Here is a 526,083-nt window from a genome sequence, read left to right as displayed (position 1 = left end):
GATGAATGTTACTGCACACGGATAAAACTGTTCCTGGGTTAGTGTACAGGGTTACAGGCTTGTACCCCGGCTGCTAATCAAATGCACACAAATAAAGATTTGAGGGAGGGCGGCTCTGATAAAAATCAACATATTTTTTCTCCAGCATTGTCAAATACAAAACTTTTTTTTTTTTTAATGTATGTTTCAAGCAACATTTTGGGAAACAGGCCTCCTGTTATTCATCGTTGGGTGAGAAGATTGATACCACTCTCTTTTTTGTACAGCTACCTTAGCTTAGCATAAAGACTAGAAACAGGGGGGAACAGATACTTGACTCTGCCCAATGATAACATCCACCAGCACCGCTAATTCTCTCTAATGAAGAAGTTATATCTCGGTCTTTGAGCAAGACAGGCTGGATTTTCTGCCTGTTTCCAGTCTTTGTGCTAAGCTAAGCTAGCCGGCTGCTGGCTGTAGCTCCATATTTACCATAAAGACATCCATGTGTTCATCTTTTCATGCAAATATGTGTATTTTCCAAAACGCTGCACTGGCTGGAATCACAGCTCAACAGTAGTTTCACACTCTGTATCCACAGTGGGAAGAATAGCTGCCATGTGACTGAGAGACTACCACAGCAGAGCACTGTGGCTTCATTTGAACCCTCCTCTCCACTTCTGTCCCTGTCACAGAAGACTTTATGTCAGCAGGGATGTGGCAGGTGAAGCATTCGCACATACCCGTTCCTCTCATCTCAGCGCCTTCCATATCCCTTTCGGAGAAATACACACACGTATTAGGATTCACACAGTGACATAAGCGCAGAGGCTCACGCTGACACAAGCACGTGTAACACATTGCAGTTATGTTTCAGTTGGTGCTGGAAGGCTGACGGTAAGACACACAGCTTACCCCCAACTGAGCAGGCATGACTTAGCTTGAGTTTTACAACCAGCACTATTGATTTACTCATTATCTTCTTCACAGGCGACCCCCCTGTAGGAGATCAAAGGCCATCACTCTCCTCTCTCCTATTCTGTTCTGTTCTGTTCTATCCCGAATAGATAAAGCTCAAAGGGTCATTTCCCCAAATCACAATCGGACTCACTAGCAGCCATAAATAAAGAGTATAGCCATTCAATCAACTGACTAATTAAACAGTTGGGCCTCTTGGTCGTAGGCAATAAAAGGCAATTATATAGCAGCTCTAATTCATGTATAAATACAATTATTCCTGAATAATTCATGCATAATTACAATTATTGTACACAGAAAAAGGGCCATGACATTCTGGCCTCTAATTATTGTGGCTCCAGGTCAAGTTTTCAGCCACACTTTTTCAAAGCTTTGAGCACCCACTGAAGCACCAGCACACATTTTCAGTGCAGACATCAAATCTCAGCATTTTGAAAACCGTCTGAATGATACCATGGGGAATGAGAACATTTTGGCAGACTGACCCTTAATCAATAAACTTAAACTTTAAACTGTTCTATTCTAAGTCCGGGAGCTTTTAATTACATCACATGATCTCCATCATAATGTGACCAAGAGCCTTAAAACAGCTACTACATGGACCTCGCGCTGAGATTATTTTATATTGTGTTCGATTTCGATTTCTTCTGCTCTGTTTCATTCTATTCTGTTTTTTTTTTTGTAAGTTCATTGTTCACCTTGGAAAGAAACAATATTACTTCAAAGCTGCACCGAGTCTTCGACCACTTCACGTGATCTTCCTCATGACATGATCCAAAACTCCAAAGCAGCTACTACATGGACCTTGTGTTTGAGACTGCACTGTGTTCAATTCTATGCTCAACATTAATTCTTGGAAACTGCATTTGGTTGCTATTCTGGATGATGTCCCGTGATCTGAGTTTGCCCAGTGGTCATGAAATTGTACATGGTACACTCATTTATGTCTTTTCTAAGCACTTTCGGATCTTGAGAAAACAATCATATGGTCGTCATCATAATCAGAGCAGCTACATACACTGACAATGTGGCGAGATTGTTTTCTCAGCTATTTTTCTCTAGTCTATAGTTTATATTTCGTCAGAACAAAACCTCCATCTGTTTTGCCATATTCTACTTTTTGGAAATGATGTGGATGCTGATGCATACATTGACAGACTCAGCTTGAGAATCAACGTAATGCTCCTTTGTTTATGCTGATGGTATTAACAGTCAGCACAAATCACATCAGGAAGGAACTGTGTCATTGTGCAATAATTGGAATTATGCAAATAGTCACAAGGCAGCACTTTGTAATAACCACACTTACTCATAAATTTCCTTTTTTTATTATTAGTTCACTCTGAGGCATGGACTGACTTTTTATCATTTATGTGGTATTCATTATTTTCTGTCACCACCTTATGTTGCTTTTATTGTGTCGCCTTGTAAACAGAAGGACATGAAAAAACAAGTGCATCCTATTGAACAATGAGCAGGGAAACAAAGTTAACAGTCAAAGAAGCTTTTCATGCATAAGTGTTGATTTCTCTGGGGAGGATCAGCAGGCACTTTTTCTCTCCCTCCCAATTCGATCCACTCCTGCGCTGCTGTAAAGTTAGGCTCTGTAGAGACGGAAGAGAAATCCATACGTGTCTCTGTCTGGCCATTGATATTCTCCTTACTCCCTTCTTTTCCTCCACACCTCCATCACCCCATCTCTCCCTCTCTCTTGTTCTTGCTTTCTCAGTAGGTCCTTGGTGGCCAATCCATCCTCACGCCCTCCACTGGCCAGGTCAGGACATCTAATATCCCATGGATTCACACTTTCTCTCCCTCCCCAGACGCCTGCACCCAAGTAACAGCCCCACCAACACACCCACTCCTCTGCTCCGTCTTTCTTCTACTCCAACCTCACATCAATCTTGCAATCCTCTCCTTTTCTCTTTTCACCTTCTTTACCCTCTCTCTCTGCTGTGAGATGTTTGGCGTGTAATTCTTTTTGTCTACAGCGCTGCTCCCGTTTCCCCTCTAAACGCATGAAGAATACTCACTTGCAGGCAGAGGATCACATTATACTTTTCCCGCCCACCTCCACTTGTGACCTCCAATTTGTCTGAGTAGGCTAATTAGAGGAGCTTTATTTTCCATCATTTCTCTCTAACGTGGGAAGCTTTTGCTTTATGATAAAATGATATTGAAATAATAACCTTTCAATTGTGTTTTTTTTATAAAGACAGTGATAGATAGATAGATAGATAGATAGATAGATAGATAGATAGATAGATAGATAGATAGATAGATAGATAGATAGATAGATAGATAGATTGGCACATAGCAGTTGATGGTACAGTCCCTACAAACAGGAGGCTGGCTGAATGGCAAAGCTATTCTTATGTGTTAAATACAAGAGATACATTTAGAGCACAAATATGCAGTTGCACTGTAGATAAATAGAGAGACAAGGGACAAGTAGGTTGGTCGCATTGGGAGTCCGCAGTGCAAAAGCTAAATAGGAACAGGGATAGTACATCACCTCGGGGAGAATGTGTATAGGAGCTGCACATGTACAGTGCCATATTGGTCTAGCTGATAGATAGTCATAAACCTAATTTATCATGGGAAATGGAAACAGCATGTCTTTGAGTTTGGAGCGGAGAAGCCTGCACTGGATAGCGTTGAAAGCACTAGAAAAATAAAAAAAAACACCCTGACAGAAGTATCTGCATTTTCTAAGTGCGCATACACTTTTGAAGCATAAAAAGAATGGCATCCTCAACACTAATTTTGGCCTGGTAAGCAAATTGCAGCGGGTCCAGATATTCGCTTGCCAAAGCTCTCAGAATGCTCTGAAACAATCCTCTCCAAAGTTTTCATTACATGTGAAGTGATGGAAAGTTTGGAGAGGACTGTTTTTGTTTGAGAGGAGAGGGTGTCAGATGTAAACAAATAATATGACAGCATCTGGCGCTCGGCTCTTCTATCATTGCTTTTTACTGTAGCCATCCTTTCGGTCATGCTGCGCCTAACCTCATTCTGTCATAGCAACACCCCAGTGAGAGCAGTGGAAGGTGATAAAAATTAATGTGCAATTTAATGTATACATAAACTCACACCTGGACTTCCTGGTGGTGGCGCTACTGTAACTGGAAGGATACAACCATGGGGACAGTCTAGACGCATTGCTTTAATGCAGCTACTTTCTCTTGGTCCGACTTGTAAAGGAAATTAGGCTGCCACACAATTTTGGGCTATTTCCAGAGAAAAAAATTAAGAAATTAGGGAAAAGAAGAAAAATGTTAAGCACAATTATGCAGCTCAGACCTGACTTGAACAGTACATTTCGTGTGTCGGTCGCCCTTTTAAAGTACAAAGATTCAAATTGGACTTGCAAAATTTCCCTTTTGCTTTTTCTCACATGTAATTAGCTATTGTGAAAGGTGATAACATTCAAATAACCTTTTGAAAGTAAGGGTCAAATTATTCCCTGTGAGTTGAATATTAAAATTCTGCACAACGCTACTCGGGCTTTTTATTTTAAAAGCACCATGAAAACTTCACTCGCCCCCCCTCCAAAAAAGGGGTGCATCTCTTAATTACTGACATAGAGCCAATTTGTGTCGAGCGTGTCTCTCAGCAGATAATGATAATCATTATAATTGCTTGAAGCGTTTGTTTCATGCAGCAAAAGCAATAATGTTCACTCAGATCTTCCATAATAAAGGCTCAGCACTTGGCTTCCTCCAAGCTGTTATACAGTGACTGGACGTGAATAATCATTAGTGAAATTGAAATGCAGGGGTAAATACATGGCTGTGTCTGTCCTCTCCTCTGTACTGCCTGTCTCTTTTTGTTGGTCCCTGGGTACAGCGCCAGAGACTGATCAAAGACTGACTCTGATTCACTCCGAATGATCAAGAAGAAGAGACAGGGAGCTCTGTGATTACCGAACATTGACGTTGTATCAATTTCAGTCATTCTACAATACGCGGCTGTCACACACAAGCTGTATTATGCACTCTGTCTGATCACCTGGGATCCAGTCGCGCTGGTGTTATTGATCATGAGGGATATTCTTGCATTTTTCATGAGGGAGAATAAATTTGGTGATCAAAAGTTCCACTGGCTCAAATCCACTGGTTGCTTAAAAGATCAGGGTTGGAGAAGTGAAAGGAACGTGTTCTCTCCTTTGCATCAACTAAAGCTGCATTGGTTTTAAAGCAATAGTTTAACAGAGAGCTACACTTTTAAACTAACTTGCCAAGAGTTAGACAAGATAATAAGCACCATTCTCACTGTATGTTCTGTAAATATAAGGCTATATATAAGGCTGTATTCAGCAGCCAATTAACTCACTTTAGTGAGAGACAGGAAACAGAGGAAACAGTTGCTACATGTAATTTGTATTAAAACAAATAAGGAATAAAACAAGTTATGTTGTTTTGTTCAATATATTGATTTCTTGGCCCAGAGGAACAGCTGTTTCCAGTCTTTACGCTAAAGTAAGCTAACCAACACCTGGACAAAGTCATCTATTTACAGATAGAGTGGTATATAGCTTCTCATCTAACTCTCAGGCAGAAAGCAAAAAAAAAAAAAAAAGTATTTCCCAAAAGGCTGACCAACTCCTTAAAAAGCAACGAACCAAAACAAAAACTGTCTCCAATACAGCTGCTTGGTAGCTAACTGTGGAAAAGCATTGAGATTGACTGAGATGAAACTTTACCTGGAATTATGTAACTGTAGCAGCTGAGGGTGGTGCAGCCAGTGCAGGTTCATTTCCCCAGTCACATTATCTGCTCCACTCCCAGGTTACATCTACATGGAGTCATGTCTCCCTTTCTTAGAGAGACAGTTTGGTCTGAGGGTCTATTTTCAGCAGCACAGACTGAATAATCATAGAAATATTATCAGAATATTATAGGAAATCTCCAGGCAGCAGCGTCTCTGTGATCCTCTCGCTCTTCCACGACTACTTGTTGCTCCTCTTTGTCACTTTGTGTAAAGGCTACAATATACAGTAGTATAGAACTGAGTATTTGTAGTGTGTAGTTCAGAGAATATTATAGATCCAAGTTCCATTTTTATGTGTTATGTTCCAGTCTTTATGCAAAGCTAAACTAAGTGGAACCATAAAGAGAGCCAAAATGAGACTGGAACTTTGATGTTCTGTTCAAAAAGTAACAAAAACTCCTTTAAAATCCCTTTAACACGAACAACACTAATTAGTACAAATCCAGCATCGGAGCAGGGTCTGACTGCACAGTATGTTCTGTGGCTCACTTCATATGCCTAGATAAGAGTGGTAGATTTTTTGAAAAACAATTTAAAATCATTGTTTTTGCTATTTCTGTGTTTTAGCAGCCTTTAATGAACACCTTTTTCATAAACCGTAGACCTCTGCAGGCTAAAATCGCAGCTTGAGAAGAGAAGTGAGCGGGTGTAATAATAATAATAGCAGGACAGAGGGGAGCGAAAGCTGTGAAGATTTTTAGACAGCAGAGATTTGGCAATGGCTACAAAATAAATAAATAAATAAAAAAAAGAAGAAGACTTAAGAATAGAGCTTCGGTGAATTTTATGGATCTGGATGAAACCAAGTTACCATAATTTGAGTACCTTTGCTGCTGCTTTTTCAAATTGTCATGGCATTTGCCTTTTTCTGTGTTCACAAAGTGGAGGTTGTTCACTTGTTAAAATCACAAAGGCTTCCATTTCTAGCAGGTGCTGTAGCAGATGCCAATTTGTATTGGACCGTAAACCCCTGGAACATGCTTCATTTTGTCTGAAAGACAGACGACAGAAATGCTGAATGAGAGCGCGCATTGAGTTACAGAAGCTGCTGGAACACAGACTATCCCAGGCACAGCATCATGCTACAGCTCTCTGTGTTTCCCTGACAGATGCACAAGGTACAAGGCAGAATTCATGTCATTCTCTCCACATGCAGTATTCAGTCTACAGCAGAACAAAACAGTGTTTCTTCAGTGCAATGGTTCACACAATAAGAATAGAGGTACATGTACGAGAGCGTTACGAATTTCCTTATCGAATTCTTATCTCAATATCAAAGTATTTCTTCAGCGAGAAATTGCTGTAACTGATTTGCTTAGTGGCAAACTGCAGAGTAGCAGGACGAGTTTGGAAAGAAATGAGAAGAAAAAAGTGTATATTTTTAGTCATACAGACTGGTTAAAAAAAGCATTGGAATATTCTTATTTACGACCGTCCAGATAAGCTCACAGCACGACCGCAAAAGAGATGTGAGGTATCTCATTGCAACAGGGAAAGTGGTTCTCCTGAGGTGACTGAGCCGTTTTGTTTTGGTTGTGGTCTAGCAGTTTACCGTGTTCTACAGGTGCAATGAATAAAACATTCAGACCTGTTAGAGGAGGCACCTTGGCTCAGGGGGTCAGCTGTCCAACTGCAGCTGGAGAATAGAGGAGCACCCCATCATGAGAAGCGTGCCGAATTGCTGCTGCTTGATAGAAAAAGCTGCAGGGGCAAGATAGAGGGAGATTGGGTGCAGATTTAAAGCCCCATGATGCATATCCACAGGTAGGCTGCTACAGGGTAATACCCTTTGAGGATTACATCAATATTGGAGCTAAACATGTAATCATACACTGAGGCCACGCTCCGGATCCATCTGGATAACCTTCAGTCCCATCAGAACGAATTTCCTTCGCCGGAATGAAGCTTCTTGGAATTATTCATAGAGGAAGCTGATGAACATCACAAAGCATTTGAATTTAATCTGGGTATGCATGACAGAGGACGAATCTCCAAAACAAAACAGCGATTGTGCTTACAGTTTCCCACAAACACGAAAATGCAGTGCAAAAACACCACTCTATTGTCTTCTTATATGCCATGACCAGCTTAATCACTGAACGTGTGAATCAACAGAGTCTATTTAGAGCCCTCGTCTCAGGCATAAAGTAAGTCGAATGGATTCAAGATACAATCCTGTAACTTTCACTGTCACTTAATTGCAAGACTCCTCCTTTGATTAACTCTCTGTCTTTCTCCCCCTCTCTCTTTCTCTGTCCCTCTGGGAAATATTACGCAGATGTTCTCTTAAGGATTAAGTCTGCCTACATAACGTGATAGGAAAATAAATGCAGTATGAGATCCTCTCAATTACTGTTATTCTCCCTGAAAAATTTGCTAACTAATTGCAAGTTTTTGGGTGGCTGTTGTGAGCAATTGTCGCATGTTTGGTTAGTCGAGAGAGGAGTGGCATGCAGTGAAGGATTTCAGTGCTTTTCAATGTAAGACAGAACGTGATTTTGGTTTGGAAAAAGTCAGGCTGTGTCTCCGTCTGGTTGGGGCAAGGGGTCAGACAGCTGATGCAGAATGTCTGCAATAATATTTTAATGCTATGGCCACACTTTAAATTCTCCTTGTGCTCTAAATGTAGTGAAGGAGCTCCTGAACACAAGGTGATCCTGCCACCACGTGCCACCATTGTCCAAGATAATCATTTTTTAGTCCATTTTAAGACCACAACCAAGTGTTTCAAGAACAGGTAAATCCATCTGCAGGACCTATTTACCAATCCCCAACATCTAAATGAATAACTCATAGAATGTGTTTACATGCACACTAGTAATCCCAGTTGTGATCAGGTTTTTAGAGTATCCACGTAAACATCATGCTGGTTTCTCAGGCCTGGGTTAGACACCTGGGACAGTACCTGTCTGCAATGTATGCAGGCGCTTCGTCAGCTCGAATTATTTTGTAGTTAAAGTTGAAAGTTAAAGTTGGTAGAGGCCAGGGAGCTGGAAACCAAACTGGGTTCAATCTCAACTGATGTGCAGTTCTTGAAAAAGTATTAAGTAAAAGTACCTTAATGTAAGAACACTTCAGTAAAAGTCAAACTGCCTAATTTTACTTGAGTAGAAGTAATATTAGCACTGCCGAACAGCTTCTTACGGTGTCATACAGGATCATTATTACTGATGCGTGGTGGCACTGTATTGCACCTGCAAAAAGTTGGTTGAGACAGATTTAAAAAAAAAAAAAAACTGAACTAAAGCAGGGCAGGGGCTGTTAAAACCTGAATTTGTGGCTGTATGAATGGATCTGGATCCTGCATTTCCCATAATGCAATCAACATCTTTCCGTTGATTTGAATTTGAAGTCGCAAGCATGGCTTCATCTGGGTTATTTTGTCTTGACAAAGCTCCTCCAGAGCCACACAGGACCTTCTTCAACTGTTTTTGAGGCTAGTACTCTCCATCACCAGTAGACTGACCTTTACATTTCAGATGGGTGGTGACCTCTTTAATGTTGCCGCGGCTAGAGATAGAGCTAATTTTAAATGCTTAATATACTGTTGAGTGGTTTCATATGTAGCTATGCATCACATTTTCTAAGATGACCATTAGTTGTGTATGAAAATTCTGTATCTGCACAATGACAGAAATATAAAGATGCAGAAAATGATCATACCGGTACTTAAGTTTAAGTATCGCAAAACTGTACTTTAGTTGTCTGCACTGAGTAAATGTACTACCTTACTTTGCACCACTACTGCTCATGTAGCTGCTGCATGAGGCCACAGTCCGTCTGAAACATGGATGCTGTCAGAATCATGCAGGGATATTGATTCGCAAGTTTCTCATGTTCCATGTAAACATCATATTCTGAAAATGATCAAAACTATTAAAAAAGACCCAAAATCAGGATACTTGTGAGTATGTAAATGTAGAGGTGTGAGGACCGTTACATGTGTCACACAGGTGAAATAATGAAAGACCTTTTACTGAAGTGAAAGTAGTAGCTCCACAGTGCAGAAAAGTAAAAGTACTGATTATGCGGAAAAGCCCATTTCAGAATAATACATAGACCTATAATACTGCATTATTGGATTATGATTATTGTAGCTAATATTGCAGCTGGTGAATGTGGAGACAATTTTAAGTTTTTATATATATATATATATATATATATATAGCTCGGGTCATCTACCAGAGGCTTGAGGGTCTGCACAGGATTCTCTCTCTCTCTCACACACACACACACACACACACGCACGCACACACACACACACACACACACACACACACACACACACACACACACACACACACACACACACACACACACACACACACATAAGATAAGACTTTATATACTGCTAAGTAGCGTGTGGGTTTCCTCTTTGGCACGTACAAGTCAAAAGTCTCATTGATGTAATTTACTTGTTGATTCTATTTTGTGTTATTAATCTGGATCTGCAAAGCGGGAGTTTAAAATAGCAGAAAATGTAAACACTAAAGTAAAGTACAAGTACCTAAAATCATACTAAAAAAGTGCAGTACATGAGTAAATGTACTTAGTTAGCCTACTTTCCAGCCCTGCACAGGTTAATCAACGCAGTGCCTCCAAGGGGCACAAGATAAATGTGAGGGGTGGTGAGATGAGCAAAAAAGAAAAAATGTACCACACAAAGTTGTTCTGTATCCTTTTGCAATGTTCCTCTTCTTCTTCTTCTTTTTTTTAAATCCAAATACTGGATAATTCTACCTCATTTTTTTCTGTTTTACTGCTTGTTATCCATAGACATATACAAATGGTCAGGATGGCTCATAAAGAAATTGATTCATTTTGCGTGTCATAAAGTTTAGATATCGCTGCCTTAAGCTGACTGTAGTCCCAGCAAGAAAAACCAATGACAATGCAAGTCTGGAGGAAATTTAAATACATTATCTGTGCGATCCATCTCAATTTTAACCAGGCAAAACAAAATCAACTCTTTGTCACATAAAGGATAAAATTGTATAAAGAATTTCAGTTTAATTAAGATATATTTTGGCTTGATATTAAAATCATTCTCATGGTTAAAATGTAAGCTCTCTGAGAGAAACTGAGCAGCTTTAGCCTCAGGCAACAGACTGTACTGTATTTTGCAACAACAGCAGAAATCACACCTCTAACTTTTTAATTACACCCTTGAGAAGTGCAGTTGACCTGCACAGTGATGTCTGCCTGTCTCAGAGTGGGCTCCCCAGGCCAACCTGGGGTCATCATGTCCACCCCAGACCCTTGAGATCTTCTCCTCAATGAGGCTTGGAGTGCTGATAGAGTCTGGAGGTGTGACCCATGAAGTGGTCCACCCTTCCCCTGCTCACAACAGAGTACCACTCTTCCTCTAATTTAATCCTCTGAGCTTTGAGACTGAAGGAGACGCATTACACACACACACACACACACACACACACACACACACACACACACACACACACACACACACACACACACACACACATACACACACACACACACACACACACACACACACACACATTAAGTGAACCCTGTGGGGTCTATAGAGACGGATATATACATGTACTTCAGTTTGAGATTCTGTCCAAATTTGATTTAAGATTTATTTTTGCTCTGTTTTTGTGTTCATTTGAATTCCAAAAATCGTCTCCTCCGTGTCTTTCTGTAGCTTTCCACCGCTGTGTCTCGGATATGAATGTAATGCATTGGAGGTTAAGGTGTGAATGTGCGTGATGTGTCATAGAAGAAGAAAAACAGGCTGTTTTCCCCTCAATATCCTGTTTTTGTCAGTATTCATCTCTTGTAAATGATCTGGAGGGTGACTATATACATGGATTTACAATATGCAGCTTTGGGTGTTTGTGTGCGCGCGCATGCATTAGCATTACTTTTGTATCTGCGGATAAATCCAGGCTCTCACCTTTGTTTATGCGTGTCATTTCATGCATGCATCTATGTGTTTATGTACCACACTGAGCCTATTTGCATCCAAGTTTTACTGCCATTCAAATCATTTATTCACCTCCGGGCCTACAGCATGGCTTCTGGCCTGCAGCTTTGTACCAGCAGCTGGGTTGCACAGCCGTCCCCAGGCTTCCCCCGCAATCTCTTGCTCTTTATCATGCATGGCACAGTGCTGGACTACTGCAGGCGCAGAACACTTCATCACTGCAGCCTGCAGAGAGAAGCAGAGACAGACTGGAAGATGGGCTCAGGGTTCAAGAAGACTCCTATTAGGATGGGATATCCTATAGGCTGGTTGGCTCAGCTCAGTGCTATTTGCCCCAGTTTTAAATATAAATATGAGGTAAAATAGGATGTCCATGTTTTAAGCTTATTGGCAAATTGCTTGGTGATAAGGTTACGGATCAACTTCATTTTAATTCACTCAAACCAGCAGGCATTTCCCTCCTTAAATTCCAGCCTGAGGGGATATCTGCAGCTAACAGCCTTGTGGAGTGGTCTCAGCGCAGAATTCTGTCAAAGGACATCTCCGCTGAGAAAAAATGAGAGTTGAGACAGAGGGGAGCGGAGGAGGGAGACTGTTTCCTGGTGTCAGCTCTAACTGGGCTGGGAGTATTCTAGCTTCTCTCCGGTACACTGATATCATCCCTGACTGCCTGCTGTGGAGAGAAACAGTTGCACCAAGGTGTCAGCTTTAAGTGGGTAGGGGAGTTTTGTCACCGATCAGCTATCAGCATCTCACAGTGACTCTTCACTGAGGTGTTCTCTGAGCCCACTTGATGTGGATCTCCGTTCCTGCCTCCCCCCCCTTCTATTTTTATTTCTCTCCCTTTAATCTTTGTCTTCTTCTCTCCCTTTATTTCCTTCCTTTTCAATGTTTCCTCTCCTCTCCTCTCCTCTCTCAGGAGAGTGAATAATCTCTTTCAGTATCATGGATAATGGCAGCCCTCTATAACAGAGCTGTCTCTCCAATTCATCAGGTCTGACCTTCAGAGTGCATCTTGATGAGCGCCGAAGGTAATGACACTGCTCCACTCCACGGCGCCCGTATAAGAAAAATACCCATAGTGGTGAAAGACTGTAATAAAATCAAGTTTGAATCTGATGTGATTGTTTGATCTGATATGATTGTTACCATGCTGATACAAAGTGGTGACTATTCCTTTATTAGGAGTTATGCTACTATGCAATGTACTCTGAGGCCTCTCATTTCAGTTACTCAGTGTAATTTTCGCTGTATCTTAAGCTAGTCCTTAAGAGCGCTTTTGATATTCAACAAAGCAGAGCAAAATTAATTTGTCCATGTTTTCAATATGTATATTAAAGGGTTACAGTGTCCTTGCAGGCAGAGGGACTGGAGAGAAAAGTGGCGGCTGTGAGGCAGTGAAGGCTGATCTCTGTAGAGACTTCTCTATTGTCTGTACTGTATGTCTGTGCGTCTCCCTGCCAAGCCGGCAGAGAGACACAAGCATGAGCAGAGTCGCTGCCTCATAAAGGACATTCTCTATCCGCTCCTGGTTCTGGGCTGCCGTTCAACCGTAGGCAGACTGCTTCCTGCATGTGTGGGCAGTACAACTCTATATCATCTGTTGGTTTGAATAGACAGCTCTTTGTAGAGCGGCTTAGTGTATGTTTGTCACAGACCCAGCCAACACATGTTTGACAGTGATCAAATATTTGTGGTGTGTGTGGAACCGCCTACTCAGAGCAGTGAAGGGCAGCTCCGTCAAATCAATCCATATCAGTTTTAAGGGCTGAAAATGATGATAAATGGGTGAGGGGATTGATGAGCAATGGCCTGTTGTCTCGTGGATGCGTTCACTGTTTCCTCTGGGGGTGCACACACAGGTGCAGTAGCGCATTTGCCTTTTAGCATTTCAAATTTCTCAAATCCTGATTAGCAGGAGCTCTGATTACAGAGGCAGGATTATACTTGTGCATAAGTAGTTAAACTTAATAGTGAACAGCATGATAGTCGGTCCCTGTGTTAGTGCACATGTCCATCTCCTGCAGTGAGGAATCATTTCTTCCCCTAGAATGATCTCTGATGGCACAGACAGGCGTCTTCTATCTCTGAGCTAATGAAACCATCCTGACACATCACTCTGCCAGCACTAACTTTTATCTCCTGTCCTCCTGCAGACTGCAGTAAAATGACCATTATTCTTTCCATGAGGGTGTCTCTGTCTCTGTTTGCGTGTGTTTATGCCTATTGCCTATGTATGCGTGAACAGCCCTCTCTATTCATCAAGATGTCACCTGTAATGGCTGCTAAATTAACCATGTGTTTCAGGGAGCAAAGCTGGCTTGACAAATCTCTCTGTGGCAGGAGGTGTGTGTGGTCCACTCCCATCCACCTTTTGTGTGACCTTTCTCAGGTGGAGGATCTGCCGCTAACTGGGGCTCCCAAACAGCATCGTACCACAGAAAAGATGTTTTGACGTATGGTCACTTGATGGACTGCATGCCCTAGAGAGCTGAAGAGAAAGCAGAGCTTCCTGGTCCTGTTGCAGAAGTAAGACGACGAAATTCAAAATCACACTGACTTTGCAAATGGCTAAAAATAAAATCCTATAATGTGACTTCAGTCAACAGCGCTTTGTGTAGTTTTAGTTTAGCTGAAATTGTGAGAAGGAGAACATTAAATCACACACGGCTACAAAAAATGTCCAAGACTTATTTCCATTCTGGTCCTTGATGTAAAAACAGCACAGATGAAGGAGTCCGGGTGACCAGGCAACATCATTCTGCTGGATGGTGAAGAAAAATAAAAACAATGTAACATACTTAATTTAACGTCTGTTCTCAGGAACACTATTACCCTAAATCCAAAGACTGTTGCTGGTTAAACATCACCAGATGGACAGATTGAGGCCAGTTGAGTGGCCAGCTATGGACAGAGGGACGTACATGCAGACATTACAGTGACAAAAAACTCAAAATCACTATATTTATATTAACAATGGATCACACATCTATGTGCATAATAAGACAAGTGGCGCTTGCATGAGAATAATGCATGTGCATAGTTTGTTTTCACATTCATCTGCTGCAGGTGGAACGTTTCTCTGCCTCACCATAAAGATGTGAATTCATCAGCAGGATTTTGTGCATATTAAGTTTTGAAGCTTGTCGAATATGGTGTGGAAACATGAAGACTCCACTCCACTACATTGAGGACTGACTTTTCAGTCATTTGGAGACATCTGTTGTCCTGCAGTTAAACTTTCAAACTGAAAAATATTTGCATATTCGTTGATTCCAGGTTTTCCAATTAGGAGAAAGGAGTAGATGTGATGTGAAAAGACAAATCAGACATGAAATATTATTCCAAGCAGAATATTTTTACATGTCATAAAACATGTCTGTAGGGAATCTTTAATGTTCTGTTCAATTTCTCTACACTCCAATGTCATTTCCAGCAGCAGCAGGCAGCTGTTTTCAGGGAAAAAGCTCAGATAAACCAGCTGTGCAAGACCTGTCCGACATCAAACGGCAGACAGACAAAGCGACTAGTTCAGCCACATAAAGAATTTAGCATTTAGCTGCCAGATATTTCCCTCAGGAGTTAGTGGAGACCAAAGAGGAGCTAAAAGAGAGTTGTCAGTCGACACAAATGCACATACAGTACATGAACATGCAAGCACACACACACACACACACGCACACACACACACACACACACACACACACACACACACACACACACACACACACACACACACGTCATCATCAGCAAATTCAGTGAGTCCAGGAGGAAAAAGTAAGCCGGCGTTGTAACTGTCAAGACTAATTGCGAACATTGGACAAGAACACATCCAAATAGCCATGATATTCTAACTGGTCCAAAAGATTTGCATAGCACACAGAAACATAGCCAAATACATTTTTTGCAGCAAGAAAATCAGTGTGATTTTACTGTTTAATGATGATGTTAAACTGCTCCGTGCAGCTCATGATAAACCACACGCTTAACCTTGAGCTTGGTGCTCCAGTTATATTAGGCTCAAGGGTTGAGGAGGCAACACCCCTTGACCATGATACTTAGTGTTATTTTAATAATTAATAATCATTCTGTTTTGCCAATTATTTCTCAAAACTTCCTCTAATACATAAAAATCCAAACTATTTGTACAGCATCTTTCATAGAAGAAAGGCATCTCAAAGTGCTTCATATAAAAGACATAGAACGAACATGAAAACAGATGGGAAATTAAAAGGAAATAAAATCCGCTTGATTATAATAGTAAACTAAGATTAAAAAAAAAACACCAATAAACTGGCAGCAAACAATCACCAAGGCAAATAGTGAAAAACGGAGTTGGCAATCAAGCGATTAATTCTCAGATAAATAACAACCAGAGAATTATTTAAAACATTCGAATAAGTTTAATTTTTTCATAATTCTGTAGTTTGACCCCTTTCCAGCAGTGGGTCTACTTCCCACAGTCCTGGCTAGTGTACATACTGTTTGTTAACATGCTAACCAGAGCAAGTTGTTAAGATTACAATATGAATTTGTTGTGTTTACAGTTTTAAAAAAAATGTATAATGCTTGAAGACAATGTGGGTGGATATTTTTGGTATCATGGGATATGGGCAAGGAAAAACAGCTCTGATGATTATTACAGTATACTGTATGTGTGCTGCTGGTAAAACTCAGATTCTTATATAAACAAGTTCTGTGCTAGAGATCCTAAAACATGGCTTACCTGGCACCACTTACCTTCCACCTAATGTACCCACTCTTTTCTTGGTGCAGCGCTTCAGGTTTAATTTCATGGTTAAATAGTGGAAGTTGTGGCAGAAGTGAAGATCTAAAACCATCGCTCTCCTGACATCCTCCAAGTGTGTTGAATCAGTGCTTAATAACAAGCGTGAGCCATCTTAGCATACTCCAATACCCATTTGATGTCAGCGCTGACCCTTCAATCTCAATCGACAATTTCTTATTTTTTTATTTAACCTTTATTTAATCAGAAAGTCCCTTGAGATTGAAATCTCTTTTCAGAGGGAGACCTGACCAAGACAGCACACCGACTGCAGTTTAAATAGAAACAAAGCACAACAAACGGGGAATGCAACATCAAACACATGAGGAAGAGGCTAAATCTAGCTCAAATAAGGCAGGTGTATTTCTCAGTTACACAGATTTTAAATGTGGCTTTAAATTTTTCCACAGGCCATTCCAAGTCCAGAGAGCAAAGTAGGAGAGGGCTTTTTTCTCAGCTCAGTGGAAACCCTTGGAAGCTGGTAAAGCCAGAGATGTACTTGCTTTTCACTTCACATGCACACAGTGGCTGCTTCACGTAACACATCCATGTGGAGTGTTGGTTGTGCACATCCTCAGAAATTACTGCTACATCTATGCACATGAATGTTAGTGGCAGTGAAGGTGCAGTCTGGGACAGACACCTGTCGCTAGAGAGCGGAGGGTGACGACAAGCCGCTCTGCTGAACTAGCAGACATTTGAAAATACTGATGGAGTTACTTATCATTAATTGCTTGCAGTGGTAGAACGAGTGGAACATACCTGCCATTATCACCTCGTGTTTGCTTATACCTCCCACGACGGCGACGCAGTCCTTTCTACTATCACTGTGCAGCCGGTTGTTTACATGAACACACAGTTAAAAGGCAAGTATATCTCCAGCCTCAGGAAAGCAGAAAACAGCTGGGGGTCTGGTTCAGGAGATTACATATACTGTGTATTAGGGGAGTTTACTCAGTATGGCCTTATGCACAAAAATACAAATGAAGTTGTCTGTGCAGACTCAGTGACGCCCAGTTGGTCAAATCCTAAAGCATACTGTGATAAGTACAGGAACCAGACTTGTTATAAATCACGGAGCGCCGTGATTTATATAGAATGTTAATCTACCAAAATAAAAGACAATAGATATTCATTTAATATCTTCAAGAGTAGATAGTCATTTATCTTCTAGGATATGCATAATAAACCACAGGAACATGTTTCAGTTCAGAAAGGCAGACGTAAGAAACCCTTCATGAGAAGCTGATAAAACAGCATCTTTACTGGAGACGACGTCAAGACATCGGGTCTTCAAGCTGTTTTTGTCTATTTACACGTGAAATGTGAGTGATAGGTCTGACATTTTGTGAGCATCTTTGCAGAGCACCCATTGATATGCACTGAATAAAATATAACAGAAAGAAAATCACAATTCAAACGCAGTAATGGCACTGAGGAGGAGAAAAGGATCAAGGTATTGTACTGTAATGATATTTTGGCACTGCCTCAGAAAAAAAAATGGTGAGGATTTAAGTAAAAGGAACAATAAAACAACGGGGCCTGTAACAGAGAGGAAAAACACAACAAAAGGAGCAGTATCCTGGGGTGCAGATTGATTCCTATCAGCTGGTACATAGACAGTGACCTGCGGGGAGAGCTTATCTTGGCTCATGCTCTATCTCCCCTACATTTTGATCCCACTGCTGTAGGGTCTGGACTGGTTGGGAGGAACAGGGGAAGAGTAGTTGGTTGGATGGATAGATGAATGATGAAGGGGTAGTTTTGTGAGTAGATGGAGGGTCATGGATGAAAGAAGTGGGGTAAGGTTGAAGGAAAGGAAATATGGCAAGGGAGGCAGTGGGAGTGCAACTGAAGAAAAGTCTGAAAGATAGAGGCCGGAGTGGGGAACATCAGGAGAGAAGGACGGGGTGTGAGGCGGGAGAGCGTCCCTCTGCAGAGTTATCAGGGCATGATCAGCAGATGGGAGGGCAGGGAGAGAGGAAGGAGAGGGACAGCTGGAGAGATGGAGGAGATAAAGCAGAGATAGGAGAGACGGGGGAGAGAGATGCAGAAGAGATGCGTGGAGACTGGCCAGAATGTAAAAAAACAAAAAAAAGGGAGAGCAGAAATGTGGAGAAAGAAAGGGTCTAGAAGAGAGGACACTGACAGAGGAGAGGATGATAAAGTGTTCAAGTAAACAGGCTAACACGCTCACTGCAGGGTGGCGGGACAGACAGTCACGTACTGTACATTCACATGACCAGTCAAATGGATTGACATGAGAGGATGGAGCAGGAGAAAAAAATGGTGCTGTTTTTGTCTGGAAGGGGGACATTTTATGCAGTAGACACATTATAATGGTGGTTTTTCCTGCTTCTGTCTACAAGTTGACAGGATTTTTCCTGATTTCCCTTCATAGTAATTAGTACAAGTGAGTTTGGTGCCGATTCACTCAACCTGACCTTCCCTCCCAGCTCATTACTCCTTCACAAGTAGATCCAGTTCACCGTCAATTAACTAACTTTTAATGAAGAGAAGGGCTGTTGAGCAAGACCTACAACTGTTCTGGTGGTAATGTAACACACCACTACCTTTACTGCTTTTAATGGCAACCTGCAAGCATAGCACAGGAAGACAGTTTCGGGAAGCGGGTAATAGTTGCGAAGGGCGGTCTTGGCACAAGAAACATGTTCCTGGATCCTAGCTGTGACCTTTCTGTATGCATGGTCTTTTCCTGTCTTTGTGGGTTTCCTTCAGGTGCCACAGCACTGCTAAAGCAGGTGTGACTAAGTAAAGCTGGGCAGCACTATGCTCGCACTACACTTTTAAATTGTCAGGCTAGAACCTTTTAATTGTCTGGCGAGTTTTATGCCCACACTGTACGGAGCGACTGCTGCTCGCACCATAAGCACGGAATCCCCGGGCAATTTTGTCCACCAACAATTCCAATAAAGTTTATTCAGACAAGACTGCCGTGTCCTCAACAATGTTCCCAAAAAGAGAGAAAGGCAGCCTTCCTTTGTGCAATTCTGCTTTGAAGAGACAGCACCATGAAGACAAGTTTCTAGAAAAAAAAAAAGGAATGGATTCGCAGATGGCTGAAAGATGCAGACAGTATGGTTAGGGTCAGTTTTATATCACAGCACAGTCTCAGTCAAGACTTCAGTTTGAGATACAACATGTAAAATATTGCTCCAATAATATCAAAACAAGCTCACCACAGTTTCTAACAGATCTTTTGACAGCAGCCATGTGGGGAATCAGACTGTGGAACTGCTCAGGCTCCAAGACAGCCAACCCAAATTTTTTTGACATGCCAGAAATCCAACAGGCAGATTACTGATCGTCCAGGCAGTTAATCAGGTGTCGTGATCAAGTTGCACGCACACCAGAGAAGATGGATTACATCCAATGGTAATGATGGTGTCATTAGAAAATAAAATTAATCATTTTTAAAGTATGGTTTGAGTTATTTGACTAAAACAGTGAAAAACGGGGAAACTTTAATCGCAGGGCAGTGAAGAGATGCTGCATGCATGAAAGTCTGACCATCCACAACCACAGTCAGGATGTACAACATGAGACACAGAATCATCCAATAGGGTTGTAATTCTTAGGGATACTGGGCTGCGTATCAGCCCTGTGACAGCCTGGTAGCTTGACCAGGGTGCACAGTATTAGTGGCTGTCATAGCTTTAGAAGTACTGCTCTCGTGGCAGCAGCACAGGTGAGTGTTGAAAATCTGTTCTCGAAGGTGTTTCGATGTGTATCAGAACAACATTTTGTTCTTTTAATGCTTGGTTTCCATTTGCTGCGCCATCCAAATTGAATAGACTGAGTTTGTGCAAAGGCTTTTCATACAGATTTCCCACCGGACAGGAACGATTACTGTCGAGGAACACGAGTCCATAAAAAGCCGTTTCTTCAATCCTGGATTGCCTGCAATTGTTCATAAAAATGTCAATGTATTCAAGTTTGTTCCGTGACTGGATGTATAATCAAGATAGTGTTTTTGAGAAAGCATAGTCAGATTTTCTAGTAATTATGCTGTTTAGCTTGACATGTAACTGAGTAATTATAGCTGTTTTGACACGGAGGTTCAAAGTTCTTAGCTTACCTGGTTAATGGCAAGAACGGGTAAAAAGAAGTGTTATCCACCTCGATCTTTCATACTTGAGCTAAAATGCTTCTACTGTCGTCACTGGAGACAGTGGATGTACTGCTGGAGAACGTTTTGATTGGTTGGCAAGTTTTCTTGGCTGGTATTTTGCTCAAAATCCATTACCCATTTGGTGGAGGCAGACAAGTAGAACAAGGACAGGAGGAAGGCTTGAGTGAGTCAGACTCTCAAGGCTTTTGCCATAACTAGTTAAAAGAGGCTGTGTTATTTGTTGCAAGACACAGAATCTGAGAGAAAAGCTAACACATTTCATTTAATGGACACTTATCCCACGAGCCGACATGAATTCAATTCATACATTTTTAGCATGTCAGTCCCAGTGGGAGGCAAAGCCTTGCATCTCACTAAATTACGCAAAACCAAAAAGCTATGTGTGTGGAATTACAAGTTGACCATCAGCTTTGAGCAGAGCCTCTCATGGGGTTGTTGATTTGTTGTTGCTTTTCCAAAAACTGAAAATGCTGTTTAAAAAACAAATAAGCAGTTAGACCTCAACTTTTGGAGGCGCTACATTAAAGGCTTGTGAGTGATGTGGAGAAAATGGGTTTTTTTTTGCTCTTTTTTCTTTTTTAAACATAGGTTGAGATTGTTTTTTTTTTTTTTTTCAAGAGAACAAATAGAGAGAAAACATCAAGGCGCACACGTGATGCAACCTACAAAGAACATCTGGTGGTGGTAAAAGATTAAATCTTCTCCGGCTTTTCTCAACCTCATTGCATAGAATGAAACCCAATCTGAGAGCACCCAATTTACCTAAGAGATTAAAGAATAATGTTTGTGTTTGAGGCAGTTCATTCTATTGGCAAAATAGCAAACAATGCATAAATGATCCCCATGCAGAGCAGATGGCAGCCAAGAGGCTGTTTCTAGGTTATAGCAGGATACACGTCAGTTTAGGTGAATTTTGAATGGGCTGCTATCTGCGCTCCTTCTATTTCGAGGCTGAATTCTTTCTAACTGAGATCAGGGGAATGATCGTGTGGTCGGGCTCTGTTGTACACCTGCTACACAGGTGTACATTTGTTTTCTGTGCTCATATGGAGGAGATATAGAGCACATGTTCTGCTCTGCTTGAAGGGTTGGTGGAGGGCAAAAATCATCAGCATGCACAGACAGTAAAATATGTGTGCTGAGATTTTGTTTTCTGCCTTCATTACACCCCTAACCTTGACCTTAGCTCTTCATATTTCTTTCAACCATTTCCAAACTTTTGAAGCTTTGACCTTTGGAAATATTCATAAATAAAATAAAATATTTGAGCGGCACAAAGAGTTGTGGGCATAGAAGTTTGGGGGCAGTGTGTTGCAAGGGAAGGTTGTTATGCACTACTTGTTAAACTTTCTGCCTCGGCTAAAGTGTGCGCCTCTGCATGAACACTGCTTGCCTTGAGTTTCTGTGCTGCCGTATTATCTCTGCATGTTGCATGGGAGAGGTCACAGCTGAAGGCTAAGCTCTGCTATTCCATGTGAAGAGGCTGCTTGTTGTGGACCCCAGCTTGCCGCTCTAATGAACTCTTTCACCTGATACAGCCTTCGCTATATCGTCAGGAGCTGATGGCTAAACTAGACCAGAGCAGCATGATATGGTCTGAAACTGCATCAAGCGAGTAATCAGGTACAGAAGCAGCGGCAGAAGCAGCAGTGTTTTTCTGATATATCTGTCATTGCACTTTCATTGCATGTTATGACCAGCAGAAAACAGATATGCTAAGTTTTTTTTTCTGTTTTTTAAGGTAACCGTCCTCACCAGAGAAAAAGCAGAGCTGCTTGGTCAAACATCTGAAATGACCTATTTTTATGTTTTCCTGACAAGCGGTCTCTCGCTATTTTGTGAATAATGATTGTCCTCTCCCAGGAGCGGAGGCAGAAGGAGCATAGTGTTGGTTTAGAACTACAAAACCGCTTCAGGAGGAGGTCGGGGTGGCTTTCTGGGAGTTCAAACTGTGTAACTTCAACACCAGAGACTGTATTCACATCCTGATCTTTACTTAAAATCAACAATAGCCTCTTCTAATCGTGTAGAAAATGTTTCCTTAACCTCCACAAAGTACTTTTACTCGTCTTGTCTTGAGAGATAAGGCCAGCGATATTCTGTTTTATTTCTTGTTTATTTTTTTGTTAAAGACCAAAGCAAAGAGCGTGTTAGTCATCTGTCTGTACTGAAATCTTTAAAGGCAGGTCACAAACAGAAATACGTTTAGATTTTATACATATGTTTTAAAAAAAAGACTAAGTAAGAAGGCTGTGTAGTTTTTAGTGAATGTCACCCAGCCTGGAGTGAACTGTGCGTTTGATGCTTGGTGCTTTATGGAGGATTTATGGCAGCAGGACGGTGTTCGTGGGATTGATCCAAACTGAACTACATTTCTCATATTCTGTCACCATGTTCTTTGTGATGAAGGCTCATGTCACTCGGTGCAACAACGTGACTCATTTATGTGGCTCAGAATTAGCAACAGTACGTGAGACTTTGGATACAAAGACAATACGTCGTATGATCAGCCTGCTGTGTTTTGGTCTTTTGTGCTGACAGTGAGAACAACATTGAAGGGTGATTTTTGCATATTTCAGAAACTAAAAATCAAATACAGGTTAGAGCTAACCATTTGGCAAATTATGCCATTTTTTGTTTTGTTTTAAGAAGTTTGAATGTATTTTTTTCTGCTGTTCCAGCCACCAGTTGTCTTCCAATTATTTGACAAAAATCTTTTGGCAGACTCTTGAAGCATCACAGTGAGCATAAGTTTTGCTTGTTTGTTTATTTGTTTTGTCAAAGTTCATTGTCATTATCGGGTAATTCAGTGCAAACTTTTTCAATCTGTCAGCATTAAATAGATAGATAGAGAAGTTTATTGATCCCCTGAGAGGAACTGCAGTGTTGCAGCAGCAGGTCACATGTCAGAAAAAACACATAGCTTACACTGCTTTGAAATGTATGAACACGTGCATGAAAACGACTGTACGATATGAAAAAATAGAAATCGATTTAGGATTAAGATCATTTCTCACTGTGGTAGACGTGGTGTTTAGTAATAGATTACATACTTATCAAACTGTTGAATACTCATGATGATTCAGAGGATGATCAGTCTTCCATATAAAAACTGGTGAGTGATACAACCGATGATGCGGTAGCATGATAATAGTTGGATGTACTCCATGTTTCTGTATAATGTTTTCTGTGTGTGTGTGTTTTTTTTTTTGTTTTTTTTTGGGGGGGTGGGTGTTCAGTGTTTTTTCATTATATGTTTTGTGTATTCAAGTCTGCTTGATCTGCACTTCTGATTCTGCCTATCGATTTTTATGCTGGAGCAAAGTAAAGACAAGCCTGAGGGTCCCTGAAAGAAAGATGTTCAAGGGTTTGCATTTGAACATTGTCAACAAAAATATAAAATAGAAATTGTACGCAGGTTGTTTTGGAAGACACAGAAAACAAGTTGTCTGTGGGTTTGAGGACTTGTTGAGACACACTTACTGTAGATAATGAATACTGCTCTGTAGTCTGTCTTCTCAACAGCGTTCTTCTCAGTCCTTCAGAAGCATCACCAGTATTTCCCTTGAAAATGAATTCTGAACTAAATAAGATTTTTCCATCAGCCTGCTACATCTGACAAATCAATGAAAGTCAATAGGTGTCAATGAGGAGCCAAAACTCAACTGAACCTCTCAACTACCCCGGCTGTCTCGCACATATCAATAGGTGTTTGTAGCTTTACATCAACTTTAATGAAGTCTGTCCCTTTCTCTGTTCACACCTTTTAATCTTGTATTGACGTTTCTTTCCGGCCTTGTGATAACAGCTCATAAGTCACCTTTATGGAGGCAGCAAATAAAGTGGTAACTACAGCTATTGAAAGGCCATCAGAGGCAACAGAGCTAGTAAAAAGAAGAAACATGTAATAGGATTCTCTTTATTCTTGAAGGAGGACAAGTACTTTACAGACAACTATTGAGAGAAAATTGAGGCAAGATTGAAATAGTTTTTGATGTGTTTCTTTCCCATCTTTGATGGGGGATGTACTTCTTTTTTTATCCGGCTCACTGTGAGCACATACAGTTTGGCTGTTTTTCGATGGTTGGCGAGCAGAAGCTGGGCTGGAACTGCAGGTGCAGCATAATACAGAACATCTGCATCTGCGTGTCGGTGGAAAAAAGCAGGCACTGATGACTGAAAAGCCAAAGCAAAATGGAACGGCATCTGTCCTCTGTGTTTAATGCAGGCCGACCCCTCCATTGTGATGTAGATAAGCGTCACCCCAGCAGCACCTCAGGTGATTAACCGCACACTGTTTGTGAAAGATTGTATAAACAAACAGGTGTCCTCCACTCCCTCTGCAGCTCATTATAACTCTGTTCATTTTGTTTTGGTTTATTTTATTGCATCTTTATCGACTGTATGGTGACTATTTTGAAGGAACAGCACGTCTACTTTGTGAGTAACGCTGCAGCCTAAGCATGTGTGTGTGTGTGTGCTCTCCCATGCCATCACATGTGGGGACAAAAAGGAGTTAGCCCACCAATCTCATGGGGACCACTTCACTTGTGGGGACCAAAATTCGGGTCCCACAAGTTTTTTTCTTTAAATCAACTCAAGAACACCTCCAGAATGCTCCAGCAAAATTTCAGAGGGGGTTCCATATGTCACGATTTGGCAGATTTGTGTGTATCAAGTGTGTATGTCTGCTCCCTCTAGTGACAAGAGTTTGCCATTACACTTTGATACACACTTACGGAAGTGTGTATGACTAGCCCCGCCCCTCCGCCCATCCAGCCAATGCGAATCGTTCTACTGCAGCCGTCAGTCCGGACTTAAACTTTTCGCGGACTTAAATGGAAAAGTTCATGGTTACTACAGGTAAGCACATTTTATCAATTATTTTGTCATTAAATGCATTCATAAAGCACGAGTGCCTACTACCATTAGTCCTGTGCTAACATTGCTGATACTTTGAACTGTTTACTGCTAAATGTTAACAAACGGAATAGTGGCAGAAGTAACGATTACTGTGATGTGTTACCAGTGATGTTGCTAATTTTAGCCTCACTTAGCCACGTCCAATATGCAAGTTATTTTCAAAAGGACAAATTAAATTAACCACTGTGTGTCAAGAGGATGCAGCAATGTTTTTGCTAAATCAAACGCTACGTTTATGCCGACAATAAACGTGTTGACATTGAATTAAAAAATATGATCTTGTGCAAAAGGGGATGCTAAACTAGGAAACCGAAACACCGGGCTGTCGGGCTTATTAAGCTCCGGCTTCCTTTCATGAATAACATTGTAGGCATGTGGCATACCCACAGAAAGCTCAGAAACGCAACTAGAAGCTAATATAAACCATGACCATGACCATCGAAAGAACACTGAACGATCAAAATAGCAGGGGCCGAAAACACCGCAACGGCGTACATTAGATACACAGAAAAGCGACCAGCACTACAGCTGTTGCGCGCAGACAGCAAACCAGCATGGGTACAATCAGTGATAGCATGGGACAGTAACACACTCATGAAACCGCTCTGTCAGCGTTAATCATATGGTATCTGAGGTGAGTCGTGTTTGTGTTTCGTGTGTTTTCCAAATAGTAGAAGACGAAATGACGTGACTTACACAGCCTGGAGTTAGCCGTTAGTTGCCACCGATCCCTGCTGTTTGTTGCCAGTGACAAATTCATGATGCCGTAGTCACCGTTAAAATAATACGCCGACGATTTGGGAGTTATGCCCTCTCTCCATCATTTTCATAGCGAGACAACATGATCGATATCTTTTTAGTGCTTGCACGTTAAGTGGCTGGGTCTCAACCGTTAGCATTGTGGCTTAATACATTGAAGTCTATGGACGTCCGTAGCCTACTCGTAAAAGTAAATAAATAAACGTTCCAGAAACCCCGAAGTTGGTATTCCTACATGTGCATATAAGATAAACATGTTTAGATGTTAATTAGAAAAACGACGGTCCTTTTTAGTCGTTTTAGAAGACGTTTGATACACGGAACTATAGTGTGTTTACGTTCCGCGCGGAGGGATACACCGGTGAACAACAGCTGCAGCTGGCTCTGGGACAGGTACGCTAGGTCTCTCGGTAAAAGTAAATAGACGACACCGACGATCAAACCTCGAAAATATATTGTTGCAACTTGCAGAAATATTCAAGGCAAAACTACAGGGAGTCGTTGGATGTTTCAACAGTTTCCAGCCCGCAACCCGGAGCAATTTCGAAAACCGAGTAGGATACTGATCCCCATAGACTTCGATGTATTAAGCTAAGCTAAGCTGCAATGCTAACGACTGAGACCCAGCCACTGGTACAGATACAAAAAGATATTTATTATGTTGTCTCACTATCAAAATGATAGAGAAAGGGCATAAGTCTCAAATCGTTTATTTTAATGATATACCATCTGATATGAATGATAATTGAATGATAATTATAACCACATAAGGTTAAGTACAAGTTGAATTGTATCTTGTGTTTTTTTTTGTTTTTTTTTTAAAGCATTTTATTGGGGACTCATATAACTTATCTGGGGCTCCTCTGGTGAGATCACCTGTGAGTCCCAGGACCCACAATGTTGAAAACCTAGCAACATCACTGGAGAATAATCATTTAAAAAATTGTGGAGTAATCAGTGTAATTATAAAATGGTTGAATCGATCCTCAGTAAGCCGTGTTTTAATTTGGACAACATTTTTTTCATAAAGGTCCAGAGGATGAGAGGATGACAGGAAGAGAGAAGAGACGGAGGGTCAATCCAAAAGCGGATGCAATATCTCACATTAAGGACAAGTCTGACAAGTTGGACAGCCTTGAAGCACTGTACATTAATGATGAAAAAGGTGAGTAATCTGACATGTCACAAAAGCCAGTAACAGAGAAAACAGTGTTTGACCCAAAAACTGACCAAAAATCTGCCAAACCAAAATTTCCCAACTTAATTTTTATGTTGTTATGGCTGGAGGTATAATGATAATGATGATAATGATGATGATGATCCTTATGTATACAGCACTTTTCATACATAGAGTGCAGTTCAAATGGCTTTACACTAAAAGAAAGACCACAGAAACGAGAAGATAAAACAGAAAACGCTAACTGACGCAATTTGGCAATGTTTCTTTAGTGATAAAAAAAGACTTGTTATATTTTTGAGTCTCTAGGTTTAAATCTGAGTCCAATATTACTAGTATATCAATAGTATACCAATCAATGAGCCTCACCAATGATACTGAAGTCAGGGAGCCAGGTCATATTATTTTTTCCCCTGACCCCTGCATAAACTTTTCCACTTTTGTTACAGGGCGTGGAGTATTCGCCAAAAGACCCTTCAATCAAGGTGACTTTATCCTTGAGTATAGAGGCGACCTTATCTCTGACACAGAAGCACAGAGGAGGAGAGAGGTGTACACACCTACTCAACGTGTTTTCATGTTCGACCTCGCTGGAAAGTCTCTGTGGTAGGTTTACTTCTCACTCCACCAGGAAAAAAAGGAAAATTTTGGCTGCAAGTTCTCAACTTATATTTCATAATAGTGGGTTCATAATTTATTTCATAACGTGCCCATCTTAAATCCACTGTTTTGTTTTAGTGTTGATGGTGCCAAAGAAGATGGATCTCTTGGTAGGCTCGTAAACGACGACCACAAGAACCCAAATAGTAGGATGAGGCTAGTGGAGGTTGATAAGAAGATTCACATTTGCCTCTTTGCTATCAAGCCCATAAGTATAGGCGAAGAAATTTCCTATGATTATGGAGGGAAAGACTGGCCATGGCGAAAGGTATGTATCAGTTTGTGCAAGCTAATATACTATGTTTTTGCAATGATTTCTCAGATGTGCAAGGTTAAGTGGTTCGTGCAGTTCTTAGGCAGCAAGTGAACAATTAGTGTTTGGCTTTGTTTCCCTTCTTGTTCAGGCAGAAACTTGTTTACTCTCACAGGGCAGTGTCATAACTAGTGGGGACCACATGCTTTTGTATTGTGTTTGCAGAAGCCAGCAGAGCTTCTGCCACGACCCCAGTGTGACGTGGTCGCTGGCTCAACTACAGAGTCTGCTCTGAGCACTCCTCCAGCCACTGTTGGAGGCGTCTCATCTTGCCCAGAGCTCTGTGACAAGGTGGGACATGGATTCAAGGTCTCAGCCGCTATGCAGGATTCTTGTCATTTTTGATAGATTTAAGACTTTCTGGATCAGGGCCCACTCTCCTAACTATTGGGGAACACATGTTTTTGTATTTGCTTTACAGAAGTCAGCAGAGGGTCTGTCAAGAACCTCACCTGACAGTCCAGTGGTGGACAAGGTCCCTGTGCCTATTGAACAGCCTGTGGAGTCTCCTCTGAGCGCTCCTCCAGCCACTGTTGGAGGCGTCTTATCTTGCCCAGAGCCCCATGACAAGGTGGGACATGGATTCAATGACTCAATCGCTATGTATAACTCCGGTATTTTTTGTTAGATTGAAGATATATTCGGAACATGGCGTACTTTGAAATCTCAAAAGCTTTTGCAGACCTTGTGTTAAGTGGGTTATATAGGTAGGTCTCAGTTATTTTCCAAGGATGTTAATTTTGATGATTGGATATTTCATAAAGGCACAGCTTAAGAGCCCCAGTTTGTGATTTCGCCACCAAGTCTGTGATACCACAGCAAAACCAGAATATAGGTTTAGAATGATAATGCCTAAACAACATACAGTAGTTCTGCACTGTGGTAGTTATTTAGGAATCACCATGCGCTCCTCACATGCTCTGACAAATCACAGATTGTGACCTGGCTTAAGAAGAACTTTCAGTCATGAGTTTCTCTTTCTTTGTTTTACCCCTTGCAGAAGAGCATGGACAAAAAGGCGACAGAACAGACAAAACGGAAGAGATTAGGAGAGCACCAGAACATTAAAAAGAAACAGAAGGATGTACGTCCTTTGGAGGTTGAGTATGAAATTCACAAATTTATTCAGTAAAGCCTACTTTATACTCAGTATGCAAAGCAGTCTCACACAGACAACAAGCAACCTGCAAGCCCACAGCGACACGTGGTGGGGTTGTAGGTCAAAACTCGCACGGGAGTATGAATCGAGCTGAAGCCTCCCAACTTGAAATCAGAGTTTTAGGTTAACATTCAATCTAATGCAGAGGCCTATCAACTGATATGACTGCTATTCCTTTTCTTAGATCAGCACATGGCGATTCCAACATGCATGTGAATTGACTTGATTGATAGTCCAGTTAAAATCCACTTCAAAGAAGCCCACTTGGTTAGCGCATAAAAGTAGAGTCCAGACTCTACACAGTTCAGTTTCAAGTGTTCCACATACATCTACTGATTGTGCAAGGCATGTATCAGTTTGTGCAAGCTAATATACTATGTTTTTGCAATGATTTCTCAGATGTGCAAGGTTAAGTGGTTCGTGCAGTTCTTAGGCAGCAAGTGAACAATTAGTGTTTGGCTTTGTTTCCCTTCTTGTTCAGGCAGAAACTTGTTTACTCTCACAGGGCAGTGTCATAACTAGTGGGGACCACATGCTTTTGTATTGTGTTTGCAGAAGCCAGCAGAGCTTCTGCCACGACCCCAGTGTGACGTGGTCGCTGGTCCAACTACAGAGTCTGCTCTGAGCACTCCTCCAGCCACTGTTGGAGGCGTCTCATCTTGCCCAGAGCTCTGTGACAAGGTGGGACATGGATTCAAGGTCTCAGCCGCTATGCAGGATTCTTGTCATTTTTGATAGATTTAAGACTTTCTGGATCAGGGCCCACTCTTTTAACTATTGGGGAACACATGTTTTTGTATTTTGCTTTACAGAAGTCAGCAGAGGGTCTGTCAAGAACCTCGCCTGACAGTCCAGTGGTGGACAAGGTCCCTGTGCCTATTGAACAGCCTGTGGAGTCTCCTCTGAGCACTCCTCCAGCCACTGTTGGAGGCGTCTTATCTTGCCCAGAGCCCCATGACAAGGTGGGACATGGATTCAATGACTCAATCGCTATGTATAACTCCGGTATTTTTTGTTAGATTGAAGATATATTCGGAACATGGCGTACTTTGAAATCTCAAAAGCTTTTGCAGACCTTGTGTTAAGTGGGTTATATAGGTAGGTCTCAGTTATTTTCCAAGGATGTTAATTTTGATGATTGGATATTTCATAAAGGCACAGCTTAAGAGCCCCAGTTTGTGATTTTGCCACCAAGTCTGTGAGACTCTACACAGTTCAGTTTCAAGTGTTCCACATACATCTACTGATTGTGCAAGGCATGTATCAGTTTGTGCAAGCTAATATACTATGTTTTTGCAATGTTTTCTCAGATGTGCAAGGTTAAGTGGTTCGTGCAGTTCTTAGGCAGCAAGTGAACACTTAGTGTTTGGCTTTCTGTTTTCCTTCTTGTTCAGCAGCCTATTTCTGTTAGGTAGAAACTTGTTTACTCTCACAGGGCAGTGTCATAACTAGTGGGGACCATGTGCTTTTGTATTGTGTTTGCAGAAGCCAGCAGAGGTTCTGAGAACCCAGTGCGACAGTGCGGCTGGTCTCAGCACTCCACTCACAGCAGAACACACAAGACGGAAGACAGGACAGCACCGGCTGCAAACCAAAAAAAAGCAAGATGAGTTCGCAGTTGATCGTTCTTCAGACAAGTTGGAGTTGGATGGCACAGTGGATCAGAGTGATGAATCAGAATGGGATTCCTCCAGCGTAGACATGGGAGATGAATATATACCTCCTAAAGGTGAATGTGAGGACAGCACAGATGATTCTGATGACATGATTGATCTGATATCCAAACAGAAGGCTAAAGAAAATAGGACCACTAAGAAAGGCCATACAGTGTCATCACAGAGCAGAGCCCCAGGTTTATGGAAAACAAGAAGCAGCATCCCTACCACATCAGAAAGTCCTCCTGGTACAGAAGATGGTGATACAACACTGTCTCCTCCATCTGTGTCTGTTCCTGCAGTCTCCAAAAAGTCAGATGGGAAAAGGGTGTATGACAAAAAGCAGTACTGCCACTATTGTGAAACTTCAGTAACTAAATATGCAAGACATCTGGAGCGTCATCACAGAAATCTGGCCGAAGTTGCCAAGGCTTTCAGTTACAAGAAGGGGTCAAAGGAAAGAAAACGTCATTTGGATTTTCTAAGAAGTAGCGGCAACTTTCAGCACAATGCATCTGTACTCAAGAGTGGACAAGGGAGCCTCATCGCAAAGAAGCGACCCAGAACACACAGTTCGGAGAAAGAATATGTGCACTGTTCCCACTGTCTTGGACTTTTTGCAAGGAAACTGTTGTGGAAACATCTTAGAAAATGCGACAAACGACCATCTGAAGAAGGGGCACAGAAGACGTTTTCTAAAACTCGAGTGCTGGCCACCTGCTCTATTGAACAACCTTCACCTTCAGACACATCTGAAATGTTTAACGATCTGACCAAGACCATGCGTCAAGATGATGTCACTGATATTGTCAAAACCGATCCAGCGATCCGGGGTTTTGGCTGCCATTTAATGAACAAGGTCATGGGTAGTAGTACTGACATAGTTGGCAATAAGAAGACTGTCACACAGCAGCTAAGGAGTCTTGGTAGGATGATAAAGGCAGCAAGAGAGATAACGACTATGAAGACAATCCAAGACCTAGTGAGCCCTGAGAATTTCAAAGAGACAATTAAAGTTGCACGTCACGTGGTCGGTTTCAACGAAAAGACTTCAAGGTCTGAAATTCCAAGTCTTAATGGTAAATTGGGTACTGGATTGAACAACGTGGCAAAGTACTTAAGAGCTGAAGCACTGCAGAACTTGGATCATGCAGAAGCAGAGCAGTACCATGCATTTTCCACTATTTATGATAGTCACTGGGCCGTGTACATGTCAGGCCATGGCAGGAGGGACCTCAGGGAGGCCAAATTTAATGCTCCCAAGCTCTTACCATTTACAGAAGATGTTAGACTTCTTCATGCTCATCTAGATAAAGAGGTAACCGAAGGCATCAAGGAATTGAAAAAGGTGGTTTCAGCAGCTAACTGGAAACGGCTGTGTGAGGCTACTTTGACAAATGTCATACTGTTCAACCACCGAAGGGAAGGTGAAGTCTCTAAGATGGAGTTGAAGTTCTTTCATTCAAGAAAGAAATCAGCACCTATTGAAGAAGTCAGACAGCACCTCACAGCCAACGAGATGAGTATGTTCTCACATTTCACTCGGATTGAACTGCCAGGAAAACATAGCCAAGGTGTTCCTTTACTACTGACTCCACAGACTGAAGAAGCACTTGAACTGCTGTGCAATAAACGAGAGGAGTGTGCCATTAAAAAAAATAACATCTATTTGTTTGCACGTCCGGAAAAAGACACCTATCTCAGAGGTTCTGATTGTATTCGAAAATATTCAAATGAATGTGGTGCCAAAAACCCAGAAGCCCTTCGCTCCACAGAGCTGCGGAAACAAATTGCAACGTTGTCGAGTGTACTGAATCTCAAAGATGCAGACCGTGATCAATTGGCAAGGTACCTCGGCCACAATATTAGGATCCATGAAGACTTCTACAGGCTCAAGCTGGACACCCTTCAAATTGCCAAAGTCAGCAAGCTGTTACTTGCTATGCAGCAGGGGCGGATTGGAGACTATATAGGGATGAATCTTGACGAGATAGACATCTCCCCAGACGGTATATACACAGCATTTCTATGCATGACCCAATTGTTTATTAATTCTCTGAAATAGACTGTTATAGGAATGTGCAGCATTTACCAATTTGAATAACATTGGAATACCATTGGAATAGTGTACATTTAATAGTGCTATTTTTTTTTTTTTTGCTTAAAAAAACAAAACAAAACTTTTTTCTTAAAGGGTTAAAGTTCTATAATGTGATGGCAATCATTACTATAGAGTGTTTGATCAGAACAGAGGGCTCTCCAGCTCCAGAAAGTACATTGTATACCTGAAAGTACACCTGAATAAAATTAATTTTCGTTTAGTAAAGAGCTGCAGAGATATCAAGACCCCTGAACACAGTATAGAAATATAACACAGTATAGTGCTATTTATTTAACACTTACATTAACAAAACAGATTCACTTATATTACCCTCAATTTTGCTTAATCCCATAGAGTCTGTACCAACACTGATGCCTGACAAGGAAGAGGTGCAAGGAGAAGACGAGATGGGGGAAGAAGACATTGAGATCAGGGGAGGAGAAGACAGCGAGACAGAGGGCATGTCAGGTATGTGTTGTCAGTAGTGATGGGTAGATGAGGCATCATGAAGCATTTCGACACATTGCCAAACTGTACTGATACTATGTCGATATTGTGTCACTGAATACTGACAGCTGCTGGGCTGGAGTGCAGAGAAATTGTAAGGAAAGCCGGAAGAGGTTTGGATAGATTGTCTTTTGGTTGTCCCAGTATCTCATAGGATCCTGGGACCAGGCAATATTACCCTCTGCCAGGTATCTCTGCATCCCGTTGACAGATGCGCTTCCTTATAAACACAGTTTGGCGCGTCAGTGTCAGTTAGAAACAGTTACTGTATCGGTCACGTGACTTTCTCAAAGCAATACGCACACCGACACGAGGGTTTGCTCTATGAGCTCGACGCGTGCGCCGACGCATCAGTGTTGCCGGACCCATCACTAGTTGTCAGGTATATGTGACTCTTATAAGTAATGCAGATGTGGGTGAGATGTGGCTATTCCTACAGTGACTAACTTAGCCTAAATACGCTAGCTGCTCCTAACAGCTGTTCACATAATGTATTTGAGCAAATGTTGCAAGCCCTGATGGTATCACCTGCGAAGCGTCAAATGTGACACATTGTGATTTTTCTGATGTGCGACATATTCTTACCACAAGTATGACTTATGAATCAGAATCGGAAAACTTTATCATCACATCACAGGTTAACAGCAGTAAAACAATGTGCAAAATTGTTCAACTCCATTTACTCTGCCATTGTAATTGTCATGAAATATAGTAGTGTACAGGTGATATTATATTACATTATACTTTACAATATATTATAGCAGCAATACCAGCACTGAAAAGTGTACAATGGAATAAAGTGTCCAATAGAATAAAAGTTAAAAAGTAAATTTTAGTTATAGTCTACTTCAAAGTAATCCACTTGGTTAAAGTAAAGTCAGTCCAGTTATTGTCCACTTCAAAGTGGTTCATTTGGTTAATGAAAAGCATGAACGACACAGAATGCATGATATTCCCCATCTAAGTGGTGTTTCTCTGCATAGTGTGTGGAGACCCAGGGGTCTTTGTGGAGTGTAACTGACGTTTTACTTGGTTTATTTTGTATCCCCCCACAGTCAAAATTAACAGGGTCCCATAATGATTAATGCTTGGGCCCTTAACATTGATAAGGTTGAGAGCTGCTTTTTCTAAAGGGCTAGGCACTCACCGCACTACGTGGGCTTAACTTACTTTAAATTAATGCATCCACAATAACAATAGAGTATGATGCTTCTCAGACAGCCCCCTTTGTCTGGTGGCTTCGGAGGAAAGGAGAGAAAGGAAGTGCTGAGATTTGAGGCGGGCTTACATCACCTCAGGAGGTGGAGACGGGCGGTTCCAACAGTTTGGAATCAGGTCTCTTGTGATTTTCAACAGTAAGGAATTGTTAAGTAGATGACAGCGTAAATTTATTATTTTCTTAGTACTGACCTTTTAAATGTTTTTTATTTGTAGAGACCAGACCGAGCAACACCCTGCCCCTGGAAATCCCAACCCAAATGGAGGTCTCATCCAGTGGTATCATTTCTTCTAAAAAAGGTGAGGAAATATTCAAAACAAGGTTTTGATCAAATCAGGTAATGGGGTTGTAGGTCTCAAGGCGCATTTAACTGTTTTATTGTGGCTGTCTCATCTCAAACTCTACCACTATTTCTTCAACCCACAAAGGCTAGTCAAGTGTACTGACATTTCATTTTAATGTATTTGTGTATTTGGGAGGGACAGCATGTGTTTATAGACAATACACACATGATGTGCTGTAGCTGAATGGGATCATTTACTGCAGGAGTCTCAAACTCATTCCACAAAGGGCCGGTGTGGCTGCGGGTTTTTGTTCCAACCATGCAGCAGCACACCAGACCTGACTCAGTTAATCAACTGACCTCAGTCTTCAGACAGCTGACTGGAGCCACGAATCCCTTTGTGGAATGAGTTTGAACAGCTGGGCTTGGTACTGGAACTCAAATTATAGACATAGATAGACAGGTAGAAATAATTTAAATGGTTCTCATTTCCATATAGATCGCCGCCCAACAATGAAGAAGCCTTGGACCAAAGAAGAAACATCAGCTGTTGATGGAAGCATGGGCCAAAAATTCATTAAGAAGTTTGTAGTGCCAGGAAAAAATGACTGCGTTGCTTGCATCAATGCAAACCCGGAAGCATTAAAAGAGCGTGACTGGAGAGCAGTCAAATTCCATGTAAAGAACAAGATCACAGCTCTCAAGAGAAAAGCCTTTAGCCATTGACCCTGTCTCGGGGGCTTCGGTGGTATTTACTGGTCTGTGGCAGACTGTTCATGTTTACTTTCCAGTCATCTGGGACAGACTGTTTGTGTTTTTGAGTTTAATTTTTAGTCGTCTGTCTAATTTTTATTTGTTTTATTTATTTTGATTTTTGCACAATAACCGAAGGAGTGTTGGTAGGAGCCACAGATTAAACTAAAAAGTTCAATTTTGGTTGTTCAGCAACAAAAGAAACCAAACAAAATGTAATGTTCTTGTACAGCAAAAGAAATAAACCATGTTCTAGTTGATATCTCATGTTTGGATGTGAATTTATTTTTAATATACACATTCTAACCAGCGTATTACTATTGGTGTAAATGTTGAGCGTTTTTTCTGTAGGTTTCCACCTGATGAATTATAATCTGTTTATAACACTGAAATTGCAATTATAAGCACTAACTACTCATCATAAAGCATTTTATAATAACAATAAGGTCATGTATAAATGTTTTGCATCGGCTTATAACACTGTATAATTGCAGTTAGATGCAACAGGTAGGAAGAAAGCCCCTACTCCCAGGCGAACAAGAAGTGTGATCCTGTGATGTACCTAGTTAGAATTATAACTGGCTCATCAACTGCTTTCATTGAGACAAACCCATTACAAACTACTCAACCAAGCAATGCCTTTGAACAAAGAGAGAGAGTTACACTTGATGTGGGGGACGCAGCCCAACTTCCCTGGGTGGAGAGGAGGGAGAGAGTCCAGGTGAGTAACAAACATTACTAACTTTCCACATGGTTCCATAGTGGTGTGGGGTTCATCTAAGTTAATCAAGAGGTTCTCAACAAGCAGCAGGTTCTGCCTTGGGCCCCAGCCCCGTCCCAAAGCACACACTGGCAGTCAGGCTCACAGTTTCCTTGCGCAACAGTTCCAGCTGCAGACAGAGCAGAGAGGAGACCCTCACCAATCTCTGGTTAACCTGAGGACAAGACCTCTTCTGCCAGACACCTCTTGACCTTTGACACTTCTGAAGATCGATCGGGTCCGAAACTCAGCACACGTGTCACACTCCTAGTCACGATGCACATACTAAACTTTCAGCCCTCTGGCTCTAAGTGTTAATGAAATATTAAAGAAAAGCGGTTTTCCCTCCATTTTTGGAGATTTGTGACTTATGGGGACCTGTTCAGTCCCCTGTCATCCTAGAGACCCCACACAGTGTTGCCAACTGTAGCCAACGACTTTCTTGCTAAATCTGGCGACTTTCCAAATCTTCTTAGCGACTTTTTCTGGTGTTTTGGAGACTGACATAAAAACCTCTGTCACTCTGCAGTTACTGTTCTCAACATGCAGCAGGTTCTGCCTTGAGCCCCTCCCCCGCTCCACAGCACACGCAGGCAGTCCCAGCTGCAGACAGGGCAGAGAGGAGACCCACACCAGTCCATGGTTTTAACCTCAGGATAAGGCCTCTCCAGCCAGACACACCATGACCCCTGACTTTTGACACTTCTGAAGGTCGATCGGGTCCGAAACTCAGCACACGTGTCACACTCCTAGTCATGATGCACATACTAAACTTTCAGCCCTCTGGCTCTAAGGGTGAATCCCATTTCTCTTTTCTACCCCTACCCCTTAGCCCTACCCCTTGTCCCTTGCCCCTTGAAACGGAGTGCCAAGGGGTAGGGCCGAAAGTCAACCCCTCCGAATTGGGACACCCCTTCGACAATCACGCACGTCATCAGTAGTCGCCGCTGCCTCTTACGTAGGCAGATGCGACAAGCTAATGCTACCGTCACATTCGATTTGTGTATGACATTCCTGCATGTTGTATCCTACAACGCTGTCAATGTAACTGAATACCAGCAGCGAGGTTGCCAAAGTTATTATTGATAACGTTATCACTGCAGATTATCAGGCTGCCCACAGAGCACCGCTAGTGGCATTCAGCCTGGCAACGGTAACCACGTAACTGAAGCCTTGACTACTATCGATTTTTTTCGGGGGGTTTTTTTACGAGGAAAATGCCCACTACACATTGAAACAACGTTAAAATAGACAATAAAGTGGTTTTCGTACATTTTAAAACTTCGTTCATGGAGAAAATACCGGTCTTGCGAGGCATTTTGAGAAATCTGTCGTACCCCTCCGTTTGGAGTGTGCCTCGGAAAAATCTCCGTTTGGAGGGGTACATAGCCCTACCACTTCCCCCTACCCCTCTGTCATAATGGGAATTGGGACACCCCTACCCCTCCACGTGAACGCGCAAAACGGAGGGGTAGGGCCAAGGGGGAGGGCCAAGGGGTGAAATGGGATTCAGCCTAAGTGTTTATGAGATATTAAAGAAAAAGCGGTTTTCCCTCCATTTTTGCCAACTGTAGCCAACGACTTTCTTGCTAAATCTGGCGACTTTCCAAATCCTCTTAGCGACTTTTTCTGGTGTTTTGGAGACTGACATAAAAACCTCTGTCACTCTGCAGTTACTGTTCTCAACATGCAGCAGGTTCTGCCTTGAGCCCCTCCCCCGCTCCACAGCACACGCAGGCAGTCAGACTCAGTTGCCTCACGCGGCAGTCCCAGCTGCAGACAGGGCAGAGAGGAGACCCACACCAGTCCATGGTTTTAACCTCAGGATAAGGCCTCTCCTGCCAGACACACCATGACCCCCTGACTTTTGACACTTCTGAAGATCGATTGGGTCCGAAACTCAGCACACGTGTCACACTCCTAGTCACAATGCACATACTAAACTTTCAGCCCTCTGGCTCTAAGTGTTAATGAAATATTAAAGAAAAGCGGTTTTCCCTCCATTTTTGGAGATTTGTGACTTATGGGGACCTGTTCAGTCCCCTGTCATCCTAGAGACCCCAGATTCAGCACAGAGGATGCCATTGGGCTCCTATACAAGACTACAAGAAATAAACCCCTCAGGTCATTTAGTTTTCTTAACTGGATGTCTCACAAAGTCAAATTTAAGAGGGTGTCAGGTGTATACACTCTAACAGCCTCTTCCACTTCTGGCCAGTTTGAAGCAAATGCTTTTCTAATGGTCATGGAACTCTGATTTTTTTATATGTCGTTCAGTGTCCTGGAATGAGCAGAAAGGTGTCAGTTTTGTGCTGCTCTGACCTGTACTTTATGATGGGCGGGCCTTCAAGTTATCGCCTTTTGGAAATTTCAAGTACTTGCCATTTGCACAAAAATGGACCAAATGACTTGAAACGTGGTGTGTGAATTTCATTTTGGACATAGATTTATGACCTTGAGTCTCAAGCCGGTAGACCTTTTGGAAAGCTAAGTAGCTTTACAGTGGTCATATTGCAACGGGACCAAAGAATCCACGCATGAAACCCTTTGTTATGCATCATATTAAAGAGTGGTCAGGGTTAGGGTGAGGTCAAGGGTTAAACGGTTAACCTCAGGATAAGGCCTCTCCTGCCAGACACACCATGACCCCCTGACTTTTGACACTTCTGAAGGTCGATCGGGTCCGAAACTCAGCACACGCGTCACACTCCTAGTCACGATGCACATACTAAACTTTCAGCCCTCTGGCTCTAAGTGTTTATGAAATATTAAAGAAAAGCGGTTTTCCCTCCATTTTTGGAGATTTGTGACTTATGGGGACCTGTTCAGTCCCCTGTCATCCTAGAGACCCCACACAGTGTTGCCAACTGTAGCCAACGACTTTCTTGCTAAATCTGGCGACTTTCCAAATCTTCTTAGCGACTTTTTCTGGTGTTTTGGAGACTGACATAAAAACCTCTGTCACTCTGCAGTTACTGTTCTCAACATGCAGCAGGTTCTGCCTTGAGCCCCTCCCCCGCTCCACAGCACACGCAGGCAGTCCCAGCTGCAGACAGGGCAGAGAGGAGACCCACACCAGTCCATGGTTTTAACCTCAGGATAAGGCCTCTCCTGCCAGACACACCATGACCCCTGACTTTTGACACTTCTGAAGGTCAATCGGGTCCGAAACTCAGCACACGCGTCACACTCCTAGTCATGATGCACATACTAAACTTTCAGCCCTCTGGCTCTAAGTGTTTATGAGATATTAAAGAAAAAGCGGTTTTCCCTCCATTTTTGCCAACTGTAGCCAACGACTTTCTTGCTAAATCTGGCGACTTTCCAAATCCTCTTAGCGACTTTTTCTGGTGTTTTGGAGACTGACATAAAAACCTCTGTCACTCTGCAGTTACTGTTCTCAACATGCAGCAGGTTCTGCCTTGAGCCCCTCCCCCGCTCCACAGCACACGCAGGCAGTCAGACTCAGTTGCCTCACGCGGCAGTCCCAGCTGCAGACAGGGCAGAGAGGAGACCCACACCAGTCCATGGTTTTAACCTCAGGATAAGGCCTCTCCTGCCAGACACACCATGACCCCCTGACTTTTGACACTTCTGAAGATCGATTGGGTCCGAAACTCAGCACACGTGTCACACTCCTAGTCACAATGCACATACTAAACTTTCAGCCCTCTGGCTCTAAGTGTTAATGAAATATTAAAGAAAAGCGGTTTTCCCTCCATTTTTGGAGATTTGTGACTTATGGGGACCTGTTCAGTCCCCTGTCATCCTAGAGACCCCACACAGTGTTGCCAACTGTAGCCAACGACTTTCTTGCTAAATCTGGCGACTTTCCAAATCTTCTTAGCGACTTTTTCTGGTGTTTTGGAGACTGACATAAAAACCTCTGTCACTCTGCAGTTACTGTTCTCAACATGCAGCAGGTTCTGCCTTGAGCCCCTCCCCCGCTCCACAGCTTACACAGGTAGTCAGACTCACAGCTGCCTCAAGCAGCAGTCCCAGCTGCAGACAGAGCAGAGAGGAGACCCACACCACCCCACGGTTGATGTCAGGATTAGGCCTCTCCTGCCCCCTGAACCCCAGACCTTTAACACTTCTGAAGGTCACTCAGGTTTGAAACTCAGCACACGCGTCACACTCCTGGTCACAATGCACATACTACATTTTCAGCCTTCTGGCTCTAAGTGTTGAAATATTAAAGAAAAGTTTTTCTGCACCATTTTTTATCATGACAGCACAATATCATGATTGCATAGTGTTTAGGCTACACTCAACGCAACTGGGAAGCTGCGCCATGCTGTTGAACAGAGCTGAGCAAATGAGTGACAGACATGCAAATGATCCATGTCAGGACCTATGTGGCAGGCATTTATGCATGGTAAATGTATAATCCCATTAATACATGACATCAATTTGAGTGCAACATCATAATTTGTAAAACAAGGGAAAGGCAAGCCAAGGCAAGGCAATCTTTGCCTTGCCCCGTTTATCGCGGGGTTACATTCTAAAAATAACCCGCAATAAGCAAAATCCGCGAAGTAGTCCGCTTTAGTGCCTCACAGCAACAAGGTTGCCAGTTCAATTCCCGGGTCGGGCCTTTCTGTGTGAAGTTTGCATGTTCTTCCCGTGCAGGCGTGGGTTTTCTCCTGGCACTCCGGCTTCCTCCCACAGACCAAAAACATGCTCATTAGATTAATTGGTGACTCTAAAATTGCCCTCAGGTGTGAGTGTGAGTTGTTTGTGCCCTGCAATCTGCTGGCGACCGGTCCAGGGTGTACCCCGCCTCTCGCCCATTGATGGCTGGGATAGGCTCCAGCACCCCCGCAACCCCGAAAGGGATAGGCGGTATAGAAAATGGATGGATGGATGGATGTATATATACATATATATATATATATATATTAAGGCTGTAAAACCCCTCACCATACAGTTTATACACTTTTCTCAGACAGGCATTAACATTTTCTCACATTTCTCTCTTGTTTAAACACGCTCCAAGTTCAAACCTTCTTAAGAAAAATAATTACAATATTATAGAATGAAACCTAAGATCAGGAGACACGGCACGGAGGAGATTGATTGACATTGGTCTACAGTCCCTTAGCCAATCAGGACGCAGATCACAACTCATGGGTTCTCCCTTAGTCAATCAGGACGCAGATCACAATGCGCATTCATGCGCTGTTAAAAAAAAAAAAAAAAAAAGCATGTAAAATTGCACTAAAGAAATCCGCGAAACAGCGAGGCCATGAAAGATGAATCGCGTTATAGCGAGGGATCACTGTATAGCCCGTCTTTTTTTTTTTTTTAAACAAACAGTTTTTCTCGGCAGCAGGTGCGTTTTCTTCAGCCAATGACAGCGTTGCAGGGTCAGTGGGGACACGTCACATCTGAACTGCTGCTTGCGGGTATATAACTACACAGCTTGAAGAATAAAGGTGGAGGCTGTCTGAGGAGCAAATAACGTTATAGACCTACTAGGCTCTCCACTAAATCCGGAGATGTTTACGGACGGGAGGAGTTAATATGTTTGTTTCTTTTTTTTACTTTTTGGATCCAACAACATTTACGCTACATAGCAGCTACCCGCTAGCATGTTGCTACTGGAGGAAAAAACACAAACTGGGCCACCGCGCCAACTTATCTGGGCAGTAGGAGTTCTCTCGGAGCTGTTTACGGGCGAAAGGCGTTTATTTTTTGAATTTGTTGGATCGACAACCTAATGTCAGCCGGAGCTAACCTGGAGTCACAGACCCTCAGCTCAGGAGTCACACTCAGCTGCTGCTGAAATGCCGGTGGCGGTGAGTTAACCATAAAATTATGCAGTGTGTAGGTATTTATACATGTAAATAATAATGTCGCTGTCATATTTATACCTTTAGATGACGTTGTTTTGAGTGCGGATGGAGCAGCTAAATTGATAGTCCTGACCGATCTGAATTCCATTCAGTGAACAAGTATTATTAAAGGTGTTTTGCTTGTAGACATGCTGACTGCTCAGACAAAGTATTAATTCAGACTTTTTACGAATCGGCATCATGATGTATGTACAGTAACTTAGCCTTTGCGTGTACAGTATGTCTGCTCTCCTATGCCATCACTTGTGGGGACGAAAAGGCATAAGCCCACTCTTGTCGTGGGGCCCATTGACTTGTGGGTGTGTATGTGTTTGTAACATGGAGAAAAAGAGATACGGTTGTGGCAGTAACCATATGCGTTACTACTACCTTTATTCATTAAGGTCGGGCCTTTTAAACTACAGTATTTCACCATCAATGAGAAATCAATGCTTACGTGTGTGCTGTATGAACAAGGAAGAGGCAAAATCAAGTTTAGAAACTTTAATTTCTGTTTCACCAATAAAAGAAAGCTCTCTCCCAGCTCAGTCCGCTTCTCTGTAAGCCTGCAAGAGACAGAAAAGACGATATAAGCACATAACTTAAAGAAACAATCAAGTCACTTCATCGCCGTCTTTTTTTTTTTTTTTTTTTTAGAATTATAATTAGCTTTTAGCCGGATTGAAGGCTTTGGGTCTGTTACTACGCTTAATTTAAGGTTAAGACGGTTAAATAACGGCAGCTGTTTGTTTCGGATTACCCAGCTATTAACAAAACTGCGCGTATGAGGTCTACAGATTCGAAACTAACGTTAGCAACAGAGTCGGTCTATCTTGGTCTGTGTCACAGCTAATGAATGTAAACAACACCCATGACCCCACGCTACTCGTGACGTCATCGTGCTCTTACTGAAGCGACAAGAGACCCCGTACGTTTTTAATATATAATTTGTATTTATGATTATCTTTGATACATATGTTTTTCTATATTATTTGTCCAGTTTAATTTCTTTTTAAATGTGCTGTTGTCTATCCATGTGTACCTGGTTAGTTTGTACATTTGTATTCTTCAATTTAAAAAAATGACAGAGACCTCTAGTAACACAAATTGGTACTGTGCACTGCAGTGTATCAAGCAATTCTGTCCCCTTGCTTGAGATTATGATCTGATTAAAATGGGAAAAATATAATGAAAAGTGTCCCTGTTACTGAGAAAGCAAGTCCAAGTTGAAACCAACAGTATTTAAAGCATGTGTCAGATGCACTGACAGAATTCATTTTAGAGGAAAATGACAACAGGCTGAGTACACACGTGGAGAAAAACCACAAATTGATGCCACAGTAGGACAGCAAAGTAACCAATGGCCCTGGACTGTTGAGTTTTGTTAAATTTTACTGGAGTGTGCCATCGCTGAAAGTGACAAACTGACACCTGATGCTCTCTCCCTCTCACTCTCTGTGTGTGGCTTACACAGTCTCACTTCATGAGGTGAATGGTTGTACAGATGTTGCTAACAGCTGTATTTGAGGATATTTTGCAGATGGACCAAACTCTGCACCATGGCAATGATATAAATACATAGAAAAGTTGCTCCTTTCCTGCTGTGTGTCTCTTGCTACAGTTATTAATAATTGCTTTTTGCTGTTGTGAATATCAGAATATACTCCATGCACCTTCTTAACTACTGCTCCCTTCTCATTGACTTCCTTTATGTTTGGCTTCTATATGGGTGCTGTAAAGTAAAATGCTTCTTACTTGAGTCACAGATATAAAAATGTGTTAGCATGCCAGGGTGCTTTTTTCTGTTGTGTTGTGTATAGAAGAACATTTAAAGAACTAAATGGTTGGCTCTGTTCTAAGTACTAGTACTAATAACAATGATAATAATGATAGCAGCAGCACCAGCACCAGCATTATCTGTACATAAATCAACTTCTACTGGCATGAATTAAAAAAAAATGGATGTTTTGGTCCTCAGTTTGGCACAAATCACATACTTTGGCTGACAAAGTACTTTCACCGAAAACCAATTGAGGAACCCTGCCCTGGATTTTCATGTTCAAATAATCTTAATACTGTGATTTATATTAGCTAAACTAGCTAATGTTAATGCTATCGAGATGTGTAAGATAGCTGTTAGGGACCTGTGCTGGTAACTTGCACCGAGTTGTGCCACTCACCAGAAACATTTATATGTCACAGAATAAACGAAATACCTATTTTCTGGAAATTTATCTCGTAGCTTACCTGAAACCCACTGTGACGAAACGTCCTGCTTCGGCGGTGAAATGAACTGATGTCTCGCCTACTGTGGCTACTTCCGTATGTGGCCAGGTATGGGGCTGACCCAAAGCCGACGTAAAAAAAAATACATTTGACGAGCTGAGACAAATTTGAAGATATTTGCCCATGTGGCTGATGCTTGTCAGACATTATAAATTAAGGGCTGATGTGTTGTTCTTAGGCCAACATCAGCCATGCTATGTGGGCATGTTGACCCTAGAAGGTTGCCGTTCGTCAGTGTGAGTTTGTTAAGGCGTACTGGGTGCTGTCACATGTTAAATGGCTGTGAAGGGACTGTCATGGGGTGAGCACCTGGGTTCTTGAAACCACAGCCTGTAGCGGCCAAGCATGTCACTCGAATAGGTGGTGAAATTTCATGACCAGCTTAATTGTGGCACAGTTCGATTTTGTTTCCATCTGATTTCATTTTGCTATGGCTGGCTCTGTGCTGTGGTGGAATTGAGTCAGTATTATTTAAAGTGTGTGTTGTTCCTTCTTCATCTTGTTCAGACATTTACAACCAGGCTTTAAAATCACACATCAAACATGTGTTTATCTCCATAAATAGGACTTGGATCTCATGTCAATTTGGGATTTTTGCAGACATGAAACAGATCATCAGGCTGTCTTTTTTTGCTTTTCCTGCATATTAATTTTGGTGTGATTTTGCCTGTAACTTTTGCCAAGGTAACTTGCTTCCTTAACTTGCTTTTTTTTCTATCCTCAGTAAGAATTACACCACTATCTTAAAACTTAATTCTTAAGTATCATTCTGCACTAGCCCAAAAATCTAATGATTATTAATTGGAGGTATTAATAGCATAGTGTCCACAAGTGATAGTTAGAGAAGTGTATAACAATATGGGTCCAATAAGTGACATAGAGAAGTGTGTAAAATGGGTGCAACAAGTGACAGAATTAGAGAGGTGTGTAACAATATGGGTCCAATAAGTGACATAGAGAAGTGTGTAAAATGGGTGCAACAAGTGACAGAATTAGAGAGGTGTGTAACAATATGGGTCCAATAAGTGACATAGAGAAGTGTGTAAAATGGGTGCAACAAGTGACAGAATTAGAGAGGTGTGTAACAATATGGGTCCAATAAGTGACATAGAGAAGTGTGTAAAATGGGTGCAACAAGTGACAGAATTAGAGAGGTGTGTAACACGGGCTCAAAAGTGACATTGTAAGAGAAGTGTGTAAAATGGGTCTAACAAGTGACAAAGCATGAGAGTGGTCCCCAGTGGTGACCACCCTGACTCCTGTGATTTTTTAAATTTGTAATTCTGCTCATTTAAACAAACTTTTGTAATATCTGACTGTTGCTGATTATTGGTGATTTTTTCCAGAGCTGTACAAGCCCTGGAAAGGGTGGTCCCCGCAGATGATAGTCCTGAGCAATGGTCTCTCAAGTTATGGCGCGGGAGTATGTGTGTGTGTGTGTGTGTGTGTGTGTGTGTGTTTTGCACCTGTGTGTGAGAGAGTACGAGTGTGCATATGTTCTGCACAGAGTCCCAGGCTTACTGGGGCTCTTTTCTAGTCTCTAATGGGGTGTGGAGAGAACAGTTCTACATCTCCTCGCTGTAAAATGTGTCTCAGGCAGACAGACCATGTTGGCTAACGGCAGGTGAGAGATTGAAATGGTTCATGAAAAGGACAAAAGCAGGATGCTCCGGTGTGCTAATGTCAGCTTTTAACATGTCCCGAACAAAAGAGAAATGATATGGAAGACGAGAACACAATGAGGTCTAATGTGTTTCATGGTGAACTCAGGCAGAACAGAGTATTGTTAAGTAACTGTGTGGGGTGCCACTGGAGCTGTGGCAGATGCATTTGTGTGCGCGTGTTTGTGTGTTTTGTACGTGCACATGCTCGCCTTGGAGCTTTTGTGCGAGTTGTAGAGTGGGTGGCTTTGCAGCAGGCTGCGAAAACCACTGCATCAGCATCTTCTCTCTAGCGACCAATTAGCTTAGACGTTCAAAAATTTTTCAAAATAACTTTTCTCCATTTGCATCTTTTTCATTTGCTTATCTCTCATTCAACCGGCAGCACTTTCTCTGCCTCCTAGGCTTTCTTCAGCTTCAGTGATGTCACACCTGCAAGATAATTGGATAAACTCAATTCAAAGCAAAAGCCCATGGATACCAAGACAGTGAGGCTCCGTTTAAGTGCTGCAGAAATGGAGCATTGCTGAATACATCCTGGATAGGACTGTGAATGCAAACCAGATACTTACTCTGAATTGGGGAATTCAAAAAGCATCATCATTATTTAATGATCCAATTCATCGTGACATTAATGTGTGGCTGTTTAGCCTTTACAGCACATGATGGCAGACATACACATCTTGTTTTCTTCCACTTATATTATGTAACCCACATTTTTTTTCAGAGCTGGGGTGTTTTCTCAACACTGAAGTGCATCTGTATTGCTTATGTGCATTCGTATGTCTATATGTAAAAGTGTGCACAAGCACCTACACTGTGTACGTGCAGGAGCACTTCTCCCATCACGAAGCCAGCCGTCACTACTGCCATCTCTGTGGATCAATTCCCTCTGAATCTAGATGAATTATTAATGCCCACAGTCTGTTTTTTACTGATGGGGAAATCATTTGAGATGGATTTTTTTTTGAGCTCCCAATGAATTCATCAGCTGTTTAAGGTGTCAATATTATTTCCACATAGCAGAGAGAAGCGCTGATCAGGATACCTGACATAGTGACATTGTTGCTCTGACCTTGAGCTGGAGACTTGACCCAACAGGCATCAATATATATTCATTGATGCCATACCACCAGGCAGCCATGCTTACACAGTACACAGAATTGCATTTTGTTAACAGCAGAATGTATTAGTGGGTTCGGATGGCTATTGTGAACAAATTTAGAGCTTCGGGAGGGTTAAACTACTTCTGCCTGAGGTTTCATTATGACTTAATTAAACTTTAAATTTAATTCTGCATCTTTAGAGGCTAAATGAAAAGAGGATTCCCCTGTGAATGCCCCCTTAATTCTGTGGAAAAGGGACTTAAGAGACAAATGATATTGTTAGCTTAATGTCAAGGGTGGTGCCAACGCTACTCCGAGGCAGTGACTGACGGCTCTGTTTGTGCGAGACCTGAGCCAGAACAGGATGAATAGAGCACAGTTAGTGTTGCCAGCTGAGATCAATAGGCTACAGTCTCAGGTAAGCACTGTGGCTTCACCCTTTGGGCATTTCCTGAAACGATGATAAATGCAATGTGTTGGTTGGTTTGAAATGTGATATTTTTCATTTGTCACATTATATCATGTCATATCAGTGATTATACAGGCAAAGAAATGAGGAACGGAGGCTACTGTGAGACATTATTCCATTATCTCATAGAATAGTGTTTTGCACAGCCTCAGTGGACCTTGATAACAGTGAGGCAATATCAAGTCCAGGATATTAGAAATCCATGCTAAAAGTTTCTGCACTTCAGTTCTTCTGGTGAAATATCAAAGTAAACCAGCCATGCTCCGTCGGTGTCAGTGGTAAATTCAAGATTGTCCCACAGGGTTTTATGTGTTTTTTGCAGACTTAATAAGATGCTATAGTGAGACTCGCATTGCATGAGGAAAGGAGAAAAGAAACGGAGGGGAAATCTCATTGCAACATGACCGCCTGCCTGTTGGAGCAGTAAGCCAACCACACTGCCTCCCAGGGGACCTATCAGGATCTTCGGCGGCCAACAAATGGCTTTACTGCCCAGCCCCGTAAAGCGACCACAGAGGGAGAGGGGCTCTGGGAGTGACCTGTAAACCAAACACATCACCACATTCAATCTGTTGCCTTATTAATCTAATCAACGGCTCATTCAATGCTCCTCAGAGACAGCCATCACGGCGCTGTAGAGAAACCAAAACAGACAATGACAGCCTGGTCCACTGAAAACAGTTTTGAGGATGACTTCCTTTTCCAATTAAAGTGTAAAACAGTGATGTGAGAGATTTCAAAAGTCAGCTTCGGTGCCATGAAAACATGTTTAATGAGATTCAATAGTGGAGGTACTGGTGTTTTGCCAATATCCGTCACATCATGTTTACATCAACAAAAACAAAGAGGCTGCAGGATCTTGAATAACTTCTCTCAGCTCAGTTTTAATACAGCAGTAACTGAACACAAAGAAACAAATATGCCAATTATGCACCTACATGTTAATCAACAACAATAATTAATATTGATTAAAAACATTTCATCTTTGCTTGATTAAACCACTTAGTCATGTAAAAGAACAAACAAACTTTTTATAAAAGTTAGAGCTTTCTTGTTAACTCTTGTTAACAGCAGAATCTGCCTGACACACAACACGTGCATGCAAACAGCTACCCCCACATACTGACATATAAAACAGGTTGTAAGTGATAAGGGTTGAAAAAGTATTTTCAGGTATAAAATCATTTCGGCATTGTCATCATTAACTGTTCTGGGCCTGTGGGAGGATGTTCAAACTGTCTAGCTGGGAAGATTATAAGTCCTGGGGGTGTTTCAATATTTTGATATGCTGGAGGGAGACTGTGTTCCTTCATTTAGACCAGATCGCTAAGATGAGCCATGCACGACTCCATTTGCAACCTTGCTTTTGTGAATTGCTTGGCAAGAAACCTCCATGCCACCAGTGTTGTGTGGGGTCTGTTTCCTGGCAATAGAATTGCAAATAAATACATTCTTTAAGACGCCGTCCAAAGGGCACTTATTTATTCATGAAAATAGAGACTGCCTTGAAAGTTCAATTGCATTCAGTTGCATAATGTCTCTAATCCAATGGAAATGAGAGGGAGGAGCAGCATATCTCGATTAATTTGTCCAGCCGCTGAGGAGGTGAAAGCTAGCATGCCTTGTTTTGCTTTGGGCGAGAGCAGTTCTGCATTGGGAATGCCAGTGACGGCAGTCGAAGGGTTGGGGTCATCGTGACACAGGTAAAAATCAGACAAAGGTTTGGAAGACTCATTTCCAAAAGGACAAGATCAGAGCATCAGGACGAGTGAGACAGGAGCACAAGCATATTCAATGAATGAGTGAAGAGAATTAGAAATATTCGACAGGTATTTGGATCCAAGCAGGATATTAGTGATTTTTGTTTTGGAAATATGACTGCATTGTTTTAATGATGAATCCATTCATGTAATGTATAAAAACAGTGTGAAGAATTTACAGTGACATTAAACAGAAAAAAGCAAATCCTCACATTCTCAGAACAGGAAACCAACAAACAAACAAAAAACACAACCACGAAGATGTTTTAGTGTTCACCCAAACTTCACCGTTAGCTGTAAAGACACAGGAAGTAACTGTGGCAAGAAATAAACACAAAGACGTCACATGATGACATGATGATGGATGATGGTGAGGATGAACGCTGTAACATCTTGGTGATTGTTCTTGTAACTGTCCAGTGATTTTAATCAACCTGTTCAGCAGTTTATAACCTCGATGTCTCAGCAAATGATCTACGTAGAATGGTGACATATAGTACCAGCAGCGATCATCCTTTTAGAGAACAAAGACTGGACTACAAAGTGATGTGGCCTCAAATCCAAAGTTTTTTTCCCCCAAAACTAGGTCCAAAAGTGAAGGGACTGACTAATGACTGGATAACCTTTTGGTATGTCTGAGGCAGGTAATGAGACTGGGCTACATGCAGTCGCCTCCAAAGAGCCAGACACAAAGATTCAAGGTGATAATGCATGCAGCAGGATGAGCAATGGTTGTTTTCAGCCCAACAGTGAAATTGGAAGTGTTGGTTTTGGAAGGAGAGTTTTCTGCAAATGAGGACTCGCCAGTCCAAATACGTGATGACATTTTTATTTATTTGTTTCTTCGGTCAGAATCCAAAATGATGCAAAAATGACAAAACTATACAGTTGTACATTTGTTGTTTCCATTGGCGTTCTTATGATCAGATATTAAAATGAGGACACTAACTTTCTGTCAGCTCACTCTTGTGTTCTGTAAATCCCTAAATTCACCAGCTGCTCTCACTGTTTTATCCCACAACTAAATAATGGCTCTGGCTCTGGCTCAGGCTGTATTTACAGGATAATGAAAGGGTACAGCTCTCGCTTTCGCATGCTCACACACAAAAGCAGCGGAGAGTCACATTCAGGCCACGTACAAACAAATATGGCACAATCATAGACACACACCTGTGAAAGTAATGATCATGGTTTGTCTGTTTGTGCTCACAGGGTTCATGTTTGTCTCATTTAGCCACTATTGCAACGATAGAGACTGTACGTAAACACATTTGAGAGCGGAGCATACAGTCGGACGTTTGGATGAGGTGTTCACCATTTCAAATTAAAACACAAAATGACAACAAATTAAATGTTAGCTTGATGTTGTGCAACACGTAGTCCATTGAAATTTGTTTACTCCAGCTCTGCGACTGTGTTCAATTTTACCTAATTAAGTTGTTTGTTTAGTGAATAGTTTTCAAATTTTCCACAATGATGAGTTTTGTGACTTGTGTTTTGTATTTCATATCACTGAGTTTTGTTGTAAAATAAAGCTGATTTTCATCAGGTGATTAGAAATTTAGTACATCTAAAATTTACATTTTGATTAGAAGAATTACTGCCAGACAGGACACTCAGTAGTTTTTCATGCTAAGTTATCAAATAATGTGAAAGCATCCTTTTCATCACCTGAGAGACAATCTGAAATTCTTCAAACAAACCTTACAAGCAAATTACAGATTCATATGTTTGTAATGACTGTGCAGAAAAGGAAGGTGATTTGAGGGAGGAAGACAAGAAAGACAAAGAGAAAAGAAAAAAATTATAAAAGAAAGAAAATTATAAAAGAAAAGATAAGATTAAGAATTCAGAAACACCTGTTGGCAAGAAATGATACTGATTACTGTATATTACAGACAGTGATTGTTTGTATGAGCTTTATTTATATCCCTATTGTGGGGACATTTCTGTTACATTTCAATCAAGAAAAAAGGATGATCCACTGGTCTCAGATGGTGAGAGTAGATGAAGACATTCAGCCAACAGAAACTGCTCGTACCTTCCACGTCTTCATACAGCAACAGCCAACAGCAAGGTAGTTTTACAAGGTTTCAGTGGGCAGGTCTGTCACCTAGCTGGAGGACGGTCATCCAGCTGGAGGTGGTGCACACCAAAGCAACGGGGAAAAAAGCAAAAAGCATAATATATTCTCTTTAAAAACATATCAGTGAGCCACAGTGCTGAGGTGGAAGACATGTTGCTTCCTTACAGCCAACAAGGGCATCGTACTTTATTTTGAGTCAAAGCAAACACATTGTCCTGCAGCGGTAAATATCAACAGCAGGTTTGTATATTAATCCACATTTGAAAATAACCCCCAGGAAATGCATCATTTACTCCTGTAAGGAAATTACTGAGCTCTTTAAAAGATGAAACTGTTTTTGTTGACTTTTGTCAGTATAAGGGAGAGATGTTTGTTTGGGTCTTTTCATATAAGACATATAAAACGAACCCTTCCATATGATTTAATATTTAATATATAATAAGTCCTGGCTCTCTATCACAGTGTGTCTGTACTTTGTGTGGGTTGTGTACATTCTGAAGACAGAGACAAATACAGGGTCAGCGGTGTCACCCAAGGTCACATTCCTGTCCAACAGGCCAGCAATGCGTGTGACAAATGTCAGAGCATTTGGCATTACAGTGAACCTGTAAAGATTTATTGATTCCTCCTCTTTTTGTTTCTGTTTGGTTCACCTAAGCTCTCACTCAAGTTTAATGGCCACTGTGGGTCATAAATATTTCCTGGAGTCAGCAGCATCCCTGCATTTTTTACGCCATCTTTCACCTCTTCTTTTTGTGTAACTGGCCTCTTCCTTTGACTGGATTTGTTTTGTCCCTCTTGTTTCAGCCCCGGCTAATCTCCCTCATCGGCACAGCTTTGGCCTGCTCTTTCACCCTCCCACTCTTGGAAAGACTGTTTGTAGTAAAGATTGTAATCTAACTGCTAATCTTTATGGCTTTCTCCAGGGCAGGGCACTGAGCCTAGCTGAATGATTCTGCCATGAGATACAGAGACTCTCTGCAGACTTGGAAGTTCTTTGCGAGCTGAGTTTGAAGGGGGAAGTTTTCTCACACATTCAGATGCACCAGCTGTCACAACCAGAGTTCTCAACTCAGAAGCAAAAGGTGTGTCAGATTATATTTATTTGGTGAGGACGCTCATTACTTTTACCTTCTCACCCTATAGTAAGCCAATTATTCAAAAGGCTCAAGAAGAGGTGTGAGTGAAATCTTCAGCTCCCCCTACTCTTCCCCTCCTGGCTAGCAAAGCAACATATATCTGTCATAATGAGCAGCAAGCAGTGCTTTACCACCAAGCTGCCTTTCATCACTAACATAACACACAAAGAGATTTACTAATGCAGGCTGTTAACACAGCCAGTTTTATACACGGCCTGGTTTTATACAGCAGTACAGCAAGCAGTCCCTGGACAGCATGCATTATACACATCTAATTAAGTCTTCACATGTCTATAATAAACCACATTATGCCTTTGGGGCTAGAGGGCAGGTCAGGAGCTGGCATTGAGTTTATGTGAGACAGCCAGTTGTCAGTGTGATCGTGCGCGCATGTGTGCACGTGCACATGTCTGTTTGTGGAATCATGCCTGTGATAGCTATTTAACTTTCACTAATTAACCCAGAATAAATCAGGGCAGCACAGTAAATATTTGTCGCCAGGGAGGGAGTAAGGGACGGAGACTCTCTCTGTAGCACCATCATACCGCGGGATGACGCGAAAGGACCAAGTGTGTGGAGGAGGACTGTGCATTTGAGTGAAGGATGCACAGAGAGGGGGGACAGATTGAGGCGGAGAGACACAGAGAGGGAGATGGAGAGAGAGCAAGGCTGAGGAGGGCAGCCAGCCAGCTGTTGGTATAGTTTGATTGGCCTGTGGAGAGCTGCCTCTGTCTTTTCATGGCACCAGTAAAGTGCAGTGCTCCCAGTGGCAGGTGGTGGCTGCCCATCGTCTTCCTCCCCCGGGAGGGCAGAGGCAAAGATCACCAGTCGCTCTGCTCGTTTTTTATTAAACACCTTCATGGTCGGCAGCTCCACAGCTACCAGCAAGAAAACAGAAAGGCATTTCACACAGAATACCTAATCAGCACATAAAAATCGAGAAAACAATTTTTAATGGTGTAGCTCCAGTGTACTCGCTTTTGCTTTCTCTGACATCAAAAGCTCGGAAGACTTGATGCAACAAATCAGAGCCGCTTCAAACAGCCCACACAGATTTACACAGGTCGCTTCAGACGGTGCATAAAAGTACGCTATACTTGTCTGTCCTTCTTGTGGCAGGCGGGCGGATAAGGGTACAGTAAACCAAGGAAAAAGAATAGAGCCTGTAAGTGCTCTGAGTGCTTTTCCCCAAGCAGCTTGACAGCCAGGTCTCGGTGACCGTGTTTGTGACAATCAGGCTACCTCACATCATCAGTTGGTTGAGTTGTTGCCATGGCAACATACGGTACAGTAACTCCTGCTTAGGCACCAGCCTCGGCTCCGTCTGAGTTGATGGTCCTGATGTTTGCTCTGTACAGCGCCAGAAAACTGTACTTCCAAATTGCCAGCCTCGCAAGGCAAAGCAAACTTCATTTTTCCTCTCGGTCTCTGCTGTTCTCTGTCTCCTTTTTCACTCTCTCCTCTCTCCTCCGTCTCTCTCCAGAGGGGTGTAATTCAATTCTCTGAATACACTTCAGGGAGGAGGAGTGTGAAGACTCATTTAAGCCTCCATAACACTTGTGAGTTTTTGTACCAAATGTTACTTATTTTCACTGGCGTTGCATCCTGGAAGTCTCTTTTCTTCTGCCTTTGCCCAGTAATTCAAATATTCTGAAGATTATTTTTCTTGGAATCAGAGATGGAATTCAAGCAAAGTACAAACTCAGGCCCGCCTTGAAATTACAAAAAGAAATACAGTTTATTGCTGGAACAATTTGTCTTAGCTGTCCCATTTATCCCTGAGGGGCTTCTTTTGATTGATAGTGTTCAATAATAAACAATAGCCTCGTCAGTGTTTAGATAGCAGCCTAGTATCTGTTTATTTTAAATGTGTGCAGTTTGAGAAACCTACATTTAAGAATATTTATAGTAGAAAAAAGAAGAATGCATGAATGATAGTTGCCGTATCAGGCCGTGTGGCTATTATCCTGAGAAAATGAATGTGGGGTTCACTCCTTAAACGACTCTCTTTGTTATTCAAATTCAGCTCATTGTACAACCTCAGCACCATGAAGGCAGAGCAAAGAATCAGAAGTTGTCCAGTGAATTAGGCAAAGGTGAGATAGACTGACGGGACAAAAGCTTTGAAAGGCATATTGTAACACTGCTGCTCCTCAGAAAGGTTATCTCCCTCGCCTGTCCTTGAGCGTTTCAAGCAAGTCAGCGGACATTTTGCAGAGCAAAGTCCATTTCTGTAGATATTAGTTCATGTGGAGCGAGTAGACGAGCTTTTACCAAGTGGCTGTCCATATGTAATTAGGATTATAGTCACATTCAAATGGAGTGCTCACTTGGCTCTGTGTTGGGAGCTGTGGCAGTGAGAGCTTTCTGCTTGTGGATATGAGCTGGCAAAAAGGGCAGGATGTGGGTTGGCAAGAAGGGCACCGTGTCACTCCCGACCTCTCCGAGGGGCTTTGCTGTGAGGGCAACGATGACGTGCGTCACGCTCCGCCAAGTCCTGCTTCGGCACTGTAATAACACCTAATTATAACGCGGACTAATTGCAATGGCGCTTTGTTTTTCTTTCTGTTATTTCAGAAAGCTGACAGCAACAACTCAGGGAAGGATCGATGGCGGATTACGAGGCTCATGGAGCTGCATAGAGAGGAGGGCTCAGACTGAGGCTGCAGTTCTCATTAAAAACGCGGCCTGATCTCAGCCAAGCCCTGGGAAAGGAGGGGTGAGAAAGGCGAGAAAAACCAGAGGTGTGCAGAAAGACAGAGGAGGAGAAAAGGGAAAGCTAGAGGAACACACAAAAAAAAGAAAGGAAAAGAAACAGAGAAAAGTTTACTGTCCCCTTTGGACATGGCCTCTGCTGGACTCTTATAAATGGGTATTGTTCCCCATGAAGCACACAGCGACTGTTTACAGTTTCCCATAAAGGAGGGCTTTATTCCTGCTCAGGGATGCATTGTGACAAGATAATTTGAATAGCTGAGGTCTTACCACAAAGCTATAAACATTTACAGGCAGTTGACATGGAGAATAAAGAATGAGCCGTGTAACCTCTGCAGGATGCTGCCTGACTCCAGATGACACAAGCAACGCTCAGCCGCCAACCCTGAGCCCCGCTATCATCATCAACGTGCCGAGAGACGGGGCAAGGAAGAGGGCGGGAGGAGACAGACAGGGAGAGAATGCAAACCAGTTAATAAACAGAAGCAACGAAAGATAGATAGAGAGAGTGATAGCTAAAGGAAAGCGATGCAGGTCTTTGATGTCCCCTTTGATTTGTCCCACAATGAAATGGCCGTGTCTTGTTTTTATGTTTTATCACAGGAGTCGACCGCCAGAGCAGACCCGCGGGAGCAGCCAGACATGAGGCCGAATTCGATTAGACAGTAATCGGAGATGGACAGGCAGCGGTGCAGTCAGTGTCAGCAAGCCAAAAGGGACTCCATAAGCAAACTATCACCATGGCTTCCCATTTCATGCCATTCATCGAGCAGGCCGCTAAGTGTGTTTGTAATTCTCGCTCCGTGTTCCAAAGCCAGGCTGGTCTTACAGGGTTTGTTTTTAATTCTTGCAGCCCTCCTCCGGAGTGCAAGCAGCAGTAATATCAGGTGATAAGAAAGGCCACTAATGAATTACCTACCGATCTCACGGCTGCCTGTGCCGTCTCCTTGGGCAAGTTAGCAAAGCTGAGGTGGGAGAGAAGTTGTTTGCATTGTGTTGCATTTTCCCTGAGATGTCCACGGTCTCCTCTCTCTCTCTCTCTCTCTCTCTCTCTGCATCCTTCTCTCTCTGCTACCGAGCTGTTATTTTCCTCCTGTCTTGCTTGGCATTCTGTTCATTCTCCAAGATGTTTCCAGCGTAACCAATGATTAACAATTACGCCAGTGCATCTAATTAATGCTGGCTAATTATGAGGTTGAGACGCTGACAGGGAACGGGGGGTAGGACGGGGTGATTGCAGCATCAGAAATAATCAGGAGACAAGAAGAAGAGGTTGTGGAAAGAAAACGACGAAGAAAGGGAGAAGATTGGGAGTGAGTGCCTTAATTGGCATGCTCAGTTTTTGTCTCAAGACCGTGAGCTTATTACATAAAAATATGGCTAACTTGTGCATAAAATTATAGATTGTACACTCACTCATCTAATTTGCGGGCCATGTGGATCACATTGGCAAAAAAGAGAAAAGGAAAACAGGATGCCTTTTTTTCCCCTTTCTGTAGTGAAGGGGAATTATGTTCAAACCACACAAGGTCCCTGGAGTGGCAGGGAAACTCCATGAGCCACAATTATGTCGATAAAATGCCCACAGATTTTTAATCTTAAACCAATTTGCTGTTCATTTGTCACCAGCTGGTAAACCGAAATGGTTAACACAAATACCTGCCGGAGACACACACAAGACCTTTTATATTTATAAATCACATAAACTAACGACAGCTCTCTCTTCATTTTCTCAAGGTTTTTTCCTTTACAATACACTGAAGAGGCACACCACGGACCTCAACCCACTCTGCCACCTCCAGCAATACTTCATCAGGAAAATAGCCAAGAAAAACGACCTCTCTCCCCGGCTCATAATGAGGCTGCATGGAGCATTCATTAGCATAGTCAGTGTCTGCAGCCCTACGGTATGTTGGAGCTTTATGTTCAGTGACGTTTTTATTCCTACAACCATTCTGTAAAGGCTCCATAATAATGTCCAAGGAAGAAAACACATCATATATTAAAGGAACATGATTTTTTCCTTCCTATTCAAATGAGTACATCTAAAGAGAGTGAAGGCAGAGGAACACAAGGGTTTGGGGAATTACCCAGAGAATGGTAATTATATTCAGAGGAGCCTGTGATTTAGAGTGCATGTTTGTTGTTTTCGCCTTCCTGTGCAGAGCAGAGGTAGGAGGCTGCGCAGCTCAGAGCGGTGACACCGGCCCTCCCCAGTCTTCCGAAGTGCATTAAACTAAATGATTGACAATGATTGAAACCACACGGAGCCTGAGGCAAATTACCAGGGCTGAGGCTCAGTTCCGCAGATCCGCTGTCACTCTGTTTTTACAGTCCGTGTGAAGTTTTTTGAAGAGGACATTTGTTTGTCATACAAATGTAGCCCACGGTACAGGAGCGACAAGAGAGGACGAGAGATGAGAGGGTGCTACAGTATCCTGTAAGGCGGGATAGCATGCAGTGATTTCTCAGAGGCTGAGCTAACACGGTGGCCTCATCAAAGACACCCAGGACAGCAGCGGTGGAAGCCAGGACCAATAAGCCTGACTCCAGTGATGTTTGTCAATATGATGTTGAACACGAGAGGGTTATGTTTAGCAGTGTCAGAGCGGCTATTTGTGTTTGAGATGTAGGATTCAATAGTGCTTCCACTAGGCAGCCCTCAGCCTGAGTGGATTCCCATCTGTTTTCCAAGTCCTCACCCTTTTAGTGTCAAGGTAGGGAGCATTATGTTCGATGGGGATCTTAAATAGTAAATCAATGGCTCTGCGTTTTTATTCCAGAAGTTGCATCTTAGTCAATATTCTACACCATTTATCCTCAGCTCCATCTTTCACCAGTGGCATTAGCCCTGCATTCATTTCCAACCTTTTTAACATCAAATAAAAATATACAAAATAATACACAGCTTCCATCAGGGAAAAAACAGACATTTTTTGTGCACTGCAAGATCACGTCTGGAAATACAACTAAAAATTCAAGGACTTTATGCCGCTCTTTTCTAAAGCTGTCTTTACTTAAAAGTCCATTAAGTTGTAGCGAGCTGTGAACAGTCCAAATTTAAATGTGAGCAGAAATGCATATTAAACCCTTCCCTTTCATAAATGACATTTTTGTTAACCGCAGCTTAGGAATGATTTCTTTTTGAGTTGTGAGAAGCTCAACTTTGGGCATTCAGTTGCAGGCTTCCAACAGAACTAAATGTCCAGTTAATTAGTTTCTAGTGTGCAGGGGTGTCTGCAAATAGGAGGAAAAATAATGTCAGCCCAGTCTGCTTTTCAAATTCATGCAGAGAGTGCCTTTGGGGGGAGCCGGATGCAGCTGTCAGAGGACAATACATGAAAAATTCCTCTAATATCATTGCTCTTCTAAACATTACATTACAGCCAGGGTGTCAGGCAGTTGAGCTTCCTATCATATAGGTGCATTACATTTCATTTATTGTATATGATGTAACAGGCATATCCAGTGTAGTAAACATTAGAGGGGAATAGCTCACTGAATACTGTTATGAAAGTCAATAGGGCTGCAATAACATAAATCAATGGCAGACAACAGCCCAAAGCTTATGCAATGTTCGACTAAATTAGGCATGTAACAATTACACTGGTGCATTTTTTTCTCTCATGTGTGACCTTTGATTAAGGTCCCGTCAGCGGGGGGTAGAGCACTTCATGCATGGCCGCTATGATTACTGCAGGTAGGGCGAGGTTTGAAATTTATGAGCCAAACGTGTGTGTGTGTGTGTGTGTGTGTGTGTGTGTGTGTGTGTGTGTGTGTGTGTGTGTGTGTGATTTTGCATACACATGCATACATTTATGAGGTAGATTTTGAGAGAGTTTGTGCAGGGAGGGAGTGGAAGGGGATGGGGTAAGGGTGGATTAGTGTGGTGTTACCTGATGTCATTAAGACGGGGCCTGCACAAATAATTTCATGGGTATTTGCTGTTTACAATCTTTTGTTCTGTTCAGACTTAAACTGCGGGACGAATTGCAGACATACCTCATATTCTCCACCGAATGTAGCCCCGGGGAGACAGCTATTCTTTTCCCAAAGCCTTAAATAATGTGGTCTATAACATTTTTCATGTAGTGACCCTCTGTTCAAGGCTGCATGTTGAATATTTTAATACTGTAAGATCTTAAAGCCTTTTACAGCACTCCCCCGCCTCATTTTATTCCCCGGCTCCGGCTAAAATCGCAAAACAGTAGTGTATCAAAACAAAAGGAATTGTTTAATCCCTCCGCCTGGCGTTTACAAGGGTCATTATGATTACTTTTGAAGACTTTATGCAAAATGATGAGCTAGGTAAAGTACCTTCTGAGGGGAACCCTTGGTAATTGACCTTGCTGTCTTGAGCCTAGTCAGCAAGCAATAAAGAATGGTTAAATGTTAAGGCAGAAACTAAAGTGCTTGAAGGGCTACACGTACTCTGCATTAACGAAATAATGGCCCGGCTTATTTCATATTCTGTGTGAAACCAAGGTCACCATTCTGTGTTGTTTAATAGGCATGTGAGGGTGCAAAGCTCTGATTTGAACAGTGTGGGTCTGTGTATGTTTTTGTGTGTTTCAGGGAGAAGGAGACAGGAGAGTGTATGTTTGTGCGTGCGTGCATGTGTGCGCTCATGCGTGCATATCTGAGTATCTGGGAGGCTTTTCGTGCCAGGGAGAAAATGAATATTGGAATGATTACCAGTTGATTAACGATCCGGTTTAACAGGTATATGAGGTTTCTGATTTAACAATGCAGATATATCAGCTCACTGATTAAAATGAAAATTAGAAAGGCACCTGAATGATTTAAATGAAAGTTTGGACGTTTCAGTACCCAGCGTTAAATGGCAGGGTTGGTGTCACATAAGAAAATTAATTCCAAACTGTTATATTTAAAGCATATTTAAACTTCAACCATAAGGAAATCCCTTTATTTATAATCTCGTCGCTTAAAGTCTGCTTGTAAACACAAATAAATGTGACAGACTATAAAAGGATGAATGACATTGCAGCAAGCCACTTATTCTGCCAGTGTATTTAACCGCAGACGGCATGAATCAGCTTTGGATTCCTTTAAATTCCAACTCAAATTGTTTCTAATGGAGCAATTTGAGCTCTTAGCATCCAGCTGTCAAAACTCCTCAGCGCGTCCCTTTGGCCAGCCTTGACATAAACAGAGTGCGAGATTGGCCTAATTGAGATGACATTTCCCTGTTTCTATGGAGAAGGTCACCTCAGAGTCAGAGTGAGTAGGTGCTGATGTCGCCGCCGCTTTTTCTTGTCCTGCTGTACAAACAGACACATCCATCTGAAGCTATTAAAATCGTGTTGGCCTGCCCTCCTACGTCCTACTGTGATTATCACCTATTAAAGCCCAGCACCACTGAGGCAGCTTTCACTGTAAAGGCAGCTGGCTGACGAGCTTAACAGGGCTTGCTATAGGTTACACCTGCAAGTGTTAATGCAGTCAGTGACCGTGGAGCACGCACGAGAGACACCGGAGGGATTCCCCCCGGGAAACACGTGGAAACCTGTTCTGACACTGCAAAGTGTTTTGCTTTATGTTTGCAGCAACCTCCCAGGACATGAACAGGGAATACAGATGATGAGGCTGGAATCAATAAATACAGGTTTTTAACTACTCATGTCAGGGAGGTAGCAACACCAGTTGCTTGCAAATAATTTAAGACCATTTTTCATTCTTGTTAAAAGGTTAGATCAGCCAAGTTAGAGAAAAATCAGGGAGACGTCTGCCACTACTATACAAAGGAGACTGTTTTGTTTGCGGTGCCCACAGCAGCGGAATAAGAAAAATGAAAATTAAACAGCAACATGCATAACCTATTTCTCTGGAACATTGTCATAGCTGTGAGAGCTGTTCAGTGTGAGTTACTGGCTCACTGGAAAGGTGCTGCTTCCAAGATTTTTCTAGATTATTCACAGTAATGTTGACTGTCATTCTGGAGAGAGATGTTGGTGCTTTTTAATGAATGTTTCTCTGCTGTGAGGATCACAAACTCATCCATTGTTTGGGGGGAAGGCAGATAGCTCAGAAACAGACATCTCTTTTTATTTCCTCTTCTAGTTTTTGGGAATTTGCTTGAATCAACCACAACTGGAAAAAAAAAAAGAAAAACAGTTAGGTGTACATGATTTGACAAATAACAAGTTTAAAGAATCTCTTGTTGTTACATCACACTGTTCATTGTTTTTCTGTGCTTGACAGCCACACCCCCGATCAACAGTGCAGTGTTTCTTTGTAGTTTTGCGTTTCCTTCTATGTCTCATTGATATGCTGCAATCAATAGAAGACAATTCAATTTACAAGTCTGTCACATCTTGGCAAAACAAAACTGCGTGAAAAATAACCATCGGGTCGCAGTCATTGTTTGCTTTGTCCAATTATAACTGATTCTCTACCTGTCAGAGTGTCTAATTTCTCTCTTCTGTTTCACATACACACACCAAAGAACACCGGCCCCAACATGGTACTTTATTCATTATTTCATGAGCAAAGCAGGGTTCAGCCCGCAGGACCGTCAGCCGGTGTCATGTGAGAGGCATATCACAGCGGATCCCGCAAAGAGAAAATTACAGCGATGCATTCAGGTGTCCCCTCAGCCGTGTGCTCAGAGTGCTTCTGGGGGCTGAGGGGGAGGCAAAGTGGATGTGACAAGCTTAGATTAAATGCCAGAGACGGGGCGTTTCTCACACACACTACAGCCTCCTGGACAGCAGCCTAATTAGGCACTTCCATGCTCTGCCATCAGCTCTTCCAACAAAATGCTCCCTCCAAAAACACATTTGTTAATGGAACAAAATGTAACGGTGCAATACAGAGCTGCTCTGCAGAGGAGAGGCAAATCCCTAAATCTGGTAATGGTCCAATCAGCTCTTTGGAATTCATTGATTCGTGATTGATTTTTCAATTTTCCTAATTTTTACAGTTGTTGAGCAGCTGTTTTATTACTTCCTTTTTCCATCTTCACCTGCAAAGTAAGTGAAGGTGGTGTGCGACACCCTGCAGGATCCAATGTGACACAGTTTTGCTATCAGCCCCCATAATTCTGTGAGGACTTGTCAGTCTGTATCATCGAGAGAAGGTCAGGTGTAAACAAACATAAACGCAGCAAACGTAAATATCGTCTCCTTCTCAGATAAAGTGTTCTTTGTGGATGTTATCACGTCAAGTATCAGGCAGGATTCTCTCCTTTATATCTACTTTGATATCAGTTCTTGTGCCTTGGCGCAGACATGCTGGACAGGAAATAAATCTGATTATGGAGTGCATGGGGTAATGTTCAATAATAAAAAGTATTATTTGCCAAGATCAATGTGTGCCGCCGTAGCGATAAAGTACAATGAATGGAAAGTGCTGGAAGCCTGCAGTAAATTTTGATGCGTTGTGATATTGAACACATTGTGACAACATACTGCTTGCCAGGGCTGTAAAACATCTTCCAACAGGCTGTTGAACATCCGCCTGCTACATTCTTACACACCATGACCACCATACATCAAGCCTGGGCCACAGCATGCAAAGGCTAAGTGTGTGAGGGATTACATGGCAAGAAGCAAAATAGGACAGCACTACATATTCATCAGGGGAGAGTGGTTCTGAGCATGAGTGTATGTGTGTGTGTGTGCAAATTAATAGTATGCCGCCTGCACATATAGAAGTGTTTTTGTGTGACAGGAGGAGGGAAGGTTCAATCAATCACTCAATTAAAGCTGCGCGTGACAGTGACACACAACTATATGACTGATGGATGGAGCAAATCTTCTCAAGTCTGAGGCGTTAAGCTCACTCCGGCTTGGCGACATTCACACTAACGATCAACAAACCCTGATCACGTCGAGAGCGACGGACATGCGCTCAGAAACTTTTACAGCACACCTCCCGTGGCCCTGGACTGTGCGAGCCGAGCTGCCCTCAAAGCTCCCACTGTTGGGAGGCTCAGGGTATTTAAGAATGTTATCTCTAATGCACAGATGTCTTAAAGGTCCCGGTGGAATAGGCTTGCAATTTTCCCTCCTAATTAAAAATTAATTAAATCGGCTGTGGCTCTAGCCAGGCATAAAGCTGAAGGCCGTGGCAACCGCCACTGGAAACGTAATCATTTATTTAACTCAATTCCAGGAAGCCACAGCAGGCTCCTCTGCCACTGATGTCACTTAGAGAGTCGAGGGCGGCTTTGCCGAGCGAGCGGAGCGCCTGACCAGACTGTCCTCGCACACACTGCTCTGCGGTTAGATGTAACTTTCCTGTTCACTTGGGAATTCAGCGAGAAAACTAAAGCCAGACGCTGCTTGTGATGCTGCCCGCATCTACCCCCCAGTGTGACTAATACATACATAGTCATAGAGATATCCTTTGTCACCTGTTTTCCCTCCTTCATCCCTGGGGGCTGATTTGGGGTGATTGATCAGAGATTCAGACACGGGATCAATAAGGCTTTCACCTCTCCCTTGGCAAGAGCAAGGGGCTCAGTGATGGCCCACTATGCTGTCCAATTATTCAGTAATGGAATACTGGAACCTGCCCAAGACTATTAACACAGTGGACACAGGGGATAGCAAGTAGCACTGCTAATTGTTGGGTTATATTGTAAACTGTGACAACAGTGCATTGCCCTAATTCCCCCTTTTTGTTTCTTTAGCACTGACACAGAAGTGCAGTGGAAGCACTTCTCTATTAGACCTGAATATTCCTGGAGTGCAGACATAATTATTGCACTGTATTCATTGTCTGCACGCAGCAGTTGTGACCTTTGCACTCCTCTCACGCATAGTTGTCTGCAGTATTGACAGTCAGGGAATTTAAGCTTAGAATGAGCTTACACTAATTGTCATTTGCTCCGGATGCTGCCAACGTGCCTAAAATGAGAATGGACTCTGGTTTAAACTGTTCATTAATTAAAGTCAACATGTCTTGTCCATAGGTAAATTCAGTCTAAGCTCCATCTCTCCTCAAGACCTTAGTGCAAAATCAACATGGATGTGAAATGTCTCACACAGTTTGACCTCACTTGCTAAGTTTACAAATGTCATTACCAAAGGAAACAGAGGAAATCGAGTTAAAAGCGCTTTTGTTGGCCTTATTTGAACAGGGATGAAGCTTGTTCTCCTTTGCGAAATCTTTCTCTCAACATTTTTTTTTTCCTCCCGCATGTTTTATGTCCTTCTAGGACAGCAGGATTTCTGAGCTTGCCACAGCCTGGTGGGAATGAAATCAAACGCAACTCTCTACAAATGAAGACATGCACAACACGGCTCTTGGCCACACTGACGTTGCCGTATTATGATCGTAAGACGCCTAACTTAGTCCAACTCAATGCATCATCTGGATGTTTCACTGCTCATTGGTTTGTTTGATTACTAATTAGCCTGAAGTGAATTCATTGTTTTTTTAGACATACATTTGTATGTATAAATTAGTTCTGCTACATCAGGACTCAGTGAGATGTCAGTAATCACAGCTCTAAGTGTGATGTTCTACGCCCTTTCTCATTATGAGCAAATCACATTATTCTGTTGTGGTGATTAACACTGTTTACAGATTTTTCCCTCCTCCACTTTCAGGTTGCACCGCGGCAGAGATAACCACAGAGACAACCAAAGACCACCTTCTACAACGCTTGGTAGAGTTCAACTTATTCAACTTATCTTTGAGGCACAACACAAACCTCCAACAGATACAGCGCTGTTTCATATTCCCAGTATTGTAATGCAATATGTTCGGGCTTTGTTGAAGAGAAAGCGGTGCTCCGCTGGGAATCGCAGCGTTTGGATGTTTCAGTACCCGGTGTTACAGAGCTCACGATGATGTACACCAGCTCCAGACAGATACTAGCGTGTGATGTAGCTGCCTGCAGATATGCCTTTGGTTGCCTGCAAAGCAGTCTCTGTGGTTCAGGGACCTCTGGTGCTCTGTGCTCCATGAGTTTTCTGCTACATACCACCATATCATCAGGGCAGACCTTTCAGACGCAATTGGCTGCTTACTGTATCTCATAGATACAGTGCAACATTGGAGAGAGCATTTGTGTGTGTGTGTGTGTGTGTGTGTGTGTGTGTGTGTGTGTGTGTGTGTGTGTGTGTGCGTGTCTGTCATTCTTCCTGACAAACCTGCAAACCCACCATCCAAAACATATACATAGTTATAAAAAACATGAACTAATAAACAGGTAAAGCAGATAATATGTAAATAATCATGGATACTGCTATTATGGATCAACAAAATTCATTCTCTGTATCCTCTGTTCAGCATGTCTTAAGAAATAGCAAGAAAAAAAATAGCCATGTCAAACAGTCATGCTGTGCTATTTCTGTGGTTCTGCCAAGTGATTCAGTGTGTTTCATAACCTGCAATTTTCAATGTAGCTACACACACAGATAATGTGTAATATGCCATTGTTGATACTGAGTGGTTAGGCCATTGTCCAAAAAAAAAAAAAAAAAAAACACTTTCACCTCTTTACTTAAAGTTGGTCTCACCCGGTCAGGCTGGCCCTTGGGGCCCAGAATCAAAAGGCAGATATTGTAAGTTGGCCAGTTAATGTTGCTTTTGTGTGTTGCCCAGTTGTGATCTTTAGCTTTTCTTTTTCTTTCTATGATGTGGTTCATCCAATCAGGTACTGTTGATAAAGAAAAAAAGTTGGTGGCAAATTGAAGGTAAAAGCATCATTAAGTGTCTCTCTCAGGTGTTGGGCCATCAGTCTATGCTCCATGGCTTACACTCTCTCAGAGACTTTGAACTCTTCTGCAGGGATGATCACTTTCCTCCAAACAGGATTTTAGTGATGCTGTTTTGATGATGTTTTGTCTGACACTGCCACTCTAAAATGTGCCATTGGTGTAGTGCTGGAAAGCAACTAAATACATTTACGGCACTGTACGGTTTTGAGGCAGCTGAAACGAGCAGTCAACAGAACACGGACATATCACCTCTTTTTAAGTTGAAATGTGAACTTGTTAGCAAACAGCTGATTATTTGCACATCCAGCAAGTACGGAGCAACGTTACCGTTAATTTGTGTTTCTGGTCACCTGATGAATGTAATTCACTCTCCTTTTAGCTCTGTTTTGGTCTCCACCACATCATGAGGACAGAGGAATGAGCTCTTTCGCTGCTAAATGCTTTGCTATATGTTCACCAGTTAGTCACTGACTGTCTGTCTGGTGCTGAGAAGGTCACCTCCACCTCCTTTCTTTCTTTCTTTCTTTTTTTTTGCTAAAAACAGCTGCCTGCTGCTGCTGCTCAAAATGACAAAGATGAAATATTTGAAATATTCTGTAGAGCTGAGGGAAAGCAGGGCTGGGTGACAATTTACTTTGAGCAGCATATTTTACATACACACAGTCATGAGGTCCATCGTTCTAGGACACTGAGCGTAGCAGCTTTCAGAGTAAATTTGAAGGTAATGTTTTTACTTGTGTGGAACTGCTTTTACATAAGTGTTAGTTTTACTTAATTTTACCTAATTAAAAGATTGGATGCTTCTTCCACCACAGCACAGACATTGAATAGACCTTTTTCACAGCAGACATTTGGACTTGAAAGAGGAAACGCTCAGGTGTTACTACTAACATTAACAGCTCTGTTCTATTCAGTTGTCTCAGTGAGTCGGGGGCCCTCAACTACATTTTGGCTAAGGTCCAGAATTTTTCTCGGCGGAAACTGTGGGGGCCAGACTTTCAAATAAAAAAATACTAATTCATTTATTATTATTTATGTCAGTGTGCAGACTAAAAAACATGGGGAATCCATAATGATAAGTAGATATTTGACTAGAAAAGGCTCTCAGACCTCCACCATCAGTGCTTAATACAAAACCTGCAGTTCAAAAAACTCCTCAGCAGCATCTCAGGATGCAAACAAGAATACTTCGTGATAATAGTTGAGACTCAATACAACGGTTGGCCAATGAAAAGAAACCCAAGTGATTTCTCTTGCATTTAATAGACAAGGTTAGACGTTTACCTACAACTCCAGCGTTACCTCCTGTAGTCCAGCCAGTGTGCTGCTGTCCGCTCCAGGGGGGGCAGCCTGAGGGGACGGCGGTTTGATGGTGGGTCCATGGAGTAGAGAGGATGGAGTTGAAGAACACTCCAATTTGGTAGGATGGGTGAACTATGAATGTATGAATTATGAATGAAACTGATTTTTAGGCTCATTGCCAGGTTTTGGCAAGCTAATTGATGATCCCTCACAGTGCAGACTGGGCTTCTTCCACCAATGAGTTACAGTGAATGAGCGCATTCTTTGAATTCATTAACATCCAGTGGGCCGGATGGGACGCTTTGGCGTACACAAGCACAGTTTTAGGGCACTGAAAAATAACCTCCTTCCAGGGTGAAGATATTCAGAAAATCCATTTACAGTGCTGACGTGCAGACAGGGAAAACAGAGTTTTTGGCTTCGAACAAGAGAGTATGTGATGGTGGATGTGGCCAAAATACTAATAGTATACCAAAAGCTAGCTATTTTTTGCATGTTAACACCTAAATTTAAAGTTACTCTTCCACTTTTATTGAGGAACAGAGGCCTCAGAATGCTTCATAGTCCAATACTTCCACATGACAAGCATGCTGACAACATTGCTCTTTTTGTGTGAGTCCCAAGTCCCAAGACAAGTCAAAAATCTGTCTGTTAAAAAGGTCTGCTGTTTAAATGTATGTAATGTATGAGGCTCCAGTCAGGATGAAAGTGTGCAGGCTATGATATGGAACATCTCTGCTGTTGCTGGTTAAATGCAGGTTCAAGTAAAAAGCTACTAACCAGAATTTATACTTCATTAAGTCCGGTCACGTCAAAACTTATTTATATAGCTCATTTCATACAATGTAAGCTCAATGTCCTTCACACTCCACAAACATGAGTAAAATGAAATAGAATACATATTTAAATGCACATAACGGAAACGTTTCATAAAAGCTATTCATTCTTGCCCACCCACCAATATAAACATACCCACCCACATATACCCAAAGAGAGATAGTGAGACAGAGAGAGACGCAGATGGAGCTTACCATTGGCCTGAGAGAACAGGCAGGTCTTACATTTGCTTTTTAAAGACGTCACAGTTGAGATACATCTTATATCATCAGGCCCTTTGTTCCAAAGAGGGGGCACATAGTCCCTGAATGCACCTTCGCCAGATTTACTTGTGATCATGGGTACAGTTCGAGGACCAGTGTCTGATGATCTGTGAGGTCTGGACGGTCTGTAAGCAGTGAGCAGGTCAGAGATGAGACCACTAAGATTTGTAACAGTGAGCACATACATGTCAGCCCTGGGATTTGAAATGAGGACAATTGTCCTGTGCCGTGCCGTGCCGTGGCCTGGGCTGTCCCCCCACCCTTACCACCGTCCACATAGACAAGTGGACACACAGTGAAAGCTAAAATCATCACTAGGCAACCACTTGGTTTAAAATATCAGAGCGACAAGGATTGGGTTCCTACATTAAGGGAGTGACAAGGTCTGGATATCTTAAATATGAATCTTACAGGGACCCTCCTGCTCACTACCAAAAAATTTTAAGGTTTTAACTACAGTAAAAAATGAATAATTTGGGCGATTTTAACAAAACATTCGATAAAAATTATAGTGTTTCTTCTCATGAAATAAATGTTGGCTCCTCTGCACCTGATATAAACTAATTTCATGACTTTTGGCTAAAGGCAAAGTCATAAGATTGACTAGTGGGATCCCAACAGCATTGTTTGTCATCATTGCCCTTTGAGTCTCATTGGTTCACAAGTTTATTGCTGGAGGCCTTGTATTGTGTAATGGTGTGGGGTTTTTTTTTTTTTTTTCAATCAATGAATAATTTCATTGCCCTAATATTACAGCCTGTGAGCTCTTCAAGCTGAGCTATACATGTGGGAAATTGGTTTTGGAAATTACTTTTTTTGTATTTATGTAAATACAATATTTCTCCTATTTTAAGTCCAAACCATTTCTGAGAAATAGTGTTCAAACAAAATGCTGATTTTAAATCTTGTACAATTGCTTTATTACAGACCTCTCACACACAACACAAAAAAATGTTTGTGTGTGTGTGTGTGTGTGTGTGTGTGTGTGTGTGTGTGTGTGTGTGTGTGTCTGTGTGTCTGTGTGTGCGCGCAGTTTGAATTGCCTTCATTCTCTTTTTTAAAAGCACTTCCACTGCTCCACGGGGTTCACATTCAGAAGAACAAAACTGAAAAGTCAGTGCAGCTTTTGTGTAAGATTTTTAACAGCCGAATTCATGTTTTCTCTGGCGAATGCTTCCAGGGTGTGATACAGTAACTGCAAAGATATCAGGTGTTAGCTTGAATCCTGCAGAAAGGTCAGATGGTGAATTAATAAAAACATGCCGCAGTCACTCTTGGCTTTAATAATGTCAGTGTCTTAATTAACTCACCAATCACATGTCAGGCAGAAAATCCGTCTCCACTCAGAAAAATATCTGTGAAACAATTTAACAAGGTTAAATCAAAGTGACAGAAGAGTTTATAGCAGTTGTGTGTGTGTATGTGCGTGTCTATCACTGCCTTGGGTTGTAGTCCTTCATTACACTGACAGCCAGTGTGTGAAAGTGTTAACGGAGAAGTGTTTCACACCTTGCTAACTGATGCCTCATCGCAGCTCCACAGTGCTGCTCTCTCTCGCCCCTCTGCGATCACTGATGCCTTCTAGATTAAAATGATGGCTCCTACATTGACACATTCATTGAAATCCAGTCCACAACATTATCAATTGATGCGTTTTGAAGTTACACTCCACACACTATGTGGATGCAACTCAATACCCCGGACTTGCAGGCTGGACTTACCCCTTCACTTCTCGTTCCCATCAAACTTGGCGTGAGGCTGCAGGGTGTTTTGTACCACAGAACAGAGCACTCCATAAATAAAATAGCACTTCTGATATTTTTAATATGACACACTTTTTTAAGGCACCTGAAAACTTGCTTTCAAACCTATGAAGAAAGGGAAGTGTCTTTAGCTCCTGTAACGTGACATATTTCCACCTGAAACAGAATATATTTGTATATAATTATGAAAATCTTTATTGGATGGCTCAGAAACAGTTGCGGCTCAGCAAAAACACAACACCCGGCCTCCACCCACACCTCCCTCACACACGTTTTTAGATCAGGAGGTGGAAGTTTCAGCCAACTAACAGCTAGCTACTACAACTCCTGAACTAACAGTCAAGTGCTATTATACACTGTAGGTGGAGTTAGCTACTCACCGCAAATTATATTTTATTGGAGAAATTTACACTCATGCCCCTGAGCTCAGGATGAGTCATCAAAAATGCTTCAACATTTTACAAGAACTTTTTTGGAGCATTTCAACATAACAGTGGTAACAGTCTTCCAAAGTAATTAGTATTTACTTATTAATTTATATAAACTAGTTAGCCAAATAAGTTAAATCATAGTTGTTAATCAAATAATATTTTCCAAAGTTACAGTCTATAAGGTGAAAATCTCTTTGTCTGTCGCTCCACTGCAGCTCAACAAGGAAGCGCTCTCCAGGCAAACACAAATTGGAATTTTTGTACTGAAACAACTGTAACTGTAAAAGATATCAGGCTGATTAGCCAAACTCAGACTGCTGAGGCCATCACGTGCATTCACTGTAGGGAAGAACGTGTTAATGATTCAGGGTGATTAGAGCAATTATTATTCATATGGACACAGATGTGAACAATTTGATAGTCATGATTTAATGAGCAATAATCCAAAATCAAGGGCGAGAAACTCTGGACTGTGTGGGTGTGGGTTTATCAGATTTGATTGCCAGTGGCCTGGAAACACCAGCAAACAACCCACAACTGTCATCAGAACCACATCAGAGCACAGGTCGAGAAATCTCTCAAATCAGGCATCCTAATCTGCTCCTGAGAAGATATGTGAATAAATAAAATAAGATGAAAATATCTTTTTCAGGGCCTTCAAGTGAGGCAGTCTGTCTTCACCCATAGCCTCTTTTGTCAAATAGATGAAAATATTTGAGCAGATCTTTGTCGTTTTTCTGGTGGTTATCTTTAATACAATAACATGGAGAAATTTTAAACAGAGAGAGAAAAAAATCCTCCATCTCACAGCTTGGTAAGCAGCAGGAACATGATCATTCAGGGCTGGATTGATAAGTCACACTATTGTTGTTCTGTAACCCATCCACATTCTGCAGACTTCCTCTGAGTAATTTGGAGCCAAGGGCAGCCGCAGCTGAATTGTCATTCTGAGACACTGAAACACAAAATGGGTGCAAAAAGAAGTTATCAAGAGTCTGACCCAGAGACCAAAGCATAGCTATGAGTTTTTTAAAAAAAAAACATGAATTGTGACTTTTTAGACCAAGACATTATTAATCTGCTCAAATAATTTGATCCTTTGGAAAGAGGGTTCATGAACAAATTTTAGTTTGTGCCATCGAGCTTCTTTCAAGGACCAGCAGCTCATCTGATATCACTGAAAATCCCCTGTTCACCGAATTGGCAGTCCTAAAAAGCCATGACAAATTCTTGGAGGAGATAATGGGTTGAGAATAACCTTACCTGTCACTATATGTCATGTTTTTAAATGGTGATATTATTAGAGATTTTTCTTCCTCTTCTTCAATGTATATTTGGTCTGTATGTGCTCTTTTTACCTGTATCACAGGTCACATATAATATACTTTGTTAGTTAATTCCATACTAATAATTTACAGTATTTGCTATCACCGGTTTCCAGTACTGTTTTTGAGGGTGGCACACAAGAAAATAATGTAGTTTAGTGGTTTGAACTATCAGGAAAGACTTATGTGCCGCTTCCATACAGTACAGTACTTGTGAGACAGATTTTCAAAAAGAACTGCAAACACTGAAGCAGCAAAGACTCAGATGTTCTGACTTTCATCCCCCGAGTAAAAGTCAAGCTCCAGAAAGGCTGGAAACTACATATCCCACAATGCATCTTTCATTAGACCCCCCCTGCCCTCTAAACGCCCACACCTTTCAGTCTCCAAACTGTTCCGAATCTTACGTGTGAAGTCCAGATAACCCTGGTGACTCTGTGAAGGTTATTTTTGATTCACGCGTTTTCACACTTTCACTCGTCACGATGAGCAAACTGAACTTTAAAGAGTGAAAACCAGCGAAGTGCCTGTTTTAAAAAGAATCTTTTTTTTTTCTGGGATCCTCTTGCAGCCGTACAACAAATAGCTTTGATCTTTCCCAACTGCAAACAGCTCTTCCGTTTCATTTGTGTACTGCATTGTGGGATAATGGCGTCCATCAACAGCACACTCGAATACAAGTGAATTTAGTATTCATACTGTTATCTTTGAGTGTGCTTAATTTCTGCACTCTATCACTGTGAATGCTCTGCATACTGAAAACCATTTGCACTTAGTGTGTCATATGGAATTGGGATGGATCTTATTTCTGGATTGATACAGTTGGATTTCAGCACCATGGACAGAGTTATCAGAGTACTGCTGTTCCTGACGAAGCTCTGGGTCCTGAAGGAGAAATTCATGTTCTGCTGGCCTCCACAGAGAGCACAGGTTAGCACCACAACAGCGCCCCCAGAGCGGGTGGGGATTAAGTAAAATGCTCAAGGACACTTAAGCAAGGTAAATGCTTGCTGTCACTCGGGCTTGAGCTTAAGCCCTCTGGTTGAAATATGGTTACTTTACTCAGTGTGACTGCTTTATTAGATCATGTGAACCAGGAAGAAACTGGACTGCACAGTATTTGTTGTAAGATAGATTTAAATCAACAGTATTACCAGAACAGGTTTGATATGTGACAGCACCCCGCTGACCAGTAATAGCATTAATATCGCTTATCTTCTATCTGTTCTCATGTAATTACCCCTCTCCCTGAAGGCAAAACCTCCCTCCTTGGCAATATCTTCCCTTGCTTCTTTTCCCTTGATCCAAATGCATGGAGTCACAACACATACACAAATAAAGACCCGTTTTAACAGCTGGGATACTGCCAGCCTGTGTTTGTGTTGCTGCTGATAATGTGCCACTAGTATATTTGTCACCCCCCCCCCCCACCCCCCACCCGCTTTCCCGCTCTGAGGAGAAATAGCTGTGCCAGCATATGCACACCAGCATCACACACACGTGGGATATCACATGCAATTGCAACCTTACACACATGCAGGTACATCAACAAGTACACCCTGCGGATGCTTAAATATGAATGTGGACACACACAATCCCTTGCACATCTCATACACACGCACACACTCAAGAGCACCTGTTGAGAAGCAAAAAACAAAGAGAAGAGTAAATATTGACTACAGCTGGAATAAATTGCCAGATGGATGTGCTGCATCTCTCGCCTGTGCATGCCAGCCTAATTTCCCATTCAAATTTTACATTCATGTCTAATTAGGAATAGCTCTTTCTGTCTACTCATTATCAGTGTTTGACCTTTTGCTTTGGCTGTTTGAGAAGCCGAGCAGCAGTCGATGGGTGGCCGGTGATAATAGCTCGTCATTTAGCTCGACGCACGCTGATTAAATAAGATAGGCCCACGCTTATACCAGCTTGTTGTTCCCAAAGGGCTCAGTCAATACGGCGGACCTAAACCTAAAGACACTCGAACAACAATATAGTTTCCACACGAGGAGTGAGAACAAGAAGACATAACAAGATCAAACAGTCCCTGTGCTTACTGGGACTTTTTTCCCCCTTTCAAATTTTCCCAGTCTCCCTTATGCAAAGTCTCATTGGCATGAATTAATAATGCCACTTCAAACAGATGCAAATTCATTGTACTGTGTCCTCTCCTGCTCTGACAAATGCTTAGGTACGTAGGCAGAATCCATTCGATTCTGTTCCTGTGATGAATTCTCTCGAGATCGGGATGCCCATGCCAAAACTAGACTCTTACGGCCTTTTGCACTCCTAAGTTTTGGAGAGAAGGTATTTACATAATACATATTGATCCCTAAGACACTGCAAAACAAGCTATGTGCTACGTGTTCTCGCATTAAAATACAAGAACAGTATTTAAGTATATCTTAATTTAGCATATAAAAACAAGCTGCACACAAATATATGTGAACACAGAGAACGACATGCACGACACGCACGCCAATGTTCGCAGGGAAGTAGGTTCGGTATGTCTTTCATAAGCTGTATCTGTGTGTGGGCTGCTGTGGCATGCATAAAATATTATTTTCTCAACAACTCGAGGTTGTGGAGGAGTTAGTTCAGGAAGGGGTGGGAGAGAAGGCCAGGGGATATACAATATTTGGGCAGCTGACAGCTGCGTGCACGTACGTGTGCGTGGGAGTCTTAGAAACGGGAGTGGGAGTCGTGGCGTTTGAAATGCAATGAGGTGCGTTTGAAAGGCGCTCCTGTCACAGGTAAGCAGGGGAGCAAGAGCAAGAAGTGTACGGTGATAAAAGGAGAAGAGGAGAAGTGCCCATGCTTTAGGGTGGCATTCCGTATCTGAGGGCTTTTTGCACAGACTGAGAAAGCACTCAACACCACACACACTTAAATACAAAAGCCCCTGAAACATACACACACTCTTTGATCCTTATGGGAACAATCCTTAGATTTTAGGGGTCCAAAGTAAAAAGCCTTTTTTTTTTAGCCCTGGTTTGGGGACCAAAGAGCGTGTGTATGAGTGTGTGTTGGTGCTTTGTTTAAGCCCAGAACAAAGACTTGAGTCCATTGTTCAAGGTGATCGAGTGATGCTCTTGATGTTCTCTTCACTTTCATGCATACTGTAAGGATAAAGATATGCCTTATAAATCAATAATTCCTGTATCACGTGCTCGGTGCCTGTCTTTGGTGCAGCGATGTCCTCTCCCTGTATCATTCTGTGTCCTCTGTAGTGCAATCTCCACCCGCTCTTCACTAGCTATTGAATGTCACAGCACTGCTGGTTAAAGATATTGCTTTCTTTCAAATCCCACTCAGTTTATACATGTGGATTTAATGTAGAATTTATTAATGTCATGCCCTTTCAGGGATATGACTAATTATGAGAGAAAGGCTTGAAGGAGAATGTGTCATGGAGGTGAGGTTATATAGCTGTTTCATCTGTCAACACACTGAAACTGGTTCACATCGCTCTCACATCAGCGCTCTTACTGTTAGTGATTAATCAATAGATACCTCTCCATGCTTGCTTCTTTTCTTCCCTCTCCTTTTTCAGATGGGAAATTGATGACAGGCTTAGAAAAGGACAGCCTTTGAAACTGCTGTCAAAATGTGTGTGTTTTCCGGGACAGATTATACCACCCTTTTCAGAACTTCCAAAACACTTATCTGCCTGCAAAACTGCTGAAGTACCATCTGAAAGTAAAAAAAGTAATAATTGAAGATGGAAATACTGGATCATCGCCCGTAGGATGAAGGCTGTGGAGGTGTAATTTGGTTGTGAATGCTTGGAGGAAATGTAAAATGAAATTGGTGAGAATTTATGGTTGTGGAGCGCATGCATCGAAAAGGTCATAGCTTTGTCATTTAAAAAAAGATTTCAATAAATGGTCGGCACTGTCTCCTGCGAGATGCTCAAGCTGCACGGCTGACTGGGTGGAGCCGGAGCGCCGGTGGAGAACAGAGGGAGAGAGTGATGGAGCACATCCCTAACACCCTTCCGGTGGAAGAATACCCTAGTTAACTCTTAACACCCCTGGAGAACAGGCATCCACGGCAAGGGCAGAATAATACTGTAATGCTGGTGCAGCTGCTGAGCATTGTTGACAGCATTGATCCAAGATCCCTCATTACAGAATAAGAGAAACCCCTTCAGCAACGTCACCCTGGAGAGGGATGGAGCTATAGGCAGCGGGATTGAGAAGGAGAGGGGTGAAAGAAATGAAGTAGAAAAAAGAAGAGAAATGGGAAACGATAGAGGGAGTCTTTTAGGAGGAAATATGGGATTGGAGGAGGCCAGAAACAGAGGAGGAAATAAAGAGGAGGAAGGCAGGAAAATCAGCAAAGACGAGTGCAGCAAAATAAGTGAGGGGATAATTGTTAGCTTCTACTTACAGCATGCAACATTCACCATGTTTTCTATGGCGGACGGATTGATCACTGGGCAATCGATCACAGCCTACAAGGAACACAGAGTTCCGAGAAGAAAAACTGTGTTGGCTTTGCAGTTTGTGTGTACAAGGCTAAATAATGCTCATGGAAACTGCCTCCAGCTGTGAAGTGAAGTAGCGCAGGGATACTTAAAATCCGATATTACTGCTGAGGCTTGATGTGGCATTAAGGCGCGGATGCATTTCAGATCTGTCTCTTGTCTCGTGAGACTGTTTAAAGTGTAATGTATCCAGGCCGTTCAGGTTCTAACTGATGTGTCGCACCGAATTGGTGTGAGTTGCTTACGACCTGGGAAAGAGGAGGGATATCTGGACTACGGACGGCTTCCTGTCAAAGTTATTCTCAGCAGGCTTCATTTTAGCATTCAGAACAGCAACTGTAGCTTTCTTTTCACTCTCACATCGCTTTTATGGAGTACCATCTCTAAATCCACCTCTGTGCTCCCCATTCCTCCCTATGTGCTTCGCTGTGCTTCCATGTCGTCCAAATAGGGCAGGAATGATTGGATCAGCAAACCGGGTCTTATGCTCTCCTATTTGTTTCCACTGACATCTTCTTCTTCTTCTTCTTCTTTTTTTTTTGCCAGATGAGATACTTGTTTATTAGGTTATATATTTTAAATGCAATTTACATTATAATCTAATGACATCAGATACAATGCAACTGACATTATGACTGAGATGCACTCTAGAGCACTACAGAGCATCTGTGGCTCTAATGATGCTTATTATGCAATAAAATGTCAACTGGGTTTACACTTTCCTTAACATATAAGCTCTGTGGTAGATGTCTTACACTTGAACATCAAACCATACTATAAACAATACTCTCATGCTATAAAATGCCACTTTTTCATGTCTGTTTGCCACGATTTGTAGAATAATAAGCAAGGGCTGTGTCTATCTCATACCAAGGCCAACGCTCCGCCCCTCTCCACATCTATTATCTCTCCTCCATAGACCATGATGATAAAAGAGAATCACAGTAAAAACTGTGACATTTCAAATCTCTGCATTGAGCTGGTTGTCAAGGAGATGTCTCAGTGAGATGTGTCGAGCAGAAACAGAGCTGCTCTTTTAAAAGAGCGTTTACCCGGCTGCTGGAGGTGTAATGTGCCTGCCATTAGGACTCTGCAGGCAAACATGGAGTCGCAGAAACACACAGCTCTCCAACGCGGGGCTGCGCTCTCTGAAACTCTGGCGGTCTTCAGACTCCTGATCAAAATCCATTACAATCTTCCGCAGTCACTGTTCCAAGGAGCAGTTTGGCAACCACATATCGACAACCCACATCCACATGACAAACACACTGGTAATCTCTACGTCAGAGAAGCACAATTTTACCAAACAGACTAGGAGCTACAGGCCATTTCTTTCTCTGTGCTCCTTTGAATCATTTCATTCTCTGCCCCGAACTGCTGGACTTGTAGCCTCCATTTAGAGCAAACCAGTGATGAAACTGATGGAAAGTGCCAAAACCTATTGCTGATAAAAGATGCATACTGCTGTGTTGTGTTGGGGATATAGCGAGACAGGCAGAGAGGCAGATAGACTGAAGCAGCTGTCAAAATGGTTGTTTGTAGCCCCACGCGTACCATGCTTTGGGGAAATAATAAACTGCATCATTAGAACCCCTGTCATTCACAAGTTGTTTGTACAAGCTATACCGTCTGGCTGTAAATACCTAAACCATTGCAGAACACTCGTTGAGCACAGGTCAGAGTCATTAGGTGGCTAATTTAGCAAAGGAAAATAGATATTATGAGATGATCTGCAGGTGTTATCATGAACCAGGCCCAATGCAGCAATAAATTAGTGTCAGATTCCTTATTCTATTTATACACGCGCTGGAAATACCATTTTTGCTTTGCTTTTCATCATCTCATCCTCTATTTGTTTACTCCCAACCATCAGCAGCGTCTGTAATGCCTGCTTACTTTGATTATATAGTAGCTTTTTGTGATGAAATTGCTCTCCAGAAGCTCTCAGGCCTGTTGCTCATGCGTATGAATTGCTTTTTGACATTTGCAAAAATGCCGCTGGAAGATTTCCAAAGCCGAATATCCCAAACTTTCCCCGTTGAGACCGTATTAATGAGTCAGCATCCCGGCACAGGACAGCGTTGCAGCCATATGGTATCACCTGAATGAGTCTAACCAGCGATCCAGACGACCTCCTGACGAGGGAGAGCCTGCGCGTGTTTGTGTCTGTGGCCAGTCCGTGCCACACCCCCTTCTCCTCGGTGCGGTGGTATGATCCAGGGATGCTGTTATAGCGGCACCGAGCCTCACCAGCAACAGCATCACCCGTCAGCCTCCTCGGGTTCAACTGCGGCTAAACGCACCGCGCCGGGCTCCCTGTCACACAGCACAGCGGAGCTGGCTGGCGTACAGCCCCTGCAAGGAGATCCCTTCCTCTCCGCGCAAATCGTTTCGTCGTCCTCTATCGGCATTTGAGAGCGAGCATCATCAGCATCAGCACCGCCGCCTCGAAGCCCAGACCAGCAGGCACAGAGAGAGGTGTCTCGTCCACATTTTTCCTTCTCTCTCTCTCTTTTTTTATTTTTTAGCTGGGGCACCGCGTCTCAAGTCTCATTTCTACCGGGGGGATTGCACAGTCTTCAGCATTTTGCAGGGTTCTTATAGCATGGCATCGGACTAAAGGAATGGCTTTACGTCGGGAAGGTAAGCGACACGTTCAGTTCTGGCCTTTAGTGGGCTCACTGGGTAAAATCGGCTACTGTGTTGCTTGGCTAAACGAGGCTCGGGTACTGTGACAACGTGAGTTCACAGGAAATGGTTATTATCAGCTGTTCAGATGTGCGGTGCGGTGCTATGACCAGTGCGTGTGTGTTTGCGTGTGTGCGCATGTGTGTCTGTGCGATAGGGGGAGAGGCAGACAGGTACAAAGACACACACACAGAGAGAGTGTGTGTATGGTGCGGTTTTATGAAAATCAGTCCCCCTCCTTTGAAGTATGGGAATGCAGACTTTGTGCATGCAAAGCTGTGTGCTTGACAACCAGTCTAAATGATGACAGTCCAGGTAGCTGCGGACTGCTTGCTTCATGCGTGCAAGTGTTGTAGTCGTTTTGGTTCAGCAGTGCTTGCAGCCTTCAGTTGTTTTGCTCCAGTTCTGGCTCGTCCACTCCATCTCCATCAGCACTAAGGTAGCCTAATGATGCCAACAGGGCCACCGGAGATCCAGGGGGTATAGCTCTGTCTGACGCGTGCCTTCTGTCTTCCAGCATCAACGCAGCCTGCCGGGCCCGGGCCACACAGTGCCACCAGGTCCAACAAGCACGTCAGGACACATTTCAGCTCTGTGACCTGTTTTATTCCTCTGACAAATGCCTATTTTTACACCTCATACATGAACTTCCATACCCTTCTGCATGACGCTGCAGCCGGTGAAGCCATTCCTTGCTTAATTATTGAGCTGCATGAGAATTGTTTTTCACATCGATGTGAGGGTAAATAATTAACACCAGCCAATGCATTTTGATAAATCATAATTATTGTGAAGGCAGGGAAAATTGCACCAGGATGGATATGCTCCGATAGATTTAAATTAGACCTTCTCACTCCTCTCCTTCACAGTAGATTATAAATAATTGCTTGGAGTAAACCACTGAAGGCATATTCCCAATAAATAAATAATCGAATAAGCAAAACAAATAAATATGTAAGTAAATTAAAATATAGAATACTTCTTAGCAATTGCCTAAATGTATCCCTCCATTTAGGAGAAACTCTCACAAAGAATCCCATACTTTTCATGAATGCTTTGTTAATCTTGCTTTACCCCCCCCCCCCATTATGGGATGACTATACATACATATATATATATATATATATATATATATATATATATATATATATATATATATATATATATATATATATATATATATATATATATATATATATAGTCATGCAAATGCATTGTAATAAGAAACTACCATTTGTCAATATGTCTGATACGTGGATCTAATGCACTACTCCTCCAGTCCACATCTTTCAGAGAACTGTATTGATGTTTGGATTGTTTCACCCATCAGGCATACAGTACCTGTGTTCCACTATGTTATTATAAGATCCCCCCCCCAAAAAAGCTTTAACTACAAGTCTGCAGGCTGGTATGTTCTGTCAGGGTTGCATTGTGTGTCACTGCCCTACCTGATGCTGCTCACAGTGACGCTGGCACCGTGCTTAATTCTCCCATGGCTCCCACATTATTGATAGTGATGATAAAAATGAGGCAGTCTCTCTTTGCTCTTTGTGATTAATAGAGAGCATCTGTGTATGGAGGTTAGATAACACACCCAGACACACGCAGATACACACACACTCCTTCCGTGTCTTTTTCACACAAATGCACAGATGCACACACTTACAGTTCACGTGCACACGGAAGGGGAGGATGATGTATGGGAGCTGTGCTGGTTGATGATTGTAATCCTACGTTCATTTCTCCCACTGCACTGTACTGGAGTGTTGATGAGCTGTGTGTCATAGCTGGGGGCTGCCCATACTTTTGTCTGGTGAAGTGTGTGTGTGTTTGTGTGTGTATGTGTAAACATGTTGTTCACATGTGGATGCTTTTTAGGCCCTACAGGCTGCTGCAGCAGAGGTGGTGATGAACAGTGATTAAGTGCATATTTTAAATGGCACACCCATTATGGCAACGCCTTCACAATGAGAGGACAGGTCTTTGAATTGAAATGTCACTTCACCAATTACATTATGTGTTGCACACACGCCACTGATAAGGCATTGGCATTTCCTTCAGTCAGCCAACCACCACATGCCAAATCAGTCAGTCAAATATTCAGGGTTTTGCATTTCAGCTCGTGCTGACACACTCTGGTTTCCCCTCAGCATTAGTTAGTGATCAGCGGTTGTCGCTATACTAATTATCTCTTTCAGCTGTTGCACACTCACTGTTTAATTTTCGGACTTTTTGTTGTTAAGTGGTTGGTGCGTGTGGCATTTTGGAGAGCCAAAGAAGCTGTTCAGCTCCTTGGCTTTGAGTCCCGTCATTATTTCAGTGCAACTTCCTGACAATTTAGGCCTCGAGTGCCATGTGTTAGGATGCTGGCGTTTTGCTGTCAGCAGCTTCCATTGTCCTGAGTCAAGAAACTGCTAATAAAAAAAAAAATCTTGTGTCTAATAATTCGTGTTTTTCTGAGATTTGAGTGATATTGCATGGCCTTTGGATAGCGCAGTGCTGTGCGAGACAGCGGGGGAGTTCTTTTTGTTATCCAGCCCTGCATTATTTATGAATTTTCATTCCAGGAATGCAGTAGCCCCTGGCGCTGTAATGCTCCTTTCTCCCATGGAATCGCTCACACACTTCCCTTATGCCCTGCAAGTTTTCTGCAAAACTAGATTTCCTTAATAAAATTGGGGTCATGAATTAGTGAGAGGACAATGTGAAATGCATCAGAGGTTGTTTATAATATTGAGTACAACACTTAGTGCTGCAGTCAGAGTTTAAGCTCGCAGGCAATATGGGGCCCAGTGGGAGTTTTTATCCCGTCTCTCCCTCTCTCGCCCCCCCCCCCCCCCCTCTCTGCATGTCCATCATATGGTAAGAATGTAATTGCTGGAAAAGCAGAAAATGTTTCAGTGTGCGCCACCCTGCTGGTAATTTCAAAGTAAAAGAACCTGTGCTAGTCGGGCTAATCAGACTGCTGGACCGCTTGCACGCGCACACACACACACACACACACACACACACACTCACACACACTCACACACTCACACACACTTAGCGATGTAACCATTGTACAACTTCAAATATTTACCTTCTTGCTGCAATACTGCTCCATCCTCAAGAGGAATTGTTTAACAAATCCTGCAGTGCTAATTAGGGCTTCCTCTATTCATTTTTCTGTGATCGGCCTCTGCAGTAAGGAAATTGCCAGAGCTGCCATTAAAAAAGTGAAATACATAAGCAATATAATATCACCCAATTACCCTATAAAAATCTCAGGCTATGGCAGAATAGGCTCAGTGTTCACAGTTGTGTTTACAATTAATGCACTTAGCACAGCAACGTAACATCTTTTACGGATGACCAGCAGTGAATATGAAAAGCTTTGGTCCAACATATGGTCATTATTTTTGCAAACTGATTGACAGCAAATTCTAAAAAGAGCAGTGTCCTGTTTTGAACTCTTTTACAGAAAGCTTGTGTGTTTCATGGTAAAGGATTTCTTTCCAAAGTAACACAATATGTTTTACAATAGAAATCTTTGTAGAAGAGTCCATTTGTGATCTGAAGCTTATTGCTTATTTTTGGTACCTTTTTCCACGATGGAGCACTTAATGGATAAAACATTTTTTTTCCATCAGCAAGCTTTTTGTGAAAATTATGCAAGCCCCCTTTGTTTTGCCAACCAAACACAAAACTGTATATTTTAGCGTTGAAACCAAAAGTGGGATCAACAGCAACAGAGAAAGGGACAGAAATAGTATCAAAACCAAAATCACCTTCAGTCACCATCACACACCTACACACACACACACACACACACACACACACACACACACACACACACACACACACACACACACACACACACACAGTATAAGCCCGAGGCATTTTTCTTTTAAGTATTCAGCTATGTCTCAACTGGCATCTCCAGCTCTCTATTCTCTCATGTCTTCTTCCATTGGGCTATGGGCAAGAGTCATGAACTATATACAGTTAAATAAGAAGTGGGGTGTTATGTGAAAATTGTATTGTGAAAATGCAGTCAAAGCCGCCCTTCTCTCCTGTACCTGCTCCCCTCCCTCTGCTTTCATATTCGAGTCAGAAGACAGAATGATCAGAGCCACAAGAGGCTTACTGGTCAAGCCCACTCTACTTCTCTTTAAAATACGAGATTAATTTGTCAAGAGGAGTGTGTGTGTGTGTGTGTGTGTGTGTGTGTGTGTGTGTGTGTGTGTGTGTGTGTGTGTGTGTGTGTGTGTGTGTGTGTGTGTGTGTGTGTGTGTGAAGAGGAGTGCTGATGGAACACACCTAGCTAGAGGGCCGAGACAGAAGAGCGGTCAGAGTGCTGTTGATTTAAATGTATGGTCTCTTTTGATGGCTTCGTTTTTCTTGTTGTGCTCGGTTGTTTTCTACGTAAGGCTTCAACTAAGTGTATAAATCTACCAAATATTTTCTCAATTAGTCAATTTATCATTTGGTCAAAAATGTCAGCAGATTGTGAGAAACGTCCATCATCACAAGTCGTCATAGTCAAAGATGATGTCTTCAAATGTCTGACCGCTCTCCAGAACCCAAAGATGTTTATTTGTTTACTATTTTAGGAGACTAATAAAAGCAGATAATAATCATATTTGAGAAACTTTAACCTTAATTTTGCTTGAAAAATAATTACTACTAGTATTTATCAAAAAAAAATTATCAAAATTTTAGCAGATAAATTCTCTGTCAATCATCTAATTGTAGTGGACCAATCGCAGCTGCTCTAATTATGTGCAGTGTATTGCAAGGTGTTTCTTTTATTTTGTCCACCTCCTCTATAAAGTATGCTACTCCCATATATAGATTACTTTTCCTCTGTTGTTTTATTTATGTTGTAGTGGTGCTGATTCTGTTATGTCCACCCCTGTTCTGTGTAAAGTATATACACATGTGAACCACAAAATACTGTGTGTACTGATATCCAAGCACGCACACACACACACACACACACACACACACACACACACACACACACACACACACACACACACACACACACACACTCTGTCTCTCTCTCTCTGCACACTAACTCATTCAGACACACACAGAAAGCCGATGCACACCTACAGGGACACATTTCTCACCGTGAAATTTTTATTAATCAAGTCAGTGGACAACTTAAGAAGAAGAAAAATCAATTTTTGTTTCTCCCCCAATTTATTACCACATAAATTGTCCTTCATTTCAAAGTGCACGCCTCCTCTTTGGTGTCAAAATAATTAAGTTAAAATCCATTATATTTGTGTTGATTTTATCCCGCTTTTGTTGAGACAGAGGACAAAAGGGAGACGACGTCGGCCAGCTTTCACTGACGAGATGTGCAGCAGCTTTTCCCCTTCAGTAGAATCAATGCAGGAAAATGATGAAGGATTCTATCAAAATCAGATCTATCAGATATTCAGAAAAACTGCGCACCATCAACGTCAGGGAGACTGGTAATTAGACTCCCACAGTATCTACTGTGACAAGGTGATTGATCTGGAAGTGACCAAACATCTGCAACGTATTGACCAACAATGAAACACCAACAGCACATTATACCCCTACATTTGCACCTCAAGACCATGATTAATACCTCAACATGAATAAGTTACATCTGCAGCTTTGTTGCATGCTTATGAAGTGATTTATTTAGCAACATAAAACACAGTGATGCTATACTGTACATCTCTCCTCTAAACGAGTTCATCTGTTTCCTGCTGACTGGTAAATAGCCTCATGTGTATCATCAGTAATATTCATAGCTCTACTTTCTAGATGATCATGAATTATTAACTCATTGAAAAGATGAATAGCTCTAAAACGGTGCTTGATGCATCTCTGCTGGAAGCCATGTGTACAATACAATGCAGTACAGTACAATTGAGTTCAATATATTTTTCAGTGTGTTGCAGGGGAGTTGTTTTGTTGTTAAGGTTTAATTTCAGAATGAGTCTTGATGCACCGTGAACTCTGGGATGTATTTCAAGTATGTGTATCATCGCCCAAATTGACTTCTAACTGTAGAGACGCATATTCTCCACTGATTTCCAGCCAAAATGCCAAGCCAAACTGCACAAAGAAAAGTGATTCGAGCAAAGGAATAACCCAAATCTACTCCAAGAAAATCATGGCAGCAGCGCGCAGCCATTTTTCAAGTAAAGCAGACCTAATACATGTTGTCTCCAGATGTAACAATCCTGAAATCCCATATTTTACAGCATGTGCTGCGTGTCATCCCCACCCGATGTGCCTAGAAAAGGAATTGTTTGGAAAATTCTTATTTTGTTCTCTTTAATGCGCTCAGACGACACAATGATTCATCTGACAAGCAACAAAATGAGAAATGCAAATTGTTAGGGAATATGCCCGATGCAGTTTCGCCAAGGAAATTTTAAGAAAGAGAAGGCTGCAATGGAAAATAAGATAGAGCATAACTGAAAAAACAAAGCACAGTATATGAACAGAAAAGTGCTTAAACTGGCTCCCTGCAGTTCCTAACTGCAAATATATTTTACAGTGTGTGCTGTTGATTTCAAGCTTAAATAATTTGTTCAGCTATAAAAGTGTGACTTCTCTTTTCACTGATCTGCATCTCATACATACAAAACCTTCAGGGCTGAAGGCGTCACATGGATTTCTATCCACCATGCAATTCACATACGACAAGTCGATTCGGACCCGGCCCGTGACTCAGTGTTTGTAAGTCGGCAGTCCAATGGGCCACATCTGTCCATAAGGATATTAATGAATCCATGCGTGTAACGTTACTCACCAATTGAAGAGGTTGTCCTTAGAGTGATCCACTGGCAATGAGTCAAAGTCACTAATTCATAGTTCACCTGTTATACACATCCCCTCTACTCTGTGGACCCACCATCGAGCTGGTTGGCTCTCAGGCTGCCCTCCCTGGAGCCGACAGCAGCACACTGGCCGGATTAGCGGAGGTAACTCTTCAGTTGCAGGAGAGTCTAGATGCAAGAGGCTTCGCTTGGGTTTATTTTTGTTGGCCAACTGATGCATTGAGTCTCAAACTGAGTATTTCTGTTTGCCTCCTGGGATCTCGAAGAGGATTCAGTGGTAGTTGAACTGTTGGTTTTGTATTGAGCACTGACTGCGTCCTTGGTGGTTCGTCTGAGAGCATTGTTCTTGTTAAATATATAGTTGTCATTATCTTTTTAGGTGCTCACACTGGTATAGACGCTCAGAAATAACATTCATTTGTAAGACACTAAAAACATTAAACAATAGTGGGCTAATTAGGTTGAAATATTTATTTTTTAGTTTGAAAGTGTAGCCTCTCATCTGCTTAAATTGTGGCCCTTGGATTAAAGTATTTGAGGACCCCTGCAATAAGTCCTGTTATGAATACGCTACAGTATGTTATGTTAAGTCTAACATTTTCAAGTTTCTAGTCTAGCAATATGTTTCCTTTTCATCAATACAGTTCTTGTGACAGTGAATATACAGAGTAGCTGGAGATCCTTCACAGCGACCCTGTCCCCACATGAATATGGTTCTTGTCAGTGTCGGTGTCATCCAGGTGCAGTCACAACAGACGTGACGTTAATGAAGTGATTTCAGTGTTACTTTGTGATTGCCACTTGTTCTGGACCTCTTACCTTGAATAAAAATCAGATGCGGAGAAATACATTTATGCCATAACCTTGAGGTGCATTTATTGTACTTGTTTATATAGGCTGAACAGGCACAAGGAGAGAATTTATTCAGCCCCTGCACATCTCCGTCTCATCAGCTCACAAAAGAGCGCCAGCAGGACCACGGTTTGCTCCTGACTGAGTCCTGTGGCCTTTGTGAAGCAGCTCCTCTTTGTTGAAAAGCATTTTCCTGTGCAAGGCTGCTGAATGCCGTCTGTCTGTGTCCTAAGACTGCAAGAGGCCAGGAGAGTCGGAGAGGAGGTGGAGGCTGAGAACAGATCTGAGGAGCGGGAGGAGCTGCGGGGAGTGCTCAGGACTTTCGCAGTGGGAATATCCCAAAAACCCTCCCCGTCTCATGTGCTCCTGAGTACTTCCAAATGACATGCGTCATGTTGTAAAGGTGGAGATGGACGATTAGACCACTTAGCATTCAGAAATCAATCTGCAGTGCTGCTCAGCAGCTACTCGCAGATCTTTTCAGCCACTCCTCTGCAACGCTAATGTTCTCTTTTCACCCATTTCTCTGTAATCAACAACTTCATAAAGGAGATGCGCAGGAAATACTAAATCGCTAATCATCAAATCCAATTTCTGGAATCAGTCCCATTGATTTATCAATTAATTCTGCATCTGCAGTGCTGCCACTTTGCTTTGCTTTGGGTGTTTGAGGTTTTAGCGGTCAAATGCATTATTGAAAGAGGCTTTTTACCAAGCAGTGGCTGATGCAGAGAGCTTAGGGGGTTGTCAGTCTTGATGTAAAGCTTTATTTGCAAAGCGAGTTAGTGTGAACAGCCTTTTAGTCCTGCTAGGAGGACAGTGACATGAATTTATCTTGCGAGAGAGGAGGAATATCAAATGTGTTGAATAAGGCTTTGCCTTGTCAGGAATATTGATTAAGTGGTTTTGGGTGGTGTCTCTTGCTCCGTGTTTGTGTCTGTGTATTTGTGGTCAAATGCCTGCGTGCCTCTGCGAGTGAAGGCGACATGAATGCTCATACGGGGCATGTGCGCCTTTGCATGTTCTCATCCTTTTGTGTTTTTTGTTTGCTCTCCAGCCTTACGAGCACTCAGCAGAAGGCTTAAGATCAGAGGGAAAGAGCAGAAGTGGATATCATGAAAAGAAAGCTGTAGTCTGGGCCGAAGCAGATAAAAAAGCTATACCTTAGCCGAGATCTAAAAGAAAGAAAAAAGTTTTAACTGTAGTCAAGATATAAAAACAGCCTTTGAAAAGTTAAAGGTTAGCAACTCCCTCATGCAGGGACACATTCAGAGGGCATGAATAGTGTAGGACCTTATAGATTTCTTCACACTGCTCAGGCCTGCTGCGCCGATGTGGGATTTGACCCACGTCCACTATAGATAGTCAAATGGTACAGTATGGTTTCCCAGCTCTTGACAGCTCCTGACTACAACTGTTGGTAGACACACACACACACACACACACACACACACACACACACACACACACACACACACACACACACACACACACACACACACACACACACACACACTTTTTTTTCCTTGGTCACACTTTTATTCTGACATGCACACACAATCACACTCAGACTCACTTGGCTATTGTGTCACCTATGTGACTTGATTTGTGCATACAAGCATTAACCTTGGGTGCTATTATATGAGGAATAATGGAGGTAGGCAGTGCCCTGAAAGCTGAATGGTAAAGACACTGCACAGAGAAACAACGTACAAGGGTTCACTTTGCTGAAAAGGCCAGTAAAGACGGTACTGAATTTCTATAGCGTGTGGGTGTTCAAGTGTGTTGTTTGTCATTTAGCGTGAAATGCTGTAAGTGTGTGTGGGCACAGGGGCACTGAGTGTGTGTCCGTCTGTGGCTGATTGTCAGTATGTTTTTCATCTTTGAATCTTATCAGGAATGCTGTATGTATGGAGAGGTTCAGGCTGGTGTGTGTGTGTGTGTGTGTGGGGGGGGGGGGGGGGGGGTGGGTGGGTGTGTGTGTTTGTGTGAGTACACTCTACAGTATGTGTTCTGCCGGTAAACTCGGCATTAGCAGCAAGAGATTTCAGGCTTGGTCAGCTATGAAAGCACAACTACGTGACGAGAGTGCTGCCGCCGCCCACAGATAGCTAGCCCTTATCCACTAATTAAAACCCTCTATCACTCCATGTCTCACTTGGCAATCTCTCTATCCTTCAATTCCCCCCATTTTCACTGTGAAATCTCTCCATCTCTCATTATCTATCCATCACTCTCTTTATCCTCGGCCTCCATTCATCCCTCCCTCCATCCTCTCAGCAGGCGCTGAGGGCTCCCAGTGGGCGGTGTGCTGTTTTGTTGTGTTTCGGGTGGGTTAGGTATAACAGGGTCCTGTGGGTCCTTCAGGGCCTTTCATCTGAGGTGTCCCTGTCATATGCCTGAGGAGCCACGCTGGTGCTAACGAACAGAACAGATAGATTTTTAAGCCCTATCCCCCTCGTCTTCTCACACACACACATGCGCATACACACACACCCCCTCACTCCAGGAGAGGCATCCCTCTCTGACAGCTCACTGTTTACTCCCGTAGGACCTGTAGCCTGGATCTACATTTGCAGCAACAGACTGCGCCTGGATTCCTTCTGATGATTAAGCCGTCATCACGGTAGACAAAATGAAAACCTGCAAACAACAGCGGGATTGTCATGCTTTCACTTCGAAGTATCTGCGGCAATGAGTTAACATTTGATACTTCGGCATGTATATATTTCTCAAGGTTCCTCATCGTCATTCTTGTGGCTTGTGAGACCTGTTTAGTGAGCGGGATTAGCTCGCCTCTGTGCAAACAACCTTCTTGGAAATGTGTAAAGGCCAGAGCTAACAAAGATAGTAGCTGCCTACCCACTGGGGGTCTCCAGGCTGTTATGAAAATAAGACCTTCTCTGCATGATGGAAGTGTATTCGTAATCCTGGAAGTAATCCTGGAACTACTGTATCAATAATCTGAGGAGCTAATATTGTTGGATGGCACTCTGCTCTCCCCATCCTCCTTGTTTATTTACCAATGTGAAACGCAATTTCTCTGTCGCTGCCTGGCCCCAATCCTCTCTCTGCCTTTCTCTTTTTTCCCATTTTGCATGCTCTCTCTTCCCGTTCGTCATGATTTCAGCACATTCGTTTGAGATTGGAAAGTGCAAATCGGTTTTGACTCGTCCTCATGGTCCTTGCCTTTATACATGGCAATCTCCGACGTGCTGCTCGTGTTATTGTTGTTGTTGTCGGACATCTTAGGGACCCCACCCCTCTGGAGAGGACTCGGAGCGTAAATCCTGTTTAAAAGCAACTGTGTCTGTGAGCCTCTATCACTTCTCTAAGCAGATTTGTGAACAGCCCACTGGTCTATGGTTGCACTGTTTGGGCAAATGGATGGATAGGAGGAGATCAAGTGGCTGAGGAGTCCCATTAGATATTATTGTAACTGTGTAGCCATGGATTATCACTCCTGTGTGTTTGTGCAGAAGAGAAAGTGATAAGAGAAAGAAAGGGGTTAGCGGGGGGGAGTAACAGTGTAATGTGATGCGTGTGTTTCACTCAGTGTTGTCACTTTGTATTAATTTTAAACCAGGCGGTGAAGAGTTCATTACACACTGATGAATTATAGATTAGAATTAAATTAGAAATAAAATCACACAATAACATACCCATACATTGTCACTGCATACAGCTCCTCACTCTTCATCCAGCACGGACGAACTCACATGAGATGCAGCTCAAATTTTCCACTGTTTTTTTTTTCCACTTTTTTTGTGCTTTTGCTTTATTTTGTTGCAATAGTCTATCAATAAATAAGTGTTCCACTGAGAACACAAAGAGTACTGTACGGTGGTTAATACAGTAGGTCGGACATGCATAAATCATTGAAGTCGATGAATTTTACATACTTTGGTCTCGCGTGGAGATGATTAGGATCTGTTAGTTAGTTGTTAGTCATTCGCAATATAGTGATGCTGTCAGTTAAGCACTTAGTTGGGTTCTCTAAGGGTTCCTTCCATGCACCATGTGGTCCCCTGCTCTACACGTGCATAAAAGAAAGATGAGAGAGATGATCCAAATCTTGCAGCAAAGGTTTTGAAGATTCCTCTGGCGTGGTCCTAATTATTCCAACATCCTTGGATCTCTCTTGGGCCATCATTGTGTATTTTCTATGAAAGTAACCCGTAGCAAGCTTTTTGCGCCCCCTATGTCCCCAAGGTGCCTATTCTTCAACTGCAAACCTAGGCTGGTGTTGTGCTCAGGTGGCACATGCTGGCTTGTCCTACAGAAGGCCCGTGTGTCTTGTTTGAAGTGAGCTTGGCTCTAGGAAACAACCTCCAGGTTTTGACATCAAAACCAAGAATCAAACCCCCTAATGGGCACCCCACTGTGGGCTAGAATTAGCGAGAATAACCCCCGCTAGCAGGCTTACTTCTCTAAATGTAGGGGCCTCTGAGGATGAGGTGGAGGGTGGAAAGCATGTAAGGTAGGGGAAGAAGAGCGCGGATGAAAGGAAAGGAGGAGGCCGAGCAGAGCTGGACTTGTAGAGAGAGAGAGAGATGGGTGGTGAAAGAGGAGTGAAAGTGGGGAAGGGATTAAACAGGAGAGAGGTGTGTTTTAGAGGAAACCGCACCAGTCTTTCACATTGCTAACATCAATATACATGTACGAAGCAAAATGTTCACCAGACGGTCTGTGTATGCGCACACACGACGGGGGAACAAGATGGTGCACCCGTGTGCAGGACTGCATGCATTCATTCTTGCGTGTAAGCGTGTGACAGACATAAAACAGGACAGAGAGCCTCTGTAGAGACAGACAGCAGTCAGTGCCTGCAGCAAGCTCAGAGCTCACAGGGTAATGTATACTCGCTCCTTGCCGTACCAGAGAGAAGGTGACACCAGTCAATCCCATTCTGACAGGGCAGCTGAGATAATAGCGGGCTTTGATTCCCAGCAATAACTCCTGCCAATCAAAACGAAAGGCGTCGTGATTGCAGGGAACCACAAGAGTGTGTGTGCGTGTGAGTCGTCGGAGCTTGTGGTTTGCTAGAGCGTTGCTCAGATAATTGCATGCAAAAGGCGGTTACATGTTTTAAAGGCATTGTTGTGCTTTGTGTTATCATCGAAGGGAAAACACAAGCGTTGGATGGAAGCAGAGACAAGTGTGGAGCTTTTACAGATCATCTGCGCTATGATAATGTCTGCAGGGGGTGAGGGCGTGTGTGTGGGATGAATGTGTGAGCGACTTGGCCCATTTTTTGACTGTTTGATGTCAAGGGTCAGCGGGTGATTTGTGTGCATGCACACAAACTGGCCCGTGCGTGAGCATGCATGCGGGGAGGGAGGAGGGTGAGCAGGAGGCCAGGGGAAGGAGTCTTTCAGGTGGAATAAAAGCATTACTGCAGTGGTAGAAAGGTCAGCTGTAAACTTGTATCAGACTAGTGGTGATCACCCTGTGCTGCAGATCTCTGAGGTATTGAGCAGGCACGCTCTAATGGCTTTGATATATGGACTACAGGACTCCCTGAAGAGGTCAATACCATAGCACTTTGTCTCTATGAGCAATGACCCTCTCAAGCTCCATTTAGAAGCTTTATATCTGCAGGAAATAGGCTGGAAAGGCCTCAGGCAGGGCACGGTGAAAGAGAACTAATATGAATGAAGTATTTTCTAATCACTTCTTCTGTGCTCTAATCATTGTCCCAATCAATCATTAGTTATGGCGGTATAAGCATATTGTGCCGGACGTTATCAGAAGTAGATTTGGATGTGGTTGAGAGAAGAACAAGAGAGTCTGAGCGGAATAGAGCTGATTTATTATGACTGCGTTTGGAAGGGCAATGACACTGTAAAGACTGGTGTCTAATAGTGTTTCATCATTACTTTAGAATCTGGTGAGTCACAGTGTTTAATGAGAGTGACAGACGCGGGGCTCGGCTACAAATTTGTTGATTTATCCACAACTTGTCAATGGTTGTCTGTCAAAGGGAGATAAAGCCCTACAGTAGTTAGTTAGTTCCCTTTATCTATCCTTTTGGAAATTCTCTTCGTGTCTGTGGCAACTGTCAGAAAAATACAGCCAGAACAGAAAAGACATTACAATTAAAGACAGACATTTAACAACAAAGTGTCCCACAACAACATCACCAACAATCAAGGGAGTTACAGTAGCCAGAGAAAAGCAGAAAACACAAGTGACAAAACAGAGAACTGTGCTTGATTTTGTCCAATTTCTCTTCAAACGCATCCGGACATAATGGCCACCATCGTGGTCCCTTCTGAGTGTATTGATTTGGAACTAACCTTTGGTGTGAAATATGAAAGAAGCCAAATACGGTTTATGAATGTCTGCTGTAATTGGAATGAGCAGATGTTGCAATATTGTTCCACTGTGTTCAATAACAGACTTCTTGTGTGATTCTTCTTCTCTACCCTGTCTGTTCCAACCCCTGTTTCCTTTCATTTTCCTCCACTGGTTCATCGCTCTTCCTCCCTGCTGTCCTGTCCCCCCCTCCTTCGCCGTACCTTACCCGCTTCCCCTCCGTCTCTCTCACCTCCAGAATCTGTGCTCTGTGCTGTGGCTGTGCTGAGTGACTAAGCGGAGCCCTACAAGCCATGGAGGAGATGGACAGTAAACCCTACCAGCCGTTGTCCAAGGGGCGTCATGAAATGGAGATGTCCTACACCAGCTCATCTGATGAAAGCGAGGACGGCCGCGCCCACCACCGCTCCTACACCTCTCGCGAAACCCTGCCTGACTACACACACGAGCTACGCCTCACCCTTGGTTCTCACCGGGAAAGGCAGAGCAACTACAGCCAACCCCAGCCAGGTACCATGCTCTACCCTAAAATACACATCCACAGCTGCACAGACAGCGCGCACACAAAGGGATATTGGCACACATATGGTAGACACACACTCATGCACACACAAACACACACACTGAGATCTTTAAAAGGACCTATGTGAATTACCTATTACAGTCCACAATGAGCCAGAAGGACAGTCGGAGGCAGCCAATTACCTCTTCTCCACGGAGGTGATATTTCTCTCCCACAGCTAAACTAGGTCAACCCCAAACCTCTCTGGCCTCACCTGGGGTGGAAAACCACCCTTCATTACACGCACACTCACAGATACAGACGGGGCGGACACAGGCACACATAGAGACGCACGTTGACACATACACACCGAAAAATTCTTCCCTGCCGGTGACAGGAGGAGAAATGGGCCAGCGCGTGCTGTGATGGATGGCCTTTATGCAGGTCATGTGTGGTGTTAAGAGAGAAGCTGCACCTCATCAGGAGCACACCGCTGCGTAGAGTTCATAGTGATCAATAGATACTCTTGCAGCTACCCCAACCTCCTGCTACCTTGCAAGACCTACCCACCATGCTAACAAGCCAACATTGGCCATTCATAACAGTTACAACTCCTGACAAGGAGGTCTCTGGGGATTTCATGGCATGAATGCCACCTTCTGTGGATGTTGTCACGTTGCTCACCGTGCAGCAACCCATCGACGGCCACTAGCTATCATCATGGAGCTCCGATGGTTTCCACAAGATCGCAGTGTGAAAGTGCGTTTGCCTTTTCAACAGTTACTCAGCCTTTCTGTTTCCATAACACACAACATCGTTTGCCATCAGTGTCATATGGTGAGGTGCAAAAGACCCCCCAAAGCAGCCTTTGAAATGTCAATGGCAGCCGGCTCTGTATAGCACATCTGTTCATCTTTGGGCAACAGAGTTATATATAGTATACCCTACCTAAGTAACCAACTGTTAAGGGGGGACATTGCCTCCAGTGACATTTTTAATGGATTATGCTGTTCCTGACAAAGATCAGCCAATTTGTTTCTCCTCTAATTCCCCTCCCATGCTCTTCATATTTTCCTTCATCTTTTAAACGGCCACATCTTACCCCTCCCTCCCTCTCCCCCCCCCCCTTCTTCCCATCTGCTTGCTTACCCTGATGTTACAAATTCCTCTCCATCCATTTCATCCCACATCACCTCTTTGCTCTTCAGCCCATAAGAGAGCTGACCACAATAATTAGGTTTTGTTTGCCCATTAATTAACTCAAATTAATTCATTCACGCTTTTCAACATTTTGTTTACAAAACTGGAAGCCAGTCAGAGTATAATTGTTTGGATTATTAAGAAGTAACAGCCTTACAAAAAGCTGATCATTTGAATATGCATGGCTTTTTACCACCTAAAGTAAAATTCTATTTAATACAATTACATAAATCTTAACAGGGATACGGTGTGTTTTTAGGTGCATATTAGCTGTAATGTTCATTATATTATTACTTTACCAGAAAGGCATGCAGAGGTACTTTTTCCAACCCAGGCTGCGTATGGCTCCAACACCCCCCACCAAATACAGGGTAGGACGGCCTAAATGTAGCCTTAGTGTGTCAACGTTTTAACAAGTGAATCTGTAAAAGGGAACAGAATTTGAAAATGAGGGACCACCTGGGGGGCAAAAATGAGTCCTTTCATCCTGTTTTGTAAGAATTCTACCTGGCCGCTGATTTTCTGTGTGGTGATTTGATTAATTTAGGAATATTCAATAGTCATGAATATTTATGAGCACAAAACTGAGATAATAAAAGTCGATATTAAAAGGACCCTCTTACGTACAGGGCGTTAATATCAAGTACTAAAGCTGTCTCGAGGTCTTTATTATTCCAGTTGTTGTTGCGCAATTGCCCACTTTGCCCGCTTTATGATCAAATTTTACCCCCCAGTGGAAGTTACACCACTGGGTGACCAGAATATTATATGTACTCCACTACATCCAGGACTGCAGTACTTACAAGTACTTACAACATTAAGTCAAAATAGTGCTAATATGGTTTTCCTGAAATGACCAAGTCGCTTATTTGCTCCTGAATTGCCCTCTTGCAGGCAATTTGAGCTAAACAGGACTGTGGAGTGGTGACCAATCTTGCGCCGGTTTAATTCCAGCAGAACAGTGTGCGAGCCACAGTTGGTCTTGACCCCATCAAACAGGCACAGCAGGACACATTGCTGGTCAATGGAGTGGTCAACAGGACTGTGGCTTTTATTGAAACACTGTGGTTCGTGTTCAAAGGACCTGACCTAACACACAAATTAACTGCACTAAGTGAGGAGAGGAAGTCTTTTTCTTTTTCCTGTCTTCTCAGTGGAGTATATGGTTCCAGACTACAGTAGTATCTGTATAGATTTCAATTTATTCCATCAGTTCCATCACTTCCACTTGTTCATTCTAAACAGAAAACTCATGTGGCAAGGAAGAAAATTTACTCAACTGCCTCTGCAGGAAAAAAAAAAGTAGCGCACAATTGAATTGAATTGAATTGAAGTGTAACCAGAGGACTAACACAGTATATCTGATGTTCTCAGATAACAGGTTGATGCTCGGGATTGGAGGGCGTTCTAATACCTGAAAGCATATGAGGCTCAATTTTTCTTCCAGTCTGAGTCAATATTAATAAGGTTTGATCTTTATCTGATCTCTTCACCCCACCAAGGAGAATATAGATGAGATCAGTGCTCTGTTTGAGCAGCAGTTCAATACATCTCAAGCTCGATAACACACATCAGGCAGCCCGAACAGGATATAGCTTCACTGCAAATGGTTAAGAAAGATCGAGGGTGGCATTTTGATGTGGATTTCTGCTGTGAAACTTAATAAATGCTTGCTCAAATATCAGCCTGTCTCTTGACATAATTTGGGAGGTGTGCAGTGTTTGGCTTGTAAATGCCTGTCTCTAACAAACACCTGGTCAGCTTAGTTGCTGAGGCAAATAAAAACACATGCCGGTATTAGAGGCTTTACAGCTCTACTGTCTTTATGATCTCAATCTGCATGTGTCTCCTCCTCTGCTAGATTTAGACTTCTGTAAGGCTGGGCAGATGAGGAGCCCAGACTACCACATCCACCAACAGCAGCAACAGCAGCAGCAGCAGCACCAGGAGGAGGAGGAGGAAGCGCTGTGCTCCGGACCGGCTGCTCACGTCCACGGCCGTGGCTACTCCCTGGGCGTGGGCTCGGACGTGGACACGGAGCCAGAGGTGGACCCCTCTCCTAATCACGGCCTGCAGCACATGTGGATGCGCGGCCTGAAGTCCGAGCAGAGCTCTTGCCTCACGAGCCGCGCCAACTCCGCCCTTTCTCTCACTGACACTGAGCATGACAGGAAATCTGAGCCTGACAATGGTGAGTGAATTATTTTTCACCTCACTCCACAGGGGGATCATCCATCACCGTGCAAAATGCCCAGGGGAGGTCAAGTTTTCACTGAGCGGATAATAGTGCACCTTTGATGGTTCATTTGCGTGCATGTGAGTAGCATGCGGCGTGCTGAAGTCAGGCTACCTGTGTTTTACATTATATCCTTACGGTCTCATATTTTTTTCACCAACTAATGCAAGGAAAAACAACATTCCTACTTTTTTGAAGGTTTAAGTTAAAGCCTTGGGCAATTACATGATTGAAACTCTCAGTTTTTGAACTAATGCTAATGCTTAAGTTCCTCTCTCTTTGAAAGCTCTTTGATGTGACTAAATACAAAAAATGTAGAGTTATTTAGTCTCTGAAGTGAGCTGGTATTGGAGGTGAACCTGGGGTTGACTGGGGATGGAGCCAGAGGAAAGTCCAGTGGTTAACATCCACAGCATATGGCTTGGAAGGGATTGAATATCCATTGGAAACCTGGGGCAGATTTTGGTTCAAGGCTTGGAGGAAAAGGAATTGTGGGTTGGACGCCTGCAGTACCTGACCGGCTGCCTGAGGGCAGCTGACAACCGCCTTTGTGGGAGAACTACAGCCTGGAAGGAAGGAGAAGTTGAGAGGCGGGGGTGAAGATATGAGGCCAACTAGAGAAGAGTCTGGGATGGTGCCAGCTATCTGTCTTGCACTGCTGGGCTTGGCTTGGCTCCCCACAGATGGAGAGTTAGTTAGAGGTGCACACAAACAAAGACAGAGCTCTCCAACCCATCCCCAAGGGCACTGTCTGTTTATGTGCCGCAAAAAAGGTGGAACGTATTCAGTGGCAGAGAAAAAGAAGGGTGATAGAGAAAGAGAGAGAGGGGAGAAAAGGGAATGAGAGAGGGGGGAAGAATAAGAGACAGGGAGAGCAAAAAATGCTAATGAGAGAAAAGAAATGGTAATGTAATGGTATAATTAGAATGAGAATAAAAGGGAATGAGTGGTTGAGGGTAAAACAGGTGAAGGAGAAGCTGGTTTCGAGTGAGTGTCAGACAAAGATGGTGGGAGAAGGAGAGGGCTAAAACAGGGGGAGGAGAGAGATCACGCGAGGAAGGGTTTAGGATGTGCTTGTTTACGTTTGGGATGCACCCAGGGGTGCCGTTTAATGACGGCTGGATTGGACATGGAGTCAGCCTTGTGCAGAATCACGAGATGGAAGAGGCTGGAGAGAGAGTGAGAGAGAGAGTGAGAGAGTGAGAGTGAGTGCTTGCAGCATTACACAGTAATCAATTTGTGATGGCTGTGTGCATATGGACCAAAGTTATTACCATTTGAGATGAGGGACTCCATCTTTATCCAGGGTCAAAATGAAAGCTGTGAAAGGGGGAGGCAGATGGGCTTGCTGCAGAGGAAACAGAGGCAAATGTGGATGGATGAAGTCACAGAAGTGAGAGGAGAGGATTTAAATGTTCAAAGCATTTGGCCTCACTTGCACAATGTGCCAGTAAAGCTGGTTTATGTATAGATTTCATATGTCACATGAAGAGCTGTACAGTATGTCCTATGCCTCTCCAAACCTTGACACAATCTCTCTCAAGCCTTTCGCTCAAGCGTCACCCCGCTCTCTGCGTTTTCTCTTGCATTGGTATAATTTACTTGGCAACCAATCTTTTTCCCTCTCCACCACGAACACCCCATTTATTCTCATCCTCTTCCTGTCCATCTCTCTCTGACACGTGGCCAGGTGTGTCCATGCGTGGCATCCTCTAATAGGAAATGCATTATGGATGTCACATTTCTCTCCATCAGCACAACAAAGTCTCACACGCCCCTCTGTTCCCAGTGATAATGAAAGTTAGAGCCACTCGCAAAAAGAGGTTGGCGTAAAGGGGCTGAAATCAAAAAGCTAACGTCCCTGCCAAAATGAAAGTGCATTTTAAGTCGGCCCGACCTTGCTCTCCCTTTGTCTTCAGAGCTCGCCCCCTCCCAAACCCATTAATGATGTCAGCCTCAAACTGGCAGGAATCCTTTTGTTCCTGGTCTGATTGAAGCTGACAAGTCAATTTAGTCAGTGTGTGTGTTTATGTGTGTATGTGTGTGCGTGTGTGTGTGGATTTGAGTGTGAAAAAAATAGAGGCAGCGAGTGACAGATTAAGAAAGAGTAAAGGAGAAAGATTCAGTTTGTGTGTGAAGCCACGTTTGTACGGATGTCTGTCTTTATTCTCTTTCATGTGTGTGTGTGTGTGTGAGAGATGGGGTGGTGGGGGGTGCATGTCCAACTGTGACTCTCCCCTGAGGAAGGCTGTAGGCATTCTCGAGCACCAGTCAGACCTGCTGACAAACTCCAGAAAACATCAACACCCTCAGCTGACGACAGTGCACCGTTAGAACAGAGATTGGCAGTAGAAAGACAAAATGTAGTTCAGCTAGAGTTTAGTGCTGACACACACACACAATATATGTCCAAAGGTATGTAGACAATCAGGTCCATTTGTTAAATATGCCAAACCAAAACCACAAGTATTAATATGATTGTTTGTGGGGAAGCTTCACTTTGAACCCGGCTGCAGTCATTTGCTGCCGCTCACACAAGAAGCGTATTAGTGAGGTTGGTCACTGATGCTGGGCGGTGAGGACTGGCTCAGGTCCAGCCGTCCACTTCTTTACAGCGCGGTTAGATGGGGATCACGTCAGGACTGGAGATCTTCACGGGTCCAAAAATTAATGCTGGAACCTGAAAAGACATATTTGATAGCTAGGACCTGGACACATGCAGAACTGAGATGAATATGAATTAAACAAACTAAATGTTGTACAAATCAGTGAGCTTTCAAGGTGTTGGCAGCAGTATGTCTGAACCGCAGAGAGAGCCCGGCTAGCTGTGTCTTCTTCATGCCAGTCTTTGTTCTAAGTAACACAACAACCTCCTGGCTTAGACTACATGTTTAACGCACAAACATGACAGGAGTATTGATTAACTCTCAAAAACAAAGCGTATATTTCTCAAAATATTGAACTATTTCCATAATCAATGTGAAAATTCTTCTTTTGCTGTTACATTGATTGAATTGCAGAATTGATCGCTGAAATAAATGCTGGGAGAAAAAGAGGAGGAGGGCTGATGAGAGGGAGCAGATAGATTTGGTGTCAGTCCTCTGAATTACTGCCGTGTGGAATAATTGAAAAAACTACATTAGCTTTATTATCTGGGTTACAACACTGTCTTACAATGAGATGCTAATTAATTGACCACTTTTCATTAGTTTAATCAGTTGCAGATTTACTCTAGGCTTTTGTCTATCTTTTTAGCTTATCTTTTTCCTCCACTTTTGGGATTGACACATTGGCATGTAGCAGACAGCCTTCTGGTTTTACATCACTGCACTTTTCATACATCGTCATCCAAGCAGAAAAGGGTTCTAAGGCAAATGCAAACAGCAGTCCAATGAAAGGCTCTATCACTCATTATGGTAGATAACGCTCTGTGCTAAAATGCAAATATCTGTGTAATTACCATGGCCTGAATAACCACTTGATTCTGATTGGCCGCAGGACGTCCATTATTTTTTAAAAACTTGACAACTCCCTTATAACTGTCTGATCGCAGTGCTAAATTAATACACTAGAAAGGTTTAAGTGTTCCATTTCCGCCATACACTGCAGATAATGGTTTGAAGAAAATGGCTTTTCAAATTGCCTCAAACATTTAGAGTCCCCGAGTCAGCAATCAAGCCTTATGAAAGCAGTAACACGAAAAAACATGGCTCGGTATGGATGTAATCCCCCCGACAAGACATGTTAGGCCACATCTGTTGAGCTGACCGGGCAATGACATCGTGTTACTGCTATGTGCAAACAAACAGCAGTACGCAATGCCATAAAACATCACTACAATATAACTGAACACATATAAATAAATAAAAAAAAATGTGCATTAGTATTAAGTTTTTACTTGGTATTATCTTTATTCTCTGCTAAGTGGGCTGAATATTTCAAAACAGGATGTTACACAATGAATATTAAAACCCTGAGATCATGTGATCTAACACTCAATGGAGACAAAGTAATTTGAACAGAAATGAACAGAAAAGTCCCTTCCTTGCTAATTATCATCAGGCATGAATTTATTTACACTTGACAGCTTGTGTCTCTTGAATTCAATTTGAGCCCGCTCATTTCTCAAACCAATTTTCTTCCAACCATTAATTCCTTTGTTTATGTGTAAAAAATGCATTTTTCAACAGCAGAATTGTCCGAGATGGATGTCAACACTGCCAAAAATGTGTTTTTTGCCTCTCAAATTTTAAAAATTGCTGCTTTTCACTATTTTGTAACTTTGCAAATTAGCAACTTTTGGGATTTGGACTGTTGGTTGGACAACACAAGCAATTTGAAGACATTACAAAAGGCCCCTGGGTAATTACATACATGACGTACAAATGTATTTTTTGTATGTTTTGTCTGTCAGATTTTCCAATAATGGAAAATATACGAGAGGATAACAGTCTTGCTCACAAATCCTCATTTGTTAGTGTTTGGAAATGTTTTCAGCGCAATGTTTCCCAACTACATTGCACAAATGACTGCTAATGCAAAATGTACGATAATTGCTCGAGAAAGGGGCCAGAGGGATTTTTTCACATCTGTCTTCAATAATTTCTATTTTGTATTAAATGCCTGTGCAATAAATGAAGAATAAGCTAAATAAATGTTCTCTGCCGTGAATGACAGAGTGAACCTTACTGTTAAAGAGTAGATGTCTGCCAGGTCGACGCTCACCAACACTAAATGAGGCACATTGCACCAAAATAGAGTGTGCCATTAGACCTTCAAATAAAGTCATTTGAAATGTTTTTTTCACCATGTCGCTGTTGTCCTTGCCTTGAAATAAGACAAGCATGAATGTTACCTTAAACATCCTGTAAATGTTACGTGCCGGCTATAAACTAGGTTGTTTGAGGACCTGGGGGACCGCACAATGTCATAGAGGGCCCTCATATCCTTTATAAACATGGTCCATTATTTTTATAATGATGTGCCAAAGTTTTGCAGTCAAGTTTGGCCAAGTTATGTTCAAGTAAGTGTTGCAGAAGGTTAGCAAGGGCGTGGAAACAAAGGCTGGTAGAGCGGAGTGAAAAACTGACCATACGGTTTAATGAGCAAGCATTCGGCACAGAGAAAGACAAAGGAAGGGTGCAGAGACGACTGAAAGACGGAGAGGCTCGCTGGAAAGTAAAGACGTTGCACAGGATATTATAGAGCCATCATCAGAAAATCCCGGGGAAGTTTAGCTTTCATTCTAGTTTTAATTCCAGCTCACAATCATTTGATATGTGCTGTAGCTTGGAAGTTTGGAATACCGTTTAGACGAACTGATGGAACCTGGTGAAATCGCAACAGGTGTAACACAGCATAAGATTTCAGATGGGAGTCAGATTTTCAGGATTTCTCCTCTTTATGATGAAATTCTGACATCTATTAGGCAATCTGGACCTTTAATTAGATAGAGAGGGAATTACAAATGTTTCATGTAAGCCCCTTTATCCGAACGTGTCAGATAGGAGCATTTAAGCAATGTGAATGAAATGGGTTTTATGTGTTTTTTCTCCTTCTGATGCTGGAAGACATAAATCTCCTTTTGGCAGCTCTGCAGCTGTGAGAACCTCAGCGGAATCAGGAAACTACAATACCTCAGAGATAGAAACATCCACAGATGTGCCAATACAACCACATGTATGGACATGCACAGGCACACAAGCTGCATCCTGGTGTGTCCTCTAACCTCCCAGGCGTGTTTGCGTGTGCATGCTCAAGTAGAGGTCTAAGTGGCAACACCAGGCAACCAGCCGCACTCTCTAACTTCCCTCTTGCCTCCCCAATGCCCAAGGGGTTTTACAGGAATGGATTTGTCTATTAGCTCGTAAAGAACATTGCTCAGTGCCATATCGATCATCTGAGCTGTAACGTTTAGGGTCTTTAAGTTGTAGAGTTGATCTAGTGGTACACAGGCTCCCCTGGCTATTTTACCAGAGTGAGAGATGATCAACTTAACCCTGGTGCTGCGCTTGGCCAGAGAAAACGCTATAAACATGTCCGCTGGAGCCAGAAACCGTTTTTATTGAACCACCCGTTCAGCCATCCCGACGAGGCTGAAGAGCTTCCATGAATCCACCAGGTGCCTCATTGTAGCAGCAGTGCAGTTGTGTGCTTTTCCTCTCTTTAATAGCAGTCTCATCACGTAGTTAGCCATGCAGGCTTCTGTTCTTGACAAGCTGTCAAAATGCTGGACCCCACCCTGTTGTCCTAATGATGGACCTTTACAGCTCACTGATCCAAAGGAAGATCGACTGGACTGTACTGCGGGCTGATGGGGGGTTTAGGATGTGTGTTCATGTGCATGCGTATGTGTGTGAGAGACAGACAGACAGACAGACAGACAGACAGACAGACAGACAGACAGACAGAGCGAGAGAGAGATAATTTCTGTTCCGTCTCTCTCTGTGAATGCTTACGGCCCTCCTCCATTCTCATCTTGCTGCCATAGCAACAGTCATCAAATCAGAACATCAGCCGTAGCTTTCATCTCACGCTGTCCACTGGCTGCCTACAGGCTGTCTGTATACATAAACTGTGTGATGGAAACATCACAGAGTCCAGCCTCTACTTGCCATTTTAATAAGCGGTCACATCCAGCACGATTCCACGGTCACCTACACAGCAGAGAGGGTGAGAGGCGAGCTGGGCTTTTTTTTTTTTTAATAAACAGCCGAAGACGCGAGCTTAAAACTGTTTTCAGTTCCCAGCACAGTTGCAGTATTAAAATGAGAGGAGAGCATGGTGAGTGGCACATGAATAAGCTCACAGCAGAAGGGAACAATAGCCCTGAGAGTGTACCGAGAGATTAGTGCAAATCAGAGTGTTCCGCACTGGGGGAGAGAGGCTGAGAGGGGGCGGAGGACACAAAGGTGCCTGTACTGTACGGACACACACACACACTCAGATGCCCACACACGCTCTTGCTGTTTTGTGTTGTGTGTGTGAGGGGTCAGTGGGGTAGATTATTTGGGAGGGGTGGTAGAAAATGCAGTCACAAGACAGCTGGACTGACAAGAAAATGGTTGCGATGGCGGGGTGAGGAAATTAAAATGTTTCGAAGTAGAAATTTCCTTCTCATTTTTGGTTTACCTGAGATGTTTCCGTGCAGGCCAGACAGAAAAGACGCCGGGCTTCATAAACAGGTGGCTAAAAAGTCGAAGGAGAAGGGAAAAGAGAAGTAAGCAAATGAGGACCTTTATATGCGGCACAATACCATCCTCAGTGCGGATGAATGGGACCTGTCACTGAGCCTCTGCTGTGACAAAAGCTCGTCTGAATATCAAACCTAGGTTTATTATTCTGATAATCAGAATTGTCATCTGAGCCTGCATAGGGATTTGAATGCATTTGCCAAGAGAATGGGTGATAGTAATGACAGCGAAGTGGTTTCCCCACCATTAACAATTGCTGCCATTTTAGTTTAATTGCTTGTAGTAATAGCTGTTCCTCCGTCGCAGCCGACGTGATACTGCCAGGGATACTTCTGCCATAGCTGCGCCAGTGCCAGTGTTAAAGGCTGCCATCACAGCCATGATGCCAGTAGTAAAGGCTGTCGTTACATGGCACAGTGCCCTGAGCCTGTCAGACCTCCAGGGTGTGTACACCACCTGTCATTATCAGCTCTCAGCCCTGGCAGCTACCGACAGCTAATGGTCCACTGGGTCTCACCCAACAATCTGCTGACCAGTGTGAGTGCTGTTGGTTGGATGGCTGGACACCTACGCACACACATGCCCATGAGCACGCAGACATGCAAGGGCTCAGCTCTGCACGGACTTGTGCGCAGAGCAAACTGTAAGAGAAAAATAAGTTTTTAAGTTCAAGAGGTACGGCTTGAAAAAAATAGAAAAACAAAAAGGTGATATATGAGCCTATTTCAGTCGTTCACTTTGCCCTGGGATGGACTTCTTCTACTCACTGGAGAATTGTCTGTATGATTGATAGTATTGATTGCAAACTCGTCATAGGTAGCTTTTAATTGAAAAAAAAAAAAACACAATAGGACTTTGGACAGCCATTAATTGTTGCAGTTAATTAAGGTAAACATTAAATGAAGCGAGTTTTAATTGGTTTCTCTTGATGAGGGTAGGGATCTGGGGTGACCAGAATCTGCATATGTAAATAACTGAAAACTCCTCCAGGCCTCGGCTTAATTCTCTCTGCCTTTGAGTCCTCTCTCTCTCTTTCTCTGTTTCTTTTCCTCTGTTTCCGTCACTGTCTCGCTTTCACTCGTTTTTTTCTCTGAATGCATGCAAACCCCCACACACACAAACAGATTCACACACCTTGGCCCCAACCAAGCTGTCAGCAATATAAATGGGGCAGTTTTGTCAAGTGACATTGATGTGATGTATGTACATGCTAAATGCTAAACTGGTTCCCCCCGAAGTGATGCATTTGTTAAGACGAGACATGACAGATTGGCGTAAGACATCACCTTCATATTTACAAAACATGGAATTATCCCAAGGCCCACAACATTCATGCTGTGTTTATTTTTAGCATTTTATTTTTAAGAGGACGTCGTATGCTTGTGCTCACTGGTGCTCATCATAGCATGTTTGATTGACCATTTTCTCCTTGCACTAAAGATTCATTTATATGCTGTCAGACTGTGGCTTGGATAGCAATGTGTACATATGGAAAATACCACAGATATATCAAATAGTAGAGCCTTTTTTTTCCTCATGTCCTCTGAACAACTGCCACCTGTGCCAGAGGAGAGGGCGTTAATAGCGCTCCCAATCACTTTGCTAGATAGATCACCCTAACACCAGATAGATAATCATGCTGTTAAATAAATAGCTTCTTAAAATGCTTCAGAATGCTGCTAAAAGCATGAGCATTTTATGGGTGGCTTGGGAAAAGAGAGCAGTGGTGTCAGGCAGAGGGGGTGGTACTGAATTTGCATTACAGTGTCTGTGTTTGAAAGTGAGTGTGCCTCTGTATGTGTGTATGTGTATGTGGATGAGGCAAGACAGACAATTGGATGGCTGCTTGGTCACCCGGTCACCCTGCTGCAGTAGAAAAGCTTCTCATGGCCAATGCGCTGCTCTTGCCAGTGTTTCACAAAAACTGAATGTGCTAGCGCTGTCCAAACAGATGCTCAATGCCATTTCCAGATAGTGTTTATGTGTGTGCATATGTGGTGGGTGGGGTGAGAGTGTGTGTTTGTGTGTGTGAATGGATGTGTGCAGTGTATTTGTATGTGTCCATGTGCCTCCAAGTGAGTGTGCACTTTGTATTCATGTCTGTGTGCGTGTGTATTTAGTTCCAAACAGATGTTTTTTCCAATGTGTGTGTGCTAGCTGATCAGATGAACACCAGCCGGTGCAGCGAGCCTGGCCAAGGTGGATAATATTCAGTGCACGCTGCGGCCAATACTACACACACACACACACACACACACACACACACACACACACACTTAGACACACATTCTAACAGACAGACACACGCAAACAAACACACAGGGACACACAGACACAGACAGATGCACATACACCCACATCAACACACACACAAACACATACAGAGACACACACACAGACGCAAGCACACACACACATACACTCACACAAACCAAGAGATGGGCACACACACACACTCTCGCAAACAAACAGACACATACACGCACATCATTGTGTCACTTTTGGGGACATTACATTGACTTACATACATTTCCTGGAGACTCACACAAACCATAACCACAACCAGACACAAGCACACACACTCACGCATGTTATGCATGAGTTTTTAATGTTTCCAGTTGACTTGTTTTGAAACAAGAATCCTTAACTTTTAAATGTGCAGTCGATGACTACATGATATCCTATAAGAGACTGGGACCAGTGTGGATGAGACCCTCACCAGCTGCTAATCAGTGTAGAAGACATGGAAATAAGGAGCAGTGTTGTTCTTGTATTGCAGCGTAGAGCTAGTTAGTCCTCATATTATGATAAGGAACAGATATATGAATGTATTGAGTCATTGTAAGGAAAGACTTTTAGCATGAGGACTAAGCAATGTGTTTGGCAAACATAACCCTATCTCAGTTAACAAGTTTGGATGAGGAGTGTAATTTTCCTCCAAATCCCATAAATCAGGACCGTGCCTCCAACTGAGCCTAAATTCTCAGAATCTGAACCGTCTTTATTGACCAAGCATGCGCACACATACAAGGAATTTGACTCTAAGAACAAGGACAACAAGGCTGAGTAAATAAATGTACAGAACAGACATAATAGATGATTCAGACAAAGTATCAATCAAGACCGGCTCCAGCAGTGGATGTTGCAGTCATGGCAATTGTTGTTTGTGGGAGGGGTTGATTAGTTGCTTGATTTAATATGCTAATTTTGTATAAAAGCGGCCCACACAACGAAGCATAAAAGTGAGCGAACACTGGCTGACGCTTAAAGCTGATCCTCCCCTTTGTCCATCTGCAACCTTAGGGTGTATTATAATCTATTCAAGGAACTGCAGATCTGTAGTTTTTAGACCGACTGGATATGCGTCACCAGTTCTTAAGGTCTGCTGGCCTCCCTGGAGAAACTCGCGTTACATTCAAGGTACATTCATCTATTGTTTTGCTGTGTGTGGTGGAATAAAAGGAATGACCGCAGCCCTGCATGAGCAGGGAAGATCTCTGCACGATTTGGGAACGAACAGAAACGAGTCTAGTGTGTGAGATGTGTTGAGAGATGATCACCTCGGGGAAGCATGAGGCGAACCCCCTCGTAGCTGCAGAGAGAGAGAGAGAGAGATAATGGGGTATGCAGCTGACAATAGGTGGATGTGGCTCTCCTTTCTAGTCTTTTTGGGTCAGCACCAAAGATGGGTCAGCTCACAGACGGAGTGGAGGAAACAGAGGGAGGAAGAATGAATGAGAGTAATATCTCATATGTCTGTCCTTGCCCTCAGTTGCCCTCAGTCAAACTCTCACCATTATGCTTTCATGCCTGATTTATGTGATGTGGGTGATGTAGCAGTATCTTTTCTTTCTGCTTTACAAGACAGGAAACAGGGGGCTGGCAGCCACTTTAAACCAGCTTTGGTTTGGAGCTGTATTTCTACCTGGACCACACAAAGTGATCCAAATAGCATCTAACTATAAATCTTCTTGGTTAGGACTGACTACACCCTCTTGCCCTCATAGCCCAGGGCAATGCTACTTCCTTTCCTGTGGTGTGGTCTTGAGTGGGAAGGGCTTATGCAAGAGCTATTTACATCTGAACCATCTTGGCTGAATGGATTTCCCCTGATATCCCAGGCAGGGGGCAAGTAAAGAGGAGCGGGGCGGGCCAGCAGGTGAGACGTGCAATGTATCAGATGTCTATCTGCAGTTGTATGCTACATTAGTGGAATGAATGCAGGATGGTGTGTGATTTTTTTGGCCAGAGGCAGAGAGGGAGAGCAAGGAGAGAGAGAAATCTATAGATTGATATGCTCGTGACTGTTGTACAGGCATGAGAGGCAACTCTGTGTGGGAAGGTTTATCACAGATGAAGGTTATGATTGCGTGGATGCTATAATCACTGCTGAAATAAACACGGCTGGATGGTGCTGCCGCAATCATTGGTTAATACTTTAATGAAGACATGATGGCTCAGAGATCAAAACCTCTCCAGCTGAGATTACTGCTCCAGCTAATTTTATGTATGCACCGAGTGCACAGCTTTACAGTCCACACGTTCAGCGGAAATATTTCTTTTGGAAGGCCTATTCTTTCACGCTGCAGGTTGCACTTTGCAATTTTGCAGCCTTTTTTTAATGCAGTTATTTACTGAGTGCAGCCACAGGGGAATTGGTTTGTTTAGTGAGTGGTGGGGAGCCACAGTTATACCTTATACCTTAAACTTTGTTTTGCCCACAGTTGACATCAGGGATCATCACTGCACATAGCTTTTGTTCATTTGTCAAAGTCTCTCTCTCCTCTGTCCCTCCATTTCTCATACACCTACTGGTATCATCAGCCACAGACTCTAACCACCCGCGGCGAATGTGAATTAACAGACGGCATGCTGCTCGCAGCACCTTGCTTGCCACTGAAACAGATTCATCACAAAGACCTAGATACAGCCTTTTCTCACTAATACACACATACACACTCTTTCACCCTCGAATAGCACCTCACATATCATGCGTCCATGGTGTAACACTCCTCACACTTACACACTGTACTTTGTGATCAAGAGAACAATAAAGTTGGTAACAGACTCTTCTTCTTGCTTCCTTTAGGAGACTGCAATGTTTCTGAGCTTGTGAGTTGACTGTATCTGACAAAATATTCCTACTTTCGCTCAGATCTGTACTCAAAAAACATCCCTGTTCACATCTCCCCAATTGCCATGTTTATATATGAGTGGGAGATGCTAGAAAATCAATGTCCATCGGAAGTTGAAAGGAAGAGTGAGGCAGGTTTGCCCACAGGTCAGAGGTGCATTGTGGGATATTGACTAGTTCCCGGTGCTGCAGTAGGCGTGTTGAGACAACACATCTACACGAATATTATTGACAAAGGCAGTACAACCCTGCACCTCAGTAAAGTGGACACATACTTTATCATCCTCAGAGAGAAAATTCATTTTCACAGTCAGTACATGAAAACTCCGAACACGCTCACATGGGGGTATACAGGAGGGGGGGCATGTTAGCACCAAAATGCATGTTTCCCTCATGAGACTCAATATGTAGCTTTTGACCCACCATAAATATTTTTCAGATGCTTGATTTTCATTTATGGCAATTTAATGTGATGCAAAAGCTTTCACTGAGTTCTCATTATTGGACTATTGCTGGTGCCTATTGGCTGCAAACTGCTACCTTGAGGAGTGTGTGCAGATCATATTTCCTCCTGTGACAATGTGCTGCTGCTGACCAGCCAACTTACAACATGTATTATCAGCCTCAGGTGCAGAACTGAGGTCAAGGTGCTACAGTGAATGGGGTGGCATGGAGGGATGTGGCACAGTGCTTCTGGCTTGGCTGAACACACCATCAAACATAACTGACAGCATTTGTTGGTGGGAAACCAGTGTGTGTGTGTGCGTGTGCATGTGTGTGACTGTGTGTGTTGTCAGTAAATCCGACTGGCCATAGGGTCACCTGTACAGTGGGGCTGGGCTCTGAACTGGATAGTAGTCTCACTGCCATGATCAAAAGAAGTGGGAAATCAATGAGAAGCACATTTTCGTCTGCTCCCTTCCCAGGTCAACAGTGGGAGCAGCAGCGACAGGCATGTAGGCGTACATGTCCAGTGAAGAAACATCCAGATTTTTTTGCCTAATTTGACTTTTTTTTTTTTTTTTATAAAAAGTTTGAGAAGTCATTCACTTGGGTACACAGCTGAGCTTTTGAAGGTGCAAAAAATAACTTACAGGAAAGAGTAATGTATTGTAACTGTATAGGGTACTGTCCCAGGGAAAGGCTTTTGTACTCCAGCTCTTTTTTCTCAGAGTGGAAAACAGTCATAGGAAGATATGAGGAAAAACCAAGGTGTGAGTTAATGTTGGCCAAAGCATAGGCTGAACTCCTTGGAGATCTTACCTTGTCCATAGCAGAAAATACCACATAAATAGAGGGTCAAACAAAGTTTCCTTGGGAAACAGTAACTCATATGTAATATATTCGCATCATAGCTTTATTTAATTATTTAACCCAAAATGCTGCTTTAAATCTTATAAATAAATCAGAGGCCTCTCTAGTTGAACTGTCTAGCTGATGTCACACTGTGAAGTGTTGACCAGCAGAGCATGTCAGAAACATGGAAGAGCTGATACAGCTACAGCTCAGTTATCTCTATGCTTCTGATTTGGTTATATTGATGTTGCATAAAATAGCTCAGCTCAAATTTCAAAGGTGATACAAATGGGCCAATGCCTACAAAATTTCCTGAGTAATTTATAATATTAGACATTAAGCTATGAGTTGTTTGAACCATCTGATGTTATACAATCCACTGTGTAAACAAAATGTTTCAAAAAGTTCTTCTTTATTAAAGATAGTTTTACCAACAAAACTCACTTCATGACCTTCAGGAACTTTTGCTAAGTTTTTTTTTTTTTTTTATTTAAACTGAAAATGTTTTATTTCCATCTTTGCTGGAGTCATTTTCTTTCACAACATTGATCACAAATAATTTAACATTTCAGGGCTCCAGGATCACAGACATACAATGGAACTATTAATGTACAAGTGCATTAAGGCAACAAGTAATTGCTCAGCAAAGCACACATTTTTTATTTTTTATTTTTTATTTTTACAAGTTCGATATGTGCAAGTGGATGGGAGGTAGATGAAACACACTGAGGGGGTGTTCAGGGCTGTGTGCAATAATGAACTATATATACATGTGTAGCAAAGCTAACATTCTGTTAGCATTCTACACTCCCCCTCTCGAAATAGAGACTATTCAGGCTTGTTAGGCTTCTAAGAGCTGCATAGAAGCCTGTCATTTCACATTAAAGTAGCCTAGAATTGCTGCTTTCATGGATTTAGTTCTCACTGGACAGCAAATGATATATTCATGTATAGATTTGAGATGGGAGGCAGACAAGGCTGTCTACTCATCCCACATTAGCTTCTATGTGTGTGTGTGTGTATGCAGACGTGTGCCCTTGTGAGTGTATGTTTGTCCCGAGCTGGTACAATGCATTTCCATTATAAGGCATATGCCACCTTGTGTTATGGTGAGCCGAGCCGTTAGCTGTTACTGTGACTGTCACATCTATAGAGGGGAAGGGAAGGGGATATTTCCTGTTTAGATGCCACCAATTTCCTCTTCATGCATGGTGCACACACACACAACACACACATGCGTATACGCCCACACACAATTGATAGATTTATTATAGCGTGTCAGGAAAGTGCAGGCTTCACATTGCAGCAAAATGGACCCATTTGGCGGGCGAACAACTGCTCCCCCCCCCCCATCTAACTCTTCTAAACCCCACTTTCTCCCACCCCCACCCAACCAGCCAGCGTGCCAGCCCACTCAGCTGAATCCGGAACGGCACCAAATACATGTTTCTGTCACAAGCTTCGTGTCAGCTTTTTTACATGAGCAGGAGAAATGGGGAAAGAACGGGTCATTCTGACAGTTGGAATCACTCTGTGTGGATCTTAAATGTTTTACGGCCTTAATGGGCCTCCAGAAATAGATGCAGTGCTAATGTCCTCTGACTCTAGGAAAAGGGGGAAGAATGTGTCTGTGCTACATAAAGTGTGTGTATTCGTGTGCTTGGGAATTTGTGTGAGAGCGTGCGCCTGTCCATTTGTGTCTGTGGCTGCTCGCGTGTGCGATTCAAATGGGTTTAAGTGAGGGATTCACGCATGCAAATGAAGCCACTTAAATCTGGGTCCTTTTCCCCCCTCTATCTCAAAGGACACCCTATTCTCTATTTAGAGCACCACTTTGACATCAGCCCTATGGACTCAAGGCCTATTGGGGCTTTGGTCTTGAGTGGTGCACTATAGATGATAAGGAATCAGATTATATAAGGAATTCACTCTTATATAATCTCACATCCTTAGAGATATCCACAACAAATCTTCAACAAGCTTCTGCCCTGATGTAGAGACTCAACATAACGCATCGCCCAGCTTGAGCATTAAGCATTACCTTTTGAAGAAGTGTTCAATATTGTGGGATTCCTGGCATTCGGTGCTTCCAGACAGCCTTTGCTGCTTTAGAACAGTTAACCATCTCCCAGCATGGTTCCTCTTCTCCAGACAGACTCTGACTTAGAATATTGATCTCGCTGCTAGCTGTATCCTTACCCCTCAGACAATCCATACTAAATGTATTAGCTGTGGAGAGAGCTACAATGTCCTCTGAAGCTAATCATATTTAGCCACAGAGAGAGGTATCTTTAAAGAAGCAGCCTATTTTCCGGGCCAGAGTGAATTGTCCAGACCAGAGGATGGTGCTGCAGTGTGTAACATCAAAAGGTGGGCTTCAGAGGCTGGCCTTATTAGAAGACCATTTAGGTTCATCTTTAACCATCCAGCCCTAATGTGCATGTGTGGGTTCACACAAACAAATCACATATGTTCTTGCCTATGCAAGAGTAATGCGATACACCCAGTAAGGTTTTTCATCATTTCTCTTCTCTGTCCCACCTCTCACACACAACTGTGCTCTCTCTCTCTCTCACACACACACACAGACACACACACACTTTTATGCATCACAGCAGGCATCATACAGGAGAGCAGCACTGATTGTTGAGTGGGGCAATCAAAGGCTTTGATGCTAATCAGAGCTCTCTGTCCTGCCAGTTTGGGATGATGGTGGAAATATACAATAAAGAAAAGGTTTTATAGCAGATGCCCAGTGCCTCGCTGATGTGATTGCTCTCTGCCTCATTCACTGGGTAGCAGGGGATGAAAATCAGCCTTGAGCTGGGGGATAGGGCTGTATACTGGCTTGTGTGAGCTCCTAATGCAGTGCCACATGTAATGAGCTTTGGATTTGAGTTTTCTGCCTAATCTGCTAAATACTTTGTGAACCATTCATTACATTTGTTTGGGTTGATTTCCATGCTGCTACTTCTGTAGAGATGACAGTATTACTTTGTTTGGCGGGATCTCCTGCAAACCGCTCCGATAACACCTGTGCCGCTTGATGCATCGAGCGTATTCCTGGCACTCATCTCCTCTCTTGGTAGGGGGCCTGCCGGTGATGTGTGTTTTTCTAACCGTTGATTTCTCTGAATGTGCTCTGAGCGCTTCTGTGTTCATCTCCGCCTGTCTTAGCTCTTGCCAGAACCTTTTTCCGACATATGTGCTTTTGCTTTTTGATTTTGTGTGTGTGTTTGTGTGTGTGTCTATAAGAGAGAGAGAGAGAGAGAGAGAGAGAGAGAGAGAGAGAGAGAGAGAGCGAGAGAGAGAGAGAGAGAGAGGAGAGTTTTTGACAGTCCATCTCCATCGTGTTTTTTTTTTTTTTTTTACCATACACACCGTGCATGTGAGTGTGTATGTGTGTATGTTACCTCTCCTTGTTGGTTGACAGGCTGTTGTTCGGCCTTCTGACAGACACTTCCATTAAATCATGCTGCAGTGGTAACCCGCAGTGACAGGACGCCATTGCCTCCCTGGGATTCCTCCATCAGGGTCTCTCATGCGCTTAACGAGGAAGTAAACATGCTAAATTGTCTGTTGGAGATGAAGTGAAGAGGCTGTCTCAATGCTGCATGTCACGTGTGATGTCCATACATCTCAGTCTCCTTACTCAAAGCAATATGCATAACGCAGTGAGCATATACACCTAAGAGCCATCTTTGTTCCTTAAATAGAAAACACACCATGCCTTAGCATTATGAGAATACACAACATTAATGTTAATGTCATATGCTACCAACAGAAAGAGAGTAGACTCAGATATGTGGGCTATGCATGATGATACATTTGCAAACACTTATGATATATACTATCATAATATAATTCTGTAAATTATTGTGAAATTTGAGGCCCATGTCAGTCAGGGATGACCGTGGTTGGCGTATCCTACTGGTCTGCCTTCTGGGCCGGCATCTCTTGTGACTGAGAAGACTGAGTGGACGTCTCTATTGCAGACATTGCATCTGTGTGTGGTTTCAGGTGTGTCTGTGTTGTAGCATTCTTTTCTTCAGGGCCTCTTGTCGATCAGTTTCTGCTCTCTTATCTTGAGGTGTTGCTGCAGGGCCTTCATGTCTCTCTTGCAGACATCTTTGTTGCGCAGGTGGGGATGGCCTGTCTCCTTCAAGTTGCCAGGTCTCCGTGGAGGAGGTCTTTGGGGATGCAGCCATCCTCCATGTGACAGACGTTGCCAGCCTGCGTAGCCTGTACATGCTGGGGAGGCTGGCGCAGGTCAGAACCTCAGTGTTGGTCTTTCCAAGACATGCCCAAGATGCGGCAGAGACCTCTCATATGGAACGAGTTGAGTCTTCTCTCCTACCTGGCATAGGCTGAGTGTTGCTTTTGCACAGCAGTGTGCTGACAGCACAGGTGTTGTACACTGCATTCTCGATCTTAACTGTTAGCTTGGTGTTTGCCACACTTGTGTGGTGAGACAGGTATTGTTGTTGCTGCCTTCTCAGTCCTCTTATTGATTTCGACCCAAGGTAAGTGAACTGGTGGACAACATCCAGTTTGTAGTTGTTGGTGATGACTGGCTAAACCTGGACGTTTGTCTTCTTCAGGCTGATAGTTGGGCAAAAGTGTTTGCAAGCCTGGGAAAAGTGATCCATCAGTGTCTGGAGTTCTTGCTGAGTGTGGGTCGTAACATCATCATCGACAAACAGGGGGCTTTGCGGACTTTGGCCTTCGCTCTGAGGCAGGAAAGGTTGAAAAGCCTGCCATCTGATCTGGGATAGAGGCCTCTGTTGCAGCTGAAACATGCAACATATAAAAGGCTTAATTGTGGTTAGAATGGTGAGAAACTGCCAATTCCTCAACGTATGGTGAGATATAATATGACAGAAGACCATCAGCATACACTATGAAATAGTAGGACTCATATTTGTAGTCATACAATATTTTAGGCACTGAAGACTGGTCTTCTGAAATAAGTGGCAGTGTCTTAGACCACAACCACACTGATAGTTTTCCAGAAACCTTTTTGTGGTTTTCTGGTCGCTGCACATATTTCTGCAGACAATTATTTTCAACTACACGGCGGTGCAGCAGTGCTATTGGTGCAGCCAGGCCATGCAATAAGAAATGCAGCTCCTTTGATGACTCGCCTAATAAACCAGTGCTGCATTTGAAGATGCTCTTTGTTGTAACGAATCTTCCTGCAGATTGAGGCAGTCTGCCTTGGAGCTGCCTGGTGAGAAAACACTGAGTGGATTTTGAAGAGGTGTTGAGTGCAGGGGATGATGGCTTTGCTTGTTCCTTTTAAGGTTATTTTAAGCTGCAGACCTGCAGGGTGTGTATGGTGTGTGAGTGTGCGGTGTGTGTGTCAGGGTTGTGTTTTAATTAGAGAGACAGGAGTGTGTCCTTGGGCTGCCGCAGAGGGTCAGGAGAACCTGGTAGTCTGGGAGAGCAGTGGCTGGGACAAGTCTGGCAGGGCTGCTAAACACCCATTACCCAGACGTGTAGATGCACTCAAGAGTGCACGCTCACACCCACACCCGTACACACCCATGCACACACAAATGCACATACGCGTCCTGGTCTTGGCGCCATTCCTGTTGGCCGGTGATACCATGGTAACTGAGCAGCCTGCATCTCCATGTGTTCCATGGCCTTCTCTCGTGTCTGAAAGCAAAATTACCACTGGCACTACTCTGGGGAGATGGAGAGAGGCAAGGGAGAGGTGGGCAGATTGAGAAGGGCAACAGGAGGTGGAGTGGAAGGAGCAGGGGAAGGTTGAGAGGGAGGTGAGGGGAATTGAAAGAAGAAAAGGTTGAGAGGGGAGAGGGAGGAAGCATCTGACATTTATGTTCCTGGCCGACAGAAAATGCCACTTCAGGCTGGCATCTCTCTTTCATTCTCTTTTGCTCTCTCCAGCCTCGCTCTGACCCCAGGCTCGCCTCCCTCACCTTCCATACATCATGCTCCATTCCCGCCACCTTCCAGCGTTCACTCGTCCACTCATTTCCTTGCAGCAACATCTTCCCATTTTGCTATGTCTGCCTCATGACCTCTGGCTTTCATCCAGCCATTTCTTGGTCTCCCTGTCGTCATTTCCATATCACAGACCCTCACTATGCCACATCATGCCCATCTTTCGTCAGCTTTCCTCTTTGATTCCTCACCTCTGAGTCCTCTTTAACCTCCCCTCTTTTCCCCTCCCATACCTGGATTTGCATCTCCTCCTTTCTCTCTTTTTCTCCCTAGCTAATCCCCTACTCACCCCCTCCCCATACACCTTTGGTGTGCCTTGCCTGGGTCCCAGCCGATGATGGGACTCATAAAGCTTCCCAGATGAGGCGATAGCTAATGGCTGTTGAATAATGCATGGCAGGCAGGATTTAGAGAGCCCAGTCTATTAGCCTGACCAAATACTCTGGGCTTTTATTAAAGACCAACACTTACAATTACAAACTACATTAAGGCTGGGGTCCTGTCATAGCTCCCCCCCTCTCCCCATTCGTCGCTGTCTCCATGGTCATTGCTAAGGCAGAATATTATCTTTTGCTTTTTAAGATTTTATAGCCATGAGCAACTGACCCTTTTAGAAGGGGTCAATGACAGTCTTTTCTGGTTATTGTATCTTTCTTTGCGTAATTGTGTCAGAGGTTAGTGGCCCTTTTAGTCACAGCTGTTGATGGAAGAAGAGACGGGTGAGGCTGAGGGCAGTAGTGTCACATTTTCATTGTTGCTGTTCAGTATGAAAAAAAGGGTTGATGCTTACATGTCGCCTTTTTATGTCACTCTGTGCTGTGGATTGTTGGTTTCTGTGGCTGTTTCAGCAGTTGTGTGTCCTAGCGTTGGTGACGGTGTGTGCTAGTGTGTGTGTGTGTGTGTGTGTGTGTGTGTGTGTGTGTGTGTGTGTGTGTGTGTGTGTGTGTAAGACTGAGATACACATTGGCGTTTGAATATGCATGCTCGTGTACACACCTGTATTACTCCCTCTGCTCCACTGCTGCAGAATTGTCATCATCTTCTAGATGGATTTTAATTTGCTTTATGCTTACTGTTGCTGCTGCAGATGGGGCTCCCTCACACATAATTCCACATGATTATACACAAATGTTAATGGCTGCTAATGGCTACAAGTGTCTGGAAGTGTGTGTACTATAAGTGGCTTCTGAATAGTCTTAAAGTGTTGTTAGCTAATGGCTATCTAAACATCCTTCTACCTGGCTATGCTTAAGTGCACACTTAGCTGTCCTTCTGTAATAGAGTATTGACCTATGAATCTTCTAATTCTGAGATCACTATGCAAAGGTTCATTTTGCATTTGCATACTACATTGAGACACGTCTGCAAATTCTTGACAAGTTTGCAGAGTTAGGTGTTTGTGTTTGCCGCACAGTGTGTTGAAGTATTTTCAGAATGACACCGCGGTCACGAGATCAATGGCCAGCAGGCCACTGTGTTTCAGTCCCAGGGTTCAGTTTTTATATGCTGCCAAATCTTTAATCATGTAGTTCAGAAAACCTAGGGGATATCTCAGCCATGTCAGATACACAGTAGGCACCATAAGGGTTGATAGATTGATGTCAGTCAGTTCAACACAGGAAGTGTCAACCCTAAACCCTTGATCCATCTCCATATCCTCAGCCTCGGTCCCTCATCTGCCATGTGTCTGGAGAGCTAAGTGATTACATGTCTGATCCACCAACGATCGGATGAAAAGCTGCCGCTTCATTTGTGGCCAAAAACATCAACCTCATGACCTACCACTTCCTGTTTATTTGTGTGTGTGTGTGTGTGTGTGTGTGTGTGTGTGTGTGTGTGTGTGTGTGTGTGTGTGTGTGTGTGTGTGTGCGTGCGTGCGTGCGTTTGTGTGTGTCTTTCTCACTGATGTTTATTTAATCTGATCTCCTGGCTGACCCTGCGGCCAGCCAGTGTTCCTCAATAGACTACACTCTATATATAGTATTCCCTAAATGTCACAAATGACTTTTAAAACACACACCAGCCTCCTTTAACCAATTTATATTGGAGATGTGATACAAGATTCAAAGATACAGCAACATCCAAACAGAACCACATTCATCAAAAATTTACTTTTTCCATTTGCAGCCTGTAAAATCATAAAATGTGGCATATAAAGTTACAGTCAGCAGCAGTCAATGGAAAGACTGTGCCACAGCTAATGCTATTTCTAAAATATACTGACCCTTCAACACAATAGCCTACCTGAGGCCACAGACATAGTATTGCATAAAATATGCATTTAGATGCACGACACTGATCTGTAAACCGAAGTGAACCCAACTGTCACCATTTAAGTGAAAAATCCATCCTTGGGACCACCAAAGAAGCGTGTAACTTCCCATTGTTTCTTTGCCAGTGTGGCAGTAGACATCATTTCTGACTCTATACTTGAAAGAAAAATGAGGAAATATTGATCTTTTTTTATTCAGTTACTCAAAATTAATACCTTTGCAAATCCTGAATGTGAGACAAATCAATAATAAATCACAGCTGAATCGAATCGTAACGAATTAGCTTTGCATCGCAATGTTGCATCTTTCAAATTTATCTCTATCATTTCGGTATTGCACACATAACAAACTGTCTGCAAGGGAGAGAAATAGCCCCTACTTTGAAGACGGCTTTGAGGCTTTCGGCAAAAAAGCGCTTTTCTGCCTCAGTTGAATGTCTGAGTACAAGAGGGTCACTAAATGTCTTGTTTTCCTCTTCACCTATCAAAGAAGCTAATTGAGTTTAATAAGTGAGTCGAGGGCAGAGGCATCCTGGATGAAGGGAAAGAGAGAGAATAAAGACGTACTGGTCCGCAGTGTTTTTGTTGATAGAGGGAGAAGTGATTGGGAGGAGGGGTGAGCACAGAAGGTAGGTATCAAGCACGTCCCACAGATTTTCTGATTGCATCTCTACAGCTTTATACTGATATGGACATTAATAAACAACTCTGTGTGTGTGTGTGTGTGTGTGTGTGTGTGTGTGTGTGTGTGTGTGTGTGTGTGTGTGTGTGTGTGTGTGTGTGTGTGCGCGTGTGTGTGTGTTCACCGTTGTTGAGACAGCAGAGGACTGCAGTGTCTTATCTTCGTTAACGCTATTCCTCTGTCTCTCTGGAGGCGTGCAGGGAGCAGAGGGCAACTGCAGTCTGATGTGGGGCATCTGTTCCCACATTTGTTAAGCTTCTCCTGGTGTGTGTGCGCGCGATTTTAGGAGGGAGAGAGAGCGAGACAGACGGAGAGCGCCGGAAGAGTGCGAAAGCGTATGCATGCGTGCGCGTTGTGATCGGTGTGATAGGTGCGGTCGGTGGAGTGGAACGGCAAGGTGTTGTTGCAATAGAGGGCAAGTGCCGACTTGTCATTGGTCTGTGTTAATGCTGACCCGGGGCGGTGGCTGCACTCACCTCATTGACCGCAAGATGGCCGCCAGTCGAGTCTGCAGGTGGTGCTGAAGACACATCTCTTTCCTCTGATTCTCTCCCTCTCTCTTCTTTGTATCTCTATCTCCCTCCACCATCTATTATATGTTCCAGTTGGAATACCAAGCAGCCCCTCATCCCTTCTGCTGTTCACCCGACTTGCCATATTCACACAGACCTGTCCTCTCGCGCACGGTGCATATATATGTACGCCTCTCTCTCAGTGCTCCGCTCTCCATACTGTAATCTCAATGGGGACATTACATGCATAATCTACTCTATAATAAGACTCTAGTTGGCCCCCGATGCCTGGTTAAGATACGAAGGGAGATGTGTTAATTAGACTCATTTACAGCACCAGCTAGTAAAGAGCAGGACCCCTTCACAGATGACCTGCTTCTCCTTGAAAAGAGCCACAGAGTTACTGATCAAAGTTTCACATGGTGAACCACTGGGGATCTGGAGGTGAGCTGAGATAGTATCACTGGACTTCTTTAAGTCAAGAGCAGCCGTGGTAGATATAATGGGAATAGGAATTATTGACTGGAGCAGCGTGGTATGGAAATAGTGTCTCTGGTGTGCCATCATCGAGACGGAAAGCTTATAGTACCCTGATTTATGACTGCTGTGGAGAATTGAGTGCTTCATAAAGATTTGCCGCTGGCTGAGATGGAGTAATCAGTGAAGTGATCTGACTTTGGTGGATTACAGTTCCAACAAGTTGTAAAGTCAGTTACAATGCCTTGACTTTGTCTGTCGGACAATGCATGTAGAAGGAGTTAGAGTCTAACTCTGGCCCTCTGTCAAGGTCATATGGATTAGAAATGATTGGGTTTCCAATACTCTACTGGGGAGTTCTGCATGATGAATCATCACTTCATTCCAAATCGACACCAATTAAGAGGGGTTTGTTTATTCCGCTGTGGGACATGCTGTGGATGTTCGCTTGGAACAAGCATTTTCACCCCCTTTCTCTTTTCATAAGCAGCACTGTGGCATTTGCAGGGATTAGTAAAATGTGTGTGTGTGTTGTGCTGTGCGTGTTTCCTTGTGCACGGTGGGGTTCGTATTTGTTCCAGGCCCCCAGATTCACATTTTGTTTGCACACTCACGAAACGTGTGTGTGTGCATGTTGGCACGTGCATGTCCACAGTCATGTCACTCAGTGTTTACTGTGCAGCCCTGCTCTGTTTGTGCCAGTAGCTTCATGTCTGTAAGGCATGCTATATGAAAAGTGAGGTTGTGGAGCCCAGTGCCGGAGCCAGTGAATTCATTTGCATTCATTCCACTGCCTGTCTCTCCTCAGAGCCCATTCTAATTACCAGCAGCTCAGGTCTGCTACAACACTGCGCATACTCTCTCCCTCAGTGAAAAAATGGGCTGCTGGTGGTGCATTCTTGTAGCTTTGATACTACTCTCTCTTTAGCCTGCCAGGAATCTCCTCATGTTGGTTTGTTTGCTGTCAAGCCCAGGCACTTTCTCCTGTTTTAGTGTCGGAGTCAGAGGAAATATAGAGTGTGCATGTGTGTGCAAGCGAAGCTCCTCCACACTCTGTGTGTGTGCTCGTTGTGATTGTTCTGGGATGGAGGGAAATGCAGTGTGTGTTCATATATGGGAGAGAGAGCGAGGAGGAAGGAGGGAGGGAATCATGAGGCTTGTAAAAGATGAATGTGCGCACTAATCACCGTAATGGCCACTGTGGCGTTTCACCTCCTGAGTCTCAAACACCTTGTCACGCCCTCTTCCTGGTGATGCACATTTCTACCAAGGCTAATAACTCACATGACATCACGCTACTACTGAGCATGCTCCAAAGCTTTGTCAGATACTCATGTGCATACTTATGCATGCATGTATGCACACATGCACGTATGACATGCACCATTGCACACACACAGACACACACACATAAGCACTAAAACACCTGCACAGCCTCATGGCAGGTGGCAATGACCGGGCACCCTGCAGCAATGACAAGGTCAGGAAGGATCAGGACACTGCTGTGTTCTCAGGAGAGATGAGCTGAGCTCAGCTAGCTGCTATTACACTATAGGCTACATACAGGCAAGCCTGCACTGGCCTTCACAGCCAAGCAGCCAAAATTCATGAACATCAAAAAAGTTTGGTCGGGTAGTTCACGTCTGCAAAACATCGGCTGATTAATTACAAGTTTTAAACAGATCATTTAAATAGCACAAGACCGAAGGAGGGTGCTCTTCTGGAAATTTAATCTGAGCGCGGGCCCCTGCAGTGAAGTGTTTGAGTGATGGTAAGCCTCTTGCTGCAGAGCTGAGGAGCTAGACTCAGGAGGTTTCACACCCTCTCCAGGGAAATGCAACTTTCAGAATCACCTGCAGCCTAAACATGATTGCGGAGTTGCTCCGAAGTTGTTTTTGAAGACGTGGTACAAACAGGCAATTACACAAAATGTGTGCATAAACATACACCTTCACGTTGACGCATGCACGCGTGTACCAATATACACCAACGGCTGCACGCACATTGAGTGAGTCCTCCGGTGTGAAAAAGCCAGATGACGCATAGCTGCTAATTATCAGGCTCTGTATGAAAATCGACTGGGTTCCATATGAGAGGGAAAAGCACTCAGAGCATTCGGTTTCTTCATTTGTATTTTCTTGCTTTAATTGGACAACATGATTGTGTCACTTTGTTAAATGGAGATACCACCGTTTATCCCTGCGTCTGCAGAGATGAATCAATGGCTGTTTTTATTCTAATTGCTGTCTCTGAACCCACTGTCATCAACGTAATTATCAGTGTTTCTGCCGCCATCACTGCTGTTTTTATCATCATTGTTATTACCGATGTTATCACCATTATCTTTGTTATTCTCTTCGCCACCACCGCCGCTATTATCGGTAAGATTATCTCAACAACGTCATCGTCGTCGCCATGATCATTAACAAAATTAGTCCCCGTTATCATACATTGGCTGTTGTTACTATCAGTACTACCATCCTTCACACCAACTTCATCAGCAGACAAGCAATCAAAGGATTCATATTGGAAGTTATAATGTCTGATGAGATAATGTGTTATCTCTGGTCAGGAACTCTGTTAAGACAATGACAAATTATTAGCGAGAGTCAGATGGTCAGCGGGGGCAGGATCCCATCTCATTACTGCAAAAAAAGAACAAAAACCAGTGAGTTCTAATTTCAGTTGTCTGACCTTTTTATGGGGTTAATTATTTATTTCATCGAAGCACAGCAGTGGAATAAACTTTGCGGCAATTTAATGCAAGTCAATTAAGGAGTGAGATAGATGAAAAGCTATCCTGGGGGAAATTATTAAGCTTTTATTTTTAGAGTGGGGTGGATGATGTGGTTTTTTGCTGGGCTCGGTCCAACAGTAGTGTTAAATGTTCTCTAAAACGGTTACATTTCTCTGTTAGACAGGCAGGTTTGATATTGTCGAGGTCAGGCTCTATGGATTTTATACGGCTTTCCTGTAATAAGTGAAATTAACTCACTGCGCTAGAGCGCCGGGCACAATAATGCAGAGAGGGAGGCAAAGAGAAAGGGGGCGTGAGCAAACACAGAGAGTGAAGAAGTGGAGAAAACCTGGTTAAATATTAGGCTTTAATATGATTGTGGCTCATGTTTTTATGGTCTGCTGCGCACCAAACCTGGTGGTCTATTCTTATTAAATACGCTATACATTCTGTGTTTGCAGCATCCACACTTTAGGGACTGTACAAAATTATTGTGGTGGGATGGGGCTTAGAGCCCTCTGCAGCATTATTGATATTTATTAATATTTTTGTCAGACCCTCTCCTAAAAATCCTTTATAGGATAAACTTTTAAAAAAGGTTCAAATAAAATCTGAAAATATAAGATGAGACTCTCTACCTAACATACATACATAAATACATAACGTTCCCCACTTTTCTGACCCCCTTCCCCTCGAATCACTTTCACACGGTCCCTTGCTGTGTACCCTGTGTACAACATTCAAACTGCCCTGTTCTTTTTTTTTGTTTAGTTTTTTTGTGGTGCTGCAGCTCCTTAAATTTCCTCCGTTCAATTACAAGAACACCATGTACAGGTAGCACTGAACATCTGGCTGGCTCATCCAGACTGAAAGTAGAACATTTTAATGACAAGCATGACGAGCATTTTGCACACATGATTCATTTTTCCTTTCAACAGTTTTATACCTGCTTGTTAATATCCCTTCCGAAGAGAATTGAACCACCATGACAGCGAACTGATCCCACACATGACCACTATTGTTTGTGTGTGTGTGCGTGGATGTGTATTATTCATGTTAAAGGGACATAGGGACATGGATCTGTTAACACATATGCCTGTAATGTGAATAATTAAATTTTAGGTTAAAGACAGAGTTAAGGTTTGGGTAAGTCTCCACAAAATGAATGTAAGCTCATGTAATGTCCCCAAAAGTGCTAGAAACACAGCTGTGTGTGTGTGTGTGTGTGTGTGTGTGTGTGTGTGTGTGTGTGTGTGTGTGTGTGTGTGTGTGTGTGTGTGTGTGTGTGTGTGTGTGTGTGTGTGTGTGTGTGTGTTGATGCTTGAGTCATTTTTTTTACTATGCTCTCTTCTCATTTCATTAGTATTACTTGGCTTTAAATGCCTAAATTGTCATAAATGCTTAATGTCTGTGCTATTTTAAGTTCATCTCACCTACAGTAATGCATTTTTAATACCTGGCCCAAATACCTGTTACCTGTTACATTTCCCAGTAAATCCCACCAGATCTCCCTTCCGTTGGCTATAAAACGCTTTGCCTCATATCTCGCTTATGTAACCGAAAGCTGATGATTCCAGGAAAATATCTCATAAGCGACTTTCCAAAAGTGTCTTTTCTGGAGGGCTAAGTCTCAGAGGAACTCCAGGGCAGAGGATGTTCAACACTGTCACAACTATCATCTAGAGCTGTAATGGCCCCTCCCCTGGCCTCTATCTACTCCCTGCAGAGTTGATTTGATGTTTTTGAACTCCTGGCTAGCCCGCCAAATATTGCACGGCCCCTGCCCTACATTGCCAGGCCTATTTAGGTTACATCTACTATTTAACACAACATCACAGCTTGGTTGTTTGATGTGACTTTGTGTGAAAGAGTGTGAGAGGAAGAACGACTTAGCAAGTGTTTCTCTGTCATTTGAGCATCTTGTGTGAGAAGAGAGGAATTGAGTCAGTTTGTGGATCTTCGGGAGCGGAGACCCAAAGCTGCCTTAGCTAAGCCTTCTAAAGCACCATCTGGCAGCCCAGGCCTCTGTGTCACCCTACTCACCAAGATTACATTCTCCCCTGGCCCTCTACCCCTGTCCTTTCTCCTCCCCTCCTGTTCACTTTACACTCGTTTCCCTTGCCAGCAAACACTAACGTAGCAGGTGAAGTTGTGCAGACTGTAGACCCAGAGTGGTTATAACTTTCATTCTCTAAAAAAGTCTAAATTAATAATAACCCAGAAGTCATTCGAGACTTCACAGGCAGAAATAATTTTGATTTATTATTTTGCTTTCAAAACTGTTGCGAGCCATTTGTGGTGAAAAGCATTTCCCATTTTTCTCAGTTCTGTCCTATTTCACGAATGTTGGGAATGGACCAACATGTTTATGTGTCTTACTCAAGTCACATCCACCAAAAACCCAAGACAAGTTCTGACCCATAAACCACTGCATGGTGATATCCAGCGGTGGAAAGAAACTGAGATGTTTTACAGACAACAAATGATTATCTCATAACATATGATTTTATACTTTTTTCACCCAATAATATATAAAGCGGTTGAGATTAGCGCCACCTTTACCAGCTATAACATTAAAATGAGGCTTAAATGATCAAAATCAATATCAATCTGAAAGGGCAATGCTGCATAATAAGCACTTTTACTGTACTTTTTTTGGCACATAATACTGTTTAATGCAGTTTTCAGTGCAGTGCAGTATTTTTACACTGTGGTACTGCATAGATCCCTGTGGAGTATGTCTTCCCCCATTGGCAGTGACCTGTAGAGCACTCATTGGCATCTGAATGAAAAAGAGCTGGCGATACTGTTGATGTGTTTTGATTCAGTGACACACCTGTGGCTGACAGGTGCACGCTGTGATGTGTACTGGAACATGGCAGCGTAGTACAAATCCAAACTTTGCTTTGGCAGAACTGTTCACGGCGGCTTTACAATTTTTGAATGCTTCACATTAAGTCATTACAGTGGAACAGAGTCCACGTCAGGTCTGAAGCCAACAAAGTCATATTCAAGTCTAAAGTTGTTTTAGTGCCTCAAATACAATCTGAGTGCAGGTTGCCAACTCGAGTGTTGGCTCTGGGAATGCAGCGCGTTTATTTATTTATTTTCTATTTTTTCATTTTACAAAAAGATTTATTTTTCGTAACAAGTGCTAAAAATATATACCTCCAGAAAAAGCTGTAAGCAAGGGATTTCTGGCTGGACTCAAAGGACTCCCAGTTACTGATGAATCAGATCGACTGCTAAAACCTGATGCACCACTTTAAAGCTCCTGGTGTGTTACAATGACACAATGCGGCACTGCTCTAAAAATGTTCTATCAGTTTTCCCTAAGCATGTAATTTTTAATACTCAGAGGTGGTTTAGACAAAAATAACTTCCATCTTCCACATCCATTAGATTAGACTAAACAGCACCTCCAGGTGATGACACAAATACATTTCCTGTCATTTTACTATGGGAGTCAGTTTCAGCACAGTCTGATTAGCTCGAGATATGGCCTAGTGATTAAGCGCGGTGATAACAAGCAGGTTGTGTTTCTATATAGGACAATGCAATATTATATTGTGTCTCGGGAGAAAATCAGTCATTAAGGTTTGAACAGAGACCAGTGTGTGCCGCAGACATTCACAAATTACAAGTGCACACACGGTGTCAGCTGTTGTATTCAACAGAAACATGTTAAACATGCTAAAAATATCAAATGTAATGTGGACTGTGAAATGTGCATCATCGCAGATGCCCCAGAGCAATACACAACAATGGAGGGAGGACAGCGCTCAGTTACAACCCTCTGCATGCTTCCAAGAAACCGTGAAATAAATGTGTGAGTAATGGCTTGTCATGAGTAAGGAAGAGATAATTTGATTGTGTCAGTGTGCAGGGAATGGAGACAAATATTTTAATCACATGCTTTGGAAATGTGACAAAGACAATTCAGCCATGTTGGGAGATCAATAAGCGGCAGTGTGTTTTAGGAGATGAGAAACTTGTCGCATGTTCAAAGAGCATTTTGACAGAATTCACACAGTAGTTTTGGAAATACCGATGTCAAATATGCCGATATGTATACACACACAAGGAGCTGGCCAGATGACATCATGGAAATATCGCTGTGGAAATGTTTATAGACCATTTAGTGATCTGTGCCCATCCTGCCATAACACTGCTACAATATATATCTTGTAAATGTGATTTTCTAACAAGTGCGAGTCATAAAGCCTGACGTGCTGTATGGTATGTCAGTGAACATTGGTGGATATGACATTGTGTATTGGCTTACATGTCCTTGCACAAGGCAGCGATAATTTAGTGTGAAGGGATCAAAGGAAAATGGTTCTAAACATTGCTTAAAATGTCAGAACATGTGCACAGATTTAGTATTATGGAAATATCGCCGATGGCTCGTTCCATAACTGTTTCCCTGCAATATTTGGAAAAGATGTTGCCTCAATTTTAGACATAATGGTAGCTAAAGTGCAGATTGCAGCAACATGCAGGTTTTTATGCCGGCAATAGAAACTGAGGAAAACAAGATTATTTAATTCCTTACTTACAGAGAAACTCAGTTTTCATCTGGCAAGAATCATATAATCTTTCCCAGGTGGGCTACGTTTTCAGATGCTAAATTATTGCTGACATTTTGGCAGCAAATAGAGTTGCGGGCCAATACTGCTTGTCTACCAGATTCTGGACTCCTTTGTCCTTTACAGTGGGTTCCAGGCTAACATTACATTCATTGTCAATACAGCTGGACAGAGTTGGTCTTTTGGGACGAGGGATTTGCCGTGTTCATGGAACCGTGCTGCAACCATATGGCATGAGCTGTCCACCTAAACGCTCATAACTAATGTCCCAGGATGCCTGATCTACAGTCATGAATACATACTAACAGTCCTCACAGGTGTGTGCAAACATGGAAATACATGCCAAACGGCTTCATCTGCAGTCACATAGACACACATTTACACCTTAAACAAACAGTATGCACACACATTTCATTTGGCAAAGTGGTAATTACTCTTTGCTTGTTTGTAGGAGACAGACTGAAAATAGAGAGAAAGCAGCAGGGAGGAAGAGATGCAGAGAGGGAGAGTTTTAGCAAAAGAGAATGATAAATGATGGATTGAGAGAGCTCTAGCTAGACCCTGAGGTTACCAGTATGAGGGAGTTACAGCTGGCTAGCTCATTCCGTCGAGCTACAGATCTCATAATAAACATCACATGGGTAGTTTGGGCTGGCGGGTGCAGATTAAGCCAGAGCTGTTAGCTCTTTAAAGACTGCTCAATGTTGCAGCCAGCCAAGAACCTATTTATAGGGCGGCTGGAAGTGTATCAAAGCAGGTAGGAAGGGAAGACACTGGACAGGGCACAGTTTTCAAGCTGATTTATGTGCCTCAATCAGTGTAATAACAATAAACTGTCAACTAACACGCCACTTTTATTTGTAATTTATGGTACTGCGTTCCTAATAAACCTATGTTTATTTCTCCCCTGTCTCTCTCTCCCTCCTCCTCCGCCTTTTCTCTGTCTCCGCGCACAGAGCTGCCCAGCAGTCCAGGTGGTCAGTTCACATTTCGCCCGCTGCCCCCGCCTCCCCCTCCACCCCACGCCTGCACTTGTGCCCGCCCGGCGCCCTACACTCAAGTCAGCCTGCAGAGGAAGACCATGCCAACGCGGTGCCAGGCCAGTCAGGGCAGCCAGGGGGCAGACACAAGCTCGGGCACAGACCAGGCACAGCTTCACAACAGCTGGGTGCTCAACAGCAACATTCCCCTAGAGACCAGGTAAGAGAATGCAACACATGAAAAAGCCTCTGAATGTGCCCTTAAAGGTTATTTTTTACAGTGGTGTTTTCATGTGTTTTCAAGGCAACAAAAAAAAGGAGACCATTTAAATAATTTGGAACAAATGCGAGGCATTGTTCCAAAACGCTTTCAGTCCAGAACGGTAGCTACGTGTGTCATTTTGCAAGGAAAGCCTTAAAAAAAAAAAAAAAAAACATCTTCAAGGCAAATTGCCCTACTTCAACATAATGTCACTTGATTAAAGACATTGCTTTAATCTCACGAATGAGGATCATTAGATTAAAGAAAATTCTTTCATCAGGAATGTTAGTTGGCAGACTAACAATTTCTTCGAAAAATCAGAGTAGACTGATTAAGAATGAATGTTGGACTAAAGGATTTGGGCATGTTTCGCACGTGTAAGATGGAGTAAGTGGAACACCACGCAGGCCTCAGGGGTATTATTACAGGACTTCGCGCACCATCAAAGTCAGAATGAATCTCTTCGGGTTTTTTAAATTCTTTTCATTCGCTTACCCCCCACTGCAGATACATTCACCAGGGGACCGGTATCTGAGTTTATACTACCTGAAGTAAATGTGAAATTCGGTATCTGGTACAAATCCTCTTTTCAGGAACACATTGTGATTCCACCTCCAAGCCATAGTGCCCGAGAAGAATTTTCCAAATGCTCAGAGACGAGGCGGTGGAATTTGTCCCATCAAACAGAATTAAGCATTTGCTTGGTGCATACGTAATAATTGATCAGAGAATTATTTAGGAGATCCTCATTTGTGAGGCTGCTTTCGAGAAGAAGCAGCAAGGTGCAAAAGAATATGTTTGCATGTTTAATGAGAGCTCGGTGCAGCGGCTGAATTCTGGTGGTATGAGTGAGGATGAGATTGGCAGGCTGCCACAGCAGAAGAAGAGGTTTTAATAAGTTATGCATTAGACCATAATTAGATCTTACCTCATTTAAAGGAAAGGAAGAATAAAATTAGATTCAGTGACAATTTAAATTAATCATTGGCCAGACATGTGTATTAATGGAAAGGACTCAGAAGCATTGTAATTACATTACTTATCTGTATGTTTTTGCTTTAAATGAAAATCCACCATAAACCAAATTCACGTTTTTTTTTTTCCTTCTTCTTTTGTGTGTGTGTGTGCGTGCATGTTTCAAATCGCTCAAATCAATATTTGCTGAACATGAAGAACTCTCCCAAAGAGAGATGTGATTATAAAACACAATTTCCGCAGTGGCTCAGTATATTGGATAGTGCCTTTTTGTAGTAATACATTTTTGCATTTGGGAGTTTATAGTCAAATAAGTTTCATTTGATAGTGCGCTATTAGTTCTGAACCATAAAATGTAATCATATTCATAGTCAATAGAATAGTGTCCCTTCGTGACATAATTCAGATATTATTGGCTCTTTCCTATCTGGCTTTTGGTGGGGGGAAGACAAAAAAAATGACAACTCTTCACTGCTTAACTGTTTTGGGTTGGATTTAATATTCCAAGGCCCTCCTCTCACTCCTCTTTCACATTCCCAGATACACTACTAATCTAATGATTTCATATTTTAGCTCTTACCGTGATGCTGCTGCTATCAGATCAATCTCAGATATGAGATTAAAGATTTATCAAGCATTTACAAACTTGACATGGGGTCTCATGCCAATGGAATTATAAGCGATGCAAAGGCCTTAAGAAAAATGGCCCCAAAATTATACCTCTTGTTGTCAAGTACACTTCCATTTTCCTTGATGCGTCTGTGATGAATCTGTATTGAAAAGTATTGACGATGCGTCAGCAGAGATTAAGATTGTTTGAAGTGTGCATAGATTTCCTTTTCAGCTGCATATCCGTTATGTTTCTGGAGAGGGCAGCTTGTGTAAGTGGAAGGATGCAGATATGGATATTCAATATATCTGACTGGGTCTCATACTGGGTGTGTTAAGAGGCATAACAAATGTTGGGACTGTAATGAATTGACTGGTGTCATGCCTTCTCTTCTTCCTCTTATCGCAAGAAGTGAGACTGCTGAAATCAGAGACTGTGCATGTGCACACATATGTCTGCATGTACCTGCACCCCGTGCACGCAGGCCTCCACCCACCCACACACACACACAGTCATTCGCACATCCAGGTAGAGACAGCCCTTGGGCCGTAGACTCCCACCTCCCAGAGAGTGGGAACTCTCATTTTCTTCCTGTCTCGGGGGAAATCTGCCCTCTGATATGAATTCAGAGCTTCCTGGGCGTCGCCCCTGGATATTGTCTGAGAAGATCAAAGGCAGGGAGCCAGGAAGAACAGTGAAGCATTTTTAAAAGCACCACACAAGAAGACTAGAGTTCCACATGCATTGACAAATGCAATTTCTTTAGCTGGATTCGGATCCCTTTTGCTCTAACCGACCTTCAGCAGAGCAATAAAAGCACCACAGTGGACTCGACCTGTGTACTGGCCTCAAAAATGTGAAAATGCTCACCTGTATTTGACATCTTTTTGTGTATGCTTGTCTTGTGTGGGCGTCTCTGAGCCGAGCTATGTTTCTCTATGTGTGTGTGTGTTTGTCCCAAGTTTATCTCTGGCCTTTCAGAGTTGAACTACCATTGACCCTTAGGTGTATGGTTGCTCCATGTGCAGCCTCCTGTGTCCCCCATCTGAGTCACAGCCTTCAGCAGACACGGGATGGGTGGATGGAGATGGGAGGGGAGGCTGACAGTGAAGGATGGATGTCATCTGTCTCTCATGTTAAACACAGCCATAGGGTCACATTATAGAGCAAAAAGAGGGAAAGACAGAGAGGAAGAAAGTAGAGATGACTGGCAAAATCAAAAAAGAAAGATTTAGATTTTAACAATCTGTCATTGAGGTGAGATTTTTTTTAATGCACTCAATAATTATTTTACACTCATAGTAATTAATCATTTTATTTTTTAAAATATTAGATCCTTTTTTTTTTTGCATGTAAAGCACTTTAAGTTACCTCTATGTTTGAAAAGTCCTGCATAAAAAGAGGTAATTTCACCAGTTTTCTTATTATGTTTAAAGAATATTCTTATAATGTCATTTCCAAACTCAATGTAAGCGGCATGGCACTGGTGTTATGAGTTATTCTGTCATACATCATGATACTGAAAGTCAGTTACAGAAAAAAATCTTCAAACCTTCACCCCACCGGCGGAATTTTGCTCTTGTTTTTTATTAAGATCTTTTGTCAGGGCTGAATATGAGACTTCATGACTTGAGAAGATGGATGTGTTTTTGCCGTGTATGAGGGCAAATGCAGGAGGCGCGGTGCAGTCTGGTGTCCAACGACGCTGTCAGTCTGCTGTCTGGCCTCACTTTAATGGCCTGTCCTCTGAGGGCCCTTCAGAGACCGCGGTCCTACCAGCAGCCTGTGACCTCACACCTTGCGCTGCACAGACAGAATAACACTCTAGCGAGCAGCAAGTCTGCCCCGACATGGCACACTCACAGCCGGTATTAACCCTCAGAGAGCGTGCGGTAACCTGGGGCAATCATTGCTGTTGGAGAATTCCGGGAGCTCCAGGATATTTTTTTGTTATGGAAAATACACACACACACAGCAGAGAAGAAAATAATGAGTCATGGCTGGCTTTTTTTTTTTTTTTTTGCCTGTGATGTTTTCCTCAATATAGCCATTCTTTGTTTCCTCACACCAGCAGCCTTTCTTCATTTTTTGATGGAAGTCAATACGGCCAGAGCAAGCTGGAATTGCTTATAATTGCCCGCCCAGATCCACATTTTCAAATTGCATAATTTCCCCCAAATTTCTGCTTCCTCGTCTGACACCCTCCAACTCTCACCCTCCCATTATCCAAACACAATAAAGATGAAATTCTACCTCGATTAATTGCCCTTCAGCCTAGTTTTTTTATCATCATCTGCCATCTAAGGAGCTCTTTTTCATAATGAAAATGAACCTCATTTTCTTTAACTAATACAGCGGTATAACTTAAGTAGACACTGTGATGAGTCAAAAAAGGAATAGGTGAGTCATTGATCTTTGGCTGCCAGGGCTTTTTCATTCTCTTTCATATCAGTGCTGCTCTGCATCACAGTCGCTGCTCATAATGTTGCACCAGATAGGCACTTTGTAAAAATTGGTCTTCTTCTCTGATGAAGGATGTGGATAAGAGTTTGTAGTCTCATATTCTGTGGCATATTTCAGTATCGTACAGTATCAGCAGTTATGTGCTGTGAGCATATTACATCATAGTTTGTGGCAACACTGTTTTCTATTGTTTGGCTGCTTCCCTAAATGTGAATAATGTCCATGTTTTGCATTTGTCATATATATTTGCTCGCAGAATTTATGGGAGAACATAATGTAAATTGCAAGTGGAATCGTACTGCTTAGGGACTTGGACTACTTTCCTTCCTTGATTTCAGCCTTCTGGATTAATCTTTGATGATGCATTACTTTGCAAGTTTAAGACACCACTTAAATTAAAAGCACACAAATGCAGCCAAACATGTAGGATATTGAGGGTTTAAGTCAATTCCTCAGTTCTCGGCAGTGCAGTGCTGAGAGTGTTTTTGACAGGTGAGGTTTAGGAGGACTGCATCTTCATGCAGTGGTAAAGTAGAACAGTCTGTCCTGTGTGTGATATCTGAATCCTGAGCCAGCTCTGTATGAATCATTTAAAAAATAGCAGGAGAGGGGTCTCCTCTAAAATCTCCCACCTTGGGGGCCCTTTAAATTAGTTTCAGTCAGGCGCACTTCAGAGTGAAACTGAATTCCACTGAGTGCAGATTTGCATAAGTAGAATGAGAATAAGGAATAATAATAACAATAATAATCTGAAAAAATGCCCTAAGAACAGATTATGTTTGTGCTGTGCTAAGATAATTGGTGAAGGATTGAACCACTGTCCTACATAGGCCTGGACATTAACTTTGATTGTTTCCAAATTCATACTATAATCTACTTTAAGAAGACAAAAGCAGTGGCCCCAGAGGTGGTAGGTACACACAATGCAGCATGTTCTCTTCTCAGCAATTAGGCTAATTGTGTAAACCCCTCCCCCAAAATAATGATTGTCAAATCATAGCTTAGCAACAGTAAACTTTGTATTTCTTCACAGTGGGGTTGCTCATGATTGGAGATGAATGTTTTTGTCCATCGGCCTCTCAATTTTTTACCAGCCACTTTCTAGTTTTAGCAGCAAGGTGTAACTACATGTGTAAAGTACTACAGTGAGAGAAGCGCACCCAGTGGAGTGCAGCATCACCGCCATGCTTACAGTCAATCTTGTATCGTGCCGAACTCTAGTGAATAATGAATAACATATAATAACATATATGCATATAATATGCATGGAATTAATCTGCATATGATCTGGATGAAGATGGGATGGGACCTTCAATGGATGTCAGGATTTTAGCTGCATCAAAGGCCCAAATGTGGTGTGCAACCTCAATTCCCAAACATTTTTGATGCTGTGTGAAACATAAAGAAAAACAAAATGCAGTCATTTGGAAACAAACTGTGTTTATCAACATCAGTTTCACAAAGTGTTCCCATGCCCATGCAGTTATCTCCTTTATCCAATCATGTGTTCACAAAGTGGTGAACCTTGCTCCATCCCTGCTTGTGAATGACTGAGCCTTTCCAGGATGCCCGTTTCATACCCAACCATGATACTCTCACCTGTTACCAGTGAACCAGTTTACCTGTGGAATGATCCAAACAGGTGTTTCACAGCTGTCCCAATATTAACTATATTGTCTTTGTGCTGCTTTTAATTCAGTATACATAAAAAAAGATTATCAAATTATAGAATTCTGTTTGTAGCGGAAACAAAATTCCTAACTGAAGCAGTGGTTCATCACTTGCCCCTAGTGGCCGGTTAAAAGAAGCAGATGCGGTTAAAAGCAATTATAAAACATAACAGGTTTTTGAAAAACTGCAAATCATTGCCACCACGACAGGTCCTTGAGCATACAATCATAAATGTGCACAAAAGGTATTAGGCTGATGGATCCAGTAGTGTGTGAGATTAGCTGCGGACAGATACACACACGGGCACACGCAACCAAATGATGATCTCCTCCAGGCTTATGCCAGACAGAAATAATAAGACCTACAATATTCAAGAAATAGGCTGTTTTATTTCAGTAAATATGTAAACCAATTTCTAAAAAGAGACAGACAGAATGAAAAAAGTATTAAGTTATATGCTTTTAAGTATTTGCAGATGAAATAAATGTTATTGTCTGAACCTAAACGACATTCACGGCCTCCACATTGATCTGCATCAGGCCCACTGTGAACATTCACCAGCTCTGTTTGGAGAATCCTCATGCTCATGTTAGGGAATCGATTCAGCAGACTGTGGCAGAGCTGGTCAAACAGCTGGAACTTTTAGGGTCTTATCATCATTATTGTGCTTTTTAGTCTCAATAATGAACCTATGAGTTTTCTTATTGACATCTGAAGCATGTTGACATTGTCTGGGTTATTGACAGCGATGTAACAGTGATGTAACGCCATATTGTTTTTCTGTGTCTCCTGATTAAAGTGTCCGAGTGAAACTAGCAGGCTCGTAATTCAGTCTATGTCGTGGACTGTCACAAATTGCTCTGTTGTGCTACTTTTATTTACCTGCCACCGTGGCTGGTAGGCTGAGTAAATTCACCTGCCTCAACACAAAATCCTCAGCATTTGGTGGGTGGCGAGTGCTAGTTTCCAACCCTTGATTTAGATTGATTTGTCCTTCTGCAAGGAAAATTGTTTCCACCTTCCGTACAACCTCAGAGTACAGAAATACATCAAACTGGACAGAATACATCAATTTTAACAACTACATACATGAATTCCACACCATGCACCCACTACCCGCACATTCTCAAACTTTACATACACAAACACACAAACAGGCACATAACAGTCGGGATATTTTGCTCAGTTCTGTTATGGCAGAGAGGACAAAACTCCTGCTGAACTTCACAATCTTCCATGCCAGCGACCTGTAACGGCGACCAGATGGGAGGAGTACAAAGTGTGGGTTGAGGGGGTGACTGGGGTCAAGTGCTATAGTGTGTCCTCTGCGTGCAGTGGCTGTGTGGTTGAGGTCTGGGAGGTTGGGGGTTGGCAGCGTGTATGGATGTCAAAGGTGTGTTCAAAGCTCAGTTTATTGTCTAGTGTGATGCCGAGATATTTGTTGCTCGCCGCCATTTAAACAACTTCACCACTGATGCTGATGGGGGTGTGGGTGGGGTTGGAGGCTGACCTGTGTGAGCTGGAGGAGTCGAAGATTGCAAATGATACTCTTGGTGTGGATAATCCTGGCATTTAATGAGTTGGGCTTTGCATTTAGCACATCTACTGTGTACTATTTCAGGGTTTAGGGTAACATTAGTAGCTCTGTCCTGCTCTTTATTGGAATATGGGGAAGTTAACACTCCAGCAAGCCCAGCTAATGCCTGCAGATAGCATTGTGTTTGCCAGACACATCATCATTTGAGCCTCTTGTAAGGTTAAAATTGAAAGCCTTATCTCTGTAAACAGCCAGACAATCTTATGGTTTCCCATAAAATTGTGATAGTTATGACAAACTAGCTCTGCATTGAAGGAAAATGCTTCTTTGTTTCAAACAATATTAACTTCTGTAATTAAAAGGTCTGCCCAAAATTACTTGGGCCCATCCAAAATTGAAATCCTGGCATGTGTATAGCCATAAAATGCATATTTAAAGGACCACTGTGTAGGATCTACTGGCATCCAGTAGCAAGGTTGCAAATTGCAACCAACTCCATACCCCTCGCCTTACGCTTCCCCGTCTAAGCCTGTAGGAGAACTTACAGTGGCTATGGTACTTGTGAAAAACACAAAAGGCATTCTCCAGAACCAGTGTTTGGTGTGTCTGTTCTGGGCTTCCGTAGAAACATGGTGATGCAACATGACAGACTCTGGAAGAGGACCTGCTCCCTCTGTAGAAGTAAAGAGCTCATTCTAAGATAACAAAAACACAGTAATTGTCATTTTCAGGTGATTTTCCTCTCATGAAAACATACTATAAGATATTATATTCAATTTCTGCCATATTCAGCCAACAAATCCCCATAAATTTTACACACCTGGCCTTTAAGACTATTGTTACAAGAGTCCCCTTTTAAAATGACTCAGCTGTTAACAGTCAACTGGAGACTGTGCTTTCAATAAACTCCTGGAGCTAACGTTAGCTTAATTAACTTGCTAACAGCTGATAAAATTTGCCATCGACAGTTGTCAATTGAATCAACAAAGAAGTTTGAGGCTGGAAATGAAACGTTTGCTTCTGTCTGCCGCTGCTGTCTGAAATCAAGACCCATTGTTTCAAAAATGACTTGAATATCCAATGGAAAATCTGCCACCATTACCAATGTAAACTGTGGGGCTTAGTGAGCAGTCAGTTGCAGATTAGAGTGAAATTTCTTCTTTTTGTGTCTCCCACAGACATTTCCTGTTCAAGCAGGGCTCCGGTTCATCGGCTCTACTGTCAGGAGCCGGGCAGGGTTACCCCCTGACGTCTGGGACGGTGTACTCCCCTCCACCCCGGCCTCTCCCTCGCAGCAGCGTGACCAGACCACTGTTTACCTTCAACAAGCCTCACCGCTGCTGCAACTGGAAGTGTACGGCCCTCTCTGCGTCACTCCTCACTCTCACCCTGGCCCTGTTGCTCATATACGTCATCGGTGAGTTACAGCACGCATCCACCATGGTGCACACAAGTTTGTCATGTGCAGCTGCACAAGAAGATTTGCTTTTGGGTGTTCTGATTTTATTGAAAGAATCACCATTTTCAAAACAGATCGCTGGAGGGGCCAGGAAATTGGGAGGCTTGTCAAGAGGCTGCCTAATTAATTCAAAAAAGAATCAATAAAAAAATACAGAGACAAACCCCAACAGAGTTTTAATACACACAGCGTGTTGCAGGCATCAAAGGGTAAAAAAAATACTGGAGCAAAAAAAAACCCCCAAAAAACAGAAGAGACGATCGATAGGGATCAAAGAAAATTTCACACTTTTACTTTGAAGGCGTTTGCTTTAAAACCAGCAGGTAATGTATTCCAAATGTGACCCTCTGTAGGATATTCTAAATTTAAATGAGCTGTCCCAGACCAAAGCACACAAATCTGGTAATTATTCCGTGATGAATACACACATACAGTATGTCCGAACTATTTTACTGTTTTTCTGTCTCTCCCACACACCCACAGCTACACACACACACACACACACACACACACACACACACACACACACCTTATTATTTTTCCACCCTTTTCAGCCTGGTTTTTACTCTATTAATCAATACAGCTTTGTCTTAACTTACAACCTCATTGTCCGTGCTTTTTTATAGTTGGCAATATTTTCTTTCTTTATTTAATATTTGTTTTAAGGTGAGGTCTTATGACTTAACTCCTTCTTTTTATTTTTTGGGGTGCTTTTATTTTTATCACAGCAGTATTGTTGCTTGTATTTTGAGTAAAGGATGAGTGCTTCCTCCACCACTGGCTGTAGCTGCAGACTGATGCAACATGCTTATCATGAATGCAGATTCACCCCAGATTTTATGATTGATGCCAATTTTGAAATTATTTTGATCAATAAAATCAAGAAAGTTCCTGGAGCTGTTTGTCAATCTGGGAGATCATCAGCAGTGTTTGTCAAAGTCAAACGCCAAATTTATTCATTGATCCCGTCCGCCTGCACCAGCTCCCTGTTCATCGTCAACCTTGGCCCGGCCCTCCACCTCAGCAGATCGTCTCCCCTCCATCCAAGTGCAGATATCTCAACCCTCCACCCAGCCGCTTCATTTCCCTCCTGTGGTGGTGCTCAAGGTCACGGCAGAGCAGGCGGGGGTTCGCATTAATCACACACACACACACACACACACACACACACACACACACACACACACACACACACACACACACACACACACACACATGCGCACACATCACAGACAGACATCACACACATTCACACTGACGAATCCATGCAGATTAATCCCCAGGCTGAACCATGCTATTCCATTAATGTCCCGGCCCCGGTAATTAGTGCATTAGTGAGGAGTGTGAGTGATGACTTGGAGACGACATCACCTTTTAATTGGTGTCATGCTCCACTCCTGCTTGGCAATGATCGATCTCAATGTTGACATCACCATAGCAACTGCGTCAAGATGTATGGGATGTAAGCACAGATGATATGTTAGCCTGTAAATCAAAGATATTCAAATAGCAAGATTAAAGTGGTCATGGACTTAATGTCTTTGTCTGGGGGGAGAGGTTGAGACACAGGCCACCAGATGATTAGGTTCTCTCATTACATAATGATTCAGTAATTTTAATGAATTAATTAACAGCCACTGACAGGAACAGAAAAAAAAAAAATCTCCCTCATTAGTTTTGCTCTTTTTCATCATCAAATAATAGCCATGTTGACTTTTGCTGTATTTATTGATTTCTGAGTCTGTCTCTCTTTAAATGAGGTTCTCATTGAAGATTCATTCTTATTATCATAAATATGATAATAAGACACAAAGAAACGATGTGCAGTGTTTCGAATGTGATAATGAATGAGCCGTTATTCCAAATATAATCACTGTCTACAGGCTATTGTACCATACTCAGCTGGGCAGTTGTTATAGTGGCATCTTTGTTATTATTTTCACACTGAACATGTTTCTCAGTAATCATAATAGATTTTTGATTTTCTTTTCTTTTGTCATGTATAAGTAGCAAGTAGAGCTGCAACCATTCATCAGTATCTCAGCTAGACAGTCAACAGAAGCTTTCAAGCAAAAAAGTGTTTCCAGCTCCTCAGTTATTATTATTATTATTATTATTATTATTATTATTATTATTATTATTATTATTATTATTATTATTGTTATGTTATGACTTGCTTCTTTGTCTTATATAATAGAAGGGTAACTATTTAAAGGTTTTTTCATGTTTGACAGACAAATAAATAAAAAATGATTGCATCATCTTGGATTTAAGAAACTAAAAAGGGCACTTTTTAAAACTAGTTTCTGACATTTTATATCCCAAATGATTAATGAATTAAGGAAATTTTAGATAGATGGATGCGTGTAATGTGTGTATTATCTGTCAGCAGATACTGCTAACTCAATCAAGACATTTGCAACGTTTAAAAAAAATAAGACATATTCCTTTACAGCCGTGCCAAGCTGGAGCCCAACATTACAGAATGCTGGAGATGCTTCCCCCTCAAAATCATCTTAACGCAGCTGTTACATTTGGCTGAATCTTCATCTTTTCTCATGATGCGCAGCCAAACTTTACGCTGCTTGCCGCAGCCATCCATGGTTCAGCATGAAACTGAGCTCACATGCTAAGTGGAGGCACAGAGTGACCACCAGTGTAACAGCCAGTGCCTTGCAGCATATTTGATGTAGCTCTTAATGATTCAATAACTGCACCTGACATCGATGATTTGCAGCAAAGCCTTATTCTGACAGTTTGGAACCAGTTCTTAATACCCACCTCAAATTATTGCCAGGCCTTAAAGCTCTTTGTGCAAGTTATGTGACTTGTTTTTTAATTTGGGGAAAAGTAACCTAGCAAATAATGAGGCAATAATATTATGTTTCAAATTAAGGTTTCCAATTAGCACAACAATAGGACGATGCATGATTGTGGAGATAATGCTGTGCCTAAGTGATTGCAGCGCATGCCCCCTGTTGTGATTAGCTAAGGCAGTCCTCCTCTCTTTCTTTACTGCCCTCTTTCCTCTCCTCCCATACCCCCTGGTGTTGCAGGGGCTGTGAATAGCTTTGTTAATTTGTTTATCTCCCAACGTACCCCTCCCTCCTGCAGTCGTAGCTTGTTATTAAGCACAACACGGCCATCAGATATGAGGAGCAAGGCATTATGATAGCGAACAGGGCATTTAAGGAGAGATAGAGGACAGATTAAGATTGCATCTGTAATCTTGAAGAATATTGCTGCTGACAACACTACCAGTAACTCATTTTCTATTCTAAGCATCATTTAAGTTCTGCCTCTGTAAAACCTACCTACTATTGCTCTATCATGCTGTCAAAAAAAGCTAATTAGAGTGTTTTCTGCATTAATGAATGTCATGCTGTTTTAAACAGTTACAATCCTCAGTTGTTGAATCAAATATGAGGAGAGGGTGTTATGTGTCTGTTATGGAAGATAATCATCTCTGTGGTGTTACAACTGGCTCGCTGGCTGCAACAAAGAAGGGGAGATGCACGCTAAAATTAGCAATAACAAACTGAAAAATACAAAAGTAAGGCAGTGATGATTATAATTATGTGTGAAAGTCAGGATCACTGGTGTGTAACAACACAGAAATTCAATGGTGAAGGTGAGGCGCACACAAAGAAAAGGGAGGGGTGAAGGGACGAGCATGCTGGCGCCTGGACAGGTGGGCTGAAGTAACTTAGGAACCAGGTGTTCCCAGTATGTGTAATGGTACATAAACTCCAACCAGCCATGGATGTGCAAAACACACACACAAACACACACTTGACTAAGGCTGTGGGGCTTCACGATGGCAGCAGGGAGAAGCTTCTGACACAAGTGAAATGAGCAAGTCAGCAGCACCCGGAAATCAAATAATCACCTCCAAATCACATTTCAGTCACTTGCACACACAGTGACACAGACAGTGTACATTTAAAGCCGATATGTTCTTTATTGGGCAATACGTGCTGCTTCAGGGGACCTGGTGGTTCCATAACGAACCAAATGACTCGTTAGTGGCTTTAAGTTCATTACTTTCACGCTATTTCTTTCAGTAAATCTACTCTCACAGTTTGATGGCAATTCAAAGCATCTGCCTTAAAACTAGGGCATTATTCACAGGGGTCAAACTCAGTACAGTCTCCAGCTGAACTCACAAGAAAAAAGACTTGTGATTATCTCCATTATAATTAAATCTAGATATTTTCTTGATTTGGTTTGGTCCCAGAGCCTCAGGTGATGCCTTCAAATGTCTAGTTTGCTTCCAACAAACCAAGAGATATTCACTTTATAAGAATATGAAACAAAACAGCACATCCATTCACACATGCATTCTTGGAGCTGGAAGCAGCAAATCTTTTTATTGAGAAATTACACAAAACGATTCACAGATCAAATAGTTGAGCCACTAATCGATCAATCAATTAAACAAATGGTTTCAGTTTTAATGTTGGTGTAACCATGCGAGTATGTTTAGAAATATAAATGGCAAATATTTTCTGCTTTCACATTCTTAAATGTGATAAATTGTGTTCTGTATTATAAATTGAGCATCTTTTGGTTTTGGTCTGTTAGTTTGACAAAATGAACAAATTTTAAGGTATCAGCTTGGGTTCTAGGAGGCATTTTTCATATTTTAAATATTACAGCTGTACTTACCAAATTATAAACTATGTGCTTGATGGCTAGAACTGAAAAAGAGTTCTTAAGTTGCTCCCTCTTGATCTGGATTTCTCCTCCAAATGTCCTAGCAGGCCTTGTCTGTCTCAGCACCAAGCTGATTACAGCTTATGCTTGTTTAAGCTCTATAAACAGATATCTGCATATGAATGCAGAATCTGTAGGCAAGGGATGTGATTTATCGGAAGCATTCTGGTTTCAGTTTGTATTCCGCTTGTAGTCTGAGTAGCACTGACCAGTCATGTTGGAGCTGGTCAGTGCGATCTTTGTGGAGAGTGAATCTCAGAACCCACCAGGTATCTTCTGACAACCATTTAGCTTTTTGCTACCTATTTTTAAAATGTTTATAGAGACTAGCCAAAATGTTGAGTTATTGTCAACAATGTACACAGACTGTAAGCTATGACTGGTGCACGCAAGAGGAAGTTTTTGCTGGCAACAGTGGAAGCCTTGAAACATTGGCTGTTGCCCCCAGAGGCTGAATTTTCATGAGGCAATACCTGATGAGTTCTGAGACTGGTGCTTGTTCTCTTCAATGGTGACCACCCTGGCGAACATGACAAACAAAAAAAAGATTACAACTGCGAGATGAGAAGCACATTATGCAAACGAAAGGTTACTCTGACACACACTGGAGCATCATTACTACACAGGATTCCTTTGCTTTTTCCATTTTAGCCCTCCATTTCCTGCCAGAAATGCAAAAAGTTGGGACACAGAAAGACCATAGACCCACATGAGGCCTCATTTAATTCTGTACTCATAGTCAGTGAACCACATTATGCAGACATGAAGGTTTCAGCTGAAATGGTAAAGGTAGCAACAAAGCTAACATTAGCAAATAATATCAATTAGAAACGTACTGTTGAGGAATTATGTTGTGAGAGGCAAAATGTATGACCACAGACGGCACAACCGTAACAGGATGGGACACATGATAATTTTTTCACTCTTTCAGCTGCTACATCTGCTATCTCATTCTGACAGTCTCAGAGGAGGTTATGGTGTAAAAAGTGTGGCGCCGCCATGTTTGGTACATCCTGCTGTCACTATTGCAGTGCTAATGTTTATTTCATACAAAGGAAATAATAAAATAATATGAGCCAAACAGAGTGCACCTATTGGCTGGTGACAGTGATGGATTATAAATAATCTTATTAGACATTAAAGTCGAGATGAAATGGAAAATGCATCTTTGACTCTTAGATCACATTCCTGGTCATATTGTGTACCTTTTTAACACTATAGCCTATATATGCAAAACAAAATATTAGGTGTTTATATAAGCTTGAACTGACCAATTTCAACTGATAGTATCATCCATCCATCCATCAATCAGTGGCACAGACCAAATGGTTAAATCAAATTCTTCTCAGTGTTTTATACAGCCTGCTTTCCTGTTCAACTAGGAAATAAATCACAATAAGCCAGGCACTCGCATCTGGACTTTAAATGATGATATTATATTTCACATGTTTGATGTGAAAAAGACATTCAATATTTTTTCTTATGCAGAATAATTTACTAATACATTTTTATAAACCTCATTTATCTCATTTAGCACTGCACTGGCACTGAAAACTTTTTCTAGAACAATTTTAGTGAGCCTGCCCCAAAGTTGGAGGTGGCCCCCCAAAGACCTTTATTAAATAGTTTTGTCTGCTATCCAGTTTCAAGTTTAGAAAGAACTCATATAATGGAAAAACTAATATCAAAAAATCTAAAAAAAGAAAAAAAAGTCTGTCCTCTACCTATTCCCCCCTACGCTATGATGCACATGGTTTAGTCCACACCTGCGTCAATCTTAACCTGCTAACAATAACTTTATCAACGTTGCGTTATAATGAAGCTTGTCCAAAATTAAAGCCTGATAGTTGGCAGACAAATACAGAAGAGAAGAGATAAACAAAAGTGAAGGAGGGAAAGCCATGTTTCTGTCCGAGGAAGGGTGAGTTGTTAGCTAGATAAGATTAGTCTGCTTAAAGATAGCGCTGATATTCAAGGGTGTGTGCGTTGTGCTGACTGGAAATCAGTTACTCAGTTAGCATCAGTGTTGGTAGTAATTCACAATTGACAGCTAGCTTGAATTATTTGTAAATACAACTGAGGAGGCACTTATTTTTTTAGATGTGCCAGTACGGAGAGAAGCAGTTTTAACCAGCGATGAATCCCACAAATTCAGTTCAAATCCACGCATAACGTTACTGCTGGTCCGTTGACTGAACCCGACTCTCAACCTGCATAACTAACCTTAGCAGCTGTTACAGTGTGTGAACTGGAGCTGCAGCTGAAGAAAGTTCCCGAAGAAAGTAGCTGATGACTGCTCAAAAAGTTGCTAGATTTGTTGCTAAGCCTTGTTGAAATAAAAACGCTCAAGGGCTCTGAAAAGTTGCTAAATCTATTGACAAAGTTGCTAGGTTATGAACTCCTGAGGAGTGTGGAGCTGAGAGCGGATGTAGGCTGAAGTGTATTAAGTGTATAATGTGAAAACTTGGATTCATGACCACAGAGAGGGCAGCAGCAGCAGCAGCAGCAGCAGGTGCCCTACCATTTGATTAAGTCTGAATCTTTTGTATTGAGCTCATGAAAGATGCAGACTTGTGGCTTCCAAAGGTTAAATACAATGTGTGACTGTTGAGACAAGCTAGCTGACCTTTTATTAGTTAATCCAGTAAGCCTACATCCTGTCTGCTGTCATCCTGTCTGTAGTTGAGTTACTGTCAAAAGAACAGATTTACAGTCAGAATCACAACCACTCAATTATTCAGCAGGTCCAGCAGTTGTACTGGGATAACAAGGGCTTTTCCTCAGGAGACATTTTGACTCACAGTTGGAAAAAGCGCAGTTGTAAACAATTTAATCGACTCCCCTTTAGGTGTTGTTGCATTGTGATTATTGGCATTAATCTTATTAGTAACACCTGTTGTCTGCGTTAAAGAGAGCTGATTGTCTTGGTGACAAACAATGAAAGACGATGCATCACTTATCTTGGACTGAGGTGCATGAGAGAATTGTTGTCATTAAGTAGCAGTGGGTGAAGTCTATTATGCTTTTGTTATATCACAGTATTTAGTATTCATATTGTGACATAAACATTTTCTGAGAAATCAACAGGAGGGAAATTGTTTATAGATAAAAAATAGCCTGCTGTTTGTTTCTGGGTAATGTAACAAATTTGATATCTGACAAATCAAGTATTTCATTTCGTGCAAAAAATAAATAAATAAATAAATAAATAAATAAAAAATCACATAAAAATCCAGTATTGCCATAAAGAAGTGGCTGTCACTGATTTGCAATATTGCCCACAGTATTGAAACACGGTATTGCTTCCATCATATAAGTTATCTTGCAATCTCTGACTGTAGACAAATATATTTTCCCCTCACAGTATTGACTGTATTGTCATGTTCTTCACCCTTACTGTCATAAATAATGGTGGTCCCAGGGAGGAAGAGTTTTACTTCTTTTCCCTTTAGCTAAAGGCGGCAACAGAAAATCAGCACTAATGTGCAGTGATCAGTACTATTATCACAGTCGAGTGTTTTAGATTTTATCAAACTGATTTTTCACAAGTGAGTTTCAGATTCATCTCTTAATGTGTGAGGTGATTAAGGAAGTGTCCTAACAGAAAGGCAGGGTGTAAAACTCCTTGGCCTTATTTTTGATTGAACCGATGGAAGGAACAAAGAAGCAAAGACATGCCCAATAATAAAAGGATGGTCCAAGTCTAAATTGGACAAGCTCAAATGTGCTGATTCACTCCACTGATCTGCTACTTTTATTCAGTCTGAACTGTGTCCCATATGCAGTCAGACAGCACAGTCTGTAGGCCGTCACACACATTCTGTACTGTACTTTGTGACCGCTGTACTGAGATGGATAAAAAATGCTTCGCAAAGTTTTGAACATTTAGTAACATGTGGTCCCGAAGCTAGGTGGTATAGAGCACAGGTCCATACAATATGAGGAATGCAATTTTGTGGAAGCGGCGCCAATGATAAATATGACAGTCTGTAATTGTAACTGCAGCACATTCAGTAGCTTGTATCAACTTTGTATATTAATAATATTATTATTAATAATAATAATAATAATAATAATAATAATAATAATAAGCTTAGTATATGAACAGTCTGTGAAAGGGGGATTGCAGTCTGTTATGTTAGCTGGTGGTGGGCAGGAAGCCAGAGATTGTGTACAGAGGTAAAGTCAGAGGGTCAGTCGAGTCTGGTGATGGCTGTCAGGATGAAGCTGTTCATGTGTTGAGTCGGCCTGCCCCTAATGAAATGTTACTTTCTCCCCAAGGAAAGTTTTTGAACAGGTGGTCGCCTGTTTGTCTGGGATCAGCGGCGATCCTTTTCATTGTGCAGCTCTGTCAAGAAGGGCAAATGGCAACCAATTATCTACTCAGCAATGCTGAGTGGGTAAGATTGGCTGGTACAGCTTGTTTCCAGTCGGGCCTGGAAAGTAGAACCCTTTCTATTAGGAGTGTATTGGCTCAGAGCAGTTCAGCAGGACACAAAAAAGCTGTCACACACAGTGACTCAATCACAGTACTGCAGTTCTGTTCTGCACTGTATATTGGCTTTATTCACTTTGTTTCATCTGATTTTTTCTAATTTGCTGCAATTATAGCTCACACTGAGAGTACAGTCACCTTTAAGTCACTCCGTATGAGTGTCTGCATTTGAGTTGTCTTTTCAGGTATGTATGTATATAGTATAATGTACTATATTGGGGCTAGTTATTTTCCATTTCTAGTTTTCAAAAAAAAAATTAGTCACATCAGATTTTAAAATCAGCAATGCATACTAGTATTATTCAACAAAAATACCATTTGCACTTTGTATTTTCACTTTTGTAATTAATTTAGAATGACTGCCGTGTTTCCTCTTCATTTTTTGTTCTGAACCTGTTTTGGGTGCTTGGGAACAGAAGTTTAAGATGAAATTTGTTGTGCTCCTTTACAAAATCTTGGTATTGTATGGTGATAAACAAAACCAATGAGCCTTACAGACATGTGTATCTCAGCCCAAATGTGTGCAGGAGCATTTGAATGTATGTGAAGGTGTGAGCATCTTTGTGATTGGAATCGTGTGTGTGTGTATGCATGTGTGTGTTGCATGTACGCTCCTCACCCTCAGCTTCTTTCAGCCAGCTGCTTCATGCCTCATTGGGGTCTGTATTGATTGGTCCAGTTTCTCTTTGTTTCCAATCCTCTATTTTGGTCGTCTGATGCCGCTCTAAGAAACCCGCTGGCCTTTGCTAAAACTATCCTAACAGCTCCAGAAGCCTTTGGTGAAATTACTTTAAATGGCTAGACACACTCTGGTCAGAAAGCTCTGAATGGCGAGAGAGCCCTTTGGTAAAATGTCTCCAGAAGGTCAGAGAGGCTGTAGTGAAACAGCCTCAATAGCTCCAGTAGTTGACCAGGCAAGTACGTGCTCGCACACACGCATGTGCACAGCAACTCACACACACGCACTTGTTTTTTTGGGCTTTTTTTTCCCCATCCTCTCCATGACACTCATACACACTCAAACGCAGTCACACACCCACACGCAAACACACAGTGATTGAGCTGTATGCCACTGTGAGCGGCAGTTGTGAGTCACTGTTTGTCTGCAGTGTTTTAGCTCTCAGTGGTGGTTGATGGTGGCTGCCGGAGGGGAATCTAACATGGCGCCGATCCCCTGCTCATTTAACACTGTTCTGTCTGTTGTAACATGACTCAGCTTTCAGAAAAGGGCCAGATCAGTAAGACAGCGTGTGGGAGACAGACAGGGTGAGTGGGGGACTCTGACAGAATGGGAGAGGGGGCGTGATTAGGAATGAAAGAACAACAGAGAAATGCGTGAGGCAGAAAGCTGTGATCTGTTGGACTTGGTGTACTGTCGCTACCGTGACTAACTAGATGACAGAAACAGCGAGTTTTACTGGTAAATAAACACTAGGATATACAGCAAATCTCATCATTCAAGATGTGAGAAGTGTGTCACCTCCTCCGCTCTTCTTTTATCCCTCTTTCCGTTATTTCATCCCTTTATCCAAACAGGACTTCCCATTCCAGATTAGCAAGGTCACAGCGATGAGTCCTGAGGTTTATACCAGTGAAAACAGTATGGAGAGAGGCTCTGCTCGTGCACACACACACACACACACACACACACACACACACACACACACACACACACACACACACACACACACTTGCACACAAGCAAATGTCAGCAGACAAACACTCACACATGCAAAAATACACACTTAAACAGTCATGACAGTGGTATTAGTGGCTTTCAAGGGGTTGGTGGAGGGGAGTAAGAAAAACACTTTAGCACCTCTTGTCTGTCAGAGTGGAACGAGGGCCGACAGGCGAAAAGGCGGGAGGGCAGGCAGACCCCCAGGCTCTCAGTCTCTACTCTAACGTTGACTTAGACACAGATGGCTCTGAAGTCCCTCTCCTTCACTCTCCTTCACACTTGTTTTCCCCATTTGTCTCTCTCCCTCTTTCTTACTCCCCTCTCTCCTTCTCGCTGTGTCTTTTATCTCCCTCTGCCCTTCTTTCTCTCTCTGCCTTTCTTTCTCCCATCCCTCAGAAGTTGTGGCTTAGCTAGAGGCTGACACAGCCATGCAGAACTTGGATGAGAAATTGCTTTTACTGTACATGCTAAACTACACACTAAATCGAATGACTGATGCTCTTGAAAGTGTTTGCTGCAGGGCAAAGCCAGCTGTAGTCTTTGGTTGTCAGACGGAATATAGTTGGCGGTTAGCTATGTGTATGAGCGAAAAGAACTTGGCAATCAGGCCTGGATGTGTTTCTGCTTGTGCGAGAGTATTGATAAATCATTTTTAACTGACTGCAGTGCTACCTTGGCTGTAATGGTTATCGATAAGACAGTATATTCACAGTCAATCTCAACCCGCAGTCCAACCCAGCACTGTTACAAACACCAGATAGCTTCATGTAGTGTAGCACAGGCATTAAACAGCAATACACACACACACATGCACACACAATTTTCTTTCTCTATCTCCCACTCTTTCTCCCACCATGAGTGTGAAATCTAATCATCACTGGAGCCCACAATCATTTCAATCTCATCTGGAGACACACACATGCCTGACAACAACAATAGCAACAACTGCAGCACCAACTGCAAGCTAGCATTTTCTGTGCTTGTACCAGCTCAAATGGCCTCCTTTTAAAAGCTGCCTCTCTGGAGAGAATGGTTGACAGAATGAAGTGATTCAGGGTTGCCATTTACTGTATTAGACTCACAATAAAGATATGCCATTCATACGAATGTGCCTTCCAGCTGTTAATGTACAACTGCCATAATGGAGTGGTTGTTATCTCAGCAGTCTTGCTAACTTTACCCACAAATTTCCACCAGCTTGGATTCTTATGTTCTCTTATTTCTCTCCATGGTAGTTCAAGTACACCTGAAAAAAGCCCCATCAACCTCCGACTACAGAACTGCCTCCGTCTCTCGCTACACCCGTGCTGTTCTCTTCAGCCTGCCACATCTTCTCCGCACATCTCGGCAGGGAAGCCGACAGTGAGGGTACAGCACAGAACCCCTCGCAGCAGTGCCGTCCTATTACCTCTGGCAGTCATCTCACTGTCACACTGATCAATGATTCATGTGTGCGAGGGCTTCGGCCTGTTAGCTCGCTGCACTGCTGCTCGCTGTCGCCACTTGGCCGCTGCTGCTGCTGCTGCTGCCGCTCCAGTTATAATGACTGGACTCACTCGGAGTCTAACATGTGACGGTTATGTGCATTTTTGCAAGAGGGTGAGAAAGAAAGATGGACATTGAGAGAGAGAGATGGATAGACGGACAGGGGAAAAAGACAGTGAAAGTGAAGGTTCATGCTGAGCACATGCTGCTCGCATAACTGACTGCATGCTGTGTCTGAGTGTGTGTCTGTGTAACAGTGTGTGTGTATTTTGTGTCTGCACAGAGGATCAAAAATGTGTCAAATCCTATAAACAGTTAAGTTAAGAAGTGAGGGGAACCGCTGATTCAGGGGGTAGCTTTTACTACTGTACAGTCCCATTTTAAGATGTTCTTTTATTCTTGTTTTAAATGTTCCTTAACATAGAAACACAAGGCGGATGGGTGGCTGAGGGGCCTGAGACATAAACCGTGCAGCGTCCCCAGTTTCATTTCATCTGGGGACCAGTGTTGATTTTTCTCCTGTCTATGTTTTTATCAGCTGACCTGCTTAGTTAAGTTAACCAACTGCTGGCGGTAGCTTCATTTTTACCATACAGTCGAGCACTATTGTTCTTCTCTTTAAAAGAGACAAAGGACATATATAATGCATAAATAATATGTATTTATTTAAATGTGAAGCTATTTCTTTAAACTGCTGAAAGCACCATACGTACTGCACCAACAGATTCTTAAACCTGCTTCTTACTGAAATGCTGCTACTACCACAGACTGTCACAGGGCCCAGAGTACCCAGAGGGCTGCATGTTTTTTGTGGCAGTGTACTTGTGGAATTTCTGTAATCACTAATTCTCACAACTGAAGTAAAACGAAAAATCAAAATGGTAAAGGTCCTGAGCTGGCGCCGGCATTTTTCCCAGTCTTGTGGCCTTGTCTATTGTGCTTACAGCTGATGCTGGAGATTGTTTGAAATGAATTCTTCTCAGTCTCAGCTCAGCATTCGACACAGCTGACCATTGTATACTATTGGATTGCCTTGAATAGTATCGACTGCTCAAGACTGTTTTAAATCCTATTTAGCAAAAAAGACCTTGTTCAGTATTGGCCAGTGACGCATCCTCTTCTGTGGCCCATTTGACCAGTTTTGTCCCCCATGTGTCCATCCATGGCTCCCTGTTGTATACATGTTGTCATTGACACATATCATACATAAACACATAATTCAGTGTCAGTAATTAACTCACAATTTTTTGTCTCATTAATAAACAGTGAAGAAGGCAGTTTTCATCAGTTATTATCCTGGATGTCCCAAGGTGTTCTCCAGCTAATTGAAAAACAAATATCAAACTTCCAGCCAGAAACCTGGGTGTAATATTTGACAGTGACCTTTCATTTGAGAATCAAGGTACAAAAGTTGGTCAATCACGTTTTTATCTGCTGAGGAGCATCTCAGAAATCATTATTTTCTCTCTTGGCCTCATCTTGAGAAGGGCATACATGCTTTTTTCTATCATCTTGGTTAGATCATTGTAATTCGCTTTATTCAACTATTCAACTTTATTCAAAAATGATCTCAAGCCTTACAGCCTTACGCTGCTGCTTGTAATAGATACTAAAGACAAGATCATATCAGCCCAGTTTGAGCCGCTCTTCACTGGTTACCAGTACATTTCAGAATTGATTTAAAGAAATGAGTGATTACCTTTGGAAAAACGTCATGCTTTTCCTGTTATACTGCTGAATTGCTGCTCCCCTATGAGCCAGAGCACAGCCTCAGATCCTCAAGCAGGGCTCTGCTGGCTGTTCCCAGCTCAAAACTAAAGGTGACTGCGTTTTTTTCTCAGCTCTGACACTTCCTGCCTGAGGATCTGAGGCTTTCACAATCCGTTAAATCACTTCTCAAAACTATTTTTTAAACAGCTTTTAATTAATGATAGCACATTTGTAAAATGTCTAGTATTTCTTGCCTATTTTATTGTTGCAGTCCTGTATTGTAGTGCTGTATTGTAGAGGGGCACTGCGTCATAACTAGTTAAAAACCTTTAATATTTGAGTCGATTTGATGCTTTCATGCTGCATATTCTTAAACAAATTGAATCTGAATAAGCCATAGCCTGACGTAGAGCAAACCAGGGGCAGGACAGTATCCCAGTATAGTAATAATAGTTGGCCTCTGGCAAAATCTGGCGGTGTGTGTTTTGATGTACACAGGCTTGTTCCTTTTACCTTCTGTCAAACCAGATATTTTCTAACGCGGTTGCTCATTTGTTAGTAAGTGGACCTTGGGTCAAAATAGTTCTGTCAAACTACCTTTCTAAGGTCAAGAGTGAACCTTCATACTCAGTAGTTGCTCATCTTTTGTTCTGATTGAACTGGGAGAGTTTCAGAGCTCCAGCTGTAGCTGTTAACTGCAGCAGATAAATACCACTTTTGATCCTACATGTCTGAAAGCACTCACACTTTAACTGCATCCCCAAAATTTTAACCTAATTTGAAGCCCTAGTCCTGTTCTTGCCTGTGGCTCCTGAAGTTCTCAATTTTGAAATACCCAGAATTCACTTGGTCAAGTGAAGAACAAGTCTTAATACTGTTATGGCTAGTCTTAATATTGCTTTGAGGACACCAGGTCCTCAAAAGTACAAGAGCATACACACAAACTTGCACCCTCCACCATCCTCTCCTCATCAAGTTCCCAGGTCCTTATCCTGCCTGGCTTTTGTGTGTATGTGTGTGTGGTTGCACGCGCTCTTTCTGACTCTAGATGGTAAGTGTTCCAGCAAAAGGTCAACAGCCATAAAGCAAAAGAGTGAGAGAGAGATGGAGAGAGAGAGAGCCTGATGAGCGGGAGCAGGAGAAGTAGGGTCTGAGGGGCTTTTGAGGAGGGATGGAGTGGTGAAGAGGAGAAGATAGGAGAGCCAATGAGGACTGTCACTGCAGAGTCATTACTGAAGTGGTTAACACTTGGCTAACGTGTGTGTGTGGGGGGGGCACCGGAGAACAAGGAGAGAAAGAAAAGCAATTCAGATGAGAGGAAGTGAGGAGAGAATGAAGCGTGAGAGATTGAATGGTGGAAATGCTAAATGTATCAGTTTGGGAATAACTTGTCATCCCTCACTGAGCACTCTTACAGACTAATTTATGAAACTATGATAGGTTGTTCCACTCCACTGCGTAATATAATGCAGTACAAATAGTGATGATGCATACAAACTTACATTTGTAGGTGCAACACCATATTTCATGTTTAATTCTAATAGGAGAGAGTTGATAATGGGGTGGGGGTTAAAGGAGACCACGGTAGGATTGCCTCTAAACGTAGCATTGTTAACTAAAATGTGATCCTGACTCTCTCTCCACCTGTCTGCTAAAGATGGAGTTCTAACAGTACAAGACAACCAGAAGGGATTTTGCTCGAAAGTAAACCCATGAAATTGAATGTACAAGGCAGATCATTTCAGGTTACTGTTTATCATACCACTCCCCCCCCCCCCCCGCCCCCCAGCATCAGAATGAACCATCACAACTAATTTCACAGTGATGTGTTAATGAGAGAAACCCCCCACACTGCATGTTTTTTAAAATGAAAATAAGAAAACTATAGTTAGGGGGGGTGGGGGTAACAATGAGTGACTCGTACCCACACTGAAGTGAAGAATCTGTGCATGTCCATGTCTGGTCTCGTCACAGACTGACAGTTCAATTAGTCTGAACTAAATGATGCATGACGTCTCCCTCATGGCCCTAGTAATCGCTTTGAAGAGCTCATATTGTGCATGAGTAGATAGCTAAACCAACAGTGGCTAGGGCTAGTCAGAAGTTGAAATGTTGGAATGTGTGATTTGCTGATCCCCATAGATGCCAAAGTGGAGCACAGGACCAAATTGGCTTCAACTCTCAGAGCTCATCATAGATTTGCTGTATTTTTCAGAGAAAACAGTTCTTTTTTTTTCTCTCCTCTGTGCTTCTGCAACAGAAAGTGACTGCAGATGGCTTTGAACTATCTGGAGTTTTAATTAGGTATTCCTCATCACCTGGGGATCAAGTGTGGGTGAGCGCGAAGGTGTGTGTGTGTGTGTGTGTGTGTGTGTGTGTGTGTGTGTGTGTGTGTGTGTGTGTGTGTGTGTGTGTGTGTGTGCGTGTGTGTGTGCATTCACGTGTACATGAAAATAGCAGTTACATTTATGCACTTCTGTGAGTGTGCTGTACCTGTGTGTTGGTCACGCTGTGTAATTGTGGATTTGTTTTTCTAAGCAGCCATTTTGTGCAAGCGCGAGCAAGCGCGTGTCAAGTGCTTTTTCTGGGTGTCGGCAATCAGCAGACAGAAGACAGACAGTGAAGATGTTTGAAGTCGTTAGAAGTTCCTTACCTTGATCTGCATGCGGCAGCCGTCCTCTGACTGCCACCAGCGCAGAGTAACTTTGTGATTTGAGTCTTTGCTTTTGTTTGATGTTCCGAATGTGTCAGAGGAGAAAAAACCTGCAATGATTTATTTCATTTGCTTTGTTCTTCATATCAGCAAAGGGACATTACCTTTTTAGATTCTTTTAAAGTAGAAAACTAAAGCAGTTTTGGAGTACAATCTCACATGAGTTGAACCCGATGATTGGTCAGAGCAAGGTGAATGTTCTACTGAAGACTTTATTGACAGCCTTGCAAGACGCTAATTAATTTCCTTAATGGGCAGGTGTTAGTTGTTTTTATTTAATGGCATGCAGGATTGTTGTCCTAGTAAACAGTTTTATGAGTGGGAGGGGGAATCCAGTATCCTCCCATACCCTTTGTTGTTTAAAAGGCCCATATGGATTGTGAATCGGCAGCAGCTTTCAAAGCATCATTAGTCATGCATAAAAGACTGTGTTAGCGCTTTAATACCAGCCCTGAGCTCAGGCTCTGAAGATCTGCCTTAATTGCCCACCTCTGCCACGTTCTGTGTTCGTGTACTGTATGCATGTGTACGTGGATCTACTGGACGTGTGTGTGTGTTCCTTGTGTATTTGCTAATTGTCCCCTACCTTGCTGCGCACTAATAAGCACATAAACTGAGTGAGAGTTCTAAGATGGGCACTGAAGAAGATTCAGACACACCCCTCTGCATGCTTTGAATAATGATCTTTTTCCTATCTGCTTTTCCTCTGGTCTCCTTCTGGTTGTGTGTGTGCGTGTGTGTGTGTAGCGGTCCACCTGTTAGGTCTGACCTGGCATCTGCGGCATGGCGAGAGCCAGCTGTATGAGAACGGCCTGAGCTCAGCGGACCATCAACAGGAGGACCGCAGCAAAACCAGACCTACCAGCTCCATCCACCTGCTGGACACACTCAACCCTGAAAACACACACGCTGGTGACAGAGGTGAGCTGACATACACACAGTATACACCATAATAACAGATGCTCTGCTTTCAACTATTGACAGGATTTGTGTGACAGTAACAACAAAGCAAATGTATTACAGCATTTTGCTGTTTATTAAATATTAAATGTATTGAATGAACACTGTAACTGTAACGGCACATGGCTGCTTTTATTTTGTATTTGAGTGACATTTTAACAGCGAAAAGGCAAACCAGCAGGGTGTTTCATGAGGCAAGATTAACAATCAACCCTCCAGATTAGTCTCATCCTGGTCAGGCTGGTTTTTAGGCTTAGTTTCACGTAAGGCTTTAATCAGTGTTACAGTCAATCATGAAGACAGAAATGCCTCTCTTCTCCAGCATGAAGGTTCCTTTAGTGTGTTTTACAGGTTTTGGGGGAAGCACTACTGCATATATGTAGTCTTTTGTGGCTCCACAAGAAGTTTAATAAGGCCCGTAGTGGTGTTGCTTCAATACAAGTTGGAAAATGACAAAAATCTTGGGGTGTGGAGTTCGACAGAATAGTGCTTACCAGACCTCTGTAGCCCATTCCTCATCTCTGCTTGAGGGTAATGCCTCCAGGCTACTTTACGCCCTTCTAGCATGACACACTGGAATCTCCGACCGAACTGTTTCCAGTTCAGTTGCATCCTCTCGTTCTGCTGCATTGAATTCCAAATTTTTTTTTAAACTGTCCGTTTTACGTCTGACAGTAGGAGTGCAATGCTAAATCAGTGGGGTAAACAGTATTGCATTACATTTCCATCAACATATGGGTTTTTTAATGCACTCTAATATAAAGCCAGTGAATAAGTCTGACTGATTCAAATGCTAATAACTTGTTTTCTGTCTATGAAATGGATTATCTGGCTTTAGTCCTACTTGACGTGCCAATTTTTTTTGAAGATTTTGCATCTAATACATCTGCACATTATTTTCAGCGCTTGTTATACGAAGAAAGTTTACATTGCTAATGCGTGTCTTAGCAAGTTCTCTCGGTTTTGTTTGTTTTTGCTGTAATATCTGACTTTTCATATGATATGCTTAACGCGCTGCTCTCTGGCTGGGAACGGTGATCTGGTCAGTGTTTGATGTCAAAAGATGTCGACGTTCCAAAGTCATGAAATAAACCAAATAGCTGCAAGTAGACTTGAGGAAATCCTAACTTTCATAGAATATCCATCTCATTGTACTCCTGTTGTTCTGTTTCTGCACACTTACAGACATTAAAATCCTGCCGGCACACTCAGGCATTTCTGCTACAGGATTTAATGGAATAGCAATTATTAGAATAGTAGCAAGACCAGAAAATCCTCTTGAAATGTAAATATGAACATTTAAACATTATGATTGGAACATGTTGAGGCTGACTATATATCTGCTGGCATGAATTCCAATCACCTTCTATTGCATTAGGATTCTTGTTTGCATACATACACATACTCGGCACAGTGAGTGTTCCAATACGATAGAGAGACATCAGTCCAGAGATCAGCCTTGAACTGATTACTCATTTATTAGAAAGGCAAGGTAATTGGTTAATCATGTTCCCTCTTAGCTAGTTCGTGACTGGAATAGCCTTTCTCCACTCGGCCATCTCTCAACTAGCCAGAGGAATTACTAACACCAATTTAACCCCATGACATGGGACATTAATTGTGAGTGTTCCAGGTCATGAAGTCAGGCAGGACACAGCAACCTTCACGCTTAGACTGACTCTGATGGATATTACTTTGGATGCTGTTGGAGCCCATGTTCAGCACTTACACAGAGAATGTGCGAGCCAAACTGCAAACCGCTGCAATTTGGCAACCTGGGACATCCCTAAAGCAACTATTCTTGATGAATCCTCACATTCAGAGGATTAACTCTCTCATCAGTTGCTAAATCCTCCAATAGAGCGTGCAGGGTCATGGAATTCACTTCTGAATGTTGCGTCACAACAATCTATTGTTTCAGTTCTTTTTGCTTTATGTGCTTGATGAAAGCTGGGAAATCAAAATGGGCAAAGCTAAGCCGTTGATGCAGGGGGCTCAGATTAATAAAATTGGCACGGTGGAGGTGGTCCCCGGGCAGAGGGGGGGCCAGAGAGATTAGAGATTAGACTGTAATCCAGTGTGGCAGATTATCACGCTCATCCTGCTGTACCCATCACCTCTCACACCAAGAGACCACACAATCCTCTAGATTACACAGCAAAGGATGGCGAGAGGAGGCTGTGGGGAATGAAAATGATAAAAACATGACACGATAGGGAGAGAGGCGAGTGAGAGTGATGGGAGGAGAGAAGAATGATTGATGGATACCAATCTGTGTGAAGGATGTTTGAGATATCTGTCATGAAAGTGGCACAAGATACATAATCGCTCACATTAAAATACAATTTTCATGAAACAACTTAGTAGCCATTTCCATGGCTTTTGTCTACACAACAAAGAAGCCAAGCAGCAAAATGCTCCTTTTCATTTTGGAATAAATTATTTTATTCTTGATACACTGCTATAAACAGAAGTAACAGCATAACTGTGGGAGCATAAAGATAGCTGAGGAGAGTGATTGGAGGATAGTTATCAGTTTCTGCTTGTTTTGATATAAACTGATGACACAGTAGGGAGAGATGAAACAAGCTTGGCGCAGTGATTGGAAGGTGGTAATCTTCTTGCATTCGTGTTCATGTATTTTTAGTGTTGTTGTTGTTTTTATGTCATCTTCAACGCCATAAAGATAGGCTCTCTGTTTGATTTGTTGGCTCTACCCTGAAATCAGGATCCGGAGCAGCAGAATTCTAATCTACCTTACCAAGCAGCTTGCAGCACGGTGGAGATACTAATTGACATGTTGTGTCATCCACGTATGGCTAGTGTCTTGTCAAGCTGTGCGTGCTGTGTTTTATGTTCTTCGCGCTATCTTGCCTGCAGTTTCCAGAGATCACCAGGAGCCCTTCTTAGTCCTCCACACATAAAAGCCTCTCTAATTAGTGCTACATTAATTGCCACTCACCCCATGATAATCAACCTCAGGCTGACGTGCGTGTGTGAGAGTGCACGCACTAATGCTCCATCTTTCCTCTCTCTTTTTTGTATTTCTATATCTGACATGCATGCATATGAGCACACACACACACACACACACACACACACACACACACACACACACACACACACACACACACAGAAATTCCTCTGGTGCAGATGAAAGCAGAAGTGCCCAGAGAAGAAATTTTCTGTCAGTGGATTCCCTGCTCTTAATGAAGCACATTGAAGTTTGAGAGTAATATTTCAGTCAAAGTGGAACGGCGGATATATTAATGATATGGAATGATACAAACTGACATACAGTAGAATGGCATAATGCCTCATTATAATGTGAAGATGATGAAACGTGGAGCTTGTGGAATGCCATCTGAGTCTATGCAATGATTGTATAAACCTGTATGAAAGGAGAGTTAGTGCTGAATTGTTTTCACTGTATCTGATGGTGTGGTTGGAAATGGTGTGTAGATGGATGGAATGTGACACAGACAGAGAGGAGGGCTCTTAAAGAGCACATCAATATTCTAGACTGTGTGCAGAGAGAGTGGAGTGAGGCTGAGCAGTGTGTAAGAAAGTGTACGCATATGCATGTATGTGAGGGAGAGGCAACGTGTCTGTGGGAGGGATGAGTGTGCATGCGCGTGCTTGTGCATGTGTGCAAATGCTGATGGACTGGTCCCTGTTACACTGGTCTCATCGATTTTCTCACGCTGGGATACAGTCTCGGGACGTAACACACACACCCACATGCACACAGATGCACACACGGAGAAAGTATAGATCGTTTAGTGAACCCCCTGCTCGAGCGCCCCGAGTTGAGAAAGCCTAACAGCAGCAGCACTTCTGTCTGTTATTCACCCTGCGTTCAAAACATCTCATCCAAATATATCTGAGGAAATTAAACATAATTTCAGGCTGCAGTCCGTATTTACAGTGTAGATGACACATTTTATGAAGAGCTGAGGGATTTGTAGTACTCACTCCTGACATTTGAGAGTGGTAGATTGATGTCTTAGGCTCTGACATCAAAGGCCAAAAAAAAAAAATCAAAGTCAATTTTTATCTTGGTAAACAGACTAGAACTTCCTTTCTGATTGAAAAAAAAAAAGAAAAAAAACTTTTCGTTGCACTGTGGCCAAAAGGGGTTAAATAAGGTTTTCAGGTACTTTTAACTTGACTTGAGTATTTCTGTTTTATGCTACGTCATACTGGTATTTGACAACAATTTACAGTAAAATATTGTACTTATAACTCCTCCACTACCAACAGTTGTTGTTACTAGTTTCTGAACTTCTTTTAGATGTCACTAAATCCTGCACAGTGGACCTTTAAACATTCAGTAGTAAACCACAATCAAAGTGAACAAAACATCTTCAGGTATTGTAATTCAGCTAATTTGCTTCCTTAGGGCTGTGTGCCTGTGCTTGGATCAGATTTGATTGACAGCGACAAACAACCCCATAACTGTCATCACATTCTGATTTAAATGTTGCTAAATCCTGACTGGAAAGGTCACTTATCAGGCCCTTTTCAAACTGTGCCCCACCCATTTAAGACCAGTTAGAGAAGAATGATAAAAGCAAATATTTTATGTGAAATAACCAAAATTGTTCAAACTTTGGTTGAAAATTGTTCTTTCATTTGTGAGGCCATAGCTCATAATAAATACTGTTAAGAGACTTAAAAAAACATATGGATTTAGATATCTAGTGAGCTCTTTGCTGCTCCTTCCAGGCCTCTTCTCAGCCTAGATTAGCACGATCTTAGGAGAGGGCAATAAAAAACAGTGCTTTATGATGTGTCAGATTCTTTCGGCCGCTCCCTGTAAGGGGTTGCCACAGCGGATCATCCTATCTCGCTGGCAAACCGGGCACCGCCCAATCCGGCATGGGATTTTATGATCCGCAAATCTGATTTGCCATTGGCTTTTTATGCTGGATGCCCTTCCTGATGCAGTCCTCCCTGTTTATGTGGACTTTGGACTTAGGAAGGCACTGGCTTTCACATCCCCAGTGGCTGGGGAGCTCCCTGGGGTTCAGTGTCTTGCCCAATGACACTTTGGCATGTAGACAGTAGAAGGTGGGAATCAAACTGCTGACCCTGTGATCAGTAGTTGAGCTGCTCTACCTACTCAGCCACAGCCGCCAACATGATGTGTCAATTTATACAACACATACTACATATGTAACAATGTAAGTGCACCAGGAGTGTCATAGAGTGAACGAGTTTGTGAACAAGCAGACTTGCCTGTCATAGACGTAGCCTGAGGCCTGATGGTGGAAGGTGAGGACGAGAGAGTAATGGAAGGCCCTAAGGCCAAGAGCATTATCTTCTCCTGACTCTGACTGACACTCATTAGGCTGCACAGTGGAGAGAGGAGGCTGAAAGCTTATTAAGCCAACTGCTCAAAAGGCCCTTAATTGAATCCAAGTAATTATAGAGACCTTGGCCATTGTGATATTTTTATTCATCCTGCGGCAAACTCAATCTCTCTTGCATTTGGAACACTATTAATGTTGTCTGCACCAATGTGTGTGAGATCCACACACAGGCCTACGCTTCAATATCGACTAGCACTCGCGCACATACACTCGCACAGTTCCAGTCCCCCCAGACATGTCCTGTCACTACTGCACTTTTAGTCTGTTCTCTGCTTCATTAGAATCTGAGGGATAATAACATTAATTGCAAAGACAGTTTAGTTCCTTTGAAAATAGATTACAGGTGTAATTGTTTTACCTGAATAACCCGTAGGCAAGAGAAATTAATTAGACCTTGTGTCCCAAGTCCTAATGTAGCTCATCTCTTTTGTTGGCCTGCCCGCACACATTAGACACACAAAACACCCAGAGATGTGCAACAGACAGACAAATGGGCAGGCACTGACTTACAGAAACACACTTTTTATAGGAAGGGTAAAGGATGACAGTGTGGAGATGTTAGCTAGTCATTAGAAATGGGAGAAGCTAAGGTTTCAAGTCTAAAAGCATCCTAATTCAGATGTCCTGTGGCATAGGAACCTTTCAAGAGCTAATTTAGTGGAAAATATTTCAATGTGTCCATGTGTTGGGCTATTGTGGGTGCGTGTTGTCAATGGGGACATTAGCTGTGTTATGTGCACACCATGCCACACGGCCAGTATAATTGGCTGAGGCAGCATCATTATTATACTGTACAGTATGTTGGTTCGAAGCAGACCTGCCCGCTAACCCTTTATCATTTCCATCAAGGGCACGATGTGCTTGATGGCAGGCATGAATAAGCTATACAACACTTTCATCTGCCCTTTAAACAAGCCCAACATTTTGAAATAACCCTTAATAAATTTTTTGCTTACAACTTGCTTCTGCTGCCAACTAATGATGAAAAGCACAAGAGGAAATTTATGTGATGCCATTTATTTTTATTTTTATTCCAAGTAACTAATAGCAAGTGTGAGTTTCAAGCTGCTTTTCACTTATTAAAGCCACAAGATAGCAAGGTGTGAAGGTGTGAATTTTACCTCCCTGCATGCACATTGGCTTGTTTTAGCTTGTATTCCCTTTGCCTGCCAAGTAGGAATAAAAAGAGATTTGCTGTTTTGAAAGATATTTTCAAAGAATGGTCTCAGGTTTTGTGCTGAGGTACACGGGGCTACAGTGCTGGTGGAACACATTGATTGACAGCAGTAATCTGAGCAGCTGGGGAGGCCTGGAGGAGCCCCAGTCACCATGCGATCCATCAGGTTTCTGCGGGACTCCCAAAATGCCTCGATCCTTCCCTCTTTTTGCTGGAGCTGTACTATTATTCTCTACTGCTGAGACAGAAGGAGAGAGATGCAAGGAGGGTTTTTCTTCTTTCTTGCATCAGCAGCTCTAACTTGACACCGCCACCTCATCTTTGGATATGGTCCTCTTGCCCCTCCCCCCCCCCCCCCCAATCCTCGAGGCTGACCTGAGTCCCGCTTTCTGTCCCTGTGTTGCGTCAGAGTCAGAGAGGCGCTATGCAGCAATTAGCATCAGAAGGACCTGCCTGCTCATCTGCCCGCCAGCCTGCCAGTCAGCCTGCTCGCCGGCCCGCCTGCACGCCTGTCTGCCTGCCAGTCCTCTGCCAACTGCCATGCCCTATTCATGTCCTATTCATCTGTTGTTGAATAAAAGGCTGCTTTCCTCGGGACACTCATCCCTCTGCTGGCCTTTATTTTTTTGTGACGAGGCACAGGAGTGAGGATTAGCATTAAAAGGAATAGACTGCTGAGGTAGACTCAGCAGGAATGCATGAATGCATACCTTAGTTCTGCCAAGCTGCTTTTATTCTGGTTGGTAGAGATTTTAGAACAGGGACAATTTGTTGTTCATATGGGACACCTGTCTCTTTTTTCCCATTCATTACGAACCTTTTTGAACTCCCTTTTTATTCTCATCCCTGTCACATGTTTCTTTCCCTTTTTTTCTCTCCCTCCAACCTCCAGCTCTCTTGTCACAGCTCAGTCAAGTTCAATCAATTAACCAATTAATCAATATACTTTTTTTCAATCCTGTGGTTCATAGAAGAAGATAAAGGGGATAGAAGATAAAAAGAAAAATCCAATCCCTTTGCATTAGCATCATGTTTGACACTGTGTGAGAATACGTCTTAAAAGTAAGAATTTTAGTTAGAAAGAGAGAGAACTAAGAGTTTAAGGCCATTTAGAGCTCCGGGAGGCTATGTTAGCATGCTAACATGTTTACAGTGACAATGTTAACATGCTGTTGTTTATCAGGTCCATGTTTAGCATCTCTCTTAAGCTTTTTAGCATGAAGACATTTGAACATCCATCCATCCATCCATCCATTTTCTATGCCGCTTATCCCTTTCGGGGTTGCGGGGGGCCGGAGCCTATCTCGGCTGTCAACGGGCGGGAGGCGGGGTACACCCTGGACCAGTCGCCAGCCGATCGCAGGGCACATACACACAACCATTCACACTCACACTCACACCTAGGGGCAATTTAGAGTCACCAATCAACCTAATGAGCATGTTTTTGGTCTGTGGGAGGAAGCCGGAGTACCCGGAGAGAACCCACGCATGCACAGAAAGGCCCGACCCGGCCCGGGCACATATGTTCAAATGTCGGGCTGCGCCACCGTGCAGCCCAACATTTGAACATATGTGATGAAATAAGGATGATGAGGAGATTTGATAAGCAACAGAGTCAGAGTCAAGCAAATAGCAGAGCAGGCTTCACTTGGTTGTTTGGTAAAAGTTTTGGTGACTGAATTCATTAAACCTTTAAACCTCAGTAAATGTGCATCCCAAATTTCCATTGACAATCAACACTCAAAACCCCAAATGGCAACCTCACTTAAGTCCTAGATGAAAAGTCAGATAGATTACCAAAAGCCATTCTCCAGGCACCATGGATGGGTCCGGCAGTTGTTGAGACATTTCAATGGTGGACCAACATGTCCGTCCCTATAGCCACACCGTTAACCTGGCCAAACAGAATCAGTCAGTGGAAACAGGAGCTGCTCACAGGCCTGCGCTCTCTACCTCCATATCTGTGTGACAGTACATGTGATATATTCAGGCTGGCCTGTGGGTGGGAATGGTGTCACCATAATGGAGTGGTAAAGCTGCAGGCATTATGGATTGAGAGCGAGCGGCCTCATCCATGAATCTGCCCCTAACTGTTCTTCTGCCTTTGTGGCCGTAACGATCGGCTGGCTCCCTTCTGTCACCGTATTTCCTCCATCTTAGTTTCGAAGCAGAGATATATCTCTCCATAAAGGCCGACACAAAGAGGGCTGGAGAGCCTCGCCTGCTCCCCTTCACAAAAGATTCCGGCCTGGTGGTTGATAAAGGCTTATGGAGAGGAGAGGAGCTGATGGCCAGGGGACTGTTGGAAAGACCTATTCTGTTCACACACAAAAACATGCTCTCACTCAAGACACTATCTTTGTGCCGTGACGCTGTTTGTGAATGCGTGCGTGCATGTGTGCGTGCCCCTGCCCTCCTCGCATTCTCTCATCCACCTCTCTGTCTCTTTCCTTTCACATGCATGCTAACACATAAGCGCACACTCTTTCTTTCTTGTTAGAAGATGCTAATATAACCCATGACAAAGCCCCAGTCGACAGCTCTCAGACAAAACGCTTCCTTTCTAAAGCAGTTCATCTTTATGCAGAGCCTATCCAAAGGATTGCCAGAGCAAGGTGAAAAGCAGGATTTTCACCAGCGCTCAGTCATTCCCAATGTCTATTCAGTCTCACTTCATTAGCACGGCCGCTGATCACACTGATGTTTGAGGACATCAGGTTGGTTATTAATTGCTCCCTCTGATACTGAATAGAAGTCCCTGTCCGCCTTGACAAATCTGCAGTGTGTGACTTGTATCACCTGTCTGTGGTTTATATCTGCAGAGAAGTGGATGCGAGGCCGGGCCATCGACCGTGGTGAGGTCGACATTGGAACCCAGCAGAGCCAGGCAATCCCGCCGGGACTTTTTTGGAGGTTTCATATGATTGTGCACCACCCGACCTACATCAAGTTCAACCTGTCTCTCTCACACAACGCACTGCTGGGGGTCTATGGACGCAGGAACATACCGCCTACACACACTCAGGTAATGGAAGCTCCTGTTGTAGCATGCTGTTCACCCAGATGGGCTTGTTTGCAAAGTACCACCGCACCACATCCATACTAAAGCATCTTTTTCTCTCCGTGTTGGCCTTTCACATGAAAGCATTTTTTTGAGTGACCTGACACAAGTGCAATAACACACTTCAAGAGCTTCTTTGAAGACAGTTATACATTTGTGGCTCGATCCTGATGATGCAATGGAATATTTTAAGCGCACTTAAAGATGTTTTTGTAAGCACATAGATTAGATATTGTAGAGAAAATGTCATCTTGCAAAGAAATATGTAACTGGCGTGAACGAAAATTTATTTTGTGCTTTGTGTTTACTATTACCCACACACCGTGTCTCTCTTGCTCACTCATCCTGACTGTGTTAGCGTGCCAATTGGAAAATTGGAGTAGATCCATCCAGTAAGATGTCCATAAGAGACATAAACCAGTACAACCAGTACAACGGGAGACTACCACTTTCATTTTCAGTCAATGAAAGTGAGGCTGTATGTTTTATGTTTCCATTTGTAAAAATTGGTTCTGGTCCACGTATCCTGGAAGATTTCAGTGTCCCAGACAAACGGCAGAAATTCCAGTCAGATATCATCTGTGATAATAGACCCTATTTTCCCACGTTTTTGTGTCCAAGTGACTAATGGGGACAAGAGTTTTTGAAATTGCTCTCAGTATTGAGCGTGAGGGCTGCAGCCGGTGTCGTGCCAAAAAGTGATCATCTGCAAGAAACTGATTCTGTCGCCCAGTCAGTACGTCTACAGCTGCCTTTATCTGGACCAAACAGCCCTGACATGCAAATATATGTAAATTCATGTCCATGGTAGTAGCAAAGTTATGTCTTTGTGAAACTCTAAACTTTAAACCAGATGGCAACCGTAAGTATCATGCATGAGCTGACAGCAGTGCTCTCTACTAAAAGAGTAGACAAAAAAATACTGATTTGGCCAGTGAAAAGGATGCATTCAGTATAGTGTAAGTACAGTTAAGAAGACTCGGTGTTTAGCATTTGATCCTAAACGTACTGGACATATGCCTGCTTATACAGGTCAGATGAGTTGATCACTCATCAACATAGGTGTCAATAAACTGAATTCTGCTTGTTTTTTTTTTTTTTTAGATACATTTGCAAGCATACTATATCTGATCAACATCTCGATGTGCCAAAGCAGAAATTGCTTTCTGCCTTTTTAAGAGGTGGCATTTATGAGCCATGACCAAATCATTTTTTGCACTTGTTCTGATGACAGAAAACAGAAAATACATAAGTGAGACTAATAAAACTTAGTTCAGATGTATTAATTGTATTAAGACACGGTGTAAGAGATGATGGAAAACAGAAGTCTTTCTTGCTGAGACTCTGCAGAGTCACCAGGCTTTTTCTGTCATACTCCTACTAGATGTTGACTGTAATGCAAAATTTTGTTGTTTAAGAGGAAGAAGGAGAAATCTTGCCATTTTCCCCATGTGGACAGAGATCTTTACAAAAACAGCTTCAAAAGGGTGGATGTATGCCATTTTCACAGGGAAACCGCGATTTCTGATTTATTCAGTGTAGAACAGCATTGTGTTGTGCAAGAAGCACGTTTACAGACAAAAATACAACACACACTGAGTCATCTGCTTTTTAACATCTGTGCGCCCCTGCTCTCGCCTGCATGAAGAGGTCTAATTAGCTGTTTTGACACTAGTGTGACACACAGCCCTCAGGGGGAATAAGACTCAGCGAGCGCTTGCTAGTTCGAGAAGGTTTAACGATGCCGAGGAAGAGAGGGAAAGGATGGTGGTGGGGAGCAAGGGTGACAAAGAAGCACACAAAGGTTTAGACAAATGAAACAATAGTCTGTTCCATTTGAAAACCTGGGTAGTAAAGTCTGCCCATGCTATTAGCAGCACGTCATTTTGTTGAGTTGCTGCTGTGAAACATGTCTGGTTGAGGACTGAGCAGCCATGCATGATGCCCCCCCCCCATTTTTCCTTTCAATTCCTCTTTCGCAATTCGCATCTGATATCCACATCTAATGCTGTTTCCCAACTTCTTGTGTGCATGCAGCTTTCCAGTAGCATTCAATTGTCAGTTTCACAAAGCTCAGCCAACAACAGTCACACACCAACGCACAAGGTTTGGCTTGCAAATTTCCGTTGTATTTATGCAGGTTTCTGCGAATTCTCGTCTTTCTCATCTCAATTTGATGATTGTCGTCTCAATGTGTCCAGTTCGACTTTGTGAAACTGTTGGATGGGAAGGCGCTGCCCAGGTCCTTGACTGATCCCGTCTCAACCGCCAAAGCTCCCAAGGGCCTGCTGCTGAGCGGCCTCCAAGAAACCGGCTTCATTGAGTACATGGACCCAGGCACCTGGCACCTCGCGCTCTACAACGACGGACGCAACCTGGAGCAAGTGCTACTCCACAGCACTCCCATAGGTGAGGAGAATAATGAAAGTGGGAGCTTTTCTTCCCTGTCTTCTAAAGACATTTAGTGTTAGCATACATATTTGTTCTCCTTTTATAGTTGTATTATGTGTGCATTTTACTGTTTGTATCTTAGGGTTGCTACACTCTGGCCTTTCTCCTCTTTCATCTGTTTATACGCAAGAAGATGTTAAGACATGGCCGAGAATGTTTGAAACTCATTGACATTGGAAGGGAACTTTTCCTATTCTAAGAGTGAGTTTGGCACGGAAAGGGACAGCCGTTAGAAAGGGGAGGACAGCTCCCTAGTAATGGCAGGGCTTGCTAACTGCAGCTCATTGATATGACACACACGGATGGCAGTGTAAATTGAAGGATGTGAATAATGCAGGAGTGCGTGGCTGAATATAGACAAGTGGATAATTACCAGGGCAGTTTCTTCACTCCCACTTTGCCCAGTGCTCCTTAAGAGAATACAGTGTTGAAATAACAACAAAAAAAGTGTTGGGAAATGCAGTAGCACAGTAACATCATGGGGGTTCTCGATAATTTATATGTGCCAGACAGGTAATATGGCAATTACAAAGCATGCAATATGTGATGAACAGATATAATGAGAAGCACTCCATGAAACAGACTTCATTTTGGGATTTTTGTCCCGCAGATCTTTAACTGGCCATGCATTATTTAGTTTTAAAGTTACTCAGTAAATGATCAGGAAGACTGCACCAAGCTCTCCCGATGCTAAATATGTGTATCACCGACCTCTTTAAAGCCCAAGTTGTAAGCCAATCATTAAACAGCTTCGGAGCACCAAAACATTGTACTGAAGACATCTTTCATCGTCATATTGACAGAGTTCTTTATACAATGACTGACAGCATGTGACAGCTAAACACAGATTTTATTTCAGAGCTGTCAAACATTTGTTGACTCGTGTGCTGTCTGTAAATTCTGGAATATACCAGACCTATTTTGAGTCACATATTTTTGTGCTCGGCAGGCAACAGCAGCATTTTACAAAGAGTTAACTTTCCTTTTGCTCTTCAATAATCTAAACAAATGTAGACACAACAGATGGGCTCAGAATAGCAGCCTTTAGTCCATTTTGGTTTTTCAAATAATTAATCAAGTGATTCGGCTTGAAAGAGGAAAATAATATTAATGGATTGATGTCAGAGTTCATTTCACTGCCCATTTAGCCCCATAACGAGGGTTACAAGCACACACTGCACTGTTTTGCAGGCAGAAAACCAAAGCCAGCGAGCTACGTTACAATAAATTCTAATAAGAGGCACAGTATGCTGAAGTCCAGAGTGGAACATTATGGGGAGATGAGGGAGAAATGAGATGATCTCTGTCGGGAAATCGAGCTTTTCTGCGGCAAATAGTAACTGGATACAACAAAGAAACAGAGTATAAATAAGAGAAAGCCAGTCGTAAAAATAAATACATAAAATAAAATAAGATCAATACAGTGTGTGAAGGGAAATATGAGAAGATGAAGAGTATGAAAGCAATACATTAAATGATGCAATGATGTAAAATGGGTTTGTGTTTAAAGTAATGAGGTATGTGTCTGCATGAGAAGAAAACGCTCATAGACAGCAGCTGCATTCATCAGAATCTTGACAAGGTAAAAGAAAGCTGTGGCAGAACAATCAAAGCCACGCCTGACTCTGGTCAGCGATAATTGACCTATATTAGAGGAGCCTGTCTTCCATTCACACACACACACACACACACACACACACACACACACACACACACACACACACACACACACACACACACGCGCGAGGACATCACATAGACTCACATTCATTTTCTGAAGACTTACCCTAACCACTACGTGCCCTCCCTCCCCCAGCACTCACACACACACACACAGCATTCAGTTACGTCTTAACTCAGTGCTGCTGCTGAGGAGGACAGAAAATTGTCGGCATAAATGCTGATATATAGTATACTGTAATGTGCTGATATGTGTATACACTATACATTTCAGTCATTTCTCACTGATTTTGCCTCTAATGGGCAAATGGCTCACACATAGATGTTGAAACAGGCCAACATCTGCTGATTTTAACATAGACACCATTATGTAGATTCACATTTAACATAATTTCTCAGTTGTGTTCAGAAAAAAACATCCTCCACTGTTATTGACATTTCCTTGTGACCCACGAAAGCTCCATCCAAATGATTTCTGCCATTTTGCCACCTCCACTGCTAACCCAACTTCTTCACTTCTATTCAGCCTGTACCAAGGCAGAGAGCGGTGCTTCCTGCAGGGCTATTAATTATGCAGAATTGCTGTACTTCAGCTGTCATCACACATCCTCTGGAATATTTCATCTGTTACACAATGTCCATATGAGGAAAAAGTTTCCTGTAGATTCCTTGAACTTTTAACAAACTAGATGATAAACAAAAAAAAGGGGGAGTTAGCGGCTGGATACTTCTAGTTAGCTGAGCGGCCATTTAATTTTTTTCATAAATTCATAAAGCCCAAGGGTCATAAAGCATGGCTGAAACTTTACAGGCTCATAAAGTACAATTGGAATGCTTATTTGACCAATCAGATCACTTGGCTGGAAGCACCTATTTTATAATTTATGCATTTAACTGCAATAACTTATGGCATGAGTGATTTCTAACTGGAGAGGGCTTAGTCAGTGGAAAGAACAGAGTGGGGGCCTCATGCACGTGCGCACACACACACACACACACACACACACACACACACACACACACTATATATATATATATATATATATATATATATATATATATATATATATATACTGTAACAAATAAAGACACGTCTCACCCTACATTACCTGTTAATTGCCTGGAGATTTTTATAGTTGGGACATTGACCTGAAAGATTCGGTGCTTATATCAGTGTGACAACCGTGCACCTTACAGCCTCATGAGGCCCTCTGATGGATCACCGCTCTCCTCCGGATTAAAAGGAACTCCGTGACCTTGCAGATGAGTTTTTGTTCATTGCATGTGTCAGATGCCACATGCAATTTTGGAATGTGAGGCTTTTTTTTTTGTAGAGAGACACATGCAGAGAACGGTTTGTGAGTCCTCCTAACTGTGTGGGAGAAAAAGATGATTGCCACTCCTTCTCTCCATCAGTGTGGCAATGACAGGTGATGGAGGTGAAAATGACTTTGGTTTTTGTAGTGATGCGCTGCTGTGGAGGATAACGCTGTGCTGTCGGCTACTGGCAGGGCCTGTCTCATTAGCATGTGTCACACGTGCCTCAAGGCGGGTGTCACATAATAACTTTGCGCGCGTGTGTTTGTTAATGTGTGTGTGTGTGTGTGTGAGTGCGCGGGTGCGTGTGTGTGTGTGTATGAGCAAGCTATGCCACTGAAGGATTTGTCATCCATGCTCCCTGAACAGAGTGAGCCAGGGGACTGCAGCGGTTTGACTCTGGAGTCGATGCCCGTTCAGAGGAGCCGAGCAGGACGGCGCAGGGTCAAATAAAGGATGACATCCTCGACACCCATTTTAATTACTCTATCTAGCTGAGATAGACCTCGCCTGGCACGAGACAACCAGCAGCACAGTTCAGATCTCTTACTCTGCTAGCCTCTGGGTACTTCTCCACCAGAATCTTCCATCTTGAGTAGAGCTGACAGAGCTCAGCGGGCTTATATAATGCCCTGAAAGCATAGAAGTGCTCTCCCTCTTTATCTATGTTTGCCATGCTGTCATTTCCCGTAGAATGAGATCTGACATGATGGACATATCAATGGGAGAAAAGGAGAAGGCTAAAAGGAAGGCAGCTAATTGAAGTCCGATGGAGGATTATGATGAAACCCCTAAAGCCTACAGGAGGATATGATGAAACACGCATATCCAGATGAGACAAAGCACTAGTAAGAACAAGCATCACATTGATCTTCGCTGTGCTGAGAGCGGAGCCACTGTAGCGACACAGTATCACCCATTCCTTGCTAACTTGTGCACTCACAATGTCAGATTTTATGTTGTTCACTCTCATTCCAAACAGCGCCCTTGTAAACAGTTTGTTGATTAGGCCTTAATGTTTGTAAATTTGCGTGCAGTGTGTTTCCAACCTGTAATGCAGTATAATGTGCTTAGTGCTACTGAGTGTAAGTGAGTACTTGGCCATTCCCCAGAGAGTGATAGCAGCTGGATCAGACTAATCTAATATAGCCCCTGAGTCTGGGGAGCCATCCATTGCTTATCAGATCTCTCATTCAATAACAGAGAGCTATGCCAGCTTATGGAGTTACATGTGGAATATTTTCAAGTTTGTTTGTTTTTTCTCTCTCTGCCTTTTTATGTCTGAATTTGCAAATGTGTGTGTGTGTTTGAATGTGTGTGTGTGTGTGTGTGTGTGTGTGTGTGTGTGTGTGTGTGTGTGTGGTTGTGCAGACTCGATGGATGGTTGCTCCACTGACTGTAATGGAAATGGAGAGTGTGTGGCTGGACACTGCCACTGCTTCGCTGGATTCTTGGGTCCTGACTGCGCCAAAGGTGAGAGATAACTGATAAATGACGAAGCTGCGGTTGTTTCATATTTTGCCTACTGGCCACGCAGCCCCTGATAACACCAATAGTTTGTTACAGTGTCAATGTTACAATACTTTCTGACCTGCCTACTCTGTCTGTGACACTCTGCCCTGAGCTCATTCTGTCTAGATTCGCTTTTGAAAAAAGTTTTCACATACGTTTCTCAACAAGGAAGAAACGGTGCATTTGCAGATGGATATTTTCTGCCATTGCTACACCTTTGGTCCACTGCCAGTTATTTACAGCACCAGGACTTTGTCACAGTAGATTCTCAAATAATGGTGAGACCTCAGCTGCAGAGAGCATGAGGCCTTTATCTGTAAAACTGATCTGTACATAACTTAATTTCTTGTTTCCCCTGTTTCGTAATTGTACGTTGTCATATTTTAATAAGACCACCTCCCTGTTTTCTGATGTGTTCCCTTTTTAATTTGCTGTTGATGCTGTTTTCCATTAATGAAAACACTTCCTCCATGTTGACCTGGCCTTGATAAATTCAGTATAATGCACATTTCCTCAGCACCAATTCCATTAACTCACCAGTAGAGTTAGGTATACTCACAACTCTGATTCTGTCTCTATTTCCCGTCTCTTCCCTTCTGCTGTTTTTCAAGCGCTAAAACTTTGTACACATTTTATTCGCTTGAAAAGCTGTCTAGCAACTCAAAGGGCACCTGCCCACCCACAGGTGTTTCATTCATAGCAACTACTTCACAATTGTGAGGGAGCACAACTTAATTAGTGAATGAAAATAGAATTCCTTCTAAAAAAATAAAAACCTTAGAACATTGATTAGAACATGTTACACAAGTGCTGATTAAATATACAAAGGCGGAATGTGATCGATCATTTGCTCATCCTTTTTGATATGTATAGAAGAAGAGCAAAGACAATATATTTAATGTTTCAGCTCATCATTCTGTAAATATCTGCTTATTCTGAATTTGATGCAGCCATACGTTTCAAACAACAGGAGCAACTAAAGACTCCAAAAACACGTGTTTGGAAAATTCCCCAGATGAACAGGTTCATTGGTAACAGGTGATAGTTTCATGATTGGGTATGAAAGGGGCATCCTGGGAAAGCATGGTCTGTAAACAGTTCGTTTGCAAATGTTTGCATTTTTTTACACAGCGTCCCCACTTTTTTGGAATTGTGGATGTACGTCCGGGTATTGTTTTTCAGTGTTTTTACCCATCCTTGGCCATGCCCATGCTATTCTTTAAGACTAGGCTGCTGTGTTAATTCCAGCTTTTTTCTGAGAATTCACAGTATGTAGGATTGACTAAAAATAAACCAGTGGCCATGTTCGTCATAGTGACGGAACATGTCACCCAGTGCAACAGTGTGGCTCACAGATGTTTTAAACAGTTCTTAGACAATAATGGAGTGCGATGGCACAGAGGAATAAGATAAATCTGACTTTTCGCAGGATTTGTTGACAATAAGAAGAATACAGCATCACTATCCTTTAACTCCAACATTTCCATATCATCTTCACAGCTCTACCTGTCTCTTTTGCTCTTCTACCTCTCTGTCATTTGTTTCTCTCTCTGTCTCTTGAGCTCTCCCTCTTGATATCTCCCTTCCTGTGTTCCTCATTCTCACTCTCTCCCTCTGTCCTTCTTTGTGAAATTACTGTAGTTGTATCTGTCTCATTGTGTAGAAACAGCTGATATGATATCACATCCTATGATTTATTTACGCTCATCATTTATTCATTCGTTCCTCTCATCTTTGCTCATTTGCTCGTGTTATAATATTCTCTGTTTGAAAAGTTAGACAGCAAGTTTTGGCAAGAGTTGTAAAAAGTGAAGTGTGAATTTATTACTGTGGGGTGCAGAGTGTTAGATTTAACAAAGGATCAAACAAACACATAACACATGCCTGCACGCATGAATGCACGGGGCCTTCATTGCAAATTATCCCAGAAAAAAAGGACGTTGCTTCTGGATCGTCTTTCTAATCCATTTGAAGTCTGGAGCTGCCATGCCTCCTCTAGCTGCATTGAAGGGGGGGGGGGGTGTAACTGTCAGTGCGTCATCAGACACTCACTGACTTTATTCTACCTGGCTGTCATTACATTAGCCACACAGCTCTCCATCTCTGCATGGAGATAGCTCTGCTTTCCACCCTCATTCTATAAACCCCTAATACTCTCTTTCCTAATCTTCCGTTTTCACGATTGTTTTCACGGCCTGTTCAGAGCCAGTGAGGTGACGTTGGGGGGATTTTCTACAATTCCTGGGTTGCCGTGGTAGCCGGGCTCAGGTGGTGCTTGAGTAAATTGAAACAGCGTGAGGGATAAGCTGGAGTGTGTGTGTGTGTGTGTGTGTGTGTGTGTGTGTGTGTGTGTGTGTATACACTTGCGTATGAGCGTGTGTGTGTGTGAGAGAGAGAGAGAAAGAGAGGGAGACAGGGGCTGCTTGAGGATTTGCTGAATCCGCGCACTAGCTGAGATAAGAGAGCGTAGCCCCACTCACGGTAGGTTACTGCGGTCTCCCAGCTAATATACTGCAGCATTGCGCGCGCGTGTGTGTGTGTGTATACTACTGAGTATGTGGGTGTAATCTGTGTTTGCCCTGTTGCAGATTCATGCCCCGTGTTGTGCAGCGGTAACGGCGTATATGAGAAAGGAAGGTGTGTGTGCCTGGCAGGGTGGAAGGGGGCGGAGTGTAACGTGGAGGAAGGTCAGTGTATCGACCCCACCTGCTCTAACCATGGCTCCTGCATCCAGGGAATCTGCATATGTAGTCCAGCCTACAAGGGGGTTAACTGTGAACAAGGTAAGACGTTTTGTACTCTCAAAAGCAGATACGACCTCATAAGGTCACATCTGCACAACAAGCCTTTTAATCAAGGCAATTTGAATTCATATTGCTCCAAATCCCAAGTTTGTCTTGAAGAGCTTTACGATCAGTACAGCCATTGCATCTTTTATCTTTAGATTATCAGCCCAATTAACTCTTCCCCTTCCCACATCCCTCCCAAAAAAAATGACTTTGATGGGGAAACATCATCATTTTGAGTTTCTAGCCAGCAACTCCGCCTACAACAGCCCAGTTTCCAGCTGCAGCAGGCAGATGTTTACAGCCTGCCCACCACCAAGTGGCAGGCAGACAAAGTTAGTGACTAGCTTGTGAACATGATAGAACATTTAGCTCCTAAAGAGATAGATAGTGACCTAAGGAGTGGGTGGAGACCAAAATGGAGCTAAAAGAAGAATGAATATTGGGCTTCCATTTATCAGGTAAACAGAAACAGGACTGATGATAAACACTTATGTTGTTTTGTGCCTGCTGGATGTGTAAATAGGCAATTCCCCCAAGTGGAGAATAATGAATTAATACATATTTAATAATGAATTTAAACTTTGAACCCGATTGATGTGAGTTACATGAATCGGGTTCAATACATTTGATAGATACAGATGGACAGCACCTCTTTTTCTTCTCAGTGTCATAATTGGGCAGTGCCAGTGTCAAATTGAAATGCACCTAGCTCATACATGCTGCTACAATCTGCAGAGCTTCCTCTTTTCAGTGATGGCACTAGATGCGCATCAAGGGGAAATGTCCATGTATCCACCCAGAAATATAAAAAACACATTCCTTCAGATCTTGTCCCAAAATCATTTCACATCAAATTTAGACTTTTTCAGCCATATCAAAAATCCGGATGATTGTTGTCTGCCCATGGATGGTTACAGCCCCGACAGGAGCTGCTATTCCCTCATTCAGCATGACTTTTCATGGTGCAGATTTAGCTAAATGTCAAAAAACGGAGGCTGCAGAAGGTAATACGTGCTCTATACATCACCCAAAGAATGCTGAAAACCACAGTGGCAAGAACTTAAAACATGTTCATCCCAAATGGAAGCAAGAAAAAGGAAAATAAGAGCAATGACAAAATCTATAAAAGTGTGCTTTTTTTGTTACACACAATATACACACAAACTGTTTCCTGACAGGACTGATAATAATAATGATATATGATTAATAATAACAATAAATAATTTAAGATCATTAAATGTATATATTGTATTTTTGCAATATCCTCGATATATCGTTACATTACTGTAGCCAAGACCTAAAGTTGTGGGTAAAGGGAGTGAAAAATTGTCTGGGGTGCAAATGACAAAAACATCAATGCTTCAGGTAGCTGAGGCACTTTACAGTTGTACAGGAAAGCAGCTGTGAGCCTCCGCGTGCAGCTGTCCATTGTAAAACCACCCAGTCAATTAGCAAAAACAAACAAAGCTGTGATATTTAAAACAATTATGATGTTACACTTGATCATAACCTGATGGCCCAGCTGTCCCTAAGACCGCCCTGCTGTCGCCTCCAGTATCACGGCCTGTGGAGACTGAATCAGGTGTTTGACCTTGAGCGGCAGAGCTGAGCTGAGCTGAGCTGAGCTGAACTGAACTGCGCTGAGCTTTGGCTTGGTGCTCAGAGCTGTAATTACACACACTAACACAGCGTAGCATGGACCACCATGACACACACGCACACACACAAACCAACCCATTTCACCCCTTATCAAAGCCTCAGTTCTAAGTGTCCTATGAAGTGTAATGTTGTGGAACAGATACAGGGATTGTAGCGAGGGTGGTTAACTCCTGGATGGGATGCAAAGAACACTGCTTTCATACTCTGTGAACTGATGATTATAATGAGGCAGGCGCCCCCCCCACCCTCCAACCCCTCCACCCCCCTTACTCCCTCCTCTCACCTCTGACTCATTCTAGCTTTTCCTTTCTTTTGTCCTCTCTGTACAGTGGACTGCATAGACCCTCAGTGTGGCGGGCACGGTGTGTGCGTGCGCGGGGAGTGCGTGTGCTCGGCAGGCTGGGCAGGAGTGAGTTGTGATGACCCGCTGCCAGCCTGTCAGGAGCAGTGTTCAGGACATGGCACCTATCTCCCTGAGTCAGACACCTGCGCCTGCCAGCCCAACTGGACAGGACCAGACTGCTACACTGGTAAGACCTGAGGATTATTGTTCACCCACAGAAAAAAACGCTGAAAATTGCAACTACACATCACTAGTTTGCCAGTGTTCTTGTAGCACGCATGGTCTTGCCAGATACTATTTTCTGGGGATTTGATAGACATGAGAGAGAAATATGGATTGGAGCCACTCTGTGAAATGGGTCTGTGTATGTGTGTGTGTGTGTGTGTGTGTGTGTGTGTGTGTGTGTGTGTGTGTGTGTGTGTGTGTGTGTGTGTGTGTGTACACACTTGCGCATGTTTGTGTGTGCATGTGTGTGTGTGTGTGTGTGTGTGTGTGTGTGTGTGTGTGTGTGTGTTTTTGCACTCTCTTCATGCTGCCGTAAATGAGATTTCCCCTCATGACTCTCCGACGGCAGAACTCTGGAGCTCCACCCCACCCTTAGCACTCGCTTTACTGTGCATTTACTGTTGAGACACATGCAGAGTAGTCATGCACAGGCAAGCACACACACATATTCCCTTCAGCTAAATGAGGGGAAAAAAAAGGCAGGCAGGAAAAAGAGAAGACCTATTCTCACTTTGCTGCAAGGCCTTTCAGAGACTGCTACTCTCAGGAACATTCCAGCTTGGCATTTAAAAGCTTGCTGATGTTTATTGCATACCCCTTTACCTGTGTGCTATGTATTAGTGAATGTGTGCTTTTTAACTATGGTTCGAAAAGATTTCTTACATATACAACCACCTTACGTTGACTTTGCACTCAGTAAACTCCAGCAGCTGCAATGATTGTGAAGAAAAAGCAGTGAGTTAGCCATTGTAATGAGAAAACCGAAGCATGTGTACTGTAGCATCTAAAGTAAAGAATGAAGTACTCTGCACTATACAGTGAGAAAAGTTCTTGTCCTTGAGAGAGGAAAATAGCATAAGACACTAACTTAACGCTAGTGTTGGGAAGGATCCGCTTTACCATGTGCACCAATGATTTGCAGGCAATTGGCATTAGCTCCTGCTCTCAGGTGCATGCATGCTTTAATGTAGTGATATAGCCCATGATAATGATAGACCGTGGCTGAATACCTGAGATATGAGTGGCCTCTCTCTACCTGCCGGGCTTTTAATCAAAAGGACCCAGCAATTCTACGTCCTGGCCTTGTTGAAGCATAGCTAAGCTAATGTAATTCTAATAGAGAGCTGAAAAAGTCTCCAACTTTAATCCACTTTTTCCTCCCTCTCCATGCTATGTATATTTAAATTGAAATAACTTTTTACTGCAGCTGGATAAGTAGTCTTTGTGTGCCTCCAGCACTTTGCTCTCTTTACTGATGGATGAGGCTTTGCTTCTGCAGAGGGGGGGGGGGGGGGGGTGTTAGATGGTGAGGAGTGCAGAGAAAGGAAATAGAAAGAGTAGGCAAGAATTTTAAAGGGATGTTGCAAAAGAGAGGGATGGAAAGGGATATCAAAAAGAGAAGGCAGACAGAGACAAAGATGGAGAGATGAAGAAAAAGAAAGGGTATTAACATACCCACAAAATCTGATCAAAATGTCAGAAAAGAATAATAGAGCTGAACTGGAGTCCCTGTAGTTTAAATATGCGGTGCAAATGCGAATCATTTGGCTGTTATTATGAGTCTATTCACTCTTCCCCTCCTTCAGGGAGCTCAGCTATTAGAGGTGGGAAGACTGTGTATTGTGAGAAAGTAGACTTTTTAGTCTCTGAGGTTATCCTCTTCTATCGCTTGTGTTTTTTTTTCCCCTCACCTATATCCGATGGCTCACCCCAACTCAGATTTTTTTTTACCTTTTTCTCCGCTCCCTGTCCCCTGTGCCTCTTTTGCTTTCGCTTCCAATGCTCAATTTCTCCATTGGTTCCCCTGCCGCTCATTCTCTCGTCCTCTCACACTTACACGATTTTTTCTCATGCGTATCCTCGCCCACCTGTTCGGCAGAGCTATGCCCGGTGCCATGTGGCAGCCACGGTGTTTGCTCAGAGGGCCAGTGTCAGTGCGAGGAGGGTTGGATTGGCGCTGCGTGCGACCAGAGAGCGTGCCATCCTCGCTGCGAGGAACACGGCCAGTGCCACGACGGGACCTGCATCTGTCAGCCCGGCTGGGAGGGGGAGCACTGTAACATTGGTAAGCCGCGTGTGTGCATGTGGGAGTGTTTAATTATTGCCTGTGATATTTTGATTAGTATGATTAATATGATAAAAAAGGTGTCGCTGTTGTTGGGATAATTTCCATTTACAGTTGCTTTCTCTTACACAATTCTCACTTTTTCCTCCCCACAGTTACTCATGACTTGGACGTTGTTGTGAAAGGTATTTTATCTGTATTTTGGATTTAAATGTCACGTCGTCCTCCTCCAACATGCTCACAAATCTCAAAAATGTGTGTATGTGTGTGTGTGTGCATGTGTGTGCACGTGGGACACACCTTTCCAGACGGTTGCCCAGGGTTGTGCAGTGGGCACGGGCGCTGTACCCTGGAGCAGAGCGGCTGGCGCTGCGTCTGCCAGACTGGATGGAGTGGGCCTGGATGCAGCGTTGTCATGGAAACTGACTGCAGTGATGGAACAGACAACGACGGAGGTGACATTCTAACATCATCTATCATTTTCTGTCTCTTTTTCTCTTTCTTACCTCTTTCATTTCTGTCTTTCTGGCAGATTGTCCATTCCATTCCATTCCATTGCGCCTCCTCCTGTTCCTCCTGACGAGAAATCTGCCTCATTGTTCCTCCCCTTCATCCCTCTGTGCTGTCCTAGTCCTGCTGAGACTCCTGTAGAGTCCTGCTGGTCATTATTATATTGGATATGTGTTTGTGTGTGTGCGCGCAGGCTCATTTTTACAACTGTGTATGTGTGTTTTTTTTTCCTTATCACAGCTAAATGTCTAATATGCATACCACCTGCCAGGATAAAAGGCACTCAGAGAAATTTTCACAAGTCTAAATACAGCAAACCTGCAGAGTAGATTTCTGCTTCTTTGCTTACACGGTCTTTGGTGACAGTCGTGAGGTGTACGTCGCTCACTCTCGTAGCTGTGTTGTTCTATCCTCAGGTGAAGCGGCAAGAAAGAAACATTTCAGTCGTAGTGGAAGCTCTGCTCATTACAGTCATTTCCTCATCATTTCAGTGGCTTTTCTCCAATACATAACAAGTTTCAAGAATATAGTGCAGTATTACATTACTCTCTACTGTGCCCATTCACTTTGAAACTCCATCAAATATCCATTATGGACATGCCTGTTAAGCCGCTGCTGTAATCCATCATTGCAAACAAAGTAGTGTTGCTTTTGTGTGGAGTAAAAGCTTCCTTGTTTTTTTTGTGCCTCCACATTTTGTGATGAGTGGCATTTGATAGTGCACGCAGCAGTGGGAAACCTCAAACACATACTTTTTTGTCGTCCTGTTTTTCGGGAGGTGTAGGGTGCTGATAGCTGCAGCGTAACCTTTTTTTCCTGCACATTGTTTACCAAAGTTGTATGTCTGATGGAGCCAACACATCTGAAAGTTAGAGTGGATGGCTGCTGAAAACATGAATTGCATGTCCCTAACCTGGATTATAACCTCAGAGTCATACAATAGAAAAATGTCTTCTAGACTATAAAATAGGGGCTAAATAAAGGAAATGAGTCATAGCAGAATCGTGGCCTGCCAACAGTGAAGGCACTGATGGTTTTTGTCTTTCTCTGGGTTATGATCTCATTATTCTGATTAGGGAGTGATGTGAATGTGTTTTTTCAGCTGTGATATTTGAGAAATAAAAGGCTGTCGCACTGTGCACCAATACATTTGCACATCGTGCAGGCGGATCTTAACTCATACTCCAGTTGCACCTTAAACAAAGTGAAGCCTTTCTTACGTTGCCTCTCTTTAAAGGGGCATTCCAAAGATTTTCCACATGAAGGTCAGTGTAGTGGTCATTAAGATTACTGGAAAAACACACAACGAACTAAAGATGTTGAGTTTAAAGGAATCAACTCGACATTAAGGAGCTATTCTTTGTTGCAGAGAATTCAATGAGAAGATTGAAAATAAAACCACAAATTGTCACTGAGGTTTTTACATGGATTAAACAAATAAAATAATAATCAGTGAGGTTTAGAGGACTTTGGATTTTGTTACCTTTGAACAGAGCCAGGACAGCCATTTCCCTCCTGATTCCATTATTTCTGCTCAGCTAAGCTAAGCTAAACTAAGCAGTTGCTGGCTGTAGTCCTAGACTGAACAGACAGACATCAGAGCAGTGTTGATCTTCTCATCTAACTCTGCAAGAGAGCAAATAAGTATGTCTTGCAAAATGTCTTTTACTGGGCACCCAGGGAGGGTCTAGCAGAAAGGTGCTATTGGTTCCATTATGGGAAGTGTAAGATCATGTGTTTATGTATGACCCATATTTGGACTGAAAGCCAGGATACATCAGCCTCCGCTGCTTTGAATATGCTATATACGATTCATTCATTCAACTCCGCCTCTTATGGATTGCCCACAGTATGGAAGTGCAGTAAATTGCTGGACTGCCCCTTTAATGCACAGGGTGGATTTGATTTAATATCACATTTTCTTTCTCTCTGTATGAGTAGGTAGACGTAGAGGTTGAGGTGGTGAGTGGGTGGAGGAAGGGACAACTTTCTCTCCATTCCAGTCAAACAAAAAAAATGCATAAAAATGCATAGTATGTGGCCCTAAATACAAAAAGGAATATATATATATACTGTATGGCATTATGTGGTGTTATAATGTCATATGAATATTGATGAACTTCCTCAAGTGTCTGTGCTGCGACTATCAAACCATTCAGCTTCGGGATGATTATGCTGGAGAAAGACTCACTAACAAAGCCTTATGGGAACCATTTACACTTCTCTTATCTTTCTATCCTTCCACCTCTCTGCACAGCTATTCAAATACCATAATTTTCTACCACACAATTCAGCCATCTCCCTTAATTGGCAGATATACTGTAGGCTCTCATAGCCTTCTCTCACGGCAATCTTTTTGTCTCTGAAGATAGACAGAGATGGAAAGATGCTATCACAAGTAATCAGAGAATAAAGAGGAACTTTGAAGAAAGAGTTTCAATTATTCCGCCAGGATGGGAGAGAGGAGCGAACGTATTGTTTTTCCTTTTGAAAAAAGCTGCATTTTTTCCCCACAGTGAAATCACGCGCACATTCATATTTATCTGTGTTTCACATGCTCAGAATCTTCTTTGTTTGGAATGGTTAACAACCGTGCCCGCCTCAGCTACAATCCTGCGCCTTCCTTTAACAACAATGATTTTACAAATTCAATTAATAAATGTGCTTTCAAGTTGAAGTAGTGAATGTTATGGAAATCAGCCATTGTACTCTGCTACCTTTGTAGGAGGAGGTTATAATAGAATATTGTTGGCCTTTAGCTCTCTGCTCTGAGGTCAGATGCATTTAAATGTCAGCACTGTTTCCTGCCTTTTCAGAAACAGGCTTGAAATAGGAAACACAAATGCCAGCCTGGCTCCTATTACCTGCTGCCTTGCTTTGTATCTCATTGTTTACGCCGGACTTCTATGGATCACATTCAAATAACGCTGGTGATTCAGGTCTGATTTATAGCAGTAGATGGTATAATTGAATGCTAATGCCCCCTAATGAATCTCATTTGATTGATACTCGTGATAATGATGATACATGTGCAATTCATTGTTGGAGATTAGATTTCTCCAGTCGAGTTTCTCACCGGCCGGCAGTGTAAAAAATTAATTCTTGGCAGTTCTGAGGTTTTATGGTGTCTTTTTCATGGGGATATATACAGTAGCTTGGCCTTTCGAGCAGAATGAAGTCTCAACACCATAGTCACTTAAATGTATTAAAGCCTTTGTTAAGGATGCATAATAAAGATGTCTCACCTATATCGACCGTGTAAATTCAAGCACCCTCTAAACACCAAACTCCTCGCATAAAACCATTTGTGTGTGACTGCTGATTTTATTTGAACTATTTCTGTTTTATGCATTTTGGCCTTCCTGTCCTGTCCGTTTCAGACGGCCTGACGGACTGCGTAGACCCCGACTGTTGCGAGCAGCTGAGTTGTGGCTCCGACCCGCTGTGTCACGGCTCGGCCGACCCCTTAGCCCTGTTGCAGCAGAGCCCGCTGCCCCCCACCACGCCGTCCTCCCCCACCAGCACACACACTCACAGCTTTTACCGCCGCATACGCTTCCTCCTTGGCAAAGCAGCCACACACGCTCTCCCTGGAGACGTGCCCTTTGATACCAGGTATGCGCTTGTTTACTCTTTGTGTACCTGCATGTGAATACCTTCATGTATTTGTTTTCTGCCTGTGTCCTTGAGTTGTCCTACTGTGAGGTATGTTGAAAGACACAAGTAGAAGGTAATGAAGTAAATACATCCGTATGAAAGCATTAAATCGACCATTACCGATTATTTGTTTAATGGGAGTGTGTGCGTTTGCATGTGACTGAGGCTTTTCATGTGCTCACGTCTCTGCATACATCCCAGTAATCTCAGTGTGTTCCCCTGGAAATTAGACACATGGCAGTGCATTGTCCTCCGCTATCAGTGTCAGGCCACAACTGCAGCGTATTTGTTTGTTACATATTAATGCTTAATGTATCATTCAGTTACACCAGTCCTGAAGGTGTCACCATTAATTTTTCAGTGGCCTCTCACTGCCATCTAAGAGAGGAAATACATCTCACCGACATGGTGATGACCTAGAAAGTTTTCTTTGGAAAACAAGAAGTGATGCCTCTCTGAAAAATGGCAAAGTACATTTCTTTTTTTTCCTCTGGTTCACTTGTAGAATAAACAAATAAATTAATTATGTGGCTGTTTTTTCAGAAGAGAAATCGATGGCAGCTTTCAGAACAGGAGTAACAAACGGGGCAGTGCAGTCACACAGGGAAACCTCACCATCCTTCATTTATCCCTCTTCTGGAGTAACAGATAGACTCCATCAATGATCGTCTGTGTGTGCGTGTGTGTCTTCATTTGACCAGTTCAGCGATTATTCCACATTTAAGCGTTGTATTTCACACACTACCTACGAAAACCAAAATGAATATTTGAGACTAGTGGAGATGTGACAGATAGTTTAAGGACTATTTAAAGAACAACACAGCTTTTTTTGCTGCAGGTACTACTGTCACTGTAATATAAACATGATGTGGAGGTTTTGTTTTTTATGTGACAGGGTGTTGAAAGGTTTTACTGTGGGTGAAGCTATATTTATGGTCCTTGTATCCTGGCAATCGCTGGCAGATTTCTCCGTGCTAAAGAAGGGAATTGTACGGAGCAGAGTAAATGCAGTTGCTTTTTCTTCATGCACAAGGTCGTTTGGCTACAGCGTCACAATATGCCTCTTTCTTCAAAAAATGATTATGTTCTCCATCATTGTAAACCTGTCATCTCTCCCTTTCTTTGTGCATCTATTTCTCTCTCTCTCTGCTTCCTGCCTTTTGTTTTTCAAGCCGGGTAGCTGTGATTCGAGGTAGCGTGGCGTTGCTCGACGGCTCCCCTCTGGTTGGGGTCAACATCACATTCCCACAGCATCCAGAGTATGGTTACACTATCAGTCGGCAGGATGGAAGGTAGAGACATCCACAACCAAAATATACAGAAGATGGTGCTTCTCTTATTCTCCTCGTGCTCCAATCTTATTCCCCCTTACTGACATTTTCCTCTTTAGTTTTGACCTGGTGACCTTGGGTGCGATGTCTATGACCCTGATGTTCCAGCGCCCGCCCTTCCTGCCGCAGACCCGCACCATCTGGACACCTAACAACAACTTCCTGGTTCTGGATCAGGTGACCATGTCCAGGGAGGAAACTCAAGCTCCTAAATGTGACATCAGGAGTGTTTTGAGTCCCTACCCGCTGGTGCTGCCCTACCCGCTTCCCAGATACACAGGAGCGTGTGCAGAGAAGGGGCCAGCAGTGCCTGAGCTGCAGGTATAAAACTACTTTACTGCAAACAGAAGATCTATATAAAATGCAACAATGCAGTGCTTCATGTCCACAGATGACCAGCAGTAAGAATAAGGCTCAATTTGTTACAGCTCAGCACCATACAAACCTGGTCTTACCGGATTTTGCAAATTTAGCTCAATTCGTATTTGCGTCGTGCAAATAAGGCATGAGCAAAATGCAAATTTGAGCTCCATCCATATACTTCCCCACCACAAAAGCAAATGAAGTGGCTGAAGGTCAGGTGTGGAGGTTGGACTGGTGACCAAAACCTCACCCTGACCTCATTTCAGTTCCAAGTGAAATTCTTGTTACAGAGAAAGTTCTCTCTCACATAATCAGATGAGAAAACCAAAACCAAGACAGAGTTTATCCTCAAGACAAATGACACATCAGGACAGACAAGCAGCAACCAAATAAATGGAAAGAACAGTGCTGAGTCTTCAGAGCAAACGTAGTATCACCTGCTGAGCTCACCTGTGTTCATAAATGGAATCAAAGCCTTTAGACCTCTGATGAAAATGTGTCAGACAGTCATCCTGCAGATAATTTGATTTAAGGTAATCACTGACTCAAATGGCGTCTAATTTTAGCCGAGAGGAACATTAAAATAGATGAAGAAATGTTTCCTGTACTTTTTACCAGCAAGGTGAGCATGAAAATGATCACTTTTTAAAATCATTATTTTGATATTGATGATTATTATAACATAACCAACACATATTTGTACTTATTGCACCTCACTTTGTGAACTATTTCCTCCTGTACCTGTCAGCAGCACTCATAATGTGAGCTCATTACACAAATGCAACGTAATGATAAAACACCTGTCTTTTTTTATATTATTCACTCTGTCTCATTTCTCACGAATCCTTTTTCCATCAGCATCATTTCTCACTCTGTTCTCCATCTGGTTTTCCCAAGGCGGTACAAGAAGAAGTTTCAATCCCAGGAGCCTTTTTGAAGCTGAACTATTTGAGTACCCGTGCCGCAGGCTACCTCTCTCTGCTGCGAATCCTCCTCACGCCTCCCTCCCCGGTGTCCCCCATCTCCCCGCTCGGCGGTCTGTCCAAGGTGCACGTCCGTGCATCGGTTCAGGGAAGGTTGTACCAGCGTTGGTACCCCGCTGGGCCTGGTCTGGTCCACAGGCTGGTCTGGAACAAGACTGATGTTTATGGCCAGGAGGTCTGGGGCCTGACCCATGCAACAGGTAGGTAGATTAAAAAATACAATGGGCCTCATTCCATGTGTTTTAAATGAAGGAGAAACAACAAAACTTCCCACGTACTTCCCATGATGCCCATGTACAGTAATTGCCCTGCTCCCCATGACATCCATGCTGTCATCTCGTTTTCTCGTTTCTCTGCTCTCCCTGCCGGATTAAGGCAAGAATGGTAAAGGGAAAATACTTGGGGAAAAAAAACAAAACAATCTGTCAATCTACATTACAAGCATGTCGAAAATGAGAAGATTGATACAACTCTTGTGTGTGTGTGTGTGTGTGTGTGTGTGTGTGTGTGTGTGTGTGTGTGTGTGTGTGTGTGTTAACTATGGAGGAGCACCTGTAAAGCTCACGAATTAACATATTTTTTTAATCCTAGCAGAAACAGAAATGTTAAAAGTCACTGGACCCGAGCACTGTTCACCAAGACATAAGAACAAAACATAACTCATTCTAAAACATGACGTGGCTGTTTCTACATTTCTGTTCTATGAATTAAATAAACAAGATATAATGTGTTAATTAAGGAGCTTCAGAGGTATTGCTAGGCAGATTTTTGAGCTTTGGAGAGAGCCAGCCACATTAAAAATCACTGCGTTTTGCATGACGACTGTCTACAATTAGCCAAGTGTTGCATCAGTGCTACATTGACCCACGCTGGCTCAATTATTAACCCAGTGATATTTAGTGTGAAGCTGTTTCCCACCCACTTCCACGTCTCGAAGCAAAGCTAATTATCTCTCTTCTCCAGCTGCGTATTTAATGTACAGATATGAGAGTGTTATCAATCTTCTCATCTAACCCACTGATACTCTCAAAATATTTAACTGTTCCTTAAAGCAGGGCTCAGGTTTCTCTGGTAAAATGGGTTCGTACATCTTCGTCTCACTGATGTGGTATTTCTTGACATAAATGTCCTCAGGAATGCAGTGAAACATCTTCCCTCCACATGGAAAGACATAAATAAAAAAATAAGATGGTTGACCACCTCTCACCCCTTTGAAAAGGGTGTTTTGATCGAGTGTGCCACACACATTTTATCAGATTCCCTATTTATTTTCATGTCTTTGAGTTACATTACTGTGGTTTGCACAATAGCCTGACTGGACGTCATGTAAATGACTGACCAGTCAGTACACAATGGACACTCTCCTGCTGGGAAACCAGACCTTGAAGATTACCTGACGTAAATCGTTATTGTAATATCTAGGTTTACTTTCTTTACTCATGCAATTTTATCGGAAATTCTAAGGAAGTCCACATTGTGTTTAAAATAGGATTATTCATTCAAATAGATACAATGAATAAAATGGGAAGTGGATCGTGCCAAGAGGTGAACAGTGAGCTCTCTGAACCACCTTACAAAGACCTTCACCACTGACACCGGAGAAGACAGCATCTGTATTGAGAAAAAGAAATGGAAAGATGAGTGGCTCTGCAAGTGTACTGTGGAGTGACTGGCAGCAAAGATGTCATCAGTCGTGGCAGGGAGATGGCCCTTCTGGACTGGCTCTGTGGAGAAAAATGTGTGCATGTGCCAAGAACAAATATGTGCATAAAAGATTTTCGTGAACGTGGCCCATTTTCCCCAGTGTCCTCTCTCACCTGTGCAAAAAAAGATATACTGCATGTGTAACTGCTCCTGTTACTGCTCTTTCGGCTCATTATGGCAAAAACAGCCGTTTTAAAGATGTCAAGACTTAAACCTTTAAACGTCCTATTGGTCATTTAAGAGATGATATTTCTGCTATCTGTGTTAGCCACTCTTCTTTCTGGAAGGTTGTAGACAAACAGTGGAATGCGAGAGAGAGCTTTCCATAAGCACTGAGATATCGCAGGCATACCAGAAGCTTTGTCCACTCGAGTGTATGGTCTCGAACACAGATTGAATCTCTCCAGCCCAAGGCTTTTTCTCTTCTCCTGATCCATCCCCTCCTCTCCTTATCTGTTGAGCTGTATTTCATCTGCTCCAGCTCCCTCCTGATCTTTCACCTTTTCTCAAATGATCCTGTTTTTTATTTGCCCTGCTTTGCTGAGCCATCTTCCTCCATGCCCCCCTTACCCCCTTCTCTCGCCTCCTATCTTCCTCTACCCTCACTGTGTTTCCTGTGTTTCTGTCCTCTCCTGCACTCTTTTCTTCTCTTCACTGCTTGTTATTTCCTCCATTCTCTCTGATCTCCTGCGTTACCTCTCTCCTGTCTTCCCCTGCCCTCCTTTGTTCTCTCCTCTGCCCATGTTTTCCCCTGCTCCTTCCCTCGCTATAGTTCCTGGCATGTGCTGGAGCGCATTTTCAGCAGGGGTGGCTGGCCTGGATACATACATGCATGCGTGCTACAGCTTATGTGCAGACACATATTAATGTATAGAATAAACAGCTGACAGATGTAGTACATCATCTATAATCAAGTCTGATATTTGCATGCAGATAATATTACAGCAGGATAAACTGCATGATCCATATGATTGATGATTGTTCTGCATTTATTAAAGGTACTGCAGGCGTCTGCTCTGTCTGTCCTCAGCTGTCAGTACTCTCTCTGCAAAGTGTTTTTATCTCCGTACCTCCACACATCCATAGTGGGTATGTTGCTGCTCTGTGCACAAGAGGACACTGAGGGCTATATTTTGTGAACCCAGTGGCACGACCAGATCATAGTCAAATGCGCCCTGCCCAGTGTGTCAGAAGTGTGCCAAGCACACTTTGTGATTTTGTGGCCAGATTCACCTGCCGCACCTGTTGCGTGCTTGGGCATGGCGTGGGATCAGAGAGAATACATTATCCTACATAATAGGTGGGTGTGATAGAGGCTGTGACAATCATGAATGGAGCTCTCCCTGTCATGACTCACTGACAGTTTGGGAATCCTGTAGAGAGTTTTCTTCACAGGAAGCTGACAGTTGTCAGGAACAAGCACAGTTTCAAATACGAACACAGCAGCTCAAACATACTGAGTCAAATGACGACCTCATTGTTGTGACATGTTGAAGATCTGATGGTCACCACACTTTTCTATGCCATTACAATGATTAATAGAATAACCATCTGCAGTTAATTACCAACATATTGCTGTAAAATCAAGTAGAATTTAATATGTGGTTCAGTTTTTGATTTTTTTTTAAGCAAGTTCAATTTAATTCAGTTTGATATGACTGTTATAGAAAAACAATTATTCACAGTCTGGGAACCAAAGAGTTGCCTCTTTAATATTCATATTGCCACATAAATGTGATTCTGGTAATGAAGCCAAACTAAATTGGGATTGTAAAAGTAACAGTGCTATAAAATTGAACTCCAATAATGACCAGCCCATCATGTTGCTCGTCACAGCCAAAGGTCAACCTGTATAATAATTAAAAACATGTCATGGCATCACGTTGGCAACATTTGATGAAAACAAGATGACATTACCCCAGTATCCTGCCGTTTTGGATGGAGACACCAGGTGAGGACTGGCAGCAACAGATGATCCTGATGCAGCTTTTGGCAGACAGTTTGAAGTGATCTGCATTTTTTCATTGAACAGTGTGAATTTTATTCAGTGAGCCCTTCAGCAACACGCCTGTTGATTTGCAGTAGGAACTTTGTAGAATAATAATCAAAAGGACAAGTTGGATGCTCACGTGAGCACAGAGGTTTCTGGCATTATTCTAAGTTTAAGCAGTGGACCTGTTGTATGTTATTATGGCTTGACAGTGTGCAACATCCCTCCAGTTAGAGGCGGCAAAGGAAACAGGAACCTGCTGCCTTCAGATGCCTGAAAAGAGAGTGATCAGTGTAAAGGCCTTCAGTGTAGCCACCTGCCTATCAGATGATAGAGCTGGTTAGCTCATTCGTCTTTATTTTGTCTTGCTAGCATTAACCAGAACAAAGCGTAAATGAACAAAACATGAATAAAAAGGTTTGTGTGATTTCAGAAGAGCTGGGTGTATTTTCACCAAATAAAGTGAGCAGAATTCCCGGAACAGAAGTGCGCTGAGCCGTCAACCTGCTCTGAGCAGGTGGGTGGAGGACCCAGGGAGACACACTCATTCTTGGCACCAAGATTGCAGTGTGTCACTAGACTGGCATTGCCACACCCTCTCCTCCTCCTCTCCCACTGAGGTGTATGGCCCGACACCAGCGCAGCTGAGGAAACAACCTCAGTCGACACCCAGAAATTCCCTTCCAACAAAATAAGAAAACTCTGGATTTCGAAGCTAAAATCCACCAGGCAGCAAAAAAAAACAAACATTCTGGATAACATGCAGCCTCACTCTGACTGCTGGATGCTATGTCACTTTTATTTCCATACAGACTGTTTTTTTTAGTTGATTTTGGAATATTTACAGTGAAGAAATAAGCTGTTTTGTTAAGTGAAGTTACTGTGGCCAGTGATGTTTAGCAGCTCCTCACAGACGCATGTGGTCACACACGCTCACACCAGCACTCCCTCACGCACCCTCTATGTGCTCACACATAGCCAGAGAGAGCGAGAGAACGGGAGATCATGCTCTGTTTGTTGAGGTGAACACATCGCCTGAGGCTTCAGCAGAGGGGAATGAAAGCCTTCACCTGGGAGATATTGAGTGTGCATTTATGTGTTATGGCGTCTATGTATTGTTTGTGAGAGAGTGTGTGTATGTGAACGGATGTGTGTCGTTTCTTGTAATATAGCTACAGCGATATTCATTTGTGACGCAGTTCTCAAACCACTGACACTTTCCCTCTGAGATTGCTTGCCCGTTTTGTCCTGGAAAAGCCTTGTCCCTCAAATAAAGTCGGTTTTATTGTAGATTTTTTTTTTCTTTAACAGGACAGTGTCCCATGATGATGTATTTATGGCAACTTTTGATGCATTTTCATAGGGATGGATTGGTTTCCAGGCCAAGAAAGGTTCTTCAAGGGGGTAGCAATGTGACTTTAAGGGTCAGGAATTACACAATCCTACGTGTTTTTATTTTACTTCAATATAAATTTAAACTCCCTACCTCTCATTCCTACTTCTGTCCTTCAAAAACACAAGATCACAAGCCTAGCAGAGCTTAAGGCGCACAAAATTGAAACCAGTGAACCTTTTGAATGAACCTACAGTAACAGATAGCTCCTGGGCTAAGAACTTGCCCAACCCTTTTTTTTTTTTTTTTCTCTTTCACAATCCCCAGTGTCCCAAATTACCCATTACTTTCCCTCCCCAATCACTTTATCGATTGTACCATTGAGTTGGAGATTTAAGTTGGCCCTGTGTGCCTGCTGAGAGTTTCTCTCTGTGTTAAAGGAAATCTCCAGAGTTTGTACATAATGTGAGCACTTAAATATTCCACCATCTCTGCTGGTCTTATTGCTGACCTTGCTCCCCAGTTCCCTGTGAGTACCCATGAATTCACAGGCATGTTGAGAGATCAGTGGCAGCAGTGATTGACAGCGACAGCTATTCTTCCACCACGTTTGTGTCAGACATGTCAAGCTGTCTTTATAGTACAGTATATGATTATCTTCATTTAAGCAAAATTATTTCATTTGAAAATGTGACTGTGTTAACTGTATTGAACTCCTGCAACTTTAATTATACGCTACTTTAAAGACTGTTTTTGCATTCCATACATTACCTCAAAAACAAAGGTGGGCAAAATATTTAAAACATCTTCTGGGTACGTATGGAAAGATGCAATGACCTGTGAGGTTAACTCGCCTACAGTGAAAAGTTACTTTTAATGAAAGCCATGCCCACAGGCCACTCAAAATATGAATACTTGCCGTACTTAAAGCGCTGATAAACCCACGACACATCACCTCCTACCACCAAACTGCAGGCGCTATTAGCAACTAGCTTGTGAATGTGCATTTAGGTAATAAAGAACCAGGAAAATATTCATCAGTTGGCCAAATGAATGCTGATTTTTCTCTCTGTCTGTCATTAAAACAACTTAATAAGGCAATAATATACCAGTGTTGTGTTTACAACCTATTCCACTGCCCCCAGATGGTCCAAAAAATTAATTAATGCTTCTTTAAAAAAAATGTGGTAAAACCACAGTATAGACAATCTCCAATACAAAAAATGCATTATGTTGAAATGTCATTTTATCTTATTAAATAGTATCTGACAAATCTTTTTAACAGTTGCTTTAAGAAAGTAGTATGCGGTATTAAGAAAATCTAAACACATTATCCATTGTGAACAATAACTGTGCTTGATAGAGTATCTGATGAGCTAATCATATGTTTTGTTTGTACAATATTTACCTGCAGAGTAAGTCATGATGATAGCTGTCAAATGAAATGGAGTAAAGTGTGAAATAGCCTGAAGTACAGTGCTTGAGTAAATGTGTTCCCTTATTCTCCACCTTTGAAAAAGGCTCATGTGTTTCTTTCCGTGTGCAAGTGCGATGTCTGTGCTTCAGAATGACATCTACTCAAGTATGTTTGTGTGTTCGCATGTTTTTCGAAAGCTCCTACAGCTTTGTCACCTGCTGCCTTTAAACGGATTCCAAGTCTGAAGTGGTAAATTTCCGTGGAAACATATTTAATCCTGCCAGGCCAAAAAAAGCTGTTGATAGTTGTTAGTTGTAGTGGGAAGCTGCGCAGCGTATCATTACAACTAAGAGGCCAAGCAGCTAATTCTAGGGCTCCTTCATGAAGACGGGCTCCTCCTGATTACGCCTCCACTTCTCACTGATCTCTCTCAGCCACACACACTGATGAGGTCTCGCTACAGGCCTTTCATGTGTCTCACCACTCAATACAGTATAGTTTTCAGAGAGAAGGGCAATGAGTGTGCTTTTGTGTAAAGTGTGGCTGTCAAGTTGTGGACCACATACAGTCATTTTGCCGAACGTACTGGAGCGTTAGACACAGCAGGTCTGCAGCACATAGTTATTACTGTGCATGATATCAATCCCCTTATGTGTGAATGCATTTGCATTTCAGTTTCTGTTGGCTATGAGTACGAGTCGTGCCCCGGCGTTATCCAGTGGGAGAGAAGGACCGCTGTGATGCAGGGATTTGAACTGGTCCCCTCAAACCTGGGAAGCTGGTCTCTGGACAAACACCATGCCCTCAACATCCGCAGTGGTGAGAACAAAGTTGAATCATACTCAGTCGCATACAAAGTATCTCTAAAACAGATCCGAATGCTACAACATATAATGTTGTGTTTTCAGTATTTTTATTTAAGTTGACATTTACGAATGAGTACATGCCATCAACAGCGAAAACATCAGAGACAATACAATAAAGTCCAATCCATATTTCCATTGTGGTACTGGAAGGAGTCCAGGTGAACATACTATTAACCAAAACAATCAATATCTATATTATCATTAAAGCCCCTGAAAAAATGGTCTTCAATCTTGAGAACTTCTGTTTAACATTAAATACTCCTTACTAAATATACAACAGCCAGTGTAGTTTTTACTACTATTGTTCATCATGGTGGTATGTGTGTGGTTTGATCAGCAACCCTACAATTGTCATTACATTTAAATCTGAATATTGCTAAATCCTGATTGGTGCAGAGAAGTGAGTGACATCACCTGTTTCCAATCATCTCCCGCTTCAAAATCAGACAGACAAAACAAAATAATAACAAAACATGTACGATCCCAAAATATCCTTATTGTGTTCCTCCCTCTGCAGGAATCCTTCACAAGGGAAACGGAGAAAACGTCTTCCTCTCCCAGCAGCCTCCCGTCATCAGCACTGTGATGGGGAACGGTTTTTACCGGAGCGTCCCCTGTGGTCCAAGCTGCAGTGGCGCCGCTCGGGACATGATGCTGTTTGCCCCCGTGGCATTGGCCAGCGGCCCTGATGGTTCTCTCTATGTGGGGGACTTCAACTTCATCCGCAGGGTCCATCCCGATGGATTCACCAGAACCATACTGGAACTCAAGTGAGACTCATGATCTCTTTGGGTATGCGTGTGATAAGACGAGACTGATCTTGGGAGCGATCTCCCACAGCGGGAGGCAGTGGGATTTTAAGCACTGGGTTGAGTTGAGCACAAGTAAAACAAAATTAGCTCGGCTTCTGTGGGTTAGCATGGCATTAGCGCTGGTTGGCATCTGCAGTTGTGATCTGTTTGATCTCAGTAGAATACATTGTGAAGTTTGTCTTCATGCAAACGTAGAATGTACGAGGTTCAGACATCACAGACTCTAATCTACCTCTTTAGGATGTGAGAGAAGCTCAAAGTCTTTGCAGTGAAACAAAGATATTTTTTTTCTGCGGATTATGACGATGATATCTCCTACCACGCTGCAGGCACTACATTCTCTATTTCTGTATTTTCTCAAGCGTAGAATCTCGATGGGATTGCACAGTCATTTGTCCTGTAAAGTGTTCTCCTTATGTAACTTTACTCTCTCATTCTCTGTTATTATTGTATCTCTGACTAATATTTCTGGTTCAGACGGAGGTTTCATAGTGTCTGTATTTGATACTTCCCTGTCCTCTGGGAGGAAATGCCAAAAAGCTTCCTGTTTAGGTTAATATTTAATGTGAAACAATACAACCATCTAAATCAACCCTAATCTCACTTTATAGGGAGAGAATTGACTCATTGTAGCCTATGAAATTCTGAGTGACTCTCATTAGCATCGTAAATGATGTTTTTCCTTCTTTTTTCTCCTTTTTAAATGCTCCTTTATGGATTATTAACAGGAACAGGGACACCAGACACAGGTGAGAACTGGCACCTTCTTTATATAACTGCACAAACCTCGCACATACACACAGAGAACATGTGTCAAGAGAAAAGGCAGGCCACGTTGCTAAATGCCTCACAGCGCTTTATCTTGGTTTGTTTGCTGCAAATTGCATAATTGCACTGACCTGACTTTCCCTCTTCCCACAAGCGCACAAACACGGCACACACAAAATCTGCATATATTCAGGTTGCAGTCAGATCTATCAAATCCTCATTTAAATTTCACTAGGCGATATTAAATTTGTGAATTGGAAATCGGCCAAAATGTCAAGGATTTCGTGTTTTAGAGGATTACAGGAAGTCTGTTTGGAGGATGCAGCGGTGCACTCGCTTCCTGAGCAGGACTAAAAGCCTGAGGCCTCGTATGGCCTCAGCATCGTCCCCGGCCCAGAGCTTTGATGGTGGTGTGAGCTCTCTACACTGTGTTTGACAGAAGATTAGACAGATGTTATAGGGTTTCTGTGTATGTGTGTGGATGTTTGTGTGTCTGCCTGCGTGTGCGCCACTATCAGGGGTTATATCGAGCCGATTGTGCGTGCGTGTGTGCTTGTGGGTGTTTCTGAGAGAGACAGAGAGGGTTTATCCGATTTGAAAAGAGAGGATTTTTCAAGATGCCATATCTCGAGCATGCCAAAGTTTCCAACCATGCAAAAAGGATAACCTGGCTGTGTGTATGCTTGTACTGTATGGGTGGGTGTGTACATATGTCTGCAAGTGTGAAAATGTAAATTTGCCTGTGATGCACATACCATGAGAAATTTCTTCTGTGTAGCCGAAGTCAGTGATTCCCAAACAGGAGTGCTTGTACCCCGGGGGCTACTTCTGCAGTTGCTGTCAGCTAAGTGCAAAGATTGTGGAGTAGTTTTACGAGTAGAAATCAAGCTACTAATCAATCAAGCTAGCTAAAAAGTAGGCCACATGTTGAGTCAGCTGTAACACCTCAACACTGCATGTTGCTATTAAGAGAGTGTGAAAGTAAGCTAAAAGTAAGGGTTACGTGATTGAAATAGATAGCTGAAATGATTAGCTGAAAGTAAAGGATAAAAAGCTGAAACTGATCAAATTCTAAATATTGCAGAAAGTTAAGTAAAATTAATGGATTGATAGTTGAAATGATTAGCTAGCTGTAATGGATAAATGCCTGAGATAGCTAAAAGGAAGCTCATGGCTAAAGAATTGAAACAGCTAAATTAAATTATGATAAATGATAGCTAATAGTCTGACAGCATTTCAGCTGTAGTAGTGCATTTGAAGCAAAATACTGATCACTTTGTTAAAATAGCTAAATATAGACAGTTGAAACGGTTCACTTCAAGTCATAAACGCCTAGCTTCTGCCACTCAGATGGTAGTAGAACACATGCAAACCTAACCGACCCAATCACTGACAGTTCAGCTGCATGACAAACACCTATAGCGGCTGGATTGTGCTGGGAGCACTTTAGATAGCCTTTCTTCACCCCAGAGGTTTCTCTTTTAGCACTTCCTTCCTCCTTTTTCTCCGGAGCACCTTTTTACTGTTAGCGGCATGTTAGTGTTTCTCTTTTATTCTATACTATTGTTCTCCAAAGTCAAATACATTAATTATTCATCCATATTCAGCTTTCAAAGCTTTTCACTCCACATTCTTCCCAGCAAAGTGCCTGTCAGCCAACAGGGCTTCAAAACAAGGTGCTCTCCGAGGGGAGACAATATGGGATGTACTCACCATAAAACCATTGTCTATGCTTTCTCTTCAATGCTTTGAGATAGAAGTAAAGCAGATTGGGAGGAAGTCCTCCACAATATTATCTGAGAGCCCAGATGGTCGATTCAGAGAGAGAGAGAACAGCCAGATCACTATGTCTATCAACTCTAATCATTGTTTTGTTATTATACGTGGAACTAGGGAACTAGGGAGGCTGGCGATTGTTTGTGCTGTGCTTGTTATTGTTGTTCATTTCCCGTCCACTGGATAAATGGATAAATGTATTCGGAGCTGTGAGCATCTAATTGAGAAGAAGACAGGTGAAGTGATCTGTAATCAGTTATATGCACCGTGCAGTGCTTGTGGTAGCTTCAAGAGGGCATGTGATATGCTGAGCAGTGGCACACTTTTGGAACTTAGTGAATAACTCTCTTAGGATCAAGTTTAAATTATGTATGTGCAGTTCAGTGCAGAGCTCTGTAAACAGTTATGCACTTAATGGAATAGATGACTGACAGCACCCTTGCCTATGTTGTTGTTGAGTTGGTTTTTTTTCTGGGTTAGAAGAAGGTTCACACTGATATCAGAAGGAAGTTTTCTCTTTAGAGAGTAAGGGTTCGCGGGGCAGAATCGTCTCACAATGTACAACTGCTGTCCAAAGCGAGCGGAAAATTATAGAAACCTATTGGTAACCTGTGAGAAAATATTCTTAGGTCTGTAAAAAAAAGTGTATGTGCACTTTAATTGAGAAATAATGTGCAAAAGCATGACATTAGAAATGTTTTTCTCAACAGTTATTTGCCTTGCAAGACTTTTCTCACCGAATCTCTACATGAAGATGCTCTTACAAGGTGGTTTGAGTTTAATTGGCAGGAAACCTTTGACCAGACCCGGCTGACACTGGATTTCAAGCTACAGTAATTGCTTGGACATCAGTTAGTTTAAATGTTCAAAGTTAAAAATTTAAATTCACCATCATTTTTGCAATCACTATGTTCAAGTCTCAATAATACAACACAATAACCTGACAACTCCGAAGGTTTTCTGTAATGACTGAACTGCAGAATATGTACAGAGGCAAGTCAAGCCTTCTCTGTACTGCACTCCTCCTACACAAAGCACAGTATACAGCACACAGTCAATATAAGGGTAAATGAAGTCAGTGTTCATATTGTGCTAACCTAAGCCTGAGGCTTATACTGAGGACAAAAGACAGTTTCATTAAAACGCTATGAAAAGTCCAGAGTTTCAAACTATGGTCTTTCCTCCACATAATGTGCTGTGTTTTTTGAGCCTTATACTGAATAAACTTCCAGTCTTTTGTCCAGTCTTACCTCTCATCAACCGACAATAACAGTGCAAACAATAGACAATTATGTGTCCACATGGCTCATTTGGCTTAGGCCAAATTTAACCATACCAATGTTCTGGTTTAATTGTAGTCTGAGACCTTTGTTGCACATTAACCCCCCTCCCTGTTATTGTCCCTCCTATTTTCCTGTTGCTCTCAGCCCAGTTTGCTTTGTTCCGTGGCAGTAAAAGATAAAATTACCCATTAAAGGCAACATTTTACAGCCGTCGCATGTTATGTAGGCATAAAATTTAAAAGAGAAATACATACATATATAAAACACAATGCGTAAGCGTAACCTTCTCTCACACTGCACCAGTGAACAAGAGTATCATGTCACAGAAATATTGTATAAGGATGCAGCTTTTGGTGGATTTATCAATGCATGAATTATGATGCTCTCCACCTAATCCACTCTGCACATACATACATATATGAGGTTCCTTATCTCTGCCTGGCATACAGGTTCATTTATGCTAACAGACATATGATGAGCACCCGAAAATCTCCGACTCACACAAAACATCTTCCTGCCGTCACTGTTAGCAATTGTAGGTCTCTGCGTACTGCTGTTTTCATACAACACTGTAGGTGTATTATATCACGTACACACACAAAACTGAACAGATAGGCACTGATTCAGGCCTCTTCCATCCTTATTAAATAAAGCAAAAATGAGTGAGCATTATATTAAACAAGGAGTAACTGGAATTCAGTTTTGAAAAGAAGAAAAATGAAATGTTAAATATAGAAATATCCACATATTGGTTTTGGATAGATCTACCATTGCAGTATACAGTCTATTCTATAGGTTTAAGAGCCGTCCTGAACACATTAGAGGGAGCTTTATCAGACATCTGGATCCAGAGGCACCAGGTGCTATCACTGTTTACTGTAGTTTTAGGGGGAAAGGCACTGTTTTTCTTTGTGATCCAAAATGTGACAAATGTATTTTCATGTCAGTTGAATGTAGCATTTTGAAGTTATGTGGAGATCAGCTTTGTTAGTAGCACGCATACGAGGAACATATTGACTTCATAGACCTTTTAACAGCTTGTCTTAAAACACTTCCTGATATTGACATTGTCCACGTTGTCTCACTAGCACCAGCCCTGCTCATAAGTACTACCTGGCCATGGATCCGATGGGGGAGGTTCTTTACGTGTCTGACACCAGCAGTCGCAGAGTGTACCGGGTGAGGAACCTCGGACAGCCAAAAGATCCATCTCGCAACCTTGAGGTGGTGGCTGGGACAGGGGAGCAGTGTCTACCTTTTGACCAGAGCCACTGTGGAGAGGGCAGGAAGGCCACTGAAGCTGCACTTAATAACCCTCGAGGTAGGAGAACATGCACTGCATGAAGAAGTCACTTTCTCAGTCAGTTCACGACTACACACACTGTTGCCATGAGCATGAATCACAAATCCCTCTAGGCTAATATATGGAGAGATTTGTGAACAGTACTCACAGATGAGTGTTCGGTAATATTTGGTACACCTAGCTGGAGAACTCTGCTCCCACTAGTTTTGTGAAGGTCAATACATTGTATCGAAGCAGCTCATTATACTGACACTTTGAATAATTGAATATTTTCCTGATTTTGTGAACCTGTGTGCTTTGGACATTGTTCTCCTGGAAGAATATGATCTGATAAAACGGTAATGCCTATGGAAGGGTGACCTTTTTTTTTCTTCATGTGATAATATTGTGATCATATTTTACACATTCTGTGTTGGTTTCATCCATCCAAGTTGGTCATCTCTCTATGGTTTCCTAATCTGTGAATTCCTCCTCCTTCCTATCTGCAGGTTGCTTTTTTATAAAGTCAGAAACCTACTTGATTCTCGCCTTGTTCAGTGACATTCCTTCATACAGGACCGACTCCCCACATTTTGAATGATACGTAACTGTGAATGAACTAATGTTCTATTTTGTCAGACAAAAGATAATTACAGTACAGCTCTGCTGTGATTAGATTTATTCTCTAAATTATACTGTTGACTTTCTTTTTCTATAAAATGCCTAAATGTGTTTATATAGGATATCAATTTTCCGAAGCGTAATCCCTCCACAAGTATTAATGTTATGACTGATTCCTGTGTTTTGGTTTGACTGAAGAGAAAATCATTGGAAGCTTTGCTTCTCATATGATTTGTAAAATAGCACTTTCAGCATAAGCCCTCAAATATTTAGATATGCTGTGCCATTAAAATAATGCTTAATTGGTTCAAGGACCCAACTGTGTTCTGCCATAAAAGCACCCCACACTTCCACACTAGCAGCCTGTACTGTTGACACCAGCTGGGATGGATTGATGGATTCATGCTGGTTGTGTCTATTGCTCAATGCTGCCATCAGCGTTTTTAAATGTAAACCGATCTAACGCGGCTACAGTCATTTTTTTCCCACCCTTTGATCATACGATTTCATTATTTTTCGTTGTTGGTCAAAGTGACTTTTCAAGGTAATTATTGATGTCATGTGATTTACCTTAGAAATAACTAAAAATGTTTTTGTAAAAGCAAATTGCCAGCCGTGTGTGCCAAAACACTGCTAGACCTTTTCTACAGCAATTTTGCCCCCTCACAGCAGGAAAAACACAGGTGTGACCAATACAACTACTAACCATGGCAGCATTCCATTCAGGTGTTCCAGTTTTAGGAACCTGCTATTGTGTGTGCTGGCTCACTGTCAGGGTTTACTGGGACACTTCAATGGAACGAGGCCATCAGTAATGTTATTAGCTGCACCTGTGTTATTCTTACTATAACATGTCAAAACATCTTCTTTGTACGAAGGTCTAGTGTATACATAGTCAGTGGGCGGAATCCAGTCCAATTTATTCCGGACCAGGTTTTCGAGTGACAGATTGCTATTAGGCCAACTCACCTGCATTGTTCAGCTACGTGCTAGTTGCAGCAGCTAGCAAGCTCGTAGTCAGATCAGAGAGAGGAAAAAGTAAAATGACATGTCGAAACTAGCAGTTTGACAGTGAAATTTCAGGCCGAGTAGGCTGAGAAATTCATGTCATTTTGCTCCGTGTAAGTACGACACCAATGGGCTTGGTTTGCAGTGAAACAGTGACTGTAGTGAAAGGTGCCCATGTCCCATTTAGAACAAAACTATGTCCAGAACACAGAGGCAAGGACCACAGAACGAAAGCAGTGAAAGGCGTCATATCAAGCCTCCAGCAGAGTAATTGTAAAATCAATGACACAGCAAGAGCAGGCAATGGAGGCTTCACTGAGAGGAGCCTGGTTTCCAGGCAAACACAAGAAGGTCTTCTTGGATACTGAATTAACCAAAGAGTACATATGGGACACCCTGTAGAGCATGGAGCGTGTATTAAGGCTGAGCCCTCACCACAGCGACCGGTTTTATTCCAGCCTCTGCTGCACGTTGTCCCTCTCCTCTCTCTCCTGCCTTTCCTGTTCACCCAGTCATAATAAAGCAGAAATGCACTAACTTATTGCACTGCTGGAATGTGAGTAACGACTTGTTTCAAAAAATTAGCCTGGCTAAGTGTTAAGTTAGACATTTGAAGTTATAATTCATTGTAACTTACATCTATAATGACTGTTGATACAATGCAGAAAGACTTGCATTTGTTTATGAGTGTAGTTATAAAGCATTATGAATACATGATAGTTTACCATGAATGCCCCTGTAACACTCTGTAGATGCAGTCTTCATAGAAAGTGTTAACAAGAAAATGAATTAGATGCCACTCTCAGATTCCTCTGCAGGAGATTCTTGCTGAAGATTTGCTCCATTAACTTTGTGATGCCATAAAAAAAGGCACAATTCATCTGACTTGCCATGGATAAATCAACATGGATGACCATCCGTGACAGAGAGCAAGAAGGGATTGGTGTAACACTTAAAAACTCACCACCCTGCCTGTGTCCTGTGTGCTGGCCTGGGTGAAATGTACTCAGTAGTAGTGACGACTGTGATGAGACTTGTCAGCTGTTTGAAGGCAACATCCACACTGCTGCATCACATGTGTGATGGAGGTATGTGCAGCTTTTGATGATTTGCTCCTTCACAAGTAGCGAGCAGAGTACTGACCTTGCTGTCTGGGCACAAAAATACAAATGGCAAAATGTTTGTGGAATGGAAGCTGTTGCATTTGTGACAGACTTAACATCCCACCTCAGTGGCTTTAATGTCAAGCTTCAGGGCAGAAACAGCACAATGAGTGACCTCGTGCCTGCAGTGTGTGCTGTCCAGAGGAAGCTGGGGGTGTTTAAACTTGACACACAGGAGGGCATGTTTCTGCAACAAACCAGATGAAAAATCTCACCATTGGTACCGTGCTAAGTGTCTACAAAAGCTGATCGAAAATTCACAAATTTTGAGGATCTCATTATGAGGAAGGAAGTTCATTGAAAACTGTACATTGAAAATTCATTTCTGGTCAGAAATGTCACCGAATCCTCGACGGAGGCACAGAGAATCTGCCACAGGGTCAATGCAGCTTTTCTGCAAACTGAGCTGATTTAGCTCCAAGAAAACCGGTCTGTGCAGGAGGCTCAGTGTGACCCGACCACTTTCTGGACACACTTTCAGAAGATGTTTGCTACAACACACTGCTGTGAAATGTTCATTTAGTTTTTGGATCTTAACATCACTATTTGATGCACTCTTACTGGACCTGTGCTGCTGTGGAAATTTGGTAAGCAGACCTGTAAGACTTGTATTTGAGTACTTTAGGGTACTACTGGGTAGCATCGCCATCCATTACTGTGTTGTGCTGCACTGGCTTATAGAAGAAGAATTGTAACAACAATGTCAAATATTTATTATTTATCGTTTGTTTTTTGAGACTTGACCATTCACAGTGCACCATGTTCACACACACACACACACACACACACACATGCACACACACACACAGGTGTTTTCACTTCTTCTGGCTGATTAGACTTCTGCTCAGGCTGCGTTCATGTCATTTCAGAGCTAGTGTAATTTCCAGTTTTCAATTTGTAAATAGCTTTCACATCAACATTCAGACCACAATTACAGCTAGAATTCTATTCTGAAAGCTCTGATTTATCCAACTTGCCGTTTAATAATAACACAGAAGTGCCTGAAAACTTTTCAAACATGGACGCCTCATACAATGCCTGTCATTCCAAGTCATTGGAATTGAACGAGTGTAATGCCATGTTGTCACTTCACTCTCACGCAGTCTTCTCTGCATTCATAGGGCACAACCTTCTTGAGTTGTCAGGTGACATGAACGCTCCCAAGCTGTAATCAGGTGAATCTTTCCCATAGCACATCCATCCCATATGATGTTGATGTGGCATCAGGTCCAAGGAGGATGGAGCTATGCAGGGATTTACTTTTGGTCACCAAACTCCACAACTATTACAAATGATAAGGATGTCATTTATTGCATGCTAGCAAATGTACTAAAGCTAACAGGGGAGCCAGGGAGATGTCACTCAAGCACAGTGGATTCACACCCACGCACTCCTGCCAACTCCACGTGGCTTCCATTTAACAGGCACAAATGCCTGCATGGCAGCAGCTCAGTGCACTCCACCACACAAACTGACCAGGCAGCTCACACTTTGCGTTCTGCCTGGATGCCGTTTCTGTAATTCACTGAAATTGTCAGCAAAAAACTGGGCAATAACTGGCCAGAATTTGTCATATGACAAGAGAAATTATTGGCTCTTTTTATTAAAATGACAATAATATCCTGACTAATAGGGTAAGCATGGCTTGCCTTGGCTTACAGGAGAAAATGGCACTTTTAGGCGCTAAACTGAAGCCCAAAACACGCCTGTCGTATCACGTTTTCTAATACAGAGAAGTCTGCAGATTTAGCTCTGATTCCCTCCAAGCTTTAGCCCAGTTCAAGCTATTTGAATTAATGCACATATATGTCAGACATTAAGCCCGGAGTGTCGATTTGAATTGGTTAATCGTTACACCCTTAGTTATTATCTGACAGGAGTGGGTTCCAGCTATGTGTCTTATCCGCCGTTCTACTACATTTTTATTTCCTTTCCTCTGCCCTGCCTCTCAGCTCAAACAGGTCTCACTGGTCTCTTCTGACTCCTGTCATCAATAAGGCATGGTGAGCCACAGGAAAGCCAGGGTTAGGGAGGGGTTTTTAGTCCATCGCAGTACTCTGTAGTAGCAAAATGTAGACCCGCAAGTGTGTCTCCATAAAGTAAAGTAAAAAATTTGGATGATGATCTAGAACTGTGAAACATGGCTTCAGTTTCATTTAGCTGTACCTTTTTTAAGAATATTTTTTATCTATACTATGAAATTTTTCAGCTGTATGTATGAAACTTGAGCCAATGATGCCGCATTTTACATCTTTGTTATATTTGTGTAGTTTCAAGCTTATATTTCTTCCTCGATACTGTATATTTCCTTTGGTTTGGATTCTAATATCATGTTTGGAAATGATGACTGTGAATAATAACGAGATAAAAGGACAAGGGGGAGAAATGAGAATTGTGTCGAGGAGGACGGAACCACATTATCTGTCATTCATCAGTGTCAGCATGGTGTCCTTAGATTGGCTGATGAGTTCTGTGTAGCAAAACATGAGCGTGGGTTTGTTTATGCATGAGAGGAAGAGGACGGTATGGACCCTTCAGATAATGATGATTATTATTAATGATTTAACTACCTGAGGCATTCTGAAATGCTTTTTTATATGTTGAAGCTGCGTGTCTCATACACTTCGTCTGTTCTCTTCCGGCATGTCATGCAGAGGTGACAGATCGTTATGCTTATTTTTCGTTTACACCACGCAGCATCTGTGGAATGAGGCCATTATATAGCCAGTATCATATGTACTATCATCTGGGAAGGCCATAATAGGGCTAGATTGGGCTTGTGGGGGCTGCATTTGCACAAAAAGCAGGTGCTGCCAAGAAGAAGAAATAATCTGTTTACTGCCCTCACCAATCACACCCACACACCTGGCCAACTCTTAGTCCCCAGGTCGCACAGGAGATTTAGCCACAGGCCTGTCACTCAGGCTGCACCCACAGTCCTGCCCGGCCTCTTCTGTCAGTCACACTCAGCTTGTGCATGCAATGCAGCCTGACGTTGGAGGCAGACAGCCAGTCGATATGGAGCACAATAAACAAATGTAGTGTAGGAGTGACTCCAAGCTTCAAATGTCACTGGTTCTAAAAACGAAAGTAGCTCCGCATTTGATAGCAGAACTTTGATGTTTGTCATTACCCACCACTTCCTGAGTTCATGCAGATAGAAGAAGGTGAAGATGATGAAATGGGGAAAAAAAAGAAGATAAGAGAAAAACATGATTGGAGCTGATTCCTGCTACAATTTGACAGATGATCTGAAGGCTGTTCTCCTCAGTGTACGTGCCCCTTATGCCTTAGAACAGGCTGTGTCTCTGCCTTTATACAGTAATAGAATATTCTGTCCCAAGACTCCTCCTGTTCACGCACGGTCAGGTATTTTATACTCTTTGACGCACTGCACTTCAGACTCTTCTGTGGCCATTGTGCTCCGACTAACCACCTCTTATAAAGGCTCTGGAGATTTCTGCCTGGAGCCGCATGGTTCCCTGTCATCCATCTGCCACAGCCCACACTCATCCTCCTCCCCTCACTCTCTTACCAATGGTAATGAGTGGTAGACTTCACAGAGAAATATCTGTCCGTTTCTTTTTTGAAGTAGTGGCTGTGTGATTCTCTGGCATTGATCTTCTCTCGTGTCCTCTGGTGAGCTCCTCGCTCCAAATTAGAGCCTTCCTTCTTTTTCTCCACCTCTTTTTCTATCCCTCCCCCTTCCTCGTCATTGAATCATCCTCATGCCCTGGTGTTGACATAGCTGCAGAGTGCCTGCTGTGACACATAATATTGTTACAACATGGTAAACATTTGTTAAATAGTAATCCATAATTTTAATTTAGCCAACAATGCTGCAGTATTATTGAGTGCAGTGCTGTTGCTATTGAGTGCAGTGCTGTTGCCCAAGTTTATAGTCTCTCCATAGCGTAAGCTGCAGGGATTATCTTGTGTCCTTCAAGCACTCACTTATGAATACAAGATCTGGGGCATTGTTTAGAGTTGGCTCCACATGCGCCTCTGCAGTCAATTAGCTCTGTAAATAAAAGGCCTTGCTCCATTTAGGATGGATCCCATGTCTGACATGAAAGAGGCGTCAGTCCCACAGGGCCCGAAAGCCTTGGCTCCCATCTCTGGACTCCTTCTGTTCACAACATGAAGGGGTGCTTCTTTTTTTTTTTTACACATTTGGTGAATAATGGTAATGTGTATGTAAAGTTAATGTGTGTGTGTGTGTGTGTGTGTGTGTGTGTGTGTGTGTGTGTGTGTGTGTGTGTGTGTGTGTGTGTGTGTGTGTTTCGTATGTAGGTTTGGACAGAGGAGTTCTGAGAGTGACTCCAGATTGAGAGTTTAGCTGTTGATGTTTGCCGTACGCAGGTCTTATCTATTATTTGTTGACTAGTCCCAGAAAGCAAAGCTGATATCCACAGAGAGAGGTGTGTGTGCTTGTGTGTGAGCCCTTGCAGTGTCAGTCTCTCACTCCGACCCACAGGGGGCAGACTAATGCCCTTATCAGAGGCTGACATGCTGCCACCACATTTCTCCTTCTTGCCCCGTCGGCCTCTCTCTCTCACACTCCCCTCCTCTTCTTTTCTCTCCGCTTCTGCTTTCTTTCTGTCTCTTTTTTCCACGTCTCTCTATTCCCCACGCAGACAAACACATTTGTCCCCGCTCACTCAGCCCCACAGCTGCGAGGCACGCCATCGGAGTTGAGATAGCAGGGGTCGGGCTGCCGAATGAAGCAAGCGGGTTTAAACCGGTCGCGGTTATTAGCATGTTGAACAGTCAGGGAGTGTAAAAAAAGAGCCACAGCCGGGGGTAAATACGCTTCACATGGCACATGGTTGCTTGGCCACCAACCTCAGACCACGGCCAGCCAGGCTTCCTGCTGCACAGTGTCTGTCTTGGCTGGTGGTTGACATTTAAGCAGCTTAGGCGAATGAATATCTTCACACATTGGGCTCTGGTGTCATTTACAGAAGTGGTTGAAAATGTAGCCATGTGCATAGGAGCGTTTCCCAGTTTGTTTCATCAGTGTGAATCAAGGATTCGACGCCGTCAGCAAGCCCATGCTCAAACCATTAACTCAGCAAACACCAGCCCTCCTCTTCTCCCCCAGCAGTGGAGTCATACGAGCACTGATGTCCCTTAAATGCAAAGCTCTAATCACTGCAGCATACATTTCACTTTTCCCAAATCTGCCACTTCCCAAACTGTATTCTCTGGCTGTAGCAGTGAAGTTCAAAGATCTCCTAGGGCTGTGTAGCCTCTATGCCAGCTGCTCTGTGTTATAACTGTGGAATGAATATGCCATTGTTATTCTACCTCTGGCTCCCATAGCATTTAGCGCAGAGTGATTGTTGCGCCTCACAAAATAGAGAGAGAGGGAGAGCGGATTAAATTGATAGAGAAAAAGATGGAGCTCAGAACGGAGAGAGCAAGGGAGTGAAAGGAGAAAGTGAGCAAGACAGAGAATTAAAAAATAATATGAAATTAATAGAGAATGGATGGAGAGCGAGAACAAGAGAGTGAATGAAATGGATAAAGAGAGAGAGAAAGAGAGAACTCTTGCGTCTAAATCCTGCAGCGTGTAGCAGTCCCACACCTCATCTGCATATTAAACTGGCCCTGTGGCTGCCTTCCCTCTCAGAGGGTCAACTATCATTGTTTCTGTTGGTTTAAACAGAGCACTACTTCTCAAAACAAGGGCATCAGATAAGTCACACTGTGTTTTTAGCTCCAAGATTCGGTTTGTGTGTGAGCGTGTGCATATGTGTGCGCAATTTTTAACAGCCTGCTCCTGTGTTTCATTTCACATTGACCGAGCTTTTGTCTTTGCCCCTGGACATTCCTGCATTAATGATACACACATGAATTAATCACACAGCAAGGCAAACAGCAGCATACTCTATGATAATGCAAATTAGAGAGACGCCATTGGGTCATGCTATTTCTACCACAGCTTGTTTTCTCACTGCGGCATCCATGATAATTAGAAGATCGGCAATGGTTTGTGCAACAGACATGCATCACTGAGCAGCCACAATAAGACGTTCTGCCAGAGACTCGTTTCTCCCAAAACTAATACTGAAAATATAGCTGCCAGCGGCAAATCCGAAGGGCCAAGCAAAAGAGCAGCAAAGCACACTGCAGCGGGAACATCGAGGACCTGCCGGTGAGCAGTTTTTACATGGCTGGAGAAGAAATTGCAGGGATATGGTCGATGTCCTGATGCCCTGTTTCTGTGTTCTACAATATAGCCTGTTCAACTGTATAGCATTGTTCCACATGGGAAAGTCTTTTTTGGTAAATAATGCATAGTGCACACTCCCACTTTAGAGTACATGTTTTCATGGAGATTCCCAGTTGACCCATGGTCTTGAACATGTGATGTTAGGGTCCTATGCTCTATACATAGTGTATAATACCACAAGTCGTACTATATGTAGGGTTTTGAATATTCTGGCGTTTTTCATTAGAATAAGAAAAAATTGGAATGGCACAAAGGACAGGTATTCAGTTTCCCTTTTTTGGATGAGACATTGAAACATCAAACACTGGAATTTGTGATATGTGTTGGCTTTTTCATACTGATGGGCTTAATTTTGAACCAGTTTCATCTGAGGTCCATTTCACATCCAAATGACGAAATAAATTGTTTGTCACTGCCTTCCAAAATGATCCGTTTTAGCATTTTCTCGCCCGGTGACACCAGCAGCTGGATGACAGGTCCAGTGAGTCCTCCTATCTAAACAGCATAATCAAGAGTGAGTGGAATGAGGAGCAGCATTCAACCCTACAGCTAAGATGCTACAGACTACATCGGAATGAAAACAATCACATTATTCATTTTCCAGCCTGGTTACTCTGTCCAGTCTGATATTTTCTGCCATGTTGGGGCTTTTTTACCCTAGTATTATTAGTCTGGCAGAAGCGTTACATAACTCGTTGAATTCAGAGATGCACAAAATTAACTTCCTCCGTTCTTTGCTATTGTAATTGGTCGACATCATAATTTTGTCCGATTTAGGGTGAAAGCTTGTTTTAGATGAACTTGCAAAACTATAAAATCAGAGTTGTGTTGCTCAGTGTATTATCAAACTTTGAAAGCTCTGTGAAGGTTTTTCTGCACTGCAACAAGGTCACTACCACAAGAGGCTGCTTGTCAGGAAGAGTAGACCTAAGTAATTTAAGCATTTATAAAAATGGTGTTTTTCTAGTGAAGATGGTCTTGAATATGACAGCAAGACAGCTCCTTCCAAACAGCATGTAGACTCGGCTGTCAAACACCAAAAATGTTTTCGGCAAAACTCAAAATACTGCCTTATTTCACATGTCTGACATTACAGCCCCACTGGACAAAGGTTAAGTGTGTTCAAGTCCAAAATATGACCTTTGGCCTGATGGTGGCACTTGGATACTTTAAAGTATAACCCCAGATGCTTTGAAACTACTCAGAAATTCGTATCACGACTAGAAAAAGCAGTTTGGATAAACAGCTTACTTTCTGTTTCTACGTCTGTGTTTCTTACACTGTCAAATACCAACGCGACTTTGTCCTGCTCCTCTGCATCTCATACAGATGCTCCAAGTACCCATTAGCATCTGTGTGCCGCATTCCCAGAAAGCCTTCCTCACTCGTGATGAATGCGGCTGCTGTGAAACACTCGCAGTTTGTTTAGGTTCAGACACCAACACTCCTAAACTCCTAATGCTCTGGGAATGAGACCAGGCTCGTATTTAATGGTGTGCCCAGATGGTTTGGAGCACCACAGTTCTGTTTATAAGGTAAAATAAAGGCTTTGCAATATTTCTTCCTGTTGAAAATAGCTAAGTATGGGAACAGCACACAAATGCACAGGTTGACACTGACCTACGTTTTCACTGAAAAGGCACTTTGAACCAAAAAACGTTTGGTGATGCATTAAAAACTGAGTTGAGCTCTGGCCTGACGGTACTGCTGTATGGATCATTGAATTGAATCCAATGTCATGCACTGCCATGTGGCTGCAACTTTATTGCTCACCCAGTAAGGGATCCATCTCAGAAAGTATCAAGTCTCCATCCTCATCACCATGGATCAGAGGAGGACTCATAGATATTCTGAGTGGAAATAGGCAGCCCACTGCCAAGATTTGCTAGGGACCAAAGAAAATATAGTCAGTGGGCTTAGTAGAGGCAAATTTATGCTGACTTAAAACGAGGCTCTACCTGTAAAACGCCTGCGACTCAAGTAATGTATTAGGTAGAACACTATACAGACTGACAGCTACCTTGTTTGTAGTCGGAGTGTGTAGTGTAGCTTCAGAGAGATTACTGAAGCTCACTGTGTGTGTAATGAAGCCCTGAGTCAATAAGAGATGCAGGCTTAAGGCCAAAGGCTGAGCTTGTGCATCAAAGGTGCAATGTTTGTGTGAGTCAGTGTGCATGCTTGTGTCTGATTGACAGACTCTGGGTCCGTGGACCCACTCTGCTTCTCCCACTGAGGGGACATAGAGTTAGTTATGTGTGCCTTGTTAAAGGTATGTCAGTTTGACAACGTCAGCGTGATCATGGGAAATGTGACACACGTGTCCCTTTAACTGGTCGAGATGGCCGCTGTTGGCAGTCGGCCTGTCAACCTCCACAGGGAGCCTGGCAAGCTGACAGGAGGAGTGGAGCTGTGCCACTGTGGAGGAATAAATTGCACTCACTCGAGGTGAATGCCCAACACACATGCGCACATACAGATGGAAGTATTTGTCTTGGTGGGGGGAGGGTGGAGGGGGCTCTGATGAGGGGACAGATAGTGAACTTGTGCCTGTGCAGGTTGTTTCGACTTGATTCTTTAAACACACTGACAGAAAGATGAATAGGTAGATTGATGATGGCAGGCACAGTTCGGTTGGGCTGTCCAATTGAACCTGCCTCTGTGAGTGTGTGTGTGTGTGTGTGTGTAGGGGTGGTGTGGGGAGGGGGGGCGTCAGATGCTCTTGTAGGGATGGGACAACAGAGCTAGTAAATGTTTGCACCTGGGTACCATTATCACCTGCAGCTCTTCAAGAGACCAGTGGCCAGACCTCCCTCCCAAGCAGCACTCACACAGTTCTCTTGGAAAATGTGGAAGGGAGATCTGAAATGGCTGCAAAGCCAACTATCTGTGGTAAAGGCTGCACTGGAGTTACCTCTGACTCACTTATTGTGATGTCTTCGTATATGGGAAACTTTGTTTGGGTGGAAGCTGCGCATACAGATTTGCAATCTATAGTAGTTTAGTGCCCCGTTTCCACTTTTTCAGTGGTGAAAACATTTGTTTCCTCCCATCAGATCGCATTTCCTCTTTCTGCCATTGCAGAGCCTCACTGACTTGTTGTTGTGATGGTATGTTTGGCAAAAGAGCCTCTATTGATAGACCTTCTTGTGTTTGTTTGATGTTCTAAACAGCGCGACATGATCTGCAGACGCTCCGCGCTGATCCAAACCCCTCAGCCTTTCATGGAGCTTTCTAGTCCAAAGCATTTCAATTGCTTTTATAATTGAGTTTGTCTGCTGCCTCTGTGATTGCTTTGGATCTCTTTTTTTGCTATCAAACAAGGCAATTACTGCCAAGTCGCATATTTTCACCAAAAAATGTTTATTCGCAAAAATTAGCATGCAACAATTGCAAAATCTCCCTCAGTCCTCTGCATGCTCGCAATGTCTTGCCATACATGTGTATTCGGGAACTAACAGCAAAAAAAAAAAAAAAAGGCAGCTATCAATAATTAATTAATGCGGGTTAATATGTTAACAAACTTATAGTGGTTGATAATTAGATGAGCCACAGTGTCTGATTCAGACTTAATTACTAAGCCACTGTCTGTTCTTTGGGGCTTTAATGAATAATTAATTACAAGAAGCATGAATTATTTCTGCTTACCAAAGATCTACCAGAAATACACGCCCGTCCTCATTTATGGTGCTATCTCGTATTGATTGATGATAAGTGTTTGATTGCGGAAAATAAGAGCCATTGGAAGCAGCACTTGTACTACAGTGCTTCAGTTCAGCCATAGATACAGAGAAGTGTTTGATGGCAGCGTAATCAATTCATGCTTCTGACTCTCATTTTTTCAGAACGTGTGGAATCATACACTCTTTGAGACACACACACTAATATGCACACACGACATCAGCGTGGTGCACTGTGCCGTTTCACAGTGCAGAGACTGAGTGAACAGGTTTATTTTTCCCCCTTTGGTGCACATGGGCGACCTCGGCGTCTTCACTAAAGTTGCATGTGAGTGAGTGTGCGTGCGTGCGCGCATGTGTGGGAGTGTGAATTTCTCATCTGCAGACACTCTGATTTATCCGCTCTATATTTGCATATGCGCACAATGTGATTAACTGCCATGCCTTATCTTTTCGCAGAGCTACTTCACCGCACGCATGCATGCACGCACTCCCACACACGCCACAACACACAAGCTTGCACACGTTGTCATGCGCACACATTCACATACATTCACACGTTCACATACAAACAGCATTGTAGCGCTCTCAAGGAGAAATGATGAAAGGGAACAGTAAGCCACACAGCCAGCTAAAGACTCTTTGAACCACTGTGTTTTCTTCAAGTTCACTTACAGTTGGGCTGAAGCAGTTAGTGGACCCTCCAGGCTTTTCCCCAGCTAATTTGGTTGACTTTATTTATGGCCAGAGTCCCTCACTGGGGCCAGTTGTGCAGGTGAAACTGTCCATCTGTCTACATTCACTTGTCAGTCACACACAGTCACTATGTACAGAAGCGCCATGGGCCATAATCAGCTACAGCTAGCATCATTTAGATGCTGTAATAATATGTCAGTCTATATCATTAACACCCAGTGAGCCTGGGGATACTGGAGGGTGGATTGAATGACTTCCTCCTCAGGCTGTTGGCAGTTTGTGTGTGTGCGTGCGTGCATGCGTGTGTGCATCTCCCCCCCCTCCCCGCGTGCACATGCTGTGGTTGTGTGGGTGTATGAAAGTTTTCAGGTATGAATGGAACTTCCATACATGCACACATTATACTTTCTGCTCCATGAACAGATCCTTTAAATAGGTTTTCTTTTGCAGATTGTGCATTGACAGACAATGACGTGTTTGTTTTCTATACAATTTTACAATTCCTCTTGCTTTCATCCATAGAAGCAGCTCTGCTGTCAACATTTGAAGGGTGAAAGTACTATAGAAGGGAAACTTGAACAACACCAGAAGGCTGACTTCCTGCAGCCTTGAGGGCTCAGGTGTTGGCAGTCAGCATGCACACACACACACACACATACGCACACCACATCCTGATGTTACTGTATGCCAACTGGGCTTTCAACTATTGCTACTAAATAAGACACAGAATCCACAACTTTTGTTATAATTAGTGTTTCTCACCTCATCTCATTTCTCACCTTACAAATTTCGCTCACTCTCTGCTCGGAAAATCCCTGATGGCTCCTTCTCTTCAAATAGCTGTAATCAACGCTGATGCTCTCCAAGACCCCTCTCCAAGGCATTAATCAGATTGGATTGTATTGCAATGCCATGGGGGGCCTTTATAACTGATATGCTTTTGACAAGGACAGAGAACAAAGAGATTGTTTGATTGAGAGTGATTGGCCTGTAATGGTTAATTGAAGCAATTCCTCATCATGTCCCTTTGTCTCTTCACCACCTCTCTCCTCTTTTCGCACCTCTTTTTGGCACTGTCTGTCTTTTTCTCTTTGGCTGCATTTTCTCACTAAATCTGAGCTGAATGTGAAGAGCATCACTTTATCATCCTCTCCTTCACTCCTCTCCTCTCTTTTCCCTCTGTTTTTCCAAGGTCAATGCAACGAAGTCTAATTCACTTTTCTTTGATGATAAAATCCAGTCCCAACTTTAGCCAAATGTCCATCTCCCTCTGGAGTTGAGATTTATCTCAATTATTTTTCCACCGGTGTGTCTGCCAGCTTCTAAACATGGGTATCAGAGTGCCAGGTCCACCCAGGGAGAAACGGTAAATCTTTTGATGTCTTGTGAGTATCCACTGGCTATACGAACGGGCTCTAAATTCCCTTAACGCAGCATACAGCTTTACCCACAACAGCAGGAAATCCAGGCCCTGACAAGGAGAATGTGGACTAATCTGCCGCCTTTTCAATAAACATGGCGAAATACTCTTAAACAACACATAAACTGGCGTAAATCCCTTTGCCAATGCCAAGCAATAATAGCAACCGTTCTTCATTGTTGTGCTTGTGTGAGGATGAATAAGTCAGCCCGATTCTCTATTTATTGTTGATGATAGATTGGCAGCTATTTAAAAGCTGCTTGTGTGAACATAAGACATGCAGATCTTGAGCGTGCGTACCAAGGCTGTCGGAAAAGCACAAACAAAGGCAAGAAAGAAAGAAAGAATAAAGGGACTATAGGATAGAAGTCAATAGAACCAAAGGATGAGGAGAAAGAGTGATATCCAGGGACAGAGAGGCAGAGAACAGAAATCAGTATTGAGAGAGAGTCCTGGCTGCCTCGTCATGTCCTTGTGCAGGATTTATGAGCTCTAAGATTAGGGACAGGTTTCGGGTGCTAGGAGGAGGAATAGGTGCGAAAGTGAAAGCAAAGTAGGAAGGATCCGAGGATGGGAGAATGTGCAGAGTTTCAAGCCAAAGTAGGCTGCGCTGTGGGTTGAGACGTCCCTCCTGCATAATGCCAGGTGACAGGAGGAGAAATGGCAAGGCCGAGAGGAACGAAAGGAAGAAATAAAACAGGCTGAACAGAGGAAAACAGGGCCCAGGCATTATTGAAGGGTCAGAAGGCACTGATTTGATTAGCATTTATAACACACAGGTCAAGATGGAGGGAGCACGACAACAGAAACAAAGCAAAGGGCAACAAGAAAAAAGAAGAGCAGGGAAGGGGGAGCAAAAAGGGAGCAGAAGAAGATCAAGTTAGGGTGGATGGAGAGCGCAAGGAAGCTAAAGGAGGACAGGAAAGGTGTAGGTGGCGCAGGGATGAGGCTGCATGGGTGGTGTAATCTGTCTGTGTCAGAGGGATGATGAAGGGGCCAGGAGGGAGAGCTCTGCAGTTCACCTTCTGGCCTCTGGAGGAAACACACTGACCCTGGCCCTCCTCCTCTCCACCCACCCACCCCCCTCCACCTGCACGATTTATGACTCACAGGGTCAGTCCAGGGTTGCTCGGTTTGAGGGCATTTATGAATCTAGTTGTGGTGGCGGCGGCGTGCTGTGTTTGCATGTGTGTTTGTGTGCACATGTTGAATGAAATCACGTGGAAAGAAAGCTATTGTATGTCAAGGAGGATGAGACCTTAGTGCTGCCTGGGGAAAAGAGCAGTGGCGATTTCTATCCGAGGCTCAGAAAGTGAGCACAGACACATCCCCACATAATCCACTATGACAGAGTTTGAAAGGAGGAAGACCGACAAAACCAGAATAAAAATCAAGGGAAAATGGGACAAGATGACTGAATGAGGGAGGAGGAGTCGGAGCTGTACTGCATACTGATGGTGTCGCTCCATTGTCCACTTTTATTATGATGTGCTGGCACTTGTGCATGGTCAGATCACTCTTTGAAGCGTTTTGAGAGGAGGTGGGAAGGAAGCAAAATGTGTTAATGAGACCATTTTAACCAATGAACCAAATGGATTGACTGGCATTTACGGAATCAGTAGCAGTTCTGATAATCAATGAATTGTTTAAGTCATTTAGTAAAGAAAACATTCACCATCTTCTCCTCTGTTTTTCTCTGTTGGACACAAAGGTAAAGAGAGTTGAAGATATAAGCTTTTGATGCACATCGTTCAATATTTTGTGACATTTTAAAGCTGCACTAATCAATATTTTTATAGAAACAATGGCTTAAATGAAAATGTGTAACGCGAAAGGGGTCGCTAATAGTGATGAATCCACACAGGATCATCACCCAACTCTGCAGCATGCAGCACTCCCCTCAGCTCTGTCAAGTGTTTTTGCATCTTTTGTTCATCTTATTATTTCAGTTTTATGATGCGCAGCGCTAATGTTTTGGTTCACTCTCACAGCTCTTATCAACTTTGTTTCCACATGCAGCAGGCAGCTGTTCTCTGCTAAAGCCGCTGTATGCTACCTGCACAGCACCAGATGACAAACTAACAAAGTTAGGGACTAGCCGGTGGACATTGTGGTTGCATTTAGCAGCTGAGAGCAAGATATTTCCCTCAGCGGTTGGCTGACACCCACAGCAGAGCTAAATTAAGAGTGAAACTTAGATTTACATTGATCAGGTGGCCAGAAACATGACTCCTCATGAATGTTGATGTTGCTCTGTTTCAGCAGCAGCAGTAGCACGTGTCAGCAGGCAATGCGTTTGTCATAATAACTGCATGGTGAAAATTTGCCAATTTTGTGATTTCATTTTATTCAGCTGCCCACAAACTGCCCCAAAAATCAATGTAACCTTTAAAACTAAACAAATAATGCATCGATAAAGAGAATAATCAAATAGTAGTGAGCGCTGTTTCTATTCTTTCACCATGCTACTGTCTTCCATGTGTTTGTTTTTTTAATGGTTTCCTTCCTGCATATCTTATCACACCTTTTAGTACTGTGATTGATTGTGCCATGGTTAGATATAAGTAGGCTTTGTCTCTATGAAATCCTTCAAAGCGTGCTTGAGATAAAGCATATACTTGACATGACTTAATGATAAACCATAAACACACTGAGTCACATGCATTAGAGGTGGCGGGTAGGAATACTGAAATATGGCTGATTGTCCCAGATGTTAAGTGAAAGCAATCAAGGAAAATTGGTGGCATAAGGTATGAGAGGTGAGGGTTGAGTTGTGGAATATTATTGCAGAGGAGCTGAGTCAAAGGGCCATTCTCTGTATGGAGATGAAGGTCGCTCCTCATCCATAACAGATGATTCATAGCCTGCCCTGACCTTTAATACCTGGACCGCTCTCTCAGCTCACTGTCTGCTGCAGAGCTCCACGGCAAGGAGAGCTCAAGCATATGCTGCAGGTTGCAAAACACATTCGCCAAGCATGTGTTCACACGTGCTGTGTGAATGCAAGGCAAGCGGACGCACGCATGCAGACATTCACATGTGTGTTTGATTCATGGATGCACATTTATAACGCACGTTTCGCAAGCACCAAATGTCAAAAGTTCACTGCGGCACCCCGCTCACATCTAATGTGACAAATAACTTCTTCCTCCAGTTGCATTGTTCTAATCCCTTTAGTGGGCTCTGGAATGGAAATATAATTACATTTCTGTGGTGCAGTGCCTTTGATAAGACAGCCGCTTGCTGAGCTGAATTTCTAACTGAGTTGGATGCCTCTCCGAAGCCCTCTCCTCTCCCCACTTTACTTCTCTCCCTTAGTCACTGCTCTGCATCCCTTCTCCTCTCTCTCTCTCTCCCTCTCCCTCTCTCTCTCTCTCTCTCTCTCTCTCTCTCCCTCTCTCTCTCTCTCTCTCTCACACTCTTTTACGTTTTTTGTCCTTTTTTCCTTTTTGTTCTCTCACCCCCCACTCGATTTCTCTGTCATCTCCAAAAGCTCATTCCGCCTCTCTCTCTCTCACCCATCCAGGTATTGCAGTGGATAAAAGAGGTGTTGTCTACTTCGTTGATGGCACCACCATTCAGAAGATTAATGAGAGGGGTTTGCTCTCCACTGTGATTGGCTCAAATGGACTGATGTCGACGCAGCCGCTAAGCTGTGATGCACGCATGGACATCAGCCAGGTAAGCTAATAATGCAGTCGAGTTCAAATAGCTGGTAGAAAGCTAGAGACACATGTTCTGGGCAAGCTTTGAAACAAGCTCCATCCTCATCATTTCAGTCTTGTTTAGATAATCTTTAGAAATATGACTCCTGCATTTGTTTGACTAATTTGATTAAGTTTCTTTGTTGTTGTCTTATAGACAGCGATTGTTTTGTCAAGTTTTCTTAGGCCTCTACCAAGAGAGGCTCTTTCTGTCTTCTTAGATGTGTATATGTGTGTGTTTTTGAGAGAGAGACAGTGTGGTAGAGACCAAAGATAGCTACTGCACAGGTTTGATCAGCCAGCCTTCAGATCACACTGCTGACTTATATCAGGCCTATTAGAGAAGAAGATGAATTATAGATGAACTGCTGGCTCTATAGAGGGATCTCTGCCCACACATCGGGATGCAAGTGCCTGTGTATGTACATGTATGTGTGTGTGAATATGCATGTTCAGCCCAGCTGAATTCCCAGAGGTGCTCTTACATGTCTTTAAAGGGGCCTGTGTTACCTCACGATCCCTCCGTTTGTTAGTTATTGGCCTCTGCAGCACATCTGATCGCGTCCTTTCGCATTCATCCTCCATCTGTGTTTGTTCTTAGAAACTGCTGTGACCTCAATGTGTCGTCAGTATTGATGGAAGCTTCTGTAGCCACGCTGAGACAAACATCACTGCGGGAATATATGCAAAATGAACAGCCAAGGGTTAGGCTTTAGTTTTTACTTCAGAGTCAGACTAAAATTTGATTTGCTCACACTTTATATAAGGAAATATAACCTATAATGTTACAGCAGCTGTTGTGCTCATTTTTCCATTTTCAAAAGAGGAAAAAAACAGTTTTTGGACATATTTGTGGATAAAGACATAAAGCTTTATCTCCTCTTTTTTCCTCCTTCTTTAAACAAGCCCACATACAGTAGTGTTGGCTATCAGCTGTTTGCTATTTTAGCCAGCCATCCCTTCCAGGATCCACCTGAAAAGCAGAAGCTAACTTTGGCACTAATTCCCACAACACCACACTTTTCTCTTATGTCAGCACCTGCTGAGTCATTGACAGCTCCTGCACACCCCTGTGCACGGGGGCGCTACCAAGCTTTAGCCATCTCTTTTTCATGAGTCCAGCTGTGATCAGACTATCAAAACTCACAGCAACAGGTAGTCCTGTGTCCACAGCCCTCTGTACACCACCCCATGATTAAAATCTTGACAAGGAATAGCTAATGTACGGAGCGATATTCTGAACTATTTTAGTGCCTACCCACACATATATTTCACCAGTACCAGTACCGACAGCGTCATTCAGAACCAAAACTTAACGCAAAACAAACACACCAAGAAAATAAATGGCTCAGCCTGCCATCACCGCAAAGTTCAATATCATGAGCAGTCTTTGGCTCAGGACAGAGTGAGTCCTGCTTGATGAATCTCTCCACCTCTTAAAATGGGATTTCACAGTGAACCCTCTTCTCTCTCATTTGACAGAGCCTATAATTGGACATGTCAGTGGCAATTTAACATGATCCATTTATTTACCAATCCATCGTCAGAGTCATCAATCACCTCACTGATCCCTCAGACGTGTCGCCTCGTCTCCATAGCTCACAGTTGGAGTGTTTGTTTGTGTGAGATATACAGTGATGTGGGTGGCTTTGCGTGAGTGTAGGTCTTTGACCCCCCCAGTGTTAGCAGGCATGGTGCGCTATTTGAGCAGGCGGCGATCATGGTTATTGGCTGACATTTGGAACAGTGCCGAGGCGAGCCGGTGTGAGTCTTGAATAAACACGGGGAAGGCTCCCTGCCCGCAGCTGACCTTTGCATGAGCAGGGAGGGTCAGGAGGCCTAATGCTATGTTATTAAGGAGATATTATTTCTATCACCTGTAACTGACTCTTGTGGGCGATACTCTCCAAGGCTTTCTTGTTCTTTTGTTCCAATTTTTGATAGAAATACAGTCACTGTATGTATGGGCTGTGTTTGTATACGTTTGTGTGTGTGTGTGTGTGTGTGTGTGTGTGTGTGTGTGTGTGTGTGTCATTCCACAGGTGCGTCTGGAATGGCCGACAGACCTGGCCATCAACCCGCTGGACAACTCCCTCTACATATTGGACAACAACATTGTCCTACAGGTAGAGACACACACAAAACATGGTTGTGAATGAATTTCAAAGCCGTCTCCTATTCAATCTCATGCTTTTTTGCGAGCCGTTGGCCCAATGTGTAGCAGAGGAAGAAAACATAATGAAACATTTCTCACAAATTGCAGTGCTGTCACTTAAGGTCCATTTAGAGCGAGTGAGGCTGCTAACATAAAAGACAGGAAAAGAGCACCTTGTTAAAAAAAATAGCATGCTATCAACAGTCTCCGCAGAAGTTGTTTTTGAGAAAATATCACTCAGGTTTTGCTTATTACCCAAACACTTGTTCTCAAATGTGATGAATTGCCTGTTGGAGTGTGTATCTCGTAAAAACTTAATGAGTCATTAGATAAGGCAGGATTAGGTTTGGTGTTTCATGTACATCCAGTACATGAAACACCAAAACCACAAAGATGCATTGTCAGTGGCTGATTGTCAGGTGTAATTATTTGCTTTTTTCTCTTTTACATAGTGTATATGTGATGCTGTATTTTTTTTCATATCAGGTATCAGAAAATCTTCAGGTGCGTATTGTGGCGGGCCGCCCCATCCATTGCCAGGTTCCAGGTATTGACCACCACCTGGTGAGATGGGCCGCAGTGCGCGCCACCCTGGAGGCTGCCAAGGCCATCGCGCTGTCCCACCTGGGCACACTGTTCATCGCGGAGACTGATGAGAGGCGAATCAACCGCATCCAACAGGTCACTCTGTCACTACAAATATCGAGTTACTTGCAACCTATTTTTAGCAAAGCATGCTCTGATTGGGCTTTGTAGGGCAGCTACCAATGATGGATTGAATGTCATTAAAATCAACTGAGCCGATCCATTTTTACAGGAAGCTCTCACCCTTAAAACCACAGCCTTTCTCATGTTGAAGTGTTATCCATTTCATTTTTTGATTCATTTCTAATCAAGTTAAAGAAGATTTACTGATCCAAAGTATAAATATGTTGCTCTATATCACGTCACTGATGTTGTTTTACTGTGTCCATCAATTCATTACACCTTATTGTTTTTTAGTACACCATCCAATATCTGCAACTGTGTACTTCTTGCTAAATTCTTGACGAGCATCCAACCTCTGTATGTCTTTGTGAATGATCTCAGAGCAAGACAAGAATGTCTTATACATCTCGAGCGAGAATGACAAACAGGAAAAGACACCTCCGTAGCAACAGACACCAGCAATCCATCTGGCCATATGATGTAAATCTACCTTCACACTTGCTGCATCAGTGTTCCGCTGTGGTCAGGTAGCCTGCTGTGTGCAGCAAGAAGGTGTTCAGACTCCGCCTTGTACAAACGTACAAAACTCTGATGTATCCAAAAACTCTAAAAGCCTGTTTTCATTTAAGGACAAACACTTTTTGGTCCATTAGCTCCATTAGCTAGCAGCATGTTATCACAGGCCGGCAGCATTTGGGCACCAGCACTACAAAGATATTGCCCGCCGGACTCAATCAATAGTCCCTTTGTGGTCAGCAGCACCATGCTGAGTCCATGTGGAGGCAGACAGGAACATAAAATGCCTTTTTTGATGGCGACCGGACAACTGTGTTCGATAGGGCAATGAAAATAAGTCTTTTTTTCTGTATATGTCACACCTATTTTATGTTTGGTATTTCTGGGCCCAAAAACCAGTCAAAACCAGAACAAAAAGCCCAGAGTAAGACGTGACAGTTATTCATGAAGGTTCCGACAAACACACACACTCAGCAACAAGTGGAAGTTTCCCTTTGAGAATGAATGAAGCAGCGTCGTGACACTGAACCGGAAAATAAAAGTGATGATGATGTGCTGCAGATTTTCTCAGCGGTTCTGATGTGCAATCAACACTATGAAGAACCTGACAGGCTGATACAATGTGATGCAGGGAAAACTAAATTAAGAGCAGACAATTGTGTCACTTGTAAGACAAACTAGCTGCGCGCAGGTATGGACTGACAATATATTTTAAACTGATAAAAAAAAATGACACACAGATTAACTGCCTCATTTCATGGTAAATGAAACGCAGCTGCATCTTGTACTGTTTTTTTTCTCCCTGTATGATAAGGTGCATGAAATACGAACATGCCTTTATCACAGCCAGCATTTAGGCAAAGCCTTGGCACTGCAGTTGGGCTGCTCTCATGGTCCAGACACGTCTGTCTGTCACACACACACACACACCCAAACATTTGGCCGTAACATCAAGCGCCACACACGCATAACCAGTATGTGTTGAATTTTATTGTTAATCTTGCATAGAGGCAGGGAAGTTATTGAATATGCATGGTATTGGAGCTTTGAGGTGCATTAAAATTCTAATAATTACATCCCAAATCAGCTCTGTTGCGGCTGTGTTTGTTTTCAATTAAGCGCAAATTGCAAGAACTTGTTTTCTGTGAAGTGGGCATGTTTTGAAAGTTGGAGCCTTTCCAGCATAAAAGTCACAAGACCTTTAAATCCAGTCAGTGTCTCTAAAGAAGCTGGTCATTTTCTTAAACAAAGAAACTCTCCTTTCTGTAGTTCAGCACCTGAACCACGACTCTGCAGGTCTAAATTCTGGAGGACATATCAGTATTTTCCTGGGACGATGAAATGCTTTTACTTCTGAGCCTACAATTACTGTAGGACAAAATGTGCCGAGTTTTTCGGCCGGTTAGGATTGATTTTCTACTCTGTGATGTTTGATAAATACAGACTGAAGTCATTCATTTTTCAAAGCAATAGTTCAACATTTTGATTTTCTTGCCAAGTGTTAGATGAGAAGAGGCATCAGATACAACCCTCATGTCTGTACATTGAATATAAGGCTGCTGCCAGCAGCACTGCAGCAGTTTAATTTGCAACAAAGCCCCATTTAGGCCAAACATTGAAGGCTCATGATTCTTTTGTTTTTCCTTAAGAAAAAAAAAAAAAAAGCGTCTGAGAGATATCATCTGAGTTTGTTTGATTCAAGTATCAGTAGACAAACACAGCCAAACACATCGTCTTCTTATTTCATTGTCTTTCAATTTGTATTTCCATCTCAGGTGTTTGTGAAATGCCATCATTATCTTGTTTGTGGTAGTGATTAGACGTTACAAAAGCTGTTGTTGACCATTATCTTGTGTTGAACAATAATCTCCCACGTCATGTTGGAGCCGCGTGTGACGTTTCTGAACACTTCACAGGTGTCGACGAACGGGGAGATATCTGTTATCTCCGGAGCCCCCACGGACTGTGACTGTAAGATAGACCCCAACTGTGACTGCTTCTCTGGTGGGTCATCAGGCACACACACACACACGCACGCACACGCACGCACACACACACTATGTGCGTGAAGGGTTATGTAAGATGAGAGTATGACATTATGTCTAATGGGATTACAGTATGAAAACAACATGTACTTAAAAACCAGATGAGATCATATGCTTGGCCTGGTTCAGAGGTGACGAAGGAAACAAAACAAGCATTTTTAAAACTTTGACACACTTAAATGAATTGAAATAGTCACTGTGTCTTGATAGTGAGTGATTAAATGTTGCAGTCTGTTTCCCTGTCGGCCAGTGATTTTATTAGCAGAGCTTGAGAAGAACATTTTCTCTCTTGTCTGTCTCCTCCACTGTTTTCTCCTCATCTTGAATGTGTCTAAATTATTTAATTCGGATGGATTTTTAATATCTAAGAAGGGCTGTTTTGACTCTCCCTGGAAAATAATGAAAAAAATTATGATAATGACGTTTATGTAAACAGTGACAATATCCAGGAAAGAAATAATGTCGATGTCACAACGGCAAGCATAATTTGACTGTGCGAATGTGTGTGTTGTGTATACAAAAGGGTATAGACACAGCATGTGTGTGTGGGGGGATGCATTGGTATTCATGGAGAGGCTTCTTCACCAAAACCTCCAGCTAAATTTCAGTAAGAAGCAGCTTGAGAGAAACCTTTCAAATCCATTCAAATTACAGGCAAAAGGAGAAGCTCTCGTGTAGCCGCTGAAGGTTTTAAATGGTTGGTGTATCATGGAAGGGCACCTGAAATGTAATAAAGGGAAGAGGGAAAGGGCCAAACAAATAAGCAGATGTTCTTTTGACAGTTAGGCCATGCTTTCATTGTAAGTGTCAGAGGATGTGATTTTATCATTTAATTCTGCTCATAAAAATCAGTCGCTTTTCTATTCAAAATGGAGGGAAGTGTCTCTCCCATGCCACAAGCCAATGGGCTGTAACCATCCCTATTTCTTGGGTTGTACTTTGCATATTTTCAATCATGTCTTGCTGTTAACAGATGATTACTCTCTTCAGAGGCTTTCCGTTTCCATCCCTTCGCCGTAGACACTCACGCAGTGTCTTTGAACATGCGCAACATATGTGAGCACACACTCGCAAATACAAACAGACACGAGCACACGCGCACGAAAATATACACGCGCACACACATAATGTGCGTGCTGTAAAGAGATAAACTGCCACCCTGCTGCCTGCACAGACTCATCAGAGGCCCCGGGCCTACCGCTGACAGCATCTAAAGGGCTTCACCCGACTATTATCCCGCTGTGCTACCAAAGACATCTGAACGTATTCAGTCACCCACAACCACCGTCTGATAAGGCTGAGGTCACTATCAAGGTGGTCATACCAACTCCATTGGGAAGCTACGTTATGCCAACAAGCCCGAGTCCTGAGCCGAACAGATAAACGCTTAAGCGGCACCATGGGATCATCATATTTTGTGAATCTTGTGTGCACCAGTTGCGACTTCTCTCTTTCTCTAAAGAATCATTTGTATTGCTCAGTGTGTTTATAACCGAGGGCGCCTTCACTCGTGCCATTTTGTCGATAAAGAGTTTTCATTGAAATAGTGTCTTCTTGTTTCTCTTATCAGGAGACGGAGGCTACGCCCGCGACGCTCGTCTCAAAGCCCCCTCCTCTCTGGCCGTGGCCCCCAATGGCACCTTGTATATTGCTGATCTGGGCAACATCCGGATCAGAGCCGTCAGTCCGAACCAGCCTCAGCCCGGCCCAGCTGGTCTGGTAGAGATCAGTTCCCCACTGGACCAGGAGCTCTATCTCTTCAGCCAGGTACATTGTGCCCATAGAACACTGAATGTGAAATATCTGGATACTTTAGTACTACATCTTTGTCTCTGTCAGAATGAGGACAAGAGCTTTGCGTGTACATCTTTGCTGTCCCAGTGTACATGAATTTCCATTACTAACACTACATAAAAATAACACAATGTGACTCAAATTACACCAATTCATGGTAATAAAGCCGAGTGACTGAATAACGTCAGCTAGGTTAGCATCATGAGATATTTCCGTCTCGTTCTGAAAGGTGTAACAGTACTAACACGTGTTTCAGTGGTGCGACACAATTAAGTACTTGTGTTGCACCACTGTAGTGTGAAAACTACAGTAGCTAGTAGTTACTGAGAACTTAAAAAAGATTACAATAGCGGCTGCAGCCCAATCCTGACAACTGTCTGCCTCTTTTCATCCGTGACAGAATGGCTCTCACATGTACACCAAACACCTGATCACAGGCCACCACCTGTACAACTTCTCCTACGACACGGACGGCCAGCTGTCTGGACTGACGTGTCGCGACGGCCATGGGCTCCAGGTGAAGAGAGACGCTCATGGAGTCCCTCTCTGGTTGGCGCTACCTGGCGGACAGGTGTACTGGCTGTCTCTTAGCAACAGCGGAACACTTAGGAAGGTGTCAGCCCAAGGCCATGACATTGCCCACATCACTTACCATGGCAACACAGGTCTTCTAGCAACCAAGAGTGATGAAAACAGTTGGACCACTGTTTATGAGTAAGTCCACAGTTTTTCCTTCAGTTTCCTTCTTTCTGTGTTTTCTCTTTCTCTTTATTCTTTACTGTCATTCTTTCTTTCTTTTCCCTCCTTCAGTCGTGCTTGCTCGCTGCACTCTGAGTGCGTGTGTGGACAGGGGATTGTGTATTTGTGCATGTATACTAATGTGAGCTGGAGTTTATGTTTGCGGTGTGAAATGTGAGTGCCATCTGGTGGTACCTAGTGCATCACTGTCGAAAGCTGGACAGGCTTTTTTTTGTTCCAGTTTTGTCTTTGCTTAAGTGACTGATTAGCAGAAGGATGTCTCTGCAACACTTTGATCTCACACGTTTAGTATCACACATGCAGTGCACACACAAAAGCACATCTGTGTGAATTATTCACCGTTTCCGACTGAGTCTCCGTCCCAAATTCCACAGCTGGATAATTACACGTATAAATCATAGCTGACGCTCTCTCTGTGCTGATGTTTGTGCGTGAGACGGGACAACATAGTGATCGTGAGAGTCCATGCGTGCGTATGGCTGCGTTCATTTGTCTAAGAGCATTATCTGCGTGTGTTTGCGCTTGTATATCACTGTCTTTGTGGTTTATTCAACAAGGTACAACAGTGAGGGCCGTGTGACCAACATCACCCTCCCCACTGGTGAGGTGAGCGGTTTCCACAGCAACCTGGAGCGCTGGTCCCGGGTGGAGGTTGAGGTATCCAACCGTGAGAACTTCATCGCCAGCACCAACCTGTCTGCCAGTGACACCATCTACACGTTCAGACAAGGTATAGCATCATGGCGTGATGTGTGTCTTCATTCACTCCTCATTGGCGTGTAGGAACAGAAATATGGGGCCACAAATATAACTTCCCCATGTATTCACTTGTTGATATGTAGGAATGATTGTAGGCTGACCACAGTGCACAGACCCCCATCTAGTTTACTGCAAACATGGTGCAAGGCCGCTTATGACTCATCTGGGGGGGACTAAAGCGGAAGAAACATACACAAATGTGTACAGAGGACAGACTGTAAGGTTATAGTGCTGTTTAAACATTTATGACCAGCAAACTGCAATAACATGACTGTTATTCTGGTCGGGTCAGACACACTGACCCGCGTTTCTCCTTCTTCATCAACTGCACGCTGGAAATTCACAGCTTTGAAAAAGGATTTATCCCTTCCCATGAATAATTGACATGTGGTCCTGGTATGACCTCTTTACATAACCAGACTAATGGGCAGTGCAAAAAAAAAGGAGCTGTTTTTTTTATTTACAAAAAAGAGGCAGATCCGACTGACGTGTGAAAAGTCTTAATGGCCACGGGAAAAAACAAATGGGAAAGAGGGCAGAGATGAAAAGAGGAGAAAATGAGTGTGGAGTGGAGAAGCCGCTCATGGGAGCAGTTTCTTCTCATGTCATCCCTTTAATTGCTTTCTAGCAGTTGTCACAATGACAGGACTGCAGGGAGAGAAAAGCTGCTCAAACACACACAAATGCACTTGCACACACACAGACATACGCACAGTGCTACAGTATGACAGAGCTGCCAGTGAAGAGTTGGAATGACCCCTTATTTCAGAGTGGCCCCCCCCCCCCCCCCACACACACACACACACACAACATACACAAACATTACTTCCACCACCCATGAATTCATTGTGTCTTTTCCTGCCTGTGAGGCAACAATAACCATATGTACAGGAAGAGGTTTTATGATGGTGGAGGGAATAGAAGTTACTATCCAGTTTATTAGCTGTGTTAAGTTTTATGATTAATATGTCATTTTACGATTATTTTATTATTGTACATTTATGAAGTTTAATATTTTTATATATTTATTTAGATTTTTTTTAATTAATAAGAATTTGGAAACAATGAGGGAATGAGCAAAAGTGATAGTTGCATGTGTACGTGCTGCATGAAATCCTGCTCAGAGATGTATAGAGATGGAGCAGCAGCTTCTGAGAAACCTTTTGCAATGTGTGAAAAGCTGTCATGGCCAGGCACCCCTCCTCTTCCACCCCTTTTTCTCTTTCTTTCTTTATCTCTCTTTCTTCCTCTTTTATTGCTCTCTCTCGCTATCTGTCCATCTGCCTCTCTTTTTCAGTAGATTGAGGTTTTCTAAAGATATCAAATCAGATAAGAAAACACACATATACTAAAAGCCAGACTTGTATTCATTGCATTCATGCAGTCTGCTGCAGTCTGATTTTTCTCAAGACTGCTTTTTGAGGGACAACAACTGATGGTTTTTCACACTTTTTTCATCTGTTGCTGCATATTTGCATCATTGTGTACACGTGTGGTTTTTATGTTTGTGTGCATCTCTGTACGTGTGTGACCCACCCATACAACCCCCCCCCCCCCAGACCACGCTCAGAGTTCATACAGAGTCAGTGCTGACGGCTCTTTCCTTGTGACACTGGCGAGCGGGATGGAGCTGTCACTCAGCACTGAGCCCCTCCTCCCTGGGGGTGTCGGCGGAGGAGTCAGTCCCACGGCCAGCCGTTGTAACATCAGCCTGCCTGGAGACCACGCCCCCAGCCTGATCGAGTGGAGGCAGAGGAAGGAGCAGAGCAAGACTAACTACAGCACTTATGAACGCAGGCTCAGGGTAAAACACTCAATCACTAACCTGTTCTTCAGCTATCAGATGATATAGCAAATGTAGCCTGCTGAAGTCAGTACTGCACAAAAGCTGCATGCAGCAGGAACTTGATACACTGTGGTAAACATCTCAACACAGCCAAATACCATGGAATCCTGTGTGCATAGGTCAAACTACATCACCTCAGCCACATCTTAGAAGTGCACTGAGTCAAGCAAATGTTGTGCAATCTGACCTTCATACTCTTCCTCAAAACTGTCACTTCTGAGTGTGCCCCGTTCGGTGGATCATACATTTGTTTTGAGCCAAACTGGAGAGCCGTTTGAACGCTGGTACATTTTGCTGTTACGCAACATGTGAGATGTTTTGACTGATTGATAATGTCACCGGGAGCAAGCCGATAAGTCAAATGACTCGGAACCTGTTAGTTGTACTTTCCACAGAGCATACGCCGACTGCTACACCTCCTCTCTTTTTCCTGGGCACAGAGAGTACACAGATTATTTTATGAAATAGAAAATTTGGTCTGATGTGCGCTAATTAATTAGCAATCCCCAGGACTTGGTTTTTCACTTTTTAACAAGGCATTTGATTGTTATTATGCAGGTCCAGTTTGCTCTAAATGTCACAATTAATTTATCTAAACTAATGAAATCTCGGCTTGTCGCAGACATGCCACTTCATTTATATTTGCATGTCTGTGCCCTTCTTTAGAGTTTATGATTATTAATAGAATTTAAAACTTTTATTTTATCCTCCCTCTAGTTGACATTTTACTGATTTTCTTTTCAGGCACATAACAGGAACCTGCTGTCCATAGACTTTGATCAGAGCACCAGAGTAGGGAAGATCTACGATGACCACAGGAAGTTCACCCTCCATATCCAGTACGACTCGCTGGGCAGGCCCGTGGTCTGGTCCCCCAGTAGCAAATACACTGAAGTAAACATCAGCTATTCTGGTGGGGGACTGTTGTCAGCCATCCACCGTGGAGAATGGTCTGAACGGCTGGAGTACGAGAACGACAGGGTGATGTCCAGAGCCTGGGTCAACGGCAAGATCTGGAGCTACACATATGCAGACAGAGTAAGAGGTGTAGGAAACATGTTCAGGGGGATGTGACAGACAGTTTTTCTCTGTATAATACTGAGATTTGTTTGATGGCTTCACTGGCATTTGTTTTTGTCTGTGCTGTTAGCAGAAACCTAACATATCTGTTCTTCCTTTGTTTGCTGCTTCAAGGTTTTCGCAGCTATCTGAAACCAAAACTAACGCTTAAAGTATGCGTGTTATGTGAGATGAAAGTAGGAAATTACCACCTATGTTTAATGTGTCTTTCATACTTTTGAGACAGCCGTTGGTGTCTGTACTTTGTAACAATGCAGAGAGTTGATGTCTGCTTTCTGTTTTTTTTTTTTCAAAGTTCACTTATTGTACAGACCTTTTAAATTAATCTGCGTGTATAGATGCTTGACTGCACAACAGGACCATCACTTTGAGAGCAGTAAAATCAGACAAGATGTGCATTGTGATAAATCACATAACTGAAGCAAGAGTGCAGCGAAAAGAAAAGAAAGCAGTGGTTTCCTGAAAGCGGGTTTTACAGTAAACTCTCACCTACTTTGGAATTGTCAGAAGCAAAGTAATGTAAGTCTTAGTAAATGGAATAAAACATTCAAAGAGGTGTGTTCCTTTAAGTGTGTGACAAAGCTGGGAGCTACCAGAAGCTGTAATTTCCGTCCTTGAAATTAATTGAAATATTTAATGGAATGGTACAGCCTGAAATATATTTAGTGTCAGCTTTTGTTCTAAGACAAAATTAGAGTGTAAATGAGCTTACGTTACAGAACCATCTAGGAATTAATAATACCTGCATGTATTATTAATACATTGATATTACACATTACAGTTAAATAGTAAAGTATTTTTAAGCAACATTGTTTTACTGCAGTTCAGACAGTTGACGTAGCTACAGGTGTGCAGACGGGTTTCAGAAGCATTCCTGGACGGTGAAATCAAAAAACCGTGAACAGCATTGTTGCTGCTCCACTCATGGTGTCTTTTTTTTGTTTTTTCATTTTGTTTTACCCAAGTTTTAGGAATTAAATAGCCTTCAGTGATCAACTGAAAAATCAATGGTCCTCAAGCTGAAACCAAGGTTGCTTTTTAAGTGCAGACGTTTTGGTGATGCAAAGTTTTCACCGAATGACATTGAAATAAAAAAATACAGCAGACGGAGAAAGAAAAAGCTCTTCAAGCCAGAGAGCTACACTGTAATAACTCTGCTGTGCATCTGTGTGTGTTTCCTGCAGTCCATTATGCTGCTCCTGCATAGCCAGCGGCGCTATGTCTTTGAATACGACCAAACGGACCGTCTGGTTGCAGTGACGATGCCCAGCATGGTGAAGCACGTGCTGCAGTCGCTCCTGTCCATCGGTTACTACAGGAACATATACACTCCTCCTGACAGCCAGTCCTCCTTCATGCAGGACTACACCCTGGATGGGCGGCTGCTGAGGACTCAGTACCTGGGAACAGGACGCAGTGTCATCTACAGGTAGGACACAGATGATAGAAGTATTACTGCCTGTTGGTTTTATCAGCTCATTTGGGGAGGCAGTGCAGTGTGGAAGAGGTGACATTGGCAACAGCACTGGTTTGATTCTGATGAAACTGGGAGGCATTATGCATCTTGGCACGACAGTCAGCCACATAAAAACATAACACTGATTGGCTTGATGAAGGTGCAATAATTAAAGGCTAATCTCAGAAATTTAAAAGCCCTATTACAGCTCGAAATCCTAGCTGACACTAAACGTGCCTCACGCACATGCAGCTGTCCTTACAAATTATACTGATTGGACTAATGGGGAGACTGATTAAAGGTCAAGTTTTTTATCATCATACTATGTCAGACACCACTGATCTGATTTTGATGAAAGTTAGAGGACTGATTCGGGCAGCGTTCTGGCATTTAACATTTTTAATACTTATTGGCTCGATGGGGACACTACAGTATAATAAACGGCCCCATTTTTAAGATTTGAAAGGCCATAACTGCCACAGCAGCCGGTCTGATTTTGATGGAATATTGAAGGATGATGCAACTTGTTCCTTAATAGCCAAAAGGGATCTTTGTATTATTCATGAGGCTCAGCTTGTTTATTTATATTGAAGTTCAAATGTTTTACTGTACATTTCTTAGATGCGGTTTTACTCCACACCTTTGACACATTTTACTAATTCATCCCCTATTCTATAAATTGTTTTTTTGTTCATTTTACTCCTTTTTTCAAGGTATACACCAGCAGCGCGGCTCTCGGAGGTGGTATATGACTCCACCCTGGTGACCTTCACTTATGACGACGCCTCTGGCACCGTCAAGACCATTCATCTCACCCATAACGGCTTCATAAGCTCCATACGATACAGGCAGACAGGTACATAAACACATGCGCATACATGCTGAACAGTCCGACAGCCACAAAATTTAAAATATGGACAGTGTGCAACGAGTCATCTTTAAATGGTTAATTTTCTCAACATAAAATGAGCTAATGGGTGAAACTCAAAGCATCTGTTCTGTCTCAGGACTGCATCTTGAGCCAGATTTCTTGAGTGGTATCAAACTCTGTAGTCTGGCTTTGACTCAGCCGTGACGCTATTTCATCTGAGACTGAAGCAGCCACAGTTAGAAGTGTGAATAGGGCTGAGCGCGCTCAAGTGGAAGAGATTGTGGTCTACCACAGCTGTAGACTTGAGACCACCCCCTGGGCTGTGAGTCGCGCTATCTCTTCCCCACCTCCACAACCAGACTGCCTGATCAAAGTTAACATGTGAATGTATAAATATTGGCAAATATGCGGCGGGCGAAGTGTGAATATACTGTTGTGTCGCCTTTCTGCATGTGAACCTCTGCCTGAGTTTATAATATAAAAATAAGCTGGGGAGGAAAATCACAAAGTCTCACTCAAGGCCATCCATTATTACCCTAATAACATGACAATTGTTTCACTTCTGATTTGGAAAATTAGCTAGAAAGACATTGCACTTCATAAATTGCAGTACTACCCTGTAATTGCATGACCATCAGTGGGCCCCTTTCGCTGTGGCAGTAGATCCATTTGGATGCCGTCATTGTTAGTACAGTTCACCAGTTCCCTCAAGTAGCATTCTTTGCAGGGTCGCTGACAGCCCTCTCATCTCTGCTGCTGGTTCACCTCACATAGCTTTGTGATAGGCTCACTATGATCAGGTGTCACTAATCTGCGAGGCACAGCTCTATGTGTGTGTGTGTGTGTGTGTGTGTGTGTGTGTGTGTGTGTATGTACGTGTATTACTCATGTTGTGGGGACATAAAGCTATTTACAGTAGTCATATTGTGCGGACTTGCCTTCTGCATGGGAACAAGTCCCCATTTTGGATAAGGTTAGGGTAAAGGTTATGGTTAGAGTAAGTCTCCAAGAAATGAATGTAAGTCAATATAATGTCCTCTGAAGCGATGGAAACGCGGCTGTGTGTGTGTGTGTGTGTGTGTGTGTGTGTGTGTGTGTGTGTGTGTGTGTGTGTGTGTGTGTGTGTGTGTGTGTGTGTGTGTGTGTGTGTTATCGCTTTGCCCTCACTGTGAATAGACTCTCACCTTCCTTTAACTGATCTCATTTCAGCAGAACAAACGGAGCCTTGGAGAGAGGAGAGATAGTAGTAATTGTCCCTTGAGAGGACACAAGGAAGAGTAGGGACCAAAAAAAGGAGAGATGGGGATATAGAGAGGTAGGTGAGGGAGAAAAGGAACAGAAAGGGAGAGGAAAAGATGACAGCTTGGGGAAGTGACAGCTAGAGAAGCAAGACGAACAGACTGCGAGCTCCCTAGGGCTGTAGAAAAGCCTCCACATCACTCTCAGTGCTTCTGCCATTTTCCCATTAGCGCAGGTTTAGAATCAACATTCCACAGAAAATAAAAATAGAAGATGTAATGCTGATCCAGCTCTCTACAGTCTCCAAAGCAAGACACTTAGTCATTTTAACTGCAATCAGAGTCATCTCAAATAGCACCATAATGGTGTTTCATTAGCAGGCCTTTTTCCAAATGGAGGATGAGCTGTAGTAGCGAGCAGCAGAGGTGATGAATGGTGTTGTTAAAGTTGATGTTCTGACATTAAGGAGCACATTGGCCCATCATGGCTATTGTCTTTAGATTTCATTATCTCTCCATATTAAAGGTCACCACTGGAAATGCCATAGAGGTGTGGGGATAGTTAAGATTGAATGGATTGCACTGCGTGTGTCTGTGTTAATGATGTTGAATTAGTCCATGATTTGAATTAATTAGCCAGGCTTGTAAGTGTGGCATGATGGCCAACTGTGAGGGCCGTGTGGGCAAATGCGTGCATGGTATGAAAGTGTGTACTTCATGTCCATGCTAATGTGTGATTCTGAAGCTTAAATATCACTCTGTTTCCTCTGCATAGGTCCCCTGACAAGTCGGCAAATCTTCCGCTTTAGCGAGGAAGGCTTGGTCAACGCCAGGTTTGACTACAGCTACAACAACTTCAGAGTGACAAGCATGCAGGCAGTCATCAATGAGACCCCTCTTCCCATTGATCTGTACCGCTATGTTGATGTATCGGGACGCGTCGAGCAATTTGGCAAATTCAGCGTAATCTTTTATGACCTCAATCAGGTGGGCAGAATATTTTCAACTAAAATAACACCCGAGTTAGGATACCTTTAGCATCTTTCAGCTCTTTGTTTTGGTTTCATGGCCCAAAGCTTAATTGTTCTGTTTCACTCTCACAGCTCTCAGCAACCGCAATAACATCAAATGCTGTTAAACCCACTGTGCCTTAGCGGCATAGCACTAAACAGCAGACAGATGAAGTAAGCGACTAGCTGGTGAACGTAGTTTAGCATTTAGCTGCTAAAGAGCTACAAAAGATTGTTCCTTCAGAAGTTCATGGAGACCAAAACAAAGCTAATGAGTGAATAATCAAAATATTCTCACTCCCACTTGCTTAGTCAGTGGCCCAACACTTCAAACTATGATGATCTGAACTTCAGTTTTTCACATGCAAATTTCCTGGTTAAGTTAGAAATTCTAAACATGCCACGTATGGTTAGCAACATTTGGTTAGACTTTCACAATAAAGCTTGTAAAGAACAATTATAGATGTGGTTAAGTTGTGAAACTGCTAGGTTTAGGCACCAAATTTACTTGGTTAGGTTTAGGAAAAGATCATGATTTGGCTCCAAATCAGTTATGTATGTTAGCTAAGTAAATTTAACTTACGTACATTTGGCTATTTCAGTTACAAAAGAAACCAGTGATCACTTTTGATCACAGGACCCAAACCCCAGTCTCCTGGATGAAAGTCCTGTGCTTGATCCATCTTGGCACTTTTTTTTCTTGCTCTTGTATATATATTTTCTAAGATTTATACGATTTGCTGTCCATGTCATATTGGCAAAATTGACATAGACATCTTTATAAGATGATAATATATCTATGTTGTGTAGATTCTGCTGCATGAAGCTCTTCTTTACATGTTTGTGTTCAGGTGCCTAACACATCTCATCTGCGATTGTCTAGGTAATTACCACTCATCTGATGAAGCACACCAAGGTATTTAACTCCTATGGCCAAGTGGTCGAGGTCCAGTATGAGATCCTTAAATCCATTGCCTACTGGATGACCATCCAGTATGACTCTGCAGGGCGCACAACCACCTGTGATATCAGGGTGGGCGTGGACAGCAATGTGACTCGCTACACTTACGAGTATGATGCAGACAGCCAGCTGCAAAGTGCCTCGGTTAATGAGCGGCCTCAGTGGCGCTACAGCTATGACCTCAATGGGAACATTAACCTGCTCAGCCATGGGACCAGTGCTAGGTAAGTCACTACCCACCAGCAATATTTTTCAGCAGGTGATGTGTCAATACAGTGTCATAACAAGCGTATTGCACGGGTTATTTTCAGATTTTTGCCTTGCTGGCAGCATGTCTCGAGGGATACCAACATCAATTGGTCAGTTTTTATGGATGGGATGGATTGCCATGATTTTTTTACAGACGTTCATGGTCTCCAGATGATAAATTCAACTGACTTCAGACATTAATATCCCTCTCAGGATGAGTGTTTATTACTTTAGTGACTTAACCTTTCTTCTCATGCCGTCATCAGGTCAAATCGAATTGATCAATACTGGTTTATGACCATTAACCAGAATAAAATGGCATTCCCATTATCCTTAGCTGGACTTTGTATTCATTGGTAGTTAGAAAATGTTAGCATGCTAACATGCTAAACTAAGATGGCAAACATGGAAAACATCATAGCTGCTAAACATAAGCATCTTAGCATTGTCATTGTGAGTATGTTAGCATGCTAATCATGGCTCAGAATACAGCCATGTACAGCTGCTAGCATGGAAACTCCTAGTCTTGCTGTTATATTAACGTTAAACGTAGTTCACAGCATTGTTACTGTAGTGTTTGGTTTAATTTCAGACTGACGCCGCTGCGTTATGACCAGAGAGACCGTATCACCCACCTTGGCGAGTTACAGTACAGCGTGGATGACGACGGCTTCCTCCGCCAGCGAGCAAATGATCTGTTCGACTACAACTCCAACGGCCTGCTGACCCGCGTCTTCAACAGAGTGACTGAGCGCACCGTGTGGTATCGCTACGACGGGCTGGGTCGACGTGTGGCCACCAAGAGCAGCCAGGGCGAGCAGCTGCAGTTCTTTTATGCTGATCTGTCACACCCCACCAGAGTCAGCCACTTGTACAACCACAGCAGTAATCTGATCACATCGCTGTACTACGACCTACAGGGCCATCTCATCGCCATGGAGCTGAGCAGCGGGGAGGAGTACTATGTCGCCTGCGACAGTGTGGGGAGCCCGAGGGCAGTTTTCTCTAGCAAGGGTCGACTGGTAAAGGAGATCCTCTACACCCCTTATGGAGAGGTTTACCAGGACACCAACCCTGACTTCCAGCTTGTCATTGGATTCCACGGGGGCTTGTACGACCCTCTCACACGGCTGGTCCATTTGGGCAGGCGGGATTATGACACGCTAGCCGGTCGATGGACTTCGCCCAATCACGAACTGTGGGGCGAGCTGAGCAAGGAGCCGAAGCCGTTTAACTTGTATGCCTTCAAGAATAACTGTCCAGTAGGGAGAGTGGAGGAGGTGACACAGTTTACTACAGGTGGGCACACACACTCATTCACACTGCAAGTCAACACTGAATTAGTGACTGACTGACTCACATGAGGTGGCACATTACAGTTCTCACACAGATACAGACAGATAGTATTTCACTCAGTAACACCTACTCCCACACACTCCTACGTGGGAAACATCTGCCATAAAGAGTGAGCGAACGGGGCTCGCAGCTAACCACAGGTGAGCTGTGTGTCAGAGAGAGAAGATGTGACAGACAGAATGTACCGGCAACAGAGAGGACAGCCGTGCCTCTGATCAGCTTGTTTTTTAACACGGGTTGTTATGTCTTGTTCCCTCTGTCTGTCAAGAACACACTGTTTCCCCGAGAGACAAAATAGAAACTCAGGCGATGGAAAGAGATGGAATAGGAGAGTAGGAGAATGAATATAGGATGTCGGAGGGAGGCGTACGTCCCTCTGGTTAATGGAACATTCATTTGGCCCGTCACGTTTCCCTGCAGCAGGATTGTTTATTACAAAAGAAATCTGTTTGTCAGGGAAACACCAGCCGAACCATCTCTGCCCTGTATTATGTTCATATATTGTGTGATTTCCTGAACAAGGTGTTGTTTCTTTGACCTTATGACTTTTTGTTTGCTTCACAGTATACACATTATATTCTTTCACCCTCCTTGCAATTTCTCTTTCTGCGCGTGTGTATGTGCCCAGACATCGGTAGCTGGCTGCAACTGTTTGGTTTCCAGCTTCATAATGTTGTCCCCGGTTTCCCGAAGCCTGATGTGGGCAGAATGGAACAAACATACGAACTGATGAAGACCCAGACCAAGACACAGAACTGGGACTCCAGCAAGGTGAGCTCTCCACCACGACAAACCACAGACAGCGGCAGCAGCAAGGCTCTTTCCAGTCGTGTGATTGGTCACGTTTATTTCATCTCTCTCGTTTCTCTTTCTGTAGAACATTTAAATACTTTTGGTGGCTCATATAAATACTGCCGATGTGTCAAATAAAATTTGGGGCTGCTGGCTAACCCCACCCGTCATATAAAACCACACTTGACTGTTAAGTCTTATGGGCTGTAGTGGCTCGTCTCGTGCTTGATAAGCTATCTTTAGACAGACTGTGGGTGAGAAGGTAGAAAAAGTCTAGTGTCATGGAAAGTGACACTGGTGAATAAAGTGTGACATTATTAAATGGAATGTGATATGAAATGGATGGAAAAAATAGCATGATTAGATAAAATCTGAATGTTGGGAAAGGGCCATTTGAAATAAAAATCTTTATAATTAGCATTATTTCTGTCATAATTACTGATGGATTTAAGAATGTGGAACGCTGAGGGCTCCATACTCTATAGGTTAAGTCCTGCAGTCCTCTAATGAAGCTTAAAGGTGATCTAAGTGCCATTTCTGACATTTCTGTGACATTAATGGTTCTTCCTAATGGGCAAAATGGCTGAAATCAGCACCGCGTTAATAATAAGAATGTTTTCCATTATCAGTATGAATGCTGAAAAGATTAGTGAACTAAGCAATTAGTCAATAGACAGAACACTTTTGATATTTAATACATTGTCATTAAAGTCACATCAGGAAGTGCAATTAATAACATTAATAAGTAATAACGTTAATTATGGCCACATTTTGCCACTTTCAAGGCCCTGGACCTCCTTAGTGGGAACAGTCTCAGCAGGAAAAGCGCAGTTGTTACTCATAACATTAACAATGTCTCTGTTCTATTTAATTGTCCCAGTAAGTCACGACAGTGTGACAGTGAGCCGGCATCAACAGTTCCAGGAGCCTGAAAGGGAAGCAGCTAAATGGATTTCAGCCATTATTAATCTGATTATTCACACCTGTGTGTTTCTACTGCGACAGGCTAAAACGTTTTCTGTGAAAAAGACCCATTGTTCATATGTCCAGTAATCTATTGGAATACACTAATGGAGCATCGCCATCATTAATGTGGCACCTGTGCTTTTCCTGTTCAGACAAAAATGTTGGTCTGCTGTGGAAGAATCTTTGATCACAGAGGAGCCTCTGACTCGACGTTATCTCGTGCAGTCAAACTCTGTCATATTGTTTGTTAACCAGTTGTGTTTTCGTTCCAGATGGTTCTGGGGATCCAGTGTGAGCTGCGCAGACAGCTGAGGAGTTTCATCTCTCTGGAGAGGTTGCCTCTCGTCTCAGAGCCTGTCGGCTCAACTTGCCACAGGCCGACACGTCCTCCTCCCTTCGGCTCCCGCCCTTCTCTCCTCGGCCCCAGCATCCGGTTCGCCGTCTCACACGGCCGTGTCAGCGCTGAAGTCATCGGCGTAGCCAGCGAGGACAGCCGCCGTGTGGCGGCCATTTTAAACGGTGCGGTCCACCTGAGCGGGCTGAGCTTCACCGTGCACGGCTGCGACACCCATCACTTCCTCCAGTCCCGGCCAATTGAGGAAGACCTCGCCCTTGGCTTAGGAGTCGGTGGGCGTGTCCTAGAGAACGGGGTGAACGTGAGCGTGTCTCAGATGAGCGCCATGGTGAACGGCAGGACTCGACGATTCGCTGACATCACTCTTCAGCAGGGGGCGCTGTGCCTGTGCGTGCGCTACGGCGGGAACGAGGAGGAGGAGCGAGCGCGTGTGAGGGAGGAGGCGAGGAAGAGAGCAGTGGAGGGGGCATGGGAGAAGGAGAGGAAGAGGGTGGATTTAGGGGACGCGGGGAGCAGGGCGTGGAGCGAGGCGGAGAAGCAGCAGCTGCTGTCCGGAGGACTTGTTCAGGGTTACGACGGCTACTACTCCCTGCCTATAGAGCAGCAGCCGGAGCTGTCCGACTGCCCCTCCAACATCCACTTTATGACACTGAGCGAGGTGGGGGGCAGGTAACAGAGACACACGAGCAGCCCCCCACCCCACCAAAGACTGCCTGTTTCTACTCTACTCTGATTTGTTCTACTGTTTCTATACTGTATCAAAAAAGAAGAAGACGACGACAGAAGAAGAACAAGAAGAGAGATTGGGGGAAAAAATGATTTCCAAATGCCTTTAATTGTGACAAAATGATGGTATTTTATTATTATCGTCCAGTTTCTCCAATTTCTAACAGTGGCACAAGCAGTGTGGTTTGGCTGTGGCTTTGCTTTTTGTATCCCGACTGGCCTGGGACTGACCGACTGACCGACCGACCAATTGACTGACTGACCGATGGACTGACTGTCTGTCATTTGCTGTTTCAACACTGTTCATCTTTTTGGACTCTGTTCAAATCCACTGAACCATAGAGGTGAAGACTTTAGGATTGCCAGTGAATAATCCTCTTCATGACTCACATCACAAACTCTCCGGTTGCCATTTGAGTTCCTACATGGTTTACCTCGGATATACTATCGTTTACATATTGTGTAAGAGAGGCCTTGTCGACTCTGACACTCCCCTTTAGAGAAGGAAGCCTCTCCTGGTTTTCTGCCTCTGGTGTGCTCCAACAGTAGTTTGTATGAGTGTGTATACTAAAATCAAGAATGTACATAGCCAGTGCTTTCACACTGAAAAAAGTGCTCAACTGGAAATTCTGTTGTTCATAAGTAAGTGTCAGTATTGTTAATCAATAGAAAAACAGTTACATTTTTGCAAAGAATTATACATGGCTATAGTAAATATTCTCGCTGATAAATCTGACTTTATTGGGTTACAATGCTGATTAAAGTTATTATGTGTGAATTACCATTGCTCCCTGAGATTTCGTCGGCATTGTTGCTTATTATCTCTCTCTGCATCTGCGCTCTCTCTCTCTGTCTCTCTCTCTCTCTCTCTCTCGCTCGCTCGCTCGCTCTCGCGTCCTCTCCGTCTCTTTGCCTTCCCTCCACACATTTGTTGTGCACTCTTTGTTCTTGTTTCTGGGAGTTTGTAACTTTCAAATCTGTGCTGTCATTATCACCCATCATTATGGCTCAAACTGAGATATGCATGAGAAACCTGCGTCTGTCAGAAGAAGAAGAAGAAGGGAGAGAGAGAGAGAGAGAGAGAGAGGGAAAAAAAAGCACAGAAGAAGGGAAAAAGAAATGTGACAGCTGAGGCTCAGTGAGTGGGTGGTGAGTGCAGAAGGGGCAGGACCTGGAGTTGGCTGTGCTGTTCTCTACAGCTTGTCTCCTCTCATTAAGAAATGCCAATCAGACTACATGTGAACCACTTCCAAGCCTCTCTCCCCCCAAAAAAAGTTGAAAAAGAAAGTAAAGAAGTTTGTTTTTTCTTTTTTTTTTTTTTAATCTAGCTACCACTAATCCACCTCCCCGTCCGTCTGCCTGTCCCCCACTCGCCTCCCTCCTGTCGTCACTCCGCCATCTGCCCACCATTAATTGTTTGTGTTTCTCTCCTGGGCTGCGGATGACAGAGCCACACAATGCATATGTTCTGACTGCGAGCAGGTGATATACGTTCCCGACTAGCACTCTGCTGATCGGCTGCGATGCACCTTCCCTTCTAAACCATATGCTCCGCGAGATACTGTCCAACCTCATCTCAGCAGTGAAAAGATGGAGGGTCCGGTTGCTAGGAGACCGCTGCGCTGAAGAATTGTCTGGGTTGAATAGATGCTCTCTCTCTGTCTGTCTCCCTTTCTCCTTCCCTCTCTCATTTTTTTCCATGCGGAGCCAGTAATCAATCAATCAATCAGATGAATGACAGATTTTTTTCCCCCTCTTTGGAGCAGTCAGCATTCTCTCCATGGAAATCAGCGCTTCAGTACGTCAAACTGAATTTTTGCTCTGCAGTGTATGTGAGACGGAGGCTGAGTGTGTGCGCGGCTGTGTGTGTGACCTCATTTAAAAGAGCTTATTTCAACCAGTATCATTTATTTCCTTTGCCATTCACACAACCAAATTGCATTAAGAAAACAAAGCACAACATTTGTTGTCAACTTCTGTATGCGGTAATGGATATTAATGTTCGAGCACTTGAATATTTTACATCACATCCCTGAAAGTTATGAAGCACTTTGCCACATGTGCAGAAGAAAAGAGAGAGGCATTGGCGGGAAAGATCTGAGTCAGTGCTAGCACCTAAATGACTGGGATTCAACAAACAGGAGCTGATAAATTGGAGCAAAATGAGATGTACTGTGCACGCAGTGTGCAAAATGCAACAGCGGGCAGTATTTTTGCTCATAATTACGTCGATGATGAGTTCAGGGTTTGCCCCTAACCGAGAGCTTGCTGCACCTCCTTCTTGTTCCTGTTTCTGTGTCCCTTAGCAGCAGGCAGTGGCCGCTGCTGGAGGTACGGGTTGGTGTGTGTCGGCGACAGGCTCTCACCAGGCGTCTGTGCCTCTGTGCATGTTAGTGCTCGTCTCTGAGCGGTGACAGGGTAGAGCAGAGGCATCGCAATTCCTTGTCCGGGCTTCTGGAAAGCTGCTATCAAGTTCTTGATTTGCCGGAAATATCGTTTCTGCACACCAGGAGTGGTCTGAAACACAAGAAAGAAAAAAAAAAAGGCAGAGGAGAATTCAGCCTCTCCATCTTCACATCAAACCCCCCGCGGGAAATGAAGAGGACAGGACAGCGCCGGCTTGAGACAAGCTCGCGCAGATTCACCTTATGAAAGGCGTCAGATTTGCTAAAAGTAGAGGCAGAAGCACGGATGCATTGTGGGCTGGGAGTCATGTGGGTTATATTTTTATGTATGTGGTCCACACTGAGCTTTTGTTTAAGACAACAAAAGGACACAGCAATAAATAAGATGATGCTGTGCAAGGATGGAGAATATACTCAAGGGCTTTTAAAGCTAAATTAGGAAAATTCTGGTTGCAGTGTTTTCTGGAAGCGTTCACTCCCCTGGGCTTTTTTTTCTTACATTTTGTTAGTCAACAAAAAAAGCATTTATTTTAGGATTTACGTGTGACATGTAAGATGTTCAAAGTGCACCATTATCTCGACAGCTTTGACTGAATGAAAGTGAAATAACACAGATCATTTTTTAGAAATGATCTGTGGCTTTAAAGAAAATAAGTTGTTTAGAATTCATCATCTGCTGCGACGAAGGTGTAATGCCACTAATCTAACACTTTTCTTCTGGCTTTAGAGAAATCCAACTTTATCAAGGCTCTTTCAGGGAGTCTGGCGTTTCTTCTAATTTTTAATCAGTTTTGTTTCCCCACAGCTTCTTAACATTTAATATCTCTAGATCACGATGCATTAAACCTTTCACAGTATTATAATTTTGTCAAGTAAGGACTATTTTTAAAAGACGTGTTATTTGTTTCCACTGCGTGCAATCAATCACGCTGCGAGAAATGGTGAAAATCTGCTTTTTGAAATCATTTAATCAAATGCGGCGAGCACGAGGCACTTTGGATGTTTCTGTCTCCAGCCACAAGTGTCACCTCTGTTCCCCAGAATATTTCATTAAAGTGATTGATATTGCACATGAATAATGCAAACTGTTATTGAGCTTGTAGTGAAATTCGTGTAATTCAAGTCTACTCCCCCTATCTGTTCGCTTGATGCTGTCAGTGAAAATGAGTGAGGGAGAAATGTAGTTACAACAGCATGTTGTCAGAGAGACACAGCCCTCAGATGTCTCTATACATTCAAATCTCTGGGTGTTTGCCAACTCTCAGCGCTCAATTACATATCCCATCAGAAATTCTGTCAAATGCAATTCTACATTTCCCATCTCTGGAGTATATGCTCGTGCCGTGGCATCTTAAATTTTAGTTGGGGGGGAGGGAGGACTATCTCACAGGGTGTTATTGGTAAAGGAAAAGGAATGCACCCATTTCTCAGCACTGTCGCTCCTGCAAAAGCCCATGTAAGCTTGCTGCGTTAGGCTGGCACAAAACAACCTGCACAGCTAATGAACAGCAACCAAAGCGAGGCGGATGTGCAGCTGTGGCACTGGTTCTGTAGAGTTATAGGGTGCGGAAAGAGTCGGCACAGGATAAGAGCAAAAGAAATAAGATAAAGTGTCTCACTTCTGCAGCCCATGAGCCTGCGTCATCCTTGTGCAGTCTGTAAGTGTAGACGTATCCCTGGCTCCTGCGCACACACACACACACACACACAAACAACTTTGACCCCCGAGTTCATCTTTCAGCTTAATGAAATAAACGTTGCCCATACTGTTGCCATTATCCCTCCTGCGGGACTCACTTTTCACACTTAATACCAAAATGTGGTGGCCCATTGGTATGTTTGAGCCTTGGTGCCTTTATTTTTTTTAATGTGAGGAGATCAATAATCTCTATAATAGTAGAAAATAGGGTTATGTGTTGATGTGATTACTGAGGTCTCACAGAGGCAGCACAAAGACAGATACTGGGTTTATACTCACAGCACACACAGGCAGTAGACGCCCGGCACAGAGTCACTGTTACGGACCAGATAGCACCCGTCCCGCCCGTCCTGGCCCAGCCGCCTCTCCCCCTCTTCTTTGCCGATGGGTCCATGGTAGACAGGCAGGTTCTCCATCACGGCTCCTCTCCACACCTGTGTTTTGTTCTGCTCCTGAGTGCCAGCTCTCCTCTTTCTTTTTACTGCAGGCGAAGCTTTTTGTTCTTCACTGTGAATGCTCTAGACTGGGAGCACAGCTAAGGCAGCTGTCCAGCCTCTCATCTGACGGTCGGTTCTTGCCGTTTCAAATGTTTGTTAGGAGGCCTGAGCTTTCGGCACGCCAGCTCTCTGACTTTCCACTTTTCACCTGCGCTGAGAGCAACTCTCTCTAACCTCTCACATTTATGTCTCGGCGCTCAGCCTTCCTCCTGTCACTATGAGGCACATGCATGTGCACATGCACACGTAAAATGTGGGTTTGTGCATCTCTCAGGAAATGATTGTATTTTTCAACAGGAAATAACTTCAAAGATTCTAACTGAATATTTCCACAACAATAGAAAGCACAAGAGAGGGATAAAAAAAGCAATATCACCCTTTTCGAACAGGAAAATGTATATTGTTGTTATGTGGTGACTTGTGCTGTTTCCAGCTCAATTATCTGGAGGCCTCACTTTGTTTTCTTATGAACAGGAGTTTGCTTACGTTGTCTGTTTCTGCCACAGTTTCTATGAATTATGATGCATGGTTTACTGTGCAAAAATCAGCAGTGGGAGACATATTCTGATACTTTACTTACAGCAAGCAAAAGTACAGATGTATTATCAGAAAAATGGATCTCAACATATCCACAGTGAAATTGCTCAATCTGCAGATAAATGTCATAGATGACATTATTAGATTAACACTGATGATCAATGTGTCAGCAGGATTTTGCATCTGATTGACATGCAGCTGGTTTTACCTGCTTGTATACAGTGGGTTTAGTTCTTAGTTCCTTTTCTCAAATTTTTAGATGAAAAATGTAAAGATTTAAATTAAATACATTTAGATGGAGGCGTTAACAACTCATGGCCAGAGGCCCCAACTCAGCTCTGTTTTCACAAAAAGGTCACAAAATTCAAAAAGTTTGGGAGGACTGATCTAATGTATAATATGTGTTTATGTCCCATCTTAATTTGAAAAGTCACTGGTCTCTGCACTACCTCTGTCAAGTCAATGTAGTGGAGTAAAAGGGACAGTATTTCCCTCTGAAGTTTAGAGTGGAAGCATAAAGTACACCAAAATTAAACTGAAACACAGCAGTGTAAATGTATTTAGTTACTTTCCACAGCTGGAAAATTTGGATAAAATATCAGCAGTGCTTCTTCTTTGTCCCCCTGAAGACAAACACAAAAAGAATAAAAATACTCATTTACATGTTAAATTAAGATGTCAGGAGGAGACTTTGTGCCAAGCCAGCGAAACATCTGTCACCTGCTGTTTTAGAGTTGTTCTCAATACTTCTCAGCTCACATTTTCTGCTCACGCTTCCACACCGTTCCTGTAACCATGAACTGCACAGCATAGAACACGTTGTTCAGTCGCGTCACTTATCTGCCTTCTATTAAACGTGTGTCAGGGATACTCACACCTGCTCCGCTGAACAGTGAGGAATCAGCTAACGAAGCTGTGTGCACGAACATACTGCGGAGCTGCAACAAACTCATCCTGCAATCTGTGCTGTCAGTGGGAAAGTTCTGTTGTGTCAAATTAAAACATCCAGCGATTACAACGTGGAATGTTTGCAGCAGTGTAATGCTGTTCACATTTTACCAAGCGTCTGGCAGATGAGGCTCATCAGCCAGGTCTGTTATCCTTGGATTTGATGCTCTTCATTCACACCATGGTCACGACTACATGGAGTCCTTCAGACTGCCAGGTGCTCCTGCAAAGGACCCTTCAGAAAGGCCAACCTCATGATTGTCCCACTCAGTCTGTTTTTTCAAGCCGGTAGCTCTCTTTAATGCGGAATTTGTTGAGGATTTCTGTTTTTATACATTCAGAACTGTCGCCTACACGAGTCATCAGTCTGTGTCAGAGCCATCTTTCCCTCGGCTCAGAAAGATCATGAGCAGTGGGACTTTGGGGCTCTGTCTGGATAAGCAGCCGGTGGCATCGTATTCACTGCTTCTACAGCCCTTTAGCGCCACCCAGTGGCAAACTTTGAAAGATTAATGAGGAATGATTTATTGCAAGTAGCCTGAAGTGAGGACTGGAAGGCGTTTTAAGAAGTTTTCCTTCCTTTTGGGTGCCAAGTTCATCTGTAACATTCAGGCTGTTTTAGCTTGAAGTCTGAAACTGAACAAAAGCAGAAACACTTCACCATATATGGAGGAACAAAAGGGTTTCTGCCATTATCCATTCAACCTTCTGTATAATAATCTCACAGCCTTCACCAGGGCACGGCTAAATTACGTCATACTCTGTTGGCTCTCAGCCCACAGACACACAGGCCAGGGTCAATGCAGAATGCAGCAGATCTATACTAGCCACAAATAGCAGACCGAGATACATCATTGATTAGCTGGCGGCTTCCTCAACCAACACAACTGGCTGGGCTGGAATGCATCATAGGGACATTAGTATGAGATTATGATATCTGGCCTTGATATGTACCGAATCCATGAGAGGCATTTTGAGAGGGGAGAAAAAGAGGGAGACTGAACGCCCATCTGCCAGGCCGACAGTAATCCCAGCACTCTCACTCCCAGGTGGGGGAAAAAGCTCTCCGTCACAGCTGTTGGAGGGCACGCTAAGATTTGGAAAAGGAAAGTGAAAATGGTAAATGGAATCAGTTTCACACACTCGGTGCATGCGCTGACTAACATTAACCCGACAAACTCCTCTTTTTGGTAAAACAACAGTAGTTATTTGGGATAATTGCATCAATCAGACAAGCAGAATTTTTAGGGTCGTTTTTATTTTTCTAAACTGTCTTTAAAGAATAATACAATACAAATGATACAAGTTACATGCTCACACATATGATATCCTGCTCCCAGAGAGAACAGTGAAAATAGCGTTGTTATGAATGGTTAATAATCATCCTTACACATCTGTATTCCATCAATGTTTTGGCCTGTTCTGCTCTGCACAGCCGAAGTGCAGTTGCAACACATTCAAAGTGTCGAGAGCAGAATATAACTGCTTTACCGTAGAAAATATCATTATGCCATAGAAATCTATAACCACAAAAAAGCATCACAGTTTGCAAATCTATGAAACAGAACTAAAAAGCTCATCTTTAAATTAAAACTAGCTGGAGAGATAAATGTACCGACTCGTTCTAACCTGTTTCATGTCATTGAACAACTGATCCTACAACATGTTTATTACATTTATCATCCCAGAGGCTGTAAATGAGACAGTAGCTATATCCAACCATGATGAGGAAATAAAAAAAACAGCAGCAGCTGATCTAGTTCTGCTTACATGTCACGAGCCTAGCTGAGCAGTAGTGTGTGATTCAGCCTCCCTTCAGTTTTAAAGGCTTTTCACTGCACTCTTAAAGCTATAAAAACTGATTGATGAACTTTTATGGCCCCTTGTGAGCAGCTTAAACAGGAGCAACACAATCAGTCATCTGGAGGCGTGTCCACCCGGTGCATGTGAGTCTAATATTCACTCTCCTTTCAGCTCTGTTTTTGGTCTCCACCGACTCCTGAGGGAAATATCTGGCTCTTTAGCTGCTGATGTTCACCAGCTAGCTGCTAACTGTGTCTGTCTGCTGTTTGCTGCTGAGCACCAAGTGTACAGAGGGTTTTTCACTGAGAACAGCTGCCTCCTGCACCATTTAAGGCATTACATTTAGAATTTATCGATCCGTTCTACAGTTTGGCTAACCAGCTTCAATCCTTTAAACCTTTTTTTTTTAGCGTAATCTTTTCTTTAGTTATTTTTTCTGTCTTTGTAAGGCAGCATGAAGTGCTGCTGTCAGTTATAGTAACAGCTCTGTCTCACACATTCATGCTTATTGCAGTTCAGCAGTCACTTGACGTATCACTCTTAGGGGTGTGAAAACAGTGAAGGGAAAGGAAAGAGGGGGCCAGTTAAGCGGGACCAGAGGGGTCCGCAATTGCCAGGTCTTTCAGGTCACTGAGTTTTCGAGAGAAAGAGCTCAGCCTGGTGCTGAAGGAGCCCCTCTTCTGGCTGTGCTCTTCCCCACGGGCCTTCAAACAAGCACACAGTCCCTTGCAGAGGCCCCCGAGACGGCCCCGGAAATGATTTCCGATGAAGCAGTAGAGCACGGGGTTGATGGCCGAGTTGGAGAAGCCCAGGCAGAGGGTGAGAGGGGTGAGGTTCTGGATGGTCCAGTTCACCCAGCAGCTGTCCAGCCAGCCATTGCTATTCAGCACGTCCAAGAAGGTGACACAGTGGAAGGGGAACCAGCAGAGGAAGAAGGCCATGACCACAGCAGCTACTGTCCACAACACCCGCTCCAGCCCCCTGCCCTCCAGGTTTCTGCCTGCGCTGTAGCTGGGGCTCCCACACAGGGTTGGGGGTCTCTCTGGTTTACTGCAGCTCTCCTGGGATTTAAGAGACGGCATGTTGGAGGGATGTGACAGATTGTGCATTCTTACCAGCCCTGTGTCAGCCATCAAATGTTTGCCAATAGCGTAGTAGCAACAAGAGATGACAAGCAGCGGCAGCAGGAAGGCCAGGACAATCTTCATCCAGGCCAGGGTTAAATACCAGGTATGACTAGGATAGATAATAGCACAGCCCTCCATACCCAGCGCGTCCAGGTCGTAAGTGTTCCTCAGATAGAAGGTAGGAGCTGAGCAGGCGCATGCCAGGAGCCACACCAGGACGCACGTGAGCTGGGCGCGTTTGGTGTTTCGAGCACTCTGGGAGCGGAGAGGACGCACGATGGCCAGGTAGCGATCCATGCTCATGCTTGTGATGAAGAAGATAGATGCATAGAGGTTGAGGCTGAGGAGCGCGCCACAGACTTTGCAGGCAACCCAGCCAAAGGGCCAGCTGTAGCCCTGGGAGTAATAGACGGCCCACAGCGGCAGACACAGCAGGAACAGCAGGTCAGACACACACAGGTTCAGCATGAAAGTGTTTGCAATAGTTCTCCTCGAGGCGTTGGCATGTGCCAACACGCACACTGCCAGGGCGTTGGCTATGGTTCCCAGCACACAGATAACGCTGTAGATGGAGGGGATGATCGTGGTCATGGGCACAGGAGTCCAGTCTGTGCAGACGAGAGCTGAGGGGGCCAGAGAGGTGTTCCCATAGGCCTCTATTGTTGAATATGGCGAGGTGGTGGAGTTGAAAAGGGAGAGGTCATTTGGGATTTCCATTATGAAACTGGACGTACCCTTGCGTCACACAATTTGACTTCCCTCCTTTAAGTTTTCCAAGGTCGGCTGGAAATAAAACAAAGCAAGAGAGCATTTACAATTCAGCTGCCTTTTACGGACCAAAACAGCTTTTCCTGCGCAGCGATCTTTAGCTGGCTGCACTGTTTATTAGCTGTCCTGCTTGATAACTAATCACAGCAAAAATACATTACACCATTCCTGAAGCTGGGCCGTAATGAAATACATATGAAAGCGCTGTAATAATGTGGCTGCTTAATGGAGTCCTCAGAAAATCTATTTTGTTCGAGTGAGTGAAATAAGTCTTTGAAACATTCATGATGCAGATGAAAAAGTCAATTTTAGATTGAATAGTTTTTACAGGACTCTTAAAAGTAACTGAATCTGATCACTTTACAGTCCCGTGCACCAAGAGAATAGAGAATGCATTATTAAAAAAAAAATTATACTGAAACAGAGATCTTATCAAATCAACCCAGACTTACTTTATGATTTCTGCCTATTCAAAGAGTTCATTTTACCTGAGTGATTGAGCTCCAGTCAAAGCGCTTTTCAGTGCTTCTTTTGGCTGAAGTCCATGTCTTGACAATTGCTCCTCGACCCCTCTAAGAGAAATGTGCACAGCTGAGTGCCCCAGACCATATGATGTCTCTGTGTCTGTGCGTGAAGAAAACAGACCGTAGGCTCTGAGAAACCAGATGAGGTTGGGGGTCTTATAGCCCCCAAGAGCCCCTTGACGATTACACAACAGGGAAGTTGCTTACACGTCACACCTTCATCATTACCAAGGGGCTGGCCAGTACCTGGACACCAGCCAGCCTGCAGAGAGAGAGAGAGAAAAAAAAACTTGCTGTCTGTTTTTCATTCCTCCCTTCAAGAGTTTCTACCAGAAAAGGCCAAAAGTAAGAAAATCAAATCAAGATGTGTGTTACAGTAATAGCTGAGTCTCCGGTGACTGCGGACACACAATCATGTGTCATACCTGAGCATAATGAATAGGACAGCAGAGTGTTTGAGGTGTCAAACTTTGAAAGCCCTAACTGTCCCCACCGGGGGCCTCTGACCCGAGGAACGGAGGCTGTGTGTTAATTAGCAGAGCCTCACACTTTGTGTCATATTCGTCCTGCCAGCGGTCAGATAAGCCATGGGAAATATTTACTCTGTCTCAGCGGAAGTCAAGCCAGCCACTGGGGCAGAGGGAGAAGGGGGAGGCACAGTGTGGAAGACGAATGAGGAGGAGGACGAGCAGATACCGCAGGGAGTGAACGAGGAGATGAGAAGGAGAGATGGGGAGGAAGAGGAGAGAAAGCGGAGATTCCCTCCAGTGGTTTTTCATTAAAGTCTCTGGTGAAAGTTAATGAGGGATGTGTACAAAGCTCTGAGACTGATTACATCACAGCTCCTTTGATCAGCGGTGTGAGCATGCATCTCTCCCTGTGTGTGCTCATGTGTGCTTCAATACTTTGCGCAACTGGATGTGCTTAATCACAGCCTGACATGCATGCGTCCACACAATGTGCCGGCCTCTGCCTACATGTGTGTTCACATATGTGCGCGCGCTCTGTTCCATTGAGTATCTATCAGGATGTGACATGTTCTAATAGCGTGGGAAAGCTGACGGTGAGGATGACTGATGAAGACGACGCAGAGAGCAGCAGATTTGGAAGGCTGCGAATGAAGAGTTCCAAACCTTCTTGCGGGATTTTGGAAAATTAGGAATGCACTGTATTCCACGGGATGTTAAAAATGTTACGCTTTCCAAAACGGAAAATTCATAATGTTATGTTCTTCCACTGGCATGCTGGGTATGCGCAGTTGTTCACACACACACACACACACGCACACACACACACACACACACACACACACACACACACACACACACACACACACACACACACGAGCCAATGGCCCTTAGTCATGACATGCAGCAACTAAAAACAGAAATTTATGGTGTCACGCTGGCCAACACAAATACAGGATGACAGAATAAAAACAGACCTGTCTCTGCCTCCCCACAGCTCGCCTGTAATCCACTGGTGGAAAGTAGCAAAGTATATTTGCTGAAAAGTACTCTACTTAAGCACAATTTTGACATGCCTGAGCCCATTTTCTGCTACATTATGGTTCAATGCCACCAAACTTTAGAAGGAAATATCTGACTTTTATAGTAACAGTAACAGTATCTTGCACATTAACGTTCACCATACAAACCTGGTTCATAAAACACAATGCACTGTGACAGATTAAACTGCGCAACACCTCCACCAGTCCCGCTTGCATGCACATGCATCAGGAATAGTTATCCAGTCATTTAATATACAACATTGCATTGTGTGTGTTCTTGTTATGAATGCATTCAATGCATTTTGGTGATATCATACTTTATGCTTTTAGCTATGCTAGCAGCAATGTTGAACACTTAAGCAGCAAACTCCCAGCCTCAGCTGTACTTTGTGTAATTGTTATTAGCACATGTTAGCATGCTAACACGGTAAGAGAAGACTGTGAACTTAGTAAGCCTTATACCTCCTGCGCTCAGCAGCATGTTAGCATTATCACTGTGAGCATGCTATCATGCTGCTGCTGGATCAAGAGTCGACTTACTTATGTAAAGGAGCTGATGACCACTTTTCAGCTGATCTTACTTTCATTTGTTTTTATCTCACAATGCCTCCTGTCTGCCAAACTTTGACCTTTGTCAACATCTGGAGGGCCAATCTCACTTCATCCTATCTTCAGACAGTCCTCTGAATCAGCCTGCAGTGCACACGCTGATTCGTTTCACTTTTAATGGCATTCATGGCATGTAAAAACGCGCCTGTGTTAATTCTTCTGCCAAATTCAAATCTGCCTCTTTTTTTTTTTTCTCGGGTGCTGGATGAATAAATTGAGAGGCTGATTTATTAACAGTTTGACAATGTGTGGGAGTGTGTGTTTGTCTGATGATCCAAACACAGGGATTTAGCTGCAGGCAGCGTCTGTACAGGCAGGAGATAAGGAGAGCGATGGAGCAGAGAGCATCAAACCTCAACTTACATCACAACTCTTACTGGACATCAATCTCCCAGCCAATTATTTTTTCAGCTTTTTTTTTTTTTTCTGGATTTAAAGACATTTAATTGTATTTGCTACTGTAGTTTGTCAAGTTTCTCTTCCTTTCCTCTGCACTCATTAACCAGATATATATAATTATAACATTTCTGTGGATGTTGCTGCAACCAAAAGTTTTGCAGCAGTCTGCAAAACAACAATTATTTCTATTTAATAAGTATGTGTGTGTTATGTGCTGTACGTTTCCGCTGAACAGTGACCTGTCAGCATCTGAGTTTATTACACTCACGAGGAAACTGTGTACACAAGATCATGCATGTACACATACTGACCCACACAAATGAAGTAAACATATACTGTGCTCACAAAGTCCCTTAAATTACTTACATAATTATTGTGTTTATATGTTTTGCTGATAAATGTGCTATGTGTTTATTTTACGCTGGGGGTCTCCTCGCTGGCTGGACCCTGGGAAGATAACCACCAAAAACCATAACCCTCGCAAGGTCCTGTGTGGAAAATCCAGCTCATGGGAGTGAAAGGTGAGAGGTCAGGACTGTGAGCCCCGCTTCCTCTCTGCTGGTCAGGACAAATCTGAGAGTGCTCTGGACGACATGACAGACTCCAGTCCAACGTTAGTTCTCAGAACAAAATCATAGCTGCTGCATGTGTGGGATACTGCATGGAAGAAGGCCCCATATGCAGGGGACCCTTGAGAGGAGGGGAGGGGGTCTGAAACCTCTGTCACTGGCCCTCAGCTTATAGCTACAAGATGTCCATGTGAGAAGAAAGGCCTGCACAGATTTCCAGCATTCCCGCTCTCTCTGTTCCGTTTAACTGAGTCAGTATGTTCCATGCGGTTTTACTGAGGCTGTTGGTGGGTAATGATTGTAGGACACAGAATTGTTTCTGGAGAATTTTCCTTTTTATTAGGACATTTGGCAGCGCTCGTCTGAAAAACAGCCCAGTCACACACAGCCCACGAGTCCCTTAACCCCTCGACTCAAACCAGCAGCACAAACTGCAGCTCCGACGCCGCAGGAAGCCTGGTTCCCATATGTGTTTTTCTCCATGTACAACAGAAAGAGGGATGAGAAAGTATTGACGTGCAATTGATCTGACATCTTCCTCTCTTATACACACACACACACACACACACACACACACACACACACACACACAGAGTCCCAGGGGTCATGACTCTGGCCAACCTCATGCAGAGTTTATGAGGTCCAGGCAGCTCCGGTTCCTCTGAGGAGCAATAAAGAGGCTATAAAGATGTTAGCAGATAGCCTGGTCCCTCTGTACAAACTGTGTGCTCACAGGAATAAGCAAAAACATGTGGCACTAAAAATGCTTCAAAGTATACGACATTCCCAGGATTAATACACATGCTCAAGACTTCCCGAGTATAATAATCACTTCCATGACTAATATTTGTCCGTTTGTCCTGTTCTCCTGTTTCAGGAAACAACAGCCATTGCATCACTTGGGATCAGATTTACCAGAAGTTTGACAAGTTGTACTTTACATACCAAGGATACAGTTCTAAAATTAAACTGTAGTTTTGCTTACATTTTTTGAGTCAGTTTCTGACTTGCTATAGCTTGGCTCAACTGAATAAGTAAACTGTAACAAAACATGGGACAAGAGCAAGAGTCGACAGCCGCGCTAGCAGCTCTGTGAGGCGATGCATTGGCACAGCAGTGCTTTGAGCGAAACGCTAACATCAGCAAACAGGCTCACATGTGAACATGCTCACGTTCAGCAAGTACAATGTTGACCAGTTTATCATCTTAGTTTAATGTGTTAGCATGCTAACATTGCTTATAAGCACTAAAACCAAAGTAGAGCTGAGGTTGATTTGGGCACTCCACCAGGCCGACCTCATGGTGGCATAAGAGCAGGGGCGGACTGGGACAAGAAATCGGCCCTGGCATTTTGGACCAGACCGGCCCACCACATTTGATAATGCACACCTTTTCGGCTTGTGCAACTCTTTAAAACCACGTACCTTAAGCCATGCAATGAGTTAATGGGAATCAGTGAGAGTGGACACATTAAATACTTCCAAAAAGTCTAATTTATTAACACTACAAAAAAGTACACTCCACCACTCCATCACAGTAATGAGTCTTTAAGCAGAATTCATCCTATTGGGTGTACCTGTGTGTTTCAGGGAGGAAGAAAAAAGAAAGAGTAGAGATGAGAAAAGATGGATCAGATGCTAAGTCTTCCAAGAGTAGTACTCAATAAATTGTGATGTGACCCAGTCCCAAAGGATGAATGTAGCTGAACTCCTGAATGAACTTTGAACTCTGTATGTATGTTTGAGAGAGAAAAAGAGAGAGATTTAAATATTGGTCAGTCTTCAAGATAAAAATAGCTGCTTAGAAACTGAAAACTTAAGAGGGATGATGACACATGAATGAGGGAGAGGGCTACATACACAATGTCTTATAAATACCTGCGTATACAGGTATTACAAACTAACTAGAATACAAACTAACCTGGCCATAGAACATTAGCCAGAAATATATTGTTGACGTTTTATCATTGTCAGATTTACTAAGGGGCTGGGTTGCTTTCCTCATGACAAGTGTTCTGGAAGCAGTCCAGCTTACTGCAGGTTTTACTGCAGGTCCCTGTTCAATGTCGCCAACAGCACCACTGTCATCGGCCACGGGAGCTGATGAAGGCCCTGCCGTGGCAAACATATCAGAAATTTTTGCGCATTTGGCAGCGTTGGCTTGAAGTGCCAACTTCTTCTTGTCTTGCAGTTTCTCTGCACCATCTTTTCGTTTTCTCTCAATTTTCGAAGATCCTAACAGATTACATTACCGACGCAAAAGGGGAAGTGTTTGATGATATGATTGGTCGTCACGTGTCAGTGAAGAAAATAACCTATGGCCCCCAGACCAGCGCTTGTCAAGGGCCGGTCGGTGGTTATGAACAAACTCTTGCGCTGACTTTTTTTTTATTTTGGTATTTTCTGGTATTATAGGCCGGTCAGACCAATCTTTAAAATTTAAAAAAAAAGGTGGCCAAGTGTCGGCCCACCGGGAAAATGCCCGGTATGCCAGATGGTCAGTCTGTATTTTAATTGGGACTTTTGAAGGATGTGGACTTGTGAGGTGAATTCTTTGTGTGATTCCTTTCTTTTCACATTTATGAAACAGGTCACAGCGTAACATCCCTGATGCTGAGCACACATTGTTCCTGCTGTGGAGGGAAAGATGGTTTGTTGATGTTTGGCGCAAACCTAAATTACACATTACAAACACATTATGTTGCGACAGTGAATAGCCTTTTGTCAAGCAGAATTTCACTGTGTGCACAGCAGTGGTTACCATTAGCTTCAAAAGGAGAGGGCTCATGGGATTGAGGTCGGACTGAATATGGACTCTCTGTCGTGTTTAGCGGCTCATTATGTGATGATTTAAGAAGGACTGTTTAGTAAAACGTCCTTCACGTCTGATGACAGTTTTTGTTGGTTGGATGATTTTAAGAAAGTTGTGTTTTGGGACAGAAGACAAAGTTTTACTTGCAGTATTATACGGCTGAATGTGACAAATGCTGCACCAGTAAAATTGTGCTATTTTGTAAGTCTGTATGTGCTGAGCGTGTTGTGCATGACAATAAAGAACACAACTAACTGCTACTGACAAGCAAGTATTCAGAATTTGACCAGACACGACAACATGACACTGTGAAAAATATATATTTATTTTTGAGTCTCGACATCTGACGACAATGTTTGATGTGACAAAATGGAGCAGCACTAGTCCATCTTGGAGCCATTACCAGCACATGTGCAGTACTTTGAACTTACCAACGCAATGGGCTAAATTACAATAAATAAAAGCACCATGCATTCACGACGGTGAAAGCTGCAGCACGACATGACACATACAGAGAGAAACTTTCACAATCTGCCATCTGTGAATTAAAAGAGTTGAAAAAATAGTTGTGGGTGCATTTTTTTATGGGTTTTTGTCCTTCTGCAGTGCCGCCGCGATGCAAATACGCTTGGACCTTTTCTGCGGAAAAATAAAAGATGTGGGCTGAAGAAATGAGAATGGAAACGTTGATGAGAGACTTTCTAACTCTGCTTGCTTGCAGAATGGCCTATTTACACCGCATAATGACACCGAGTGCTGCATCATCTGAATGACACATGGGATGGCAGTGTGGGGATGGGGTTTCTCCTGCAGCTGGCTGTCGGATCTCAACTGCGTGTGCTGTACAGGTCTTCATCCTCGGGGCTGGACTGGCCGAAGTCCATCATCGCAGGGTCTGGCTTGAAACTGGAGCCACCTGGAGGGCAGCAAGGGAAATGCAACAAAATCTCAGTCACAGCACAGAAACACTGCTCGTTAAACCTTAATGATTCAGCTGGTCCGCTTACCCAGACTGACACTACAAGCATCAGCAGAAAAAACAATGCCAAACCCAAAAAATGAAGCAACCTGAATTCATCTGAATTCCACGCCGTCAGGATGTGCTGGGTCTTGTGTGTAGGTGCAGCCTTCGCCAGATCAGATAAGATTCATTTTATGAACCAATTTCATGAGAAATTTGTCTTGTGGGAAAAAAACAAGATGTGGAAATCCACTCAAGCGGATCAGGAGAGCGATGAATTGATCAATCAAATGGATTGATAGACTTTTCTCTATTTTTCTACATTGTACAAAACAGATTCAACCCATTACCCACTATAAATATTCAGAAATGCATCTGGATGCTTCCTTGTCCTGGGAGTATACATTCAGATGACATCTGCAGTAAGGTACAACAGGAAATTTATTTTCCTATGAGACTGAGTCTATTCGGAGCAGACAGATCCCGTTATTATTTTTCCATTGGAGAGTACATAGTTACGCAATATGGCCTCACTGAATCTTCACATTATCTTTGCAGTTAGGTAAAGGCTGTCTAGACTGCTCCAAACGGTGGGTCCAATGCATGACTGCAAGTTTTCAGGCAGCATATAATCAAATGTTGACTCTGGCAGGATTACATCAGATCCCTCTTGTGGTTTATGTGGAGGATATTATTCTTTGCTGGAGTCCTACATGTTTACAGGTTCTCCAAAGTCCAAGTATGGTGTGTTTCACTAAAAGATGAGATGTAAGAGCTGCACTGCTCTCAGACTGGATGACACGGACACCCCGTTTACACCTGGTATTAATGTGGGACCTGTGTCTGCATATGTTATCTGGATTACTGATCTTGCCTTTGCATTTACACCTGGTACTTTAGTGCATTCTCCTTATCCTCATTGATATTGAGTCGCTGTCCTCCAGAGCAAAACCTGTGTGAGTAATTTGAGGTGGCAGCAGCTCCAGACTCTGTGAGTTGTTGATAATACATTGTCATGAATACATGTTAGCTAAGAGGAAATATCTGTCTCAATGCTCTGCTGTGTGCGGGGGCCAGTAAGTTGTACAGAATGCGTTCACACTGACCTACGAACTGAACACAACGCGAGCCAGTCTACCTGTAAGGTGTCATCTTAACACCTGATGTAAACGAGGTCTTTTGACGAGGAATGAAAGTGACTGCACTGCAGCTGTTTCTATATTGTTGTGCCGTGCTCGATTGGTTTTTCATGTATTTCAGAGCCGGCTTGTGACACAAAACCAATTTCAGCGGAAACTGACAACAGCATGATCAAACCTCTGCTTGTTGAAATTCTAGATAATTGAACCATGGTAAAAACAAGAACAACACCCAACACATGCAGCCGCCTTGGAATTCAGCTCATTCTCAGAAGACGTGCGGTGTGTGTGTGTGTGTGTGTGTGTGTGTGTGTGTGTGTGTGTGTGTGTGTGTGTGTGTGTGTGTGTGTGTGTGTGTGTGTGTGTGTGTGTGTGTGTGTGTGTGTGTGTGTGAGTCAATGCCCTGCTCACAAACCAGAGCAGTGGAGTGAGTGCAGCTGCTGTCCTCAGTACCTTTGCTGTTTTCTGCTGCAGGCTGCTGAGGTGGCGGTGTGAGCGTCGGGGTCGGTGTCTCCTCCACAGCGGCCACTGGTGGTGCGTCAGCTAACTCAGGTTGAGGAGCAGGTTCAGGCTCAGCTGATTCAACAGCGGGCACTGTGGAGAGGTCACAACACAACGCAGGGTCAGCATGAAATGTTGTGTTATGAACGCTATTGTGACCTCAAGCTAATATTACTAATAGTAGTTGTTAGAGCCAGATTCAGGGTCAAAATTTACCACGGTCACCAGGTGTATTTTCTCTTACGCGTCATTGGGTGTCGCTGTCCTGTTGCCAAGAGCACAGGTATTTAGGTGGGTCACGTCACTTTGTCGGGTGTGTTTGATCCCGGAAGGGCATATGGTTTTTGACCACTGTGGCGGCAAGCGTGGACAGAGGTACCGTATGATTGCTGTATATTTATGTGAAATACTCGGAATATGTATTCACTGTGCACTAGGAAAATAAAGAAACTGCATTATTCAGCACGCAGACTCTTCATTAAAACAACACAGCATACGGTGAGGTGTCGGCAGCGCGTCAGCCAGGTCACTCCTGGGAGTCAAAACACATCGGTAGCTTAGTATCAGACCGAGCTCCTACAGTAGTAATGTTTAGAAAGTCCTTATTTGTCAGTTTATAACAAATCACTGTACAGTCCTGAAATTTCTCCTCTGTGGGACTAATAAAGGTATATCTTATCTCTTATTTACATTTACTGGATCACTTCAGCTTCATTTAGTGGGGCTGTCTTTCATTTTCACCTTTTTCCTCACATAAGTAGCTCCTTCGGTACCAATGAAACCACTTCTGTATGAACAGTGGTATTCAAAAGAAGCAGGTTATCAGATAGCATTCTGCTCTTCTACGTGGGGCATGGGGCACAATATGTACGATACCTGCTCGCTCATCTGACGCCTTCGGAGCAGGTGGTTCTTCAGTGGAAGGAACAGCCTCCACTGGTGCAGCGTCCACTGGTGCAGACTCCACTGGTGCAGCCTCCACTGGTGCAGCCTCTAGTGTCTCCTGTTCTAACCTCGGCGTGGACTCGACTGGGCTGGCGTCAGTACTGACATCCTCTGCTGCTCGTTTAGTGTTTGAGGGCTCCTCACCTTCAGCAGGTGCAGGTATTTCCTCAGACGTTGTGGAGGTCGTTGTCTCTGCCGGCACTGAATGAGCCACTGGATTTTGACAGGAGAGGGAATACAGAAAACCATGAGCAGAAGCCTTCGTGTGATTGAAACAAAAGAGAGGCAGACGGAGACAGAAGCAGACAGAGATCGATATCTTGAACACCTGTGTTGGTCTCTGTGGGGGTCTGGTTGGGGGATATCTCTGCGAGTGTTACTGATGATGTTTCCTCCTCAGCTGCTGCGGACTCCGGCTTTGGCACTGTAGCTGCCTAACAACACATGGATAAAAAAAAAAGATTCAAATCTGTTCAACAAAGACTTGCACTCACTATTCTATATAAAACGATTATGATGAATTTCACCTTTTTATTCATTCCACTAAAACTGTACTTGTCAGTGACAGACGTAACACATTTAATCTTAAGCACTGGTTTTACAGTTTCCTTGGTCATTTCAGTTCTAATAGGTTAGATTTATTACACTGGAGACAAAAAAAAACGTAATCACTTGAATTAATATTTTACATTGCAGGCATTTGGCTGACATTACAGTAAGTTTAACAGCAACGTGTGCTTTAATTTCTAAATGAAAAAAATCTCCAGGCGGCTACATAAGACGCCCAAACAGCACAGTAACCACAACATGAGTCATCATTAAAGGGCAAAGGGCAAGGGAAGGAAACAGAGTATAACCTATTGAGAGGCAGGAGGAGTTGTTTGAGTGTAGAGGGGAAATTATTCAGCGGAAAGAGAGTTTTGGTTTACAGTAATTTCAGTAAGTCTAGCTGGTTACTGACACATATAAGGATGCTAATAAATCTGTTCACTAACTGAAGATGGCTGTTCACCTCTGGCTGTGGAGCAGCGGTCTCTTTGGTGACAGCCTCCTGAGGCTTTGGGGTGAGCAGTGACGACACTGCAGCTCTGCTCCACTGCCCTGCAGCATACACCTTCTTCCCTGTCACCTATGGGAGAAGAAAGACAAAGAAGGGAGTTAAACTTTGAAAATAATGAGGTTTGTCAGAGACACGAGCGTTGGAAAAAAAGCAGCGTTACCTTTAACACAGCCACCGCCTGGGCCGGGTAGCACACTGAGGCCCCTGCACTCATCAGGCCCAGTGGAACGGCTAACCTCTTGAAACGAGAGCCTAAAATAAAGTCGACAATGAAGAATGGCGTTCATTGTCTTGGTTTAGTGAGCAGGTGTCTGTATTAGGAGTGAATTAATTTAATATTAATGTGTAAATGTCATGAAACTGACTCCCCCACAGAGAGAAGACAAAAGCAAAGAGTGCTGAAAAAACTCGCACGGAAACTTTTCTCCACTTGTTCTTTATTGTTGTACGTGTTGTTGTTGTAACTTTGCGGTTTTAGCAGCAAGATGTTTACAACTTAAGTAGGCTGGGTCTGGGTCTGGGTCGAAGCCTAATTCATAACGTTGATGACTGAAGTCTAAATCGACATCCCAGTGCTGTGCAGCTTTTCTCCCTCTGCTACTATAAGACTAGTATTATTAGTATTGAACCATTTGCAGAATTAGATTCCAGTTGTGGCTGCGTCTGATTGTTTCTAACTTGTGCCAAATGCCAATTTCAAATAAATCCAGAACGTTGTAAAGCCCTTAATGACTTCCAAAATCCCAATCATGTTTTCATCTGATGAAGTATTCTCTTTAAATCCATATTCACTGGAGTTTAGTCTTTCAAAGACAACAACTTATTCAAACTGAGGGTTTTGGTTGAGCATTTTTTAGGCTGATGATGTCATGAAATATGACCTTTGAATCTAAAACCTCAATAGAAGGTTACTCTCACCTGTTACCACTGAAGCTGTTTACCTGTGGAATGTTCCAAACAGCTGTTTTTGGAGGATTCCACATCTTTCCCGGTCAGAATCAGGACATACTTACAAAAATCAATGAAGCTGATGTGGTAGAACATTAAATATATTGTCTTTGTACTGTTTTCAAATGACCATAATGCTGACACGTACATCTAAATACTACAGACTGACTGTTTAAATATCCTGTGGAGAAAAAAACTTAGAAATATCAGATGGTTTCCAAGAAAAGGAAACTAAGGTCGTTTTCACACCTGACCAAGCAGACTCGGTTCAATTGGGGAGCTGAAAGTCGCAACATTGTTGCATTTATCACTTGTTTCGGTTCTGCTTTCACACTGAAGCGCACCGAACTTTCTGAGCAGCATCACGTGGTTGAAAGGGGCGCTCGTCGATTGGACAAAGTAGGAGGGGAAATCCCTCCCTCCCGGCCCGGAAAAACAACAGTAAACATGGAAGTGTGAAGTTGGCTGTTTTGGGGATGGTGTTTCTCTTTATGTTTCAAATGCACATGGCTTGGCAAGTGGTGCAATAAGACCGCCTGGTAAGGCAGCGAGGCATGGAGCATTTCACAGTGTCTGAGGTGGCACCGGAGGAGAAGACTGAGGAGACTGTTGACAGACTACGGGTTGTTAAATATGCCAAATTGTGAATTCATGGGTTATTGTTGTTCTGACAATTGAGCTAAGCTAGCTAGCAACTGCTAATGTCAGTGGTCACTTGTTGCCATAGCAACAGTAAACATTCACATAAAGACTAATGAGCTGTAAATAGAGATGCAGAATCAAGCTATATTATAAATACAGATGAGATACGTTGCATTTTAGCACAGAATACATGATTTTAGTAAACCTATAACTGCGTATGCACTGCGTATATCGTCACTACGTACATTTGGTCCTGTGTTTGGTCAGGTGAGCTTTCACACTGCATACGAACTGAACCAGGGTTCACTTGCAAGCGAAATGAGACCCACGTTTTCAGGTGGACCAGAGTTCGCTTGTTTGGTCCGCACCAGAGTTCGGATGAGCTTTCACACCTGCCCAAACAAAGCGGACTATCCGAGGAAACGAACTCTGGTCCGTTTAAAGCGAACCAAACAGCTCTGGTGTGAAAGCGACCTAAGTCCTTTGATCATTACAGATGTTCTCCATATGAAGGGGCAGAGAGCTGAATCTACACACTCCTTGAGTGTCAACCTCACTGTGTATACAGCATCCAGCATCAAAGGCTTTGTCTGTCTGTTTACTTTTACTTTGCTCAGGTTGGCTGTTTGTGTTAAGATGACACTGAATTAGGGCTGGGCGATAAAAACGATAGCGATATGTCTCGCGATAGACGCGTCATCAATATCAATAAAAAATGCGTTCGATAAAACATTCGATAATTTTTTTTCTTAGTTGGAAGAAACCTGAAGTTGCGCAGCAAGGTTGGTTGCATGAACAAAGGCACTCGCTCTCAGGTAACTGAGCAACGTAGGGAGTAATCGCTAATCAGTGAGAGAGACACGCTAACACGCCAATCATGTAACAGTATCAAGTTCGGTTGCACCATCTCGTTGTCTCGTGTTTGATGCTTCGCGAGGAGTGAGATGAGAAATAGAAAGCGCTGCAGCGAGCGAAGAAATTGTCGATAAAACAGGGAAAGTCAGCTCGCCAGTATGGCAGTTTTTTGGATTTTATAAGTCGGACCGTAGTCAGACCAATGTGGTCTGTGACTTATGGAAGACCGTCGTCCCCACCAAGACCGGTAACACCACAAACTTGTTTAACCACCTTAGCTGCGCTCACTCTTTGGAGCGCAGCCGTATTCGCCAACGTCCGCCAACCGCAGCACCACCGTACAAGCAGCAGACCACCATGCAGAGGTATCTGCTTCAGTGCCTGATGACAAATCATCTGAAAGGCACGAAGACATAACGGAGGCAGCGGCATATCATATCGCTAAAGACATGCTTCACTGAGCACTGAGGAGAAGCCAGGTTATAAACATCTCTTAGTTTTTGGGTGTTTTTTTTAAAAACACACTTGCAATAAAAATATAATTGAATAGTTCATGTAGGTTTAGAGTAAGAAGAGTGACTGAAGTTGCTCATATGTCTAGGCTGGTTTTATAGTTCAGTCAAGTCTACCTCAGTTTCTGCTATGTTTCCAAAACACTGCACATATCTGAAAACATTTTATTCAGCAGAGGGTGAATCAGCTTGTGAACTTCCTGCACTAAACCTGCAGAAAAAAGTTCTCAGGTTTCTCTGTGTTTTCCATGGTTGTGTTGACATTTCCCTTTCTGACTTGATAGCTGAGGGGATTATAATCAGAGGAAGGTTCAATTTAAAATAAAAATGTTTAAATTGAATGTATTTTTCTCCCGGTCCTTATTTTAAATAGGTCACAAAAAATTTCAATAATTATCGATACCAACCGATATAAAACACTTATATCGCAATAGAATGGAGTTTTCAGCCATATCGCCCAGCCCTACACTGAATACTGGTGCATTTGATAAACTGGATTTGATTTTGTGAAATGGAAAAACAATGGTTGGAAACACAGTTTATACACAATAACTTTCCACTGCTGAAAATGTACTGCTGAGGTTAACAGATGATGAAATAATTGTTCCCAGCAGGCCGAAAGTGTTTGTGTCTATAAGTGACCGGGGTCAGGTTACCTTTCCGTGCCAAGAACATGCCAAGCAGGCCAGCCATGGTGATGGTACCAAATCTGGGTAGAAACTCCGGAGGAGGATCTTTCAAGTAATAGAACATATCTGGGAAACACAGACAACATGATGACAAATACTCATTTCACTTTCTCAACTGTGAACTGCCAACACAGTGACATTATTTGCTAACAGTAAGAGTGGTGACAGTAATGGCAACAGTCATAACAGTAATATTGTGTTCAGCGGTATCATTAATGGATACTATGATGCAATCATGCTTTTCTTACACATTTAACGTGAGCAGCACAACTGCCAGAGAGTGCTACTTTAGGGTGCAGCTTACATACTGTAGCATCAACACACGGAAGTCATTTCAATTGGCCACAAATAGACAGCTTAGAAACATGTTTAGTGTTTAGGTGGCACTTGATTTTACACATTCTATGTACTCTATATTTAACTTTTTTATTATTATTGAGTGGGATTTATTTTCCATCAATTCTTCTATCCATGTGTTCATGTTCATTCATCAGTCTTTTTTATGTGAAGCACTTGGTGAAAGTAGTTTTTGTTGTAAAGCAAAAGAATTTGTTGTATGAAAGGTTCTATATGAATCCAGTTTATTATTACTATTATTAAGTTTAAAGCACGGAGAGTTTGTTATGTACAAACAACCTGTGCTGGTAATGATACACTGTAAGTAACGGAAGGGATTTTTCCCCAAGTTTCAGGGAGGAATATTACACACACACACACACACACACACACACACACACACACACACACACACACACACACACACACACACACACACATATACACGTATACACCTTGAAGTACCTACTGTGGACTCACCCTCTCCTGCATGGTATAGATTAACACTTCCCCTTTTCACAGAGAAACAGGCACCCTACCGGAAACAAAGGACAAAGCTGAACTTAACCCCTACAACAGGCCAGCAAGAACACAACTATCTCAACTATTTAGGCAATACTGAAACTGATACATCTGAGTCAGTGTAAAGCGTTTTTTTTCCCCATCTTCCAACAGCATCAAACTGTCAAATCTCCTTGCAGCACGCCTTACAGCTGCGGCGTTAATAGCGTGAGCACCGTTTCCTGTCTAACTCCTGAACTTTGCTGTTTGCAAACTCGTACCTGCACTGAGCACTTGCAGCATGTGGGATTGTGCTCTGTAACCGCAAACAAGAGGCACAAAAATCAGGGTTGGAAAACTAACACCGCAGGTGCAAGATAAGACCTCTTCGATGTTGTTTAGTTCATGTTCCACTGATATAACACTTACATACATACGTCAAAGGGTTGGTGTTTTTCAGTTTAAAGTGTTACACAGGATGTGAGAGACATGTCTGACTTCATTCTGGAGCAGCTGGTATGTGTGAACTTGATCTACTCTGATGTACCACTGCAGATACACAGAGCAAAATCTTAATACCTTTACAGCCAGGTAAACAGGCAGTATGCTCTCTCTCGCTGCGGTCAGGCCACTCTGAATGACACCTGGCCTCTCTGGAACAAACTGAGCCTGGGCAGACTGTGGCAGTGGCGTGTAGATGTTCAGCTGGGAACAGAGGCAGGGTCAGCATGTCATTATGACATTCAGTGAATGGCAATGCGTTCGGATCTGCTGACGTCCTGGGACGGCCATACCTTTTCTCGAGCAACCTGCCCTTCAGTGGGCGCTTCCTTCACCGTATACACACGGATGGAGGCTATGCTCAGCACCGTCGGGACGGCCACCATCACCACCTAGGACACAGTAGAAGTACACTGCAATCTTTAGTGGTGTAGGCAAAAGACAGAGACACTAATCACTGTTAGATGACTCATGCGTACCAGTGGTGAAAGAGACGCTTTCCATATGTAAATGTATCCTGCAGTCACAATTTTACTTAAATAAAAGTGCATAAGTATGCAATAATGTTATCAAAGCATCAAAAGTTAAACTATTCATACTGCAGAATTGCACTTGACAGCAACAGTACTGTTATTTACAATACAACATTTATAACTACGCTAACTGGATACTGGGGTAACTTCCAACCTCCTCAAACTAAGCTAACTAACGTTAAGCGTGAAGCTGCCTCTTATTGTGCTCATATGATTGTAAAATGTGTCAATACAGTCTGTATTGGCTAACGAAGCCAGCACTGAAAAACATGGAGATTTATCAGCTGGTAAAATTTGTTCTGGAGAGTATTATTAGTGGGAGTAGCGCTCAGGCTGCTGTCAGCTAACGTAGCAAGGCGCTGTCTGGTTAGCATTGTCTCATTCAACAAGGCTAATAGTCACAAAGCTATTGTCACGCAGCGCCGCGTTAAAATCCTGTAAAGTGACAGTCTGTTCGGGTTTACATGAGCGGCTCTGGGGAAGCTAACGTTGACACTACGTCTGCGCGTTCAGTGAAAATATACACTTCAAACACAGAAAACTTTGCCGAACGAGAAATGTCAAGCATTCACCTTGGCCGCCATGACAGCGCTCCTCCTTCTTCTCTGGTCTCTGAGTCGCAGCTTGGAGCGGTCCAAACCGCGGTGTGCTACTGCCACCTAATGGACTGAGGAGGCACCTGCAGCGGCCTGGTGATCTCATTCAGCAGGTATGTTCACACCATGTTCTCAAGCTGCCTAGAGTCGATAAGGACTGTTGTTTGGTAAATTTGTTTGTGTGTGTAATTAGAATGTAAAATAAAACATTTCGTTTTGTGGATATTTTAAAACTCATTTTAAAACAATTAATCTCTTACTGCAGTTCGACATGCAAAGCAATTGTTGATGAGTGCAGTAGTTTATTAGGGGCAAGGCATGGCAGCCGAGACCCCAATGGGCTCCAAAAGCTCTGGGTCTGCACCACTCAAACTCTGATGTTTTTAGTCATTTGAGTAATTGTAAATTTGTTAGGAATTTGGCACAGTGTCAGTACAGTATTAACAAAGGTGAATATGGTATTATAACCTATTTTTGTGGTCACATCTTGGAGAAACAGTCTGTGTAAAAATCTACATTCAAGATCTTTATTATTTTAGTTTATGTTGGGACATTTTGCATCTCCCTAAATGACTCTTATCACAAACTAAGCGTCGTACCAGCATAGTAGAATGCACTGGTTAAAATGGACTTTATGGGAACTTGAAGATCTGGTCATCTTCATCCTGGTAACATAAGCACAAATCATGCTGTTTCAGCAAATCCAAGAAAAGGTACACACAAACAGAACATTGCTCATAGTGCAGAGGATTCAGTTTATTGAAGTCAAAGTTTAACAACTTAAGTTTACAATCTGTATTTTTTTGTAATATATATTCATATATATGAAACCAAAAAAGGCTACTTTAGGAAGAATAAATGTCATTTTCTTTCTTTTTTAATATCATCTTTAGTCAGTTTAATGTACAGAATAACAGTAAGCTAATATTATCCTTGAAAAAGAGCAATATGTTCCTTTTTTAATGTCGCAGTGCAACTTACATCTTACACACCTGTGCAATGTACCATGAGGTGTACACCCCTGAAAGAACACACAGTGGAATCTCCCTTTTCGGCCTGTTTCTGCAGGTCTACACACACAAAGATCTGGGAGGGATAACACAGTCTGTGCCTACAAATCATAACTTGCACTCCTTAATCTACAGTATGTCACCTGCTCAGCAGAAAGAAGACCAACATTACAGATGAGAAACGTGGAGAGGTCTGCAGATTAAAACTGTATTGTAACTCTTCTACAGCTGTGTGTGTGTAGGATCGTCAGTATAATCAGTCCATCAATGCCAAAGAGAGTGTTGGGAGGCACAGGGAAAGTGCTTGCATCATTTAGTTTCTTTGTGGTACTCTCAAATTAACCGTTCAGAAAACATGAGCTATATGTCTGGGGTGTTTGATATTTCACGACAGTGTGACATGATGAAAAAACCTGAACCTACGCTGAAAGAATTACAGTAAAATATGAAGAATAAGTACAGATAGTGCTGGATGCAGCAGGTGCTACGCATGTCTCTCAGAGTCTTCGACACTGGGGGGCACCGTTGAGTCCTTGGCCTGATATTGCAGATGAAATGATTCATCCGAGTTTCACAGACATTACAGACCATTTAGTCTAGAGATCTTTGACCGCCCAGTGTTAACCATATGCTTGGTGGGAATGTCAAAATAGCTTTCATTTTAGAAGTAGCTGTACTGTCGTCTCTCAGGTAGGATTCCTGAAGCCTTTGGACACGAGTCAGTCTTTCTATGTAAACCAAAACATTAAATTGAACCCCCCTGGTAGCATGCTAAAGGAGGATCTGCATTAGATCAAGTAACTGAGCAGCAAAAATGTCTCCCTCAGTTATTGTACAGTGTGTGTCTTCAAACACTATCTAATGAAAAACAGAAAACCCCAAATCTATGAACCCACAAATAAAAGGTCATTCTTCAACAGTACTTTTGCATGTGTCATGCGCTACAAGTCTAATTTATCTTGCAATCATGAGAGGAAGATAAAAAGATAAAAACAACAACAAAAAAAAAGAGAACACAAATGATCCACAATATTTTACCCTGTCCAATCAAATCAGTCCCAGGCCTTATCTCATGCAACACATCACCACGAGAAGGGTCAGCCGTGATGGAAACCATTAAAAAGTGTCAATCAACTGTCAGTGACTGTGGTTGTTGTCGTTTGTCTGCCTCCTAGTTGTTCGACTGCTAAACACCCTGCATCTACAGAGTGAAGAGGGGGACACTGCAGAACCTTGGCATAGAATACATCATACTTTACATTATATCTATGACACAAAACGTAAATAGATTTATATACTCTTCTATGTTTAAATATATTTGTAGACTGTACACAAATCTTTAGAAAATGAGACGGCAAATGCTTTTACCTGATATTTTGAACAGCAATGGTAAAGAGGCCGATGAGACATAGACCCTGTGATGCAGCCAATGAGATATAGAGATATAGAAAGTGCATTCTTTGTAGTGAGTGACTCCTTTGAAAAGAACTCTCTAGCTCTTGCATTCGCTGTTTAAGAAAAAAAAAGAGAAAAAAAATGTTTTGCACCCACGCAAATACATACTCTCTGTCTTCCCTCCGCTACCTCTAGAAGCATATCACAGTGGTAGTGGAACGCAAACATTTACATCAGTATACACAGCAGTATACACATATACACAAGTCTTTGAGGACTAGAGAGAGAGAGAGAGAGAGGAAACAAAGGAACAATTAAGAAAAGAGAAGGAGGAGATGGACAGAAACACAGAGAGAGAAAGAGAGAGGAAAAGAAAGAAAGAGAGGGAGAGAGAGAGAGAGAGAGAGAGAGAGAGAGAGAGAGAGAATGCAAACTGAATGGTAGAATCGCACTCCACCAGAGGAGCCTCCTTCTGCAGATAAAATTGAAGTTTTTTTTCTTAACAGTTCACAGCTTGAAATAGAGTGCATCTAGCCAGCACAACGGTTCCTTCAATGCTCGTGAAGCTTGTTTTCATCTAAAACAGATAAACCAGCATTGACGGCTACCTTTCACAGTCCTACACTAAAAGTCACTGCCCTAACTTTCCCCACACTGTCCCGTCAGATCAGCCTGGAATAACAAGTGAGGTCCCTGTAAATCAATGAGATATGCAGTGAGAGAAAAAAAAGGAAAAACAGATAGAGAGAGAAAGGGGGAGAACTGGTGGCTCTGGGTGCAAAGTTCATCAGTACAAAAGTAGTACAGTGCTGTGGTGAAAAGGATTCTCCTCTGTATTGCTGCTACATAGCTCCCCCTGCTCCCTAAAATCAACAGGAAAAAAAAAGCAAAACCAATAGAGTACAAAGGAACAAACATGTTAAAAAGTCTCCTTTTTTTCCATTTTGCTCGACAAGCGTGTGGAGTTTATGCTGAGTTCCATAGACAAAGGAAGATTAATGCTTTCTGTTCAGGCATGCAATAGGCACCCTGTGGGGTCCTCAGGATTATCAAAAGTTCATACACGCAGGTCTCAGGCTGTTCCCTCTATGATATTTACACATCTTACAATGTGTGTTCCTGTGTATGTGTGTGTGTAGTGTGTGTTTGTGTGAGTGCGTGCACAGAGTTGTGATCAGGAGAGAGGATTCAGCTACTGTAAAGCTCTGTGTGTGTGTGTGTGTGTGTGTGTGTGTGCATGCGCATGTGAGTCAGTATGTGCATCAGTTCAGTCTTTACTTCTCTTCTCTTTCTCACACATGTGTCTCAATGAAGGAGTGTGTGTGGGTCATGAGAGGTGCAGCCAGCGGGGAGAGGTCGTCCTGGCCGTTGGTGCCTGGACTGAGCTGGCAGATGTCTGAGTAGAGCTCGCTGTGCCACTGTTTCCACTCTCTGAAGGTCTGGGAGCACAGGCCAGGGTCCTCCAGGAGGGCACAGATTACTGCCAGCTCGGACTCTTTGGCCTGCGGTGGGGGGAGGGGTGCAAAAAGAGGCAGCAGAGAGTTACCACACAGAATCCTCTCACACCTACAGTAACTCTTCTTTAAATCCTCTGTGTGCGCTACCTTCAAAGTGCTGCGGAGGGCTCGGACCCGGTGCAGCCTGTCGTTGAGCAGAGGGTCCCTGGCTCTCTGGGTGAAACAGCGACGGAGCTCCTGCCTGCTACAGGGTTTTGGGTCTCCTAGGGCCGTCACATTGGCCTGCTCCAGGGCCCGGTACAGCTGCTCTAGCCCGTCCAAGGGCTCCGGCTCGCGGCCCTCCGACACCCGCCGCTCCCTTCCCTCCGACACCCTCCTCTCTCTGCTGTCAACTCTCAACTCCCGCAGGTCTGAGACACCCAGGAGAGGAGCGGTTAGAGTCCCATTCACTGCTAGAATGACACTATGAGCTCCATTTGGATCGACAGTGGTCGATGCATGATTGACAGAAAATTGATTGGCAGCCATATTGATAATCGATTGTTTTTTTCAGTAAAAATCGTCAAAAAAATCACAGCTTCCAGCTTCTAAAAAAAGAATATTTGGTGGTTTTCTTCTTTCTTCTTGTTGGTAGAACAAAACAAGCAATATGAAGGGCAGCTTGGGCGCACATTTTATCGTCCCAAAAGGTCATTGATGAATCCAGAAACAAATCAGCACATTAATCAATAATGTAAATAAATGTTAGGATTAATATCGACAGAACAGACATGCCACCAAATCGCACTGTGTCTTCCAAAAGTGCCATTTCATGTATCAAACCATACAAAGAACAATAAAAGTTTAGAAGTTTTAACTTTTTGGTGTGTGTCTCCTTAATACAAACACTTTTCTAGCAGAGGTTACCAAAGACTGATCTTCCCTCCTTATACTGTTTCATTTGAACTGCTTTGGAGACCTTAAGAGGTGAAGCTACAGTAAGAAGCACAGATTAGATAAAAGTGCCCAAAACAAGCTTAGTTTTGTATAGCAGGTTAATCTTGAAGTATTTCCAATATATGACATCAACTTCTTCACCCCCCCTTCACTCCCTTTCCCTGTGATACTGGCAGCAGGTACACACACACACACACACACACACACACACACACACACACACACACACACACACACACACACACACACAGCACTTGTAGGAGACGTAGGCTACAGCTTAACAGTGTGTGGCTGGAGTGGTTAGTAGAGCATCAATCCATTTTTCAATAGTGTTAAAATAAAATGCAATTAGTTACACACACTTAACTGCATCTGAGAAATTTAGGCATAGTTTGCATTGCAAGAGCTGTACCAGCTAAAGTCAGTAGCCATCCAATTGTTTAGTTTTCTGGCTCACTTACGTCCTGACTCATGACAGCATAGCATCTATTTAATATTGGCAAAAAAGAGCTGTGTGCATGTTATGGCAGTAAACTGCAGTATATAAATTAGTAAGTAAAAATCATCCCTGATAGCTCAATATTCTGTGTAACATGACCTGCGCAGATGCACTTTGCCCCTTAATACTACATTTATCTATTTTTTTTTTTTTTGGCTCCTTTGTTACTTAAATGTCTGTTTCTCTGAAGGCCACAGAGACTTTTTTCACCCATTCCTCTGAAAGTGTTCTTCTTGTATAAAACATACTGTGTGTGATTTCCTTACCCTCCTCACCCTGGAGCATATCTGCAGCCTGCCCCTCTGCCTCCTCATCCTCGCTCCTCTCCTCCATATGAGCAGAGGTGTGTAACAGCTTTCCTGGCATCGGGTCCCTGTTCCTGGGCAGACTCTGGCTGCGCTGCTTGTGAGAGCGTCGGTGTGTGTGGCTGTGCGAGTGTGGACCTCGCTCCAGAGGGAAGGGTCCGTCCCGCTCCCTGTCCCTCTCCGCGGCGTGGTGTCTCCGTACGGGCAGCGTGGCCTGCCTGCGCCTCTCTGGGGACATGCCCTGTCTGCCCAGCCCTCCGTACAGCCCCATCTCTCCAGCCATGCTCCCCATTAGGCCTCCATAATCACTCTCCCCCGGCGCTGTCTGCAGGAAGTGCAGCCCCGCGCTGGTCAGAGGGGTCTCGATGAGGTCCTGCCAGGAGCGGCGTTCACGATGGGAAGAGCGGCAGCCTGATGAGTGAGTACTGGTGCTGCCTGTGCCCATGCCCATGTCTCCACGCTGGTCCTCGGCTGAGGAGTGGGAGTGCGTGGACTCACTGGAGAAATGTCGCCCATGCTTGGGTTCCGGGAAGGGGCTGGAGGAATTGACCTGGAGAGGGAGAGGGGAGGAGGAAGAGACCATCTGTGGAGGGATGGGGGAGGTGGAGGCACTCATCGGTGGAGGGAGTGGGGACGGAGTGGAGCGCATGAGGCTCATGGAGCTGACTGAGCGGGGCAACTGGTCATAACTGTGAAGGAGGTTCGTCTGAAGGGTTTGTGAGGTAGATGGGGAATGGTTAGTATGGAGAGGAGTGGGGAGGGATAGATAAATGTGAGCACAGATACGAGGAAAATGTGACCCGCAAAACAAGGAGAAGGAGGTGTGTAAGGACGGACAGACAAAAGGAGAAGAAAGAAGGACAGGAAAGTATAAAAGGCAGAAAGAGACCAAAAGATGTAAAAAAGCAATGAGATGGCAGATGAGTAACTCCATGAATGGGAAAACATGGTACCATTGCCACCAATGTGCATGTCTGAATATCTTCTGAGTAAAAGTATGTTTCAGCATTACATTATCTTTCAGAGATGTGATGAGCAGTGGCAACTGTCGCCATCTAGAGGTCTGAATGAAAACCAGTTCTGGCAGCAGAACACAGAGAAGTGATGGTCTTGGCTGCTTATTGAACCAGATACTCTCACACTCTGATGTTTTATTAATGCTGAGAGCTCTGGTCTATGCAGCTCAGAAAACTGTGGGGCTTTTAGGAATAAAATATTCTATCAGAATGAAACACTGCAAAGAAAATGGTGAGTGTGTGTACTTACTGATGGTGTGCGGTGATAAGTATCACAGAGGGATGAGGGTCCCTCCTGTTTGAGCGTCATTGAGCCATCGACCTCATCCTGGTCACTCTCACTCCAGTAGTCTGATATTGAGATAAAAGCACACACATGCATGTTAGCAATTCACCAACGAAAGGCTGAAGTCGGTCATATCTGGACAAGTGAATTTGTCTTACCTTCATCAGGGCGTGGCACTTTGTCATCTGGTGTGTAGCCAATAGCAGCAAGCCCAAGCCGGTTCATCCACCTATAGGAAGCAAGGAAAGGAAATACAAGGCAGGGGATGAGAAGCAAGGAGGGGGAAGAAATCAGAGGATAGATGAGAAAAGGAGCAGAGTGGAGGAGAGGAAAGGACGGGTTATACTGGGTAAATGGTAGGTGATGAATAAAAACTTTCCCTTTAAATAATTTAAAAGGTGTCTCTTAACACTTGATATGTGTCTAACTGACTCCATCCCCCTGATGAGGAGAAAAAAGCACAGAGATAATTAGAGAGATGGATGCAGAAAGAGAGAAGTGACAATCCTCTGTCCCATTCTCTCAGCAGTGAGTCTCAGATGGCATTCTTTCTCTACAAGCACACTTCCTGTCCTCATCCCATCCCTCTGTCTGTCTCCATTGCAGATCCCGGCTTGTCCTGTGACTCTCTGCAGACACCTAATAATAAGGTTGCTACTAAGAATAGAGGCCAAGTCTGTGCGTGAGGAACAGGAAACTTATCATAGTAGGAAATGAGCGCTAAAGGATGATGATGAACGATGAGCTGATCCGACTAACAAGTGTTGTCTGTGTCGGCAAAACTTGACACAACTTGTTCCTCTGTACTGTAGGACTCTATTGCTGTCGAAAACACACATCAGGGAGCCACACTGTTGCACTGGCTGCCATGTTTTTTCATGAAGATGAGCACGTACATTTGACTTTACTTCTGATTTGATCCCGCATACACGATTCTGTAGCCGGACATACTCACTGGCACATCAAATGTGTATCAATCTGTGCTGAAAATAGCCCCCAACAAATGCACTACTTCCTCCTGATTGAGAAATGTTTGCTAAGAACTACAGTCCCCAGCTGTTGTGGGAAATTAATGAGTCTATATCTTTGTGAGCATTTTTAAAGATTTAAATCTTCATTAGGAACAAATGGGCTAGAGGCTGAGAGCCAGAGACAAAGGGAAGTCAGAAAGTATTGAAAGATGCAGGAACATTTTGCCGATTTTGGTCATTTCACAGTATTTGCTGTGAACAATGAAACATTTTGAAAAAGCCTTATCTCAGTCAGTTTTGTCTCCTTGAATTTAATTGTCAGTGTGACGTCTGATTATTTGGCTGTGTGTTGCAGCCCATTTTCACTGTAGGAACTTTCCGGGCACCAGGAACCTTGTAGAAACTCTGGAACTTTACCCGCATCTCTACCACAAGAACCAGCTTCTGAAGTATTTTGTGCTCACTTTTCCACAGTATTTTCCAACTGCAAACCCTACATTAGTCTAACACTCCCGTGTGATTGCCTTTCGGAATCTAGTGAACCCAGATGAAAGTGTACTAAAATGCCATGATTAATCTTCAAGACATATACGGATATTTTCCTGATGCCACCTATTCATACACACACATACACAAACACACATGAATAGTGCTTTCACACGTGAACCTATGAAGTCAAATATAGCTGGTTAATTACTCCCAATTATCTCTGCATGTTATTGAGGAGAGGTGTGGATAATTAGAGCTCATCAGATAGCACTCCTGCATATATCACCACGATATCCTTTTCACACGTGACACACACGCACATTTACACACACGTCCGCAGCTCTACATTGAACAACAGAGGGCCAGGTTCATGCCTTATTCATGCGCAGTGTTGTGTGGGCTGTTGCCTTGTGTAAACTTGGTTTACTCAGTTAAAATATTCATGAACGAACATGTGACGTCCCCGGCATCTGACTGTTGTCCACATTAAGACGCAAACACGCACTCAGAGACTCACAGAGACACCCACTCACTCACCTGTTCATTTCCTCAAGACAATCTGTGGCGAAGAAGAAGCTCTTGATTTTGGGATGACAGGCTTTGAAGGCACTGCAGTCAGTCAGGGAGAAGAAGACTGATTAGTATTTTTGTGGCTCATGTTGTGTGGGTGAGAGCAAATGTGCTTGATTAGTAATTTCGGCGACATGTGAGGGACACTCACAATTTCCGTCTGCACTCTATGGCTCGGTCTATTCTGAACTCTGGGAGGCTGATGAAGCCCTCAGCCTTCTCATCCTGCAGGCACAGACAGATGGAGGGTGGTGGTACATCATCAACACAGAGAACAAACTGTCATACATACTGATATACCAATTTTATGTGGCATAGTAGTCCTCCAGTCAAGCATATGAAAATAACATACGCTGTTTATGTTGGCTGGGATAAAATCCTGTCACCAGTTGACATGAAAAGACCAGATACGATTATCTTAGCTAGAAAAATGAACTCGGTGAAGAAACCATCACAGTTACAGTTAATTACTAGGTCTGGGCAAGTTGATGTGAGCATTTAAACTGGGCTGGAAACTGAAATGAACATTTTTTTCTCTTTCCTGATGTCTTATAGACCAAATGATCAATTATTCAAGAAAATAACTGGCAGATTAATCAAACAATGAGACAACAATGAAAATAATTGTTAGTTGCAGCCCTAGTATGAAAGCTGAAAGCACAAATTCAGGAATGGAGATATTACATAAAAACTGATTCTGAGTGATTAAAAGCAACATTTTTGGGGGGGCAAAAATACTCTGGGGACATTGCAATTACATGGTCATTTAAATGTTCCGATGTGTACATATAAGAGCTTAATATTTGTCAAATTAATCTATACTTAAAGGGGTACACCACTTAATATTGCACTTTTATGTAAAAAGAAAATGGTCAAAACTGAAGATGCAGCAAATACACTAATAGATAGAAGAGATTTCAAGCTCTGAAAGTACTACAATTCCCATGATGCATGTTAAATGCCCTCATCTTTCAAAGTCAGTGTCCCAAGATGATAATGCAGATTTGTTTTCACATATGTAAAATCTTGAACCTAACCCATGATATCCCTGATGACATCATCCAGGTTATTTTGTCAGACTTTAGGAAGCTCCCTTCAGAGGCACAGCAGACATTACACAGCTGTTTTTGCACACTGAGTAATACCCTCCATGAGATGCAGACTGACCTTTACCTGTAAAATCGGCAGAGTGCCCCTTTAATTTCCATATTTTTTCTTTTGAAACTGCACATCTGACTGTGGTACATAAGTCTTGTTGCCTGATGAATGCCACTATGACTCTAACAAAGGGATTCAGGTAATGATGATAGTTAGCTGTGATTACGTACATTTTGGTTGGTGTACCAGTAGAGGCAGGACTCTTTGAGGATAAACCAGTACTTCCTCCATTTCTGGGTGAAGTAGCCTTTAGCATCCTTCTTCTTCCACAGCCAGCCCTCACAGTCACCATGGCCCAGGTCCTTACAGGAAATTCTCCTTCGACTGGCACTCGTGAGGGAACCTGCAGAGAGAGTAAAGAGCGATGTTGATACTGAAAGGGTGCGGGCAGGACAAATATCTGGACTCTTTTTAAGTCTGCAGCAAGCAATGTGAACTACTGAGTCCTTACAAATGAAAGAATTTTTGCACATCTGCAAAGCTAAAAAATATGAAGTGCAGTATTACTGCAGCTGTGTATTTTGTTTTAATCAAGTACTGTACGTCTGGACTTCTCACATACACAAGCAATATGTTATATCACCAAGCCTGTCTCAACTGTCCTTTTGATATTTTCATGTCCCTGTCAGGTCTGTCAGTCTAGAGCTCGAGCCACATTTTTGTGGTATAACATTTGCTTTTTCTTGAGCTACCTGTATAGATACACTGGTAAAACTGTAAAGTACATGCAAACAAAGATGGACAGAAGAAATGAACGTGCCAACCTTTACTTCGCTTTTTGGTTTTCGTTCTTAGAGAGGTGTAGTGGAAAGACTAGAGGGAAGAGAGACAGAGAGAAAGCTTGTCAGCTCCAAAAAACTCTGAAAGAGACAAGTTCAGGCAAACTCTCTGGGTTGGTGCTGATGCACGTAGGGAGGTTGCAGGCAGTTCACTCTCCATGTTTAGCTTATTTTTATTTTACCAGGCACACAGCAGCGAGGATTACAGGCACAGAGGGATCACAGCACTAAAACGGCTGCAGCCAGGAAATGACCTACAACCTGTGATGGAGAGCTGGATGTTGTCTGCCACTGAGACTAAAACCACGGTGATGCCAGGATGCTGTGAACTGCATCACCTGAGCTAGCCCTTTTCATTACTTATGAATTTGACTTTTAATTTGCGAGAGGAAGAGCGTTTTATTTCTTCTTTCAAAGTAGGATACAGTCTATAAATCTGATTTTGTGTTTGGATTATGTCAGCAAACTGCACATTAGCTGATGCATCTCAAAGAAGCTAATGTGAGTAGGCTATAGGTATCAGCATTAACATAGCTGTACACACCCGCAGGCTATTTATCTAGGTAACAAAGCCGAATAAATATCTGTTTATAGTCAACTGAGCTGACTCACTGCATGCTACAACTCATAGTGCTCTGGAGGAGAGGCTAGGGCTAATGACTAAGACAGTTTCCTGTGTCACAGTAACCTAAATACAGAAAGCAATTTACCTCATCTGACTGTTATCTTTTATTTAATTATTAAAGTCCTGAATGGCTTTAATCTCAGGTATCTCTCTCCTATTCTTGTCTGGCTGTACGTTTGGCTATTATTTGGACACAATCGATCTCCATGTAACAGTGGCTGTGTTTGGTAGCAGACTCTTGATGAAACTGAGGCCTCTGTCGCTTCATTAAAATGGGGTTTGAGTGGGAATCCAAACCGGCGTTATCTAAAACTCAGATATATCAGAAGTAGTATGCACAGATTCAAAAAACAAGGAACATGCTGTCTGCCGCACAGCACTGTCTGCTCCCCTACCTTCCTCATGGAGGCCGCTCCTGAGCTTCCTGAGCCGGAGTACCTGCAGGCGGGCACACAGGGTTGAATGTAACCACAAACGACTTCCATCAATCACAAGCATGTGGTCCAACCACAAACAACCACAAACACAAACTCACCTGTCTGTTGTGTCTGCTCGCAGCGTGTCCGCACCTCGCTGAGAGGCAAGAAAAGAAGACTTCATTAAAGCACTTTTAAAAACTGCCCACACCTACATGGCAGGACACACATACACATTTCTTCCACAGTTTTGGTTTGTCATTGTCACATCGTGTTTTGTGGCTTGTGCCTGCACGTTGTACGGTGTAAGTTCTGTGGTTTCTTTTTGTATTTCTATTCCAATATGTATTGAAAACCTGCAGTGTTGATTAATTGTGTTGTAAAAACACAATTTAATACAATACTAGCAAGCAAAACTAGCTAACTGCACATGTATTTAGTGTTTTTTGTTAAATGGTCATATGATCTGGACTCTCACATATTGAATTAAGCATTAAATCTTATGAAATACAAGACAAGACAAAGTATGGTACAGGGTCTAGTACTGCAACTAAAAAGAAAAATGCATTTCAAGTTGCCAGACTGTCCTTAGGCTCCAGCTGCTTCACATCTGTTCAATTCATTCACCAACACATCATTTTGGCTGGTTACACGCATGGTTTCCTGGTGACTATGATTTAATCAGGTGTGCTGGTGCAAGAATTGTTCAAATGTGTGGAGCTGACATTTGCCACTACCATAAAAACTCCCAATGAAATGCATTTTACACAATTTTCAAACAATTACATTTGGGTATTATGAATGTACATTATTTTTTTGCTAATCTCTGACCAAGTGTGGACCCAGAAAGACCCTTGGTGTCATACAGGGTCACGTGATGCACAAGGTAGCCTTTAGCACCCTCAGTGAGACGACTGCCAGAAAGCTTTTCCAACACATGGTTAATGTTGTGAAAGGGTTGCATTTTGGTTAGATGTAGACACCTAAAGTACTTGTTTAGGTTTAGGAAAACATCATGGTTTGGGTAAAAATAAGTATATTTATGCAAGCGATGTAAGTTAAGTATGTTATGTTATGTACGTAGGCTAAAATAAGTCAGCACTGTCTTTTGGGATATGAACCCTGGTCTCCTGGATGAAAGGCCCATGTTTTACCCATCCCTCCTCCATACGTGAACTTTTTGCTCTTTATGCTACATCACCTCACCACTGGGGTTAGTTTGAAAGCCTGGTGCATCTCATGCAGACGAAGGGCACATTGAATGTCTGTATGAGACACCGAGGGGTGCAACAAAACGCTGGTGTTTGACGCCCTGGAAATGAAACTAATCCATAGCTATTAGATGTGATCAGACTGTGGGGGCCATTAATATTATACAACACAATTGATTGAATGTCCAACATACTTATGCTGCTCTGGATGATTTCAGGGTAACTATACTGTGTAGACAATGTGTAATGTGCTGTACTAAAGTACATGACTGCTGGACATGAAACATGAAACTTCACTACAAATTGTCCACTGGTAAGTTGAAACATATTGTTTTTTGCTAAAATGTTGGTGTTAATGGAAAAGAATCATACAGAGACAATGAGACACAGAAAACAAGCAGGTCATTAAGGTTAGCGTATGCTCGTTAGTGCAGGACAGTAAAGGCTATTTCATGTGCCACCAAATAGATATGAGTCACCACCACGAGAGACACACAGCTGAGAGGGTTAGAGAGGGCTGGTGTTAGCTAAGCTGTTAGCACCCCGTGTGTGTGTGTGTGTGTGTGTGTGTGTGTGTGTGTGTGTGTGTGTGTGTGTGTGTGTGTGTGTGCATGTGTGTGTTTGCGTGTGTCGCGTTTTAAGCACAGTCTGTCAGTTGCGCTTGTAATTGGTCTGGCTGATGCTGAGTCATACACCTGCTCACAGGGATATATGTTTGTGTGTGCGCATGCCATGCGAGCGTGTGTGTTTGTCCAGAATAAACTCCTATTTAGACTCAGGCGTGTCTGAGGAGATGGGGATATTAGGATGAGTTAGGACGAGTCGTGAGATGGCTACCCTGCATACAAATGCGCTCCCGTGTGCCAGTGTGTGTCTGTTTGTGTGTGCGTCTGTGTGTGAGTGTGTGTGTGCTTGCGTGTGCGTGAGAGAAAATGCAAAGATACAGAGGGGTGTGTCTGAGAGGGTTACTGTCATTCTCATAATCCGTGAAGCTGGCAGCCATGCAATGACAATGATCATCCTCACTCTCCTTTGTCTCCTCTACCTGACACACACACACAGACAACAGTGTGTGTGAACCTGTGAACACCATGACCTATCCTGAAACCACACACAGTTCCCCTCCGAGAGGACACAGACATAAATGTACGACAAGGGAAGTTGTGTGAGAGAGCGAGTGTTCCAGTTTGCTAAGTGGCACCATCAGGATTAAAGCCTTGAAGGTGATCTTAGTGCCACCGATAGGTCTTTTTTACAGAAGACATTTTGACATGTGACAGTAAAAAGCACAGGTGTAAATAAGGAAATGAGTGATGGCTTCCATGTGTCTGTGTTAGTTTCAGGGTCTTGGTATTGTCTCACTGTCACTGCAGACTTGAATAGGACAGAGCCAGAGTAATGTTATTAGTGACACCTGTGCTATTCCTACTTTGACAAGTAGGAAATATTTTACTACATTTATCTGATAAACATAGTTACATTTACAGATCAAGATGTTCCATACACACACTGTTAAAGATTAAACCTGGGCCAATCTTTTCAGCGTGTGATCTGTTACAAGAGTGTCTCAGGACTCCTCGTCACATCTTGAATGTCTCTAAGTTGTTTCTATGTTGCTAAATATTTTTAGACGACAGGTAAAAATGGATCTCTTCAGTTTGGCCTTTAACTAGCTATGACTTTTCTGAGAAAGGCCTGAAATGTTTGCACTTTGCCTCTCACTTATGCACTGCTGTGCTTCTTTTAAAATGTTGTTGTTCATTTTCCTTGTATTTTTCCTGTCATTGTGAAACTGGTTTTGTTTTCCATTTTATTCTTGGCTAACTTTTTATTCCTGTTTTTGTGTTCATTCTGTCTTTCCTCTGTAAAGCGCTTTCAGCTGCATTAAAGGTGCTATGCAAAGTAAGCTTATTATTATTACTATTATTATGAGTTGTTGACAGTTTTGGATAAAGAGTGATTTCCCCTCTAAACATATCAGATGGTTATATTAAAGGGTAAATTTTTCTTTTTTCTTCTTCTTTTTTTTTTTTTTTACAATATTTTCCCATGTTTTTGTGTCTAAGAGACTAATAGGGACAATAATTACTCTTTAGATCTGCACAAATCTGAACTAAATGAGGGCAAAGGTGTCGAGTTTTGTCGATCTAAGGCATATTAAGGCATGAAGGAATTTTTTTCATGGAAATAAACTTCGAAATCTGTAATTGTGATCACAGAAAGACCTAAAATAACCATGTACAACCCAGGAAATAAGAGACTGTGTACATACAGGCAAAGCATCAGGTGGCTGGTCTAGGCGCAGGGTGGAGGACAGCATGGAGGGGCTGATGGGAAAGCTAGGGCTGCTGGGATTACGGCTCTTGCGCCGGGAACGTCTGGTGGAATCTCGCCGACTCTCTCTGCCTGGACCCTCGGGCTCCTCCTCGATCACCAGGATCTTGTCGTCGCTAAGGTAACGCAGCAGGGAGTTGTCTGAATCTGTGGGGATAAGGGGCGGTAGAGGGATGGAGCAGTTAGAGGAAGGACAGGCTCAACTGAGCGGATGACAGAAGGAGGAAAACCACAGAGGGGGGAGATAGCGTCGCAGAGTCGAGGGAGAACCCCAGAGTAGAAACAGATGATGGTGAATAGACCCTTACAGATAAAAACCCAACAGAAAGGGATAAAAGTGCCTCGGAGCTGTAGCATCTGATATGGATCCACAGCCGGGGACATACAGCTAATCTGTTTGCAATGATTATGCTGATTTGGAGGGCACCACTGCTAAATCTTGTCAGTCACACAAAGTTTTAGTCCGCTTTCGCTCCAGATAGAAAAAGCTTTGCACTTAATTTGTTTATTATCCATATACTTAAATGTGAAAAAGTAAAAAGTGACTGAGAGAAAGAGAAGGAGAAAGGCAGACCTCCGACAGCAGTATTGTGCTTTAATGTTATTCATGGACTTTCTGACGGTAGAGTGGAGGAACCTCGGTCGAATACAGATCGAGTCTCGCTGCAAAACGGTGAAGCGGGTTAGAATTGGCCACATAGAAAAACCCTCATTTCCAGAGCGGCTGTATAAATGCAATTTCTTTGCATTTATGTTTACTTGTCGCTCTGTCAGATACATACCTGGCAGATATGTATCTTCACACAACCACACCACCATGGATAACCAGAGGATGAGCTGAAATGCGTTGAGCTGAGTATGGAGCAAAGCACAGCACCAGTCCGACCCGTTTGTGTTGAGGGGCTGTGTTTTTTTTGCATGTACGTGTGTTTGTGTGTGTATACCTCGGCTCCCTCTCTTGCCCATGCTGGGTTCCTTGGCCTCGGCCATCCAGTTATATTCAGGGGGCATGGAAACAGGCCTTAGGTCACCTGGAACAACCAATCAGCAGTCAGAGAGTCCGCTAGAGGGAGGGAGTGGGAGTGTTGCGGGAAGGTGTGACTGAGAGACAGCGTGGGAGACAGCTGGAGGGGTGGACAGGTGAGACAAAGTGTGTGCAGGTGAGGGGGAAGGAACGGGTGGCTCTCGAGGGACTGCTATGTCATGCAAGTCAAAGGTCACATGGCCTTACTTTCAGGTTATACTGTGAAGTTACCTGTCTATTCACAGTTAGTCTATTCCCAAAGCACAGGTGAGCACCACACTGCGTCTAAATGCTTCCTGCTCTGAAGCTAATGCTCTGCTAGCGAGCAGGCTGCGGAGACATTGTGTCATGCGTAGATCACGACAGGCTTGTTTTTATGAAAAATATTTAAATGGTCACATTTTAGTATGAAGTTGTTATTGATCGAGATTGCTGCTTTGTGTTAGAGCTGTGTCTCCTTTCATTATCAGATGTCTCTGGCCTGGTATGCAGCATCCTCTGCTGGACCACACATCCACAAAGGACAATTCTGTGGTAGAAGAAATATAATATACTTGTATTGAACGAATCCTTAAAGCGGCATTGGTTGATTTTTCTGGCCCGCACAGACGCAGAAAAAGAAACACAATCTCTTCTCACATTATGAAGTTGTTATGGTGAATGAGTTCAATCACCTATTCACACATCCAACAGACATAAAGCAACATTAGCATTTTTTGAACAAATGTAAGTCACATGCTTTTTAAACCCTGATTTTGTCTCCACCAGCTTCTGAGGAAAATATTTGATTAGCTAAATGCTCCACTATGTTAACCTACTAGTTGTAACTTTGTCTATTTGCCATTTCTTACTAGGCAGGTAGCATACAGTTGGTTTATTAGAGCATTTTTTGCTGCCTGCTGTGGCTGAAAACAGTGTTCATGAGTTAACAGCCATTAATAGCAAAACAAAGTAAAAGAGGCTAAAAGGCTGAGTACACCTGCACAGAGTGGGGTCAGGTGGTAATTCCTTGTGGGTTTGTCACTATGAGGGACAGCTTTTGCACAATACACTGACCCATTGTTAATACAACAATGTTGAATTAAATGTAGTTTTCAAAATCTGATTAAATATAAGGTTGCTTTCATTTCTAACTCTCTCGCCTCATTGTGTTGGGTGCCTTTCCACTGATTACCTGCTTACAGTGCAGTAGCTTTACAGTGCAAGGAACCTATAGCTAACAAGGACACCATAATATAGTCTTCTCATGCCTCCATCTGTCACATGACCCCCGCCTTGCACATCATAGGCCCCTTGAGAATCTCGAAGACGGCACAGGATGCTTGGGAAGCTGTCTTGGACAAAGGTGACACAGGTGGTGGGGCAGACAGGGAGCTGGAGACAGTGTTTTTGGACTGACCCTTAGGCATGTGATCAGTGGTTTTGGGTCGTGTGCACGTAAAGACACAAAGAAGCAGAGCCATGGAGCGAGTGATGAACACATAAGGAGGAGTTCTGAGAAAAAAAGTGAGAAAACTGGTGGAAGAGAACATGCTGCTTTACAAAACAAGCACAGCCGTTACTGCCCCATTCACGCTGTCGAGTTGGCCTCTCCGTCTTACCATGGGTGGGGGTCTTATCCCGCCGGCGGACCCCCGTATTGCGGCCCCTGTCGTAGTCGGGGCCCGGGGGTCCGTCTCCCTCCAGCAGGGAGAAGAACTGGCCGCTGTCCTGGTCCAGGTAGTAGCTGACCGCCTCTGAACCTTTGGAGCCGGACTGGGAGCTCACGCTGTAGCGGCTGATGTCGTCGCAGGACATCAGCCCCAGCTCCTCCCTGGGGTGAGCAGAGTTGACATCATCACTGTCATCAGCGCCATCATCAGTGTCATCAACACGATCATGATAATCAACATAATCACCATCATCAAACATCTGTGCGTGCAAGCCTCTGACCTGGTGCTGTAGAGTCCAGAGACAGGAGAGAGGATGTAGACGTCCTGCATGCTGGGGGCATCCATTTTGGACATGCCCAAAGTCCCGCCGGGTGTTGGGGAGGTGCTGGTGGGGCTGGTGGGGACCGGCTGAAGGGAGAAAGAGGAGAGAAAGAAGAAGAGAATGACTACATGATCACCTTTTCATTGAAGTATAATCGGAGGGTGATGAGGGGATCTCGGAGCAGCACAACCTGCAGAAACCAAGCAACAGATCTTTTTCTGCCTCACAGAAAAACAAACAAGCACACAGTTTACGGTGTTACGAGGGAAGGGAGCCTTTTATTTGTGATATCTTCCTTGTGCTGCAGCCAGCGCTCATTTTAACACCGAATCACAAACAAGAGTTATTTCCACAGAGCTGCCATGTTGTGTACGTTGTCTTTTTTTCTATCTGTCTGACTGTGCAGCCTCTCCCACGTTCAATCGCTTCGCTATTTTGTCATTTTGTCTCAAGCCTCTTCACTCACACAGGGCTCTCCATGTCTGTTCCCATGACAACCTCTCCTCTCCCCGTTCTTCCCCAATACTCACCCCTCTCCCGCGCCACAGGAGAAGGAGAGGACGGAGGAAAGCTAGCGTGGCCTCCTACCTCAGCTTGACTCAAGGACGCGTACATTCATTTGTCATCAGGTCCTCTGTGAGGACAGGATGCCTCGCTTCTGATGTCATGGAAACTCAGTCCAAATTTCAAGTGAATTATATTTGTTCACAGCCGGAACAGCTGGGGTGACAAATACGTAGCTCATACCCACAATTTCTCCCTGAGGAGGAGGTTTCCAGGTTTTGAAAAATGGAGAGTTTTACTGTACGACTGAGGAGGACGCTCCATTTTAGAGAGGAGATGCGAGTGTGGACAGAATGGATAAACAGACACAGAGCCCGAGCGATGGCGAGGCGGGCAGCATTCTCATTAAGGAAGCCCAGTGTTTCATCATTTCATCAGCAGTGCATTAAGCGAACACCCCCCCCCCCCCCCCCCCCCAACCACCACCACCACCTCCATCCCCAGGCCATTTCTATATCTTCATCTCTTTCCCTCTCGCAGTCTTCCTCTTATGAAGGCAGCTTACAGTAAGACGGCTTCACAATAAATAATGAAGACGGGGTGGAAAGAGAGGGACGTGAGAGAGAGGAGAGAGCAAAGGAAATAGGACAAAGAGAGAGAGGGAGAGAAAGAGTGCAGGAGAGGGAGAGCGAGGTGGGGGAGCTGCGCAGTGTGGTGACTGGAGCTGAGAGTGAAAACAGTAATTTAGTGATTACAGCCCACTGCTGCCTGCATGGAAAAGTGTGTGTGTGTGTGGGGGGGTAGAGATGGGACCTCCACAGCAGGCGAAATTCCAGTCTGTTAAAACAGCACTTAAACCATTTGACCCCTGCTGCGTCCACTCCAAACCAACTAAAAATCTAATGCTCACGCCCTCCCCAGACCAGTGTTTCTGATCCCACCGCCTGCACATGCACACATGCAGGCTCACTATCACACTCAAATATGCTTAACATAATATTTTGACCATGTAAGGGTTCAACCGAATCAGTATGAATAAAAACGTTTACAAAGATTGCAGTTTTCAATATGTAACAGTCTTTTCTCACAGCAGACACTTTGACCCGTCACAGTATGGAAAAGCACAGGTGTTACTCATAATATTATTATTCAAGTGTGAAAGTAAGGCATGACATTGTGACAGTGAGCCTGCATGCACAATACCAGGACCCTGAACCTGAAGCCATCATTTGTTTTATTATTTACACCTATTGAAAGGCCTATTGAATCTTAGTCTAGTCTGAATTAGAGCCTGACCAGTACCGGACTTTATAGGCTGACTATGATATCAGTGTGTGTGTTAAACATATCAGATAATGATATATTTGCCTTATAAACAAGCATGTTTGATAAGAATACCTTAGATTGGGTTATCACACACAGTACATATTTCAGAATAATAGCAACTGAGTTTATTTTTTTTAAAAAACTTGATTTCTGCAATAAACTGCAATTTCTTGGGATATTGACCAACACATAGTCCAATACACATCTTAAGACAAACTAACATCATGAATACAAAATCACAAGCTGTTAATACTGGCACTGCCAATTAACTATTTCAGAATTAAAATGAAAATCAAACCTTTGTCTTTGATGGGATTGCAGAGACTTTAAGTTGCATTTGCTGTCTCAAAAATAGAGCAAATGAATGGGACCGTAAATAAGATGTCAAAGAAGCAATAGCCCCTCACCCATTCAGCTGGCCCATCAATAATACATAACCGGCCAATACATGTTGCCTAAAATAGCATGAATGCAGGAGTAATTATTTATGCATCTAAACATATAACAGATTTATGAAAGCGGGGGTCACAGACAATGTGCGGCTCACGTGTGACCGGCGACGTGAACTGTGATGTAGCCTTCAGCCGCACATGAAACGAGTCCCTACGTGCACATTTTGCAGCAGACAAGCACGAACGCGATAGGCGGCGTCACAGTAATCCTCAACTTATTAGTTAAAATCACTGCCAGCATCATTGAAATTAAAGCAGCTCACTGAATTGCTTTTACTCCATCCTACCACAGATGAGACAGACACACATACACACACACAGAAAGAGAGAAAGGGAAAACGAGACAGAGAGAGAGAGAGAGAGAGAGAGAGAGAGAGAGATGTGCTGTTATTTAGCAGAATGAAAGAGGTTGCCATAGAGGGATTTGGGGCTGGAATCACATGATAATTTGTGAGATAAATTGTTTCCTTTGTGGATTCAGTTATAATCCAGCTGAACGTTTGCCACATTTGGGCTAAACTTCACAGCCGTGCGATTCATCCTCTAAAACCAGGCTTAGAGGTATGAGTGTGCACACGTTTGCATGTGGGTTTGTTTTTGCAGTGTGTACGTACAGTATGTTTCCAAAACCTAGCTTACAGAATGCAGTGACCCAGTTCCTTCACCTCTCAAAGGAGCATCGCGACTGATAACAGAACACATCTCCCTTCATGCATGCACAAACATGCACAGAAACACACTTGCGCTGACACATACAGATGGACAAGCTTGCATACGGCCATGCTTAGAAATGTGTGCACACCCACCCGCCCCCAGTATCCACACACTCTCTCACACACAGGCTGTTTAGCAGGATATTTTGGATTCAGTGCATTATCTCCAGTATTTGCTGAGTAGCGGCTCTTGTTTCAGAGCCAGTGGAGCTGCCTGTAGTTGCTTATGAATAATTAAGCGCTCCAGTCTCTCTGAGAGAGAACAAATCTAAAACACTCCTTTCTTCTCTTCTCCCACAGATATCTCGGCGCTCTGATCTGGGCGCTCACGGCGCGTTTGTGTCTCAGCTTCCCATCAGGGTAGAATTCCCACAATCCTCTGCTGTTGCACGCAGCAAATATAACAATAAGCTCGTGGTAACAACTTAGAGTGATGATCTAACAAGGCAGCAAGCTTGTTAAAGACAGAGACGGTGATGAAGTTGCAGCAGGCTTTATGGTTATTACAGGCTTTTAATGGTTTCTAGGCCATTACGGAAAACCGCATCCACAAAACACTGAAGTCTCTCATGTAAACATGCACTTACATGTATCCTGCATATGCTCGCAGACATGTAGGAACCAGACAGTCATCAGACATAGCCCTCTGCTCACCCCTTTGTCCGTCTAGGCACAACTTGTTCTTTCTGTGCACCAAAACGTGAGTGATTTTTCTGAGCTCTGAGTGAGTGACGGATTTACAAAGTATTTGCCCTTAAGTGAAATGTGTACACCCGCTCTGAGCTGTGAGCCTTCAAACAAACATTCCACCTTTTAGAGATACTTCACATTAAAAATGTACTCTCTTTTGAAAAGGAGATGTCCTTTGGGGCAGAGGTTGAGTGAATCAGACCTAAGTCTCAATAAATATGAATGTGAGTGGGAGTGTGGATGGACCCTTTGGTGACCTTGCATTGCCCTGCATGAGCCCCTGAGCTGGAAGTTCAGGCCATTTTATACACAAAACTATGAAGCACAGATAGAAGATTTAATTAGCTATTTTACACACTTCATTATCTCAATTTTAAGCCCTCTCGATCTAAAAATATGCTGTATGCTTTTGGTAAGCATAATTTCTCTTCAGGTGGAGGTTTAGCTACCAACACATTTATGAATGGCTTTCAACTGTGCCAGCAGAACGGCAGGCGGGAAAAAAATAAGAGATTTGTTGAAACGCTCAACAGGGGGATGGACGCAAGGTCAAACAGTTAGCAAGTTTCCTTTGAAAATATTTGTTTAAAATGCCAGTAGGAGAATGAGAGTAGAGGAGAGTGTGGGCAGTAAAAAACAAGAGCTGAGAGTGAGTCAACGATAAAGCCAGAGGTACAAACTGCTCACTGTACATAGTGTGAAATCATCCTACCTCAAATCCTTAACTGTAAGTACAAGAAGTGCACAGACACACACGCACGAGACAAGACGGACAATTTCTTGCTTCTTTGTTCGAAATTCAAATGTGGTAATGTCTGTCGCTGAATCGGCACTTTTCAGATCGGTATGTGGTGAACAGCTTGTTAGAAAACTGCAGTTTAGGTCATCCATGTGTTGGTGGCGTTTACCTGCAGGCCCAGCGGTTTCCAGCGGACGTTCCTGAGCAGAGCTGGTGTGGAGCTCAGGGTGTTCTGGGGCCTTTTCTTCAGCGTGAGGATGACTCCACATGGGTCCTCTCTCAGCGCGTTGACCAGGTTCTTCAGCTGCCATCCCACCTGAGGAGCACACACACCGGGCTAGCGAAACAACTGCTGCAAACCACCACACACACACGCTGTACACTGTGCACTCCTGTGGAAAACCACCACGCACAGTTCTAAGCTTTAAAAAACTGCTGCTGCAAACCACCACGCACAGGTCCTGAGAGCGCCTGTCCACAACACCACATGAGGCTATTCATTTATTTCTGGATATTTTATTACAAAGGGACAGTAGAAATATGATCGTAAACGAGAAGAAGAGAGATGCATCAAAGGTTGAACTGGGGATATTGGTAGTCCATGGTCAGCGCTAAGTACTCAGGCAACTTGCTAGCAGCAGCTAGTAGCTATACAGCCAAAGACAGTAGAGTATAATGAGAAGCAGTTAGCGGCTACTCTGCCCCCATGCGCCACTACCAGTATGTAACATGTGATGACAGTGACCATATCCACTGTTTGTACTGTATATCATTTCAGGCCAGTATGTTCCTCAGTGAATTGTGGTATAAAATAAGACTAAAGGCCTCAGAAAAGCTGGTCAGTTTTTAATGAATATAGTGCAACCATTTCCCCACAGCTCCTGGACAGCAGGGCACGGAGTCAACTTTTTTTAAATTCCTGAATTCCTTGGTTCAAGACCGAAGCCATTACAAGCCATCATCACCAAATTTGGTGCATAACGTATTTGAATGAGCCATAAAATGTTTTTATGCTTTACCATTTCTCTATAATTAGTTAGCCTCTCTCACATACAATTAGTTGCCAATTTATTAGGTAGTCTTGGCTAAAATGAATACTGCAGTGCACTAATGCAACAGTCCTGTAACAGATGTTACCCTAATGAAGGTTATGATGTTCAGTTTGGAAAACAAAGTGCCCATTTCAAAGCTCTAATATTCCCATCACAATCATGTGATTGAGATCCAAAAATTACAGCTAACATCAGCGAATAAGTATATTGTCAGTCACTGTGTACTTTTTTAACACTTTGCTTTTAACAAATACGTGTACAGTACAAATAACAGCAACGCTGAAGAAAAATATGTCTTTACAAACATGAAGTTAATTCATATATTTTATAGACAGAAAAAGTCATATTGCATATTGCAAGATAAGGTAAAAATTAATATAATACATAAGTAATAAACATCGTAATGTGTGTATTTTGATGTTGACCTGGCTCTACATGCAGATTAAAAACTACAGGCCACTACAGACAGACTGCCACATAAAACTTTTTACAATCAAACGTATTACTGAATCTTCACCAAACCGGTTATTACTCTTCGTGGCTACCAATACAGCGAGACACACTACCACAATGCACCACACTGTCCTAGCACCTCCGGTCTGAAAACACTGTCATATTAAAATAAAGTTTGGCTTCATCAGTCGGCTTAAGTTCTGTAGAAAAGAGCGAGCTGGTAAAATAGTAAGAAAAGAGTGCTGACTGCAGAATTTCCTCGTGGCTCCAGCCAGCCTGTCTCCAGAGCTCGCAGCGCTCGTCAGGCCATTGATTGGCTACACTGGTCTCAGCTACTGGAAGTGTCCGCAGAGGCCGTCGCGCTCATACATAGTCACACACGCACAGACAAAACTGCTCTGACCCTATTCCCGACATAATGATGACCAGCATGTGTCAGCCTTCAGCGGCCCACCGCAGACGAATAAACCACTGTATGTTTGTATGTATGTTTTGTCCTGTTCTGCCCACTGAAACAAAAGAGGATTCATTCATCTGTGGTCTGATTTATCAATTCAAACTCTGCAACTGTAATTCATTGCCTAATGACAGATACAGGACAAATCAAAATGTGGCAGTTTTAGAGTTGTTGAACGGCTGCTTGAGCTCTTTGGCGTCTTTCATTAAGGGGCAGTGTAGCATCTGGGACATAAGCTTGTTTGCTTCCTGATTGTTCGATGAGCACATCAATACCACTCTCACTTTCGTCCATTTAATATGAAGCTACTGTCAGATGGTGGTTAGCTTAGTTTAGCAAAAAGACTGGAAGCAGGGGGGAGCAGGTAGCCTGGCTCAATCCAAAGGTAAAAAAAATCTGCACAGCAGCACGTCTTAAACTGACAAATTACCACATTATATCTTCAGCTTTTCCCTGTAAATGGATGGATCTGGCGATAGGCCATAATCTGTTTTTATGGCAAAAATAACACCTGAGTTCCATTTATCCAGATATCATTGATTTGTGTATGTCGGGGCCTCTGGGTGGCGCTGCTCTGAAACATGAGTCAACCTTTGAGGTGTTGAAGCCTGGGAAGCTCTTGACATGACGCCAGTGCTGCTACCATCCCAAGGGTGAGATTACCCCCCCGCACATGGAGCGGCTGCAGAGCAGAGGACAGACAGGTGAAGTGAAGATAATCTGTTGGTGCCTGTTACAACCAGGCTCGTTGGTGAACGACACGCTAACTTGCTGACAGATTCCATGTTTTTGTGTTTGTAGCTGGGCTACACCAGAGGATATTTGGTTAAAAGAGATAATATTTTGTCATCGTTCTCCTTGCTGGAAGGGATGTAATGTAGGTTCGGTGCATTTTATGTGGAGTGAGCACTGTGCCGGACTCCATTTAAAAAATAGCCTTTTAAATGCTACATTGCTCATCAACAACTGATCATATGGCAAACCAGGGGGCAATTTGGCTTTGTGTGCTCTGATTAATTTGGCATGCAGTTAACATACCAGTCATGATTTTGTTTTAATGAAACTCAGCCTCTGGCATTTGCTCTTAGTGTTCTTCACCACTGCGTTGGGAGAAGGAAATAACAGGACTAACAGGCGAACCACCTTTAAAAGTGGCCTATTTTCTTTATTATTCATCTTATTTGATTTAATTTATGCCAATGTGATGAGTGGTTCCAACCTCGCAGCACAAAGCAGTCAACCTAGGTGAAACAACCACTGCTTCTCCTGACTGTAGCTTCATATTGAACAAACAGATAAGGATGTGGTATCGATTTTCACATCTAACTTTCAGCATAGATAAGCATGTTTCCCAAAATGTCAAACTATTCTTTGAACAAAAGTTAGAAAAGCATTTTGCTCTAGCGTCATATGATTTTAAACAATGCTCAGCGTGTGACAGATAATTCATTTGCCTCTGAAGGAGTGAGATGTTTTCATGCCAAACGGAAATCCTGAATTAACCTGAAGTGAACTGGACCTGATCAAGCTAAACTTCTGTACCCTTGTTAGATCTTCCACAATGGTAAACAGCCCACATTGTATGTTAACAGCAAACACAAAGCCTATCCTAACCAGGCCAGTTAGAACTATTGTGTTATGCAAATACACAGAGAGAAGGGGGAAACAGAGAGACCTACCAAAATAATAATAGAGCATAAACTGCTGCTTGAGAGGTTTTTCAAATCCCTGGGGTCTTCATTATTTTCCCAGATGCTATTACCTCCACATAATTATGTTGCCTCTTCAAACAATCAGTTTGTTATTTGAGCAAATTCCACATTTTACCTCAAAAGAGAAGCTGAGCTAAAAACTGTGAGTCCTGTTTTGAAGTGGGTCTCAAACAGAAGCTCATGCATAGACATGAAGGCAGTGCTGTTGCTAAATACGTGGGCTAGGCCTACATAATGATTCTATAATGTAATGGAATATGTTCATTCAATATTCACACTAATCTAATTTCCAAGTATGGAGCCTCACTAGATAAACTTATCAGCCGTGATGTTGACAGAGAGTTTGCTGCTGGTGTGTATCCGTCTTCCTCTTCAGCAGCTTGACTTGACTCTTGAAAAAAGAACTCTACTGACGAGAGACTTCCCTCTGCTGGTCTCCCCCCTTTCTTTTCATCCTCTTCCTCTTCTCCCTAAGTCCCTCTTTACTTCCTCCTCCCTTTTTCACCCAACTCTCTGCCAGCTTGACTTCACGACTTCACCCCCCTTTCCCCATCACACACACACACACACACACACACACACACACACACACACACACACACACACACACACACACACACACACACACACACCTCTGTCTCCCCCTGCTTATCTCCTTCCCCAGGGTGAAGGATCAGAGTGGTGAGGGTCTAGCTGTGGGAGTAATGAGGGGTTGGGGCTGAGAACCTGGCAGGGTGCGATCTGCACTGTCACCCCGAGAAGAGAGAGGGAAAGAGATAACACGCACCTCCCTCACGCGTCAATCAACCGCGCTCCCCAGCGCCTGCACTCGCGCTTGTGCATGAACAGCACCTATCCAGACGTACGAGGAAATGCTTATTGAAAAAAGCACGCAAACGGCATCTACACACAGACACAAACCGCTTTTTTTCTCCTCAGAAATCTCAAATAAACGCCGGAACAAATCGTTTGTGCCAGCGCTGACAGCACAGGCAATAGACAGGGCGCTCAATCACATGCTCTCACAAGGCACCATTCCATTTAAAATGGCTGCCCATTTTTGTGCTTCTCTCTGATGTGAAGAGTTGAAGGCAGGAATACAAGTTATTTGAGTCTGAAAGTGGAACATGAGTTCACATTTCAAACCAGACGCCTCCTTCAGGGGTTTCTTATGACAATGGGAACAAATTCCGGAGAGTGAGCTGACAATCACGCTGGACTGAACAAAGGTCTTGTAACAATCGTCCTATAATCTGCTCCTGCAGCAAGTCTAATTAGCCTACATAGCGACACAGGCACAGGACAGGAAGCACCATGGCGGCAGCGGTGGTGGTGGTGGTGGTGGTGGTAGCAGACATCATGTATCTTGACATCTCCTCAACATAGCACAGAATGGAGAACAAAAGACAATTTGCGGTATGTATTCACAGTGGAAACACGAGGAAAGTCCATTTCCTGTGACTCTTGATGACTACAGTGTTGGCTTTGAAAGCTTTTTAACTCACCACTGTCTGGTGGTTGACTTGGATCACCTCATCCCCTGCGTGGATCTTCTTGCACTGGTCTGCTGGAGACTGTGGAGGCAGAAATTGGGGAAATAAAGGTCACTGCAAACAAATTCAGGACATATTAAGGCAGAGGTTCATTTTCATTGTGGAATTAGAGAACCTAAACCACAGTTGGGTGAATGTCAACCTTCAACCCTGAGCGAAACAAAAACTCACATTCTCTGTGGTTCCGGTGATAACGTGGAGTCCATCGTACGTTGATTTGATATACATCCCCTGAAACACAAGCACATACAGGCATGGAGGGAGGATTCAGCATAACACAGAGCGCAGAGGAAAATACATATGTTTATTTTATGTTTGAGTCTTGACTCACAGATGGGTGACACACAGGAATAATTAGCACGAAGTGGTATTGGTATTGGTCAACGGAGAGCCTCCAGAGCAGGTTTAATTCTTTGAGCTCTTTTCGTTTTCTGCATTGACAATGGTGGTGGAGAATGCTGTCTCACATGTTGATCCAAACTCTCCCACTGCCGTTTAATTCATTTGACTTCGAAGGCTCTTGAGTATGATTGACTCCTCAAACTAATCAGTGACCTCTGCGGAAAACATCTACTTTTACTGTTTTTCCACAGATTTCTTCATGTATTTCCATTAATTCATCTTCATCTGCACATGAAACTTAACGCCCCTAAAGACTTGACCTAAGACTTAAAGGTAAAAAAAAGCATTTTTGGTTTTGACCCTATGAAGACCTTTCACAATAAATAATGAACAAGACTGCAAAGTTATGTAAAAACACTATTAACCGCTTTGAAAGGAGAAACTTCCAATGTCATGTGAAAAGCTGTCTAAATAAATAATTCCCAAATTTGAAGATGTGTGACTTTAGTTGGATTGGTCCTTTGAGACTTTAGACTTCACATGCCCCAGATGAAGTAAAGCTGCATTCATTTTAGGTGTAACCAGCGGGTGATTTGAGGGGGGATGAGGGGGAATGCCACCACCCTTGTTGACAAAATGACCAAAATGCATCCCCCTGGTTAACCTATCATGTTGGTCTAGTCTGCCTGACTCATTGATCCTTTATCTGTCTTTTGGTGTAAGGTTAGAAGTTGGTGCAAGTTAAATCTATGCCCCCAACAATAGCTCTGAAATGTCAGTAGCCTAACTGTGCTGTGTATTCATAAATCCATGGTGCTGTCTGTGGTGCTGAAGTAGCATACAAATTTATTATTGCACCTTTTTCCCTCAGTCTCACCATTCTGTCAGTTTTGTCTTGGATCCATAATATTCTCTAAACTATATACTGTAAATACTCAGTTCTCTATGACTGTATATTGTAGCGTATACACTCCATAGAGTGGTTCATGATCAAAGTGACAAGGAGCAACAAGTAGTCGTGGAAGAGCGAGAGGATCACAGAGACACGCTGCTGCCTGTAGTATGAAGTATTTCTCTGGTTATTCAGTCTGTGCTACTGAAAATAGACCCTCAGACCAAACTGTCTCTGCCTTTGTCACCATAAGTGACCCCTTTCCTATTACACATAGTCATTTAGTGCATGGTTTATATGAAAATACTGATTAGTGCATCTCTAAAAACAGCTCTAGTGGATACATGCGTGTGCATGCTCAGCTGTATCCTTACCAGCCCTTCACTGGGCATGATGCTGGTAAGGTGGACCACCTCCAGATGGGCAGACTGAGAGACCAGAGAGTCCGACGACAGAGAGATGATGTGGTCGCATATCCCTGCTAAGGTCTTACACTAGAGAGGGCATCGGAGGTAAAGGAAGCAGAGGAAAGAGAGAGAGAGAGGGTGACAAAAAGAGAAAGACAGAAAGTTATTGAGATTGGTTTTGGTCCACGAGGGATGCTGTGACCTAGCTGGAGGAGGTGAAACAGAAATCATTTCATCAGATTGTTCCACATCGCCACTTCCATCACTCCAGCACACAAACTGTTTCCTGTCACAGTCTGTCCACAGGCATACCCACAAGACACTGTCACAGACAGAACAACACATCACCGATACCAGCTAACCCCGAGGTGCCCAGATGACATTTTCTAACATCTAAATTACAGAGCACAAATTTCATTTGTTCATATCTGTAATTTTTGGTATATTTTTTGGAGGATAAGGGCTATTTATGCCTTCACATCAACTAAACAAAAGCAGACACAGTGGTTAAATTAGCTGTGCTGTAGGTTTTTCTTCACACTGCACTTAAATTCCTGTGCATCTGAGAAAATATGTGGAATAAAAAGCATGGCTTCACCTTGCCTTTGTTCTAAAGAAACCTTGACTGTTTTTCAGGCTGTTTGTCTGCTTGGTCACGCATGCAAGTTAATTTATCATCAGCAACATCTCTGCCTTCTAATCTTGGCTGACTGACTACAGAGACTCTTACCCTGGTTATCCTGCTTCATCACACTGCCGCTTTGTGCGCGCACACACACACACACACACACACTCTCCTTCTAACAGCGTGTGTGCTCTCTGCAGCGTGTTCGCCTGGTTTCTACGGCCATCGCTGCAGCCAGTCGTGCCCTCAGTGCATCCACAGCGACGGGGCGTGCCACCACATCACCGGCCATTGTGAATGTCTCTCCGGCTTCTTCGGCTCGCTCTGTAATCAAGGATTACTGGATTATAGTGATGAAACAGACAAGATCTTCAACACACACACACACACACACACACACACACACACACACACACACACACACACACACACACACACACACGCGTAGGTAGTGTGAGCACTCACTCACTCACACACACACTCACATACACTATAGCTCAGAGCCTATGATTCATTCAGCATGAGAGAAAAGGTGGAAGATCTTCAGTGAACTGGCTATGTGATGCTTATTCTCTCTCTCTCTCTCTCTCTCTCTCACTGGCTCTCTAACACAAACATAAATATACACAATCCTTTTCTGGGTCACTTATTTGAACATTACACCGAATGTTTACTTTTGCGTTCGTACAGAAATTTTATGTTCCAGTCGACGTGCACACATTATGTAAAGGGACACCCAGGACTCATCCACAGACACCACAACAACAACATTTTGAGCTTTAATTCGAAAAAAAAATAAATAAATTAAAGGGGAAATAGACAGGAAACTCGGAAATAAGTGGAAGAATACCAGAAGCAGAGTGTATCTCATCCAGCCTATGGAGCCATAAATAGCATGTGAGGTCCCCAGTTGGAAACCACAGCGAGTGACAATGTTGTGGCTCTGCTTGCATCCCTCTTTGATCATTGGTTTAATAGTCTTGACCTGAGATTAACTCGGACCAAGAAGACAAAAGGCCAGTAACCAGTGTGGAGACTCTTAACTCCTCCAGCTCTGACACACCCAGCCTTGATCTGACACGCCTCCAGAGAATCAGAGCGCAGATTATAGGGAAGTTAACTTATGTGGCTGGCTGGCGTGAGATTTAAGAGCAGTCACATAGAAAGCCAGACATAGTATGCTGCCAAATGGATTAAGCTCTGGCTGCACACAAGCCCCCTCCTGCCCCCCCACCTTGTTCACTGCCACCCTCATTCTCACTCTCTCTCGCGCTTTCTTCCTCCTTGCACCTTCTTTCACATGCTCACAAACGCCAAGCACGGTTGTGTAATGCATCGTCTCCACATGCATGAGCATATACACTGTGACAAACATACACCTGACCACAGACGCAGAGAAAGGTGGAGAGGAAAAGAGAGGAAAAGAAAAGCGGGGAGGTTGGGATGGAGAGTCCGGGAGGAAAGGGGAGAAAACAAGGGAAAGGGAAAACACACAACTAGGACAGTCTTATGTAATTCCCCTCATCCTTATGCATGCATGCACATAAAAACACACACACTCATACACACATTTCACGCTCCATCAGACACACAGACTCACACATGCTCATATCTGATCTCTCTCTTCTCTCTCCATCTCTCTCTCTCTCTCTCTCTCTCTCTCTCTCTCTCTCTCTCTCTCTCTCTCTCTCTCTCTCTCTCACACACACACACACACACACACACACACACACACACACACACACACACACACATACACACACACACACACACACACACACACTATCCCTGTCCATCTGATTGCTGCAGGCCATATCTGGAGGAGAGAAGAGTAGCAGTGAGTTTTACATTATTGAGCAGAAGTTGACAAACGTACAACTACCACTACAGTAAGTACGGCAGAGATGACCAGAGCATTGAACAGTGACTGAACCCCATGTTGGATACACACTGGAGACTCTCTGTGTGTCTGTCTGCATCAACCTCCATACTAACCTGACTGGCTCGATAGGTAGGGACCAAGGCTGCACTACCAACACCATTGTCGATCATGCAGACTTGGTCCTATCAGAGTATCTACAGTTATTTCAGTTACAGGATATTACCATTGCATTGGCATGCAAGCAGTCTAATGATGTTGTAGCTTGTTGAGGTGTGGCTCATTTTAGCTATATATGAAACACATAAATTTTATGAAATGATCACGTGTTTGCAATGCAAATGTTCATTTTAAACAGAGGAGTAGTTGAAAAGTAGTGACTGGATTTCCCAAATGATTGAGTAAATGATTGGTGGCACGGTGGGACAAGTGGTAACACTGTCGCCTCACAGCTAGAAGGGCCCAATTCAAATCCTGCTGTGGGCGCTGGTGGCGTGTCCTCCACCATGCCTTCGGTGCCTGCTGCTCGAGGAAAAAAGGGCCTTTCTGTGTGGAGTTTGCATGTTCTCCCCGTGCTCACCTGGGGTATCCTCCATAAAAAAAAAAACACTAAAAACATGCAAGAAGATCACCACCTGACCAATGGTGGCGACAAAGGAACTGGTCCTGGGCGCCGGTCGGCTGGCAGCCCACCGCTCCTGGTCTGCCGTGGAGGAAGGACGGACCAAGGATGGGTCAAATGCGGAGAAAGAATTTCACATATGCATGGTGTGTGCAGTTTCCCCCTTTCATTGTGACAATAAAGGATGTTTCTTCTTCTTCTTCTTCTTAAATATACTAGATAATGTTTCATCAGTGGTCTGTAAAGTAGTTAGTTATTAGTCAGTTAGCAGTTAGCCATTACTCAGTTGGCAGTTGGCATTAAGTTAGCGATTAGCTAGTTAGCGATTAGCTAGTTGGTACTTATTCAGCTAGCTAGCTAGTTAGCTTGTTATTACTCAGTTAGTAATTAGTTAGCAGCTAGAGAGATAGCTGAATAGGTAGCTATCTAGTTATTGAATTAGTTAGGTAGGTAGTAGTTATGCCCTGCAATCGACTGGCGACCGGTTCAGGGTGTACCCCGCCTCTTGCCCGTTGACAGCTGGGATAGGCTCCAACCCCCCTGCAACCCCGAAAAAGGGATAGTCGGTATAGAAAATGGATGGAAGGAATGGATTGTAGTAGTTTTTAGTCAGTTAGCAGTAAGTTAGCATCTTATCAATTAGTGAGTTGGTCCAAATGGAACTGTCCTGTTTCAAAACTGAGTGGTAAAACACCAGATCTCAACTGTGTACTAGTGTGTGTGTGTGTGTGTGTGTGTGTGTGTGTGTGTGTGTGTGTGTGTGTGTGTGTGTTGTGTATGATTTAAGGCAGTTTCAAGTCACCTCCACTTTATTAATTTCTTAAACGCATAGTAAACAAGGATCAGTAAGCAAGCAGCATCTGAAAACAAACACCTCCTCCTCTCTCTCCTTTCACGCTGTCTCCCTATTTCACACACAAACCTCCCACACATCACAGACTTAGTCATGTGTAGCCTTTAGTCTGGCACCCAGGGTTTGTGTGTGTGTGTGTGTGTGTGTGTGTGTGTGTGTGTGTGTGTGTGTGTGTGTGTGTGTGTGTGTGTGTGTGTGTGTGTGTGTGTGTGTTTGTATATGGGTGTACACACATATGCAGAGCCATTTAAATATTTGAATTTGCCTGATGTCCTGCGTCCTGTGTTATTAACAGGCCTGTAACGACAGAGGCAAACGACAGCCCAAAAAGCTAAGGGGGTAGTCATTTTTACAGGGGGACATGCATGGGGGGCAAACCAACATCTCAAATACAGTCATATGGTTGGCTTTGTTTATAGAACTACGTCATACAGTTGCATATATACCATATACTCATCCGGGATGAATTTCTTGGCATAAAATGCTCAGATATGTTTCTGTGAACTCCCCCCTGCCAACATTTTATTTGGTTTCCTCCACCTGACCTTGAATGGCAGCAGGAAGTGTCCCAATCCAACTGTCAGCCCGGATCAGACACTAGCTGCTCACTCGGTTTCACACGTGGACACAGACAGTTCTCCGTCATACACGCACACGCACACACACACACACAGAAGCTAAACTGGAGCTTTCAAAGGGCCTCAGGCTCACTTGCACTTTAACATGCACAATTTTGTGCCACAAATTCCCACAAAAAACACGGAGTACTCTGACATGCACGCACACATACACACACACTGCCATGCATGCAGATATTTTTCAGACGAGTCTCTTTTCAGTGTGTTTATGAATTCGTGTAGCATTGTTTCAGAATCATTACAACTGCAAAATGAGTTAGATGTGTGTCTTTGTGCTTAGCATAGCACAAAGACTAGAAACAGGGAAGAATGGCTAGCGTGGCTTTGTCCAAAGGAAACAGAATCCACCTACTGATACCTCAGTAATGTAGTTATTGACATATAATGAACATGTTATGTTTCGTTTGTTTCATCCATACAAAAACAGACCTGTAAAAACGACCACTTGTGGTTTTGTGGGAGGATATGTGCCTGGTTGCCTAGCAACTGCTCCCATTGACTTTTCCACTTTGGTTTTTGTAAGGATTTGAATGATGAAGAGAAATGAGCATACCGTGTTAATTAATGAGTTTTAGAGGTGCTGATGCACAGATTTTGCTATCTTTGGACAGGGCCAGGCAAGGTGTTTCCCCCTTTTTCCTATCTTTGGGCTAAGCTAAGCTAACCATCAGCTGGCTGAATGTTACAGATAAGAGAGCGGTATTGAATTTCTCATCTTAACGCTTGGCGAGAGAGTAAATAACTGAATTATTACTTTAATGCAACATTGAACTTTGTTAGATTTGTACAAAATCTGGGGAAAAAAAGTGCTTTGTATGACAAAAGTAAGTACTTTATAGTAAGTTGATTAAATGCTTTGCGAGCTCATGTGTGATGCTACCACATAGGGAAGGATGCCAAAATAAAATCAGATTATACTGTATGTGGTAGCAGTCTTGTGACTCTTTTATGTGTCCATTTAACAGCTGTAGTTGTTGAGTATGCAGAGGTGCCTCTTGACTGTTTTCTGATGGAAACAGCAACTTTGAATTATTATTGATATTTTAATAAGAATTTCTGATTTGAAAGCGGAAACTTACCACATGGAGAATCTTATTCTCTGTCTCATACACAGTGCAATCCTGTAAAAGGAGAAGAAAACAGAGAGAAGAAGAAGAAAACATGAGGATGAGAAAGCATCATGTGAACATCCGGATAGAAGCTCAAATATCTCCCTCCTCCAAATATAACAACCTGGACAGAAGGAAATAAGAAAAATGAGACGGCCCACAGGAAGAAAGATAGATGACTTCTTTTTCAATGGAGAACATCAGCAGTCAGCTATTTCATTTCTAACCTTGCGCATTATGCATATTACTTTATAATCTCGGCAGACTCAAACATTGGATTGACCAGTTCTGGATCTACTCTGGAGCTCCGTGAGCCTCAGCAGGATTTAGAAACTACATTATTTGTACATGACAGATTGTTATTTAACGATAGCTGATAGTTAATCTATTTCTGGGATAGCAGCCCACTGAATCCACCAGATGTGCATGGTAGCAGTTAATTCATCTGTTTGATGCATTAGTGCGGGCGGTGCTGCCACCTTTGTCTGTCTCGCTGCACCCTGGCAGCCACATGTTCATTTGGCCGATTGTAGACCTATGGTGGCCCCTTTCTCCTCCCTCTCCTCTGGCCCTTGTAAGAGGGGATGGGTGTTATCTGCTCAGCTCCAGGACTCACTCTGGGCACACATACAAACACACTCTCACACACTCTAAGCAGGCTCTTACAGGGAGGACATGGATGAGGTCCAGAAGAGCAGTTTCTGTCCAAACAATGAGATTTCTATGGTATCAGAGCGTGTATGCATGCAGTTCCAATTTTAATTTTTAAAAAGTGTATTTGTTTGTGGAAGTGTGGCGAATCTACATGAGGAGTGAGTGAGCCAGAGGGGGAGCAGAAGGGGGACAGGAAATCAAGGGATGACAGACCCTGAGTTCAATCTCTTCAGGGCCCATAAGTTAAGCAGAGAATGAGGTCTAACAGTGAGTCGATGAGTACTTTGCCCGAGGCTGTTACTGAGAGATACTCATCCCATCAGCCGTGCTGCAAACAGCTTGTGGCAGTGGGCATATGTTCCATGCGTAATCAAACCTATAGGACAGAGCTATGGACCAGAACGAGCTGTATCTATATTGATATACCCAATTCAAAAGCACTTTAGTTTTGCCCTTTCAATTCAAATCATGACCTTTATTATATGAGTGTAATGAATATGGACATGATGGATTGTGTGACGCACACACCCTGTGTAGTTGTGAGTGTGTGTGTGTGTGTGTGTGTGTGTGTGTGTGTGTGTGTGTGTGTGTGTGTGTGTGTGTGTGTGTGTGCGTGTGTGCGTGCGCGTGTGTGTGTGTGTTAAAGCACCTGTTGTACGATGGTAGTTAATTCTAGGCAGAGCTGTACAATGTTGTTCTTCAGTAATGAATACTCTGTCACACTGGCAAACGGAGACCTGGAGCAGACAAAAAAGAAAAAGCAAAACAGAGTTCATAATCCGACAAATGCATCTGAGAGCTTTAAAACATGGTGGACTTTTGCAGAACCTTGGGTGAGTATACTAGTCATGATCTCATTATAAAGTCTCGTCTGTCAAAATTTGGAAATGGAACATGGTGTTTCTTTCTCCAGGGTGAAATAGGTCTCAAAATCACATGTTATGTAAATGAATGTGAGCAAAGCATATTTGGTCATTTAAAAAATTAGATCCTTTACTCTGGAGGAAGTGATTTTTTTCTACATTCACTTTTTTGAATCATATTTTGTGCATTTCATTTATTTGCTAAAAGTGTGATTTCTAAAGCTGTGATATGGCACAGAGAGAGAGAGAGAGAGACCAATAAGAGCTATTCTCTGCTCCTCTCAGAGCACAGATGCAAGCAAGAAAGACAAACAACAATATTTGGTTTTATATCATGGCCAGGAGGCTCAGCAACCCAGGGATCTACGAAAGCTCAACGCTGCTTTATTTGTATGTGTTCAAATGTGTTTTTCACATGGTTTTCATCAGCTGATCCAACATCACAATAACAACACAAAAATGTGGGCCCTGTGCAGTTCTAGCAGGTGTCAAATTTAAAGGAGTAGTTCAACATTTTGGGAAATATGCTGGGAGTTAGACAAGAAGATCAAGACTATTCTCGTCTTTGTCTGTCACAGTAGACAGTTAGCTAAGCACAGAGAGTGGAAGCAGAGGGAAACAGCTAGCATGGCTAGCTCAGTCCTTTATGCTATGCTATGGTCTTTGTGATCATCTTCATTTGATAAAAAATGGGGATGTTGTCCTAAAAATTAAAGGTTACATTCCCAAATTCACAGCCTCAGCTTTGGTCCCTACCTATCGAGCCAGGCCAGCAGGTTCTTTGCTGCACCAATCAGATCCACCACCGAGGTGAGGAAGTCATTGGGTAGCCTCCGGGAAGCACGTCCATCGTAGTGTCCACCCCGCCGCCGGCCCAGGATGAAGTTCTGGAGGTTCTTTGCCGAAGCGTTCAGCTTGTGGGACAGAGTCCGAAGGTTCTCTGTCTCCAGGCCGTAGTTCTGAAAGACAAATAAGATAGATTCATTTTAGGAGTAGCATCCTATTATCATACACTCTAAATCCTTGTCTGCACTCCTGATGCTGTTTTCAGTCCTCCGTCTCAACGATCAGAGCGTCTGATGGAGCAGATGTCATGGAGCACGTTTTCATTTGTGCAACCCGAAGTGTGTTTTTAACACTTCAAGTCTGTAGTCGTCCCTTTTATACATGTAACTACAATGTCTGTGTAGTGGGCACTGGATGCTGCCAAAACACAAGTCACCTACATTCAATACTGTGCCTGAACGCATCTTGTGTAAAGGACTAAAACTGCTGCTATGCTAACATGTTGCTTTTGTAAAGCAGGACATGTGTCATAAATTGTTGTTGTGAGGTTACTCGTGGCAGTGACTTGTTTTATCAAAGGATAAAGAATTTGTGAACCACTTTGCATTCTATCCAAGAGTTAAGATAAGAGGACTGATACCATGCTCATATCTGCTCGTTAAAGCCGAGCTGGAGTCAGTGCGTGGTTAGCCTAAAGACTGAAAGCTAGGAGAAACAGCTATTCATTCTAGCATTCCCCTTTTTCTTCCCAGTCCGATGCCCTGCTCTGCACAGGCACAATGGCACCACACCTGGTACCCTTATTGTGACAACGAGACTCCTGGAAGTCATTGTTCATCAAGAAATAGCTGCACCACATAACTCCCTATAAACTAACATTTTGCTTACGTGTGGATCAAACAAGCTAAAAATAATGTGTTAATTAGTGATCCTGAAGATGCTGGTAGGCACATTTTTAACTTTCGATACGGCGGTGCTAGCTGTCTACCTTTGCTTCTAGTCTTTGTGTTAAGCTAGGCTAATCGCCCCTTGGATCTAGCTCCATACACAAAGATATGAAATAGATATCAATCTTATTATCACCTCACTCATGGCAAGAAAGTGAACAAGCACATTTCTCAAAATGCTGAACTACATGTTTATAAAAATCCTTTACTAATCCTCAAAGAAACATATAGGAACGCAAAATCACTGCATCATATTTTGGAAGGGATACAGCTCCCACATATGGACTTTGATCTGTCTAAATAAGAGGGATGGTTTTATAAGTTGAACAGAAAATGTATCTACTGTGATTAAAGCATAATGGCTTATTGTGAGTGGAATGAACCAAAATTAGAATCAGTGTCTCTGAACAACCATTATTTTTTTCATAAAATTCGCCACTCTCTGCACTAATACAAGACCACCAAGCTGTTCAAGTAGCCCATTACTGCACTGTGACCCTTTCAAATAAACACACACAGACACACAGACACATAGAGACAGACCCACTGAGCCACATTGCTCAGTGTCCCAAGGCACCTCCAGCCATGTCCTGCCAGACAGAGCCTGATTCCTGCTGACATAAAGGCTACACACACACACACACACACACACACACACACACACACACACACACACACACACACACACACACACACACACACACACACACACACACATCTTTGTATAGTCAGATGCACAGGCTTAGCTAGACGTATCTATTCCTCCTCTGCCTCTAGATCTATTCTACACAGTCACGACCACAGTGACTACAAAGAGGAGAGGGTTTCACAGTGGCAGCGAGAGAGAGAGAATTGAAGAACTAAAGAGGCAGAAGACAAGAGGGAGAGAGAGGAAGAGAGAACACCCAGCTATGCATCTCACTGAAACTGGGTCATGCATACACTGTGTTCTGTGTAATCTGTTGTTTTCCGTGTGGATGTAGATGTATATAAGTGAACTTGGAGTATACATGTTTGCACAGCTGTAATTAGCCTGTCGTATGATCAGATGTAAAGCTGTGTGCGGCTCTCTCCGGGGGACAGAGTGCTGCGATGAAGCAGGGGCATAATGCCCTGTGTAGACAGTCTGGATGACTGTGTGGAGAAGGGGAGAGAAATAATTTGAGCTGTGCATGCATATGTGTGCCAGTGTGTGTCAAATCAATACAGTAAGAGGGCGATGCCATTAGAGCAATCACCCCTCCACCTTCATGTCGATGTGGTTGCCATGGCAGCCATGTGTGGAGTGGCCTCTCCTCCATGCTAATATTTCTACCACTGCTCACAGAATCACACTCAGGCATCGTTTATGAAATGTTTGGGCAAAACGTGGGGCTTAACCGTTGAATCATTTTTTCTTTTCAAAAGTGAAGCATTTATGCTCCGCTGTACATTCACTGGTCTTCAATGCAAGCTCTTAAAGTGCACTTGCACCAAAATGTGGAGTATCTAACCTCTATGAATCAAGAGATTATTGATTTTGCATATGTTGCCCTCATCTTGGAAGATGTGCTTTCACCGTTCAACTCAGATGAACTTTCTATCACAGTAAATTTTGAATTTTTACTGCAGGTTTTTCTTATTTAACAGGTCCAGCTACAGTTTTCTATTGGGCACCAGATTAAAATGAAACCAGCGTTTTTTTTCTCCCTGGATAGAGCAAGGGCTGTTTTCTGCTGCTTAAAAACAGAATACAAATTATAAGATACACATGGTTTGATTTGTTTGTAATGACCTTTTTTATGGCACTGTTTAAAACAAAGCACTTTAATTCAGATAGTGGTTAGCCTTGAGCAATCAGCAACTAGAAAAAAGCTATTATAAGACCATCAGCCAACTCTGTGACAAAACTACATAAAAAGGAGAGAGCAGTCAGATTAAAATCACTTGTATCAAGCAGAGATAAGCATATGCACAAATCAAACACAGTCAAAGGGCAAAGGATACAAGCAGTGACCAGAGTGTCACACAATAATGGCAGGGATGCTACCTCACTGACCCAAAGATGACACTCAACATTCATTTCATTTCAGCTTTCCTGTATTTCCTGTCTCATTAGCTCAAAATGTTTAAAGGTTTAAGTGAAGATGAAAAGGACCAGGAATATAAATCTCAGCCAACTATTAAATAACATTCACAAAACCAACAGGATTTTCAAATCAATTTGGAGTCAGCAAAGGGTAGCGCTGAAAAGGAACCAACAGAAAGCTGACTCATCTGTGTGAAGGAGTTACAGGAGGAGATGACGACACAAATCACTTTCTCAGAACAAAAGCAGAGCGAAAGTAGAATCAGGACAAAGTTCCAAAAATAAAACAGCTACCTAATTATCATTATGGATTATGCCAAGATATTTCATTTTTTCAGAGTTGTTAAGTTTTTGTAAGATGTTTTGGTACAGAGGCAGAACATCCTAACCCGACGAGCCAGATGGTTTGTTACACAGAACAATCTGGGAAGACGTCCATTGTAGCTGTTTGGAAAAGGGAAGGTACTTTCAAAAAAATTTGAGGCAGGTGGTTGGATGAAACATCTATCTATCACTGTCTATCACAGGCTGACTTCAACCAACCAGAAAAGCCTTCAGTACTATTCTCTGCTCTTCTTTCAAAGACACTCTCCAGCACTCTCCAGCTCTGATACAGCTGATGCTACAGCAGCATCGATGCTAATCTCTTTAGGAGCACTGTTGTTTTTGAACAAACTGTCAAGCTGTCATCACACCAATGCTGTCTGCCAGTAGTTTTTCATGGCTTCTCTAAGTCCAAGGAAGAGGGATTAAAAACTCAAACTGATATGAATGTGTTTGCCTATGTGTGACAGACTACTGAGAAATACAGGTTGTCTTTCTGCCTTTTGTCCAGTTGCATTAATGAATGATGCCATTCCTGTAGTTCTGACCAAGAAAAGCAAGGTATAGAAATTGAATCTGTCAACCATGCTGGTTGAATGGTATTGTTATTGCCATTTAAGTAAAGCTGATTACTAGACCTTCAAAGGAAATAAAGCTAAGTCTAATAAGATACACTACTTTGTAAAGAAAACCTACTGTAAGTGGCACTAAAATAGAACCTTGGGGGACACCACATGGGCTGCCTGAATGTTAGACGTATAGGACACAAAGAGATGAATGCCATGAATTATTCATTTGTCTAAACTGCTTTTTTAGAAGTTTTTAAAAGTTAATATAAAGTAGGTTAACTGAGAAGGTTTTCTTATCATTTGAGTATAAAAATAGTAGCTGTACACAGTATGTTAGCTGTCTAAGTAGTGAAAATGGGAAATTGTCTCTTGCGATTAATTTTTTCAATAATCAACAGCTATGTGCTGAGCTGTGGCCTGGCTGCTATAGCTGACTTTGAATAACAGTCTGATAAAGAAAAGGTATATGTGCAGCCTTCTGATGTATTTGTTCTGATTCAAATTAAGGTGTTTTCATTTGCTCAACCTTTATATTTTTATAGACACCTGTGTCTATATCATTGATGTGTCTTTCAATTCAGATTTTGGGGATGAGTAGCATTTCATTCTGAAGTTATGGCCATTTCTTAGCACATCTTGCTGAAAATTCACTGCACCAACAGAAACCTATTTAGCATAGATGCTAGGGGCAAAAACTCAATTGCATAGACATAAAAGAAGGGACTTTTCCACATTTACAGCGGGACTGAAAGCTCAGTAGGCCCTTGAAACTTGCATTGATCCAGGGACACAGAAGCTTCCCTTTCTTACTGCAGAAAGACCAGAAAGTCATAATGGTTGAGGTTTTGCTTTCCTTATAATGGATTATATTGCTGATGACAGTGAATTGCCCTTTATTATCCAAATATTCAGTGTCTACAGGTACTACAGAGCTGTGTCCCTTTGTTACCTGGAGAGTATAGTTAATGAGAGATAGGAGGTCTGTTGAGATTTTGCTTTTTCAAGGCTACCTAAAGATAATTCTATTTTTTTATAACGAGTCTGACTTTAGTAGTTTCAGCCTTCGTTTCTATTGATAATGAAAACACTTTGCCAAGTAAAATGATTGCTGAGATCTCGAAACACTGCAACTTAGTCCATAGGGGAAGAAATGAGTAGTGACAAATTCAAGCGCGTTTACCCAAAAAGTCAGTAAAAATTCATCTTTACCCTTTAAAACTGTAAGTGCACACATCTACAGCAGATTTGGTGTGGCCTAAGTTAAACCATGAAGTCCGTGTGAGAACTGTGATTGATGACTGATAGTTTGGGTAATATTTTACAGTTCATCTTAAATTTCACCTTTCAGTTTGGGGCTCTGTTTAAAACATGGAAATAGTCTGATGCTGTTCCCAGATCTCTGCAATTAACTTGGTGAGCAGAGTGTTATTATACCTGATAGGAATGATAGCTAAAGCTACCAAAAGCAAGACCCAAGTTGTAATAAACTAGAATTATCCATCAAAGCTACTCGCAGCAGTAGTTTAGTGAAACACCTTGTCTACCTGGCATCCGTATCTGTATGCTGTGTGTCCAGTCCCAGGACATATGGTGATTGCTGCTCTGGGACACTCATTCCCATGCTGGAACGTTTGAATGAGAGGAGACGCTGATTAGCAAAGGCACACAAGCATGTGCACATACACACACTCTCACACACACATTCAAACAGCCCCAACTAATCCAGCCATGTGTGCCTGGGAGATAAGGTGCATCCTGCATACTCTTTCTACATACTCCCTCTCGTTCTCTTCCCCTCTCTTTCTCCCTCTCACTCTCCCTTCGTCTCTCTCTCTCCCTCTCTCTCTCACTGGGAGAGTAGCACCTAATTCTCCCTAATTCCCTAATCCTGAGCAGGGCCACTGCACATACAGTCAGCAGTGACCGAGGGAGTACACACAAAGCAGGGCCCAAATGACGGAGGATTTTTCTAGCCATTTCTTAAGCCAATATCAATAACTGGTGGTGGAAAATAAACAACAGCCAATATAAAAATTGTTCTACCTGTGAGGATTTCTTTAGCAGTTATATGACAGAAAACTATTCTAGTTGTAGTAGTTCTAGCAAATAGATCTTGAATACTGATGATGGATACAAAGGCCAGGTACAGTTTGAATTTTTTGGACACTAACATCAATAGTTTCAACACCAAAACTAAAAGAATATATTTCTTTGACATCTTATGCTTTGCCATAAAAACCTTGTTTAATCTGACAAAAGAATACTAACAAGCTAACCGCTAACCAGCTGGGAACATGCTAGCAACATGCCAGCTCTTGTGTGTTTTCTCTGTGCTGTGCTGTTTACCTCTCCCTGGAAATGTGGCACTGAGATTGCACATAATTTCATTTAATAAAAGAGCAATTAAGTCAACAAGCGATCGCTAACAGGACAATGATTCCACACAGTTCGTTCCAAAGATGCCTCCTCTGTAGAGCAGTTTACGCTCTGACAGAGGAGGGTGAAATAGAAGTGGATGGTGCCGCTATGTTAGCTTCTCCATACAAAGGTCAGCACCGTCAAGACAGTTCTCCAAAGCTGAACTCAATGAACAAATCCACTTATCGCAACAATTACACTGCAATTAATTAGTTGTGCTGCAAAAATTTCAACTTTAGCAAAAACGCCTAATTTCTGTATTAAAATGAGTGGTGGATCAGACACACAAGCAGGATTTGATTCCTGTGTGCAATCAGCAGTCAGTCTTATCGTTTTAAGGAAGTAATTATTTTAAGCCAAACCGTGATTTTCTCCTAAATCCAAGCAAACCGTATCTGTCACATGACATGTTTCTTAGCAGGCTTTATTTTGAAAGTGGAACCGGACATTGATATATTTATTACTGTTGCATTGCCGTGGAATGAGAAGGTTTTCACACCTTTGCCATGCGAAGTGTGACACAGACACGGCGGACCAGCGTGGGCCGTGTATTACACACTTTGGCACGATACCAGGTTGATTGGTTCTGTGTTTATTTTTTGTCTTTGTTCAGATTTGTTGTCCTTGTTTCTAGCTGTATGCCTATTTCTGTCTCCCTGTGAATTGTTCTTAAAACTGTGTAGTCTACATTGAGAACAAGTTAAAACAAGTTAAAAAGCCGAATTCCTTGTATGTGTACACATGCTTAGCCAATAAAGCTGATTCTGATTAACTAAGGAATATTTATTAATGCATTCAGTTAGATTTTTGACTGGTTTGATAAACTTTTATGACCTTTTGTCAGTTTTAGGATCCATAGTTTTGGCTCCACTCCAATATATGTGAACAACACTACGACACACTGAAATAACACACATAACTCCTTGCAGAGCAACAGAAATTATGTCAGGGAGTAACAATGGCTGACTGACCAGGGCACAGAGGAGGTCGACAGCTTCCAGAATGAGCTCCTGATGTCCTATTCTGGTGACACCCAGCTCCTCCAGCTCCTGATGGGTGATGTGCAGCAGCTGCTCTCCCCCCATCTGCTCCCGCTCGAAACTCTTCACGTACTGCTGGAGACAGTCGTCCAGACCTGAGGAGACCACAGACAGATACAGTTAGCCACTGCTGATGTCTCTCTACTGTCACTGTGTATGAGGGATCTGTGGGTCAGCCTTAGCCAAAGATGACAAAATAATCTTAAAGTGCTGTGGAGAACAATTAGAAGGAAATATTGAACATTAACTGGTCGAGATAGACATTTGACAACACAGAATTCAGACATGAGTGCAGACACCCACACAGAAACTCACTGCAAATGTTTTATTCTGCTAAACAGAAAAAAAGCAAAACACCAGCCTAAGCCAGAGATTTCATCAATGCTTTATTGGCAAACTCACTAACTGTCACCTAGAAAACACATCTGCTGGTTCGGCTTTCCAATATCTGATGATGACTGTATGCCACGCTGCAATAAGATTTCCTTTGATGTCCCTGCTTTTTGCATACAAAAGAATCAAAGCAATGCATTTTTAGGGTTTGCAGAGTTTGCACAGGAGAAACCAAATTTCACGCACATTCTGAGTGATTAAGGGTGTGTCCAAAATATACCTAGAAAGATGTGACTAACATACTGACGTATGAATTTCTGCTGTTAAGCTGTGGCCGCCTGCCATGCAGAGAGCCAATCAGCTGCGCATAGACGTGGTGGGTCCGGGATACTATTGATCAGTACGAGCCTGAGGCTTTGAACCAAACAAAGTCAGCAGAAAGCACACCTCCCCACAGACCTAATGAACAAGCCTGCTCCGAAATGAGCACACACAGAGCAAAAACGCATGAGAGGGAGCAAATCCATGCACACATACACACACATGGAACAAGAGGGAAACACAAACAAGTACTCTGCCTCTCCGCGAACACACACTTCAAACACGACCACACATACAAATACAATTACAACTGCTGTTGTTATTCAGGGTCTTGACGCCTCTGTGGAGGCATGTTGTTAAAGCCGAGTGGAGCTGTGAGGAAAACACTGATGCCCAAGGGAAGCGATGCTGACAGAGAGCAGACCGCGTGGTAGCACCTTAACACAGTCACCACACACACACACACACACACACACACACACACACACACACACACACACACACACACAGGCTGAAAAGAATGAGCGAGAGGCATCTTGCTCTTGGTATGCCATGGGACATGACAGACAAAATATAAGCCTACTGTTGCTCTGAGTGACATGGACAAACAATCTTGTTACATTCAGCACAGAAGAGCAATTTCAAATCTAACACATCAGTAGGAGGCTCTGCTCTGTAGCAGCACGGGCACAGGTTGTTTAATGGGATGCGTTCCCTATGGACAAACACTCGTATCCCACTTGTTAGTGTGTGTTTCACATATAATAATGGAATATTATCTCAAGCAGGGCTGTTACCACATGAAGTGTGTGAAAGCATGAGAAATCTAGGTAGAATCAGGTGATGCCACTTTACCACATCCAAACAGTTGCTAAAAAAAATAAAAATGCATTAAAAATAAAACAGATTCAATATTAATATGAACTACCAGCAGTGGTGGAACATAAGTACATATATTCCAGTACTGCAATTAAGTACAAATTTGAGGTACTTGTAGTCTACTTGAGTATTCAGTATCATTCTATACCCTGCTTTCTACTATTCCACTGCACTTTGGAGGAAAGTACTTTTTACTCCACTACATGGACAGATATAGTTACAAGTTATTTATTATGTATATTATACAGTTAGGCAACAGTAATATAAAATACTTAGTATATTAGCTCTACTTTATCTAATCATTACTTTCAAATTAATGCATTAGTAATAATAATCCAATAGTACAGTATAAACCTCACAGGAGTATTCTGTCTTTTTAAAACCTGTGTTTTTTTCTATTTTAAAACTGTTTTTCTGTTTGCTTTTGTTGTGAAATAATGGGTAAGTTTACCTTATCATAGCAGTAAAAGTAGAAAACATAAAACACAAGTACCTCAAAATTGTACTTAAATACAGTATTTGAGTAAATGTGCTCACTAGTTACTCTCCCACTGTAGGTGACACATTATTTTCTATATTATAGAAAATGATGTTTTGTTTTTCCAGATCTGACTCACACATGTGAATTCATGTCTTTCATTGGGACAGTTGACGCGCGATCACAGTTATGTGTTTTCTTGGATAGGGCTGCAACTCTCTTCAAACTGTTGTGTACTCTCATATCCAGATTGAGTTTCTTATCTTTATTCAGACAAAAAACCTGCGATGATCAATTTTGACTCAGCTCTGCTTTTTGTTTTTTACAAGAATGCTCTTGGTGTCTTGAATAAGAGTAAGTGGGCTGCTACACTCCAGCATTATGTTTAAATTAGCTGTTTTTCTCTACTTTTGCGGTGAAATATTTATTACAGTAGAAAAACCATCTAGTGTCGTCTAATAAATCTTCTGCAGTGTTGGCAAAGATACGCACAAGTGGACTGAACATGCAAATTTCTTTAGCTAGCCAGCAGGAGCAGAGACAGCCATGCAGAGAACATGGAGGCAGAGCAGAGAGAAAGGCCTGCAGCTGATAACCAGGATTTCTGACCATGTGACTCCCGACCCTCACTATAACAGACACATGAGAGGGGGGAGAAACACACACACAAAATAAATAAACAAAACAGAGATGGCTGTTTCTCAAGATGGAAGTCTTGATGCCCATACCTAAGAAGACATGAGCCTACAATCCTCATTCTGCTGCCGCTCCCTCCATCTCACATTTGTCCTTCCCCATGCACACCCATGCCTGTCCTTGTGACGCGTGGAATCACTTTTTAATAGTAGCCATGTCATACAATGTGGCACGTTATGGCTTATTTCATCATAATGCCAATGCAATATCTGACTATATTTGCAGAATGATGGCAGTATAATATCTTCACTGCACATTTCAGATTCTCTGCAGGTGGAAAAAGTGGATTAACATCTGCGCACTTATTATTCCTGTCGTCACTTCAGTCCTCTTCCTGGTGTCTGATCATTAATAGCTGCACCTTTTCCCCCCTCTCCACCTACATAAAGTATATAAATTATATAAAGAGGCGATGAATAAAGAATCAAAGAAGTCCAGGCTGATTTCCACTGCTTCTTCTGGGAATGCTACAGCTATGTCCGACTTCTGCAACACACACATAGATGAATGGCTCGCTGAGCTGACAGCAGTGCATTTAGTGGCCCTTCTGTTTAAGCTGTGATGGAATTTGTAGTTTCAAATCCTTATTTACACATGCACAGAATTTCACACAGACACAAGCAGGCATACATTCGCATATACGCACACTTTGTGACACACAGCTGCTGGCCAATCAGATGAGTCAGAGCGCTTCCCCTCGAGGACAAACAGCTGATCTGGGTTCATCGGCTGGGTTCATATGCCAGCTGGAAATAGCACATGGTGCTCACAAACACACACATACACAAACTAACTAATACATAGCGGTCAGGTTCGTCAGTACTGCACTTCACTACAGTTAATGATATTAAAATGATGTAGATATTATTAGTCAAGATCTGCAGCAGTTGTGACTGCATTGAACAACAACATGTTTTTTTTTCTGCCGCCCAAATGCCTTCTCACATCAGCCTTTTTCCTGCAGGAAATATCAAAACTGACCTCATGCTCAGGCCATGCAGAGAGTCAAAGAGTCAAACAAATCCTAGCCTGCGTGCAGCTGGAATAAACAAAAAGCAATTTTGCATGAATAATGTCAGAAATGTCTCTGTGTGGTCAAGTCATAAGCTCCAGCTAGTTTCCCCTGGGAGCTATAATGACTTAGGCAGCAGATATATGCGATATTGCACAGTATTTACTGAAGCAGGACATCGCATGCACATCTCCCATGTTCTTACACTTTAGATAGCTCGTCATAACACAAATTTATCAATTGTCAACGGTCTGCTTTTTCCACAGCCTCAGAGACTTTTTGAATGAAGATTACTGCGTGCAGCATGACGTCAAATGACAATTCAAGTACTCACAGTATGTTCAGCTCCGCTGTGACACTTGGATTTGTGAACTGGAGTCAGCTCAGTGCTTTTTCACTTTTGTACGCTCCTCTTTTAAGCTGAATGGAAACTAGCAAAGCACCACAAAATAGTGATGGGTTTTACAGCTGGCTTTATTATAGATCTGATTTTTAAATAAAAAATGTTCTCATGTGGCTTTGTCATTTCAGGTTTCCCTCATTGAAACACAGTTTCCTTGAGAGATTTCTTTCTGCATGTTTTTGTCTACTTCTACCCACCAGTCAGGCTTTAGTGCGGTTTGAATCAAAATCTGATGCCACTGTTGGGTTGTTTGCTAATGTCGCCTGGCCACCCTCAATCAAATCTGACCATTCTACAATACCACAGTCCCGGTAATAAATAATACAAAAAGATTTTTCTACTCAAACTTTGATTGTTTTTTATTTGGTCATGAATATTTGATGGAGAGAAGTACTTCGGATTTGAAACCAAGTTTTCGGGGGCTTTTAGCTTCAGCTACCTTTTCTAAAATCTTTTCTTTCTTCTCTGGTTTTAATTAGCATAAAGCAATAAACAAAACATTCAGCTAGACATGCAGCTAGTTAGAAATCTGCTATGAAAAATGTGTTGTTTGAATGGCAACTGCAAAGAATTTCTTTTTTCAAATCAAGTTATCTTCGATTTTTGTAACAAATTTCTGAAAACTTGCACCGGGAATTCAAAATAAGCCATAAAGCAGTGCACAGTTTTAATCATCAAATGAAATCAATCAGTCAAAATGAGTCAGATCCAACAACTTAATTCTATGCGTGAGATTAAGAAAAGAAAAAAAAGGGGGGCTGTTGAACTACAACCTTACCACAAAGACACTGAAATATCTCTGTCAGAAACACTGAAGAATCCCATGATCCCGGCCACCACTGAACCCCAGTGTGCTGAGGCTTGAGCAAGCATCTCATGTTGACAGCTTCATCCACATTTCATGCTATTCCCTCCAATCTTTTCCTCTTTGCTGAGCAAAACAAACCCCTCCCCTTCAGAAACACGAGGGTTGCCAGGCAACCAGAACGAGAGAGACACAGAAAGAGAAAGATACCTCCGAGCAGAAGTGAAGGATCAGCAGTTGCTGCCCCTCAGGACCCTGCACTGATGCTAGACTAAGGAGCACACACACACTGTAATTACACACACACACAAACACACATACTGTAGCCTATGCGGTCCTCACACTGACTGAGTAAAAAGACTGCATTTACAGCTGAATATGGCTCAAACTGGAAAACTTGCAGAGCAGTTACTTCGCTGCTTGGCCATTAACATCAACTGAAATCAGACCTGTGTTTTCCTTTGAGACCATGCTTGGGTCGGAGTGGAGCCCAGGCTAAGAGCGGCTGCAGGCAGCCAAGACTCTGGTCCCGTCGCCTCGCCCCCATCTGTGAGCTTCCAGTCGGAGTAAGTGCTTTGGTGAGTGCGAAGAAAAGACACAACGCTCACTAAAAATATTCCTGCTGTGAAATATTCATCACATCATGACAGAATATTCTTAAGACTGTGGCATTTTAGCTCCCCGGCATATGAGCTTTCAAGTGCACCACAGCCTCCTCTCTGAAATCCAGCTAGCAGGGAGGTGTCAAGAGGCAATCTGAAGGAACCGGAAGATGGAGAACAGGGTCAACGAGGAAGCTGCAAAGAGTTTAGAGGCAGAGCTCGACTCTGAGGATCTAACCGACCTGAGAGAATCTGAAGTGACTGCAGACATACTGGAGAGTATAATAATATGCTGAACTTTAGCTTTACCTCGCAAGCCCTATTTATCCCTATTCTACCCCATTCGAGCAATTTGCAGCTGTTGTTTGGGAACAGAAGAAGAGTTAGAGGAAGACGGGACACACTGTGCTTGCAGATGTAGAGTGGCAGAGAAGCACACTTTTGTGAACAATCCCACGCTGGAGGAAATGGTCTTTGTGCCAACTCTACTGGGTTATTCTACAAAATGATCACAAACATGTCTATTAATATGCTCGCTTTTCGTTAACAAAGGATCAAATGGCTCTGTGCAATGTAAAAAGTGGTTGCTTTAGCGTTTTTCACTTCATTGTTTTGGTTTTGGGGTTGCTGGTTTGGCTCTCTCACAGCTCTCATCAGTGTAGTTCCCAGACATACAAGACAACTGCTTCCACCAAAAAGCTGATGAAAAAAACACCAGTACCTGTACCCACATTTGACTGGTTCCTCAATGAATCTTCTGTGGTTGTTTGAATTATTGCTTCCTCTTGAGTTTTTATTATCATTGTTAGTTTGCTGTGGTTTAATACTGAACTCAGAATTAGCTGCTAAATGCTATAACATGCAGTATATACGCCAGAGTATATTTTTATGATCCTGAAACATTTTGTAAGACCCAGCTGTCGGCCTGATCTTAAACAGACAAACTAGCTTTGCAGCAACAGAATGCTGACAGCTAAGCTAAAATAAAGTGTTAACTCCAGATAGTCATCCAGGCTACTATGACAGGATAAAAGCTTTAATTCTAGATCTTGTTCGTAATCTAGTTTAATCTTTTAAGTCAGGGTTTCTCATGCATCTGCTGGCTTGTAAACCCAGCAGTCAAGCTGTCAAGTACATTTGAATTTTCACGCACTTTTTAGCCATACCCAGAAATCTCCTTTGACCCTGTCTGTATATCGAGCCATCTGTGGGGTCCTGACCCCAAGGTTGAGAAGCTTCACTTCAAGTTAATATATGTGGTCGTAAAACTGCAGCCTCCGGAACAACAGGTGCAAAGTCAAACACACATACACACACAAACACACACACACACACACACACACACACACACACACACACACACACAGACAAACACACATGCATGCACACAGGCCCCTCTGTGCGAGTGCCCGGATAGAGCGGGTGCTTTGATATGATGCCCACTGCAGCAGCTCTCATTCTCCGCACCGCTCTGCCATTGCCTCGATGCTCTCCCCCTCTTTCTCCGTCATGCCCACCCTTCCCCTTTGCACACTCCCTCATTTCCTCCCCCATCTTAGCCTCCTCAGCCTTTCTTTCATTTTGCTTCACGCCTCCCCATTTCTGAATCTGTGTCCCTGGTCTCCCTCTCTTTCTGCTCAGGGCCATAAAACAGGAGGGGAAGCTTGTATGTGTGTGTATGTGTGTGTATGTGTGTGTATGTGTGTGTATGTGTGTGCGTGTGCGCAAGTGCCGCATGCATATGCACCTCGTTATGTGTCTAAATGTGTGTCGAAGGCACACAGGATGTAGATTGGGCATCTCTCTGTGTTACTGGTTCCCCATCTTATGACATGTGCTGTGACTCCAACATGAATTCAGATCTGGTTTCCATGACTACCGATGCCCCACTTAAAGGCGCTGCTCCAGAGTTTGTGTGTCTATGTATGTGCTTCTGTGTGCATACATACATACATACATACATGCATGCATACATACCATATATTTCAGTGAGCATGTGCTTTCCTTTGGCTGCACGTATCCATGTGCATCCACATGCAGCACGTGCATCTCCGTCTTTCTTTTGTATATGAAAATCGAGGACTGGAGGAGTTTCCTCTACGTGTGTGTATGTGTGAGTGTGTGTTCCCTCACAATAAGGCACGCTCTTTAATCTTTAATGTAGCTGAAACTACAACAAGCACACAGTCAGGGCCAGGGGAAGCGTGTTTTCCAGCACAGACTTCTTTACCATGTCAGCAGGAGACTAAATTGGGGGACACAGTATGGAATGGTGGTAAACATGGTTCCTGACACACCGGGACCCTCAAAAAACCAATAACATGTAGGGGGTTCTTTCATCAGAGGCAGTTGGGTTAGGTCTCACTGTCTGTGTGGTTCCACTGCTGCACGTTCACATGTTAGAATCTCATCTAAATTTGTACGACTCACATTTTCAGTCATTCAGCGTCCCTCACACTGACTGAAAATGTCACATATCACCTTTATTTTTAGATTTTCTGGTTCCAGTACATCAGCACGCAAAGAGGAAAAGAGAGTTTACTGCAAGAAGAAGTGGACTGCCTTATTCATTTTCCTGTCACTGTATGCATCAGCAGGCTGCCGATACTGTGCGCCCAAGAGCACAGGGAGATCTTATGAGGGACAGGCAGCACCGAGAGCACAGAAGAAGTCCATTTTTCTTTGGTGCCTAAAACGTTAAAGCGCAGATCCGTATGCGTCATACTTTACACATCAATTGCGTCTGCACACGCCCCAGCAGATACATACCCTCACGCACACACATAGAGGAAACTCCTCCGGTGTGGGTGTTCAAATCAAAACAAACGCTGATGAGTCATCTTTCTGCGAGCCTCACCATGTTCTGCTGCTGGAGCAGTCCTACAGCTACAGGATCGGCCGCCTGGCCTGGTGGCTAGCTGTGTCAGGTGTTTTCCATGGGATTGCAGAGTATCCCATCTCTCTATCCTATTTTTTCTCGTATGACAAGAGTGGACCGATGAGGAAGCGGAGATGCTGTCCACAAGACCTGGGTTCAGCTTGTAATTTGACCCTTTTCTCTGTGCTGGGGAAGGATGGATTTCTAAAAAGTGCAGTTACTTGTGCCTCAGATGAATGTCCCGAAACCTGATGTTGTCTATACAGTTCAAACTCTCCAAGTGCAAGTTAATAATCTCACAAGGCCAACCAATGTGAATGCAGCTATATAAGGTGGGAGGCTCTATATGGAGAAGAGTACTGTACTTAACTTAAGTATGGTCATTTTACATTACTTACTTACACATTTCTCTGGCAGTGATAGTCACTAATCATCTTTCATACTTAATAAAAAACATTAAATTATATTATAACATATAATATATTGAACTACCAAGCAACACAGGTAGAATTAGATCAGCACCAACCAGCTAAAGCCATTTACCCATGAATGCATCAGTGCTATGACACCAATATAAACTTGTAATTGAGTATTTTTATGATGCGGAAAAATACAACTCCTATCTGACCAAAATGGACAAAATATATCCAAATGTACTCTTTAAAAATCAATGAATCTAAACATTTTTCTGAATTTTGGCTTGTGGATACACTTAAATGTTTTTTTAAAATCATAACACAAGCAACAAACAAACAAATAAATTGTGCTAACTGGTTATTGAATAACCTTTTATTTCAATAAGCATTTCTTGCCTCATGTTAAGCGATTAAAATGGTGAAAAAAATCTACATATTTATGCATTATATTGATGACATTTTGAAACTAATAATAATATAAAAATTAGTGCACACAATCCAACTAAGGGTGTCGCTACTTTGCTACATTTTTTCTTGCACAAGCAAGAAAGGGCAGTATTTCCATGATGTACGATGGCCAGCAAAAGCCCCCACCCTCCACTAAGAAATAATATTCAGAGCACTTTGACTAAAAGATGTAGGTGAGGACAAATGCTCACTATCAGCACCTGTGTCTTATATCTGTATACATTTAAAGTACTTTTGTCTTTCGTTGTGAGCAAGAGAAATCACTACAAGAGTTCTTAAGATCGAGGTCACAATGTCACCGCTCCCGAAAAATGGCATAAGACTGCTCAGATCAGCATGAGGGAGATGAAGAGCTTCCAGAAAAAGAGGCCACAGTGAAGCCCCTGTAAGTGTGCAGATTAGCGCTAGCCTTTCGCCTTTTACTTTATTCGTAAGAAAATAAGATCTTAGCATAAGCCTGCCACAGAGGGTCTATGTTTGAAGCTCCACGGGAGGGAGGAGGGCTTCACGGGAACAGGGACAACGCTTGAAGACGTTGGCGAACGTCTATGAAAGCGACTCTCTGAGCCGCGGCTCCTCATGTGGAAGAGGCCAGGAGACTCTGTTTCAAAGAACACATATGAGGAGGCCAGGAGTGGAGCAGTGATGAGATGAAACAATCCTGCTTCAAGAGTTTTCCTTCGTCTTTACTGATGACAAGCCTAAAAAAGGTGTTTCGCCGTATTAGATGACCTGAAACCTGCAAATAAGACCATGTGTGCCAAGTGATGAAATCTGAGCGTTCTTTTTTCCAGGTTCAGCTTGCAGGTTTCAAATCTCCATATTCTGTCTCTCCGCTGTCAGTCTGAGCTTGAAATTACATCGCAACTTTCCAGTTCCTGTTGATTTCTTAAAGATCACGATTTGAGACTGAGGAACGACTAAGTAACTGAGATAAAACTGTCTGTTCCTCATCAGACAAAAACCAGCACGTCTTACAGTTTTTTTTTTAATCCAATTATCATGTGAGCATGCTCATCACTGCCACATGCAGGATTTTCTTTTGGCACATTTTTGGGACTGACCGGTTCACAACTTAATTCTCTGGCCCTAAACTGACAGCTTGTTTTAAAATACAGGAAATGAACTCCTTACTTTCTGTCATGGCTTAAAATGAGAGGAAGGGAATTTCTCTCCTAAGAAGCTCTGATCACTTCTATCTTCCATGCTTTTAGATATCCTGAGTGCAAACATGCCCATAAGTCAGTTACACTGTGTGTGGCATGAAAAAAGAAAGAAAGGAAAACTCTAACCACATTTGGCCTGTAACTCATCTAATCTCCAATCAAATTTCAACTCAGCCTCTCTTAATGAACAGTGCAAAGGAGCGAAGCTCTGCAAGTGAACACTCCGCGGATCAAAGGGTGAAGCCGTGACTCCACTGGCTCCTCCTTTCTGTGGCTGAAGAAAGCAATTATAAAAGCAGGAACATCATCGTCATTGTTCAACGTAAGGCATCCTAAATATTCCCTGGCCCTGTCCCTGTGACGGTCTAACAACCACCTTGACTTCTGCTCTCATGCCATAATCAAAAGGAGGCCGAGTAGCCTTGAAACACATATGGAGTTTAGGAAAATTCATAGATTACCTGAACAAATGTCCGTACATAATTAATGCAGACACACAACCACAAGTAGGAACATTACACTGTGAGTTTGAGTCATCACACAGGAGTGATTAAGTCATTCTCTTAAGTAAGGGATTGCGGACACCCTCCCTCCCCATCCCATTGTCTGTCAATAGGCCTACCACAGTTTCTCTCACAGCTCTGTGGCTGACCGGAGAGCGTGAGAGCAGCTCCTACCTCACACACACACACACACACACACACACACACACACACACACACACACACACACACACACACACACACATAGGCATGCACGCACGCACGCACACACACGCATGATTAGTGATTACTCATTCATGCTGTCTATTTGAAGGGACGTATCTCGCGCCAGCAAGGCGAGCAAAAAAAAGAAAAAAGAAAAAGCGAGTGAGATCCGTGCGTTTGCCTTATATGGCAGGCGGGATTGCGCTGTCCAGGGTGCTGAAACTGACTGTACGGCTGGCACGGGGGGTTGGGGGTGGGGAGAAGGGGGGGATGCATGCAGCTAACTACATTAATCATATACGCACGCGCCCGTGCACGGAGTCACACACACACACGGCAAGTGGTGTCATGGGCTTGGAGCATGTGGCAGTGAGTGAAAGAGCGGATGGCACACGTATCTCCCACATTCATTGATGAGGGCTCTGCTGCCGCCGCTGCTGCTGCTGCCTCCATCAGCAGCAGCAGCGGCGGCAGCAGCCTGTAGGCTTGGCTTGCGAGGGGTGCGCTCTCAAGCAAGCGAGATGACAGAACGCGGAGCCTCCACTCCCTGCTTCTTGGGGACATCCGTTTCACTGCAACGCGCTCACTCCACTTTAGTGACTTGAATCAGTCTCACACGGGTCAGTTACAGCGGTTGCAATCGCACGTCAGCCTGCAGGTTTGGATCAGGGGAACACACATGCACACACTGTGGCCCTCCGCTGCTCACCGCCACCATCATCATCCTCACTCTAACCACAAGCAGCATGAGCGTTATTAGCCTGATGCCATGAAGGGAGCCAAAAAATTACCTTTCATCCAGTCCAGCACTTGCTTTGGCGTCCATTTACTTATAGGTTCCATAACCAAAGCCATGGTGTCACAGTCTCTCCAAGATGAACAGCACAGGACTCAATGCAGGCGACATAAAACGACTTGTCAGTCACATCTGGAATGACACGGCGGTGGACACATCTGAGGGAAAAGAAAGGCTTGTCAGTTTTATTCTCTCCATCAGAGCATGGCCGCCTGCAGAAACGGTGGACGGGATGCGGTGGTGCAATCCACGCGCACACACAAGAGACACGCACACACACGCTCTCTCCTTTCCCTCCCTCCCTCCTCTCGTTCCCTCACTCTCTCACTCTCTCTCTCTTTCTCTCGTGCCTTCCCGCCAGCAGCCCGCGCGCTGTGAGAAGTGGATTCGGTGGGCGCGAGGAGATGGAGCGACCCCTCCCCTCTCCACTTTTCCTCCCGCCCGCCTCGCTGCAGCATCACAAGGGCCACCACTCATAATACAGACCAGGGAATGGTGCAACGCACACCATATAGGGAGGATCTCTCTCTGCCCCCCCTTTACACACACATGCACATACATACAGAGAGAGCAAGAGAGGCTTTACGCAAAAATAACTTAAGCAACCCCTCGTACGGACCTGTATAGCAAAACAAAATCAGATATAAAATGCAATAGCTCTTGTGTGGCACAGATACACTTAAAGCTTATCATTTTTGCTTTTTACGAAGGTGCCATCATTAGTCTTTGTCTGCACAGAAAGGAAAGATTGTTGTCTGTATGTCATGTGTGTCTGTTGGCAGCGGGTACTACATCGCAAGGCGAGGTAAGACTCACATGTCGGCTGGTTTTTTAAGTTCACGATATGTTGGATGAGGAAATCAGCATCAGTTGTCAGGAGCTGCTGCTCGGCGCATGGACTCAGCGGTGAGGAACAGCGCCCCCTGCTGTGCACCTGGGACACAGGTGACGTCATGGACTACAGCAGCAGCACCCCCCTCCACACACACACACACACACACACACACACACACACACACACACACACACAGAAAGGACTCACTTTATAGATAGGGGGATGGAGGAAGTAGCAGATAGGTAGATTAAAATAAAGAAAGATGGACATAATAATAGCAAAATTAAAAAAAAACAAAACTGTTTTTATAAAGGTACATCTACAGTTACACCAGCCATCATCATCATCGTCATCAGAGTGGACAATTCCTAGACATGATGTTCTCTACATGAGAACATGCGCTATGTGTGTGTGTGTGTATACTTTCCTGTGCATTTAAATATGTAAACAGGCACATCTGGAAATAACACTATAGAGAATGAATACATGACCCCCTAAAAAGCAAGCAAGCAAGCAAGCACGCACACACACACACACACACACACACACACACACACACACACACACACACACACACAGTAATTATAATAATATTAATAATAATAAACTTTCATACAAGAAATGCAGCTCAAAGTGCTTCACTACAAAGATATCAAATGCTTCACATTAAAAAGACAGAATGAACATAAAAACAAGGATAGAAAACTACTGTGTAATAAGAGGGAGAATAAAACCCACTAGAGTAAAAATAAGATAACATAAGATGCCAAACAATATCACTGAAGTAGTAGTAATAAAATAAAGGAAAAAATAGACATAGTACATAAAAAGCATAGAATCAAGTGAGATACAACATTTACCTACAACATTTATTCAGCTTTCTTTTAAATTTATTCAGCAAGCTGCTTCCCTGATATCTGTGTGTTTCAGAGCTTTGGGGCATAATTGACAAAGACTGCATGCCAGATTTTCTTTCAGCTGTTGCAGGAAACCTCCAATAACCCAGCAGCAGACGATCACAGTCTTATTGAAGGTAAATAGTCAACAAGGGAGTTTGTAGTGTAGCTTGGTCCGAGCCTATTAAGGGCTTTGTATACAAGGAGGAGGACCTTAAAATCAATCCCGAATGTTGCAGGAAGTCAGTGCAAAGCAGCTAAAACTGGACTAATGTGCTCTCTCCTCTTGTTCTGTTTAACATCCGATCTGCAGAGTTTTGAATGAGCTGAAGTCCCTGTTTATTTTTCTTGATCTTGGAAGTTTTCTTGATGTTGGACCCGAATCTTGTATCTGAATCTGGGATAACACCAAGACTTGTAACCTCAGATTTAATCCAGGCAGTTAATTTCCTCAGATTTTAAACAGTGTTTCTCTCTTTGTTTTAGAGTAGGCCAGAAGGATTTCAGTTCTGTCCTCATTTAACTTCCAGGAATTATTGCTCAACAATTTATTTATTGCCAGAAGATAGTCTATAGCTAAATATAGATAAATGCAGCATCATCTGGTTCAGCACAAATGTACAGTTGTGTGTCATTCGCATGACTATAGACACACACATTGTGCTCTCTAATGATATCACCAAGTGGCAGCATGTATAGTGAGAACAGTAATGGACTGATGCAGCTCTCTTGTGCAACCTCAAACCATGTCTCTCAGACACATGATCTCCAAGACTGATGTGAAACTTTCTCTCTTCGATGTAAGTTTTAAACCAGTTTAACACACAGTCAGAAAGGCCAAACAACTGTTCAAGATGACTGATTAAGATACTATGGGAAATGGTATTAAATGCTGTACTTATGTGTAAGATGACAGGATGACACTTCATTTTCATCAGAATGTAGTCTGAGGCCGCTGATTATTTTAATAAGAGCAGTTTCTCTGCTGTGGTGTCGGACTGAAATTCTCTTATTTTATCTTTCAGAAAGGAGCCACATTGCACTGAAACTGTCTCTTCAATCTCAGCACAGTAAGAACAGATCACAAAACACAGTAATTATAGATTCACAGACTTTATTTCTGTTGCACAAAATGCGGAACACCATGAAGCTCTGATGTGAGCCTTTAAACAGAGAGCCATGCTCTGCAAAGTAATAATAATGACTTCAGATATACTTCAAATTAAAACCTGTGGCAGCTGTGGTGATGTTATTGCCAAAGTACCTTTGTTTTGTACTGGTTCAAAACAGAGAGCATTTATTGGCCAATTTGCTGAATGGTTTGGATGAGTCTCCACATTCTTCATACATGCTCTTAGGATCCTTGTCTTTCTGCCTGACTCACTCCCTAATAAATATTGTTAGCCATAATGCCAGTAATCTGTAATAAGTCAGTCTGAATTATTTAAGATGCAGTATAGCCTATTTTAGGAAGAAGAGATGTTCAGAAAGTCATTTTTTAAGTTAACTACAACATCTTTAGTAATCTCTATTTTCTTAATTTGCTTACTAAGGTAAAAAGTAATCCAATTTTATTTGCATTACCATAGTTAAATACAGTATTGCTCGTTATAAAAGGTTTATAATGTAATATATATCTGGATAAAACCAAATTAGTAAAAAAAATTCCCAAACTTCATCATATGCAATGTTTTCCTGCCTAATAATTAATCAAAAGTTAAAGATGTCGACACTTTTGCTGCCTGATCAAATAGTAACAGCCTGCAGTGAAAAAGCCCATTGAAACATGTCCTGCTGGCGACGTTCCCAGCACCTACTGTACATTTAGCTCAGTTTCGTGGCAATCGAAAGACACTTCAAAGGACACTTTGATGAGGAAACAAAGCGTTTTCCAGCCAAAGTTTCGGCTGCCTCCATGCGTGTGACCTCCTCCTCCAGCACCCACCGAACAAAGTCAATGGTGGGCGGGACCACGGTGCTCAGTTTTCAGCCCTTTGCGAATGTCACAGCTATGATCTTGAGCTCCTATTGGCTCCTGTCTGCAAATACGTCACAATCATGATTAGAATTGATGATCGGACGTTCTGATTTCATTGTCTAGCAAAGGGGACTGGTGAAGAAATCTGCTGAATTTGAACGTTCGTCTGATTTTGACATCAAAAATGGTAAGCAGGAAAGTGATTTTACTTTTCGCTTTGGGGTACTCCGAGCGGCTTCCGTTCGTATCCGCTGGAAGCCAGGGTCAGCGAGAATGACCATGCCAGGGTCGGGAAATCACAGATTTGAAGGAAAAGTTTAGCTGCAGCCATCCATTGGGAGAGCTATGCTAATGCTAGTGCTAATGCTAAGACATGGCCGCTCGGGCCTGCAGGCTAACGTGCGCTGTCTGCATGGCCGTGGTGGCGATGCGGCGCTTACCCGGTTTGTTTACTGCTTGGCTCGCGGTGGAAAACTTATGGCACGAGCTTCCTGTGTCGCCGCGGTGCCTCTTGGGTCTCCGGGCTGCCGCCGCGGTGCCGCTAATCTGGCGTGCCCGCAATTTGTTCGCTAATTCTCTCCAATGTTTCCATATTGACTGTAGCCATGCGCAGTGAGCCTGCCAAAATAAACCTGCTGGATGCTTATTGGTCGCACAACATTCCCGTATGTGACATTTTCTGCCTTTATCTCAACCTCCAACAACTGTAACAACAACTGTAACGTTAATTTAAAGTTACTCTCAGCTCCACGCGAGCCCGAGAGGTGCAGTTACACAGGGCTGCTTACTGCTCTGTCCTGCCCCCCTCGTCCCCTCTCAGTCTGCTAAAACCGTAAAATTTCCTCCCTTACACTTCAATGTGTGTAATTAATTCGTAACGCAGGACCCCGGTCATTATTATCTCTTTTTGTGTGGCACATTGAACGATAAAAGCGAGCTGTGTTCATAAACAGCAAGTTATTTAACACTTTGTTTTTATTATTTGTTTACACAGTTGTGAAGGCGGGGGAAAAGTGAATGCTGTTCTAGTGATTAAGGCTTGGAGCTGGATTTTTTTTTTAACTTTGCTTTCAATACATCATCATCTAAAGTTTTTGCCGTAAAGTCAGACTGTATAAGCAATCAGACCGGAATAGTGCAGTATAGCCTATTTTAGGATGAAGAAATGTCCAGAAAGACATCTGTAAAGCTGTCTACGGCAACACTAAGATAAAAATTAGTCAAATGCAAAATAAATGTGTTTTATTTGCATGACCATGGTTAAATGCAGCCTAGCCAAAGAAGGTTGCACAAAGTTCACAATAGTATAGATTGTATAATAATACAAAAATAATAAGTGTATAATATGTATGTATGTATGTATGTGTGTGTGTGTGTATGTGTGTGTACACATACATACATATATATAAATAATGGAAAAATGCAAAGAAATCATAAATGCTTTATGATTGAACAGGAACTTATTTCTGAAGGCTGCAGTTAAATTTTCCATTTCAACAGCTGTTTCCTGTTGGCAGCATTCCCAGCAGCTAACTGAACTAAAAACACTTAGGATATAACTTTTAATTCATATGTCTGTAATTATAACGGCAGGGTTAATGCAAGGGCACACATTCAAACGGTTTTCAGTTGATAAATAGAGCCGTGCCTTGCTAGGAACAACACATTGGCTTGATTGATAGTGTTATTGATGTTACACAGTGGCTTGTCACAGCTTATTATGCTTTGATTGACAGCGTGGTGTGTATTTTACAGCTTCACAGAGCTTGATGTAACTTTTTCAAAATGCTGTAATGTATTATATGACAAAGTGTTGACTGGCTGTCTGCAATATGATGAAACTGATTGTTGCGTTTTCTCAGTCTTGATCCAGAGAGGATTGCTAGTCTTCTGTTATTTGTAGAAGAGAAGTGTGCTCATAATGGCTTGGATTTAGCTTTTTATTTACACTCTTAAGCATAGTGCTGTCTGCTTTGCTTTCTCCTTAGCCACGTTACCCTGCAGCGTGCCAGGTACACTGAGACAGGATGAGTGCAATAAAAGCTGTCCTAATCTAGAAACATGGAGGCTTTGCTGTGATCTGCATGGCAGCCCCGTTCCCCTCCAGCGACAGAATGGATGCGTGGCCACAAAGGCGTGGTCTGCAGACTGTGAGTATACGAAGAACTGTTTTCAAAATGAACTTTAAAAAAACTGACGTGGCTTGCGTTCTGTAAAAATTTAAACAAAGTGCAGGTACTGCTGCTGCACTCGCAAAATATTATTATTATGTAATAGTGCATTTGCTAAATTAGATATTGTGATTATTGGAATTAAATTGAATGCAAAACCCCTCTTACTGCACTGCATAAGCCGTAGAAAGGAAATTGCCCAAGTGTCATGAAGTTATAGCTTCAGACCAAAGGCTTTATCTCTTTTAAACTAATAATCTGCCATCATCTGTCAGCAAGCTCCGATTAGGAGTGAATTCTTATGTAATACAACGTTTTGGGGGCCTCTTTATCTTTGTGGTTCTCTCTCAGATGAACCTGCGGTCAGTGTTTACGGCTGAACAGCAGAGGATCCTGGAGCGTTACTATGATAATGGGATGACCAATCAGAGCAAGGCTTGTTTCCAGCTGATACTGCAGTGTGCTCAGGAGGCCAAACTGGACTTCAGCGTGGTTCGGGTAAAATGTGCTTCTGTGTGTGGGGGGGTGGGGGGGATGGGGGGATGCCCATGAAAAGCAAGAGCAGTGAATTGAGACAGTGAGTCTAGTCTCTTCCCTGTTAGTTCTTCATCTAATACGATTCCTGAATTATTATCCTCACTTTGCTGAATTAGTCCGTCCAGAGTTTGCAGACTGTTGTTTCAGTGATGTCACTCAGCTGATTGCTCTTTTCCCCACAGACATGGGTTGGCAACAAAAGGCGTAAGCTGGCCTCCAAGGTAGAACAGAACGGAGGCATGTCTCATTCCTTGTCCAGTCACGGGCTCGCTGGGGGACTGCTCTCCAATCACACATTAGCTGGAGGTGCTCTGTCCAGTCATAGCCTGGCCGCGGGGGCGCTGCTTCCTGCTGAAATGGCTGCAGCGCGGAACATCCAGAATCGTGTGCACCTTCTCCCTCCATCCTCGTCCTTCCCTTCTTTCTCCTCGACGTCTTCCTCTCCTTCCTCCTCTTCTCCCCACAGCAGCGGAAGCAACAGCAACAACAACAACAATGACGTCATACTGACCGGGATCTACTCTCTCAACTCTGTCCCTCGCCCCCGACCAAGACCCACAGCACCCCCGTCTCAGTCAGACTCTGATCATTCTGCACACACATCCTCGTCTCTGATCAACCAGGCCCTGCAGAGCAGGGGCACCTCCACCTCCTCACCCCTTCACTCCAAGCTGGCCTCGCTCTCTCAAAACCTCTCATCCCTCACGTCAGCCTCAGGGCCTTTAGTCTACACTGCAGTCAGGAAAGGGACTTCATCCCTGGGGGAGGCAGGGGTAAGTGCAGGAGCAGGGATAGTACCTCACAGCTGGACTAGGCAGTACGGTGCAGCGCAAACTCGCCCTTGGTCCTCGTCCTCACAGTCCCAGACTCAACCCAGACCTCACTCCAACCCCCAACCTCAGCCACCTGCCCCTCAGAAGATTCGGGTCTCCCTCCCAGTACAAAACTCTGGTCCCCCTTCTGAGCAGACACCTCGTATCCAGCAGGTCTTTACCTTGTCAGAGAGAGGCGAGGGGGACAGACTTAGGCCGAGTCACGTGTCTACTCGGAAAGGCCAGGAGACTCATAGGCCGACGCCCCATCTTCTGGATACCAGTCATAACTTCTCCATCGCCATGGAAACTGGAGATGAAGAAGATGAGTGGCAAAGGGAAGAGGAGTTGGCGAATATGGCCGCTCGGACACACATCCACAGGGAGCGGACGTCAACTAGCCCCACCAGGACTGAAGTGTCTGTGGTGAGAGGAAGCCACACACCCCCCACGACCAGCTCCAGACCCGCACTGCTTCACGGCAACACAACTCTTCAGGGCAGCTACTCCCTCACAGCACAGACCTCACTTACAGGGGAATCCAGCTCACAGGTACGAGAGGTTGTAGTGTTGTTGCAGATTTCCTGTAAAGTGAATTGAAAGACTTAACTTTGCTGTGTGCGTCTTTGTGTGCAGACTTCAGTTGGTGTGACTGCTGCCCCCTGGGTTATCAGCAACTCCAGAAAGAGAACAGTTAGTATTCTTTTTTTTTTTTTTTTTTTTTTTTTTGGCCACTTTAAAGGTAAGATTGTGACTTTACCAGGTCTACTGTATGGTCATTACACATTTAGACCAACGTCTGGTAAGTTGTAAAGCTAGAGTCTACTTAGCAGCTGTGAATGTTCTGCATTTAAACAGAGGTTTGTGTTTTCAGCTGCAGGATCGGACCCAGTTCAGTGACGGGGATCTCATCCAACTGAAGCGCTACTGGGACCGAGGCATGACCAGCCTGGGCTCAGTGTGCCGGGAAAAGATCGCTGCTGCAGCAAACCAGCTCAATGTAGACACTGAAATAGTCAAGGTAACCAACACCGCAGGGTTAAAAAACAAAAAAATCTAGACAAGCGTGCACTTCCTCCTGGCCTTGAACTTCTGCAGTATCATTGAAAGTAGAGAGATGTTTTGGAGACTGAGAAAGTTTTGAGCCTTATTCACATTATCTGGCCACTTGACATTTATGGAAAACTCGACCATTTGACTTGTCTGAACTTTTGCAAGTGAAAATGAAAACAGGAAAGAGCAACTTCTCCAGGTCACCGCAGTTTTTTAACTTACTGAAAGTTGTGTAAAAGTCACACAGTTACACCGGGGCCATGGTAGGAATGCTGATGGACTAAATATAGTCTCTCAGTCGTGACACACATGACCCACCCTCATCTCACTTACTAGGATATTTATTGCAAAGAAGAAAAAATTTGCCTACGTAGAGAAACGGTAAGCCGCTGCAGGATTATCCTCAAATCACTGCAACAGCTTAAAGCTAGCTTAATTAAGTGATAAATGTATACTCATTTGGTGATTTGGCAACTGTGGTGATTTTCAATAATTATTTTTCATGACTTCACCCTCACATTCATCATGCTGGACACTTCATCTTGTAAGGGGATGGTGTCCCTGATCCATCTGCACTTCGTCCATTGACCACAGTGTGGTTTTGTCATTTTCTAAAATCTGGATTGAGTACATGGTCGTTGGTATTGATGGTGGCTTTGTGATTTAAAAATGCCCGCTTTGTGCAGGATGTCCTGTGTCGCATTAGTGACAATTCTCATGATTAGTCATTGGTTTGCAGTGTTTTCATGTTTACCTTTTTAATATCGGCTCAGCTTGTGTGGAACCTGATACCAAAAACCGGACAAGGTACTATGTGCAATGGAAAAAGAGAAAAAGTGAGCAGAGTTTAGCCGAGCCGTACCATGCAGGGGAAACAGGGCTTTAGTCGAGCATGTTACCACCTTGTCTTTTGTGTTTCGGCAGACATGGATCAGTAACAGGCGGAGGAAGTACCGTCTGATGGGTATTGAAATCCCTGCACCTAAAGGTGGGCCTGCTGTATTCACAACCTCATCCCCAAGAAATGAATCTCCAGTGGACCTCAGCCCTGACGAGGAGCGGCTCAGAACGCCTGAGCTCGGAGATGACTTGAATGACGGGGGGTCTGTCTGCCTGTCTGAAGGTTAGGCCGCCCGCTGACACTACGTACACACCAACACCTACCTCTGCGTAACCTGTGTGTCTCAGCATTCATGCAATGTTCTGGCTTCTAGATGGCACCATCGACTCTCAACACAGAGATGGAGAAGATGGAACAGACGTGCCCGCTGCTACTCCACCAGCCAATAATGTGGTACTTCACGATTTCTCTGATATTACAGTACAGCCTCATTAAATTTAGCCACTTAAGAATGGACACTGGGAAAGACAGCATTCACGCTCAGGTGTGGTAAAATGGATCAGAGCTTGTTCAGTCTACTTCAGCACACAAGTTCAGATTAGTTTGTGGCAACAAAACTACACCAGCTGTACTTCATTCATCAGGTAGGAACTTTCTCATCATGAACTTCATTTGTGGCCATTTTCACAGTAGACGTTTTGACATGACACTGAGGGAAAGGCACAGGTGTAGATAATAAAATGAATGATTAGTTTTGTGGTCCTGGTATTGTGCATGCCGGCTCACTGTCACTCTGTCATATCTGTCATATAGAATGAAGCCTTTCCCACTATGACTAGTCAAAATGCCTGCTGTGAAAAAGGCCTATACTGATTGATTAATGCAGTTTTAATATTAACACACATTAACAATCTAGGGCTGTACAATTAGTCATATCTTACTATAATTACGGTTCTGAAACCGTTTCAGTTTTGATGCCTGCTGTAGTGGATGATGTCAAATGCTTCCTATTCACAAACTTCTTGGCCAATCACAGGCATTTGTTTCAAGTATGCTCTGATTAACAGGTTGCTGTTCAGCCAAACATGCTTGAGACAGATGGACAATCTGCAAGTGTAACACATACTCTTTGTAGGGATAAGTGCAATTATTTTTTCCCTGATAGATTGATGAATAATTGTGATCTCAGAAAAGACAATTGCGTTCATTTGAATCATTATTCTGCAGTCCAGATAAAGATAAGAGGTTAAACAAGTAATCCAGAAAATGCTACATTTTCATGTATTATATCTATTGGAATCGTGTTTTTGGACCCTCATAACTGATACATTTCATTACATTTTTTCATCAAGTCCAATACATGTTTTTGTTTTTGAATAGTTTCTATAGTCTGATATTATTATCTCTGTCCAGTAATATACTGTGAATGTGCTTTAATCACACCATGTGTTTCCTGATTAGTATGAGCTCATTTCATCTTTACAGCACTTCTGTGGAGACTTCACTTCATTGTACATACATGAATAAGTTTGAGTGTTTTTTTTGTTTGCTTCAACATAATGCAACATAAAGGAAATACAACATAAGGAATTCAGTCCAGAGCAGATGAAAGTCACCACACAATTTACATGTGGAATCAAACCCAATGACTGTTTTTTTAACAGAAGATTGAAGTGATTGACGAGGATGAGGAGGAAGATGATGATTATGATGGCGAATTTATGGCTTCAGACATAGAGCAAGTGCAGAACCTGCTTGAATTCAAGGTGAACACACACACGCACGCACGCACGCGCGCACACACACACACACACACACACACACACACACACACACACACACACACACACAGGCATGACTGATCAAGCTGCAGTTCCAGTCCTTTCTTCAAACTCAATTGTTTGTGCTTGTCTGTCTACAGTTGCCAAGAATGAAAATAAGTGCACCACTAGATAAAAAGCATTTTAATGCACAAAGGTCTGGATCTCTGAATGAACTTTTCGCCTCTTTGAATCCTTCTGTTTCAGCACGAGGAAGTGCAGTTCTTAGAGAATGAGCTAGAGAACCAAAAACAAAAATACCAGGAGCTTGTGAGCTTCACGAAGAGCCTGCTCAGCGCTGTGAGGAATAATGACCTGGAGAGACAGCAGGTACACTCACAGTCAACTTTACACACTGACAGCATCCATTCAGACACGAGCTTGAAGCTGAACACCACAGTTTAAAGACACCTCTAACCTGAACTCTGCTGTTGTGCGTAGGAGCTCATGGCCAGTCTACCTCAGCCTTCAGACCAGGACTGGGACATGACTGTGGACAGAGGAGCCCAGCTTGCTGCAGTGTCAGCAGACCTATCCTCCGACCACGAAGACTCCCCGGCGGCCGGTGCGAGCACCGTGGAGCCTCCGCCGGCCCCGGCATACGAAGAAGCCCCGCTGGTCACCATAAACGAAGACGACGCCACAACTGAAGTTACTGTGCCCTCTGCATCAGAGGAGCAGCTGCAGGAAGCCGTTCCAGAACAGCAGTGACGATCTAATGTTCATCAGCTCTCATAGACTCTTACAGATGTTTCCACACTCCACACAGAAGCTGGAATAATATGGTCTTGCATTTACACAAACACTCTGGTAAACTCATGCTCCACGCCCAGTGCCTGTGGATCGATGCTTCACTATGACTGTTGGGCTGACAAATGCCTTTTTTACTGCATATCATTCGCCTTGCTCTGGACCAGTCCAGAGAGAACAATAAACGACCTCTAACTTACCTGTGTGGCCTTGTGTTTCAGTTTCACTGATATCTTGACAGCCCTAACTGTCAAAAGACTTGAGTTCACGAATAGTATGGTAAATTACAGCTGCAGGCAAGAACATTGCAGTTAAATTGCTATCATTAAACTGCTGCTCAAACTACAGTCACCATCAGATATGTCCAGATTCCTGCTATAAAATTCAAACTTGATTAATATACCATAATTCTGAACTTAAATTTAAACCTGACACACACTTCAGTTCAGCTTCAAGGTTATATCCATGATGCACTGACCTATTCAGCTTTTACACATATGCAGATGTACACATGTAGTGTGTAACCATGACCTCACCACACAAAGACTTTGTGCGTGTGGGTGGGAGGGAGCCAGAGCTGGAGAGAAAGTGGATGAGCTTTAAGCCTCTTATTTCCTCTTGGACCAGGGTTGGACAGGCTTATGAAACAGTGGCTTTAAAACATTCAACTTACACCCTTAAGATCAGAGACTCTGATCAGAGACTGTTTGTTTTTCTCCCTAATTTTACCCTGCGTCAATCATAAATGAAACTCCTTGGTTGTTATGATGGCAGTGACTATTTCAGTCGCACACAAATGGCCCATCACCCGGATGCATGTGTGTCACACGCAGCGTGTCATGCAGCATCAAGCCCCCTCACGCCACCACGTCCTCTCCCCCTCTATCTCGGGATCCGTTGCTTTGGTTTGGACGGGGGAAATCCTTAACTGAATTGCGTCATAAATACGTCAATAAACTCTCATTCACTGACGATCAGGTACCACGATAGCCGCCATATTCGCATCTATGGCTGGGTAGCGGTGTTCTCGGCGAGCGTATGGTCCAGTCATTAACGTCAACTATTGCCCGCGCCGACCCCCTGATCCCATCCTGATAGCGGTCCGCAGCCACACAGCTTGCATCTGGTCATCAAAGCAGAATAGCCGGACTTCCACAGAGGGGAAGACATGCAACGTGGAGCGGGGGTCTAGGTAGACTACGATGCCTTAGGCTTAGAGAGGAATCCTGGCACAAGATGGAGGTAAACAGCGTTAGTAGTGAGGTGAGTTGCTAAACGCGTGGTTTGCATGTTAATTTGCTTAAGATTGTGTTTGGTTTGTGCTGTCCCGTTAAGTTAGCTTGCCCTGCGAGGCTGGGTAGAGCTTAAATTCGCGTCACGACCTGCAGCGCACCGTGATGCATGCTAACACGCTAGCTAAAGCTAACAGCTGGTTAGATGTTTATTTTTGTTGCAGTGTCCGGGTTTATTAGTTTCATAGCCGTCCGTCCCGGCTTTCACCACCGTCCATTACTCCGCACAGAGGACGGGCTCTTTGTCCAATGACACATGACCTCCTCTCAGCTCTTATTATTATTTACACTTCTCAAGAGGAGTTTACCTCACAGCTAGCTTAGCTTACATAGCGTTAGCATTCGGTTAGCTTGCTAGCTGACAGCTTGCAGGCTTGAAACTTGGAAACAAGTTTTTACTCAACCTCCGACGTCTAGTTCATGGAAGAGCTGGTAAAGTGTTTTTACGTGTCTATAGTAAGGCATAAACATGTTTCAGCAACGTTGGATTTATTCAAAGTTTAATACTAGCTGAGTTAAATTCGGTCAGACGTTTTCACTGCTGAGGACTGGCTTGTCAGCAGCACAAGTGAATTAGTGATGCTGTTATTAGGCGTAACTTTTCGTTTGTAAGCTACGTAATAACTCATAATCTGATAAAACTATTGATCTGAAAAGCTGACAGTAAGTTATATCGACTGAATTAGTTAAGTGAAGTTGTGATTATTAAGTACCGATACATATAGTTTATACCAGGCTCATAAAGACAGCTACATGTGAAAAGAATGGAAACCTTTGTATTGATTACAGGCGAACTTGTCATCATCAGACCTTTAGGAAACCAGCGATGCCTTTTCAAAAACTTCTCTGGTAACAGTGGAAAGGTACAGTTTGCTTTTGCATGGGCCCACAATGAGGTGTATTTTTCATGTGCTGCTAAGCCAACCTGACACCCCAAACCTCTCCATCACTGGGACACTTTCCAGTCTTTCGCACCTACAGTACAAACTGTCTGACTGACTGCTGTGACTGTTTTAAAGCCAACACAAAGCTACTGCTGCGCACAGCTTTGACCCTGTCCAGTCTTTACTGAAGCAAACTCTTCCTGTCATAGTTATGGAGACTTCTGCCACAGCAAGACCTCAGTTTATGTATGTGGCATGGAGATATTTAACAATTCTTTAACTATTATGGCCCCAAAATTAGGAAGTTTTGATCTCTTGCCACAGATCAGCACTTTAATCTGCTGTTCACTGAATGCTGCTCCTTTAAAAGCTGCAGAGATAAGCACAGGTGTAAGTGAAGCCAGGTAAACAGGGCCAGTGGTGCTGCTTTGTATCATTTTTTGACTTGAATTTCATGCCAGTGTCAGCGATTGTAAGGCCATATTATTATGATGATGTACGGCTGTCAGACGTCGTTTTCAAATGGCTGAAAAAGGCTCGACTGGTGGTGCAAGTGTAGGCTGCACTCCGCTACAAGCCTCGATGAGCCACAGCAAAGGTGGGAGTGAAAATGTATGTGTGAATTATGACACAAGCACTGCCCTGGCTTCAGCGAGCCTGGATGTTGTACTTCAGAGATGCACCGAAGGCTTTCATTTTGACATCTTTCTATGCGGTGCCCTGCTTTGAAGTGTGCATCTCGACTCATTTGAATGGTTCTGCTCTTAATGTTATTCTATAGAGTTAAGATGTTGGAAAGTGTGTTTGCTGGCTGCTGTTTTGAGGATGTGAGTGAGTGTATGTTGGTGGCTCCACCCACTGAGTGGGCTTGCGTAGCGCTATGACTCATCCCCCCTCTTCAGAGGCTTGGTGGAATTCAACACACAAACACACTGGACTGAATACATCACGCAGGCTGAGCTTCAGCACAGAACAGAAATATGTAGATCTGGTTAATGTGAGAAGGGGTCAGATTATTTGATTTATTGTCAGATGCTGAGATATCTGATAGTCTTTTGCTGACAGTAGCACGGTGTATGGATATTTAAAGAAAGAAAACAGAGGGATGTCAAAGGCTTCTGAATGCAGCTCCGAGGAAAACAAAGCATGTCTCTCTGTGGTCAAAAAAAAAAAAAAAAAAAAAAGCATCTTGCCACAACAATCAGCCAGAAACCCTGAAAAAGCTGGACCCTAGCTTGTCCTCAAGAGGCTGAATGCTGACTGTGGCCCCAGCAAACATCAGACTCTCAGAGCCAGTCAGACATGTTGTTTTTGCTCTGGCTGGGGATTAAGCTAGAATGCTAATAATGAGGGGCTTTATAGGGACAGGATGAGAGTTGGACAGCTGGAGGGGCTTAGAGTATGGACTCCATACTGTTTGACAACAAGTAGAGCTGCAGTTGGAAACGTGAAAGCGCACTGTTATTGGATGTGACTCACTGATTTCATCTGTTGAATCTTCCATCATACATGTGGGCGTGCAGCAGCTGCAGTCATAGTCCTGCTCAGCTGAAAACAAGGACGCACAAGCTTTGTGAAAGTGTTTACTGTTCCTGACTCCTCTGATGAAACTTGTTGGTTTGGCTGCAGGTCAATGGGCATCAGATCATGGATGAGCCCATGGAGGAGGGAGAGTCTTTCTCGCACTGTGTAAGTAATGACGGGCTTGAGGTCTTGGAGCGTGTGTGTGTGTGTGCATGTAGGATGACATAACTGGCTGTCTCATGCTGATTCTGTTTGTGTAGGATGAAGGGACATATAAGGAGATTCCTATCACTCACCATGTGAAAGAGGGCTGCGAAAAGGCTGATCCATCTCAGTTTGAACTGCTCAAAGTCCTCGGCCAGGGCTCGTTTGGCAAGGTGAGGAAACGCAGCAGGCCAATCAAATGTTTCCATCAGTGCAGTGGTGGGTGTTTGTTTCTAAATTTCTCCTGCTCTATCAGGTTTTTCTGGTCCGGAAGATCCTGGGTCCAGATGCTGGTCAGTTATATGCAATGAAAGTTCTAAAAAAGGCATCTTTGAAAGGTAACATGACTTTGCTTTCAATCGACAGCCTCACAAAAACACAACACATTGCAAATCATGCAAAGACTCAGTATATTCTGTCCTCCGTGGGGAATTTCTCTCTCACTGTTCCTGCCTGTTGTGTCTCTCCAGTCAGGGACAGAGTTCGCACTAAGATGGAAAGAGACATTTTAGTGGAAGTCAATCATCCCTTCATAGTGAAATTGCACTACGGTAAGAGAAATATTCTTATTTACATCATTTGCAGGAGATTATAATCATACAGATTACATCCCAGTTCAGCCTAAGTCAGGGATAAGCTGCTAATGTGCACGTTCATGTTCATCATAACATTGTTAACATTAATTATCAAAATATTTTCAGTGTTTTCACACAGTTATTAAACATGAATTATCCCCAGTTAGGTTTTGAACAGATGAGATTGCCACCACACACATGAAAATAATGATTAACATCAAGGGATCAAGCTAATATTTGCTTTTATTCTGATATATCAACAGCATGATTGTGAATGTGTAGCAAGCTGTGCTGAGTGAGTTTCATGTGTCTCTGTTGAAATCAGAATATACAAACCAGATTCAAAAAAGGTTTGGACGCTGCATAAAAATAAATAAAACCAAAAGTGAGCGAGGTTCACCACTTTGTGAACACATGACTGTGTAAAGCATGTTACTGCGTGAGCTCAGGAACACTTTGGAAAGCCGTTGTTAATAAACACAGATAGTTTGCAAATGACTGAACTCAGTTTTTATTTACATTTTACACACCGTCCCAACTTCTTTGGAATCAGGATTGTAATTATCTCGCAGTGAGTTTACTTGTTTCTTGTCTGCCAGCCTTTCAGACAGAAGGGAAACTGTATTTAATACTGGACTTTCTCAGGGGAGGGGATGTATTCACTCGCTTATCCAAAGAGGTAAGCTGACATCCTGTTGCCTTCCATCTCATACTAATTTGCACCCTTTTCTCTCTTTTCTACACGTAAAGTACAGCATGTCCTTTTTAAAGGTCTCTTTCTTTACCCCTAGTGTTTTAAACATATTTGTGAAAATCTGAACTAAACATGCCACAATGTTCTCTTAAAAACCCTGAAGAATATTAAGTTGACAGCTGCAAATGGAACAGGTGCAAATTTATTATTCAAAAGTATTTTCTGTATTTTAGAAGAGCATAAGCACTGCCAAGTCATTGGTCTTTGCTGTTTTGTGTTTGCATTTTTTTGTCAAATTATGACTTGAATTCCTCACGGAAACACAAGTGCTTTTCTTGGAATCTTTATTCGCTTTTAAAGCATCAGTTGTTGTCAGTTCGAGGCTCAGATCAGCTCCTTTCAAATGCTTTCAGGGAACTCAGACAATGTGTGATTGTTCTCTCGACAGACCTTGTGTTGAGAGCATGTCTCAGAACCAAAGCGATAGCTGCTGGCAATGTCAAATCAACAGCTTGCTGAATCGTGAAACCTATTTGAAATGTTGATATTGTGACAATAATAATATTCTGTTTTCTCTGTTTGTGGTTACTGAAGCTTAATGTTGAAGTTGTCTTTTTTTTATTCTTTGCTGCTGAATTTCTCTCCTCTTCTGAGTTCAGAGAGTAAATTTGTCCAGTTCTTATCAGGTTATGTTTACAGAGGAAGATGTGAAATTCTACCTTGCAGAGCTGGCCCTGGCCCTCGACCATCTGCACAACCTGGGCATAGTTTACAGAGATCTCAAGCCAGAGAAGTATGATACCTAGACCTCTCCGTCACCTTTGACCTTTCACACTCAAACCCTGAACATGCACACCTGTAATTTGTGTTTGGTTCCTTGATTGAGATGAGTCTGTGACTGCACGTGTGCAGTTGTCAAAGACCTAAAAGCTAAATTATTCTCTTATGTCATAAAGAGGAAATCATGCTGTAAGAGAATTGACACATTACCTGTGGAGTGTATAGGTAAAGCATAGGCACAGTGTGAAACACTGAAAGGATTTTAGCATCGGATGTTGCGAAGAGACAAATGACTGACAGTAATTCACAGAACAGTTGACTTCAATGCTGTCACTGCTGTGTTGGTACCGTGTTGTGAAGAACTGTTTGAAGCTCACCTCCGTGGAAAACTGCTCTTGTCTTTCAGCATCTTACTTGATGAAGCTGGACACATAAAGTTAACAGGTATGTTTTTGACTTGGTGCTGAATAAATGTAATTAGTGAGACCAATTGAACAGTCTGATCTAGTTAATAGCCTGCAATTCATATTAAACGTGTGTGTACTCAGAGTAGATGTACAACCCCTTCTTGGTCCCCGGGCTGACTTTCCTCTGCAGCTGTTTTTATGTTGCTTTTACCAGCACCTCATTTAAAAGTTCTGCATAATATCATTCCTGGATGTGACCGTTCAGTCAGCTGTGCATCTTACTGTTTTGCATTGCTGTCGTGCAGACTTTGGCCTGAGTAAAGAGTCAGTAGATGCTGATAAGAAGGCTTATTCCTTCTGTGGTACGGTGGAGTATATGGCCCCTGAGGTGGTCAACAGGAGAGGACACACACAGAGTGCGGACTGGTGGTCTCTGGGAGTTCTTATGGTACACACGCTCACACAAACCTGCACACACTGACGCATCTTTTGTGCTTTGACATTGATACGATCTGATAATCCTGTTGATTACTTTCCCTTTCTGTCATTGTGTGTTTGCAGTTTGAGATGCTAACAGGGACGTTACCATTCCAAGGGAAAGACCGCAACGAGACCATGAACATGATTCTCAAGTGAGACATTATGCACGATTAAGCGCTCAAAACATGGTAGAAGTGGGACAGGTTTTGATAGCAAGTAATGATCAGCCATAGCTTTTCTTCTTTTTCTATTCACCTGCGGTTCTCTGTTCTTTTCTGTCGTTCAGAGCAAAGCTGGGAATGCCCCAGTTCTTAAGTTTGGAAGCGCAGAGTTTGCTGAGGATGCTGTTTAAACGGAACCCTGCAAACAGACTCGGTAAGGTGCATTCAAGCTGATTGTGTGTGGACCTGTTGGAATAAAAGAAAATGAGGTGTGTTGATCCTCACATTGCGCCACTCGCTGAGCTTGAGCTTGTTAACATTTTGGCACCCGCTTAAATCACATGCTGAAAACCGCAGCGAGAGAAATGTGTGAACGTGTTGATCCTCTGAAAACAATAAAAAGCAAACGTGCCAAGTGAACTGAACCTGAGTGATCTGTGTCTTCAGGGGCTGGGCCCGATGGAGTGGAGGAGATCAAACGCCACGCTTTCTTTTCCACCATCGACTGGAATGTGAGCACACACACACGCACGTGCACGCACATGCATACATCCCTCTCATTTCTCACAGACCCACACACGCACACACATGTAACTCTCCAGCTTCTGTTGAGGATTCACACCTAACAAACGGTTGGCTTGGTGTGTACTGGCCATCCGTCTTGGCCACACCAGCCATGTTTGTATGTGTCTGGGCTTTGGGCCAGTTCTCACTGTGTGTGCACTAATAGCCCTGCGTGAGTGTTTAAGAGCCAGCAGGACGCTATTGGCTGGACCAGGCTGTAGAGGGATGGGAAGGGGGTTAATCTGGGAGGGGTCTTGGCTTCTCTTTCACATATGTTTCCACGCTCTGAACAGCCCGTGGTAGGGTTTGATTTCTAACATGTACGTGTGTGTTCTCTGCACGTGCGCACCTGCATTTTCCTCAGAAACTGTACAGGAGAGAGCTCCAGCCTCCATTCAAGCCCGCAGCAGGTAAACCAGATGACACGTTCTGTTTCGACCCAGAGTTCACCGCTAAAACGCCTAAAGGTAAATCTACACCCACACACACACGCTCTGTTCACGTGCTTTTGAGCTCAAAAAGCAACCGCCACTCCTGCAGCCATGGAAACTGCAACTGAACACTGACTATAAGAAATGAGTCCAAAATTTTCGTGTGTCTTTGTATGTTCATGTCTGTTTTGTTCATTATCTTTTGTATGTTTAGACTCCCCAGGTATCCCTCCCAGTGCTAACGCCCACCAGCTCTTCAAAGGCTTCAGTTTTGTTGCTCCAGCCCCTATGGATGAGAACAAGAGCTCCCCGCTGCTCAGCATACTCCCTATAGTTCAGGTAAAAACAAATGATCTCTGCTTTGCATAAGTCATCTCTCACAATTTACACAGGTGAATTATTACCATGTTATCTTCCAAACATGGAGGTCACACACACATTTGTCTCACAACATTTCAGTTGACAGAACTCTGTGAATACTGGGTGTTCACACGCTGCCTGTGTTCAACACGAGAATATTCACAGAATTCACTGCAAGCTTAAAAAACGATTTGTGTACAATGAAGTGAAAATAGGATCAAAATTGATTGGCAGGATTGCAGAAACTACAAAAATTTCACAGTGTTGCAAAACAGCCTCAATTACCCTTTTAATGGTTGCTGTGTTCCAGTGCAGACGCCTCACACACACACACACACACACACACACACACACACACACACACACACACACACACACACACACACACACAGACATTGTCCTCCCCACACTCAGCATGGCTTCGTTTGTGCCCATAACTGTTAATTTGACAGCATTTTGCCGCCATAAAGTGATGTGTGAATGGCTTGTAAATGGTGGTAAATCTGCTGTGACAGTTTGACTGCTGAATATGTAATAACATCATCCACTAACGTTCCACTCCGGCATAGTTGTGAACAAAAGTGTTAAAACGGATACTGTGGGAGCACTAAACACTAGGACGGTCTGAACTACTACACACTTCTGTTGTCTTGTGTGGACCAGCAGTGGACTGTAGTGACATTGTAATGGTTCATGTGTGATCACATCAAATGTGTAGGGATGACTCGTGGAAGACACTGGAGCACTTTCTGTTTTATTCAGCGAACGCTGACGCATGTAACAGTTCACGTCTTGTTCTTTCCAGATGCACGGGGGCTCAGCCAAGTTCTCTGATCTGTACGAGCTGCAGGAGGACATAGGGGTCGGCTCCTACTCCATTTGTAAACGCTGTGTACACCGAGTCTCTGCCATGGACTATGCTGTGAAGGTATTAATTCACTAAGCACCGGTGCTAATTTTAGTCACTCCTGAGAGTTACCCAGTACAATCACAGGTTTGTTGGTCACTGAACAGCCCCGCATGAGCAGGTGGGGGTTAAGGTCTTTGCTCAAGGGCATGTCAGCAGTAGCTAATGACATCCCAGATTTATCCTCCACCCCCAGAATTAAACGAGTGACCTTTCCATCACAATCCTGCTTCTCTAACCTTCAGGCCACCACATTTAAAGTGCAAAATGAAGATGTGTCATCTTCACTCGGCTCAGAATTAGTTGCTTTGAAACTGTGTGAAAGCCAAAGTTGAAGACTTTATTTGATGAGCATTGAAAAGCTCAGTGGTTTACATGACTGTAGTGTGGATGCACAATGTAATAGTTTAGTGTCTCTTGAATGTGGGTTCATAAATGTTTCTGAACAGAGTGAATGAAGTTGCTGAAAATTGAGTGAACGTGTTGATTGTGGTTAGTGTTGCCATCAGGCCAGCAGGGGGCAGCACAGCCTCAACAGCTGAAACAGTCCTGCAGCAGCTTCTGTTTCAGCTAGTTTGGATTGTTGAATACTCAGAGCTACACAGCAGAGAGTCTTTTCGGCCGTTCGTTTGACTGCTCGTGTCTGTGTTTCCGTGTGTTTCAGATTATAGACAAAATTAAGAGGGACCCCTCTGAAGAGATCGAAATCCTGATGCGATATGGGCAGCATCCCAACATCATCACCCTGAAAGACGTCAGTAACATTTGTGTGTGAGCGTTCCATGACAGCAAAGTTTTTAGAGTAGTTAGTCACCTTACTGACTGCCTGCGTGTGTGCATGTGCGTGTGTGTCAGGTTTATGACGAGGGCAGGTATGTATACCTGGTGACGGAGCTGATGAAGGGAGGGGAGCTGCTGGACAAGATTCTCAGGCAGAAGTTTTTCTCTGAGAGAGAGGCCAGTGCTGTGCTGTACACCATCACCAAGACTGTTGACTACCTCCACTGCCAAGGGGTGAGGAAACCATACACATATGAGCACCAGTGAAAAGCACACGTCTTCTCGTCTAATGCTTTCTCCTCCTCCTCAGGTGGTCCACCGAGACCTGAAGCCCAGTAACATCCTCTACATGGACGACTCGGGAAATCCTGACTCCATCAGGATCTGTGACTTTGGATTTGCAAAGCAGCTGCGGGGAGGCAACGGCCTGCTCCTCACCCCCTGTTACACCGCCAACTTTGTGGCACCAGAGGTGAGAGAGGAGGAGCGATGGAAGCAAAGGGAGAACAGTGAGAAGGAGTAAAAGATTTCTTACCAGAAGGATGCAGTTTAGAGATATTAAAAAAGAGATGTAATGGCAGAGAGGACATAAAGCGGACAGTAGCATGGAAAGAGATATTTGATACCCATTGTCATTATGAGACTAATGGTTTGTCTTTGTGTGGGTCCAGGTACTAATGCGGCAAGGTTATGATGCAGCCTGTGATATATGGAGTCTGGGAGTTCTACTGTATACCATGCTGGCAGGGTAAGACTGCACTCAGCAACAACTGTTTGAGATTTTGTCTTCAGTGTGGGTGGGAGTGATTAATAGTGAAGTGTCCAGATTTCTCAACCAGTCTTAATGCCTCGCAAAGATGGACCTCAAAATAGGGGCTATACTTCAGTGCTCTTGTCACTTCCACTGCTTGTGCTGTTGATGTTATTTATGGACATTAAGTGTGCACAGGCCCAAGTTTGGAGCAATGGATTAAACTTGTACAGCTGCAAATTCTGCACATAATTTCAGATAGTTGCGTTCATGATGTGTTTAAAGTGGCCGCCAAGTTTGCCTTATGAGAGTATTATATAATAGAATAAAATCAATGAAATGGAACAGCTTGTAATATGTTCACGTGTTTTCCTAATCTCCCCCGTCAGGTACACACCGTTTGCTAATGGGCCAAACGACACACCAGAGGAGATTCTACTCCGGATAGGATCTGGCAAGTTCTCTTTGACAGGAGGCAACTGGGATACTGTATCTGACACCTCAAAGGTACACGTGCTGACGCTTTGTCGCTTCACACTGCGATGTGGCTTTAAAGCCTATTTTCAAAGTTTAATGCGAATAAGTTTTTGTCTGATGTCTGTAAAGCACTCGTTTTTGAAAAGAGCTACACTTCTTTTTAATTTAGCTAGATAATATAATATACGTATATAATAGGTTTGATCCTATGTGGATTTGTCACAGACAGACAGATGAGTGAACAACAAAGATGGCCTCTTTTTCTTATGTGTGTTTATGGTTGAGACATGTCATCAGTTTATCTGTCAATGAAAAGTCAGCCAGGTCTGTCTACGGCAACACAATAAATACACCTGCATAGCATATGAATTCATAGGAGGGAAAGTCTTTTCTTTCCTCTTACACTTTTAAGACTGGATGTTGTGTCATATTCCAGGACCTGCTGTCCCACATGCTCCATGTGGACCCTCACCAGCGATACACAGCAGAGCAGGTTCTAAAGCATTCCTGGATCACCTGCAGAGATACGCTACCACACTTCCAGCTCACACGCCATGATGCACCACACCTCGTCAAGGTGAGAGTACGTCGTCCGAATGGACAAACATATAAAGGCACAGGAACTGAAACATGACCTCCTCGGCACAGGTAATCGTGATTGGTGTAACGTGGTGATCAAATGTTCTGAAATCAGTCATGTAAGAGGTCAACATGAGATGCATGGTCTCACATGTGTAGGCCTTATGGGTAAGGACACTTCAGTGTTTCTAAACATGCAACCACATCATCTCTCCAAACCAGGAGAGTCTGAACTCCTCTTCATACCCGTGCATTGCCTGTGCCTCTTGACATTTAAAAGTGAGCATGAGCCTTAGTGATTCACACACTTCTAATCTCATCTGTTACTAATACCAGATCCAACGCAGCAGATGTGTCCGTCCTTTTCTCTTCTCTTGCCACGTATGCAGGTCAGATACTTCTTTCAAATGGAAATCGTCAGGTCATGTTTTTGACACGGGAAGTCGAGTACACAGTACGTTTGGCGCTCAAGCGGTTTAAATCACGTGAGCACTGTTGCTAGGCAACTGACAACAAAAAAGGATGCTGCCTTGTTCACTTCTCAAAAATGGTGACATCCCACATCAAGGTGAGGATAGATAGGATGAGAGGGTAGAAAACAAAGGTGACAAAGAAAATGAAAGGAACTTCAATGGATGCCAGCGTCACCTGGAATGTATCAGACACTTTCCACTTCTAAAGGCCTGAGGACACATCAGCATGACTCTACCATGTCACGAAGGTCACAGTAAAAACAGCACAGCAGAGGAGACTTCCTCATGTCCCTGTGCAGGATCAGTCTCCTGCTGAGGGAGGTTATCTGGGTAGCATCCTTAGCAAGTGCTTGAACCACCTTAGTTGACTTCTCTTAATCTTAAGCCAGCTTTACAAAGCCTGCTCAAGGCAGCAATGTTGCGCTGTTATTTAACCTCACCCGTCTGTATAAAACATATGAACACAGTATGAGGAGGCATTGTTATTCCGCTGTTAAGCTGGCTGGATCAGCGTCTCTGTGGGGAGGCCGGCATGCCAGGACAGGGGTGTGATGTTTTGATGGCGTATAACGTGTGCAACCCTCCACTGGGTGATTTAAAAAGCAGCCAGTAGCACTTAGCAGCTAACTCAAAGGTAGACAAGAAGAAGAAGTTAGAAGCTGACCTGCAACACCCCAAAATGTCATTTTAGAAACGGCATCTTGTTTAGAATGGGTTAGAAATCATTGGCACTGCCCGTGCCAATGATTTCTAACCCATTCTGTTACATGTCACACTAGATGCTGACGCTGTTGTGTGACAGGTTGCGCCTCTTTTGCTTGCAGAACACCAGCATGCTTTTTAAGATCACACACTGGGGGGCCGCGTAATGCAAGTGGTGTTTGGGTCACTGTGAGAAGCTGGCCTACTGATGGGTCCTCTTTATGGCCTTACTGTGGGATGTCTGTTTGAAAAAGGCTGCAGAGAGTGCCGGCTGTATATGAGAGCAAAATCTGAAATTGATGAACTCTTCACCCAATCACGCAGAGGGAGGCCAGCCGCCCTGCAGGGATCTGTGATCTACTTCTTTCAGATACACCCCAAAGCCTGTGATCATAGGTGAGGGTGTGAACAAAGATCAGCTGTAAATTGAGAGCTTTGCTTTGTGGCTCAGCTCACTCTTCACCACCATGACAGCGCAGCCCTGTTTATGCCCTGCAGACCACCCCCAGTCATAGAAATACAGTATGTTATCAGATTTGCTTGTCATGCTCAGACGTACTTGTTGCCTGTGAAGGCCAGCAGCATAAACAAGGTCGCTGTCACGTCTGTGGAGCGACTTTAATGTATCTGCACATTATCCAAGGATCATGTCACTATTGAGGGATCCACCAGGTCAGCAGCAGTATTCGGTTCAGGCGAGGCTTTATAGATGGCTGTCTCATTAAATTAAACTTTTCTATTGGCACAACAGTGACCATGCATCATCATTTTTTTTGTCGCTGACTGTAGACTCGTCATCCTGGTTTTAGTCATGAATCCCACTGCTGTCAGTGATCTATTCTTGCTCTCTTGCGCATGTGATTTAAGGTCTGACATACAGTTTGCAGTGAATTGCCCCGCTGGACTCCACTGCCAACCCGATGTCTTATTTTCATACCTGTGGCCTCTTTGTTAGCTTGAATAAGCCCCTTTTGTCAAAGTCTCAGCATTGAGGCACCTTCTCTGCCACTGCATACACTGATGTATACATACACTCGTACAGTCTACAGCTACATAAAGAATATACTGTGGATTGTTGCCTTTGTTAGGTAATGACAGTAGAGAGTTGACAGGAAATGAGGAGAGAGAGGGGGGAATAACCAAGGAAGCTGTGATTACACAAGCTTGTCTCATTGTAACCGAACCTCTTCACCTTGTCGACCTGCACCGCAGCCCTCTGGATTTGCCTGTAATTTGATGATGTAATATTTTTTTTTCTTTTTAAGATGTATCTGCACTTGTTAAAAGTGCTTTTAGTGCTGCTCCCGTTCTGCATTTTCAGATGATGTATGACGTGTTTCTGATTCATCACTGGATAAGTGGGTGGCACTTGATCAACAGACAAATTTTGCGTAATACGATGTTGAATAAGATGTTATCATAACTCACCCAAAATATGAGAAACCTGAAATGAGCACAGATTCAGGATTCTGATTAGCACCAAACAGACTGATCTGTACACACTCTTGAGGAATGAATGCACACTCCTGTGCTGGGCCGGGTTGCCAAATGGGCTGCAACACACCAACAAAGTGTTAATAGAGTTAATTCAAAGTTAAACTCTTGTGTGGATTTCAAAGTTGAAGCCTAGTGTGCATGTCATTGTCTTCCAGGGAGCCATGGCTGCGACCTATTCAGCACTGAGCCAGAAGACAAGTCAGCCGGTGTTGGAGCCTGTGGCGGCGTCCAGTCTAGCCCAGAGACGCAGCATGAAGAAACTCACCTCAACAGACATGTAGACACACACAACGCTCGCCCTCCAGTTTTGACCTCACCCTCAGTCAGACTCTCATACGCAAAAGATGCGCTCACAGACCGAAGTGCTGGCCAGTCAGACCTACTGTCTCCCTTTTTAATCTATTTATTTGACACACCCAACATATGCACGCATACACATACACGCACACTCACACTGGACGAGGTTGCATTGTGAAGAAGTCAGCTGAAGAGGAAGAGAGGAAACTCACATATCTGTTACTGCTGGGGAGACAGACTTGTATTTATTTCCACAGCTTTCATATGCACTCGCCCTCCTCGCCTTTCATTCTTTCTTCCCCGTGTGGGGAAGAAGCGCACCAGCTGATGTTCTCCTTCACTGTGATTGGCTGATTCAGAGCTGCTTCGGTAAACTGTGCCCCCCTCCCACCCCCACCCCACACTGCTCTTCATCTCCGCTCTGCCATCCTCCTCCTCAGTTCTCTCTCCTTCCCTTGTTTGCTTTTGCTCTCTTAACTTCTTTTCTTCAACGTGAATAATGGTTTATGTGTGAGAGTGCTGGCAGCATGGCATCGACCGAGGGACGTCGTGAGACTGTTTCTGAAATACTAAAAAGATATGATTCTGCTTGTGGCAGATTAGAAAGACCCTCAGGATGAAGGTCATCTGCCAGCACTTTTGGTAACATGAAAGCATGTATGGACACAACCTGTATTTCTTTTCCCTTAAAATTCACCGTCTGACTCGTTACTTTGTGATGCTAAAAATGTATCAAAAGAGGTAAAATAAGCTGCAAATGGACAAAAGATAACGTCTAGAGTTCGAAGGTGAAACAATGTGGTAACGATAACAGAAATTCTAGTTTGCAAAAAATATCTAAATATCTATAATGAAGATGATGAAGAGCATGTGGGGGAGCTGTAGGGATTTCTCTGGGGGGGACGGGACGCACCCCGTCGAACCAGAGAGGCTGAATTAAACAAAAAAAAAAAAAAAAAGATTTCCATGGATATCTCTTCAAAAAGACATTGTGGAAATTGTATGATATTGTATTTATTTCATTTGATTTTTAAGATTCTATTTTTCTTTCAAGTTCTGTATATATTGACATTAAAGATCATTATTGACATGCAGTCAGTGTGCTGAGCGGCTCTGTTCTGTCAAACCACGCACTGCAAACTGTCCAGTCCTCGTGAGAAAGTGGGAATTTTAAGGCAACCACGAGTATAACAGCAAGAGAACATAACCTTTGTTAGCCACCATTGTGTTCACAAGTTGCAATTAAAAGATGGCACATTGAATTTTCTTCATTACTGTCTGATAAAACCACTGAAGTGCTTCAGTAAAACAGTGTAACAGCAGCACAAGTAAACAAGTCATGAAGTCATCAGACTGACTCATTCATGTCAGCCACTGTAAACTTCCACAGTGTGAAGTGAGGCTGTAGGTGTGAGACCCCTGAGTATTGAATTTAAAAGGCCGTGTTATGTCTTTGTTCAAATGTTACATCATCTCATTTTAACAGGTTGGTTCATCTAAATAACAAAACAGTTTCCTCTAGCCATGCTGTAAGTTTAAGTTTAGTTCTGCCAGGCTTTGAGGCGCCCGTGGCCTCTTCACACATCCAGCTGATAGGGAGCAACATTAGCATTCATTTGAGGTCTTGCGTCTGGCCTCCTGGTAAACATAAATCAAATATTCTTTCTCCTTTTAGCTTTGTTTTGGTCTCCATTAGCTCTGGCTCTTTTGCTGATAGATGCTCCACTATGTTCACCAGCTAGTGGCTAGCTGTCATTTGGTGCTGGCCAGGTCGCATTCAGCTGGTTTATCAGAGCAGTTTTCACTAAGAATAGCCGCCTGCTGCACTTTGAAACAAGGTTGATGACACAGAACAGTAACCAGCCAAAGCAATGAGCTAAAATACTGAAACGCTTCACACAGCTGAGGGGAACTGCAGACTTTGGTGATAACAAATTGAGAATTTATAATATCATTATTATGTAATTCATGTGCACAGACCCTTTAAAACGATGACCACATCCCAAGCAGCTTTATCTCCCTTTGTGTTTTCCCCCTGTAAACATAAATGAGATGCAGAGCACATCAGCCACCGCTAGGTGGAAACACTGTCCATGACAAGTCATGTGGCTGCTGAACACACAGTCCCTCAGTGGGTCTGTGTCTTACCCTTATGTAAATGATCAGTCTCGCCTGCTTCCATTTTGTCTGTCCAACCCCCCTCTCCCCTGAGAGTATGAGCTCCTCTAACCAGTGGTGTGTAAAGAGAATTTGTGTGTGTGTGTGTGTGTGTGTGTGTGTGTGTGTGTGTGTGTGTGTGTGTGTGTGTGTGTGTGTGTGTGTGTGTGTGTGTGTGTCAGAGCTGTCATGACCAGACAGCAAAGGATGGAAGATCTAGGCAGGAAAGCAGATGGATTGAGGCACAAGGACTGCTCCCATCAATGCACACACATCACACACACGTCACACACACACACACACACACACACATATTGGTCTATGGACCAGCTGTTGTCCCTTTCTGCAACTGTCCGAGCTGACTCCCCTCTCTCCCTCCTGCATTAGATGCATTTCGGAGTCAGCCTGGGAGCTGAGAGGTAAACAGTGGGGCTAATTGCTTTGACATACTGCTCTTTGTTTTGGCCTCCTGGTGCTAATCAACCACTTGGCTAATAAGTCTGCCTGGCAAGGAAAGCACAACTGTGTTTAGACTGGGAGGAAGTAAAAAGGGACAGGTGCTGCAGTCATAGTTTTCGTCCGCACTTGCTCGTCATCCAGAGTTCCCACAGTGCTGCTGTGGCTGGGTAGCGCCCTGCTCAGGTGTGAATCTATTTATCCTCATTAACGAGCGTCTCCCCAAAGTCAGCCAATTAACACGCTGCTCCTAATGAAGCCATTAGCTGTCAGATGAGGTAGAGGCAGTCCTTGTCATTGGTCCGCTGAGTGTATATGCGTGCGTGTGTATGTGTGTGTATCCGCTCTTGCTGCTAATAAAAGCAAGAGAATTAATGGAGTGAGCGTGTGTGATAATGAGTTAATGTGGAACAAGCAGGACGAGCAGTGATCAGCCCTCTGTCTCAAATGAAGATATCAGACACAGTGATTTACTCTCTCAGAGCCATAAACAGGCCGTGCTCCTTTCACATATAACACTCATTCATGTGTATGTGTGTGGATGTGTGTGTGTGTGCGGATGTGTACTACTGCTGCTGTAGGGGCATAAATCCATTTACACAGTCATTTTGTGAGGACTCGCCTTCCTTTTGATGACAGAACACAAGTCCCCATAAGGTAAGTCATGCATTTTAGGGTTAAGACTTAAGGCTTAAGGTTAAGTTAAGGGTTAGGGTTAGGAAAGTAGTGGCTATGTTTATGGTAAGTCTCCAGGAAATGAATCTAAGTCTATGTAATGTTCCTAGAAGTGATGGAAACGTGTGTGTGTGTGTGTGTGTGTGTGTGTGTGTGTGTGTGTGTGTGTGTGTGTGTGTGTGTGTGTGTGTGTGTGTGTGTGTGGTTTAGTAGACATGCTGCCAGGGTAAGTGGGATGACGCAAAGCTCCTTCCCAAACACAGAGCGCCCTGCTTGGCTCTAGTTTCTGAAAGACGACCTCTTGACTGCAGGTGTGCAGCCGTGTGTGACCACTTCACATCACATCAAAGTTTGCACGAGTGTCAGCCTCAAAATAACAAACTGTAGATGTCACTGAGAGTTCCCATGGTCCTTAATGGAGCGATCACACAGCACAACCCTAATACGCTTTTAATTGTCAAAGTAATTGCAAAGACATGACTGCAGCGGCCGCAGCGGAGAGGAACAATAAGATCGCAGGGGCAGCTGTTCTACTGACACCATTTTTGTGTGTAATTGTTCGTCAGTGACTGGACATAAAAATTGGAGATTTCTGAGCGCTTGCATTAATCTTAGAAGATGAGGAAGATCGAATTGAAAAAGCAAAACAGAATTTTACATTTTACCAGTTTACCAGGTTTCATTTTTCTCTTCATGGTGATTCTTCTGGGATCTCTTTGGCCGGATGTGCTGTTCAATCACACACCCTCCACCCAATAGAAACCGTAGCTGAAGCCACCCCGCCCTGTCGGGGGATGCCAGAACTGAGGATGTGAAATTGATTTTACGTTATGAGATTAATCGTATTGTAGATTCTTCTGCCTTCTTCTTCCTCGACACCTCCCACCCTCCTCTTCCTCTCTGCTCTCACTCACAATTACTCTGCGATTGATTCTGCACTCTCACACACTATCACTACCAGCAGAGATCCTCTGCCCTCCAGTGATCCGGTTATCAACTTTGGTCAAATTCACTTTGAAGTCGCGTCAGTGCCCTGCGGTATAGAAGTAGTTTCAAGTGGGCAAATATGAGCACAAACACACAGAACGTGATGAATCAGTGAGTCAGTGCTCCCTGCAACAAGTGTGAAAAGCATTGCCAAAAATGTGTTAGTACAATTCAGAGCATGAAAATTGTGCACCAAAAAAAAAAATCTATCATTCCAATGCAAATTAAAGCCTCAGTCAGTGTCTCAGGCCGGGGGAGGGTACAGCAAAAAAACAGCTTCTTAACTACTGACACTGTCAGTGCGCTGACTCCAGGACAGGTTTGGAGAGCTGGTATTCTGTGTGCTGGTCCACTTCTGTCATTGGTGTTTATCCACATGCTCCTGCTACTCTAATATATCAACTTCTGGATGTATTGAAACTTTGGGTTTTTAAAAATGACCTATTTTCAAAGGGAGTTTGGTTGAATTTGGGAGAATTTCACAGAATATATTTTTAGAAATGATAAGTTACTGAATGTAGCACACCCAAGTGATGAAATGCACCAGTAAAACATAACATTATTTTTCATTAGTGTGAGCTATATTACTGAACTTTTATCTGTTTTCTAAGAAAAGAAAATGTTGTCCTCACTTTCATTTGTTCACATATTAAATATAATAGTAATTTCAGTCATTTCTAAATTTTTTTTTGCTGTTATGTTTTTACATTTAAAGACACATACGTACAAGTGCAATAAAGATTAAGTTTTAAGACAGTGCTTCTCAACCTGGGGGTCAGCGCCCCCACAAGGGGTTGCAAATTTAATGTAAGGGGTCCAACCAAACAAAAGTAAAACAAACAAAACCTGTTTCTGCAACACAGCTAATTTCCTCTAATCCTTGCTGTTGGGAGCCATCGCTTTAAGACAGATAAGTTATAACAACAGTGGCATGACAGAAGAGGTGTGAAAATACATTTATGACCTTGTAATTATCTTATGGTGGAAGTGAGACTTGGTTAGAAAATAGAGTCAATATTCTTTTAAACTTAAAGTAAAGGACAGAATCAGTGAAGTCCAACAGCCACACAGCCATGTGGCCGACTCGCAGCCGATATTGATTATTCCCATGAATCCTCTCATGTGGGTTGCTGGTCTGTTCCTGTCTGTGTTCTCCGTTCGGCATCTCGGCTGCAACCCTCTGCTCTCCCCCTTTCTAATTAAAGAGATATGTGATGTCGAACGTCCTCTCTTTGACCTCCCACCATGCCAGTTTTACTGCAAACACTGCATCAGCAGCTCCCAAACTTTTTTTCTGCTTTCTCTGAAAATGTGCGCGGCCCTGCTTTAAAGTTGCCGCTCTTTAATCCAAATGTGTTTTATTCACTTTATTGACCTTCGGAGATTCTTTTGAAAAGCTTGGGGAAAAATAACACTATGAATGAAAGCTTTGGAAAACAATTTATTTAGAAGAATTTGGTAACCACTTATTTCTGTCCACTTTTGACTTCTTAACTTTCAACCAAAGTCTTTGAAACAGGATACAGAGCAAATTCAAAGAGAACAGAAGGTTTGAGATGAGATGCAATTATGAAAAAGGTGTGAGTCAGCCGGTGCCATTATCCCCTGCCAGTAAACAAACCACTCATCCTACGAACTGCTACTACACAAGTCACTGCTGCTCCTCTATTGTTGCTGTCCTGTCTGATGATCAGTCCGCTCTTACTCAGGATCTGATGCAGAGCTCAATTATCTGCTAGTGCAAAGCCATCATCCGACCTCAAGCATTTTGGAAAAATAATTACCTGCAGATCATCATTGAAAACCTCTGAAATATGCTTTCATCTTGCACCTGCTATATTTTTCCTCACTGTCCTTTACACGCTTTCTCAAGTCAATCATTTTTGTCACTGGTAAGTTATTTATGTGGAGGCATCAGTTACTCTTTAAAGACGTATTTGGAGGGCTCCAGAAGAGGGTTTTTAAGCATCCTGACTCCACAGTGAAGCAGTATGAGGTGGAAGAGGCTCAAGGATACTGCAGTGCTGCTCTGGACCTTGGCTTGCTTTGCTTGTTTGCTCGGCTGCTGGCTCTTCTTCCATCCAGGGGCACCCCCCCCCCCCCCCAGAAATCAGGGATTATTTCAAACTAAAATAGATGGATGGAATCAATCAGCCATGGTTTTGCTTTTCTCTTCTTCTACATAACCGCCCCCTTTCACCTCCACCCTCACACCCTTTTTCTCTCTCCCTCTCCCTCTCTCTCTCTGTCTCCCCCACCCCCCTCTCCGGGCTGCAGACTGAGGAGATGCATAAATTCAGACACATTAGTATTCCAGTCAGGCTCTCCATTTCAAGGCAAGGCCTAGCACCCTTCCGCCTCTCCTCCTCTCTTCTCTCCCCTCCTTCACTCTCCCTCTCCAGCTCTATTTTTGAATCATTTAAGAAGCGCTGCATCTATAGGCCTACTTATTTCCAAACCATCCCTAAATTATTTTTAGGCTTTATGATTTTTTTTAGGAATATAGCTCTATTTTGCCCTTGCATGGCCAATTATACGCAGCTGTAGTCTTTGAAATGAGATTCATCTGCTTCTGGTTGTGTGTGTGTGTGTGTGTGTGTGTGTGTGTGTGTGTGTGTGTGTGTGTGTGTGTGTGTCATTGTGTTTTGCTGTCAGGCCCAGCGGCCCAGGCGATAAATCACGCATGTCTGATTGAGGAGGGCAGAGGGCCCGGACAATAACATTTCAGTGGAACTGTTGGAGAAAGCGTCTCAGTTTGCTGTGATCCGTGGAACCTGCAGACCTGCAGCCAAGGTCCTGCTGAACCACTGGATATTTTACAGCTGTTAGTGACATGAAAAAGTTGCCTTTTGACATGACATTGAAGCTGAGTGAAGGTTATGCTGCTTAAGCAGTGCTGCTGAAGTGTGTATAAATACAGGAATGGAGCATAATATTCCCTTTAGTATAATTATAATCAGTCATAATTTTAAATTGAACCCATCTTCAAATTCCACAACATTTAAAAGATAAAAATACTGAATGAAGAAAATTAATCATACATTTTAATTATTGCTTTCACAATGTTGATGATAATAATAATAATAATAATAATAATAATAATAATAATAATAATAATAATAATAATAATAATAATAATAATAATTTCTGGTTCTAAATATTCCATATTAATTTGTTAGAAGTTAAATTTTGTTTTGGACAGTGAACAGTTGTAGCAAGAAATGGTTTATTACAACATACATAGTTTATTTCAAAACATAATACAAGCTTTATACTGAAAATAAATAATTACTTGAGCTGTCATCGAAATTTGGAATAAAACCGCCGAAACAGTTCAATCTTACTGAAAATACTGTTTGTTTGTTTTTACATAGCTAATTAAGTGCATGAATAACTAAGAGCATTTGCTTAAATTAATGACTTCAAAAGGGTAATATATAAAACTGTACAATATTCGAAAAAATACTTAAGAAATAAACCAATAACAGGAGTATTTAAGATTATAAAATTTTGATACTGAACGTACAATAAAATTATAGGCAGGTGTATAGCGTCATCAACCCCTCTTTCTATTCTCGGCTCTGTTTCAGAGTCCACACAGTTTATATGGTCGAAGATGATTGAAATCAAATAAATGAATTTATAAATAGCTGTAACTGTGTGTGGCTTCATAAGCTACAGGCCATGAGGGAGGAATTTAATAAAAACCCTCCAAGTGCTATAATGTTGGTAGCAATACCTCTACAACTGGAAATGAGGGCCTATATTTGCATATGCAAAAATAATTACAGATCTGCTACGAGTATGTTACAAAATAATGGCTGTAAATATGATGAGAACTAAAGCACTGTATAAGCCCGAGGGAAGCATGAGGTGGACTGTGAAATGGCCTCTGGTGCTGCAACAAATCAATTAAGAAAAGTGATATTATTGTTATTTTTTCACTCCACTGATCATACAACAGAAGCAAAGTGTGTGAGAGAAGCCCAAACAAATCAAAACATCAGTCCCATCTTATCGTTATTATCGAGCTGATGAGCAGTGGTGACACAAACCAAAGGCGCTGGCAGGTTATTAGGCACATTTTGTATTTATATCCGTGATGTAGAAAATAATTTGGCGGGCTCCAAAGGGAATCTGAAATGTGACGTTTGATATGCCGCTATAGAATAATGCCCTCATGACAGTTAGAAAATGACGAAGGCTGAACAGGTATCTCTGTTATTGTTATTGTCGTGTTTCAGTGCTGGAGGCATCTGGAGGAGTCTGTACCGGGACAGGCGCGAGGACCGGGAGGTGCCACCGCGCGCCCCTGCGCTCGAGAGTCTGTGCCGGGGGATTCCTCCCGGTGCTCCGGTCAGAGATCATGGCACGAGGAGGCGTCTCCCGCGCTCCCGCTGTGAGAATAGGGTCCCTCGTGCGGCGGCGGCTCTCCCGGCGGCGTCATGCGCTTCTCCTTCTGCCTCCGGTTGCAGAACCACACGCGCACCACCTCCTTCTCCAACTGCAGCGAGTCCGCCAGCGAGGTGATCTCCTGCGCGGAGGGTTTGGGACACTTGAGAAAGTGCGTCTCCAGAACCCCCTTCACGCTGACCTCGATGGACGTCCTCTTCTTCCTCTTCCTCCCCTGAGCTGCTATCTTGTCTATACTGCTAGAGCTGCCTGTGGACGAGTCTGCCTCCTCCAGCCACTTGTTCAGCAGCGGCTTTAGTTTGCACATGTTTTTAAAGCTCAGCTGCAGAGCCTCGAACCTGCAGATGGTGGTTTGGGAAAAGACGTTACCGTACAGCGTGCCCAGAGCCAACCCCACGTCCGCCTGCGTAAAGCCCAGCTTGATTCTCCGCTGTTTGAACTGCTTGGCAAAGTGCTCCAGCTCGTCCGAAGTCGGCGTCTCTTCGTCGGAGTGGTCGTGGCAGTGGTGCCCGCCGAGGTCGCTGTGCTCGGGGCTGAGTGTGTCCCTGAGGCCCGGGTGCATGCCTTGGCCTTGCGGGTTGGGTGGAGGTGTGAGGCCACCGTGGTCCAGCATGCCGTTGACAGTGAAGCCCGTCTGGGAGTAGATGTTGATCTGCTGCCCGCTGGTGATGGAGGAGTTGTGGGACACCGGAGTTCCCCAGGCTCCTGGGTGGTTGCCATGGTTGTTGTGATGAGGGGAGTGATGCGCTACGTGCGGGGAGCGGTGATGGATGATGCCAAGCTGCAGGTCCTCTCGGCCCGGTTTAACGTCCTGCTGCTCCATGGAGGCCGACCAGGGGCTGCCCTCCGACAGACTGCTCGCCCACTGGTGCCCGAGGGGGTGTCCGTTGCTCTGGACACTCTGCAGATAGTCACTCTGGAGGAGTTTCTGGTGTCCTCTGTAGGGGCTAGCAGGCTGCATGGCCTGGCTGTCCGGGTGGATCATGGGACTGGAACTGAGCAGGGTGTAGGGGCTGGAGGCAGCTGTGGCCATGCTGGCTGCTGAACCCCACTAATGCTACTGAAGCAAGGGATCAGCTCAGCCTCTGACATCTCCCTCTCTCTGGAGTCTCGGCAGCAGCCGACGATGACTGACAGCCTCCACCACCACTCAGAGACCGACTGAGACGCAGTGACGACGCGCGTCGACCAATGATGGCGCAGGTAACCGAACCTCCGCCTCTGGAAGCAGAGCTGCGGAGAGGAAAGGGTTAGCGTACAGGCAGTCGAACCGGAAGTGAGTCGGAATGCTGGTCCAGTGGGCCTGGCTGTGGAACGATGTGCGCGTGGAGCGCAGTTCCTGTTTATTAATTAAAGTTTCCAACTGATTTACGCACGAGTTTATTGCTGCTCCTGTCACCCTTGAGCGCGTGCGAAGGAGGAGATTAAAGCGCAATGGCATTTGTTAGACGTGCCAGCACTTAATTTAGAAGGATACAATCAAACCAAGAGCTGCTCTCACTGCTAATTATTAACTTTTAGAGAATACTTTCTCAGGTGTTTACAGAAAGAGCTTCTCAAGATAGTATTTTACGCAAGTGTTTTACGCACAGGATAATCATTACCCATGCCCGTAATGGACAGACAAAACGCATGCCACGGGCCTAGAAGTGCAATTTAGGCTTTAAAATAAGATTTACATATTAGAAATATAACATTAATACAACCGCCTAACTCACAGTATTCGCTCGCACACATGGAATCGTACACTCATCGGACATGTTTGCAGCCTTCATCTAAAATCATTTTTACATTTTCTCAAAGGAGTAAATGTGTCCTCACGCACTATACACTCTTAATTCCAGTCTTTAAGAATCTCATCAGGTCCTCACACAGATGAGAAAGGTCAATCTGCATATCTGAGAGCTAACTTAGCTGCGTAATTATATTTGCCATTAGAAGACTGCGTCCCAGTCAGCTTATTGGTTTGAAATTCCATTAAATATATTGCTCGAGCTCCCAGGTTAAGCTTGATTTAAATTTGCATACATTTTCATACATTTAGGAGAAATAAAAGAAGGCTGCAGCCACCAGAAAGTCATTAAAGAGCGCTGTGCCGAGGAGCTGCTTGTGGAGACAGGGACAGGGAGGAGGCCGGAGCAGGTGAGCTGACCGCGGGCTGGGTGTGTGGACTGGGCCGCTGGGGGGTGGACAGGGCCTCGGTAACCGGAGGAATGACAGACAGCGGAATGAGGAGAGGGCGATGACAGGACAGTCTCTGCCTCATAGGCCTGTAGGTGGATGGGAAATAATTCAACAGATAGTAAAGGCCTTTTGCGTGCCTCTTGTTGTGTTCTTATTCTCATTCCAAGCGCTGTGCTGCTTGTAAATTCTTCATGCAGTTTACTCTTTGAAATTTCACTAAAAGTGACTGAATATTTGATGTTGTTCTAGTGGCCTAGTTTGCTGAACTGGATCGCTTCGTTTGAGTCGTTATGGCATGAAATCACGCAGAATTGCATGCAAACGTTTAGTTAATTTCCAGCACAATGGTGGAAGTGGTATTTCAATACGATTCCTGCATTTTCTTGCGTGTCATATTAAATGACGCACCAGAGCGAATTGATTTCGGAGGATCCATTTCAAGAGAAAAATATCCTACAAACTGATTTGCTTAAATGTGAGCATGTATAGCCGATAGTAGCAAAATATGAGGTTTTAAAATTGGCTCAACTGGTTCCAGAATCGCTGCAAAAATACAGTTTAATTTTTTTTTTTTTTTTGTCTCGTTACAAAAATAAAGTGTGGGAGCATAAAGCAGACAGGAGAGGGACTTGGAGAGGGGGTTGTATTGCCCTCGATAGTCTAAGTTTCTAAGTGTAACAGATGCTTCTCTAGAAACGCTCCTTGTGCTGATTCCTTTTATTCACATCAACATTTTTCTGCCGTCGAGCGCGTTTCCATAGCGAGGCGAATAAAAGGCAAATCCCCGCTCCGCGCCTCCAATAAAGAGCCCATTCACAGATAACCCGAGCCAGCCCTGCTACACTTACACCATGCAGCACTGCAGGCTCTCTCTCTCTCTCTCTCTCTCTCTCTCTGCCGAGGTGCACATTGCTGCTAAATAACACGAACTAATGAGTCATAATTTCTTTAATTTTGTCCTTATGAAATGGCAGTTTATGGTTGTTTGTCGTGTTTGTTTAGCTCCTTGTTGCTGTTTATTTGGCGGCTTTGAGTGCATCTTTTGCTGATTATCTTCTGCCTCAGATTATTTGCTCTTTGCAGTGGAGTAAATAAAAAGATTTGTTGTAAACCTCCAGTAGGTAATGAAATAAATCTATATTCAGATTTCATCAAATATTTATTGATACCTTTTTCACTTAGAACAGCACATCCAATCTGTCTGTCAGCCTGTGACTTAACGCTGAAATTTGCATTTTAAGGATTTAGTCAAAGAAGTAATCATGCTGCTGGATTAATTGTTAGTCCGATTTAAAAAGAGGGGAAAAGATGCATTGAATTTAATGACTTTCTGGCTGCAGGTTTATAACGTACTGTCATGTGGAAACAGGAGTATTTGTGCTCATTTCATTTGGGTTGTTTTGGACTCAGATGGGCGAATTCATGTTGCCAGATCACCATGTTTTCACAGGTTTAAGAACAGGCTAAGAACCAAAAAATATGGAATTTCCCCTTGGAGGTTTGCTGTGTTTCTCAGCCTGTGTAATATTTTCTATCTCTCTAGAATTCAATAGTTTATGTTGTGTCTTTCTAAAAATGCTAAAATGTTAATAGCTTTTGTGTCAGAACGTGCAGCTCAGATTAACTGGATGCTTTATTTATTTATAGGTTTTTTGTGAGAACATTGTGTAGATATTTTTTTCTGTTTCATGAGGATTTCTCTCCTTGGCCTGAATGCTCTCCTCTGCAGATAAATCCTCAGTCTGTGATGGAGACAGCCCCGGGCCTCGGGGCGGGACCTGTCACTTGGTGTCATGACCTTTGAAAACTTTCCCCATGAAGCCCAAATCTCTGCTCCTGCGTGCCAGATATGCCCCCAAGTTAAGAATTTTACAACTGAAAGATATCAATCTGACTTTGACCTAATTATTATCACCAGGGCCTGTTTTGAATTAGAATAAAAAGAAGAAAACAGGCCTTTAGTTTCTAATTAACAATATTAGGCAGTGGTGGAAAGTTCACTGCTCTTTAAGGCTTTGGTTGGATTTTTTTAAATTTTTTTTTATCTTAATCCAAAGCTTTGGTGTCAGCCGTAGCTGTTTTCTCCTCCCTGACACCCGCCTCACACACTTCACAAGCTCCCAGACGGTAAAATCGATATTCCCATTAACCCGTGACGTCGCTAATAAAGGACAGTGACACCGCGTTTAAACAACATGGCCCTTCAAAAAAAAAAAAAACTAATCTCACACCAGGCCGATGACAAGTCGTTTGTTTTCATCATCAGCTTGAACCCAAAACGTCTGTTTGAGCTGTTTCTGATAGAAAAGTGCAGCCTGACCGTCTGTCAGTCATGTATAGGCTTACCTCACCTATGCCTGTGTGTGTGTGTGTGTGTGTGTGTGTGTGTGTGTGTGTGTGTGTGTGTGTGTGTGTGTGTGTGTGTGTGTGTGTGTGCGTCCAGCAGGGGTGAGGAGGAGGAAATACATTGGACACATGAATGAGTGAATGTATAGGAAGCTAAAAATCATCCCATGAGAGCGCACAAGTGTAAATGTACATTCATAATGCATGAGGCCCGGCGCGGTTGTTTGGTCTGCGCTGGCTTATGAGCGCGCTTATTCTGAGGAATAGTCCTCAGAATTTTACAAAGCCTCCATCCACAAGGAGAGAAATGAATTTTCAGTGTCCTGCTCGGATGTTTTTTCCTCCCCGAGGAGCTCTGGTTGGAGCGGATTTGGATGAAATTCCAAGTTTCCATAAAATTTTGCGAGAAAAACTTAATTCGTGGCATTTAGCCTGTGACTTGGATATTTATGTTCCAAATTAATGTTCAGAAGCATACACAATGTGGAGATTTCTGGGCCGTTCAATCCGTATTTTCGTGACATAATTCTGCTTTTTAAACGATATACAATCTTATTTTAATGATGGATTCCCCCCATTTATTATCACCGCAGAAAAGAGGCAAGAAATATGCGATAACGCATTAACAAAGCTTTTCCTCAGTCAGATGATCAGATAGGTGTAGCCTCATATTGTTTCAGGAAAAAAAGATGAAAATAAACGTGAACTTGTTTGAAGGGGGGGGGGGGGGGGGGGGGGTAAATGGTAAAAAAATAACAGAGCCGTGCATTTGATGGCTCAGCAGTGCTTTTGAAAAGCCTCATGTCGTTTTAAATATGACACCAAGCTTTGATAATGAAATGTTTCACTCATTGTTGAAGGATTAGATTCATGTAGAAAATGAATTTAAAAATACAGTGATAACCCGAGCAAACATCCGAGGGGATGCATATAAATGTGACATGTGCCTATATGGAAATATGAATGAGCTGCGTTGCCATTCATGACAATATACTGACAGTGAAGATAAACTTTGAACAGCCTGGATTTTACTTCTCCTTTTTTTTTTTAATCAGATAAAGTTGTTTTGATTTCGAAGTTCCTTCAAAATTCAAGTCATTTAATTTCCTGGAACGACTGAGAGACACCAAGTGCAATGTGAAGCTTCAATTAAATGTCTCAGGTCTGGATATTAGCATTCCAGCTATGATGCAAATCCCAGCGTAAAATTATTTTTGGTTTCTAGTTAATTAGAAAATGAATTCAGTCAAAACAACACACAGGCCTGAGGTCGGGGAGTCTTTCAGCTCCTGGAAATGTCTTGGAGAACAAACACCCACTTGCACAAAAGCAATTGTTGCAATATTATTTTTTATTATCTGCAAGAATTTGAAACACCTGAGCAAAATTGAAACTGTTTGTCCCTGTTGCCTTCCCTCAAACAAAGCAAATGTTTGTCAGAGAGATTATTCACTGCTTGTGTGTGTGTGTGTGTGTGTGTGTGTGTGTGTGTGTGTGTGTGTGTGTGTGTGTGTGTGTGTGTGTGTGTGTGTGTGTGTGTGTGTGTGTTTGTGTGTGTGTGTTACAGGTGCTGTTTGCGGAAGAGGCTAGTGTATTGTCCCTGGGTCAGTGAAGGAGCCAAGGTTGGTAAAAATCTACATAACATTACCATCTGTTAAACTTCAAACTGCTCTAACACAAAACACACACACACACACACACACACACACACACACACACACACACACACACACACACACACACACACACACACACACAAGAACACACAGTATCCTATAAACAGAGAGCAGTGAAGAAGAGCAGAGAGTCTATAGAAATGTAATGTATGCTCTTCAGCCGCTCTCCACTCCTCTTCCACATCCTCCTACTTCTTCTGCTCTTCTCTGCTGAGAGCAGACAAGAGCTTGGGGTTGAGGCCTCCGATGGCACCGGCGAGGACGAGAAAGGACTCAGGAGCAGAGAGGACAGACTTGTTGGGAAAACTTCAGCGCAAAAGAGAAATCTTCCCTTTTCTCTCAAAAACCAAATGTGGCCGACATTCAGCGAACAACCTGAGTGAATTTCATGTAGAGTATCAGCGAGCTCTCTGCCAACCAGCCAACACACTTTCCCCTGTGCACCCCACCCTCCCACCCCCGCAACCCTCCACACACATACACACACTCATATATGCACACACATACACAGGTCCCTCTGAAGGAGCAGGCGGAGCCGGCAGTTGCACATCTGCATTTCAAACACAGACTCTCTGGGATTCATTATTAATTAGCCTGCTGAGCCCTGGAGGACTGGTGATGCTGCAGTCACACACACACATGTACACACACACATGCACACACACACACGCACGCACACACACGCACGCACACACACACATTTTGTGACCCTTTTGCCCCCTCTGCTCTACAGTTAGAGAGTCCTCACCAGAATACAGAGCTGTACAGGAGCGTCCCTCCCTCCAATCACATCACTTCCCCTGATTTCCCAGCTTAATGTTCAGTAAAGGATGATGAATTACAGGAGGAGATGGTTTTATTAAGCTGAGCGCGGTGTAACTGTGTTTAAAATACCATATTCAATTGAGTTGTTTAGCATAGTGCTAAATGATATATGTGAGTAGATGATAGAAGCCTGAAAAGCTGCACTGGTTCTTATATCACATCAATAAACATTACAAAACTCCTCTCTGCCTTTGTTTGCTTTATTCTTCGCTATTTGGGAAATAGATTGTTGTGTTTTGCTTGCCTCTAATTTAAGTGTGTGTGTGTGTGTGTGCGTGCGTGCGTGCGTGCTTCTGTGTGTGCATTAACCTCCACCAGCAGAGGCAGATCAGAAAGACACACAGCGATTATGCATGAGGAATGTCTCCAGGGTCCAGAGAGAGAGAGAGAGAGAGGGAGAGGGAGAGAGACATCAAACACTGCAGTGAGAACCCTCTGTCCACAACACACGTCCCACCGCTGCGTAAAGTTGGGGCTGCGCAGTTTACAAAAATAAACACGATAGGAAGAAACGAACGTGTTGGTGCGGGTTTCAGCCTATTGTGTGCCTCTGCTGTTGCCTACGGTTGCATTAGTATGCAGGGAGCCAGCGTTTGATGCAGAGATCATTCAAGAGCATCAGATTGTGCACGGTTCTCTGACATGTTTGTGACGGCATGTGTTGATCTGAACGTGGAATGTTAAATCTTAAATGAGAGTTCTCGCCTTGGTTCTCAATTAGAGGAAGGTGATCATCTTGTACTTGGTTGCTGATAGAAGGGATTATAAAATCTGCTCTGCTGCAGCATGTGGCTCCATCCAGCCATGTATTCATCCAGCATTATGGCTCAGATAATATTACCATGGCCATTGGGGCTATAGGTGGGCAGTCTGTGATCCCCCTCCACACATCAACACCTCATCGATTGGCTTGCTCAAGGCTATCACCCAGGCTGTGATAGGGCAAGAGGCTCTGGCAGTAATTTGGACATAATTGCATAATTGAGCAGGACTCCACCATCATCACCCTCTGCCTCTGAAGCCTTCAGTTTAGGCCTCACGGTGGCCAAAGCTGCTGCTCAGCTGTCACCTTCTATCTCTATTCAAAGTGATACCGCAGGAGAGTAAAACACTCTCACACTGCAGCATCCCTGTGAGGATCAGAGCCTCTTGAACCAATTGGACCTGATTCAGAGCCAGCAGTGGACCTCCACCGAGCACACACACTTCCTGGTTTTTTGGAGAGCTCTGGGCAGCGGTGGGGTGAGTTTTGCTGGGGGAAAAGACCACTTCTCGACAACACAGCGCAGCCTTTGTTAGATGTGTAACGAAGAATCTGGGGCAATTGAAGAATCTGCACAAATGTTGTTACAAGTTCTCGCTCCGAAAGGGAATTCTCGTTCCCCTTTCGGAGCGTTCCCCTCGGCCCGCTCTTTCATTCAAAGGAATGTACATATGATTTTTGGTTTCATACCAATTCCACCTGGAGTCTCGAAGGGAAGAATAACAAATATGGGAAACATTTAATCCAGAATAATATGTTTATCCAGAGACCTGTGGACTTGGGGAGGAATGGACCCCCTCTGATGTGGTCTGCTGCCAGTGTGTGTATGTGTTCATGCGGGTGTGTGTGTGTGGGTTGCTGTGTGTTTGGGTTGGATGTGTGAGACGAGCGAAGAGACCCTCCACCCCCTGGGGGCAGGAACTCTGGGTGAGGAGGAAGAGAGGTCTAACACACTCTCAGATTTCTGAAGTGTGTTTGTGTCCGAGCCTGTGTGTGTGTGTGTGTGTGTGTGTGTGTGTGTGTGTGTGTGTGTGTGTGTGTGTGTGTGTGTGTGTGTGTGTGTGAGATACAGTACAGGATGTGACAAGCCAAGCAGTGAGCGAGTCGTTGGACAGAATTGCAGTAAAAACTAGAAGCATCTCAGTTATGGTGGTGCATCTCACAGTGAAAGGGTTTTTTTCTGCAGGAAAGAAAATATAAATGTAATCTTCCTAACCTTTCTCTGTATTTCTGCTCGTGGGGTTAAGTGTAGAGAAAATACTCAAAACTCAGCTGCTTCCACAACTTATGTTTAAAGGAAAATTCTCAGTTCTTACAGCTGGGGTTTACTGTCTTATTTTTGGCCGTCATCATCAAGTATCATCTGAGCTTAGGGAAGCCGGCGACATCGCTAATGAAGCCCAAGCAGGAAACACTAGAGTTCAGATGATCAACATGCTAACAGTTTAGCCAGATTATGTAAACAACTTTTTTCAAGATGAAACTGCAAAATTATGCTAAGAAATCATTCATTGCAAACCTGCAAGCACGCAAGAATGGCAGGTCAAGGTTGAAGCAGGAAGTTGGTCTGTTAACTGTGAAGGATGTTTAGAACTGACGGTTTGGGCAGCACTTCAACATGTGAGTCCCTTTCAAACACACACCACATCACGTAAATGTGATGGCGATTTTACATGTTAGTCCACATCTGAAAAAGCATCCCAGTCACTTTTGCCATAAAGTTATGATGGCAGTCTTATAGGCTGGAGTAGGAGTAACCCAACAATCCACGCCTTGCTGCACCTTTAAAGAGCACTATGATAAACCTATCACTTAATTATCAGTACATTCATTAAAGTCATGGGATGTGCACAAATTGTTCACTCAAGGTGAAACATTTTCAGATGGTGTGAATGCATGTATGCATCAATTTGAAGCACCTGAGGCGAATTTATGCCTAATTGCGTCTTCCAGGGATTTTGTATGCAATCACGATGCTTCTGAACACACAGACTTCATAAAATAGGCAACAGAATTTACAATCCATCAAATTAGAGCCTTTTTGAGAGGGCTCTCTATAAGAGGTGTTTGTGTGCGTCCTTCACTTCAGCGGTACAGTAAGTTTGAAAATCCATCACTGATGCATCACACAAGCTTTGTGGCTTTGCCGTAATGGTGCTGTTATGTCTGAGTAAAGCTATAATAAACATTTATGTAATGGACGCCTAAGTCTGAATTGCTTCAAGAGATAGATGAAGCCTGAAATGTTCTGTATCCCATGTAACTAAAGGAGTGCAGCTCTCCACCAGGTGTGTCTGGAGCCAAACTCCAGCAGTTGTCGATCGCTTGCAGCCTCTACCGGCCAGTTAAGAGGAGTGAGGAGCCAGCGGTCAATAAAAAAGGTTTTCAAAAATTGTGAATCACTGCAACCACAAGAGGTGCTTGAGCATACACCCATAAAGGTGATGGGTCCAGTAGTGTGCATGATTACCCTGTGGACAGATACACACACACACACACACACACATGATCCCCTCCCAGGCCAACACCTGGTGGAGATGATGCAGGTGTGACAGATGATCACTGACAGAAATGATTAAAACTGCAGAAATAAGACCCAAGATATTGTGAGGTGGGTATGTCATTTTAAAAACATGATCATGCTCTGGGGCGTTTAGACAAGCCTAAAAGTTCAGCTCTCTCCTTAGATTTTACACCTGCATTCAACACAATTCAGCCGGAGCTCTGACTGGCAAAGATGACTCAAATGGAGGTTAATCCTCACCTGAGTCAGTGGTACTATTCAAGTTAATCAGACATATTTGACGGACACTGTTACAACCCCAGGGTTGTGTGAGCTCACCTCCGCTCTTCAGACTCTGCATAGACAAACTGACACTCCAAATACATTTATACTGAAGGTCTCAGATGATACGACCTCCTAGTATTCATCAGTACTGTATAGACAGATAAGTGGAGCGGTGAGACAAGAATTCACTTATTGTTAATGCAAAAAAGGAGTAAATAAATAAATAATATACAGATTATATTTGTTGCAATCTACCACATTTATGTTCTTAGGAGGCTAAGGCCATTTGGAGCAAATCAGTGCAGGGTGCAGCTGTCTCTCTGTTCAGCTTAAAGCTGCACTGGTTTGACTGCTATGTACCTGCTCAAAGATTGTGGTTCAAATGCTTGAGTCAAGTTTTCAAGCTGCATGTACTAAAAGAGTGTTGTCTCTGGTAGGTAATATTGAGTCCGACCCCTCTCATATTTTATTTGAAGACTCTCAGCTTTGCCATCAAACAGAGGAGGAGTCCCACAGGCTTGACTGCAGAGCTCTTTTGTTCCTCACTCTGTCAAAGTATTAAATCACAGTCTGAGTACTAACCAGGCCTCAGTTGACTAAGCACCGAATGTTAAAGGGAGTGATTACATTTATGCACTGCCTCCACTTATTCCTGATCGCTGATCTAACAGATGCTGCAGCGTTTATTTGTTATTAGGTGACAGTGGACGCCTCTCGGGATGCCCGACAAATTTTCAGAAGAATACTCGGACAATAAAGTGAAGTGGATTTTTCCTTTAAAAACAGCGTAATGCTCATGCGTGCTAGCTTGTTATGGTCACAACAGATAGGAAATGATCCATGAAAGCACAATTCAGTAAACACACACACACACACACACACACACACACACACACACACACACACACACACACACACACACACACACACACACACACACACACACACATAAAAGTGACACTAGTACTTCTACTACTGTCTCTTCTACTACTACTACTGTTCAGTTTGCCAAAAGTACTAAATCCTGCTCCCTTTCTGCTCTCTCTCTCTCGCTCTGACTCCCTCTCTTTCCCTCTGAAAGAAGGTCTTATTGTGGCAATGTCAGCTGTCTCAAGGGCATCCAGAACAAAGAAGCTTTTCACCCCTCTGCACATCCTCCTCTCATCCTTCACTCTCTCACCTCTCACTCTCACGTCTCTCTCATTCTGATATCATGCAAGCCCCCTTTCTTTTTCTCACTTTTGTTTTGGCATCCCCCTGTGGGTGGGATATGTATAGTAGCTGGTGAGCACACTTGCAGCAGCAGGTTGGAGTCAATGAGACGAGGAGGGCGATACTGGCGGAATATTAAAAAATAAATCCGTTGGCAGCTTCCTTGATTTGGACTTAGACACAGCATATTTGAGATTACTCTGTTGCTCGTGTGCGTGCGTGATTTACGTCCTGTATGTGTCTATGCCTGGAGTATGGAGGCAGGAGGAGAGGGATGTATGAAGGCAGCAGCAGCTGGTGGAGACACACAATGTCAAGAGAGCTCAGAGACACAGAGAGGGAGAGAGCACAACAGAGGATGCCTCCTTGCCCGACTGTGTGGAAGGGGGACAGTGGAGCATAACAAACAGGATCCACCTTTCTGCTTGGCTAATTTTCCCCATTAAAACAGCCCAGCAGGAGCCTCAGCAGTCCACCAGCTGGAACAGAGGTTATTTTAGTGCCTGTCTTTCAGCAGGGTGTGTGCGTATTTGTGTGTGTGTCACTTGCATCTATTTTGGCGTGCGGGTCTGAGGTTTGGGGAAGCAGAAAGATCTTCCATAGGAGCGGATTCAATTCACTGATATTAATTTCCTTCTCTCCAGTCATGCATAAACAAAGAAAATCTCCCCGGCTGTCGACAGTATGTGTTTCGCCCTGCTGCGCGCTGCTATAATGTGCTCGGTGCTGATATTGATGTATGTGCCCATATTTGCCCAGTCATCTCTTTATGTGGCTAGCCCTTCCTCTCTCTCTGTCTCAGTCAGATCCTAAACTAATCCCCAACCCTGCTACTCTGACAAGAAAATCCCCTATTTTAATGCATGCACACACACACTCCATCTTCCTCCCTCGCCCCCGGCCACACACCCAAGTCACACACACACACACGCACTTTCTTTTTTTATCCCTCTGTGTACCTGTACATAGCATCTCTTAGTCTCTTTACCTTTTCGTAAAGCATGCCTCGTACGGACATTATCATTGGTGATATTTGTTATGGTAATATCTTCAGTGTGGTGGCGTTTCTGGAAATTCATACTGTAATGAAACGTCTTCCTCTTTTTGTTCACACAAGGCAGAATTTGGCAGCACAGTGTCATTGTGCTAGAGGCTGTCAGGAAATGTTAACTGGAAGCTGCTACAGTCCATTTACTGTAAGAAAACAGTAATCAGATAACAGACATTTGTGATTTAAAAAGCAAGAAGACATGTTGTGTCACTAAAACAAAGCACCAATAATGCTCACTAATTTTTCCAAAGGGCCGTAATGGTTGTAGATGATAGCGGAGCATCGCGTTGGAACAAATCTGTGGAATGGATTTTGGAGTCAAATTAATCCAATAAAATGAATTGAATTTTCTTTCTTCAAGCTAACGAGTTTTGTGGTTAATTATGTTTGCATGTTACATTAAGTAATCTGCCCTTCAAAAGCAAAGAGCAGTAACTGTAGAACAGATGTGATAATACTGAGGAACAAAAGCGTATAGTTTACTAAAATGTGTTCTTTCAGATCCAAACATTTGAACTTGTTTGTGGCTTCACTTTTATTATCAGAGCTACATAAGAAATAAACATTTCTGTTTTCAAGCTGTCAGTCTGCCCTCCTACAATTAATATTCATATTAAAATCTAAATGATACATTAAGTTAAGAGATTTCCATCTGTGATAGAAATGTACAGTATCTTAACCACATCATGAGTTCCACTGCAGTCAAAGCTGACATGGCAGGTGGGCCGCTGCGACTCTGCTGAACTGGATTCCTTCAGTGGGTCTAACTATGTTTTTATTCATCATCATGGCCGGATTTAGCTAGGCTAGTGGTCCAACTGTGGAATAACAGGCTTTAAATGGATGTAGGTTAATCACAATGGACGCTTCATTGACAGGTAAAAAGTACACTTAGTTTTAGCTTTAGCTGTCTCATTAGCAAGCTTTAAATTAACATACCTCTCTTAATGTGACGACAGTATATTACCAAACCAGATCAATTACTACAGCTTTGGCTTGTTTTTGGGCTCTATTTTGTAATTACAGCAAATTATAGATGCTGATTTCATGGAAATGATATATTTCTATAGCATAAGATTTTTCATATAGTTTGTATGCCATAAAGTTAGATGCTGGTCTTAGCTCAATTCTTCAACAAAGCTGTAGTTTCCCGGTAGTGCAGAGAGCGGCCGTGAACTGAGCTGAATGCATACCATGATGCATACATACAGCTGGGTGCGGCCTTGGAACAGTTTGTGTGGTGTGGCCTAGAGGAGCGTACTCTCAACCTTGCTGCGTTTTCCCTTGAAAAATAACCAGGCAGAGAAGTCAGACCGAAGGTTTAATTTATGCCCCTGTTGGCCTGTCAGGAGGTTTGCCAACTCCAGCCCATTTGTATTTCACACTGTTGTTTAAAGGCTATAAAACATTTTATTTGTAATTTCCGTATTTTATAGCATATTAGCACTGATGATAAAACAATACAATTAAGCTGTAACTCAAATGAAAGCAATACCATATTATTTATGTTTAGTTACATTTAATGCAACCTGTCCAGAAGAGCAATTAGTGGGTAGTATGTAGAAGTGTGACGATATGTCTTATATCATAAAACCATATATATCAAATCAACTATCACTTCCTGTGTTTCTTGAGCTGAACAAATGACAAAGGATAGATTTCATCTGCGGAATAACTGCATTACATTCAGCATGTGAAAGGACTGTCTGCATTTACCAGCCAGGAAAGATGAGGTGTGGTTGACCTTGGCATGCATGCGAACACATGCACACACACACAAATGCAACACATGCACACACACCAGCAGTGGCAGTTCAATGGCAGTTCAGCAGCTCAGTTAGATGGCACATGTGTGTTTAAACAATGCAGAGTGACGCTTATACATGCAACACTTAGCGGCCGGTCAGTGATATAAGATTGATTTGGCTCACGCTCTCACTCTCACTCTTTGAATCGCGCGCACACACACACACACACACACACACACACACACACACACACACACACACACACACACACACACACACTCAGTGGAATATGAGTGATGTGATTCAGGACACCTCTCGGCAGCCACTCTGCTTTCCATCCTAACGCCTGAGCAGAATACTAATCACTGGATCACATTACAGAGAGAGAGAGAGAGAGAGCGAGAGAGAGAGAGAGAGAGAGAGAGAGAGAGAGAGAGAGAGAGAGAGAGAGAGAGAGATGGTTGCAGCTATAGGAGGAGAAGAAGCAGCATGAAATAGCATGGATTATATCAGATAACAGAGACACAAAGATGGGCTTCGTAGACCATGGTGGGTTTTTTTTTTTTTTTTCTTTACACCTACACCTTCCTGTGAGCAGCATGCAAATACGGTGGGTTCGTGATGAAAAAATAATGTCATGGGCAGAAAAGCTGAGCAGCAGGGCTGGAAACATGTTGGAAACAGAGATGAGATCAAAGAAAGGCAAAGAAGTTCTGTCTTCCTGTATGAAAGTCACCTACAACAGGTCGCTGATTATACTAACACTCATTCGCTATGAATACAGGTTGAATAACTACACTGGCTTCTTTTGTGTACTTTCATTTTTATACTACATCTTAACAATATGTTAGAGGCACAAAACACAACAAACCTATGAAATGGAATTTAAGAGGTTAATATAGTTCAAAGGACCTCCAACAGCCACAACGCTAAAATTTTACATACATTATAATGCATCTGTAACTGTAATTCAATATCATAAAAGATGATAACACTGACCCAGGCCATAAGAAGAATTATATTTTCATAGCAACACTGGGAAGAATTATTAAGTGTAATGTAAAAGGGGTCACATGTAGCAATGAACCCTCAGAGAACTTGAGAGATGTTGTGGTGAGGCTGTGGTTAAGGTGTGGTTAGGTTTAGGTACTAACACCACTTGGTTAGTAGTTGGGAAAAGATCATGTTTTGTTGCCACATTCACCGCTGGACAACATCCTGAAAAATGCCCGGTTTTGTCGCAACAGACACAGCTTCAATAGTTGTCTGCTGACAGCAGTGGTCTCACCTCGCTGTCACACCACCGTGATCCCCTGATCCCTCTGATGAGAACTCACCTCATTTACATGTACCGATAACAAAAACTACTCTGCTTTGATACTTATTACAGAAACCTTGTTATGATATATGATATATAGTAAGATTATATGGCATGTTCTTATATTATATTATATGTCATGTTATAACATATGTATCATATCATATCATATCATATCATATCATATCATATCATATCATATCATCAAGTAGAGTTAGAGTTCGAATTTTTATAATACATCATATTTTTTTTATAATTTTTGCTCAGAAGATGCTACTTTTAGTATATTTTGTTGATAATAAATTATGTACTTTTACCCAAGTGACATTTTGTATGCAGGACTTTGACCTGTAATGGAATACCTTTGCACCATCATATTGCTACTTGCTACCCAAGTAAAGGATCTGAATACTTTCTGTTTTTCCACCACTGTTAGAAAGCTTGAGAAATAGCTTACTAAGCTTAGAAGCTCTATCTACGTGTGTAGGGGTGATCCTCAAAGGGCTCGTCTGTGGCAAAATGAGGTGCTCAGAGCAAGGCAACATAGTATAAAAAGAGAAAAAGTGAAAGTCTGGAGGAGGTTGGGGTGGATGGATGGGTCAAACACAGGACTTTCACCCAGGAGACCAGGCTTTCTGGTAGGCATCTCATACAGACACTAAAGGCTACCTTGTGCATCTGTATGAGATGTTGAGGCATGTGACGAAGCGGCTTCAGTATTTGACGACCTGGGAATGAGAACAGTTTTAACAGCGACATCTTAGTATCATTAACAGAAGTTACCAGAAATAATTGTCGGAGTCATTTTTCATGAGCAATGACTCTGATTAGAGCTCTTTTTACACCAATCTGCTCCATCAAATGGCAGTTTAGATCATGCAGCGTCCTTTATTCTCAGTGCTGCGGCCTGTGCGGCCAACATGCAACTACAAACACTCACACTAAATCTCACACACTCTCCTTCTCCCCTGCCTCCCTCCTTCCCTCCCTCTCCCCAACCCCATGCTGAAGCAATTATGTCCAGTGTGTGAGTCTTCTACAGGCAGTGTGAGGGTGATTGATGATGCTGTCAGCACAGGGAACATGTTTTAACGTCAGAATAATCTCCCTGCTAATATATTACATCCACTGGATAGGGTTCAATCATTACTAATAGCGCTGCTAAGTTGGTGAGAGGGGAGCTGGTGTTGAGAGCACGTGCCTTTGTGTGTGTGCGTATGAGTTTGTGCGTGTGTATCTCATTAATCAGAGCAGAAGTAGAGGCAGAGACATCTAGTAAGGCCAAGCAACAAACAAGTATGCAAGTGCAAGGCGGAATAAGCAGCCAGTGAGAAGTGTTTACTTCTTACATAATTACTCTCTCATTTCTTATAGTCAGTGAATCAACTGAGACGCTCTTATTGTGAATGTGAGAGTCTTACCACCACTTGATATAATATCGTCTTATGAAATGAAAGAGGTGGAAAGAATGGAGCACAAAGGCATCCGACGCTTCAAAAAGAGGCAGCCTTGTGGTGTCTAATCCGCGCTGTCTAATCTCTCAAATTGCTGTGACGTTTGATGAAGGGGATCGAGCTGGTGTGAGAAGAGAAACGGGCCCAGTCAGAGAGGGTGTGCGTGTGTGTTGTGTTTTTTTGCTGATGTGTACAGTGCAGATCCAGCTGTGCCCTCTGCTTCCAAACAAATCCTTCTTTAAATACGAGTTGTGTTGTTTACAGCAGTTCTCTGCCTCCAGACACCATCCCCTCTCTGCCTACACTGCCTCTGTTCATTTGACACTGCCTCCTCTCTTATCTGCTTTACGTACTGCTGATTGGATGCACCATCCCCCACTTTCTATAGCTGGGTAGAATATGCATGTTGTCGCATGTTGCATGCGCAGGCGTATACATGCATATACTGGGAACATGGAAGAAAGAAAGAAAGAAAGAAAGAAAGAAAGAAAGAAAGAAAGAAAGAAAGAAAGAAAGAAAGAAAGAAAGAAAGACTATGTGTGTGTGCTGGAGAGAGTCTGTGGGGATTGGTGTTATATTCTGCTGGTGTCAGCTGGCTCGTGGCCTGCAGATTAATGTGTGCGTGTGTATGTGTGCACACGCATATGTGCATGGTGCAAACAAAGGCGCCCTCACAAACACCCGTAAACAGATTAGCTCGTCTGCTGAGAAACAAAGGGTTAAGAGAGAATGCAGATTTCACAGGGAAAGGGAGGGAGCCGAGGCTGTGCGTCTAGTTTTGGTTTGTGTGTGTGCATGTGTGTGTGTGTGTGTGTGTGTGGGGTGAGCGGGGCCAGCACGGCGGTGGAGCGTCGTGATCCCTCTCCCTAATACTGTGTGGAGAATCTCCTCGCTGGGCTCAGCTGCCAATTCTCTCCACTGTAACAGTTCCATTCTGCTCCTCAGCCGCTGAAACAATACTGCCATGCCTTTCTGTGCATCTCCACACAAAGAGCCCAGCGCTGAGACAGACGCTCCGAGTGAACTGAGACACAGCACCAGGACAATAGACTGAGAATGGTTTTGTTTGGCATTGTGTGCTGTGTTTGTGGAGACAAACAATAAAGAAAGTTCCAAGGGACGAGCAACTTTTTCCTCATTGTTGAAACTTTAAGAGGATGCACGGTTTACAGAAGCAGGAGCTGAGGGTTTGATTCTCTGGAGAATCTGTGTGTATCACTGGTGTGTATTAGCCTTAGCTTAAAGAACATTTACGTAACTCTGCTCAGAGGTAGACCTGAAGGAACATGTTTCCCTGCACCCTTTTGAATGAAATATAACCTAGGTCTGATCTATGGACAGCAGGCCTGACATCACTCAGTGCTTTACCTGCCAATCAAATGAACATTTCCATGGAAACAGCTCAGTCGTACGCCATCAGTGGAAGCTCCTCTCTGTGTAAATGTTTAAAAGCAACAGGAAGAGCTGCACAGTTTCCTACAACACATCTCTCTCTGTCCTGGAGACACAACACAGTGGACAGAACACTGGCATACAGGAAGTTCCCCCTCTACTGGTGGCGGTGGATGCTGAGACGTACTGCCCCAGAGGACCACCTCCCTGGGACCTTGAGCCAATCACGACAGCCGAAACAAGCCTTTTATCTACAGGGGCTTATTAAGCTAATTGAATTAGCATGTTGTGGTTTCTGAACCCAAATACGATTAGCCTGTTATTACTGTGTTATCAGGGTCCCTTGTTACAGTAACAGCAGGTTACTTTTGGCTGCTTCACTGGCTCTTTTTCTCTCTCTGTCTCTCTCTGCCTGCACAACGCTGGAGCTTTTCACACATTAACATATCAGCTCCTTATCTGTTAAATACCTGGCACAGTAACAGTGTCATGAAAACCAAAGATATAGTGCATATAGTGCATCTCTTACCAGGTAAAATGACACCTGCATTCATATTAAATTTGGTTTGCTGACTCGTGCAGACATCACAGGGCACAAAACAGCAGACAGTCACAGTCAGCAACTAGCTAGTGATCATAGTTAGCAGCTACCCAGCCAGCTGTTTCCTTTAAAAGTTGGTAGAGAACAAAACAGAGCTAAAAGGAGGAGGAATATTGGACTTGCATTCATCAGGTGGACAGAAACACGACCTCAAATCAACGCTAATGTCGCTGCATGTCTGCTGGATGTGTAAAAAGTGATAGTATGTTATTCAAGTGGCCAAGAATGTTTGTTTCAGTGAAAGGTGAACTGATAAACACAGTTTGGTCAGCTTACACTAAAGGCATGATGTTGGTGAATTTGATTTTTTTTTTTTTTTTAAATCTTGAGTTTCTTACACCCAAAAAGCACCAATTTATTCTGATCAACTCAGTTTCTTTAATGGTGAACATCTAGCTTTGAAATGACCCTATTTTGTCATTAACATTAATGTCACAGGTGTTCATCACTGTTATATGGAATTACATAATAATAGCAATGCAACTTTATTTAACAGAAAATGTTATCTCAGTCTTATTGAGATTAAATCTCTTTCGAGACCAAGGAGGTTATAATGATGACTAGATTAAATATGGAAAGATTAATCAAGGATGGCAAAACAGCTCGAGAGGCTGCAGAAGAATAGTTAAAAATAATGGCAATAAATAAATCACATAAGAAGTAATGATTACGAAACAGCACATTTATAAATTAAATACATAAAATAGATAGATCTAATCTTTGTATATATTGTAATGTCTGGACCTAAGCAAAGATTTTGAAATAGAAAACTCCAGTGTTTAGTCTGAATGAACCTGTGTGAACACAGCGCTCCTTGTGCACCGAAGCTCCCTTTACCAGCTGGGCAGGGAGTCATAGAGGCCGGCTTCAGTGGGAGAGTAGGAGGTGGGCAGACTGGGTGGAAGGAGGTGCAAGGGTGAGGGAGGGGGCAGCTGGGTGAGGGGGCCTGAAAGACCAGGTTGGGGAGTCAGCTGGTCTCTCTGAGCCTGTGATTAATACACTGGGGCTGCTCTGCACCACCTCCACACCACACTGTCCTCACCTCCAATTAGCATGCTAATGAACCCGCACATGTGTGACCGTGTGTGTAAGTGTGTGTATGTCAGTGTGTGCGTATCACCTGAGGGCCTTTTCTCACTGTGAGGCATAAACAGTCACAGGCTGGCATTCAGAGGAATGGCTGCCGCTCTGCTAATTGAGACTGTGTGTGCGTGTGTGTGTGTGTGTGTGTGCGCGCGCGACCCTCGTCTTGCTCGCTGCTGTTATGGTAATCATTGGAAAGGAATGTTTTCTCTGCCTGGTTCTACCTGTCATGGTGACCTTTGTTCTCTGTGATTGCTGAGAGGTGGACATGACCAGTCACAGTTCACTCTGCATGTGTAACATGATTTACAGGTTCCCATGACGCGAGGAGGCAGACGCACATACACAGAGGCTGTAAACACACGATGAACACACAGTCTCTGTATCTACGACTCCTGAATTAAGCTATACAGGTCCAGTCAGTTCAAACAAATTATGTCTGAGTTCAAACTTGATTTTTTGAAAAATGTGACATAACTAATTTACACTATTAATGAAATCAAAAATCTAAGGGACTCCCATGTTTTTACTGGCTGCACCTTTCCATCAAATGTAAACATCCTGAGAATAATTGTAATGTGTTTCCTCAAATAGAAAATTTGAAATTTGAAAAACCCTTTGGCTGCACAGTCTGCATTTGTAATGTCGAACCCACCGGCAGGGTAGCAAGGATTAAGGGTTTAGCATGAATATGTCATTAGTGCATTAACGGTCCAGTGTGGAGGATTTAGTGAATACCCCCCGCCTATGGGAGGAACTACAGCGGCCTTCAGGTGACATAAAAAATAGAAAGGCACTCTCTTGAGTTACTGTTTGGTTTGTCCATTCTGGGTTAGAAACATGATGGTGCAACATGGCGGACTCCATAGAGACGAACTTACTCCCTCTGCAGATACAAAGAGCTCATAAAGTAACAAAAGCATGATTTTTATTTTCTGGTGATTAAAGACATAATAAGGAATATATTCCATTTCAATAGATCACTGTAAATTCTACACACTGGCCCTTTAATTTTGAGACATTCATAATTAATGAATTGGTATGGTATGATACATGAAAGGCCTGGTGGGAAATAACTTTGAACATGTTCATCCTCACAATTAAAGTGAAAAATAGAAACACAGGAAGGAGGAAGGACATGTAGAAGCATAGTTCTGTTTTTTTAACTGGTAGCAAAGGGGTTTACGGGGAACATGGTCCCTATATTTAGCCATACACGAGAGATAAACGCTTGCATGATGGTGACTTCTTTGTGCTTTTGTTAGTGGTGTTGAACCCAAACCATAATTTCACTGTCCAGAATCCAAAAGGCAAAAGGTAGGAAGCACACGTTGCAGCAGTTCAAATGAAATACGGCTCATTTCACCAGGCGAGAAACACAACCAACCCCTCAGCCTTGTGGATACTAGAGGAAGGATTAGTTCAGCCATTTTATGGTCAGTAACCCCTCAGTGTGTCATCACCTTACTTACAAGTGGGTGTACATGTATGCCCAAGAATGCCTGCACACTGAAAGTACCTGAGTGTGTGTGTGCGCGCACACTGCTTGTGTGTGTACAGACTCAGGCAGGGAAACAGTGAGCAGCAGTGCTACAGTAACCTTTGCAATAATCAGTTCTGTCTGATGGGCCTCTTTAATTAACCTTGTAGGAAATTAATCCCAGTGTTAAATGGACAAGAAAAAGATGTTTGATTACCACCGCGAGCCAACTGGGACTTCTCCCTCTGTCTAATTGCCCAGGAAGAGAGAACAAGAGAAAAAGTAGCAAGAATGAGAAAGGGAGAAACAGATAGGGAGAGGGAGGCGAGAGGCGAGAGCGGAGAGCGAAGCGCCTCCAATCCTGTGGTGTCATTAGCGTCTGTGTGAATGTCAGTTAGTCCCTGGAGCACTGATAAGGCTTCACCACGAAGAGAGAGGAGAGGGAAAAAGAGAGGACAAGGAGGAGAAGGACACCGAGGAAAGAAGAGGAGACATTTTGTTAAACTGAGAGGGACGAAACACTTCATGTACAAAAATTCCTGAGTAGTTACTGGGGAATAAGTAGGGAACCAATGGTTAATTAGGCGAAGCTAAGAGGCTAACATGTACCTGAATAAAGGTCTCAGCATACTTCAGACTAACTGGCTTGTACAGCATGTCATCGAAAGGCAAAGGAGGATGATGATCTACATCACCACTACTTCATCTCCATCTCTTTCCCTGAGGCTCGAGCAGGTGCTTCCCGTCTCTCCTCAGTAATGTCTCCCGATCTCTGCGCTGACCTCAGCTATCCATGACTCATCCTGCAGCGTGCTGGCTCCGTGTGTCAGTGTGTGTGTTGGCTGTGTTCATCGGTGTGTGTCGCCTTCCCGGATCCCCGCAGGTGTCTGTATCAATAATCCAGAGGGCAGAGCGAAGAGAACCAGCAGAGGCAACGTCCGCTGTTCAGCTTTGTAGCTGTTTAGTCTGTGCGCTGAGATCGGGCCTGTCTGAATGTTTTGACGCAGAGTTTGGCAAATTGTCTGTCTTTTTACTCTTTTTTTATATATATAAAGACACTTTCTGATCAGTTATATCAGTTATCAGTTATAGCCACATACCTGTGTGCATTGCTTATATTTTATTCAGTGGAATGAAACAGACAAACTGTAGTTTGACCACCTCTTGTTTTGTCAGATGTCAATTACTCATCACTTATTATAGCTAAAAATTAAATTAGATAATTAGATGACTCCTAGCTTTGTCAAAGGTGCCTTTCCAAGGCGCCTTTTTGCAGCCTCTCCTCTGCTTGCTGTGTCTGTGTCTCTCTCTCTCTCTCTCTCTCTCTCTCACACCCCCCCCCCCCACACACACACACACACAGACAGAGTGAAGTCAGTGAACAGCAGCTTCTACAAGCTTTTTATTCTGCAGTTTCTGTCTGCAACTCAGTGCATTCAGTATGTTGTTTGAGTCATTAGGTTCTGTAATTGCATTGTAGCAACAATACAACAACAGCATTGACATTAAAAAAGCATTAAAAAATACTTTTGAATACCTAAAAAACAACTACTCAAGCAAAACTTGACTGAAAAGCTTTCCGTTGTATTGGAGTAATATTTGACCAGGAGCATCTGTACTGTGACTCAAGAGTTGTCCTACCACCACTGCTTGTACAGAAAGATGTTTATTTCTCTGTTAATTGGTTTTACCAAAGCTAAACTGGCTTTGTGTGTAGGCTTACTATGTAATACAGCCAGTAGCTGACATGTTCCAAGAATGTACAAGACGACACGTCGTGGCTAACGCAGCAACAAAGCTGCAGCACCACGTGTGATTAGCTGATTGTGTTTTCACCTACAAATTTCTGATGCCGATAGAGAGATTCTGAGAGGGATGCACCATAATCGACCCCTTTTCAGTCACATTATCAGTTTGCACTGTAAGTCTTCTGCTCAGCTGCTCTGCTTTCCATCAGTGAATGACAACGTAAACACACCTCACTAAAGTGAGGTGGACCTTCCCACTGTCACTTAAATCACAAAGTCAATAAAGGACTGTAAACACGGTTCGTGTGGGGAATATATTTAAACATGATATGGCCTGCTTATGCATGAGACACCAGTTTACTGTTGCAGTGGTGATATCAGCGGGTGAAATCAATTATCTAAAAATCTAAACCTCCACCTGCACCTATGGCAAGACTCCTGTTTATCCCTTTTATTCATTAAAAATCACATTAAAAATCAAGCTTACTAAGTAATGCAAGTCAAAAATATTGCAGGATGTTGCATTTAAGTGACATTGCTCATATGTGTAAACAAAAGTAGCCTCTAACAAATATCTAAAAATGTATATCTAATATGCATTTTCTAATTGAAAGGTAAAAGTTATCCCAAGTTCTAAGCAAAATACTAAGATTCAAAAAGTTTGTTAAACAAAATAAGAATACTGAGCATGAGATTAATCACCTGATAGACATGTTTTTCATTTATATGTGAGTCTATCTGAATATTGTTCTTGCCAGTTGAGCATCCGCTATCTTCATCGTCTGCGCCTCACCTTGCCTTCTCCTCTTTATGTGCTCGTTAGTGTTAACTCATCAGCAGGGTCAAACCCTGAAAACACACATTACAACACAGCCAAAAGATCACATTACACAATTTGAATAAATACAAGGCAATTTGTCACTGTCATGTCAGAGCTGCCCCTTTCTCTGCCTGCCCTCGCTGGCTCTCTCCCACCCCCCAACCCCCACCCCCACGCCCTGCCTCCTCTGCCCCGGCACAGCAGCAGGAAGCAGTAATGGTGATTGTATTAACCCCTTGTAGAGCACATTGACCTTCGCTTCTGTTCAACTGGAGGTAATAGTCCGGGAACACACACACAGACATGTGTTTGAGTGTAGGCATGCTCACACTACAGGATCCAGAGTTGAAGATTTTGGAAGAATTTGGCGGTGTGTACTATTAATCAGTGAAAGGGGATGGGTAAGTCTTCTGAATTCCTGATTGACTTTCTTCAAATTAGACGGTGTGCAGGATTATAACATGTGCTTAATGTACTCAGTGTTGTGCAAAGACTGTATTTCACTGTTAGGGTAAGAGGCAATCATGTCAAGCATGTCAAAGGGAGCCATGCAGCATTTATCATGGCATTGTGAAACCGTGGATGGTCGGAAGACTGGGGACAAAGCGAGTCACACTCTGGCCTGCCAGCGATCAAATTTTATGAAGTTAGCAGCATCATTCAAATAAAACAACGGACTATAACAACGTCAACCAGCTCCCTTTTTCCCCTGATGGATGCATAATTCCTACAGCTTGAACATAAACAAACGTGCATTTGCTTCAAAAAACAAACTGTACATCACTGTAGCAGCAGGTGCAACAGGAAATTACACAACATGAGTGCTGACTTCTCTTTCTGCTTCTCTTTCTCATTCAATTAGTCTCTCTATTTCTCTGCCCGCTCGCAGCTTTACTGATTACTAAACAGCTCACCATGGCTGAGTGTCTTAACTTTCTGTGTAGTATGGAGGTTATATTACTTGTGCCTTATTTGTCTGCACTCTGAATCTGTTGGCTGCATGTTGCCCACACACAGACGCAGGAGGCACCATGCAGTGGACAACTTTGAGTTTTCCCAGTTCTGCATTTATGTTCAACTCACCACTCTGGCATGTGCGAGCTGTAACGGCAGCCCGTGCCAATGATCCTCACGTTGCTGGTTATAGTTTTTTCGGCCTGGTTTTGCTTTTAAGCTCCTCTGTATAATAACTCATTAGCTAGATAAGGACTATCGTAGGCTTCTGTGGGCTGTTTTTGTATGACACAGATAAGAGTGGTGTGTAAGTCACGTATTGATACAGGCGGGATAATGATCTGAACATTTAATTATCTGTGAATGAATGTTGAGTGGTTAGTTATACATGACTGTTGTGTAATTATCTGAGCAGAAGTGTTACAGTACTGGATATTTGAACATATGTTAAGAAAAAAGGTTTGTTGACTTGTTGTATCTCAAAGTGAGTATGATTTGAATCAGTAAAGCAATTCATAATTTACCTCCCTAAGTGTGTTACACTTGCCTCTAAAATAACACCAGCAGTGTTATTTCATACCAACACCGTGTTCCACTTCAGGCCTCATTTTCTCAGAGGACCATCTCACTTGGCTTCCTCACAAATTTTCCCACGCTACACCAGAGCTTAAAAGAGAGCTTTTACTGCAGTTTCAGCGCTAATATACCTGGGCCAGGATCACCAGCACTGTTGGCTAACTTAAAAAGACCGACATGTTTGCATTATTTTCAGTTTTTTCTTATCACTTATATCATGAGGAAGGAATTTCAAGATGATATAAACTGTTTCATCTCAATTCTCCTAAGAGTTACATCCTGAGTGGGTTTATTTTCATTGCCAGACTGACAGGAGATTAGAGTATCTATCACCAGTAAGCCCCGGTCCATGTGTATAAAAATATCACCCACATTAACCGCCGACACCTTCACGCAGAGATCTGTAGTCCTTTAAATTAAAAAGAAAAAGGGACAGCAGAAAAACATTAAGAGTGAGTCCTCCTTAGAAATGTACATGAGCTGTTACAAGAGGAATCACACTGCATGTTGCTGCTGTTGAAATACAGTATAAATCACATGTACTCTTTTTGTCGGGAACAAACTTATTGAGATTTCCAGAAAGGAAAGCTTTTAATAAAAGAATTTCTCAGAGATGAGTGTGGGGCGGATGTCACACGGGGCACCTCGGAGTAGACGGGGGTTAGCACAACAGCTCAGACCTCCTGCACTCTTTCATCTGGCTGTTTCAACAGCCCTCCATCCCCTCCACCCTTTCCACTGCACTCTCTTAAACAAATCCTGTACTTTCTGACAAAGTAATACACACACACACACACACACACACTCACCACAAAGAGCCCCGGGGCAGATCTGTGACCTATCCAGACTCTGACCTGTGTGGGTGAAACAGTCAAAGTCCTTGTGGACCCAGATGTCCTCTTGGCTTTTAAAACTGCACAGTCTCTCCTTTACTTTCTTTTTTCCTCTCCTCTCCCTCACTCGCTCTCCTTTCCCTCCAGCCCCTCTGGAGACTCAGTGATAACCAGGGTAGACGGGGGGAGGAAGGGAGCGGAGGAAAGAGGGGTGGAGGGGGAGGAGAGGGGGTGAGAGGGAGTTGTGATGTCCCGACTCAGGGATATTTAATCCTCTCTGTGAGGGGTGAGCGTCTCTCTCCCTCTGTTTGGCTTTGGGAGATCAAAGAGGCAGTTCAGATCCTGGCGAGATCGTTCGCTGTCTCCTTCTGAGTGGACCAGAGACTCTCTCTCTCTCGCACACACACACACACACACACACACACACACACACACACACACACACACACACACACACACACACACACACACACACACACAACACACACACGCACACACAGACAGACGCACACACGCACTAAAGTTCTTGGGCTGCCTGGCGAGGACATCGGTGGTGGTGGCGGTAATGAGGTGGTGATTGACAGGACTTTATGCTTCTTTACTGCACTGTCTTAAACCACCAGTATATGAGCACACTCCAAATAAAATCAAATCTGTGTGCAGAAGAGAAATGGCTGCTTAAAAGAATACTCACATTTGGCTTCCACCAACAATATTATGTGATTCCCTTCGAGGGTTGAATTTGAGGTTCACGGCCACAGAGTTAAACTAGTTTAAAAGTTACCATTTTGCTTGAAGACTCTTTGTACTCCAGTGTGCTCCCACTGTGACTCACAGAGCTTCTTCTTTTGGCATGGACACCATAAAACAAACACACCTGGAGTATACTGTTGGCTTTAGGCCATAACCATAAGGCTAATGTGGATAGATTTGAGAAAGCACCCTTTTCTTCTGCTTTGGCCCTCCTCCCACACCAAGCTGGTTATTCATTCACCAGAAACAGATAGTTTTGAAAGTGCTCTCCAAAATGAAAACAAATTCTGGTCTCACGTTGTGATGTCTATGGGGAAAGTGATGAACAGTGATGATCCATCTTTTAGAAACCTGACATTGTAGTGCACTCCACTCTTAAAAGAATGCCATAAAATGGGAATGTCCCTTCGGCCTAGTGGTCTAAGATGCGGAGCATGTTATCGCCCCAACATCAGCAATCAAAACATCAGCTACAGCCCAGTCACCAGAGAAAAATGTTGCCACTCTATCTCTCTGCACATTAACTTTTTGTGTTTCATAAACACATATTGTTTAACAAGAAGCTGGGATATTTTCCAGCTCTGTCTCTGGTAACAAAACTAGGTAGTTATCAGCTATCAATAACATGGCAATGCCACCCAGGAAGAGACCTAATGTTCCTCATGAGCTGGGGAGAAAGATAGCCGTGCTGGGACAGAGTGTCAGGCTAGGTCAGGTCAGATGGAGCGGAATGGATCCCATCTCATTAAATGCGTGAGTTAGCAGTGCTGACTCGTCACCAAATGTAATACTGGGATTGTAGCATTATGCTGTTTACGGTGACATGGCTAACTACGGATACGCAAGTTGCATTGAACAGTTTCCAGTTGATGCTGGTGGACAGGATGAAGGGAAAAGGCTAAGCAGGATTTGTAATGATACAGTAGATGGTGTAACTCTCAGCTTATCACTATTAACAAACAGCTCTGCAGTAAGGACCTTGAGCTGTTTGCCACTATTATGAGGCCTCATCATTTACCAAGGGATATCTTACATGTTATTTTTTCTCAAGTTTATTTAGAGAGGACAGCGCACATCAATCATACATTACTGTAAATGTGCCAGTGTTAGCCAAAGGCTAGTTTCCAACTGTAGTCCTCCGGCATGGTGTTAAGAGCCATTGAGGCATACAAGGGTCATAATACATAATAAAAACAAAACAAAACAAAACAAAACAAAACAGAAAACAAGTACATAGGAGAGATAGAATTTGAGGTCAAAATACAACATATCAAGGTACTGAGAGAGAGACAATCAATACAAAACTACCGGGACAGATACAACAGACAGTTATACATAACAAAAACCATTATGTGCGGTGCCATTAAAAACAAGATGAACTGTCAGGGATGAGTAATTGAGATGAAGGTGCAGCAATGCAAAGACCAGAGCAGGCTTTCTTGTTGGAGTTGTGCTAAGATGGGTTGAGAGACACAACGAAACCATAGACATGAAGTGCTACAGTGCTCTGCTTGTAGAAATTGTTGGAGTCAGGGTTAGCTGTCAGATGTGAGTAAATAGAATAGAGGTGCAACAATGCAAAGACCAGAACACGGGTTATTGTTGGGAGTTATGCAAGATGATTAGTTATCTTAATGCAGTTCAGCTGCCACCTACAAAAGTTCTCTGACAACTCAGCAACCAACGTCCTCATCACAACTGGGGAAGACAGGGAGTACATTCACCATCACTGAGATGGTGGAGTTCTACATGTACCTGGGTGTTCACCAGAATAATAAAGTTTTGACTGGACTGAAATACAAATATACAACAAAGACCAGAGCAGAATGTATCTGCTGAGGATACTCAGGTCTTTTGGAGTACAGGGAGCACTCCTGAGGACCTTTTTTTGAGTCTGTGGTGGCACCAGCCATCCTATATGGCGTGATCTGCTGGGGTAGCAGCATCTCGACTACTGACAGGAAGAGACTGAACAAACTGGTTGAGAAGGTCTGCTCTGTCCTCGGATGCCCCCTTGATCCAGTGGAGGTGGTGGAGGAAAGGTGAACATGTTGCAGGACACTCTGACAGCACTGGGCAGCTCCTTCAGTGACAGGCTGCTTCACCTGCGGTGTGTGAAGGAGAGACACTGCAGGTCCTTCCTTCCTGCTGCTGTCAGCCTTTACAATCAACACAGCTCCCATAGGACCACACTAATTCATTCATGTGCAGTATCAGTGTCTGTAACTCAACCTTTGCCTTGTTTTATTTATTATATTATTAACTTATCTAACATATCGTGTATATCTAACCGTCCAATATTTGCAAATGGCAGGTACAACGTGGCAGGTCAGGGAAAGATGTTTAGTCATCTAATACAGATGTTAGAAGACATTCCAGGCTGAACAGCTTTATATATAAGGTGTATAGGTGTTGGTCTATAACATCAAATGTTATCCCTGGAAATTCCCACAGACTTGGCTCAGAAATAAGCATTTACAAGAACTCATCGGAGGCTGAGCACTTTATTGTTGGATGCAATAATGTTTTTCTCATCTAATGCCTAAAACGAGTTTCACACCCATTGCAGCCTTGCCAAGTGTTTATAATGTTACTTAAAAGATATTCTCTGAGTCATGGAGTGAGTACATTTCAATGCTTTCTGTTTCATCACCCTGGAGGAGTTTGTTAACAGTGGGAGCTAAAAACCGTATAGCTGGCGATAACAAAAGTGATGATTCCAATGTTTCCTTCCTATTTGTATTTTAATTTTATACCAGTCCCCTGAAACACACACACACACACACACACACACACACACACACACACACACACACACACACACACACACACACAAGGACTCATGCACCTACACACAGCCGCACACACACGCACAAATGTAAACCCACAGCTCCCCTGCCACTCGGCTTCTGAGGTTTGCAGGTCTCTGATAGGAAGCCTCTGAAATGGAAAAGAGATAAGAGTAAATAAACAAACAAATACAATAAAACCGAATTTGTGCTGGTTCAGTGCACACAGCGGGAGAGGGGGGAGAGGGAAATGGAGGGAGTGCGCTCTACAAGGCCTTACGACGAACCCCACAAAGATGCATTCTCAATAAAGCAAAGCAAGGTAAATACCTAAGTGAATTCATGCAAGTTCCATTTATTCAGTGAAATCTGTTGAGACTGCGCACAGATAGAGAAGAGACACCGTTTGGCTCTCTAACAATGGTGCTATCAGTTACTGCCTCTGTGTTCCCTCGATATGATCTCCGTCCGTTTTATACAACTGAATGCTGGGAAAGAAGTATTTTATTTCCTTCACAATGATGCCGTTTGGTGTTGTCAGCTAATTCTCAATAGCATACCAAGCTTTCTTACGGCCCGTTTCGATACCTTAGTGTTAACCAAATGTTCTGCACAGCCAATCTGCCTTTAAAGCAGAGCCACGGGCTTTGATGTGCGCCCACACCAACATGCTACACCAACAGCCTTTCTTCTCAGATGTTGCTTAATTACACTATCATAGTCTGTTAATTACCTTATCAGTGCTGCATAATCCCATGGTCAGTGTCTGAACGGCATGTATCAAAGCAATGCGAGTCCCTTTCATGTGGGTTTTTTGGTCCTGATTAGTGAATTCAGCAGCTCCAAACAGAAATGTAAAGACGACAAGTTGCAGTATTAAGTAGGGTTTCCTGTTGAGGCTTTTTCTTAATGAACAGTTTCCCACCCAGTACTTCAGCGCAGCATCTCCAGCTCTTGCACGGATTGCCAGATACTGTACGGCTGGTCTGTACAGCCATTGGTATTCATCTCTGTGCAGGCACCATGCACAAAACCCAGCAACCTGACAATGATGACAAGACGCAGAGAAGCTGTTACCAGCAAAGAAATAGTTACCACATTAAGCTTCCCATTACAACACAAATGTTTGCTTTTACATTTCTTTGTGTGTATGGTTTAAACAAAGATACAGTATACATTACTGACGTGTTGATAGACTTTTTTCTTAACTTCAAAATGAGCCAGGCTGGGGCCTTGCTTCCAGGTTTTATGTGAATCTGGTTAACCCTTCCTTACTTACTGCTCTGTACTCAATCTCTTAGCCTTGGAAAGAAAACACATTTCCCAAAATAGAGAACAGTTTGGAAAGTCACTGTGGATCAGCAAATCAGCAAAACTAAACAGTGTGTCCATTAAATTTGGGAACAAAAGGGCCCAGAGAGCAGGGCAGTCCTTGTAGGCGTGTACATCTGTATTGAGATGATATGTGAGCAAACTCCAAGCAGACATGTAATATATAATCGCTGGGTGACTGCAAACACTTCTCGACTGGCATCTCTCTGTGTGTTTACCTTGAGTGCGTCTGATGTGTTGCATATGTGTCGATTTTATCTCCACACAACTCTGTGTGGATGTGGTTAATTAAGAAATAATTGGAGGGGCCAGAGAAATGTTTCTCAAGCGTGGAAGATGCATGCCTAACTGTTAATTCCATTCGGAATATGTTAACGTATGCGCAGATGTTAATGTAGACTCCACGATGGGCTCCTGTGTTGTGCACCTCAGTGCTTTCCCTGCACACATGTGTTCTTTCCCTCAGCTCTGCCGGCAGCCTACTGGATCTGTCAACTTGGGGAAAATTTCCATTCTGCAGCTAACTCTGCAGCCTTTTGATGGATACGTCTTGCCGACTTTTATCTCTCGGCGCGTCTGCAAACTAATTAATATTTTTTTTCTCGCGCTCTCTCTCTCTCCCCTTCAGGCAAATATTTGTTTCCTCAGAAGTGAGCGTGGGCAAACCTTCCTCACAGCTCCATATGCTGCCAGCTGCCAATCAAGTGGGCTGGAACCCTGAAACTAATCGCAACCCCCCTCTTCTGCCCTCTGTCTCCTCTTCCTCTCCTTCAGCAGAAATGAAAGGAGTTGGTGGGGGGTGGGGGATGTTTAAGGAAAATAAAGACACACAGTAGAGAGGAAGAAAGTGGATGGTTGGATGGGGACACAAACCCAAAGCAATGTCTCCTCTCTTCTGTGTGTCCATGTCCTCACAGAGCTCCTCCTGCCTGTCTCTAATGCTATGACCTTTGTTTTTATTTGACTTTATTGTATTTATTTATCTATTATTCAAATAAATTGCACTCTATCCATGTACACAGTGATTTGAGTGTGTGTGTGTGTGTGTGTGTGTGTGTGTGTGTGTGTGTGTGTGTGTGTGTGTGTGTGTGTGTGTGTGTGTGTGTGTGTGTGTGTGTGTGTGTGTGTGTGTGTGTGTGTGTGTCCTACCTAGATAGTGTGTTGGCCAGAACACAAACTCACAGATTGGAGCAAAACCAGCTTAACATCAGCTGATGAATGAAGAAGGCAGCAGCAACAAAAACGATTAATATTGTGATACCAACCACACTGCTGTCTTTGTTGGAGAGTTTGTCTCTTAATCTGGCAGCTCTGTCACAGCAGCCGACCTTTGAACCCCAGCACAAACACGCACACATGCACTCTGTGTTGGCTCAGGGACATTTAGCCTAACTTAGCTGACACATGGCTAGCTTTACATAACGTTTGTAGCTGTGCCAGGTTTGGGCCAACTGCCATTCCAAGACATTGAATTGTTGAGGGTGGTCCTGCACTGCGCTTTCTGCCCGATAATTGGTAAACACAAAGGGCAAAATACTCTTTTTTTGCCTTTATTGTATAGTGTTAGTTGAGAGCTGGCAGGAGATGAGGGGACACATGGAGGACAGCACGCAACTAAGATTTAGACTTTAGTTGTGGACTCAGTGACAGGCCATCATCTGAAACCTCAGGCCCACCAGGACCCCCGAAGCAATACACTTCCATCAGTAGCATATTGCTTATAAATTAGATCAGTTGGTTGTTCGTGTTTGTTGGTCCTCAGAAATGACAGAGATATGTTTGACATGAGGTTGTCAGCCATGTGATGTGGACCACGCTCCCTGTAGTCCACATCACATGGAGCCAGACTGACACATGGTGAATCCTAAAGGGTTTCGATTGCTTCACACAAACTAGGTTGTACAGTGCGTCATCCAATCATGTCCAAAGATAAAGACTGTTAAATGCATTCATGCTGTTGTGCTTGTTTGCACACATGAAATGTGTCCACTTGCAGCATAAAGTGGGAATGCATGTCAGACTGTGTGCTGAAAGAAGGTCCAAATTTATGATGCGAAAACCTTCACTGCAGCATGCTGATGCCTTCACTTTGACTAAAACCTAACAGACAGAGACCATTTTAGCTTTGCAAAACATCAGTTTTGTTCCGAGTTCACATTTCCTAAAATATAAACAAGATAGAGGCAAAACTAAATGCTGCTTTCTATTATTCTGGTTCTCAACAAGTAAATAGCAGCCCTTCCTCTCAGTGAGGTGAGTGCCAATAGATTCAAATATGGAGCAAAACCTTGCCAGTGCTTTAGCCCTTTGGCATTGCTGCTGTCTGAACCTCGCCTCACCAGACTATACAATTTCCAGCCAAATGCTTCCATTTACTTTACATGCAGTATCTGTTTTCTTAAGACTATACACAACAGTGTATTCCATCTTGATTGTTTAATTCCTGTACTGTAAATTAGCAGCAAAAACAGCATCTGGTGAATGTGCTGCAACATTGGAAAATATTATTTTCAGTGTTTTGGACAAGGTGGGCGACACACAACAGACAGCATATATGACATGACGTCCTTTAAAGTGACTTTGTAATATGCCTCATAATGTAGCCGAGCCTGCCTGTTGTATTGATAGCAGCCATTCACACACACACACACACACACACACACACACACACACACACACACACACACACACACACACACACACACACACACTCACAGCTCTTTACTGTTTCCCTCCTGCTATCATCATCAGACGTGTGTGTAAGTGATCCTGTCTTTGTGAGGTTAATTGAAGGCAGGAGCTCTGACTGTCTGAGACATAATCTGTCTGCATGAACAGTGTGTGTGTGTGTGTGTGTGTGTGTGTGTGTGTGTGTGTGTGTGTGTGTGTGTGTGTGTGTGTGTGTGTGTGTGTGTGTGTGTGTCTTTAATAACACCACACTAGTTATTTATACAAAAATAGAAAAAGAAACACGCAGCAACTATTCTTTATGCCCCCACCTGCCCCCTGTCTACCTCAGCTACCCCACAATACAGATTAGCAGTATGTGTCTGTGTGTGTGTTGGGGGGCTGGTGGGGCCATTCCTGGGGATTTAGGGTGTACAAAAGAAACAAAAAAGCAAGAGTGATGCCATAAGGCTTGCTATTCTCTCATATCAGTTCTTATTATCGGTCATTTTTGACAGGAGAAAAACCTTTATCTTGGAGAAACTGTGTCCGCCTGGCGCATGAGCACACACACACACACACACACACACACACACACACACACACACACACACACACACACACACACACACACACAAAAGGAGCCATGCTCGGGGCCTTGTGGGCTGGGGCTCACACACACAGAGCAGGTAATCGGCTCACTTGCAAAGTTAGGGGGTTAGAGAAAGGAAGGAAAGAGCTCTCACCAAGTGTATCCCCCTCTTTGACTGGATTAGAGCCCACCAGTATTCAGTCCAGGTGCTCTGGGAGTACATGGGGTGAGGGGTACGTATAGGGTTAAATTTCCCTACCTAGTGTGAGACCACATCCTGCTGTTTGCTGTCTGACACATCATATATATGGGTCCTTTAGCAAATAGTGGTGAATAATGTTGCCATGCCTGAAAACACTTTATACATCCACACATACACATACATATAATACACACTCATTATGCCTAATCAACAAGATGTATGCTCTTTGGGTTCCTTGGGTCTGTTGGGGTTAATTTGCAAACCATTTATTACTTTATTATCATGTCATGTCTTTATTCACGTGACGCTCGCTATGCCATATGCATAATATTATAACGCCATAATTGCTGACACTTCAAGTGCAAGATTATTTCTTCCTTAAATGAAGTGATAGTGTGTTTCCATTGTTGTGGATGACAGGGGAGGAGACATAAGAGTTAATTAACTATGATTAGGAAGAGCTACAGTCACTGAACAAGCCAGGGTTCTAGCTCAGTACTCTGCTCAGAGTAATTGCTTCCTTTCCTTTCCTTCACTTTCCCCTCCTTTCCTTTCTGTTCAATGCCCCCTCATATTTTTCTCTGCCGTCCATCCATGCGTAGGAGCTTTTCCTTTTGAAGAGGAGAGCTGGAGAGCCCTCTGCTGGCTGACTGTGCTGATTCAACCACAGAAATCAATTAAGCGAGGACATGGACCAGCTATTTGTATAGGTTGTGAATAATAGCTCAGTAGTGGTTTGTGGGACAGCTGAATGCTTGTAAAAGTACAATTTCCACCGATTAAAACAGAACAGAAGAACAGAAGTCATTTATCTTTGTACTTTGAATGTCAAGACCTCCCCCTGTTAAGATAATACATATTATATATTGAGTGTCATGCTGTTGCCCCATAATATTTCACTTCTCGCCTCAGAAGAGGTGCGAGTTAAGGAAGCCGACATTCAAATCTGTCCATCGTTGTTCCAAAGAAAGATATGTCAACAACTGCTTGCCAGATTTCTGTTAAATTTGTTGTGAGTGGTCAAACCCCCAACCTCTCCACCCACAAGCCAACATTTCCACTGGTAAATAAAGAAATCTAAACCTGAATGGCAGATTTTCATGATGTTTGTCAAGTACATGGAGGATTAACCCTTTAGACTTTAATGACCCCATGACTTCTCATCCAGTGCCACCCTCAGTACAAACTTTACATTGCTGTCCTATTACTGAAAAGGCTCTAAAAAAAGCTAATTCATAACTCTGTGGTTCCCTGCAAATCCAAGAGCCAACATTGCTTTGGCAGTTGCACACCAACAAACTTCCCATCTCTGTTAAAGAGCAACAAACAGCTGCTTCCCCATACTCTGCAATGAGAAGAATCCAGTACTGTCTGCCATGCAGTGGATAAGATGGCCCCAAGCGAGTTGACAGGAATGCCATTGACAACGCACCACTGGCACCTCATTTACCACCACTAGCCTATCAGTGACCATAAGTTTAAATGTAGCTGCTGCCAGCTGCTGAGAGAAGTCCTGTTTTGGCAGCCGTACGAGTTCATGAAGAGAAAAAGCAAACACGACTCAGAAAAGACCAAAGCTCCTACAACACCTCTGCTGTGAGGCAATGATGCAAACCGCTGAGCCACTGATGCGGCCATTGTATGTTGCACCTGATAACACCACCTGCAGTTCGTCGCTGACACGTTTTCTTTTCTCGCTGTTACACTTCCTCTGCTGCTTCAAATGCTTTCAGACTTGACTGAAATGCCCAACTTATTTTTCAGTGTCTCAACTGCAACTGACACTTCAACTCCTTTTAGTGTTGGCAGTTCAACTGACAATCTAAAGTCCTTTCAGTGCTTCCAACACAAATGTTCCTCCTGTGTACCAATAATAGTACTCAGGTTTTCCACTACAAATTTCCAGCTTACATACACTTCAAACAGAAAATGTACCTTTTTCTGGCTGCTGTTTCACCACCTCAAACCTCTTAATATAATATGATGAGATTTTTTTTACTGGTCAGGCAGAAGCTACTGTTAACATGTTAAGCCACCTGTACCTGTAGCCTTTAGCCTTTAGTCCCTGGACCTACTTTGACAGAAACTTAAAGGCTTCTTCAGCCTGTGAAGTCTGTTGACATTGATGACAGCTGTTCTTACACAAAAAACAAGCTGGTTTGCAGCTGCAGATTTAAAAAAAAAAAAAAGGCGGCTGAAATAAAATGCTGTGAGTACTCAACCAATTAGAAATTTTCAGCACTGTAAGTCCCACCCCCAAAGTTTCTGTGCTTTTGGAAAGTAGACTACTCCCACCTGAGCAGGGACTTTTGGAGGAATAAAATGATGTCCCGAGTACTTAACTTAGACCCTGAGTTCCTCCAAAGGTTCCCAGTCCCTGGGGATAGTTCCTGCAGTAGAAACACAGCTTTAAAGATCTCAGCAGACTCCAAACCATAGAGGTTAAAGGAGCTTTGTTTGTTGTGTTAAAAAAAACTGAACAGGGTAGGGTTTTCTCTTTCCTCGTATCTATCTGTCTTACTGTCTTGAGGTCTTCATATCAGGAGTATTTTATTATGGCTGAAATGCTGTCAGATCAAATGTGAACTCAGATACAAGAATTCCTTCATGGTATGACAGTTCAGCTCAGTGTTGTGCATCAATGCACTAAAAGAGCACATTGATTGAACATGCATGTGCCATGATCCACCCTACCTTTGATTGACTTAATATTCTCACCCTAGCTCTAACCTATCTCACTCCCCACACCTAAACCTAGGCAACCAGACCAACAGAGGCAATGAATACTAGTCAATCAGAGGAAGAGTAGGGTGGGTTATGACTTTGCCGTCCTCTCTCTAACCCAAACCCTAACCTACATACAGTAGGTTAGGGTTTGGGTTGGGTATCTTTATGGGTAGCATGTATTGATAGAACACCAGCATGACTAAGGCAACTGGCAATTCAGATGCAGACTGTGAACTCTGGGTCTGTTAAAATTTAAAAATTGTGAAGTATGAACATAACCTAGTTCATTTTAATCTGTGGGAACTGAACTGTGAGCTTGTTCTTGTGAAGTGTGAACTTACCCAACAGTGTCATAGCTTGAGAGCTGCGGTGTTATTCTTCCTGCTGCTAGAGATGAAGGTTTACAGACTTTTGGTCTCATTTAACTGAAACACTTATTGAAACACAAATAAGTAAATGGAAACTTTAATGAAAAGATTAAAGCTGTCCCTCCAGAGACACAACATAGTTCATGTCAAACATGTGCCGTATTTTCAGAAAATATCATCAATATTCAATAAAATCACATGATAAATTAGCAATAACAATCGAAAAAGCACACAACCTCTGACATCACAGTAAACTTGTAGCTTATGAGTCTATATTACAGCATAACTCTCTGAAGTACACAGTCTTACATAAGTCAGATCTAGGATCAGCGGTGTCTGCGTCACATATTCAATAATTAACACTGGTGTGTTCTGGACAGTTTGATCACAGCGTGTGTGTCTCTGTGTGTGTGTGTGTCTTTGAGTGTGTGTTTGTATGTGTTTGATCAGTGGGTTCTTTGAAGCAAACATGCCCCCCCTCCACCGCTCCTGCTCCACTGAGGAGCAGATGAAAGCTGATATCTGTGATTGAGAGCCCCCCCGCTTGTTTCCACACGTTTCCCATCCAGACCAATGAAAAAGGAGGATGATCTAATATTGTGGCAGTTATGATAGAATCACAAGTCTGTGCTTCCTGTTTGAAGAAGTTTGTGTGTGTGTAATGGATGTGTGGCTATCTATGAGAGATGGGGGTTTCTGAATTCAAAGTTTCTGTGGGGCAGAGAAACATAATAGTATGAGGTAAGCATAAGGATTTCAATGAGGGAGTGAAATGTGATTGGGGTGAAGGAGGCAGGTGGTCGGCCTGCTGTACACCAACCAAACCCACAAACAGCTGTTCATTTCTCAAAGCCCCCTCGTGCCCCCCTCCAAGCATCAATTCTCCCTCTATGCCCCATATCCATCCCTACCCCCACCCTCCATCCAAAACCTACCATTTCTGTCTCAAGTCCATCCAGTCATTCCTCCCTCCTCACTCTGCTCCACCTTTGATCATGTGCCAAAAGCAGGACAGGCGACACAGCTGGTTCACCCATACGTTTCTCACCTTCCGCTCTATGGACTCATCGTTTGCAGCATTAATAGTAACAACAATCTGTAGAATGACAGCAAAATGTATCTGAATGGAAATAAGATTTATACGCAGACAATGATGTTCAGTCATGGCATATCATAAAGCATATTGCCCCTTAATGTCACTATCACATCTATATCACACCACATTAATTCCATCAACTGTAATACAGATTTACTGTGGTATTATCATTCCATAATAATTAGTGTTTTTTTTTAATAGAAATAAAGCAAAGCAAGTTATAGAAAACTGACACACCAAATCAGTGTCTCTGACTGCATGCCACTTGCAATCCAAAGGGTGGTGCTGTAATATTGATCATGTCCCTCCAGCCAGTATTTATATCCCACAAGTGTGCTGCTGAGTCCCAGCTGCAGGACACAAAAAGGTCAGTCCTTTCTTCGCCTACAGGCCGGCTCACTTGCTGGCACTCAAGGCACGGCCCACCAGCATGAAGACCAACCCAGAGATGAGCTCCAGGGGCACGCCGGCAGCCGCCACCATGAATGACAGGCCGTAGAGCACTGAAACCTCTGCGTGTGGACACACCTCTCCTCTCTCCTGCAGCACGTAGCGCTTCACCTCTACCACCTCCATCCACAGTACGTAGAGCAGCAGCATGAACAGGAACAGGCAGGCTGTGGAGTGATATAAAGAGTATCAGACAGGGGGAGACAGATACAGGCTATCAGAGTAACACCAGAGGAATGCAGCTCCTACTCATCTCTACTGTTACCACAGCATCAGTGTTTAAAGCTGCTGTTGTTATAGCAACAGTACTGCAGAGTGACATCCGCTGCTTGGCGTCTGTCATGTGACAGGTATGAACAGCTGACTGCAGCATGTGCTTGTGTACATTCACCTATTCCCCCTGGTAGCATATTTCACATTGCACGTAAATATAGCAATGAGCTCCACACATGCTCAGAAACTGTATTTTACCAGCTGTGATGAGGAAAGCACCGCCCAGCTTGTAGAGTCTGTGGCTGATGAAGGGGACACCACAGACCAAGAGGAAGCCTCCAGTTAGAGCTGCGACCAGGCCAAGGATTATCAGCACGGTCCAGAAACCCCGAAACACTGCAGGAAAAACACACGGGCCACCATCAGAGCAGTTACCAGGCTGTGTATGTAGCATGGCAAGTGAGTGGGCTGGAGCTATCATTGAGGACACTGTGGTCACATTGTCATTAAACTTTCTGCAAATTTGGGCTTTTTAGCAACCTGGAGGGTGTGACATTATACAATTTAAAATATGGTTTGACCTTTTGTGAGAGATGCTTCTTAGCTTCTCTGACAAGAGTTCAATGAGTAGCTGATAGCCTGACTTTTCATACCTGTCCATTAAACACTATGAAGCTGGGGGCTGGACTATTTCTTAATTGGTGCAGTGACCAAAACAGATGAGGTATAACACATTAATCAGTGAGCTTTAGAGGCGGTGGGCGAGCTGTTTCCCCTTGCTCACAGTCTTCATGCTAAGCTAACGACCACCTAGCTTCATATCTAGAAGACAGATGCGATAGTGACAAAAGTCTTGTCATCTAACTCTTGGCAAGAAAGTGAACAAGTGTATTTCCCAACATGTCAAATTATTCCTGAAAAACTTTGCTGTTAGTTTTGTTTTCAGTATTTTTAGACTAATTTGGCAACTTTTGGGCAAGTAATAAAGAATTAAATAAAAAGGATTGTGAGTACTGCTCCACCAGATTTAGATTCATTTATTTGTGGATATACGTGTATGTGTGTCACTGGGAATTTTTTGACCTGTGACCTCAGTATTTCTAAAATTCTAGCTCTGACCCTGGTTTGCATGTGTAATGAAGACCAGATATGAACACCATCTTGGCACTTATTCCTTTTCCAAGTCATTTGTATTCTCCTTCAGATGAACCCATGACCCTTCAGCTTCTCACGTCTCATAGCTGCTGTTCAATGGTGATTTGGGAGTTTCATCTCATTTTACTGTTATTCTCATTGGCTGAATGCAAACTGTGGGTTTATGTGTGTGACGAAGTGAAACATACATGTGGCTTGTGTGTCTCTGTGTGTATACAGATATGTGACAAGGAAGTTACACCTTATTAAGAGTGTCTTGGTAGGTGTTAAGCCTTCACTCTGACTCTGACTGTTACATGACATGACATGACATGACATGACATGACATGACATGACATGACATGACATGACATGACATGACTGTGGAACCACTTGATTACCTCATTATTTCATTTATTTGCTCATTTTTTTCCCCTTGAGTTTGTCCCCTGCCTGTAAGTATGTGAGTGGGTGTGTTACCTGCTGTAGTATCATAATTTGGATGAGGCACCTGTCCGAGTGCAACAGGCAGAGGGAAGAGGTAACCATGGACACAGACCTTGGATTCTGGCTGGTTTGCTACATGAAAAGGAAAATGTCAAAGTAAAAGCAATTTAAGGCTTAAAAGAATCTACCTGCTGTATGTTAGAAAATGTTAGCAAATATAAGAAACAACACACAGGAGCAAAATTCAGAAGGAAGCCAAAAGCACTCCATGAACTGAAGGAAATGCCAGCATATCTTCTTGCTCTCCTCCTGTATATTTTCTGTCAAATATTCAAATTATAGACGTTTTTCCTTCCTGCACTTGTTGGCATGTCAACCAGACCGCACTGCCGAGCACGAGACATGCAACCACATTGGACAAGCCCCAACACAAACTTCGTGCCACCTCAAGGCCTACATACTGAAGAGAGTGGCCAGGACTGCATGTGCTGTGGGCTCCACCTGAAACACACATCGCCAGAAGAAGCCCTCGTGGTGCAGAGTGAAAGATGAAGGGGAAGCAGTGACGGCTTTCACGACCCGGATCTGAATGAGAACAGAACAGACAGGCTGACATCAGCAGACAAGCAGAGAGGTGGACATGTCTGACGATGACTGAACCTTTGTTTCTGTCTGCTTTGTCAACACCTCTCTGAGGGCTGCTCCGTATGATTCTGCACTTCAGTGGTGCCACAGCACCAAACGTGGTTCTGATTATGGCCTGCTCGTCTGTGGGGTTTTCAAGGGGAACTTCTGAAACACGCATGAGTGATATTCTCCATTTGCTTGTCAAAAATATGATTGATGGGGCTGAATAACACACAGCATCTTTAATCATCGGCTTTTATTTCAAATGAAGGACGCTGTGCTGTGATGTTAGGGAGGAGTTCACCGGGGGATTAGCTTTTATAAATATATCCCTTCCTTTGCTTTTTGTGAACTTTCTCACAAATGTGGCATGGAAGAACAAACTGGAAAATAAAAGGGGCGCTCCACTGAGTTTACACATGCAGATTGGTTTAGTGAGTATTACAGTGTGGAAATGGAACGTATGATGGCTCTGCAGGAGCTTTGCCAATGTCTGAGAAAATAACCCTGATGACGTCACCAGGGTTTTTTGTTTGTTTTTGTTTTTTTTGCAGTTATATGGACTGCTAACCCTGTTGAATCACTGGCTGGATTGTTGATGTACACCTTGTTTCTTAAGTCCCTGCCTGCTTTTTCTGTATAAAACCAGATGACAACCTTTCCCAGTCAGTACCTAAACATAACCATGAAACAGTTTAATGATGTAGCTGTCAGTGCAAGCGGAAACTGAATTACAAGATCGGATATTTTTGCAGAAAGCAAATAAATTACGTTGGTGAACACATTTATATTTCTTGCAAAATGTGTTTTTGTTGAAAATTTGTTGTACGTAAACAGAATTTCTTGACAGGGTTGGAAATGCACCTTAAACACTAGACCACCTGGGCACTCAGAGGCTAACATATAGCCATGAAATATCCCATGCTTTGAGCTCATGTCATTCCCATTAGCTTCAGCTGTACTATGTGTTTACTGCTATTTAGCAAGTGTCAACATGCTGACACACTAAGCTAAGACATTGAAAAATGTTAATATTATACCTTCGTGACATCAGCACGTTCGCATTTTTATTTTTGGCATGTTAGCATGCTGACATTAACATTTCACTCAAAACACTGTAAAGCCTCATGAAGCCATCAGCATGGCTGGTCTTGTTAACAAAAGCCTGCATTACAAACTGAGACTCATGAAGGTTAAAGCCAAGATGTGGGCGCTGACCACACAGAAGGTCTGACAAAAAGAAGCTATTATCTGCATTATGGGAAGTGTAAGATTCAGTGTTTCTGGAGCTTGGCCCATACTAAAAGTCACTAAAATCAAGCTACAAGTCAGGATGTGTTGACATCTGTCACACTGATTTGATCAGTTCTCTTTTAAATCTGTTTCTCCTCAGTCCCCCAGCTTCAAAAAAAGAGCAAGGCTCAACTATTTTGGTTCCTCTTTAAATATCTTGTAGTGGCATAGCGCGCAAACCACTGTCTACACAGCATCTGTTCATGTTCCATATTGGTCTTCTTGTGGTTCTCACATGTGATGTTTCAGTGATAAAAATAATGTACGGCTGTGACTATTATTAAATACATTTGTTTAGTTGGAGACCACCGACCAGTTCTGACAGCAAGCACTAAGGTTTGCATTCACTGTATGTATTTGTGTGAGTGAATATGGACAATTATGCACACAGATGTGTCTGTCCTACCTCTGTCCCATTGGCATCTTTTTCACCTGATGCTGTTGTTTGCGTCGGCCATGTATACGGCCCACAGTTGTCCCTGGCCACCAGCCAGTAGTCTGTACCAAAAGCTAGGAAGAAACACAGAGTCCCTAATGCCCCCAAAACCCCCCCAACCAAGGCCACACGAAGCACCCTCATAACTCCAGCCTAAAACCTCCCTCACTGTGCTCTTTCTCCTCAGCTTTCAGTCCTCGCCCCAGTCACTCCTCAGCTCCTCTCCGGTGTCCACTCTGCACCCCTCTGCCCAGCCCCAGTCCTAAAGAAAACAGTCTCTCCCAGCCACTCCCTGGCATGCTGGGAGCTGTGGGGAAAAGAGGCTTCAGTAACTGAGGAGGTCAAGCAGGGGGACAGGAGTTATTTTAGGAAGCAGTGAGCCTGTCCTCATCAAATTACCAGTGGGTGTGCTGTGCATTTAGAAAGGAAACAAGGAGAGGCACGATTGGTTTGTGTGTGAGCTTATAATGTGGACAGCGAGTATCAGCATTTATGACTGCAAGGCATTTCTAAGGTAGGTGTTACACTTGGAGAGCCACTTTGAAAATAAATTAGACTCAACATGCAAATGATCCTCAACCCTCCACCAAAGGTGCTCATGAGGTGAAACATGGAGCTAAGGAGCTAAAACATGGCGCTAAGGAAAGCTTTATTGTAGCTGGCAAACACTCAAAATGATGAAAACCAGAATACTTACTGAATTTTTTTTTAACCAATTTTAACAGTTTTAATTGGAAGATATCCATGAAATTGCTAAAAAGCTTTCATCAACCCAGTCTGAAACCCACAACTCTATGGCTAAATAAACATGAGGTACTTATCACTTTATGGAGCCATTTTCAAATGACTGAACACACTGAATTCATTCTCTCTCTGTCTGTCTGTCTTTCTCACAGTCTGTCTTCATTGCTGCTTCTCATTCTCCAAAACAAAGCTGAGTTGTTTCTTTGGGGCTCTTCCCACAGGTGCCTGGTGTTGTGGAGAGATCTGGTCCTCTCTGGCATCGGAAGACTTTGGGTCCGCTGGTGCTGTCTGAGCTGAGGCCAATGAGTCCTGAAGGATGGGCCTTGGGCTTATAGAGCACACTGCCAAGAAAGTCAGAATAGTCACACCTTAGCTTTCAGGGTCAAAGCTCAGGAGGAAGAGAGAGATGAGGGACAATGTGATGATACGTCTCTATGTCTTATAGTGAGCACTGAAAGCTTGAGAGAAAGTAGAAGAGTGGAACCTCATTCTGTGATAGAGGCTGGAAGCTTGAAGGAAAAACTGCATATTTTGCCTATTATGTGTTTGTTTTTGTTTTTTTGTATATTTGTTTGACTTGAATTGTGAGTCACTTTACCTGTGTGAGACCTGCTGAGTCCTGCTCTCACTCTCCGTGAGCCATTGAACTCTCCATCCTCCCCCTGTCACAGTGGAAATACACAGTGAAACACACAGCAGGCTGGAGGACAATCTCCACTGTGTGGAGCCAAAAAGTCATATAAAAATTTTATAAACATATTGTGTCTTAAAACATTAAAATAAATAGCTTTTTCAATTGTCTGATGAATTTCGGACAGCGTTTTACACTCAGAATTAGAGAAAATGAGACTACATTGTGAGTTTACATGCATACGGTACCTGTGGCCAGTGTGTGATTGTATTATACGTGTATCTCTCTCCCAGACTGTGGTATCTGTGAAGAGGCTTCCTTGTTTTGTCCGTGATGGCGTCCGGGTGCAAAGTGTGTCTGCTGTAGGCTGGTGTCTGCTGCAGTGACAGCAGGAACCCAAACAGCAGATGAATAGGACATACTTACAGAGCACGTTCAGTGATTCCTTCACAGAACAGAGGCACGCAAACCAAAGCTGTGAATTTACCTTGCTGTTGAAGTTTTGAAGGTTTCTGGAGAGAATGCGCCTGATGCTGTCTATCTCCTCTGGTAAGAGGGGACGGCTGTGGGAGCGAGGGTCCACTCTAAAAGTGAAGTGTGGACATTCACGTGCATTTAGCCAAAAACTGTGATGTGTCAGTTTTCAGAGACATGGTTGGGGTTTAAAGTAGGAAGACACCTGGGAATTGACAGGGTAAGAGATATTCTGTGACTATTGACCCTCAAACTGATGTAAATGATGCTGTAAATGATCCCCTCAAACTTGTTGTGTTGAACCAGGATCCACCAGTGAGAAACAAGATTTGAAATAGCACAGTTAACTATGATGGTCATGAAACGTTCCTCAGTTTTTAGAGACATACTGACTGTGTGTGGGACTCACAGTGGTGGCGCCTCCTCGTCTCCCCTCTGCTCCCTTCTCTCCAGCTCCTGGTAAACTCTGAGGATGCTGGAGCGAGCCTGGTGATCCTCACGGATCAGGAAACGGCGAAGGTACTTCCTGTTGAACTGCTCAAACCTCTCACACACAAATAAAATGCATTACAATAACCAGTTGACATCATTCCTCACTGTGGAAAATGATCAGGAACTTTTGCTTCTGGTATTTGCTGCCATCTACTGGTCATTTTGGTCAAAGACTTACAGTGGAAACACAAGAAGGAAAAGTAAAAGAAGAGGAACTAACTTGTCTTTCCAGTAGTGCTGGCCCCAGTAGCCAACCACATCCTCTATTCCTGCCAGCAAGTGATCAATGAGCTAAGAGGAGACATGACAGTAAGTAAATATCTCTACATCATTTTCCATAGATCATCGTGAGCATGTGTCATGGTTTGTGCGGGTGTCCATCCCTCTGTGCTACATATCTTTGAAGAAAATATACTATATATTATACGATATACTTCTAGTATACTATACTATACTACACATATACTGCATTCCTTAAGGACCATATTGCAGGCCCAGCACCCGGCTGTCAGTGTCTCACCCTGCTGTGGATCTCCTCACTGACAGTAGGCAGAGCTCTCTTCTTCCTCTTCACATCCAGTAGCTCTACTAGAGGCTTGATGGTCATCCCCTGGGAGCAGGACAGAACCAAGCTCAGCAAACATACCTACAATGTACTCCATGAAGAGAAACAAACTATCTGAAAGTACCTGGACTGGTCTTTCATCTAAATTCACATTATTCTCGCACCTGTACAAAGACAGTGAAGAGGATCACCACAATGGTAGTTGTGATGAAGAGTCTTTTCTTTGGGAAGTCATCAATCAGGAAGACCAGGGAGAAACAGATTGCCCCTCTCAGGCCTCCGTAGGCAATGATGAACTGATCTCGAAAGGTGACAGCGTTTCTCCGGAGTTTGTTCACCACAGCAGTCAGCAGGAGAACACCTTCAGACGAGGGGAAATGTGAAATGGATTCTTCCATTTTGAGAACTGTTTTTCAAGCACTATTGATACATTTGTAATGATGTGCAAAGTGAACTTTTTGAAAATGCAGAAGAGATTTGAAAAGCTACCTGTGGCCCTCCAGATGAGACAGAGCAGCAGGGTGGAGCAGACGAAGGGCCAGCTCCACATATGGACGTCCTGTATTGTGGACACCCCCAGGAAGATGAAGATGAGGGTTTCGCTCACGCTGCTCCACATCTTCAGGAAGTACTGGATGCTCGTGTTGCTGCGCTCCGACACGTTAGCCTCCACATACTGCTTCATGGTCACAGCACAGGTCACAATGCTGCAAAAAGTGGAGAAAAAAAAAAACAAACATAAAACATCATCAAATTTTAAGTTAAACATTTACAAAAGGAGGTCTTTGAGATTAAGTTAATACTCACGCCATGATACCAGAGAGGTGAAGCATCTCTGAGGTCAGGTATGACAAGTAGGAATAGAGAAAGACAAAGAGCGGAGCAATGACCTGGGCTCTGGAGGTGAACCGCGAGGTGAGAGCCGCCACCAGGCCAAAGAAGAGCCCCACAAACAGGCCACCGAGGCCCACTACCACCACCCTGCAGCCCCCCAGCAGCACGTCCAGCCCCGACACTGATGGCAGACGGAGGAAGGACTCAAACAGCTTGTAGAGCACCTGGGAGGAAGAGCATTTAGAGCATTCTGCATAGAATAAGATATATTCATTTTATTTTGAGACCTCTGGGGGCCACCTCTCCCCTCACCACAGTAACGGCGTCGTTGAGCAGCGACTCTCCAAACACCAAGATGTGAAGCTGCTCGTTAACATGCATCTCCTGGAAGACGGAGAGCACAGCCACGGGGTCGACGGCGGCGATCAGGGAGCCAAACAGCAGGCAGTGGAGCAGAGAGACGTCCCCCAGAGAGCTCTGAGCCAGCAGACACACACCATACAGAGACAGGCCGATGCCCAACACGTTCCACAAGGTTCCCAGCACTGCATACCTGGACATGCATACAAAATACTGCTTGGCAAAGTGCTGTGAATACATCAAAGGAAAGTTACCTGCTAATTTCTACTACTGCCACTTGAAGGCACATGTCTCCAAACTACAAAATGATTTTTGGGGGGTCACAGCATAACAGGCTGTAAACACAACACGGATATATTATCACCTGTGGTATGAAAGGTAGCAAACAGTTGCTTATTTGCACATCCAGCAGATATGAAACAATAAGGCATTCATTTGGAGTCATGTTTTTTTTGGCTACCCGATCGATATTACTGCAATGCTCTCTTTTTAGCTCTGTTTAGCTTTCCACTAACTGGAGAACCAGAGAGTTCTCCGGCTGTTTAGCTGCTAAAACTGCAATATGTTCACCAGCTAGTTGGTAAGTTTGCCCATCTGCCATTTGGTGCTGGTCTACGGAGCCAGAACAGTGACTTTAAATTTTGTCATTGAAAATAAAACCTGCACTGAAAAAGGAAACATTGGCATTGAAACACTTCTCCTGGAAAAGGTTATTGGCACTGAAAATAGCGTCAATTAAAAGTTAACTTTAACTCAGTTCTTTGTGAAAAAACAACATCAGAGAAAAACAGAGCAAACAAACTTAAGTTTCAGGTGAACTCGTGGAAGCCATTGCTGTGTGGTGGGTGTGTGGTCAGAGGCGGCAGAAGAGTGGCGTTTTCTCCTTAGAATGCTGATTATGAGTAAAGTTCACTCTTCTCACCCCTCCTCTCAAACCCCTCCTCTCCACACCAAAATGGCTACAGAGAATTGAAACTGAAAATCAATGATACTAAAGGAAATACTAAAAAATACAAAAATTCTGACTGAATACTGGAAAAAAAAAAACTGCCATTGAAAAAATCTGAAGATTGAGATTGACAAAGACAGAATACAAAAACATACTGAAATAATTTTTCATATCTGTTATTTATTTTTCAGTGCCAGTGTTTCTTTTTTCAGTTCAGGTTTTGTTTTCAATGTCAACATTTAAAGTCACTGTCCTAACTCCATATTGAGAAGGGTGATCCAATCAAAAAGGAGAGATCTAATGCACCAGCAGTCCCTGCAGGTAGGTCGCATAATAATGAGAGAATCAGACATTAAAAGGGCACAAAATGCTAAGGTAGTCAAAAGAGCACAAACACAATCATTCACACATCCACAACCCTGAAACCAATCTGCATGGTAAAATTTCAGTGTGTTAGCTTTTTAATGCTAACAACATGATCATAATGACAATGTTAACATGCTAATGTTTTGCAAGCATAATACTAACCATGTTCACCATTGTGGTGTATTAGCATGCTAACATTTGCTAATTAAATCTTAAAAAGTACAGCTGAGGGAATTCCAATAGGTCAGAAATCAAGGTATTAGACACCTTTTAAACAGATAAATTATATTTTTCCTTTGATTGACAAGAATATTTATGCTCATGTGCTTGTTTCATGGATTCTTTGTTGCCACATAAACCGGACAGAACACACTCACACAAAAAAAAATAAAACTTTGACCGCATACCGACCAGAGAATGGTGCCGAGGTTTTCAAAGAACAGCCTCCCTGGCAGGAAATATCCTGCGTCCAACACGATGGGCGGGAGCAGAAAAAGGAAGAAAGCATCAGCACTGAGAGTCGGGGGAGCAGAGTGGCGAACGCCATAGATCACCCCTCCAACCAGGAGGCCCACCATGATGAGGAGACAGCTCTCTGGTACAACTGCCGGGACTCGACCTGACCAGTGGAAACCTGGATGTTGGAGACAGAGAAGATAAAAGGACATCATGCTGATTGGATTTAGTGATGATGATTTTTACTCCATCACTCAAACATGGTGGTACACCAGCATTGAATAGCAATGTTGGTGTAGTGATGAGAAGTGTCTATTGGCTTTTAAAGACAATTTCAATACATTCCCTTATTATGTCTTGGGAGGAATCACACATGTTTTGAATGGGAATGCTTTTTAAAATCAGAAATTCATAACGCCATGGATAGTGGCATGTGTTCCAGCTGTTTTTAAAATCAGAGTTTTTTCCCTTTGTGCCTTTATATTATACATATTTAAATAAAAAATCTGAAAATACAAATGATAATGAGTTTGGTAAACCACTTGGATTTGAACCCTCTAATAACATCTAACCACCTTTAATAATATCTCATCTAATGCTGGCTTTCCATGCATGAACAGGAAACCAGCTGAAGCTTACCCAGCTTGGCCAGTGAGGCCAGCATGATCCACAGCACGATCTCAAAGGGAGCCTGCACATGGTGATAGTCCACGCTGAAAACCCTCAGAGCCATGGGCAGATCCACAGACAGGCTGCCATCGCTGCTGTTGAAGCCCAGCAAGGGGGGCAGGTTGTGGGGCTGAGGGAGCTCAGCAGGTGGGGTCAGGGCCAAACACAGAGGCCAAAACAGGCAGGCAGAGAGCAGCAGAGAGAGTGTCCACAGAGCAGCCATCCTGCAGCCATGCTGGAACAACAGGAGAGAGAGACAGGCAGAGAATAGGACAGGGGGTTATGGAGAGAGGGGGAGGGCGGGCAGCGCACACACACACACACACACACACACACACACACACACACACACACACACACACACACACACACACACACACACACACAACGCGCAACCTGCTAACAACCCATGCAGCCACTAATGTGCACAGGAATCCCTGAGCTAGCATTGATATCCAACCAGCAGTACAGTGCTCAACACACACACACACACACACACACACACACACACACACACAACAAACAAATACATTCCTACATTACCATCAGTGGACTCATATCCAACACCACCCAAGTGTGGACCACTATTTCCAGTCCTTTTAGTGAAACTATATATCGAGGTAAACATACTCACCACTAACTACTTTCTTGTTTGGATGCATTTTAGTAGCATATTAGACTTTCTTAGACATTGTAAAGCACTGAGTATTGTATTTTTCTGAATGATCATATTCTGCAACTAATAGGCCTTTAACAAGAGTTCTCCCTCAATAACCTCCTAATTACCACATATAGATAGGAAGTCAGGAAGTTGCTGTACATTAATAACATTAATTAGTGCTTTACAATGAGAGCAAGCTGTCTTTTGCAATGACAGCCTGATAACAACACAGACAAAATACAATGTATTTGAAAATTGTAATGCATACAACACAATAAAAACAAACTGCATTACATATAAAACAATATAGGTACATGAAGGATAAAGAAAATTAGCTTTTAGGTATATCTGGTACAGTAATTAAATTAAATTGCCACGTTTAACAATAAGGACAAGAAAATGAGAGATGACATCAGTTCAACTATAAAACACCTACCTAACTACTCATTCAGTTCATTAATGCATTTTTGAAAGCAGAGTTTACCTGGCTGTTTGAGCATCTTTCGAGCGCCCAGTGTAAACTCACAGTGCTGAGTTTATCTTCTGTCTTTGAGCATCTCTGTTGAAGTGCGTCTGTTGCTTCATGCTGTCTCAGAGGGGACATCTGTCCTTATCTGACAGTGAACAGTGGACTGGTGTCACGTCAGATCATTTAAATGCACATAAGATATATTCATAATCTAAATGTCAATATACACTATTAGCTGCTTTACTGACTATTGGCAACAGCGTCAACTCTGCTGGGGCCACTTTACTAAGAATATAAAAACACTTCAGCAGTTTTTCAGTAGTGATACTAGATTGAAGCTTCATAGGTCCATTTACAACCATCCAGGTAATGAACATTATGTCACATCAGCCGACAGTCTCATCTCATCTCAAGCTTTGCATTAAATCTGGATTAGACAATGCTTTGTTGTGCCCTTGAGGCCTTTTTAAACACACAGTTGTAATGATTGCAGATGTAGATTAATGATTATTTCCTTGTGAGAGGGAATCCTTTTTTCATCTTCTTCTGCTTCTTTTGCTGGAGAGTGAGTATTGCTCCATGCTGCCTAAGAGGGAACTGTCATTATATTCTCCCTAACAGGGGTCTGCTGTCACTCTGTACAATCAAAGTCTGGACCCTTTTTTCTGATACATGCATTAACAAACAGTTGCACTCCTATGTGAGTAGATTGAGAGTACGAGTGGATTGAAATCCCGTGCTGGTCAGGGGAGCTTTTTGGGACTGAACATTTGTTCTGGTAAAAGTCAGGTGGTACAGGCTTTGAGTGATACATTTGAATGAACAGAAATGTTCATTTAAATAAATAAATACTTGCAATACTTGTTCATTCTTCTGAAATGAACAAGTACATTGTCTCGTGGCAACAAAAGGATTTTAATTTGCAGCCAAGGCAATATCTTTCCCTTCCAGTGTCTTATTATTAAATTCAGAGTTTAGCATCTTCGCTCATCATTTCATTTCAATATGCATGCCGCATAGTCAGTTTTATGGCCAGTACTGGTATCAGAATAAGGCGTGTTGCTGATCACTCACACAAAGAATATGCTGTTAATACTGACAATATGGTGCTCTGCAAACGTGTGTGACTCTTTCCCTTTTCCAAAACTTCAAACAGATGGCATGTGAAGATTTGTCCTCTGCTTTAAAATCTGGAGCTGCTTTTAAAAACTTGTTCTTCTCCAGTCCAAGAGAGCAGATTGAACCTGGGTTTGCTTTTTTCTAAATCTGTTTAAATATGAATTAAGAAAAAGTAACTTGCTTAACCATTGTGCCTGAGCATCGCAGTGCTCTCAGATGACCTCTGGCAGTGACTCACCACCTGGCTCTTTTGAAAGCTAAATTGGAGAGTTTGATTTGAATATAGTAAAAAAAAAAAAAAAAAAAGGAGAGGGGAGTAAGAAAGACTAGAACTCAAAAATGATGACACTTTAATGATTATGTCATTTCTTTTAAGTAACTCTTTCTCAGTGTTAAATAGATGTGAGCGTCTTGCATGTGAAAAGTCCATTTATCCTTCTCCAGCATGACTTCCTTCGCTTTCATCCAATGGAGATATAAACTATATGGAGACGATGAACTCTTTATTATCAAGTATGTCTTTTTAGAACGTGACGTTTTCTCTTGTGGCAGAACAAGCTTTAAGGACAATATGATATTCTCCTCATCTCTTTGCAAGCTGATTAACATATAAAAGTAATGAGTGGTGCCCACAGAATATTGACTCACACATTTTGGTATAGAAGAAACAGCACAGGTGTAACTGAAAACGACAGCTGGGAGGTCTTACTGGGACACTTAATTAAACAGAGCATAGCTAGTATTTCAAACACCTGTGTTCTTTCTTGTTATCTTTGGTATAAGGTGTTGTCTGCCTATGTATTTACAGTGGAAACTCGTAGTGTATGAACAGACAGTAATATGATCTAACCTGTGTTGATAATAACTCTACACTTCTGAACACTGGAGTGTGAAGTTGTGCAGTGTCTGGCATTGATAGCTTGGCTCAGGTGGAAGCACTTCCTGCTTTCATTCAGTCCTGTGTGAGGTAGAGGTGTGTGTTTAAGTTCACTGCAAGTAGCAGGACAGCTCTTAGGCTACGTTTACACTTACGGAAAACGCATATGTTTTCATCAACAGAGTTTTTTTCACGGAAAATGATCATTTTTAAAAAATCCGGCCAAAGTGGAGAATTCTGAAAACGGCGGTTATGTGTTGGCATGTAAACAGGGTTAAACAGCGTTTTAGTTTACACTCATGCCCATAGGTTTGGCATAGTTATGATGGCGCTCGACGGCGTGTTTATCCGGGTTCATGTAAACGACAATATTTTTGAAAACAATGTTGTGTGCACAATGTTATTTTTGAAAACGGAGGGGCCAAAATATCCATTTTCCAAAATACCCTGCTACGTATAAACTTAGGCTTAGATAGACTGAATCTCTTTTAGTTTCACCATCAAGTTCTCTGTGTCTTTTAATTTTGTTTTCACACGCTCATTACTCTACCCACACAGGTGTTTTCACTTCTGTTGCCTAATTTAACCTCTGCTCAGGACTCTGTGGGCAGGTGCAGGCTGTGCTTCATTGGCCTTTTTCCACAGCAGACATTTTGACTTGTCATAGTATCAAAAGCACAAGCGTTACTTATAACATTAAGGGTGGCTCTCTTCCAGTCAAATATCCCAGTAAGCCATGACAGTGTGACAGTGAGCCGACATGAGCCCCAGGAGGACTCTCAAATGGAGACAGCTAAATGGAATTCAGCCGTCATTCCTTTTCTTATTTACACCTGTGCTTTTCCTGCTGTGACATGGCAACTTTTAGGGTGAGACAACTTCCACCTTTGCCTTTCTTATTGCTTTAGTAGGTTACATGCACTTGGGTGCGCCAGTTCCTTGCATAGCTCCACCCAACGTCAGCCTGAGCACACGTCTAATCAGCCAGCTGAAATCACTACTGTGAGCACACAGTACAGGCCTTTAGTAAGTGTACATTGAGTAGTATCATACAGGGTCATCTCCTTTCCCTCCTTCAATGTTTGTATTTAATTTTTATTTCAGAACTTGTTTTTTTATGCATTTATTTATTTTTGCACAGATCACTGAATCAACGTATGTTTCCAAAAAGCCCAGTGTATTAGCGCATGTTAATGGTGCACCATAACCTTAACTGTGCAGCTGTGAGGAGTTGTCCTTCACAGGTTACAAATCAACCTGAAGCAGGCAAATGCAGTGTAAATCTCACTGTGATGACTCCATACCCAGCCAAAGAGCCTGCCAAGTTGTGATGCACGGCGCCTTATTAAGGTGCCATGATCATGCATCCTTGGATATTTATCAAGACCTGTCCACTCATTATTCATCATTAAAATCTACTTGCAGGAGTACAGTGAAGTAGACACTTCGGACCCTTGGACAGGTCTCAGACTTCACAGGTTTCAATCAGACAGTCGTCATTAAAGGCTTTATCATATTTCCTTACATTAAAGGAAAAAACACAGTGAAACAGAATTAACATTGTGCTATTCTGATTATACTCAACAGTAAAGTCAATATCCATGTGCACTGAGAGAATCTAGACTGACTTTATTACTTAATTTCAACAAAGCTGGTTGGAGTTCCTTTAATCCTTTAACAGCATAAGAGCGCTTCCAGAACTGAGATTTTGTCGTAATATATTGAGAACTAGTGTGTTAAAAGATATGTACATTGATTTGAGAGTGATTTCGAGTTCCAGACTTACAGTGAGATATTTTGGTTAACTGCATCACATTGAACATGATTTACATTTTGTGCTTTAAGCTCAAGTTTCATCAGTTAGTCGCTCCAAGTGGACTCGTCTCCATGTCAGAGGGTCATCTGTGATCTCTTTAGTCAATTTAACAACCTAAATAAGGCTGTTTGTGTCATTATGTTGTACATAGAGTATATAATCACACAGAATCTTGAGTGGTAAAGTATGTTTGCCTTTGCTTTCCGCACACTTTATGTAATTTTGTAAGTCCAATATGTGTTTATTATGTTTCCAAAATAGATCAGCCCTGATATAACATTTACAGAAACACGATAAAGGAGAACAACAAAACTACATCCTGAAAAAGAAATTACACCCTGACAGTCTCAACAAAAGCCTAATGTTGTTATGTTGTTGTATTACTGACTGACTTTAGGACATAAAATAGAAAAAAGGATCCACTTCAAGTCCTCTGGGAATTAATTTCAAGTCAGTAATTGTCATACACAGTAAACATAAGCACGGCAATTACCTCATGTTAAAGTAACCACACAAATTATGCAATCAATCCCCTTTACTATTCAATATGTTTCATGTATTTCTCTACACATTAGAGAAATACTGACACATTCACAGTTTTGAATCTTTACATTTCTTTTCTTGCCAAACAGAACAGAAGACCAAATATTACACTTACCAGCAAAGCAGTAGAATTAAATTCAAATGCAGCTACAAACTCATGACCAGATGGATTAATTTACAATAGATCTCTGTTTACCAGGAAATGTCAGTGTGCAGTGTAAGATTGCACTAGATAACAATCCCCCCCCCCCCCCACACACACACACACATACAGTTATAAGGTCAATAAAATAAATTTGTATGTGTCAGGTTAAGTCAAGATGGTGCAGTACTGAAGTCTGACAGCAGATGGCACATGAGAGCCAGTAAATCTGAGACATAATTTCATCAAGCAAGTAAACAAAGACATTATGTAAATATAGGTGAAAAAAATAAGAGCATGCACTGATTTACTGAATTACACTTGCTTTCATATCTGCGTTTTGCTATATTTAAAGCTGGAAGTGGAGAGGTGCAGGCATAGCATAATAGACTTGTTGACCATCACATGTAATACTTTTGCAGGGTGTATGCATGACTGCATTCATTGCAGATGAATATTGTCAGCGTCTGAAATCCTCAGCACAGGGGAGCTGAAGTTGGATGAGCAGGGGACCAAGTTGTGGGTGTTCAGATAACTAATTTTCTTGCCACTGTCCCCTCCTGATTCTTCTTCCAGGCTGGCCTCCAGTGAGTCGAGCCCCTGCAGCTGGCTGCTGGGCTGTGGCGGAGGCACCAGGCCGTGCAGGAGGCTATTCCCCAGGTGGGAGTTACATCGAGCCAAGTTGTCAGTCAGATGCTGCATGTACACCTCCTCCAGCTGTTTCTCCAGCAGCCCATTCAGCACCGAGTTAGACATAGGCTCCAACCCTGATCCGGGCAGATCCAAGCTGATGCTCACACTGGGCCCCATAACCAGATAACCCTGGTCTGGTATCAATGAAGCAGTCTCGTCTTGTGGTTCCAGTTGAGCTGCCCACTCTGGCTGACGGCCGCCCTCAGAGACCAAACCGTGCTGGGCGATGATGGCTCTCAGTGGGTTGTGCGAGATGCGGCCTGAGTCAGCCACCTGCAGGTCTGGATACTGCTCCAGAAGGCTGCAGTCGTCCAAGCAATTTGCATAGTCAGGGTACAGGGTGAGGACAGGTGAAGCCCCAGGGATTGAGAGGCCTACAGAACCATGAGGCATCTCTTTCAGTCCCTGGAACTGGGTAGGGTCTAGTTCTTCCTGGTTTGGACCTGATTAGAGTCAATGAACTGGTTATTTAGATGTTTGCTATGTGGCATGAAATCAATAGCAAGATAATATCTGACAAAGGAAGAAGATGTTGGTAGAAGGAAAGCAAGGGAACTGCACCGTGTAAAGTTAGCATTTGATCATGAAACCAGCATGGAATATTAAACCTAACACCACATCAGACTGCTTGTGTGTTCTAATATTTTGTAAAGCGGCTCACCTGCTTCGGCTGAATCTGTCTGTGTGTCTGAAGAGTGCGAGTCGGAGGGAATACAGCTGCACGGGTCACCATAATGAGTGCGTGTCTGCGATCTTTTCAGCTTGGAAGCAGAGGCAAATTTTCTCTCCTCCCTGTAACGCAGCACTCTGAGAAAACCTTCTGCCAACATGACTTAGAATGACTGTCCTCTTCTTTTCTGTGTCTTCTTACCCCGCTTTGCTTCTTATGATTGTCAGTCTTAGAGGCAAATGGTACAGCGTAAGAGCATGTGTGACCGGACTGGGAAGTTCAAGCAGCCTGTTTCACTTCTGCAACTGAGAACAGGGCCCTCCACCCCCATCACACACTTCCTTAATTAGTCCGCACCATTTACACACCAGCTGAGAAGACTCACAATGGTACACTGAGAGGCAGAAGTATTCAGATCCTTTACTGAAGTGAAAGCACAAATACATTGTTCAAAAAGTGCTTGTACATACTTAATTCCTGCTTCAAAATATTCAAAGTAAAAGTACAGAAGTATTAACAGCAAAACATATTCAAAGTATCAAAAGTAAAAGTAGTCCTCCTGCAGAAAAATGGCCCGTTACAAATTACATTATTCAATTGTTAATGCTGATGCATGAATGTGTGAGTTGCATTTTACAGTAGTAAGCTGGTTGTACAGTTATTTTAGTGGTGTCCAATTAAAGGTTCAGGCCCCTCATAAGATACATCTGAGGGGTCGTAATATGGGGCAGGGAACAAAGAGTAAAAAAGTCCAGCTGCACAAAAAAGCACATCCTTGCTTCTTTTTCTTTTACTTTTGGATTTATCTATTTTTTTCTAAAAAAAGTTATTGAAATGAAACCATCTGAGAAGTTTAGATCAGGAAATCAGTCTTTGATGCAGCTGCTACCAGCTCAGACATCTGACACATGACAATAGGCGAGGTATTGTCTGCCAGAGTGTTGATGCTGAAGGAGCAGGAGGAGTCGGAGCAGTCGTGTACATCAGCAAACAGCTCTGTGGGATTGGTGCTGGATTGAACAGAGATGTGAGTCCAGTGCGGGGATCAAATGTGTGTGTGGTTGGATAACTTCCTGGGGAATATCTGTGGAACGTCCCAGATCATGAAATAGCAGTAATTCAAGGAGGAGTGACGACTTCTTCAAAACTATCTACTGTCTCATTCACAAGGTTTATGTTTTAAAACCAGTGAGACCACCCACTCCACATGATTCAATTCCTTGAAAGCTCACGCGGTCGAGCCTTGTTCAATGAACAATTAGTCATATTCTATAAATGTAAAGTCATTTATTGTGCATAACAATAACAGCATGTTATAAGAAGGCAGAATTTATTTCAGATGAGCTTGACTGTGTCATTATTAACATCACCGAAGACCACTGAGAGTCAAGCTTAAAGTTTTATTTGCAGTCTTATTTTTTTTTTAATCTTACTTTATTTTAGGGAAGAGATCAATTCATGTAAGACAGGGATTACCAACACAATGTGAAACAGGATGCTCACAGCCAAACGATGCAGCTGTCTAACTCCCCTAAAAACGGAAACAACAAATATCAAAACAAAACAAAAACTAAAATTAAATTTCACATCCTTCTATGTTTACAGATTTGTCATTTTGGCATGTATTATCATTTCAAACATACATCATCTCGTAGAAAAAAGTTTGCTATTAAAACAGCATTAAGACAATATAAAGGAAGTAAAAACACAGAGAATGGGACGTTCACAGAAGGTGCTGCAGGTTTGGTGATGACATGATTGGCAGGAGCACAACATTTGACTCGATGTTTCCAGGAATCAACAGGTAAGACTTGTCGAGTTAAAGAAGTCACGATAATGTTTCATTGTCTCATGTTAACATTGATGACGTTCTGTTGGCTGAAGGATGAATCTGTGTTACAATTCACAAAGATATTTTGCTGTGTCTGATGATGTGTTCTCAGAAAGGAAGCTACACGTTCATGCTTATGGTTTGATTGACATATCATTAGGCCAATAGGCTTAGTAGGCTGAAGTTAATGGGAGGAAGCAGAGCTGTTTGTAGATACCCATAATGCTTTGCTTTAGTACCTCCCTTCACATCAGCTGACAAGGCACAGCTGAGCACAGATTAATAATAAAAAAGAAACACACACACTGAAAAACATATTTTTAAGCCGAGTGAAATGTTGCTTTGTTTTTTTCTGGATCAGTTCCAGGTCAGTCTGGGTCCAGGTCTGGGTTTCGGACTAGGCCTGAGGTCTCAGGTAGAAATGGTGTAAAGCTGCTACTGCTGTGCATTCTTCGCTAGAGCCTCGGCCTCCTGGAGAGAGACAGAGATGGGGGGGGGGGGGGGGGGGAGAGGGAGCGTGCGTTATATTAAAATGGAGGATATTGGTTTATATATCCTCTGCCACAGCAGAGAGGAAAACCCCTCTGTTTCTATGGTAACTGGCACACCTCCCTGTGGTTCCTGTTGTGGCAGAGAGGAGGCGCCAGCGTGTTGGAGTCAGAGGAAAAGGAGAAGAGGCCTGTTTGGGTGTGAGGATATCATGAACAGATGTATTATGTAATATGTGTGTTTTCTGTATGGAAATCACGCTGTGAGGATAAATATGTATTTAGGCACATAAGCCAGTGATACGGGGAAAACGGCTGCGCTGCTGGAATGCAGTTCAAAGACAGGACAGCAATCAGTGTGTGTTTGTGTTCATAAGCCTACCTTAGAGCCTGGGGGAGCAGTCAGACCCAGAAATGCATAAACAGCGTTGTCCTCTCTGGCATCGAAGAAGGCCTCGTAGTTCTGAGAAAGAGGGGGACACGGGGAGAACTTCAGATGCAGATCAATCAGAGGACGAGCTCGTCTAAATCTGAGGCGAGGAAGAGAATTTGACACAGGTTTCGGATCAGCGCCTGAGGGCGACCTCTTTGTGAGAAACAGTCGAGGTTGTGTTATTTGTCCAGGGACCAGCCTCGGTAGTCAATCTGAGAGGATGGCATTGTCTTTAGGAATGTAACCCTGAGTAAACAAGCTAACACGCTCATCCATTTACTGCAGTCTCCCCTCTTCTTCATCCCTCACTCCTTCTCGTTCCTTTGTTTTCCCTCATTTCTCTCCCACACACACATACCGGTGCACACACAAACAGCTGCCAGTGTCCTGGGAAATGTTGCTCTCTTTGTCTGTGACATTCAATACAGCCCATCCTGCATGTGCAGCTTCACTTCCAGCCATCCATTAGCTGCTCAGCACGACACCTCAGTGGACCCGGGCTAAAGGTCTTTCTAATGGGAGTAAATTAGCGTCTGCTAACACCAGGCGGAAGGCTGGGGTAAACGGTGGAGTACATCTGAGCAGGGCTGCAATGCAAGATATGAAAAATACTGCAACCCCAGCCCTCAAACATGTTTTTGAATAGCTGCCCCCAAAATGTTTTCAATTCATTAAATGGTTCAACGGTAAATTGTATCTCAACACTGACTTTCTGTTGAGAGTTACATAAGAAGATTAATACCAGTCTTACATTTGTCTGTTAAACATTAAGCCAGCACAAGGTGACGGTTAACTTACACTAAGTTAAACACAAAGTTAAGCATAAAGATTGGAAGCGGGGGGGGGGGGGGGGGGGGGGGCAGCTAACCTGCCTCTGATCAAGGTGATAGAAAACGTCCACCTGCACCTGAAAAGCTCACTACCTAACGCTTTATATCATGTTTGCTTAATCTGTGAAAGTGAAAGCTCGACAGGTTGCAGTGTGACCAGGGGCTGTGTGCCTCCTGTGGACTTTGGTTTCTGTACAGGTAAACCAAGCGAGATGCAATGTGAGCTTTACTTGGATTTTGTTACCTTTGGACTGAGCCAAGCTAGCTGTTTCCCTCTGGTTCCAGTCTTTATGCTAAGCTAAGCTAACCATACCATTACACAATCATTAAGCAAGCTGGCATTGCCACAGAGACCTGGTTATGTTGAGGCTACAGTAGATAGCATTATTGTTACAAACAGAATACAACCATAATATATAATGCTTGTTATACTTCTGCAGTTATTTTGGTGAAAGGAATGCAAAAATAGTGTAATCAGGTTACAACTAGTGATAGTTTTGTTTTTGTTTTTTTGCTGAAACCCTTTGCCTTCTGCTGCTTAAAATGAGGCTGTTGTCAGCTCTAAGAGTGAACCAAAACAAAACAAAAATAAATAAATAAACACACAAAAAGACACTGAGCTGAAAGACTCTAAAATGCAGGGCATGGCTGTGCGGAGCAGTGGCTTTGTCGCCATGAGTTTCACATTGAGCACAGTCATTTGAGCTATTGTTCATATAAAAAAGTTGATTAGTGCAGCTTTAACCACATTCACTCTAAAAACCCATCGTGCATGATTTGTGTATGCTGGAATCTACAACTATGTGACTGAACACAGTAACTGCACAATCATATGACAGTAACTCAGAGCACGTGTATGAGTGTGTGTGCCTCACCCCGCAGTATTTGCTTTCGTTAAATATCTGTGGGGGGAGAGGGTTCCCCGTAGCCGGCCTGGACTCCTCCGGAACGTTCTCTCTCATCCACTTCCTGTTGGCCTCGTTGGCCGCTATGTCACACTCCTCAAATTCGATCTTATTGGCCGCCAGGAAGCCCATCACATCCTGCTGCTGCTTTTTAATCTGCGTGAGGGGACATGAGAGAGGATGACAGAGGGGAAGTTGTCAGTTAGATGTGTTAACTTCAGCTTTATGAGGAAGCATAAGGGCCTCGGTTCACCATACTGTCATCAGTCTGCTCCAAGAATAAGGACACTCTTTCTCTGCTGTGAGAAATTTCACCACAGAGATCTCTGGCTGCTCTGTTACTAAGTTACCACTCATTTGCTGACAAGTGAATGAAGTGATACAAGAGAGCTGAAGAGGGTGAACTCGGGCAAGGCTGCTGGGACGGATTTTGTGTTATCGGCTTGAAAAATGCCAAACAGTGAACAGTTCTCCCAAGACTGGACTCCCAGCGTCCTTACATTTCAGCAGGACACTGTGTGTAAAATGGGACCATTTCAAAGGTGTCTGTGAGGTGCTGCACACTGTTAATTTGACAAACTGTTAAATTAGACAAGAATAAGAGCAAAGAAGGACAGTGTTGGCAGTTGTCACGAGAGACTTTCTCACTATGTTGGAATTTCATGCAGATGTGATTAATGTGAACGGCGCCCCGTTCTCACAAAAGGCCGTTCTGTTGCATTGGCACAAAACCATTTAACACTTGTCTCGTTTGCGACACTTTTCCACAACAACCTTTTCATCCAAGAGGAGGCAAATGACCAAGTGTCCAACTCAACGGGAAGAAAAGGTGTATGAAGAATGACGCGGCGACATCCTATAGGAGCTCACCTTTTTCAGAGTGAACTATCAGGAGTGTCCTTACGTTGTTCTGTCTACAGTCGCACACAGCACGAGAATAATGAAGCTACAGAAAGGACAGAATTGTGTGTTTGTCTGGATCTGTTCTTCCTCTTTCTACCTCTATCTAGAAGGATGTGTGTGTGTATGTGCGTGATCAAGAGTATGAAATTGTGGTCCAATGAGGTCTCAGTGGGTGTGTGCAAGAGGGAGGATGGCCCTATAAGGCCAGACGGAAACAAAAGCTCCTCTGGGACTCGAGAGGAGGTAACTGGTCAAACACGAGCCAAATAAGGACTGCAGCAAGGAGACACACACACACAGACACACACACATCCAGCGTCAACTGCACACACACAAACACACCTAAAATCAAACTGAGCCAACTTCATGGTAAAACCACTGCATGGTTCTACATAAGATTATCAATTTACTGTCTTCCTGTCAGTGTGGACACCTCTGTTTGAGGGCTCCTCCCAGCTTTATGATGGGCTGACGGGACAGGTGGATTATTTAACAGCCATCTGCTGGAACAACACTGAGGCATGGAGATGAGGGAGCTGACAAAGCTGGCAGATTAGCCGTGGTACAGTTTGAATCATTTAATGGCAGTTGCATGCCTGGGGCCAAAGTCCTCAAACCCCACCTGCTCTGGAAACCAGTGAGGGGCGAAGCAACGGAGTGGAACACCATGAGCTCAGACTCACTTAAACTCACTCTGTCTCCAAACACAGACAGTCCTCTGTCTGCCCACTCGCTCTCCTGTCTGACTGACATTAGCATAGCACACATTAAGCTGGTACTCTCACCCAAAACTACAATAAACTAACTTTATTCTAAACTGCCAAAATGGCAAGTGAAACACAATGATTCACTTCCTCCTCTTTTCTCTTTCTTTTGGTGCACTCTGGCCATTGAAGGCTGCATTGTACTGCTGCCAAGCAAAATTAATTTGTAGGGCACACTGGCCACATGCCATCTGCCCCTAACTCTAATTGCACAGTGACAGTTCCCAGCTTTTCCTCTTTTAGTCCTTTGCATTGCTCCCTGGTGTCTGGAGTGGAGCTCCTGGTGATTTTAATATGGAGGAAAACAGGCTGACCCTGGTTTTGGGTGTGGTAACAAACAACTACTCTCCTCCTGATGCCTTGTATTATTCACTCCTTATCTATGTCTCTGGAATGCTACAAAATTACTCCTCGGTCCTCTGCAGAAAAACAAGAGAGTGAGGCCAGTGTCAGGCCTGCAGGCTTCCACTTTTCATTTCTTTTACAACACCTAAATAACTTGCTGTGGTATGCAAATATAAACTGACGCTGAGTTTAACTACATGCAAAAGCAGGAGAGTCTCTGTCAGTTTGTTTTTTTATCTAGACATGGTTCAGGCAGTGACTCACAGGTGGTTTTATCCATGCTATCTACATGGCTCCCCTGACTTTTTCTATGGTGCCACCAGTATGTCAAAGTTTTCACTTATCATGTGAAATATCTTAAGGTCTATAGGGTGGAATGGCACCAAATGTAGTGCAGACATTCATGGTTCTCAGGTGATGTACCCTGATGAATTTAGTGACCTTTCCTGTAGCGCCACCATAAGGCTGACATGGTGGATTGACATCAAATTTCGAACAAATGTTCATGTCCCCCTCAGGATGAAATGTAATAAATTTAGTGATCCTCAGACTAACTCCTCTAGTGCCGTCATCTGGTCAAGTTTGGAGTATGACCAGTTAGCAAATTCTAGCACACTAAAGTGCAAAACTAAGATGGTCAACATGGTAAACTTTATACCTGCTAAATATCAACATGTTAGCATTGCCACTGTGAGTATGTTAGCTCTTAGCTCGAAGCACCACTGCACAGCCCTGGCAGAACTGCTAGCATGGCTGTAGACTCAGTCTCAAGTAATGAGCAAGGATCATAAAAGTGTCGCCACATAAATTGCTGCTCGCATGAACGTTTACTCAACTGATTTCAAATGTTTGCTTCTGGTTTTAGTACACTGATAACTGCACGAAACCATCACCTGCAGGCACTATTTGACACTAGTCTGTTTTTTTACTGCACATTGACACCAATGTTATCAGACTGACCTGGCACTCTACGTAAGTGTCAGTTCATTCCCAAGACACTGCATGTACACAGGAACTACAGCAATCACAAGATGATTCAGTGTAAGAACAAACGCGAGTCTGAAATGACAATATGAGAGGTCATCGCCTCACTAAAAAGTTTATCTAGGTTATTTTTAAATTCAATTTTGAACCTTTCATTTCCAGCGTATTTACTGTAGACAATAAGAGGCAATGAAGGAAGAGATCTGAGGTTCATACAGCACAATGAAGTGAAACACATCTATCGTTTATGGATTCTTCTTTTGATGCTCTTTGGTTTCATTTAAACGCCATCATTATCGGCATCACCATCATGTGAGAGCTGTGGCAGTGCAACGAGGTCAGATCCAGACCTGATCAATCCCTGGAAAAGGGCAGAAGTCTGGCAATAGCAGCCAGACAATGGCAGGCATTGATTGGGTGACCTGTATCCACAGCACAGGCTTGGATCAATACGGTGGAGGCTGATTCAATCAGCTGTGTCAACTCAGGGTTGAGGTCAATTCATGTTCAATTCACTTGGATGAAGAGGAAAAGACATTTACACTGAATTTGTCCAAAGATCTTCATCGATAAGACTAAATGGCCTCTCTGATGGCTCAGGGGTCCGACATTTGAATGCGGGAAACTCGAGCCTGGACAGGAGGAAGCATGAATCAACCCCAGCACTGTGTGTTTGTAAGGGATAAGGGTTTTGTCTTGATTAGATCAGGCCTGATTTGTGCTGAAAACAGACGCTCACTGGCATTTTAGTAGCAACAGAAGCCTCCACCCAATCCTGAGGTCAGTCAGCATTACAACATTGTTACAAAAGAGCCTTACACTGGCAGTGTGCCCTCACTGGTGCCTGAAGGTGAAACAACAGCAAATGGGCAAAAAAATGACCTGTTGTACACTCTCAATGACTCACTGTAACAGCCATTCAACTCAAACCTGACCTACAGACCCTAGAGTCAAACCTGCAGTGGAGGAAGAGCAGTCAATCTGATGCACAGAGCAGGAGATTTGGACATACACTCTGCAATACGCTGCACACACTGAAAAAAACACTCCCAGAATATTACGATTCTCAGTACATTTACTGTGGCAGTGAGGAAATTGTACAATAGTGTGGCTGCAGCGCATAAAGGGAAATGAGGCAGTAAAAGTGCTGTGGTGCAGGCCAACGTGTCTGGCTCTTTCCACAGACTTCAGCTGGCTTGGTGCTGCACAGTCTATGTACATTGCTACAGGTGTGTGTTTGCATTTCCGTGTGTTTATTCAAAAAAGGAAAATCCTAGTTTGGTATTCAAAATTTGGTCTTTGTGTAACCTAAAAACCAGGCAAATCAAGAGCATGTGGTCCTATTCTTTCAAAAACACTGTATGTGCAAACATCACAATGTATTTACTCTATTTTTCTTGTCATTGTTCGGATAAATACAAGGACATGGCTTTGTAGCATGACCTAATCTTTGCAAAGCTATTGACGGTAACTCTAGAAGTCTCTCTGGAGAATTCACAGCCAGTCACAACAGCAGTACTTCAGGTGACTCAAACACTCTGCTTCTCATTAGTGTGTGGAAATATGATGATGTCAGCTCTCATTCAGGACGAGCACAGGTCAGGGGGTCGGGGGGGGGGGGGGGGGGGGGGGCTCAGCTGGCAATCAGTGCACTGCTCAGGAACTCTGAGGCACACTAATTGTGGCAGGAAGTAGACCTGAAATAAGCCTTTTTTTTTTACTAACTTAAAGCTGTTGATTCCACACAACAATGTTCTTAATACTACAGTATCATCAATAAATATACACTTGTACGTATAGAGGAAGAGCCAATGGGCACACACACCCAACCTAATCCATTCACTATTCATGCAGAGGGGAACAATCTCGCTGACAAAACTCACCTCAGTTCTCCATTACCTGTCACTTCAATATAACACTCCTTTCTGCACTGTTACACATCGTTTGTCCATCTGCAGTTTGGTCCATTAAACCATATGCTTGTTGAGATGTTTACCAGCCTTGGTCCATTTCTGATAACGTTCAGATCAGATTCTACACAAAACCAACAGGCATTAAAGGCTTAAAATGTGCTCTGACATGAGAACGGATCTTCGTGTCTTTAGAAAATACATCCGCGTGAATAATGCTGACTATTGTAGCTTGTCAAGTGCTGAATGCGATACATCCCTTTGGCTAATTTTACACTGTCTCTCTCAATGACCTGCAATTTTTTTGTTCTGTGGAGCAAGCGCTTTCAAACATTGTTTTCGAAATACTCCTACTTGTCTCCCTGTTATGGCTGTTGCTCCATTCACATGCTGAACTCGATTGGAGTGATTAATGGAGCAGCAGACACTGCTGGAGTGTGGAATGCAATCGCATTGTTTTGTAGTCACTGATGCAATCGAACTGCAAGCCTGGTGAGGGCAGAGGGTTTCGACCACAAATTGCCAGTTGGGAGCATTTCCCTGTTCTGATTGTCTGATTCACTGGTATTACATTAAAGGCAGACATGACACAAAGAGAGGTTCTAACATAAATACTGTATCAATCAGACATGGAGTACATCCTATAAAAGCTGTAGTGTGACTGCATGTCCTATATTTTAATCAATCAGATGAAATCAGTTACCACAGCAGAGCAAATCAAGATGTGCAGAAATAATCAGTTTATGATTGTTTGCTCAGTAACACTGCTGCTTTTCTTCCAACTCTAATGCAGATGTGCAATGGAGATGATAATGTGAGCATAAGTGTGTCTATGCAACATTTAAGAGGACATAAGCATGTCCACTTGAAGCAGACTCTATTGAAGACAGATCAATGAGAGGTAATGCATTTTCCCAGCACAGCGATGGCATCACTGGCTCTGAACTCTGGCCGCACTGACTGAACAGGAAGCTCCCATCCCGTAAGACTGCTGCCGAGCTTTTGCAAATGTCATTTACTGTCAGGGCAATAAAGTCACTCGGCACTGGAAAGGGACTCTGGACGCGATCACTTCCTTTGTGTGTAACCTGTGATAACAAGCTGCTCAATGAAGGTAAATCAACCGCAAGGCCTTCTAAATCTCATGGAATGACGAGGCACTTTCATTTCTACAGTGGCTAATGTGTTTTTAGTACTTCACTACATTTACTGGCCACTATTTCTGCGCCACTCTGAACATCTGAGTAACAATCTGGACCATGGCCACTATTTCACATCACTGATCTCGCGGAAAGTCTTGCAGTGTTTGAAAACAAAATATATTTGATCATAAGAATAGTGCATTATAGCCTAAATTCAAGCTTTAAGGCCTGCAAATCTAGACCTTCAACAAGCCCTGGACAGAGTTTACGTGTTCCTGGGCTGCAGCTGCGGGTCTAAAGAGGGGCCCTGGAGAATTGCATCACCATCATTCCTCTCCATTCTGGAAGAAACTGGCAAGAGGAAAGCTGAAGGTCCTCTTGGCTGCAGGGCAGTGAAGGCAACACTCAAGACTCTACTTTGTTGACAGAGCAGGTCAGATCTGTCCCCCTATCACACACACAGACTGTGAACCACCCTGTCCTGGTGTCAGGTGACAGAACAGAGCGTTTTCAGAGCATTTATGGATTGTTGCTGCATGCCTTTCTGATAGTTTAGCTGCAAAGACACTAAAGTGTCACATCAGGAAACAGTGTGACAAACCACAGCTGATAGAGAAATGTGCCCTGCTCAGTTACCGGCCTCAAACTTCCTCTCTGTCTCCTCCTTTCTGACACAGTTAAAGACGACAAAGAGTGAGAGGACGAGACGCTGAGAGTCCCCATCTGAGTCCAAAGTCTCGAGGAGGCCAGAGCAGCATGCTGATGATGAGTCAGACCACTCCAGACTGAGGAAGACTGGACATCACTTTGAGAGTTCAATAAAAGTTCAGCCGCCTTTCTGTTGCCTGACAAGCGTCGGATGCTGCAAATGAATCCAGCTCAAACCTCACACACAAAAGCCATGTCGTTCTTTAATCTCTTACCGAAGTGGATCCAGAGGACGATGCTATGTACACTTTGATCACCATGATGAAATCTCTGATGCTGACTCGGCTCCGGTAAGCAGCGGTCGGTCGCCCTGCTCCTCGCAGACACTTTGCAGGCGGACTACGAGACAAAACACAACAACTGCAACAAAGTTCCCCGGCTGAAACGCGGCGTGTCTGGTGGAGGCAGCGCAGGCTATCTGCGCAAATGCTCTTGTTCTCAGCACTGGATGGAGCTTTGCATTCCTCCTCCGCCTCCCCGCCCCTCCTCGTCTTTCTCCTCGCCCCCCTCTCTCTCTCTCCCTGTAGAGAGGGAGCTCTCACTCGCAGACACGTACACGCACGCACAGAGAGGCTACAGGCCTATCAGGACGGCAAGACAACAGGGTTATACTGTCTGAATATTTCAGCATCGACCCCATTGTCTGCAAGCCAGACATGAGCTGCTGTTCTTTAACACTGCTGATGTGCACCGCTGCTGGTGTGTCAGTACATGCGGGTATGGTAAGCGAATGGCTGAGGGGGGTGGATTAAAAAATAAATAAAATCTGCTGTGATTTTGAACACTTTGGCGCTTTTGTGCAAGAGCACAGGCAGAGAAGCGCCGTCTTGTGCAGCCTGGACATTACACGGGCATCGTGGGCCCCCTGCAGGCGTCTGGGGCAGACGACGCAAGGCTTTTTTCCCCTGAAACGAATTTAGGAAAGCCGACTGACAAACAAAAAAAAAATGTGTCGGAGAGGAGTGGGCGCCATATTGGACTCAAAGACGAAGTGAATTTATGGTGAAATCTCTCCTTGCTGCCCGCTGCAGATGTGAGCGCTGGGTTCTAGACGAGCCAGCGAGGATGCACGGCTTTACACGGGGGCATGTTTCCTGCCGCCGGGGCCTGCACGGCGGTGCGTTCAGGGTGGCCGCGCGGCCTCTGTCTCACTGTAATTAAACACACTTGTATCAGGGCAACATGTCCTCGAATGCAACCCTTCCATTCTTGCAGGCTTCCTCCCATCTCCCTACAAGAAGCCATTCGCGCAGACCCCAGATCATCACCGGCTCCAAAATTCCAAGTGTTCTGCAGCTCCGAATGGCGTCACCTGATTGGCCGAGGGCCTATCAATCATGCCTTTAGCCGCACCCCTCCCCCCATTCAACCACTCGCCTCTCTGTTCCAGTGTGTTTACTACACTGCCGAGCATAAGGGAGACACTCGTCTTCACATGCACTGAACCCACTAAGAAAAACAGTTTTTAGTTGTATTTGTAAGAAAACCTCCAAGAGCTCAACATGCCCAAGAGAAAGGTACGTATTCTCGAGAAAACAAAAATAGTTTGAAGGGGATATCAGCTATTAATGCAATGCAAACGATTGTGAAGACATCCCTCTGAGACATTACTTAATTATACCGCTATGTATAACCGTTATTTATCGCTGGTAATTTTTGCCTATTTTCTAGATATAATATACATTTTTTATGTGTTAGAATGAATATTTTCCGGCTCGGACACGGCCTTTAAAACGCGTTTTCTTCCGAGAGCCGCTGTCCTTTGGAGAGTCAGAAGTCTCTTTCGGTCTCCATGCAGTTAAAGCACAAGCAGCAGCCATGCTTTGCAGCTCTTGTCCACCTTCGTCGCCGACCTACCGAGAACAAACGCTTCACTTATCGCCATTTCGCCGCCAAACCGGCCGAAAACGCCACTAGAAAATGCTTTAGGGCCTTTACTTTGCATTTTGGCCGCAAAAGCGGACATTCGCAGTGGCGTTTCGATAAAAATGTATATTTTCTCTCTTTGTTCATAGTCCCAAATGGCTGCGATGGCGTGGCTCTGCCGCCCGGTGGCGCGCGCGAGCCGCGGCAGGTCCCTCCCCCTTCTCAAAGACTCCCGCGCCAGCTTTCAAATCTGAGCTTCATGCACTGAATGAGAGAAAGAGATGGGGGAGTGAAAGGGAAAAGCAGGGCCCGGGCCCTCAAAACATGGCTCCAGAGGCCCACATGGCTGTGCTCTCACAGCCCATTACGGAAACCATGCATTACCCCCACATTTCTGGGCTGTAATCCTTTAAAATGGCCTGTATTTCAAATGAAATTTTGTTTCCACACGAAACTGAAAAGTTTTTTCAGCAGGTGTGTAATTATTTGTAATATGGCCCTGAAGCATTTAGCCACTGTTTCCTGTTAATATAAACACTATCTAAACTTTTACTGGTGTTGTAGTTATTTATTCCCTGTTTTAACTTGTTATATTTGTGTTTTTCAGTCTCAAGGAACAGAAGGAGGAGAAAAGGAGGAGGTAAGAGCGGGCGTGGGAAGTGACGCCTCATGCATGGGGTTAAAATGATGTTTCAATCAGGAGTGGGACATGTGGGGAGGAAAGTGCTCAAGTGTTGGATTCAAAGGTGTGTTTTTGGAAAAACTGAAAGCCCCGTGATAACGGTCTTTGTTCTGTTTCAGCCTCAGAGGAGATCGGCCCGGTTATCGGCGGTAAGAAGACACACGTACGAACTCAAGCAACTCATTGACATCAAGAGATTTAGATAAAACACACGTAAAGCATGACAGAATGCTGAGAAGTAGTCCCACACATGTGACAAACCACAGACACAAGCAAAACAGGCAGAGAAGAAGGTTTAGTTTTTATAAAGTACTTAAGTTTGATTTCTGGTGATATTTAACTTCAAAATTCATTCATTTTCAGTCATTTTTACATTATTAAACTTAAGAATGAGTTAAGATCTTTTAAGTAGCGTATTAGGTAGTAATGGAGTTGACAGAATGCCTTAAAACTAACATAATGCTTTATAACATAACTAAAGCATCATTCAGAGAGCAAAAAGAGCAGTGCTGGTATAATACATGCTAAATATCAATAGCAGGTTTCATAGAGGCTCTCAGAGTGGTTAATGTAGTGTACTATCTTAATATTCCTAAAATGAGCTAGTTATGGGCAGACATGTTAATGTTATACACCCTCAGGTGATGTCTGCATTAAAAGAGGCTTCCTAGGGGACATTTTAGACTTTGATTCTTGGTTGTCCATTAAAATGTGTCTTATAGGAGCCAAAGTCTTCCAGTGCATCCGGAAAAACAAGAAAGGTGACACATTAGCATAGAAAGTCGTGTTATATTCAAATGTGGTGGTCTTTCCTTTCACAGAAACCGGCGCAGCCCAAGCCGGAACCAAAGGTCAAGAAGGCAGCAAAGGTAAGACACCGGCTCTCCACGAGCCTGCATCACAAAGCAGGAGATGCAGGCCGAGAGCGAACATTCAGCATGTTGAATGCCTGTTTTGTTGCCCCTGCAGAAAGAAAAGGCTGTGAATGACAAGAAGGAGGACAAGAAGACCAAGAAGGCGAAGGAGAACGCAGAAGCAGAGGCAAACGAGGAAAACCACTCTGAGAACGGAGAGGCCAAGACCAACGAGGTGGGTGGACTGGAAAAGCAGCACTTTAGCCTTCATGTGCACAGTATCAGCTGGAAAATGGCTCAGGGGTCTTGACCTTGGCCCATCTGCTTTGTCCCGCAGGTGGAGGCAGCCCCCGAGGAGGCCAAGGAGGAGGCCAAGTCCGAGTAGCACCACTGCCCAAGCTTCCTCCTCCTCTACAATCCCTCCCCCCGCCCCCCCCGAACCCCCAGCCAGCCAGCCAGCCCCCCCAAGTCTCTCACATGGTTTCCCTCCAAGGCGTATTGTTAACAGAGGAATATTTTTATCAATGATTTTATAAGTATCCGTACAGATTTTTAGCACAAAAAGCAAAGCTGATTATGGAGCGCCTTGCAGATTTGCAGTGGTCATATCAAGTGTCTGCAAGCAAGATGAACACACTAAAATCTTTTTTAAATGGCATTTCATGATTGTTGAAGGCTTGTGTGGTGTAGAAAGTGCGTCCCTGCCGGATTGGCTATGTTGTGAGTTGTGTACTCCTGTGTTTTTCCCTCCTTCCCTGCTCTTCTCCCTCCCCCTCCTCCTCCCCTCTTCTTCCTCCACAGATTAGACCTTCCTCCCCCCTACAGTTCAACCTTTATCCATGTTTTATTAACGGTTCAGCCATGTTAATGTGGGTGATTCTTTTAGACCTCTAAATGTGCAGTGAGTTCCCTTTGCTTCTGTCTCTTGTTTTTTTTTTTTTTTTCCATTGAAATCGTGTTTTAAAAAAAAAAAAAGCGTGTTGAAGTGTGTTGTCCACATAAGAAAGAGGAAGATGAACATGTGAAACATTCCGGGAACAGCGATTGCCTCCGACCTGTCTCCTCGACGACCCTGCGTGTACAACAGCTCCTGCTCCATCCACGCTGTCATGTCGGCTTTTCTAAACACTCTGGTTTTTTTAAAACAATTGAATTTGGAAAACTTCTCTGACAAATGCAGGTGTCTGGTCCCTCTCTTATGTTCTGAAATTCTCTTAATAAAAAGAAGTCCTGGGAATTTTCCTCGAATCAGTGTCTCGTGTTTGTTTCTTGCAGAGATGAAGTTGGAGCTTCTACATTAACGCTGTGAGCGTCCATGGAAGCTTTCCTGTAAACTCTGTTAGCATGCATCTACATCTGGAGTCAACTTCACTAGCTGCTCAAATGTGCAGCCTTAAAGCCCAGTGTAATTCTGTAAGTGAACGCAACAATATGACGTAAATGACAGTTTAAAGCTCTATTCTAGCCTGTAATCCAACCTAGCTCTAATAAACTCTCCATTCTTTACATATGAGGGCTTTTCTGTGTTCATCTGTATGCGGAGATGTAAAACCAGACCTTAAATGCACCAGATGCAGGATATAAAGCAGGGGTCAGACTGCTGACACAACCTCAGACTAAAGGAAACATGCCTGTAATGTAATTTCACTGCAGACAAATGCAACATTTCCTCTTGCTGCTGCTGCAGGATACAGATCCTGAACAGAGGCACTTCATCCTCTGCCTGATGAATCTGTGCAAGTTTTGTCGACTCTCCAAACTTGCCATAGGTTGGTACTTGTTAGTTGAGCGTGATTCATTCTGCAGACCTGTTGCTGAGGGTCCGCAGGGAGCTCAGGTCATCAAAAGGTCAGCCATGGTTGGGACACTATTCTAGGATTCTCTGATAGGGAGACATCTGCTCCTTCGTTCCTCATCCTCACGGACTGATTCACCCTTGTTGTGAAGCACTAAAATATTAAAGGACATTGCACTGACTAAAGGCCTCGACTGGAGCCTGCACCCTGTCCTGTTGGCCTACAGAGGCCTGATCCACTGAGGGAGCAGACAGTGTCTATTTACCCCTGTATCTTTATTCCCCCTCAGGCTTCACACTCAGTTTTAACTCTCCGTGAACTCAAGCATGAGTGGCTGTGACCCACATTCACCCACCAACCCCCCGAACAAAATATCACCGATTTATTTAGCAGCATCATATAAGGAGAGCTCCATGTTTAGATTATGCATACAGGCCTTGCTTCATGGTAGAAGCCTGGCAGCAGCAGGGATGACAAAATGCATGTAGGCCATTAAGCAGATTCAGTATGAATAGACTACTTTTTCCTGAGCTTTCCGTGTGTCTGTGTGCGCACTGGCCTCCAGCACTGACAGAGCATTAATGCGTGTGTGCATGCATGTTTGCCGTGTTCATTCAAGCTCAGACGTGCGGTAAGAAAACACCAGAGAACGCTTTTTGATGACTCGCTGCATGGATTTGCAATGCCCTCTATAAAAGGAGCTTAAATGGGATTTGACTGGCTGCAGCGGGCCTTCTTTCTCAAACACACCGGCGCTTGTGAGTGTTCATTTCACCATGACTCACTGCCTGTATCTTACGCAGAACGCGGCGCCGTGTTGCGTTTCCTCCGCTGTTTTGTGCAGCACTTGCAGACCCTCTGACCTGCATTGTCATGGCCGAGCACCGGGCTCCATTTTGTCGATTTTTTTGTTGTGTGCACAGCGTTGTTGCAGCGCGCCACCACTAGATGGCAGCCTTGCATTATCTTTATTCCTGCAAACACACAGGCGCTCTGCTCGTGACATCCTGGCGAGCCCTGAAGAACCCTACAATTTATTAACTGCTGCCTTTAAAGCGTTATTATTTCTTCCTCGGGCATATTTCGAAGAATCATTGAATAAAAGGAGACAGAGCACTTCAAAACACTTCCAAACCTGATCCCTCCAGGCTTTCAAAAAGATCATTTCCCCTTTCACTCCCATCTCCCATCATCCTTCCTTTTAATCATCTGTCAGCATTATCTGTTTGATGCGTTAGCTTTTCTATTCAACCTGTTTTCAACCACACGATTCAGTTAAGAGCGAATCCTCAAACCCGGCCTGTGGTTTCAGCATCCTCCGCGTGAGATCTGCTGATGGAGTGCAGTTATGTGAGGGGAAAACTAAAGGAGATACATTATACACACACATTGATCAGACAGAAAGTTTCTGATCTCAGTCACGATGGTCTCTGTCGCGATACCTTCTTTCATCTGTGCAGCCCTTGTGATATTTCTCGGCTCCCACACCTCCATTGATCCGTCCATTCATCCTGTCTCCTGTGATCAGCCCTCTGACTCGTTAACGGCTTTGATACTAAGATGCGCACAAACAAACACACGCACCCTCTCCTGAGGCGTTCTGACATCAAAGAGCTAATTACTCCAATATTATTTTAGCTTTCGTCTGTGCATCCTCGCTGCCTGGCCTGCATGAACCCAATGTTTGTCTGCCTGCTTAACTGTCTGTCTGACCATCTGCCGGTCTGCCTGCTTGTCTGCACTTCATCCTCTTCTGTCTCTTTTCACTGTCTAGTAACCATAAAGTGCCCCCAGCCTCGCACAACAACCCCCTGCCCAGTGCGCACTCCCATGACGTCCTCTCTAAATCTCTGATGGGTTATGATATGTTGGCTAAAATAGCCCCATTTCCATTTTTAAACATGTGCATTTCCTATTCTGTCATCCCACGCGTTTCCAGCCGCTGTCTCCTCCACACACTCATCCATTCACAGCCGCTGTCCACATCACTCTGGTCAAGGTCTCGCACAGGGTGTGTGTGTGTGTGTGTGTGTGTGTGTGTGTGTGTGTGTGTGTGTGTGTGTGTGTGTGTGTGTGTGTGTGTGTGTGTGTGCGCGCGCGTTGGCGTGTGTAGTAGCCTATAAAGAAGGGGGAGAGTGGGAGGAAATTCTCTGCGTAAAGGATGAGGATGACCTTTTACGAGGAAGTGATTTAAATGATGTCCTGTCGTCACTAGGGATACCAGTGAGTGGATGTGGATGAGCATTTGTTGTGGAAAGAACGTCACACTTTTGCACTTGCTTACACACACACGCGCGCACACAGAGGACAAGCTGTCAACAGGTAGCCTACACGTTGGCATTTTGTGTGAAAAAGAGTCAGTGTCCTCCCTGCAGACCGGACCTTAGTGATGCTTGAAATGAACAGATGTTTGGTGGCAAGGCAAGGTTCTCTGATATGCTGCTCTGAGAGGTTGGTGCTGCTGCTGCTGGTGTGTGTGTGTGTGTGTTTGTGTGTGTGTGTGTGTGTGTGTGTGTGTGTGTGTGTGTGTGTGTGTGTGTGTGTGTGTGTGTGTGTGTGTTCGGCTGTCATGTGTCGCAATCTGCGGGGCTGGCTGCACTCTACGGGGGTGGGATGTGCAAGAGCGAGTGAATGAAAAGAGGCAGGGTGAGGAAGAGAAAGTACCGGGAGGTGGGGAGAGGGGGGAGGAGGCGTGCAGCGGTAGAAGAGCTGGATGCAGATGGGGATCTATTCTCTCCGCGCGCACGCAGACAAGATGGAAATGAGTGGGCGTCTGTGACGTCAATCAGTGTAGACACACACACACACGCACACACACAGTGAGACACTCCCCTCCTCTTCCAGTCCCATGCTAATATATGCCTCACTGCAAACAGCAGCAGTGCCACGGATCACAGGCATAAACATCAGCACACACAAACAGCCCCCACCCCTACCAAAAACAAACACGAGCGCAGGAACACACACAGACACGCAGATCTGAGTCTCATCTCTGACCTGTGGGTGATGCCAAGCTCTCATTTCTGTCATTAATGCAGAAAAAAAAAAAGGGGGGGGGGGGGGGGGGGGGGCGATTCTGTGTCATCGGCAGAAGAAATAGTGGAAGTAATCAGGGAATAGCAATCTTAAAAGTTTTCACAAAAAGGCTAACATAGAATAGAATAGAACAGAATCTATAACCTCCAGTTGTTAAAGATGGATCAAAACCTTTTACTTTACTTTCCTGCTGCCCGTTCTAATTTGTTACTGTGATATATGATGTTACTAGACACACATGCAACACTGTGTGAATGGCATTTCATTGTTACAGATGGTTGAGGTAGTTTACCAGCTCAGTCCAATTGTTTCAGACCGACAATTTTGGGTTCCATCGAAGGGTCACAGCATAAATTTGGGGAGTTCTGAGACTAACACAAGGGGAAAGAGGAATTTTATAATCTTATCATGTTTTTTTCATGTCAAGGCTTAATTTTAAAAGAAACTGATAAATGGTGATTTAGATAAAAGTGATACATGCAGAGGAGTAAATAGTACATTTTCCTCTTAGAAGTATACAGCTGCATGAAATTTGCTGAAATAAAGTGGGTACCTGAGTGAATGTACGTAGTTACTTTCCACTGCTGTTAACCCCAGAAAGGCAGATTTTAAAAAACAAAATGATCAAAATCAAAGCTGCAGAGGGCGAGATATTCAGACTCTTATATGGTCCAGTATGGCTCAAACACCTGTAACACTGGAGCCTACATTTCTCATCATGCAAAATGAGCAGAATGCCCATTTAAGACAGTCAGGTAAAGTTAAGGCTACATAAGATTACAGTATATGAGTGGCACATGGGCTGCTGTGGCAGGTAAAATAATGGGTAAATGTACAGCTGTGCTGCCTTTCTCAGTAAATTGCACCCCTCACTGTGCTGTAAATCTGCCTTTCTGTCCACCTGGTTGATCACATGTTATGCAAGCAGACCTCTTTGTCACATGGCTAACATTGTGATCCATCGTAGTGCATTTAGTTTGCATAATTAATAAAGTAAGGTCTCAGTGACCCACAGGTTTCTGAATGGATTTGATATGTAAGAGACAAGCAGACGGGAGGCACAGACACCATTCAGGAAACATAATCGTCTCCCACTACATTCTGCATCACTGCACAATTTGGATGGATGGAAGAGGAGTTAAAGTAATGACGGTACAATTTGAGCCAGAAAATAGCACAGATGGGTTGAAGCTGCAAGTGGAATAACAAAGTAATATGATCGACAGGTTCAATTCCTCAAGGTTTTCTGATTCAGGCTTTGTGTATAGCATGTATTTGGCAAGTTCGCCTTTAAGAAATCATCCATCCATGTCACAGAGTCGTGATGACACAGACTTCTATCTAGAGAAATGAAAAACTATCTTTGAAACACTCCTCACTGCCTTCCCATTTTTGCTGTTAAGGATGAATTAGCGAATAAAGTGAGAGTGCATCAATTTCAATGTGGGGGCAGTTAGTATGTGTGTGTGCATTTCTGATGGAGGGAGGGGGTTGAAGGTGTGTGCTTGTGAGAGTGTAAAGTGCTAAAGATGCAGCAGCCACTTGCTATGCCAGTTGCTCTATTTCTTCGAGTAAAATGGTTTTCTTGGCTGTTTTTCATCAAGGTTTTTATCCTCTTGTACCCTCAGCTGGAAGAGGACTGAGTCATAGCAGTCAAGGAAGCAGGTGGGTGGGAGGCACACAGTGGGCAGGGAGGGGGGGCGAGGAGGGAGATGGAGGACGTGGGTTGTACGGGCTAAGGGGTGCGAGGGGGAGGTTGTAGTGAATGAAACAGAATTATGAATGGTGAATACTATGGATTCATTTTATTACCTGGTGTTCATCAGTCACAGCAACAGCAATTCAGTCTGCGAAGCTGCATAAAACCCTAACAAATGATAATGGTTTCCATCAGCTGTGTTCCAGTAAGTGTTTTATAATAGCAGGTTCACTGGTGACTATGGTGGCATTCAATAAACACTGTTCTCACATGAGACTTGGCAATCAGCAGACAGTTACAGAGGAATTCATTTGGCCTACAACATGAAGGGAGATTCGAATCAATTGGCTAGCAGCCATAATTACCTGGTATCACACTCATAGAGCAACGTGTGTCATGCCTCGAGCCTCTGCTAGCCCCAAGTTGATGCTTTTGTTTTCATGTGTAGTACAGAGGCTGCATGTGCCCACAAAGCGTTCCTATTTTAACTCTAAGGTATGAAAAGATTTGTAAATCAGAGCAAATAAAAAGCCTTTTACTTGTTTGTTCAAGCTGTCAAAGCTGTATGACTGATTAAAGAAATGATATTGAGGAGACAGTCAAATCGAATGCATTAGCCACAGAGAGACAGATGTGTGGGTGATGTTCTCTTTTTGTCTCAGTGAGTTTGGATCTGCTTGTTGAAGGTGGACGGGTGGGCAGGCCATTAGGAGAATTGATGTGTGTGCAGCTGTGTGCAGCTGTGTGCATGTGTGTGCGCGCTCCTGCATGTGTGTGTACGTTTCTGCTCTAACATCACTGCTGTCGTCACCGCAGCCACCTCACAGTGACTCCCCTGTGACTGAAAGGCCTGACAACCTCCCACGCTCTCCCCATAAACTCCCCTGCTCCTGCTCCTCTCGCCTCGCTTTATCTATAACCTCACCCCCCCCCCGCCGTCCTTTGCTCTCTGTCTCCCCCTCAACTCTGTTTTCTCATCCATCCATCTCTCTGTCCACTATCTTTCTCTTTCACTTCACCCACCTCCTTTCTTCTTTTTGCTTGTTTTCATCACTCGCCCCCTCGTTTGGTGTGTGGGTCTTCCCTGTCTTTCGTCATGCTCTCTGCGCCCACCGTGCTGCCTGTCTCTGTCTCTATGGAAACCCCGAGAGGACATGAGTGGCTCAGAGGTCTGTGAGACGCTGATACAGACCATATTAGATCGCACACTCGCTTTCTCTCCCAGAGAGCCACATGCTTGCAACCGTGTGCACACAAGCGCAAGCCTATATTGTGTGTAAATAGGGGTGTGTGACAGTGTCACTACCTGTCATCACACATGAGCCCCCCCCAGTGGAAAGAGATGCCCCATCTCCCCCTGTGCCCACGACTTATGAGTGGTGTGAAGTGGGAAGAAAGGCTGGAGGCAATGAGGGAGTAAGGAGGCCGCCCTTTTGTTTCATTATACCGTCGGTCTCTTCAATTACTGGCTGGAGAAGGGGACCACCTGATGCTGCCTCCGCACATAGTATATTCCCATCTGAACTCCCACACACATGTACACACACACTCCTCTCTCGCCCCCTCCTCTGCTGCCTCCCTTTTCAGTCTCACACCTCACGAACCATATTCTCCTCACATTTACACATTGTTGAGCCTGCTGTGTTGCGTAGACCGTGCGTCATTCGGGTCCAAACACATCTGAAGGACAGGTGATTTGTGATAAGAGGCCTCACACAGACAGAATTTCACAGCTTTGGGTCGCTCTCCTGGGCACCATCGTGATTTGACGGTCGCGCTTAAGTGGATCATTGCAGAGCGCAATCATGGGGAGTATACGTAAGCTGTGCAGCATGTCCTTTTGGGGAAAAGTGGAAGGGGTGTGAATGAGAATGGAGCAAAAAGACGAGAAAAGTGATGTTGGAATTCGTTTTCTCTTTTCGTTTCCCCCTTTATTTTTTTTTATCAAAATGTACATGAATAAACTACAACAAAGGACTACATTAAAGAAGACATCAAAACGGGCAGCAATAACGGGGGTCAACAACTGAACACACACCCAACCCAGCCCCAGGCCCACCCCGTTAACACCCCCAGTGCAGTGAGATAAAGACATGCCAATGATGTCTCACATTTAGGCACTTGATTTTCCCTACCGAACCATCTTTGGTCATAGTTGCTGTTGCACGGCTTTAAACTTAGATTCAAACAGGTTTGAGGTGGTTTTGAAATTGTTTCGTGTTGATTTGGACTGCGTGAATTAGAGGATGCTGATTCATGCTGAGAGGAATCACATGGGTTTATGTGTAATTCCTTCGGTTTCGACAGATCTGCGCCTGCCATGTTTAGAGATGATCCAAAGATGGTTATAACCTGGCCACCTCCATAGAGTAAACTTTAGCAGTAAATAAATCAACACTAGATGGTACAGTACTTCACATGATTACAGAAAGGACTCCACAAGGGAAAGGAATCAAGCACTACATCTTAACACAATTTACCTGAAAACAATGCAGTGTAACTGCACACGATATACTGTAATCAATACGCTGTACAGTCTATTGCAAAGGCATTGTTGTTGGCATTTTTCTGTAAGAACTAACCAGTCTGTTTACCACTGAGTATTATCTTGGAAAGTCTTGCAAAAATAGATCAATTTTTATTAAATTAAAAGCCTTTGCTTCAACTTCAGAATGTGATATACTGTATATTAAGATACTCATGCATGTCTAACTTTGTGTGCATACAGTATACTGTATGTTTGTTTTTGTGTGTGTGTATTTGTGTGTATCTGTTGTGCATGCATGTGTGTGGTCTGATGAATGCACTGTACTCACTGGTAGACTTGTCCCTCTGTAGACTTGTGTCCATTTTTTAAGAAAACACCCCGTCAGCAACGGATTAACAGAGTTACATTTAACTGTTTAAGAAGCATAGTAGTCACACAGTATTTGGCAGTGAGAGAACAGTCCTAATTTATCCATGCACAATATCAACCACAGGCAAGGTCCACGTTCTGAACAAACCCATTAAGAACAACACAGTAAGAACATGAAAAGAGTGTACAAGAATTCAAGAACCTGGAAGTGTTTTGTGTGTGTGTGTGTGTGTGTGTGTGTGTGTGTGTGTGTGTGTGTGTGTGTGTGTGTGTGTGTGTGTGTGTGTGTGTGTGTGTGTGAATGTCAACAGCACAGATGGTTTCCTAGGGAGACCAAAGGGCTATGACTCATGCAGTGCATACAGCATTTTCTGGAATTTTAACAATATCGGAAGAATTATTATTTTCTCCACAAAGCCCAGATAATTAAATATAATCATGTTGGAACATTACAGAGTACTCTGGGAGTTTACTGTAAAAACCCACTCAATCCCACCCCCATAGGTCTATTATAGACCAAACAGTTTATCCCTGGATTACATTTCCATTCTCCAGCTCTTTCTTCATGGCGAGCACCTCACCCTTGCTCGACTGTGTGTTTTGTGTAATTACATATGTGTTTGTGTGCGTTCTAGACTAGTCCGGTCTGTGAGTGGAGGTGTAAGGGGTACGGTTGGTACAGCAGAGTTGATCCCCCTTGGGGTATGTAGTAGCTGCAGTAGCTGGGTTCTGCTAAATAAGGGGCACTGTGCTCAGCAAGGTATGGGGCAGGCTGGTAGAAGCAGGTCACATGGTCTGTGTTGGGGATAATGTTCTGCTCTCCCAGAACCTTCAGTGCCAGCACTGTGATCATGTTCAGTGTCTGACGCCTCTCATGTCCCATCAGACACACCGTGCTGTCGTCTACCACACGACGCAGCGTCATCAGGTACTGGTACTTGCTTCTCTCCTCGCCGATAAAGTGGTTCTTCAAGTAGGACAGGATCTTCCTCTGCTGCTCCTGCACGTCAGGGAAATCGATGAAAAAGCGCGAGCACATGTAGCGCTCCAGTGTCTTTATCTGAGTCTCGCTGGCCGGTCGGTAGTCCCTGACCAACAGATTGCTGTATTTCAACAAGCCACCACCTCGAATCTCCTCAGGGTTCCTGGTGGCGATTAGGCGGTAGCGCAGGTGGTCCATAGCTGCCTCAAAGTCGCCATACATGCTCTCTGCCAGGACCTCGACAGCAGGGACTGAGCCACATGCCATAGGACCGTTGGTCTTTTCAGGCATGTCTGTGTTTGCCTTGGGGACCTCTTTGTTCTCAGGCACAGAGCTGGATGCCTCATTGGCTTTTGGAGGGGCAGAATCTCCTGGGCCTGCAGACTGAGATGGAGGCAGCACATGGGAGGTGGAGCTTGGGATTGTGATTGGAAAAGAAACAGGCTCTGCAACCCGAGGCAACGATGAGATATAATCTTGTTCTTTTTTATCCTCCAAATGTAGGAGAGGAATTCCTGGCTGAGGGGAGGACTCTTTAATCTGTTCCTCGCTGTCTGTGTTCAGTATCAAAGGCTCCATGTCTGAAGATACCTGAGGTACAAGGTCCTCTGACTCCACTGGCGGAGTGAGGCAGAGGAGGGGAGGGCTGAGGCAGGGGGAAGGGGGGGTAAGACAGAGCGGAGGAGGGCTGAGGCTAAGCATAGGAGGTGTCAGATAAGGAGATGAGCTGAGGTAGGATGAGGTAGGGCTGAAACTCAGGGGTGGAGAGCTAAAGCTGGTGGTAGGGCTGACGGTGCTGAGCATCGGAGATGGGAGGCAGTGAGATGGAGGGGTCAGACATGGGGGAGGGCTGAAGCTGGGTGGCGAGGGAGTGAAGCAGGGAGGGGAAAGACTGAGTATGGGAGGGGTGAGACAGGAAACAGGAGGGGTGACACAATGGGAAGGGGAGGGTGAACAAAGTGTGGTCTCCTGTGGGCTGCTGTTTGGCTGATTCAAGTTTGTCTTTTTGGTCCCCAGTTCTCTGTTTTCATCTTCATCACTGAGCTCAACTTTTGAGGTATGTACAGGTTCTTGGGTGTGTGAGCTGGACGTATCAGTGAGTGAAACTAACACATCCACTGAGTCAAGATGTTCTGATTGTTTGGGTGTGGGGACAGTTTCTCTGGTGGAGGACTGGCTTTGCTCATCAATAGCCACAGGTGTAGATGGTGTCTCTTTTAGGGTCTGAATGTTTGTCTCACATGAACTCTCTGTGACGAGCTGAAGGGATGATGGCTCTTGAGGTATAACAGACACGGAATCTGCAGCAGAGGTGGAGATTATATCAGGGACTGGATCAGGAGCTGAGGTAAGGTCTAGGTTTGAAGCTAGGTCACTGGAAGGGTTGGGTTCAGGCCCAGGGTTTGTTTCAGTAAGGACACTGCTTGTTGGGGAAGTGCTAGGGTCTGAACTGGGAGCTGTTGGCTTTGGGTTAAAGGCTGTCTCATGTTCAGTGCTGGGGCAGGGGTTTGGATCTAGACAGGGGGCTACGACACCTTCGCTTTCAGAGACTGGACTGGGGTAATGATTGGGGGTAACCTTCTTACACATCCTCCGGGGGGGTTTGGGAGAGGAGTGTTTGAGCACCACCATGTGAGATAGTCTATCTGAGACCTTACAAGAGGGAGAAGAGGAGGTCTTTTTGTCAGAAACAAGGCTGGGTGGTGCAGGTAAAATATCCTGAGAATCCGGAGGGCTGATGGTATCAAGTGTGTTCAGTGTTTTATCTGAGTTATCTTTGTGTGGTGTGCTGAGAATCTCCGGTGTATCCTGTGTGCCAGCAGGCTGTGTGTTGTGAAGTGTAAGAGATATGGAAGAGTTGGAGCAGGAACAATCAATACCCTGTGTGTCGTCTATGTTTTTTGCTTCTGATGCTAAAATCTCTTCTGTCTCTTCACTTATTTCCGTGTCATTTTCCCTCTCTGCTTGCTCCCCTGCCTCTTTTTCTACTTCTCTTTCACTTGCTAACTGTGTCTCTATCTGTGCATGTGAAGATGTGCTGGAGTCTGGAGCAGACACATGTTGTGTCTTATCTTCCTCATTGCTTCTCTGATCCTCACTGAAACACTTAGAAATATGTGTACTTTGCCGTTCTTCTGCCAAGTTTTGAAACTCTGTCTGGGTTTTGTTTGAGGTTTTTGGCGGCTCGGACTGTCCCATCTGCTCTGTGAGTTCGTTCTGTTCATCGGGGGGTTTAGTGTGGTCACACTGTTCTCTCTGGGCAGAGGATTCTTTGTGATTTGGATGTACTGGTTGTTGGCCATCACAGGGCTGGGTTTGCTCTGACTGTTCTACCTTCGTTGAGCAGTTGGTTTCGTCCAAGAGCTCTGGCTCATGTCTGAGTTCAATCTGAGTTGGTGGTTCGGCTTCCTCAGAGGTTTGTTTCTTTTCTGACAAGAGGTTTAGAGGCGTCTGGTCAGACAAGCGTGTCTCATTGAAGTTTTCTCTGTGTTCTGACACTTCTTTCGACTCTGCAGGTGTTTTCTCTTTGTCGTCTTTTTCAACCTCGGATTGTTTTGTCTGGTTTGAATGTTCAGTTTGTTGTGAGAGTTCTGTGTGGGACTCCTTCTCATGCACCTCATCACTCTGTTGTGTCTGGCTGATCTGGGCCCCCTCTTTGCTGGATAAATCTCTAGCAGCACTCTCCTCTGTTTCTGCGGCATTGGCCTGTTTGAGCAGAGAAGGAGGGTCTTTATTCTGATTCTCTGCAGGCTGGTCCTTAAGATCAACAGTCTTATTTTTGTGCTGTGATTCCTGCTGCATGTAGGACTCCAAGAGACGATCCAAAATGATCTGGAAGGAGTCGACACTGAACTCAAACTGCCGCCTCAGTACGCTCACAAATTTGAGCTCCAGGTTTTTGCCACTGTTGTTTGAGAGTGAGATGAGGCTCCAGCGGTCATGCTCATTAAAGACCTTGACCATTTTCTGGACGTAGGCCTCCTTCATTGTAGCACTGCTGATCCGCTCCCTGTTGACCCCAGCAGGTAGGCAGTCCAGCAAGCAGCCCAGCACTGACTCCTTGATCACCTGGGAGGGGAAGACGTCAACAACATGACAGCTACAACTAATGACTGCAATCTGAGTGCAATAATGCTGGTGTCATTGAACTGAATATTGCGATGCTCATGGGTTTAGTTTTCACTCTAATGCAATTTAAAACATTAAAACCAGTACTGTTGATTAAGCCTGATGGTAAAATGTTCTGAAATTAAATTATGGGTAGAATCACAATAACATTATAATTACTATAGCATCTCAAAAATAAATACTACAACAGCCTAGAGGTAGTGGAGATTTAGTGTCACAGTCAACGATAAGACACAGAGAGGACTGAAACCTTCTTTTCAACTTTTATTGGATTGATCTGCTTCCTTTTCCTAACCAAGGCGGTACAGTAATCATACCTGAAACTCCTCCTGGCTGGGCAACTCCACTCCAAAGATGATGTCCAGGTCCTTGTAGCTTGTTCCGTTGTCTCGGACAAGGACGTGGCTGGCTGTGGAGCCGTTCAGACGAACATCTCTAACTGTTATCCCCTGCTTCTGCAGCCTGGCCCGCACAGCTATGATGATGTCTCGAGGACGCAGCTCCAACGTGGGAAAGTTCCCACGGCCGTGGATTGGAACCACCTCTGACAAAACCTGATGGAGAACCTCCACCTGCTCAGTGTTCAGGCTGTGGAACCGCTGACTAGATTTGGTTTCAGTCATGCTGCTGCCCTGAAGGGAGGGATGAAGGACAACAGTGAGAGTTCATTAAACCTCCCCAACAATATGTGCTATGTGGTTAACTCTCTCTCTCTCGCTCGCTCTCTCTCTCTCTCTCTCTCTCTCTCACACACACACACACACACACACACACACACACACACACACACACACACACACACACACACACACACACACACACACACGCACACACACACACACACGCCCACTTAGCACTCACTCACACTCATATGCACACTCCCTGCTGGTCTGCTGTCTGCAAGTCACAGCTTGGCTGACAGATTTTCCACAATGCTAATGTAACTGCTGTGTTGACAAGCTGACACATGGAGCGATCCACATAGATGTGCTTTGCATAAATATTCTTCCACTGCTTAACCAGATCACAACAAATTAACAGGACGTGTTTGACTGGAATCACAAAATCTGAAACACATTCACCACCCAAACTTTTAGCACATCAATTAGTCCTTTTATTTACACTCCAACCTCAGTGAGATACAATATCTGGTTCAGTTCTTTTAAAAACAAACACAAAATACTTGTACTCAATTATTTCATAAATGCATGATGTGTCATTTCTATATTAATAACACAACAACAATAATAATTGTAATAATAATAGCAATAATATTTATATTAATAATTCTAATAATAACATGTAAAGGCAGACTTAATCTTTGTTTATTGATTGTTTCCACCAGAGGAGCAAGGGTTAAGCTGAATGAGTCATCACCAGCAGACTGCATTAATCACACCAACGTCACTAATTAAAGACACACATCTGTTTTTGTGTCCGTGTGTGCAGCACATGATGTGTATACATTACAAACAATGACTCCCGCACACATTCATGTGAGTATACGCATGCTTTTATATAACACTTTTGTAAACTGTAACACAAATTGGAACAAAGTGGGATTTAATATCAGCCAATTATTTTTGTCTGGCTTTCACGTGTTATCCTCTTGGCAGCTTCGCACGCAGCCTCTGCATCCAGATTCCATCAATCAATGTCTACAAACTAGACATATTTTTCGATAAACCAAACAGCATTTGCCTAACCAAGTCTGTCAGAAGAGTCTCTGTTATGTGACTGAGTGTGTGATTGTGGGTGCATATAAAAGTGTTTCTGGGAGTGAGTGCTCATGTTTGAGTGTGTAGCTGTGGTTCATAGCAGCCCATTATGAACCATTGTTTGCTTTAATCAATAGATGTCACTCAGTGCTACAGCTGAATGCCGCTGATTGCTATGATTTGTCAATACTAGCAGGGTAAACATTGGGATACTAATGAGCAGTAATGGGATGCTTTCTGTGAGCAGTTTGTCAGACATCACAGGGCTATAGTTTGCAACAACCACAAACAATCTATTATAGGGAGTGTTTAGAAATCTTCTAATCCATGTTGCACACATTTCATCAAAATCTAAAGAGCAGTGCTTCACTCCATAGCGCCTGTTAAGCTACAGAAGATAACCTTGTCGCTTATTCAAAAAGAACTGAGTTTGCTTACCAGAAGACAAACAAGTTGAGTCTGAGAACACAATGCTCAGAAAAAACTGCTGTGGATGAGACATCTGTCTGAGCCCACCTGAACAAGGTGAACTTCAAGTTGCCAAAAAAATAGCAATCATACATCCACAGGCGGTAAATACAGTTCCAGATGTTGATACGGATCATAAAGACAATGAAACACTGTGTTGAGGAGGCAGAGCAGCACTGCGGGACTGTTTTCCAGCAAGCCCCTGTATCCCCCCCTCCCCTCCCTCTTCGCGCTCTTCTGCAAACTTGCAGCCTGAGTGACTCATCCAGGCGTATCGGCTCAGCTCACACATAATCTATGGCCATTGAAAACCCAACAAACCACAGGGTCTCTACACCGGACGAAATCTAAACCAAACACAAACAAGAATGCTCTGCAAACTTAGGTTTCCACTCCAGTAAAACACATAAAAGAGAAAATAAATTCTGTCCCGTGGGTAGAAAAGTCTTGATAAAAGCAGCAGCAGCAGCAGCAGCAGCAGCATGATGTGTCCAGGAATTTAATCTAATTCTGCAGAGGCCTGGTATATATAAATCTAAATATCCTCTTTATTTTACATTCACTTAAATAATCATTATTATTGATCATTAATAATCAATAATAATTCCATGAATTATGGTTAAACTCAGTGTTTGTTGAATGATCCTACAAAATGTAATTTCAGTGTCTACTGACCAGATATTTTATATAGAATATCTAAAACTTGCCCTGATAATACTTTTCGTACTGTTTCCACATAAAATAACCACCAACTAAAGGTGACAGTTTACCTTCTGCACTGTCTCACTGCCCATCACTACTTCATATTCCCTGGAACTGATCCAGAGCCCTGTCCAATTCCACTCTGCCCTGCTGGTCTTCACTCTAATCACCTAATCACACACTTACTTACTCCTGAGATACCAGGTGTGGGTAATTAACCGCAATTAAGTGCCTGGCAGGATAAAGGGCAGATGCACTTCTCTGTGCCAGGATTAAAAACACATTAGACAGCGGTGTGCGCGCGCCATGCAGACACATAAAAAGTGACAGTGCTGAGGGTTCTTACCTGTTGCTGTGGCATTTGAGGGAGCGACTGGCTCCTTGACAGCAGAATTAAACCTCGAGTGTCCACTCGGAAGCTTCGGTTCCGGAGAGTCTCGTGTCTCTTGTCCGTGGGTTTGTTTTTCTTTTAAAGTCCCTGCCTACTCCGGTGATGCTCGGTGCTGATGCTGCTCTGTCCCTCACAAGGCATACGAGGCTAGAGTCTGTGCGCGAGTTCATTCGGGCGCTGTCCAGGAGCTCGCGTGGTGCTGAAATGAGGACTGATATGAGTCCTCGCGCTCTTGTTTTCTCCTCCGGCCGCCCGGAGCGTAACGCAGTTTCCATAGCGACCTGCCGTCATTCAGTTATGACTGGGGAGTGTGTGTGTGTGTGTGTGTGTGTGTGTGTGTGTGTGTGTGTGTGTGTGTGTGTCTACAGCAGTGTACGGTCACAACAATGATGGTGGAGTAGTGCGTTGTGGTGGTGGTGGTGGCGCGGGGGGCGTTAACAGGTGTAATATAGTTCTAATATGCGCCTGCTTAAAAATAGAAGTTCACGAGCTACATTTTGAGGAGGAACCTTTAACTAAAGTCTGTACATTGTACTGCCTGAATGAATGCCTGTATAAACTCACAGGGTTATTAAGCCTGCTGGATGAAGACGCACTTTATAGTGTGCCTGCTCTGGTGTGTTTGTCGTATAAATGGGAAATAAAATGGACAAACATCCCAAAATGTTACCCCATGGCTGTGCTGGTGTTGAGGCCAGGACTCTCAAACCTCAGGCAGGCAACCTCGACTGTTAAACTGAGGGCTAGTTTTGAGGAACATTTTTAAACACTTCTCATTCTTTCCTCTCAGGCACCCATCATTACATTTGGTGCTGTGTCCATACAGACTATCAGCAGATACAGCATGAGTCATCCATGCTGCTCCCTCCCCCTGACCCAGCCGTTAATCCCCACAACCCCAGCCCCCCTTCGGCTGGCCGGTGCACGCACACACCGGAAATCTTTTTTCTCTTGGAACAAACGATGACCCTGTTATTCCTCGTGCTGCATTTTCAAGCCCTATGTTCCATCTCTTCATCACCAACTAGCCTAAATCCCTCTATGTTCCCGTCAGGTCACACATCTTTCCAGTCTCTCCATGCACAACCCTACAAAACGCGGGTACAGATGTTGATTCTCGTTGATGCATCAGAAATCAAGTGAAAGAAATGACTGAAAGCGTTAAGCCAAGCAGTGAGCGGCTCAGTAGAAAAGGTCAATTTACTCCTTCACTAAAAAAGAACAAATGACGTCACTAGACGTGTACCACAACCTACCGATACCGGGTACAAACTATTTTTAGCCTGGATGGAACTTGTCTGCTTTGGACACGCGCGCCCGTCCATTCTCCAGCAGCCGTGACGTAGGAGGCGCGAGCACGCCATGCAAAATCGTGACCGTGTGACGACGGTGAAAGGTAGACTGGAGGGGCTGTTGTGTTCAAAGATAAAGATAAGTCAAGATAGTTCACTTGTCGGGGTCTAGACACGTATTTGTGAGTCCTGCAACGGTTCAAGCGAATTTATGTATTTATCCAAAAGAGACGACAAACCATATCGTATATGGATCCACCCATCTAATATTAGGCTATTTATATTTATTTTCATAGAAAACAGCAAAAATATGAAGGAATATTCGTGGTTTGCACTGTCTAACGTCACTGTTCTGCGCATGCGTCACATGAACACCTAATTTTCAACATTTCAGAAGCGGTTTAGAAGGTTTTTATCACCCGAATAATTAAAAAAGATCTTTCTAATTGAAAAAAAGGTTAAACAATTACGAGGTTGTCGATTTGACCTCAAAGCAAACGCAAACTGCTCTTCTTCTTAACTGACGTGAAACAAATGCGGAAGTAAATAGACGTGAATCCTCTCGCATCATTGCAGTGACGAATGTGCGCTAGGTTGAAAAAAATCAAAACAAACAATTGTGAGTGGCTGGATGCTACTCTGTAGCTGTGCATCACCAGACTGAATAGTTGTCTCAGAAAGAGGCCATCATGTCGAATATGGAGAGTATCCTTTCCTGTGTAGTCTAGCAGACATAACGGTAGATTGTAGCCGCAGCTGATCAAATGTAACCTGGGTTTAGTAGCTAATCATGGTGTGCACTAGCTTGTAACTTCTGCACAGTCATTCAGTAATGAAGGAGAAGAGTGACCCCCTTGCTAGCTCGCCTAGCTAATTTGGTCATGCTATGGTTCAATATTCACTTGTTAAGGAAAATCAATTTGTCTTGCTTACACCCAGTTGGATTGAGTTAGCATAATGCCTTTGGGTGCCCCAGTTTACATTCAGTATACATTTTACAATTCCAGTGTTTTACCATTACTAAAATAAACCATCCCCTGACTAACCATGCAGAACACTTGTTCAATCTCAAGTTTGCTGCCAAGGATCTACAGCGCAACTCCAAGAAATGTGACAAAGAGGAAAAGGCAGAAAAGGCAAAAGTGAAGCAGGTTGGCTTGTTAAATTGGGAATTTATCAGAGGCCAGGATCCAGAGAAAGTCTGGGCTGTGTAATGTTTGTCTATGTACTCCTCTTTTCTTTGTTTCTCAGGCTATCCAGAAGGGTAACATGGAGGCGGCGAGGATCCATGCGGAGAATGCCATCCGTCAGAAGCATCAGGCCATAAACTTCTTGAGGATGAGCGCACGTGTGGATGCTGTGGCTTCTCGGGTCCAGACTGCTGTCACAGTGAACCAGGTCAGGGCTGCAGGTGGATGGTTTGTCAAAGACTTGCCTTGCTTTCTGATGCTACGCATAGCATGTAAATGACAGCCTGTGATAAACGTACCTAACGTATGTACTGCAGGCACACGTCCATTTTTCAAGCCTCTCAACCTCTCATTCAGAGAATCACCCAATCACTCAGTTCGAGAAAATGTGCAGAGGTGTCTGTGAAAAATCAACTCCACTACAAACGATAAGTCCATCGTGTCACGCAGCATGCCTGCTCAGCACTGCAACTTCTTTTTTTAGTGTTTTTATTATTATTATTGGAGCATTTTCTGCCATCAGCTGGCTTTAAAGCAGGGAGGTTGTGGTCCATGGACAGCATCTTACCTCTGAAGCCATAGGGGCAACCCAACATTGTAACTTCCTGAGACACAGCAGACCCAGTAGTCAGTAGTTTACCAGATATTTACACTGTGCAAGTATTTTTCAAAGTGTATGCTTTTTAACACTTTGAAAACATCTTATTTTGGAAGGCGCAGAGCTGCAGAGTGTAACTATTTTAGGCTAAAAAGTCCAAAACAGTCTTTCCTTAAGACTCACTCAGTCAAGAGTCGTACACAAAGGAGACACAGGGAGTGAGAGTGAACAAAAAAGGCAAGCACACATGCAAACTAAAAGCCGTTAATTATGTAATGTCATTAGATGTGCTTCAGACTTTAGGCTTTTAGCTTCTCGCTCTTGTGAAAGCAACAGCCTCTTTAAATTGCTTTAATTCAGGTTTGCTGTAGGACAGGAATTATTTCATAGAATAGACTTAATAATGTGTTCAGAAATGGAAGCGCGGTGTGAGGTGATGTTGCTGAGAAACACCTCAGAGCCTCTGTATTTTGTGGTCACACTGCTGCCTGCCTCCTGAAACATTAACTCAGTATTACATTCATAATAAACACCTTTATACTAATTTGGTCAACTATTATGTGGTTGTTTTTGACGAGCTTCATCCTCAATCAGTGGCATCCTTGAAATATTAGGGATGCTTTTCGGATGAGAGGTAGTCATGGCAAAGTATCTGGTTAAAAAAGAAAATGTGACACCTAGTGGAGATAGAAGGATACAGCACTTTCAGCTTCGCCATCTCCCCGTCTGACTTCCAATGCCCTCATCCTGTTTTCAGTCACAACAGGTTAGACCAGTAAAAAGTGAGAGGACTGCAGAGACGTCAACACTTTACTTTATGTGTTTTTTTTTTTTGCCCAGGTGTCTAAATCCATGTCAGGAGTGGTCAAGTCTATGGATGCTACGCTCAAAAGCATGAACTTGGAAAAGGTAGCGTAGACAGACACAAACAAATCGAAACAAAATCTATCAGTAAAGTTTTCCATAATGTTGTTTCCTGTCTTTCTCTACAGATCTCTGCATTAATGGACAAGTTTGAAAGCCAATTTGAAACTCTTGACGTGCAGACAGCTCAGATGGAAGACACAATGGGCAACACCACCACTCTGACAACACCTCAGGTAATAAACACTATCCTCCAACAACCAAGGGAGGCGGCGCTCCTGTGGCTGCTTCTGAAGGCGGTCTCAACCCCAGTCGTGATTCAAACACTGAATTTTTGAAATGCTTGTTTGTTTGGTCGTCTTTAGAATGAAGTGGATATGCTGTTGCATGAGATGGCCGATGAAGCAGGGTGAGTATGGCCCCATCACCAAACAATCAAAAATAGCAATGACGACAACGAACGTTCTGATAAAGGATAATAATAAATGCAGGGAATTTAAAAAAACATCTATATTTTAATAACTAGACTAACCTTAAAAAATAAAAAAACAAGACTCACTAAATAAATTCTGCTAAAAGCTTTATTTAATTGACCGTCACTTTCAAAACAAACCTCTTTCACTGTTTACAAGGCTTCCTTGTTATACAAAAAGCCCATTAAGATTAATGGGACAGTTTTAAAGAAGCTGTGCTGTGAGGTCAGAGAGACTTAATTATCCCCCATTTCCTTGATTTTCTTTAAGAGCGAAGCAGCCGAGCAGAGAGCATGGTGAAAATGTTTTCTGTTATTTTTTTTTCTAGGTTGGATCTCAACCTGGAGCTGCCTCCAGGCCACACTTCCTCACTGGCTTCATCTGTGGCATCACCAGAGCAGGTAACACATCCACTCACTATTCTGTCATTATTTTTGATGTTTTTACGTCCCAGAAACAGAACTCACACATTATCTTTGGCAGTCTCATGAGCTAGTCACCCAAATGGAAACTCCGCTGACACGTTCACCTCCTGTACGAGTGGCAGGTGGCTCTTCAACATGAACGAAAATATTCAAATAACCAGAGAAACTTCAGAAAATTTGCAGCTCAATATATTTTTCCTCTGTCAATCTGTATTCTCACCATGTACGCAGCCTTTGGTGGAGTTTAGGAACATAATGGAGGGTGATAGCGTGACATAGACGCAGTATATTTGGCCTCTTGCACCTAAACAATGACTGCGTGGAACATCGTGATCATACACATCGACAGCGGAAAGGCGGATTATGTGGCAGGAAATGTTTGAGTCGTTCCTGAAAATGTTTTCATACATTTTCCATCAGCTCACCAGTGGAATCCATTGTTACAAGCATAATTCAAGCAGACCACAGCTGCTATTTGTGAAGGAAATAAATACAAACTTCATGGCCTCTCAAGCCTACAAGGGTTGAGTGATAGTCCAGTTTCTCAAGCTTCACTGCCTTTTTTTTCTGACTTGAGGCACCATTTAAACCAAAAAGGGGCTTCTATGTTTTGATGTTTTGGGCTGTAAAACTGACTCTGATTGAGAAGAATATTTGTCTTAACACTTTGGATGGCTGGCATTTGTAAGAGCAGTACAATTTCATCTTTGGCTTCCTCTTACCGTCATACCTGTTCTGTGTTGTTACCAGGACGAGCTCTCCCAGAGGCTGTCCAGGCTGCGAGGCCAGGTGTCATAATGATGCAGTCAATGACGCAGTCAGGAGGAGGGAGAAGAAACAGGGAGAGAAAAGTGCAAAGTAAACAAATAAGGTGCCATGTGCCTGCAAGCTCTGCGCCCTCCCCTGTGCTCCAGGTTTGTTCTTTTCTGAGAAGTGAAGGAGAAGAAAATATATATTCCTATTAATGTTCATTTGCACACTCATATTTAACACGTTCTAATTATTTATTGGCTGGGATATGGGACAGCATCGTGCTGGTATGTTTATTTTCAGGTGGAACACCCTGAAAAAAAAACAATTGTATGTTGTTTAATCGCTGATACCTCATTTCAATATATACTATGTATAAAATGCAAAGAGCAATATATTTATTTATTGTGGATGTATTTATTCACTCACTGATTGACGGGGTGTTGTAAAGAGCATGCCTGTGTTGTAGCTGTTACGCATGGCTGGGGATGTGTGGACCTCTGGTGTCGTCGCCTTGTCCACTTCTGTTTTGGCTGTTTTGTGCTGAAACTCAAACTTATTTTACTTTTTTATATTTTACCCAAAAACAGGGCAAATTGTAAATGTTTGCTGGAATATTTTTGATTTTCTGTATGTAGCAGTAACCGCTCCAGTGGCTCACCATGCACCTATATGCAAAGAAAGAGTCATTAAAAGAGTTTTTAACACGTTTTCACTTGTCACATTTCTTCGGTCAGTTTAGTGCTGTGTTTTTGGCAAAGAATGCATTCCTGCATACCTCTCTGTCCCTCCTTTTTCCATCTTACCCCTCCTCTTTCTCTCCCCCAACGGAGAACAGATGAGAGGTCAAAGGTGTCACCTGTATAGGAAGCGGCCCTCTGCCGCTCGCATGCCAGTGCCTCATTACACACACACACACACACACACACACACACACACAGAATTCACCATATCCCATGGGGGAGGCGAGACTCAGCTGGGAGCCATTACAGGTGCTGTCCAAGCACACACAAATATCTATACATGAGCACAGCCGCAGCCCTGTAGCTGATGGGAGTCTTCCAGAGTGACACTCAGCCACCTCTGACCCTTTTTGCGTCCTTCCTAATCATCATCAGCACACACTTAACTACATTCACAATCATCATCAGTGCCCCCAGACTGACACAAGTCTCTATTTTGCCTATTACACACATGGTTTTTCAAGTCCTCAGACATTATAGTGGACCAAAAAACACTGACCCCAGTGATCCAACAGCTGTCAGTCATTTCTGCCAGGAGTTAGATCACCTGGAATTAAAATTCCATGTCTCTTTGCTGTCAGACCCACAAAATCTATTTGGTAAGTTTTGTTTTAAATCTATTTTTAACCGTCAGCGGTCATCTCTTTAAGTGTGATTAAAGTCAGGGGAGACTTTCATGGCCGGTTTTTCTGTCCGCTTTCTGCATCTCAACATGTGCAAGGATGCTTCTTCCAGATGTGCTAGAGACAGCTCCTGTGTGAGCACTGCCCTGTGGCAGAAACCTGTGTTTGTATATATATATGTGTGTGTGTGTGTGTGTGTGTGTGTGTGTGTGTGTGTGTGTGTGTGTGTGTGGGTCAGGCGTTGATACCTAGTGCCGTTCTTCCACAGGAGTGTTACTTGCTGACAGGCAGGGATCCGGTAGGCCGGTGGTCCTGTCCCCATGGCCGACCTGTCCGCCTCTGCTCAGAGGAGGGGGGAGCTGCTCAGAGCCACACACACACTGGCTCCATGAAAAGCTCTAATTACAAAAAGAGAGACTGGTTAGACTTTCAAATGATTCACACAGGTTATGAAACCATCCAGACAGTTAGTCATGAGCTGGGATTCAGCAGGAAAACATACGTGCTGAGGTCCAGTGTTTTATCTCAAGAATGATTTTTTTTTTAACAATGTTTTTATTGATTTTCAATAAGAACATACAAAAACACATCCACACATACCATACTATTTGCACAATGGCACACAAGCAGGTCTCACTTCTTATAATAATAATAATAAATAAATAAAATAAACAATAAGATTGTCACACTCAATAGCCTTACAAATAAATATAATCCATTATTGCATTAATTACATAGGTCAGCTTTTCTAATGTAACACACACTGCCATCTCTCTAATCCAAGATTGTGTAGAGGATACTTCAGTCTCTCTCCAAGACAGAGCAACCATCCTCCTGGCCTGCAGGAGGCCAAAGGTGATCAGAGTCCTACACTTAGAGTTAACAAAAAAGCAATCTGGGTATATCCCTAAAATACAAAGCTTTTCTATGCAGGGTACCTGAATACCTGTACTTTTAGTGCGAACAACCATTTTCCAGAAAGCTACCAGCTTAGGAAATTCCCATACACAATGAGTCAGGGTACCCTTCTCAGTCAAACACTTCACACATGTATCTGGAGTGCCAGGGGACCATTTATTAAGTTTCTCGGGGGTTTTGTATAGTCCTCATTAGCCACTTGTGCTGTAGAAGTTTCAATTACTCAAGAATTAAATTTAATGTAACAACAATGATTTGCCTTTATTTGTTATATGTCATTGTAGATGGAATTTTTTGGACTTCTGGTGAGACAAATTAAGACAAGCTGTCAGGTTCTGATGGAATTTTTTTAAACCTATTTCTTGACATTCATAGGCTAAATCGATTATTAAAACAATTTGATTTGAAAATTCCCATTTTCCCTATAATTAGTACCAAATTGCAAAGTTCTTCCCAGTAAATTTACTAAAATTATGAAGATATTTTTAGAAAATTTCTCCTTCCAAAATGTAGCATTACCAGATGTACTTATATGAACTTGAATCACATACTTTATTTCACAAGAATGTGTGTATATAGCTTTTATTGTTGTTTATATTCTTTGTGACACAGTTCAAAGTTGTTTTATGGTTCCAGTTCAACCCTGTTTGTTACAGTGTTTCATCCAGTGTTTCGTCAGTTGAGTGAGTGTAGACAGTAAAGAGACTCATCTATTTAAGGTGGACTTTGAGATGGAAACGTTTCATACGATGAGGCAGCACAGGTTCTTTCCCTCTTTTCCTCTCCTTGTCTTCCTTCTCCTCCTTAGACTCTTATTTGAAATATTCTATTACTATGCGTGAAGGGTCAGGTCAAACACAGGAAGCTGAGCTGATTGGTTCTACTCGGATATCGATGGGCATGTGTGACCAATCACTGCTGCCCACGGCTCTCCCCAGCCTCCATCTGCTGCTGCTGCTGATAAGTGTGTGTCTAATCGTTCCAGCCCAAGGCTCTCCACAGTTTCCACTCACCTCTTGACCATTGCTTCCTGTCAGATGTGTTAACGCTGCTTTTATTCAGTTTTACTGTCTCGTGCACACACATACACACACATGTTGACACAGCTGGCCCTATCCATCCCTGCTCTGCAGAGCACGCTTCATTAAGATTTCACCTCACCCCATCACCCACCCGATATCTCTTACAGTCAAACAACCCGTGAACATGGACATGTAGCTTTGTCTTTTGCTCTTTATTGAGGCTGTCTGCCGGTCGTTGTGTCTACACACATGAATGTAGCATGGAGTATGTGCCACGTTGCATTATTACATTATAGTTCATCACCTCACATCAGCAACTGTGGCCTCAGATGAAATGAAATGGTGAACATGGCAAACACAGAGGGTAGACGTCAGAATGCTGGCAGTGTTGTTGTGTGCATGTTAGCGTGCTGACGTTAGCATGCACTACAAAGCACTGCTGTGCCGAAGTACAGTCTCACAGAACTGCTAGCTTGGCTGTGGACTTTGCTACTTCAAAAAAATGAAGTATTTGATAGAAATTGAATCTTTAACATGTGATGTCTTCATTTATTTTCCTTGTAAAAAGTACACAGTATGTTCAAATGCATTTCAAATGAGCAATAATCATAGTAAATCACTTGTGGTTGTGTTTACTCTTTACTTACCTGCTTATTTCAGATATAACATGCTAACTACGACTGCAACGGTGTGTCTCACTTGGCTGTGGATTAGCAGTGAAGTTGAAGGGGTTAATGAGGTGTTGCTCTGTAATTGTTGACAACATGACTGTCTCTTGATAATATTGAGAGAAACAGGAAGCGAGGAAATCTATTAATAGGATTTATACTTCTGGAATTACATTATTATTGTACCAGTGTGTGTGTGTGTGTGTGTGTGTGTGTGCATGTGTGTGTGTGGTGCATATGGTAAAACACTCTGCAGGTCTGCTGTTAGTCACACTCCCGCGTCTCAAATTGAATTAGCGTTGACAGCGCACAGCGCCAGCCGCGTGTATGTGTGTGTGCATTGGGGGCACTAGCTGTTGGCAAGCTGTCTTTGTGTGTGTGTGTGTGTGTGTGTGTGTGTGTGTGTGTGTGTGTGTGTGTGTGTGTGTGTGTGTGTGTGTGTGTGTGTGTGTGTGTGTGTGTGTGTGTGAAACAGAAGAGAAAGAGGGCCTTCCCTCCCTGAAATCAATTAAGCGAGTATAGGTTTGTAGCTGGGGGTTTGAGGGGGGCACATCCTGTAGAGGGCAACGCAGACAGACAGCACCATCTGGGGCAGCAGGCATGTCGACCCTGAGTTGAGACATGAAAGAAGCAGGGCAGGGATAAGAGGAGAGGAGAGTACAGGCCAGCCTTAAATCACTCTTTTCTCCCCAACCCGTACCCTCACCCCAGCCCCTCATCTGCCATCCGATACGTCAGCCACGGAGCATCATTCTCACTCAATCACTCTCCGTCTCTTTCCTTATTTCCCCCTCTCTTAGCTGTATCTGTCTCAGGAGTGATAACCTGTCATACACAGGAAGCGAAAAGAGGTAAGAACGATCTATCCCTCTGTCAGAGATCGGGGCAAAGAGAAAAAGAATATCTCACATCTCTTGTTCCAAAAGGGTTGATTTATAGGTCTGTTTTAAATAAAACCAATGCCAAAGAGTGCCTCTCTCTCTCTCTCTCTCTCTCTCTCTCTCTCTCTCTCTCTCTCTCTCTCTCTCTCTCTCTCTCTCTCTCTCTCTCTCTCACACACACACACACACACACACACACACACACACACATGCACCTGTAGAATCCCCCTTAGGTCCATCAGACAGAGGAAGGAATTAGCACACACGCTCTCTTTTAGGGGGAGGGGTGGCCCTGCATGATGGACAGCCAGGGTCAGAGTGTGCGTTGTGTTTGTTGGTCATGAGCTGAGTGCTGACAGGCCTCTTCCAGCCACCCTGCTCTAAAACACACAGCTCCATTGATGACGAAAGCTGAACAAGAAAGTGAACATAATAAGAGGCCTTGGTAAAATGTAATCATTCATAAATTAAACTTACAGCTTATACAGGAACACACATGCAGCACTAAACGCTCTAGTTAGTGTGGCGGTGATGGAGGAAGTAGTCAGATCCTTTAATCAGGTAGAAGTAGCAACAGCACTGTGTAAGTCAGCAAAAATGTAGTCAGTCATTGCTTCATGTATTATATCACATGATCAGATTATTACTGCAGCTATAGTAACATGTAAACAGTGTTTTAATGCTGTAGCTGGTGGAAGTGGAGCTCATTTTGTATAATTCTGGGTAGGTTTATTTACTGTTTAACAATGCACCAGATTTTTATACTACAATACTACAAGAAATACTCCACCACAAGTAAAAGTACATGGATAGGTGCAACAGAGTGTACTTCAATGATCAAAATGTTTCTACTCAAAGAAATTTGGTGATCTAGTATTTTTCAGGAAACTGAATGATTAAATGTCCCTTTGTGGATTTACAACCTTTGCCTACTTCTTGATAAATAAGACCATTAAAAAACCCATTGGATTATCAACAAATGTCACACAACTGAAAACAAGGGTGTTTCACAGGACAGTGACAAAAAAGAAGTACTCATTATGCAGAGGGCCCCCCGTCAATGTGCTTTAACACATAAGCAATACTTTAGCTGATCTCTATAATTTGGATAGTTTAATCTTAAGTGAGTGCGTTATAAACATATCATATGTTTTAGATGTAAAATCTAGTAACCTTTAGCTGTGAGATAAATGTAGTGGAGTAAAAAGTGTAATATTTCCCTCTGACGTAGTGATGCAGAAGGTATAGACAGGACCCTAATTGAGTAAATATACACAGTTAGTGTAGTACAACAGCGTTTTGTTGTGAATCCTTTCAACAAATCAGTCACGTCTGTAATTAATGAACCCACAGCCTAACAGCCTGAGAGTTTTCACAAAAATGAGGGAGGAAAGGTGAAGAAGAACAAGTGAGGTGTGAGGGGAAAGTGCAAGAGCTGTTTGGGTCATTAACACTTTCCATGATAATGGCATGAGTGTGAGGCCCAGAGGAAACCCCAAGACACACACACACACACACACACACACACACACACACACACACACACACACACACACACACACACACACACACACACACACACACACACACACACACACACACACAAACATGCAGGCCAGGTGCCAGGCCACATGTTAAAGTAGTTTGTTCTCCACTCATCTAACCTCTGCTCCTGAGGCCTTTCAGGGAAGCATGCCTATGCAATGCCCCAGTGACCCGTGTCTACACACACACGTGTCTACTCACTTGCAAGCAGTATGCACATAGAATACACACATATACAAAGCAACATGCAAATCCTCAGAGACCACAGGTTCTGTCAGCTCCTGTGATCTAAAGCTGTGAGACCTCAGAGTTTGAAATGAACTTGTCGATGTTTCCAGCAACAGAGGATGTCTCTGATGCACAGGAGACAGTGACGGGATGACGGGAGAAGAGAGCAGAGCAACTTCTCTATCCTCGAGGCAAATATAGTTTGAGCAGTGTATTCCTGCTTCATGGGGCAGTAGAAGAGCGCTTAATAACTGTTAAACTGCCCTTGCTTTTCACATTACTCACTCAGTGTAATTCAATTTCAGCCACAGCTGGTTTCACTTTCAACTTTACAGCTGAGTTCAGTCACGTCCCATAATCTGACCTGATAAATAACCAGCTTTTATTGAGTTTGCAGAGAAAATAGCGTCCAGTATAAACCTTCACAGGAGACCCACAGAGCCAAACACGAGTGAAGGCTGGAGGGCATGAAGCTGACTGGGCAAAGGACTGAGTGTATGTATGTGTGTGTGCACATCTGAGTGTATGGCAGCTATTATTAGGAGATAACTGATGCATGTGTGTATGTGTGGTGTGTGTGCCGTGAGTGTTTTAATCTAATGAAGGCAGAGTATATTTTCACATCCAGATTCTCTGCCGAGCGTCTCTCCTGTTTCAGGATGCCATTTCACGTGATTGGAAACAAATGACTTCAGGGTCAAATTTCTCTGCCTTTACTGCCTGTCAATCACTGTGGAACAGCCCAGAAACTTCCCTCGTCGTGTTGTTGCAACGTCGAATCAGCACAGTTTCCATGTTATTTCAGCCACCAGCTTCAAGAGGATTATGTTGACGCATTATCAAGCAAATTAACAAAGTGGGGGACGGACAGGGCGGTTAATCATCGACAGGCTGAGAAAAGGTGAAGTCAACAGTTTTCAACCAACGCTAGGTCTGACAAGTTCCTAAACAAGACTGAAGTTTGATAAGACAAGAAAGACCAGTGTGAAGAATATAGAAGCTTGTAATATAAGTCAATAGGTAGAGAATATGTAAGCTCATTAGACTGAATTTTTATGAATTCACAAAATAAAAGTCGTTTAAAGGCATAGTTTGGGAAATATGCTTATTCGCATACTTGCAGAGAGTTAGATGAGAAGATTGATATTGAAATATGAAGCTACCACCATTAGCCAGTTCGCTTAGCCTAGCATAAAAATTTGAAAAAACTGGCCTAACGTTGTCCAACAATTCACATGTTATATCTTGTTTGTTTACTCCACTCAAAAGCAATGTAAGATGTCTTTTTCAAGTTTCATTTTTGATTAAGTAAACATGAGCTATAGTGCATGGAGCCCTGGTTCCAGTCTTTATGCTAAGTTAAAGTCACTGCTGCTAAATGCTAACTGGGCTAGCTTCATATTTAGCATACAGACATGTGAGTGCTATCAATCTTCTCATTTAACACTCACCAAGGAAGTGAAAAAAGGTATTTCCCGTTACATCAAAGTATTTTTTTTTTCTTTTTACCACAAAGGCTGCTGTAAACTGAATGTTACTTTCATCAAGCACCATTTTTACTGTTGCAGTGTATGCATATACACAGACACCCTGATCAAAAGCTAATTATCCAAACTTTATTTTATTTTCTGCCTGCAATAGCATAGTAGTTTTATGACATTAATAACTGACAGGTGCTCGCGTCTTCTTCTTCTATGTAATGGGTGTTTCTGCATTAATCAGAAAGCAGCAGGTGCAGAGTTCAGCTCTCCTGGTATGAAAGCAATTTGTCCAATTGAAAGATCAGGAATTAGTTGGGAGTTTGAAATGATTGTCCTACATAGCCAAACATGGAAATGACAGACAGTATCAAATAACCAGCACAGATTATGTCTGTCTGCAGACAAAGGGCAGGCTGTTTGATAGCAGCGCACGCTGAAACACGGGCCATCCCCTGCCCGAGTTCCTCAATTAACTCCTTCCTGCTATTTCCACGTCCAGCGCGCATTAGCTCACTGCCATGCTTGGCCGTGACAAGAAAATTGCTGTTTGGTTATGACCGTTTGTCGGGAAACAGGCCATTTCCCCCGCTTTGCCTAAACCGCTGTTCCTAGCTCTGCTGAGAGGGAGGGAGGGAGGGAGGGAGGGATGGTGCGGGGTTTTGAGACTGAGCTGAAAGCAGGAATTATCACATCAGCGGCTGAACGGGCGTGCCCCCTTTGGTAGGGACAAAAAAACACAGCATTATGTTGGCCCACAGTATTGAGAGGTTTTCATTCAGCACACTAAAATTCACTTTTGCAAACCTTCCACATGTTTCCGAAAGCAAGTCTTCACACAGCAGTATTGATTTAGTGTTGGTCCTGGAACAATGACGGACTACAAGAATGATGACAGGGCTGCTTTTGCACATTTTAGAGGGCAAAAAGCCTTATTTCCAATCTTGTTATAGACCGGGCACATAAAGGCCTCTATAGAATAACCCTTTCACCCCCATGCGGCTCTGATTAGTCCTGTTATTGGTAATAAAGTACAGGAATGGAAACTGGCCGTCTGAATCCTGGCAGCTGTTGTTCTTCCTCTAAAATCACAGAAAGACCTGATGAGCTCATGTTATTAGTCAGGGGTGGCCAAGCTTGACACTAAGATTCAGCTGAGTTTAGAGATCGAAAAACACAAAACAACCTTTTGTTCAGTGTCATGTAAGTACAACATAATGTCTGCCCCATTGCAAGAAACACTGAAGTAGCTTGAAGGAGACTTTTGCAGAATTTCTTATTCAAAATAACTTCCTGGGAAATATATTGTATATTCATGTGATACAACTGCAAAACTCTTCATTTCTACACACTGTGCATGTGTACATTTTGAATGCTGGTGTATGATCTGAACAAAATATATGAAAAATACTTTAATGGGCACTTTCGGTCAGTTTAACAGTCATTCTCATGTCCATTAATATTTATATTACATACCTCAGGTCCTATTGCTGACGTTCTTTGGTAACACTGTTACAGCGTGTGAAGTATTTAAGGGGGAAAACATGTTCTGCCCTGCGGTGAAGAAACTGCGCTTTCTGTCCCAAATAAAACTCTATCTTCCTGTCTACGTTTCTTTTCACTCCAATGTTGGGCTTTTTGGCACTTGTTGAGCGTGCACAGTTAGAAAGAGCAGCAGCTCGTGATCTGCTTCAGGATCAGTTTTTGTGCTGGGAAGTCCAACACAGAGTACAAAACAGTTTTTAAATACAAAAAAAAAAGTCCCCACAGCCACAGCTCTGTTTTTATTGCTCCTTTGAGTCTTGCTCAAACAGAGAATCAACCCTCTCTGTTTTGTTGCAATAAGCTTTGGCTTGTTACACTCAATGGGCCGGAGCTTAAAAGTGCGGTCCAGCTGTCAGAGGCAGTGGTTGGTGGTCGGGTGCCACGGAGACTGGCGCAGCAGACAGTCTGTGGTGTCGTCGGCTAGTTTGGCATGCCGGGAAATAGCTGTGAGATGGGGGTTCAGGGGGAAGCTATAGCGGTAAAGACAGTAGGGGCCCGCAGTGTCAGAGAGATGAGGGAGGAGAGAGGGCCCCTGAGGGCTGTGGAAGGGGAAGAGGCAGGGGGAGCTCCCCGGGGACCCGTGAAGACATGGGTCCCTAGAGTGGGGAGGTTTCTTTGCCTGTAGTGCTGAGAGGAGCGGGAGGTCTGTCAGTGGGGGCAGGCCTCCCAGTCTGTCCGCTCCCAGGGAGGAGAAGGCTCTGCTGGGCAGTGGGGAACTGAGCGAGGGGCTGGAGGCTTTGCCATAGAGAGGAAGAGCGAGGGTGTGGAGAGCGGCGTCCTGGCAGGAGGAGATGGACAGCGGGTGAAGGGATGAAGATGAGGAGAGAGGGAGGAGAGTCTTCACACTGCCGGTTGGAGACCCTGAGCCCCCTGTCAAAGAGGACGTGAGAAACTTGAATCACAAAGACAAAGACGGCCTGGAACAGAGAGGTAATAAGAGCCGTGGCACAGTACCTTGGAGCTGTATGGCGAAAGGCTTGAAGTCTAAGCTGAGAGGGCCTCTCCAGGGATATGACTCCAGCAAGCCATCCAACACTCCCCTACAAACACACACACAGACACACACACGCGCTGTGAGAGCACTGAAAAATGTTATTCTGGGTATTTGAATATTGTTTCTGAGAGGTGTGAAATTCTGCACTACGCAGTTCAACTTCATGTGAAGGTTTTATGTGGTGTCAAGTGTGAGTGGCTGAAGCATAAATCCCTCTTGGGTCCTTTCGCGGAGTGCTCTCCGAGCTAAAACAAGTGTCGATGTTTGGGGAGGTTTTCTGTACCTATTCCGTCCTGGATCTCTGAAGCCCTTGGCAAACGGGTTCCTGTCGATCTTTAGTTTTGTGATCTTGCCCAGGAGAGAGAAACAGACATGGGTTAGAGTGGACGTGTCAAACGCTGATGTGTTAAGCTAACAATGAGCTCAGCTTTACAACAGCGCAGAGAGGGGCACAGCCCTCCCTCAGGGACTGCATCTCCCAGCAGCACCCAGGGCGACCAGCCATGTCAAACAGCGTTCTTGGAGGTTGTATAGTTTTATTTGGTGCATTAATGGGCTGTGGACTCCAGCAGTGGGCCCAGTCACAGCTCGTTATTGAGTTTCTGTAATAATACGTTGGCTGATCGTAAAATGAGCCCTGATGAAAAGAGCTGGCAGCCCCCGTGGACGGCTCTGTTACTGGATGAATGGTAGCCAACAGCGGGGTCAGCTCCCCTGCACAGGAACACACACACCATCTCTGAGCAAGTGGCCCGGCAGAAAATCAGGACACTGCATGTCTTAACTGAGACTACGGGGAAGTGTGCCTCGTCACATTCATGATGTTCAGATTAAAGAATTATTGTGTGGTCAAGCAGATTTGAGCTGCTGATTGGAGCATTGAGGAATATTATTACTTGTGTACAACCATTGAAAAGGCTATTTATGGTGCATAAAGGATGTACAATGTAAATACACAGCATTTTAAACAGAAGCACACATTCAATTGTTTAAAGCATAATAATAAAACCCATTTTGTTGTTTATTTTGCAGAGTATTTTCGGTTTTTACCTGCTGATTCTGATAGGCTGTGACGGTGGTGAACTCCGTCTCTGAGAAGGAGAAGCTGTGCACTCCTTCAGCAGGCAGAGACTGGATCTGTGACAAGTCCATCCGAGGGTCGTGCCGGATGATGTGCACACGAGGCTTGTATTTATGCATCGACTGAAGGATAATCTGGATGAAGAGATGAAGAGGATCTTTTAAATTTTCTGAGCTGAACCTCACGTATATCGTTATCTATGAATTGAACTGCGGAGAGAAACATGGGGCTGCAACATTATTAACATTATCCATTAATCCGAAGGTCATTTTTTCCATTAATTGATAAATCATGCCGTATATGAAAAATATCCGATATATTTCCTAAAGCTCAAGGTGTCATCAAATTGCTTTTTGTCCAAAACCCAAAGATACCAAATTTACTGCCACACAAGACAAAGAGAAGAAACAAACCCGCATAGCTGGAATCAGACAGTGTTTAGCATTTCTGCTTGAAGAATTAAACCATATTTATAACCCGTAAACTCTATAAAAAGGAAATGACCTAACGGCTGCAGTTAATATTTTTGCCGGCTAACAAACTGATTCATCGGCTAATTGTTTCACTTCTTCAGTCCACAGTTTGCGGGTGATGCTGAAACTGAAATCTTCAAATCATTTTAAAGATAGAAATATTCTGAAGGCAAATTATTTCAGCTACACAAATTAACTGGTATTTGGTGATATTTGAACATCATCCACTAATAGAACAAAATATAATTTTATAACAATGTCACAGGCACAGGCTTCAGAATCTAAGAAAACATAAGAATACATTATATAATAGTATTGCTTTCACATACATTAAAACTGCTACAGATTTAGCTCCAATATGCTTTTCAACAGATAAAACAAAACCTCAAATATCATTCAATTAGAGTGAAATATGAAATAACACTGAACTTTACATGATTTTAATTTGATATCTCAAAAAACAAAAAAACAAAAACAAACAAAATGTCTACAAAGTGCATTTATGTTTGCTTGAGGGGACTCAAGTGAGGGGACACTGCTAAAAGAGGGCAACTGATATCCCAAAAGTTTATGGTGTAGCTTTTGTGTTATTATTATTCTCCCTTTGCATATTTGGTAAATATTTCATCAGATAAACAGCAAGAGTAAAACAGAATATTAAAATAAACAGTTTGATGTTTTCTGCCGTTAAAGCAGAGGCCAAATGGAAATATCTGGAAGATTTCACAGTAGAAAGCAGATTTTTTCTAAACTACACAAAGCAGCTTGACTGCCTTATTTAACGCCAAATTTAGGTGTCAGCTTCAAAAAGATAAGACAACAACACTTCCTCATTGGCACTACAACAGAGCTGCAGAGGGGGCATTTAAAGTGATAAACTGACCACAGCAACATCAGAGCTTATCAGGCTGCTTCACAGAGCAAACACAGTCTCCACATTCCTTCAGCACATACAGGAATAATGAATCCTCCAAACACACAAACTCTACAGTGCTTTTCTAAACACCAGGATCAAGTGAAAAGCCTCCTGCAGCCTCTCCAGTCACCACATCTGTCACATCTGTACATCACTGAACCTTTTAAAAGGAAGCTCTGGAGCTGGGAAGGATTTCCTCTTCCTCTATCCCGAAAAGTCAGACAGACTTTCCTCCCAGCAGATATGGTTCAATGTGTGTGTGACAGCAGTCCAAGACTGAAGCTGCCAAAGCAGTTAAAGGCTGCTGCTCCTCTAAAGGCTGATGTGAGCCTCTCAAATTGCAGTCACAATAACACATATATGGAAATAATGATGTTTCTTTCTCAGACATTAAATATACATCAAAATAATGAATCAGAGAAAGAAGCAACATCAGGCAACTTTACCTCCCTTCGTTTTGGTTATTACGAGCTGGACTGAGAGAGCAAGCAGCGCATGCTCAGATGGGTTACCTACATGTCCCTTATCGTCCATCTCGTTGTTGGTGAGTTTGACCCGATCAAAGCTGATAACCTGACGCATCCACGTCTCTCCTGCGCTCGGCGAGTCCGGGTGCACGTAGAGCCGGGGAGAGATGCAGGAGTGGTCCGTGTTCCCAGCCACCATCCACTGCGAGCTGTGGTAGACGTACCTGCGGGGTTACGCGCACGGGAGTAAATAAACCAATACGTGTAGTGAGTTTGATCAATTTAACACGCACGCGCACACACCTGTAGCGTTTTGAGTCCACGGGCATGACGTCCATTGCGATGTAATACTGCTGGCACGGGTCCAGGTTGCGCACTTTGACGCGCACGGAGGGAAACATTCTCCTAACGAGGGGAGAGAGAAGAGGCGCAGCACGTTCAATAGGACATGAGTTTTATCCTTTTTAATTCTGACATGGTTTAAACCTCTCTGCAAACAGGTGAAAGTGTGTTCAGCAGAAAGAGATCAGGAACAACAACTTGAGGCAGAAACTTTACTGCCTGCAACGGCCAAGTTCAGAGGAAAGTTCAGGAACCCCGAGGGGCCACGAGGGCATCTTCACTGCAGAGATTTATAGCGTGTCTTTTCCGTAATTGAGTGAACGGAACTTAGATTTCAACAAGTAGTTATGTCCCAATAACTCATTTTTGGAAAGAAAAAAAAAAAAAAAAACAGAAGAAGACACACATGGCTGCCATAAACTGATTTCTTTGAAACTGAAAAATAAAGTTTGAATTTAATCGACCAAGAATATCTATATTTCATATTTCTGTGTGCCATTATCTAATTGATAGTGCTGGATCATATAAAAATAATTCAATTCAGCTTGACAAAATTTAATATTTTCTTAAACTTCAGTGACTTTATACAAAAGCTATAAATCTGCCTCACACGATACAAAAATCTGAAATTGAAATGAGATTTCTACATGTTAACCATAAATATTTAAGCATGAGTAAATCACACAAAAAACGTACAGTTTCTCGTGAATAGTCTGTGTATTAACCATTAACTCACGAGTTCATCTCATTTGTTTAGAAAAGGCTAAAACTGCGTTCTGCTGCTGACGTCCGCTCAGCTGCAGCGCGCGCAGAGCCGGTTTACACCTGATAAATGCGCACCTGTGACCGCGCAACGGTTTATGTAAATAAAGTATATCATGCATCACATCTTTGATAATGACCACTGCGGCTTGCATTTTATGTAGAACAGACACTCTAACGCGGAAACTAACATGTCACTGTAATGGACTGAAAACCAAAGACTGCTTGGACTCTTAATTTGGATGAAAAGGCTCTTAGGACAGCCCTGTTCGAGCAGTGAGGCCCGGGCTGCAGAGTGTGAGGCCTGCTCTTATTTCTGTGGGATTAAAATGGCTCGGGTGAAGTTTTTGTTTAGTCCCTCATATTGAGAGAAAGTATCGGGATTTTTTAAAGTGTAAAGGCAGGGTCCAGTCCTAAATCTCATCAATTTCTACAGGACTCTTATTTCGTTTCAGCTGATGTTTCTGATTTTACACTTAATAATTAATAATGCATATTATTCTGAATAAATCTAGTAACTGCCTGTCAAGTGCTTATTGATCATCACAGGGTATACAGGCCAAAAGATTTGCACGATAGAAACAAACCACAAACAAGGCACCGAAAGACCTGGCTTTGCAGTGTAAGCCCATTTCAAATTTACTAGAAATCACTGTAAACTCGGTCTTCTCCTCATTTTGTACCTGCCAGCTTTAGTGATGATCATCTCGGTGCCGATCTCGTAGAATCTCCTCCACAGCTCGGAGCCCTGCAGCTCTACCCGGACCTCTCTGTCCGGGCGGCAGTCGCTCTTCTTCGGCTTGCTCTCCTCTCCGCTGGGGTCAGCCTCCTCCGCGCTCGCTCTGACACTCTCCGGGTCACAGGAAGTATCCTCTGTCCTCTGAGGTGTTGAACCTGCTTTCTTCATCTGGCTGACTGGATATTCGTTCAGGCCTATAGAGGGGCAAAGACGGGGATGAGAAAAGAAGCCCAGTAGACTAATATATGCAACATTTATTTATTTATTTATTTATTTATTTATTTTATTTTATTTTATTTTATTTTACCCCAAATCATTAACAAATTAGATGCAAATGTCACTTTTTGACTTAAAGAAGCTGGATGTTACCAATGTATAATTTTACGAAAAGGAACAACCAGAAAGTTGCCAACTGACATGGAAAATATTTTGCAAAACTTTTCCCCCTCGAGATTAGTTTTATGTGATCGATTTGTTTGTTAAGTGCTGTAATATAAAGGCAAGTTAAATTGTGAAAATGTAATAAATAGATGAAATACAGGTCTAATGTAGCAAAATAACTTGCAAACTGCCAGTTGGGTAACGGGTTTTGCTGTTCCATCTTGTGCGTAAAATGCATGTATAAACAATGAGATGTTCTCGAAAATCCATCGATCCTTCTGCCTCACCGGTGAAGATGCTGGTATCGCTGCCGGTGTCTGCAGCTGAACATGACTCGTGTCCCTCCGACACTTTCATCCTCTTACATGGTTTCCCGACCAGCGCTTCCACCGAAAACGCGTGAGCCCGAGAACTCAGACCCTGCATCTTAGCGAAAGATCCCGTCCTCCTGCGACTCCTATATCCGTCTGAACTTTGACTTTGTCCCGCACAAGGTTCAGTGTCCGAGCTCATTCAGGACAGGACGGCGCAAAACAGGCAGCAGCAGCAGCAGCAGCAGCAGCAGCAGCAGCACCTCAGGGAGCCCCTCTTCTCTCACGGCGGCTCCGTGACGCTGCGTAATTGATCCAGTGCGTTCCCATGTGCTCTCCGACACGCGCGCCCTCATCCAAAATCCTTGATTATTGGCACGCCTCTCCTCCCCACTACAATAATTCCTCCTCTCCCCCTTTATCCGTTTCTGCGTCTCCCCTTCCCTTTCTGTCCCGCAGAAGGCTTGTACCTCTGATTACCCTCTGCGCGTCACAGAGAGGGAGGGAAGAGTGCATTCCTCCACATGGCCCTGCGCTGCAAAAAATATCCACACTAATACTTATCCTGGCCTTAAACCTTAACTTCCTGACACAAATGAGAAATATGTTACTGCAAAACTTTTCTGTCGAAAGCAATTACTTTATTTCCTTTTGGGAATCTCAGTACTTTGAAACGATGCACAATGAGGCAGATTCCTTTCTCAGTATCTACAGGTGTAATTACATTCAAGACAGATCTTGAGTTCAGTTTAGTTGTAAGGAAATTGGTTAAATTATTCGATCAATTGCCATTTTTTCCAATAATTGAAGAGAACTAATTAAAGTCCGTCAATAAGATTTTTTTTTTTTACAGTGTTCGCTCTCAGTGGCCTTTGACCGTCCAGGACAACCAGCAGCAGCATCTTTACGCGCGTTGGGAGGATGATGATAACAGTTTAGGGTGAACGGTAAAAAGTGGACATATTTATTCATTTATTATTTTAGGTTTGTGGCATTTTGTAATATGATATGGATTCAAAAATAAAATGTAAAGGCCTAATCGATGCAGCGTAAAGCTGATAAAGTAATAAAGGTTTTCAAGTCTTCAATGTGATTAACTTCAAATCTGTGAAACACGTTTTCTCCTGTTTTGCGCACAATCAAGCTTTTTGATTGACCTGCGAGTTTTCCATGTTGCTTCCCCCATTTAGACATCCGATGGATAAATAGAATGAACATTTTAGAGCACTGGAGGGGGAGTCCAGGTAAATATTTAAGTTTTTTTAATTCAGACCATCTGGAAGGTAAAATATCTCCATGAAACTCGCTGCATTTCTGTTGAAGCTAACATTTCCCATATTAATTTGAAGGCTCTGCTTAAAGCGGGCTCTTGTCTCCCGTCCCTCCGGTGTAGAAGTGGGATTTTTTTCTTCTCTCGTCTTTGCGGTGCCCGGTGAGGGTGTGCGTCAGTCTGGTTCTCATAAGTGCGGAGATCAGATTGAGTTCGGCGCACTGGGGAAAACTGGGCCGTAATGACAGCTCGGGATTATTACATTACTGCTCGACATGAAATAGATCCGCTTTACACAAATAAAAGTCAACCGAGGCTCTATTTAAAATGTTTTTTAATCACATGATATAATTGCTGTGAGGAGAAAACAAATGAGGGCTGTGTTTACGGCACGGTTGGTTTGGTTGGTGATGGAAATCTCTGACAACAGCCGGGAAATGGAGAACTATGACCAACCGGAATCACATGCTCTCTGTCATCATAACCTTTTTCAGGACTGCGGCCTGGATTTATGTTTATTCTTTCCCAACTTGTCGTTTTCTTTCAATACTGTATCAAAAGTGCATCCCAAGCAGGCGGCCTGGAGGAGGACGTGCAGCACAAATAAGCGCCGGCTCTCTGTTCCTGCGCGCACAGGTCTGCTGCTCACTGAAATGAAAGACGCAGGGAAGCGATAGAAATAGCCTGTGCAGTTTCCTTCCACTCAAGTCTGAGAGATTATTTTTCCATGTTGTCTTCAGAAGTCAGCTCATAAATCTTCGTCATGGGATTATGGGATGTCAGCCGAGTGATGACGGGGCGTGCAGGCAAGTGAAGCCTGGCTCTGCTGAGAACAACAGGAAGCTGCTTCTCGATGTTTTATGATTCGTAATCCAGTGCAAATCTGCGTTTGCGCCATTCAGGGATGTTTGGCACACGTGTTTCCTCTTATTAAGCACAATACGCACGCTTGGCGGAAACAAGAGACTCAAATCCAATTTAGCGTGGGCCTCGGGTTTCCATTAATGCGGAAGTTTGATGACCAACTGCAATTAGGCTTTCCGATCATTTTGCGCCTTCAGGCCCGCTCGCATGCTGTTGATTTGCGTGTCCACGGCCTAATTAATACTCATTGGTGAGTAATTGGTTTGCAATTGAAACTTGTGGCAGGCCTCACAGGCTTTAGTGCAACACAACATGGACCTAACCATGGTCGGTTAAGGGGAAATTTTGCTGTTTTAAATCTGACTTTACTGAATTGTTTTTTTCTCTATTTCAGTACAAATGCTTTGTTTCATGACATTCACTGTGTCCTGTTTTGATGACATGACTGACACGTAGGCTGTGTGTGTGCACGCTCGTGTGTGCTGTAGATGAGGGCCTGGTGCCCAAAGAGTAATCATGACCAGCCTTCGACTCATGGTAGGCATCTGTCTGTACTGTATATGTGCACATGCATGTGTGTGCGAGTGTGTAGGTGTGTGTGTGTGTGTGCACGCTCATGTGTTTGCTGTAACTGAGGGGCTGTTGCCCAAAGAGTAATCATGGCCAGCCTTACACTCATGGTAGGCATCTGTCTGAACTGTATATGTGCACATGCTCAAAAATTAATGCATGTGTGTGTGTGTGTGTGTGTGTGTGTGTGTGTGTGTGTGTGTGTGTGTGTGTGTGTGTGTGTGTGTGTGTGTGTGTTTATAAACAGGCCTGTCTGTCTGTTGCTCAGTGCTGAGTGGATGTGACAGGGCCCCCTGATGGTTTGTTTTAAGTTGGATCCTGATGCTGAGCAGTTTGTGTGTGTGTGTGTGTGTGTGTGTGTGTGTGTGTGTGTGTGTGTGTGTGTGTGTGTGTGCGTGTACTTGTATTACTCATGTTGTATGGACATAAATCTGTTTACAGACACATTGTGGGGACTCTTGTACCTCATGGGGACAAAATTCCCCATAAGGTAAGTCATTAAATTTTAGGGTGATAAGTTGGATGAATGAATGTAAGTCAATGTAATGTCCCCAAAAATGATGGAAGCATGACTCTGTGTGTGTGTGTGTGTGTGTGTGTGTGTGTGTGTGTGTGTGTGTGTGTGTGTGTGTGTGTGTGTGTGTGTGAGGGTTATTCTGGGCATGGGCTGCTGGAGCGGATGCCCACACACTGCCAAATGTCAAACTTCCACCACTCGTTCTCTGTGACATATGTGGAGTGTTTGAATATTGGACGCTGTACACACTTAGTGTGTTGTGGCACTAATGGGATGTGAGCTCTCAGCCACGAATGAAGGCTCACCTGGAAAACACACTCTCCGCGGAGACAATGATGTGCAAATTGTTTCCAACACCGGTTACATAAAGTTGATGTTGAAAACCTCATCTTCAGTGAGGATTTCAAGTAGCATATGGGCTGTTTGTTATTTACACAAGTTATTACTGGCTGCTTCTGCCACTTCTACTTGAAAGAGACAGTGCCAAAACATCCTGAGCTGCTGTGAAAGAGAGGCGAAGAACAAGATGAAGACGAGAGCAGGAACAGAACGAAGGCATCCAGTCAAAGGTTTACAACATGAACGATTACAGAGTGACAAATTCTTTCGACCCTAACATGTCATCAGCTCCATGGTGTGTGTGTGGATATGTGTGTTTGTGTAGTGTCACATCTGCTACTCATAACCTCTTTCTTGTTTCTTACTTGGGGGGTAAAGTCGTCCAGGTCCAGAGTGTCTCTCAGACTGTCGGGTCCCTGCAGGGATCCTCTCTGTCTCCTCATGGCTTCTGTGGAAGAGTCAGCGTGACGCTGATCTGCTAACTGTTTGTGTCTGCCAACACACTTTCATCTTGCTCCTTGATTTGCTGTTTAAAAGTATCCAAATTCTCTCATCCAGTCAGCTATTACTAAGAGAAATGTATGTTTAATCTGGTTTAGCTCCTGATGACAAAATCTCAATTTGTGAACAACACGAGAGATGAGCGTTTCAGCTGGCTGCTGCAGCGTTCTTGTGCTATGATCAGTTTCACCAATATATCGTGCTTTATCACCACCCACCACCGCGAAAACAATAAGAAGATAGGTATAAGATCAACATATGAGTAAGAACACATTTTAACAACAAAAATAAAATTATTTCAAAAATTTTTTAAAAATCTTAAATTATTCGAAAAAAAGAGCCAAGACAGTTTTTAAGCTCATGGCACACTGAAGGATAAGGCTGGCAAGATTCTGTACTTTTCTTATTACAAACAAATCCTATGAATCCTCCTAAAACACCTAAAACCAACATGACATTGCATATGCTGTGATTGCGTGTGATCTATCCTGTTCCTCTGTGCCGTCCAACAACTTGTAAAAATGTATCAGTGAGTCACACTGGCTGACATATTGCTCACATGGTCATTGTTGTTCTTTTTGATTCAATCCCACACACGCTGTCCTGCTGCCAGAATAGAGCAGCAAACCAGCGGCTGAAAATCAGGCCCAACAAAAGCACTTTTGAGTCATTCCGGCTTAAAAAACTGCATTTTGCATCTTCTGTAGGAGCCGTTGGGCTTGGAGTTGAACAGACAGGGAGAGAGACAGAGAAGGACTCGACTGTATGAGGGCTGAATAATATTGCCACTCTTATCCTTTAAGGATATCAACACTCAGCTGCTCTCAGATCGTCAGGCAGGCTGTTCCAGTGTGAATTAGGTGTAGCGTGTGATCTCCCTCCGGTCCTATAGTCAACACAATTCTGATTATTTGCAGGCAGCGGCTAACTTGATGAGCATTAAAGTAGGCAAGGTTGACAGAGATAAAAATGTTTTTCGGCATTGCTGTCCAGTGCCTTTCCTCTCCTCCTGTGCGGCACCTCTGCACTCTGCTCTCTGGCCTGGCAGCATGTGAGGAGCCTGGGCATGAGGCCTGGTACTACCGCCTTCCTCCTGCCCACAGTGTAGGAAGATTTAATGGCTCATGTGCCACGGCATCCAGCCTTTACTGGCTCCCTCAGCCTCAGCCAGGCCGGGTGGGTAACGAGGGATGAAGGCAAGAGGAAAAGAGGAGAGGAGACATCTCTGCCAAGACGCAGCCTCCTCCTCTCACCACAAGTGTGTTGTGAATTATCTTCTCTCTCCCCCCCTTCTTTCTCCCTTTCTCTCCCTAAGCCTTTAGTTATCCCTAGCTACTCACCCTCTTCCTATTAAACACATATAGATCTTCATCTGTCCACAACGCTTTCATGAGGCCTGCTGTGAGTCTGGCTCCATGGCACATTCATCTCACTTGTTTGGATAGCTAATTCTTTTTGATGAAAATGGCCTTTTCTCCTCTCTCTCTCCCATTCTCTCTCTCCTTGACTGCCAGTAACTGTGTGGTTAATGGCTGCGGTAAAAAGAAACAAAAACAGGCGTAATTGGTAATGAGAGTCAGACTCGGCATGTGAGGATCTCAGTCGAGCGCCTTTTCTCTCCTCTCCATCTCATCAGCTCCTCGGAGTGATGGCTCAGACGGGCAGCTCTGCCAAGCAGGACTCTTCCCAGAAGGATGTCAAGGGATGGAAAACTAATCCACAGGGTGTTACGGTATTATTTCCTAATACCATAATGTGTAACTAGCACATTATGTTGGACGGTATGGATAAAATAATGCATAAAGCTGAGCGATGCCAGCACTCAAACAAAAACACACTTTCAGACTGTTAGCTGACTTAAGCAAGAGCTTGAAGTCGGTTGAGGGCTCCTCTTAACATGCAGGGTGAGGGGAAGTAGTGATTATTCAGACGGAAACCATCGCTTTTTGCGTGAATATAGTGGGAGGTTGTTGAGGGACCCCACAGTCACACATGTCTTTATCTGTTTTTATCCCACTGAGCGCAATCATTCTGAACACAAATATTTTTTATCAAAGCCTCGCCACAGTGGAGGGGAATTATTTTTAGATTGCCCTGATAAATGAGGGGTTTCATATATCTGGATGTGGTTGTGTGTGTGTGGGGAGGGGAGTGAAAATGTCGGGGAAAAGGGAGTTGAAAAAAAATCTGGCAGAGTCACAAAAGCTTTTAAAACAACATGCGAAAAAATCTGCAGTTCTTTAACAGTTAGCTTGTCATTTTTATTTGCCTCTTCAGATGGTGGCAGCGGTTGTCTTTCAGGCAGTGCCAGCTGGGATTGGCTGCTGGCTGGAAGGCGCAGGCCTGGCCTCGGGTAGCGTCTTATTATCATCACCACACACTGTAATTCACATGTCAATCACAGCACAGAGCAGTGCAAGGCTGAGGGGAGAGGGGCTGGTTAGAAGGGGCCGCTGACTGGGGTGATGGGCCGGGCGGGGTGGGGGCTACACGCTGAATACTTCCAGCAGGGCCTAATCGGACCTTTCATCCCTCATCTCTGCAAAATGGGCCTGGATAGGGGTATGACTGGTTATACGGGGCTGGCCTGAACTGAAGCAGGAGGCTGTGCTGGACTGGCTGCTGTAAGAACAGGAGTGACCCCTGACGAGGGTTAAACTGTCAGATTTTAGCCAGTCTGTCTGAACAGAGTGAAGAATGAGAATGGAGGAAACGGTGTTAATCGAACAAGAATTCTGCATTTTTAAGCCAAACGTGCCGTTTTTAGGCTGAGAAACAGTTGTTCATACTGTATGTGTGTAGATTGGGCAGTGAGTTTTAAGACAAAGACTGTGTATTCACCGAAAATGCTGTGGTTTGAATAAGAATTGTGGATATTGCATTAGACCTATTCCAGACTGTATTGACCTGTTTGGTGTGAGGAGTGAAAGTGGTCATGTAGCTTTAGGCTAACACCTCTGACCTAAGTTATATTCACACAATAACACAACATACCTAAAATTACAAGAAGTTATGCCAAAAAATGTTTTCTAAATGATCAGTGTAGTATAAAAGGATTCACTTACTCTAAATTCTATTTGTGCATTTATAAAGAAGAAAAGACAAAGACAATACAAAGTGGTGAATTACCACCTACAGTTACAACAAAGGATTATCAGAGAAGTTTCAAATATTGTTTGACCCCCTAAATGTCTACATTTGGAAGTTATGTTACAGCTTGTGACACTACAATGACTTTGTGTTTTCACTGGATGCTTTTAATTGCAGAGTGCTGCCATAGCTGGTTACACGTACACACACAACTAGTTCTTACATCTGAGTTTATCAATACTTTAACAATTGGACTGTTTAATAGCAGTACCCATCCCTGCTAATGGTACTGTATTATTTGACAAGATTAAAGCATGTATTTGTGAATAGACTTTATTCAGTCACATTAACTTGGCATTTTCACTAACTAAAGATAAGAATGTCAGTAGAAGATTCACACAGGACCCAGTACCAGAAGACAAATCCATTACCAATAAAAAGTCAGTTTGATAAGACCAACTATTGCATGAAAACTGCAACTACATGCACAGACAACTTCATTTCAAATCTGGAATCAAACTAATGTTTATGTCTCTCGACATTCTTTCTCAGGCTGGAGGACGAATTTCAGGCTGTGATTAAGTTTGTGTGCAGTAAACGGAGCACACATTTGAAAGTGTAAAAATCTGGCCGTCGGCGCTCTGGTGGTGAGGAATCATCATCTTTACTTGTCAGCACATCATTGTACCTTAACGACTGAACATGATTGCCAGTGACTGCCAAAACAACAAATGTGACCGTTGGAAAGTTGCAGCGACAAACCGGACCTTTGTCGTCACGTGGTTAAGGTTGTGAAACAGCCACAGTTTGGTGAGGTTTAGGCCACAAAAGCACTTGGTTAGGTTTAGGAAAATTTTTGAGTTGAAATAAGTCGACATTTAAAGTGCTGTGTTTGTTTGACCCATCCATCCACCCACCCCAGCTCCTTCACAGGCCACGTTTTACGGAAAGACATGGCTAATAATGCCAACTAGATGAGCATAATGAGCTATTTTCCACAATATTCTAAACTTGTGAGTAAGCTTGAATTATGTAAACTCAGAAACACATATATTTCTCCTTCTGTCCATTTATAAATAAGTCGTAGTAACAGACCTACATTATTAAAGGATTGGCAATAAGGTTTGATGCATCGTTTTCTGCCTGAAACTATAATTTTGGAAGCCTGATGTTACTACTAAAGTCTTAACCAGTTTTAATGGTGCAATACTCTTTAGTAAATCTCTAGTTAGAAACTAGCTAGTAGGCTAACAGTTACAAAGAAGAAGTTTACACACAAAATTAGTAGCTGCTGAAAGCCGGGCCCCTTGCAATTCCCCTGAACACCATCACCAGTGACAACACCTGTGGACATGAAAATCTACATACAGGTTAATGATGTTGACATTGAAACAGGAGAAACTAATTAATCCTGCTACCGCACCACTGATGTCAGAAGAAAAATCCGAGTCATTCAACGTCTCTTTAGCCATGCTCAGATTGTCGTCTCATGCAGCCTATAGAAAAGCCTTTTCTCTTCTCTGACTTCATTCCCACCCCTAGAGATTTTCTGCAGCCCCGTAGAGACACTGTAATTTAAAGGCTGCCGAAATGGGAACTCAAAAGACAACATGCTATTTCAATCAAAAGCCCAGCTCGAGCCCCATCATCCTGCCTGCCAAAGCGTGGCGTAGCTCACACACACAAACACACGCGCGCGCGGAGAGCTCGCCTGCCAGCGTGTGGTTTGCATTCACGATGCCTTAATGCCTTGTGGTCAGCGCTCTATCAGGGCCATGAGAAATGATTTATTAGTGGCTCCCGCCTGTATTTATAGATAATGCCGCTCCGTCAGTGTTAATAAAGAGATCCATTCTCAGCCTGGAAACACAGCACCTCCTTAAGAGATTTCTGTCAGTGCTAAACAATAGCTGCTCCTCCAAAGATCGCCTGCAGCGTGTACACTGAGCACCATGTAAAAGTATATTCATGTGTGCTGTGGGAGGGAGGTTAAAATAGCGACCGGCTGCAGCAGGAGAATCAATCCTGTGGCCTTCTTAACACAGGTCCATTCATTAAAGACACACATTTGTCCTCATGCAAAATAACTTTCCTGTTAAGTATTCAAACAGTCCAAGTCGAAGCTTTTCAGTCATCGTCTTCAGGCTCTGCACCGGTCTGTTTTTATAGAAGCCGGTGTTGGCAGTAATCATTGCTCGTTTGCTGTGGCTCAGATGTTGGAGGAGAGCGAGGCAGCATGAATAAGTGTTTCCCTTGTAGGCTTTTGCACTTTTATCTGTCTATATGTCAGTCACATTACGAGTGTGTGTGTGATGAGGATGAAACGGAGACATGGAGACACATGAGCACTCTGGCAGTGAAGTGTGTTTGTGTGACATCATTCTGTCTGCCTCTGGTTCCAATCAACCCATCCTCCCCCGTTAATGACACCTGATAGATTAATGACTGATAAAGAGCGTGTGTGTGTGTGTGTGTGTGTGTGCGTGTGTGTCTGTGTGTGTTTGGTAGGGGCCCACAGAAAGCCCGCAATCAGACGACTCTCAAATTAGCGCTCCATAACTACATCCTGACCAGGGCTTAGACTTTTGAAGCGCAGGAAAATCCTTCCAGACAATCAGACACACACACACACACACACACACACACACACACACACACACACACACACACACACACACACACACACACAGGCTATCACTTTCGTCCACAGTATATCACATCACATTTGCCTTCTTTCTAGCATGGTGAACTTTGACATGGTGAGAAACAGGGGTGGTGTTGGGGATGTCATCAATTTTAGTAGCTTACTCTTATGTCCTCCAACCCTCCCCCCTCTGACAAGCACACACACACACACACACACACACACACACACACACACACACACACACACACACACACACACGCACACATAAAATTAGTATATCAATACACAATAATGCTTTTAGATAGTATGGGTCATATGAAATCACCCAGCCCCATAAAAGACCACACAAACTATGTACACATTATAAATTAAGATCAAGTCAGAAAACAAGGAAAAATATCATTACAATGTAGAAAAAAAGATATAGTAGTAGAGGTATCATTTTCTAATAGGGCATCCTTTTATGCCCCTATTATGGTTTTTTAGATTTAATAATTTCTAATTTTTTGTTTTCCGGGTTATGAAAAATTCCCTTTGGCTGGTGTACATTCATATCAACCATTACTTGCATGTTTTTAATGGTTAATTGCTAAAGCCTTGATAAATGACCTATTAACCATGAATAAATCATGAATAGATCTTTTAAGTGTTTTTGTCAAATTTTGGTAGAACAATCAAGTTGAAGTTGAAGATTTTTTCTGCATTAACAGATGTTTCCTCTCTGCTTTCCTTACGGAGTTTTCACTTTAATCCATACAGTACTGACTCTCCTTGCCGTATTTCACTGCTTCACCCACATTCACACCTGGGAGCTTTCCACTACACTCTCAGTCTTCTTGGTCTCTGGGAGTAGTTGGTGGTAAAGTGTGTTGCTCATCGGTACGTCAGCAGTATTTGATGAAAGAAAGAGGAGTGTCAGTTTTCCTGTATTATCCCAGCCTGGGATTTGACCCAACAGCCTCACAAAGGCCTCTTCCCTAATCTCTGCCGTCTACTAAAACCTTATTATGGGCTTTTCAGAGTCCAGGTGGGACTGTAGCATCGTGGCCTTCAGCCATAAGAGTTTCAGTTTGTCAGTTCTCTGCTGTACTCACTGTATGATGTGAGGAGAGTTTGTCTCCAGTTCAGTGAAGAAGCTGGAAAAAAAGCTTTGAAACAACCTCTGTGTCATAACTGAAGAAAAATACTGATGAGAGTATCGTCCTCCTGTGGAAAGGTGTCGCTTGTGTGTGCGCACGTGTGCGTGTGTGTACGTGTGTGTGTGTGTGTGTGTGTGTGTGTGCTTGCTGCACCTCCTGTGAACCTGACAGAGGTGATGTCACTGAATCTGGAAGTGATTCGACCAGAGTATGATGCTATTGGCCACGATTCAGAAGAGGGTGTGTGTGTGTGTGTGTGGATATGTATTACTCATGTTATGGGGACATGAATCTGTGCACGCAGTCACATTGTGGGGATTCGCCTTCGTTATGGGGACAAAACACAAGTCTCCATAATGTAAATCAATGAATTGAATTTTAAGGTTAAGTTAAAGTTAGATTTAAGTTAAGGTTAAAGCTGACGTTCGGGTAAGGGTTAGAGTTAGGCAGGTAGTGGTCATGACTGTGGTTAGGGTAAGTCTCCATAAAAGAAATTTAAGTCTATGTAAAGTCCCCAAAAGTGATGTGGGTGTGTGTGTGTATGCTCCACCGGCACAAAGTCAACATGGCTGAAGTGTACATGTAGCGCTCTGGAGCAGTCTCATGATGATGAGGTAATTTCCCCAGAGTTTAACCCTCGGGAACATAACAGACATGTGTCCATTTCCATCGCTCCACTCTTCTCGGACATTTCATTCTTTTTCATCCTCTTTAATTCCTCCACTTTTCCCTTTCTGCCTGTGCCAGTTTCTTACCTTGAGTTGTATTTCATCACATACATGTGTGACCTGCACTCTTCCCTTCTTCCAGTCAGACGTTTAGTCCTTTCTTTCACTCCTCTGCTGTATAAATCCTTTCATTCCTTCTTCTTTTTTTGTTACCGAACAGACGGACAACAACATTAGGTCACGTGTTTACAGAAAACCACCCATTCCTCCTGAAGACCATCATTTAAAACTTGTAGTCCTCATCATATATTATTTTAGCCTCAATAAATGACTCCAGCAGCTCTAACAAACGTGCATTCAAATTCACTATGATGGTAAAAAGTGAAAGACAGTGATGAGTACCAAAGAATAGTTTTCATCAAGATTTACTTTATTGTTCATTGTTGACTGGTTGCACCAGCTTTTCATAAGTTCAAACTTATCACGGTTATCACAAAATTAAATGAGCTTGCACCACACAAATTTATTCTGTAGAGATTCATAATTATTGAAAAGCCATAAGGAAGCTTTGTAGATAATTGAAGCTGATGGATAAAGCTAACGTTAGCTTGCCGCTATGACCCTTTTAGTGTGAAGAGTTGATGAGGTGATGTGAAATATGGTTGATAAATTGGAACCAACACTTTATAAAATGAGGTTTAATGATATTGTAAACTGTAGATTTGAATTTACCATTCAAAAAAATAACACAACATACCTGAAATTACAAAAAGCTATGCCAGTAACATTTTACTAACCGACCAACTAATGTCAGCTAGGTTAGCATAATCATGAACACACTCACTAAACTACAACACACATATTTCTACAGGCTTCTAAGTTAAATGTATCTTTACACTGTCATGTTGTGAAAGCCTACTAAAGACTATAGTGACTTTCTGTTTACATCATTGACTGCTTTTTTTTTGGACTGCATTAAGAATGTTTCTTAGCCAATGAAGTCGTTCATGGCTTCATTTCATAGGTTTTAATGGTGCAGCACACAGTAGCTAGCTAAAAACTAGCCAAGTGATAACTATGAACTTAGGTAAGGCTTCAGACACAAACTCACAAATAGCTGGTGCCATCCAGTCCTGATCTTTATTTTGACCCCCCCACCCCCCACCCCCCACCAGAGCTCCCTCAGCATGAAATTATTACATTTCCCTGAGGTGAGCCAAGCTGAGAGGATGAAGACAGGCAGTGCTATGGGAGAGAGAAGGTAGCTTTAGAAGCTGATACTCACAGGAAAGACTCATTTGTCACCCTTGTCTCAAAGCCACATGTGATTGCCAAAAGTGTGTGTGTGGTGGTCCAAGGATCATGAGACTGTGATGCACGCTGATTTTGGGGAGGGGGGAATCTGAGGGGCGCTTTGAAGCACATCACCGCTCTTCACCACATGTCTACCCATGAGATCTGCTCTTGTCTCTCTCTCTCTCTCTCTCTCTCTCTCTCTCTCTCTCTCTGTTTGACCACTAAATGTTCTCCCACTTGAGGCACATGGTGATTATGGTGGGTCCACATGAACACATGTCAGTGACGTTATGAGGCACTGAGCACTGTCTAACTTTTTGGTTCAAGGCAGCTCTGTGGCCAGCTGTTTTGGAGCTGTGTTTGTGTGTGTGTGTGTGTGTGTGTGTGTGTGTGTGTGTGTGTGTGTGTGTGTGTGTGTGTGTGTGGGTGTGTGTGTGTGTGTGTGTGTGTGTGTGTGTGTGTGTGTGTGTGTGTGTTTTGGATGTATGGCTTGGGAGCAGCGAGAGGGACAAAGTCATTTGTCACTTGCGGCTTTGCATGTCTGGTATTGAAATTGATGACAAATCTACGAGGTGTGCGTGTCTATGTGTGTGTCTGTCTGTGTGTGTGTGTGTGTGTGTGTGTGTGTGTGTGTGTGTGTGTGAGTTCATATTTGTTGGCTTGCATGCGGGTGATGTCATGCATGAGAGCTTCTTTTTCTCACACTTTATGAAGCCAGCTATGCCCCTGCAGACTTTCACAGTTTGCTGACATTGTAGGCAAGGAGTTGTGTGTTTGTGTATACATGTGCATGCGTATAGTGTGCGCTTTTTATTGCTTTTATTGGACGTCTGCTGCAGACCACAGGGAAACACTGGCATTCAAACTCCATCATACATGCCTGCCATCCACCATTATGACGCCCGCTGCCTCTCTGTGCCTGTGCACAAAAACATGGGTGTCCATTTGTGTACGTTTTGCTCTTTTCAGTCTGAGAGGCACAGAAATTGTACCTAGCAGGCGTGTTAGGAAGTTTGAGATGTAAACTGGATGGACGGCAAGTTTAATCTGCCGTTAATCAGCTCCTCGGAAAACTCACTCAAGCATCAGACACTGCAGATTGCTCTGCCTCTCCCTGTAACTCCCTTTCTGTGTTTTTCCCAGTCATCACTTTCCTCTCCCCGGAATCACTCCACTTCACCCCCATCTGCCCCCACGCTTCTCCCTCCAAATCATCCCTCGTCTGGAAGGAGACTCGCCTCCTCGCTCCCTCCTCTGCTTTTTTCCCTTCCTCTGTTGTGTGTGATGCTGAGAAGCCCTCAGGATTAAATCTAAGTCTTTTGTTTATCATCTCAGCTATTACTGCTAATGCTGGCTCTCCCTCTTTCTTGCTGTGTGTGTGTGTGTGTGTGTGTGTGTGTGTGTGTGTGTGTGTGTGTCCACGCATGCATGTGTGGGCAAGCTCTCAGATCAAACACAGCGTAAGACGAGCCCATAAACAAGCCTTCAGGACCATTTAGGATTTTTAGGGAGACTCAGTTTAGGGGGTTACGTGGAGGGAGAGTTAGCTACAGAAATCAGCTGCTCTGTTTATGTACCTTTCAGTGGTGATTACCGGTCCAATCTGTCTGTTTAACAGAGGAAGTATCATAGCCTCGCAGAGTGCGTGTGTGCTTATGTGTGTGTTTGCGAGACTGGGAGATGCATATGGTACAGTTGCAGTGCAGAGGGCTGGAGAGATGCCACGGAGTTGCGTGGAATTAGAGAGCCGGTGCAGCAGTAAGTGTTTATTTACTCATACGTTCAACCTTAACTGAGTCAGGAGAGTGAAAGCAGAGGAAGCACAGGACCACCACAGACCAGAGGACTGGGGATATGTGTCAGACGTACAGTATAGCCTTGGCACTGGCCTGTGTTTCCACACAGCGCAGTGAAGGCTGTGTACTGAGCGTGTCAGCGTGAGTGGGCAGACACGCTGGCAGGTAGTGCCCAGTCTGTAGGAGGGAATATATTTACAGAGTCAGTTTGCAGAGTGGAATATTCACAGAGATGAATAGGCTACTTCATGCACTCAAAATATGACTTTCATTACATTACAAAATGGAGTCATTTTTGTGTCATGTACTGTACAGAACGTAGCAGGTAACGGGAGACTAGTTTAACTGAAAGTGTAAATAGTTCAGGTCTTGTGCTTTTAGGTTCAGTCCAATGAAAGGAAGCTGACTTTCACTGATGGGGAGCATTTTCATTGGAGGGAAAATGGGACAGTTTCCACCTGCAGCCACTAGGTGGTGCCAAAGCGACACAAATGAACACTCCAGAGAGGGTACCGGTGGCAATAAAAGAGACAATAAACGCTTTCTGTAGTCACTGTCAAACCAGCAATAACAATTGTCTAAATGATCTCAGGCGTCAGGTGTTTACATATGTTCTGTGTCTTGAATTTTAAGGCGTTTCTCTAGCTTCCATTTCGGATCTCATCTTAATCCCCTCCAGCCACCGGAAGCGCTAGATAAAGCCGAGGTTGCAAAGTGCGTCACAGCGCGGAGCTGCTGAGAGTAAACGGAGCCTGCAGTCCAGCACAGTCTTCCCTCTCCTGTTTGCACAAGAAACTCGAGCCGACGTTTCCTCTCCAGCATGGTGAAGATCGCTTTTAACTCGGCCCTGGCGCAGAAGGCGCTGGGCAAAGAGGTGCCAGCCGCAGTGATGGTGAGCGAACGGGGCTTCGGTGTCTGAGCCCGGCGTCTGTTTTCAGTCTGGTGGCAGGCCTGCACCGGCCGCAGCCAGTCAGCTGTGACCGTGGACCGCATCTGTGCATATGTGCTATACTCGCGTATGAACCTGCATTTTGCAACGTTGGTATTAAGAGGTTTGCAGTGGTTTTTGCAAAATGCACAGAGAGGCATATTGCACCTGTGCTGCACACAGTGGGACCGCCCATCTTCTGCACAGCTGTTCTGCAGAGGCCAGACAGTCAGAGCGGTCGTAGATGGCCGAGGCGAAGCTGTGTGCAGTGAATGTTGATATTCACTGTGTACAATATTATGATTCACCGTGGAATTGCATGCATTGTGTGTGTGTGTGTGTGTGTGTGTGTGTGTGTGTGTGTGTGTGTGTGTGTGTGTGTGTGTGTGTGTGTGTGTGTGTGTCTCTAGGATCCTGAGCTGGCCTCTGCTCCAGCGGTCAATGAGGGCTCCACAGGTCGCTGTTTGCTCACCCTGCTGGGCATCGCCTTCATCCTCAGTGGGCTCATCGTGGGGGGAGCGTGTCTCTATCGATATTTCACCCCAAAGGTAAATATGTGTGTCTGTGCCCGTGTGTGGTACTGCATATCGTTAATATAACCATGTTTTTATACGTGTTTTATTGTTAGAAGTGTACTACTTATGCATTGGGTGGTGTAGTGATGAGAATTCATGTCTGTATCTGGCTAATAAAGGCAAAATACCCAAAAACTGTATTTTAGGTTGTAATTATAAAATAGTAATATAATTAACGCTTCCACGACTCATCCTTTAGCTTTTTCTAATAAGATCAGAGATGAGAGAGACTTTGTGTTTCTCGTGGTGCCTGCTGCACAACAAAAAGAAGGACTGACGCAACATTCAGTGGAAGGGAAGCAAACATTCAGACCAGACGTGCAAACAGAACAAGGTGCAAACATATAGTGCATTACACACAATGTGAGAGTTATAACATTGGGAATTTATGAAATATGAAGAAGTGTATAGTGTAAGAAGTGCTGTAGCAGTTTGTGGCCCCTGAGGACTTTTATATCTACAGGATCTGTGTGTAGTAAGTGTGTTTTTCATGGCCAGAGTGAAACAGTGTCAGATGTTATCCTTTAATTCTTTGTCAGTGTGACCAGAGACGTGGAGGGGAGACGAGAGGAGTGTTATTTGAGTTTGGGAAGAATTATTAACCCTGCTCTCGGCTGCTTTCCTTCGTAGGGAACTAGAATGCTGACTCTTGCTCACTTCCGCCCTCAGAGAAAGTGCAGACTTTGACGTTTTTCAATTTTGCTGCATTGTCAGTGGGAGGGTCTCACGCTTACTAAAGCGTCTCTGCCTGCAGGAGTTCTTCTGTTATGCAAATGAGGCAAAGACTAAATGTCTCTTTAAAACTCGTAACGCCATAGGTAGACACTTAGTTCATATGAAATCCAGCTTTGTTCAGGAGACTCATCCCACTTACCAACTGTAATATGAAAGACTCTATGAAAGATATAGTACTCTGGTGTATTCCTCTAATTTGATACAGATTCCACACATTATACTGAGAATAAACACTCCAGCCCACTGCTTTATGCACCTTCCACTCACTCTCAGCTCATTATTTTGCTTTTGTTTGCCTCATAAGCTCACACTGGCAGATAACACTCGACAGACCCAAGTGGCAGAGAGACAGTGTGAACGAGTGGCTGGTTGAGTTGAACATCCAGCGAGCTAGATCGATCCACGTGTTTCTCTGATGTGGATCGACGGTGTTTTTCTCAGGGCTTTGTGGAATACATCCTGGCAGGTAGTGAGAAAGATCAGTACAACAGGATACCTGTGTTGTTCTGTGTATGCAGGATGTGTAAATCAAAGGGTTTCCCAGCATACAAGTTATAAAAAGGTGCGTAGACAATGAGTTAGACTTTTTTTTTGCCCTCTAGCGGTTGAAAATCATTTACTGCAGCTTTAAGCTTCATCCTCCCTTCTTTTTGGACCAAATCCTGTGTGTGATGTTTAATGACTCTTAAAGATACACTGAGCTGTTCCCACCCGACTGTACTGTAGAGTACCCAACCTGAGAACAGAGTAAACACACTGGCTGCAGAGATCTGACACCGGGTGAGGCACTTGTGGTTGCAGAGGCAATTCATCACTTTTTAAAAATAGCAATATGTTGAATATATTGCATGTTTTAAATGACCAAATGTTGCAGTGTGACCCTGAAATACTTAATGTAGCTGGTTCATGCAGATTTTCTGAAATTTGAAATACAAGTACATTAAAGAAGTCAATTAAAGTATTTCATCACAAGTGAACTTGCGGGACAAATAAAGGTATATTGAATTGAATTGAAAACACCATGCAGCATGCAGTTTGTTAAGCACAAACTCCTGGCGTCTAAAAACAGCTATATTTGGGCTTTTTTTTTTTCATATATGCATGCATGTTGTCTCTTACTCTGGCCTCCAGAGGCTGTATCATGGAGCAATGCAGTTCAGTGATGTGTCAGCCGGACCTGGTGGAGAGAGCCAGCCATACTACCTGCCGCAGGTGGAGGAGGAGATGGAGATCTCTGACAGCATGGCCGTCATCAGCGTCCCACCACCCCGCTTCAGACCTGGAGACCCTGCCTACATCCTCCATGACTTCAACAGGGTAACGCAAACACACTGAATAGCCCACATATTCATGCTCCTGTTAATGTGGTTTAAATTATACTCTGATTGCTTTGTGTGTGTATGTGTGAGTAGAAGCTGACAGCATATTTGGACCTGACTCTGAGGACCTGCTTTGTGATTCCTCTGAACACCTCGGTGGTGCTCCCCCCACAGGACCTCATCGACCTCTTCTCACAGCTGATGGTGAGTGGTCATCAGTGTGAGTCCTCGGGATCTCAGGATGCAGCTGCCAGTAGACGAGGCCTAGAGGAAACACGATGTACTGACACAGCACTCTCACTCAAGCTCCCACATAAGCTCTAATACTACGGACTAAATATTACCTGGGAAAATCCAGGGATTTATAATAGTTTCAGACATTGTCTGTGCTTTAATCCTGTGCAAATCGGACATTTGTGTCATTTGTAGAGCAGTAATTTCCAGCACACTTCACCCTTCCCCTAGTCCAGTCAGTCTGGGATATTAGTAACTCTGCATGAATCAGGCTGAGTAATCTTCACCAGAATTTAGAGCTCGTGTGTTTTTTTCCTCTCTCAGTGTCTCCAGATTTGTGGGCCGATGAAAGGTGTCAGTGGAACAGCATGAACGCCATCGTGGAAAGCTTTAAATGTGTTTTGTGCACAAAGTTTTCGCCTCTCAATCTTTAATTGAACAAGGCAAAGGCAGCCCACAGCTGTGCTTTGAGCTAAATGCTAACACCAGTATGCTAACATGCTCACAATGACATTTGCTCATTAGCACCAAACACAAAGCACAGCTGGGGCGGTGGGAGTGTGATTAGTTTGGCAGGTTTTTAGTCATTAATCTAAGTATTTGTATGCAAATGAAAGTTTTGACCTGATGATGGCGCCAGACGAGAAGTCGAAGGATCAGTCATTGCTGTTCTTGGTGCCATGATGTTAGCGTGGCAACAGATGATCACATTTGATGATTTCATTAAAAATACAAGTGGTGTTGTTTTCATGGTAAAATATCTGAAACAAGATCAGGATCCTGTTTAAAAAAAAAATAAAAAATTCTGTATTTTAGTGAGAGTGGAACGTGGTCAGCGAGACCAGGTTTGAGAACAGTCCGTCCTCCTGTATGTAGGCACCGAGAGTTGATTTGGCTGCGCTGAGTTCTCCTCCATGACAGGTTGTTCAGCATTTGGTGTTTGGTGTTTGGTGTTTGGTGTCTGGTGGGTGGTGGTGCAATCAGCGAATTTCATTATCCGTTCTGAAGGTGTTTTACAAACTGCAGAAGTTTGGAGATGATTCATTAATTAGACAGTTTCCGTTGTCAGTTTTCGTTTTAGGACAATGTTTTAAAGTGGTTTAAAATGTAGTATGATTCCTCCGTGTTCCTCCTTTTTGTCCCAGTCTGGCTCTTACCGCAGCTACTTGGTGCACGAGGACCTGGTGGTGACGGAGCGCATCGATGATATCAAGCCCCTGGGCTTCTACATCCGCCGGCTGTGTGATGGAAAGGAAACATACAGAATGCAGCGCCGCTCCAGCCTGCCAGGTGTGCATTCACTGTCCAGCTGACACGTTTCACATTTGGAAAGTACCAGCATGCATTTCCCTTGTAGCCTTTCATCGTTTTCTACTAGCTGATGCACTTTTCAATTGTTGGATATTTGTTTTTTTTAACAAATCACTTCTGTGTTTTGAAGTCAAACTGAACTCCTCCTCACTCTTTGAGACCATTTTTGGACACATTTGTGTTACATATAAATACAGTACATCATTAACACAACTACCCTCAATTCAGCCAATTTAAAATAAGCTAAATACGGACATGCTTTCACACGTTAAAACACTGCTCATACTACGAAACACCACACCAATAGCTTTTGTTATATCATTAAATATGTCTGTCCCTTTCTGGCATTCAACATTAAAGAGGACCCGTTGTGCTGTTCATTTTGTAGTTTCCTTGCTTTGCTCAGCTTGCTTCAGTTAGCAGACTCATGTTTTTTCAGCACTTGCTGGGTCATTGGCAGCTCCTGTACGCTCAGTGTCGGGTTTGTCCCACATTACAGAAAGGAGGGAAGGCTAGTTAGTCATGCATGCATTCAGTTCTGGTGAGGGTAAGTGACCAGAAGGTCAGAATCCACAGCGAGGAGCAGACCTCAGCACTCTGCACATCAGCCACATTCAGTCACAACATGGAGTAAACGCACTCATTCAATTACTAGTATCAACAGCTCAGCAAGAAACAAAACTTAACACTAAACACACACAAACACTAAGCGTATATATACATAAAATGGATTTTAATTGCAGTCATGGCTTGTGTGTGTCTTTGTGCCCCTCAGGTGGAGGCATCCAGAAGCGCTCTGCAGACGAATGTTTCACCATCCGCCACTTTGAGAACAAGTTTGTGACGGAGACCATGATCTGCAAGGCTTGATGGGAAAGCATGCGCATAGGTCAGAAAGTGAGCGAGTGAGAGTGATATAGAGATGCAGAGTGACAGAGAGAGAGAGTAGGAGGGAGGAGGCGAAGGAGGGAACAACTTCTAGCTGAAAGTTACTTTTGTGTAAAACTCTAACTCTAACACAGTTTTTGCCTCCCCTGCTTTAACCCCAGTGATAAGTGAATTTAAGTTAAGGTGTTATAAAACCTAACCCCCTCCTCTGCTGTATTCCCCTGAACCTGTGTGAGTCATAGCTCTCTTGCTCAAATATTCACTAGTTAGTCTTGTACTGATTACCAGCATCAGCCTGCTTACTAAGGGTATATTACGTTTCCATTTGTTATGTTGTTTTTGTTCTGTTGCTGTAGCTTCCTGCAGATTATTGTTGTTACTGTATCACAACAGCCAACCACCTCCAGACGAGAGTTTTTAGTCCTTCTATTGAATATCCTAGCGATTCTAAGAAGTCATTCATATCAGACCTGTGTGTGTGTGTGTGTGTGTGTGTGTGTGTGTGTGTGTGTGTGTGTGTGTGTGTGTGTGTGTGTGTGTGTGTGTGTCAGCTTACTGTTCCCATTAGAGCAGCCTTGACAAAATCTACCATGTGTTTTAGTGTGATACAGCACAAGTCACCATGCAGATGTATGGTACAGTACAGTTACAGTACACATGTAATGTGGTTGTCAGTGTCTTTCACAGATGGCACAAGCCCAGAGCTCTGTCACCATTTTTGTAGATATTTCGAGTGTGCCCTGCTGCTCCCAGAGCCCTCTGCTGTCCTGCTGTGTGATGACTTTATGTAATTGGTGGTGTCAAACCTGACGGCGAGCAGTCCAGCACCCTATATGACCAGTGTTTGTGTTTGTGTAGAAACCTCATCTGTGACAGTAAACTTGAGGAATGGTTGATGAGCTGAAGGGATTAATAAGCTAAAGGGAAATTTCACCAAATTTGAAAACATTTTCTGTCAGTTTTTGAATTCTTATTTCTGAATTTGTTGTCCCCTGACATGAGATGACCTTGACTGAGATGAATAGCTTACTGTAAGTGGCTACACGTTTTGCAGCGCACTACATGTTTAAATTTGTCGTAGGAACAATATGTTTGTAAGAATCCTTCAATGAATCTGCTTAAAGCACGTTTTGAAAGCCCTCAAGGGAAAGCTTGACAGTATGATAAAAATGGCCTTTTGCCAAATAACTTCATAATTTTCAGTGGTGTCCCACTCAATGCCTGCACAGAAAGACAATCAGACAGGAAATGTGCTTGTAAAACTGTGTTTCTGTCTCAGCTTTTTAACAATACTAGATTAGATAAAAACCAATGTTGTGTGCAGCTACTGAAATGAACTTCACTTTGTGGCTGAATAAAGTTGCATTTCTTTACCTACTGAATAGTTGGCTCTTTGCTTATTATTATAGCGCTGATGAAAGCTTTGGAGGGCCAGCACGAACCCCTTCATGATGCTCTGCAAGCTGTTAGCTCACCATGAAGTTAAATCTAGAGGACACAATGTGGGTCTATGGCCTTGTGTGTTCTCTCTATTTCCTGATGTGTATGAGAGATGAAGGCGCTGATGGCGTCCGTTATGACAGGAAGAGCTCACTCTTCACCATGCAAATGAAAGAGCAGGCACACCTTTTATTGAAATATAAATAGAAAAAAGATCATATTTTGAAACTTGCTCACGTTTTCACATACGGTTTGCATGCAAATCTCATTTCCTTAGTCTTTAAGAATGTCCAGTATAGACTTTATCGCTCGGTTTAGTGGTTGAACTGTTGCTCTTTAGAGAGACTCACTGTAGTCTAGTCTTCCTCCACGTCCTCCCCTCCAGCTATGCAGGACAGGCGCCTGCCGAAAGTTATGCTCTCCGGTATCTCCGGCTTGCTCAGTCGCCTCCAGAATTCGTCAGTTGTGAAATAGTACATGAGTGGGTCCAGGCTGCAGTTCAGGCTGGCCAGGCAGAGCGTGACGGGGTGACATCGCAGAATCAGGTCCCTGAGGGCGCAGCTGCTCAGGACATTCGCTTTAACCAGGAAGTCCAAGGGCATAGTGACATGGTAAGGAACAAAGCACAACAGGAAGACCACAGCACAGCTTAGCACCATCCTTAACGCCCTCCTCTTCTCCCCTCGGTCAGGAATTGCGCCTGCTGTCTTTTCCCGAAGGCTCCCGGCAGTCAGACAGGTGCAGGCTAACACCAGGATGAGGGGAATGATGAAGCCCAAAAGCTCGGCTATGATCAGGAGCGCCCCGGCCGCTGGCATGCTGACAGTCCTCATGGGCAGCTCTGAGAAACACACTGAGTCAGTGAGGTGGGCGCTGGCCTCTGAGCTGACACGCCTGTCACTGGAGGTAGAGTTTAGGTCACTGCTGGGGTTCCTCAGCAGAGGGAAGGGCAGACAGCCCAGGAAGACCAAGAGCCAGCCCAGGGCACAGATTAACAGGTCTCGTTTTCGCCTGGATGAGCTGTACCTCAGCGGACGCATGATGAGCTCACAGCGACGCATGCTGACACACACCAGGAAGTAGATGGACGCGTACATGTTGACATACTTGAGATAGAAGCAGATCATGCAGAGCGAATGGCCGAAGGGCCAGCTGTTGTACAGGTAATAGTAGATCCGCAGAGGCAGAGAGAGCACCTGAGGAGAGTAAAGAGGCGTAGTCAAGATGTAGAAGAACTACAAACAAATCGTGGCCAAAAAACAAGCAAACAAGGTCGTACAAAACAAGCAAGCTGCTACAGCTTTGGCATTTTTCATAATTTCTGACGCTTATAAGATTAAACAGTGACTTTTTTTAATCCCCTTTCTATTTGTAAATGGAATATAACCCGTCAAAGTCTGTTTCTAGCATCCTGTAACACACTTTATTGTAGTTGTGCACTCTTATAAGGACATCTCACGTGTTTATTCATGTGTTTTTCAGCACCTATAATTGCTCCTCTAATATATATGTGAATATAGACCTTTATTATAATTAGATGCATTTTTTTATCTAGTATCGATTTGTTCATAAATGCTTCTTTTTTTCTCTCTATCACAACTGAGCAAATTGCATCCTCTAATGAAGGCCATGACATGTGACTGAAAGCACGGCCAGAAATCCTGCATGTGGACCTTGAGTCAAGACCTTGTTTGTCAAACTGAGGTCAAGAATGAACGTTCAAGCACAACATTTCTTGGTTTGTACAAGTGTATGAACAACTGATAGATGTCTTATTACACAGTTTGTTCATGTGTGTTTGTTCATCTATCATTAAATGCCATTGCATTTATTTACATACATCCATAAACTTGCATGCATATATGAGCAATTCTGTGAATGAAAACCTAATAGAAAGACATGGAGGGACTCTTACCTGGAACAGGTCGGCCACAGCCAGGTTCATCATGAACACCACGGCCTTCTTGGTTTCTCTGACGTAAACCCTGAACACCCAGATCGCCAGCACATTACCCAGCAGGCCTGGTGCGAGGATCACACTGTACACCACTGCATACACATAGTGCTGGTACATGCGGAGGTCTTCGCTGCTTTTACAGCTGTGGTTGTAGCTCATCTTAAGCCAGGAGCTGTTTTCTGTTGACTGTTAACATAAGGTGCGTTGTGAACCAGTCGGATTCTTTTATCAGGGAATCTGCTCGTAGTCTGGCGATGGATGTGTTTCAGCATCCATGCTGTCCGTTATGGCGTGGAGGAGTTCATGCTACCTTTAGTGAAGGTGAAGTGTGTGTCCAGTGCTGATAAGCTCTTGATATGTCAGACCGCACTCAATCCCAGTCCCCAGCCTCTTGCCCCGCGCATGCTGGGGTATGGTGAAAGCAGGTATCTGTAGAAAACAGGAGGGTATTTGTGCCACAGTTAATTCGCCTCTGATGGCAGCATGTTTTTCATGTTCTCTATCTGACACATATCACATTGTAGTTCTCAGTCACACACACACACGATATGCAAAGACGCCCACAGGCGCCAACCATGGCTCCAGCCTCTTATACTGTGTCTTCACTATTTCTGTGTGATTACCGCTTTTGAAGTGCCATTTACAGTAAATATGCAAACCCACAGAGAAGTTGATGGTACCGTCTCCCACAGAGCGCTCAGCACTGAGCGTCTCCTCTGCACGGTAAGCCTACAGCAGGCCTGTGTGAAACGGCTCGCAGCGAGGCATCAGTGAAACCAACGTGACTACTGTAGCAGTCAGACCAGCGTGTGGTTAACAGCCAGGCCTTGTCTGAACGTACAGGTGAGAAACATTTGTTCCTCTGTTAAATCCGCACATTTAAAACACATTATGATGTTTCACAAGTCACTGTGGAAGATTTTAGAAACTTTTAGGTAACTTAACCCCCGAGATGTTGATTGTAATGTAATAAACAGAAATGCACAGTAATGTCAGGACCTGAACTTCAGCTCCTAGGTGTGAACCATTCAGCGCTGTAAACATCAGTGGGTGTCTGCTGGTTCAGCAGGGGTTGCTTTGCTGTTTGCTTTAACCCATGTAAACTGTTTACGAATACACAGCGTGAGCTATGAAGGTTCATGCTGCTCTGTCTCTTTCTGATTTGACTTGGACTAAACTGATCCTAGTTAATTATGGAACAAAAAAGCAGAAGTTTTTTTTTTCTTTCACACATGCAGTATTTTTACACGAGACATCTGAATTCATGATTTCATTGATGATGAGTTTAAACTGGAAAATCGGTCTTATTGCTTATGACTTGCACTCCAAAAACTCAGCTCTCAAGCACAAGAAATAAAGCGATGAATTGGGGTAAATGTTACTTAAAACAAGCAAAATCATCTGCCAACAGAGCAGGGAGATTTCACTTACCAACATTATTAAATCAAGTAAATATCTAGTCTCAAAGACCCACAGTTATCTTAAAAGTAGATACTAAGACTAAAAGCATTTGTATTCATGGAGAAACTCTGACTTTGACAGAGCAATTTCTTACTTTTGTACTAGTTGTGTACTACTAGAATTCTGGGAATTCCAGTTCCAAGCATTAAGCTACACAGAATCAGTAATCAAATGTCAGGAAGAAGATCTTATTAAAATCATATTAGGATAGTGAAGGACAAAAAGTTTGAAACAAGTGAAATGCTCTAACATAAAAACAAGACTAGCATCAAGGAAACAGTGTGACATGAATAATACTGATGGAGGACATCTGATTAACATCTACCTTAACCTTTTGAAGCAGCATCCTACACAGTGTGAGTACTTCTCAGCAGTGCAGCAGTTAGTGTGCATATCCTTCAGCTCGGGGGAGGAGCAACACAACAATGTAAAATATTCTGTTACAAGAGGAAGTCTTGCATTCAATATCTTCCTTCAGTGATGCTGTATTATGTATGACATTATTAGGCTGTTCATACTGATTCCTCAATATGTCAGTGACACTTAATCCTTGTTGCTGTGACCTAACAGCCTCACTGAGGTACATATGTCAATTGATTCCTAACTTGTGGGTCAGGGGCCGCTCCATAGGGCCACAAATCTGAAGGGCCAGGAGATGACTAATGGCACAGGACAGAAAAAGTTCTGCTCCACAAATTTCTATTTGAAGTTATTTTTTGAACTTTTGGCACGAGACACTTGTAGACACAACAAAGTGTTTTTTATAAGCTCATCATATGTTTGTAATGTCAACTCTTAATCTGTCAAATACATGTAGTGAGTGAAGGAGTGAAAAGTACAATATTTACCTCTAAAATGTTGTGTAGTAAAACCTAAAGTAGCATAAAGTGCAAATACTCAAGTTCCTAACAATTGTACCTAAGGACAGTAGAGTGCTGTCCTCTCCTCTCCCAGGGAGGACGTTAACGAGCAGAGGACTCTTGGATGAGTGAAACAGGGACTTAATGGAGACAAACTCCTCCACAGCACTCTGGCCTCTGCTCTCTGACTGCCCTTTATCCCACTTCACAGCACTCAGAAACATCTCCCAGTGGCCCCTCCGTCCCCAGCCTTCCTTTTAGCTTCACTAACCTTTGACCTTTGTATGTGAGACTGTTTTAGTGCGATTCATCTCTCATGGCTGTCACACATACAGTGCAGTAAACCTCTGTGAGAGACTGTTTATCTGATCTCAAAGGACTTCTTTGTGATGACCAATCAATTTTCCTCCTGGCGGCATATGGCAGTTGCATCACATGTACGGTGACCTACCAAAGACAGCCCACATGGTGTGCAGCAGCGACATGTCATCTTACTGTGACAGAACCCCCCCTGTGTGTCTTTGAGTCTTGTTGATTTTTGAGTCCACTCAGGAAAACTGGGTTAGTTAAATATGAAGAGTCGGAGCTCAAAAAGAGCTGCACCCCTACCTTAAGATTCAGCAGTTTTATTCCACCAATCTTGACAATGGAAACGCATTAGTTCATCCAGTCTGATTCATCTTTCTGTGGGTTGTTGCCGCGTTACAGCGTTTCCACTCAGACACGACATCTGGCCTCGTGTATCAGCACCCAAAATGTTGCCATGGAGCGCCCAGGTCCCTCCACGTGTGCTGCTCCAACACACAGAACACACCATGATCCCCATCCACAGATACACACTGTCCACTACTCACTGACAGATAAAGGAGCACATGCTTTGCCACTGGCCTACAGACACACATTCACACCCTCAACATAACAGACATTCCTCACAGAGGAGAAACATGCGAGATCCCCCATGAGGCATGACTCCACACTGAAAGCATCCAGCTGTTAGAGCCTCTCACACAGAGCTCGCTGCTTTTTAGAAGAATCAGTAAGATTGGCGATCAATAGCTCACCTCTGTCTTCAAGCTTGAAGCTGCGTCACATCAAAAAGCAGAACGGTGAAGCATCAGCCAGCACACATGCCATCCCCTCCCTCCTCCCCCTCTGATACTATTCACTTTCTCTGTCCCGCCGTCTCTCTCACTCTCTTCTCTCTTTCTGTCAGTTGTTATCCAAATCCTGCCATCTAGCTCTTCTCTTATCAAGCGCTGCTCGATTTCCTGTTTTGATTTCTCAACATCTTCTCTCCATATCTCTGGTCTATTCTCGCTGTGTTTCTGCTGTGCCGGGGGTTTTAGCACACATAGGGCTTCCTGCGAGTGTGGGGGTGTGGTTTACAAGAATTTTTGACACCATGACTTCTGCTATTGTGGCTACTTTTTTCCTCGTGGACAATGTCTATCTGACACGTGTGGACTCTTGATGGCAGATAAAAACGCAGGAATTTCATGGAATCTACACTAAAAGTACAGACAGAAAAGTTTTGGGGGTCTTCTTAACTGCTTTTGTTTTTTTTTTCTGCCTCACATATTTCACAACATGATAGTTTCAGTTACTAAACAGCATATACAATTTGATGCTGCATGAGAGCAGCAAGATAATAAGTGGGTGCATTTCAGTAGGTGAATCACAGTTTTTCCTAAGGTGGGCTGCATCTGCCTGGGGGTGGGAGTCAGACCTGGGTTTAGCAGATGCCAGAAGAGGTGGGCGGCGGGCTGGCTGTCATTTTAAAAGCCGACCTCAGAACATGGCAGTTATTGGTTTTCAGAGCTGCTGCAACTGCTCCCAACTGTCTTCACCACTTTGCATTGTGAGAGGAAGTGCAGCAAAAATGAGTTGGCACCTGTTTTCGTTTTCTATCACCCAGAGGAAACCTCACCATGAACACACGTTAGATAGAAAGTATAAACATCATGCCACCAGGTAGGAGAAAAAGCGCAGGCTTTATTTACAGTACATTCACATGCATGTGCATACAGCAATGACATTTATGATGTAGCTTATTTAAGAGAAGTTAACAGGCTGTAAGTTTGGTACAACTGTGATGATGTTCACACTGATCTTGTGTGCTGCCTCATTATGAAACACAGGAATCATTTCAGCTGTGGTTTGAAGATTTGTTTGTTCTCATGTGATGTCAACTGGGACGTTCTTCACACAGGTCAAAGCTCTTTGGGTCACTTTGTATTAAGACAGCTGTGACATGTGAAATCATTGTTGTCCAACTTGGATCTTGTTCATCTGTTTTCAAGAGACACATCTGCTTGTCGTGTTCGTGTCATTCCCTGAGGAAAAAACACAATAATGCTAGTCCCTGTCTGAGCAGCTACTCTCCATGCTCATCATTCTCTGCTGAGCAGGACGCTGGGTCGGGGAGCTGATCGGGGAGGAGAGGAGCGAGGACGTGAAGGAGGAGGTGCGTCTGGTGAGATGCAATCTGAACTCGGCTGTCAGAAAGTAGTACAGCAGAGGGTTGAGGCAGCAGCTCAGGCTCGCCAGACACAGAGACACAGGGTGGAACTGACGCACAGCCAGCTTTGTCGCACAGTGGGACACTATGTCCTGTGACACCATCAGGTAGAGCAGGAAGTTGAGGTGGTAGGGGGCAAAGCAGAACAAGAAGAGGGCAGAGCAGCTCAGCACCATCCGCAGAGCGCGCCGCTTGTCACCGTTTGTCTGCTTTTCATGATCAGACTGACAGTTGGAGGTGACTGACTGGAGACGGCTGCGTGCCGAGGAATTGAGCACATTAGAGTTTTGTTGGTCCTGGGTTTGTCTTTGGTTGAGGGACCGGGCGATGCGGATGGAGCTGTAACTGATGCAGGCCAAAGGAATCAAGAAACCAAACAGCTCAGCGAGAGCCATCATGGTGACTGCCAGAGAGACGGGCAGGCGACGCATAGGCAGGTCCTTAAAACAGCTGCCTTTTAGAGGAGTGGGACTGGAGGCTGAGCTGACTGCAGGGGGGCTTGTTGCATAAAGCCTGCTGTAACCTAAGGGATGCTGGGTAGACGTGGCATCCAGAGAGAGGGACATGTTATAGACCGTCTGCGTACCGATACCGGGGTTGCTGCTGCTGCTCCGCATGAGAATGAAAGGTGAGCAGGCCAGGCCGACCACCACCCACACTATGATACTGATCAACAGGTCGTAGCGCCGCCTCCACCGGCGGGCGGAGAAAGGGTCGAGCAGGAAGACACACCTCTGCATGCTGATGCACACCTGAAAAACAGTGAGGTGAAAATTATCGACCAGATTTAGAGCCACTGGAAGTATTTTTGTTCCAAACACTGAGGAGAAGAGAGTCACTGGAAGATTAGACCAGAATTACTTCCCGTTCTTTCCAAAGTTATGCAGTGACTCCTTTTGAACAGACGAGTGATAAACTGTCATTTAAGCCGTTCCTCCACAATATTCCAGCGTACTGCCTGCTTACCAGGAACACGATAGCCGCGTACATGTTGAGGTATTTGAGGTAGAAGCAGAACAAGCAGACGCCTCGTCCAAAGGGCCAAGAGTGTGTGAAGTAATAGTAAATCCTGAGGGGCAGAGACAGAATGTGGGCCAGGTCTGCTAATGACAGGTTTATCATGAAGATCACTGCCTTGGTCTTCTTACTGTGGAGCAACATGCAGAAGAGTTAGCCAAGTCCAGTGTGCGTGTGTGTGTGTGTGTGTGTGTGTGTGTGTGTGTGTGTGTGTGTGTGTGTGTGTGTGTGTGTGTGTGTGTGTGTGCGTGTGTGTTTGAATGTGTACCTAATATGTCTGCAGAGGACCCAAAGAGCAGTGGTATTGAGCAGCAGCCCGGGGATGAAGAGCAGCAGGTAGAAGTATGTGTACATCTTCTCCATGCGTCGGTCCCAGTCGGTCATATTGTGACCACATTGTAAGGAGGAGTTGGCCAGGGACTGATCCCACCTTCCAGATGTATTCAGAGTCATTTGGATTTACTCAAACACTCATAACACCTGAGAAACAAAGAAGAGTTGAATATTATGGAGCTAACACTCCAAACAATGTGTGACACATTTCTAAAACCATTCATCTGTTACCATTTTTGTTACCACTGTTGAAATAATACGGCAACCTTTAAACAGAGCTTATAGGTCCTAACTAAAGGCTTTTAATATTGATTAATATTAAGGACTAGACTTGAGCTGGCAGGTTGTAAAAAATCTCTTTGGGTGAAGGTTGGCAAAACATTTCAGTCATGTTAATGGCGGATAAACAGCAGCCACTAATTACTCTTACTAATAGCTTATAGCTGAATGCTTTGTCAAATATTAACAGCAATTCTTAATATCAATAAAGTTATTCATTTGCAACATTTTACCTTCTTAGAAAGCGTTGCTCAAATATTACATGAAATATCTAAGACCTGTAATTCATGAATGCAACAGGAAATGTGCAGCAACCTGCCACAAAATTATCTCCCCCAGTTCTTGTTTGCATCATCCCGTTAAGTCATAGCTTTGCCACATGCCAGTTCAAAATGTTTGAGAAACGTACAGAATAAAAAGTGGCACAAATCAGAGATGATTCTGTGTGTCCTTTGATTGCAGCAGGGAATGTGCGGGAGAACGACAGACCATTAATTCTGCTTATCACCGAAGCATCACCCTTCCTTTTGCCATCAAGACGAGACCACGCCCTTCCTCTGGCAGCCCCAGAGGGGCAGCGGAGAACCAGTGACAGTTTTTTGCTGCTTTACTGTAATTTTGACCAGTTTGGTCTCTTACTGTACTCCTATTGGCTGTTGGGGATATCATTCAGACAACGGATCCCCTCGTGGTCCCTGTACAGTTATGAGTCGTGCAACAGTATGTCTCAAGACTTGACTTAAAGGAAGTCATGAACGAGTCAGCTTTTGTGGGGACTTATGAGAGTAAATTGGCAACTTGCATTTTCTCAGAATTGTGTAAAAAACATACTAAAAAGACATTTGAATAATTTCTCTAACCCCATGGTTTATGTTTCGGTTTAGAATTGAATCATCGATGGCATTTCAAAACAGCTGCTCAAAAAGTGCTGCAGAGATATCATTTAACCTGCATGACTACACAAAAAACAAAAAAAAAAGCATATTCATATTTTATACCTAATCGGACATTAGTAATGCCTCTAACCGACACGTTTCGATGTGACATGAAATGTTAAGTGAAAGAGGATTTAATAACAAAGCCCCTACCATCAGCAAAATATGAAACATGACTTTGACCACAAATGTTCAGACACAGTGTGACCGCGTCGCAGACATTATTTCTCTAAATGAAAGCTGTCGGATTACCTTGTGTTTCTTCCTATATGATCAGCACGGAGGGGAGAGGTCAGAGCCGGGAGTGACCACCAGTGACCACATGCTCAGCAAACCGTCTTGGAGCACTTCAGCAGCAGACAGAAGAAGCCGTCCTCGTGTGCATGCGGACAAGCCAGCCTTCACCCGCCAATGATGCGGTTTCTGTTTGAATTCGTAGTTGTATGAGGTGACAGTGTCTGCTGTGGGCTGGTCTCACGCTCGGTGTTTTGATGAGGGGAAGGGGAAGCTGCCCTCACGCATGTGAGTGTTTTTTTTACCGTTTGCTACGTCAGAGTCTCTAACCACACAGCCAAAACTTAAGACGCACGCAGTAATGGGTGCACAGAGAGGGTGAGTGTGTGGTTAAGAAACCAAAATGAGGCACTCAGAGGCAAAGATCCATCTAAAAGATTGTTGGCTGAAAGTTTGAACATGTTGAAAGCGGGAGATCTGGTCTGTGGACACAGCACAGTCTTTGACCACCTGCTGCTTTTCATGCAGTTACATATCCACACGATACAGTGCTGTACAGTAAATGTCTCAATTTGTACTTTGTAATCTTGTAATGTCTGGAGTCCTGACAAAAATGCAAGCACCCATCCACTTCCCCTATCAGATGCTACAGTACACTTCCTTTTTTTAAGCTGTTGTAAATCAAAGCATGAATTTTGTATGGGAGATCTGTGTGTCGATGTATGTCGACTTTTCAAGCGTCCTCTCGTCCTCTGAAGCTTAAGTCCTGTGGCCTCTTATGGTTTGATGTTTTTTTGTCTGTGGTTACTTTTTTTTTTGCAGTTTTGCAACTTGGTTATAGTTTCAGTTTTGTGGCAAAAAAAACTTTTCACGTGCCTCTAATGCAAAGCCACAGTTCAGCAAAAGGACAGCAGTTTTTATCCAACCTATCAGCTTCACACCACTGAGTGCTTCTGAGGTCAAACCCAGAGAAAGGACTCACTGACAAGTTCTCAGGGTGTGCCAGGCCCGTGTGAAGCTTCCTGTGCTACTACACCACAGTTTCACCTCAACACACGCAGCTGAAGCTACAGGCTGACGATCAGCAAACATGAAACGCATGACAGTTAATGGTCAGTGGTGTCTTTTTTGGTATTTCCACTAAAATGTTTGTTTAATTTACAGCCACTAGAGGTCAGAACAGGCCAGTGCTCACAGTTTGCTGAGCTACAGTAGCCTGTTCTTCCTCTGCAGTTCGACGGGCTGCTTGAAAGGAGACATTTGAAGGATTGAGTGTTTTCTGTTGCAATATTTTGGCACATTCTTGACATGAACCTCTCAAGGGGTGAACGCTCGTTTTTACATATTTTTCCACACTCCCACTCTTCTTATTTCTTGCTGTACAGCACTTCTCTCCAGTACATTAGTCCTGCCCTCTGCTTCCCTTGACCCCAAATCCCTGATTCCATCTACTGTTTTTTTGTCTCTGCTGCTGGATGCGCATGCTCACATCACTCATATTAATCTCTACCCGTGCATGGCTCTATGAAAGAATGGATAAACAACTTGTATAATGTCCCACACCCACTCTCCATGACTGGTTCCCCTCTCCAGCAGCAACCTGTAGTGTGCATACAGAAACATGTAGACAACCCTGCTGCTGGTCCTTACAGTAACTCGATGCACTGTCACTGTTGAAGGCGAACACAAAAGCAATTCCATTCAGTAAAGAGCTGAAGAAGGAATAAAAGCTCTCTTGAAATGCCCGTTTGACTGGGCCTTAAGTCCCACTGGGGTCATGCATGATAAAAATTCATGTCCTGATGGTACAGTTGAAGCCTTTTGGATAAGAGATGCATCAAATGGCCCCCAAATTAAAAAAAAAAACTCCTGTATCTGCTGACACTGCTGTTTGCAGTTTGTACAGTGTAACGCGATGATTTGGGGTATTTAGTCAACAGCGTTCACTCGTACTTTGCACATTGCTGTGTGTAAGAGACTTTGAGCAGATCTGCAGGCTAAGGCCAGATTAAGACAGAGAGACCTCATTCAGAAGCAAACAATGGACCATTGCTCCAGTCGTAATAAGCATTTGGCCTGTGACACAGCACGCAGGCCAAGGTCCTCGCCTGGATCAGAACTGCCCTCTGCTCCCAGAACAAGATCACTCTGGCTGCTTGATGAAAACGAGGAGAGGGCGGAAAAACTCCTCCGTGAGTTCAAACCTACAGTCATGCTGACAAAAGGCCAGTTCAGAATATGTTTGACCGAACCAACAGGCGCGAGGCGGGGGACAGAAAAAATAAATGCAGCCACGACAGCAATTCAAAACATACATTTAATGGCCTCAAACTCAACATGAGACACGTTTAACTCAGCATGTCAGTGCGCTGCTGTGTTATAATAACAATGGGTCCCACCACACTAAAGAGTGTCATAACATTAATGTCTACAATGATATAATGTACTGTGAAAGCTTGAACCTTATAACAATAAAATTTAAGGGCTCGGTGTGTTACAAAAGTACTAAACAGCATATTTCAACAATGTGGATGGAAATCTCCATCTTAACCACAATCCAGTGCATTTGTGAGTGTTTGTGTGTGTTAAGCCTGAGTGATGATGTGTTGGAGTCTCCGGACATTAGTCCCTGTGTGGCTGGCTCTCTGGTCCCTGCAGTGTCTCATAATAAACACACACAGATACATTCCTCTGCTCTCCAGTGGTGGATTAATCCGTAAAGCCCAGGCCATACCTCAGGACTTACCTCAGGACTGAACTAATCTGCTGAGTTATGCGTTGGTCACTTCCAGGACCAAACAGCTGATTGCTTAATTTTTCAAATTCAGGGCTCCTGTCGAACCCACCGTGTCCTTCTTTATCTTCCTTCTTCCTGCAGAGTCAGAACTGACTCTCAGACATCTTTGAGTCTTTTCCATTGCTGGCCAGAGTGTGTGTGTCTCTGGGAAGACTGTTCACTGTGTCCTGGGTCTCTGTGTCGCTGCGAGGGATGCTCTCGGGCCGGGAGCCGGACCCTTTGCCTCCCATGGTCAAGCTTTTCTGGAAGCTCTCTGAGGTGAAGTAGTAGACCACGGGGTCCAGGCAGCAGTTGAGGCTGGCCAGGCACAGAGTGATGGGATAAAGAGTTCGGGCAAAGCGCTCCACAGCACAGTTAGCCAGGGCCTGGGTTCGCACCAGGGCGTACAGGAAGAGGATAGAGTTATAAGGGACGAAGCAAATGATGAAGATGCCCAGATGGACTAAAATCATCCGTAGGACACGACTCTTGCTGTCACAGCCATGACCAACAGTCACTGGACGCCGCAGCGTCCGCAGAACAAGTGAGGAACATACCAAGTTGGCCAGGAGCGGGAGAAGGAAGCCCACAATCTGGGAAATAAATAAGAAACAGCAAAAGTTTATATAATGGAGTATCACCACCATGTCCTCTGTTAGCGTAATAAAAATGTGCATAAACAGGGTGAACTGTGTTTGACTCTCCACGCTCACCTCGATGAAGATGGTGATTTTGGACAGGTATGTCCTCCAGGTGCTCTTGGAGAAGCCCTCAAAGCACGTGGTGGCTCTGTTCGTGCTGTTAATGGTGGAGAAGAAGGTCACTGATATTCCTCCGCCCACGATGGTCAGCCACACAGCAGCGCACACCAGCGCCGCGTTCCTGCGCGTCCGGATGGAGCGGGAGCGGAAAGGGTAGACTATCGCCAGGAAGCGGTCTACGCTGATGCAGGTGAGGAAGAGCATGCTGCCGTAGATGTTGGTGATGAAGGCTGTTCCAGATACCTTACACAGGCCATCTCCAAATGGCCAATGTCGGTTAACATTGTAGAAGACCTTGAATGGCAGCGTAAAAACAAATACTAAATCGGATAACGCTAAATTAGTCATAAACATTGTGGTCTCATTGCGCATCTTCATCCGGAAGCAGAACACAAAGAGGGCAGCACAGTTGGTGATCAGGCCCAAGACAAAGACCACACTGTAAACCACTGAGTACAAGTTGTACTTGAAGGAGTCGTCAATGCCGCAGTCCTCCATTCCAGTCTCGTTGAGCACCAGGCTGGCCATGGTGACAGCTTACACAAGGAAGGGGGGCTCCACAGAACACGGGTACACCAAAGTCCCCAGGAAAGGGGGGAGTCAGGGCGGATATCTGGGGATCGGACGTCTCAGCAGGCGATCCACCAGTCAAGTCCCGTCCTAGTCATCGTGGACATTCAGACACAAATGGAGGCAGAGACAGTCAGGATACACGCCTGCAGGGCTGGTCAGTCATCCTGTGGAGAGAAAAGGAAAAGCACGCGGTCACTTCCTCACTATAAAAGTTACAGACCAAGAAGCAAACAACTCTGCGTGTAAGATGAAGCATGTGGCACACCTGCAAGCCTTTAGCCAATATACCAAGCACAAGTGTAGTTACTTTGTGCATGTGTTTAAGTGTATGGAGAGATATTCACACCATGTCACACAAACCTGTTAGATTTTTTTTTTTGCAGGTAAATTAGATTTCATTCATCCTTTTGACATTACTCTCTGGATTTGGACCAACATCAACACAGGTTGCATCCATTACAGCCAGTTGATAAAGGTACACCTGTCTTAAAGATTAAGGTTAATCAATGTGTCTTCACAGTAAAGCAAAGCCTGTATAACGTCAGTCTCAAATGTACACAGAGTTTTATTCACATGAGGCACTCAGGCTGTCTTCAGGACTGTGAGAGCAGCATGAGGAGGTAAAACACGCTTCAGCTGCATTCATTCATGAACCAGTGTAGAGCACAGAAAGTATTCAAGGCTGAGCTGCAACTGCAGGAAGTAAATATGTCAACATGTTGGCTTGGTACAAAAGCAGCTCAGAGCTGCTCCCACCACCGCAGAGCAGTGAGGTCCACCAGCACAATAGATTTGTTGTCAAACACCAACAATCAAAATGATGTGACATTGTGAAAGACGATGCATTGACTTCATTTACTGCAATATTTGTGTTAATGTGTGACATTAGGGACTGAGATCGTTGGGAATGTGCTGAGTCATCTCACAGTATGTTGTGTTATATGAGCACACTTCATATTCTACACATTCTGCATTTGTTTTGCCAAACAGTTTTTGCTCCCATCATGAAAATGTTATGTGTAATGAGCCAGTTTTTCATGATCACATTTTATCACATTTGTACACTACTTTCCTTATTTACTGACTTGCTGCTCACAGGAATGTGTTTGGTTTCAGACTCCAGGACAAAGGAGAAAGAGTGTTTGCAGAAATCCATTTAGTTTAGTTTAGTTTAGTTTATTTGTTTAGCACAAGTTTAGTACAAGTACAAAAACTGTGCAAGGTGGGAACGAAGCCTCAGCAGGCTTGTAGAGACTGATACTTGTTGATTTCTAGAGGGCAACAGATGGTTTGGGGTTTTTTTGTCAGGGGCATTCAAGCTTGTGCGGTCTACAGCACAACAAACTTCCGTTTCAGTGTAGAAACCACACATCACCTCATTGCACCCTCTGTGCGAGTAAACATCAACAACTACCACACTGACACACTGTAGCTCACAGTACACTGCAGTTTTTTTCCTGGAAAACAAGTATTAGACAAACTCTAAACCACAAATGCACGAGCCAGACAAATGGCGCAGTGTTGGGCTGAAATTTTAAATGACAAATGCAGAGGTCATTTTTCCACCAATTTCACACATCAGTTTTAGTCAGCCAGTCACGAGGAGTACAGTACTACACAGCATGTGGAAGCAGCTGTACGTCTCGTGTGGCTGTGAGCTCTCTGAAGACACAACCCTATGTTATCAGGGTTATCTCACCTTGGACTTGAGGCTGCAAAATCTCAAAAGAAATCCAAAAACTGAAGTGTAGAGATGGCTGTTTATTGGGGAGAGAGGATGGAGGATCCATAGTTTTTGGTGCTTGACCTGTATTATGGACTAAAACATTCAGGTATTCTCGGCCTCTGCTGCTGATTTTGACCATTCTTTTATCTGTCTTTACTAAAATGTCCCTCTCAGGTCCTCCAACTTCAAGGGAGAGCAAGTCTAAATCACCACAGCACCCAATTTAACAAGCTGCACTGGCCTTATCTTGTGTTATGAAACAAAGCTAAAGCAGCAGTGAGGTGGTCAGCCTTTGGCATCGCCTGTAAAAATCCTGAGTGCCTCTGCATAAGATTCACTCTATATATGTCTTTTCACCACGCACGCACACACACAGACACAAAGGCAATGCTGTGAGTGCAAGCAGTCCATCAGCCCTGTCCTGTGCCAGCTGCAGAGTGACATCTTTACTGTGTTTTCACACGCCTCCCACAAAGTCTCCACTGGCCCTCACAATGCCCTCACTGTACCCGTCTGCACCAAACACACACTTACATATGCACAAGTCTCCACACGTGCATACACAAGCAGGCAAATACTTCCATGTGCCAGTCCTCTGACACACACACACACACACACACACACACACACACACACACACACACACACACACACACACACACACACACACACACACACACACACACACACACTGTGGGATTCTGTGTACTGTGGCTCCGTCCCAGGACCTCTGACTGTGCCGGCTTCATATTCAGCTGATGTTGTTTCTGCAGGGAGGCCAGTCTATAGGACACTGAATTTGGTCACTATAGAGTTTATGTTAAAATAAACAAGAACCACCTTTACTCCAGACCTGTAGCAGAGACACGTTTAAGCATATTGTGGATTTCTAGGAGTCCTGCCGAGGGATTTCGAACCTGAGTATGCGTGTCTGGATTTCATGTGCATGTCCTGGACAGCTGCACAGTTAAAGGCTTTCTCCCCACAGTCAGCCGTGGCAGTGACAGAAACAGGCCTCTGGGACACGCTGGTCTGAACGGATCAAGTTCAGGCTCAGCTCACATCCAGCTGTTCCTTTTTCTCACATGCAAGGAGGGAGAAGACAGGGAGAGCTGAAGAGGGAGGACAGCCAGGCTTACAGTGGACATCTTCACTGCTTAGAGCCAGGAGAGCGGACGGGCTTAGTTTAGACAGAGAATGCTTTTAATTTAGAGAGCTCCACAGTGTTTAGTAATAATGGGCTGAAACAGTTGATTAGCAGACTTGTTGATTACTCGTGTATGTCATTTTAATTCACTGGATTTATTAATATTCTATGCTGGTAATGTGATCTTTGGTGTTTGGCCTGTTAGTCAAACAAAAAAAAGCCTTGGGAAAATGTGATGGACATTAGTCACCTTTTTTTTTGACGTTTTACAGAAAAAACTAACAAAATAATAGATAAAAATAATAATAATGCTCAATTTCTGAGACTGTGACAGAAAATTGGTTGCTGGCAGGACTGAGATTCAATCCACACCTAATTTTTGAGGCCATACTGCAGTTTGTAATGATGTTACAGTGAAATACATTAATCTGATGGTGAAATGTGTTGTTTTTGTGACCCCAAACACATCAGCTAAGCCTTGTGATGAACATGAAATCTGTAATATCGCTTATAATGTTCAATTCCTATATTAAAAAAAAGTTCAGTTTTTGCAGGTGCTAACTACACTTAATTACTCAATGAACACATCATTTGTGTAGCAAAGTGCATTAGGCTGTAATGAATGGTGTTATTTCTAGGCCTCCTCAAACACAGTAAATCTCAGCTCTGCTCAGCCTGTGGCTGCATCCTGTCAGCTCAATACAAATGGTACAAAAGTACAAATGCTGGGGCTAAACCAGTCCATGTTCTCTCATGTGGAGAGCAGCAACTCAAAAGTTTTCCACAACTTCAGTCAAAACGTGTTTTTGCCAACCACAAACATGTTACCGTGTGAGGACAAAGCAGAGAAAACTTACTGGCAGCTGCTGAATGGATGGTGACAGCTCACCTCCTGGTCACTGAGGTTTGTCAGTGTGGCAGCAGCGCAGCTGTCAGAGGAAAAACTCCATCGTCTCTCTGTCGGTGCTGCTCAGCCTGCTTGGAGTCTCCAGCTCAAACTGCACCTACATATCACGAAGAAGTCATGGAGCCGCTTTGACGAGAGTTTGCGACGACCAGTCCTGCGGGTGTAACTTCTTCGGTTGGTCTCAGACTCGCTCCGTCCGTTTGCTTGAAATGGGACCTCGTCACATCCACCCCGGGATGTTTGAGCGCGCGCGTGCATGCGGAGAGCTGCTCGCGCGGGCACAGGAAGCGAGACAATAGCACCTCGGCTGGGCAGCGAGGAGGAGGGGGTGGAGGAGGAGGAGGAGGGGGTGTCAATAGGGGACTGTGGAGGGAGAGGCAGAGTGGAGGCCTGGTGTCATCAGCTGGAGAGCCCAAAGCGTTTTAAGGTCAGAAACACACTTTATCAACTGTCCAAGGAGGACAGAGGACAGGACCAGAGGACAGGACAGATACCGGACCTGGTTGAAAGTTTCAACAAGTTTCAAGTTTGTACAACCAAGTCTAGAGGCCCTTGATTCAGCCCTCCCTGGATGGCACATCGCTTCATAAGCTGCTTTCATGAACCTTACTGTGACATAATATTCGCGTCAGCAGATTTTCTGCTGAGTCAGTGACCAGTGGACGAAAGTAACTGTACTCAGGTGTTAAAGTACAAGCCTGAGGTGGGCTTCTGTGCATTCCCTTTCTGTTGTTATATTTCTACTTCCACTACTTTTCACTCCACTGCATTTGTCAGCTTTAGTTAGTGGTTACTAGTTTGCAGTTTGAGATTTTACAGGCAATAACAAACAAATGATCAACAAATGAAATATGGGATATTATTATAGATTCGTTGACAAAGCAGTGTACCTAGGAGTAGCTCCACTTCAACCAGATACATTAAAATTCTGCTGACACATGAATTCATCTGTAGGCTAACAGTAATAATAACAACACAAGAATGTAAGTCATAACATCCTGAAAGGCTCTGTGTTGGTTTTACCAGCAATACTTTAAGTATACTTGGTTAATAAGAGGATATGCCCTTTTATTGAAGTAATATTGAATGGCAGACTTTCAGCAGAGCATTACATTGTGATATCACCACTTTTTTTAAAAAAAGAAACACGTATATGGAAACATGTATATATCATGTTAGTGTTTGCAAAGATCTTCAAATATCAATTTCAGATTCTGTAATGAAGTCTAATCAACTATAAAGCTGTTTGAATCTTTTTATGTTTACTACATATTGGCTTATTGTTGGCTTTAGACTTTATAGCTTCTTAAAACAAAAGGTCAGCGTTATATGATATGTTCATAACAGATTTCATAATAATAATACATTTTATTTTTTAATGCCCTTTTCATCACAGATCTCAAAGGGCTACATAAAAAAAAAACATATTTATGAAAGAAGAAGGTTTAAAACAAAAAACTTCTAAAAGGGGCCAAAGCTTTGCTAAAAAGAAATGTCTTAAGACCTTTTTTAGACAGTCAGTGGGTTGTGGTGCCCTCAAGGTGTCAGGGAGGCCACAGGCATTTCATTTCATTTGTCTGTTCTGTAAAAGAAACATTATACTGTAGTTTCTATTTTATATGTAATACCTTTTGTAGTGCAAACAAAGACACTTGTATCAGCCTTGAACTCTTTATAAACCCTACTGGACAAATTGAATTGTTTGAAGTGAGATCTGAGTGCTTGTGTACATCAGATAACAACTGAACGTCCCACAATGAGAGACTGTACTGAGACCAACAAACTACACTCCTCCTGCAGAGCAATTTAAGAAGAGGAATATAATTCAAAATGGGGTGAATCTCCAGAGTTTCTGCTAAATTCACACCAGTCAAACACACTGTGATGTTTGATACCTCAGAATAACAGCACAATGCTATTTTGGCTGGTCCATGTCCTGCCACATTGTTGTTCCAATACAATCTTCATGTCTGGGGCCACCAAAAGAGGTATTTTTAGCCAGGTGACAGGGCGGTGTTGGACAGGTTCCCATTGTGTTCAGGCTGGCATGGGGCTGTGTGTGTGTGTGTGTGTGTGTGTGTGTGTGTGTGTGTGTGTGTGTGTGTGTGTGTGTGTGTGTGTGTGTGTGTGTGTGTGTGTGTGAGCAACAGAGATAGAGGCACTTGACAGAGGGGAAGTGGTCTTTGAGGGTTACATCTGGCAGCCTGACCACTCCACAATAGCAGCAGGGAGGACAGGACATCCTGCTTACTGCATAAGCTGAACACACACACGCACACACACGCTTAACATGCACACACACAATACATCACATACCATGTCTCTAAGTCTGACCTCTTTATTGTTATTGTTAAAGTATGCGTGTATGAGTCACACGCTGAGAGAAAAACATGTTTTCCTTGATGAGGTTTCGTAACATGATTCCAATATTGGCCGCCATGTCTGCTTTAACGTGGTACTGCTTCATTAGGGAAGAGCGAGTTCACGTTAATTTGGTTGGGCCAAAAAATTTAATCACCCCCCTCCAACCATGTGATTCACAGGCTTTCATTTCCTTTGAGCAGCACAAAAAGCACTGAAGGCTGCCTCTTTCTGATGAGTTTTGTCTCTTTAGATGACTTCTGCCGATAGACTCCAGTGTAATCAAAGTTGAAAAGAACGGTGTCAGTGTGGGTAACTTTCACAGCCTGACAGGGTGATTGTAGCCTACGACTATGGCGTAGTGCTGGTTGCCTGTGATGTCCTATCAAGGCAGCAAACTGGGGCCAAGGAACCAAACTCATAAAAGCCAAAGCAGGGAGTCATGATTGGATGAACCGGAGGACATGTGAGGTTTGATTGGGTTGCAGAAACTTCCCTCAGTCTTTACACACACACACTCCTCCCTTCTTATTCTCTGTGTTTGGTAACGGTAACTAAGCTGTGCTGCCCTGGCGAAGGCTTTGTGAGTCACACCAACCAGAACAAAGACCCCATTACTACACCCCTCTCCACCCCCCTCCCTCCTTCCCTCCATCTCCTCTCCTCTTCGACCCCTCTGCCCTGCTCTCCTTTAATGCGATGATGAGTGTATTTCCTTTGCTTTCCTCCCCTTGCCTCCGTCCATCCTCTCATTCATTGGCTCCAGGAGGGTTTAGGGGCAGCCCCACGTCGTGCCATACATACCTCTGCCCTGACAACAGAGCTGGACAAAGGCAGCGAGGCAGTACGACACAGGAGTCTTGAGCTTTATAGGCTTTATGGATTGATATTAACATGACTGCAGCGGGGCGTCTCAAGTGTGTATGTGTATACGTCTACAATTGACCTTCGCCCCTGTGAGCCAGCGCTCAGCTCTGACCTGATCGGAGGCCAGCTCATCCACAGCAGAGCGGAGCCCGGATCAATGCTGCTGGCTGGGACCAAGACCACAGAGGGAGACCACAGACACTCTGCAGCTCCAGAGATCGAGCGAATGTTTATCCCACAGCACTGATACTGTAGGTGCAGCAAGAGCAGCCATGGGTGAGCACTCCTTATCCAGACTGAGAGACAAGGCACAGGCTGAGCAGACTGACCCCGGCCAGTGCAGACAGAGCCTCCTGTTATGTCTTAGAGATACAGTGGGCTGATGTACCTCAGGGTACATACAGTATAGAGGCAGCAGTTAAAGATTTGATCAGATAATTTCCAAACACAGTCTTCTTTGCAAGGCAACTTTATTTTCATAGCACATTTTCAACAATCAGGCAATTCAAAGCACTGCACACACGACGAGAAGATTAAAGGTCACATTTAAATAGGACTTACAGGGGTAAGACAAAAATAAGCTAAAATGTAATAAAGCAGACAAAAAATGAACCTTAAAAATTACAATGCAATGCAAGATATGAATAAATAAAGGCAGTGGGAAACAGAAAAGTCCTAAGCCTTTATTTAAAAGAGCTAAGAGTTGGAGGAGGTATCATGTTAGTTTGAGAGGTCTGAGTTCATGACTACAGCATGTGCATAATCACCGCAGAGGACGTGAGGTGGGTCACGTCCCCACCAAGACGCATATGAAACATAGAAATCTGCCCAACCCCCCAAATATTTTTCATTTATACAACATTAAAGAATTCCCCAAAAAGCTGAGAGAAAGCTGATTTGTTTCCATATTATTAATACCAGACTGAATAATAATTTCCATGTAACTTCACTTTTAAGTAACCACACACAATTCTTGTCCTCAGTTCAGTCCATGAAATCAACAAAGAAGAAATAATATTAACATTTTTTGTATCATGCACACTTTTCACTACATTGAACTGTATCATGATGAAGGACACTGGGATGGATGTGGGTGTATTTCTGATCATTTGACAAACGTATTTCATAATTTCGCTCTTGTTTGGTTTTATTAAAGAAAAAATGCCTGTGTTTTGTTCATGAAATGATTGATTGGTAGACATAATGACAGGAAGTGCTGTGGATAGTTATAGCTTTCTTGCATAAATTCAAAGTTTCTGTCTAAATAATGACATGGCTGATGGCTGAATCCCATCAGAGACCTGGTACTGTTGTGCTGGCTCACTGTCACACTGCCATGACTTACTGGGACACCTGGATAGAACAGAGCCACTGTTCATGTTATTAGTAACAACTGTGCTTTTCCAACTATGAAGGCTCAAAATGTAAAAAAAAAAGAAAAAGAAAGAATTGAATAATGAATCTATATTAGAAGTAAACACTCTAGGAAGCTGTTTTTCCCTCACCCATCACCTGGAGACAGTGATTTTTAAAACGACTGGGTAAAATCTCACTACTGCTCATTTACACTGACACATCTACAGTCCATAAGGAGGTGCTAGAGCTGCATGTCAAAGCAAGAGAACATGCAGTGCAGTTCACGACTGGCCAAATGACGGGCAGCAGGGTTTCTTTCATGGGGAACAATGTGTTTGTGATGAATTTAACAGTTCTGTGCTATCCCCTCATATATTTCTGAATCCATACATATTTCTTAACACAGATTTCACGATAAAGGAATGCTTCCTGTATGTCTGTAACTAATTATCACGAGCCGTGTCCCTCTCATCTGCTCTTTGAAAGTCTGAAGTGTACAAATGAACCTTGACATGGTGGAGAGGACAAACAGGATCTATTGTTATTTCAAAAGTCTGACCTCTCCCATTGTTTACTTGTGACTGACAGCCCTAGTGCCAAAGTACACTGTGAGGGCCTACCACTGCCAAGCAGAGAGCATCATGGGAAGGAAGCTGCCACCAGTGCTCCTCACTCCTCTTCACCCTGTTGTTCCTTAGTTTTCAGGCTCAATTGATTCGTTCCAGGAACACTGAAGTTGCAGCTACACACACACACACACACACACACACACACACACACACACCAACATGTACTGAAGCGGCCATGTTAATTAGTTTGGTGTTGAAGCTTCATCCTCTTCAGCCTTTTGCACTTTGTCAACACAGCATCTCAAAAGCAGTCTCAGCTGCTCTGTGCTTCCCTCTGCTGGACAAAGTCCACACTACAACAATAAACTCCTGCATGGCTCCTTAGATCAGTGTTTCCTAACGTTTTTGAGCCACGGCACATATTTTAGATTAGAAAAATCACAAGGTACACCACCAAACAAAAATGTCACAAAAAGTATATTTATTGAGCGAAAATCTAGCCTCAATTTACTCAATTTACTTACTCAGTTGGAACCTGGACCTGTTTAGTTAAACGCAAAGCTGATATTATTGCAGTAATTGAAGCAAGATTTCACCTGATTGGTGCTCTAAGCCTTAGAGCCTTAGAGCGAAATTGGATAATCTTCCACGGCACACCTGATGATTTCTCAAGGCACACTTATGTGCCGCGGCACAGTGGTTGGGAAACACTGCCTTAGATGAAGATGAAGCTGCTCATTTTCACTCACCTGCACCTTAAACCATACAGCGTGCCTGTGATAACTCTGTATTAGCAGGTTTCCTCCAGCTTGCTCTTGTCTTTTGCATCAGTTTCAAAGCAGATGTTTCGCAGAAGTGACTGTGTACGTAATGTGGTCACAGTTACCTTTCAAACACTAGAAATGCTCACAGGATGTACATCTTCGATCTTTCACATCCTCAGAGACATATTTGTGTAAAGCATGATTGCAGTGGGTGATATCTGAGCTGGAGCCACAGTGGCCCTGGGTTCTGCTTTTCAAGCCTTAAACCGTCTGTGTGGTGCTCGTCTTATCAGCTTGAAAAGTTTTTGACTGATATACACAGAACATACTTTTCCTCTCTGTGTACGCACTCTGAGTGTCATAGATTAAAGCTGCTGTATTTGATGAGTTACTGAGAGCATGTTGGTATTGTCTGTACAGTAGCTAGCAGAGACATTGAACAAGTTAAGCTGGAGCAGCATTAGAAGAAATAAAGCTGCTGTACCATCCTGGTGTGTGTTTAGTGCTAGGAATAAATTTTGATGTACAGATGACAGACTGCAGACATTTGTGAGCTTGTGGTCTGTAGAAGATACATGATGTATAAACAGAACACACCTTTAGAAACACATTATAAAGCAACATGAAATAAAATTCCACTTAAGACATCACTGTGTGTTGACATACTGCAAACATATTTGTGCTGTATTTTATTTTGACATCTTTTCCTGGGCTGCCTGCCAGAGCAAACAGCTGAGAGGCTGCAGGGTGAGGGCATGTTCACAATATGAACCAGACCATAATCTCTCAGTGTTAAAACGTGAACTCAGCTTACCTCATCAGTGTAACCTCAGGAAACGACATAAAGCCACGACATAAAGCCACATTTCCAAGTATCTATGGGTCAACTGTTACAGATTCATCAAACTACATGTTTTTAATACATACTAAACAACACAATCTTCCCTTTATAAAAAAAAAGTCAAGTGCAAAACTAATGAAATGCACCCTTTAAGTTTTTGATGCACTCAGGGCCTTTTGTTACTCCAGCCTTGGCTGGTCTGGTATGAGAAGTAGCTTATGGTGACTAATGTTAGCTAATTTTAGCAAACTTATAAATATAACTTACAAAGATTCATAGTCTTGCTTTAAGGCCCATATAAAGACATGTCACTCAGAATATCTTCTATACATATTAAACATTGTTTCATATATAAATAGAATTAAATATAATGGCAAGGAATAGGCAGTAATTTGGGTTGAATTCATGCTAATTTACAGCCAATGCTTTTAATGAAAGAAGCTCTTTCTCTTCTGTGGTTTGCTATAGAGGACAGCATAATGCAGCCATAAATTCACCAGCCACAATGCCCTCCTCAGGCAAGAAGAGAAAGCTGGAAGGGGGGGAGGAGGCACCAGGCCCAGAGAGGAAGGCTGAGAGTTTTGTAATGTTGGAGAATAAGGAATAAGAGGCTCGTGGAGCGAGATCAACAGTTCTAACAGCACAAGCATCCAGACCAGGCTGCAGCTGAGCTGAGCCCAGCGAGAAGTCCTGAATCTCCGGGTCTGCTGAGGCCAGCGTGACACCAGCGTGGCCTCCAGTCCCAGCAGTCCCAGCAGGAGCAGAGAGGCGAGGTGGTGAGCATCAAGCAGCTGCTGACAGAGTGGGTTCACAGCCTCCTTCCACCAGACTGAGTCCCCCACCTTCATGGGGCCCATCTTAATGTCACAGCCCGCCATTTCCAAGCACCGGGCCAGAGTCGATCCCAGCCCAGGCATCCAGTGCAGCAGCACAAGACTGTCTGTGAGAGCCAGCTGGCCCAGCAGCACGGTGGAGGGCTTGGTGGAGATGTGAGGGGAGCGGAGCAGCAACAAGACCCGCAGGCTGTAGGTACAGCTCACCAGCAGGGGGAGGACTGCACTGTGGGGGAACAGCAGCACTGTCACCAGCTTCAGCAGCAAGAACCGACGCAGCCACCCTCTAGAGGCTGAGAGCCCTCCCTCTGTCACTGAGCCGGGCCAGCACCAGGAGCTCATCCACCGCACTGACTTTAAAACCTGATGCGGTCTGCAGAGAGTTCAACACACGGAGCTCAGCGAAAGGGTCTTTCTTCAGTATTAACATTCATGCATAGCTCTCTGCTTCACCCATTCATAGGTGCAAACACACACACACACACACACACACACACACACACACACACACACACACACACACACACACACACACACACACACACACACGGGTGATTAATCTCTCCAGCATAATTCCCTCTACACCTTTCTCCTTTTTTATGACTATGCCACAGTGTTGTGTAAGTAGGCAGAGGCCCAGACAAGCAAACAAGCCAACAAACAATAAATCATTCAGGTTTACAGATATCATCTGACATGTCTGAGGCTGAACCTCATCTGGCTTTATCCACTCCAAACTCCACTAACACAGCATCTGTGTGGTATACATGTTCATTGAAGAGAAAAGGAGCATATGGTACACCGTGACACTTAAGTCATTAAAGAAAGTAAGGCGGCAACAAACCAGAGCAGAAACAATCAGAAAAGTGCATTTTGTATTAGCGAACACGTCATGTTACTTTTACTGACTGCAGTGCTTTAACCACAGCAGACAGTCTGTCTTAAAGTTGTCTGAAAAGCTGTCGATATTACATCAAATTTGATACATTTAACTCGGTCTGTTATAACGTCTTTTAAATTCAGGCATGCGTCTCCTCAGCTCCTCATGTTGACCTCTGTGTTAATATTTAAAGGCGCTCTTTGTATGTGAAACTTCCAACGTTCAACAAGTGATTCAGTGACAAGTCAATAGATGTAATTACCTGTACACTAAGAACTGAACGGTGTTTGTGTTGGACTCACCTGTGTATTGGCAGGAAGTTGAGACTGAAAGTCATTGTCCTGTTTACTCTGGATGTGGGCTGACGGCTTCGTTCTTCATTCTCAGGCCCTCTTCTCAAAAGAGGCCGAGTGAGAGTGTGTGAGGAGTTCCCTCTCTCTCCTCTTTATCAACGCTGGTTGCCTCAACTCGACTGGGTCTCAGTCTGTAAGTGTCATCGTATCTCGTCTGGAGGAGAGCCAGACTGAGTCTGACTCATGCTGGTGCACAATCTGAGCCCGAGGGGTTTCCCTGCATCGTTGACATCAGTGTCAACCTGTATGTCTGTGTGTTTTTCCACGCAACACAGAGCCAAAAAAGGCTTTGTATGGGAGAGCTGGTGCCAGAGCGTGAGCTGCCAACATGCCTTGTATGCATCCAGGAAAGGATCAAGGAACCACCAGTGAAGAACCTTTCATGCAAACTATCGTGTAATTATAGACGCCAAGGAAAAAGAAATAATGTAAGAAATGTTTCCGGCTGGAAGGATAATGTATGTTGTTGGTTCAGCGTAGGTGTAACAACCCACACGTGTTGTCAGTGTGTTAGATGTTGTTTTAGAGCAGGCGGGGTGAAACACATAACTGCATCCATAGCAACGAGGGTGTGATCACCATTAAACTGGTGCTTGTTATTGCTGCCACACAATGTGACTCTCCTCTAAACTGACTAATCACTCGACTCACGCTGGCGTAATGATTTGCATTGCTTAATTCATCAGTTGCTGCACCTCTCTGATGGTTGACCGGTGGCTGTAGTTTTAGTTTGGTGCTCACAACACACGCGATAGCGCTTAACAGACCAGGTGTGTGTGTCAGTGTGTCACACTACATGTGAGTGTTTGTGTACGAGCTGTGAAATGAACATCTTCGCCAAAAATAACATGAAAAGTGTTGAAATACGTTTAAGGTCAGAATGAAAGCAGGGGTATGTGCGCGTTCGTGTGTGTGTTTGCGTGTGTGTGTGCGTGTATGTGCACATGCGCGCATGTGGTGTGCGTGTGTGTTAATACAGTGCATTTGATAAACTGTTTGGTACGTTTGGTATGTTTTTATATAAATTACGTCCAAACCAAAGCAAGAAATAAAGACTTTGCTGCTTTCATTTATCTTCTCACAAATATCAAGAATTTTAACATAAACAGGAAATGACATTTGGCAGCATACGGTAACATTTTCTGCTTATTTCTAGTGTTCAGTGGAAACTTCTCCTTGACTGAAGTTGACATTACTGGTTTTTAGTGAAGTGTCTCACAACTCTTGGATAAATGACCCTCATGTCATGTCAGTGTCCCTCAGGATGGAATAACTTTGGTTATATACTGTAATCGCTGACCTTTCTCTCCAGTGTCATCAGCACAAATTTTTGATTTGTCCAAAACTTTTGGTTTATGACTACAGACCTGCAAATGCTCACATACTCTAAACTAAGATACTGAAGATGGCAAACATTATACATTACCTGCTAAACACTGCCCTGCTATTATTGACATTGATTGTCATTGTGTTAGCATGCTAATGAGTATTTAGCTCAAACCACCACTGTGTCATAGCTCAACACAGAGCCTCTAGCGTGGTGGTACACTCTGCTAGTGTTGTTGTTTCATTCACTGAAGATGTGGCAATATGAAACAACAGAGACCATAGAGCGTATAAAAGATGGGCGCAGTGTCTGTGACATCACCTGTGAAGCTCAGTGACAGTGGCTTTTTCTGTCATCATCTTTCCAGTGTCTGACTCCACCTACCTCCCAGCTAATCTAACTGGGCAAAGAGGTGGAGCGTGGGTGGAGCTGAGATGGACCTAATCAGCTCCCTGACCCAAAGCAGCCGTGCCCATAATTATGCATGACTTTAAATCTTAAAATGATTCAAATAAGTGAGTTGGATAAAAACTCACGCCTGCACGGTTGTCATAAACAGTTTATCGCAGTATATTCAGCTGCCATTGTCTCCTCATCTGCTCACCTGTGCCATCAGTACTTTTCCACACTCAGCCACGCCTCACCTGATCACACACCTGGAGCTCATAGCAATCAGTGCAGTATTTAAGCTGCTCTGCCACATGCACTCTTTGCCAGACTGTCATTGTTCTCATGCAAGACTCTGTTAGAGTTACATATTTACTCTCGTCTCTTTATAAGCTACATACACATAGTAACACAACCAACATGCCCTCCAGTAACTATAAGCTGTACACACATAGCCACACAGGCAATATGACCTTTAGTAACCTCAGAAAACACAGAAAATGAAACTTAACATATCTCGGTTCAGGTAACACATCATTTACATATGTGTGTGTGTGTGTGTGGGGGGGGGGGGGGGGGGGGGGGGGGGGGGGGGGGGGGGGGTCTAGCTATCTTCTCTTTCAGGGCGTTGTCTCCTATGGATTGGATGGGTCGTGTGCCAACAACAGCCTGTGGACCAAGGAGGGAGCACTAAAGTCTAAACCATGATGATCACCACCTGTTTTGACCAATCAGATAGCTGCACATTTCTTTTTAAAACTCTGTATTATCGTAAGTCAGGCACTCTCATTCTGACAGGTGGTTGCAGCTAACTGCTTGCAGACTGCGATTTCCCAAAAGACTGAGATCCCTGTACATGTTCTCTATTTTATCAGTGTGTTAATAAATATCCTTAACTGAAGACAGAATATCTCCTGACCTCTTTCTGCAAAAACGACCACGCTCACAACTCTCCAGCTGCCTGTTTCTGACTGCACCTGCTCTCCTGTTCCCCAGTAAATATCTCAGCCTTTCGTCCCTGACCACGAGTCTCGCCTTGAGTTACGCTTCTTAGATTTTGACTTTCCTGAGACTGTTTGGTGTTTGCTGCACAAAACATGAGAAGAGACTCAAAGACTTGGTATTCAGCACATCCTGAATCTTAGCCTGCTTTTTGTTTTATTCACTCTGTGTTAATGGAGACTCTGTATTGTTCCTGATTATCTGGACCTGCCTAGTCTGAGATTAAAGGTGGTGGTTCTGCACTTGGGTTCAAAACCCCCCTCCCCACAAAATTAGCTGTCGAGACAAACTGTTCTTATACACATGTTTATATCTGCTGAAAAGCTGTACATTTTAATGTGGGGGTCTATGGGGATTGACTTGCTTTTGGAGCAAATATGACGTACAGCTGTACATGCTGTACATAAGTAACAGGGTAGGACTCTATTATATAACTTTATTTTTGCAAACGGTATCTTTAATCTAACTGAATTCTCACGTCACCGGCTTCTCCTTCACCACTGTACTGAACTGAACTGAACCTTAATACTGACAGCAACAGAGGTGAACAGGTGCATGTATTGTGGTCAAACGCTTTCTGTCAAGGGCAGCTCATGCTATGACCCCCCCCCGAAAAATATCAACACTGCCTCAGAGAAATTACATTTATAGTTGTGATTTGTTGCACCTTGCAGCTTTCTCAACAAGGCAATGCAACAGTGTATTCGACATTTGGTTTTTTATGGCTTCAGTGAGGTCAAAGCCCCGTTCAGCTGCAGATTTTGCCTCCCTTGAAGTGATGTTGTTTCCCAAAGCAAGCAGGCTCACTGCATCCGGACTTTGCGGACTATCACCACGATCGGTGTCACTGTCGCAGACAGTCTTTCAGTGGGATGTTGGGTTTGTGATATGTTTGTCATAAGTTCATGATTGAGCAAATTCAGTGATTTAAAAATCCAGGAAGTTATGGGTCACATGACCAGAGTTTGTTTAGGTTGGAACTGTGGTGTTGTGGGAAAAAGCCAAAAGGCCAAAGTGGATGTGGAAGGAAGGCATGTCTGTAGAGAGCTCAGCAACAGCTTTATTCTGCACATGGTTCAAGACGCGCACAGTGATTATTTTTAATTTCTTAGATTTTTTTGTGTGTTTACTGATGTGATCTTGTATTTTTCACGGTGTGTGCTGACAAGAGAGAGAGAGAAACATGAAATTACAGAAGACATCAGTAAGAATGTCCGAAACAGGCCACTGAAGGACTTTATGGCGTGGCCTGCACCCTGCCATGATTTTCATTCAAAATAATTTTCTTATCTTTTAATCCTTCATCTAACCCGTCTAATCAGGCTATTTAACTCTTTGGGACAGTGTAATTCTATTGGTGGTAACACGCTCTTAATAACAGAGTTCACATTCCACACTGCACTTCCTGGGAAACACAATGAAAGGATTATATAATTATATCTTAACGATTATTATAGCTTATAATTCAAAACAGCAGTTCCAAAGCATGTAGTGTTATATTTTGTGAAATCTGTATGGATATGACAAACATAAATACATACAGGCAGGAAATAAGAGATAATCAGGATAATATTTACAAAAGATGAAATAAATTTCCTTGTATGATTTGACAATCTGCCCATTCATTTATATGGAATACGCCCATGATGGCTCAAATTACTCCTGCATGGACTCACAGATGACTTCATAAAGCCGTTGAAAGATTGAAAGACTGCCTAATGACTCACATCCCGACCACAATCAGTGACAACTTCCACAAAAATGAACTTCCATTGCTCTTTTGTAACTTAACCCAGAAAGCCCTCGTAAAATGGTAAAGGCATTGTAGAGAGCCCATCATCAGATAAACAATGATGGGAAGCTTCTTGAAGATGTTCTCTCAGGGCACATTAAGTGCATTTCTCCTTTTTCCTTGTTACACAAGTAACAAGTTAGATGCATCTGTGTGTGTGTGTGTGTGTGTGTGTGTGTGTGTGTGTGTGTGTGTGTGTGTGTGTGTGTGTGTGTGTGTGTGTGTGTTTGTGTGTGTGTGTGTGTGTGAGTGTGTGTTTGTGTGTGTGTAAACAGGTATTTATCATGTTGTGGGTTTACACAGTCACATTGTGGGGACTCGCTTCCCTTATGGAGACAGAATGCAGGACCCCTTAATGTAAATCATTAAGTTTTAGGGTGCAGACTGAGGATAGGGTTATGGGTTAGGTAAGGTTAGGTTAGGTTACAGGGTTAGGAATAGGCAGATAGTGGTTATGGTTATGGTTAGGGTTAGGGGAAGGCTCCAGGAAATGAATGTAAGTCTATGTAATGTCCCCACAAGTGATATAAACACAATGTGTGTGTGTGTGTGTGTGTGTGTGTGTGTGTGTGTGTGTGTGTGTGTGTGTGTGTGTGTGTGTGTGTGTGTGTGTGTGTGTGTGTGTGTTTGGTGAAACATACTGAACTACAGTATGTTGGCTTCATCTATGCTGAAGAGGTGTGTGGGATTATCTGAACAATGCCTGAAGCTACTCGTTTTCTGAATAGAAATATGACGCATTACAGCAAACCTGGGCCTCATCCATCTCGTCCATTACCTATAACTGCTCGGCTGGGCCGATCCAAATGACATCGAATGAGAAGTGGGGTAGGCCCCTGGACAGGTCTTTTAAATATGCAAGGGTGGAGGGAGCTAGCAGAATTTGAGTGTGTACTTATTTAACTTTGTGCTTGCACAGCACATGGTTCCTCAGTATCTGAACTGTGATCCTTCCACTGACATGAATCATCCAGGATGTATGAAACAATATCTGTGTATATAGAGCTCACAGACTCCTGCAGGTGCAATGTCAGCAACTTGGAAACCGCAGAAGTTTATTTAGATCGTTTCAGGCGTTTGTTTCCCAGCCGTTTTTCTGACAGGTCCCTATCTCTGAGCACAAGCCTTCTATGTGAAAGACTCCAAAAAAACTGCAGAGATCAACAACACACTTCAGAGATAATGTGACCCACAAAAACATCCTGTATGCAGGGTCTTACCAGAGGAACAAAAAGATCCATTTGAATAACAGCAGATCTCAGTGTAAGTAGACCACCCTTGTAGCAGTGGTTTTTGACTTTAACTAGCCTGTTTTTAATCTTAACACCATTAATACATCAGATCGTGATGAATGCAAAATAAATCATTTTCAGTTTGTTGAGATGAACATGAGCTTCCCAGCAAGTTAAAACATACATATTATGAAATAAATCACATTAATGTGCGTTAGCTCAAGGCAAACAGCTGCTCTTACTTCCATGAAAGGAGCGGTGCTGCAGCAAAGGCAGAGAAGATCAGGTCAGATATGCAGGGTGTCTGTATTAAGTAAACAAAAGTTGTTTAGAGCCAACTGAGAGCATAGGCAGTTAGTTAATACCTTCCAATATGACTCATAAACTATGAGTGCTTTCTAATCTACTACCTCTGTGGTTAGAGCTGCATTAAGTAGCATTCTTATATTAACTTTTCTTATATTCTTATCTCCTCAGGTGCACACACAACTCCAAAGGAATGCTGATGCTGTTCTGTGTTCGTTGGATGAGTTAATGAACAGGCATTCACCATATCAACTTAAAAGGTTATAATATTTCAGTGTTTTATTGACATAATCTCTCCACTGCCCCCAAGTGGCCAAAAACTCAATTAATACAGCTTTAAGTAAAGCTGAGGCAATTGAAATGACTTGGTTATAGTTAGGGAACAGATGCAGAGCAGGGCCAGGATATCTACTGTAGGAATTGCAGCAATATTGATTTATATCCAGTACCAATGCCCATTGTGCAGGATGTAGTGTGACCTTAATGAGGCAGAAGGTGAGGGTAGGGGGATCAGGGGATTGGATGGCCATGTAGCATGTCTGTTATACAGGAAACAGGAGTTAAACCTGAACCCTGGTTTTTCCTTATACCACAAATATGAGTTTCCTAACCCTAAACACACCTTAACTGTACTTTATTTGCAACAAGCACAGCCTTTCCCTAACCTTAACTATGCTATAGTTATAGCTTACAACACTGTCGCTGAACTCAAGGTGGGATTTTGCAGAATCATCCAGTCATGATATTCTTGTTTGTTTGCCATGTACAGTATTTCCTCCTGTACAAGTAAAGTCATTTGCAGAAACAGATTTCCTATCACCAGTTCATAAGACTCAATCAGACAGAGTTCTGGCCCATTCATCCTCTGACATCTGGACCCGTCTCCTGACAGCCAACCAACCAGCCAACCACATGGAGCGCTCAATGCAAAAACAACGCTCCTTGACGGGCTTCCCACCCAGACTGCCAATAGTTTTTTCTAACAGCAGATACTTGACTTGACACATGTCAGTAATAACATGAATAAAGGTTACATTCCATTTAAGTGTGCCATTGCTTCTGTTAATGTACGTGCTGGTTCACTGGCACATCGAAATGGAACAGAGCCATTACCTGTTGCTACACCATGTAATAATGAAAATACAAAAATACTATTAACATTTGACACCTTTCCATGCTCACAAATGTCCTGCAAATACTGAGGTGAGATAATAAAAACATTACAAGCCAACAGGCCATGAAAGTAAATCTACTCACAAATAAAAAAGCGGGATGATGCCCGGGATGATGCACTTAGTTTATCGAGCATCTTTATTTCCCAACCACATTATTGGATTTTGCAGATAATGGCAATTATGCTCCACGAAGCAAGCACACCAGCACATGAGACTGCACCCAATCACCATTTGTTTCTAGCACCTGCAGAAGCACATGGGTAATATTTTTAACTATAATCTGTGCACCCATGTTTGACTTTGCTGCCAATGTGTGATTTGTTTGAAATGCTGATTAACCTGTTCATGAATGCAGTTTCCTCTGCATGCTTTATGTACTATTAAGTTCCCCATTGAAGAGTATCTCTTGCCAACAATAAGACCT

General features: G+C 43.3%; 20 protein-coding genes across 25 annotated transcripts; 6 read left to right on the top strand and 14 right to left on the bottom strand.

The window, feature by feature from the left end:
* The first annotated feature begins 79,278 nt into the window (after positions 1 to 79,278).
* tenm1 (teneurin transmembrane protein 1) lies at positions 79,279 to 240,918 on the top strand. Its single transcript, XM_070962146.1, has 38 exons — positions 79,279 to 79,694; positions 93,960 to 94,231; positions 97,285 to 97,614; positions 129,478 to 129,721; positions 138,198 to 138,436; positions 156,026 to 156,199; positions 165,613 to 165,815; positions 168,053 to 168,260; positions 172,671 to 172,772; positions 175,400 to 175,594; positions 177,589 to 177,789; positions 179,707 to 179,892; positions 180,048 to 180,077; positions 180,201 to 180,347; positions 183,783 to 184,017; positions 185,232 to 185,351; positions 185,450 to 185,711; positions 186,651 to 186,936; positions 193,856 to 193,999; positions 194,564 to 194,816; positions 195,587 to 195,607; positions 199,774 to 200,006; positions 218,317 to 218,471; positions 220,537 to 220,620; positions 221,136 to 221,330; positions 223,790 to 223,877; positions 225,489 to 225,685; positions 226,113 to 226,426; positions 227,029 to 227,201; positions 228,790 to 229,034; positions 229,821 to 230,114; positions 231,341 to 231,585; positions 232,326 to 232,468; positions 234,497 to 234,708; positions 235,615 to 235,916; positions 236,534 to 237,240; positions 237,926 to 238,068; positions 239,328 to 240,918. The coding sequence occupies exons 2-38, from the start codon at positions 94,015 to 94,017 to the stop codon at positions 240,081 to 240,083; spliced, it is 8,283 nt and encodes a 2,760-aa protein (XP_070818247.1). The 5' UTR covers positions 79,279 to 79,694; positions 93,960 to 94,014; the 3' UTR covers positions 240,084 to 240,918.
* A 539-nt stretch (positions 240,919 to 241,457) lies between these two features.
* LOC139330916 (SH2 domain-containing protein 1A-like) lies at positions 241,458 to 244,998 on the bottom strand. The gene is made up of 3 exons (XM_070962144.1): positions 244,520 to 244,998; positions 244,161 to 244,224; positions 241,458 to 242,653 (listed from the first exon to the last, which is right to left on the bottom strand). Exons 1-3 carry the CDS (start codon positions 244,654 to 244,656, stop codon positions 242,390 to 242,392), a joined length of 465 nt encoding a protein of 154 aa, XP_070818245.1. The 5' UTR covers positions 244,657 to 244,998; the 3' UTR covers positions 241,458 to 242,389.
* A 3,494-nt stretch (positions 244,999 to 248,492) lies between these two features.
* LOC139331440 (type-2 angiotensin II receptor-like) lies at positions 248,493 to 250,546 on the bottom strand. The gene is made up of 2 exons (XM_070962908.1): positions 250,409 to 250,546; positions 248,493 to 249,935 (listed from the first exon to the last, which is right to left on the bottom strand). Exon 2 carries the CDS (start codon positions 249,867 to 249,869, stop codon positions 248,610 to 248,612), a length of 1,260 nt encoding a protein of 419 aa, XP_070819009.1. The 5' UTR covers positions 249,870 to 249,935; positions 250,409 to 250,546; the 3' UTR covers positions 248,493 to 248,609.
* Positions 250,547 to 256,644: 6,098 nt separating this feature from the next.
* Positions 256,645 to 267,083, bottom strand: apool (apolipoprotein O-like). Its single transcript, XM_070963475.1, has 11 exons — positions 267,038 to 267,083; positions 266,226 to 266,324; positions 266,011 to 266,136; positions 265,411 to 265,465; positions 264,562 to 264,660; positions 261,109 to 261,200; positions 260,901 to 261,017; positions 260,217 to 260,322; positions 259,820 to 260,101; positions 258,896 to 259,036; positions 256,645 to 257,258 (listed from the first exon to the last, which is right to left on the bottom strand). Exons 1-11 carry the CDS (start codon positions 267,047 to 267,049, stop codon positions 257,170 to 257,172), a joined length of 1,218 nt encoding a protein of 405 aa, XP_070819576.1. The 5' UTR covers positions 267,050 to 267,083; the 3' UTR covers positions 256,645 to 257,169.
* A 714-nt stretch (positions 267,084 to 267,797) lies between these two features.
* On the bottom strand, positions 267,798 to 324,424 carry LOC139331286 (connector enhancer of kinase suppressor of ras 2). Of its 3 annotated transcripts, XM_070962692.1 has the most exons (24): positions 324,159 to 324,377; positions 312,135 to 312,298; positions 304,808 to 305,010; positions 303,838 to 303,925; positions 302,505 to 302,546; positions 296,776 to 296,895; positions 295,339 to 295,398; positions 295,120 to 295,188; positions 290,110 to 290,256; positions 285,475 to 285,602; positions 285,144 to 285,355; positions 283,463 to 283,549; positions 282,457 to 282,665; positions 279,093 to 279,130; positions 278,953 to 278,995; positions 277,918 to 277,966; positions 277,324 to 277,496; positions 276,147 to 276,220; positions 275,963 to 276,034; positions 274,124 to 274,194; positions 273,930 to 274,030; positions 272,625 to 273,213; positions 271,071 to 271,333; positions 267,798 to 270,968 (listed from the first exon to the last, which is right to left on the bottom strand). In XM_070962692.1, the coding sequence occupies exons 1-24, from the start codon at positions 324,220 to 324,222 to the stop codon at positions 270,759 to 270,761; spliced, it is 3,276 nt and encodes a 1,091-aa protein (XP_070818793.1). In that variant the 5' UTR covers positions 324,223 to 324,377; the 3' UTR covers positions 267,798 to 270,758. The 3 variants fall into 3 exon arrangements, with proteins under 3 accessions (XP_070818793.1, XP_070818794.1, XP_070818795.1); XM_070962693.1 differs by lacking the exon at positions 283,463 to 283,549 and having other exon boundaries at positions 324,159 to 324,424; XM_070962694.1 differs by lacking the exon at positions 290,110 to 290,256.
* A 3,420-nt stretch (positions 324,425 to 327,844) lies between these two features.
* hdx (highly divergent homeobox) lies at positions 327,845 to 336,055 on the top strand. Its single transcript, XM_070963028.1, has 11 exons — positions 327,845 to 328,059; positions 329,861 to 330,022; positions 330,395 to 330,541; positions 330,763 to 331,944; positions 332,029 to 332,085; positions 332,267 to 332,413; positions 333,370 to 333,568; positions 333,660 to 333,739; positions 334,951 to 335,052; positions 335,314 to 335,436; positions 335,548 to 336,055. The coding sequence occupies exons 2-11, from the start codon at positions 329,957 to 329,959 to the stop codon at positions 335,815 to 335,817; spliced, it is 2,373 nt and encodes a 790-aa protein (XP_070819129.1). The 5' UTR covers positions 327,845 to 328,059; positions 329,861 to 329,956; the 3' UTR covers positions 335,818 to 336,055.
* Positions 336,056 to 336,818: 763 nt separating this feature from the next.
* Positions 336,819 to 351,768, top strand: rps6kal (ribosomal protein S6 kinase a, like). The gene is made up of 22 exons (XM_070962141.1): positions 336,819 to 337,119; positions 339,662 to 339,721; positions 339,817 to 339,933; positions 340,017 to 340,098; positions 340,231 to 340,311; positions 340,935 to 341,014; positions 341,716 to 341,822; positions 342,216 to 342,253; positions 342,522 to 342,664; positions 342,778 to 342,848; positions 342,983 to 343,071; positions 343,305 to 343,369; positions 343,786 to 343,888; positions 344,067 to 344,191; positions 345,018 to 345,140; positions 345,784 to 345,873; positions 345,975 to 346,133; positions 346,210 to 346,371; positions 346,571 to 346,647; positions 347,040 to 347,157; positions 347,564 to 347,704; positions 350,534 to 351,768. The coding sequence occupies exons 1-22, from the start codon at positions 337,093 to 337,095 to the stop codon at positions 350,657 to 350,659; spliced, it is 2,184 nt and encodes a 727-aa protein (XP_070818242.1). The 5' UTR covers positions 336,819 to 337,092; the 3' UTR covers positions 350,660 to 351,768.
* A 6,399-nt stretch (positions 351,769 to 358,167) lies between these two features.
* On the bottom strand, positions 358,168 to 360,399 carry LOC139331295 (POU domain, class 3, transcription factor 4-like). The gene has a single exon (XM_070962705.1). The coding sequence runs from the start codon at positions 360,394 to 360,396 to the stop codon at positions 359,308 to 359,310; it is 1,089 nt and encodes a 362-aa protein (XP_070818806.1). The 5' UTR covers positions 360,397 to 360,399; the 3' UTR covers positions 358,168 to 359,307.
* A 38,636-nt stretch (positions 360,400 to 399,035) lies between these two features.
* Positions 399,036 to 403,485, bottom strand: LOC139331789 (transmembrane protein 182-like). The gene is made up of 5 exons (XM_070963417.1): positions 403,312 to 403,485; positions 401,447 to 401,570; positions 401,019 to 401,117; positions 399,663 to 399,800; positions 399,036 to 399,358 (listed from the first exon to the last, which is right to left on the bottom strand). Exons 1-5 carry the CDS (start codon positions 403,483 to 403,485, stop codon positions 399,138 to 399,140), a joined length of 756 nt encoding a protein of 251 aa, XP_070819518.1. The 3' UTR covers positions 399,036 to 399,137.
* A 759-nt stretch (positions 403,486 to 404,244) lies between these two features.
* On the bottom strand, positions 404,245 to 410,104 carry LOC139330934 (sodium/hydrogen exchanger 2-like). Its single transcript, XM_070962168.1, has 13 exons — positions 409,852 to 410,104; positions 409,168 to 409,390; positions 407,394 to 407,634; positions 407,055 to 407,305; positions 406,737 to 406,954; positions 406,412 to 406,608; positions 406,203 to 406,292; positions 405,903 to 405,973; positions 405,600 to 405,734; positions 405,204 to 405,300; positions 404,965 to 405,093; positions 404,684 to 404,747; positions 404,245 to 404,426 (listed from the first exon to the last, which is right to left on the bottom strand). Exons 1-13 carry the CDS (start codon positions 410,102 to 410,104, stop codon positions 404,245 to 404,247), a joined length of 2,151 nt encoding a protein of 716 aa, XP_070818269.1.
* A 5,403-nt stretch (positions 410,105 to 415,507) lies between these two features.
* LOC139331120 (TLR adapter interacting with SLC15A4 on the lysosome) lies at positions 415,508 to 417,113 on the bottom strand. The gene is made up of 2 exons (XM_070962453.1): positions 416,863 to 417,113; positions 415,508 to 416,644 (listed from the first exon to the last, which is right to left on the bottom strand). Exons 1-2 carry the CDS (start codon positions 417,029 to 417,031, stop codon positions 415,950 to 415,952), a joined length of 864 nt encoding a protein of 287 aa, XP_070818554.1. The 5' UTR covers positions 417,032 to 417,113; the 3' UTR covers positions 415,508 to 415,949.
* Positions 417,114 to 417,270: 157 nt separating this feature from the next.
* Positions 417,271 to 428,806, bottom strand: sh3bgrl (SH3 domain binding glutamate-rich protein like). Its single transcript, XM_070962145.1, has 4 exons — positions 428,330 to 428,806; positions 421,329 to 421,514; positions 419,573 to 419,653; positions 417,271 to 419,173 (listed from the first exon to the last, which is right to left on the bottom strand). Exons 1-4 carry the CDS (start codon positions 428,372 to 428,374, stop codon positions 419,138 to 419,140), a joined length of 348 nt encoding a protein of 115 aa, XP_070818246.1. The 5' UTR covers positions 428,375 to 428,806; the 3' UTR covers positions 417,271 to 419,137.
* A 686-nt stretch (positions 428,807 to 429,492) lies between these two features.
* On the top strand, positions 429,493 to 432,764 carry hmgn7 (high mobility group nucleosomal binding domain 7). Its single transcript, XM_070963291.1, has 6 exons — positions 429,493 to 429,631; positions 430,588 to 430,620; positions 430,782 to 430,811; positions 431,484 to 431,531; positions 431,632 to 431,751; positions 431,854 to 432,764. Exons 1-6 carry the CDS (start codon positions 429,617 to 429,619, stop codon positions 431,899 to 431,901), a joined length of 294 nt encoding a protein of 97 aa, XP_070819392.1. The 5' UTR covers positions 429,493 to 429,616; the 3' UTR covers positions 431,902 to 432,764.
* A 7,184-nt stretch (positions 432,765 to 439,948) lies between these two features.
* On the bottom strand, positions 439,949 to 448,573 carry LOC139331263 (mucin-5AC-like). The gene is made up of 3 exons (XM_070962665.1): positions 448,250 to 448,573; positions 445,333 to 445,647; positions 439,949 to 444,955 (listed from the first exon to the last, which is right to left on the bottom strand). Exons 1-3 carry the CDS (start codon positions 448,262 to 448,264, stop codon positions 441,536 to 441,538), a joined length of 3,750 nt encoding a protein of 1,249 aa, XP_070818766.1. The 5' UTR covers positions 448,265 to 448,573; the 3' UTR covers positions 439,949 to 441,535.
* Positions 448,574 to 450,157: 1,584 nt separating this feature from the next.
* Positions 450,158 to 480,700, top strand: LOC139331264 (charged multivesicular body protein 1b-like). Of its 2 annotated transcripts, XM_070962666.1 has the most exons (8): positions 450,166 to 450,291; positions 450,640 to 450,737; positions 450,838 to 450,984; positions 452,215 to 452,283; positions 452,367 to 452,474; positions 452,604 to 452,647; positions 453,040 to 453,112; positions 453,887 to 454,597. In XM_070962666.1, the coding sequence occupies exons 1-8, from the start codon at positions 450,276 to 450,278 to the stop codon at positions 453,932 to 453,934; spliced, it is 603 nt and encodes a 200-aa protein (XP_070818767.1). In that variant the 5' UTR covers positions 450,166 to 450,275; the 3' UTR covers positions 453,935 to 454,597. The 2 variants fall into 2 exon arrangements, with proteins under 2 accessions (XP_070818768.1, XP_070818767.1); XM_070962667.1 differs by lacking the exons at positions 452,604 to 452,647; positions 453,040 to 453,112; positions 453,887 to 454,597 and adding an exon at positions 480,690 to 480,700 and having other exon boundaries at positions 450,158 to 450,291; positions 452,367 to 452,583.
* On the bottom strand, positions 463,890 to 470,205 carry tbx22 (T-box transcription factor 22). The gene is made up of 8 exons (XM_070963254.1): positions 469,980 to 470,205; positions 469,256 to 469,505; positions 467,772 to 467,873; positions 467,518 to 467,692; positions 465,582 to 465,746; positions 464,815 to 464,879; positions 464,492 to 464,577; positions 463,890 to 464,407 (listed from the first exon to the last, which is right to left on the bottom strand). The coding sequence occupies exons 1-8, from the start codon at positions 470,203 to 470,205 to the stop codon at positions 463,890 to 463,892; spliced, it is 1,587 nt and encodes a 528-aa protein (XP_070819355.1).
* Positions 480,701 to 485,194: 4,494 nt separating the features above from the next.
* Positions 485,195 to 492,072, top strand: LOC139331119 (integral membrane protein 2A-like). Its single transcript, XM_070962452.1, has 6 exons — positions 485,195 to 485,592; positions 486,039 to 486,176; positions 488,070 to 488,255; positions 488,351 to 488,461; positions 489,637 to 489,781; positions 490,578 to 492,072. Exons 1-6 carry the CDS (start codon positions 485,521 to 485,523, stop codon positions 490,670 to 490,672), a joined length of 747 nt encoding a protein of 248 aa, XP_070818553.1. The 5' UTR covers positions 485,195 to 485,520; the 3' UTR covers positions 490,673 to 492,072.
* A 228-nt stretch (positions 492,073 to 492,300) lies between these two features.
* gpr174 (G protein-coupled receptor 174) lies at positions 492,301 to 497,693 on the bottom strand. 2 transcript variants are annotated; one of them, XM_070962812.1, is made up of 4 exons: positions 497,470 to 497,693; positions 497,018 to 497,199; positions 494,046 to 494,516; positions 492,301 to 493,326 (listed from the first exon to the last, which is right to left on the bottom strand). In XM_070962812.1, the coding sequence occupies exons 3-4, from the start codon at positions 494,244 to 494,246 to the stop codon at positions 492,487 to 492,489; spliced, it is 1,041 nt and encodes a 346-aa protein (XP_070818913.1). In that variant the 5' UTR covers positions 494,247 to 494,516; positions 497,018 to 497,199; positions 497,470 to 497,693; the 3' UTR covers positions 492,301 to 492,486. The 2 variants fall into 2 exon arrangements, with proteins under 2 accessions (XP_070818913.1, XP_070818912.1); XM_070962811.1 differs by lacking the exon at positions 497,018 to 497,199 and having other exon boundaries at positions 492,373 to 493,326.
* Positions 497,694 to 498,400: 707 nt separating this feature from the next.
* On the bottom strand, positions 498,401 to 501,818 carry p2ry10 (P2Y receptor family member 10). Its single transcript, XM_070962769.1, has 4 exons — positions 501,743 to 501,818; positions 500,212 to 500,423; positions 499,893 to 500,073; positions 498,401 to 499,678 (listed from the first exon to the last, which is right to left on the bottom strand). The coding sequence occupies exons 2-4, from the start codon at positions 500,394 to 500,396 to the stop codon at positions 498,764 to 498,766; spliced, it is 1,281 nt and encodes a 426-aa protein (XP_070818870.1). The 5' UTR covers positions 500,397 to 500,423; positions 501,743 to 501,818; the 3' UTR covers positions 498,401 to 498,763.
* Positions 501,819 to 504,023: 2,205 nt separating this feature from the next.
* On the bottom strand, positions 504,024 to 509,847 carry lpar4 (lysophosphatidic acid receptor 4). Of its 2 annotated transcripts, none has more exons than XM_070962585.1 (3): positions 509,597 to 509,847; positions 505,214 to 505,998; positions 504,024 to 505,093 (listed from the first exon to the last, which is right to left on the bottom strand). In XM_070962585.1, exons 2-3 carry the CDS (start codon positions 505,787 to 505,789, stop codon positions 504,605 to 504,607), a joined length of 1,065 nt encoding a protein of 354 aa, XP_070818686.1. In that variant the 5' UTR covers positions 505,790 to 505,998; positions 509,597 to 509,847; the 3' UTR covers positions 504,024 to 504,604. The 2 variants fall into 2 exon arrangements, with proteins under 2 accessions (XP_070818686.1, XP_070818685.1); XM_070962584.1 differs by having other exon boundaries at positions 509,565 to 509,831.
* Positions 509,848 to 526,083: the final 16,236 nt, after the last annotated feature.

The sequence above is a fragment of the Chaetodon trifascialis genome, chromosome 5 (genome assembly GCF_039877785.1).
Source record: "Chaetodon trifascialis isolate fChaTrf1 chromosome 5, fChaTrf1.hap1, whole genome shotgun sequence".
Lineage (NCBI taxonomy): Eukaryota > Metazoa > Chordata > Actinopteri > Chaetodontiformes > Chaetodontidae > Chaetodon > Chaetodon trifascialis.
This window is presented reverse-complemented; position numbering and strand designations above follow the sequence as displayed.

Coding starts and splice junctions, on each gene's coding strand:
- LOC139331263 (XM_070962665.1), bottom strand. Junction 444,956..445,332: donor CCAGCCAGGAGGAGTTTCAG/GTATGATTACTG, acceptor TTCCCCTCCCAG/GTGATCAAGGAGTCAGTGCT.
- hdx (XM_070963028.1), top strand. CDS start 329,957: ATGGCAGCCCCGTTCCCCTCCAGCGACAGAATGGATGCGTGGCCACAA. Junction 333,740..334,950: donor CTCCACCAGCCAATAATGTG/GTACTTCACGAT, acceptor TTTTTTTAACAG/AAGATTGAAGTGATTGACGA. Junction 335,437..335,547: donor ATGACCTGGAGAGACAGCAG/GTACACTCACAG, acceptor TGTTGTGCGTAG/GAGCTCATGGCCAGTCTACC.
- tbx22 (XM_070963254.1), bottom strand. CDS start 470,205: ATGAGCTCGGACACTGAACCTTGTGCGGGACAAAGTCAAAGTTCAGAC. Junction 465,747..467,517: donor AGATGGACGATAAGGGACAT/GTAGGTAACCCA, acceptor CTCTTCATCCAG/ATTATCCTTCAGTCGATGCA. Junction 464,880..465,581: donor CAGCCTATCAGAATCAGCAG/GTAAAAACCGAA, acceptor CTCCTGGGCAAG/ATCACAAAACTAAAGATCGA.
- gpr174 (XM_070962812.1), bottom strand. CDS start 494,246: ATGAGCTACAACCACAGCTGTAAAAGCAGCGAAGACCTCCGCATGTAC. Junction 493,327..494,045: donor CTGTGGCCGACCTGTTCCAG/GTAAGAGTCCCT, acceptor TACTCTCCTCAG/GTGCTCTCTCTGCCTCTGCG.
- p2ry10 (XM_070962769.1), bottom strand. CDS start 500,396: ATGACTCTGAATACATCTGGAAGGTGGGATCAGTCCCTGGCCAACTCC. Junction 500,074..500,211: donor GTCCTCTGCAGACATATTAG/GTACACATTCAA, acceptor GTTGCTCCACAG/TAAGAAGACCAAGGCAGTGA. Junction 499,679..499,892: donor ACGCGGCTATCGTGTTCCTG/GTAAGCAGGCAG, acceptor ACTGTTTTTCAG/GTGTGCATCAGCATGCAGAG.
- tenm1 (XM_070962146.1), top strand. CDS start 94,015: ATGGAGGAGATGGACAGTAAACCCTACCAGCCGTTGTCCAAGGGGCGT. Junction 227,202..228,789: donor CATCTACACGTTCAGACAAG/GTATAGCATCAT, acceptor CCCCCCCCCCAG/ACCACGCTCAGAGTTCATAC. Junction 237,241..237,925: donor GGTGACACAGTTTACTACAG/GTGGGCACACAC, acceptor GTATGTGCCCAG/ACATCGGTAGCTGGCTGCAA.
- LOC139331789 (XM_070963417.1), bottom strand. CDS start 403,485: ATGAGGGTGCTTCGTGTGGCCTTGGTTGGGGGGGTTTTGGGGGCATTA. Junction 401,118..401,446: donor AGTCCTGGCCACTCTCTTCA/GTATGTAGGCCT, acceptor CTTTTCATGTAG/CAAACCAGCCAGAATCCAAG. Junction 399,359..399,662: donor TGCTTTCCTCATCACAGCTG/GTAAAATACAGT, acceptor ATCACTCCACAG/CCTGCCTGTTCCTGTTCATG.
- LOC139331286 (XM_070962692.1), bottom strand. CDS start 324,222: ATGGCTTTGGTTATGGAACCTATAAGTAAATGGACGCCAAAGCAAGTG. Junction 278,996..279,092: donor CGAGCAGACACAACAGACAG/GTGAGTTTGTGT, acceptor GCCCGCCTGCAG/GTACTCCGGCTCAGGAAGCT. Junction 270,969..271,070: donor CCCTCCGCAGCACTTTGAAG/GTAGCGCACACA, acceptor CCCCCACCGCAG/GCCAAAGAGTCCGAGCTGGC.
- LOC139331119 (XM_070962452.1), top strand. CDS start 485,521: ATGGTGAAGATCGCTTTTAACTCGGCCCTGGCGCAGAAGGCGCTGGGC. Junction 485,593..486,038: donor AGGTGCCAGCCGCAGTGATG/GTGAGCGAACGG, acceptor GTGTGTCTCTAG/GATCCTGAGCTGGCCTCTGC. Junction 488,462..489,636: donor ACCTCTTCTCACAGCTGATG/GTGAGTGGTCAT, acceptor TTTTTGTCCCAG/TCTGGCTCTTACCGCAGCTA.
- apool (XM_070963475.1), bottom strand. Junction 266,137..266,225: donor GGCAGGTTGCTCGAGAAAAG/GTATGGCCGTCC, acceptor CTCTGTTCCCAG/CTGAACATCTACACGCCACT. Junction 260,102..260,216: donor CCCCACAGAGACCAACACAG/GTGTTCAAGATA, acceptor GTCAAAATCCAG/TGGCTCATTCAGTGCCGGCA.
- lpar4 (XM_070962585.1), bottom strand. CDS start 505,789: ATGGCCAGCCTGGTGCTCAACGAGACTGGAATGGAGGACTGCGGCATT. Junction 505,094..505,213: donor AAATCACCATCTTCATCGAG/GTGAGCGTGGAG, acceptor TTTATTTCCCAG/ATTGTGGGCTTCCTTCTCCC.
- sh3bgrl (XM_070962145.1), bottom strand. CDS start 428,374: ATGGTGATCAAAGTGTACATAGCATCGTCCTCTGGATCCACTTCG. Junction 419,654..421,328: donor ACGAAAGCAAATACTGCGGG/GTGAGGCACACA, acceptor CCTCTTTCTCAG/AACTACGAGGCCTTCTTCGA. Junction 419,174..419,572: donor CTGCTCCCCCAGGCTCTAAG/GTAGGCTTATGA, acceptor GTCTCTCTCCAG/GAGGCCGAGGCTCTAGCGAA.
- LOC139331120 (XM_070962453.1), bottom strand. CDS start 417,031: ATGTTGGCAGAAGGTTTTCTCAGAGTGCTGCGTTACAGGGAGGAGAGA. Junction 416,645..416,862: donor GACAGATTCAGCCGAAGCAG/GTGAGCCGCTTT, acceptor GACTCTAATCAG/GTCCAAACCAGGAAGAACTA.
- hmgn7 (XM_070963291.1), top strand. Junction 430,812..431,483: donor GATCGGCCCGGTTATCGGCG/GTAAGAAGACAC, acceptor TTCCTTTCACAG/AAACCGGCGCAGCCCAAGCC. Junction 431,532..431,631: donor AGGTCAAGAAGGCAGCAAAG/GTAAGACACCGG, acceptor TTGCCCCTGCAG/AAAGAAAAGGCTGTGAATGA.
- LOC139331295 (XM_070962705.1), bottom strand. CDS start 360,396: ATGGCCACAGCTGCCTCCAGCCCCTACACCCTGCTCAGTTCCAGTCCC.
- LOC139331440 (XM_070962908.1), bottom strand. CDS start 249,869: ATGGAAATCCCAAATGACCTCTCCCTTTTCAACTCCACCACCTCGCCA.
- LOC139330916 (XM_070962144.1), bottom strand. CDS start 244,656: ATGGAGAACCTGCCTGTCTACCATGGACCCATCGGCAAAGAAGAGGGG. Junction 244,225..244,519: donor GTCTACTGCCTGTGTGTGCT/GTGAGTATAAAC, acceptor GTGTGTGCGCAG/GAGCCAGGGATACGTCTACA. Junction 242,654..244,160: donor CAGGCTCATGGGCTGCAGAA/GTGAGACACTTT, acceptor CTTGTGTTTCAG/ACCACTCCTGGTGTGCAGAA.
- LOC139331264 (XM_070962666.1), top strand. Junction 452,284..452,366: donor AAAGCATGAACTTGGAAAAG/GTAGCGTAGACA, acceptor CTTTCTCTACAG/ATCTCTGCATTAATGGACAA. Junction 453,113..453,886: donor CTGTGGCATCACCAGAGCAG/GTAACACATCCA, acceptor TGTTGTTACCAG/GACGAGCTCTCCCAGAGGCT.
- LOC139330934 (XM_070962168.1), bottom strand. CDS start 410,104: ATGGCTGCTCTGTGGACACTCTCTCTGCTGCTCTCTGCCTGCCTGTTT. Junction 405,974..406,202: donor GTGAGGAGATCCACAGCAGG/GTGAGACACTGA, acceptor GTCTCCTCTTAG/CTCATTGATCACTTGCTGGC. Junction 404,427..404,683: donor ACTCAGCAGGTCTCACACAG/GTAAAGTGACTC, acceptor CTTTCTTGGCAG/TGTGCTCTATAAGCCCAAGG.
- rps6kal (XM_070962141.1), top strand. CDS start 337,093: ATGGAGGTAAACAGCGTTAGTAGTGAG. Junction 346,648..347,039: donor CTGTATACCATGCTGGCAGG/GTAAGACTGCAC, acceptor CTCCCCCGTCAG/GTACACACCGTTTGCTAATG. Junction 347,705..350,533: donor ATGCACCACACCTCGTCAAG/GTGAGAGTACGT, acceptor ATTGTCTTCCAG/GGAGCCATGGCTGCGACCTA.